The 576,716-nt window shown below is 41.6% G+C and overlaps 15 protein-coding genes, 1 long non-coding RNA gene, 1 other non-coding gene and 5 pseudogenes across 25 annotated transcripts; 12 read left to right on the top strand and 10 right to left on the bottom strand.

Moving 5' to 3' along the window:
- Window positions 1-46,087: 46,087 nt before the first annotated feature.
- On the top strand, window positions 46,088-121,914 carry odf2a (outer dense fiber of sperm tails 2a). Of its 3 annotated transcripts, XM_034191688.1 has the most exons (20): window positions 46,088-46,171; window positions 60,186-60,248; window positions 62,529-62,708; window positions 62,965-63,004; window positions 63,038-63,131; window positions 77,099-77,211; window positions 80,260-80,264; window positions 81,858-81,983; window positions 86,184-86,261; window positions 86,391-86,462; window positions 86,629-86,745; window positions 89,636-89,818; window positions 90,005-90,114; window positions 93,010-93,145; window positions 98,973-99,083; window positions 99,220-99,483; window positions 99,802-99,902; window positions 120,563-120,725; window positions 121,042-121,167; window positions 121,286-121,911. In XM_034191688.1, exons 1-20 carry the CDS (start codon window positions 46,118-46,120, stop codon window positions 121,454-121,456), a joined length of 2,307 nt encoding a protein of 768 aa, XP_034047579.1. In that variant the 5' UTR covers window positions 46,088-46,117; the 3' UTR covers window positions 121,457-121,911. The 3 variants fall into 3 exon arrangements, with proteins under 3 accessions (XP_034047579.1, XP_034047580.1, XP_034047581.1); XM_034191689.1 differs by lacking the exon at window positions 80,260-80,264 and having other exon boundaries at window positions 77,099-77,216; window positions 121,286-121,914; XM_034191690.1 differs by lacking the exon at window positions 60,186-60,248 and having other exon boundaries at window positions 46,091-46,171; window positions 121,286-121,912.
- Window positions 121,915-133,268: 11,354 nt separating this feature from the next.
- On the top strand, window positions 133,269-251,712 carry sptan1 (spectrin alpha, non-erythrocytic 1). 6 transcript variants are annotated; one of them, XM_034191683.1, is made up of 56 exons: window positions 133,269-133,363; window positions 144,429-144,668; window positions 146,547-146,672; window positions 149,054-149,194; window positions 149,614-149,894; window positions 152,504-152,648; window positions 152,749-152,903; window positions 156,609-156,744; window positions 156,909-157,010; window positions 157,283-157,420; window positions 159,664-159,774; window positions 160,038-160,115; window positions 160,263-160,418; window positions 160,960-161,164; window positions 161,400-161,581; window positions 161,722-161,965; window positions 164,764-164,886; window positions 168,505-168,722; window positions 169,423-169,515; window positions 169,646-169,780; window positions 170,686-170,834; window positions 171,102-171,158; window positions 185,723-185,921; window positions 187,472-187,576; window positions 187,684-187,716; window positions 187,863-187,898; window positions 190,034-190,081; window positions 190,711-190,802; window positions 192,337-192,481; window positions 192,621-192,802; window positions 193,923-194,022; window positions 194,592-194,789; window positions 194,871-195,017; window positions 195,106-195,209; window positions 204,545-204,707; window positions 210,484-210,498; window positions 224,553-224,684; window positions 225,956-226,093; window positions 226,274-226,378; window positions 226,586-226,794; window positions 227,067-227,187; window positions 228,068-228,189; window positions 228,283-228,415; window positions 228,511-228,609; window positions 228,760-228,919; window positions 231,254-231,330; window positions 233,345-233,554; window positions 233,798-234,094; window positions 238,971-239,083; window positions 239,306-239,323; window positions 241,787-241,841; window positions 249,485-249,681; window positions 250,607-250,660; window positions 250,741-250,887; window positions 251,085-251,232; window positions 251,314-251,712. In XM_034191683.1, exons 2-56 carry the CDS (start codon window positions 144,432-144,434, stop codon window positions 251,437-251,439), a joined length of 7,440 nt encoding a protein of 2,479 aa, XP_034047574.1. In that variant the 5' UTR covers window positions 133,269-133,363; window positions 144,429-144,431; the 3' UTR covers window positions 251,440-251,712. The 6 variants fall into 6 exon arrangements, with proteins under 6 accessions (XP_034047574.1, XP_034047573.1, XP_034047575.1 ...); XM_034191682.1 differs by lacking the exon at window positions 133,269-133,363 and adding an exon at window positions 138,861-139,026; XM_034191684.1 differs by lacking the exons at window positions 133,269-133,363; window positions 171,102-171,158.
- Window positions 251,482-276,796, bottom strand: wdr34 (WD repeat domain 34). Its single transcript, XM_034191691.1, has 9 exons — window positions 276,594-276,796; window positions 274,628-274,876; window positions 274,436-274,545; window positions 270,824-270,981; window positions 269,867-269,976; window positions 264,918-265,085; window positions 264,455-264,687; window positions 254,130-254,287; window positions 251,482-251,983 (listed from the first exon to the last, which is right to left on the bottom strand). Exons 1-9 carry the CDS (start codon window positions 276,669-276,671, stop codon window positions 251,745-251,747), a joined length of 1,503 nt encoding a protein of 500 aa, XP_034047582.1. The 5' UTR covers window positions 276,672-276,796; the 3' UTR covers window positions 251,482-251,744.
- Window positions 276,797-286,332: 9,536 nt separating this feature from the next.
- Window positions 286,333-314,096, bottom strand: LOC117529002 (protein SET-like). The gene is made up of 8 exons (XM_034191694.1): window positions 313,859-314,096; window positions 299,049-299,106; window positions 298,821-298,963; window positions 293,976-294,079; window positions 293,782-293,895; window positions 292,862-293,032; window positions 287,329-287,457; window positions 286,333-286,763 (listed from the first exon to the last, which is right to left on the bottom strand). Exons 1-8 carry the CDS (start codon window positions 313,926-313,928, stop codon window positions 286,743-286,745), a joined length of 810 nt encoding a protein of 269 aa, XP_034047585.1. The 5' UTR covers window positions 313,929-314,096; the 3' UTR covers window positions 286,333-286,742.
- Window positions 312,767-313,847, bottom strand: LOC117529026. The gene is made up of 3 exons (XR_004565918.1): window positions 313,375-313,847; window positions 312,986-313,266; window positions 312,767-312,891 (listed from the first exon to the last, which is right to left on the bottom strand). It is a non-coding gene; the product is annotated as an uncharacterized LOC117529026 (long non-coding RNA).
- An 8,405-nt stretch (window positions 314,097-322,501) lies between the features above and the next one.
- On the top strand, window positions 322,502-421,482 carry pkn3 (protein kinase N3). The gene is made up of 22 exons (XM_034191687.1): window positions 322,502-322,638; window positions 352,804-353,080; window positions 353,304-353,473; window positions 354,520-354,643; window positions 361,186-361,337; window positions 366,664-366,874; window positions 366,979-367,149; window positions 375,946-376,055; window positions 381,596-381,739; window positions 383,417-383,492; window positions 389,785-389,938; window positions 395,217-395,304; window positions 403,127-403,182; window positions 403,368-403,437; window positions 403,571-403,662; window positions 405,815-405,991; window positions 406,071-406,133; window positions 406,211-406,287; window positions 409,576-409,718; window positions 410,527-410,634; window positions 419,218-419,298; window positions 419,900-421,482. Exons 1-22 carry the CDS (start codon window positions 322,618-322,620, stop codon window positions 420,098-420,100), a joined length of 2,766 nt encoding a protein of 921 aa, XP_034047578.1. The 5' UTR covers window positions 322,502-322,617; the 3' UTR covers window positions 420,101-421,482.
- On the bottom strand, window positions 416,303-446,491 carry zdhhc12b (zinc finger DHHC-type palmitoyltransferase 12b). 2 transcript variants are annotated; one of them, XM_034191693.1, is made up of 5 exons: window positions 446,096-446,491; window positions 442,768-442,907; window positions 440,658-440,750; window positions 433,692-433,858; window positions 416,303-416,856 (listed from the first exon to the last, which is right to left on the bottom strand). In XM_034191693.1, exons 1-5 carry the CDS (start codon window positions 446,253-446,255, stop codon window positions 416,541-416,543), a joined length of 876 nt encoding a protein of 291 aa, XP_034047584.1. In that variant the 5' UTR covers window positions 446,256-446,491; the 3' UTR covers window positions 416,303-416,540. The 2 variants fall into 2 exon arrangements, with proteins under 2 accessions (XP_034047584.1, XP_034047583.1); XM_034191692.1 differs by lacking the exon at window positions 416,303-416,856 and adding an exon at window positions 424,339-424,892.
- Window positions 446,492-450,243: 3,752 nt separating this feature from the next.
- LOC117529023 (histone H4) lies at window positions 450,244-450,737 on the top strand. The gene has a single exon (XM_034191714.1). It carries the CDS (start codon window positions 450,326-450,328, stop codon window positions 450,635-450,637), a length of 312 nt encoding a protein of 103 aa, XP_034047605.1. The 5' UTR covers window positions 450,244-450,325; the 3' UTR covers window positions 450,638-450,737.
- A 405-nt stretch (window positions 450,738-451,142) lies between these two features.
- LOC117529020 (histone H2B-like) lies at window positions 451,143-451,577 on the top strand. Its single transcript, XM_034191712.1, has one exon. The coding sequence runs from the start codon at window positions 451,143-451,145 to the stop codon at window positions 451,515-451,517; it is 375 nt and encodes a 124-aa protein (XP_034047603.1). The 3' UTR covers window positions 451,518-451,577.
- Window positions 451,578-454,854: 3,277 nt separating this feature from the next.
- Window positions 454,855-455,613, top strand: LOC117529007 (histone H1-like). The gene has a single exon (XM_034191700.1). The coding sequence runs from the start codon at window positions 454,967-454,969 to the stop codon at window positions 455,558-455,560; it is 594 nt and encodes a 197-aa protein (XP_034047591.1). The 5' UTR covers window positions 454,855-454,966; the 3' UTR covers window positions 455,561-455,613.
- A 261-nt stretch (window positions 455,614-455,874) lies between these two features.
- Window positions 455,875-456,553, top strand: LOC117529011 (histone H3). The gene has a single exon (XM_034191704.1). The coding sequence runs from the start codon at window positions 456,070-456,072 to the stop codon at window positions 456,478-456,480; it is 411 nt and encodes a 136-aa protein (XP_034047595.1). The 5' UTR covers window positions 455,875-456,069; the 3' UTR covers window positions 456,481-456,553.
- Window positions 456,554-457,154: 601 nt separating this feature from the next.
- LOC117529013 (histone H2A) lies at window positions 457,155-457,647 on the top strand. Its single transcript, XM_034191706.1, has one exon. The coding sequence runs from the start codon at window positions 457,189-457,191 to the stop codon at window positions 457,573-457,575; it is 387 nt and encodes a 128-aa protein (XP_034047597.1). The 5' UTR covers window positions 457,155-457,188; the 3' UTR covers window positions 457,576-457,647.
- A 5,705-nt stretch (window positions 457,648-463,352) lies between these two features.
- Window positions 463,353-463,735, bottom strand: LOC117529022 (annotated as a pseudogene).
- A 13,914-nt stretch (window positions 463,736-477,649) lies between these two features.
- Window positions 477,650-481,062, top strand: LOC117529132 (annotated as a pseudogene).
- Window positions 481,063-508,263: 27,201 nt separating this feature from the next.
- Window positions 508,264-508,721, bottom strand: LOC117529025 (histone H2B-like). Its single transcript, XM_034191716.1, has one exon. It carries the CDS (start codon window positions 508,698-508,700, stop codon window positions 508,326-508,328), a length of 375 nt encoding a protein of 124 aa, XP_034047607.1. The 5' UTR covers window positions 508,701-508,721; the 3' UTR covers window positions 508,264-508,325.
- Window positions 508,722-515,769: 7,048 nt separating this feature from the next.
- On the top strand, window positions 515,770-515,841 carry trnae-uuc. The gene has a single exon. It is a non-coding gene; the product is annotated as a tRNA-Glu (tRNA).
- Window positions 515,842-517,348: 1,507 nt separating this feature from the next.
- On the bottom strand, window positions 517,349-563,938 carry LOC117529131 (annotated as a pseudogene).
- LOC117529003 (histone H1-like) lies at window positions 518,309-518,983 on the bottom strand. Its single transcript, XM_034191696.1, has one exon. The coding sequence runs from the start codon at window positions 518,900-518,902 to the stop codon at window positions 518,309-518,311; it is 594 nt and encodes a 197-aa protein (XP_034047587.1). The 5' UTR covers window positions 518,903-518,983.
- LOC117529016 (histone H2B-like) lies at window positions 524,767-525,195 on the bottom strand. The gene has a single exon (XM_034191709.1). It carries the CDS (start codon window positions 525,193-525,195, stop codon window positions 524,821-524,823), a length of 375 nt encoding a protein of 124 aa, XP_034047600.1. The 3' UTR covers window positions 524,767-524,820.
- On the top strand, window positions 558,694-559,391 carry LOC117529008 (annotated as a pseudogene).
- On the top strand, window positions 560,805-561,137 carry LOC117529021 (annotated as a pseudogene).
- Window positions 563,939-564,563: 625 nt separating the features above from the next.
- Window positions 564,564-565,016, bottom strand: LOC117529009 (histone H1-like). The gene has a single exon (XM_034191701.1). It carries the CDS (start codon window positions 565,014-565,016, stop codon window positions 564,564-564,566), a length of 453 nt encoding a protein of 150 aa, XP_034047592.1.
- Between the last annotated feature and the right edge of the window lie 11,700 nt (window positions 565,017-576,716).

Here is a 576,716-nt window from a genome sequence, read left to right as displayed (position 1 = left end):
AGCACAGGGATATTATTATACTGTTTCTTTCCTGTCATTTTCCTTATCATTGCCCACACATCTTTCAGCTGAGTGTCACTACCAATAGTTGAACAAAACTGTCTCCATGCATTCCTTTTGGAAGATTTAATAACTCTCCTTGCTAGTGCCACTGTTGGGAAAGTGTAGGAACACGGACCCACAACAGGGGGCGCAAATGAACGGACAATGGAGTAAGTCAAATAACAACGCTTTACTGTTGTGAATGTGCACAACGAATACAACCAATCACAGAAATGGACAACAGTCAATTTACAAAAGTGTCGTGTGGGCAGGCTCGAAGATAGGAGACGCCTCTCCAAGGTAAGACCGGTACCACACGGCTTCCTCCGCCACAGGACCCCGGGTATACTGGAGCCGCCAAGTCCCGAACTCCCAGGTGGCCACTGCCTCCGCGTGTCGGACCTGGTACTGCTGGCGAGGAACAAAAACACAATTAAAGGTGGGCGCGTTTGCACCCAGTAATCCACACGGCAGGAAAGCTACCTCCACCTCTCGTTGGAAAAAAGGTCTGTTATCACTCACAAAAGTCACAAAAGGTTACTGTCAAGCAGTCAGCTGAGAATATTACCTTCCAGGTAGAACGATATCTCGGCAATGAGGTGGAGATGCCGTCCTGCTGATATACCCCACTGATGATTGCCGTCAGCTGTCTCAGGTGATGGGTGACAGCTGTCACCGAGGCTGCTCCCGTGAGGCGGCGGCGCCCTCTGGTGCCTGGAGCCCGCACTCCAGGCAGGGCGCCCTCTGGTGGTGGTGGGCCAGCAGTACCTCCTCTTCAGCGGCCCACACAACAGCCACTTTTCTTTGATAGTCAATTATGTTGTCTTGATTGCAACACTTTCTTAAATTCCATCATGCACAATTCCTATCTTTGATGGCTGCGGTATATTCGTCGGTCCACCATGGAACTTCTTTCCGTTTTCCACCTCCTGACTTCCTAGGAATGCACCGAGAGGCAGCATAAAAGATCATACTGGTGACTATTACGTTGCATTCTGCTGCTTTAGTGGCTAGCTGCTTCCTTGGCACCTTGCCACTGGTTGATTTACAAGTGGTCTGCTTGGTTCTTGCCATGCTTTACTGATAGCCTTCTTTGCGCTAAAGAGAAATCTGCGGGATTCTATGGCCCACAAAGTCAGGTTACAGACGCCGGCTGACATTAAATGTATTCCTGAGGCCAGCGCTCCCGACATTGCATCCTATTTTAGGGTGCTTATGCTGCAGAAGGGAAGACAGACTAAGGAACATGACATGAGATATAGTTACATCGTTATTCATGTCGGCACCAATGATGTCAGGATGAAGCACTCAGAGGTCACAAAAATGGACATAGAGAGGACTTGTGACGTTGCCAGAAAGATGCATTGGCATCGATTAATAGCCTCTGGTCCCGGGGTAATGATGAGGTGTTTAGCAGGCTGACATTGTTAAATAGGTGGCTGGTGCAATTTTGTAGACATCAAGGCTGTAGCTTTATTGATAACTGGCCTTCGTTCTGGGGCCACCATGGCTTGCTGATGCAGGACGGCCTCCACCCTACTGGGGAAGGCGCCGCCATCTTGTCAGCTGCAGGTGCCCCTGCTTGATGTCAGAGTTCACAGAAGCACTGAGGTGAAAGAAAGGGGAGGGGCGCACAGTGGATAGTTCACCTCTTTGTAATGGAAGGGACAAGGCGGGGGGGGGGGGGTGTTCATGGGCTAAAGTCAGTTACACCTCTACTTTTTTCCAAATAACGCACATCTCATTCATGATATTCTAAATACAGGCTTATAATTCCTGTATGTTCTTCTGAATTGTGTGAAATGTCCTGCCGCACATGGAGAGGATTCGGCTGCATCCCCAGCTGGGCGCAGCCAAATCCTCTCTGTGTGTGGCAGAAACCTGGTGCCAGGCGCTCTCCTCCCGTGCGGTCTGCGGGTCATCCAGCAGCAGCAACGAGGCAGGCAGCCTTTGAAAGCAGACAGACAGGGTGTAAGAACAGGTCTGAATGTCACCAGAGAGGACAAACTGCCCACTTGTGGAAAAAGGTTTGCAGAAAGGAGAGACTGCCTTTGTAAAAAGGGTTTAGAACTTGTGCTGTGTTCACATTTCTAGCTGAAGTAAATGAATCTGACCCTTTTCTGAGTGCCTGCAAGAGTGTGTTTTTACCAAAATTTTCAGCAGTTGGCAACTCTTTTTAATGACATGTACACTGACAAAAATAATAATAATAATAATAATAATAATAACATTTAAAAGTAGGCTTATCATAATTAACTGGTTTATTTGAGGGAGAAAAGAATCACATTTGATTTCATTGGCATGGGAATGCTAGTAACATTTCAGTTTAGATTTTCTGATGAACAGTAAAAATTAAGGAGAAAAGGGTAAAGACTACATCATCAAATTTCTATCAAGCCTAAAACTTTTGCAGATTAGTTAATGCAAAGTATTTACACATTTAGCCTAATCTTTACAAACATCAAGCTAAATATTTAGATTGATGTTTGTAAATATTACGAATATGCCCCTTTAATAAACGAGCTAATTGTTCCTCCTTGAAAGAGAAATTAATAAAGCATCTAATGACAGATATTTAACAATTAAGAGTGTGTTTATTCAAATTTGTAATTCATGGATGTTTTGTATCGGTACTTCTGCCGCCATTTTGGATCACCTCTGAAAACAAACTGTACGCGCACTCACAACCATTCAAATCAAATCAAATCAATTTTATTTATATAGCGCCAAATCACAACAAACAGTTGCCCCAAGGTGCTTTATATTGTAAGGCAAAGCCATACAATAATTACAGAAAACCCCAACGGTCAAAACGACCCCCTGTGAGCAAGCACTTGGCAACAGTGGGAAGGAAAAACTCCCTTTTAACAGGAAGAAACCTCCAGCAGAACCAGGCTCAGGGAGGGGCAGTCTTCTGCTGGGACTGGTTGGGGCTGAGGGAGAGAACCAGGAAAAAGACATGCTGTGGAGGGGAGCAGAGATCAATCACTAATGATTAAATGCAGAGTGGTGCATACAGAGCAAAAAGAGAAAGAAACACTCAGTGCATCATGGGAACCCCCCAGCAGTCTAAGGATATAGCAGCATAACTAAGGGATGGTTCAGGGTCACCTGATCCAGCCCTAACTATAAGCTTGAGCAAAAAGGAAAGTTTTAAGCCTAATCTTAAAAGTAGAGAGGGTGTCTGTCTCCCTGATCTGAATTGGGAGCTGGTTCCACAGGAGAGGAGCCTGAAAGCTGAAGGCTCTGCCTCCCATTCTACTCTTACAAACCCTAGGAACTACAAGTAAGCCTGCAGTCTGAGAGCGAAGCGCTCTATTGGGGTGATATGGTACTATGAGGTCCCTAAGATAAGATGGGACCTGATTATTCAAAACCTTATAAGTAAGAAGAAGAATTTTTAAATTCTATTCTAGAATTAACAGGAAGCCAATGAAGAGAGGCCAATATGGGTGAGATATGCTCTCTCCTTCTAGTCCCTGTCAGTACTCTAGCTGCAGCATTTTGAATTAACTGAAGGCTTTTCAGGGAACTTTTAGGACAACCTGATAATAATGAATTACAATAGTCCAGCCTAGAGGAAATAAATGCATTAATTAGTTTTTCAGCATCACTCTGAGACAAGACCTTTCTAATTTTAGAGATATTGCGCAAATGCAAAAAAGCAGTCCTACATATTTGTTTAATATGCACATTGAATGACATATCCTGATCAAAAATGACTCCAAGATTTCTCACAGTATTACTAGAGGTCAGGGTAATGCCATCCAGAGTAAGGATCTGGTTAGACACCATGTTTCTAAGATTTGTGGGGCCAAGTACAATAACTTCAGTTTTATCTGAGTTTAAAAGCAGGAAATTAGAGGTCATCCATGTCTTTATGTCTGTAAGACAATCCTGCAGTTTAGCTAATTGGTGTGTGTCCTCTGGCTTCATGGATAGATAAAGCTGGGTATCATCTGCGTAACAATGAAAATTTAAGCAATGCCGTCTAATAATACTGCCTAAGGGAAACATGTATAAAGTGAATAAAATTGGTCCTAGCACAGAACCTTGTGGAACTCCATAATTAACCTTAGTCTGTGAAGAAGATTCCCCATTTACATGAACAAATTGTAATCTATTAGATAAATATGATTCAAACCACCGCAGCGCAGTGCCTTTAATACCTATGGCATGCTCTAATCTCTGTAATAAAATAACCTTCACTAATGCTGTTTCTGTACTATGATGAATTCTAAAACCTGACTGAAACTCTTCAAATAGACCATTCCTCTGCAGATGATCAGTTAGCTGTTTTACAACTACCCTTTCAAGAATTTGTGAGAGAAAAGGAAGGTTGGAGATTGGCCTATAATTAGCTAAGATAGCTGGGTCAAGTGATGGCTTTTTAAGTAATGGTTTAATTACTGCCACCTTAAAAGCCTGTGGTACATAGCCAACTAATAAAGATAGATTGATCATATTTAAGATCGAAGCATTAATTAATGGTAGGGCTTCCTTGAGCAGCCTGGAAGGAATAGGGTCTAATAGACATGTTGATGGTTTGGAGGAAGTAACTAATGAAAATAACTCAGACAGAACAATCGGAGAGAAAGAGTCTAACCAAATACCGGCATCACTGAAAGCAGCCAAAGATAACGATACGTCTTTGGGATGATTATGAGTAATTTTTTCTCTAATAGTTAAAATTTTATTAGCAAAGAAAGTCATGAAGTCATTACTAGTTAAAGTTAAAGGAATACTTGGCTCAATAGAGCTCTGACTCTTTGTCAGCCTGGCTACAGTGCTGAAAAGAAACCTGGGGTTGTTCTTATTTTCTTCAATTAGTGATGAGTAGTAAGATGTCCTAGCTTTACAGAGGGCTTTTTTTATAGAGCAACAGACTCTTTTTCCAGGCTAAGTGAAGATCTTCTAAATTAGTGAGACACCATTTCCTCTCCAACTTACGGGCTATCTGCTTTAAGCTGCGAGTTTGTGAGTTATACCATGGAGTCAGACACTTCTTTTTTAAAGCTCTCTTTTTCAGAGGAGCTACAGCATCCAAAGTTGTCTTCAATGAGGATGTAAAACTACTGACGAGATACTCTATCTCACTTACAGAGGTTAGGTAGCTACTCTGCCCTGTGTTGGTATATAGTATATACATAAAGAAGGAATCATATCCTTAAACCTAGTTACAGCGCTTTCTGAAAAACTTCTAGTGTAATGAAACTTATTCCCCACTGCTGGGTAGTCCATCAGAGTAAATGTAAATGTTATTAAGAAATGATCAGACAGAAGGGAGTTTTCAGGGAATACTGTTAAGTCTTCTATTTCCATACCATAAGTCAGAACAAGATCTAAGATATAATTAAAGTGGTGGGTGGACTCATTTACATTTTGAGCAAAGCCAATTGAGTCTAATAATAGATTAAATGCAGTGTTGAGGCTGTCATTCTCAGCATCTGTGTGGATGTTAAAATCGCCCACTATAATTATCTTATCTGACCTAAGCACTAAGTCAGACAAAAGGTCTGAAAATTCACAGAGAAACTCACAGTAACGACCAGGTGGACGATAGATAATAACAAATAAAACTGGTTTTTGGGACTTCCAATTTGGATGGACTGTTGTGAAAGTGTAGGAACACGGACCCACAACAGGGGGCGCAAATGAACGGACAATGGAGAAGGTAAATAACAAGGTTTTACTGTTGTGAAACGTGCACAACCAATACAACAATCGACAATTTGGGGTTAAGCCGAATTCCACTGGTGTCGTGTGGGCAGGCTCGAAGGTAGGAGACGTCCGTCCAAGTCGAACCGGAACCACCCAGATTTCCTCTGCCACCGAACCCTGGAAGTACTGGAACCGCCAAGTCCCGAATTCCCAGGTGGCCACTGCCTCCGCTTGTCGGATCCGGTACTGCTGGCAAGAGAACAACAAACACACAGGTGTGGATGCGGCTGCACCCAGTAACACGGAGAGGGGAGAAGCCGCCTCCACGTCACAATACTGCAGGAAGGTGAGTACTTATCCGAAGCAACGGCTTTTTGTAGACAGCTGTCCTGCAATGCTCAACAAGAAAGACAATATAATAATGTAAGAAATACAGCAGAGAACGTTACCTCTATCTTAAGGCGATATCTCGGCACTGAGGTGGAGACGCCGTCCTGGTGATATACCTCTGTGCTGAGTGGAGTCAGCTGTGTCTAGTGATGGGTGACAGCTGTCACCCTGGCTGCTCTCGTGAGGCGGCAGCGCCCTCTGGTGCCTGGAGCCCGCACTCCAGGCAGGGCGCCCTCTAGTGGTGGTGGGCCAGCAGTACCTCCTTTTCAGCGGCCCACACAACATGGACAAGACTAAGAGTCAAGCTTTCAAATGAATTAAAGCTCTGTCTGGGTTTTTGATTAATTAATAAGCTGGAGTGGAAGATTGCTGCTAATCCTCTGCCTCGGCCCGTGCTACGAGCATTCTGGCAGTTAGTGTGACTCGGGGGTGTTGACTCATTTAAACTAACATATTCATCCTGCTGTAACCAGGTTTCTGTAAGGCAGAATAAATCAATATGTTGATCAATTATTATATCATTTACTAACAGGGACTTGGAAGAGAGAGAGACCTAATGTTTAATAGACCACATTTAACTGTTTTAGTCTGTGGTGCAGTTGAAGGTGCTATATTATTTTTTCTTTTTGAATTTTTATGCTTAAATAGATTTTTGCTGGTTATTGGTGGTGTAACCGGCGTCAGACCTAGAGGTATCTGGGCCGGCAACATGTAATACACAGGCTAAGGAGCACTGTGGATCTGTGGTGCCCTGGCTCTACGCACACAATGGATCACTGTGGATCAATGAGGAGAGACAGCAAATTAATGTCCTTGTCAAGCCAACGCCATTTATTTCTGATTCTTAACAAAAATATTTCCTTTTATCCAAACTCTCAACATAACTCACATAACAGAAAAACAGGATCTCATTTTCAATGCGGGTCAATAAATTGTATTATATGCATGAGAAAGATGCATCAGTGTTCATAAAAAAAAGTGAATCCTGTGCAAACAAAATATAAACTGCAAAAGCTGCGTAAATAAAAGATGGAGAATTAGAAAAATAAATTAAATTGAATCACTGAAACAGGTTAGTGATAACCAAAATAACAAATGTGTAATAAAAAGAAACTTTTTGGACATAGCTGCATCACAACTCTTGTGCTAACGCTTCTAATTCAGCTTAAACATTCACAGTATTTTCCACTGGCAATATGTGCAACATCGTGACAGCAGCTTAACAATACAAACAAGTGCCAATGCTACTCTCCAAGAGAAAATCCACGGTGAACTCACCTCTGCACACTGGAAACAATAACTTATTTTTACTAACCTGTACATACATCTACCTGTCTCAAATCATCAATATGAGATCAAAGGATTTCATTTATAACCTTGTTCGACTGCATGAGACATGCAAACTAGCATGTCGGCTAATAATAGCTCTCGGCAAATACACTTCATTAATTACACAACTAAACGCTATATATCTGTTATAGTCATCCTAACAGGAAAGTGGTTTCTCAGTCATTCACGTTTGTGTGAATATAAACTAATGAGTTTAGAGGGTGTTTTTACAGTACCTGTGGATCAATGAGGAGAGACAGCAAATTAATGTCCTTGTCAAGCCAGCGCCATTTATTTCTGATTCGTGCCAGGTAAGGCCTGAGAAGAAATAGCTCTGTCTGATGAAAAAGCAACACATCGAACATGAAGAAACTCCAAGAGGGTTTACTTAATATTGTTTGTCGTGTTTCAGGTTATGGACAGACTGATTTCTGGCTTGGATTACGGTTGATTGACTTGGTTGTTGGTAGGTATAGAGTGGGAAAGTGTTGGAGTATCGGCCAACGGCCTGTATAGGCCCGGTAGTGGTACTCTGCGCTATTCTTCTCTGTTGGTTGTGTGGTCTGCAATACCTGTTTCAATAGTAGTCGCTTGATTGTTTGTGTGAGTTGTTTGTATGGCTTCTTCCTCGGGAGGTGGAGGGAGGGAGAGTCAAGTGTTTGAGAGGGAGAAGTCAATTAAACTGTCTGGAAAGCATGATAGGGCTGATGTATTGCTTGACAAAGAAGGTGCTAGGTCTACTAACATGGCAAAGCCCAGTGAGGAATATAAAGTGATTTATAAGCTTAAAGATCAAACCGGCGGTGGGTTTAGAGCTGTTAACCCACTAAAGGTTGTTGAGTCACTTAGGAGTGTTGGTGAGGGCCTTGATGCCCGTGTTTTACCGAGCGGAGTGCTTTTAGTGTTCTGTAAAAACAGGGACCAAGTGAATAGAGCGAAGAAAGTCATGAAAATTGCAGGTAAGAAAGTAGAAGCTTTAGCTGTAGAAAATACTGAACTTGTAAGAGGTGTTATTTATGACGTGTGTGCTGAAATGTCTGAGAGTGAAATCAAAGAAAACATTAAGGGAGGTATTGTGCGGGATGTAAAGCGGTTTAAAGCCCGTGACGGTGGAAACCCCAATGCCCCAGTTTTGATTACATTTGGTGGGAAAAATTTGCCAGAAAGAGTGTTTGTGGGCTGTTTGTCTTTCCAAGTGAAGAGTTACCAAAGACCCCCTTTGCGATGCTTTAAATGTCAGCGTTATGGCCATATGGCTGGCTCCTGTAATGGGGGCAGGCGATGTGCAAAATGTGGAGGTGACCACGACATTGTCTCCTGTTCAGTGTCGGCTCCTAGGTGTTGCAATTGTGGAGGCAGTCATGTGGCATCTTCAAGAGAGTGTACTCAGTTTGTAAAAGCCAAACAAGTGCAAGAAATAAAGCAACAGCAACAACTATCTTACGCTGAGGCCCTTAAAAAAGTGGAAAAGATTCTCCTGTCCCATGCAATATGAAAAATTCCCTGAAGGTGCCGATAGAGGGCAGTAGTTCACCATCTAACAGTTCTAGTCAAGAGATGATTGTTGTTAACACAGAGGCTTTTCTCGCTTTTATTGTTGATGTTCTTTATGGTACCCGTGGCAAGCAATCAAGGTCTGACATAATAAAGTTTGTATCGGAAGCTGCAGCAAGATTCTTGGGGATTAAGGATTATGCTCCCCAGGATCTACATGCCTTTATGAGGACAAGGCAGGAGCCTTTGAGTCAACCACTCTTAGGGGAGGAGGATGAGGAGGACGAGGAAGAAGGGTTTGACATAGGGGAATGTGATTTTGAAGGCAATATAGATGATGTTTAGTTTTATTTTTATGGTCTGTATCCTGCAGTGGAATGCTAGAAGTCTGATTGCAAACGGTCAAGAGTTTAAAAAGTTCATTAAAGATCTTAGTGCTAAACCAGACCTCTTGTGTGTGCAGGAAACATGGCTGAAACCGTGTCTTGACTTCTCTATTCCGGGATATGAGTGTCTACGCAAGGACAGGGTTGATCGGCAAGGAGGTGGATGTGCTACATTTATTAAAACGGGGTTACAATACAAATGGTGTGAATGTGAAGTGTCGCTTGAATGTGTGATTGTTGAGGTGTGGACTTCTGAGGGTAAAATTCATGTAGTTAATTGTTATAACCCATGTAAACCCCTTGTACTTGTCGAGCTTGAGGAGGTGTTAAGTAAAATAGGTGCTCCTGCCGTTTGGGTTGGTGATTTCAATGCTCGTGACCCTCTGTGGGGAAGTCAGGACAGGGATTTTAACTGTACAGTAATAGAGGAATTTTTGGATCATGGAAACCTGGTAGTGTTGAATGACAACAGCCCTACACGTATTGATATAAATACAGGTAAGGCTTCTTGCTTAGATTTAACCTTTGCTACTCCAGCTTTAGCTAGGATAGCAGAGTGGAAGGTGTTAGAAGAAGATACACTTGGTAGTGATCACTTTCTGGTTTTAAGTACATTTGATAAGTCTTTAGTAGTGAACCCGTTTGACAGAGTGGCTCGGTTTGATTTTTCTCGAGCTGACTGGGGAAAGTTTAGAGAAGATACAGTTAAAGGGTTGGATTTTGTTAATAGTAACGGGTCAATAGAGGAAATGTGTGAGTCTTTAACAACAATGATTGTGAGGGTTGCATCTGAGGCTATTCCTTGTAGAAGAAGTCCTCGTAATCGAGTTATTGTGCCTTGGTGGAACAAAGCTTGTGACGAGGTGGTTAAAAATAGGAAGCAGGCATTTAAGAATTTAAGGAAGAATCCTACTCTGGAAAATGTTGTTGAGTTTAAGAGGTGTAGGGCTGTGGCTCGGAAGACAATAAAAGTGGAAAAAAAGAAATGCTGGCGGGCATTTTGTAATACAATAAACTCTAATACCCCAGTGAAGCAGGTTTGGGCTAGAATCCATAAGATGTCAGGTAAGGTAAACAATTCTTCAATTCCAGTTTTAAAAGATGGATGTAGAGAAGCTATTTGTACTAAGGATAAGGCTGGCATGTGTGTTAAAGCATTTCAAGAAGTTCATAATTCAGAATTATTAAGTGAAGAAAGCTTGAGATTGAGAGAAGAGTTTTTGTGTGTAGAAGGTTGGAAATTGAAAGGTAGTGTAGATACAAATGACTGTGCTTTTAATTTGTATTTTTCCCTTGAAGAACTAAAAGCGGCAGTACAAGCTGGTGCAGACACGTCACCAGGACAGGATAGGATTAGTTATAAACTGTTGCAACATCTTGACGATGAAGTCTTAATGGAGATTCTAGTCCTCTTTAATTATATCTGGGATGCTGGAACTTTGCCAAAAGCTTGGAAACAAGCTATTGTGCTCCCAGTTTTGAAGCCAGGAAAGGACCCTTCCTCTCCATTGTCATACAGACCCATGGCACTTACTGTGGTGTTGTGTACGGTGATGGAGAGATTGGTCACAAACAGACTTGTTTATTATTTAGCAGTTGGGGGTTTCTTTGTTGATTATCAAAATGGCTTTAGAATTGGAAGAAATACTATGGACTCAGTTGCAGTGTTAGACCAAGATATAAGACGAGCTATAATCAATAAGGAAGCAGTAGTTGCAGTGTTTCTTGATATTGAGAAAGCTTATGATAGTATGTGGAGAGAGGGATTGTTGATTAAATTACATAATGCAGGCATTTGTGGTAGGATGTTCATATGGATCAAAGATTTCTTAAGTGACAGAACTATACAAGTAAGAGTTGAAGGGGAATTTTCTGAAATAGTAAGTATTTTTAATGGTACTCCGCAAGGATCAGTTATTAGTCCAGTTTTACTCAATGTTATGATTAATGACATTTTTTCTGATATCAATGTAGGATTTGGGAGGTCTTTGTTTGCTGATGATGACGCCATCTAGAGGAGGGGTAGAAACATTGCGTTTTTAATGAACAAAACACAAATTGCCTTAAACCAAATGGTGCGGTGGGCAAATAAATGGGGCTTTAAGATTTATATATCAAAAAGTAGTTATATGATTTTTGGACTTAAAAAGAAAATCCCAGACATAACCCTTATCATGTATGGCTGTCATTTAGAGAGGGTGAAAGTTTTTAAATTTTTAGGTATGTGGATGGATGAAAAACTAACGTGGTGTACACATATAGAAAAAACTTTTGTGAAATATGAAAAGATTAATAATGTACTTCGTAGTCTGTCTGGTAGTGACTGGGGGGCAGAAAGGTCAACGTTGCACATGATTTATAGAGCAATGATAAGGTCATCACTGGATTATGGTTGTTTTGTTTTTGGTGCTGCGGTTAAATCCAGACTTCTCGAGCTTGATAGGATCCAAGCAAAAGCCCTAAGAATCTGTAGCGGTGCCTTCAGAACTACTCCTATCCCAGCACTGTTGGGATATGGGAAATGGGAGAGACCCCTTTGAGTATTAGGAGAGAGAAGTTGGGTCTTCAGTACTGGGCCAGGCTGTCAGGACTTGCGCATAACTCATCCGCGAAGTGTTTATTGGAAGAGAGTTATGAATTTACTAAAAAGAAGGATAAATCTAATTTCCTTTTTGATGTCCAGCAGGTCGCTAAAAGGGCTGTCAAGGGAATTAAGGTGATAGGGCCAGTGTGGTCTCCTATTCCTTTTTGGGTTTTGCCTGTACCAGATGTTGAGTTGGACCTTCTGGGGCTGAATAAGACTGTAGCCAGCAATTTAGTAAATCGATTTATATCTCAGAATACAGTTAGTATGTGCCACATTTTTACAGATGGGTCTAGGGTTCCAAGCTCTGGTAGGGCAGGCTTTGGGGTTTATGTTATGAATAATCAGATAAGGCAGAGTACCCATGTTACTAATTGCTCTTCTGTATGTTCGACGGAACTGTCAGCCATATGGTGGGCGTTAGAGTGGGTACAAAGTAAACCATTGTTGATATAGTCGTCTTTACCGCTGTTTATTTGCAAAGGCTTGCTGATTTGTTCATGTCAAATGGTGTATGAGTATGTGGAGAGCCTTGATAGGTGTGCAAAAGTTGCTGCAGTTAAAAAGCTCGTAGTTGGGGGGGGCTGCGGGGGAGCGTCAAGCATGTAAGACGTGTCTGCAGGAGCTCCGCAGGAATGTGACTGCTTAAACCTTTTTAGCACGATTTATTGAGATTTTTTTTTTAACGTTTACAGTTTATTGTAGTACATGACGTTTTGGTAACTTTATTAAACCATGGCAAACCCGGGTAAATCCGACATCTCGAAGGTAGGCCGCAGCAAGCCACGCCTGTCGCCTGAGCCCGAGGCTGCTCCAGCACTCGATACTAACAAGCGTCTGTTAAAGCGCATGGAGGAGATGCTGGAGGGTGTGCGCTCAGATCTTGTGAGTAAATTTGATGAAATTGTGTCCGGGGCAGTGAAAAGGGAGATTACGACTGCTCTTGCTCCGCTGGAAGCTAAAGTTACCACACACAAACAAACTATTGCGGACCTGGGGCGCTCAGCTAATGATCACGATGACAAGCTAACTACCCTGGGAGCTACTGTTGCTTTCATTACAGATTTAGTGGAGTCCTTATCAAAGAAATGCGAGGATTTAGAAGGAACGGTCGAGGCTAAAATAATGTACAGGTGGTTGGTGTGGCCTGAAGAAATCTGAGGGAAACCGCCCGACGGATTTTGTGGCTACTTTGCTCCAGGATTTACTCGGTTTGGTCCTACAAACCCGTGCTGGACAGGGCCCCACCGGACCCTCCGTGCTAAACCTGCGGACGGGCCCTTCCCCCCCCCGTCCCTTCATTGCCAGAGTGAACATTTTCAACAACATAACGAAATCCTGCGTAAGGCTGGTGAATCATCTCCTCTGTTTTATAATGGGAAGAGGATTTCTGTTTTTCCGGATTTCACTGCTGCAGTGGCCAAAAAACGGACTGCCTTTGCCAAAGTTAAAAAGGAGCTTCACTCGTGCCCAGGTGTTAAATTTGGCCTTTTCTACCCGGCTATATTGCGGATTACTCTTCCAAGTGGACAAATCCAGAGGTTTGAATATCCATCACTCGCCATGGATTTTGTTAAGTAAAATCTCAAAAATGTGGTGATTCCTGACTCTGTTTGAATGTTTGCTCTATGGCAGACATGTCCAGGACAAATTTTTGCATTTATGCATGGGGATTGCTATGACTTTATTGACACTTTTATTTACTTATTTCCTTTTTTCTGACTATAGGGGGATCACACTCCTCAGCCTCCCCAGTAAGGTCTATTCCAGAGTACTGGAGAGGAGAATTTGACCGATGGTCGAACCTCGGATTCAGGAGGAGCAGTGTGGTTTTCGTTCTGGTCGCAGCTCTACACACTCCATCGGGTGCTCGAGGGTTCATGGGAGTTCGCCCAACCAGTACACATGTGTTTTGTGGATCTGGAGAAGGCGTTCGACTGTGTCCCTCGGGGCACCCTGTGGGGGGTGCTCCAGGAGTACAGGGTCCGGGGTCCTTTGCTAAGGGCTATCCAGTCCCTGTACGACCACAGCAGGAGCTTGGTTCGCAGTAAGTCAAACCTGTTTCCAGTGCACGTTGGCCTCCGCCAGGGCTGCCCTTTGTCACCGGTTCTGTTCATGATTTTTGTGGACAGAATTTCTAGGCGCAGCCAGGGTGTAGAGGGGGTCTGGTTTGGGAACCACAGAATCTCATCTCTGCTGTTTGCGGACGATGTGGTTCTGTTGGCTTCGTCAAATCAGGACCTTCAGCATGCACTGGGGCAGTTTGCAGCAGAGTGTGAAGCGTCTGGGATGAAAATCAGCACCACCAAATCCAAGGCCATGGTTCTCGACCGGAAAAAGGTGCTTTGCCCTCTTCAGGTCGGTGGAGTGTCCTTGCCTCAAGTGGAGGAGTTTAAGTATCTCGGGGTCTTGTTCACGAGTGAGGGACGGATGGAGCGTGAGATCGATAGACGGATCGGTGCAGCATCTGCAGTGATGCGGTTGCTTTATCGGACCGTCGTGGTGAAGAGAGAGCTGAGTAGGGGGGCAGAGCTCTCGATTTATCGATCGATCTACGTTCTGATCCTCACCTATGGTCATGGGATTTGGCTCATGACCGAAAGAACGAGATCGCGAGTACAAGCAGCCGAGATGAGTTTCCTCTGCAGGGTGGCTGGGCGCTCCCTTAGAGATAGGGTGAGGAGCTCGGTCACTCGGGAGGAGCTCGGAGTCCAGCCGCTGCTCCTCCACGTCAAAAGGAGTCAGTTGAGGTGGCTCGGGCATCTTTTCCGGATGCCCCCTGGACGCCTCGCTGGAGAGGTGTTCTGGGCACGTCCCATTGGGAGGAGGCCCCAGGGAAGACCCAGGACACGCTGGAGGGACTACATCTCTTGGCTGGCTTGGGAACGCCTTGGGGTTCCCCCGGAGGAGCTGGGGGAGGTGTGTGTGGATCGGGAGGTCTGGGCGGCTTTGCTTGAGCTGCTGCCCCCGCGACCCGACTCCGGATAAGCGGAAGAAAAAGGATGGATGGATGGACTTTTTTCTGATGGGTAACACTTGTTTTAGTATTTTGTTATGGTTTATTTTTTTGCCCCAAGGATTATTAGTGTAACTTTATTGCACTACTGCTGCATATTCGGTTGTTGAGTTTGGTTTCCTTGCACTTTATGTATGGTATCTGCACTTTGGTTTGCTTATTTTTACCATTTTGCTTTTTGTGATTATTATTACTAGCCTTATGTATTTGTCTTGGTGTTTGTTATTTTATAAGTTATGAGTAGTTGTTTTTCTATCTTTGTTGAAATACAATATTGTGCACCTAGATTTATTATTATGATTATTTATTATAATTGTTACATTCCATATGGAGGGTTTTCTTTTTTCTCTAGGATCTCTCCAAGGACCTTTGTAGGTCTGGCTATAGGCATTTTGTGGGGGGAGTGGGCTTCGCCCATCCCATTTGGGGGATGTTTCTGCGAGACGTTCGGTTTGTTTGTTTGCTATGTTTTTTGTTGTTGTTGTTGTTGTTGTTTTGTGTGTGTTGTGGCGAGATGTTCGGTTTGTTTGTTCGCTATGTTTTTTTTTTTTGTTTTTTTTTTTGTGTACCTCCAACTCTTCCTTGGCTTTTTTTCTGTTTACCCCTTTGTTTTGTCTACCAAGTGCCCAGATTCTTTCTGCTACTTATATCAATCAATTTTCAATCAATTTTTTTTTTATATGGCGCCAAATCACAACAAACAGTTGCCCCAAGGCGCTTTATATTGTAAGGCAAGGCCATACAATAATTATGTAAAACCCCAACGGTAAAAACGACCCCCTGTGAGTAAGCACTTGGCTACAGTGGGAAGGAAAAACTCCCTTTTAACAGGAAGAAACCTCCAGCAGAACCAGGCTCAGGGAGGGGCAGTCTTCTGCTGGGACTGGTTGGGGCTGAGGGAGAGAACCAGGAAAAAGACATGCTGTGGAGGGGAGCAGAGATCGATCACTAATGATTAAATGCAGAGTGGTGCATACAGAGCAAAAAGAGAAAGAAACAGTGCATCATGGAACCCCCCAGCAGTCTATGTCTATAGCAGCATAACTAAGGGATGGTTCAGGGTCACCTGATCCAGCCCTAACTATAAGCTTTAGCAAAAAGGAAAGTTTTAAGCCTAATCTTAAAAGTAGAGAGGGTGTCTGTCTCCCTGATCTGAATTGGGAGCTGGTTCCACAGGAGAGGAGCCTGAAAGCTGAAGGCTCTGCCTCCCATTCTACTCTTACAAACCCTAGGAACTACAAGTAAGCCTGCAGTCTGAGAGCGAAGCGCTCTATTGGGGTGATATGGTACTAATACTATGGTACTTATATGTCTAATACTTTGCTATGCCTCTATTATTAGGACAGGACCTCCAGTTTGCCAGTTTTAACTGCAAGGGGCTGAATAATCCTGTCAAATGCAGTAAGGTATTACATCATCTTAACCAGTTGGGAGCAAGACTCATCTTTCTACAGGAGACTCATCTTAGGAACAAAGAGCATCAGAAATTGAAGACGAGCTGGGTAGGCCAGATCTATCATTCATCTTTTTCTGGTAAGACCAGGGGTGCAGCTATTCTTTTACACAAATCAGTCCCTTTTGTTTGTGATCAGATTATTTCTGATCGCAGTGGTAGATATGTTATTGTCACGGGTTCAATTAGGGATTTACGTGATGATGAGGCTTTCTATAGATGCTTTTTCTCTGTTCTTCCGGATATGTCAACAGATCATTTAATATTAGGCGAAGATTTTAATTGTTGGCTCGACTCGGCACTCAACCGTTCTTCATCCAGGCCGGCCATACTCTCTCGATCGGCCAAAACAATTCATTCTTTTATGCAGGAGTTTGCAGTATTTGATGCGTGGCGTTTTCTTAATCCTTTGAAAAGGGAGTACTCCTTCTTCTCACCTGTGCATCGTACATTCACTCGCATTTGTTGGGAAGGTGTCGTGACACGGACCCACAACAGGGGGCGTTAATGAACGGACAATGGATAAGCCAAAAAGTAACAATTTAATGTTGTGAATCGCACAACGAATTACAGACAATAACAATATTGTGGATTGTCAATTATACACAAGGTGACGTGTGGGCAGGCTTGAAGATAGAAGACGTCTGGCAAGAGAAGAGCTGGATCCCACACAGCTTCCACCACCAACGGATCTGAAGAACACCGGAGCCGCCAAGCCCTGCGCCCCAGGTGGCCACTGTCTTCAGCAGTCAGACCCGGTACTGCTGGCAGAAACAGAAACAGTTAGTGGTGGGTGTGTGAATACACACCCAGCAATCTTCCGGTGTTTGAATCCTCCAGGAGGGAAAACCTCCACCTCCAATCACACACTGGTGCAGCTCCTGTCTAACACTTATCTGGTTGGGGTGTGACGCGAAGCCGTCGCTGATCACACCAAACGCCAATCCCACAGATAAGGCAAACACCACAGGAAAACGGCTGCAAAAGAAGTTCAGACTATTACACAATGTTTTGTTCAGCAGAGAAAATTACCTGAATGGTAGCTGATTTCTTGGCAGGGAGGTGGAGTTGCAGTCCAGCTTTTATGGAGGATGAAGGTGATGAGTGACAGCTGGTGTTGATGATGTGTGACAGCTGTCACTCCAGTGGTTCCGACGCCCTCTCGTGCTTGAAGCCCGCACTCCAAGCAGGGCGCCATCTGGTGGTGGTGGGCCAGCAGTACCTTCTCTTCAGCGGCCCACACAACAGGACCCCCCCTCAATGGGTGCCTCCTGGCGCCCGACCAGGCTTGTCCGGGTGCCGGGCGTAGAAGTCGGCCAGGAGGGCTGGGTCCAGGATGAAGCTCCTCTTCACCCAGGAGTGTTCTTCGGGTCCATACCCCTCCCAGTCCACCAGATACTGGAACCCCCGACCCTTACGACGGACGTCCAGGAGCCGACGCGCCCGTCGATGATCCGGGCAGGAGGCGGTGCAGGTCCAGGGGTGCAGAGTGGTGAGGTGTGATGGGGTTTGAGACGTGACACGTGGAAAACTGGGTGGATCCGCAGTGAAGCTGGCAGCTTTAGCTTCACTGCGGCCGGACTGAGGACCTTGAGGATGGGAAATGGTCCGATAAACCGGTCTTTGAGTTTTTGTGACTCCACTTGCAGCGGGATGTCCTTGGTCGATAACCACACCTCCTGCCCGGGCTGGTATGCAGGGGCCGGGGAACGCCGGCGGTCTGCATGGGCCTTGGCCCTCGTCCGGGACTTCAACAGGGCATAACGGGCGGTCCCCACACCCGGCGGCACCTCCTGAGGTGGTACTGGACCGAGGGCACACCAACCTCTCCCTCCACAAGTGGGAACAATGGGGGTTGGTACCCCAAACACACCTCAAACGGGGAGAGGCCGGTGGCAGATGACACTTGGCTGTTGTGGGCGTACTCGATCCAGGCCAGATGGGCGCTCCAGGCCGTCGGGTGCGCGGAGGTTACGCAGCGGAGGGCCTGCTCCAGCTCCTGGTTAGCCCGCTCTGCCTGTCCATTTGTCTGAGGGTGATACCCGGACGAGAGACTCACGGTGGCCCCCAGTTCCCTGCAGAAGCTCCTCCAAACCTGGGAGGAGAACTGAGGACCACGATCCGAGACAATGTCCGCTGGTATCCCATGCAGACGCACGACGTGGTGGACCAGGAGGTCTGCTGTCTCCTCGGCCGTAGGGAGCTTCGGGAGGGCCACGAAGTGGGCCGCCTTGGAGAACCGGTCCACTATCGTGAGGATGGTGGTGTTGCCCTGGGACAGCGGGAGGCCCGTGACAAAGTCCAGGCCGATGTGGGACCAGGGGCGGTGAGGCACCGGTAGGGGCTGGAGGAGTCCTGAAGTCCTCTTATGGTCGGCCTTGCCCCTGGCACAGGTGGTACAGGCCTGGACATAATCCCGGACGTCGGCCTCCATAGACGCCCACCAGAAGCGCTGCTGGACCACTGCCATGGTTCTGCGCACCCCAGGATGACAGGAGAGCTTGGAACCATGACAGAAGTCCAAAACCGCAACTCTGGCCTCTGGTGGGACGTACAATTTGTTCCTCGGGCCGGTCCCTGGGTCCGGGTTCCGTGTCAGGGCCTCCCGGACGGTCTTCTCCACATCCCAGGTGAGGGTGGCCACGACAGTGGACTCGGGGATGATGGTCTCTGTTGGGTCCGACAACTCGGCCTTGGCTTCCTCTTCGTGCACCCGGGACAGGGCATCCGATCGTTGGTTCTTGGTCCCGGGGCGGTATGTAATGTGGAAGTCAAAGCGCCCGAAGAACAGTGACCAGCGGGCTTGCCTGGGGTTCAGCCGCTTGGCGGTCCGGATGTACTCCAGGTTCCGATGGTCCGTGAAAACCGTGAAGGGCACCGTCGCTCCCTCCAACAGGTGTCTCCACTCTTCAAGAGCCTCCTTCACCGCCAGGAGTTCCTGATTGCCGACGTCATAATTCCTCTCAGCCGGGGTCAACCTGCGGGAAAAATAGGCACAAGGGTGGAGAACCTTATCGGACTCCCCGCTCTGGGACAGCACGGCTCCTATCCCTGAGTCAGAGGCATCCACTTCCACTGTGAACTGGCGATTAGGATCAGGCTGCACCAGAACTGGTGCAGACGAGAACCGGCGTTTCAACTCCCTAAACGCGGCTTCGCACCGATCTGACCAGGTGAAGGGGACCTTAGTGGAGGTCAGGGCTGTCAGGGGGCTAACAACTGACTGTAGCCCTTAATGAACCTCCTGTAGAAATTTGCAAAGCCGAGGAACTGTTGAAGCTTCCTACGGCTTGTTGGTTGGGGCCAATCTCTCACCGCCGCAACCTTGGCCGGATCAGGGGCGACGGAGTTGGAGGAGATGATGAACCCCAGGAAGGACAAAGAGGTGCGGTGGAACTCGCACTTCTCGCCCTTCACAAACAGCCGGTTCTCCAATAACCGCTGCAGGACCTGACGTACATGCTGGACATGAGTCTCAAGGTCTGGAGAAAAGATGAGTATGTCGTCTAGATCAGTGATTTTCAACCTTTTTTGAGCCGCGGCACCCTTTTTATATTTACAAAATCCTGCAGCACACCACTGTCATGTGTCACGTGTCACGCACCACTAATTCGACTGTCTCTACACGGTGCGTTAGCAACAGCTGCGGTACAGATATAACGTAACATTGTATACTATAGTCATGGAGCTGTATATAAGAACTAGAGAGCGCAATCCCAATGCTGCACACTAAACGAAAACGTCCCTTCATGGACAGCGACATGACGTCTCCTAACCGGTCAAAATATTGATGAAGTACCCGGATGTTAATGCATTTTCAATGGAGATTCGTGACTGAACACACTCAGAAAAATGCTCGCAAAATACGTGTTAAAATGCCATTTTGTCCTGGATATCGAGCCAGTAAAATTAAATTACATTAAATTATGTCAGGAAAGTATTAAACTTACTGTGACACACACACATTCACAAATATTAGTGTTGAAAGTTACACGGATCTGCGCTGATAAGCTGCGCTGCTCGGTTGAGCTGCTGCTGCTGTTCAACGCAACGCGGCTCCTAAAACCATTACAACACATTTATATATATTATATTTTTACATAATTATCCTTTATTGACCGAGTTTCATTCATGAAGTCAGCGGTGTGTGTGTGCACATCTCTGTGTGTGTGGCAGCACAGCGCGGGTCATTAATCTCATTATTTTAAGGTGCAAAAAAAAAAAAAAAAAAAACTCCCCAGTCTTGTCGAACAATTTTTAGTCACTAACGACAAGAATTTTAACTATACATTGGTCTAGCAGTGGAAAATATCAACTAGACATAAGTGAAATTAATGATCCGTGTCATCGGGCGACACAGGTACGGCAGGAGACATACAGCTGTTTATCATCCAAATATCACAGACAAAGTGACAACAATAACTAAAACCACTTACTTATGGAAGGAAATATTGTCTCCCTTGTTCCTCCGTTTGTGACTTTGCCAACATGCGCAGCTTTCCGGCATATTCCACGTGTTTCTTGACGAGACTAAGTGAACTTCTATGCACGCAAATCACTAACTTGCCCGGAATTAAAATGGCGATCACGCCTCCTTGTCGGCACACGGCTGAGCGCTACTGCGCGCTTTGCTGCCATCTACTGGAATAAAAGAGCATTACACCATCTGCCACACTATTACAGCACATACACCTGATAATGGTGATATGTGATAATTGCCCACGGCACCCCTGACGATCGATCACGGCACCCTAGTTTGCCGCGGCACCCCGGTTGAGAATCACTGGTCTAGATATACGAAGACAAACCGATGCAGGAAGTCCCACAAGACGTCATTAACCAACGCTTAGACCGTCGCGGGGGCGTTTGTGAGGCTGAACGGCATGACCAGGTACTCAAAGTGACCTAAGGGGGTGTTAAATGCCGTCTTCCACTCATCTCCCTTCCGGATCCGAACCAGGTGGTACGCATTCCTAAGATCGAGTTTGGTGAATATTTCGGCTCCATGCAGGGGCGTGAACACCGAATCCAACAGGGGTAATGGGTATCGATTGCGAACCGTAATCTCGTTCAGCCCTCTGTAATCGATGCATGGACGGAGTCCGCCGTCCTTACCCACAAAAAAGAAACCTGCGCCCATCGGGGAGGTGGAGTTCCGGATCAACCCGGCAGCTAAGGAGTCCTGGATGTAGGTCTCCACTGATTCGCGTTCCGGACGTGAGAGGTTGTACAGCCTGCTGGACGGATACTCAGCGCCCGGGATCAAATCGATGGCGCAATCGTACGGTCGGTGCGGGGGAAGGGCGAGTGCCAGATCTTTGCTGAAGATATCAGCAAGATCGTGGTACTCCTCCGGTACCACCATCAGATTGGGGGGGACTTTGACCTCCTCCTTAGTTGTCACACCGGGTGGAACCGAGGATCCTAAACATTCCCGGTGGCAGGTTTCGCTCCACTGCGTCACAACCCCAGACGGCCAATCAATCCGGGGATTGTGTTTCAACACCCATGGAAAACCCAAAATCACTCGGGAGGTAGAAGGTGTTACATAAAACAATCTCCTCCCTGTAATTCCCAGACACAACCAATGTCACGGGCTGTGTCTGGTGTGTGATTAATGGAAGAAGGGTGCCATCTAGTGCCCGTACCTTCAAAGGTGAAGGTAGAGCCACCAGAGGGAGCCCTACTTCCTTTGCCCATCTGCTGTCCAGCAGATTCCCTTCCGACCCCGTGTCTATGAGTGCTGGGGTGTGAAGGGTTAACTCCTCACTAAGGATCGTGACTGGGATTCGTGCGGATCTACGGGGCTTCCCTGCATGTGTGTTATGGCCCACCCTTAGCCCAGTTTCTAAGGACGGGCATTGTAGTTTGACCATTTGGGGCAGTTCCTCTGTATATGACCACTAGAGCCACAGAAAAAACACTCCCCGCGGGCCAGCCTCCTTTGTCTGTCATTTGGTTTCACTTTGGCCCTGCTCATGTCCATAGCTTCGTCAGCAGGGGGAGCTGTTGCCACACGGGGCCCTCTGGCTGTGGAGCGTGGGGACGACCGCACCCTTTCGGACCCGGAAGGAAGAGGGACGGCTCGTGCCCGGTCACACCCCCCGCCCTGCTCCCGATGGTGTTCCTCTAAGCGGTTGTCTAAACGTATAACCAGGTTGACAAACCCGTCAAAATCCCGCGGTTCCTCCTTAGCCAGCAGATGCTCCTTCAGGACCGGAGACAGTCCGTTTATGAAGGCGGCGCGGAGTGCAACGGTATTCCAGCCGGACCTCGCAGCCGTGATGCGGAAGTCGACTGCATACTCGGCTGCACTCTGGCGCCCCTGTCTCATTGACAGTAGCATGCTCGAAGCGGTCTCGCCTCTGTTGGGATGATCAAAAACCTGTTTGAACTCCCTTACAAACCCAACGTATGACGTTAGGAGCCGTGAGTTCTGCTCCCAGAGCGCCGTAGCCCAGGCCCGTGCCTCTCCTCGAAGCAGATTAATGACATAAGCCACCCGGCTAGCGTCTGACGCGTACATGACGGGTGCAAAGACGAGCGAACACTGCATTAGGAAGTATGCGCACGTCTCGACACAACCTCCATACGGCTCCGGAGGGCTTATGTATGGTTCAGGGGACGGTGGGGGGGGTCGTTGAACGACCAGTGGAACGTCTGTGTCTGACATGGGACCAGCAGGAGGAGGTGCTGCAGCAGCGCTTTGATCGCGCGCCTCCACCCTGGCGTTGAGAGCCTCCATCCTCCGATTGAGAATAACGTTCTGCTCGGTTACCAAATCCAACCGAGCAGTGAAAGCGGTTAGAAGTTGCTGCAGCTCACCTAACACGCCTCCTGCTGGCGCCTGTGCACCTCGCTCTTCCATTGGCTGTTCAAGCTCTGGTTGACGCCCCTCGGGATCCATGACATTGGCCGAGAAATCCTGTTGGGAAGGTGTCGTGACACGGACCCACAACAGGGGGCGTTAATGAACGGACAATGGATAAGCCAAAAAGTAACAATTTAATGTTGTGAATCGCACAACGAATTACAGACAATAACAATATTGTGGATTGTCAATTATACACAAGGTGACGTGTGGGCAGGCTCGAAGATAGAAGACGTCTGGCGAGAGAAGAGCAGGATCCCACACAGCTTCCACCACCAACGGATCTGAAGAACACCGGAGCCACCAAGCCCTGCGCCCCAGGTGGCCACTGTCTTCAGCAGTCAGACCCGGTACTGCTGGCAGAAACAGAAACAGTTAGTGGTGGGTGTGTGAATACACACCCAGCAATCCTCCGGTGTTTGAATCCTCCAAGAGGGAAAACCTCCACCTCCAATCACACACTCGTGCAGCTCCTGTCTAACCACTTATCTGGTTGGGGTGTGAAGCGAAGCCGTCGCTGATCACACCAAATGCCAATCCCACAGATAAGGCAAACACCACAGGAAAACGGCTGCAAAAGAAGTTCAGACTATTACACAATGTTTTGTTCAGCAGAGAAAGATTTACCTGGAACGGTAGCTGATTTCTCGGCGAGGAGGTGGAGTTGCAGTCCGGCTTATATGGGGATGAGTTGAACGAGTGACAGCTAGTGCTGATAAGTGACAGGCTGTCGTCCAGAAATGAGTCAGGGAGTCCTCTTACAAATTTAATATTTTTATTCTTCAGTTCAGAATACAGAGGTTGTTCAGACGTATACAGCCATACAATGTTGTCAGGCACATATCTCATAGCGTGGCTACAATTTTCCAGCAATGTTTTCACAAACACAGTCTTTCCCGAACCACTCGGTCCAACGATGAGACAGGAGAATGGGAGCTGAAGTCTGGGGTCAATCTCCACCGTATTTCCAGAGTGAGACATGTTTCAAAATCCGAACGGTTCGGTTTCCCCGTCCTTTAAAAGACGCCGCTTGTCATACACCACCCTGAAGGATTTTTGAAATGACACGTTTGTCAAACTGAAACTGATTTTATGACGTTTAATTCCCTGCTGCGGCATTATGATAGATGCAGCGAGGGCGGGATCTTTTATATAACCCTCGACCAGATCTTTGACGCTGTCAAAGTTTATTTTCTGACAGCTTTCGTGGGTTTGAGTGATCCCCTTCACACGCATGACCGTTTTACCTCGTGCGGTTTTATATGCGTAACTTTTAGGCCCCGCCGCTGCAAACTCTGTGATGACGTCGCCGTTCAACTCGTCGGTGAGCTGCCCCAGATAATTACCGGTAGGCAGCGGGGTTTCACCCCGCCTACAAACGTAAATCAGGCTATCGGTATCATAATACAGAATCCTGTCAGGATTTGCCACAGCCTCCATAAAACCGTACAAGGTCAAACGCGCGTACGCCGTTGTAAACGCCGCGATGAAAATATTGACGGTTTTACCCGGTCGGCTGACATGCCGCGGGCCGTACCTCCATTGAACCATAGCCGCCTGACTGCTGAGGAATGTTAGATATGTGACCTCGTACTCTTCAGAAAACAGATACCTGAACAGATCGTCAGCGTTTTTAATGAGCGCGGTCTGCGTCAGATTTGCCCTCTGGGCGAATTTCCCCCAGAAGGAGTTGAGGCAGATCTTAGCCATCTGTCATTTTGCCGGATTGTGACTGATTTTTTCTGGGTCTAAACGAATCTTCTGATTCAGCCAGTAGTCCGTGATATATTTTTCTCTGCTCTCGGGGTCTTTATCAAATTCGGGAGGGAAACCAGAGGCTTCCTGCTTGTGTTTTAAGAAGGTGTTTATGTACCCCTCAAAGATTTTATCACTTTTTTCCTCAAAATGCCAGACTTCAAAAATCTTAGCTACAGCATAGCCTGTATCCAGAGCTTTGTGGAATTCCGGGGTCGTCCAAGTCCCAGACAGAGCTCTCTGCTGCTGACTGTGCGTGCACGCTGCAGCTTGATTATTTTCATCAGCGCAGGTGCGACACAGAGTAAACACCAGTTTACCGTGAGGAGTGCTGTGTTGGAGGACGGGGAATTTTAGCCCCCGGGGCGGGTACACGATGGCTTTGATGAGCCCGAAATAAGTCCTGGGGTCTCGGAAATTTCTCTCGATAATTTCCGGATGCCCCGTGGGATATGTGAAATTTACGTTAACGTAAGGATACAGCGAGGTCACGTCGACGTAATAGACCATCTCATCTTGCTTAGCCGTGTACCTCAGACGGGCCGCACAAGTCCGACCGCCGTATAAAGCGTCGCGAGGTTCGAGGGGGGCCGGTAACCCCCTGCGGGCGAGGAAACACCGAACGCTCTCATCCCTCAGCCTCATTTCAAGCCACTGATGCTCCCAAATTACGCTGAGGGTGACGCCCGGCATAGCCCGCAGAAAGGCTATTTTTTTCTGACACGCGGCGTGGAGCTCTCCAAATGAGGTGTTTGTGAGAGGGTTTATTTCGTGCTGTGTAAAACACCTTGCACACCCGCGGTAAAAACACCCGAGAAACTCCCACACTTTTATCCGGCCGTCAATCCGGGCATACCCATCAACATAATAACCTCCTATTTTTTTCTCGCCCCTGTTTAGAGCATGATCGATGATAATGTTTGCGTCTCAGCAACCCATTCTAACCATTGCACGGCCACGTCCGAATATTTTTTATGCTTCGTTCTATAATTGTCGGCGGAGGGGATTGCCAGCGTTTTTGGAGCAAGAAAGTTAGTTTGGAAGACTTTCATACACGCCGAGGCGATTGTAACGCAGGTAAAAGGATCCACGAGTGTTTCACAGATGAATTCAGACATAAATTTGGAGCAGGCTGCAGCCAGGATTTTTGTATCGTTATCACAATACATAACGGCCTCGGCTTTAAAATCGAAAATTGCATTTTTTTTCCGCACGTACCACGCGTTAAATTCCTCTCTTTCTCCCTCTGACATATTTGCGACCCCGTAAGCCGCTGAGTCCGGGTACGGGCCGACATAGTTCAGATTTTTTTCTGAACTGAACAGGTGCGGAAAGTAACCTTTGCGGACGATTTCGTCTTTCAGTCGGATTCCCAGGGCTTTAGGCATCTGAGATAAGCGCATTGTAAGGAAAGATAACGAATCTATATATTTCTGTTTAAAGGCGGCGTCTGTCATGAGTAATAGTTTACTCCCGGTCATAATCACAGCGGGGGTTACGCCCTGCTGGACTAAATACTTTAGAAGCAAATAGCCGTCAAAACCTTTTGAGTTGTGAGCGATGAACACTTATTCTTTGAATTTTCTCGTTCTAAAATGTTTAAAGAAGCGGGCTACGCAGTCTGTCCCCCATGCGCTCCAAAAATCACCCTTCTTTGTTACAGCGCTGACGTAAAACGGTACGTGTTCCCCGTTATTATCGACATACGTTTCAAAATCATAAAAAACATATTTCTCTGAATGCGTCTCTTCAGCTTTGAGCGGGGTCATATAGCAGAGGTGACCCTCGCTCGGCTCCTGGAGAGCCTCGCCGCATATATGACACCTCTTCTGCTTACACACGTGCGGAGCGCTGTTTTTAGAAAATGCTATGTAATACTCGCGTTTACATCGAGAGCATTTTTTTCTGTTATCACACACATTAACGAACTTACCGGCGGAAGGACGATACTTCGGCTGTTTATGCAGGCTGTAACAGGCGGGTGAGCGACACTTCTTGTTACATTCGCTGCAGAATACCGGGTTATTTTTCTCATAACACTGCGCGGATTCACAAATTTTACAATATGACGGACAATTATGGGAGGCGTGGTTATTGTACCCCTCAAAGCAAAACTTGCATACATATTTCACTCCCAAAAATCTCTTTAAATCGATGATTCCGTAAAAATGATTATTAAACAGAAAAACGAAAAGAGTTTTCTGCTGCGCCGGTATTCCTGTCTGGAATTTTGTCAGCTTTCTCTCCCCTTCGGCTCTGAAAAACACCACAATTTTACAACCCAGAACGTTTTCAAATTTTCCCACCTGCTCTAAAGATACCGGCGTAGCTTCCGTTAATCCGACGCTATTTTGTAACGCCAGTCCGCGCTGCTCCGCCTCGTGCGTAGTCAGATGAGGATTCAATAACTGAACGAGGTTTATCGCGAAACATAAACTGTTGTCAGGATTATACACGATATTAAGGCATTTGGATTTTTTCCTCAGAACCTCGTGATGGAGGAGGTCATCTATTCTGCGCTTCCCTGCGCCGTTCTGGTTGCGGATGACTTGAACCACTAATTCCAGAGACTCGTCAGATAAAACGTTGGAATTCGATTGTATCAATCGTTCTAACAGATTTTGGAAGCCCGTCACATCACCAGCGTCGTTATATGAGCTGATCAAAGCGGCCTCGTTGTAGACTGAGTCCCCACGAATCTCCATTTGGATAAAGTCCCCGGCCCTGGCGTGTGTTAAAGCCTTTTCGACCGAGTTATGAAGTGCCCCTACGACGTTACGGTAAAATTCCGCGTAGTCGGGAATTTCGTCGGCGCGCTGGAAATTTAGAGGCAGCCTGATTTCGATATTGTTAAAAGCAGGTCTCCTGATGACGTTAGCAGCCCCACCGCCCGTCATGGGAGAGTGTCGGTTGGACCCCGGTCGTGCATCATCCCCGTCTTCCATCAAAACAGAGATTGCAGCGTTTATCGGGGTTAAACGAGCTCTGTTTAAAATCTCTTCTCCGCGCGCATTGCGCGGGGAGGGACTTCTTAAAGGTGAAAAAGCGCGAGCGTCGTTAGGCGTTTGATTTAATTCATCCACCACGGATTGGACGTGAGGATTAACTTCACACGCGAGGAGGTTTACAGCATTATTTAACGGAGTCAGGCGTACCTGGTTCAACGCCGCGGGACCGGCCTCGTCTGGAGGCGGGGTGTGCGGGGGGTCAGGGGGCTCTTCAGTATCAGACTGGACCGTCGAATTTATAGCGTTAATCGCAGAAATGATGTAGGGGTTAATTTCTTCCGATTCTCGTTCAGCCGCCAAATTGTTAAGAGCCTCATTTAACGGTGTTAAATGAACACGGCTTAAAAGTCTCTCTCCGGACTCGATGTTATTTCGAGGCAGTGAATTTAACGCCTCGGGTAATGGGCCATCTGCTCCAGGAGCGCTCCCCGCTGAGTCGATTATTGAAGCGTTTAAATCCAATACACGTCCGAAGTTATTTTCCCGATGTGAATTCTCTCCTTCCATCTTTTAAAATCTGTAGCAGGAAGAATCTACCTCAAGAAATTCAATTAATATACCTCTTCAAATGAATTCTCCCGTTCCATCGGAATAAGAGAAAAAATAAAAAAAATAAAAACAGACTACACATTTTCAAGAAAGTTGCGTGATGAGGTTAATCCCAGCTCAGAATATCTTCGAGCCTTGCGTGTCGGTGGAAAATAGACGGTCTCCCTCCACTGCCTGCTGAAAAAAGAGAAAATCGTTAGTTATTAAATATTTAAAATAAATAAATACATAAACTCCGACTCCTTACCGTGTACATCCGCGGATCGTTTTACGGGTCTCTCCCGCTGACCCGCTTCTCCATGGGCTGTGACAGAAAAAATCGGGTTATTCCAGAGTTTTAACCGTGATTTAATCTCGATCGTTGTACTTACATCTGCGTGGTGAAGTCGGGGCTTCCGGCCTTCGAACTTCTTCAGGGGGCTCTGACTTGATTTCTAGAATTAACATAAATAAATGAATACAAAGCATCACCCTCGCAAGCGGATATTCTGTACTATTTCAGATATATTACCGAGGACGGGTCCGAACGCGCTCTGGACCGTCTGCGTGGTTTTGTCTAAAAAAAAACCAAACAAACAAAAAAAAAAACGACAGTTTAAGACGGCGTGCATCATTTAAAAACACTCATTTCTATCAAAACAGATTACTTAAATCACTTACCCTGAAAGCTGATGCGGTTTTCGCACTCTGCTCGAAGACAAGAAAACTTAATTAAACAACATGGTTTTTTCAGGATTTTTTCCGCAAATTTATTCTATTTTATACCCATAGCTGGGGGTCCAGGCATCTTCACTCTTCACTGGTCGTAGTGGAAATGCTCGCTGACTCGTTCCCAGGGACGTAAGTGATAAGGAGCATTGTTGATTGTTCGGGCTCGGGGCAGCATCTCCGCTCAGCGGGTGTCCCGCGCCCCATGATCGATCGGCTAATATCTTAAAAGAAAACATCATCTGGCGTGAGTGATATGGAGCATTGTTTATTGTTCTTCGGGTTCATCACCTCGGGGCAGCATCTCCGCTCAGTGGGTGTCCCGCCACACACACACACACACACACACACACACACACGCACACACACACGCACACACACAGTTAGCGTCTGCAACAGGTTTTACAGCCGTGGGGTCATGTTTCCGCGAGTGACTCTATGCGTGGGTATTTGACCGTCTTGCTGCAAAGACTTACAGCCGAGAGACGGCTATTTGTTTCCCTTCTTTAATTTACGAATTAAAAAACAGAAAAGGAAACGTAATAATTTAAGAATTAAAAATATTAAAGGGGCATTAAATAATAGACACTGATTTATGTTTAATTATTTCAGAATTAGTTAATTCTTTAATACATTAAAAAGATCTAGGTATTTTTAATCATTCTTTAATTCATGAAATAAAATGACATTAAAATATTAGACCCTGGGTGGGAGGTATGGCTTGGAGGCGGTGCTTGGGCGGGGTTAGGGGAGGAGCTTGGGGGTGGAGCTAGGGGAGGAGCCAGGGGCAGAACTAGGGGAGGAGCTGGGGGCGGGGCTTAGGGGCGGGACATACTGACGTCATCGACTCTGATTGGATGTGACGTCATAAGGGGGCGGGGCTCAGAGGCGGGACTAGGGGTGGGGCTTAGGGGCGGGGCATAGTGATGTCATCGATTATGATTGGCTGTGACGTCATAGAGGGGGCGGGGCTTAGTGACGTAGTCGATTCTGATTGGCAGCTGTCACTTTTTTGACGAAAGGTGGGTCAGTTTTCTCTCTGAGGTTGTACAACCTACTGGACGGGTACTCAGCGCCCGGGACCAAATCGATGGCACAATCGTGCGGTCGGTGCGGGGGAAGAGTGAGCGCCAGATCTTTGCTGAAAACGTCAGCAAGACCGTGGTACTCCTTTGGCACCGCCAATAGATTGGGGAGGACTTTAACCTCCTCATTAGCCGTTGTGCCGGGAGGAACCGAGGATCCTAAACACTCCCGGTGGCAGGTTTCGCTCCACTGCGTCACAACCCCGGACGGCCAATCTATCCGGGGATTGTGCTTCACCATCCATGGAAATCCCAAAATCACTCGGGAGGTAGAAGGTGTTACATGGAACACTATCTCCTCCCTGTGATTTCCAGACACAACCAAAGTCACTGGCTGTGTCTGATGTGTGATTAATGGAAGCAGGGTGCCATCTTGTGCTCGCACCTGCAATGGTGCCGGCAGAGCCACCAGGGGGAGCCCTACTTCCTTTGCCCATCTGCTATCCAGCAGATTCCCTTCCGACCCCGTGTCTACCAGTGCTGGGGCGTGAAGGGTTAGATCCCCACAAAGGATCGTCACTGGGATTCGTGCAGATTTGCGGGATTTCCCCGCGTGCGTGTTATGACCCACCCTTAGCCCAGTTTCTAAGGATGGGCGTTGTAGTTTGACCGTTTTGGGGCTGTCCTTCTGCATATGCTCACAAGAGCCGCAGACAAAACACTCCCCGCGGGTCAGCCTCCTTTGTCTGACGTTTGTTTTTACTTTGGCCCTGCTCGTGTCCATAGCCTCCTCAGCAGGGGGAGCTGTAGCCACACGGAGCTCTCACATAACAATTACTTTGTTAGAACTTAATGCGGCTGTGCGGTCTCTTCAGGGAGGAAAATGCCCAGGCCCTGATGGGTACCCCTCTGAATTTTATAAAACTTGCACCGCTATTATTAGAAATGTATAATGAGGCTTTTGTTCTTGGAGTCTTGCCCCAGACTCTTAATCAGGCCAGCATCTCCCTTCTTTTGAAAAAAGGTAAAGAGCCTCTTTGTTGTTCATCGTATTGTCCTATAAGCCTTTTAAATGTTGATTTTAAACTGTTATCGAAAGTTTTAGCTCTGCGTCTTGAGTGTGTTCTGCCCACGTAGTTCATTCAGACCAGACTGTGTTTGTTCAAAATAGACATACTTTTTCTAATATTAGGAGGCTTTTTCATGTTATTTATAATGACTCATCTCATAATACTCCTGAAGCCTTAATCTCTCTCGATGCTGAAAAGGCTTTTGATCGAGTTGAGTGGTCTTACCTCTTTTATATGGTCAGAAAGTTTGGTTTTGGTGAAGCTTTTTTGTCTTGGATTAAGTTGCTTTATTCTAACCCACAGGTCTCAGTTAGGACTAATAATACTCGGTGGGGGAACTTTCTCCTTCATCGCTCTACAAGACAGGGATGCCCATTGAATCCCCTTTTATTCGCCTTGGCTATTGAGCCACTCACCATCATGCTCCGTTCGACTCCGTTCGACCAACTATTGTGGGCATACAACGACATAGTTTGGAGGCTAAGGTCTCACTTTACGCCAATGACTTACTTCTATACGTTTCAGATCTGCATAATTCTATTCCTGCTGCTTTGCATCTGCTTTCAGACTTTGGCCGGTTGTCGGGGTATAAGCTGAACCTGGGTAAAAGCGAATTGTTTCCTATCAATTCAGCTGCTAGTGTTGTATGGCTGGGGGGCCTGGCTGCCTTTTTGTTTCTGTCTTTTGTTTTTCCTTCCAGGTGGCTTGCATTTGGGACTGAGTGGCTGTGTAGCTGAGTTTATCAGGACCTCACCCTGATCACCTGCGGCTCGTCAGGACTCACAGCTGTGGTGCATCTACATGGATTGGAACATGGTGGCATTTAAGACTGGAGTACACAGTGTGTATTTGCCAGAGACTCGACCTTGTGACCAGACGGGTGAGATCGTCGTCTCAAGGGCCATCTCATCATTAGTGGATGCAGAGAACGTCCAGGTTTGATGCAAGGTCTGTGAAAGAGGAGGGGGTGAGGTCTCACGCTCGTCAGCACACTTCCTGAGGTACGTTAGATTTTGTGACTAACATTTATACAGTCAGTAAATGTGGTGTCCCTCACACCTTGTTATATTGAGCTGTTATGTTAGTCCTTTTTAATCAGCTTCCACTGCAGTGAGTTTGTGAACAGGATGTTCCATGCCTGCAGGGTGGGAAGCTGATTAGTAATTAAGCCAGGAAGTGTTTGCTGTTTGTACACCTTTGAGCGTTCTCTCTGTGTGTAGAGTGTGGACTCACAAGATGATTTCTTCATTGACAGACTCGGTTTGTCGCGGCCACCTGGGGGGTGTCGGCGGGGTCCTTGGGTCCGAACTGGTTCTGGCTCCAGACCGTTAGCGCTGCTGGGAGCGCACCGTTTACCACCTCGCCAGACCGCGCACTTATTTGTTTGTATATTTATCACATCACTGTTATGTTTATTAAACTCTGTTATCCTTTGTACTGTGCTCTGCTTATTTTAGACTGGGTCCTTCAAACGCTGGTCGGTTCTCCGGGTTGCGTCCGACACATAACAGCTAGGGCTTTTCCCCTGCATGGCTTTCCTTTTAAGGTAGCCAATGACAGTTTCACATATCTTGGAGTTCAAGTTATGCATAGACATGAGGTCTTATTTAATGCTAACTTTTCTCCTTTACTGTTGAAAGTTAAAGAAGATTTTGAGCGCTGGTCCTTACTTAAGTTGTGTCTGGTACCTCGAATTAATTGTGTTAAAATTAATGTTCTCCCCCGCTTTTTGTATCTTTTTCAATGTGTCCCGATTTATTTAACCAGTTCCTTTTTTAGTTGGGTAGATTCTCTTGTTTCAGATTTTCTCTAGGAGGGGAAGGTCCCTAGATTGTCTAGGCAATATTTACAGAGACCTAAGCTGCTTGGGGGGATGGCCTTGCCGAACTTCAGGTATTACTATTGGGCTTCCAATATTAGGGTCTTAACAGCCTGGCTTCCTCTCCTGATTGGCTTGTTATGGAGACGAATTCGGCAAAACCTGTGTCTCTCGCAGCTCTACTGTATTTGCCAATTAAATTTTCGACTGTTGCTTATACAAAGAATAGAGTAGTAGAGAAGCTTGAATCTTCGACTGGACTGGGTTGCTTGACGCGAGGACGTTTCGCTTCAAATCGCAGAAGCTTCCTCAGCTAAAATTCTTGCTCTGGTGGTCTGACTTCTGTCTTGACTCTTGTAGAGAACAATAATCAAGAAGTCACAAAAGCTGGAGTTTTAAACCTAACCAGACCCCTCCTACCGAGAGGCAGACTGCTATAGTGCTAGTGACTAAACAATAGCTCTAATTAGCACCTATTGTGCTCTAGTTAGCACCCTCCTAATGACAGGGCAGCTGTCCCTCCTAATGATGGGATGGACCTTGTCCTGATGGCTCCCTCGAGGACTCTGCTGATGACATGAATGACTCATTACCACGATGGTCCCTGGACAAAGTGCAGAAGTCCCAGAGAACAAAGAGACCGGATAGACAGGAGACGGAGACAAGAAGAAGAGGAGTGTCTCTCCCTTATTTAGCAGGAGTAGGGGAAAAACTACATAGGATCTTCAGACAGCACAAAATCCCAGTTTACTTTAAACCGGTTAACACCTTGAGACAGAAATTAGTTCACCCTAAGGACAGGATCCCTAGTTACAAACAGAACAATGTAGTGTATTCTATCAGATGTCAGGAAAACTGCATGAACACTACATAAGTGAGACTAAGCAACCTTTACACAAAAGGTTATACCAGGTTATACCAGCACCGCAGAGAGGGCGCCAGTGGACCCCAGTCTGCAGTTCATCTCCACTTTCAAGACACTAACCACACGTTTGAGGACAAGGAAGTTAAAATATTAGCCAGAGAGAAGAAATGGTTTGAGAGAGGGGTCAAGGAGGCATTCTTTGTGAAACGTTTGAAACCCAGCCTTAAACGGGGAGGGGGTCTGAGACACGCTTTATCTCCTGTTTACAATGGGGTACTCAGGTCAAAGCAGTTTCAGTCTTTTGTTCATGGTAATGAGTCATTCACGTCATCAGCAGAGTTGTCAAGGGAGCCATCAGGAGAGGGTCCGTCCCATCATTAGGAGGGACAGCTGCCCTGTCATTAGGAGGGTGCTAACTAGAGCACAATAGGTGCTAATTAGAACTATTGTTTATTGTTTAGTCACTAGCCTATAGCAGTCTGCCTCTCAGTAGGAGGGGTCTGGTTAGGTTTAAAACTCCAGCTTTTGTGACTTCTTGATTATTCTTCTCTACAAGAGTCAAGACAGAAGTCAGACCACCAGAGCAAGAATTTTAGCTGAGGAAGCTTCTGCGATTTGAAGCGAAACGTCCTTGCGTCAAGCAACCCAGTCCAGTTGAAGATTCAAGCTTCTCTACTATGGAAAGCACCTGGACAACTGAGAGCCTACACAGAAAGAATAGAGTAAAACCTCTCTTAAGATTTGGGACCCAATTTCAATTTACTCTTCCATCACATCATTGTTTTAGATTTTTACAGGTTCACAGCTTTGTTCGTCCCACTTTTCCTAGGCTACCTGAGGACTCTGACTTTGACTCCTTGCTTTTGCCCATTCCTTGGCTGAAAGGATCTATTTCAATTTTTTATAATCGCATAGCTTCGATCCGCTTGAAGTCTTTGAGTTCAATCAAGTCCCTCTGGGAGGAGGATATAGGAGAGGCTATTTCTGATGAGCTCTGGTCACGTATCTTAATACGGGTACATAAGTCTTCTATATGTGCTAGGCACTGTCTTATTCAATGCAAGCTTGTGCACCGTGTTTACTATACCAAGGCTCGTCTGTCTAAATTCTATAACACTGTCTACCCAGTCTGTGATAGGTGCCAACAGTCTCCTGCCAACCTTATACATATGTTTTGGCTGTGCCCTCAGCTCAGGAGTTTTTGGACAGAGGTATTTGTTGTTAATTCAGATGTGGTTGGCAGAAAAATTGATTCGAATCCTCAGAGTGCTGTGTTTGGGGTTTTTTCAGGGCCGTCTCCTTTGTCCTCCTCCCAAGAAAATTCTCTGTCCTTTATGACCATTATTGCAAGGAGGATAATCCTTCTTAAATGGAAATCACCACAACCTCCTTCTTTTATACATTGGTTGAGGGATATTGTTTATTTTCTTAAACTTGAGAAAATTAGGATGTCACTACGGGGTTCCTCTGACAAATTTGGAGAAATTTGGCAGCCATTGCTACGATTGGTTGGTCAAGTTGATTTTCATTCTGTCCCAGGCTAGTCCTTTGTGTATGTGTGTCTGTCTGCTCATCCTGTGTTTTTTTTTTCTTCTTCTTCTCTTTTTTCTCAGATTTTCTTTTTCTTATGGTTCCATATTTAGTTTTCTGGGTACAAACTGTACTTTCTTCTGGGTATTGCAGTTTGTATTTTAATTTTACTTTTTTTCTTCTTCTTCTTCTTATTTTCTCTTATTGCCTGGGAGTGATTGGAGGTTGTTTGTTTGTGTGTTTGTTTATTACCTAAGGGAATTGTATGGTTTGTTTTATATGTATCACATTGTATGGCTAATAATATGGCAAATAAATAAAGTTTGTAAAAAAAAAAAAGAAAAAAAAAAAGCTCGTAGCTGGATCTCAGGATCGAGCTGATGGCCCGCCATGAGGCAAGCTGCCGTGTGTCCCAGCCCCTGCCTTTCGGCGCCCCCGCGATGCTCTTAGCTGAGTGTCCCGCGGGGTCCGAAGCATTTACTTAGAAAAAATTAGAGTGTTCAAAGCAGACCAGTCGCCTGTATAACCCAGCTAGGAATAATGGAACAGGACTCCAGTTCTATTTTGTTGGTTTTCTCTCCCTGAACTGGGGTCATGAATAAATTATTGAATAAACCTGAAGGGTCAGAGATACAATCATCTGGTTAAAGTAGTGATTCAGCCAAGTTGAGAGAGAAAAGTGGCTAAATTATCAAGTTTTCCATGGTCAAGAGAGGTAGTCTGGTTAGTCTGGTAGTTATTGGTGCATAACAAAGTCTTCTGTCTGTGAGTTTTGTGGTGTCCTCTTCCTTTATGGCAGCTGGAAATGCACAGGGTTGACCTTGAACTGTTTGGACTTAGGGCAGAGAATAATAATGGTGTCGTAGTCAATGCATTTTATGAGCACGTAATAGAGAGATATCAAGACCATGTTTTACTTTTTTTTACTTGTGGCTCAAAGGATCCTGAAACAGGTGCTCCTGGAGCAGCTTTACAGTGGAATTATTGGCTATTCTAATAGCAGTACAATAGACATCACAGATTTATCATCGTAAAGTGTGACTCTGTATCAGCTATCAGTCGTACTGGGACAGGATCATCCAGGAGTCAGCATGACATTCTTTTCGCAGTTAGGGATGTGGATAGGAAAGGGGTGGAAGTAATGTTGACAGCACAATGGGTATCCCAACAAATGAGAGGGTGGACAGGTTGGCCATAAAAGCAGTGGCAAAGGAAAACATAGACGTCAGCGTCAATCTTTCCAAAGCAGAGGGTAAGTGTATCACATGAAGATAAATTAACCTACAATGGCAAAAAGGTTGGGAGCAGGAAACTAAGGGTAGGCATTTATTTTAAATGGCTAATATAGTGACAGATTCAGGAACTAGTGGACAAGAAAGGAGGAAGTCACTATTACTAGAGTGAGAACTGGGTATATACTGGGTATACAATTCAAGATACTGGGTATCTTAAATCGCACTCTCTTCCTCCTAGGGAAACACCAGGATGGCCTATGTTTGGAATATCTCTAGCCAGAGACAGTGGAACATGTCCTCATGTATTATGAGAAATATTGCGGGGAAAGGCAAGAGCTTCTGTCAAAATTTAGAAGGATAGGTCTGGATAGAGTTTCTGTAAGCAGTATTTTGGACATAGGGTCAAGTGGGAGGGGGAAGTCGTATTTTTTTTTAATACCTGAAAGACACTGTACTCATCAAGAGGATTTAGTACAACTGTAATGGACTGATGCAGCAGGTGGCAGCAATGCTCCAATAAGAGTGACGGCTGCCGGTAAATGCCGAAGAAGAAGTGATTTGTTTATTTATTTATTTATTTCCCGGGTGATTGAAACGTCTTCCACAAAGTTTTTTTTTTTTTTTTTTAATACAGACAGAGCATTCAGTGTCACAGGTAACATTAATATTTTTTGCATTTTTGACTGTTTAAACGAGGAGTTGATTATTGCGCGTGTTTGAGAAAAGTTGCTGTTAGTTAGCTAAGTAGCTGCGGGTGGCTAAACTAGATTAGCGCTGAAAACAGATGATTGTTTCCATATTGTAGTTGTTTTATTTTTAAAGTCATCGCTCAGGTGGTCAAAGAGATCACAATAACTGGATAGGCAGCATTGGTGTTGCGCTATAAACACGTGTGAGTAATTTTGTAATTATTTGAATTAATGTATTTATTAACCTGCTAAATTATATGGCAAAATAATTACTTTACGTAAATCCACAATAGCTACAGTCTAGTGCCCACCCCATGCTTAATAAAATACATTAAACATACAATCAAGTTCATACATATATATATTGTCCCAGTTAACTACACCAAGACCTGGAGTAACTGCATTTCGTTCTGCCTGTAAGGGTCGAGTGACAATAAAAGTGAGTCTGAGTCTGATACAGCAGGTTATATTTTGCCCGATCCGGCAAACACGCGCCTAGCGATATTTGACCGGATCTCTTCCCTGATTGGCTAGTTCAAATAATGTCATTGTATAGTTTATTTCAACATGGCGACGCCCTCGACAAAGTTGAACTGGACAGTATTTAGCCATACGCGGCACTGGCAAAACGGAAGGATGCGCTGTTTTGCCGGCCGTCTAAATTTATTCACGACAGAAAGGAACACCGTGGTCGGGCGGGAACTTAAAGGCGATCAGAGTTTAAGATCTCCTTATTTCACATTCACGATAGTAGCTCAATATTGGTGATTTTCATTATTGAAAATTGGCATATTTTACCATTCACTATTTTCACGGGTGGACTGATCAAAGGTTTTGCAGACGTGACACTGAGAGAAAAAAACAGGATAAACACGTGCTAACGTGGACTTCTGTATTTTCATTTTTATTCTGTCTTGAATTTGCAGGTTCTGTTTATCATCCCCGCCCTACACAGAAAACTACCAAGACTGCAAAAATTGTGTCCACCGTGCCCAAAATTATTTCTACCGCGTGGCGAAAAGCACCAGTGGACATAATTTGGGGTGCAGCGGTGGAAATAATTTTGGGTATGGTGGAAATGAAATAATTTTGGGCACGATGGAAATAATTTTCGCCACACGGTGGAAATAATTTTGGGTACGGCTATGCCACGTTTTTGAGGTGCTTTTAACGTCCAAGAATCCCTCGAGCTATTTCCACCGCGTGGCAAAAAGCGGCGATGGAAATAATTTCAGGCAGGGTGGAAATAATTTTCGCCACACGGTGGAAATAATTTCGGGCACGGCTATGCCACGTTTTTGAGCTGCTTTTAGTGTCTGAGAATCCCTCCGGCAGTAGGTGATTTTCTATTCCGATTCAAACGACTTCATGGCACCCAAAACGGCATTTAAAAGTGACAAATTAGCACCAACAGTCAATGCCGAGGGCGCCGCAACACACCACCATGTTGAAATACCCTCTGGGATGATGTCATTTGAACTAGCTAATCAGCGAGGAGATCCTTTCAAATATCGCTAGGTGCGTGTTTGCCGGATCTGGCAAAATATACACTTCGTATACACACACACACACACACACACACACATATATATATATATATATATATATATATATATATATATATATATATATATATATATATATATGTGTGTGTGTCTCTAAGCATAATCCATCCTCATCTGCGTACATTTTTTTAAATATTCCTTCTGTATATTTTTTAAAGTGCTGTGAACTGAAATGCACATACTCTTCATATTTGTATAAACAGTTTTTTTTTTTAAGTTTTTCACAGTCTTCTTAAATTATGATTCCCTCTTTCTCTCAGATATTTTTGAGCATTGCCCAGAAGGACTTATTTTTCTGTTGTACATAATCTGTGCTGTTTTAAATGTAATCACATCTCACAATTTCAGTGCATGTGACGTCAGAAAGAGTGTGTTCATGTGCTGCCTGTCCCTCAGATGACGCACCATCCAAATTGCCCCACTTTTTTGCCGTATGTGTAATAGGGCTGTTCATGTTATAAAGTGAAAAAAATAAAAGTTGTGAGAGACTTCGGGCCACATGTTGTTTTTGTTCCACCTGGGGTTTTATAGGTGCAGACAAAATTTGAACTCAGTCAGATAAGATTTAGAGGTCCCCCAGAGTGACACATTTTCCTCTCCCTCCGCTGGCAAGGCAACGGCACCCTAACGGGAGAAGACTCTGATGCCATTATTTTTCTTTTACAGGTACGTGTGATGGCTTCTAATCCAGTGGTGGGCACAGATAACCAAAAAATTAACTTCAATAACAGATAAACAAATAACTAAAAAGTTATCTTTGATAAAGTTAAAACAATGAACCACCCAAAACTGTACCGGAAGTTACAGATAACTGATAAATTCCAGTATTGTCTCCGGTACACTTGCAACAACTAAGAAGCCGATTTTGAGTTTAACACCACGATTGCTTCTGAAAGCATCAAAGGCGACCACAGACCCAAACAATGAGTCAGCATTTCTGTCTTTGAGTATCCTGCCCCCTGCTGGAAGCTGAAGTTTACTACATGGCTTCCAGCACAAACGCAGCTGAGTGGAACCACAAAGCTCAACTCTACCCAATCACAGCGCTGCCATCAGGCGGAGGTCTTGGAAAATAAAGCAATGCTGACTTATGGTTTGGTGTATAAATAAAATAAATGCTGCTAAAATAACTCCATTAATGTCAGTTCTGTCATTTGTGCAAAGTTAAGATATAACATATATCTTTTAATGTTGAATAATGCACTAATTCTGAAGTTTTGTAACAAACAGACAGATGGCATTCTGGGTAAAATGTGCCTCGGCCAACACGTTAATATGAGGTGTGTTGTGTGTTGGTGTTTACAGATAAATGTGCTTTTGTAAAATATGCCAAAAAAAGGCATTTTCAAAAAAAAAAGCCAAGTTGTAATTAGATAACCGTCTGATATAACCGGTGTCAAAATAAATAGAACACTGCCATGATCTACTGGTGCCAGTATGAGTTTTGGCCCTTTTTCAGTTGATTTTTCATTGAGGTGAGAATTTTTTGGATCGCACCGAGTTTCAGGTTAATCGCACGTCCTGCATTGTTTAGTATACATCGTTTAGTATACATGGAGTAACGAGCTGCGTTTAACATCTCACGACCACCTCTCGCACTGTGCTTGTGCAAACACTGCAGACCTGTCTTGTAATGTTTTTTTTTTTTTTTTTTTTTAAACTTTGATGTCTCCCATCTAGAGTTTTTGTAAATTAAGTTTGAAAAAAAAAGAAGCTTCTGTTTATGTTTTGCTTCTGGAAACACGAGTCCAACGTGTGGTTTTTGAACATACGTGTGTGAGAACATAAATCGTGCGCTCTGAACCTTTACACCGTGCGGTTCTGTGGTACAGTTTGAGCTTGAACCGAGTACAGTGATTGAAAATATCAGCCCAGCTTCAGTTTGAATACTGCCATGAAGACTACTGGCCAGTAGATGGCAGTAGAGACATGCCAAAACAAAATTCCAGATAATTTGTCTGCTACTCTACTACATTTAAGATGCATGGAATTTAATAAATGCAAACACAGTAACATCTGTAAACCCCGAGAATATATTCACGAGAGTATTAGGCACTAGAGTTTAATGCTATTATCCGTGGAGCCTGATCAGTGTCTCAAATGCATTTTTCATGTCGTGAACGTACTGAGATTATCCTATACCCATAATGCACCTGGACACAGCATGTCCACACTAAAACCTTAAAATTAGCACATTACTGTAAAACTAAAACATATATCTGATATTTTCAGTTTATAAAACCTCAGGCATGACTTTAATTTAAATAACTTGTCCGAAATTAGTTTGGTTAAAATTTGAACCACAAGTTAAAAATGTATGCCTCTGGATGACTTGGGTGATATTGCTGTCGTATCAGTATGTTAAAAGGAGTAAGTTAAAAGAAATTAGTTTTTTTTTTGTGTGTGTGTGTGTGTGTGTGACCAGTTCTCCTTTGCCTGCAGAGGATAGAGCAGTTTCTTCGAGAAGCAGCTCTCCTGTTTTTGCAGAGGGTAGAACTACACATCTGCTACAAAACATTTAACAAGTGGGTGCTCAACTGATTTTAAATTTTATAAGAGTTTGTAGCTGTTCAGCTTTGTTTACTACGTTAACGGCCTAAAAATTATCAGACAAAAATTTATCGGAAGCTAATTAGTCTAATGGTTTTCAAAGTTATCTGAAAAGATAATCCAATAATGAAAACATTATCTCCGATAATTATCGGTGATCGGATTATCGGAACTGTGCCCACCACTGTTCTAATTGCAAAAAAGTGGTGTTTGATTGGTCACTGAGAGGAGAATGTTACAGGAATTACTGGATTACTACATTGCTTGTTTGGGGGAAATTGTTGCTTTGTGGGGGAGCCCTAAACAATGTCCAGTTACAATAAAATTTGGCACAGATCTTTTATTTTATTAGTGGAACAAGAACATGTGGCCCAAAAGATTTTGTAACATTTGAAATTTTGAACAGGTCTAATGTATAATGGTTGTAAATTGGTTTTATTGGCGTCACCCCAGACCTCCAGACAGTAGTTTAGATCCAGTAAAATAAGTGAACAGTAACTAATATTCTCTTATTTATATACCAGTACTTGTCTGGCTCTCTCTAAAAGTGCCACACTCCTCGCCATCTTTGACTTCACGTAACAAATGGGATTTCCTGCTGATTTTGTAGTCAAGTGTCACACCCAGAAATTTCTTTTCATACAGTCTCTCAATGACAATTTCTATTTTGATTTGCACCCCTGCATCTATACCACAATTCCCAAGATTAATTTTGTTTTATTTAAATAAAATTTAAATAAAATTTATTTTTAACAAAACCCTTTTTTATTTCATTTGGTGGAATGAAGGTCTGGAATAAGGAACTTACAACTAGAAATATAAATTCAATGTTTGTCACAGCAGTGGAGGAGAGCAAAATTTTAGCTATTGTTAATAAATGAAAAACAAAAGGTTCCCTGACTGTGATGACATAGATATGACAACAGTTAAGAGAGTTATTGGTGCAGTTGTTAAACCATTGATTCACATCTGTAACGTCATTCCAAACTGGTAAATTTCCAATCAAAATGAAAATTGCATAAGTCATACCACTATGTAAAACTGGGCACAAACACCAATTCACAAACTACAGGCCTGTTTCTTTACTCTCACAGTTTTCAAAATAAAAAAAAAAAAGCTCTTTGTTGACCGATTGGCTAAATTCATTGATATACATAAACTACTTTCAGAATGTCGGTATGGATTAAGTATGGATTAATTCCAGTGAAGTTGGGACATTGTGTAAAATGTAAATAAAAACAGAATCCAATGATTTGCAAATCCTCTTCAACCTATATTCAATTGAATACACCACAAAGGCTAAATATTTAATGGTCAAACTGATAAACCTTATTGTTTTTGTGCAAATATTTGGTCATTTTGAAATGGATGCCTGCAACACATTTCAAAAAAGCTGGGGCAGTGGTATGTTTACCACCGTGTTACATCAGCTTTCCTTCTAACTTATTGAGTGTTGTTAAACGGAAAGGTGATGTAACACGGTGGTAAACATACCACTGTTCAAAATGAGCAAATATTTGCACAAAAACAATAAAGTTTATCAGTTTGAACATGAAATATCTTGTCTTTGTGGTGTATTCAATTGAATATAGGTTGAAGAGGATTTGCAAATCGTATTCTGTTTTTATTTACATTTTACACAGTGTCCCAACTTCATTGGAATTGGGGTTGTATAGTCACCTATCTGCACAATTTGCTGCCCCTGATGATACTGTATCTTTCCATTTTTTCCAAATAATATATGATGGTTAATGGTGTCTAATGCTCTTTTTTATCTTTTAATATTCCTACTGAGTGCATTTACTTCCTGTGCCATTTGTAATTTGTACAAGTTCAATCAGTGCTACTGAAATCAGATAAAAGATTTAGAGTTTATTAGATTGGGGGAAACTAAAACATGGCACAGCAGGCTGTTCTAACTTTAGTGATCGTGCACAAAGAAACTGATGAAAGCCATCAAATCGCATATGACAATTCTGAGCAAGCTACAAGCTTCAATAATGTGAGACAATGTGCTGTAAAAGTGTTTGGTGTTTGTGATGCAGTGACATAGAAGTAATAGTAAGTCCCTTCAGCTGCTCCCTTGTTTGCACTCGGGGTCACCACAGCAAATCCAAGGTGGATCTGCATGTTGAATTGGCACAGGTTTTACGCCGGATGCCCTTCCTGACGCAACTCCACATTACATGGAGAAATGTGGCAGGGGTGGGATTTGAACCCGGAACCTTCTGCACTGAAACCAAGCGCATTAACCACTTGGCCACCACCCCTGCATGTAGTGACATAGAAAAGGCCTTCTTTATTGAAAGGAAAAGGGAGAAAGAAAAATAATTTCATGATTAGTTTATTTATTTAGTTTTAATATACGCAGAACTGTTCACATCACTTCATTTTTAAGCTTTTATAATTTTGTGTATCACTTTCTGACACATCAGTACCATTCAGCACCTCTAAAACAGGTTTAAAACACAACAAAAAACAATAAAAGAAAATGACTGAAAATTAAAATGCAATAAAATTAAAAATGTTTAAGTACATCCCAGTCTGATTACAGAGATTGGAATCTGGCCCAATCAAACCCTTTTTTGGCCTTCATTTATTGGCATCTGATAAATGCATGAGATTCATAGATCAGTGTGCCTTCTGCATTGTGCCACCATGACAACAAAGCTCACAGAGACAGCTGATGTGAAATAATGTTAAATTCAGGCAGAACTGAAAATGGTGATAATTTTCTTCTAAGTTATAATTGTGTATTGAGTTATTTTCTTTGCTAAATTGCTTTATTTATTTCATCTTGAAACAACACTGCCTTGCTGTTACATGTTATGATACAGTGCATCTGGAAAGTATTCACAGTGCTTCACTTTTCCAAATTTTATGTTACAGCCTTATTCCAAAATAGATGACATAAATTTTTTTCCTCAAAATGATACCCACAATATCCCATAATGACAATGTGAATAAAGTTTTTTTTTTTTTAACATTTGCAAATTTATTAAAAATAATAATAAAAAGAAATCACATGTACATAAGTATTCCCAGCCTTCGTCAAGGTCAGAATTGAGCTCAGGTGGATCCTGTTTCCACTTATCATCCTTGAGATATTTCTACAGCTTAATTGGAGTCCACCTGGGGTAAATTCAGTTGATTGGACATGATTTGGAAAGACACACCTGTCTACATACAAGGCCCCACAGTTGACAGTGCATGTCAGAGCACAAACCAAGTATGAAGTCAAAGGAATTGTCTGTACACCTGTGAGACAGGACTGTCTTGAGGCACAAATCTGGAAAAGGGTACATTTCTGCTACTTTGGAGGTCCCATTGAGTACAGTGGCCTCCATCATCTGTAAATGGAAGATATTCAGATCCACCAGGACTCTTCCTAGAGCTGCCTGCCCGTCTAAACTGAGTGATTGGGGAGAAGGACCTTAGTCCGGGAGGTGACCAAGATGGTCACTCTGTCAGAGCTTCAGAATTCCTCTGTGGAAAGAGGAGAGCCTTCCAGAAGGACAATCATCTCTGCAGTAATCCACCAATCAGGCCTGGATGGTAGAGTGGCAAGACAGAACCCACTCCTTAGTAAAAAGCACATGGCAGCCCACCTGGAGTTACCTGAAGGACTCTCAGACCATGACAAACAAAATTCTCTGGTGTGATCAGACAAAGATTGAACTCTTTGGTGTGAATGTCATGCGTCATATTTGGAGGAAACCAGGCACCATCTCTATAGAGAAGCATGGTGGTGGTAGCATCATGATGTGGAGATGTTTTTCAGCGGCAGGAACTGGGAGACTAGTCAGGATTGAGGGAAAGATGAATGCAGCAATGTACAGAGACATCCTCGATGAAAATCTGCTCCAGAGCTCTCTTGACCTCAGAATGGGGTGACAGTTCATCTTTCAGCAGGACAATGACCCCAAGCACACATCCAAGATATCAAAGAAGTGGCTTCAGGACAACTCTGTGAATGTCCTTGAGTGGCCCAGCCAGAGCCTAGACCTGAATCCGATTGAACATCTCTGGAAAGATCAGAAAATAGTTGTGCACCAACACTCCCCATCCAACATGATGGAGTTTGAGAGGTGCTGCAAAGAGGAATAGACAAAATTGACCAAAGATAGGTGCATCAAGCTTGTGGCATCATATTCAAGAAGACTTGAGGCTGTAATTGCTGCCAAAGGTGCATCAACAAAGTATTGAACAAAGGGTGTGAATACTTATGTAAGTGCGATTTAGTTTTTAATAAATTTACAAAATTTAAGAAAAAAAAACTACTTTTTTCATGTTGTCATTATGGGGTGTTATAAATAGAATTTTGAGGGGAAAAAATGAATTTCATCCATTTTAGAATAAGGCTGTAACATAACAAAATGTGGGAAAAAGTGAAGCACTGTGAATACTTTCCGGATACACTGTATATGCCTGATTTAAACTTTTTTATGCTGATTCAACATGCTAAATTATTTCTGACACATGTCAATAACTGACCATTATTTACCTGTCCACAGGGGAGTGCAATGAGAAACCGCTCAAGTTTACCACCGGTTCATGTGCACTTGAAGAGCCAGATGGTAGGACACACCAGAACTCCTTTGGCAATTAAAAGAAACTGAAGCTGGGTTTTTTTTGTTGTTGTTGTTTGTTTGTTTGTTTTTTGCATCTCTCCATCCTCTACAAGCATATTTTAGAATTATTACATCCCACTAATGATGTGTAAAAGTACATATAAGGACAGAAGAAATAATCAGGGCATATAAAATGTTCAAGGTGAGGCATCAGCTGATGTGATACAGGGCTGCATGATTTTATAACAATGATGGCAGATTCTGTCAGAGTTGAAAAGGCAGACAGATGGAGGTCACACACAGAAATAGTAAAAAACATGGCATAAATACAACTGGAATCTCACAAGGAAATACAAAGACATAGCTAGAAGGCTGAATCAAAAACAAGACTATGGCAAGAGCCAAATAAAACATATGGGTTTAAATAAACAGGTGTTAACCCCAAAATGTGAATCAGCTGCAAATCATGAATTATCTGCAAAACGTGAATACTGAAAAAATATCTCCTGAAACGTGAACATAGGTCTCACAATACTTAAGTCACAAAATGTGAATTTCTTCACGATTTTGGTGTATGTGCTTGGCTGAGGAGCCAATGGTGCAACGCTAGCATCTGTGGGATTGTGACTGCACGCCTCTCACTTTCATTGCACCACGGGGCTTCACGCCACACCTCAACTCGCACGAGTTAACTTGACACTTGTACGAATTTAATTCCCATACTGGAAGATAATCTGGTGTGCCAATGACAAAACCCATTGTAAACTGTGCGCGGTTACGTGCCAGTGTGCAAAGAAAATTTTGAAATGTTCTAAACTTCTGGAGCGCATCAATTTCTTGAACTAGTTGTGAACGTTGCACAACCTGCGTGTCATTGCGCACAGCACATCTGCACTTGAAATTGAGATTGTAACGATGATACATCTATAATAAGCATAACTTTAGAGATACATTATCTAACTCAGAAGAAGGAATGAAAGTGCAACTGTTTTACCAATCCATTACAGTATACTTGTATATATTCTAAATAATTGCTGGGGATGTGGACACAGAGTGCTTTCAGTCCTTGTGCAGCTTGTGAAGCTCTGTGCATGTTCTCATTGTGCATGTTCTCATTGGTGGGCACAGCTAACCAGAAAGTTAGCTTCAATAACTGCTAATCTGCTAACTGAAAAATTAACTTTTATAATGCTAAACCAATAAACTGCTAAAAAAAATTAGCGGAAATTACAGCTAACCACTAACTGCTAGACTCTGGTACACTGGCAGCTACTCACAAGCCAGTTTTGAGTTTATGCACCGCCAACACTTCTGAATAAAAGCAAAGGTGATCACAAACCCAGCACAAACAACGAGTCAGAGCTTCTGTCTTTGTGCGGCCTGCCCACTGCTTTAAGGAAGAGTCATGTTGTGGTTAGAGGTCTGGATAGGACCGAACCATTACAGGTGATGGACTCAAACGCTGGGAGCAAAGAAGAGAATGGGTTGTTAACAAAAAGAGATTTATTTACAATAAATAAATAACTGAAAGTGCTGCGCTGGGAATGCCTGCAGAGCCGAGACAGGGCCCGCTTGTAGCGATGGAAATCCGGGAGCTGTAGTGCACACTGAGCCAGACTTGAGAGTTTGAGAATAAGCTGGAATCCTGGATATTGGGACTGGAACTGGAGCCAGGTGGGATGCACAGAGCCGAGGACGAGGAACGTTCTAGGAAGACGAGGAGAACAGAAGGTGAGTGAATGCACTCGTAGGCTGGAAGCCTTTAACAACAGAGTTCACGGTAGGCTTAAGGCAGGAACGTTCACAGTTCAGGAAATAATGTTCACTGTTTAAGAAATAAGGTTCACTGTTCAGGAATTGTCCTCAGAAGTCAGAGATCAGATGCTGTGCATCTTATGACGTAGTTCCAATTAAGCTTCGCTTGGCTTCAGAAACGACTTGAGGGTTCTCAGTAGTTCTGCATATCAGTTCATATAGTTCTTGAAAACAGTTCTTGGTCATGAAAATTCAGTAAGGTATGTCTTCTAGAATATATTCCATTTCTAAGGTAGAACGCTACTAGTGTATACTAAGGTATATCTAAAAAAGGAAGAGTAGAATAGAGTAAAGTAGAGCCACTTAGGTGCCTGGTCTTGAGACCCAGGGATGGTAGGCACAGTCACAAACAGGGGCAGGGTGAGAGCAGAATCTCACAAACTCAGAGTCATGCAGAAGCCTAGCTGAACGAGGCAGAGCAGCAGCGAGTTCCAAAATGACATAGTGCTGGAAGTAGCATGGAGGCCAGGAGTAGTGCAGCGTGTAAGCTGTGCAGAAAGGTGTCTGGAAACACCAAAAGGTCAATGAGCTCTATTACTGAAATACAGGAGGCCAGGTTACCTTGAGAAGAGCTGCCGGAAGCTCAGATGTAAGAACGCCTGGAACGACGAGGTCATGAAGCGATATTCTGCAGTCATTCAGGAAAGAAGATTCTGGCGAGGTCAAGGTCATGGAAGAATCTGGCAGTGACTGAGCTCAAAGCCAGGGTTTACGTAACCCGCTCCTGATCAGGAACTTATGAGCATCAGGTGCAAGTACAACCCCTGGCAAAAATTATGGAATCACCGGCCTCGGAGGATGTTCATTCAGTTGTTTAATTTGTAGAAAAAAAGCAGATCACAGACATGACACAAAACTAAAGTCATTTCAAATGGCAACTTTCTGGCTTTAAGAAACACTATAAGAAATCAAGAAAAAAGATTGTGTCAGTCAGTAACGGTTACTTTTTTAGACCAAGCAGAGGGAAAAAATATGGAATCACTCAATTCTGAGGAAACAATTATGGAATCACCCTGTAAATTTTCATCCCCAAAACTAACACCTGCATCATATCAGATCTGCTCGTTAGTCTGCATCTAAAAAGGAGTGAACACACCTTGGAGAGCTGTTGCACCAAGTGGACTGACATGAATCATGGCTCCAACACGAGAGATGTCAGTTGAAACAAAGGAGAGGATTATCAAACTCTTAAGAGAGTAAATCATCACGCAATGTTGCAAAAGATGTTGGTTGTTCACAGTCAGCTGTGTCTAAACTCTGGACCAAATACAAACAACATGGGAAGGTTGTTAAAGGCAAACATACTGGTAGACCAAGGAAGACATCAAAGCGTCAAGACAGAAAACTTAAAGCAATATGTCTCAAAAATCGAAAATGCACAACAAAACAAATGAGGAACGAATGGGAGAAAACTGGAGTCAACGTCTGTGACCGAACTGTAAGAAACTGCCTAAAGGAAATGGGATTTACATACAGAAAAGCTAAACGAAAGGCATCATTAACACCTAAACAGAAAAAAACAATCAATCAATTTTTTTATATAGCGCCAAATCACAACAAACAGTTGCCCCAAGGCGCTTTATATTGTAAGGCAAGGCCATACAATAATTATGTAAAACCCCAACGGTCAAAACGACCCCCTGTGAGCAAGCACTTGGCTACAGTGGGAAGGAAAAACTCCCTTTTAACAGGAAGAAACCTCAAGCAGAACCAGGCTCAGGGAGGGGCAGTCTTCTGCTGGGACTGGTTGGGGCTGAGGGAGAGAACCAGGAAAAAGACATGCTGTGGAGGGGAGCAGAGATCGATCACTAATGATTAAATGCAGAGTGGTGCATACAGAGCAAAAAGAGAAAGAAACAGTGCATCATGGGAACCCCCCAGCAGTCTACGTCTATAGCAGCATAACTAAGGGATGGTTCAGGGTCACCTGATCCAGCCCTAACTATAAGCTTTAGCAAAAAGGAAAGTTTTAAGCCTAATCTTAAAAGTAGAGAGGGTGTCTGTCTCCCTGATCTGAATTGGGAGCTGGTTCCACAGGAGAGGAGCCTGAAAGCTGAAGGCTCTGCCTCCCATTCTACTCTTACAAACCCTAGGAACTACAAGTAAGCCTGCAGTCTGAGAGCGAAGCGCTCTATTGGGGTGATATGGTACTACGAGGTCCCTAAGATAAGATGGGACCTGATTATTCAAAACCTTATAAGTAAGAAGAAGAATTTTAAATTCTATTCTAGAATTAACAGGAAGCCAATGAAGAGAGGCCAATATGGGTGAGATATGCTCTCTCCTTCTACTCCCCGTCAGTACTCTAGCTGCAGCATTTTGAATTAACTGAAGGCTTTTTAGGGAACTTTTAGGACAACCTGATAATAATGAATTACAATAGTCCAGCCTAGAGGAAATAAATGCATTAATTAGTTTTTCAGCATCACTCTGAGACAAGACCTTTCTGATTTTAGATATATTGCGTAAATGCAAAAAAGCAGTCCTACATATTTGTTTAATATGCGCTTTGAATGACATATCCTGATCAAAAATGACTCCAAGATTTCTCACAGTATTACTAGAGGTCAGGGTAATGCCATCCAGAGTAAGGATCTGGTTAGACACCATGTTTCTAAGATTTGTGGGGCCAAGTACAATAACTTCAGTTTTATCTGAGTTTAAAAGCAGGAAATTAGAGGTCATCCATGTCTTTATGTCTGTAAGACAATCCTGCAGTGTAGCTAATTGGTGTGTGTCCTCTGGCTTCATGGATAGATAAAGCTGGGTATCATCTGCGTAACAATGAAAATTTAAGCAATACCGTCTAATAATACTGCCTAAGGGAAGCATATATAAAGTGAATAAAATTGGTCCTAGCACAGAACCTTGTGGAACTCCATAATTAACTTTAGTCTGTGAAGAAGATTCCCCATTTACATGAACAAATTGTAATCTATTAGACAAATATGATTCAAACCACCACAGCGCAGTGCCTTTAATACCTATGGCATGCTCTAATCTCTGTAATAAAATTTTATGGTCAACAGTATCAAAAGCAGCACTGAGGTCTAACAGAACAAGCACAGAGATGAGTCCACTGTCCGAGGCCATAAGAAGATCATTTGTAACCTTCACTAATGCTGTTTCTGTACTATGATGAATTCTAAAACCTGACTGAAACTCTTCAAATAGACCATTCCTCTGCAGATGATCAGTTAGCTGTTTTACAACTACCCTTTCAAGAATTTTTGAGAGAAAAGGAAGGTTGGAGATTGGCCTATAATTAGCTAAGATAGCTGGGTCAAGTGATGGCTTTTTAAGTAATGGTTTAATTACTGCCACCTTAAAAGCCTGTGGTACATAGCCAACTAACAAAGATAGATTGATCATATTTAAGATCGAAGCATTAAATAATGGTAGGGCTTCCTTGAGCAGCCTGGTAGGAATGGGGTCTAATAAACATGTTGATGGTTTGGATGAAGTAACTAATGAAAATAACTCAGACAGAACAATCGGAGAGAAAGAGTCTAACCAAATACCGGCATCACTGAAAGCAGCCAAAGATAACGATACGTCTTTGGGATGGTTATGAGTAATTTTTTCTCTAATAGTTAAAATTTTGTTAGCAAAGAAAGTCATGAAGTCATTACTAGTTAAAGTTAATGGAATACTCAGCTCAATAGAGCTCTGATTCTTTGTCAGCCTGGCTACAGTGCTGAAAAGAAACCTGGGGTTGTTCTTATTTTCTTCAATTAGTGATGAGTAGAAAGATGTCCTAGCTTTACGGAGGGCTTTTTTATAGAGCAACAGACTCTTTTTCCAGGCTAAGTGAAGATCTTCTAAATTAGTGAGACGCCATTTCCTCTCCAACTTACGGGTTATCTGCTTTAAGCTACGAGTTTGTGAGTTATACCACGGAGTCAGGCACTTCTGATTTAAAGCTCTCTTTTTCAGAGGAGCTACAGCATCCAAAGTTGTCTTCAATGAGGATGTAAAACTATTGACGAGATACTCTATCTCACTTACAGAGTTTAGGTAGCTACTCTGCACTGTGTTGGTATATGGCATTAGAGAATATAAAGATAAAGAAGGAATCATATCCTTAAACCTAGTTACAGCGCTTTCTGAAAGACTTCTAGTGTAATGAAACTTATTCCCCACTGCTGGGTAGTCCATCAGAGTAAATGTAAATGTTATTAAGAAATGATCAGACAGAAGGGAGTTTTCTTGGAATACTGTTAAGTCTTCTATTTCCATACCATAGGTCAGAACAAGATCTAAAATATGATTAAAGTGGTGGGTGGACTCATTTACTTTTTGAGCAAAGCCAATAGAGTCTAATAATAGATTAAATGCAGTGTTGAGGCTGTCATTCTCAGCATCTGTGTGGATGTTAAAATCGCCCACTATAATTATCTTATCTGAGCTAAGCACTAAGTCAGACAAAAGGTCTGAAAATTCACAGAGAAACTCACAGTAACGACCAGGTGGACGATAGATAATAACAAATAAAACTGGTTTTTGGGACTTCCAATTTGGATGGACAAGACTAAGAGTCAAGCTTTCAAATGAATTAAAGCTCTGTCTGGGTTTTTGATTAATTAATAAGCTGGAATGGAAGATTGCTGCTAATCCTCCGCCTCGGCCCGTGCTACGAGCATTCTGACAGTTAGTGTGACTCGGGGTGTTGACTCATTTAAACTAACATATTCATCCTGCTGTAACCAGGTTTCTGTAAGGCAGAATAAATCAATATGTTGATCAATTATTATATCATTTACCAACAGGGACTTAGAAGAGAGAGACCTAATGTTTAATAGACCACATTTAACTGTTTTAGTCTGTGGTGCAGTTGAAGGTGCTATATTATTTTTTCTTTTTGAATTTTTATGCTTAAATAGATTTTTGCTGGTTATTGGTAGTCTGGGAGCAGGCACCGTCTCTACGGGGATGGGGTAATGAGGGGATGGCAGGGGGAGAGAAGCTGCAGAGAGGTGTGTAAGACTACAACTCTGCTTCCTGGTCCCAACCCTGGATAGTCACGGTTTGGAGGATTTAAGAAAATTGGCCAGATTTCTAGAAATGAGAGCTGCTCCATCCAAAGTGGGATGGATGCCGTCTCTCCTAACAAGACCAGGTTTTCCCCAGAAGCTTTGCCAATTATCTATGAAGCCCACTTCATTTTTTGGACACCACTCAGACAGCCAGCAATTCAAGGAGAACATGCGGCTAAACATGTCACTCCCGGTCTGATTGTGGAGGGGCCCAGAGAAAACTACAGAGTCCGACATTGTTTTTGCAAAGTTACACACCGATTCAATGTTAATTTTAGTGACCTCCGATTGGCGTAACCGGGTGTCATTACTGCCGACGTGAATTACAATCTTACCAAATTTACGCTTAGCCTTAGCCAGCAGTTTCAAATTTCCTTCAATGTCGCCTGCTCTGCCCCCCGGAAGACAATTGACTATGGTTGCTGGTGTCGCTAACTTCACATTTCGCAAAACAGAGTCGCCAATAACCAGAGTTTGATCCTCGGCGGGTGTGTCGTCAAGTGGGGAAAAACGGTTAGAAATGTGAACGGGTTGGCAGTGTACACGGGGCTTCTGTTTAGGACTACGCTTCCTCCTCACAGTCACCCAGTCGGCCTGCTTTCCCGGCTGCTCGGGATCTGCCAGAGGGGAACTAACGGCGGCTAAGCTACCTTGGTCCGCACCGACTACAGGGGCCTGGCTAGCTGTAGAATTTTCCACGGTGCGGAGCCGAGTCTCCAATTCGCCCAGCCTGGCCTCCAAAGCTACGAATAAGCTACACTTATTACAAGTACCGTTACTGCTAAAGGAGGCCGAGGAATAACTAAACATTTCACACCCAGAGCAGAAAAGTGCAGGAGAGACAGGAGAAGCCGCCATGCTAAATCGGCTAAGAGCTAGTAGCTACGCTAGGCTAGCGGATTCCTAAAAACACGCAAAGTGAATAATGTGTAAATAATTTAGGGGTGATTCAGCAGAAGGAGTGCTTTAGTTAAGGCATGTAAAGATTACACTGGGAAACAAATCGTAATCTAGATAACTAGATCAATCTAACTGCGCAGATTAAACAGCTAACAGATACAGCAAAACACCGCTCTGCTCCGGAACAGGAAGTGATACAATACCGCAGTGAGAGCCAACCACCAGTAGAGGCACCATTGTAACAAGGTTACAATGGGTTAAGGAAAAGCAATTGTGGACTGTGGATGACTGGATGAAAGTCATATTCAGTGATGAATCTCGAATCTGCATTGGACAAGGTGATGATGCTGAAACTTTTGTTTGGTGCCTTTCCAATGAGATTTATAAAGATGACTGCCTGAAGAGAACATGTAAATTTCCACAGTCATTGATGATATGGGGCTGCATGTCAGGTAAAGGCACTGGGGAGATGGCTGTCATTACATCATCAATAAATGCACAAGTTTATGTTGATATTTTGGACAGTTGAAAGGATGTTTGGGGATGATGAAATCATTTTTCCAGATGATAATGCATCTTGCCATAGAGCAAAAACTGCAAAAACATTCCTTGCAAAAAGACACATAGGGTCAATGTCATGGCATAGGGTCAATGTCAATGAGCAGATCTGATTTGATGCAGGTGTTAATTTGGGGGATGAAAATTTACAGGGTGATTCCATAATTTTTTCCTCAGAATTGAGTGATTCCATATTTTTTTCCTCTGCTTGGTCTAAAAAAGTAACCGTTACTGACTGCCACAATCTTTTTTTCTTGATTTCTTATAGTGTTTCTTAAAGCCAGAAAGTTGCCATTTGAAATGACTTTAGTTTTGTGTCATGTCTGTGATCTGCTTTTTTTCTACAAAATTAAACAACTGAATGAACATCCTCTGAGGCCGGTGATTCCATAATTTTTGCCAAGGGTTGTAGATGATGAGCAACAGGTGTTCCTCTGCTCTGCAGTGTGCCACTTTGAGGGAAAACAGACAAACAGCACACAAGAGGAGACAGAAAGGGAAGGGGAGAGAGGCAGACAAAAGGCTGGCCACAAAAAGTCATTTATTTTCAACATGGAACAGCACAGGCGTGTGCAGGAGACATCATAAGCAAAGCAGTTTTCACTTATGGTTTTGATTTATAAACTAAGCTAATTCTGGACAGTTAATCAAAATTAAGGTCAACTCTAATTTTTACAAAGTGAAAAATCATACATATGTTTTAGTTTTAAAGTAATGCGCTAATTCTGATGGTTTGAGCATTAACAGAAACGGATGCCAAAAGGCATTATGGGAAAATGAGCCTCCTTTGATCACTGGTTGGTTGGTTTGTTTATTTATTTGTAAAATAAAACAACACACAAGTTACTGTGATGTGTGTGTTGGTTTTTACAAATGTTTATTTGTAAATATGTCATTTTTTAAATGCATTTGTAAAACTGTAAATTCGGTTTGTGTTTGATTCTGAAAAAGCGACCATCCAGTAGATGGTAGTGTTCTATGCATTTTGACCATCTACCTGGTGGTCACATGGCCGCTTTTTTCAGAATCACACACTTAACAAACAGAATTTTCAGCCAGCCAATCACGGTAGGTTCATTTTACCATAATGCCTTTTGGCATCTGTTTGTTAATACTCAAACTGTCAGAATTAGCGCATTACTTTAGAACTAAAACAAGTGTATAATTTTTCACGTTGTAAAAATGACAGTTGACCTTAATTTTGATTAACTGTCTGGAATAAGTTTGGTTTATAAATCAAAACCATAAGCGAAAACAGCTTTGCTTCTGATGTCTCATGCACACCCCTGATGTACTGTATGTTGAATGTAAATGACTTTTTTTTTTTTTCTTTGTATTAGACTCGCAACCCGCCCCCTTCTGCTGGGGTAGAGTTGAGCTCAGCTCCGCACAGCTGCAAAACACGTAACAGACAGGAATTAAGATGTATAATTTTAAGGTTTACAAGCATTTTTAAAGGCTTGGCTTTACTAACTATGCCAACAAAAAACTGTTAGCAGACTGAAAATTAGCAGTACTAAATTTAGCGGAAGCTGATTAGTCAGCTGATGGTTTTCGAAGTTAGTTGAAAAGCTAATCTGCTAACAAAAAAGTTAGCTTCACTAATTAGCGGTTAGCGGATTAGCGGAACTGTGCCCACCACTGCTAATTGGTAAGTTTCTAATAAAAGTCTTGAATTTATTTCCAATACCTTCTTTAACACCTCAACCATATTTGCACCTGTGTGGCTCTCATTCATTGATTCTAAAACTGAGAGGGACAGTTGCCCCCATCCCACTTGCTAAAAGCACCTGTGCAAGTGTAGGTTCAGACTGACTAGTGTTTGGATTGTTACCGCTCCAGCAAAAAGAAAAAGAAAAGGCCAGACAGGTCTGCAGTGTCTTCTAGCCTTTATGTTCACTGCATTGCGGTGCTCGTGCACACTTGCTGTGCTGCACTGATGCACTTTGTACTTGCGTCAAAATAATTTTTGATGTGATAATGGTGAAACTTTAAACAGCTCTGACTCTAAACTGCAGAATACATGGCACGTGGCACCTGTTCTGATCTTGTGGCCGCATGTACTCGGCACATATTAAAATGAAAAAAGTGGTGGAGACAATTGGTCAGCCATGATACTCAGCAAATAATCTATTTGGATTCTTTCTTGGCCCTTTATGAAATAGCAAAATGAGTCTACTTTCAACTGTGCCTTGAACATGCTAGGGTGATTCTTTAACTACGGGCACTATTGGCCTTGTAAATGTAATTTCCACCACACCATTGCCTTACAGTATAAAGCACCTTGGGGCAACTGTTTGTTGTTATTTGACGCTATATACATGTGCTCTGATGTCACTGTTTATCTCCATAGAAACTACCCAAACAATCTTTCATACAAACTGTTTAAAGGGATATTACAGTGTTGTGGTGGAAATTACGGCAATAGTGTGGGACAACTACATTTTGTTTAAAAAATTCACAACATTTGTATGACATTGAATACCCCAATTATGTTTTGATTATTTTACTGATATTTTATTCAGAGATATTTTAAAACATTAGAAAAAACGTTTCTTTACCATTCATTTTTATCATTGAAGATCAAAAGTGTGGGTGTGGGACAAGCACAAAACGGCAATATTTGCATATAATGATGCTGAAAAAAGGTGAAAAAGTCATCATAGACTACTAGAACAAAGTTCTTAACACACTTTCATTGTAAAGATAACTATAAAAGTGTGAAATTTCCCCTTTTTTCTGTTTTTCATACAATATGATCAAAGGACATAATAAGTGCCCGTAGTCTAAGAATCACCCGCTAACAGATGGTGAAGATAAAAGCTGAGATTTTCTTTTGCGGCACAAACAAGCGCTCTGTCACATAACTGTTTAGTTTTTAAAGTTAAAAACTGTGTTCAGATGGAACCAGAATTTATTGCTAGATCCTTCTTGTCCTGGGTTGTGTCGCATATAGTCCAAAAACAGGTGGTTTTTCTGTTTCTTTGTATATATAATGTGGAACCTCCCATGAGCGCAATTTGGTGGGGGATGGGGGGGGGGGACATGTCCTCCCCCCACCTTTTCAACCAGGGGGGACAGAATATGGTATGTCTCCCTCACCTTCTGACATATATGTGTGTACTTGAAACATGCTATGCCAGTCTTATGTGCAAAACCATGTCAGAATAGTATCTTTGTTTCTACAAGTTTGTATTTTTAGCAGCATTGACTTGTTTACAACACCTGTTTCTTGTTTGTCACATTCGGAATTTTCTGGGACTGCATTTGCCCAGATTTAAAACCAAAAATAGTTGCCTCTAGGCCTAGGGACTAGTGTCTACACATACGTATTAGTGGACCATATGCTAATTTACTAAATTTTGAAAGTTAGAAAAGGAAATCAGAAAAGCTATCTGGGACCTCAGAAAGCCCATCTGCAATTATTGCTTAATCTCCAAAATCAGTCTATGCAAGCGAAATTATGTTCAGTATGAGTGTTGTCATTAGTGCCACTTCAAAAATTAAATTCATGATAAGTAATTTATCCTAAACTTATGATCTGTTGTTTTTTCAAAATTATGTAAAAACAAATCTTGAGAAAAAAAATACAGTATGCAATAATTAATAATTGTTAAGAGCCTATTCTTTCATATTTATGAATACATTTTACCACATTGCAGTTGTTTTTTTTTTTTTTTTATGAAAACTCAACCTATCATTCTTTTTGAGTTCTACACATGTGGTGATACCTTATTTACACCAGGATGTTAATACAATCAATGCTGGCTATTCTCAGAATAAAGTACTTATATCCACAGTTTCAAATTGCATAAGTGAAATGGTGTCCACTTTATGGTCTTCTCAAAACATTAAAATTACTGTTCTGGATGCTCAGAATGCATCTGAGCTTATCTAGAAACTGTTTTTTAGCAGTCCATCAGCCATGTTCCTCCCCTGCAATTAACATTTCTAAAATTGGTTATTGATATTTGTGAAACAATTTGGAATCGTCTACATCGCAATACAATAATCAGTGTTTTTGTTTTGTTTTGTTTTTCTTTATCCCTCCCCTGTTAAGTTTAGTAATGTAAAATTTCAAAATCATGCACATTATTTTGGGACCATAGTTGAAAAACCTTTTAATTAAAAGTGATATTTTCACATATTTTGAAACAAACTTAGTGATAGGAAGTGCTGTTTGCTATAACTTAATTATGCACTGTTGACTTACATACTGTGACTATAATAGGGTTTTACCAAATAAAATCCAACACACAAAATCCCAGCAAAATGTATGTAATATTTGAACCTCTGAAATTTCAATAAATCTATTTTCATTCTTTTGTATGCAATCTAAAGGAAATGTGTAGCGTTGGTGGAAAATGACTTGCATTTTTTCATTTTTTTTGCTTTGGTATATCTATACTTATGTCTTCAATTGTTTATATAACTTTATTCAGTAAATTATGTCATTTAAAAAATATACTTTACATTTATTCAGGTTATGTTTGTCTTGTATTCAATTTTGTGTGATCATTTGATACATTTAATTTAAACTATTATTAACAGTCAGGATGGAGGTCAAAGTATTATCACATCTATGGCTGTTATGTTAATCTCCTAATGCTCACTTTGGATTCCACAAAATTGCACTTATTGTCTCCACAATTCTTCTTTATGGGGTTTCATTGAAATGGGCATTGACCTGTAATCTACGTGGGATAAATGTAGAAACTAATGAAGCTGTAAAATCATGTTCATAATTCAACATTTGATTTGTACATAGTTTACAGTCAGTTCATTTAAAATTTGGTTAGACCAAAAGAGGTACGGTCTGGATCAAATCAAACTCTGATCCAGTGCATTTGCAGTGTGAAAACACTTTGGATAAGTTTATATGTTACAAAATGGCATAAATTGTGCTGTTTTGTTTTTGAAGTTTTGATCAGCCAAACGAGCCATGATGGAGAAAAAAACAAGTGCACACAACAAGAGTTCATACTGAATGGGCACTGTAAAAGTGACATCTAAAAACAGTCACACAAATGCAGTGTGTATTAAAAGTCTTTAAGACAAATTATGTGGACAGGCTGAGCAGAGCAGCAGCTGACACTCTGCCACGTAAATACATGTAGACAAGATTCCTGCACATATGACACGTGCGTGGTTGACACGGCAATGTGCATTGTGTTTCAAGCATGAGTCCTCATCTGAATGCTGTTTCTGAGGTGATTTTTACAGGTTCATTTGGGCGTGTGTGTGTGTGTGTGTGTGTGTGTGTGTGTGTGTGTGTGTGTGTGTGTGACGTTCACCCGACTCCTCAGTGGTGACATCACAGCTCTCGCTTCCCACATAAAACATTTTGAATCCAATCTGAGCATTCAGATTAATTTTGTATCACATTTCAAACTTCCTACGAATGAGGCTTCAAACAGATTTGGAAAAAAATACTGATGTTATACAACTTTCGACTGTTCACACCTGCAGCATGAAATCGGATTCAAATGGGATATGCACATGCATCTGATTTTTACCGACAGTCTGAACAGGCTGTAGGCATCCTGGTAGCGATTAGACGCAGTAAAATTGGTGATAAAGGGGATTAACATACAGATGTATGTTAATGTATGTAAAACCCACCAGTATCCACTGGTGGGTTTTACAGATGCTTTTGTATGTTTCCAAGTTTGATACTATATCTAACAGAAGAACTCTGTCTGGACATGAAGGTCAAAACACCAAAGAGACCACCAGGAAAGGCCTTCTTACATGGTGCTGCATTCAAGTGGGAGGTAACACATCTTACCATGAATTACACAGATTTCACAAGAATTAGCCCAGCAGGTAAATGAAAATTTTCAGCAGAAACATTCACATGGTGAGACGAGCACTGAACTTGGCCTGAATACTTGTCTCAACCTACTATTTTGAAAATAGCCTTTTAGCCACTCAAAAATTTAATTTGGCCACCATTTCTGCTACAAAATTATTATTTTTTTCAATAAAAGGTGACAGAATTGTGTAATTTCAATGAACCTGCAATCAGATTTTATTTTATTTAATTTTTTGACCATTAAGTAGCTGAATCTGTAGCTCTAAAACATCTTTGAAGCTCAATTTCCTTGTTTATAACACACTTCCCTAATTATTTACACATTCTAATGCCTTCCGTGTATATAGTAGTGCTGCATGGGGTGTAGCAGAAGAGGTAGTATTTTTGTTTCAGTCATCAGCCACATCCTCTCGATGGACTCCTGACATTATTCCTCAATTCTTACCCAGCTCTCACATATAGTTTGACTCAAAGTAGTTTCACAGCAATGGCCACTCCCCAAAACACTGCATTGGCTCACTGGCTGAGCTCCTTAGGTGAGGGTCGCATACAGTTTGTCAACTCTGATATATTGAAGGCACAAAAGGAGTCTTTTATACAGCAAATTGAGATGAATTCACTAAGACCACATAAAAGGATCAGAATGAATGTCAAAGGGCAACCAGGGCATATCAGTGACATCACTATATGGGGTTCAGTATCATCTAAGTGCCTTAAATGCTGTAGTTTGTAGTATCTTAAATGCCATCTAATAAGACCTATATGCATTAATTTGTAGATTTGTTATATGTGGTATTAGTGATCAGGCTGCCCTGCAGACTATACTGAATGTCCGTGCGCCCTCCACTTGAGCATTACACGGCAATAAATAGAAGCTACTGCACCCATTGGTGCAGTACGCAAGGCGTGGAACCTGAGCGTTGTCCTGTGCCAGTGCTGCTTAGCTGGTTCTTGAGGATTTATGCTCTTCACCATTTGAGCCACTGGGTGCCAGTGACCTCAGCTGGTTGTCAATTAAGACTGCATTCCTCCTTGCTCTTTCATCCGCAAAGCATATTGGAGAGCTTCATGCCTTTGTCAATTGCTGACAACTGCGTGCACTGGAATTCTAATGGGTCAGGGGTTACTCTATGGCCAAACCCCTCCTTTTTACCAAAGACGGTTTTACCATTCCATGCTAACCAGCCGGTTCACTTAGCTATCTTTACCCCACAATCTACTGCAGAAGCAGTAGCCTAGCCTGTTGTGCCCTGTTCATGCACTTAGATGTTATATTGAATTGACCGCTGCGTTTTGCAAAACTGATGCTACGTTTGTCTTCTATGGGGGCCCCAGGAAGGGCTGCACCTTGTCCAAGCAAAGACTGTCACAGTGGGTTGTTGACATTATATTGCAAGCTTACAGGAATGCCGACCGTCAACCACCTCCAGTGAAATGTCATTCAACTCAAGGCATATCACTTCCTGAGCTGCCCTGAGAGATGTGCCACTGACTGACATCTGTACTGCAGCAACATGAGCTTCCTCCTGTACTTTTGCCCGCTTCTACAGAGTTAATGTAGCTGCTCCTCACCCTGTGGTGACGGCCGTATTATCGGCCTCCTCCAACTGCAGCTGAGGTTGGTAAGTGCACATTTGAGGTTTGGTAAGTGCACACTACTCCTGACCTTGTTGGTATAAGGTCATCCAGGTGCTAAAACACTGCCCTCTGGGGGTCAGGAGGAATAAAATAGAACGAGAGTTACATATGTAACTACGGTTCTACGGAATTCCAGATGACTGCCAGAGTTGGTTGTTACTCAGAGTCTAGGCGATAGATTCCAAAAGAACTGAATGCTGGGTAACGTGTGCTCATATACTGTCGCTGACGTCACCCAGGTCACACCTACTGGAGTGACGTTGTTGGTATAAGACTCGACCTCTGTGCATGCACGCATGGAATACTCCAGGTGCTAAAGCACCGCCCTCTGGCAGTCATCTGGAATTCATTGAACCATAGTTACATACATAACTCTTGGTTTTTGTGAGTGACCAATGGGCTTATTCAAAGAAGTAACCCCAGAGGAGTGTCCATACCAGATTTGCTGCTTGTCTCACAAAGTGAACGATTTTTCAGTCATCTGCTGTATTAAATCCCATGCTCAAAAAGATTGACAGTTTTATTCAGTTTTGTCTTAACACTGTGAAAAAACTGGTAGAGTGAAGGCTGTAGCATCACTAAATTTGTATTTTACACCTAGGGCCCAACACATAGTCTTGACATTGTACCCTTGCTCCCTGATCCTGAGGATTTGAGGCCGTCAAAGCCACTGGAAGACATCACATCGGAGGAAGTGGTGGAAGGTCTACATGAGCAAATTAGCCAGCAAAACAAGAAGATTGACATCTTACAGACTGAAGTGAGAAGTCTGAAGAATGAAGTGAGTTTTTTTTTTTTTTCTTTGTCTATGTCATACATTACATTTCATTACACTTTACATTGGTTAGATGACATAAGAAATTTACAGGGAACAGTCTCCTACTTTCTTTCTGGCAAACATACGACAAGATAACAAGAATTTCTCTGTTGAAAGTCGAGGCCATTTTGAAAATGGTACATGTTTTGTATGTTATTGTTACACAAATTTTATTAAAATTTATGAACCCATCATGTGTTGCATTAATTTGTTTGTCTAGGTGGAACAACAGAAGAAGGAGCACCTGACGGAGCATCACTCAAATCAGCTGAGTGCCTCCCAGCAGGTGACTGCAGATCAGGAGGAGGAGCCTGAGGAGAATGTGCGAGACGCCACACAATTACACCGATCCATGAAGAAAATGCTGGGGAAGGCTGACTGCAACAGGCAAATAGAAAAAGAAATACCTTTTTCTTTGTTATTGGTTTTTGTTTATTTTACTTTTTGATGGAAGAATAAGGATTTTTCCAGAGCCCTTAAAGGGTTCTAATCAAAAATTAGTAATTTTCTCAGTTTATAGCGTACTGTGTACTACTTCATGCATGTTATCTGGTGTACACTAGAAACTTGGAGGCACATTAAATGTTTTGCTCATCTTTTGAGGTGGTCTGTAGGATTTTTCTCTCTGCTTTTTCTTTTGAAATGATGGATTGTGATGTTATAGTTCTGTTAGCTGCTCCTGTTACAGGAACGCCACAGCATGTTATCAGTCTCCATCTCACACTGTAATCTGTATCTCCCTCTCTCACACCAACCACCTGCATTATCCTCCATCAACACATCTGTAAACCTGCTCTTTGACCTTCCTTTTCTCTTGCTTGGTGGCTCCATCCTCAATTTCAATTCAATTTCTTTCAATTTATTTTCATTTATATAGCGTCAAATCACAACAGAGTTGCCTCAAGGCATTTCACACAGGTAAGGTCTAACCTTACCAACCCCCAGTACAACAGTGGCAAGTAAAAAGTCCTCTGAGGAAGAAACCTCAAGCACACCAGGCTCAAAGGGGTGACCCTCTGCTTGGGCCATGCTGCAAACAAATTACAGAACAATTCACGGACAAATATACAAGAAATGCTATTGGCGCACAGGAGGGTCACCAAGACAACTACAACTCCCATCTCTGGATGGAGCTGCACCTTAAACAGAGAGAAAAAACAGAATCAGGCATCAGAAAGACAAAAATACTGTATAAATTGCCAGCATTATTCAACAAGAAAAACAGAAGAAATACTAAGGTGATTGCTGGCCACTAGCCCTAAGCTTCACTAAATGATCCAGAATTTAGGTAAAGTTGAGGCCGCGACACGCTCCGTTTACTAATAAAATGAATTTAAAGAGTAAAAAGCGTAAGTAGTCCTGCACCCTGAGAACGTAAAGCCCGGGCCGGTACGTAAGGTTTAATTAGGTCAGCTAGGTAGGGAGGTGCCAGTCCATGAATAATTTTATAGATTTGTAGCAGAACCTTAAAATCTGATCTCACTGGGACAGGAAGCCAGTGAAGAGACGCCAAAATGGGTGTAATGTGGTCAAACTTTCTGCTTCATGTCAAAAAGTCTGGCTGCAGCATTTTGAACCAATTGGAGAGCCCTAATCAAGCCCTAATCAACCATCAGCTCCCTCATCAAGAAGGCCCAGCAGAGGATGTGGCAGCTGAAGAAGGCTAAGCTGCCTGTCCAGCTGATGGTGCAGTTCTACACGGCCATCATCGAGTCCATCCTCTGCTCCTCCATCACGGTGTGGTACGCCGGGGCCACAGCCAGGGACAGACACAGACTGCAGCGCATTGTGGCCTCTGCCGAGAAGGTGATCGGCTGTAGCCTTCCATCTCTCCACGACCTACACATCTCCAGGACTCTGGCCCGAGCAGGTCGGATCACAGCTGACCCTTCTCACCCTGCACACGGTCTGTTTAAACCACTCCCCTCGGGCAGGAGGCTACGGTCCATCCGGACCAGAACCTCCCGCCATAAGAACAGTTTCTTCCCCTCTGCCGTTAGACTCATGAACTCCTCATAACTCAGTCACCTTAAGCTTAACTCTGTCACTTTATCACTTTATCACGGGTCACTTTAGACAGTGTACTTTGGTTTTTAATTGCACTCCTCCCACTGCACTGTTTTTTCTGTTTCTCTGTTTTTCTGTTGCACACAGCCTTTCATATTTCATATTTCTTTTTTTTTTTTATCTTAGATTTTATCTTATTTTGACACATATGTTATATTTTATCTTAGCATTTTATCTCTTCTTAATGTTGCACCATTGTACCGAAGCAAATTTGTAGTCTGTGAATCCTGTTCACTGGCAATGGCAATAAACTTCTTCTGATTCTGATTCTAATGCTAGACTGCGGTAAACCAGAAAATAGAACATTGCAGTGGTCCAATCTAGAAGAGATAAACGCATGGATCAGGTTCTCAGCATTTCGCAGGTGGAAGAAAGCAGTCCTAGTAATATTTCTAATGTGGAGGCCAAAGGAAGACGAAGGATCAAAAATTACCCCAAGGTTCCTCACTTTGTCAGTGTGATGTATGACACACGAGCCTAGGCTGAGCGTTAACTGGTCAAATTGATGCCGATGTCTCACTGGACCAAGAACCATAATTTCAGTCTTATCAGAGTTTAAAAGTAGGAAGTTTCTAGACAGCCAACTTCTCACTGCTACAAGGCAATCTTCTAAGGATTTGAAACATTTAGGAACAGATCCAGAAGTTAAAGAAAGATTAATCATTTCCAGCACAGTCGGCCAAAGAGTGGGCCACAGGTCCTTAAACAGTTTTGTTGGTATAGGATCAAATAAACAGGTTGTACTTTTTGTTGACGCTACAAGTTTCGTCAGCATGCCTAGAGAGATACTATCAAATTCTGTAAATCTAGGTAATAGATCAGCATCCTTCTCCATATAAACCCTGTGTTCCTCCTCTGTACATGTCTAAACCATCTCTGTCACTTAACTTTGGTTTGTCTCCAAAACGTCTTACGTGTGCCATCTCTGATATGTTCATTCCTTATCCTCTCCCCTCTCTCTAATCCATACTTCATATCTAGTCACACTATAATCTTGAAACCTTTCCCTTGCAGATACCCTTCTATCACAGTTCTCTCCTGCCACTCCTTTCCATCCACTGCACTTTTTCACCTCTTTACCACACTCTCCATTACTTTGAACAGTTGACCCCAACTATTTAAATTGATCTACCTTTAGCACCTCTACTCCACTATTCCATTGGACTCCCTCTCATTCACACATGTACTCCATCTTGCTCCTACTGGCCTTCATTCCTCTTTTCTGCAGAGCATATCTCCATGACTGCAGGGTTGTCTCAACCTGTTCTCTACTCTCACTACAGATCACAATGTCATCTGCAAGCATCATAGTTCATGGAGACTCCTGTCTGATCTTGTCCTGTTGATCACCAGTGCAGACAAAAAGGGCTCAGAGCCAATCCTTCATGTAATCCCACCTACACCTGGAATGCACGTCATACCTACTGCACATTTCACTGATATCATACTCTCCTTCTATATATCCATACTACCTTATCCATTACCACAGTTCTACTCTTTGCACTCTGTCATAGGTTTTCTCTAAATCCACAAACTCACAATGTAACATTTGGACATTCTTTATGCTTCTCCATCTGCACTCTAATAGCAAAAACTGCGTCTGTTGTGAATTTCCCATGACTGAATTTTACATGACTGTAGTTTGCTGAAGTTTTTCAAGGCAAGCTGACTTTTGTTTAACTGTTTGCAACTCTGGGATAAGGGAACACCCTGATATTCTCCTCCAGGGTGGCGTCCTGCATTGTTATCTGAAAATGGAAAGAGTGGACAGTGGCCCAGGTTTTTGCTGGAGGTTGTCAGAATCATTTCATTACTCATTAGGCTAATGTCCCTATGGTGGGGGGAGTGAAGTGTTTCTGATTTTTCTGGGAAGGCTTGGAAGGACTACATTGTAAAGCAGCTGGCAAGTCCATCAGAAAGTTTTGTGCACACTCAAAATTTTGAGTGGCCATCAGATGAAGAGCTTTCCCGGTGGTTGCATGTTTGTTTACCGTATTGCCCTGTATTTGTTTGTAGTGTCTTCTTTTTGTCTTCTGTTCACATCCGGAAGCACTGTGCACCCACATTCGGTGGTTGTCCACACAGGCAAGTCCATCAGAAAGTTTTGTGCACACTCAAAATTTTGAGAAGAAATTTTGGGAAGAGCTTTCCCGGTGGTTGCATGTTTGTTTACCGTATTGCCCTGTATTTGTTTGTAGTGTCTTCTTTTCACATGCGGAAGCACTGTGCACCCACATTCAGTGGTTGTCCACACATTCCTTCAGAGTCCCAAATCTACCAGAAACAATGGATTAGGCGATTTTTTGCTACCAGAAAAATTATTTAAATCTGTTCTAAACCATTTACTCAATCTGTCACAATGTGACTATACCTTAGGTTGTGAAAGGTGATGTAAATGGACTGCATTTATATAGCGCTTTTCCATCTGCATCAGACGCTCAAAGTGCTTTACACACCAATGCTGTGATGCTCGATGTGAGACTGCTGCCATTCAAAGTGCCCACTACACACCGGGAGCAACTAGGGGATTCAGGACCTTGCCCAAGGGGCCTTAGTGATTTTCTGGTCAGGCTGGGATTTGAACCAAGGATTCTCTGGTCTCAAGCCCAACGTTTTAACCACTAGACCATCACCTCCCCATGATGTCTCAACTCTTTGCCCCTCTTGAGGGAAGGCCTTTCAGTTCTGTTATGATTGGCTTCCTTTATCGCTCTCTCAAACCATTTCTGCTCCCGGTCCAAAATATGAACTTGGCCATTGTCAGAAGATTGTCTTCAGGGTGAAGAAATATAGCTGAGTTCTGACCAAAAGAATTGCACCTCCTATGTTAGACCATCTGTTTTTGTAATGTCTATTTGGGTTCTCTAATGTAGAGGTCATAGCACTCCTTACACCACTGGATGGCATATACCACATAGCTTTTCTTTTGCAGTGGAATTGAATCTTTATGGTGGACTCGTCTGTCTCAGTGTGTCAGTGGGCTTGAAGAAAATGTGAATGTTGTGTTTTCTAAAAATCCTTTTTAGCTTTTCTGAAAGACTGGTTATGTGCTTTTGCCCTTTGGCTTGTGTTCTACTCTGTGGTGTCATGTCTTGATCACTCTGACTTTCTGTTGTAACGGACGATGTGAATCAATGTGAACTTGATGTTGGTGTCCACCTTGATACGATCAGGAAAGGTTTACACCTCATGCATCTTTTATTTCACCCAGATTTCTTCACACTGACCTGATTTTAAAGCACAGTCCAGATATTTTTGATAAGGTTTTTCAATTTATTTTCCTTTATATAGCACCAAATCACAACAGAGTTGCCTCAAAGCGCTTCACACAGGTCTAACCTTACCAACCCCCAGAGCAACAGTGGTAAGGAAAAACTCCCTCTGAGGAAGAAACCTCAAGCAGACCAGACTCAAAGGGGTGACCCTCTGCTTGGTCCATGCTACAAACATAAATTACAGAACAATTCACGGACGAATATACAAGAAATGCTATTGGCGCACAGGACAGGAGGATCGCCAACATGAATAGAACTCCCATCTCTGGATGGAGCTGCACCTTAAACAGAGAGAAAAAACAGAATCAGGCATCAGAAAGACAAAAAAAATACTGTATAATTTGCCAGCATTAAACAACAAGAAAAACAGAAATACTAAGGTGATTGCTGGCCACTAGCCCTAAGCTTCACTAAAAGATCCAGAATTTAGGTAAAGTTGAGGCCGCAGCCCGCTCCAATTACTAATAAATGAATTAAGAGTAAAAAGTGTAAAACAAAACTGTACCAGTATGCTAGCCATATGAAGGGGAAAATAAGTGCGTCTTAAGTCTGGACTTGAAAATCTCCACTGAATCTGACTGTTTTATTGACGCAGGGAGATCATTCCACAGAACAGGGGCACGATAAGAGAAAGCTCTGTGACCCGCAGACTAAAGCCCGGGCCGGTACATAAGGTTTAATTAGGTCAGCTAGGTAGGGAGGTGCCAGTCAATCAATCAATCAATTTATTTTTATATAGCGCCAAATCACAACAAACAGTTGCCCCAAGGCGCTTTATATTGTAAGGCAAGGCCATACAATAATTATGTAAAACCCCAACGGTCAAAACGACCCCCTGTGAGCAAGCACTTGGCTACAGTGGGAAGGAAAAACTCCCTTTTAACAGGAAGAAACCTCCAGCAGAACCAGGCTCAGGGAGGGGCAGTCTTCTGCTGGGACTGGTTGGGGCTGAGGGAGAGAACCAGGAAAAAGACATGCTGTGGAGGGGAGCAGAGATCGATCACTAATGATTAAATGCAGAGTGGTGCATACAGAGCAAAAAGAGAAAGAAACAGTGCATCATGGGAACCCCCCAGCAGTCTACGTCTATAGCAGCATAACTAAGGGATGGTTCAGGGTCACCCGATCCAGCCCTAACTATAAGCTTTAGCAAAAAGGAAAGTTTTAAGCCTAATCTTAAAAGTAGAGAGGGTGTCTGTCTCCCTGATCTTAATTGGGAGCTGGTTCCACAGGAGAGGAGCCTGAAAGCTGAAGGCTCTGCCTCCCATTCTACTCTTACAAACCCTAGGAACTACAAGTAAGCCTGCAGTCTAAGAGCGAAGCGCTCTATTGGGGTGATATGGTACTACGAGGTCCCTAAGATAAGATGGGACCTGATTATTCAAAACCTTATAAGTAAGAAGAAGAATTTTAAATTCTATTCTAGAATTAACAGGAAGCCAATGAAGAGAGGCCAATATGGGTGAGATATGCTCTCTCCTTCTAGTCCCCGTCAGTACTCTAGCTGCAGCATTTTGAATTAACTGAAGGCTTTTTAGGGAACTTTTAGGACAACCTGATAATAATGAATTACAATAGTCCAGCCTAGAGGAAATAAATGCATGTATTAGTTTTTCAGCATCACTCTGAGACAAGACCTTTCTGATTTTAGAGATATTGCGTAAATGCAAAAAAGCAGTCCTACATATTTGTTTAATATGCGCATTGAATGACATATCCTGATCAAAAATGACTCCAAGATTTCTCACAGTATTACTAGAGGCCAGGGCAATGCCATCCAGAGTAAGGATCTGGTTAGACACCATGTTTCTAAGATTTGTGGGGCCAAGTACAATAACTTCAGTTTTATCTGAGTTTAAAAGCAGGAAATTAGAGGTCATCCATGTCTTTATGTCTGTAAGACAATCCTGCAGTTTAGCTAATTGGTGTGTGTCCTCTGGCTTCATGGATAGATAAAGCTGGGTATCATCTGCGTAACAATGAAAATTTAAGCAATACCGTCTAATAATACTACCTAAGGGAAGCATGTATAAAGTGAATAAAATTGGTCCTAGCACAGAACCTTGTGGAACTCCATAATTAACCCTAGTCTGTGAAGAAGATTCCCCATGTACATGAACAAATTGTAATCTATTAGACAAATATGATTCAAACCAGCGCAGTGCCTTTAATACCTATGGCATGCTCTAATCTCTGTAATAAAATTTTATGGTCAACAGTATCAAAAGCAGCACTGAGGTCTAACAGAACAAGCACAGAGATGAGTCCACTGTCCGAGGCCATAAGAAGATCATTTGTAACCTTCACTAATGCTGTTTCTGTACTATGATGAATTCTAAAACCTGACTGAAACTCTTCAAATAGACCATTCCTCTGCAGATGATCAGTTAGCTGTTTTACAACTACCCTTTCAAGAATTTTTGAGAGAAAAGGAAGGTTGGAGATTGGCCTATAATTAGCTAAGATAGCTGGGTCAAGTGATGGCTTTTTAAGTAATGGTTTAATTACTGCCACCTTAAAAGCCTGTGGTACATAGCCAACTAACAAAGATAGATTGATCATATTTAAGATCGAAGCATTAAATAATGGTAGGGCTTCCTTGAGCAGCCTGGTAGGAATGGGGTCTAATAAACATGTTGATGGTTTGGATGAAGTAACTAATGAAAATAACTCAGACAGAACAATCGGAGAGAAAGAGTCTAACCAAATACCGGCATCACTGAAAGCAGCCAAAGATAACGATACGTCTTTGGGATGGTTATGAGTAATTTTTTCTCTAATAGTTAAAATTTTGTTAGCAAAGAAAGTCATGAAGTCATTACTAGTTAAAGTTAATGGAATACTCAGCTCAATAGCGCTCTGACTCTTTGTCAGCCTGGCTACAGTGCTGAAAAGAAACCTGGGGTTGTTCTTATTTTCTTCAATTAGTGATGAGTAGAAAGATGTCCTAGCTTTACGGAGGGCTTTTTTATAGAGCAACAGACTCTTTTTCCAGGCTAAGTGAAGATCTTCTAAATTAGTGAGACGCCATTTCCTCTCCAACTTACGGGTTATCTGCTTTAAGCTACGAGTTTGTGAGTTATACCACGGAGTCAGGCACTTCTGATTTAAAGCTCTCTTTTTCAGAGGAGCTACAGCATCCAAAGTTGTCTTCAATGAGGATGTAAAACTATTGACGAGATGCTCTATCTCACTTACAGAGTTTAGGTAGCTACTCTGCACTGTGTTGGTATATGGCATTAGAGAACATAAAGAAGGAATCATATCCTTAAACCTAGTTACAGCGCTTTCTGAAAGACTTCTAGTGTAATGAAACTTATTCCCCACTGCTGGGTAGTCCATCAGAGTAAATGTAAATGTTATTAAGAAATGATCAGACAGCAGGGACTTTTCAGGGAATACTGTTAAGTCTTCTATTTCCATACCATAAGTCAGAACAAGATCTAAGATATGATTAAAGTGGTGGGTGGACTCATTTACTTTTTGAGCAAAGCCAATAGAGTCTAATAATAGATTAAATGCAGTGTTGAGGCTGTCATTCTCAGCATCTGTGTGGATGTTAAAATCGCCCACTATAATTATCTTATCTGAGCTAAGCACTAAGTCAGACAAAAGGTCTGAAAATTCACAGAGAAACTGTTGTGTGGGCCGCCAGAAGAGGAGGTACTGCTGGCCCACCACCAGAGGGCGCCCTGCCTGAAGTGCGGGCTTCAGGCACGAGAGGGCGCTGCCGCCATGGACACAGCCGGGGGTGACAGCTGTCGCTCATTACCTCTTGACAGCTGTCACCCATCTACTCAACATCATCTCACTCCATAAAGACCAGACGTCATCTCCACCTCGTTGCCGAGATATCATACTTCATTGGAGGTAATATCCTCAGCCGTTTTGTAATTGTAATATTTGTATATTGTGAGTGTTTGCAGGAGTACCAGTTCCTCCGTCGGTGGAAGCTGTGAGAGCGCTGAAGGCACTCTTTTCCCCTGAGGAATCCACAGTACTCTGCAAGTTATTGAGTGAGAGGTGGAGGTGGCATTCCCACCGTTGTTGTTACTGGGTGTACACACACCCACACTTGACTGTCTTTGTTCTTCGCCAGCAGTACCAGATCCGACAGTCGGGGACGGTGATCACCTGGGAATTCGGGACTTGGCGGCTCCAGTATTCACCAGGTTCTGGGGCGGCGGAAATCGTGTGGTTCCGGCTCTTCTTAGGACAGACGTCTTCTATCCTCGAGCCTGCCCACATGTCACCTTTGTGTATTGACTGTTATGATATTCTGAGATTGTCTGTATGTTCGTTGTGCACATTCACAACATTAAATTATATTTTGGCTCATCTATTGACCGTTCATTTGCGCCCCCTGTTGTGGGTCCGTGTCACTACACTTTCCCAACAGAAACTCACAGTAACGACCAGGTGGACGATAGATAATAACAAATAAAACTGGTTTTTGGGACTTCCAATTTGGATGGACAAGACTAAGAGTCAAGCTTTCAAATGAATTAAAGCTCTGTCTGGGTTTTTGATTAATTAATAAGCTGGAATGGAAGATTGCTGCTAATCCTCCGCCTCGGCCCGTGCTACGAGCATTCTGACAGTTAGTGTGACTCGGGGGTGTTGACTCATTTAAACTAACATATTCATCCTGCTGTAACCAGGTTTCTGTAAGGCAGAATAAATCAATATGTTGATCAATTATTATATCATTTACCAACGGGGACTTAGAAGAGAGAGACCTAATGTTTAATAGACCACATTTAACTGTTTTAGTCTGTGGTGCAGTTGAAGGTGCTATATTATTTTTTCTTTTTGAATTTTTATGCTTAAATAGATTTTGCTGGTTATTGGTAGTCTGGGAGCAGGCACTGTCTCTACGGGGATGGGGTAATGAGGGGATGGCAGGGGGAGAGAAGCTGCAGAGAGGTGTGTAAGACTACAACTCTGCTTCCTGGTCCCAACCCTGGATAGTCACGGTTTGGAGGATTTAAGAAAATTGGCCAGATTTCTAGAAATGAGAGCTGCTCCATCCAAAGTGGGATGGATGCTGTCTCTCCTAACAAGACCAGGTTTTCCCCAGAAGCTTTACCAATTATCTATGAAGCCCACTTCATTTTTTCCATGAATAATTTTATAGGTTAGTAGCAGAACCTTAAAATCTGATATGACTGGGACAGGAAGCCAGTGAAGGGATGCTAAAATGGTTGTAATGTGGTCGAACTTTCTGCTTCGTGACAAATGTCTGGCTGTAGCATTTTGAACCAATTGGAGAGCCCTAATGCTAGACTGCGGTAAACCAGAAAATAGAACAGCAGTAGTCCAATCTAGAAGAGAGAAATGCATGGATCAGGGTCTCACCATCAGCCATAGACAGGATGGGACAACTCTTCGCTATATTTCGCAGGTGGAAGAAAGCAGTCCTAGTAATATTTCTAATGTGGAGGCCAAAGGACAACGAAGGATCAAAAATTACCCCAAGGTTCATCACTTTGTCAGTGTGATGTATGACACACGAGCCAAGGCTGAGCGTTAACTGGTCAAAATGATGCCGACATCTCACTGGACCAAGAACCATCATTTCAGTCTTATCAGAGTTTAAAAGTAGGAAGTTTCTAGACATCCAGCTTCTCACTGCTGCAAGGCAATCTTCTAAGGATTTTATGTGAACGAGATTACCAGCAGTTATGGGCATATATAACTAACTGAGTATCATCTGCATAGCAGTGAAAGGTAATCCCAAAACGCCGCAATATGTGCCCAAGGGGTGCCATATAAAGGGAGAAAAGCAGGGAGCCTAAGACAGACCCCTGTGGGACCCCAAATTTCATGTCACTAAGGTTAAAGGTAGTGTTACTGTACAAAACACAGTGAGAACAACTGGTCAAGTATGACGTCAGCCATGCAAGGGCACTCCCAGTAATCCCAAAATGATTTTCCAGCCTATCAAGGAGAATATGATGATCCACTGTATCAAATGCACCACTGAGATCGAACAGCAACAGAACCGTAGTGGTGTCCGAATCCATTGTAAGCAGAAGATCATTCACCACTTTAGTGAGAGCCGTCTCTGTGGAATGATATTTTCTAAAAGCAGACTGCAGTGGCTCAGAGATTATTCTCAGTAAGATGGTCTACGAGCTGCCGTGACACCACTTTTTTCAGAATTTTAGAGAACAATTATAGATTTGATATCGGCCAATAGTTTGTCAATACACTAGGGTCAAGATTAGGTTTCTTAAGTAATGGTTTAATCACTGCAGATTTGAAACATTTAGGAACAGATCCATAAGTTAAAGAAAGATTAATAATTTCCAGCACAGTCAGCCCAAGAGTGGGCCACAGGTCCTTAAACAGTTTTGATGGTATAGGATCAAATAAACAGGTTGTGCTTTTTGTTGACATTACGAGTTTTGTCAGCATGGCTAGTGAGATACTATCAAATTCTGTAAATGTAGGTAATACCTCAGTAGTGGTGCCCACCTCAGTAGCAGGGTGTAGTGGCTGGGTTAAGGCATGCTGGGATATGTTTAACCTGATGTCTTCTATTTTCTTCCCAAAGTAATCCAGGAAATCTTGTGCTGTAAAAGGAAAGCGAACTACAGGTGGTTGTCCATGCATAAGTGTTGCCACCGTATCGAACAAGAACTTTGAGTTATGCTTGTTTTTGTTGATCAAATCAGAGTAGTAAGTCTGCTTTGTAGCCAATAATGCATGCTTATAGTCTAAGATAGCATCACGCCACGCAAGGTGAAATACTTCTAATTTTGAACGACGCCATTTACGTTCTAGACCTCTTGCTTTATGCTTGAGGTCACACAATCATTGAACCAAGGTGAATGTGATTTGGGGGAGTGCAGTTTTAACACAGGTGGTGCAGTCATGTCGAGTGTAGTTTTGAGCACTGAGTTTAAACTATCCACAAGTCTGTCTACTGACTGGGTATTTGTCAGATGTGAAGCTAAGACATCAGGCAGTCTAGCTTCGAGTTTAGTCTTAGTTGAGGAGTTGATGCATGTCGTTATTCCACTAAACATGGCAGCGAAACTGTAAACTTAAGTGAGTGATCAGACGCCACTGATGTAAGAGGCATGATGTCAATATTTGTGACAGCAATACCACGTGTGAGAACCAGATCCAGGGTATTTCCACTAATGTGCGTCGAATCCCGAATGCATTGCCGAAATCCTAATGCATCCACAATTTCCATAAATGATTTGCAGAGGGGATCAGAAGGCTTATTTATATGAATGTTAAAGTCACCAATGATCAGAATGTTATCTGCACTAGTTGAACGCACCAAATTCATGTAAGAATTCAGAATATGTGCCAGGAGGCCTATATACAGTGACAAAGTAATACGACTGATTTTTATTCTTCTGACCTTGGCAATGTGTATTATCCTGAGCAGAGCGGAGAATCAGATGCGCAAACAAGTGATATTTGTAAGCCCCAACAGCTAATTAGCTAAACCTAGATTTATAAATAAGAGCAACACCCCCACCTTGCTTCGCATCACGAGGGACGTGACTAAATGTATATGCTGGTGGGCAGGCCTCATTTAAGGGGAGGACAGCTGTAGGTTTAAGCCAGGTTTCACATAGCCCAATCATATCTAAGTGATGATCAATAATTAGATTATTGATCAACAGTGATTTTGAGGACAGTGATCTTATGTTAATGAGACCCAGTCTAAGGACCTCAGTGGGGTTGACAGTTGAACTGTTTGGGTTTAGGGGTGGTTCCAGAGTAGCATATATAAGATGCCTAGAAGTAGGTTTAGGTTTAAGACATTCCACGCGCGTTGTAGGTAGCAGACACAAAATCTTTGCTATTGCTGGAACAACCACTGGGCCATCCTCAATTTCAACATCATCTAATATAGTAATGGGTATTAAGTTTGGAAAGCATATCCCTCTGATTTTTATGGACATGACTACAGAAGCAGGCCACAGTCTCAACTTGTTGAAATTCCCTCCCTGGCAAATAAACTGCATTATCACCATAGTGGATTTTCTGCACTAAATTCCCTGCTAAGCTAATGGATTCCACAGCCACATTTGTCATAAGCCTTGCAGGGTCTCTAATCACCTGCTCCGTGGCCTGCTGTAGATTTCTAATGTTAAGGTTAAGGTTGAGGTTAGGTCTTCAGTAAATACATTTCAGAAGCTTCATCTTGGCCTACTTTATCTATTCCACTACCGCAGGGGTCTTCAACTCCAGTCCTCAAGGGCCGGTGTCCTGCAACTTTTAGATGTGTCACTGCTCCAAAACACCTGAGTCAATTAATGAGGTCATTAGCAGCACTCTGCTGAGTGTATACTGAGCAGGTAATTCATCCATTTGATTCAGGTGTGTTGGACAGGGACACATCTAAAAGGTGCAAGACACGGACCCTCGAGGACTGGAGTTGAAGACCCCTGCACTATTACTACTACATTACTGTCATAATACATTGGAACCAGTGGTTGGATATTGTTCCCTGGAAAGAATCTGGAGCCTTCCTGTCTGGATCTTCCATGTAGATGTTGGCAGTAATCTGTAAAACTGGGGAGCCCATGGCACAAGAAGTTCAGGTGCTTGACTAAACTTTAGGAAACTTCGCATATTCACCTGGATGACTGGAATCTATACAGAATTCACATGACAGTCTTCCTCCTTCAGCTTCCACCATATGATCCTTTGTTGAACTCTCAATTTCTTCCTCTTGTTCACCTCTAAAGTCATCCTACAAACCACCACATGCCCTTGTACATTCCTCTCCTTGATGCCATATCTTCTCATTACTTCATCACTGTGTTGCCTTTACCAACATACCAACATGCCCACTGAAGTGAACTCCAATCAGTGTTAAATACAACAAGCAAACAAAAAAGTTTTAATGAACATAAACCTAATTTGGTCATTGCATTTCTGTAGACTGTAGGGGGCAAGCTTTCTGCTTTATTGCACTTGTTTATTGGTTGTTTGTTTGGAAAGTGCTCAGTTTTTCTTGTTGCTGTCTTGCTCTTACAGGCTTGAAAATGAAAAAGATGCTCTGCTTACCAAACTGGAGGAGGCTGAGATGGATGGGAAAGTAGTTGTCAACCAAGTCTCAGCCCTGCGTGAATCCATTTCAAAAGTAGGGAGCAGTGTGAGTATCAGCAGAATACGGTGCATCTGGAAAGTATTCACAGCGCTTCACTTTTTCCACATTTTATGTTACAGCCTTATTCCAAATGGAGTAAATTCATTCTTTTCCTCAAAATTCTACACACAACACCCCATAATTACAATGTGAAAACATTTTAGATTTTTGCAAATTTATTAAAAATAAAAAGCCTTTGCCATGATCATCCCCGCAGTCCTCCTGGGGTAAATTCAGTTGATTGGACATGAGTTGGAAAGGGACACACCTGTCTCCATGTAAGGCCCTACATTTGACACCACATGTCAGAGCACACACCAAGCATGAAGTCAAAGGAATTTTCTCCTTTGTCTCTGAGACAGGTTTGTCTTGATGCACAAATCTGGGGAAGGTTACAAAAACATTTCTGCTGCTTTGAAGGTCCCAGTGAGCACAGTGGCCTTCATCATCTGTAAATGGAAGAAGTTGCAGTCCATCAGGACCCTTCCTAGAGCTGTCTGCCTGTCTAAACTGAGCAATCGGGGGAGGAGGGCCTTCTTCAGGGAGGTGACCAAGAACTGGATGGTCACTCTGTCAGAGCTCCAGCATTCCTTTGTGGAGAGAGGAGAACCTTCCAAAAGGACAACCATCTCTGCAGCAATCCACCAATCAGGCCTGTCTGGTAGACTGGCCACACGGAAGCCACTCCTTAGAAAAAGACACATAGCAGCCCACCTTGAGTTTGCCCAAAGGCACCTGAAGGACTCTCAGACCATAAGAAACAAAATTCTCTGGTCTGAGACAAAAATTTAACTCTTTGGTGTGAATGCCAGGCGTCATTTTGAAATGGATGCCTGCAACACGTTTCAAAAAAGCTGGGACAGTGGTATGTTTACCACTGTGTTACATCACCTTTCCTTCTAACAACACTCAATAAGCGTTTGGGAACTGAGGACACTAATTGTGTGTCATGATTGGGTTTAAAAGGAGCATCCCCAAAAGGCTCAGCCATTCACAAGTAAAGATGGTGCAAGGATCACCACTTTGTGAATAACTGTGAAAAAATAGTGCAACAGTTTAAGAACAATGTTTCTCAATGTTCAGTTGCAAAGAATTTAAGGATTCCATCATCTACAGTCCATAAGAAGATTCAGAGAATCTGGAAAACTTTCTACATGTAAGAGGCAAGGCCGAAAACCAGCATTGAATGCCCGTGACCTTCGATCCCTCAGGTGGCACTGCATTAAAAACTGACATCATTATGTAAAGGATCATACCGCGTGGGCTCAGGAACACTTCAGAAAAGCATTGTCAGTTACAGTTCGTCGCTACATTGACAAGTGCAAGTTAAAACTCTACCATGCAAAGTGAAAGCCATACATCAACAACATCCAGAAACGCTGCCACCTTCTCTGGGCCCAAGCTCATTTGAAATGGACAGACGCAAAGTAGAAAAGTGTTATGGTCTGATGAGTCCACGTTTCAGATTGTTTTTGGAAATCATGGACGTTGTGTCTTCCAGACAAAAGAGGAAACAGAAAGACCATCCAGATTGTTACCAGCACAAAGTTCAAAAGCCAGCATCTGTGATGGTATGGGGGTGTGTTAGTGCCCATGGCATGGACAACTTACACATCTGTGATGGCACCATCAGTGCTGAAAGGCACATCCAGGTTTTGGAGCAACACATACTGCCATCCAAGCAACGTCTTTTTCAGGGGCATCCCTGCTTATTTCAGCAAGACAATGCCAAGCCACATTCTGCACGTGTTACAACAGCGTGGCTTCATAGTAAAAGAGTGCGGGTACTAGACTGGCCTGCCTGCAGTCCAGACCTGTCACCCATTGAAAATGTGTGGCGCATTATGAAGCGCAAAATATGACAACGGAGACCCCGGACTGTTGAACAACTGAAGTCGTACATCAAGCAAGAATGGGAAAGAATTCCACCTACAAAGCTTGAACAATTAGTGTCCTTAGTTCCCAAATGCTTATTGAGTGTTGTTAGACGGAAAGGTGATGTAACACAGTGGTAAACATACTACTGTCCCAGCTTTTTTGAAATGTTTTTGCAGGCATTCAATATCTTGTCTTTGTGGTGTATTCAGTTGAATATACAGTAGTGTTCAGAATAATAGTAGTGGTATGTGACTAAAAAGATTAATCCAGGTTTTGAGTATATTTCTTATTGTTACATGGGAAACAAGTTACCAGTAGATTCTCACAAATCCAACAAGACCAAGCATTCATGATATGCACAGTCTTAAGGCTATGAAATTAGGCTATTAGTAAAAAAAAAAAGTAGAAACGGGGGTGTTCACAATAATAGTAGTGTGGCATTCAGTCAGTGAGTTCGTCAATTTTGTGGAACAAACAGGTGTGAAGCCAGCACCTGTTGAACATGCTTTTCTCTTTGAAAGCCTGAGGAAAATGGGATGTTCAAGACATTGTTCAGAAGAACAGCGTAGTTTGATTAAAAAGTTGATTGGAGAGGGGAAAATTTATACGCAGGTGCAAAAAATTATAGGCTGTTCATCTACAATGATCTCCAATGCTTTAAAATGGACAAAAAAAACCAGACGCGTGGAAGAAAATGGAAAACCATCAAAATGGATAGAAGAATAACCAGAATGGCAAAGGCTCACCCATTGATCTGCTCCAGGCTGATCAAAGACAGTCTGGAGTTACCTGTAAGTGGTGTGACAGTTAGAAGACGCCTGTGTGAAAGCTAATTTATTTGCAAGAATCCCCTGCAAAGTCCCTCTGTTAAATAAAAGACGTGCAGAAGAGGTTACAATTTGCCAAAGAACACATCAACTGGCCTAAAGAGAAATGGAGGAATATTTTGTGGACTGATGAGAGTAAAATTGTTCTTTTTGGCTCCAAGGGCCGCAGACCGTTTGTGAGACGACCCCCAAACTCTGAATTCAAGCCACAGCTCACAGTGAAGACAGTGAAGCATGGTGGTGCAAACATCATATGGGCATGTTTCTCCTACTATGGTGTTGGGCCTATATATCGCATACCAGGTATCATGGATCAGTTTGGATATGTCAAAATACTTGAAGAGGTCATGTTGCCTTATGCTGAAGAGGACATGCCCTTTAAATGGGTGTTTCAACAAGACAATGACCCCCAAGCACACTAGTAAACGAGCAAAATCTTGGTTCCAAACCAACAAAATGAATGTTTTGGAGTGGCCTGCCCAATCCCCGGACCTAAATCCAATTGAGAACTTGTGGGGTGACATCAAAAAAGCTGTTTCTGAAGCAAAACCAAGAAATGTGAATGAATTATGGAATGTTGTTAAAGTATCTTGGAGTGGAATAACAGCTGAATGGTGCCACAAGTTGGTTGACTCCATGCCTCGCAGATGTGAAGAAATCATGAAAAACTGTGGTTATACAACTAAATACTAGTTTTAGTGATTCACAGGATTGCAAAAAAAAGCAGTTTGAACATAATAGTTTTGAGTTTGTAGCGTCAACAGCAGATGGTACTATTATTGTGAACACCCCCTTTCTACTTTTTTTTACTAATAGCCCAATTTCATAGCCTTAAGAGTGTGCATATCATGAATGCTTGGTCTTGTTGGATTTGTGAATCTACTGGTACTTTGTTTCCCATATAACGATAAGAAATATACTCAAAACCTGGATTAATCTTTTTAGTCACATAGCACTACTATTATTCTGAACACTACTGTAGGTTGAAGAGGACTTGCAAATCATTGCATTCTGTTTTTATTTACATTTTACACAGTGTCCCAACTTCAGTGGAATTGGGGTTGTACATATTTAACTTTTCTTTGTAGGCAGGCAAGCTTCCTGTTTTGCATTATATATGAGATACATTACATGCAACAACAGGCAGCATGTCTGCTTGTCATCAGTATAACAAGCTAGATGTAATTTGATCGGTAGGTGCTCGGAATTCTCCTTGGGGCAAAATTTTAATTGGGGGGCGACGGGATCTCATCCTCCCATGAGTCAATGGGGATATTTAACATTCACTGTTCACACCAGTAGTACACCAACCATGAGCAGGTCATCAGTATTTCATCTGTTAATATCTGCATCTTTTTGTTTTTAGGCAACTCAACAACACTGAAAGCCGTGTTTGGGTTATATAACATAGTTTGCCTGCAGTTAATGAAATATGAGCCTAATTTCAGTTTGTCAGAAGTATAAATAAAATCAATGGCAACTTGAAATTGTGTACTTTTTCTTTGCATGATAATTTTTCCTGTCAGCCTGAAGGGGGTATTGTCATCATCTTGGCAAGTGGGGGCGGGGGAGCGCAGGCTGTCATTAACAATTGGTTTATTGGCACAATTGCTCTGGAATGGAGAGACCTAGAGTCACCAAACTGAGAGGAAGGGTATATGAGGTCAGTATTATAGGCCAAAAGGTCTTGCTAGCACCACAGGAATTCTGCCACGCTGGGATTTTACTACCGTGGAGTCTGAGGGTTAGCACGGGTTAATCCTTACTAGTCCCTACTATTTATCCTGTTTGATCATCTGCTGTTGATCTCCAGAGTAAGAATTTCTTTAGTTGTTTAGTTTTTGTTGCAGGAATTGCCAAGATTAATATTATTTTGATGTAATGTCAGAAGTTCCCTTGTTATTAAAACTAACATTTTGTTTGTGTTCTCTTTTTGATGTAGAGGCTGTCTCGCTTTCAGTCTTCAGTCTTGGCCCGTCACAAGGAGCACTTGTTGCAGAAACTGGAGACATTTGAGTCAACAAACCGCACACTACGCCAGTGTCTGCGAGAGCGGCGTGACTACCAGGTAGCTGTGGAACATTCAGTACAACACAAAATTTAATTTAAATTTTTTAACAAAGTTCAAATAAAATTGTGCAGTAAGTGTTTCTGAAACATTGTAATTGTGTTCGGGTTACACAAGATGACACTACATTCACATAAGTGCCACATTCACAGCACGAACATGTTTCACATAGGAAACAGAATCATACACTCAACAAAAATATAAACGCAACACTTTTGGTTTTGCTCCCATTTTGTATGAGATGAACTCAAAGATCTAAAACTTTTTCCACATACACAATATCACCATTTCCCTCAAATATTGTTCACAAACCAGTCTAAATCTGTGATAGTGAGCACTTCTTCTTTGCTGAGATAATCCATCCCACCTCACAGGTGTGCCATACCAAGATGCTGATTAGACACCATGATTAGTGCACAGGTGTGCCTTAGACTGTCCACAATAAAAGGCCACTCTGAAAGGTGCAGTTTTGTTTTACTGGGAGGGGGGGGATACCAGTCAGTATCTGGTGTGACCACCATTTGCCTCATGCAGTGCAACACATCTCCTTCGCATAGAGTTGATCAGGTTGTCAATTGTGGCCTGTGGAATGTTGGTCCACTCCTCTTCAATGGCTGTGCGAAGTTGCTGGATATTGGCAGGAACTGGTACACGCTGTCGTATACGCCGGTCCAGAGCATCCCAAACATGCTCAATGGGTGACATGTCCGGTGAGTATGCCGGCCATGCAAGAACTGGGACATTTTCAGCTTCCAAGAATTGTGTACAGATCCTTGCAACATGGGGCCGTGCATTATCCTGCTGCAACATGAGGTGATGTTCTTAGATGTATGGCACAACAATGGGCCTCAGGATCTCGTCACGGTATCTCTGTGCATTCAAAATGCCATCAATAAAATGCACCTGTGTTCTTCGTCCATAACAGACGCCTGCCCATACCATAACCCCACTGCCACCATGGGCCACTCGATCCACAACATTGACATCAGAAAACCGCTCACCCACACGACGCCACACACGCTGTCTGCCATCTGCCCTGGACAGTGTAAACCGGGATTCATCCGTGAAGAGAACACCTCTCCAAAGTGCCAAACGCCAGCGAATGTGAGCATTTGCCCACTCAAGTCGGTTACGACGACAAACTGGAGTCAGGTCGAGACCCCGATGAGGACGACGAGCATGCAGATGAGCTTCCCTGAGACGGTTTCTGACAGTTTGTGCAGAAATTCTTTGGTTATGCAAACCGATTGTTTCAGCAGCTGTCCGAGTCCGAGCGGTCCTGGGCTGGTGTGGTTACACGTGGTCTGCGGTTGTGAGGCTGGTTGGATGTACTGCCAAATTCTCTGAAACACCTTTGGAGACGGCTTATGGTAGAGAAATGAACATTCAATACACAAGCAACAGCTCTGGTTGACATTCCTGCTGTCAGCATGCCAATTGCACGCTCCCTCAAATCTTGTGACATCTGTGGCATTGTGCTGTGTGATAAAACTGCACCTTTGAGTGGCCTTTTATTGTGGGCAGTCTAAGGCACACCTGTGCACTAATCATGGTGTCTAATCAGCATCTTGGTATGGCACACCTGTGAGGTGGGATGGATTATCTCAGCAAAGGAGAAGTGCTCACTATCACAGATTTAGACTGGTTTGAGAACAATATTTGAGGGAAATGGTGATATTGTGTATGTGGAAAAAGTTTTAGATCTTTGAGTTCATCTCATACAAAATGGGAGCAAAACCAAAAGTGTTGCGTTTATATTTTTGTTGAGTATACATTCATAAACCCAATAAATAAAAATGAATAAAAACGTGTGTAAAACAGTTTATCTTGATCTTTAATGGGGTCCAGGAGACCCAACCCTGACCTGAACAAACCACAAACTGCAGGAACAAGATTTAATGCACAACACTTTCCATTCTTATGTTGGATAAACAACTCGTGAATGGTTAATCAGCCATCAGTCTACTCCTCCATCTTTTTAATATCTTTTAACAGCACACGTCATAAACAGTCACAACACAAAACAGCTACTTTTTACAAGTCTATCTACCTCTCTCTCTCTCTCTCTCTCTCTCTCTCTCTCTCTCTCTCTCTCTCTCTCTCTCTAAAGAATGAAACTAGAGACTTATGATCAGCTCACAAAGTGATTTTCCCTATTCTGCCATACTAGTATCACAGTTCACATTCTGATCACATCTCTGGTATTTCTGTTTGGCTCTATAGGTTATTGTATATCTCAGGGTGAATTCTGTTCTGTGGTGTTTTTATTCTTAACATCTGTTCCTTGTGCTTTTCCTTGGATTTACTTCCTGTAGTGTTTACAGACACTCAGGTTTCTGGTTTCATGTCCATGCTCATTTCCTTGTTCACTGAGTCATGCACTATAATTGTTCATAGCTCCTCAGTCCAGAGCCAGATTGTCTAGTTCCTATCCTTGCTTTCTCATGTTATTTCCTTGTGTTTGATTTCTTGTAGCTGACCTATACTGCCATCCTGTATTTCCTTAGCCAAGCCTGCGGATTGTTGAATTGTTAACCTTGAATATTTGCTAACTGAACTGTGACCCTCAGCCTGTTCTGGTTAACGCGATTGCAGACACAGACAGGATTGCCTCATGGACTGCCTTCCTGTTGTCAGAATATCTAATCCTGTCTACCATTAACCAAGCTACTTGTTCCTACACAGACTATCTTTGTGAACAGATTATTCTTACAGTATATTTTGACTCAATCTCTTGTGTTGGCTGCAAATAGACTATTTGCATTTTATGACAGTGTGGTTCTCTGCACAAGGGTCCCTTTTAGTGCTCCCAGCTTTATAAGAAATTCCTTGCATGTATTATACTTATATACTATTATATTTCTTTCACAGTCAGTCAGCCGAACTTCCATTCACATTCACACAGTGAATAGTTTTGCTTTATAGCACCTGGCAATTATGTGTTATTTCTACATTTCTGCAAGAAAGCTACACAGGTTTATCTAATTTTGGAACAGTGGGACCATGAAAATGTGATCTCCCTCTTGACTTGTAGTTGGATAAATGAAAGAATGAAGAAACACAAATGTGATTATGGCGGTGAGATGTTTAATGTCAGTCATGTTGAACCCGTGAAACTTGAGAGCATCGAAGCTTACAAACCGATGTAAAGCCAGAAGCAGTGTCGAGACAGCAGGACAATACTTTGCAGGTTATCGGTTGGTTGTATGTTTGTTTCTTTTTGTTTTCTTGTTTGTTTATTTACAAGTGTTTATGAGATACACTATTGCAATTGTTAGTTGTTGGAGTGATCTCAAAAAGAATTGGACAGGAAACGAATTTCAAAGTTTAGATGTTGTATTGACGAAAGTTCAAGCCCTGATACAGAGAGTCATCAGCAGCGCTGAGGTCTTGGACCAGATCACATGCAAACATTTGGACAAAGAGCCCAGATCTCCTTCCTACACAAATTTTTATTTCTGTGCCTAAGCCAGCCTTCATGTGGGCGGTCCTTAGTCTGTCTTGAATCATTGTCTATGTGCTTGGCTGCAAAGTGAGGTGGGTGTCTTCTCATGTTGGATTCAAGGTTGTTATGTAAAAAAGTGTTTGCATATGTCTGCAATATAGTGTAGTGTTGCGCAGTAACAGAGTGTTCCATCATGCTGATTCTTTTCCAAGTAGACGTGAATACTTTGTTTTATCAATTAGACCACTATAAAAATATCAGAAGGTTTTATCAGTTAGACAGCTTATAAAAGGATCAGATAGTTGAGCCAAATACAAGGACATTTTGTGCCATTTTGAAAAGCAGTTAGGTTGAGATCAGATAGTTACGACATTTTGGATGTGTGTCGGCCATTTTGTGATATACACAAAAAATATATATATATATATATTGAGCGCCTTGGGGCAACTGTTTGTTGTGATTTGGCGCTATATAAGAAAAAAGTTGATTGATTGATTGATTGATATACATCATAGAACACTCTGACACAATGGTATATGACTGCTTGAAATATTTACATAAACACCAAACTTACCAATTTACAGGTATGTTATAGTTGTTTATGTTCCTTATCTATTTACTAAAACATCCTGTCCAGGGTGTACCCCGCCTCACACTCTGACTGCTGGAATAGGCCCTAGAATTGTTAAGATATCAGCCATCAAAGGAAAGAAAGAAAAGTAACTTTTATTGTTATTATTGTAAACTGTTTTTAGGAGATGGCGTCAGATCAACTGTTGGAACAGAAGGACACTTTACTTAAGAGTTTGGCAAATATAGAGGCAGCAAACGCTGTGAGTTAAAGCCCTTGAGAAGTGTCTTTAGTATTTTATTCAAATATTTTCAGGTTTTCTCTGATTGAAGAAGCAGCTACCTGCTCAATTAAGAATTAAATTAATGTACATTTGTCATGTTTTTCACAGCATCTTGCAGTGAAACTTCAAGAGAAAGAGGGAGAAGTTAATCAACTCATTAAACTTTTAGATAATGAAAAGGTAACACCAGAATTATTTTTTTCATACGTTTGTGTTGGTGTGATAAAGGTACCTGTGGACCAAATAGGATTTACAACAATATATTTAATGATACTTTTAATTGTTGAATTTTGTCATTTTAATGCATCAACAAAATTTATTTTTGCTATGAATGTAAATTCTGCAGGAAAATGCAAGTAACACAGCAGATTTGACTCAAAGTTTGGAGTCAACAAGAGGACATTTACAAGGACAGCTTCGCCAAAAAGAGGCTAAGAACAACCGTCTTACTGTGCAGATCAAGGTTTGTTCTATGCAACAATTAACATCCTACTGATGCTTTTAGTACTTCTATTGTATTCTATCTAGCTAGCTAGCTAGATATGCAGTGAAAGTGTTGAACTTGTAGAGACATTCGGTTATCTCAGTAGTGACATTGTCTCTGTGGTGACGTTCTTGACCTTTGAGATGGAGAGACGCCTGGGTAGAACGTATGGAATCATGAGGTTACTGGACAGAGGTGTTTTGTGTTGGTGATATCTTTGCTGGAGAACAGAGGTCCATGTCTTTAGGTTCCTGGTGCTACATTGTATACTGGCATAGTTCCACCTTAGAATTGGAATATAATATATAAGATATACCTTACTGAATTTTCATGTCTTACTGTGTGGTTGTGAGACTTGGACACTAAAGCTGGGCTTACACTCTGCAAGTTTTGGCCCTTTTTCAGCTGATTTTTCACTCGTGCAAGAATTTTTTGGATCGCGCCGAGTTTCAGCTTAATCGCGCGTCCTGCATCGTGTAGTATACATGGAGTAACGAGCTGCGTTTAACCTCTCACAACCACCTCCCGATCGGCAGTCGTATGGTCAGATGAAAATCAAACCTGTTTGATATTCTGGTCGGCCATCGTGAGGGTTCCGTGTCATTGAAGCAGTGCTACAAGCGTCTCTCGCACTTCGCATGTGCAAACACTGGAGAGTGGAGAGAGCATAAACAGTGATCATCTCTTTGGGAGAGCAGCTTCTGTTTCTTTTTTCCCCATTATTCTTCAGCTCATTTAAAGTCTTGTATTTATTTTTTACTTTGATGTCTCCCATCGAGAGTTTTTGTAAAAATAAGAAATGTAAATAAAGTTTGGAAAAGAAAAAAAAGCTTTTGTTTACATTTTGCTTCTGGAAACACGAGTCCGACGTGTGGTTTTTGAACGTACAATGTGAGTAGTCAGATCACATCAGAGCATCGGGCCGTATTTCCTCTAGGCTGGACAATTGTAATTCATTATTATCAGGTTGTCCTAAAAGTTCCCTAAAAAGCCTTCAGTTAATTCAAAATGTTGCAGCTAGAGTACTAACGGGGACTAGAAGGAGAGAGCATATCTCACCCATATTGGCCTCTCTTCATTGGCTTCCTGTTAATTCTAGAATAGAATTTAAAATTCTTCTTCTTACTTATAAGGTTTTGAATAATCAGGTCCCATCTTATCTTAGGGACCTCGTAGTACCATATCACCCCAATAGAGCGCTTCGCTCTCAGACTGCAGGCTTACTTGTAGTTCCTAGGGTTTGTAAGAGTAGAATGGGAGGCAGAGCCTTCAGCTTTCAGACTCCTCTCCTGTGGAACCAGCTCCCAATTCAGATCAGGGAGACAGACACCCTCTCTACTTTCCTTTTTGCTAAAGCTTATAGTTAGGGCTGGATCAGGTGACCCTGAACCATCCCTTAGTTATGCTGCTATAGACGTAGACTGCTGGGGGGTTCCCATGATGCACTGTTTCTGTCTCTTTTTGCTCTGTATGCACCACTCTGCATTTAATCATTAGTGATTGATCTCTGCTCCCCTCCACAGCATGTCTTTTTACTGGTTCTCTCCCTCAGCCCCAACCAGTCCCAGCAGAAGACTGCCCCTCCCTGAGCCTGGTTCTGCTGGAGGTTTCGTCCTGTTAAAAGGTAGTTTTTCCTTCCCACTGTAGCCAAGTGCTTGCTCACAGGGGGTCGTTTTGACCGTTGGGGTTTTACATAATTATTGTATGGCCTTGCCTTACAATATAAAGCGCCTTGGGGCAACTGTTTGTTGTGATTTGGTGCTATATAAAAAAAAAATTATTGATTGATTGATAGTGTGAGAACATTAATTGTGCACTCTGAACTCTTACATCTTGCGGTTTTGTCGCACAGTTTGAGCTGGAGCTGAGTACAATGATTGAAAATATCGTACAGTGTCTGCGAAGGCAGTGACTGGATGTCTTTGGTAGTAGGGGCTCTTCAGTCCTTGGGCGACACTGCAATTAATTTGTATCAAACGAGTGGGTACTTAGGGAAACTAAGATGGGGGGTGTCACTTGCATTGTAAGGGAGCACCATTTTTAGTTTTAGTTTTACCTTCACCAACAAAGTTGGGCAGAGGTTATATTTTCGCCCGTTTGTTTGTTTGTGAACAGCCGGGAACCCACAAGTTTTCATATTTTTATTTTTCAATTTATTTTACTTTATATAGCACCAAATCACAACAGAGTTGCCTCAAGGCGCTTCACACAGGTAAGGTCTAACCTTACCAACTCCCAGAGCAACAGTGGTAAGGAAAAACTCCCTCTGAGGAAGAAACCTCAAGCAGATTCTGTCTGGGCCCAAGCATGAGGGTCTGGTGACCCTCTGCTTGGGCCATGCTACAAACATAAATTACAGAAACAATTCACAGAACAATCCACGGACGAATATACAAGAATTGCTGGATGGTGCTGCACCTTAAACAGAGAAAAAAAACAGAATCAGACATCAGAAAGACAAAAAATACTGTATAATTTGCCAGCATTAATCAACAAGAAAAACAGAACAAATACTAAGGTGATCGCCGGCTGCTAGCCCTGAGCTTCACTAAAAGCCCCAAAATTTAGGTAAAGTTGAGGTAGGTAGGTAGGTAAAATTTCATAACGATATATTTCACATATCGTTATGAAATTTTTACAAAGGATTCATATCTTGGTAGGCATGAACTGATTTAATTTTCAAGTTCAAATATTCTCACTTGCTGTAATATATGTTGTCTCAGGCGTGCTCACCATGCAAAGGGCATGGACAAATAGTCACATCACTTTGTTTTGTGTGACATATCTGTTATCATATCAGTCCAATACATGGGAACACGCCGTGTTTTTTTTGTTTTTTTTTTAAATATTGTTATTGATATTTGGTCAGAACCTGGATCGAGCAGTTAACCAGCAGAAAGGAGAAATGGAACATCTGACGGATCAGTTGATGAAGATAAAGCAGCAAAACACAGAAGAAGAAGCTCTGAAGCGAGCTGCACAAGCCTACAAACAACGGGCTCAGCTCAGTGAGGACACTGAAGGACGGCTGAGGCTTCAACTGCTGGACGTGGTAGGATTGTGTTCCAGAACCAGCAGGCCACATTACACAAACACAACAATTATGGTCTTTATACAACTGGGTAATAATATATTGTTGCTTTATGTAAAGTTTACACTTGTTCAGCACTCAGCTGCTGTCTTATTGCTGTCAACGTTTGTTATAATTTTGAGTTAATCTGTAATCATCTTTTAAAAGGAAAAGAAGTTTGCAGATGCATTGGCAGAAGCTGAGACCTGGCAATGTCAACATGTTGAAAAAATGACAGAAAATTATAACCTGGAGGCCGAACTTTCTGTCCTAAAAAGGTAAGTGGAGCTGCTTTATAATGCCAGAGCTGTATAGAAGTGCTAGAGACCGGAGTCGTACTTAGACGTGTCCTGGCAAGGAGGCGTGGCTGCCATTTTGGATCAGGCAACTCAGTGGGTAACACGCACAGATGCTCAAAGAATCTCGTCAAGAAACAGCTGAAAAATGCTGGAAAGCTGCGCATGTTGGCAAACCCACAAATGGAGGAAGAAGGGAGACATTTCCTGCCATAATTAAGCAGTTTAGGTTATTCTTGTTACTTTTTCTGTGACTTTAGGGCAATAAACTGGTGTAAAGCTTCATGCGTGTGTACCAAATCTGAGGATTTCGAAACTGTACAATCAGGACACTAGACCCTGTAGCTTCGTGCAAAGTTACCATCTTTACTTGACCCCCCCCCAGAAGCCAATACAACATCCGTAGAAGTGCATTGTGGGAACAGTAGTCTCCCACTACACCTCCTCCTTTTAGCTAAAGACATCTCTATAAAGACAACTCAAAATGGCTCACAAAAAACATAACTGTGGAGCATTCTTCAATGTGAACATTTTAAGTACTTTTGTTGTACAGTTACTTTTAACATAGAACACAAATGCATTTCTGGTAAACATTCTCTTTTACAGCCTATCAGACATTTCTATAAGCATGAATGCATACCATTAGCAGATTTACATATCCAACCTTTCTGGAGGTCTCACGAATCGTCCAGATCTAGTAACAGTCCCTGTTGGTCTAAGGTGGCTCCTATTTCTCCTTAAGGGGCTTTCACAGTGGCGTATTCGTACAGCTGCTCATTGCGGCGTTGTGAGTAGTTGAAATACGCCCCAAATTCGCGCGTGCTCGTTTTTTTCCGTTGTGCATTCCGTTAGTAGAGCTGCGTATTGCGGCGTGTGTGGCTATTTTAATACGCCTGGAGTGCGCGCATATCTCGAGTGTTCATTCCGTTCGTATAGCGGCGTGTGTAGCGTGTGTTTCTTTTGCCGCTATAAAAAGCCACTTCGCCCTTTTTTTCTTTTTTTTTTTCAGTTCTCCCCGGACGGCTGAGCAGAACACATCGCTGCGCTGGAAAATCAGTGTAATTTTATGCCGCTAGAAAAAGCCACTTCCCTTTTTTTTTTCCCAGTTTTCTCCTGTCAGCTGTGATTTTATCTGTGTGATTTTATCATGAGGTTTTTAAGCCCTCGCCTAAAAGCTGCAATCCTCCAACATCTGGATGTCCTGGAAAGATTGATTAATTATGTGGCTGAGCTTGAGCGCTTGAGAGAACAACGAGAAAGCAGGAGGCAAGCTATCGCAAGAAGGAGAAGACGACGTATGTGGGTGAGACCTTGGATCCAGCGCAAACACCTGGCGCGCAAAGCGAAACACAGTTTTTTTGGCACGCCAAAACCGCAAACACACTTCTTTTGGCGGTGCAACAATTTCAACATTTTAAAAATACAATACTCAAAAAAGAATGGCATATACTTACCAATCCACCGGCACTGGTACAGACGTTTTTAAAGTTCCGATACTGATGAATCTAGCCAAAGCGTTTCAGGAAGCGCGCATTCTCCACTGTCATCCCGACCGTGCCGCTTCCCGAAACTCCTTTTGCCGTCTTCATCAATCGGCCGACTTTGTCTCGCTGGGTTTTGACCCAGGTCTGCAGACGCAGAGCTGGGTCATCGCCGATACCTTCCACGCCCAAGTCCCTGGCCTTTTGGGTGTATAACTGAAGTTTGGCATCCCGGTCGTCTGAAGACTTGTCGTACAACATGGGGAGGAGCTGAACCCACTCCATGATCTCGACACGTTCCCGCTCCGAAGAAAATTTAAGTGGCTGGAGTTTCGCCTGCCGTTTTCTCTTTGCCAGGGGAGCAGCGGGTGATGCTCGCTCGGAGACTGGTGGCGATGACGACTCCCCGTCGCTGGAGGCCGGAGCAGGAGATGTGGGCTTGTTCGGCATTTTTTCTGATATAAAAAAATGCAGCCCAAGGGAGAAATTAAAAAGTGGCCCAGAAGAATAAAACGCGGGCAGGAATAAAAAATAAAACAAAACTGTGTGACACCAAAAAACTGCCCAAAAAAATCAAAAAAGACCAGAAATGAAATAACGACAGTCAGCTTCGCAAAAGAACACTCCTCAACAAATGAGTCCAATAAAGTGAAGCAATGATCTTCCAGTATTTATAGCAGAACAATGGAGCCCGGCAGGAGGTGTGAAGTGGCATCCAGTATTGTCTTGAAGCGTGGGCGGGCTCACGAGCGCACAGTAGCACGGCGCTGCGTGGACTCCCGTGGAGGCTCCATGCTGTGCTGTACGCCGAAGGAAATTAAATAGGTTTATTTTCTTCCATCCTACGCGCGTAGCCCTCAACATATGACTGCGTATTGAGAAAAAACTCCTCGTGAAGTGGGTGGAGAGCTGCTCATTACAGCGTAGATGATACGCTGTAATGAGCAGCTGTACGAATGCGCCACTGTGAAAGCCCCTTTAGAAAACCCCTGTCTGTCTCTACCACATAAGATCTGGGAGCACTGGTAGATCTAACTACTGCTCCAGTGGTTCCATTAGTAGTTATCCAACACTTTCTGTCCTGTCGCTAGTTCTGGGAGCGGTCTGGCACGGTGTCTCCGGTTATATTGCCTTGCCTGCTCACACCTCTCCTCCTCATCCTTTTTTCGAAAAGTCTTCAAGTCGGGCCACTTGGGCACCAGCTTGGCTGCAGATAGTGCAGATTTATTTTTTCACCCTTCTTCAGCCAGTTTCTACTTCTTTCGCCCAACTTTGTGTTATGTGTGAAGGGGCCATGAAGTTTTTGCTGCTTCTCTGGTGGATTTGTTTTGTTTGTGTCACTTTTTTTTAATAATAAAATGAAAAACATTTCCTAACATCATGTTTCATTATTCAGCCAAACCTCAGAGCTCACAGAACAACTGCAACATGTTCAGAATAAAGTCCGAACAAAGAGAGAAGCCTTGCTGGATGAGCTGCATGGATTGACTACAGAGAGGGCTGCTGCCACACTGGAGAACCAGTCCCTCAAGGTAAATTGCCCAACAAGCTTAAAACCACTTCACAGTTAAAATCATCCTTTCACAGGCACTTTCTCTCCTCAGTGCAAATTCAAATATTTTTCAATCAGATGTTGTGTTCTTCCCCCTCAGCCAACAGTCAGCGTCCCCCAATCTGCTTGCATGGGATATTGTACGTTATATTAGTGTTATATTTTCATCACGATTATTACAGGACAGACATAGAGAGGACAGACCGCGTGCTCTGGGCCACTGCTAGCAGACTGCCCCTCACATTCCCCACTGCCATAGTCCAAGGATTCCCCTGTGAGACATTGGTGTGTGAGTGCAGGTGTTGTGATGTACATGGAGTTTATAGTAAGGGTATTGCAGTTAAAACTGTGATGCAGGTAGCTATCCAAGTATCCTAGTGGAGAGCGGCAGGAGACCAGGCAACCCTGAAAAGTCGGTTTTTCAAACTAAGCTGTATTTTTAGATGTTTTGAGGCCACCCGGGACAAAAATTAATTAATTCAGTCCATTACTTGTTACACTAGAAGTGTCCAAACATGAGTATCATTAATTGTTAAGTTTGTAGGTGCCACAACAACTGGAAAAAGAGGAAACTATCACTTTCAGAACGATGTTTTGAACATGGAAAGCAGAGATCTGAGTGCTGTGGACCAGCATTTCACTTGTTCCCTCCTCCATTGAAATACGAGGATCTCCGGTGCCGACTGAAGGCACTGAATTTGAAAAATCCACCCAGACGTCCCTGTCTGTTCTTTTCATTTTATGGAGAAAAAAATCCACACCACTGGATCTTTACCTAGAGAAATTATTGGACTATAACGCTCCGTTGAAGAAGGCACAGCGGATGCTAGTGAGACAAACGGGTAAGCTGTGTTTGTAGCATTAGCTGCTATCTTATTTACTCATTTTCTGGCGTTTGATACAACCAAACACTGCATGAAATAACACCATACGTACACAACCCCTGGCAATAATTATGGAATCACCGGCCTCGGAGGATCTTCATTCAGTTGTTTAATTTTGTAGAAAAAAAGCAGATCACAGACATGACACAAAACTAAAGTCATTTCAAATGGCAACTTTCTGGCTTTACGAAACACTATAAGAAATCAAGAAAAAAAAATTGTGGCAGTCAGTAACGGTTACTTTTTTAGACCAAGCAGAGGGAAAAAAATATGGACTCACTCAATTCTGAGGAATAAATTATGGAATCACCCTGTAAATTTTCATCCCCAAAACTAACACCTGCATCAAATCAGATCTGCACGTTAGTCTGCATCTAAAAAGGATTGAACACACCTTGGAGAGCTGTTGCACCAAGTGGACTGACATGAATCATGGCTCCAACACGAGAGATGTCAATTGAAACAAAGGAGAGGATTATCAAACTCTTAAGAGGGTAAATGCAATGTTGCAAAAGATGTTGGTTGCTCACAGTCAGCTGTGTCTAAACTCTGGACCAAATACAAACAACATGGGAAGGTTGTTAAAGGCAAACATACTGGTTAGACCAAGGAAGACATCAAAGCGTCAAGACAGAAAACTTAAAGCAATATGTCTCAAAAATTGAAAATGCACAACAAAACAAATGAGAAAGGAATGGGAGGAAACTGGAGTCAACGTCTGTGACCGAACTGTAAGAAACCGCCTAAAGGAAATGGGATTTACATACAGAAAAGCTAAACGAAAGCCATCATTAACACCTAAACAGAAAAAAAACAAGGTTACAGTGGGCTAAGGAAAAGCAATCGTGGACTGTGGATGACTGGATGAAAGTCATATTCAGTGATGAATCTCGAATCTGCCTTTGGGCAAGGTGATGATGCTGAAACTATTGTTTGGTGCCGTTCCAATGAGATTTATAAAGATGACTGCCTGAAGAGAACATGTAAATTTCCACAGTCATTGATGATATGGGGCTGCATGTCAGGTAAAGGCACTGGGGAGATGGCTGTCATTACATCATCAATAAATGCACAAATTTACATTGATATTTTGGACACTTTTCTTATCCCATCAATTGAAAGGATGTTTGGGGATGATGAAATCATTTTTCAAGATGATAATGCATCTTGCCATAGAGCAAAAACTGTGAAAACATTCCTTGCAAAAAGACACATAGGGTCAATGTCATGGCCTGCAAATAGTCCGGATCTTAATCCAATTGAAAATCTTTGGTGGAAGTTGAAGAAAATGGTCCATGACAAGGCTCCAACCTGCAAAGCTGATCTGGCAACAGCAATCAGAGAAAGTTGGAGCCAGATTGAAGAAGAGTACTGTTTGTCACTCATTAAGTCCATGCTTCAGAGACTGCAAGCTGTTATAAAAGCCAGAGGTGGTGCAACAAAATACTAGTGATGTGTTGGAGCGTTTTGTTTTTCATGATTCCATAATTTTTTCCTCAGAATTGAGTGATTCCATATTTTTTTTCCCTCTGCTTGGTCTAAAAAAGTAACCGTTACTGACTGCCACAAATTTTTTTCCTGATTTCTTATAGTGTTTCTTAAAGCCAGAAAGTTGCCATTTGAAATGACTTTAGTTTTGTGTCATGTCTGTGATCTGCTTTTTTTTCTACAAAATTAAATGAATGAACATCCTCCGAGGCCAGGGATTCCATAATTTTTGCCAGGGGTTGTATTAACGTTACATAATCTTGGCATTACGGTGATACTACTTGTCGGGTAGTACAGTATTTTAACTTGATTGTGCTTTTATACGAGCTTCAGCGGCACTCTGCGGCACGGAGCTTGTAGTTTCTCATAGCAAAACTGTCCACACTGAGTGACAACACAAAGTAGTTAAAAAGAATCGAGGGCCACTTTTTCATGTCAACTATGGCCTGTGGGTGAGCCAGAGTCGATCCCTTTGAGCTTTTCAAAAAGGTTTTTGTTTCTATCCATGTAATATCTTCCGTTGTTCTGTATTGAAAACACCTCTCACCGGAAGTCCTAATCCAAAACGGAAATGCCTCTGCTGTAAAAGTGGGCGTGGCTGAATAAGGCGAATAGTTCTGTTTGAACGCACACAAAGTTCAGTTTAAACAGAGGACATAATGGATAAGTGATCACAGTGAGCCTCCATGCTTTTCAGTCAAGTCCAGTCAATTAACATTTTTTGTTGTTTTTTTTTGGGGGGGGGGGTTAAGTTTATTTTCCTGTCTGATATGGCGATCATTGGACAACATTTTCCTGAATGTCAAACATGTTTTTTTTTTTTTTTCGGGGTGGGATTCTGATGGCACCAGAAAAAGATATGTGACCATGCTTTATAGAACGGCAAAAGTCTAAGACGTTAGAGTCAGCGTGTTTTTGGGGTGTGTGCAGTGGTGGGCACAGTTCTGCTAATCCGCTAACTATCGAAGCTAATGTTTTCATTATCGGATTAGCTTTTCAGATAATTTTGAAATCCATCAGCGGACTAATTACCGTCCGATAAATTTTGGTCCGATAATTTATAGACCGCTAACATATTTTTGCAGGCGTGGTGAACAAAGCTTAACAGTTACAAATATTTATGAAGTCTGAAATCAAAGATTTGAGTACCTACCTGTTTTGTAGTAGATGTGCGGTTCTATCCTGTGTAAACAGAAGAGAGGTAGTTCCAGGAGAAACCGCTCTGTCCTCTACAGGCAAAGGAGAATTGGTCACAGAAAAGAAAGAAAGCAAAAGAAAAAAAATAATTTCTTTTGACCTCATAATGGCTCGCTGGCAGTATCACTCAAGTCATCCAGAGGCATACAGTTATAACTTATGGTTCAAATTTTAACCAAACTAATTTCAGACAAGTTATTTAAATTAACATCACGTCTGAAGTTTTATAAAGTGAAAATATCAGATATATGTTTTAGTTTTAAAGTAATGCACTAATTTTAAATATTTTAGTGTGGACATTGTCACCACACAGTGTATTATGGGTAATCTCAGTACATTCACAGCAGGAGAAATGCATTTGAAACACTCTGCTCAGGCTCCACATTGACATCAGTATTAAATCCTTTGTATATTGTGCCTTAAACTCTTGTGAATATGTTCTCTGGGTTTATAGACGTTATTGTGTTTATGTAGAAATGCCAGAAGGAGCTCAGGTTGCTTCTCCATTATTTTCACTTGGAATCATTCTGAGCTGCAATTGCTTCCTGTTTGCTCTTTAATGTCCTGTTTATGTCAGACACTGTCTGTTTTGTTTTGGCAAGTTCTCACGGTCTCTACTGCCATCTACTGAGCAGTAGTGTTCATGGCAGTATTTGCCCTAATTATTGAGATATCTCATAATCCTTTGCATGCTAGAGAGTTGTTGCAGGCTCTTGCTGTAGCTGATGAAAAGAAATAAAAATGTACATTTTGGTTGTTTAATGTTCATTTACAATTGTCGCGTTTTTTTCTCTGTGCTGTTTAAACCGCAGCAACTCTCTGGCCCACAAAGGATTATGGGTTAGGGTCTGAGCGTCTGGGCGCCAGTAGATGGCACTGTTCTATTTATTTTGACCCCAGTTATATCAGATGGTTGTCTAATCACAACTTGACTTTTGGCTTTTGCAAATGGCTTTTTTTTTTAACAAATAAAAAATGTCATATTTTACAAAAGCACATTTATATGTAAACACCAACACACACCTCACATTAACATGTGGGTTTTAGAATGAATGAGTCCAATCAGTCCAACCAATCAGTGTTAGCGGAGACTCATTTTACCCTTAATCCCTTTGGCATCTGTCTGTGTTTGTTACAAAACTTCAGAAAAAGTGCATTATTTAAAATTAAAAGATATGTGTTATATTTTAACTTTGTACAAATGACAGAATTGAAATGAGTTATTCTATCCAGATTAATTTGTTTTATAAATCAAAACCATAAGTCAAAACTGCTGTATTTTCAAAGACCTCTGCCTCATGGCGGCACTGGTGTGTGTGTGTGTGTGTGTGTGTGTGTGTGTGTGTGTGTGTGAACTGCTTCACTACTGCAAAATATGTAATAAACAGGAGCTTCCAGCAGTGGGCAGGGTGTACAAAGACAGAAGTGTTGACTCATTGTTTGGGTCTGTGGTCGCCTTTGATGCTACCAGAAGTGATCGTGGTGTAAAACTCAAAATCAGCTTATTAGTAGTTGCAAGTGTGCCGGAGACAGTACTGAAAGTTATCAGTTAGCTGTAGATTCCAATCATTTATTGGGGTGGTTTATCGGTTTAGCTTCATAAAAGATAACTTTTCAGTTAGCTGATTAGCTGTTATCGAAGCTAATTTCTTGGTTACTGTGCCCACCACTCTGTGTGTGTGTGTGTGTGTGTGTGTGTGTGTGTGTGTGTGTGTGTGTGTGTGTGTGTGTGTGTGTGTGTGTGTGTGTGTGTGTGTGTGTGTGTGTGTGTGTGTGTGTGTGATTTAGACATCAACCAGAGACTGAAGATGACAGCTGAAAGTTTTTGGTTCAAGGTTTCTCCAGAGAATTTGCTTGTATGATTTTGTGTTCAGTAAGCATTTGCCTGAAGTGACCCAACTGAGGCAAACAGCCTGTATCATGAGGGAGCATCAGCTGCATTACACTGGTCCAGTATATAGGTTGCTCATTGCTGAGGTTACCAGCAATTTGACCAGATAAAGACATTGCTCGTGTAGCACATAGGTGCAGAACATTGATTTCTTCTGGAGATAGGGATGAACTGCCACCTGCTGCCTGGGCGGTTATTCATCAGTGGTGTTGTCATCCTTTGTGTTTTAGGTGTAACCTTTCTCTTCTGTATGTCATCCTAATGTGTAGACTTAAACATTAAAATATTTTAACTGTTCTCTTACTGAAATAACACAGGCCACATCATTCAAAGCTGTGTCTTCTTAGGTTAAAGTATCAGCACTGGAGAAAAAGCTGAGTTCTTCAGTATCAGAGCTCCAACAGGTCAGAGCCTACGTCAAGCTGTATGAAACCCTAGTGGAAGGTTATAAGATCCAGGTATGTGAAGCAGTCTGACAGCGGAATGTACACACAATGCAGTACTGACATTAAAGATGCAGCAGTTTTGGATCGTGATAGTAAACATGAACACCATTTAATGTGAAGCCAATTACTCCTTTGTGTTACTGTACAGCTTGTAAAGACCCGAGCTGAGGCTGATGAGGAATATGCTCAGCTGAGTCGTGCTGAACGGGACGCACAGACTATGCAGGGGAAGCTACAGCAGGAGATAGACGCAGTGCGTGGCGAGCTGTTAGGGCGGCTAGTGGAGCTGGAGCCTCTTCCCGAAGCTGTACAACGCTCAGAACTGCAGCTGCAGGAGACTCAAGACAGGGAACGCAGCCAGGAGAGACATAACATGGAGCTGAGTACGACGCTAACTGATCTCAATATCAAGGTTAGAAGAGTCTTAGTGTTTATCAGTTTGGTGTTTTTCACATTCATTAGCTGTCTGTCAATGAAGGATCTCATTTACACATGTAGGAGTCACACATGTCTTGTGTGACTCCCAAAAATTCAACATCACATTCTAATGCAGGAGTCAGCTTCACTCGCACACTTCCACACATCAGTTTGACCCTCAGTCAAATCCTGTCATCATACGTCTATCATAACCTACATCATGAGCGCTGGTGCACACTGAAACACATTTTCAAATATGACCTTCTGAATGGGAAGTCATATGTGTGACCATTTTTGTGTTATGTTGAATTAGTTGGAGAGTCAGAGCAGCCAGATGGAGCTTCTTGTTCAGAAGAACAAGTTGTTACTAGAAGACAACAGACAACTTCAGAACCAAGTGGAGAATCTGGAAAGGTCAGTAAATAGTCTTTGCTAAGTCTTAACCTTATGAGGGAAAAGCTATATTGCAATATAAAAAAAAATATTTTGTGTGTGTGTATATAAAACCAGAGGGAGTTTTTCTTGCTCTGTGGGTTGGTAAGGTTAGACCTTACTTGTGTGAAGCGCCTTGAGGCAGCTTTGTTGTGATTTTGCACTATATGTGAAATTAATTAAATATATATTTATGTATGTATCTATGTAGATATAAATATAACGCAATGCTAAAATACCCTTGGCCGTATGAACATTATGTTCTTTATAATTTGCAGTTTAATTCATTATTAAGATCCCATTGTCTTACGTACAATTTGTACATGTTCAATAAATCCCCTCTATCAATCAATCAAAAGCAGTATTTACATTTTAATGTCATCTGCAGGAGGCTTTGCGTGTGCGCGTACATGAGATTTTGACAAGAGTGGAAGTTGTGAAAATCAAGGAATATTTGTAGATCACCCTTGTCATTTTGTCTGTGAACATAGATAGAGCTCTACAAGGAAGGTAACATTAGGACTTTACAGCAGGCCACGGAGCAGGTGATTAGAGACCCTGCAAGGCTTATGATGAATGTGGGTGTGGAATCCGTTAGCTTAGCGGGGAAATTAGTGCAGCAAATCCACTATGGTGATAGTGCAGTTTATGTGGCAGGGAGGGAAAATCATCCATTTGAGACTGTGGCCTGTCTCCACAGATACCATAAAAATCATAGAGAGAGATGCTTTGCAAACTTAATACCCATTACTACATTGGATGACGTTGAAATTGAGGATGGCCCGTTGGCTGTTCCAGCAATATAAATGATTTTGCTATCTACAAACCACGTGGAATGTCTCAAACCTAAACCTACTTCCGGGCATCTTATACATGCTACTCTGGAACCACCCCATCCAAACAATCTGACTATCAACCCCAGTGAAGTCCTTAGCCTGGGTCTCATGAACATAAGATCACTATCCTCAAAGTCACTGTTGATTAATGATCTTATTATGGATCACCACTTAGATATGATTGAGTTATGTGAAACCTGTCTTAAACCTAGAGCTGTCCTCCCCTTAAATGAGGCCTGCCCACCGGCGTACACATTTAGTCACATCCCTTGTGATGCAAAGCAAGCTGGGGGTATTGCTCTTATTTATTAATCTAGGTTTCATTTATTAGCTGTTACGGGTCATAAATATAATTCATTTGAACATCTGATTCTCCGCTCTGCCCATGATGCTACATATTGCCATGGTCACAAGAATAAGATTCCATCTCCGCTTACTCCACATCCATTACATAAGATCTTACGCAGCACCAAAAGCGCGAGAAGCCTAGTTTCCAAAATATATTGGTATATTTCTGAACATGCATATAGAGCCTTTGCATTAAAGGCTTCATGTAGGGCTGATATCCCGAATCTTAGCACAGATTATAATTGGGGGGAAATCTGGTCTATCATATTGTTGTCCTCTAGAAACCCAGATCACCAGCAGATCCACTTTAATTTTGTCCACAGAACTTATATGACACCAAGAAAGCTTTGCTCCATGAAGCTTTTTTCTGACCCCCCACAGTAAACTGTGTTCTCTGAATGCTATTGGAACCTTGGAATCAGGAAGCAGAGTTGTAGTCTTACACACCTCTCTGCAGCTTCTCTCCCCCTGCCATCCCCCCAATACCCCATCCCTGTAAAGACGGTGCCTGCTCCCAGACCACCAATAACCAGTAAAAATCTATTTAAGCATAAAAATTCAAAAAGAAAAAAATAATATAGCACCTTCAACTGCACCACAGACTAAAACAGTTAAATTTGGTTTATTAAACATTAGGTCTCTCTCTCTTCTAAGTCCCTGTTAGTAAATGATATAATAATTGATCAACATATTGATTTATTCTGCCTTACAGAAACCTGGTTACAGCAGGATGAATATGTTAGTTTAAATGACTCAACACCCCCGAGTCACACTAACTGTCAGAATGCTTGTAGCACAGGCCGAGGGGGAGGATTAGCAGCAATCTTCCACTCCATCTTATTAATTAATCAAAGACCCAGACAGAGCTTTAATTCATTTGAAAGCTTGACTCTTAGTCTTGTCCATCCAAATTGGAAGTCTCAAAACCAGTTTTATTTGTTATTATCTATCGTCCACCTGGTCGTTACTGTGAGTTTCTTTGTGATTTTTCAGACCTTTTGTCTGACTTAGTGCTTAGCTCAGATAAGATAATTATAGTGGGCGATTTTAACATCCACATAGATGCTGAGAATGACAGCCTCAACACTGCATTTAATCTACTATTAGACTCAATTGGCTTCGCTCAAAATGTAAATGAGTCCACCCACCACTTTAACCATACTTTAGATCTTGTTCTGACTTATGGTATGGAAATTGAAGACTTAACAGTATTCCCTGAAAACCCCCTTCTGTCTGATCATTTCTTAATAACATTTACATTTACTTTAATGGACTACCCAGCAGTGGGGAATAAGTTTCATTACAGTAGAAGTATTTCAGAAACCGCTGTAACTAGGTTTAAGGATATGATTCCTTCTTTATGTTCTTCAATGCCATATACCAACACAGTGCAGAGTAGCTACCTAAACTCTGTGAGTGAGATAGATTATCTCGTCAGTAGTTTTACATCCTCATTGAGCACAACTTTGGATGCTGTAGCTCCTCTGAAAAAGAGAGCCTTAAATCAGAAGTGCCTGACTCCGTGGTATAACTCACAAACCCGCAGCTTAAAGCAGATAACCCGTAAGTTGGAGAGGAAATGGCGTCTCACTAATTTAGAAGATCTTCACTTAGCCTGGAAAAAGAGTCTGTTGCTCTATTAAAAAGCCCTCCGTAAAGCTAGGACATCTCACTACTCATCACTAATTGAAGAAAATAAGAACAACCCCAGGTTTCTTTTCAGTACTGTAGCCAGGCTGACAGAGTTAGAGCTCTATTGAGCCGAGTATTCCTTTAACTTTAACTAGTAATGACTTCATGACTTTCTTTGCTAATAAAATTTTAACTATTAGAGAAAAAATTACTCATAACCATCCCAAAGACATATCGTTATCTTTGGCTGCTTTCAGTAATGCTGGTATTTGGTTAGACTCTTTCTCTCCGATTGTTCTGTCTGAGTTATTTTCATTAGTTACTTCCTCCAAACCATCAACATGTCTATTAGACCCCATTCCTACCAGGCTGCTCAAGGAAGCCCTACCATTAATTAATGCTTCGATCTTAAATATGATCAATCTATCTTTATTAGTTGGCTATGTACCACAGGCTTTTAAGGTGGCAGTAATTAAACCATTACTTAAAAAGCCATCACTTGACCCAGCTATCTTAGCTAATTATAGGCCAATCTCCAACCTTCCTTTTCTCTCAAAAATTCTTGAAAGGGTAGTTGTAAAACAGCTAACTGATCATCTGCAGAGGAATGGTCTATTTGAAGATTTTCAGTCAGGTTTTAGAATTCATCATAGTACAGAAACAGCATTAGTGAAGGTTACAAATGATCTTCTTATGGCCTCAGACAGTGGACTCATCTCTGTGCTTGTCCGGTTAGACCTCAGTGCTGCTTTTGATATTGTTGACCATAAACTTTTATTACAGAGATTAGAGCATGCCATAGGTATTAAAGGCACTGTGCTGCGGTGGTTTGAATCATATTTATCTAATAGATTCTTCACAGACTAAGGTTAATTATGGAGTTCCACAAGGTTCTGTGCTAGGACCAGTTTTATTCACTTTATACATGCTTCCCTTAGGCAGTATTATTAGAAAGCATTGCTTAAATTTTCATTGTTACGCAGATGATACCCAGCTTTATCTATCCATGAAGCCAGAGGACACACAACAATTAGTTAAACTGCAGGAATGTCTTAGAGACATAAAGACATGGATAACCTCTAACTTCCTGCTTTTAAATTCAGATAAAACTGAAGTTATTGTACTTGGCCCCACAAATCTTAGAAACATGGTGTCTAACCAGATCCTTACTCTGGATGGCATTACCCTGACCTCTAGTAGTACTGTGAGAAATCTTGGAGTCATTTTTGATCAGGATATGTCATTCAATGCGCATATTAAGCAAATATGTAGGACTGCTTTTTTGCATTTGCGCAATATCTCTAAAATTAGAAAGGTCTTGTCTCAGAGTGATGCTGAAAAACTAATTCAGTGTCAATGTCAATTTTATTTATATAGCGCATTTACAACAGCAGCTGCCCAAAGTGCTTCACAATAAAAACAATATCAAAAAAACCATACCACCAAAACAGAGCATTAAAATTCCAAAACATACGAAAACACGTAAAACCAGACACACACAGCTTAAATTGTATTAAAAGCCAAAGCATAAAAATGAGTCTTAAGAACAGATTTAAAATACTCTAGAGATGGAGCAGCTCTGATATGCAAAGGCAAACTGTTCCAGAGTTTAGGCACAGCCACTGAAAAAGCCCAATCACCTTGAGTTTTTAATCGAGATCTGGGCACATTTAATAAAAGCTGGCTTTCTGACCTCACTGATCTGACTGGACCATAAGGAGTCAAAAGCTCAGAGAGGTATTTGGGAGCCAAACCATTTAAACACTTGAACACAAGCAGCAGGATCTTAAAATCAATCCTGAATGTGACTGGGAGCCAATGGAGCGAGGCCAACACAGGGGTGATGTGCTCTCGTTTCCCCATCCCCGTGAGCAGTCGTGCAGCAGTGTTCTGAACCTGCTGCAGACGCTTTAGAGACGACTGGTCCAGTCCACAGTAGAGTGAGTTACAATAATCTAAACGAGATGTTATAAACAAATGAATAACTCGCTCAAAATCACACGCTGGGAGGTAAGCCTTCACTTTTCTCAAAATTCTAAGTTGGTAGAAACTGCCCTTTACCACAGAATTAATTTGCTTGTCCATTTTGAAGGATCTGTCAAAAATGACCCCCAAATTTCTGACAGAATCATGCACACAAGAAGACAAAGGACCAAGCACATCACATGAACCAGATGACCATGCAGGGCCAAAACTAACTATTTCAGTTTTATTCTCATTGAGAATTAGAAAGTTTTGAGCCAACCAAGTTTTCACTTCCTGCAGACAATTTACCAAAATAGTCAGAGAATTTGATGGGAGCTTAAGTGGCAGATAAATTTGCAGGTCTTCAGCATAAAAATGAAAGGCCAAGTTGTATTTTCTGAATATGGTGCCAAGTGGCAGCATATACAGTGAAAAAAGAGCAGGACCCAAAACAGAGCCTTGTGGAACACCACAATTTAAGGGTGCTGAGCTGGACTGGTGTGGCCCAAGGTGCACAGAGAAACTACGGTCTCTAAGATAAGATCTAAACCACTCCAGTGCTGTGCCTTTAAAACCTGCATAATACTCCAGACGGGACAGTAAAATACAGTGATCAACCGTGTCAAAGGCTGCAGTCAAATCCAGCAAAAGTAAAATCCCAGAGCAACCAGAGTCAACAATTAAAAGGAGATTATTAAAAACCTTCAACGGTGCTGTTTCAGTACTACGAAGTGATTTGAAGCCAGACTGGAATTTTTCAAAAATGCCATTAGAATCCAAATGAGACTGAAACTGATCATAGACAATTTTCTCAAGGATTTTAGCTAAAAATGGCAACTTTGAAACAGGCCTATAATTGGCAAGAATATTAGGATCCAAGGTGGGCTTTTTGAGGAGAGGCTGAACTACAGCATGTTTTAAAACTCCTGGAACACAACCAGATAAAAGAGAAACATTCATAACATTTAAAATTCATGCATTTATTTCCTCTAGGCTGGACTATTGTAATTCATTATTATCAGGTTGTCCTAAAAGTTCCCTGTAAAGCCTTCAGTTAATTCAAAATGCTACAGCTAGAGTACTGACAGGGACTAGAAGGAGAGAGCATATTTCACCCATATTGGCCTCTTGTCATTGGCTTCCTGTTAATTCTAGAATAGAATTTAAAATTCTTCTTCTTACTTATAAGGTTTTGAATAATCAGGTCCCATCTTATCTTAGGGACCTCATAGTACCATATCACCTCAGTAGAGCTCTTCGCTCTCAGACTGCAGGCTTACTTGTAGTTCCTAGGGTTTTTAAGAATAGAATGGGAGGCAGAGCCTTCAGCTTTCAGGCTCCTCTCCTGTGGAACCAGCTCCCAATTCAGATCAGGGAGACAGACACCCTCTCTACTTTTAAGATTAGGCTTAAAACTTTCCTTTTTGCTAAAGCTTATAGTTAGGGCTGGATCAGGTGACCCTGAACCATCCCTTAGTTATGCTGCTATAGACTTAGACTGCTGGGAGGTTCCCATGATGCACTGAGTGTTTCTTTCTCTTTTTGCTCTGTATGCACCACTCTGCATTTAATCATTAGTGATTGATCTCTGCTCTCTTCCACAGCATGTCTTTTTCCTGATTCTCTCCCCTCAGCCCCAACCAGTCCCAGCAGAAGACTGCCCCTCCCTGAGCCTGGTTCTGCTGGAGGCTTCTTCCTGTTAAAAGGAAGTTTTTCCTTCCCACTGTTGCCAAGTGCTTGCTCACAGGGGGTCGTTTTAACCATTGGGGTTTTTTTTGTAATTATTGTATGGCTTTTGCCTTATAATATAAAGTGGCTTGGGGCAACTGTTGTCATTTGGCACTATATAAATAAAATTGATTTGATTTGAACCTTCTATCACATGATTTGGGACTTCCCTCCGGTGTCCGTGTTCTGGGTGATGGTTGCCTCCAATCTTTCTAAATTGTTTGGGCTTAATGTTCCATTATCGCCTGACATATTTATTTTCAATGATTTATCTTCCCTTGGGTTGTCACTGTCTGATCCCCGTGCTCTGCTGGCTGATTTCACAGCAGCCAAGAAACTGGTTGCCACAAGGTGGAAACCACCACATGCTCTTTTCACGTCAGGCTTGGCTTCTTATGTATTTGGACATTGTATACATGGAACTGTCTACAGCCCCAGTGCATGGAGCACAAGAGATTACTATTGAAATGTGGAATGCACTCTCTGTGAAACTGAAGAATTTAATAGATTGAAGGTCACTGAAGCTGCTTTGTGTTGTGCATCAAGGTCCCTGAGGTAGGTGGGTGGGAGGAAGGGAGGGAGGGAGGAGTTATTTTATCATTTATTTATTCTTGATTTCAGATTTAGTTTGAGTTGTCGATTATTTTAATTGAATTTATTGGGTTATGCTTATTTCATCTTGATGATTACTCTTACTTTTTGTTAACATATCTAATTTCATTTTTGCCATGTTTTCACTTTTCTTTCTCCTTTTTGGAAAATTTTTTTTGAATAATAAAAATTTGATCACAAAAAAAAAAAAAGAAAAAAAATCAGCCGTATTACTTTGTCACTGTATATAGGCCCTCTGGCCCATACTCTGAATTCTTAGATGATTTTGGTGAGTTTATCTCTAACTTGTCATCTACTGCAGATAACATTCTGGTTATTGGTGACTTCAGTATTCATATAAATAAGCCATCTGATCTCCTTTGCAAATCATTTATGGAAATTATGGATACATTAGGATTTCAGCAATGCATTCAGGATTCAATGCACATTAGTGGAAATACCCTGGATTTGGTTCTCACACATGGTATTGCTGTCACAAATATTGACATCATGCTCTTGCTTCAGTGGTCTCTGATCACTCACTTATTGGGTTTACAGTTTCACTGCCATGTTTAGTAGAACAACAAACTTATTTATCACTGCGGCGACCCATCTACTCCTCAACTACGACTGAACTCGAAGCTAGACTGCTTGATATCTTATCTTCAAGTTTGGAAAATGCCCAATCAGTAGACAGTCTTGTGGACAGCTTAAACTCGGTGCTCAAAACTACACTTGACATGATTGCTCCACCTATATTAAAACCACACCATCCAAAAACACAGCAACCTTGCTTCAGTGATTACTTGCATGACCTCAAGCACAAGGCTAGAGGTCTGGAATAAAAATGCCGTAGTTCAAAAGTAGAAGTATTCCACCTTGTGTGGTGCGATGCAATCTTAGACTATAAGCATGCACTACTGGTTACAAAGTGGGCCTATTACTCTGATTTGATCAACAAAAACAAGCATAACTCAAAGTTCTTGTTTGACACGGTGGCAACACTTATTCATGGACCGCCACCTATAAGTCGCTCTCCTTTTACAGCACAAGATTTCTTGGATTATTTCGAGAAGAATTCGCTCTACCATACAGTTGTGACAAAAAGGGAGCTGAGCCAAAAGGCGAAGCTTTCGATCTACTGGTCAGTCTTCATTCTTACTCTCACCTATGGTCATGAGTGTTGGGTCATGACCGAAAGAACTAGATCGCAGGTACAAGCGGCCGAAATGGGCTTCCTCAGGAGGGTGGCTGGTGTCTCCCTTAAAGATAGGGTGAGAAGTTCGGTCATCCGTGGGGAACTCGGAGTGGAGTCACTGCTCCTTCGCATTGAAAGGAGCCAGCTGAGGTTGGGGCATCTGGTAAGGATGCCTCCTGGGCGCCTCCCTAGGGAGGTGTTCCAAGCATGTCCATCTGGGGGGAGACCCCGGGGAAAACCCAGGACTAGATGGAGAGATTATATCTCCACACTGGCCTGGGAACACCTCGGGATCTACCAGTCAGAGGTGGTCAGTGTGGCCTGGGAAAGGGAAGTCTGGAGGCCCCTGCTGGAGCTGTTGCCCCCTCGGCCCGAACCTGGAAAAGTGGTTGAAGATGAGTGAGTGATGAGTGAATAGATGACATTAGTTTAAACATATCCCAGCATGCCTTAACCCAGCCACTACACCTTGCTATTGAGGTGGGTGCCATCATTGATGTATTACCAAGATTTACAGTATTTGACAGTATCTCACTAGGCATGCTGATGAAACCCGCAACGTTTACAAAAAGCACAACCTGCTTATTTGATCTGATATCAACAAAACTGTTTAAGCCTCTGGATCTGTTCCTAAATGTTTCAAATCTCCTGTGATTAAACCATTACTTAAGAAATCTAATCTTAACCTGAGTGTATTGAAAAACTATAGGCCGATATCAAATCTCTCATTTTGCTCTAAAATTCTGGAAAAGGTGGTTTCATAGCAGCTCATGGACCACCTTACTGAGAATAATCTTTTTGAGACCCTGCAGTCTGCTTTTAGAAAATATCATTCCACAGAGACGGCTCTCACTAAAGTGGTGAATGAGCTTCTACTTGAAATGGCTTGGGACACCACTACTGTTCTGGTGCTGTTAGATGTTTGTGCCGCGCTTGATACTGTGGATCATCATATTCTACTTGATAGGCTGGAGAATCATTTTAGGATTACTGGGACTGTCCTTGCATGGTTGACATCATACCTGACCAGTCGTTCTCACTGTTTTGTACAGTAACACTACCTATAAGGCAACAGTCAGGAAAAATCTTGGAAAATTGGAAAAATCCTGTCCTTTAACATTGAACAAATTTTCAAAAATTCGTAACTGTCAAAAAAAGATTGAATGTCTTTCATATTTGAGAGTGTTATGTAGGATAGTGTCCTTTATCGACTGACAAAGTTTGATCCAGATCTGATCTGGATTACAGATTTTGTAGCCAACATTATATATTAATCAAATGTGCCCAAATCCCTCTCATGTTTGAAAGTGAGGTGCAGACTGGCACTCACTATCGCTTGACAAAGTTTGATCTGAATATGATCTGGATTGTGGATTTTGTGGACATTAGAATTTAATACTGAATAGCTCATTTGTTGCACCTTTTGCATTATACGTATCTCACTAAAAACTGCCTCATTCACTGTCATTTTTCTCTTACAGATTTACCTGCGCCACCAAAATTGGATGGTGGTTCTAATTTTATGTCTGTTTGTCTATCTTCCAGTTATCAGTTAGAAACCAAGTGCCAGAAAGCAATGACAAATTGTGCAAAGCAGAGATAACCAATGTTCTGTGAAAATTATCTGAAAAAGAATAGAGAAACCGAATAAGTTGGGGGAAAAAAACCTGACAATACCACAAAAAAAAAAGATTCAAGTGCATGAACTAAATACATCCTCCTGACATTTGATCACTTCTGATTTAGCTTATGAAAAACCACTTCTCACAGAACTTTGACCTTGAAAATTTTTTCAAGGGTAAAAATTTGTGGAATTGGAAACTAGTGTTGGCGGAGGTTTGTGTTCTATGAGCGCGGTGCTCTAGTTTTTTTTGTTTTCTGGCAGAAAAGCACTGCGTGAAAACCAGGTGTGATTGTTAATGCTGAAACCTTCAGAATTAGCACATTATTTTAAAAGATATGTGCAATATTTTCACTTTGTAAAAATGACAGAGTAGAGTAGAGTAACTTTATTGATCTCCAGGGGGAAATTAAGGTGTCAAGTAGCTTACACAAATACACATAATGCCCACATGGACATTTCAAGACACACATATACACAACAAGCATTAACACAGGTCAAGGTCAAGGGGAGGAAAAAAAAAAGCAATTGTGCAAAAACATATCCTGTGAGTTGAGGTAGAGGTGGTGCAACCATCCCTGGTAATGGAAAATAGTGGGGTAAAAACTGTTCTAGTGTCTTGTAGTGAAAACTTAGCATCCTTGAATAACTGGAGGACATGGGGTCTTAGGCAGTCCAGTCCCCAATGATGGATGTCCTTCTTAGTGTCCTTCTGTGTGTTGTTAAACAGTTGAATGGCCCATGGGACAAAGGACCTTCATAGCCTGTCTGTCATGCAGGAGAGAGCACGGAGTCTGTGGCTAAACAGACTCAGCTGGTTAGTGAAGATGGTGTGAAGGGGGTGTTTCTGATTGTCCATTATAGAGTACAGTCTCTTCAGGGTTCTCTTCTCAGCTGTTGAAGAGAGAGTCTCAAGCTCCATGCCCACCACCGAACCTGCCTTCCTCACCAGTCTGTCCAGACGTCCAGCGTCTCTCTTCCTAATGCTACCACCCCAGCACGCCACAGCATAGAAGAGCACGCTGGCCATGACAGACTGGTAGAACATCAGTAGAAGTCGGTTGCAGACATTGAAGGACCTCAGCCTTCTGAGGAAGTAGAGCCTGCTTTGGCCCTTCTTGTAGAGTGCATTTGAGTTTGTAGACCAGTCCAGTTTATTGTCGAGGTGCACCCCTAAGTACTTGTAGGTGCAGACTGTCTCCACATTCTCACCCTCAATAGAGACAGGCACCAAAGGCGGGGCGGATCTCCTGAAGTCAACCACCATTTCCTTGGTTTTGGTGGTGTTCAGGTGCAGCTGATTGGTTCGACACCATCCCACAAAGTCCTCCACCAGTCCCCTGTACTCCTCTTCCTGACCGTCCTTGATACACCCCACAATAGCAATGTCGTCCGAGAACTTCTGCATGTGGCATGTCACAGAATTGTAGCTGAAGTCAGTCGTGTACAGAGTGAACAGCACCGGGGAGAGCACCGTTCCTTGTGGCGCTCCTGTGCTGCTGACCACCATCTCAGATGTAAGGTCTCCCAGTCTTACAAACTGGGGCTGCTCGGTGAGGTAATCTGTGATCCAGGTTACCAGGCCGTGAGGTAATCTGTGATCCAGGTTACCAGGCCAGGCTCCACTCCCATCCGCACCAGTTTCTCTCTCAGCAGCAGTGGTTGGATAGTGTTGAAAGCACTGGAGAAATCAAAAAACATGATTCTCACAGCACAGCCACCCTTGTCCAAGTGAGAGTGTACTCTGTGAAGAAGATACAGGATAGCATCCTCCACTCCCACGTTCTCTTGCTAGGCAAACTGCAGAGGATCCAGTGCGTGGCGTACCTGGGGTTTGAGAAGGTAACGCAGCAGCACACGTTCGAATATTTTCATTGGGTGTGAGGTGAGGGCAACCGGTCTGTAATCATTGGGTTCTTTGGGGTGTGCTTTCTTCGGAACTGGTATCAGGCATGAAGTTTTCCACAGTGTAGGGACCTTGCCTTCCTGCAGACTCCTATTATACAGGTGATGAAGCGGCTCAGCTAATGCCTCTGCACATGTCTTTAGTAGTCTTGCACAGATGCCATCAGGGCCAGCCGCCTTGGATTTTAGTCTTTTCAGTGCCCCTCTCACTTGGTCTGTGGTAATTGTAGGTGGTGGGTTTGGGGGGTGGGTGGTGGGTATGTTGTTTCCAGTAGCAGAGGTGAGGGGGTGGGGTGGGGGATAGATGCAGTGGGAGTTGGTGAGCCAGCTGTGTCCATCAGTGGAGGTGCGGTGGCGGTGCGGTGGATGATGGGAGTGGAGGCCATAGGCAGAGCTGGGGAATGGGGGATGTAATGTCCATGTCCATGAAACAGGGTAGAGTGATACTGAGAGTGGGGGGTAGTGAGTGAGTGATGGGAGCTGGCTCAACAGTCAATGTCAGGGTCGTTGTCAGAGTCGTTGTCAAGTGGGGGTAGGGGGGTGGGGGGGCTTTAGAGGTGATAAGAGAATTGGCTGCCCCCGTCCCAGAGTTGCCAAACCGGTTATAGTAGTGATTTAAGTCGCTGGACAGGTCACCCTCAGCCATGCCTCTCTTCTTCCCACACCCGGTGATGTTTTTAATCCCCTGCCATGCCTCCTTAGTGTTGTCTTTCATTTTCATTTCCACCTTCCTCCCATATGCCCCTTGGCCTCCTTCAGGCTGCTTTTGAGTTCACGCTGTACACTCCTCAGCTCTGTCAAGTTGCCCTCCTTAAAAAGTTTCTTTTTCTTGTTGAGGAGTTGCTTGACATCTCTGGTTACCCAGGGTTTGTTATTGGGGTAACAGCAAACAGTCTTAGTTGGTGCAACAATGTCCATGCAGAAGTTAATGTAATCTGTAGTACATGCTGTGGCCTCCTCCAGGTCGTCACTGCCCTGTAGTAAACTTCAGTCAGTGGTCTTGAAGCACTCTCTTAGTGCCTCCTCTGCTTCTGGTGTCCATTCCCTGAAGGTGCATGTGGTAGCTGGGAGCCTTTGTACTTTTGGGACGTACACTGGCTGAAGGTGGATCAGATTGTGGTCGGAAAAACCCAGTGGGGGAAGGGGGGTGGCACTGTATGCATCTCTCACGTTTGCATACAGGAGGTCGATTGTCCTGTTTTTCCTTGTTGCACAGTCGACAAACTGATGAAAGTTTGTGAGGGTGGAGTCGAGGGTAACATGGTTGAAATCTCCAGTTATGGCGAAGAAAGCTTCCGTGTCTTGTGTTTGTAGCCTCGCAACAGTCGCGTGAATGACGTCGCAGGCATTGTAGGGTACAGCTCGCGGTGGGATGTATACACAGTTAATGATGGCATGTGAAAATTCTCTTGGGGTGTAGTAAGGATGCAAGCTTACTGCTAGTAGCTCCACATCATTACTGCACACCGTTTCCTTCACCGTAACATGTCCAGGATGGCACCACTTGTTATTGATGTACATGATCAGTCCACCTCCTTTATTTTTCCCTGAGAGTAAATTGTCTCTGTCCAGTCTAGCTACACTGAAGCCAGGTAAGTCAACATTAGCAGTAGGAGTGAGGCTAGTTAGCCATGTTTCCGTCAGACAGATCAGACTTGACTCTCTAAACAGCGTTTGATTTCTTACCAGTCAGCTCGTCAGTTTTGTTGGTCAGCGAATTCACGTTTCCCATCACGATTGCTGGGACAGAGGGCTTAAATCTGCACTTCTTCTCACATCGCCTAGCTTTGACTGCGACTCCAGCTCTGCATCCACGAAAGCAAAACAGTTCCTTAGGGATGCCCCCGTGAGCTGCTCCGCTGGCAAACTTCCGTAATGCGAACAGCTGATTCCTTGTGTAAACAAGTTTGCTGTTGCCAGAATGTTGCACAAAGTTATCCGTATCCATGGGATAGAAATAAAAAATACTTCTTGAAACAAGCAGAAGTTAGAAAAAAATAAACTAGAAAAACGGCACAGAGACGAACATAAAAGACAAGAAACACGGAGCTACTGAAACATGCTGCCACTGTTGTCGATGCTGGAGTGAAAGATGCTGTTAATGAGTTGCTGTTAATGTCGAAGACCTGTCCGGAATTAGTTTTGTTTATAAATGAAATCATGAGTGAAAAGTGCTTGGCTTTTCATATCTCCTGCCACACGTCTGTGCCCTTGCATGTGGAAAGTAAATGACACTTTTTGTAGTAGTAGTAGTAGCAGCAGTAGCAGCAGCAGGCTCACCCCCTTCTGCTGGGGGAGGACTGAGCTCCTCACAGCGGTCTGACTGTGGAAAAACACATGATAGGAGCTAATGTCTGATTTTAGGGTTTACAAATGTTTTCACCGTTGTTTAGCCACTATGCCAGAAAAAAAATGTTAGCGGACTGAAAGTTAGTAGAACTAAATTTAGCGGAAGCTAATTGGTCTGCTGATGGTTTTTAAAGTTATCTAAAAACTTAATCTGCTAACAAAAAAGTTAGCTTGCTAATTAGCGGTTAGTGGACTGTGCCCACCACTGGACTATCTTTATGTATGTATGTGTGTGTGTGTGTAAATATATATATATATAAAGGGTGTAATGGTACATGTATTTGTACTTTTTCTGCTGTTTGGCGACTGAAAGTCTCTGTCACCAAGCAGCAGTAGGTGTCCCCCTCCTCCAATGCAGCAGCCTATAAAGCGCTGAGCGGAGGATATCTACAATTCTCCTCACTCGGACTTGCTCAGCCTACCGACCTCGTTTGCTGCACTGTGATTAAATAGTCCCCAGACTTTGAGAAGCCCCGGCCTTGAGAAGCTATTTTATTTTAATAAGTGATGGCCAATTTTAATTGCAAAATAAACAAACAAACCAAGAATCAAGTTTATTTGTGGTTCTAAATATTTTAAAGGTGGTTTTACACACTTTTTTTTTGCCTCACCCACGTTTTTGTTTTCAAAACTTTATTTAAAAAGCTATATTAACAAACATTAAATGAACAGTTAATAGAAAGAGATATAAAATAAATTGTACAAAAGTAAAGGGATTCTTTAACATTAATTCTCTTTAAAAAAATTCCCTTATAGTGTATGACAATTTTGGACATGTTAATTTTTCTGGCAAAAAATTTGAAGGTTAAATAAAATTGAACAGGGCTTCATGCTGGAACAGCTGTGCTGCTCTTTACTTGTGGAAAGGTTTTGTTAAAAGCTCTTTACTAGGAATGTATTTTTTATAATATTTCATACATTTGTCATTTATTTGAGAACATTTTATTTAACTTATTACCAGGCAGCACTTTGCAATTATTTTATTTTCCTGTTTGTATAATGTTACAATAAATTGTTGGTTTAAACAAGCAAATTTAGGTTCTGCATTTTGTTCCCATACTCAGAACCGAGGTACGTACCGAACTGTGATTTTTTTTTTTTTTTTTTTTTTTTTTTTTTGTGTGTATCGTTACACCCCTAACACACACGCATATATATATATATATATATATATATATATATATATATATATATATATATATATATATATATATATATATATATATATATATATAATATTCGGATGGTCCTCTACAGTATGCCACAAATAAAAATGTAGCGTTCTTAAGGTACTTCCTTACAAAATCATTTTGATGAGAAAATGTTTTGTGCAAAATTTTACTTCAATACAACTATTCTAACACTGCTGCACGCGGGGTAGAAATTGCAGTAATTGAGTATATTAGTGCAACCCAGCAATAGAAATGTACCTGTTCACAAATTAAATACAAATTGAAACAACAGTCCTTTCTCCTGGGCAGCACAGTGGCTTAGTGGTTAGCGTTGTTGCCTCACAGCGAGAAGGTCTTGGGTGTGGCCTGTGGCCTTTCTGTGTGGAGTTTGTATGTTCTCCCCATGTTTGCGTGGGTTTCCTCCAGGTACTCCGGTTTCTTCCCACATCCAAAGATATGCAGGTTAGGTTGTTTGGAATCTTTAAATTGCCCATAGGTGTGCGAGTGAGTGTGAATGTGTTTGTTTGTCTGTTTGTGGTTCTGTGACAGACTGGCATCCTGTCCTGGGTGTACCCCGCCTCGCACACTATGTCTGCTGGGATAGGCTCCAGCCCCCCGTGACCCTTGATTGGACTAAGCGGTTGAAGGTATGTGTGTGTGTGTGTGTGTGTGTGTGTGTGTGTCCGTCCTTTCTCCTTTAACTGACCATACAGAAGAGATTTAAAAAAAAAAGTACTACATGTCACTGTCCACCTATTTGGTGAAAACAAACAGTCGTGGGGAGTGGCATTTGGTTCCGATTTTCTTCGCCTCCATGAACTGATGTCGATGACACTCAACTTCAATCAATCAATCAATCAACTTTTTTCTTGTATAGCGCCAAATCACAACAAACAGTTGCCCCAAGGCGCTCCACATTGCAAGGCAAGGCCATACAATAATTATGAAACACAGTCTATGTCTAAAGCAACATAACCAAGGGATGGTCCAGGGTCACCCGATCCAGCCCTAACTATAAGCCTTAGCGAAAAGGAAAGTTTTAAGCCTAATCTTAAAAGTAGAGAGGGTATCTGTCTCCCTGATCTGAATTGGGAGCTGGTTCCACAGGAGAGGAGCCTGAAAGCTGAAGGCTCTGCCTCCCATTCTACTCTTACAAACCCTAGGAACTACAAGTAAGCCCGCAGTCTGAGAGCGAAGCGCTCTAATGGGGTAATATGGTACTACGAGGTCCCTAAGATAAGATGGGACCTGATTATTCAAAACCTTATAAGTAAGAAGAAGAATTTTAAATTCTATTCTAGCATTAACAGGAAGCCAATGAAGGGAGGCCAACACGGGTGAGATATGCTCTCTCCTGCTAGTCCCCGTCAGTACTCTAGCTGCAGCATTCTGAACCAACTGAAGGCTTTTTAGGGAACTTTTAGGACAACCTGATAATAATGAATTACAATAGTCCAGCCTAGAGGAAACAAATGCATGAATTAGTTTTTCAGCATCACTCTGAGACAAGACCTTTCTGATTTTAGAGATATTGCGTAAATGCAAAAAGGCAGTCCTACATATTTGTTTAATATGCGCTTTGAATGACATATCCTGATCAAAAATAACTCCAAGATTTCTCACAGTATTACTAGAGATCAGGGAAATGCCATCCAGAGTAACGATCTGGTTAGACACCATGCTTCTAAGATTTGTGGGGCCAAGTACAATAACTTCAGTTTTACCTGAGTTTAAAAGCAGGAAATTAGAGGTCATCCATGTCTTTATGTCTGTAAGACAATCCTGCAGTTTAGCTAATTGGTGCGTATCCTCTGGCTTCATGGATAGATAAAGCTGGGTATCATCTGCGTAACAATGAAAATTTAAGCAATACCGTCTAATAATACTGCCCAAGGGAAGCATGTATAAAGTGAATAAAATTGGTCCTAGCACAGAACCTTGTGGAACTCCATAATTAACTTTAGTCTGTGAAGAAGATTCCCCATTTACATGAACAAACTGTAATCTATTAGACAAATATGATTCAAACCACCGCAGCGCAATGCCTTTAATACCTATGACATGCTCTAATCTCTGTAATAAAATTTTATGGTCAACAGTATCAAAAGCAGCACTGAGGTCCAACAGAACAAGCACAGAGATAAGTCCACTGTCCGAGGCCATAAGAAGATCATTTGTAACCTTCACTAATGCTGTTTCTGTACTATGATGAATTCTAAAACCTGACTGAAACTCTTCAAATAGACCATTCCTCTGCAGGTGATCAGTTAGCTGTTTTACAACTACCCTCTCAAGAATCTTTGAGAGAAAAGGAAGGTTGGAGATTGGCCTATAATTAGCTAAGATAGCTGGGTCAAGTGATGGCTTTTTAAGTAATGGTTTAATTACTGCCACCTTAAAGGCCTGTGGTACATAACCAACTAACAAAGATAGATTGATCATATTTAAGATTGAAGCATTAAATAATGGTAGGACTTCCTTGAGCAGCCTGGCAGGAATGGGGTCTAATAAGCATGTTGATGGTTTGGATGAAGTAACTAATGAAAATAACTCAGACAGAACAATCGGAGAGAAAGAGTCTAACCAAATACCGGCATCACTGAAAGCAGCCAAAGATAACGATACATCTTTGGGATGGTTATGAGTAATTTTTTCTCTAATAGTCAAAATTTTGTTAGCAAAGAAAGTCATGAAGTCATTACTAGTTAAAGTTAATGGAATACTCAGCTCAATAGAGCTCTGACTCTTTGTCAGCCTGGCTACAGTGCTGAAAAGAAACCTGGGGTTGTTCTTATTTTCTTCAATTAGTGATGAGTAGAAAGATGTCCTAGCTTCACGAAGGGCTTTCTTATAGAGCAACAAACTCTTTTTCCAGGCTAAGTGAAGATCTTCTAAATTAGTGAGACGCCATTTCCTCTCCAACTTACGGGTTATCTGCTTTAAGCTATGAGTTTGTGAGTTATACCACGGAGTCAGACACTTCTGATTTAAAGCTCTCTTTTTCAGAGGAGCTACAGCATCCAAAGTTGTCTTCAATGAGGATGTAAAACTATTGACAAGATACTCTAACTCCCTTACAGAGTTTAGGTAGCTACTCTGCTCTGTGTTGGTATATGACATTAGAGAACATAAAGAAGGAATCATATCCTTAAACCTAGTTACAGCGCTTTCTGAAAGACTTCTAGTGTAATGAAACTTATTCCCCACTGCAGGGTAGTCCATCAGGGTAAATGTAAATGTTATTAAAAAATGATCAGACAAAAGGGAGTTTTCAGGGAATACTGTTAAGTCTTCTATTTCCATACCATAAGTCAGAACAAGATCTAAAATATGATTAAAGTGGTGGGTGGACTCATTTACTTTTTGAGCAAAGCCGATAGAGTCTAATAATAGATTAAATGCAGTGTTGAGGCTGTCATTCTCAGCATCTGTGTGGATGTTAAAATCGCCCACTATAATTATCTTATCTGAGCTAAGCACTAAGTCAGACAAAAGGTCTGAAAATTCACAGAGAAACTCACAGTAACGACCAGGTGGACGATAGATAATAACAAATAAAACTGGTTTTTGGGACTTCCAATTTGGATGGACAAGACTAAGAGACAAGCTTTCAAATGAATTAAAGCTCTGTCTAGGTTTTTGATTAATTAATAAGCTGGAATGGAAGATTGCTGCTAATCCTCCACCCCGGCCCGTGCTACGAGCATTCTGACAGTTAGTGTGACTCGGGGGTGTTGACTCATTTAAACTAACATATTCATCCTGCTGTAACCAAGTTTCTGTTAGGCAGAATAAATCAATACGTTGATCAATTATTATATCATTTACCAACAGGGACTTAGAAGAAAGAGACCTAATGTTTAATAGACCACATTTAACTGTTTTAGTCTGTGGTGCAATTGAAGGTGCTATATTATTTTTTCTTTTTTAATTTTTATGCTTAAATAGATTTTTGCTAGTTATTGGTGGTCTGGGAGCAGGCACCGTCTCTACGGGGATGGGGTAATAGGGGGATGGCAGGGGGAGAGAAGCTGCAGAGAGGTGTATAAGACCACAGCTCTGCCTCCTGGTCCCAACGCTAGACAGTCACAGTTTGGAGGATCCCAAAAAATTGGCCAGATTTCTAGAAATGAGAGCTGCTCCCTCTAAAGTGGGATGGATGCCGTCTCTCCTAACAAGACCAGGTTTTCCCCAGAAGCTTTGCCAATTATCAATGAAGCCCACCTCATTTTTTGGACACCACTCAGACAGCCAGCAATTCAAGGAGAACATGCGGCTAAACATGTCACTCCCGGTCTGATTGGGGAGGGGCCCAGAGAAAACAACAGAGTCCGACATTGTTTTTGCAAAGTTACACACCGATTCAATGTTAATTTTAGTGACCTCCGATTGGCGTAACCGAGTGTCATTACTGCCGACGTGAATTACAATCTTACCAAATTTACGCTTAGCCTTGCAGCAGGTATTGGTTCTGCTGTTCATCCTTTGTTTGGACCTGATTTTAATCCTGCATAAGTGCAACTCCTCGCTCGGCGAAATCATTGACAGCAGCAATGTTATCCAGGACCTTCTGTGAAGACTGAAATGATTGGTCATCCTCCCACTCTCAGGGATCCTTGATGAGGAAGTCCATGTTGGCATTAAATGCCTCAAAAATGCAACCTGAGACAGATGTAACATAATCTGTCACTAATGCCAATAATGTATCCAGTCTAAAATGTCACTCGTCACAAAAAACAGGGGCTGGGTGGCAGTGGTTAATACTTTTTCAAATCTCATGAGTTTTCACACAACTTATTTTTCAACTAAAGGAACCAAAAAATGAAGAAGCACCTTGAAAAAGTTGAAGTTTGTTTTTTTGGGACCACTCTAATATGTGTGTGTACACACACACACTCATTTTGTGTGAATATATATATATATAGTCACACACTTAGTGCTGTCAGGGGTAAAAAATTCTCATTAATTCTAAGCTTTAGCAGTTAATCTAAATTAATTGCATGTATATATTTTTTTAATTGCCCCTCTAATCACAAGGCACTTACAGTGTAAAAATGAGTTTTTTGACAATGCATTGCATTAAAATTTGGTTTTAAAAAAAACTGCATGAGTAAAGCATTTCTACACAGGATAAACCTGTACGCGGTCTGTGAGGCTGTTTAATTAAAGACTGTTAGTGCAAACCTCTGCTAACGTTTACACACTAACCCCCAACATTCGACATGTGTGAAATCATTCCAGATGTTAAAGGTCTAACACATTATTGGTGTTACTTTCTTTACTTGTCTCCTCACCAGAAAGCTTAAGGAGGCTGGCAGTCAGAAAAGCGACCTGACAGCACTTATCACCAAACAGGAAGAAAATATCCACAGCACTCGTCTACGTCTGAATGAAAAAATAATGGAAAGCACCCTGCTGAGCCAAAAGCTGGAAGAGGCTCTGGATGATGTTCGCCAACAGGTGTGATACTGAGAACAACTTGAGTTGCAGCTGCACCACAATATGGATTAGCAGAGTGATTCTGACTTTGAACAATGTTATGAGTTATAGCATAATGTATAATTTTGTCATCAGGACGGTAATTCATCAAGCCTCAAGTTTTTAGGCAGCATATGGCTGATCAGGTGAGGTGGATAGAGCTGGGAAATCCCTCCAACACCACTAATTAATGATCAGTTCTTCCTGTTTTATGTGTGGAACCGGATCCCTGGTATACACAGAAGACTCAGTTACTGTAGCCCATTCTTTACGTTTGATGCACCATGCGTTATTTCAGATACTGGAGACCAGAAACGATGCTGCAGCACATGAACTCTCTGCCCAATCGAAGATACTGGAACTGGAGACTCAACTCAGCAGGACTACCTCAGAAATCAGCCACGTACAATGGCACAAAGAGGAGGTAAAAGTTTTATTTGAACACTATATTAAATGAAACTGTTTTTAAAAGTCTGAGCATCTGTGTAATATATATATATATATATATATATATATATATAAAATGTGTGTGTGATGTTCAGGTGGAGCAACAGTATCAGATCCAACTGCAGGCAGTCAAAGATCGGCTGGAACAGTCTGAGCGCGTCAACCAGAGTCTACAAAACTACATTGTGCACCTGAAAAACTCCTACGTGGACGTGTGTAGAGACACAGCTGTTGGCCGCAAACCACGTCCCTCCTCACCAAAGTGACACATCACCCATCATGTTTTAAGTTTAAAATTCAGAAGTGCTTGTCTTTAGGAGTGTTTAGTAAGGTGATGTCATGAATAGCACAAAGAAACAGGAAACACTGACGACTGTAGATGCAGCTCCCAAGGAACTGTAGAGCAGAAGATGACACACTTCATCATCAGATCAGACTGATTTAAATCAATCCAAGTCTGTAAGTGAGAAGCCATACCACCCATGTGAAACAAAGTCAAGCCACTCATCTGTATGAGAACACAAGACCTAGTGTGCAGAATCATAGCAGCAGATTCTCTGAAATGACAAATCAAAAGTTTAAATATTTGGTTGAGAGAGACAGCAGTTTAAGTACTGGATTAATGGATTTCTTTTAGGTGAGAAGTTCATGCAGGTGTTCATCATGCAGTACTCTCAAGGAGGCAGCTAATTGGTTCCAAGCTCATTCTCCACCATAATGAATCCAGTCACAGCCAGAAAAAAAAAAAATCTGCGTGTGTGGGGGGTGGGGGGATGAGGAGGTCTGGGGAGGTCTGGAGTCAATGGTGTTTCTCCAGAGAGCTTTGATCTCATCATTGAGTCTGTTTGGGATTATGTGACGAGACTCAAAGAGCTGAGATGACTGACTTTAACTCCATATTGTACCGCTTGAAAAAGCTTTTCCAATGTGATCCCTTCACTATGTTGTTATATCAGCTGTTGATGAATGACTGTTATTAATGCAGTGCCGTCTGAGGGATCGGAGATTACCGGTGTAGCAGACTGAACGGTCCCCCTAAAAATTGGTCCACCCTGCCTTCACTGCGCATGCATCATTTCAGAGCAAAGTGGGAGAAAAAAGTTTGGCCTGCAGATAATGACGTTGAACTGAAACAGTGTCACAATAAAATTTCCAGTTCATAATTCTGCTGGAAGAACTGATGCATGCATTTGTTTCTTCTAGTTGCATTGCTACTGCAATGTTCTGTTTTCTGGTTTAGGGGTCTCAGTTGGTTCAAAATGCTGCTACCAGACTCTTGACAGGAAGCAGAAATTTTGACCACATTGCTCCCGTTTTGGCATTTCTTCACTGGATTCCTGTCTCTGTGAGAACAGATTTTAAAGTTCTGCTATTAACCTATAAAATTTTTCACAGACTAGCACCTCCATATTTAACGGATCTAGTCAAGCCCTAAATACCGGCCCAGGCTCTGCGTTCTCAGGGTGCAGGACTATTTTATGTCCCTAGGGTGATTAAAAAGTCTGCCGGTCACAGAGCCTTCTCTTATCTTACCCCTGTTCTGTGGAAGGATCTCCCTGCATCAATAAAGCGGATTCTGTAGAAAATTTCAAGTCCAGAGTTGAGATGCATTTATTCTCCCTTTCATATGGCTAGCATACTGGCATAGTATGGTACTATGCTTCCTACGCTTTAAAATTAATTTTATTTGTAAATGGAGCGGGTCTCGGCCTCAACTTTATCTAATGTCTGGGTCTGTTAGTGAAGCACAGGGCTAGTGGCCAGCTGTCACCTTAGTATTTCTTCTGCTTTCCTGTTGCTTAATGCTGATGAATTATACCTTAAGTGGAGTTTTTCTGGCTGACTGATTGTTTTCTTTTTCTTTGTCTGAGATGTGGCTGGATTGGATGAATTCTGTGATAGATGCAGGATGGAGTCTGCTGTAGGAACAGATACGAGAGGCTCGATGCCCCCCTCCCCCGATGGTGGATTGCATGTCTACATGGACTCTCGTCAATTGTTGTTGTGTTGTGTTCTGCATTGTAAACTTTTTTGGTAGAATGGCCTGAGCAGTGGGTCACCCCTTTGAGTCTGGTCTGCTTGAAGTTTCTTCTTCAATATCATCAGAGGGAGTTTTTCCTTACCACCGTCACCTGTGTGCTTGCTCTAGGGGTTGATAAGCTTCGACCTTAGTTGTGTGAAGCACCTTGAGGCAGCTTTGTTGTGATTTGGCGCTATATAAACTAAATAAATTGAAAATAGCTTAAATTGAAGCTGATCTGATTCTTTGTCACACCAAAAGTAAAATTTGTACAAATGCATGTAAAAGACATTCATGTTTGAGGCAGTGTGGTGAACATATAGGTGATTAGTTCCACATTTTGGAGGTCAGTACTTATGATATAGTCACAGACTATGACAGAAATGAGGCACCCTATCTCAACACCTGACAATAACCAGTATCAGTTGGTGTGAGGCAGTAGAAAGTGATTGTGTCGTAAACCTCTCTATATGCAAAATGAGACACCTGATTCATGTGAAGAGAAAACTGATTCCCTGAGACTTGTCAACCATCAACAAGCTTCTGGTGCAAAATTGTGGTTTGAAAGCCTCACCTTTACTTCTCCAAACATACGTCTTGTAATGGTCAAGTAGCTCTAGTAGATCTTTGTCTCATCTGAGCATAAAATTTTTCTCCAGAAGGCATTTGGCTTGTCCATGTGGGCAACTGAAAATTTCAGTCTAGCTTGAAGGTGTCAATTTTGGAGCAGGGGCTTAATCTTGGCCATCATCCTCTCAGTCCATGGCGATGTCACATTTGCTTCACTGAGGGTAGTGATGCTGGTGTTCCAACACTTTCTGGTTCTGGTGGTTTCTGGGTTGTTGCTGAACATCCTAACCAGTTTCCTCTCATCTGAGGGTGACAGTTTGGTTCTTCTTCCAGAACTTGGCAAAGTGATGACACATCTGATTAACTTATATTTCCATGCAATTGATTCAAATGATGATCTTGGAATCTGCAGTTGTTTAGAAATGGCTCCAAGAGATCTCCACTTGTGTAACTCTACAATTCTCCCTCATCCATCTTAATTGAGTTTTTTGGACTTTCCCATTGGTCAGTCCAATGAGTGCTGTCAAACATCCCTTTTATGCTGGAAAAGAGAATCTACCAGTTTCAGTCAATCACAAATGTTAATGAGGAGTTAATAGATCTTGGCCTTGTCATGTTAAGACATTGTAGAACATTCAGCACCACTTTTGAGTGAATGTATGTATATATTTGAACATGTATGTTAAATTTTAACCCTATGTGGATTAGTCAAGATCCCAAATAAATTCAAACTTGTGCAGTGCACCAAATTCTTGTTTAGTCATTAATGATGTATTGTACAATCATTCCACCTTGGCAAAAGAACATTTCAAGATGAGTGCATGGAAACTTCCAACCACAGCTGTGCATTTCAATGAGGCTGGTCTGTCTGGGAGCAGCACAGTGTCTCAGTGGTTTGCGCTGTTACCTCACAGCAAGAAGGTCATGTGATTGCTTCACATCTGATCCTTCCTGTGTGGAGCTTGCATGTTCTGCCCATGTTTGCATGGGTTCCCTTTGGGAACTGGCTTCCTCCCACTTCCAAAAGATTCAACTTAGGTGGATTGGAAACTTTAAATTGACCATTAATGTAAATGAGTTTGTCTGTTTACAAGTGGCCCTGCGATAGACTGGCATCCTGCCCAGGATGTATCCCACGTCTCACTCTATGACTGCTGGAATAAGCCCCAGCCTCCCCGTGACCCTTAATTAGAGTAAATGGGTATCAAAAATGAATGAGTGGTCTGTCTGGGTACTCGAACACTCATGATGCCAAAGATAACGAACAAGGTGCAGTTTGCTTTAATTTGTGTGTTTAGCTTATTTGTTAATGATGTGCTAACTTTAACTCCTTTGAACAACATCTAATTCTCTTCTGTCTTGTTTGTCTGAATAAGACTTCTGTTCATTCATTCATAACCTCTGTGAATGAAGTTGGGCGAAGGTATATTTTCACCCTGTTTGTGAACAGCCTGTAACCCTCAATCTTTCATGTATCCTTATAATTTTTACAGAGGATTCACATCCTGATAGGCAAGACCTGATTCAATTTGTAAGGTCAAAGTCAGTAAAAATTGTGGAAAATTGGAAAAAATCCCAGTCCTTTAACATTGAATGAATTTTTAAAAATTCATAACTGTCACAAAAGAACAAATTTCTTTCATATTTGGGAGTGTTATGTCAGATGGTATCCTTTATGGACTGAAAGTTTGATCAGTATCACCCCCTGTGATTTTGCAAGTTCTCCCACTTAGAAATCATCTAGGGGTCTGAAATTTTCAGCTTAGGTGCATGTCCACTGTGAGAGACAATCTAAAAAAAAAAATCCGGAAATCACTGATTTTTTTTTTTTTATAATTTATTTGTATGTTACTGCTGCAAATAAGTATTTGAACACCTGTGAAAATCAATGTTAATATTTGGTACAGTAGCCTTTGTTTGCAATTACAGAGGTCAAATGTTTCCTGTAGTTTTTCACTAGGTTTGCACACTGCAGCAGGGATTTTGGTTCACTCCTCCATACAGATCTTCTCCAAATCTTTCAGGTTTGGAGTTTCAGCTGCCTCCAAAGATTTTCTATTGAGTTCAGGTCTGGAGACTGGCCAGGCCACTCCAGGACCTTGAAATGCTTCTTACGGAGCCCCTCCTTAGTTGCCCTGGCTGTGTTTGGGGTCATTGTCATGCTGGAAGACCCAGCCATGACCCATCTTCAATGCTCTTACTGAGGGAAGGAGGTTGTTTGCCAAAATCTCACAATACATGACCCCATCCATTCTCCCTTCAATACGGTGCAGTCGTCCTGTCCCCTTTGCAGAAGAGCACCCCCAGAGTATGATGTTTCCACCCCCATGCTTCACAGTTGGGATGGTTTTCTTGGGGTTGTTCTCATCCTCTAAACATGGTAAGTGGAGTTGATTCCAAAAAGCTCTATTCTGGTCTCATCTGACCACATGACCTTCTCCCATGCCTCCTGTGGATCATCCAGATGGTCACTGGTGAACTTCAAACAGACCTGGACATGTGCTGGCTTGAGCAGGGGGACCTTGCTGCCCTGCAGGATTTTAAACCATGACAGCATCATGTGTTACTAATGTAATCTTTGTGACTGTGGTCCCAGCTCTCTTCAGGTCATTGACCAGGTCCTCATGTGTAGTTCTGAGCTTTCTCAGAATCATCCTTACCCCACAAAGTGAGATCTTGCATGGAATCCCAGACCGAGGGAGATTGACAGTTATCTTGTGTTTCTTCCACTTTCTAATAAATAATCATACAGTAGTGTTCAGAATAATAGTGCTATGTGACTAAAAAGATTAATCCAGATTTTGACCATATTTCTTATTGTTACATGGGAAACAAGGTAACTCAGCCACATGGGGTGTGCAGCCAGTACATTCTGAGTGCCGTTCCCAAGCCCGGATAAATGAGGAGGGTTGCGTCAGGAAGGGCATCCGGCGTAAAACAAGCCAACCCAACTATGCAGACTCAGAATCGAATTCCCATACCAGATCGGTCGCGGCCCGGGTTAACGTCTGCCACCGGTGCTATTGCCCAACAGGGTGCCGGTGGAAATTGGGCTACTGCTGGGCGAAGACGACGAAGAAGAGGAGGAAAACGTTGCCACGAACAGCGGGAGAAGAAGAAAACTAGAAGAGTGGAAAAGAGTGGGGACTTTGAATGTTGGTAGTATGACTGGTAAAGGGAGAGAGCTGGCTGATATGATGGAGAGGAGAAAGGTAGACATACTGTGTGTGCAAGAGACCAAGTGGAAGGGAAGTAAGAGCAGGAGCATCGGCGGTGGGCACAAGTTGTACCATGGTGAGGACAGGAAGAGAAATGCTGTTGGGGTCATTTTAAAGGAAGAGTATGTTAAAAGTGTGTTGGTTAAGCGAGTGTATGACAGGGTGATGAGTGTGAAGTTTGGAAATTGAAGGGGTGATGATGAATATCATCAGTGCATATGCCCCACAGGTAGGTTGTGAGATGAAGGAGAAAGATTTCTGGAGTGTGTTAGATGAGGTGGTGGAGAGTGTGCCCAAGCATGAAAGAGTGGTGATAGGAGCAGACTTCAATGGGCATGTTGGTGAAGGGAACAGAGGTGATGAGGAAGTAATGGGTAGATATGGTATCAAGGATAGGAATGGGGAAGGACAGATGATAGTTGATTTTGCAAAAAGGATGGAAATGGCTGTGGTGAATACCTACTTTAAGAAAAGGGAGGAGCACAGGGTAACATAAGAGTGGAGGAAGGTGCACACAGGTGGACTACATTCTTTATAGGAGATGCAAGCTAAAAGAAATCACAGACTGTAAGGTGGTAGCAGGGGAGAGTGTCACTAGACAGCATAGGATGGTTGTTTGTAGGATGACTTTAGAGGTAAAGAAGAAGAGTGAGAGCTCAACAAAGGATCAGATGGTGGAAGCTGAAGGAGGAAGACTGTTGTGTGAAATTTAGCGAGCAGATGAGTGAAGCACTAGTTGGAGGGGAAGCAGTTTTGGACAACTGGAAAAGTACTGCAGATGTGGTGAGGGAGACAGCTAGGGCAGTACTGGGTATGACATCTGGACAGTGGAAGGAAGAGGTCCAGGAAAGCATAAGGAGAAAGAGGTTGGCGAAAACATTTTTGGGATAGTCGGAGAGATGAAGAAGGTAGGAGTACAAGGAGATGCGGCGTAAGGCGAGAAGAGAAGTGGCAAAAGCAAAGGAAAAGGCATATTGCGAGCTGTACAAGAAGTTGTATAGTAAGGAAGGAGAAAAGGACTTGTACTGATTGGCCAGACAAAGGGACAGAGCTGGAAAGGATGTGCAGCAGGTTAGGGTGGTAAAAGATGCACATGGTAATGTGCTGACAAGTGAGGAGTGTGTGCTGAGAAGGTGGAGGGAATATTTTGAAGATTTGATGAATAAAGAAAATGAGCGAGAGAAAAGGCTGGATGTTGTGGTGAGAGTAAATCAGGAAGTAAAAGAGATTAGCAAGGAAGAAGTGAAGGCTGCTATGAAGAGGATGAAGAGTGGAAAGGCAGTTGGTCCAGATGACATTCCAATGGAGGCATGGAAATGTCTAGGAGAGATGGCAGTAGAGTTTCTAACCAGATTGTTTAATAAAATCTTGGAAAGTGAGAGCATGCCTGAGGAGTGGAGACGAAGTGTGCTGGTTCCTATTTTCAAGAACAAGGGTGATGTGCAGAGCTGCAGTAATTACAGAGGCATAAAGCTGATCAGCCACAGCATGAAGTTATGGGAAAGAGTAGTAGAAGCTAGGCTTAGAAAACAGGTGAAGATCTGTGAGCAGCAATATGGTTTCATGCCGAGAAAGAGCACTACAGATGCAATGTTTGCTCTGAGAATACTGTTGGAAAAGTACAGAGAAGGACAGAAAGAGTTACATTGTGTGTTTGTGGACTTAGAAAAAGCTTATGATAGGGTGCCAAGAGAAGAGTTGTGGCATTGTATGAGGAAGTCTGGAGTGGCAGAGAAGTATGTTAGGGTAGTGCAGGACATGTACAAGAATAGTGTGACAGCGGTGAGATGCGCAGTCGGAATGACAGACTCATTCAAGGTGGAGGTAGGATTACACCAAGGATCAGCTCTGAGTCCTTTCTTGTTTGCAGTGGTGATGGACAGGTTGACAGATGAGATCAGACAGGAGTCCCCATGGACTATGATGTTCGCAGATGACATTGTGATCTGTAGTGAGATTAGAGAGCAAGTTGAGTCTAGTCTGGAGAGGTGGAGTTATGCTTTGGAGAGAAGGGGAATGAAAGTCAGTAGAAGCAAGACTGAGTACATGTGTGTGAATGAGAGGGAGCCCAGTGGAATAGTGCAGTTACAAGGAGTAGAAGTGGTGAAAGTAGATGAGTTTAAATATTTGGGGTCAACTGTACAAAGTAATGGAGAGTGTGGTAGAGAGGTGAAGAAGAGAGTGCAGGCAGGGTGGAGTGGGTGGAGAAAGGTGGCAGGAGTGATTTGTGACCGAAGAATATCAGCAAGAGTGAAGGGGAAAGTTTACAAAACAGTAGTGAGACCAGCTATGTTGTATGGTTTAGAGACAGTGGCACTAACAAAAAGACAGGAGGCAGAGCTGGAGGTGGCAGAGCTGAAGATGTTGAGATTCTCTTTGGGAGTGACAAGAATGGACAAGATTAGGGATGAACATAGAGGGACAGCTCAGGTGGGACGATTTGGAGACAAAGTCAGAGGCGAGATTGAGATGGTTTGGACATGTGCAGAGGAGGGACCCAGGGTATATAGGGAGAAGGATGCTGAGGATGGAGCCACCAGGCAGGAGGAGAAGAGGGAGACCAAAGAGGAGGTTCATGGATGTGCTGAGAGAGGACATGCAGGTGGTTGGTGTGACAGAGGAAGATACAGAGGACAGGGTGAGATGGAAACGATTGATCTGCTGTGGCGACCCCTAACAGGAACAGCTGAAAGACAAAGAAGAAGAAGAAATGGGAAATAAGGTACCAGTAGATTCAGTAGATTCTCAAATCCAACAAGACCAAGCATTCATGATATGCACACTTAAGGCCATGAAATTGGGCTATTAGTAAAAAAAAAAAAGTAGAAAAGGGGGTGTTCACAATAATAGTAGCATCTGCTGTTGATGCTTCAAACTCAAAACTTATGTTCAAACTGCTTTTTTTTTTAGCAATCCTGTAAATCACTAAACTAGTATTTAGTTGTATAACCTCAGTTTTTCATGATTTCTTCACATCTGCAAGGCATTAATTTTGTTGGTTTGGAACCAAGATTTTGCTGGTTTACTAGTGTGCTTGGGGTCATTGTCTTGTTGAAACACCCATTTCAAGGGCATGTCCTCTTCAGCATAAGGCAACATGACCTCATCAAGTATTTTGACATATACAAACTGATCCATGATACCTGGTATGTGATATATAGGCCCAACACCATAGTAGGAGAAACATGCCCATATCATGATGCTTGCACCACCGTGCGTCACTGTGAACTGTGGCTTGAATTCAGAGTTTGGGGCTCGTCTCACAAACTGTCTGTGGCCCTTGGACCCAAAAAGTACAATTTTACTCTCAGTCCACAAAATATTCCTCCATTTCTCTTTAAGCCAGTTGTGTTCTTTGGCAAATTGTAACCTCTTCTGCACGTCTTTTATTTAACAGAGGGACTTTGTGGGGGATTCTTGCAAATAATTTAGCTTCACACAGGCGTCTTCTAACTGTCACAGCACATACAGGTAACTCCAGACTGTCTTTGATCATCCTGGAGCTGATCAATGGGTGAGCCTTTGCCATTCTGGTTATTCTTCTATCCATTTTGATGGTTGTTTGCTGTTTTCTTCCACGCGTCTCTGGTTTTTGTCCATTTGAAAGTATTGGAGATCATTGTAGATGAACAGCCTATAATTTTTTGCACCTGCATATAAGTTTTCCCCTCTCCAATCAACTTTTTAATCAAACTATGCTGGTCTTCTGAACAGTCTTGAACATCCCATTTTCCTCAGGCTTTCAAAGAGAAAAGCATGTTCAACAGGTGCTGGCTTCATCCTTAAATAGGGGACACCTGATTCACACCTGTTTGTTCCACAAAATTGGCGAACTCACTGACTGAATGCCACACTACTATTATTATGAACACCCCCTTTTCTACTATTTTTTTTTTTTTACTAATAGCCCAATTTCATAGCCTTAAGAGTGTGCATATCATGAATGCTTGGTCTTGTTGGATTTGTAAGAATCTACTGGTACCTTGTTTCCCATGTAACAATAAGAAATACACTCAAAACCCGGATTAATCTTTTTAGTCCCATAGCACTACTATTATTCTGAACACTACTGTAACAGTTGTTGTCTTCTACCAAGTTGCTTGCCTGTTGTCCTGTAGTCCATCCCAGCCTTGTGCAGGTCTACAGTTTTGTCCCTGGTGTCCTTAGACAGCTCTTTGGTCTTGGCTATGGTGGACAAGTTGGAGTGTGATTGATTGAGTGTGTGAACAGGTGCCTTTTATACAGGTAGCGAGTTCAAACAGGTGCAGTTAATACAGGCAAAGAGTGCAGAATAAGAGGGTTTCTTAAAGAAAAAAAGTAACAGGTCTGTGAGAGCCAGAATTCTTGCTGGTTGGTAGGTGTTCAAATACTTGGACATGCACCTAAGATGAAAATTTCAGACCCCTCCATGATTTCTAAGTGAGAGAACTTGCAAAATCAAAAACTTATTTTCCTCACTGTAGTTGTGTAGAGGTATAGTTGTCTTTTTTTTCCCTAAAGTAAAATGGGCCAAATGAAATACAAATAATAAATAAAATAGTGAGATTTGTCAGGCACTGAGTAAAAAATTGTAAAATGCCTTTCAGAGGGATGCAACACTCTTGAAATAACAGCTATTGAGGTGGGATCAGCGAACAATCAAATCTTTTTCTGCAAATAGTCAACAATGTTACATAAGTAAGTCTCTTCAGCTGCTCCCTTGTTTGCACTCGGGGTCGCAACAGCAAATCCAAGATGGAACTGCATGTTGAATTGGCACAGGTTTTACGCAGGATACCCTTCCTGACACAACTCCACATTACATGGAGAAAATGTGGCAGGGATGGGATTTGAACCCGGAACCTTCTGAACTGAAACCAAGCGCATTAACCACTTGGCCCCCAAGTAAATTATCTGCAAAAGACTTGAGAAAAATTAAAAGTGACATGACTTCAATGCCATGATATTCCACAACTGCAACGAACCTAAGCACAAGATTGTTGGTACTTGGAGACACAACCTATTGTGTTCCATCCCTTGTCTCTGTCGTCCTGTTTGTTGAATGTTATTGGTCACTTTATACTTTTGTCATGTTTCAGTGCTCCTTTACTTTACACTTCAGTTTTTATGTGGTAGTATTTTAGGTTTGTCATTTGAGACTCACCCAGGTTTCACACGTTAAGATCACGGGTACGCAGCACTCCTTTGAGTCAGATGACAGCAAAGTGGAGGAGAGGAACTGGTATGGGCTGCTATTATTAAGAATGAACTAAAGTGAACCTTTTCTGGTTGAAGGTGAATGTAAAATCAACTTACAAACCCTCACACATGACCGAATAATGACATGGCCTCCTTCTTCACCTGACAAACCCTATGGAGAACATGGGGCTATACTAATGTTTCTGAAATGTCAAAAGTGTTTATTTGATCATTTTGAGTTATTTGTTATGCTTACTGTAATAAATATAAACAATTAAAATTGAAAAATGTCAGTTATTCATTTACTTGCATAATAATTCTCTACATTAGTTGCCTAATAATTGTGCAAACATGGAGAACACCAAAACTCACTTTATAGTTGTTAAACATTCCGGTTTGAGGTTTACTAATATTTTGGATTGACTGCGACCACTGTATATGTTCAGTAATAAAATTACGCACTCATTCAATTTTCTGTACACACTTATTCCATTCAAGGATCCATCCTAGTGTGGTCACTGGGTGAGAGGTGGAGTTCAGCCTGGGCAGGACACCAGTTCATCACTGGGCCACACATTCTTGCATGGCCACATAACTTGCATGTTTTTGGAAGCAGGAGGAAGCCCACTCAAACACAGGGGGAACATGCAAACTCCACACAGAAAGGACCAGGTGGGAAGTGACCCAAGGACCTTCTCACTGTGAGGCAACAGTAAGAAGGTCCACTAAAACACCATAATAAAATTAATTCTCAGAATACAACTGGTCTAATTGTATGTGAATACATCAGATTTCTACATACGTACTGCCAGTGTGAAAACATGCAAATAGGCCCAACAACTACAAAACTTGTGCCACCTTCTATATCTATGGGGTATATATGTATACTGTCATAGTGCATCTAACCCATTTTTGATTGTAAGTTATGAATCAAGCTATTCTTGTTTCCCCATGTCATCCAACCATTAAAAAAAGCATTAAATTGTTCAAGTATAATAAAGCAGTAACCTACTTGAACTGACAAGAATTTCTTTCGGATGTACTCGGCTGTTTCCGGACAACTGCAGAATGACGTCACATTTTGTTTTAAAAAAAAAAAGCCATTTTGCAGCTTGTTCTTTCATCCCTCGACGCCGATCGGCTCGGACAACCGCTCTTTTCTCAAGCTTTAGTCACAATAGCCCGAGGTAATAAAAAGACGTTTGTTTGTACAGGTTCGCGATTTTTAAACCAGGTTATTACATGTACAGTGGTTGTATTATATAATGTCTCCTCTGTGTCTGCTAACCTCTGCTAGCTTGGTGGCTAACTGGGTATAAATGTTACTTTTATTGATTAATAAACAATCTAAACAAATAATGTTAGACAGTTCTGCTTTAGATGGTGCATTCTGACCTTGTTGAGACTCACATTGACAAGATTACATTTTTTTTTAAATCGTCCTTTAATTGTGTACGTTAAGATGATGAGCTGCTGATTGCCGTTCACTTTGCATAAAGGTGCACGAATAAATTGTAATTTAACATTCGTCCAAACGGGGTTTTGGCTGATATTTCGAATTTCGTACACGATGTGTTTCATGTTGAATTATAAATGACAGTCTTGTCGGCCATGAACGGGAGCCGCCCAGTGACCGAGGCCCAGCTGTCAGCGCTCAGTGCATGTTTGAAATTCCTGCTCAACATGTCCAACGATGGACGATAGTCTCAATTATTAGCCATATATTTGTAAAGCAGTGGACCCAGACAGTATGATCATATCTACAATGTAGTGATTGCTGTGTAGAGGAATTCGTGATTTCAGTAGATGGACACAAACCAACACTCCCCAAAAACCCCCATTTGTGATGTTATTCATCTGTGGGACCTGGAGCTGCATGATTTGATTTAAAAGAATTTATAGGATGTATTCTGTTATCAAAAAAAAAAATCACTGAAAACTATATTTTACTTTGCAGTTCACAGACTACGTTTACATGCAGCCAATAACCCTTTCGTATCCGGAATATTAGCAATAAGCATGGTTGTGCACGGCCATGTAAACACCTGCAAAAACCCGAATATGCTCATAGTCCGGTTTTTAACTCACTCGATGCCATTGTCTCTTAAACGCATCTTTTCCGATAGTAATGCTCAGCGCCAAAGATGTTTTTTTTCTGATGATAAAGGAAAGTGAAGTTTCTTTTGGTATGTTTGTTGTTGATATGGACATAGAACTCAATTTTCTATGGGTCTTGAAAAACACTCAAATGCTGAAAAACCCTGGCACTGGGATGTTCTGAACTTTGAAAATGGCTGGCACTCAATGAGTTAAAAACCCGAATATGACCCCTGGGTTACTCCTTTTCTAACCCGAATATCAGGCATATAAATGCGCATCGGAATATCCCCATAGAAAGGGACATTATTTTGTGTTCTGCGCATGTCCTATCTGCAAGGAATCTTGGTCTTTTGAGTACAGCAACGACTTGTATGCAGTGCGCGCAACCCACCGGACACCACAGAAGCAAAGTAAACAAGCATGGGGAAATCCAGATGCGGCAGCACAGCACCACACTTTTGGAGCGAGGAGGAAACAGAGTACTTCATTAGTATCGTGAAAGGCATGAATATAATGTCTTTTATTGATGGTAGAAAGTACAGAGATAGCGACATTTACAAGAAGGTGGCTGAAAAGTTACCAGAAGCAGGATTTGCACGAACGCCAGACCAAATCAAGCACCGGTGGATGACGTGCGTCGCTGTTTAGATGGGGATATTCCAATTGATACCAATGACCATGTATACAGGAGAAACTCCTGTCTGCTTAAGCATGTAAATGGGTTATTCCTAATGATTCAGAAACCAGAATATTGACCTTGTCCTGAATATTAACGGCATGTAAACGTAGCCACTGTTTAAAACTGCAGTGGCTACATGTACATAAGACAGAACACCCCTGTTTGGGTGATATTTGTTGTGACAACCTCTGTGCTATTTCTTTTCTTGGAGTTTTTATGGATATGGTAGATTCATTAACCCTGATCCATGGGACTTTTGAGTTTTTCACCACATGTATACAAATGTTTGACTTCTGATACCATACCTGGAGAAGCTCTATGTGTAACAAAAGATGCCTGAACAGAAAACGCCCCTCTCAGAATCCAAGCCACCTAACCTGGGTTCTGGTGTTTAATAAATCATTTTTCTGTGGTTCTCCTGATGGTTTACTTTGTTTGGGACATTAACAGTTATGAGCTGTTTGTTTTCTCAGTAATCACACATTAAGTGGACCTAACGGGTGAAGCTACCAATACCTCCTAAAAGTGCTAACGCCGTTAGCATACAACATTAAATGTGACAAGAGTTTCATTCAGCACGAATACATTTCACTGCCCATTAAGCCAGATTATTACAGTTGTTTGTAATAAAATACTCCAAACAAACAGATGACGTATCCACTAAAAGCCACATCGAGAGTGTGAGCTAAAGACAAGACGCGGAGATGCTCAGCTGAGCCGCTGTCACTCAAAGCAACCACACCTTCTAAATTTACAGAAATTCATGGCTTAAAATATTTTAAACTAAGAAGTTAGAAAAAAATTCAATCCCCGTACAGTTGTCATGGAGGAGGAAACCGCTTCTTGTACCAGGCTATAAACATGTTTTTTTTTTTTCTGTTCTAAACTTGGACATTTTAACACAGAGTCCTGTGGGAATGTGCTCTGTTTTGGAGCCAGCGTCAAGCGGTCAGTTAAGGAACTGCATTTCCGCGTAGGCCTCATTTCATGTGGTATCAGGTTGGCACTTGGTAGTAACATAGTTTTCAATGCTAACACCACCATGTTGGCTGGTTAAATAATCATTGAATCTACTTGTGGAGTGCTTATCGTGATTGAAATGCACATGCACAAATCTGCACGTCTCTTAATACTTATGCTGCATTTACACATAGCAAAAACAAGTCACGAATGTCACAAAATATACATTCTGGTCTGCTGACCACGAATGTGATGATTCTGGATTAGGGTTGCGTATCGAGAACTGGTTCTTTTCAGGTATCATTAAGAAATGATTTGATCCACTGATATCAATAGCCTTTTTACTTAACGATTCCATTATCGGTCCTTCATAGTGGCCGTTGTTTTTGAGGGTGTTTGTCGGGAAAAAGATAATTTCTCTATGTTGATTACAGACCCTGCAGCGGATCTGTAATCAACCGCGTCTGCAGCGCGACTCCACTTTAAAGCATGAACCAATGAAGCAGTGCTTCGATCTGCTGGCTCGTTGGTTCTTTGATTCGTTGCTCTTCAGAAGTGGCAAGTCCACTTCTTAACCCCTCTCAAAGCCATTAAAATATGTTAATCGTGAGTCACTTTTGTATGGATTAAAGTCACTAACTGGGACTCTTGTCTTGTGGTAATCAAGAAATGAGAATCGTTCTCCTTTCTGTAATTGTAATTTACAAGTAAATTCTTTAAAAATCCTACAATGTTATTTCCTGGATTTTTTTTTTTTCTTCTCATTTTGGCTCTCATAGTTGAAGTGTACCTATGTTGAAAATTACAGCCCTCTCTCATCTTTCTAAGTAGGAGAATTTGCACATTCAGGGGCTGACTAAATACTTTTTGGCCCCACTGTATGTGCCCTCTTAAGTGTAATTATTACTTCAGACCAAAATGTGTGCATAAAAGTGAAAGTAACCATTTGTGGGGTTAGCCAGTGCCTTTTTTCACTAATTGTCATGTTTGACCTTGACCTTGTGGTCTAAGGTCAAATGCTGTCCGGTCAAGGGAGTCAGGATGCATGATTTTCTGTAGGTGTTCAATTGGCAGCACAGTGGCTTAGTGGTTAGCACTGTTGCCTCACAACAAGAAGGTCATAGGATCGATTCTCACCTGTGGCCTTTCTGTGTAGAGTTTGCATGTTCTCCCTGTGTTTGCGTGGGTTTCCTCCCACATTTAAAGGCATGCAAGTTAGGTGAATTGGAAACTTTCTAATTGTCTAGGTCTCCCTTACAAAAGAGATCTTGATCTCAATGGGACTAACCTAGTTAAATAAGGGTTAAATAAAATACAAATGTAAGCTGTAGAAACAATATTTGGAGAGATAAAGTGACAATCTGGGGTCAGGCGGTGGGTGTCTTTGTCAGCCATTATCTTGGACGACATTGAACAACTGGGCCAAGGTCATATGCCTGGACTTCACATTTGTGTCTGTGTACAATATAGTATGGGTGTGTACTATGTATGCAAGGGGAAATCTAAAGCCCTCAAAACGTGATGGACGGATGAACACACGGCTAGAGTCCATTTCAGTGGTTCCCCCTTATTTCATGGCAGGGGACAAAAGGAATATCTGTAGCTACGTTGGCATATCAGATTTTAGAATATTCAGATATCAAAATCGGTATCTGTGTTTTAAAAATCCTCTGTCAGTCAGGCTCTAATTAGCTTCACATGTGACAGTGTAATGGGCCATTATACTGAAATGTACTGTCTGACACTATTTATCTTGTTCATGTTCTCTCTGCTAAATTGTCTGCCTCCACCTAATGGTGTGACCATGATATATATAGAAAATGGGCCTCCCTGTCTCCAGGGCTGTCAGTTTTGGAGTCGAGCCCCCCGATACAGCCTGTTAACTCACTGTCATTGTTTCACTGTCCTCCATACAGTTTTGGGAATGATAGTTATGTTGCTCTTAAGCATAATAAGCATTAACCGATAACCTACTGCTGAGTATTATTATCACTTACTGAGGCGTTGCTGGGCCGGTAGTATAGATTTACATTTACGCTACCTGTCCATACCTGCCCGTAGTATGGGCGGGCTGTGCATAAAGTGATGACGTCATAGCGCGCAACCCAAGAACTGTCTGCAGACAATAACATGAAAAGGCGAGAAGTGTGTGTTGGTCCCAATGTAGATATTCCAGATGATTTTCTCACGGATAGTCTGACAATGAACAGCAGCCAAAGCAGCCAGGTTGATGACGCCCTGGCGAATTTGGAGAGCAGCGCGGTACCAGCCAACACGACAAAAGTTAAAGTGAGCCAACTTTTTATGTACGCGTTTGCTGGGTGTTGTGCGTTTTGAAATGACATTAAATATTGTTAATGTGATTCCACGTGTTGTGTATCTCAGTAAGTGATAATAATGCAAATAGCATGCAGTTGTCATGCAGTATGCAATTTCTGAGTCCCTCCGTCCATGCCCAGTCGCCCAAAATAACAGATATTTGCCCTTGTCTAACTCGGGTGAATATCGGTTATTTTGGGTGACTGGGCATGGACGTCGAGCCTCTGAAAATGCATACCACCTTCCAACAGCATGTTATTGTTTTAATATTAAGTTATCTTGATGAATTTGCTTATTCTAAACTACTTGATACTAATTATTTTGCATTGATTGTGTGATGATTGTTGCATCTGTAACCAGCCTTCACTCAGTAGACCACCATGTCAACATTTACTAAACCAAAATTTAAGGTAATATTCATGTTCATCTTTTGTGCATCTTTTGTGTGATTTGCATTGTGCAGTGCAGAAGAATTAAGAATAGTGGAGGTCAGCATTGTTGTTGTTGTTGTTGTTTTCTTTGAGTGCAGGGAGGGGTGGGTGGTACCAAGCAGACCGACGCATAGGGTTGGGCTACATCTTGGCTTGTTGTTTTGTCCAGCTTAGTCACTGTAGGTGCATTGCGTCTGTCTCTACTGCAGAGAATGAGACCCACTGGTTCATCTGTCTGTTTTGGAGTTTGCAGATGTACAGCTCCCCGCAGACATCTGACTTTGCCACAGATGTAGTCTTCTAATCTGTCAGGATACATACGAGGAAAACCGAGGACTGGAAAAGCTTGGTTGTGTGCATGGTTTGTGTTTTTCTCTGTTCTCCTCTCATGGTCTTAATATAGATCTGTCAGAAAATGTGAATCTTTATTTTGGATATCTAGATTACTATTTAAATTGGCTGTTAGTGAATTTTGCTGGGCTTTGTTCCTGTTACTAGCGATGTGATTATTATGCAGTAATAGCTGCATTTCCTGCATGCCTTTTGTTGCTGTGTCATTCCGTGCATGAGCATTGTGATTTTCTTTTTAATGCATTTGAACTGAAATTAAATGCCTTTGTTGTCACTGTACATACATGAATATATACAGTGAAATTTGCCCTGTGCATTTAACCCATCCTAATTAGAGTTAGACACAAACTTCCCACAGGGAGCAGTTGGTAGGCACAGTACAGCCCTCAGGGATCCACTCCAGATGTAAAGATGCTGCTTTGTTCAGGAGTGGAGAAAGGAGCAGTTCTTAAATGAGCATGGGTTTCGCTCCCATTCTTTCCCTGAATGTGTCAGTTATCAGTCCCTCAGAGATCATTTGTGCTGGTCAGAAGGACCGCTACATATTGGCTTCACTTGAATGGTTTTGGCCATTACAAACTAAAACACAACAAATCTTAATAGATTGTGTTCGCTGGCCATGATGGTTTTAGTTCTGCTTTGCAGAGCTCACAATGAGGCCTTTGACTGTAGATCAAGCTCATGTAAATCAGTTTTACCTGTTACTGTCTATTTAATGGTACTTACACAAACATTGCACATTTTGACATTTCAGGGCTAAATATCTACACAAAAAATACCAGTTATTACAAATTTAAAAATATTTAATGAAGATGCACCAGAGTTTATAGTAAACGCTTGTGCTTTGAGGAGGCTTTTACAATGTTTATTGATATGCTATATGGCAGATGATTTTAACTTTTTGTGATATAAATAGCATGAAAATTAAGATGATTTGTAGTGAAGATGTGAAGAACCTTAGACATAATTGCACAGAACCTTGAAAATACTGAAAAAGTTTGAATTTTTGTTCAGAGTATTGAGTAATTCAGCAACATTTCTGTTTTTACTTTGCATTCTCAACTTGTGCATGTTTGGAGAACCCTATTATGTTTGGAGTGTGTATCTGTTTTTTTGAGAAGGACGGCACATACTGGTAAAAAGTTAATTTACTTTACAAAAAAATCATAGTGTAAAGTGTCCTTTTAACAGCAGCGTACAACATTCCTGTTGAGACTAAACAAGGACTGTTAAGTGTATTACCCTTACATGACAATTTTCATGATATAAAACAGATAGCTAAAAATATGGTGGTATGTACTTTCTTTGATAATGCCCAGCTCAAAATCCAGTAAAACTTGCTGCAAACTTCAAGCAGTAGTGAGTCTTAATCCTTTAAAATAAATCCCCTGCTTTTGACGTCACTTAGGGAGTGGTTGCACCCAGCAAAATGTCTGACACTGACATGGCACTGCTTTGGCCTCTCTCGTGTGATGATGGGTCATAGTCAGGTGTGTGCTGGCATCAGCCAGCTGGGGGCATTTGGTTTCGTTTTCTTCCATAACCCCACTGTTGGTGTGGCAGATGGAGTCCAGCCATCATTGAATTGCCTTCCACAGAAATTGTCACTGCGCTTTGCCATCTGAGTGTGTGTGCGTGTTCACTCAAAAGAGCAGCAACTGAAGAGAGAACTCTTATCAGCCATTACAAGATGGGAGGAGCTGCTATCTGCATTTACAGTGTTCTAAAGGTCAAGAGATGGTTTAAAGCAAACCCTCTGTGACACTACCATGGGCTGCTTTTTCAGCTTTTTAAGTAAATCTGATTCCACCATGAGTGTATCCCAGCTCCTGTTGAGCTGAACACACCTGTCTGAGCTAATTGGTTGTTTTGTGGAGCAGGAGTTCTCATGGTCCCTCTAGACCAGTGCTAAAAAAATACTTCTGTATATTAGTGTGTGTGTGTGTGTGTGTGTGTGTGTGTGTGTGTGTGTGTGTGTGTGTGTGTGTGTGTGTGTGTGTGTGTGTTAGGGCTCAGTTATCTTTTTTTTGGGGGGGGGGCGCTAAGAAACCAAAAAAAAAAAAAAAAAAATTTAAGATACAGATATACCTGCTGACATATTATACCTCCTATTTCATTGTCAAACATTCAAACATTGATGACAAGGAAATGCCATTGAGGCGTGAAACATGAACTTTTTACTTTGCCTGTGTCTTGTAGCTAATTGACCGGGGATGGTGGTGGTCCCAGCCGTGCCTGACAGTAGTGTAAACAGTGCTGTCTGAGCGCTGTCTTCTGGACAGTCTACGTAATGACACATTTTCCAACAGCCAAAGTGGTTTTCTGCATTGCTTTATTGGTCAAATGAAAGTTTTTGTATCTGCAAAAGCAATGCCGATATCGATATGTTCGTAAAAGGCTCAGCTCATATCGGCTCATATTATTGGCCAACCAGTATATTGGTTGGGCTCTATTATGCATGTACAAACACATATTGTTGGAATCTTGACCCTGGGACATGGCAGTTGAGTGGACCAAGCTGAGGCAGTGGCAGACTCTCTCTTTGGGGCTTTGCCCTGTATCTTATGCTGACAGGGCGACATTACTCCCACTTGCAATGAGATTGGGTCCACTCTTTTGTTGGATCATTGCTCAGCAGTCCCCATGGTGGCTTTTTGCTTTGCAGTGGTGCAGAGTACTAGTTCTGTTCTCTTGCATGTACTCTCCTGTGGGTGGTGCTTCTTGTGGCTGCAGGGTCCTTCATCTCAGTTTGGGTGTGACATTGATGCAAGTCTTCAGTGTCATTAATGTTTGACACACATTTGTAACAATACTATCATCTAAAATAGATGAAAGTTAAGAACGCACAATCTCGCTTTGTGTCGAGCCTTCTAACAACTGCATCAATCTGCTAAAATACATGTCTCTTTTTGAGATCTTCTACTGACATAACTAGCCAAACAAAGCAGGTCCTGGAATGTGTTAGTTGAAACTCCCTTAAAAAAAAAAAATCATTCCTTTTCTCCCCTCCTGTGTAATTTAGTATGAAATTGCATGAAAAACTGGCGGCCCAGCATGCATTACCCCTCCCCCATGCCTAAACGTGGCCCAGTTGAGTGTCAGCTCAAATCATCTGAGGGATTTAACACAGTCCAGCCTCATTCTATTCTCCAATAACAGTAAAATGGGACAGAAAAAAGACTGAGTTCCTCTCAACTCATTGTCTGTTTTTTTTCTAAACTCGCTAATGGGGTGCTGAGCCCACTTATTAAAATGACAAATTTACCTTACACATTATACATTATATCTGCTATATGGCATGAAAAGAACACCTTTGTGAACAATGTTATCATACATTCCTCGTCCCTGATCAAAAGTTGGATGAGAAAAACAAAACATAATTCCTTGTTTTAAAGAACAGGGAACTACATTATTTTTAGGTCAGTGAAGCTATGTGTCAATAGTTTACCTTATCAATCACATAGCCTGTGAATTTTAACGAGAGAATTAAAAATAAATATTTTTTCATAAATGGTGCGGCCTATGATGTAGGCCTTAAATGGAGTAACGGATGTCTGTTGACAAATGAAATGAATCTGACTGGACAAAATATGAAATATCTTGGGTTCATACTGTCTGCAATTAAATAATACAGTGCAAGAGTCATTTCCATACCACCCCTACTTTTTCTGATTAGGAGTTGTATGACCTCTAAAAGTTGAAGCAACAGTGCAATTTGTTTGAAGATTCAAATGGCCTACACTTGTGGTTGGGAAGAAGTAGTTTTTCTTCAGAGAAAAGCTCATGAGTGGACAAGTTTCAGTCGTTATGATCTATTTTGTCTTGTGTGGGTTTGTAAAAGACAATGCAACCTATAAAGATCACAAAGGGCTTGGAATATGAAAGATGAGCTCAGCAAGTTCAGCATTTTGTCAATTGCTCTCTTAATTTTCTTCTTATAGAAATATACATTAATAAGATAATTAAACTCACTGGTCTATCAAATTGACACTATCAAACTATGATTTAGACTTTGACTGTCAGAAATACCATGCCAAAATTACTTTGTACTGAGGTTTGACAGACTTTTTTTGTTCTCCCTGACCTCACCCACACTTTTTGCAGACATTAACTGCTAGATCTGGGGGTCGGTTGGCCTGGCTTTGGCTAAATGGATAAACATCTCTTAATGCTGCTGGTTGTGGGCTATCAGATAAATAATACATTTGCATATGCTTTTATGTTAAGTGCTTTTAAATTCCTGTTTGGAGGCTGCAAAATATTTAAAGTGGAAGTTAGCTTTCTGGTGAAACCACAGTCCGCAACTTAATTCATGTCACTGTCTAATTATTTGTTTTGACTTTATATTTGATTTAATTGCTGACTACCAGTTTAGATTATGTTTAGCAATAGTTTCATCCTGTACGAGGGGCGATTTTGAAGTTTTGAGCCTAACCCAGAAAAGTAGGGCGTGGTTCTTCATATTTTGCATTCTGAGAACCAAACATTTCTCGAGAACATGTGAAGTTTTGACTCACTAGTTGCAATGTTGAGAAATGTTGGTTTCTCAGAATGCAAAAGATGGAGAAGCACTCCCTATTGTTTTCTGGGTCGGGCTCAGCGCTTTTTTGTTTTTGTATCGCTTCTTCCCTATTGAATTTTATGTGGATACCAGTACCATAGATGTTTTTGTCTCATGTGCTACAGTAGGTTGGCTTTTCCACAGTTTCAGGCTACAGTGGTCAGCATGTCACATTCACAGTGGATAGAGAAGCTGACTGCTGCAATCTCTTTGTTTTGTGAAGCCTAGATACCGCGCTCATGCGAGTGGAATTTCCGTCCCCACCCCCATTTGAAGTTTCAGTTTTTCAGCCCGTAGCCGCTTGGCTGCTCAGCTGGATACAGGATGGGAGTCTTTTTGTTTAGACATAAAGGCTCGACATTCTATCCGAGCCAAGTTTGTTTGTGAAGGATCTAGCACTCAAGATGCACATAAATTCTTGGATTTAATGCCTCTGGTATTTTGACCTGCTCGGTTAGTACAGATGCCCAGATAAGTTGTCCTTTTGCACATCAATTTGAGACACACTGACAAATGTTACTTTTCGGTAAAATAAATATGAAAATCATGATTAACAATATAAAAGCATTTTCTCACATCTTTATGTTGGGCCCTGTCACAAAAATAAAAAGCTTGTTAAATTGTCTGAGGCTTTTCCAAAAGCGAAGGATAAATTAGTTCATTAGTTTTGTCACTGATATTTGAGTGGTTTTGCAGATAAATTAAATGTTCCCCATTTTTGTTTGTGAGTGAGAGGGTGGAAGTTATGCAAAAAGTTGGCATTGACACCTGAAATTTTCTTGATGTTATGTTATTTTTTCCAGAAATATTGTGTTCTTACCAATGAGTTTTGTCTACAATGTTTTTTTCAGAAGATGGATACAGCTGGGGTTAAAGTGCTGGAGACAGCTGATGACATCCAGGAGCGTCGGCAGCAGGTGCTGGACCGCTACCGACGCTTTAAGGAGCTGTCGATGGTCCGCCGGCAGAAGCTGGAAGACTCATACCGGTTTCAGTTCTTCCGCCGTGATGCTGATGAATTGGAGAAGTGGATCCAAGAGAAGCTGCAGATCGCCTCTGACGAGAATTACAAAGACCCCTCTAACCTGCAGGTACATCTGTTTTTCAAACCTATTGGAATGCTGATTTAATGTTCAGTTTATTTATATTAGCACCACATCACAGTGTAAGTTGCCCCAAGACACTCTGACCTCACCAACCCCCCACCCCCATTGAGCAAGCGTGTCAGCAACAGTATTAAGGAACCTCAAACAGACCAGACTTCATCCACTGCTTTGGCCATACTAACAATGACTGAAATCAAGTGAACAAAATGCAACAAAGAATTCTCAAACATACAAACAAAAATAAATGATTTAGTAAGGCTTCAAGATACAGAACACCAGGCACCGTGACCTATATTTCATCACGATTACAACCGAAGCTGTCCAGCGACCTCTGTCCAAATACCACGTACCCATACAAGGAGCCACCGGGTGGAAAGCATTACTGAAAAGGTCATCAACAGCAGCTCAAAAAAGAAAGAAGGCACAGAAACCAATCAGTTGGAACAACCAACTCACAGAACCACCTTTGGAACACATAATAATCCCGCAGCCTGAGAACACAAAGCACAGGTCAGTACATAAGACTTGATTAGATCAGCCAGATAAGGAGGTGCTAATCCATGAAGCATTTTGTGCATGAATAACCAAAACTTAAAGTTACATCATTTAAAGGATCTACTCACGTGGATGAAGCATGCTGGGATGTGTTTGACTTAATATCCTGTATTTTCTCTCAAAATAACACAAGAATTCTTAAGCAGTAAATGGTGGGCAGCTTACAGGTTATTGCCCTTGAATAAGTGGTACCACAGTGTCGAACACGAGATTTGAATGGTGCTTGTTTTTACGAATGAAGTCATAGTAAGAAGCCCTCTTTGTAGCTAATAACACTTGCTTATAGTCTAGAATAGCATTGTGCCATGCAAGATGAAAAATGTGTAGTTTTGCACTATGTCATTTGCTCTCTAGACTCTTACACTTATTCTGAAGCTCACTTAGATAATCATTAAACTAAGGCGTGGGAGTAGATGGAGCAACAAAAGTAAATTCTTGAGTGCTAAATATAAGCTGTCTGCTAGGCTATCCACTTATTTATCATGTTCACAATGTGACTGTAGAATAGTACGCCATCACCCCGATGGAGGGACAGAGAAATGCTATCCATCCATTTAAGCGGTAACTGTCCGAAACTTATATTTGATGAGTGACCTTGGCCAAATATTGAAGGTCACAGAGCCAAAATTAGGGTCTGTGTTATGTAGACTGTATCTCAATAAATTTCCAAGGATTTCAGACAGGTTCATCAAATGCGCAGTAAATGCACTTGCCTTTAAGGTCTACGCCAGCTTCAGTGATGACTGACTGACCGAATATTGAAGGTCATAGGGCCAAAATTATCTGGAACTCTGTACTCCTGATAACTTTTCAAAGAACTAATACACGTTTACTCGATTGGGAGCAAGGATACCTCTCGTGAAGGTCTAGGTCAAGTTCGATGATGAATGGTGTTCACTTAGGTTTAAAGGTCAAAGAGCCAAACGCATCTGTGTAGAATGAACACTGACCTCTAAATTTCCAGGGATTTCATTTGCAACAAGGTCAGGTTCCTACTCCAGCACTGTAGTCTTCATGCCTTTTTCACTCATACTTCCACATTTTTCCCACACTTTCTCTGAATGTAGTCTTCCCTATATAATCTTGGAAACTAGTCTCCACAGTGATTATTTCAATGCAGTTTGAAGTTGCCTTTTCATGATGACATAGCTGAATGAAAATATTGCCCACTCACAAAAAGGTATGGGACTACATACATTTCTGTGATGGGGCACAAGACCTTCAGGTCAATATTGCATTTTGAAGCTTTGTGATATTGAGTTTGAGCTCTCCAACACCCCCTGTCCCCCCCACTCCCATCTTCTGCAGGGTAAGCTGCAGAAGCATCAGGCCTTTGAAGCTGAAGTTCAGGCGAATGCAGGGGCCATTATCAAACTGGACGAGACTGGAAACCTTATGATCACAGAGGGACACTTTGCATCTGAGACCATTCGAGTAAGACACAGAATCACAAAGAAAGTTTGTCCACTTTATTACAACTCTGCTTTAACTTCACTGGCTGATGTGACCTTAATCACTTAGGAGACTTTTGGGGAAAGGGAGTGGCACTGAAATTTGATCAGGGCCTTCATTCACAAAATAATACACAGATATAAACGCAACACTTTTGGTTTTGCTCCCATTTTGTATGAGATGAACTCAAAGATCTAAAACTTTTTCCACATACACAATATCACCATTTCCCTCAAATATTGTTCACAAACCAGTCTAAATCTGTGATAGTGAGCACTTCTCCTTTGCTGAGATAATCCATCCCACCTCACAGGTGTGCCATATCAAGATGCTGATTAGACACCATGATTAGTGCACAGGTGTGCCTTAGACTGTCCACAATAAAAGGCCACTCTGAAAGGTGCAGTTTTATCACACAGCACAATGCCACAGATGTCGCAAGATTTGAGGGAGCGTACAATTGGCATGCTGACAGCAGGAAAGTCAACCAGAGCTCTTGCTCGTGTATTGAATGTTCATTTCTCTACCATAAGCCATCTCCAAAGGCGTTTCAGAGAATTTGGCAGTACATCCAACCAGCCTCACAACCGCAGACCACGTGTAACCACACCAGCCCAGGACCTCCACATCCAGCATGTTCACCTCCAAGATCGTCTGAGACCAGCCACTCGGACAGCTGCTGAAACAATCGGTTTGCATAACCAAAGAATTTCTGCACAAACTATCAGAAACCGTCTCAGGGAAGCTCATCTGCATGCTCGTCGTCCTCATCGGGGTCTCGACCTGACTCCAGTTCGTCGTTGTAACCGACTTGAGTGGGCAAATGCTCACATTCCCTGGCGTTTGGCACGTTGGAGAGGTGTTCTCTTCACGTATGATGCGAAGGAGATGTGTTGCACTGCATGAGGCAAATGGTGGTCACACCAGATACTGACTGGTATCCCCCCCCTCCCAGTAAAACAAAACTGCACCTTTCAGAGTGGCCTTTTATTGTGGGCAGTCTAAGGCACACCTGTGCACTAATCATGGTGTCTAATCAGCATCTTGATATGGCACACCTGTGAGGTGGGATGGATTATCTCAGCAAAGGAGAAGTGCTCACTATCACAGATTTAGACTGGTTTGTGAACAATATTTGAGGGAAATGGTGATATTGTGTATGTGGAAAAAGTTTTAGATCTTTGAGTTCATCTCATACAAAATGGGAGCAAAACCAAAAGTGTTGCGTTTATATTTTTGTTGAGTATAGTTTGATTTGGTATTCAGTACTGTCTCCATTTGGTGGCTGATTATTTAATTAGTAGTTCAGCCTTTCTTTCTGCTCATTATCAAGTAAATACAAATCAGTGAATTCCACGCTTTTGCTGAGAAATGTGCATTTGTTTTACACGTTTCTGTTTGTCTGCAACATTAATAACTGATGGACCCAAATCCCCCTCCCACCATTGATCATATATTGATATACAAGGTTCGGTAGGGTTACTTTGAAAGAATACATGTGGATTACATGTATGTATGTACATACATTTGGATTACTTGTAATCTGATTACTTTTGGATTACATTTCAAAGTAATCCTACCCAGCCTTGTTGATATATGTGGTAAGCAGTCAGATTCCAGGCAATATGAATGTGGATGGCCAGAAGAGTCGAATTGTATCTTTTCTGAGTAATTTCTTTTTCTTTTTCTTTTTTTTTTTTTTACTTAGATTAGTTTTAGAGCACTTGGATGTTTGGTTCTAGATCTGTTTTTTTTTTTTTTTTTTTTTTTACTTAGAGTAGTTTTAGAGCACTTGGATGTTTGGTTCTAGATCTGTTTTTTTTTTTTTTTTTTTTTTTTTTTTTTTTTTTAGGTCTCTTCTGGTGACATCACATCCGTTATAATACAGGCCACTGACAAAAATGAATATAAACCACCCTGATCATTAAATGAAAAAATAAATACATAAAATATGATTGAGGTTACTTCAGCTGGTAACGTCAGCAGAATTTTAGGATTGTGTTTCTTCTTCTTTCTGGTTTTATTTGAGTATTCAGTACAGTGTTCACTGTTAACTCCCACCTGTTCAGTCCTACACGCCTTACCGGACACAGCAGAGACCCATAGTTACAAGTGTCAATATGGCTGAATATATACAAGTAGGTGTTGAAATGCTTTGAGTGAATTTTGACCCCTGAGTGCTGTGAATGCTCTTCAGATACAAAAATGTTCTCTTAGTTTCCATTCTTTTTCTCTTGTGTAAAGATTTAACTATTTTCAAAAAGATGAATTCTAAATGTTACGTTTTCTCTGTAAACCCACAGTGGAATGGCACTTGTTGTTGTTGCACATTTATTCCTGATTGTATTTATGCTGTGATTTAGACTCGACTGGAGGAGCTGCATCGCCTTTGGGAGCTTCTGCTGCAGAAGACCAAAGAGAAGGGAATGCGGCTCCTGCAGGCCCAGAAACTGGTCCAGTACCTGCGTGAGTGTGAAGATGCCTTGGACTGGATTAGTGATAAGGTCAGCCTCACAGTGACAAACATCTAAAAATAGTGTTTGAGAGAACCACTTGTGTGTCTCTGTTTCCTCTTGTATTTGTTTTGTTTAAAGAAATGCTTTGAAGGAAATTACATTTTGTTTTCCACTGTCTTTTATCCTCCCTTTGACAGGCAAAAGGAGAAGTTTCTTGCGCTCCTTTAATAAGAATTTAGTTTTCTTAATTTTAAGAAAAATGAGCCAATGAGAGCTAAAAGCTTCTATCGCGTTAGCGATGATGGAGAAACTGAAATAAACGTTTTAAAATTTTCTTTAAATTACATGCAAAGATTTTCAGATGCCCCCCACAACTAGTCCTAAAAAATTCTAAATACCACATTAATGACAAGATGAGAGCTATGTGTTCTCTGTCACCATCATTGATCTTTTGCGTTCCTCTGCAGGAGGCCATAGCCACCTCTGAAGAGGTAGGTCAGGACCTAGAACATGTGCAGCTCCTCCAGAAGAAGTTTGAGGACTTCCAGACTGATCTGGCAGCCCACGAGGAGCGAGTCAACGAGGTGAACCAGCTGGCAGCTAAGCTCATCCAGGAGTCCCATCCTGAGGCTGAGCTGATAGTTCGCAAGCAGGACGAGGTCAACACGGCCTGGCAGCGCCTGAAGGCTTTGGCTCAACAGCGGCAGGGCAGGCTGTTTGGAGCTGCTGAGGTGCAGCGCTTCAACAGGTGAACAAAATCACAGCATGTGTGTTAGGAGTCGACTGACAGGGATTTTTCAGGGCTGATAACGATTAACAACAAGCTTTGGAGGCCAGTACTGATATTTGAGGCAGATATTTGCCTGCACTGAAAGGTGTCAAAATTTAGTATAGTACACTCTTAACAAAACTTTCTTTAAAAAAGCTTTGCAGCATATGTTTAATTCACAGAACCTTTCAACATGACCTTCGCACAAAAAGTGCAAGGAGCTATAAATAACATTATTATGAAGTTGAACAAATAAATCCAGCCAACACAGCTCCAGTCTGCACACTGCTGTGTTCTTCTATGCCAGTCTGTGAGGCAGCAGCCTTCAGCACTGACAGGCTGAACATGTGACATCTAACAAATCAGGTAGTGGTATGGGTTAATAGCCAATCAGTGCCTGAAGTCAGGGGCCATTGGCTTGATATGCTGGACCCTGCACACATACATCAGTGAGCAGAATAAATTAAAATAATTCTGGATTTGTAATGTTTTATAATCTACTGCAAAAGACGCAACTTGTGGTAGTTTAACTTAAATATGATGCATTTTTTGTTATGGTAGGTCACACAGTAGCTTTAATCCAGTGAGGCACGGAGCTGTGTCTCACAACTTAACACAGCGACACTGACTGTAGATGTATACTGACACACAGCAGCTTTAATTCAGTGAGGAAGGCAGAGTTTTTCAGTCATTTTGACAGTTTATTTTTCTTTCAGCACTTCTGGGTGGGATTGCATTACTTTGTTTTGTTTTGTTTTTTGCAATATAACCCCTTTAATAATTATCTTATTTGAACACGACCTGAACCTGGATTGATTTAATTGCCAAACCTGCTCTTTTAAGGATGAAACCTGGATGAAAAACCTTCTGAATCAGTTTTTCACACTTTTCCGTTTCACTGAGGTTGTGCACTGAAGATCATCCCCTACATTTCAACAAGCGTTTAGCGTTAAAGTCCACTGTTTACAAAGGATTGCGTGATCCTTTGTAAATTGTAAACAGTTTGTACAGTTTGTAAACAGTTCCAGTAAAAACTATTAACTTTTCATGTGAAAATGAGGGAAGTCTCCTTCCTTTCTCCTCTCCCCTCACACTGTCTTTGCTGTTTTCTTCTTTGAGCAAACTTGGAGCTTTTTGGTATTTCTGAATGTAACAGCAGCTACAGACACAGGAGGAGCTCTGGATTATTTAATGAAGGATTCTGATGGTGTGTGTTTTTTTTTCTTCTTCTTCTTTCACTCAGGCAGACAGAGACACTGTTTTCAGTTGTGCTCTGCTCATGTCTGAGCTACCGTTACACAGTGCTTTGGCCTGACAGAAGGCTAAAGTCGCTGATTGTCGATCTCTTTTTGCCTGAGGCCATCAAATATGGCCATTGGGTATTGCGAAGGCTTTGCATCCATCCGTCTGTCTCAACATAAGTCCAGTCATATTACTGCCACAATCTTCAGATTCACAGGGAACATTCTTGGGCCACAGACTTTGGACAAGTTCAAAGATGGCTAACCTTGACATATTTTAAGAGGTTAAAATGTCACATTTTGTTTCAGTCTGTTCCGTTTTGTTTTTGAGTGGCGGGGTGGCAGCCAATCAGAGTAGAGCTGCATTGTGACATCAGTGGCTGGTCTGTCTAAAACAACTTTGATTTATGTGTTTATATACATGTGTCTCGTATATTATGTAAAAGATAGTGAGAAATAAACACTTCTAAAACCGAAAATGGCGTGTTTTTTTTTTTTATTATTTTTTTTTTACCTAAGAACACCTCTGAACTTATTTACAAGACATTTTGCAGACGCTAGCATGGTGACATCACAGGCTGGTAGCTAGCTGCGAAACTCTATTTCATTTGTGTGTAAATATATCCTCTTTGTCATATATTAAGTAAAAACTAATGAGAAATCAACACTTCTAAAACTGACAGCGCTGTTTTTGTAACTTGATAGCACCTCTGGAGTCATTTACAAGACATTTTACGGCATTAGCATGCACGCTATCTTCTGCTAACTCAAAGCTAACTTCCTGTGGAGTTACATTTGTCTCATTAATACCAGCAATGGAGGGTGATCTACAAATATTCCTTGATTTGCACTTCCACTCTTGTCAAAAGCTTGTGTAGACACACACGCAAAGCTTCCTGAAGATGCCGTTAAAACGTAAATATTGTTTTTGGTTGATTGATTGAGGGGCTTTATTGAACATGTACAAATTGTACGTAAGACAATAGGATCTTAATAATGAATTAAATAACAGCAAATTATAAGGAACACATTACTCATACAGCCAAAAATATGGGCATAAAGGTGGAACTATGGGACCAGTGAGTCGCTACATGCAGCGCCGCAAAAATAAACTGTCATATCGGCATATCAGCCGGTATAAATGGCCAATACCAATATCCGTAAAATTGCTGAATATTCACGCCGATAACTGGCCCGACCGATAATCGGTCGACCCATTGTGTGTGTGTGTGTGTGTGTGTGTGTGTGTGTGTGTGTGTGTTAAAATGTGAACACATTATTAATTAGATTGATGTTTTTGCACATCAGACATTATTTTTGAGTAACTGTAAATGATTTTGTTGACAGGGACGTGGATGAGACCATCAGCTGGATCAAAGAGAAGGAGCAGCTGATGGCCTCTGATGACTTTGGCCGTGACCTTGCCAGTGTGCAGGCTCTGCTGCGCAAACATGAGGGGCTCGAGAGAGATCTGGCAGCTTTGGAGGACAAGGTGCAGCAGTGTGACACTTTACAGTGTGCCCAAACCTTTAAAATAGTGTCGTGAAGGTAAATTTTATTTTAATCTCAACTTGCTTATCATCTTCAACCAGGTCAATGCACTTGGTGGCGATACAGAGCGTTTACAGGAGACACATCCTCAAAATGCCTCCCAGATCCACCTGAAGAAGGATGAACTTATCACCAACTGGGAACAGATTCGCACTCTGGCAGCTGAGCGTCATGCACACTTGAATGACTCCTACCGGTAAACCAAATCGTCTGTGTACTGTCTTGTAGGCATCATTGTTTACTTATGTGGAACTAACCATCACCAAATTCTGAGGGTTTGGCAGCCAGAGGAGAAGATTGCAGTATAAATCCTCAAACTTAAATTGATATTACATCTTAAACATAGGCAATGTTTTATATAATTTATACTGACATATATGCAGTACTTCATGAAAAATGCATTCCTGAGTAAAATGAGCATACAGTCTTTCTGACTGCTGAATTTTCTCATGACATTTTTATGTAAACACCCTTGAGCATGTTTTTACATTGGTTACAAACTCTGCAACACAACAGCAAGATATAACAAAATATGCTGTTTTCCAACTGGGTGACTACCACACATCCTCAGTCACTGCCATTTAATTAGTTTTGGACAGCAGGGCTCTAAAATTTATTTTGCATTTGTAATTTGAAGCACAGATGGTCATAGTTTACATCACAGTATATTTGTTTTTCTTAAATTTTCATTATAAGTGCAGCTGGATGGCAACTATTGCTGTATTGTTAACCAGGTTACTACCACTTATTTTATACAATGCAGGGGTATTTTAAGAACACTTATTGTACAAAACTGCAATAAATAGAAACAGAATGGCCTCAAGTGGTGATTGATGGGGGTCCAGACACCTTTTGCAGAATTTTCACATTGATCAATGTGGAGTGGCAGACTCGTATAAAGACATTCAAATCTAATGAGTGGAATCAGTTCTTGGTGTTCTGCCATGTACTCCCATGAGTTTTTGTTCCAGTCAATAATCCATCTCACCTCTCATGCATCTTCCTCTGTCCCTCTATCTACATGTTCAACCTGACAACTTCCATAAACCTCCTCTCTTGCCTGACTGTTCTCTCTCTGGTTGGTGGCTCCATTCAGTAGTTATTTCCAAAAGTACACTGTGGTGGTCATAGCACCCCCTTCAGGTCACTTGATATGTCAATTTTCCACAAGTCTGTAATGATAAAGTCCACATTGTTTGATTTCAGTACAGTATTTTTTTCATGAGCTACAGCAGATTTAGTTAAATAAGCTCCACCCACTCAACTTTGTCCACCAGTTGTACGGGGAGGGGGGGGCGGTGTATCACAAATCTATTTGTTAAGTGTTATTTCAATTGGTTCAAACATTATATGTGGCACATTTTGTGAAGATTGAGGATAAATTGTCAGAGGACTAGTAAAATGCCAGGAAAAAAATTCAAGGTTGGAATGGGCGTGGCCTGTGTGGCTAGATGTAGAAACTTCCAAGGAATCCAGATAACAAAGGGTTCACAAGTTGTTGCCAAAGGTCTATGGTTGTGGTGATAGCACCCACATCAGGTGGGGTTTTGTGTACATTCATATTGATCATATCCGCAGTTTGATTTTTAAAAGAGTAATTTGTTTGTGAGCTACAGCATCCATCCATTTTCTATACCTGCTTACTCCAGTTAAGAGTCACGGGTGGCTGGAGCCCATCCCAGCAGTCACAGGACGTGAGGCAGGGTGCACCCTGGACAGGACACCAGTCTGTGAGCTACAGCACATTTAGTGAAATAAGCCACACCCACTCAAATTTGGCAGGGAATTCTAGCAAAACAACAAAAAATATAAAAAGTCAATTTGATGATTTTGTGTGGCTTATTTCAAACATTGTACGAGGGTAGGCTGAAAAGTTCTAAGGCTCACTATAATGCAGTTAATGCATTACTCCTTCATGGGGAGCCTTAGAACTTTTCAGCCTACCCACGTATATGCCACACTTTGTGAAGCTTGAACAAAAAGTGTAGGAGTAGCAAAAACAGTGTCAAACAATTCAAATGGAAAATTTGACAGAAAGAAATGGTCTGTACCATAAATAATGAACACTGAATTCTGAATTTATCTTTCAGTTCAGGAGTTATTAACCCATGGAGCTGTATATAAGAACTAGAGAGCGCAGTAGCGCTGAGCCGTGTGCCGACAAGGTGGCGTGATCGCCATTTTAATTCCGGGCAAGTTAGTGATTTGCGTGCACAGAGGTTTACTTAGTCTTGTCAAGAAACAGGTGGAATATGCCGGAAAGCTGCGCATGTTGGCAAAGCCACAAACGGAGGAACAAGGGAGACAATATTTCCTTCCACAAGTAAGTGGTTTTGGTTCTTCTTGTCACTTTGTCTGTGATATTTGGATGATAAACAGCTGTATGTTTCCTGCCGTACCTGTGTTGCCCGATGACACGGAGCATTAACTCTTCACTTATGTCTAGTTGATATTTTCCACTGCTAGACCAATGTCTAGTTAAAATACTTGTCGTTAGTGATTAAAATTGTTCGACAAGACTAGGGATTTTTTATTTTTTATTTTGCACCTTTAAAATATTGAGATTATAATAACCCGCCATGTGCCGCTCACAGTCACACCCACACATAGAGATGTGTACCCACACCACTGACTTCATGACTGAAATTCGGTCAGTAAAGGATAATTGTGTAAAAAAAAATATATATATATATATATATGTATATATAATATATGAAAATGTATTGTAATGGTTTTAGGAGCCGTGCTGCACTGAACACAGCAGCAGCTCAGCCTAGCAGCGTAGTGTAACAGCGCAGATCCGTGTAACTTTCAACACTAATATTTGGGAATGTGTGTGTGTGTCAGAGTAAGTTTAATACTTTCCTGACATAATGTAATTTAATTTTACTGGCTCGATATCCAGGTCAAAATGGCATTTTAACATGTATTTTGCGAGCATTTTTTTGAATGTGTTCAGTTGCGAATCTCCATTGAAAATGCTTTAACAGCTGGGTACTTCATCAAGTCGTACTTCATGTCGCTGTCCATGAAGGGACGTTTTCGTTTAGTGTGCAGCATTGGCACTGATCTCATATACAGCTCCATGTATTAACCAAAACGTACTGCCACCATGTGGCGTATAAGTGTAATGTTTTGTATGAGTAGTGGTTGCAATGTGGAAACCATGTGACAACTTTCATTGTTGTTACTTCAGCAAAAAATTGTTTTAGTGAAGAATAACAATTCAAATTGTCTGCCAAGCTACAACAGGACATAGGCGGGGCCAACATGAATAGATATACTGTTGGTGCATCTACAAAACAAGTCGCTACACAACTGTTTCCCCCCAAATTAAATGATTTCCAAACCAAAATATACACAGTGCACCCCACCCACCCACACACACACACACACTTGTCTGTGGTGTAAGTGCTTCCATTGTCAGGTGTGTTTTTAATTGAGTGCTGAGCTACACACATATGTTCAGAGAGCCACAGAAAAAAGAAGAAATTAATTTGTATGGTGACAATATTCACACAAAATTCTCTCTCACTCACACTCACACAAAACTAGCTTCTGAGGTGGAGCTCTCACAGATTGGTGGTGAGTCTGAGAAAGCTGTGTGTGCTGCTCTTCTGCTTCCCAGTTGAAGTCTGGTGAAGATTGTTTGTGTCAGTTAACATGGTATAGTCAAAGTTCTTCTGTTAGGGCAAATTCATACCAGTGCTCTTTGATTGTATATGCGGTCCACCTCTGGCTAGAGATGTGTGGTTTCTGCACCACATGTTGTGCTTTTAAAAGAAATTATAGTTGAGATCTTGATAAGAAAACCTGCTTCAGTCCTAGTCTGAATGAAAATACAAACAGCAAACAAGATTATGATGTCACAAATTCTGTCCACTTTTGACAATCCTTTTAGGCTGCAGCGCTTTACTGCTGACTTCAGGGATCTGACAAGCTGGGTAACTGAAATGAAGGCCCTAATCAATGCTGACGAACTTGCAAATGATGTGGCCGGTGCTGAGGCTCTGCTTGATCGCCACCAAGAGCATAAGGTAAATTATCCGCACTCACCCGAGTTTCTGATTCCATGAGAATATTTTGTCATTTGAGGTTCATGTTCACATTCCTTCTCTAAAAGTAGAATTAATAAGAAAAAAAATACTACCTCGACCTTGCATTTGTTTGTGGGAATAATAAATCTGTGTGTGTTGACCAGGGAGAGATTGATGCCCATGAGGACAGCTTCAGAGCCACTGATGAAGCTGGACAGGCTTTACTCAATACAGGCCACTACGCCTCTGAGGAAGTTAAGGAAAAGGTGAGGCTGTGATTGTATCCCAATAAATGGAACTTTTATTCCATTTAGTGTGATATTTTGGCACAGAACATATACCTTTGCTTTATCTATTTTCTGGCTAAGGAGGGTACATGTGTACAACAAAAATGTAAAACTTAATGTTTAGCATATTTTGAAATTACAGTTTAAGATGAGTATCTCAATATGATGGTCAAATGCTAATTTTGACCAGAAAAGGTGGTACCGTGAGTTGAGATTGATTGTAGGCTTTTAATGTGGTGTGTTTTGTGTAGCTGGGTATCCTCGCTGAGGAGAAGGAATCTCTGTTGGAGCTGTGGGAAGTTCGCAGGCAGCAGTATGAGCAGTGCATGGACCTGCAGCTCTTCTACAGGGATACAGAGCAAGTTGACAACTGGATGAGCAAGCAAGAGGTAACCTGGTGTATGATTTTTCCTATTAATTAGAATGTAATTTTTTTTCTTTGTTAATATTATAGCCAGTCGTTTGTTGTACAACCCCTGGCAAAAATTATGGAATCACCGGCCTCGGAAGATGTTCATTCAGTTGTTTAATTTTGTAGAAAAAAAGCTCATCACAGACATGACACAAAACTAAAGTCATTTCAAATGGCAACTTTCTGGCTTTAAGAAACACTATAAGAAATCAGGAAAAAAAAATTGTGGCAGTCAGTAACGGTTACTTTTTTAGATCACGCAGAGGGAAAAAAATATGGAATCACTCAATTCTGAGGAAAAAAATATGGAATCATGAAAAACAAAGGAACGCTCCAACACATCACTAGTATTTTGTTGCACCACCTCTGGCTTTTATAACAGCTTGCAGTCTCTGAGGCATGGACTTAATGAGTGACAAACAGTACTCTTCATCAATCTGGCTCCAACTTTCTCTGATTGCTGTTGCCAGATCAGCTTTGCAGGTTGGAGCCTTGTCATGGACCATTTTCTTCAACTTCCACCAAAGATTTTCAATTGGATTAAGATCCGGACTATTTGCAGGCCATGACATTGACCCTATGTGTCTTTTTGCAAGGAATGTTTTCACAGTTTTTGCTCTATGGCAAGATGCATTATCATCTTGAAAAATGATTTCATCATCCCCAAACATCCTTTCAATTGATGGGATAAGTAAAGTGTCCAAAATACCATGTAAACTTGTGCATTTATTGATGATGTAATGACAGCCATCTCCCCAGTGCCTTTACCTGACATGCAGCCCCATATCATCAATGACTGTGGAAATTTACATGTTCTCTTCAGGCAGTCATCTTTATAAATCTCATTGGAACGGCACCAAACAAAGGTTCCAGCATCATCACCTTGCCCAGTGCAGATTCGAGATTCATCACTGAATATGACTTTCATCCAGTCATCCACAGTCCACGATTGCTTTTCCTTAGCCCATTGTAACCTTGTTTTTTTTCTGTTTAGGTTTTAATGATGGCTTCTGTTTAGCTTTTCTGTATGTAAATCCCATTTTCTTTAGGCAGTTTCTTACAGTTCGGTCACAGACGTTGACTCCAGTTTTCTCCCATTCATTCTTCATTTGTTTTGTTGTGCATTTTTGATTTTTGAGACATATTGCTTTAGGTTTTCTGTCTTGACGCTTTGATGTCTTCCTTGGTCTACCAGTATGTTTGCCTTTAACAACCTTCCCATGTTGTTTGTATTTGGTCCAGAGTTTAGACACAGCTGACTGTGAACAACCAACATCTTTTGCAACATTGCATGATGATTTACCCTCTTTTAAGAGTTTGATAATCCTCTCCTTTGTTTCAATTGACATCTCTCTTGTTGGAGCCATGATTCATGTCAGTCCACCTCTCCAAGGTGTGATCACTCCTTTTTAGATGCAGACTAACGAGCAGATTTGATTTGATGCAGGTGTTAGTTTTGGGGATGAAAATTTACAGGGTGATTCCATAATTTATTCCTCAGAATTGAGTGGGTCCATATTTTTTTTCCCTCTGCTTGGTCTAAAAAAGTAACTGTTACTGACTGCCACAGTTTTTTTTTCTTGATTTCTTATAGTGTTTCTTAAAGCCAGAAAGTTGCCATTTGAAATCAATCAATCAATCAATTTTTTTATATAGCATCAAATCACAACAAACAGTTGCCCCAAGGCGCTTTATATTGTAAGGTAAGGCCATACAATAATTATGTAAAACCCCAACGGTCAAAACGACCCCCTGTGAGCAAGCACTTGGCTACAGTGGGAAGGAAAAACTCCCTTTTAACAGGAAGAAACCTCAAGCAGAACCAGGCTCAGGGAGGGGCAGTCTTCTGCTGGGACTGGTTGGGGCTGAGGGAGAGAACCAGGAAAAAGACATGCTGTGGAGGGGAGCAGAGATCGATCACTAATGATTAAATGACTTTAGTTTTGTGTCATGTCTGTGATCTGCTTTTTTCCTACAAAATTAAACATCTGAATGAACATCCTCTGAGGCCGGTGATTCCATAATTTTTGCCAGGGGTTGTAGATGCACAGTATTTTTATATAATTGACTAAATCTGCCTAAACATTTTGGACAGTGCTGCATTTTTTGGTCACAGTGTTGCGATGACATGCCTAGATACAGTGATTACGACCTTTCACATGTTAGCAGGACATTAGACCATTCCTGTGTTTTTGTTAACATTGTGTATATGGTGCGCAGGCTTTTCTTTTGAATGAAGACCTTGGAGACTCCCTGGACAGTGTAGAAGCACTGCTGAAGAAACATGAGGACTTCGAGAAGTCACTTAGTGCTCAAGAAGAGAAGATCACTGTAAGTTTTTCTACTGGGCAATTCTACGGTAACGGAATTACAATCTGAGCTAATCTGTCATGGTTAGATGCCATATGTCCAGATTTTGCTGCTGTTGTAATTCCATTACTATAGAATTGCCCTACTGGTAAGCTTGTATTCCACCATCAACTGTGCAAGGGAGAAGCTTATTCATACTGCATGGGGGATTTACATTTCACTATCAGTCAGAGCCAACCATCTAAAACAATAAAAAAAAATCTTAATCTCTCTGTTTTCTCTAGGCCTTGGATGAGTTTGCAACCAAACTAATTCAGAACAACCACTATGCCAAAGAAGACGTGGCTACGCGCAGAGATGCTGTAAGTACCACTGTTGGCCTTCAGAAATGTCCTAAAATTTACGAGCCACCTCAAATACTAATGTGTAAAACCATATGGCTAAGGCAGTAGCGTGATTTTAGAATTAGTGTTAACTCACAAAAAGTATGGTGTCTTGTTCTTCTGTAGCTTCTCAGCCGCCGCAATGCCCTACATGAGCGCGCTCAGTCTCGCCGTGCTGCGTTGGAGGACTCTTTCCACCTGCAGCAATTCTTCAGGGACTCTGATGAGCTCAAAAGTTGGATAAACGAGAAGATGAAGACTGCCACAGATGAGGCCTACAAGGTAAATCCTGATCATGCGACTGATCTGAGCAGACCTTCTGTTCTCAGCAGAGTAAAGAAGATCTGCTCGGGTCAGTCGCACCGGGCCAGAGCTTCTTTTGTCTCCTACCCTCTGGCAAAAGATTCAGAAACCACAGGTGCTGGATAAATCACCTCAAAGACAGTTTTTACCTGTGAGCAGTCAGTCTCTTGAATGCACAAGTGTGACCTGCCCCACAGGTTCCAAATCCAAAAAAACAATCCAACCAAGTGCAACATTTATACCTACCACTGTCATGTCTTTCGCTGACATGTTTGCGTACATATTTACATATTTTTACATATTTCTTATTTTATTTTATTTATTCTATTGTAAAAGTGTCTTATTTTGTAGTAGAAGGGAGATGCTTTTTCTAATTCCCAGTTGTACAATGACAAAGAGCTATTCTGTTCTAAATTACCAAAGCTCTGGACTGAGATCGGTCCTCCATATGGAATATTTCTATTTCCCAATGCTCTTTGCCATTATTTCATTCTCTGTACCTCTGTTCTCTTTGCACCAGGATCCCTCCAACCTGCAGGGCAAAGTGCAGAAACACCAGGCCTTTGAAGCTGAACTGTCAGCCAACCAGAGCCGCATCGATGCCCTGCAGAAATCTGGCCAGGAACTGGTAGATGGAAAACATTACGCCTCTGATGAGGTTGCTTGCCGCATGGAGGAGGTCAGCTCCCAGTGGAAGAAACTGCTGGAGGCCACTGAGCTTAAAGGTACTGCATAGAATGGAGCTTGAGTTGGTTTTTAATAGTTTAAGATCCTGTAGCTCCTGGTGATAATTCGAAATGAAGGCCAGTGCTATGTGAAACGAAAAGATTTCCGAGGTGCAAGATGGTAATTTATTAAAGTGACAGTAATGTCTGTTTGGGATAAAGGTTAGGTTGGAATGTGGAGATTGAGATTGTTTTATTTATTTTTTTTAATGAAAATGTAATTGCTCTGTCTTAGGCATCAAGCTCCGTGAGGCCAATCAACAGCAGCAGTTCAACAGGAATGTTGAGGACATTGAGCTGTGGCTCTATGAGGTTGAAGGCCACCTGGCTTCAGATGACTATGGAAAAGATCTGACCAGCGTCCAGAACCTGCAGAAGAAACATGCACTGCTGGAGGCTGATGTGGCTGCTCATCAGGTAGCAGAACCGTGACACTCATCCCAAGGATGTGCACATTTTCCATCCATTTCTTCTCTCACTGTTAAAACATGTTGTGTTCAGTGAGATTTTTTGCTACCTAGAAACTAGTTGTATTAATTCTTCTGTGGCTGTTTCAGGATCGTATTGATGGCATAACAATCCAGGCTCGCCAGTTTCAGGAAGCTGGACATTTTGATGCGGACAACATTCGCAAGAAGCAGGAGGCTTTAGTAGTTCGTTATGAGTCTTTGCGTGACCCAATGGCTGCACGCAAGCAGAAACTGTCTGATTCTCTGCGGCTTCAGCAGCTTTTCAGAGATGTAGAAGATGAGGAGACTTGGATCCGTGAGAAAGAGCCCATCGCTGCTTCTACTAACAGAGGTAGAACCTCACTTAGAATTGAGGCTGTACATTTACACTGTGGCTAAAATCTTTGTTGCTCAGTTTTCCCAAAACATGTTATCAAACTATATGTGTGTGAAGTTAGAATATTGACACTATTTCCGTATACTTTTTTAAAATAATAGTTACAAGATACATTTATTTTAGTTTTATTAACCAGGTCACATTTTCAGTGGATGAGATGTTTATATACACCAAGAGATGACTGCCTGTTTAACCACCATAGAAGATTCCAGAAATGGATGGAATTGCTTCTAAAAACCTTCTGAATGACTATGTGGTATACTTAGGATTTAATTGTGGGACCTTTGACTCTGTAATATCCAAGGGTCTACATTCAGTATGCAACTATTATCTTCTTGCCTATAAGAACACAGGGGAAAAAAAAGTAATCCAAAGGATGTCCACAAAAATATTGGTTCTCCACAAATCATTTTCCTCTTTAGCCGTCATCTCAAAGAATTTTGTTACCATGAGAAACTGTACCATTTACATACAAAGTTATAAGAAGCTTGGGACCAGACAGAGTTTTATATCATTGAGGAAGGATGTTCAAATGGACATTCAGGAATTAACAAATGTTTGTTCTAAAGGTCCAACAGAACCTCACTGAATAGAAACTGGAATAAATCTCTTGTATTATTTTAAATTAATATATAGAGAAATTAAGTTGGCATACAGCCTTAATACATGTGCTCTTTGATAATATGAAATACAACCCCTGGCAAAAATTATGGAATCACCGGCCTCGGAGGATGTTCATTCAGTTGTTTAATTTTGTAGAAAAAAAGCAGATCACAGACATGACACAAAACTAAAGTCATTTCAAATGGCAACTTTCTGGCTTTAAGAAACACTATAAGAAATCAGGAAAAAAAATTGTGGCAGTCAGTAAGGGTTACTTTTTTAGACCAAGCAGAGGGAAAAAATATGGAATCACTCAATTCTGAGGAAAAAATTATGGAATCACCCTGTAAATTTTCATCCCCAAAACTAACACCTGCATCAAATCAGATCTGCTCCTTAGTCTGCATCTAAAAAGGAGTGATCACACCTTGGAGAGCTGTTGCACCAAGTGGACTGACATGAATCATGGCTCCAACACGAGAGATGTCAATTGAAACAAAGGAGAGGATTATCAAACTCTTAAAAGAGGGTAAATCATCACGCAATGTTGCAAAAGATGTTGGTTGTTCACAGTCAGCTGTGTCTAAACTCTGGACCAAATACAAACGGCATGGGAAGGTTGTTAAACGCAAACATACTGGTAGACCAAGGAAGACATCAAAGCGTCAAGACAGAAAACCTAAAGCAATATGTCTCAAAAATCGAAAATGCACAACAAAACAAATGAGGAACGAATGGGAGGAAACTGGAGTCAACGTCTGTGACCGAACTGTAAGAAACCGCCTAAAGGAAATGGGATTTACATACAGAAAAGCTAAACGAAAGCCATCATTAACACCTAAACAGAAAAAACAAGGTTACAATGGGCTAAGGAAAAGCAATCGTGGACTGTGGATGACTGGATGAAAGTCATATTCAGTGATGAATCTCGAATCTGCATTGGGCAAGGTGATGATGCTGGAACTTTTGTTTGGTGCCGTTCCAATGAGATTTATAAAGATGACTGCCTGAAGAGAACATGTAAATTTCCACAGTCATTGATGATATGGGGCTGCATGTCAGGTAAAGGCACTGGGGAGATGGCTGTCATTACATCATCAATAAATGCACAAGTTTACGTTGATATTTTGGACACTTATCCCATCAATTGAAAGGATGTTTGGGGATGATGAAATCATTTTTCAAGATGATAATGCATCTTGCCATAGAGCAAAAACTGTGAAAACATTCCTTGCAAAAAGACACATAGGGTCAATGTCATGGCCTGCAAATAGTCCGGATCTTAATCCAATTGAAAATCTTTGGTGGAAGTTGAAGAAAATGGTCCATGACAAGGCTCCAACCTGCAAAGCTAATCTGGCAACAGCAATCAGAGAAAGTTGGAGCCAGATTGATGAAGAGTACTGTTTGTCACTCATTAAGTCCATGCCTCAGAGACTGCAAGCTGTTATAAAAGCCAGAGGTGGCGCAACAAAATACTAGTGATGTGTTGGAGCGTTCTTTTGTTTTTCATGATTCCATAATTTTTTCCTCGGAATTGAGTGATTCCATATTTTTTTCCCTCTGCTTGATCTAAAAAAGTAACCGTTACTGACTGCCACAATTATTTTTCCTGATTTCTTATAGTGTTTCTTAAAGCCAGAAAGTTGCCATTTGAAATGACTTTAGTTTTGTGTCATGTTTGTGATCTGCTTTTTTTTCTACAAAATTAAACAACTGAATGAACATCCTCCGAGGCCAGTGATTCCATAATTTTTGCCAGGGGTTGTTTATAGATTAAGAAGAAATTAAGTTTTAAAGTTTTGAACCCATGTTTGTAAACGTCTACCTGTAATCGGCTCAAGATGTTATAAAATGCAAGTGCATACAAGTATTGGTCTCGGCAAACAAATTGCAGGTTTTTGTTGGAACTTTTGTTGCACTTATTGATTTCTGTGGGTGTGTGGGAGAAGTTTATTAGTGAAAAGATGCGTTGGGAATGTTAGTAAACTTCTGCCCTCTTTGACCATTATGACACAAGTGTGAGATCACTACTCTCGGTTAAATGGTCTCCCTGAAGTACTAACAGTGGAGGCATACTATACTTCAGTTGATATGGGCAAAATGTTTGTGATTAAGTGCTACAAATGTTAAATTTCTGTTTTTGTCAGGCAAAGATCTGATTGGTGTCCAGAACCTGCTTAAGAAGCACCAGGCACTGCAGGCTGAGATCACAGGTCACGAGCCTCGCATTAAAGCTGTCACTCAGAAAGGAGAGTCAATGGTAGAAGAAGGTATTATTTTTAGTTTGTTATATGTTATGATTAGAGCATTGAAGGGACATTTAGGAATGTTAAAGGTGGTTTCAATGACACCAAGTGGTACAGATTCATAAATTAAGGTTTTCATATTGCAGCCTATCAAATAGCCTGTGGGAGGATCACCTACGTTTAAATCAGCCATACATATGCACACTGCTCCTGACATTTTCCTGTGTACTGGAGCCAATGAAGATTGTACAGATAGCAAAACGGTTTCAACTAACAACAACAAACTAGCAAATTCAGCTATAACACACACACATACACACATTCCAGCAAACTGAGGAACAATTAATAGTTTTATCTGCAGAAGTCTTTCAGGAAAAATGGCAAACAGGGTTGCCAGGTCTTTGTAACAAAGTCATCCAAATAGCCACACAAAAACTAACCCAGTACCAGAATTAATTTGTTAAGTGCTCATGGGCAGCGGTATGATTTGCAATGCTTCAAAAGTAACCTACTTCTGTGAAAATTGCAGAGCTGGCAACACAGCTCTCTATACCACAATAATGCAGCTACAAATTTTATTTTACTGAATTTTTTTTATTATTTGGAGACATTTTTTGGCCTTGATGGTCTCTTGCTTGCCTATCATAGTAACTTATGCAATAAGTGACAAGATTTTTTTCTGCAGGTGTAGTAACTTGTGTAATAAGTGACAAGCTTGTTCTGTAGGCAGCAGATGAGAAGTGTTTTACTCTCTTGACAAAGATTCATGTCGTAATGTTTTGTTGAAATTCCCAATTGTTCTTGAATGAACTGAACACTGTACTAGTCAAGTAGTAATAATAATATTAGTTGTACAATAAGGGTTCTCGTCAGTGACGTGATAGCTGAGGTTCATGCTCCAGCACAGTTGGCAATCATGCTGAATGCATACTGCTCCTCTCTTTCAAAGTGTATGCTCTTGGAATGTGGAGATTAATTGATACGGATCGGTATCTAGATACAAATATGCGCCATGCGAGTGTATTGATTCATTCAGTGTGCATCGGTTCAATTGATGGGTGAAATCGTGATCGCATCGCTCACTGCATGCTTGCATCAATTTTTTTATTATTATTATTCTCCCCCGAGGCACATTGAATGCACCATCCCTGCTTTGCGTTTTGTTTTGAACATGGACGGAAGCCTGAAAGCACATTTCTACCACATCAAAATGAAAGTCCGCGAGTAGTTAGAAATTTTTGACGCACCTAAAACGTTTAAATCACGCGTTTGGAGATACTTTGGCTGTTTTAAAAAAAGGTGGAAAACTTCACAAGACGCAGGTCGTTTGTAAAGAATGCCGTGCTGCTTCAACCTGATATTCCTCAGATTGTAAACCTCCAGCAGAACTCTGGTAAGAAAAGTATCTCAGATTACTTTTGCCAAGGCAGTACTCTGTCAATGAGTGACACACTTTAAGTCTCTCATTGAGAGTGATGTTGTCTTACTGTTTACTGTTTAAGTTCTGACAGTATGATGAAGCAGGTTCCAAATATGAAGGAACCAATTCCTGTCCCATAATGTTGAATCTGGTAAATTTGCTGCTTATCAGGAGTAAAACAAATCCTCTGCCTGTAGTAGAATCAGAAGCAGAAGAAGAAGAATACTATAGTACCATACTAAATTATACCATACTGGTATACGAGGTCTGTTAGAAAAGTATCGGACGTTTTTATTTTTTTCAAAAAACTGATGGATTTGAGTCACGTGTGCTTGCGTGAGCCAACCTTGAACCTTCGTGCGCATGCGTGAACTGTTTCACGCCTGTTGATTGCATCATTTTCTGGTAAGCAGCCTTTGTGTGAGGTGTGTGTCGTGGGCTCGGCGTTTTTTCATTCCAAGGAAAAAGACGGAATGACTGGAGCAGCGCCGCATCAAATTTTGCCAGAAACTGGGCGACAGCCAGGTAAAACCATTCGGATTATTCAGACGGCTTTCGGTGACGATGCTATGAGCATCATACAGATTAAGGAGCGGTACAACCGGTTTGAAGATGTCTGCACAACGGTGGAGAGCGAGCCGCGCTCCGGTCGGCCATCAACATGCTGAGATGACCAGATCATTTCCAAAGTGAACGCTGTGGTGATGCGGGACCGTCGTGTGACTATCCGAAAATTGCGGAAGAGGTGGACATCAGCACTTTTTCGGTACATTCCACTGTGACAGAAGATTTTGCCATGAAAAGAGTGGCGGCGAAATTCTTTCCTGAAGCTTCTGACGGCGGAGCAGAAGCGCCTCCGTGTTGAAGTCTCACAGGACATGCTGTGACATGCCCACCTCTTCCACAATTTCTCGGATAGTCACACGACTGAAAAGTCACCGAAAGCCGTCTGAATCATCCGAATGGTTTCCACCTGGCTGTCGCCCAGTTTCTGGCTAAATTTGATGCGGCGCTGCTCCAGTCATTCCGTCTTTTTCCTTGGAATGGAAAAACGCCGAGCGCACGACACACGTCCCACACAAAGGCTGCTTACCAGAAGATGATGCAATCGACAGGCGTGGAAACGTTCACGCATGCGCACGAAGGTTCAAGGTTTGCTCATGCAACCACACGTGATTCAAATCCATCAGGTTTTTGAAAAAATAAAAAAGGTCCGATACTTTTCTAACAGACCTCGTAAATTCTTTGAGTCATGTTGAATCACATTGTATTGCACCAAATCGCATCGTATCACATTGTGAGGAATTGAATGACCATCAAATACATATCAAATTGGGAACACGGGTGAATCGTATTGTCAGTATCGTCATGTATCACTATTTGTATCATATTACTCGTAGTGTATCGAGGTGCGTATCAAATCGTTGTCAGTGATGAGATTCCCATGCCTAGTGTGGTTGCATGGACACAGTAGCCAGTAAAGTTATTTATGAATGGCAGTCAGAGCAATTTACTTGCCTCCAACTTTTGTTGAATTAGCTCAAATTATCCTCTCTATTATTTCTGTTAGGTCCAATGACTGCAAAATAGGCTAGGTGAGTTTGCCATGTTAACAACAGATTGGCGATAGCAGGCAAGATAAAATGACCAAACTTGAGCAGATGAAAACACATTCACAGTAGCGTTTCTGCAAGTTTTCCATTTATGTTACTTACCTGTCCAATAAGATTAAAAACAAACAAACAAACAAAAAAAAAAACTCAAAATCAGTGTCTCCAAAAATAAATAAATAAATACGTAAATAACCAAAGGTCCCCATTTATCAAAGGTTGATATTTTTCGCCCAATGGGGATCTGATTTCCCATTTGTCTGGATGTGCTTCTGCAAAAAAAAAAAAAAAATCCCCCTTTAGTTTTAATGTGAGTGTGTTATTTTTGGAGTTGCTAGTCTGTTGGTGTTAGCCAAATCCATTTTGTGATCTATACAAACTTAGATGGCTCTGTTACATAGAAATCCAATCATGAGCATGCTTACATACAGCCTATGTAAGGAAAGGTGCTCCTCTGACCCAGTGTCCGTTTGAAGAATGTATCAGATGGGCTGCAATGTGAAACCTTGCCACTAGATGTCATTAAAGATAACTTCAACATTATTAAGTGTCCTTTCAAGAGAGCACAATATTGGCCAAATGTTTAATAAATATTTACATGTGGTTTCCCAGGACACTTTGCTGCTGATGATGTGAAAGCCAAACTGGCTGAGCTACATCAGCGTTGGGACTCCTTAAAGGGCAAGGCCTCCCAGCGGAGACAGGACTTGGAGGACTCCCTCCAGGCACAGCAGTACTTTGCCGATGCTAATGAGGCAGAGTCTTGGATGAGGGAGAAGGAGCCCATTGTGGGGAGCACAGACTATGGCAAGGATGAGGACTCTGCTGAGGTACAAAATGAGGGATATAACAAAGATGCTCACTGTGGGTGGGTCTGCCACCAGTGCATAACTGGCTAATCAGTACACAGGATCAGAGCACCTTTTGATCTGTTGCTGATGCTTGTTGTCTCATCAGATTTCATCATAAAGGCTTTGGAGCATTTATGATAGTTGCTCAGCTCTAAGTGCTGTGCAGAAGAATTTTACGGGGATTAAAGTTCTCCATCACTACGATAGATTTCCATCAATTGGACTGCCAGAAGGCTGCGTTCGGGCTGAGGCAAAACCATCAGTGGACTGAAGATATAAAATTTACCACATTCAAAGTCTGTTCTGAGTGTCTCAGTGAGCAAGGTTGGGTAGGATTACTTTGAAATGTAATCCAAAAGTAATCAGATTACAACTAATCCAAATGTATGTACATGCATACATGTAATCCACATGTATTCTTTCAAAGTAATCCTACCCAGCCTTGTCAGTGAGTGTCCTCTCTGCGGTTAAAACACAGCTGCAGAACTTGCGACATGTTAACAACAAACACTAACACCCAAAAATTCGAGTATTTTACATCATGCCATCCTCAGAAAGAGCTTTTAGGCGCATTTTGGGGAAAATGTCTACTTTATACTGTCTTTACTTTCATGTAGTTCTGTCATGTCTGCACTGTATCTGCTTTGTGACACATGCACGCGGTGAATTGTTTCTACAGGCTTTGTTGAAGAAGCACGAGGCTCTGATGTCTGACCTGAGTGCATATGGCAGCAGTATCCAGGCCCTGAAGGAACAGGCCCAGGCCTGCAGGGTAAACCCAAAATTACTGCATGACAAGCCTCCGTATGCTAGACTGTTTAGGAATCCCAGGAGGTTAGATAGTATAACTTCTATGGTTAAACATGGTTCATTGAGTGACGCATACTGTTTGAAATAAACAGCAACAAGTTGCACCAACTGATGATGAGACTGGCAAGGAGCTGGTCCTTGCCTTGTACGACTACCAGGAGAAGAGCCCCCGTGAAGTTACCATGAAGAAGGGTGACGTCCTCACCCTGCTCAACAGCACAAACAAGGTACAGTGTTTAAAAAAAAAAAAAGACTCAGTATCACACTGATTGCATCATGAGATTTGTTTCTGGCATTTACACAACTCACTGAATACACCCTGAGCCACTTAGATGCAGTCTAAGAAAGTTCAAGGTTTGAGAAACTTCATTGTAACACTGTTCCAGAAACTTTGGGCCATCTATTTGTGAAGGCGAATGCTGAAATCAACTGCAGTCTTGAGAGCTGTGACAGATTCAGATACCTGGTTGTGTTGAATGAAATGTGAGATGATTGAAACTTTCACCTATAAGTTAACAGGAAGCAACACCTGTGACCACAACACAAACCAGTGTCACAGCAACTTTGTGTCACTTAATTTTTTCAAAGTGCTAACTTCATAATGGTGATTAGTGATGAGTTAAACAGCTATTCTGGATTGTCCTAATCACCCACCGAATAAAGAGTTTGAGCTTTTGCCCTCAGGTCGTCGTTTAAGGGCTGTTATGAGGAGGACTAAAAGATTTCAGGTCTCGTTTATCCCCAGTGCAATTTTATTACTTAATGGCAATTAGCCCTTAGGTGCTTTTGTTTTTCTTGCACTACTATTGCTTATTTGCACATCCACACATTGCACTTTTTGTAATACTTTGTAGTTTTATTTTTTGTTTGTTTGTTTTTGTTTTTTGAAAGTTTTGGCATGAACTCTGGACTGAACATTTGATAGTGATTTTGTGTATGGTGTTTTTTTTATTGTATTGTTTTTACTATGTCTGATTTTAGACTTTTAATTGGGTCTTATTCTCACTGTTAATATTATCAGTGTGTACCTTGTCTTTTGTGTGCTCCTGCTGCAACACTAATTTCCATTCACAGGACAATAAAGAAATTCTGATTCTGATTAATAACATCAATGTTTTCTTGTGTGCTTCAGGACTGGTGGAAGGTGGAGGTGAACGACCGCCAGGGATTTGTTCCTGCTGCTTACGTGAAGAAACTGGATCCCACTCAGTCCTCCTCCAGGGAAAACCTGCTGGATGAGCACGGAAGCATTGCCATGCGCCAAGAGCAGATCGAGAATCAGTAAGAAAGCCACAGTTGAGCTTCTGTAAATTTGAATCCGTGTAGTTTACCAACTTCCCTATTCTGATACATTTATTAGCTGCTGCACTTGATTCTCATTTCTTTTCTTTCCTATAACTTTCTATTTTGCTGCCATCAAGCCATAATTTCTGGTTTTCTCTTAACATTAATGACCTTGCCCCTCTCCTCTTTCTGTCTCCTCTGCTGTCTTCTTGCTGTATTTAATCACTTTTATCTTGCGCGGCGTTTGCCTTGCGAAATCTGCAGGCTTGTCACCAAGGAGGCCTGCAGCGTTTCTGTGCGCATGAAGCAGGTGGAAGAGCTGTGAGTAGGAACCAGCATCCTTCTGCGTGTTCTTGTGATTGTGATAACATCATCAGCAGCCCCTCCTCTCCCCAAAAAACCCGCTTATGTAGTTTGACTTTGTCTGCATCACCCTCTTCTTCTATCCCACAGTGGATTAGAAGTTCATGTGACCACATCTTTGACCCTTTCATCCCAGGCCATTTAATTGTGTAGTTTTTTTTTTTACTGTCTGCAAAAGTATGTGTATATTTCTAGTCTGAAAATACATCCATGAACCACATACTTTTTTGTTTTTGCAAACATTGAATTTTGAGTCATGTTTATATGTAATCGTATGGTTACAGTAGTTAGTCGGCAGTAAATTTCAGTTTGGATGTCCTGATCTTGATCCAGATATCAGACCTGTTACTTACATTTAGCTTTTTGCATTGCAGTCTGTCAACAGTTGTTTTCTTTGTATATTCCAGCTGCCGCGATCTGCTCGTTTGCTCTGACAGTGCTGTGTTCATGTCAGCGGTACAAAAACGTCAAAGCAATCCTTATAGCAGAATTCCTGTCGTCTGCAGCAACACGCTATAGGTGACGCCATGAGGTGCTGTGATTTTTAAATGCTAACAACATGGACAATAAGTACATTGAAAGATACAACAGAGTTTTCGCGGTTTGCAGTATGTTTGATGTCGACATTGAGCGAAGCTCTTCACTATCTGTGTATATATCATCAAACAATAATTTAAAATTGAGTAATTGCAGAAACTCAACGTAATGATAGGCTACTTCACAATTGTCATTACGATCCTTTTTTTTTTTTTTTTTACAACAATATCATAATAATGTAAAGAAGGAAGGTTTGTGGCTTTGTCTACCATTGAGCGAGCTCGCAAGATTTTTTGTGCCATTTCCGGTTTGTGACTTCGTCTACCATTGAGCGAGCTCACAGCCGCTGTCACTTCGCTCATATAATTGAAACAAAAAGTGCTTCTCTGATGGCAGCTTTAAAGGCTAGCATTTTCTGAAGTTATAGATTAATTCCACTGTGTAATATCAGACAAATTATTCATGCTTACGTGATTAAAACAGACTGACTCTCTGCACTTAAATAATTCATCTCTCACTGTACGTCTTTCCTCCTCGATAAAGATAAATGCACTGCATTTATATAGAGCTTTTCCGTCTGCATCAGACACTCAACGTGCTTTACAAATAATGACTCACATTCACCCCAATGTGAGGACGCTGCCATACAAGGTACTCACTATACAACGGGAGCAACTAGGGGATTAAGAACCTTGCCTAAGGGCCCTTACTGATTTTCCGGTCAGGCTGGGATTTGAACCGAGGATCCTCTGGTCTTAAGCCCAACGCTTAACCACTAGACCATTACCTCCCCCTAAACAACAATATCAAAAGTTGAAAAATACTTAGAAAAATCTGCTGCAATATATAAAAACATCTATCTTCTCCAGAATATTAGGAAAGGCATACATACAAAAAATATATTCATAGACATTTACACAGAGTCTGTTCAGAGAGTTCAGAAACACCAGCACCCAAAACAATCAAGGAAAGTGTAAAAACTTGTGCCAAATCAACATGAGGATCCACCTCAGATCTGTTGCAGTGACCCCAAGTGAAAACAATGGAGAAGCCGAGGGGACTTTCTGTTGTCTATATTGGTCATGTTAATGTGTGAGTTGAAAACATAAAAGTGCCATAACATGTTGCGTTACTAGCATGAACAGTTACAGTGTCTGCATGATCTGCTTTCACAGAGAGTTAGTAAAAGTAGTAGCGGTGCACATTCTGTCAGTTGAACTTGTACAACTCAGCCTTGGATTTCTTCCTCTCTTCTTTTAAGCAGCCCATCCAAACATGCGATTGCCAGTACAACCCCTGGCAATAATTATGGAATCACTGGCCTCGGAGGATGTTCATTCAGTTGTTTAATTTTGTAGAAAAAAAAGCAGATCACAGACATGACACAAAACTAAAGTCATTTCAAATGGCAACTTTCTGGCTTTAAGAAACACTATAAGAAATCAGGAAAAATAATTGTGGCAGTCAGTAACGGTTACTTTTTTAGACCAAGCAGAGGGAAAAAAATATGGACTCACTCAATTCTGAGGGATAAATTATGGAATCACCCTGTAAATTTTCATCCCCAAAACTAACACCTGCATCAAATCAGATCTGCTCGTTAGTCTGCATCTAAAAAGGAGTGATCACACCTTGGAGAGCTGTTGCACCAAGTGGACTGACATGAATCATGGCTCCAACACGAGAGATGTCAATTGAAACAAAGGAGAGGATTATCAAACTCTTAAAAGAGGGTAAATCATCACGCAATGTTGCGAAAGATGTTGGTTGTTCAGTCAGCTGTGTCTAAACTCTGGACCAAATACAAACAACATGGGAAGGTTGTTAAAGGCAAACATACTGGTAGACCAAGGAAGACATCAAAGCGTCAAGACAGAAAACCTAAAGCAATATGTCTCAAAAATCGAAAATGCACAACAAAACAAATGAGGAACGAATGGGAGGAAACTGGAGTCAACGTCTGTGACCGAACTGTAAGAAACCGCCTAAAGGAAATGGGATTTACATACAGAAAAGCTAAACGAAAGCCATCATTAACACCTAAACAGAAAAAACAAGGTTACAATGGGTTAAGGAAAAGCAATCGTGGACTGTGGATGACTGGATGAAAGTCATATTCAGTGATGAATCTCGAATCTGCATTGGGCAAGGTGATGATGCTGGAACTTTTGTTTGGTGCCGTTCCAATGAGATTTATAAAGATGACTGCCTGAAGAGAACATGTAAATTTCCACAGTCATTGATGATATGGGGCTGCATGTCAGGTAAAGGCACTGGGGAGATGGCTGTTATTACATCATCAATAAATGCACAAGTTTACGTTGATATTTTGGACACTTTTCTTATCCCATCAATTGAAAGGATGTTTGGGGATGATGAAATCATTTTTCAAGATGATAATGCATCTTGCCATGGAACAAAAACTGTGAAAACATTCCTTAAGACACATAGGGTCAATGTCATGGCCTGCAAATAGTCCGGATCTTAATCCAATTGAAAATCTTTGGAAGTTGAAGAAAATGGTCCATGACAACCTGCAAAGCTGATCTGGCAACAGCAATCAGAGAAAGTTGGTGCCAGATTGATGAAGAGTACTGTTTGTCACTCATTAAGTCCATGCCTCAGAGACTGCAAGCTGTTATAAAAGCCAGAGGTGGTGCAACAAAATACTAGTGATGTGTTGGAGCGTTCTTTTGTTTTTCATGATTCCATAATTTTTTCCTCAGAATTGAGTGAGTCCATATTTTTTTCCCTCTGCTTGGTCTAAAAAAGTAACCGTTACTGACTGCCACAATTTTTTTTCCTGATTTCTTATAGTGTTTCTTAAAGCCAGTTGCCATTTGAAATGACTTTAGTTTTGTGTCATGTCTGTGATCTGCTTTTGTTCTACAAAATTAAACAACTGAATGAACATCCTCCGAGGCCGGTGATTCCATAATTTTTTGCCAGGGGTTGTAATTTGGGCCTTATTTGAATCTGACAAATTATCGATTGCAATCATGTCTGCCTGCTGCGCATTGCATCTTGAAGCAGTGCAATTTCCAGAGGGAGTATTGGAAACTGAAAGGGATGAACCACAGACAGGGAATCTAACAAACAGCTGGACTTGTGTGCATTACCTTGGGCACAGACGTGACTAGCATCCACCACACTATGGAACTGTCCCGCATACTGGATGGCAACCAGCCAGGGAGACAACCTTTTCAGGTACTGGGGTCCTCAACAGTGAGGCACCTGTGTGCTGAATCATGCACGGAACACACCACGCGACCAAAATGTCATAGCAGACATTCCATCACAATGCAAGTGATACTCCTCGTCTGAGTCTTACTAAGTATTTGTTCATGTGACACAAACTCATTCCAGCAGAACCCAAAGATCCTCTGAAGAGACGTACCAGAGACATCTAGTCATCTAGTCAATGGTTAGCATACAATTTTCACAACACAAGGTACTGGTGTTGCGACACATTTGTTATGGCTTCCTTGAGGATTCAGCTGAAGTCTCACAGACTGCCATTAGCTCACTTTCTTTTTTTTTTTCTTTTTTTTTTTGTAATTTATTTTTTATTAGCATTCCGTGTCAGATATTTACATAACATACTGTAACCATTGTGTGTTCATCATCCTCATATTATCAACATCAGTGTACATTCATTTTAAAAGCACACATACCCCGACACAAAATGCTGCAAAGCAATATTAGAGAAAACAACAACAACAACAAAAAAAACCCAAACAGAACTGAAACAATTAGGGAGTAAATTGCTGTTATAACTTTACTAATTATCTGAGAAAACAAAATCAGGCCTATGAGATGTTACATAGTGGATCCATTTTCTCCAGTTTGAGGTAAACTGTTCCAATTTGTAGTTAATACACGCTGTTATCTTTTCCATATTGTAAATGTCCATTGTAATATTCATCCATTCAGTTAAAGTCGCCCTTTCCTGTAATAACCATTTCCTGGTTAATGCCTTTTTAGCTGCAACCAACAAAATATTTAATAAATATTTGTCTTTTTTTTTTTACAATTTCTGAGGTAAATTTCCAAAATATATAATCTTCATCTCGAGAGGCATTACATCTTTAAAAATATCTTGTAGAGCCATGTGTATCCTTGATTACCGGGCAGTCCCAAAAGATGTGGTTTGCCTGTTGATTACCACAGTTTCTCCAACATATAGGGGGAGTTCCATCATAGTGAGATTTCTGAACGGGTGTAATAAAGTATCTTATCAGATTTTTCCAGCTAAATTCCCTCCAAATCTGTGAACTAGTACATTTCCAATTATATCTCCACATTGTTGTCCATTCCTCCTCAGATATACTTATTCTTCCTTCTTGCTCCCATTTTTCTTTAATGTATGTGGTTGACTGTGTTTTAAGATTGGATAAGCCTTTGTATGCACATGATATAATTCTACTATTAATATCAGAGTTATATGCTTTCCTAAACATTTTTATAAAACTCACTTTTGCTTCTGAGACATTTTTCATTTTCATATTAATATTAATATAGTGTCGTATCTGCAGATAACGGTAGAAATCCTGTTTTTCTAAAAGGTATCTTTTTTTAATTGTATCAAAACTAAGCATTGTTCCCCCTTTCAGTAATTTACATAAAGCTGTCAAACCCTTAAATAGCCAGTCCTTAAACCTGGTATCCAATCTGTTTGGCATGAAGTCTGAGTCATATGCACACCATTTAAGAACCATTATATCCCCTTCTAACTTATGTTCTTTTATGATAGCTTTCCACATTTTAAGAGTACATTTCACCCATGGATTGTCAGTACTTTTTATGTAATTTTGTAGATTATTGTCAGCTATAATTGCCTGTATGGGAATGGAACATATTTTCTCTTCTATACTTTTCCATTGAGAATTATATATAGGATTGCACCAGCATATAATTGTTCTTATGTGTTGCAAGAAAATAATCTCTGAAAGAAGGTAGAGCCCATCCTCCCCTCTCCTTGGTAAGCTGTAAAGTTTTGAGACGTATCCTAGGTCTCTTGCCTCGCCATATATATCTTGATAACATTTTATCCCATTCATTAAAATGGCACTGATTAATTTCTATTGGTAGGGTGTGAAATAAGTATAAAAATTGGGGTAAAATATTCATTTTGATAGATTCTATTCTTAAGGAAAGATTGAGAAAAGGAGTTAGGCGCCACCTAGTTATATCTTCCTTAATTTTTTTGTATAAAGGAACATAATTGCATTCAAATAATTTTGATAAATCTTGTGGGATGTTTATTATGCCTAAATATCTGATGGATTTTGTTTGCCATATCAATGGGTATTCATTCTTGATTACATCTGGTGGGTTATAATTATATGCAAGTAATTGAGTCTTACCTATATTAACTTTATATCCTGATAATTTGCCATATTGCTCAAATGATTTCATCAATTCAGGTAAAGCATATGTTGGTTGTCCTAAATACACTAAAATATCATCCGCATAGCAGGCTAATTTATACTCTGTATCTTTTATAAAGATTCCCTTAATTTTATTGTCTAATGTGCTGAGCCAACGGTTCTAAATATAATGCAAAAAGAAGAGGTGACCATGCACAGCCCTGTCTGGAGCCTCTTTCCAGAGTAAAGCTCTTTGATAAAGATCCATTTATTTTGATTCTGGCAGTAGGATTGTTATATAATGCCTGTATAGTTTTAACAATTGTATCATGGAAACCAAACCTATATATAACCGAGTCAAATGCTTTTTCCGCATCGACACTTATCACTATTGCCTTAGTCTTATTTTTTTGTATATGATCTATGATGTGTAATGTCTTTCGTATATTATCTTGTGTTTGGCGTTGTTGTATAAAACCTGTCTGGTCATTATGTATTAATATAGGTAGGAACTTCTCTATTCGTCTGGCCATAATCGAGGTGAATAATTGGTAGTCTGTGTTAAGAACAGATATTGGTCGATAGGATCCACACTCCATTTTATCTTTGCCTTCTTTTGGTATAGCCGATATGATCGCCTCCTTCCAACTCGACGGTGTTTGTGCCTTTTTCAAAACCCAATTCAATGTGGGAAGTATAGTAGGTGTTAATTCATCTCTAAATTTCTTATACCACTCAGCTGTATAGCCATCTGATCCTGGTGATTTAATTAATTTGAGTCTAGTAATTGCATTTATTAATTCCCCTTCTGTTATATCAGCAATCATTATTTCATTTTGTTCCTCATTTAATGTGGGCAGCTCTAAAGAATTTAGATAAGCATCAATTTGATCTAAATTATCTCCTGGTACCTTAGAATATAAAGTTTTATAAAATACTTCAAATGATTTCTGAATATCACTTAATTTATTTTTTATTTTGCTTGTTCTTGGATCCCTAATTCTATAAATTGTATTTTCTGCCATTTTTTTTCCCTCAGTTTCCAGGCTAGTATCTTCATAGATTTAGATACACTTTCATAATGTCTTTGTTTTAAAAACATTAGTTTCTTTTTAATTTTTTGTGTAGCTAAATTATTAATTTCATTCCTAATTTTTTAATATCCTCTACTAAATTTTGCTCCAGATTTAATTTGTTTTCTCTCCAGTTCCATTAATTTATTTTGCAATTCTTCATTTTTTTTATTCATTATTTTCTTCTTATATGATGAGAATGCAATAATTTTCCCTCTTAATACAGCCTTTAGGGCGTCCCACAGGATGGGTGGTGAGACCTCACCATTATCATTGTGTTCTAAATATAGGCTGATTTCCTTTTTGATTTGTTCCTTAAATTGAGAATCGTTTAATAAACTTGAATTTAGTTTCCATATAGTATTCTTTACCTGCAGGCTAAAATCAGCATTTAAGTAAATAGGTGCATGGTCACTTAGATCTATTGTCCCAATTCCACAATCTTTTATCTTATCTTTATCTTTTCCAAATGTTAAAAAATAATCTATTCTTGTATATGAGGCGTGTGGAGCAGAATAGTGTGTATAGTCTCTTCTAATGGGGAAAACGTTTCTCCGTATATCTATTAGTCCAATGTTCTCGAATAATGCCTTTATTTTTTTATGATGGGACTTTCCTACAAGATGTTTTTTGTTGGAACTATCTAACTGGGGTTTTAAGTGTATATTTAAATCTCCCCCACAGATCAAAATTCCTTCAGTTTCCGTTACCATAATATCAGTAATTTTTTGAAAGAAGCTAACATTACTTCCAGGTGGTGCGTATATATTTAATCAAGTGACCAAGTTACCCTCTATCTTTCCTTTTACCAAAATAAATCTTCCTTCTTTGTCTCTCATTTCAAAAATCTTTTCAAAATTTAGCCTGTTAGAAATAAGGATAGCGACTCCTCTTCTATGTCCTGTTTTATAAGATGAAAAAAATAAATTAATGAAACCCATGCGTGTAAGTTTTCTATGTTCATTGTCATTTAGATGAGTTTCCTGTAGATATACTACATGGGCTTGTTCCTTCTTCATTTTTGACAGAATTTTACTATGTTTGATTGGATTCAACAGCCCGTTGACATTATATGAGATGAATTTCACTGTGCCAACAGTCATATAAATCAATCTGCCTATGTAACATTGATATTATCAAAACAAAAACTAACAAGTCTACTCCCTGAACATTCCCGAACAAAAAAGCACACATGAAAAGAAGATAAAACAAGTGTGGCTCCAAGGTTGGGGTCTCTTGGAAATGACCCTGAACCATGTTAAAGAGAACCTTTAGCTGTGGGGGAAATCCTCTGCTACCTGTAGGGTGAGGGCCCCCAAAGCAGTCTCTGTCCATCATCTGGAAATGGAACATTATATTCCTCCCTTGTGTATATATTCTCATTTGGATGAGGGAGAAGGATAGATGTACCAATAATACAGTTCACACTGATCCAGTTTAATACAGTCTAAATCTGATTCTGTCCAGCTCTCCCGCTTATTCAAAACTTATAATTTTCCACCCATTTAAATCAGAGTTTATGATTTTCTCCTATGAGGGTGGGACTTATCTCCTGAAGGCACGCAGTTTCTCTCTGATATTTTTCTCTCGCTCCTCCCCCATCTCCCTCCCCCAACACCTTCTTCTTTTTGCCCCATGCCCTCTTTACGAAAGTTCTGTATCTCTTCCAAAACTTTTGCTGAGCTAGCCGCATGTGACTCGGCGTTAGCTTCTTCATCGCGTACCTGTGCAGGGGAGCTGCTCGCTGTATTTTGTCCATTGTCAGACTCTGCAGCTGAGTTTTTCTTTTGTCCATCCTTTTTCCCCATCTTCGCCTCGTCAACACTTTCTGGTATTTGTCGAAAATGTCCTATTTGGCTATGATATGAGGCGAGAGTAATAATTCGTTGTGGAAAGGTTACTTAGGCTGCCATTCGGTGTGGTGACGTCACCGGAACCCATTAGCTCAGTTTCAAAGATTAGATATGGTGAGACTTCAAGATTAGATTGCTTCTTGGGAGTTTGCAATCAGTCTGGCTGAAAGACTTGCAAACATGGACACAACTGGAGATCTGAATAAAATGTGGGAGTTCTTCTGCAGCCAGGCCCTGAAAATTGTTGGGGAATGTATTCAAGTCACTAATCTCCATAGGGCGAGGTGTTTAATATCTGAGAGTGGTCACAGTAATAATACACAGCTCGATGGGAAGTCCAGGGACTGAGAAAACAGGTTGTGATGGCTCTGATGGTCGACATGGATGCTTTTGTTGGAATGTGTGATGAGGTGACTTACCCTCTCTTGTCTGCTTTTGTTGGAATGTGTGATGAGGTGACTTACCCTCTCTTGTCTAGTGACCCATATGCATAAGAGTTATGGAAAGGCTAGAGAGCACGCTCACTATACTGCATGGGCAATGCAGACGTGCCAACCTGTAACCCAGTCCACCATTTTGTAAGTGGGCAAAATACAGAGTTATATTACAACTCGATTGCAAAACTTTTGTAAAATTCCCGGTTTTACAAAGTTAACAGGCACACTTAACAGCTTACCATAAGAATCCCCAACATACTCAGACAACTCCAGATTGACCAGAACCTTTCATAAAGTACATGCACATGTATATGTACTGGTATTTGCAACAGCATACCTTCATTACTGTTCAGGATCAAAAGGCACATCAACATCATTCCTGTTCTATTATTTATTAAAGGCATGTTGAGATCTTTACAAAAGGGACATATTTCCTACTAAATAATTTACAAAAGGCATATCATCTTTCCTGTAGAGGTATTTACAAGAAATGCATCTTCCCTGCTCAGTTACTTACAAAAAGCACATATTCCAATAATGGGTATTTGTAAAAGGTATATCTTTCATGTTAGGATTTTACAACACACACATACACACACACTTTCTTCCAGTTCTGCGATAAATGTTTGGTTTTCCTTTCATTTGCACTTAAATGCATGCTGAGGGGAAAAAATCCTTTTGCATTTTACAGGACCTAGACCAGTAAGCTTTATTGCAATAGAGTACTGCGAACAGACAAGTGATGGAATTCTTGTATTGTCAGAAGAGTGAAAAGCCATTGAAAATAAAACCCACTGAAATCCACTAATCCTAATTTTATTTTTGATTTCGCTGTTAATTGTTTGATGGATTTCTATGTAGTCAGCTAAGATATGTATCCTTTAAAAAACTTGAGCCAAGTTCCTTACATACTATTTTGTCCACTTCCAAAATGGTGACCACGCAGCCTTGTCAGCATGAGTTTACGTGATAGATGCATCTTCTAGCCTTTCTATAATATACAGTGCATCCAGAAAGTATTCACAGCGCTTCAATTTTCCACATTTTATGTTGGCGCCTTATTCCAAAATCAAGTAAAGATATTTTTTCCCCAAAGTTGTACTTTCAACATCCCATAATGACAACATGAAAAAAAAGCTTCTTTTTTTTTTTTTTGCAAACTTGTTGAAAACTAGAACTCCATGCTCATAGAATGCAAACCTCTGCCAACACTAGCTAGGAAAAAAAAATTCAAGGCCAAAGTCCTGTTAGAAGTGGCTTTTCATAAGTGAAAATATAATACAAAATAGAGATCAAAAGTGCTTTTCAATGTTAATATCAAATATCTACTAAATCCACAATACGGATCAGATGCAGATCAAACTTTGTGTATTCATTGAGTGTGCCAGTTTGCACCTCATTGTCAAAAATGAGAGTGATTGAAGCACTTTTGAATGAGCTATAATGCAAAATGTACATCAAACATATATGAATCTTCAGTAAAAATTTCATAACAATATATGAAAAATTGTGTGCTCCTACAACTTCGTTGGTGGAGGTAATAAAAAAAACTAAGAAATCACATGTCCATACATATTCGCAGCCGTTGCTCTGTACTTGGTGCACTTTTGGCAGCAATTACAACCTCAGGTCTTCTTGAATATGATACCACAATCGTGGCAGCCCTACAGTAAAAGTTTGGGCACCCCTGATGATTTCCATGATTTTCCTTTATAAATCATTGGTTGTTTGGATCAGAAATTTCAGTTAAATATATCATATAGCAGACAAACAGTGATATTTGATAAGTGAAATGAAGTTTATAGGATTTACAGAAGGTGTGCAATAATTCTTTAAACCAAATTAGGCAGGTGCACAAATTTGGACACCCTAACAAAAAAACATACATCAGTATTTAGTAGATCCTCCTTTTGCAGAAATAACGGCCTCTAAATGCTTCCTATAGCTTCCAGTGAGTCTGGATTCTGGTTGACGGTATTTTGGACCATTCTTCTTTATAAAACATCTCAGGTTTGTTGGTTTCCGAGCATGAACAGCCCGCTTAAAATCACACCACAGATTTTCAATAATATTCAGGTCTGCGGACTGAGATGGCCATTCCAGAACATTGTACTTGTTCCTCTGCATGAATGCCTTAGTAGATTTTGAGCAGTGTTTAGGGTCGTTGTCTTGTTGAAAGATCCAGCCCCGGCCGAACTTCAACTTTATCACTGAGTCTTGAACATTGTTCTCAAGAATTTGCTGATATTGACTGGAATGCATGTGACTCTCAACTTTAACAAGATTCCCAGTACCTGCACTGGCCACACAGCCCCACAGCATGACGGAACCACTTCCAAATTTTACTGTAGGTAGCAAGTTTTTTCTTCAAGCAACTCTGTTTGTGGCGTGTACGCAGAAAAGGTTTCCTCTCCATTACTCTCTCTCATCCAGCATCTCCTTGTGCAAAGTGCGCTGTATAGTTGAACGATGCACAGAGACACTATCTGCTCCAAGATCATGTTGTAGGTCTTTGGAGCAGGTGGGTTGACTATGACTGTTCTCATCATCCTTCGCTTCAGCTTATCTGAGATTTGTCTTGGCCTGCCATTTTGGGCCTTAACTAGTACTGTGCCCGTGGTCTTCCATTTCCTCACTGTTTTCCTCACAGTGAAAACTGACAGAGCTGAAATCTCTGAGATAGTTTTTTTGTATCCTTACCCTAAACCATGATGTTGAACAATCTTTGTTTTCAGGTCATTTGAGAGTTATTTAGAGGCTCCCATGTTGCCATTCATGAGAAGAGATGCAAAAAGGAGAAACATTTGTAAATGGCCACTTTAAATACCCTTTCTCGTGATTGGATTCACCTGTGTAAGGAGGTCAAGGGTCAACGAGCTTACCAAACCAAATTTGTGTTCCAATAATTAGTGATAAATGTATTCAAATCAATAAAATGACAAGGGTGCCAAAATGTATGCACCTGCCTAATTTTATTTAAATAATTATTGTACACTTTCTGTAAATACTAGAAACTTCATTTCACTTCTCAAATATCAGTGTGTTCATCTGCTATATGATATATTTAACTGAAATTTCTGATCCAGACAGCCAATAATTTATAAAGGAGAATCATTAAAATTATCAGGACTGCCCAAAGGTTTGCATACTATTGTATCTTTGTGCAGTTTGTGCAGTTGTCCATCAGGTTGGATGGGGAGTGTCGATGCACAGCCATTTTCAGATCTCTCCAGAGCCTGGCATTCCGCCGAAGAGTTCAATCTTTGTTGCATCAGACCAGAACATTTTGAGAGAGGGGGCTGGTCCAAACCCACGTACAGGGGGTTACAATAATCCAACCTGCTTGTGACAAATGTTTGGATAACCTTCTCCAGGTCAAAGAAAAGAACTTGATCTTGGCTCGAAAAAAAAAAAAAAAAACAAAGTTGAAAAAAAACCAACTTGTTTTAACAACAGCACTGATCTGCTTATTAAATTTAAAATGGCTGTCAAAAATCACCTCATGGTTCCTTACACAGGATTCCTCCACAGAGGAATGCTGGAGCTCTGACAGAGTAGCCATCGGGTTCTTGATCACCTCCCTGACTAAGGCTCTTCTCCCTTGATCATCAGTTTAGACATGCGGCCAGTTGTGGGAAGAGTCCTAGTTGATCCAAATTTGGATGATGAGGCCACTGTGCTCACTGGGACCTTCAAAGTAGCAGAAATGTTTCTGTATCTTTCCCCAGATTTGTGCCTCAAGACAATCCTGTCTCAGAGGTCTACAGACAATTCCTTTGACTTAAGGCTTTGTTTGTGCTCTGACATACACTGTCAACTATGGGACCTTACATGTAGTCAAGTGTGTCTTTCCAAATCATGTCCAGTCAACTGACTTTACCCTAGGTAGAGTCCAATGACGCTGGAGAAACATCTCAAGGATGATCAGTGGAAGTAGGATGCACCTGAGCTTAATTTTGAGTTTTGTGGCAAAGGCTGTACATGTACACATTATTGTTTAGTTTGTTTGTTTGTTTGTTTTTAATAATAAATTTGCAAAAATCTTAAAGAAGCTTTTTTTTGCATTGTCATTATGGGGTATTATATGTAGGATTTTGAGGAAAGAAATTATTTTAATCCATAACAAAATGTGAAAGAAGTGCAGCGCTGTGAATACTTTCTGGATGCATTTGCCATGTCGCATGCCACTACTTACAGCCATTTTTTTGTAAAAGTGAAAATAAGTAGACTTTTATGTAGTTTCTGGGCAACATTATTATTCTCATTATTATTAGTAGTATTTTTTTTGTGTGTACAACTTGATAGATGGACTTCAGAGGTGTGCAGTGTGCAAGTCTTGTTTTTTTCTGATGCATATATTTCAAATTCATTTGTCATGGAAAGTGTTTCACTGGTAATGTGACAGTTGACTCATTCGGTGCTTCAAATCCACAAAGGCTTGACAAAGATTCATTTCCACCTACATTGCAGTCAAGTTGGGGAAACCTGGAACACAGACTCCAAACAGCTATTTAGATTTGATGGTCTAAATTAATGTTTGATGAGGTGTCATAATAAATGTTACATTTTTTTGTCAAACATAACTGTGATGTGCTGAGAATGTGTTATGGCACAATCGTACTGCACATTTACCCATCACCAGATGCTGTGGTATTACAGGCGCACCCTTCACAATATACACACTCACAGACAATAAGGGAATTGCACAATGGAATATACAATGTGCAGATCCATGTGCTTCCTATTGATACACACAAAGACTGCAGAAACAAATGCAGGGAATGTTGAAACGCATTCGATCAGAGTTCACATGCGTTATGCTTTAATATGGATGTCAAACAAGACAGATGTACCTGTTGATCAAAGGTTGCATCTCCAGTGCATGATATTAGCAGTTGCTGATTTTTACTTTCAACAAGCAGTGTATGTAAATCTTCAGTGATTTACATCATACATTAAGAAGCACCCTATGTAATGAGGATTAAGCTAATTTGATGTAGTTTGTTTGAAATTGGTGGTTCTTGGTCCCAGTGGGTTTTGGTCTCAGTTGTTTTTCTGCAGTTTGTTGAAATACTCAGATTTGGATTCTGTGATTAATTGAATTATTTGTATTATCATTTCAAGATGTTTTGCTCCAATATTATCTGTGCACAGGCTCTGATCAATACAGCATGTCGACTTTTTTTCTCTCCGCTCACCCATTTCCACCAGCATTTTACACACTTATACTATGTTCTCATCCTCTGTTTAAAGGTATGGTACTCTGATAGATCTGGGTGAGAAACGCAAGGACATGCTCGAGAAGAGCTGCAAGAAATTCATGCTGTTCCGGGAGGCCAATGAGCTTCAGCAGTGGATCAATGAGAAGGAAAGCACCCTTACTAATGAAGAAGTTGGCTCTGACCTGGAGCAAGTCGAAGTCCTGCAGAAGAAGTTTGATGACTTCCAGAAGGTGAGTTTGTACATTTAATTTATTATTATTATTATTATTATTATTGGTTTTATTTTAACTGTACCAACTACCCCAAACCATAAAAAACACCCATATATTTCATGTATTGTGTGGTCAACTTAATTTCACTTGTTGATATACTCGTACGTTCCTGCATGTAAAGTCTGCAACACATTTAAAAAAAAAAAAAGTTTGGTTGTTCCAGCTCTTACCACTCTGTTGCGATTCCTCATCAGAGCATTTAAGACATTTTGGCATTCATCCTTCTGTCTCAAATGACTCCTGCCACCTTACTCCACCCCCTCCACCCTGCCTGCACTTTCTTCTTCACCTCTCTACAACACTTTCCATTACCTTGGACTATTGACTATTTAAACCCATCTACCTTCGCCACTTTGACCACCTGCAACCTCACAATTCCACCATGCTCCTCATCATGCACACATGTACTCAGTCTTTCTCCGACTGACTTTCATTTCCCTTCTCTCCAGATTGTGTCTGTTCACTATTCTCACTACATATTACAATATCTTCTGCAAACAACATGAACCTGTCATCATCATTGCAGATAAAGGGCTCAAAGCTGATCTTTGAAGTAACCTTGAATAAATCTCTCATTCTTACTGCGCATCTCACCTTTGTCACACTGTCCTTGTACATATCCTGCACCACCCTGATGTGCTTCTCTGCCACGCCAGACTTCCTCATACAATACTGCAACTATTCTTTTGGCACCATATTGGCTTGGCTTTTTTAAAAATCAACAAACACACAGTGCAACCCCTGGGCTTCTCTATACTTCTCCATCAGCACTGTCAGTGGAAACATTGCATCTGTTGCGTTTTCTTGTCATGACACCATATTGCAGCTCGCAATTCTTCACCTCTTTTCTCAGCCTACATTACACTACTCTTTCCCATAACTTTATTCTCTGGCTGATCACCTTTATGGCTCCGTAGTTTCTGGAGCTCTGCACATCACTCTCCTTCTTAAAAATCAGAACCAGTACACTTCTCCACATCTCAGGCATCATCTCATTTTCCAAATTTTTATTAACAGTCTGGTTTACAGACCTGACTGCCATCTTCTCTAAACATGTCCATGCCTCTACTGGAATGTCAACTGGACCAATTGCCTTCCTACTCTTCATCCTCATCATATATGGCCTCACTTTGTCCTTAATGATCCATTGGACTTTCTGATTTAGTCTCTCCACATCATCCAGCCTTCTCTCCCTCTCAGTTTTTTCATTTGTCAACCCCTCGCAATACTTCACCACAGCAGGAACACTGACAATGTAAATACACAACTACTTGAGCATTATTTAAATGTGACACATAAAAATAGATTTTGTATAATATGACTCTTTTAAGTTTGTCCCCTCTGACTGTTTACTTTTGTCAATCCGGGTTTGTTGAAACCTTTTTCCACTCTGTTGGATTTCTAATTCCTTCCCCTTGTTTCCAGTGAATAACATTCTTTACTGCTGCTTGCACAGATGAGTATTTTGTCTTACTCATCCTGTACAATGGTCTTCTTCTGCATTCTAGGACCTGAAGGCCAACGAGTCTCGACTCAGAGACATCAACAAAGTGGCATCTGAACTCGAGTCCGAAGGCCTCATGGCTGAGGAAGCCCCAATGGTCCAGAGTCAAGTAGGTTCTACCTCCTGACTCATCTGTTGGGTCACGTGCATTTATTATCCCTTTTTTTCTGTAAAGCCATGATTAATGGAGTCCCCTTTTCCCCCCCCCGTTGACAGCAACAAGAGCTTCTTGGAGCAGCACCTGGCAAGGTCACAGATAAGATTCTAGATTACACACATTTTGCTTCCTATTTAAGGAACACTTAACACACCACGGTTCTTTAGTCTCTGCATCATGAAGTCATGTTTTGTTTTGTTTTTTTTGTTGTTGTTGTTGTTGTTGTTTTTCTGAACAGGATGAAACTGATTTAAAGACTGCTTCTCCATGGAAGGTAAGCCTTGAGTGACACAAGACTTTTTTAACTTGTCAGACAGATTAAAATGAACAAGGGTTGGCTGAAAAGTTCTGCCTCTGTGGAGTTGTGTCAGGAAGGGCATACAGTGTAAAACTTGTCAAATCAACATGCAGATCCATCTCTGATCTGCTGTACCAGACACCCTGGTATGTCCACACAAAGGAGACTGGGCCTTGTGTGTCTTGCTGGCATCAGTTAGTAACCCCCATTCATGTACTGCAAACTTGCACTCAGACCACTTTCAGAATCAGAGGTCTAAGTGTTTTTTGAATGGTACTTTAGCTTCATCAGCACTAATTTTGAAGTGAATGGGTTATTGAGCATTTCATGAAAAACCGTGTGCAGTGCGGAGGGGAAGGTTTTGTTTGTCATCCTACTATTTATTTTAACTCTTCAGTCAGATTCTGACCCCTGACAGCTTCTCTTGAAGGCATTGAATGTTCTGATGCAGACCACAACGGGACTTTTTAACACCATACTGCAGTAAGATTACAAATAATAATAAGGTGATAAACATGCTGTCAAATCACTATAAAGATGACATTTGCTCCACAGAAGATTGTTTGTTTGAGATCATATCAGAGTGTTCCAACTTAACCTCCCAATTAATGGATGTAGTAGTCCCTTGAACTTCTCCCTTGTTTCACAACAAATTGCCACAGGAGCTCTGAGATGCATGTTGATTTGGCACAGGTTTGATGCCGGGTGCCCTTCCTGACCCAACTCCTTATTACATGGAGTTGTTGGCATTAACAAAATATTTCTGGCCTGGCGGGCATCCTCGTTAGCCTCAAGAAGTAAAGAATTACTTTTTTACTGGTTTCACTTTGATATCTTGCTTGTTATTGAAATAATCACATTGGAGGTAGAACTTTCCAGCCAAATGTTGCAAATATGTACCCATCAGCCAACAAATATTTAACAGCCACTCAGTCTGGAACGGAGGATTCAGTTGTGCATGCGTGTTTGACACCTGACACCTTTGTGTCACTTTGAAATTAACTGCAATCATGCCAGTTAAATAATGCATCTTACTGGCATGGACCTTAATGTTACATGTTTTCATGTGAGATTAGACATTGAGACAACTTACAAGGATAAAATCTACACCCCCCCCCCCAAACTCCTTTTGGATTGTCTCAAAATAATTGTTTCAAGGATCTTGTTTGATTCCTCTTAAAGGGGAACTCTGGGATTTTCAACCTAAACTCTGTTTTTATGATTTTGGATTTATCTTTGCACTCTGGAGGAAAATCATTTTAATTGGCCTGGTATTTACTTAGAAAGCAAACACTGTCATGCAGCACAATGTAAGGTTGTGGGTCAAGTCTGAAAACTCTTACATTACACTGCTTCTTACCAGCACTTAACAGGTTCACCATGCTGTTAGAAGTGTTTGGTAGTATGGAGAGGGTGTTTACCTCTGTAAATGTAAAGAAACTTAAATGACTGATTAGTTCGGTGACGTGACTCTCCACCAAGTCTTTACAAGTCGATAAGGGTCTTGTTCTCCTGCTTACAGCAGATCGACAAGCGACTTGTAAAGACTTGGTGGAGAGTCACGTCACCGAACTAATCAGTTCGGTGACGTGACTCAGCAGAGCTGTGTTACCAAAACAAAAGAAGGCTAACGTAAGACACTGCCTGTATAATCTGTCATTTTAAAAAGTTAGGCCTTTACTGAGATAAACATGTGGAGATCCTCTCCATGCAGCCAAACACTTTCACTTTTTCACCTGTTCAGTGGCAACAAGAAGCAGTGTACTGTTGTTTTAAGCTTGCTCTGTAGCTTTACATTGTGTAGCTGTTTAGCTCATGACCACCGTTGGTGTTCTAAATCAATACTAGACCAATTAAAGTCATTGTGATGAACACAAAAATGTATAAAATAGAGTTTAGGTTGAACATTTCTAGAGTTCTCCTTTAACTGAGTCTGGTTCTGCTCTAACTGTGTTTGGTTGTGTTTATAATGTCAGTCTTTGGAGAAGTCAAAGACAAATGTGAGTTTCTGTATCACTCTTGACTGGTGTGATGTTTTTCTTTTTGTCTTCCTTTTCCTACACCTTTCTGCCGTGGGTTTTTTTCCCCCCCCCCTCAAACCTTGACTGTAGAATATACGCTTGGCTGTTCAAACAACGGCTAACTTTAATACAATCAAGGTAAGATTATTGCGTCCACTCCAGCTTCATGTTGAGCCACCCCTCCCTGTATTCTTTTTCTGCATCATGATCTGGCCACTAACCGCTTTGTCACATTTTATTTTGAATGTCTAATAATCCGTCTCTTCACCTGACTGCAGTGTACATTTTAATAGAGTTCCATTAACACTCATTGAATGGCTTTTTTACATCTTGTCTTTTGTTTGGTTTTAGTTATTTGTATGCTGTAAATATTTGCTGTCATTTTGTCACCATGCTGTCTGATGTTGTTACTGCGCATCCAGGCTTGTGCAACACGCCTCATCCTCTACTTTTCTGCATTTTAAAAAAGCTGCAGATTGTCATTTGCTGTTGGTGTCTGCCAGCTGTCATGCGCAAACTTTGCCAATAAGCACACATCTAGCACATGCTGTCTTGAATTTTGCATCCCTCGTCTAACATGATGTGGTTGTAGTGCACCAGCCGTAAGTTCTCTTTAAAAGAAGGATTTCTCACTCTGACCCACTTTGATGCTCTGTTTAGCTCACGTATTACAAAGGAAGTTTTAACACCAAAAACAGAAGACAGATGGCACAAAGACTGAGCTCTGGCAAAGACAAAATGTAATCTTAATGGTTTTATGGTTTTAGGAGCTGAATAATCGATGGAGGTCCCTGCAGCAGCTGGCTGAAGAAAGGAGCAACATGTTGGGCAGTGCGCATGAGGTGCAGCGGTTTCACAGGTATGAAACAAAACACTGTAAAGCTGGCCGCATACATGTAGAGTTCTGTACCAAGCATTACCTTATTTACAGCTAGGAGGAAGCTTGAAATAGCTCGTCTCGAGTTGGTAAAGGTTAGTTAAACTCGTACCGGATTTGAACATGTTCAAAATTTTGGGGAGCTTGCCGCAACTGTGCGTCCACTTTTCACATCTTAGTCCAAACACAGTTGTACTATATATATATATATATATATATATATATATAATCAATCCCTGCTTCCCTAAAAATACTACTGTTAACGATCATGATAATAATTATAATAGCAGCAACAACAACAACAATAATAGTAATAATAACTAATAATGCCTAAATACAATTTTAGGAAAGAGACAAAAAGAACCTGCTAAAACAAAACACAACTGAAAAGATAAAACCAACTAACAATGAACATAAATAAAGAAATAAATAACAAATAACCGTCACACATAGTCAGAATGAGGCCCAATGGCGTCAGAATAACGATTCGGCCCACAGTCAAAGTGTCCAGTTGCAGTTCTAAAATGTTCTGACAGCCATCCACACAGTTGGTCAATATCGGCCGGCGGCCCCAAGTGTGATGCCGGTACTGAACCAACGTATGGACCAGACTCACGCCATACATTGGTTCAGTCCCTGCAGGTACTGTACAAATGGACGAGCACACTCCAGTCCCATGTTTGCCATCCAGACGTTTTGACATTGGGCAGTCTTCAGCGCCTTTTATGACCGTCTGACAACAGTCTGTGTCATCTACCTGTTGTCTACATGCACTTTGGATGCCATCGTGCAGGTGTGGAAAAGGTCATCTGGATGCATTCTGACACTGCTGACCACGCCTCTTTTCCTCCCGACTGCATCTGATTATGGCAATATTTGCTGTGTCGGGCTGGTTCCTGCACATTTTTGCTATGTGTGACGGGGGCTTAAGACACCTTAAAAACACAGTTATATGGCATTTTCTGTGAGCCATCTCTCCACTGCAGAAAATATTAATTTTAATCCTTAACTTCAACTTAAGCCACTGCCATCATTTTTAGCCAAACAAGCTTGGTTTTTTTTATGGCATATTTGGGATTTTCTGCACAAAAATGAACATCTCTGACTTTTCACAGTCTAATTGCTGCACGATCTGCAGCAGTCTTACACCTTTTCACAGCATTCTGACACACATTGCCATGACAACACAATTGCAGTTCTAATGGACATAATTTGAGTATTGATTTCTGTGTGAATTTCAGGATCTTGATCTAAAACTTTTCCTTTTAATTGTTTCATGATTCTTTGTTGAGAACACTTCAAATGTAAATCTCATGTTAACCAGGACTAATAGAAATGGTAAAAGTAAGTTTTTAATAGTTGTGTAATAGAATATTTTACGTTCTCTAAACGGAACTGCAGAGGAGCAACCTCTGCCTCTTTTCTTATCCACAGCAACACTTACAGCTTTTTCATTGCACATAGGTTCATAGTTTTCCTTAAGTATATGTAACCAAAGATGTTTCATTGTCATCAGAGATGCTGATGAAACTAAAGAGTGGATTGAAGAGAAGAACCAGGCCCTTAACACAGACAACTATGGACATGACTTGGCCAGCGTTCAGGCTCTGCAGCGCAAACATGAAGGCTTTGAGAGAGACTTGGCAGCTTTGGGCGATAAGGTCAGTTTGTTGTTTGTTCCTCAGATTCTGAGCTTGTATTCTTTGACATTCGATGTCAGAAGACATCATGTGACCTCCCTTAATCCATCACTTCATCTGTGATTTCTGATCATTGCTTCGTTGTGTTCTTCTTTTCCAGGTTAACTCCCTTGGAGAGACAGCGGAGCGTTTGATCCAGTCCCACCCAGAAGCTGTGGATGACATCCAGGAAAAATGCACTGAGCTGAATACAGCCTGGAGCAGCCTGGTCAGCCGTGCTGATCAGAGGAAAGATAAACTTGGTAACTCCCACGATCTGCAGCGTTTCCTCTCAGACTTCAGGTGAGAAGAAACATGCAGGATGATATCATTGAGTCTGAATTACACTATTATGTTGAGAGTTAATATTATTTTTGTCTGCAGTATCAGTTGCAATGTAAAAAAATAAAGAAATTTTATACATATAACTTAAATAGCTCTGTTTGGAAAGAATGACTCATTCTGCCTTGATTATGATGATTTTGGACTGTTAAAATAAATGTTTCAAAGAAATCAACAGCAAATTACCTGTTTTTGGTCAACATCATCCTTCTGTATGCAATTAATTTCCATACAGTCAAAGCTGATTTTGTTTTTACAGACATTTATTTATTTATTTATTTTCCCTGTTTGTCTTATTTTCAGCTCAGTGCTGTTGCTTCACCACGGAAACAATCTTCTTTCATAGTCAAATACAGTGCAAAGAAAACACACTCTATTTTCTCATCCAAGTCACTTTCTTTTCTAGCTTGGGAGATCTTGCAACTTATATTCCGAAGGGACTTATAACTCAAAAAAAAGGAGCGTAACAGTACAGTACACAGTTCAATACAGTGGAAACAAAACACAGCATTGAAGATATGTTGCCTGTGTTTTTTAGGCGTGTGTGTGACTGACTGAATACTCATTTTCAAAATTGTTATATAATCTTTGTTGCTTGAATTCTTGTAAAATGTGTTTAAAAAATAAATGTCTTATAGCCTGGAAAATATGGTAGGCCTTTCAGTCCTGACATTTCACAATAAAAGCCTTAATGATAAAGACTGCTGACGAGCATTAACTGACATCAACTCATTTTGTTAAGAGACAGCATAGTTAACAGTGACAGTGTTGAGGGTTTTGTTTTTTGTAGAATTGTTGAGTCATGTTTTGAGGAACCGCTTTCCCTGTAATTTAATACTGATTGGAACAAGATGTTTGTGACAAATTGCTTAACTATATATGCAGCATCTGCATGTAGCCTATGAACAGACAAACCTCACTTATTGCAAGAATCCTTGTATTGATGTTAATTATAGTAGCCAGATTTCTCTTGGAATGCTCAAACGATATATTGTACAGCTCAAGAATGAAGTGTTGCTGCTATGTCTTATGTTTTGTGGAGCACACTGTGGTTTTATCTGGATTTCGTATATGTACCCAGAGATCTGATGTCCTGGATTAATGGCATCCGAGGCCTGGTATCCTCCGAGGAGCTGGCCAAAGATGTGACAGGAGCTGAGGCCCTTCTTGAAAGACATCAGGTATTATACTTATAGACCTGCCAACTGCTATGCAATTTGCATACCCACTACACATTGACCAGTCCCACTGCACATTAAACAGTCCCACTATGGTGTTGTGCACAACAGCTCAACATCTTTACAGAAGGTTTCAAATTGGCAATCTAACGGTGGAAAGCAGACCCGCCACTCGGCTGTACTGCTTTCGGTTTCACAGATGTTCTTCCTGACTTTGAAGGTTTCTGGTCAGGAAAAAATAAAGATTTAACTCAGTTAATATTTGGAGGTTTATCCTCCTCTGTCTTAATGCAGGTGTGCCTCCTCCTCCCACTGCCTTCCCCACAGATGACTGTTAAGCACATTTGATCTGAAAGTCATATGTCCTTTAATATTCTGTACTGGAGTTGTCGTGTTGGGAACCAGACATGTCTTCCTCGCTCAACTGTTTGACAATTTTTTTCGAGCCAGTTATTGAGCCATACATGTGTGAATGAAGCACAGCCTGCAAAAGTTGCACAGTGCTTTTGTGTGCATGATTCCTAATTTATTTTGCACTGTTGCACATCTAATTCTGTTTTTCTCCTCTCCAGGAACACCGTACAGAGATTGATGCTCGTGCTGGAACCTTCCAGGCCTTTGAGCAGTTTGGTCAGCAGCTGCTGGCAGGAGGTCACTATGCTAGTCCTGAGATTCAGCAGAAATTGGAGGCTTTAGACCGTGAGCGTGCAGACCTTGAGAAGGCATGGGTGCAGCGTCGCATGATGTTGGACCAGTGCCTCGAGCTCCAGGTATTTCATGTTGAGATAACAATAAACGGCCTGTCACAATCTGTTGTGTTGTTACTGACTGTTATCTCTGACCATCCACAGCTCTTCAACAGGGACTGTGAGCAGGCTGAGAACTGGATGGCAGCTCGGGAAGCCTTCCTTGCCAGTGATGATAAGGGTGACTCCTTGGACAGTGTGGAGGCCCTCATTAAGAAACATGAAGACTTTGATAAGGCCATTAATGTGCAGGTCAGAAAGATGCTTCACTATGTATTGAAAGCTAGTAAAGTGGGGTGGGGTTTTTGCTTCATATCTTAATGTTTACACTGTTATCCAGGAGGAGAAGATTGCTGCTCTGCAGTCTTTTGCTGACCAGCTGATTGGAGCTGACCATTACGCCAAGCCTGAGATCTTACACCGTCGTGGTGAAGTCCTTGACAGGTAAACAACTGAGGCTTTTAAATCCCTCTACTGTGGACATAATGTTGTTGCTTGCATTTATTAGTATGCGGACACATACACAATCCTCTCAACATGATATTTCAATAAAATTATGTTGTAGACACAACATCATTACAATATAGGTAGTCATTGGGCAGTAGATAAACTGTTTAGGTATGGAGAAAGTCATGTCTACAAATTTGCGTATTAATGATATAGAAGTGATTTCATATAACTTGATAGTAATACATGATGGAACCATTATACACTCAACAAAAATATAAACGCAACACTTTTGGTTTTGCTCCCATTTTGTATGAGATGAACTCAAAGATCTAAAACTTTTTCCACATACACAATATCACCATTTCCCTCAAATATTGTTCACAAACCAGTCTAAATCTGTGATAGTGAGCACTTCTCCTTTGCTGAGATAATCCATCCCACCTCACAGGTGTGCCATATCAAGATGCTGATTAGACACCATGATTAGTGCACAGGTGTGCCTTAGACTGTCCACAATAAAAGGCCACTCTGAAAGGTGCAGTTTTATCACACAGCACAATGCCACAGATGTCGCAAGATTTGAGGGAGCGTGCAATTGGCATGCTGACAGCAGGAATGTCAACCAGAGCTGTTGCTCGTGTATTGAATGTTCATTTCTCTACCATAAGCCATCTCCAAAGGCGTTTCAGAGAATTTGGCAGTACATCCAACCAGCCTCACAACCGCAGTCCACGTGTAACCACACCAGCCCAGGACCTCCACATCCAGCATGTTCACCTCCAAGATCGTCTGAGACCAGCCACTCGGACAGCTGCTGAAACAATCGGTTTGCCTAACCAAAGAATTTCTGCACAAACTGTCAGAAACCGTCTCAGGGAAGCTCATCTGCATGCTCGTCGTCCTCATCGGGGTCTCGACCTGACTCCAGTTCGTTGTCGTAACCGACTTGAGTGGGCAAATGCTCACATTCGCTGGCGTTTGGCACGTTGGAGAGGTGTTCTCTTCACGGATGAATCCCGGTTCACACTGTTCAGGGCAGATGGCAGACAGCGTGTGTGGCGTCGTGTGGGTGAGCGGTTTTCTGATGTCAATGTTGTGGATCGAGTGGCCCATGGTGGCGGTAGGGTTATGGTATGGGCAGGCGTCTGTTATGGACGAAGAACACAGGTGCATTTTATTGATGGCATTTTGAATGCACAGAGATACCGTGACGACATTCTGAGGCCCATTGTTGTGCCATCCAAGAACATCACCTCATGTTGCAGCAGGATAATGCACGGCCCCATGTTGCAAGGATCTGTATACAATTCTTGGAAGCTGAAAATGTCCCAGTTCTTGCATGGCCGGCATACTCACCGGACATGTCACACATTGAGCATGTTTGGGATGCTGTGGACCGGCGTATACGACAGCGTGTACCAGTTCCCGCCAATATCCAGCAACTTCGCACAGCCATTGAAGAGGAGTGGACCAACATTCCACAGGCCACAATTGACAACCTGATCAACTCTATGCGAAGGAGATCTGTTGCATTGCATGAGGCAAATGGTAGTCACACCAGATACTGACTGGTATCCCTCCCCCCAAATAAAACAAAACTGCACCTTTCAGAGTGGCCTTTTATTGTGGGCAGTCTAAGGCACACCTGTGCACTAATCATGGTGTCTAATCAGCATCTTGATATGGCACACCTGTGAGGTGGGATGGATTATCTCAGCAAAGGAGAAGTGCTCACTATCACAGATTTAGACTGGTTTGTGAACAATATTTGAGGGAAATGGTGATATTGTGTATGTGGAAAAAGTTTTAGATCTTTGAGTTCATCTCATACAAAATGGGAGCAAAACCAAAAGTGTTGCATTTATATTTTTTGTTGAGTGTATTTACCAATAATTAGTAGTGACTGTTTATGTGGTGCTTTTCTATCTGAAACAAATGTCCAGAGCTTTACAGTGATGCACACGCTCACCAGTGCGAGAGTACTGCCATGCGGAGCATAATCCTCCTTTTCCACTGTTAGACCCCCTGGGTGGTACATCATATGGTCCCAGAAAACCAAGGGGTCATTTTATGATGAACTGTTTTTGATTTGAGGTATTTAGTAACATTTGTACGTGTTGAAGTACATATGTTGTTGTGAAAGTGTAGTGACACGGACCCACAACAGGGGGCGTTAATGAACGGACAATGGATAAGACAAAAAGTAACAATTTAATGTTGTGAATTGCACAACGGAATACAGACAATAACAGTTGAGGAGTACAGTCAATCATACACAAGGTGACGTGTGGGCAGGCTTGAGGATAGAAGACGTCTGTCCAGAGAAGAGCCGGATCCCACACGGCTTCCACCGCCAGCGGATCTGAAGAACACCGGAGCCACCAAGTCCCGAGTCCCAGGTGGCCACCGTCTCCAGCTGTCAGACCTGGTACTGCTGGCAGAAACAGAAACAGTTAATGGTGGGTGTGTGAAGACACACCCAGTAATCCTTCCTTGCTCAGTTCCTCCGGGAGGGAGAACCTCCACCTCCAGAAACAGTTTCACCCGTGCAGTTCCTGTCAACCTCTTCCCTGGAAGGAGTGAGAGGCGAAAAACGTCGCACTCCCACTATCCGCCAATCCCCCAGAACAATGTTAAGATACAACAAATCACCGCAGAGAAGGTTACCTTGAGTGGTAGCTGATTTCCCGGCGGGGAGGTGGAGTGGCAGTCCGGCCTTTATTGTGATGGTGATGTGTGATGAGTGACAGCTGGTACTGATGACGAGTGACAGCTGTCACTCCCGGTTGCTATGACGCCCTCTCCTGCTTGAAGCCCGCACTTCAAGCAGGGCGCCATCTGGTGGTGGTGGGCCAGCAGTACCTCCTCTTCAGCGGCCCACACAACATATGTAATGCACATTCCACCTATAAATAGAATCGAGGATAACATAAAAAGGCATAAAACCTGTTTCTAAGTACAATTTAAATGTAACACAAGATTAAATACAATATAAACAGTAAAAAGAAATCAGAAAGCTGTGTGGTACCATAAGGTAGTTCTTCTCTGTTACACTTCACTTTTTTCCACATTTTATATTACAGCCTTATTCCAAAATGGATGAAATTCTTTCTTTTTTCCTCGAAATTCCGCTCATCATAGTACCCCATAATGACTTCATGGAAAAGGTTTTTATGGGATTTTTGCCAATTTATTGACAATAAAATAACTAAGAAATCACATGTACATACGTATTCACAGCCTTTGCCATGAAGCTCAAATTGAGGTCAGGTGCATCCTGTTTCCACTGATCATCCTTGACATGTTTCTACACCTTAATTGGAGTCCACCTGGTGTCAGTTCAGTTGATTGGACATGATGTCCCACAATTGACAGTGCATGTCAGAGCACAAACCAAGCATGAAGTCAAAGGAATTAACTGTAGACCTCAGAGACAGGATTGTCTCGAGGCACAAATCTGCGGAAGGGTACAGAAATAGTTCTGCTGCTTTGAAGGTCCCAGTGAGCACAGTGGCCTCCATCATCCATAAATGGAAGAAGATCCACAAGGACTCTTCCTAGAGGTGGCTGCCCGTCTAAACTGAGCGATCGAGGAGAAGAGCCTTAGTCAGGGAGGTGACCAAGAACACGATGGTCACTCTGTCAAAGCTCCAGCATTCCTCTGTGGAGAGAGGAGAACCTTCCAGAAGGACAACCATCTCTGCAGCAACCCAACAAACAGGCCTGTATGGTAGAGTGTCCAGACGGAAGCCACTCCTTAGTGAAGGCACATGGCAGCCCACCTGGATTTTGCCAAAGGGTACCTGAAGGACTGTCAGACCACGAGAAACAAAATTCTCTGATCTGACAAGACAAAGATTGAACTCTTTGGTTTGAATGTCAGGCGTCATGTTTGGAGGAAAACAGGCACCAATCCTACAGTGAAGCATGGTGGTGGCAGCATCATGCTGTGGGGATGTTTTTCAGTGGCAGGAACTGGGAGACTAGTATTGAGGGAAAGATGAATGCAGCAATGCACAGAAACATCCTGGATGAAAACCTGCTCCAGAGTGCTTTTGACCTCAGACTGGGACGACAGTTCATATTTCAGCAGGAGAATGACCCCGAGCACACAGCCAAGTTATCAAAGGAGTGGCTTCAGGACAACTCTGTGGATGTTCTTGAGTGGCCCAGCCAGAGTACAGACCTGAATCCGATTGAACATCTCTGGAGAGATCTGAAAATGGCTGTGCACCGACACTTCACATCCAACCTGATGCTGCTTAAGAGGAGCTGCAAAGAGGAATGGACAAAACTGCCCAACGATAGATGCACCATCATTATGGCATCATATTCAGTAAGACTTGAGGCTGTAATTGCTGCCAAACGTGCATCAACAAAGTATTGAGCAAAGGGTGTGAATACTTACGTACACGTAATTTCTGTTTTTTTGTTTTTAATAAATTTGCAAAAATTAAAAAAAAACTTTCAAGTTGTCATTATGGGGTGTTGTGAGTAGAATTTTGGAGGGGGGGATTATTTACTCCATTTTGGAATAAGGCTGTAAAATAGAATGTGGAAAAAGAGGAGTGCTGTGAATTTCCGGATGCATCGTAGTATTTTTAAAGGATGGACTTAAGGTACCTAAATGTTTTACATGTTGGCCACATGGTTATGGTAGCATACATGGAAATACTGTTTCCAACATATAAAGTCAATCAATCAATCAATTTTATTTATATAGCGCCAAATCACAAACAGTTGCCCCAAGGCGCTTTATATTGTAAGGCAAGGCCATACAATAATTACGGAAAAACCCCAACGGTCAAAACGACCCCCTGTGAGCAAGCACTTGGCTACAGTGGGAAGGAAAAACTCCCTTTTAACAGGAAGAAACCTCCAGCAGAACCAGGCTCAGGGAGGGGCAGTCTTCTGCTGGGACTGGAAGGGGCTGAGGGAGAGAACCAGGAAAAAGACATGCTGTGGAGGGGAGCAGAGATCAGTCACTAATGATTAAATGCAGAGTGGTGCATACAGAGCAAAAAGAGAAAGAAACACTCAGTGCATCATGGGAACCCCCCAGCAGTCTAAGTCTATAGCAGCATAACTAAGGGATGGTTCAGGGTCACCTGATCCAGCCCTAACTATAAGCTTTAGCAAAAAGGAAAGTTTTAAGCCTAATCTTAAAAGTAGAGAGGGTGTCTGTCTCCCTGATCTGAATTGGGAGCTGGTTCCACAGGAGAGGAGCCTGAAAGCTGAAGGCTCTGCCTCCCATTCTACTCTTACAAACCCTAGGAACTACAAGTAAGCCTGCAGTCTGAGAGCGAAGCGCTCTATTGGGGTGATATGGTACTAAGAGGTCCCTAAGATAAGATGGGACCTGATTATTCAAAACCTTATAAGTAAGAAGAAGAATTTTAAATTCTATTCTAGAATTAACAGGAAGCCAATGTAGAGAGGCCAACACGGGTGAGATATGCTCTCTCCTTCTATTCCCTGCCAGCACTCTAGCTGCAGCATTTTGAATTAACTGAAGGCTTTTCAGGGAACTTTTAGGACAACCTGATAATAATGAATTACAGTAGTCCAGCCTAGAGGAAATAAATGCATGAATTAGTTTTTCAGCATCACTCTGAGACAAGACCTTTCTAATTTTAGAGATATTGCGCAAATGCAAAAAAGCAGTCCATATTTGTTTAATATGCACATTGAATGACATATCCTGATCAAAAATGACTCCAAGATTTCTCTCAGTATTACTAGAGGTCAGGGTAATGCCATCCAGAGTAAGGATCTGGTTAGACACCATGTTTCTAAGATTTGTGGGGCCAAGTACAATAACTTCAGTTTTATCTGAGTTTCAAAGCAGGAAATTAGAGGTCATCCATGTCTTTATGTCGGTAAGACAATCCTGCAGTTGAGCTAATTGGTGTGTGTCCTCTGGCTTCATGGATAGATAAAGCTGGGTATCATCTGCGTAACAGTGAAAATTTAAGCAATGCCGTCTAATAATACTGCCTAAGGGAAACATGTATAAAGTGAATAAAATTGGTCCTAGCACAGAACCTTGTGGAACTCCATAATTAACCTTAGTCTGTGAAGAAGATTCCCCATTTACATGAACAAATTGTAATCTATTAGATAAATATGATTCAAACCACTGCAGCGCAGTGCCTTTAATACCTATGGCATGCTCTAATCTCTGTAATAAAATTTTATGGTCAACAGTATCAAAAGCAGCACTGAGGTCTAACAGAACAAGCACAGAGATGAGTCCACTGTCTGAGGCCATAAGAAGATCATTTGTAACCTTCACTAATGCTGTTTCTGTACTATGATGAATTCTAAAACCTGACAGAAATTCTTCAGATAGACCATTCCTCTGCAGATGATCAGTTAGCTGTTTTACAACTACCCTTTCAAGAATTTTTGAGAGAAAAGGAAGGTTGGAGATTGGCCTATAATTAGCTAAGATAGCTGGGTCAAGTGATGGCTTTTTAAGTAATGGTTTAATTACTGCCACCTTAAAAGCCTGTGGTACATAGCCAACTAATAAAGATAGATTGATCATATTTAAGATCGAAGCATTAAATAATGGTAGGGCTTCCTTGAGCAGCCTGGTAGGAATGGGGTCTAATAGACATGTTGATCGTTTGGAGGAAGTAACTAATGAAAATAACTCAGACAGAACAATCGGAGAGAAAGAGTCTAACCAAATACCGGCATCACTGAAAGCAGCCAAAGATAACGATACGTCTTTGTGGATGGTTATGAGTAATTTTTTCTGTAATAGTTAAAGTTTTATTAGCAAAGAAAGTCATGAAGTTATTACTAGTTAAAGTTAAAGGAATACTCGGCTCAATAGAGCTCTGACTCTTTGTCAGCCTGGCTATAGTGCTGAAAAGAAACCTGGGGTTGTTCTTATTTTCTTCAATTAGTGATGAGTAGTGAGATGTCCTAGCTTTACGGAGGGCTTTTTTTATAGAGCAACAGACTCTTTTTCCAGGCTAAGTGAAGATCTTCTAAATTAGTGAGACGCCATTTCCTCTCAAACGTACGGGTTATCTGCTTTAAGCTGCGAGTTTGTGAGTTATACCACGGAGTCAGGCACTTCTGATTTAAGGCTCTCTTTTTCAGAGGAGCTACAGCATCCAAAGTTGTCTTCAATGAGGATGTAAAACTATTGACGAGATACTCTATCTCACTTACAGAGTTTAGGTAGCTACTCTGCACTGTGTTGGTATATGGCATTAGAGAACATAAAGAATGAATCATATCCTTAAACCTAGTTACAGCGCTTTCTGAAAGACTTCTAGTGTAATGAAACTTATTCCCCACTGCTGGGTAGTCCATCAGAGTAAATGTAAGTGTTATTAAGAAATGATCAGACAGAAGGGAGTTTTCAGGGAATACTGTTAAGTCTTCTATTTCCATACCATAAGTCAGAACAAGATCGAAGATATGATTAAAGTGGTGGGTGGACTCATTTACATTTTGAGCAAAGCCAATTGAGTCTAATAATAGATTAAATGCAGTGTTATAATTATCTTATCTGAGCTAAGCACTAAGTCAGACAGAAGGTCTGAAAATTCACAGAGAAACTCACAGTAACGACCAGGTGGACGATAGATAATAACAAATAAAACTGGTTTTTGGGACTTCCAGTTTGGATGGACAAGACTAAGAGTCAAGCTTTCAAATGAATTAAAGCTCTGTCTGGGTTTTTGATTAATTAATAAGCTGGAATGGAAGATTGCTGCTAATCCTCCGCCTCGGCCCGTGCTACGAGCATTCTGGCAGTTAGTGTGACTCGGGGGTGTTGACTCATTTAAACTAACATATTTATCCTGCTGTAACCAGGTTTCTGTAAGGCAGAATAAATCAATATGTTGATCAATTATTATATCATTTACTAACAGGGACTTAGAAGAGAGAGACCTAATGTTTAATAGACCACATTTAACTGTTTTAGTCTGTGGTGCAGTTGAAGGTGCTATATTATTTTTTCTTTTTGAATTTTCATGCTTAAATAGATTTTTGCTAGCTATTGGTGGTCTGGGAGCAGGCACCGTCTCTACAGGGATGGGGTAATGAGGGGATGGCAGGGGGAGAGAAGCTGCAGAGAGGTGTGTAAGACTACAACTCTGCTTCCTGGTCCCAACCCTGGATAGTCACGGTTTGGAGGATTTAAGAAAATTGGCCAGATTTCTAGAAATGAGAGCTGCTCCATCCAAAGTGGGATGGATGCCGTCTCTCCTAACAAGACCAGGTTTTCCCCAGAAGCTTTGCCAATTATCTATGAAGCCCACCTCATTTTTTGGACACCACTCAGACTGCCAGCAATTCAAGGAGAACATGCGGCTAAACATGTCACTCCCGGTCCGATTGGGGAGGGGCCCAGAGAAAACTACAGAGTCCGTAATTGTTTTTGCAAAGTTACACACCGATTCAATGTTAATTTTAGTGACCTCCGATTGGCGTAACCGGGTGTCATTACTGCCGACGTGAATTACAATCTTACCAAATTTACGCTTAGCCTTAGCCAGCAGTTTCAAATTTCCTTTAATGTCGCCTGCTCTGGCCCCCGGAAGACAATTGACTATGGTTGCTGGTGTCGCTAACTTCACATTTCTCAAAACAGAGTCGCCAATAACCAGAGTTTGATCCTCGGCGGGTGTGTCGTCGAGTGGGGAAAAACGCTTAGAAATGTGAACGGGTTGGCGGTGTACACGGGGCTCTGCCAGAGGGAAACTAAGCTACCTTGGTCCGCACCGACTACAGGGGCCTGGCTAGCTGTAGAATTTTCCACGGTGCGGAGCCGAGTCTCCAAATCGCCCAGCCTGGCCTCCAAAGCTACGAATAAGCTACACTTATTACAAGTACCATTACTGCTAAAGGGGGCCGAGGAATAACTAAACATTTCACACCCAGAGCAGAAAAGTGCGGGAGAGACAGGAGAAGCCGCCATGCTAAATCGGCTAAGAGCTAGTAGCTGCGCTAAGCTAGCGGATTCCTAAAAACACACAAAGTGAATAATGTGTAAATAATTTAGAGGTGATTCAGCAGAGGGAGTGCTTTAGTTAAGGCACATGAAGATTACACTGTGAAACAAATCGTTATCTAGTTAACTAGATCAATCTAACTGCGCAGATTAAACAGCTAACAGATGCAGCAAAACACCGCTGTGCTCCAGAACAGGAAGTGATACAATACCACGGTGAGAGCCAACCACCGGTAGAGGCAAGCAAGAGCCACTAAAGTGTTGTCAGGTCTCTTGTTAAAAATTACTGATGGGTTTTGCATGCATCCATCTATTAAAAACTTTGATAAAATGTTTTGATGATTGTAAGGTGGCGTCGGCTGAAGGCACAGATGATTGAAAAGCGTTCCAAGCTGGGTGAATCACAAACTTTGCAGCAGTTCAGCAGGGATGTGGATGAGATAGAAGCTTGGATCAGTGAGAAGCTGCAGACTGCAACTGATGAATCATACAAGGACCCCACCAACATCCAGGTATCCCTTTCACTTTGAGTTGTGCTAACACGCAGTGGAATAACAAATGCAGTTGATCAGAGTTCAAGAAAAGCCTTCATTTTCATAACTGGTCAAAAGTGAATCATCAGTCATGTTTTGGTAATAAAAAAAAGTGACATATGCTTCATGGTGTTACAATTACGGTGGTCACAATAACGAAAATGAACAGAAATATTCTTGATTCTATTCTATACTATCTATATCTCATATATTCTATTCTAGATTCTTCATTCAATACCACAGGGAAAAAAAATAGTTCAGAGGTCAAATGTTTAGATAACAACAATATCTGTTTTAAAGCTTTCACTGAACATTGACAAATAATATTTACAATATATGTATGTATGTATGTATGTGTGTGTACATATATATATATATAATATGGAGAAGTCAAAACAAATGTTTTTATATCATTACCAATGATCATGTTGTGCTGTCCCCAACTCTACTGTCTGTGCTACCAAGAAGTTATTCATGACAGACCTGGGTGAATACCAAAATTCAAACACTGTACAGTGTTCCACATCGACACAGAGCTGCCAGACTTGCATAGATTTGATGTGCTACTGCAGACATGAAATACAGTAAAACTTGCATATAATGGATTCAGGTGGACCAGTGAATTATGTCTGTTATCTAAATCTGTTATATGTATAATCCACTATGTGTATAAAATGGACAAATTCTGTTATATGTATGTAACAGATTAATTAGTCAGGAGGCGCCGCACAATCTGATCTGATCTACGGGGAATCCCCAACTCCAATTAGGCTCATGTATATCTTGGGTTAAATGCCTGACCTTGAAAATAAAGACCTGCCTTAAATAAGCGCAGGGCATTATGTGTATTAAAAGGATATATTTTGTCGAGTCACTCTTTTTTCTAAGTCAGCTGCGGAGTGGTACCTTAAAATCCTAAAGCTTGATTTATGCTTCTGCCACTCCTTAACTCTGTGGCTGTGCAATGACATTGACATGCACATGACCCTTTTTCAAGTTCTCCGTCACGTTGGTGGGCGTCTTATTGCAATTTTCCACAAGAACAGTGTCCTTTTCTGGATCAATTTATCCCTCAATGAGCTCCACTTCTTTATACAATCATCAACCGCCAAACCAGTGTTGTGGTATGTGCAATTTCCCTCCATGAATTGAGGATCATTTGAGCGTCTTTGTAGTTTTTTGACTTTGTGTAGTGAAGTTGGTCATATTTGTGGACTGTTCTTCCTTTTTCTTTTCTGTATTTGATCCATGATCGAAATGTAATCGGTGGACGCACTGCAAAAACTTTTAAAATATGACCTCTGTCATTGAGTATGTGCACGTCAGGCTGCGGGGAGGGTTCAGAGCCACACAGAGGCTCTGATCTAAAGTGGTTGTCTTTGGTTCATCACATCCAGGGATATGTGTGAAACTTGACACCATGCCGGCCTTGAATTACACCCTGCCTTGTTTAGGTGCTGGGTCTGAGCATGGTTTGGGCTTTTAATCAAGGAAATACGGTACCCACTTTACTCAAATTGGTGAGTGTCCATGCTGAACTTCATTTTGTACCTCTGTTGAGATTGGGCATGTCCAGACTGCTCTGTCCGGTACATGCGAGGGGTTTTTAATGGGAATGCATTGCAATGGGATGGGGCATTTTGAGCGAAAATCCGTTCTACAAAATTCAGTATATGCGGCGTTTATTACATGGAAAACCATACAGAAGCATTGGGACTTTTGCTTTTGTCCAGTGAGTGCTAATATCCAGTTTATACAATGATGGTGTCACCAACCAAATGGTCCGCCTTGCCTTCACTGCGCATCTGTCATTTCGGAGCGTTAGCCGCGGTTCACCGATTATCACGTAGTTTCTGCTTAAAACTGCACTCCAGTCATCATCTATCTCAATGACAGACATCAGAAGCTTTTGTATAACAATCATTTCCACATAAATTCAGCATTATTTCATCATAAAAGATGGGGCACCAATCAGAGCGCCGCAGCCAGATGAACTGCTGATGTTGCGTTCACTGCACCTCCGTCATTTCATAGCGTCAATAGCAACTCATCCACCTTGTTTCTGCTTACAGTGAGGAAAATAAGTATTTGAACAACCTGCGATTTTTCAAGTTCTCCCACTTAGAAATCATGGAGGTGTCTGAAATTTTCATCTTGGGTGCATGTCCACTGTGAGAGACATAATCTAAAAAAATCCGGAAATCACAATGTATGATTTTTAATAATTTATTTGTATGTTACTGCTGCAAATAAGTATTTGAACACCTGTGAAAATCAATGTTAATATTTGGTACAGTAGCCTTTGTTTGCAGTTACAGAGGTCAAACGTTTCCTGTAGTTTTTCACCAGGTTTGCACACACTGCAGCAGGGATTTTGGTCCACTCCTCCATACAGATCTTCTCTAGATCTTTCAGGTTTGGAGTTTCAGCTCCCTCCAAAGATTTTCTATTGAGTTCAGATCTGGAGACTGGCCAGGCCACTCCAGGACCTTGAAATGTTTCTTATGGAGCCCCTCCTTAGTTGCCCTGGCTGTGTGTTTGGGGTCATTGTCATGCTGGAAGACCCAGCCATGACCCATCTTCAATGCTCTTACTGAGGGAAGGAGGTTATTTGCCAAAATCTCGCAATACATGACCCCATCCATTCTCCCTTCAATACGGTGCAGTCGTCCTGTCCCCTTTACAGAAGAGCACCCCCAGAGTATGATGTTTCCACCCCCATGCTTCACAGTTGGGATGGTTTTCTTGGGGTTGTTCTCATCCTCTAAACATGGTAAGTGGAATTGATTGCAAAAGCTCTATTCTGGTCTCATCTGACCACATGACCTTCTCCCATGCCTCCTCTGGATCATCCAGATGGTCACTGGTGAACTTCAAACGGACCTGGACATGTGCTGGCTTGAGCAGGGGGACCTTGCTGCCCTGCAGGATTTTAAACCATGACAGCATCATGTGTTACTAATGTAATCTTTGTGACTGTGGTCCCAGCTCTCTTCAGGTCATTGACCAGGTCCTCCTGTGTAGTTCTGAGCTTTCTCAGAATCATCCTTACCCCACAAAGTGAGATCTTGCATGGAATCCCAGACTGAGGGAGATTGACAGTTATCTTGTGTTTCTTCCACTTTCTAATAAATAATCATAACAGTTGTTGTCTTCTACCAAGCTGCTTGCCTGTTCTCCTGTAGTCCATCCCAGCCTTGTGCAGGTCTACAGTTTTGTCCCTGGTGTCCTTAGACAGCTCTTTGGTCTTGGCTATGGTGGACAGGTTGGAGTGTGATTGATTGAGTGTGTGAACAGGTGTCTTTTATACAGGTAACAAGTTCAAACAGGTGCAATTAATACAGGTAAAGAGTGCAGAATAAGAGGGCTTCTTAAAGAAAAATTAACAGGTCTGTGAGAGCCAGAATTCTTGCTGGTTGGTAGGTGTTCAAATACTTATTTGCAGCAGTAACATACAAATAAATTATTTAAAAATCATACATTGTGATTTCCGGATTTTTTATTTATTTTTGATTATGTCTCACAGTGGACATGCACCTAAGATGAAAATTTCAGACCCCTCCATGATTTCTAAGTGGGAGAACTTGCAAAATCGCAGGGTGTTCAAATTCTTAGAGACTCAATCTCAGATGAGCTGCTGTGATCCCAAATGATGCATGCGCAATGAAGGCAGGGTGGAACAATTTTTTAGGGGGGACCGTTCGGTCTGCCACAATGGTTTAAGCAAGTTTTACTGTATTTAAAATGTAAACATATTTTGATTACTGGCATAAAACAGTCAGGATGGTACTACTACTGCTATTACTACAAGATATGATTACATTACCTGTGTATAACATGAACATGAATTGAAATGAACTACCCTTGAATTCTTTAACAGATCAAGACTCCTGTATTTTAAGTACTTCAATAAATTTCAGGTGTCATTTGGCCTGAAATGTGTGATAGCATAGTTTCTAAAAGCAAGTCCCTTTGGCTGCTGCCTTGTTTTCACTCAGTGTTGAATTGGCACCAGTTTCATGCCGGATGTCCTTCCTGACATAACTCCACATTACATGGAGAAATGTGGCAGGGGTGGGGATTGAACTGGGAACCTTCCGCACTGAAACCCCTGTGCACTGCATTAAATGCAAAGTACGAGGTCTATTAGACAATAAACCGACCCTTTTATTTTCTTTTTTAAACTATATGGATTTGAATGACGTGCGATTCCACCAATCATGCTTGAACCCTCGTGCGCATGCGTGAGTTTTTTCACGCGTGTCGGTGACGTCATTTCCCTGTGGGCAGGCCTTGAGTGAGATGTGGTCCCGCCCTCTTGGCTGAATTCCTTTGTTTCACACGCTGCTCGAGACGGCGCGCGTTGCTTTATCAAAATTTTTTCTGGACCTGTGAGGGATATCCGAGTGGACACTATTCGAGAAATTAAGCTGGTTTTCGGTGAAAAGTTTAACGGCTGATGAGAGATTATGGGGTGTTTCTGTTGGTGTAAGGACTTCCCACAGAGCGGGACGTCCTGCAGCGCTTCCAGGAACCGTCGTCGGCCTGTTTCGACCTGAAAACATCCTAATTAATTTTAATTCACCCAGGACGTTGTGAGAGAACAGAGAAGATTCAGAAGAGGCCGGCATGAGGACTTTATGCAGACATTCCACTGTTTAAGGATATTTTTTAATGAAAGAAGTGCGCGCAAATTTGCCGAGTCGTCACGGAAACGACTCGGCGAATCTGTGTTCGCCGCAACAGGAAAAACACCTCCGTGTTGAAAACCATTTGTAAAATTCAGGCGGCTTTTGATGGCTTTCAACAAGTGAGTAACTGAGAAATTGTTTAACAGCTTGGGCATGTTCTAACTTGCCCGTTAAGGTTTCCAACGGAGGTGTTTTTCCTGTCACGACCCCCCGCGGTCGGGTCCGGCCCGACATGCGACTCTGCCCGCACGTTCTTTCATTACAAAATGTCCGTTAACAATGGAATGTCCAAATAAACTCCTCATGCCGACTTCTTCTGAAAGTTCTCTGTTCTCTGCCGACTTACTGGGTCAACAGAGCCTGAAATGTGGAAGTTTTCAACTTGAAACGGCGAGACGCTGCCGTCTTGAAGCGCGGATCGCCGTCAGGCGCCGTGGGCCGTCCTTAAAGCGACACTACCAGACCAAAATCTCTCATCAGCCGTTAAAATTTTTACCGAAAACAAGCTGAATTTATCGAAAGGTCCACTCAGTTGTGCCTTACAGTTTTGAAAAAATTTTGATCAAACAAAGCAGCAGTCTCTGAGCCATTCCTAAACAATGAAAAAATCGACGAGTGGGTCGGCCACTCCTCACTCAAAGACTGCCCACAGGCGAATGACATAACCGACAGGCGTGAAAAAACTCTCGCATGCCCACGAGGGTTCAAGCATGTCTGATGTAATCACACGTGATTCAAATCCATATGGTTTTTGAAAAAAATAATAAGGTCGGATACTTTTCTAATAGACCTCGTACTTTGGTGTCAAACCGTCTTCTTATTAACAGATAATTTTTTCTCCTGTGGTGGCACTTCTTGCTATTGTGTAATTGTTTTTCCATGTTTGATACTTATCTGCAGTTACAGAAAAATGTCTTCCTCAGTACTACCGATTACTGCTGAAAAATGAGTATGTTACGAAAAATGAATAAAGTTACAACAGTCCACTTTAAATGACAGATCCATTAATTTTTGTTGTTATATGATGCTGAATTTCTCTGTTTCTCTCACTGTTTTTGTTGTAGCTGTCAAAGCTGCTGGTAAGTTTTAATAGTGTGTTAGCTCACTAACAACCGAGCAGGTTCTCGTTCATGTCGCCACTACTTTGCTGTATATGTGTAGGCACCGTGTAGATCAGCTTCTTATTATCTTGGGTTTAATTGAGTTTATGTAAAATTTTGGCTTCATGCTGTGTGTTCGTTTTCATTTATTCTCTTAGTTGTCATTGTTGTTTGTGGCTTTCATTTGTGTTTTATTTGTAAATTCTGAGGAGGGTCATTTTTAAATGTGCTTCGTTGTTGCCATTTGAGGACTCACTGATTCTGTCGTCAAAACTAATGTTTTTCCACCAAAGAACCCGGTCAAGAATCTGGAAGCACCAAGCGCAGCCCTTGAGGTTGCAACAGCTTGAGTCTAGCATTTATTCACACAGGACTATGCTTTTTCAATAATATCAGTGAAAGGAACTGACTGACTGAACTGTTGATAAAGGAGAGTTAGGCCTAATAATAAGCAAGACTCTGTTTTTACATGTTTTGAGGGGTCATCTTTTTTTTTTTTTTGAATGATGCAAAAGGAACTGTTGCGTAAACCGCTTCTTTTTACCACTGAACAGACGAAAGCATCATTAGAAGTGCCTGGATGCAGGGACAACTACAATGCAGAGCTAAATGTGCACATTTACTTCACTAAATGTCAAGAAACTTTTCGAAATGACTGATTAAGGCATAAGCCTTACCTTAGCCTAGCCTTCCTCTTCTGCTGTGACTGTCCCACATACTGCAACAAGTCAAGTGCCAAGTAGGTGCTCATCTCGAAGACCCAGCCCCTCCTTCTCATTTAGCTCAGTGGACAAGAATAGCCTTCAGATGTCATGGGTGTAGATCTTGTCAACCTTATTTATCATTGCGGTGATGCATCAACTCCCCAACTACAACTGAACTCGAAGCTAGACTGCCTGGTATCTTAGCTTCACGTTTGGAAAATGCCCAGTCAGTAGACAGTCTTGTGTACAGTTTAAACTCAACGCTCAAAACTACACTCGACATGATTGCGCCACTTATATGAAAACCATGCCCCCCCCCCCAAAAAAAACAAAACACAGTCACCTTGATTCAGTGATTACTTGCATGATCTCCAGTGTAGGGCTAGAGGTCTAGAACGAAAATGGCGTAGTTCAAAATTAGAAGTATTCCACCTCACGTGGCGTGATGCTGTCTTGGACTACAAGCATGCACTAATGGCTACAAAGTGGACCTATTACTCTGATTTGACCAACATAAACAAGCATAACTCAAACGTTCTTGTTCGATACAGTGGCAAGATTTCTTGGATTATTTCAAGAAGAAAATAGACGACATTAGGTTAAACATATCCCAGCATGCCTTAAGACAGCTACTACACCCTGCTATTGAGGTGGATGCCATCACTGAGGTATTATCTAGATTTACAGAATTTGATAGTGTCTCACTAGGCGTGCTGATGAAATTCGTAACATCTACAAAAAGCACAACCTGCTTATTTGATCCTATACCAACAAAACTGTTTAAGGACCTGTGGCCCACTCTTCAGCCAGCTGTGCTGGAAATTATTAATCTCTCATTAGCTCATTGTTCTCTACTTTCCTTTTTTTGCTCTTGCTTGCCTCTACTGGTGGTTGGCTCTCACTGCGGTATTGTATCACTTCCTGTTCCGGAGCACAGCGGTGTTTTGCTGTATCTGTTAGCTGTTTAATCTGTGCAGTTAGATTGATCTAGTTAATTGGATAACGATTTGTTTCACAGTGTAATCTTCACGTGCCTTAACTAAAGCACTCCCTCTGCTGAATCACCTCTAAATTATTTACACATTATTCACTTTGTGTGTTTTTAGGAATCTGCTAGCTTAGCGCAGCTACTAGCTCTTAGCCGGTTTAGCATGGCGGCTTCTCCTGTCTCTCCTGCACTTTTCTGCTCTGGGTGTGAAATGTTTAGTTATTCCTCGGCCTCCTTTAGCAATAATGGTACTTGTAATAAGTGTAGCTTTGGAGGCCAGGCTGGGCGAATTGGAGACTCGGCTCCGCACCGTGGAAAATTCTACAGCTAGCCAGGCCCCTGTAGTTGGTGTGGACCAAGGTAGCTTAGCCGCCATTAGTTTCCCTCTGGCAGATCCCGAGCAGCCGGGAAAGCAGGCCGACTGGGTGACTGTGAGGAGGAAGCGTAGTCCTAAACAGAAGCCCCGTGTACACCACCAACCCGTTCACATTTCTAACCGTTTTTCCCCACTCGACGACACACCCGCCGAGGATCAAACTCTGTTTATTGGCGACTCTGTTTTGAGAAATGTGAAGTTAGCGACACCAGCAACCATAGTCAATTGTCTTCCGGGGGCCAGAGCAGGTGACATCGGAGGAAATTTGAAACTGCTGGCTAAGGCTAAGCGTAAATTTGGTAAGATTGTAATTCACGTCGGCAGTAATGACACTCGGTTACGGCAATCGGAGGTCACTAAAATTAACATTGAATCGGTGTGTAACTTTGCAAAAACAATGTCGGACTCTGTAGTTTTCTCTGGGCCCCTCCCCAATCGGACCAGGAGTGACATGTTTAGCCGCATGTTCTCCTTGAATTTCTGGCTGTCTGAGTGGTGTCCAAAAAATGAGGTGGGCTTCATAGATAATTGGCAAAGCTTCTGGGGAAAACCTGGTCTTGTTAGGAGAGACGGCATCCATCCCACTTTGGATGGAGCAGCTCTCATTTCTAGAATTCTGGCCAATTTTCTTAAATCCTCCAAGCCGTGACTATCCAGGGTTGGGACCAGGAAGCAGAGTTGTAGTCTTACACACCTCTCTGCAGCTTCTCTCCCCCTGCCATCCCCTCATTACCCCATCCCCGTAGAGATGCTGCCTGCTCCCAGACCACCAATAACATGTAAAAATCTATTTAAGCATAAAAATTCAAAAAGAAAAAATAATATAGCACCTTCAACTGCACCACAGACTAAAACAGTTAAATGTGGTCTATTAAACATTAGGTCTCTCTCTTCTAAGTCCCTGTTAGTAAATGATATAATAATTGATCAACATATTGATTTATTCTGCCTTACAGAAACCTGGTTACAGCAGGATGAATACAACCCCTGGCAAAAATTATGGAATCACCGGCCTCGGAGGATGTTCATTCAGTTGTTTAATTTTGTAGAAAAAAAGCAGATCACAGACATGACACAAAACTAAAGTCATTTCAAATGGCAACTTTCTGGCTTTAAGAAACACTATAAAAAAATCAAGAAAAAAGATTGTGGCAGTCAGTAACGGTTACTTTTTTAGACCAAGCAGAGGAAAAAAATATGGAATCACTCAATTCTGAGGAAAAAATTATGGAATCACCCTGTAAATTTTCATCCCCCAAATTAACACCTGCATCAAATCAGATCTGCTCATTGACATTGACCCTATGCCATGACATTGACCCTATGTGTCTTTTTGCAAGGAATGTTTTTGCAGTTTTTGCTCTATGGCAAGATGCATTATCATCTTGAAAAATGATATCATCCTCAAACATCCTTTCAATTGTCCAAAATATCAACATAAACTTGTGCATTTATTGATGATGTAATGACAGCCATCTCCCCAGTGCCTTTACCTGACATGCAGCCCCATATCATCAATGACTGTGGAAATTTACATGTTCTCTTCAGGCAGTCATCTTTATAAATCTCATTGGAAAGGCACCAAACAAAAGTTCCAGCATCATCACCTTGCCCAGTGCAGATTTGAGATTCATCACTGAATATGACTTTCATCCAGTCATCCACAGTCCACAATTGCTTTTCCTTAGCCCATTGTAACCTTGTTTTTTTTCTGTTTAGGTGTTAATGATGGCTTTCATTTAGCTTTTCTGTATGTAAATCCCATTTCCTTTAGGCGGTTTCTTACAGTTCGGTCACAGACATTGACTCCAGTTTCCTCCCATTCGTTCCTCATTTGTTTTGTTGTACATTTTTCGATTTTTGAGACATATTGCTTTAAGTTTTCTGTCTTGACGCTTTGATGTCTTCCTTGGTCTACCAGTATGTTTGCCTTTAACAACCTTCCCATGTTGTTTGTATTTGGTCCAGAGTTTAGACACAGCTGACTGTGAACAACCAACATCTTTTGCAACATTGCGTGATGATTTACTCTCTTTTAAGAGTTTGATAATCCTCTCCTTTGTTTCAATTGACATCTCTTGTGTTGGAGCCATGATTCATGTCAGTCCACTTGGTGCAACAGCTCTCCAAGGTGTGATCACTCCTTTTTAGATGCAGACTAACGAGCAGATCTGATATGATGCAGGTGTTAGTTTTGGGGATGAAAATTTACAGGGTGATTCCATAATTTTTTCCTCAGAATTGAGTGATTCCATATTTTTTTTCCTCTGCTTGGTCTAAAAAAGTAACTGTTACTGACTGCCACAAACTTTTTTCTTGATTTCTTATAGTGTTTCTTAAAGCCAGAAAGTTGCCATTTGAAATGACTTTAGTTTTGTGTCATGTCTGTGATCTGCTTTTTTTCTACAAAATTAAACAACTGAATGAACATCCTCCGAGGCCGGTGATTCCATAATTTTTGCCAGGGGTTGTATGTTAGTTTAAATGAGTCAACACCCTCGAGTCACACTAACTGCCAGAATGCTCGTAGCACGGGCCGAGGCGGAGGATTAGCAGCAATCTTCCATTCCAGCTTATTAATTAATCAAAAACCCAGACAGAGCTTTAATTCATTTGAAAGCTTGACTCTTAGTCTTGTCCATCCAAATTGGAAGTCCCAAAAACCAGTTTTATTTGTTATTATCTATCGTCCACCTGGTCGTTACTGTGAGTTTCTCTGTGAATTTTCAGACCTTTTGTCTGACTTAGTGCTTGGTTCAGATAAGATAATTATAGTGGGCGATTTTAACATCCACTCAGATGCTCAGAATGACAGCCTCAACACTGCATTTAATCTATTATTAGACTCAACAGCTAACTGATCACTACCTTACTGAGAGTAATCTTTTTGAGCCACTGCAGTCTGCTTTTAGAAAATATCATTCCACAGAGATGGCTCTCACTAAAGTGGTGAATGATCTTCTGCTTACAATGGATTCAGACACCACGACCGTTCTGGTGCTGTTAGATCTTAGTGCTGCATTTGATACCATGGATCATCATATTCTACTCATAGGCTGAAGAATTATTTTGGGATTAATGGGCGTGCCCTTGCATGGTTGACATCATACCTGACCAGTCATTCCCACTGTGTTTTGTACAATAACACGACCTCTAACCTTAGTGACCTCAAATTTGGGGTTCCACAGGGGTCCATCTTAGGCCCCCTGATTCTGTTTTGTCTGTTTGAGGTGCGGCTCTATGCAGAGATAAGAGTGGGTGTTTTCTTCTGCAAGCCTCTTGTCCTGTGCACCAGCATTGACTCCCAAAATTTCCTGTCTATTCGTATTGATAATCGTGTTGGTAGCATGGCCCAAGCAGAGGGTCACTCCTTTGAGTCTGGTCTGCATGAGGTTTCTTCTTCAAACCATCAGAGGGAGTTTTTCCTTACCACTGTCACCTGTGTGCTTGCTCTAGGGGTTAGTAAGGTTAGACTGTACTTGTGTGAAGCACAGTAGAGAAGCTTGAATCTTCGACTGGACTGGGTTGCTTGACGTGAGGACGTTTCGCTTCAAATCACAGAAGCTTCCTCAGCTAAAATTCTTGCTCTGGTAGTCTGACTTCTGTCTTGACTCTTGTAGAGAAGAATAAACCAGAAGCCAACAAAAGCTGGAGTTTTTTAACCTAACCAGACCCCTCCTACCGAAAGGCCGACTGCTATAGGCTAGTGACTAAACAGTAGCTCTAATTAGCACCTATTGTGCTCTAGTTAGCACTCTCCTAATGACGGGATGGAAGCCTCCCCTAATGGCTCCCTTGACGACTCTCCTGATGACGTGAATGACTCATTATCATGAACAAAAGACTGAAACTGCTTTGACCTGAGTACCCCATTGTAAACAGGGGACAAAGCGTGTCTGAGACCCCCTCCCTGGTTAAGGCTGGGTTTCAACTGTTTTACAAAGAATGCTTCCTTGACCCCTCTCTCAAACCATTTCTTCTCTCTGGCTAAGATTTTAACTTCCTTGTCCTCAAACGTGTGGTTAGTGTCTTTCAGGTGGAGATGAACTGCAGACTGAGGTCCACTGGCGACCTCTCTGCGGTGCTGGTATAGCCTCTTGTGTAAAGGTTGCTTAGTCTCACCTATGTAGTGTTCATTACAGTTTTCCTGACATCTGATATAATACACTAGCACCTTGTGTTGGGAAAGTGTAGTGACACGGACCCACAACAGGGGGCGCAAATGAACGGACAATGGAGGAAGTCAAATAACAACACTTTACTGTTGTGAATAAGCACAACAAACACAGCAGATTACAATAATAGTCAGTGAAGTCAATTCACAAAAATGTGTCGCGTGGGCAGGCTCGAAGATAAGAGACGTCTGTCCAAAGCAGAACCTGAACCACACGATTTCCTCCGCCACCGAACCCCGGGAATACTGGAGCCGCCAAGTCCCGAACTCCCAGGTGGCCACTGCCTCCGCTTGTCGGATCTGGTACTGCTGGCGAGGAACAAAAACAGTTAGATGTGGGTGCGTCTGCACCCAGCAACACGTATGGTGGAAAACCACCTCCACCTCTCGTCGGAAAAAAGGAAACAAAATATCTGCTATCCAACACACAAAGTAACAGGTATTCCTGTCAGGAAGACAACAAAGTCGGCTGAGTATGTTACCTCCTTGGTAGAGCGATATCTCGGCAAAGAGGTGGAGATGTCGTCCTGCTGATATACCACTGCTGATCAGATGATTGGTGACAGCTGTTGTAGGCGATAAGTGACAGCTGTCAGCCCGGCTGCTCCTGTGAGGCGGCAGCGCCCTCTGGTGCCTGGAGCCCACACTCCAGACAGGGCGCCCTCTGGTGGTGGTGGGCCAGCAGTACCTCCTCTTCAGCGGCCCACACAACAGGACCCCCCCCTCAACGGGCGCCTCCTGGCGCCCGACCAGGCTTGTCCGGGTGGCGGCGGTAGAAATCGGCCAGGAGGGCCGGGTCCAGGATGAAGCTCCTCTTCACCCAGGAGCGTTCTTCGGGGCCGTACCCCTCCCAGTCCACCAAATACTGGAAGCCCCGGCCCATCCTACGGACATCCAAGAGCCGGCGCACAGTCCAAGCCGGCTCGCCATCGATGATCCGGGCAGGAGGCGGCGCCGGACCCGGAGCACAGAGGGGTGAGGTGTGATGCGGCTTTATCCGGGACACATGGAAAACAGGATGGATCCGCAGTGAGGCCGGAAGCTGAAGCCTCACTGCGGCTGGACTGATGACCTTAGGGATTTTGAAGGGGCCGATGTAACGGTCCTGTAGTTTGGGGGAGTCCACTCTTAGGGGAATGTCCTTTGTGGACAACCACACCTCCTGCCCTGGCCGATACGCAAGGGCCGGGGTCCGCCGACGGTCTGCATGGGCTTTTGCCCTCGTCCGGGCCTTTAGCAAAGCAGAACGGGCGGCGCGCCACACCCGACGGCACTTCCGCAGGTGGGCCTGGACCGAGGGCACACCGACCTCTCCCTCAACCACCGGAAACAACGAGGGCTGATACCCCAGACACACCTCAAAAGGGGAGAGGCCGGTGGCTGAAGACACCTGGCTGTTATGGGCGTACTCGATCCAGGCCAAATGGGTACTCCAGGCCGCCGGGTGCGCGGCCGTCACGCAGCGCAGGGCCTGTTCCACCTCCTGATTCACCCGTTCTGCTTGCCCGTTGGTCTGAGGATGATACCTGGACGAGAGACTCACTGTGGCCCCCAGTTCCCGGCAGAAGCTCCTCCAGACTTGCGAGGAGAACTGGGGACCGCGATCGGAGACGATGTCTGTTGGAATCCCATGCAGCCGGACGACGTGGTGGACCAGGAGGTCTGCTGTCTCCTGGGCAGTCGGGAGCTTCGGGAGGGCCACGAAGTGGGCCGCCTTGGAGAATCGGTCCACTATCGTGAGGATGGTGGTGTTGCCCTGGGACGGCGGGAGGCCCGTGACAAAATCCAGGCCGATGTGGGACCAGGGGCGATGAGGCACAGGCAGCGGCTGGAGCAGTCCCGATGCCCTGCGGTGGTCATCCTTGCCCCTGGCGCAGGTGGTGCAGGCCTGGATATAATCCCGGACGTCGGCCTCCAGGGACGCCCACCAGAAGCGCTGCCGGACAACTGCCACGGTCCTACGCACCCCTGGATGACAGGAGAACTTAGAGCCGTGACAGAAGTCCAGGACTGCAGCCCTGGCCTCTGGTGGGACGTAAAGTTTGTTCTTCGGCCCAGTTCCGGGATCCGGGCTCCGTGCCAGGGCCTCCCGGACGGTTTTCTCTACGTCCCAGGTGAGGATGGCCACGATAGCGGACTCCGGGATGATAGGTTCCGGTGGATCCGACAACTCCGTTTTGACTTCGTCTTCATGCACCCGGGACAAGGCATCCGATCTCTGGTTTTTGGTCCCGGGGCGGTAGGTGATCCGGAAGTCAAAACGGCCGAAGAACAGTGACCAGCGGGCTTGCCTGGGGTTCAGCCGCTTGGCGGTCCTGATATACTCCAGGTTCCGGTGGTCAGTGAAAACCGTGAATGGCACGGACGTTCCCTCCAACAGATGTCTCCACTCTTCAAGAGCCTCTTTCACCGCAAGGAGTTCTCGATTGCCGACGTCATAGTTCCGTTCAGCCGGGGTCAACCTGCGTGAAAAGTAGGCACACGGGTGAAGTACCTTATCGGTCTCTCCGCTCTGGGACAGCACGGCTCCTATCCCTGAGTCAGAGGCGTCCACCTCAACCATGAACTGGCGGCTAGGGTCGGGCTGCACCAAAACTGGCGCAGTAGAGAACCGTCGTTTCAACTCCTTGAACGCGGCTTCGCACCGATCCGACCAGGTGAAGGGGACTTTTGGAGAGGTCAGGGTTGTCAGGGGGCTAACTACCTGACTGCGCCTTGGGGCAACTGTTTGTTGTGATTTGGCGCTATATAAAAAAATTGATTGATTGTTTGACTGTAGCCCTTAATGAACCTCCTATAGAAATTAGCGAAGCCGAGGAACTGTTGCAGCTTCCTACGGCTTGTTGGTTGGGGCCAATCTCTCACCGCCGCAACCTTGGCCGGATCAGGGGCGACGGAGTTAGAGGAGATGATAAACCCCAGGAAGGACAAAGACGTGCGGTGAAACTCGCACTTCTCGCCCTTCACAAACAGTCGGTTCTCTAACAACCGCTGCAGGACCTGACGTACATGCTGGACATGGGTCTCAGAATCCGGAGAAAAGATGAGAATATCGTCCAGATATACGAAGACGAATCGGTGCAGGAAGTCCTGCAAGACGTCGTTAACCAAGGCTTGGAACGTCGTGGGGGCGTTGGTGAGGCCGAACGGCATGACCTCCTCTTCAGCGGCCCACACAACACCTTGAGCACCTTGAAGCACCTTGAGGCAACTTTGTTGTGATTTGGCGCTATATAAATGAAATAAATTAAATTAAAATTAATTAAATCTTGTGGCCATAGGTGATAGTACATTATATTTTTGGACATGCAAGATTCTTGGAAATACAAGTAGCTTATAGTCTGGAAAATATGGTGCCTTTCTTTCTGTGAGATATCACAGTATTACAGCTGATTTTATTGATATGAGCATATCATAAAGTGACTGAAGTTCACTTTATTACTTTTGTTGTGGAAAATTCTTCCGTGCACAGAAGACAACGTAAAGGCAGTCTGTGTGAAATAATTTTCCTTTATAGGCCTAATTTACTTTATAATCACTGTTCTTTAGACATAGTGGAAACAGACTGTTCAAATAAGATTTTGATCTTTGAGAAGAAGCAAAGTTAAATTTGAGCTTAGTGGCATGAAAAAAAGATGGAATATATCCAGGGTTTGCCTTTTAGAATAAATAGTTGTGTGCCTTAAGGGCACCAAAATCTGAAAAGTTTGGTGCCCCTCAGAAAAGTTCGGTACCAAACCTACTGCTACGCAGCATAGCGGCAAAGCAACTAGGGGGGTCTGGGGGCATGCCCCCCACAAAATTTTGATATAAAAGGATGCAAATTGTGCATTCTGGTGATATCTGGGGCAGATTTGGGGTGAAATTATGGAAGAACAAAAAACGAAAGAGATCCGCACAGCCAGTTAGCTCCCAAACAAGCCTTTAATAACACACCAAAGGTGACGTTTCGGGCCTCACCCTTCATCAGACAGGATGAAATTATGGAAGGGAATTTTTGTGTTTTTGGAGTAATATCTTCTGAAATTTTGAAATTTTCTAACCTTGTCAGAAGCTGAGATGACCCCGTGCCAATATGCACAGGCAGATTGGCTTGGGGTCATCTCAGCTGCCGATGTTTTATTAAACATCCAGCCCATTAACAATCATGGCTGCCATGAGTGTTGATTACACTTGTTGTGATTACAGAAAATCTATTAGCAGTCATCATGGTCATCTGCCATTCTCTGCAGCACTTCAAGGTGTTCTTCCTCAGAATCAGAATTAAGCTCAGAATCTAAGGCAGCTCTTCCCTCAAAAACTCTGTCATAATTGTGTTTATAAACCAGTCACCATTTGCTTTTATTATACATCTGTGTAGTTGATAAATAAAATAATCTTCAGGGATGATTTGCTCGCGCGCGCACGTAGAGAAATAAATAAAAAATAAAAAAAACTCTGCTGGCTGCTGTTCGCTCTTCCCTCAAAAACTCTGTCATAATTGTGTTTATAAACCAGTCACCATTTGCTTTTATTATACATCTGTGTAGTTAAAAAATAAAATAATCTTCACGGATGATTTGCTCGCGCGCGCATGTAGAGAAATAAAAAAAAAACTCTCCGCTGGCTGCTGTTCGCTCTTCCCTCAAAAACGCTCCATTTGATCTGTGTATAATAAAACGCGGCATTACAAACAGAGGAGAAGAACATTTTTTGATGATGTTTTGTGTATGTGTCGGTCTCAGAAAGTCAAATTCTGCGCAAATTTTGTCCAAATTTGATAGATTTCTGTACAGTTATGAAATAAAAAAGGTGGATTCCAGTCGGGAATGTAAAGAGTTGTGTGCCCGCCCCCAAAGTAGGGTGCCACGGGTTCCCGGGTAACCGCTAAAATCAAACCCTGAATATATCACAGTAGAACAGACTGTGCACAGAGATATAAATTGCACAATTCTGAAGCACCTTTCTGAGTGACTCTTCCTCGTAGGTTTTCTGAGTCATTTGTGTTGCTGATGTTGTCCACTGTATCGCATTCTGTGTTTGTCCCGTCTGTCCAGCAAATTGATGTTCTGTGTTTAATATATGTTGTTGTTTTCATTGTCGGGCTGGGGGATAAAACTATAACAATAACAATAACTGATGATGATGAAAGTTATGTCACTAAAGATGACAAACAAATGGGAGAACAGCCAGTCATTCTCTAATTTTTTGTGCGTGTGCCATGAGCGTAACCAGCAAGAGGCACAAAAGTGCCCGTGAAAGGGTTATAGGCACACTTACACTTATGGCAGGATGACAAAATGAAGACAATGCGGGTCTCTTGCGTGAACTGAGACTAGCAATGGTTTACTACTGAACTCACAGTGAAGCAACTCGTAAGTGTAACGGGCACTTTCCATCCTGATCTTCCACAAGAAAAGCTCAAAATAACACATTGGGTGTATGGAAGTGGTTTGCAGCACTTAAAATTGAGGAAGTGATTAAGACAGAATGCCATTTGGTGCCACCCATGATTGAAAATGCAGCAAATTTGGAAAAACTGCCATCTTCTTGTTTTATTTACTTTATTGAATTAAGTTACAAGGCAACATTCTGAGGTTGAACTATGAACCCTCAGGCATTATTAAGGTATCTATCATGACTTAAAAAATGATATTGATTGATATGGGTGAGAGGAGGATGGCGGGACATTGTGATATTTTTGCAGTATTGCCCAGCCCTTTTTTTAATGTTAATTCACATTTGCCATAATAAGGTAATTTCTTTCTATCCACGTGAAAAAACAGAAACTCCAAAAACTAAAGGCCCCGTCACACCTTGACGATTTAGCCAGCATATACCAATAAGTAAGTCCCTTCGGCTGCTCCCTTGTTTGCACTCAGTGTCGCCACAGCAAATCCAAGGTGGATCTGCATGTTGAATTGGCACAGGTTTTATGCCAGATGCCCTTCCTGACACAACTCCACATTACATGGAGAAATGTGGCAGGGGTGTGATTTGAACCCGGAACCTTCTGCACTGAAACCAAGCGCATTAACCACTTGACCAACACCCCTGCAGCCAGCATATACCAATCATATTAAAAAATGCTGGCGTAAGTCCAATAAGTTAAGACTAAGTTTTTTTTGTTTTTTTTTTAAGTTAAGCGCATGCTAAAGCACGTGGAAACATGCTGAAGCTTGCTGATGGACGTCCTAATAAGCTGAGCTCCTCAAAACATTTTGGGCATGCTGAAAATTTTCAACGCATGCCAGCATGTGATTCATAGGTCCCACACATGCGGGACATAAGTTGTAGGTAAGTTATGTGATTGTTGGCATATGTTTCTTGTAATTTACTCTCTTACGCTCTGTGTTTTTTTTTTTTTTTTTCTGCTCCAGGTGCATTTCTCATGCCGGTGTCATGCAAAGTGATCACACAGAAGTGCTGTGATGATTTAAACTTTTGAAGCGCCGTCATTGTCATGTGATTGTCAGACGACCTAATCGATCGATCACCTGATTAATGCACTGTAACTCTTTAAAGTGTCATCGCTGTGGTGTGATCGTCAGACGACCTGATCGATTAGGTGTGGTCACACCTGATTAATGCACTGTTTAAACATTTAAAGCGCTGATCACCACACCGACAGGTCAGCACTTCATTCAGATCACACCTGATTACCGTCGACTGGCGCTTTAAAAGTTTCATTCATCACAGCGTTGCGTTTCATTATTCAGGTCTGTGATGATCTGATCAGGTCTGATCAGCGGAGCTGAAGGCAGCCGCTCGGCGCTTTAAAAGTTTAAAGAGTCACAGCACTCCATTCATTCACGGCAGCGTTTACCACAGCCAGTCCACTCATCAGCATTCTGTACACAATGAAAATGGTCCACCAAGATCAAAATGAAAATTAAAAAATAAAATAATGTTAAATTACTGTTTCTGCTCGGCACCACACCGTGCAGTACCAACCTGAACCACTGGGTGTAAACGGGGCTGTCGGCATATGCTCGTTAATCGGCAAGGTGTGACAGCTGCATTAATTTATTAGATGTATGCCAGCGTGTGCCAGTGTTTTTAATATGGTCAGCATACGCACGCTAAATCGTCAAGGTGTGACAGGGCCTTTAGGATTTAAGAGTTCATGGACAAGCAATATTTGAAAAGATTAATAATGTTATTTTTGGAGGTGCTGTTTTTCATTTAAACAATTATTTAAAACAAAATAGTGTCCATAATGGTTATCAGCTAAAGAGGAGACAAAAACTGACTTAATTTCTGCTTTTGTGCTGAATAATTTCACTCTGTCATGGTTCGGCTCAGTCGTGGACTTGCAGCTGATCCAGTTTCCAGCAGAGACGCACGAGAGTGCAGCCTGCCAGATGTGAGAGAGAGATTTTGTTTAGTCAGGGTGCACACGTTCATTTTTAGATTTCTCACTTTCTCTCTGTCACCCACCCAATAAAAATAAACAGATGTTACATTTGTACAAACTGATATTCATCGTTTACAGTTGATTTCTGCCAATGTTTGACAAATAAAAGCTCCTACATTGTCAGATATAAAGCTACTGCAAAAAAAAAAAAAAGATCAGTCTCGGGAAAAACGTTAAAGAAAAGAAGTGAGAGAGAGACTCCAAAGACGTCCATGAGACTCTGCTGCTGGACACAGAATGCAATTTAAATGACTGAATCCACTTTGTATCCACGACAGAGTTATTAGTCTTCAGTTTCACAGCTGGTGGACTTTTTCCCATTAACAGACCCACAGAATCTTACTATGTGGTTTTCATACTCTCTGTGTCCATGTGCTTCCTTTTTGTTCTGTCAGAGTAAGCATCAGAAACATCAGGCCTTTGAAGCTGAGCTGCACGCCAATGCGGACCGAATTCGAGGTGTCATTGACACTGGTAACGCCCTGATCCAGAGGGGAGCTTGTGCCGGCAGTGAGGACGCTGTCAAGGTACAGTTACCGTGTTTACACAGAGCAGTGGTTTATTAATTTTCACTGATTGCATTGGTCTACAGCCAAAATGCTTCTGAAATAAAGATGGTCAAACTTTACTAATTTTGGGCCATGGAGAATGAAAATGTTGTTTGAAATTGTTGATTGGCTTAATTTTAAGAAATGCTACTACTGTGTTACTGAGGATTAATATAAATTTTTTAAGTGACTTTTTTTAATGACTAATTTTTTTAAAGTGTTACAAAAAGAGAACAGGTGAAATATTATACAAGCAGTCAGAGAAACATAATAAAGACCCATGTTTATGATTGTTCATGTTACTGTTAACACAAAATAATTATGTAGACACAAAATGTAAAACCTTGTATATCTTGGAAACAGTAGCCATTTAGCCGTTGTTATTGTCATATTTGAATTCAACATGCCAAAATCCATAATAAATAGCACATTTGATTTCTGAAGCAGACAACTTCTGAGTATTTGTATACCAGTGTTATTGAGTGACAGTGACAACAGCTATACAAAGGCCGCAAAGAGCGGTTTTGCAATGAAGATAGTATTCCTGCAAATGTGAGATTATTATTCAATATTAAACTATTCAGTACAATAAGATTTTAAGCTGGTGTTGATTCTTTTTAAAACTTTTTACCTTCAAAATTTGATTCTGTTATGCTTGATACTTTTAAATGGAATTAGCAACTAAATTTATTATTATTATCATCCCCTCCTCCCTTTTTCCAACAGTCCTCCATTGATAGTATGGGAGGATTTCTTTCTCTTTTTTTTTAATGGGTTTACATAAATCAGACCTGGTTCAGTTTCCAGATGTTTGTGATGAGGAGCAGCACAGCTGTCTTTACGTCTCCATGGCTCAAATTACTATGGACCTGTCCACAGTCACTGCTGTCACGCCACATGGCCAGTGCTGGGATGACTCATAATGTCTTATTTTGTGATATCATGACCGTTGTCTGGAGTGGATGCAGCAGTTTGTACTAACATGCTTGTAGAGAGCAGAGGTTTGCATCTTCTGTTAGGGTTAAGCACTAGCAAAGACGATTACTGAGAACTGGAATCAATTTGCAGCTTTTAAGATTGATTTCGTTTGATTTCACATTGCGCAGAGGTTAGGTCTTAATTTTGTGTTGCTGAATCTTGCCATGGTGGATCCGATCTTGTCCAGTAACTCAGGGATTATGTTGTAAATGATCTGAGGGTGTGTTGTAGCACCTTAAATATTCAGCGAGATCTGCTTCTTCCCCCCTCAGGCACGCCTCAACGCTCTGGATGAACAGTGGCAGTTTCTCGTCAACAAATCTGAAGAAAAGAGCCAGAAACTCAAAGAGGCTAACAAACAGCAGAACTTTAACACTGGGATTAAGGACTTTGACTTCTGGCTTTCTGAAGTGAGAATGTTGGAAGCACATTCGGCATATTTGATACTTGTCAATTATGTGTACAGAGTTGACCAGTTATTTAATGTAGGTTTTCCCTCACATACATGCAAGGAATTAGTATGGCAGAACATGGTGGGGGGGGATTGGTTTGTGTGCTTGTTCAGAGCTCTTGTTGATTCTGTTTCTCAGGTTGAAGCACTTCTAGCCTCTGAAGATTATGGCAAAGATCTGGCCTCAGTCAATAACCTGCTGAAGAAACATCAGCTGCTGGAAGCTGACATTTCTGCTCATGAGGTAGGAAACGCATTTTGGCAAAAAAAAAAACATAGGTTGACTGTTGGCCAGAGCCCCTCCGACTTGAATTCATAACTTCTGCAGTCAGCCAGAAAGTTAGTTTTTAAAAAGTAACTCTGAACATTCTGTTGAGCTTTTGGTTTTATCCCGTCACAGCGATGTGGTGCTATGACGTAATTGTGTCATTGCTGTTACGTCTGTCTGCAGGACCGCTTGAAGGATCTGAACGGTCAGGCTGACAGTCTGATGGCCAGCAATGCCTTTGATACCTCACAAGTAAAGGACAAACGTGATGCTGTCAATGGCCGCTTCACCAAAATCAAGAGCATGGCAACCGGCCGTCGCGCTAAACTCAACGAGTCTCACCGCCTACATCAGTTCTTCAGGGACTTGGATGATGAAGAATCCTGGATCAAGTAAGTGCATAAACTGAAGCTACAGCAGTGATACAGGTGGACAACATTTATTTATTCTTTGCCAAATATAGACAACATAAGTGTTTTTTTCTTCTGACCGCTGTATATTGTCTGGGAAAATGTGGTCAGAATGTTGCCCTTTCACACGTCACATACAACAGGAGACACACACTCCCCCACAGGAGATACTCTTGGTTTTGGTGAGAGGTGGAGCCTGGGCAGAGCAGCAGATGCCAAGAAAGACCAAAACCAGAATTTTTTTTCTTTCACAGAGAAAAGAAGTTGCTTGTAAGTTCGGAGGACTATGGACGTGATTTGACAGGAGTACAAAATCTGAGGAAGAAACACAAGAGGCTAGAGGCCGAGCTGGGAGCCCATGAACCGGCCATTCAGGTCAGGACGGGTTCTGTTCATTAACTGTGTAGAGTTTGGCGGCAAGTCGGTTACAGGTTTTAGTCTCTTTAAAGTATCAACATTTCTTCAAAGCAGGTGTTTTTGAACTATTTTTCTGCTTGATTCTCAGAATTGAGAATTATAAATGTTTTGATCCGTCCATGCTATCTATAGCTGATGTAAACACAAAGTGTACGTACACCATCATTGTGTATGGAAACTTGTGACCCACTGAAAACCTGAATTGTGAAAAAAATTTTTACCATTATGTTTAAATACCTTTATGTACATAAAGCAAACTAATTAAAACACACACAGTTTAATAAAATGATATATGTGCAGTTGGGAAACTTTTTATACTTCTGTCCATATCTGTAACTAAGTGGTGCCAGTGTTACAGTGTCACAAAGCTAGCTCTTTCATGAGACTCACACTATACTTACTGTTCATTCATTCATTTCTACACCTGCTTACTCCAATTAAGGGTCAAGGGGGGACTGGAGCCTATCCCAGTAGTCATTGGACAAGCGGCGGGGTACACTCTGGACAGGACACCAGTCTACATACTTACTACATATCCTATATATTACTTGTGATGAAAGCTGATTTCACCTTGTTTAATTCAGCCTAAATCAGTGATTAAAATCCTTTCAAAGTTAGCATTTGCATTCCAAAACTACATTATTGTCTGTTGCTGTTTGTTTCTGCTTACAGAAGAAAAAAAATGTTGAAATTGTTTTAGCTTAGTCTGTTAAAATATCCCTGAAAATGTGTTTTACATAATCGTGACACAGTTTGAAATAACCTGGAGAAACCATCATCCTGACAAAGCCATTTTATTGTTGAGATTAGCTATATTTCTTTTGTGCATGTGTTCCAGTCTGTGCTGGATACTGGGAAGAAGCTGTCTGATGACAACACCATCGGGCAGGAGGAGATCCAGCAGAGGCTCGCCCAGTTTGTTGACCACTGGAAGGAGCTCAAAGATTTATCTGGAGCAAGGTAAGCACAAAACAATCCTCTGAAATGGCTTCACCCTGCTTCCACACAAACCTCAACTGCTGTTAAGTGTGTGTGTGTTTGTTTGTGTTCCAGGGGAAAGAGGCTGGAGGAGTCGCTGGAGTACCAGCAGTTTGTGGCTAATGTGGAAGAGGAAGAAGCTTGGATTAATGAGAAATTGAATTTAGTGGGCAGTGAAGATTATGGAGATACACTGGCTGCTGTGCAGGTAGCTTTCTGTCATACCCACAACAACAACAAAAAAAGAGATTACGGAACATAAACTGTCATTACGAGTGTTAAATGTGAGAGCATCTTTCTTAGGGTTTGCTGAAAAAACACGAAGCGTTTGAGACAGACTTCACCGTGCACAGGGACAGAGTCAACGATGTGTGTGCTAATGGCGAGGAGCTCATTAAGAAGGTGTGCCAAATCATTTCTTTTTTCCTCACAGTAAACCAACATGACACTCCCACATGAACGTTTATTCAGTACACATTGAACTTATTGGTTTGCACAGTGTGAATAGTGATACAGTGGATTATGAATTTCCTTTGTGGGTACTTACAACAGAACAACCATCATGTGGACAATATCAGTGCCAAGATGTCGGCTCTGAAGGACAAAGTGTCTGAGTTGGAACGGGCAGCAGCACAGAGGAAGGCCAAGCTGGATGAAAACTCTGCTTTCCTGCAGTTCAACTGGAAGGCTGATGTGGTGGAGTCCTGGATTGGTACGATGTCCTGATTGTGTTTTTTGCCCCCATTTCAGTGAGAAGCTGCTGATTAAGTCCAAACTTTGGAACGGTTTTAAATATTCAGATTTAAAATTAGTTTTTATTTTCAGAGCCATTAAAATCACAATGTAATAATTCAAATGTTTAATAGGGGAGGGGAGGTGATGGTTAAGCGTTGGGCTTCAGACCAGAGAATCCTCAGTTCAAATCCCAGCCTGACCGGAAAATCACTGAGGGCCCTTGAGCAAGGTCCTTAATCCCCTAGTTGCTCCCAGTGTGTAGTGGGCACCTTACATGGCAGCAGCCTCACATCGGGGTGAATGTGAGGCATTTGATGTGTAAAGCGCTTTGAACATCTGATGCAGATGGAAAAGCACTATAAAAATGCAGTCCATGTACCATTTAATAGTTGAGCAAAGTCACCATTAGAATGCTGTAAAATCACAGCTGTGTAAATGGATTTCATTGAGATCCGTCTGCTGGCGGCTGTAGTCATGGTGAACAGCTTGATCAAAATTCCACACTGTATAAGAAGCTGAGAAAGTGGCCTGTGTTGGAGGCATTTCTTAGAGGGAACTATGATTAGGTGACTTGACATCTGTGGCCTAGTGACCTTCAGCCTGCTCTTGGAGGAATTGAAGCACTTCATTCCTCTAGACCTAGACTTTGTCTCACATACAGTATGTTATGGTGGATGACAGCTCGGTCTGCTTTATTGTTCTGTTGTGCCGGCTACTTTGAGCACTTACAGAAGGCTGATCGTGCTGGTGGGATATTAGATGTTTCCAGTGTCAGAATTGTTGTGATTGATTCCCCAGTCAACCGTGAACCACCAAATGTTGATAAAATAGCTGGGTTTGTGGAGGTCTCCAGGAATATGAGGTATTGGACCTGATATCCTCCAGGCAGATGGAGATTCTGTTCTCCTGGCACTGTAAGTAATCTATTTCAATCTGGGATAGCAGCAGCTGCAGGGATATTACACTGCTGTCTGTTGGGAAAGGTGCTCAGAAGGTTGTTCTTAACAGGATTCTGTTTCAGCTACTTTTGACACAGAGATGGGAACAGGCTGGCTTTACATCCAGAAAGTCAACTGCATGCTAGCTCTTCGAGTACTCATAAAGTGCAAATGCGAATATGTTAATTTTCTCAAAGCATTTGATTAGGTTTACTAAGCTGCTCTCTGGTACATTAAGAGATATTGCAGAATCCCCAAGTATGTACCCTAGGTCCTACACTGTTCAGGGCTTTCATAGATTAGGTGTTAGGCAGGGTTGTGGGAACCAATGGTAAATTCATTGGTTAGGAAAGGTTTAGCGACTTAGACTTCAGACAGCAACATCACCTTTACAGAATTGATGCTTACCTTGATTGTAGTGCTTGAGAAGCTGCGAATTCAAAGTGTCTGCTTGTGAAAGTCCTGGATCCAGGCTTTCACTGACTTCCCGAACACGGCCATCAGAAATTTTATTGTATGCAATGAAAATGTTGACTTTGTAGAATCATAACTATCTCTGCAGCAACATTCATGTTGCTATGTCTTTGGCCGTTAAGATGAAGATATATCCAGAAGACTTTTTGGAGTCTATCACTGTGACAAAAGTGTTTGGTGATACAAATACCTTTGCAAGATTAAGATGGTCAAAATCTTAAGGTCCTGGTTTTGAGAGTTGCACGTTTGCACGTTTTTCCCCACATACATGACCTAAGGTGAAAACTACGTCTGGGGTACTTTGTTTTTTTTGGGGGGGGGATAATCCTTGGGTACCTGTTAAGTGTCAAACAAGCAGCACACAGGTGTGTTTAGGATCTAGTGTAGCAGATAACAGAATATTTACAGAGGAATCATTAAAATGTTGATACAAGCACCAGCGTTGGCACAAATACCCCTTAAACATTACTCTTTGGAAAATTCTGAGTATCCGCTTGAAATTTCAGTAGGCAGCCAGGTCAGTTGAAGAATTACACAGGGGTCAAAATTTTAAAATGTTCCAGTCATATTGAAAGCTATAGAGCTGTAGAGAACTAATTTGACCAGTTAATGGTGGTATCGGTGCCGATACTGGTTGTTTGGCAGTTCAGGCAGCAGTTAAATGCAGCAGGTGTCCTTAGTTAAAAATACTTTCTCCTGCCAGCAAAATTTTCAGCACTGTAGTCAGATCAGCTTCGCTACAACTTGACTACAGCAGTGCTTCACCACCTCGCCCCCAGAGACGGTAAAAACTCAACATCCACTTCCAACGATGGAGCCTAATTAAAAGTGAGGTTTTTTGTTTTGTATTAGTGGAGAAAGATTGTTTATCCAATGTGTGCATGTGTCTTTGTGTAAAGGTGAGAAAGAGAACAGTCTGAAGACTGATGACTACGGCAGAGATCTGTCCTCCGTGCAGACACTCCTCACCAAGCAGGTACAGCGCCCTCTGTAGGAATCAAGAAGCATTTAAAAAAACTGTTGTGTGGTTCCTTCCTGTACTTTGTTGCAGGGCTGTGAAAACGCCGTGAATCCAAGGAATTCCGCGGATTTCATCATAGGGAGGTGTGGGGCGGGGGGTTAGTGTTAGTGTTCTACTCTGTAATCGTGATTGTCACTGAGTTTTTAAAATGCCTACCGTAAAGCGCTCTTTTTCTCTTTTTTTTTTTTTTTTTTTACGACATCATGGAAGCTTTATAAGTCCGCGGAAACTGATCTGTGTGTTACAGATACAAATCAGTTTTCTTGGCTCTGCGAACTTCACAGAGAATAAATGACACTCAAAGCCCCGGTCACAACCCACCGTGTGTTTTTTTTTTGTTTTGTTTTTTTTGCTGTACGTTTTCTGCGGATGCCACGGCCACTACGTTTTTGTGAAAACGTACGGAGGCAGTAGCAAGAGGAGGGAGGGAGTACATTCAACGCACGTCTCTAGGAGTGTAACGATAAAGAGAGTTGACAATAAAGCAGTGTGTGTGTGGGGGGGAGTCACTTTTCTTTTTTATGAGCGGGACCGGAGCGGCAGGTGTTTTTCGCCGTCGGCGATGCATGAGCATGTCCAGCCCGCAGCGGTCAGTTGTACAAGTGTTTACTTGCCTCGAAAAGTTACAGCTAGTTAACAGACTGAAGCTGTGGAGTGTCTGTGTTGCTGACATTTGGAAATAAAGTCCAAGTGAGAAGCTGCGTTGTGCATGCAAGTCTGTCGGCCTCCATGTGGTGAGTACCGTAATCCTTACTGAGGCAGTACTCACAGCGTGCGTCATCTGTACTGCTGGTGAATCCGCAGCCTGACCGCAGTGAAAGTTCTGCATGCACTAAAACCTCTATGGCGTGTCTGCGTGCTCCTAAATTCGTACTGAGGCAGTACTTATGGCGTACGGATCTCCAAATTTAGCCCACGTTTTTGCAAGTAGACTGCACGCACGTGCAAGTACGGCGGGTTGTGACCACGGGACTAAAGCAAGACTGGTTGGTTGCTGCGGTGACACTCTGTGGCTGCTGCGAGACGCTTAAGCTCAACGTAGCATGTGGACATCGCAAACGTTTGAGCTCTCAAGTTTTTTAAAGGAGAATTTTGCAGCATGTCTGTGTCACGGAGCAACGTCAGACAGAGGGAAGATGGCGAGAAAGACTGTTTGAAAAAGTCTGTGGAATTGTCGCTGGCTTCATGAACACACCTGCAAGTTAAAAGAAATGGGAAAAATGAACTGTGCCATCAGGAAACACGGCAAGAATTTTGCTGTCTCTGGAAAATAAACATTGTGCTGTTCAAACTAGATTTTAGACACGATTATATGACTTTTTTTTTTTTTCTTCATTAATCTAGAGTTTTATTGGAAAAAAGACATTGTGGCTTTGAATGGATTCATATGAATTTACACAAGAATGTAAATGAGTTTTTATTAATGTAGAATTTTTTCATGGGAAAAAGACTGGGTGTGAGTGGATTTACAGGAATTTACACAAGAATATGTCTTTTACTATAAGGTATGTTATTTATATTTTACCATAATTTTCAAAATATTCCACAAGCTTTAGCTGTGGTTTTTGAAATGCTGTAACAGCCTTTTCAGTCTTCATGAATTTCATGTAGTTTAATTGTTCTGAGTTAATGCATAATTTGATTTACGATTAAAAGGAAAATCATTCCAGGTCCTACTTCCACGTCATATTCTGTTATTTCAACATGATCATTTACAGTTCAAATGAAAGGTTGAATCTAGGAACATTTAAATATGCACTTCTTTTGAGATTTTCCTTCCAGGAGATGCTGAAAATTTAGCATTAGATAAAAAAAATGAATTTGGTTTCTGGGGCCCTGCGGGCCCTAGACCCCGGCTTCTGGGAGCTTGCACCCCCCAGACTCCCTGCAAATTTTCCTTGAATTTCACAATATTCATTTCACAGCCCTGTTGTTGTCACGCTCACTGGTGTCGTGTGTTTGTCTGCAGGAGACATTTGACGCTGGTCTGCAGGCCTTCCAGCAGGAAGGTATCACCAACATCACAGCTCTCAAAGATCAGCTGCTGGCGGCCAAGCACGTCCAGTCCAAGGCCATCGAAGCTCGCCACGCTGCGCTGATTAAACGATGGAACCAGCTGCTCTCCAACTCTGCGGCTCGCAAGAAGAAGCTTCTGGATGCTCAAGAGCACTTTAGAAAGGTAAAGAGCAGCTTACTTCACCATTTGGATCCAATCATTGAATACAGTGACTTGGTGCATTTTTCTTCCAACGACATCTTAAAATCTCAATCCTCCACCTAGGCTGTTTTTCCACACCTCCAAACTGGGGAAAAACATAAATCTGAAATATGGATGAACTGAGTATTAACATTCCCAAGATGAGTTTATAGTTTGGGAAGAGAAATCAGAGTATTGATATAGTTACTGTCTGCTCCCATCCAGGTTGAGGACTTGTTCCTGACATTTGCCAAGAAAGCATCAGCCTTTAATAGCTGGTTTGAGAACGCAGAAGAAGACTTGACAGACCCAGTGAGGTGCAACTCTCTGGAGGAGATCCGAGCTCTGCGCGAAGCCCACGAGGCGTTCCGCTCGTCACTGAGCTCAGCTCAGTCCGACTTCAACCAGCTGGCTGAGCTGGACCAGCAGATCAAGAGCTACCAGATGGCATCAAATCCATACACCTGGTTCACCATGGAGGCTCTGGAGGAGACCTGGAGGAACTTGCAGAAGATCATAAAGGTTCTTGCTCACTCTGACCTTGTTTCTCCACTCTCCCTCAGTTTACCCTAGTGGTGGGCACAGCTAACCAAAAAGTTAGCTTCGATAACTGCTAATCAGCTAACTAAAAAGTTATGTTTTATACCACTAAACTGATAAACCACCAAAAAACTTGTCGGAAGCTACAGCTAACCGATAACTTTCAGTATTGTTAGTACACTCTCAGCTACTAACAAGCCAATTTTGAGTTTAAACACCGCCAGCGCTTCTGAAACAATCAAAGGCAATCACAAATCCAAACACAGCCAATGAATCAGTGCTTCTGTCTTTGTGCGCCCTACCCACTGCCGTAGGGAAGCGTCATTTACCTTGACAGCATACAGTGGTTCAGCCGTGAGACAGACGTCTTGAAAAGGAAAGCAGGTTTGACTTATGGTTTTGACTTATAAATCAAATAAATCCGGATAGAATAACAACATTAATGTCAACTCTTAAATTGTGCAAAGTGAAACTATAACACATCTGTTAATTTTAAAATAATGCAGTAATTCTGAAGATTTGAACATGCACAGATGCCCAAAGGGATTATGGGTAAATTGTGATATAACCGGGCACATCATCATCATCATCATAGTTGAATTATGCACAGAGACAGTATCTGCTCCAAGATTATGTTGTAGGTCTTTGGAGCAGGTCTGTGGAATGACTATGACTGGTCTCACCATCCTTCGCTTCAGCTTATGAGATTTTTCTTTGCCTGCCACTTCGGGTCTTAACTAGCACTGTGCCTGTGGTCTTCCATTTCATCACTATATTCCTCACAGTGGAAACTGACAGCTGAAATCTCTGAGATAGCTTTTTGTATCCTTCACCTAAACCAGGGGTGGCCAAGTTCGGTCCTCGAGAGCCACATTCCTGACACTCTTAGTTGTCTCCCTGCTCCAACACACCTGAATCCAATGAAAGACTCATTAAAAGTCTGCTAACGAGTCTTTCATTGGATTCAGGTGTGTTGGAGCAGGGAGACAACTACGAGTGTCAGGAATGTGGCTCTCGAGGACCGAACTTGGCCACCCCTGCCCTAAACCATGATGTTGAACAATCTTTGTTTTCAGGTCATTTGAGTGTTGCTTAGAGGCTCCCATGTTGCCACTCATTAGAAGAGATGCAAAGAGGAGAAACATTTGCAAATGACCACCTTAAATACCCTTTCTTGTGATTGGATTCACCTGTGTAAGGAGGTCAAGGGTCAGTGAGCTTACCAAACCAAATTTGTGTTCCAATAATTAGTGCTAAATGTATTCAAATCAATAAAATGACAAGGGTGCCCAAATTTATGCACCTGCCTAATTTTATTTAAATAATTATTGTACACTTTCTGTAAATCCTACAAACTTAATTTCACTTCTCAAATATCAGTGTGTTTGTCTGCTAAATTATATATTTAACTGAAATTTCTGGTCCAGACAACAATGATTTATAAAGGAACATCATGAAAATTATCAGGAGTGCCCAAACTTTTGCATACAACTGTAAATAAATAACAAATACCCTAAACACACCTCAGGCTAACCCTGACAGAGCCGTACAAAAGTGGTTAGCGTGAAGGAAGAAGTGAAGAAAAAAAAACATGCAAAAAGCGAACAATAAGTGAAGCTTCCTTGTCTGAGTAACTTACTTAATAAGACTTTTACTCTCTCTGGTTGGTGCCCATCAAGCTTAAGTATAAAAACATGGCCTACTTCCAAAATGGAGCTTAGAAAATAGCTATTTTAAAACAGCTGCATAGGTATAAATGAAATATTAATTTGTGCAAATATCTTTGGCTCATTAACACAGTTCAAGTCTGATATAAAAAACTGTCCGCCTGTGTATCTTGTAATGTTGTCTTACCACAGTTTAATGTGGTGTAAAATAAAAGTGGTCTATCCAAATGGGGGGATATGGGATATGATGCATTAACTGTTAAGCCCCGTTTACACACAGACGGTAAGAGCTCCCGGAAGAGTTTTTGGCCGTCTTAAGGATCTCACGCCATTGTTAACACTGGCACTAGGGGGCGTGGCTTAGTTCCGGCTTTACCGGGAATCGTCGAAAAAATTATTCAACATGTTGAATAATTCCGGGAGCACTCCCGGAGACTTCCCGTGACGACAGCGACAACACGAACAAGGGCGTTTGATACTTTTTAATCGCCGTTTCATCCTGCCGCTTCCTGTAGTGCCGCAGTTCTCGTCGCGCCGCGATGACCAATCAGGGACTGAATATGTAGTGACGTGGAGATGTCTGGAGTTTGAAGATGTGAACATGTCCTGTATCTGGTAGCAGCCTGTGAGCAGAACTTATGTCTCTTTTGTCCTTTATTTTTCAATCATGACAGAGTTTTTGGAGCGAGCAGCAGCACCACAGCAGCGTGGAGCGGAGTTTCTTTTTATTTTTATTTTACGTGTGTGCGCGCGTGAATCGTCATGGAGATTATTTTGCTTATTAGCTACACAGCTGTATAATAAAGCAAATGGTGACTGGCTTCTAAACACAATTATGACAGAGTTTTTTGGGGGAAAGAGCGAGGAGGAGCCCCACTGCGCGCGCTCCGCCCCTTTCCACCGCGAAAACAGCCGGAACTACCGCGAACTTCGGTCTACGTACTACTCGTCGACAAAACCGTCTGTGTAACCAAGCCTTTAAGCTGCTACCACTCGCTCCCGATGGTGTTGCCCTGAGACGCTCAGCATATTCCTCGGCCTTCTGTGGGTCAGTAAGGGATCTCTGGAGGCCGTTGTGGGTCACCAAGAATCTCGCTGGATAAAGCAGACCATATCTGGTGCTGGGTTGGTTGAGCAATAGCTGCCTGGTTCTGCTGAATAGCGCCCTTTGGTTTACCTGAAGGAGAGTAGTTGGGGAAGATCCTTATTTTTTTTCCCATTATAGTGGACGTTTTTCACTGCAGTAACTTTACGGAGAATCTTCTCCAGAACGTGAGGATAGCGGCGCCGTATTCCGAACAGGCACGGGGGCTCAGAGGGACTCGACCGCTGACAGTCGATGAGCAGCATTTCATCCAGGCCGAGGACATCTTTTAACAACGTGGCAATAAAGTCCCTTGGTTTTGTCAATTCCAGGCCCTCACAGATGCCAGTAATCCTGATGTTGTTTCTCCGCACTCTTCCTTCTAAATCTTCATTCCGTTGTTTAATTGTGTCAACATCGGTTTTGAGGCTAGTCACTTGTTGCTCAAGTTGGCTAATGTTATCGGAGTGAGAAGCGGTGGCCTCCTCCAAATCAGTGACTTTATCCTGTAAAAATCTGGGATTTAACTTCAAACTTAGCAATGGATGCTTGAACGATATTGTTAGCTGCAGTGATTTCTCCTCTCAGGTCATTATAAACCCACTCAATGCGTCCGTCCAGACTTTCACAGATAACATCTTTTATTTTGGTCATTTCACCTCTGAGCACTATAATGGCTGCTGGTACGGCTCAGTTGGAAGGATCCTCGTCGTCGCCGCTGGATTCTTCGATGGCTTCCGTTTCAAGCGAGACTGCTGCTTGGTCGGGGCCTAGTTGAGCTGTTTTCTGTTTCTTATGGCCTGGTCACATGGCATACAATGGTTCCTGAATGAAAAAAAATCACAATTCGTTGAGAAAAGGTGGACGAACGAGCTTTATGACCAAATAGCCTGCGAATCAAGAGCAGAAACAGAAGCGTGTGATCCGAACCACTGTGGAGATCTGTGCGCACTTCGATGGGTCCACCTGCTCTGGTTTTTAATCCAGAACAAAAGAGGGATCATCTCCTTCATCATCAGAACCCTCGCTGTCTGATGACACACTGCGCACTCCGTCTTGCTCCAATTTGGAAAAAAAACTGGCTTACCGTGGTGGCAGCTGTATCACTGTATTATGTTACTAAGCATATATATTGATTTATAACAGAAAACTGTCAAAAAGAATAAATATAGGTGTAAAGATGATTGAATATATCAGAGCAGTAAATTGATCAGTCCGTGCGAATGCCAGGCATTGACTTCCCATGTGCGGTTATTTCCACAAGCTGATCACTGAGCCACAACATGAATTCTGCCTTCCAGGACAGCTCTTTATATAATCATTTGAATTATCTACCTGTTGCCACATGTACATAAGGGCTGGATTGTCATTCCTACACTCATATTGTTATGTGTAATAAAAAATAATAAGTGCTGTCGCTGACGCTGCGTTCAAGTACTGTCGGAAATCACACAACTTTTTTGTTGTTTCAAATTCAGCAGTTGCCTGTGGCTAAATAATTAATTGTATCCACACAAAAGATTAATTCTGGCCTATATAAGGTGCCTGAGCCCAGTGAAGCTGAACCCCCACCCAGATTAAAAAAATCCAAGCAAACAGGCTGAGTTTGCCCTGTAATTTCTGACGTTACATGAACGCAGCGGCAGCAGCAGTGCTCAGACACTTGGTCAGCTTGGTCAGCTGGAAAAGCCAAACAAGGTTTGTATGTACTCCTACTTATTCGGGCAGGCGCCCTGATCAGGTGATGGATCGTGCGACATAGGTACCCTCTTTGTTGTGGTCACGTGACCCCGCCTGCTCATTCTGATAAAGTATGACTCAACACAAATATATTAATTGCTATCACAATATATATATTTTGTTGCCATGACAATAAAATTACAAAAGTCGCCCGCAAAGCAGTATTCTTGCAGGAAATAGGATTCAGACAAACTGTCAAAGCAGCACTGTCACGTGATCATACGATGAGCAGAGTTTGGGTTTGAATGAACGGTTTTGAATATCAGAATGTTAACTGAGCATAACCCTGCTTACAGACACAGGTGAGAGCATGGCATCCCCGTGTCAGCTGACCTGACAGCGGTGTGTCTGTGTCATGTGACTGTAGGAAAGGGAGCTGGAGCTGCAGAAGGAGCAAAGGAGGCAGGAGGAAAATGACAAGTTACGTCAGGAGTTTGCACAGCACGCCAACGCGTTCCACCAGTGGCTGCAGGAGACCAGGTACAGGAGGGGGGGACACCCACCCCCACTCCCCAACCCAGTGACATGCACATTCCCGTGTCCACACTGGGACTTATCGCCTGTGTGTTTTGGTGGTGTATTTACAGCGAGCACGGTCAACTCGCCACATGATTCTAACGTGTCTCTCTCTCTCTCGTTTTTCTCCCTGTCTGCTGTCTTTGCTGCTTCCTCGCTGGTGTTTGGGATTTCGCTGCTAATCAGGACGTATCTTCTGGATGGGTTAATATATTTCTTTTACTCTTGTTTCTCTGATCAAATGTGTGTGTATGTTGAAAATTTACTTGTATAAACAGTGTGTCTGTCAAAGGCAGGTTGATTTTTATAAGTTTTAAGATGCAGTCATACATGATTTATTTGTGTTTCTCGTCTGAAATGTGATCTCTGCTTGTTTCCTCCTGCCTGTCCTCTCTCTGAGTAGCGTCGCCTATCGGCGGGTTATCTGTGTCTATCAATACCAGGTTGCTGATGATCTTTCTGGAAGGTCAATCTCTTGAGCTTTGCTGTGGTTTCCCTGCTTTTCTGACTCCTCCCACTGGCCTCAGGCCTTTATCACATCATGCACTTCACTCAGGCTGTGTTGTACTCAGTAGCTGAACTAACCCTCACAGAGTTCTGAAGCTCGACCCACCAGGCTGCAATCGGCACCGCTAGTTTGACTTTTTTGATTCACTGTGTTGACGTCACGAAGGAAAACTGTAGCTGAACGTTTTCCATTATCACAAATATGACAGTTCAAAGAACCTTGCTGACCATTTTTGTTGTATCTTGCATATTACGTAGTAACCTTTTTATTTATTTATTTAAAAAAAAACCTTTTCTGAGGTCACTGGCTTCACTTCTTTCTGGATTGAAGTTACCGCTAAGCTCAACACTCAGTGGTTTTGCAATGTAGTGGGGCGGCATAGCAAAATAATTGTGGATTCTGTTATAAAAGCATCAAATTTGGCACACATATTCTAAATTAACTCGTGTTTATTTTCAGATATGGAGACATCCTGGAGCTGACCTCTAATGAACTACAGGGGTTAATAAATAATTACACGGGGGTCAAAATTTTAAAATGCTCCAATCATGTTGAAAACTATATGACATTATTTGTCTAATCATAACAGTTCTGCAAAGGTATAGTTTGGACAATCTATGATTGAATGTTCTGGAGTTATGGGGTAAAAACAGCAAGAATGGTGACAAAGATTTGTTTGTACAGGGGTCAAAAGTTAAAGTTGCCCCAATTTTGGTAAAAAGTTATGCAAGTTATTGGTTGAGTGAATAGGATTAATAAATGGAATAGTTTTGACTGTGTTGAATGCTTGGTCTCCAAAGTAAAGGTCAGACAAGGTCGACGTCCATTGGAATCTATGATATGTGACATATGTTGCCCTGTAACATAACTAAGCATGGCAGATGGTGCAAACTATTCCTTTTTAAAATGCTATTAACTCAACCAATAATTTGCATGTTTTTTTTTTTTGTTTGTTTTTTTACCAAAATTGGAGCAACTTTGTTTTGACCCCTGTACAAACTGAAACTGACCTTTGTCACCATTTTTGCTGTTTTTACCCCATAGACCAAACTATACCTTTTTGGAATTATGATCAGACAAATAATGTGGTATAGTTTTCAACATGATTCGAACATTTTAAAATTTTGACCTTTGTCGCATTCTTTGATGCCTGTAGTTCATTAGAGGTCAGCTCCACAATGTCTCCATATCTGAAAATAAAAATTAGTTAATTTAGAATATGTGTGCCAAATTCCATGCATTTATCACAAAATGAACATTTTTATGGAAATTTTAGCTACGCTGCACCACGAGTGGCAAAGTATTGCAACAGATAATGTAACTGATCCAGCTTTTGTCTGATTTGCTGCCATGTGAAGTGCTGCAAAACCTTTTGACAACAGTTTAAATTATACTCTGAAAAAACAAAGTTCAGACATTGATTCAGTAAAAGTACTTCATACATTTTGATGAATAGCTTTTCTTCTGTTTAAACTCCCAACATGACCACCACACTGTGGGAATCTGGAGGTTTAAGGTTTTCCAGCAGCACTCTCGGGTACCAGAGCAGCTGTGAACAGCTCATCCACCGCGCGTAGATAAAATACTGAATAGAAACCTGATCAGTTTACTGTGGTGGCTTCAAGTATCAGAAGTTGAATTTTAACAGCAAAACACAATAAAATAAATTGGGTTTAAAAAAGTGTTTTTTTTTTTGTTTGTTTTTTTTTCTTCAGTCCTGGTCCTCAGCACCCAAAGTACTTTACATTTTCTGTTTCTCCTTGTACTGACTTCACATAATGAGATAATCGGGTGTGGTCCAGTGTGTTCAGTCAGCTAATGATTGGCTGAACACACCAGAATAATTTGATCTGGTGTGAGTAGTTCAGGGACAAATGGAAAAATGTAGGACTTATGGGACCAAGATTGGGAAATAATGGGTAACCGAGCATGGCTTGCATTCATAGCAGACCAGTAGGGTTATTGTTTTGTTTTTTCTCGACATTGATGCAGTTCCTCTCTGGAGGGACAACTGCTCAAGCATCTCTACCTTCAAATGTGAACATAATTTAGTTTTTGTTACAATTCTGCAAACATGAAGTGTTTGTTCAAACTCCAAGATCTGACTTCTGGTGTAGTTAAAAGGAGCATAAACTTCTTTCTGATCCGTTTGTGTTCAGGTCTTGTATGGTTGAAGAGTCTGGTACTTTGGAGTCCCAGTTGGAGGCCACCAAGGTAAAAACAAAACAACAACAAAAATCCTTTCCATCTATCCTAGGATATTGTTTGGGTCATATTTCCTATTCTGTACATTTACAACTGTTCACATGTTGGTTCACTTCAAGGTCGACCTTAAATCATTGAGCATTTTGAATAAGTGTTTTCAAGGATATGATTCCTTCGTTATGTTCTCTAATGTCATATACCAACACAGAGCAGAGTAGCTACCTAAACTCTGTAAGGGAGTTAGAGTATCTCGTCAATAGTTTTACATCCTCTTTGAAGACAACTTTGGATGCTGTAGCTCCTCTGAAAAAGAGAGCTTTAAATCAGAAGTGTCTGACTCCGTGGTATAACTCACAAACTCGTAGCTTAAAGCAGATAACCCGTAAGTTGGAGAGGAAATGGCGTCTCACTAAGTTAGAAGATCTTCACTTAGCCTGGAAAAAGAGTTTGTTGCTCTATAAAAAGCCCTCCGTAAAGCTAGGACATCTTTCTACTCATCACTAATTGAAGAAAATAAGAATAACCTCAGGTTTCTTTTCAGCACTGTAGCCAGGCTGACAGAGTCAGAGCTCTATTGAGCTGAGTATTCCATTAACTTTAACTAGTAATGACTTCATGACTTTCTTTGCTAACAAAATTTTGACTATTAGAGAAAAAATTACTCATAACCATCCCAAAGATGTATCGTTATCTTTGGCTGCTTTCAGTGATGCTGGTATTTGGTTAGACTCTTTCTCTCCGGTTGTTCTGTCTGAGTTATTTTCATTGGTTGCTTCGTCCAAACCATCGGCATGTTTATTGGACCCCATTCCTGCCAGGCTGCTCAAGGAAGTCCTACCATTATTTAATGCTTCAATCTTAAATATGATCAATCTATCTTTGTTAGTTGGTTATGTACCACAGGCCTTTAAGGTGGCAGTAATTAAACCATTACTTAAAAAGCCATCACTTGACCCAGCTATCTTAGCTAATTATAGGCCAATTTCCAACCTTCCTTTTCTCTCAAAGATTCTTGAGAGGGTAGTTGTAAAACAGCTAACTGATCACCTGCAGAGGAATGGTCTATTTGAAGAGTTTCAGTCAGGTTTTAGAATTCATCATAGTACAGAAACAGCATTAGTGAAGGTTACAAATGATCTTCTTATGGCTTCGGACAGTGGACTTATCTCTGTGCTTGTTCTGTTGGACCTCAGTGCTGCTTTTGATACTGTTGACCATAAAATTTTATTACAGAGATTAGAGCATGCCATAGGTATTAAAGGCACTGCGCTGCGGTGGTTTGAATCATATTTGTCTAATAGATTACAGTTTGTTCATGTAAATGGGGAATCTTCTTCACAGACTAAAGTTAATTATGGAGTTCCACAAGGTTCTGTGCTAGGACCAATTTTATTCACTTTATACATGCTTCCCTTAGGCAGTATTATTAGACGGTATTGCTTAAATTTTCATTGTTACGCAGATGATACCCAGATTTATCTATCCATGAAGCCAGAGGATACACACCAATTAGCTAAACTGCAGGATTGTCTTACAGACATAAAGACATGGATGACCTCTAATTTCCTGCTTTTAAACTCAGATAAAACTGAAGTTATTGTACTTGGCCCCACAAATCTTAGAAGCATGGTGTCTAACCAGATCGTTACTCTGGATGGCATTTCCCTGATCTCTAGTAATACTGTGAGAAATCTTGGAGTCATTTTTGATCAGGATATGTCATTCAAAGCGCATATTAAACAAATATGTAGGACTGCCTTTTTGCATTTACGCAATATCTCTAAAATCAGAAAGGTCTTGTCTCAGAGTGATGCTGAAAAACTAATTCATGCATTTATTTCCTCTAGGCTGGACTATTGTAATTCATTATTATCAGGTTGTCCTAAAAGTTCCCTAAAAAGCCTTCAGTTGGTTCAGAATGCTGCAGCTAGAGTACTGACGGGGACTAGCAGGAGAGAGCATATCTCACCCGTGTTGGCCTCTCTTCATTGGCTTCCTGTTAATTCTAGAATAGAATTTAAAATTCTTCTTCTTACTTATAAGGTTTTGAATAATCAGGTCCCATCTTATCTTAGGGACCTCGTAGTACCATATTACCCCATTAGAGCGCTTCGCTCTCAGACTGCGGGTTTACTTGTAGTTCCTAGGGTTTTTAAGAGTAGAATGGGAGGCAGAGCCTTCAGCTTTCAGGCTCCTCTCCTGTGGAACCAGCTCCCAATTCAGATCAGGGAGACAGATACCCTCTCTACTTTTAAGATTAGGCTTAAAACTTTCCTTTTCGCTAAGGCTTATAGTTAGGGCTGGATCGGGTGACCCTGGACCATCCCTTGGTTATGCTGCTTTAGACGTAGATTGTGGGGGGGCTCCCATGATGCACTGTTTCTTTCTCTTTTTGCTCCGTATGCATCACTCTGCATTTAATCATTAGTGATCGATCTCTGCCCCCCTTCACGGCATGTCTTTTTCCTGGTTTTTTCCCTCAGCCCCAACCAGTCTCAGCAGAAGACTGCCCCTCCCTGAGCCTGGTTCTGCTGGAGGTTTCTTCCTGTTAAAAGGGAGTTTTTCCTTCCCACTGTTGCCAAGTGCTTGCTCATAGGGGGTCGTTTTGACCGTTGGGGTTTTTCATAATTATTGTATGGCCTTGCCTTACAATATGGAGCGCCTTGGGGCAACTGTTTGTTGTGATTTGGCGCTATATAAGAAAAAAGTTGATTGATTGACATCTGATGATTTACCACAACCTCACAACCACTTAGGTTTGTCTTTTCCAACTTGATACATTGTTCTTCTAAATGTTGGGCCATTGGAGGACAGTGCTCTACTATGCCGTACTTTTGAATGTAATTCAGTAGCCCAGCAGTATCATTGCAAGAGGTGCTATGTAAAGTGAGAATACAGAAGACCTAATAGAGAACCCTGTGGTACCCCATATTCTACTGGAGCAAGCAGTGGTGGGCACACTTCCGATAATCCGATAACAGATAATTATCGAAGATAATGTTTTCAGTATCGGATTATCAATCAATCAATCAATCAATTTTTTTTATATAGCGCCAAATCACAGCAAACAGTTGCCCCAAGGCGCTTTATATTGTAAGGCAAGGCCATACAATAATTATGTAAAACCCCAACGGTCAAAACGACCCCCTGTGAGCAAGCACTTGGCTACAGTGGGAAGGAAAAACTCCCTTTTAACAGGAAGAAACCTCCAGCAGAACCAGGCTCAGGGAGGGGCAGTCTTCTGCTGGGACTGGTTGGGGCTGAGGGAGAGAACCAGGAAAAAGACATGCTGTGGAGGGGAGCAGAGATCGATCACTAATGATTAAATGCAGAGTGGTGCATACAGAGCAAAAAGAGAAAGAAACAGTGCATCATGGGAACCCCCCAGCAGTCTACGTCTATAGCAGCATAACTAAGGGATGGTTCAGGGTCACCTGATCCAGCCCTAACTATAAGCTTTAGCAAAAAGGAAAGTTTTAAGCCTAATCTTAAAAGTCGAGAGGGTGTCTGTCTCCCTGATCTGAATTGGGAGCTGGTTCCACAGGAGAGGAGCCTGAAAGCTGAAGGCTCTGCCTCCCATTCTACTCTTACAAACCCTAGGAACTACAAGTAAGCCTGCAGTCTGAGAGCGAAGCGCTCTATTGGGGTGATATGGTACTACGAGGTCCCTAAGATAAGATGGGACCTGATTATTCAAAACCTTATAAGTAAGAAGAAGAATTTTAAATTCTATTCTAGAATTAACAGGAAGCCAATGAAGAGAGGCCAATATAGGTGAGATATGCTCTCTCCTTCTAGTCCCCGTCAGTACTCTAGCTGCAGCATTTTGAATTAACTGAAGGCTTTTTAGGGAACTTTTAGGACAACCTGATAATAATGAATTACAATAGTCCAGCCTAGAGGAAATAAATGCATGAATTAGTTTTTCAGCATCACTCTGAGACAAGACCTTTCTGATTTTAGAGATATTGCGTAAATGCAAAAAAGCAGTCCTACATATTTGTTTAATATGCGCTTTGAATGACATATCCTGATCAAAAATGACTCCAAGATTTCTCACAGTATTACTAGAGGTCAGGGTAATGCCATCCAGAGTAAGGATCTGGTTAGACACCATGTTTCTAAGATTTGTGGGGCCAAGTACAATAACTTCAGTTTTATCTGAGTTTAAAAGCAGGAAATTAGAGGTCATCCATGTCTTTATGTCTGTAAGACAATCCTGCAGTTTAGCTAATTGGTGTGTGTCCTCTGGCTTCATGGATAGATAAAGCTGGGTATCATCTGCGTAACAATGAAAATTTAAGCAATACCGTCTAATAATACTGCCTAAGGGAAGCATATATAAAGTGAATAAAATTGGTCCTAGCACAGAACCTTGTGGAACTCCATAATTAACTTTAGTCTGTGAAGAAGATTCCCCATTTACATGAACAAATTGTAATCTATTAGACAAGTATGATTCAAACCACCGCAGCGCAGTGCCTTTAATACCTATGGCATGCTCTAATCTCTGTAATAAAATTTTATGGTCAACAGTATCAAAAGCAGCACTGAGGTCTAACAGAACAAGCACAGAGATGAGTCCACTGTCCAAGGCCATAAGAAGATCATTTGTAACCTTCACTAATGCTGTTTCTGTACTATGATGAATTCTAAAACCTGACTGAAACTCTTCAAATAGACCATTCCTCTGCAGATGATCAGTTAGCTGTTTTACAACTACCCTTTCAAGAATTTTTGAGAGAAAAGGAAGGTTGGAGATTGGCCTATAATTAGCTAAGATAGCTGGGTCAAGTGATGGCTTTTTAAGTAATGGTTTAATTACTGCCACCTTAAAAGCCTGTGGTACATAGCCAACTAACAAAGATAGATTGATCATATTTAAGATCGAAGCATTAAATAATGGTAGGGCTTCCTTGAGCAGCCTGGTAGGAATGGGGTCTAATAAACATGTTGATGGTTTGGATGAAGTAACTAATGAAAATAACTCAGACAGAACAATCGGAGAGAAAGAGTCTAACCAAATACCGGCATCACTGAAAGCAGCCAAAGATAACGATACGTCTTTGGGATGGTTATGAGTAATTTTTTCTCTAATAGTTAAAATTATCTTTTTAGGTAACTTTAAAAACCATTATCGGACCAATTATCTTCCGATTAATTTTGTCCGATAACTTTTAAACCGATAACAAAATAAACAAAGCTGAACAGCGACAAGCATTTTTAAAATTAGTTCAGCACCCACCTGTTAAAAGTTTTGTAACAGACGCATAGTTATAACCTTTGCAATCAGAAGAGAACAGCTTGTAAAAGCATCTCAATCCTCTGTAAACAAAGGAAAAACAACCCCAAAAGGAAAAAGAAAAAAAATCCATCCATCCATTTTCTTCCGCTTTATCCAGAGTCGGGTCGCGGGGGCAGCAGCTCAAGCAAAGCCGCCCAGACCTCCCGATCCACACACACCTCCCCCAGCTCCTCCGGGGGAACCCCAAGGCGTTCCCAAGCCAGCCGAGAGATGTAATCCTTCCAGCATGTCCTGGGTCTTCCCCGGGGCCTCCTCCTAATGGGACGTGCCCAGAACACCTCTCCAGCGAGGTGTCCAGGGGGCATCCGGAAAAGATGCCCGAGCCACCTCAACTGAGTCCTTTCGACGTGGAGGAGCAGCGGCTCGACTCCAAGCTCCTCTCGAGTGACCGAGCTCCTCACCCTATGTCTAAGGGAGTGCCCAGCCACCCTGCGGAGGAAACTCATCTCGGCCGCTTGTACCCGCGAATTTGGAGGTGCTGATTTTCATCCCGGACGCCTCACACTCGGCTGCAAACCGCCCAAGTGCACGCTGAAGGTCCTGATTTGACGAAGCCAACAAAACCACATCGTCCGCAAACAGCAGAGACGAGATTCTGTTGTTCCCAAACCAGTCCCCCTCTACACCCTGGCTGCGCCTAGAGATTCTGTCCATAAAAATAATGAACAGAACTGGTGACAAAGGGCAGCCCTGGCGGAGGCCAACGTGCACTGGAAACAGGTTTGACTTACTACCGGCAATGCGAACCAAGCTCCTGCTGCGGTCGTACAGGGACCGGATAGCCCTTAGCAAAGGACCCCGGACCCCGTACTCCCGGAGCACTCCCCACAGGGTGCCCCGAGGGACACGGTTGAATGCCTTCTCCAGATCCACAAAACACATGTGGACTGGTTGGGCGAACTCCCATGAACCCTCAAGCACCCGATGGAGCATGTAGAGCTGGTCCAGTGTGCTGTGACCAGGACGAAAACCACACTGCTCCTCGTGAATCCGAGGTTCGACCATCGGTCGAATTCTCCTCTCCAGTACTCTGGAATAGACCTTACCGGGGAGGCTGAGGAGTGTGATCCCACTATAGTTGGAACACACCCTTTGGTCCCCCTTCTTAAACAGAGGGACCACCACCCCGGTCTGCCAATCCAGAGGCACTGTCCCCAAACGCCACACGATGTTGCAGAGGCGTGTCAGCCACTGTCACCAAGTGCTTGCTCACAGGGGGTCGTTTTGACCGTTGGGGTTTTTCCGTAATTATTGTATGGCCTTGCCTTACAATATAAAGCGCCTTGGGGCAGCTGTTTGTTGTGTAAAATTGATTTGATTTATAAATCAACACCATAACTCAATATGACTTTATTTTTCAAGACCTCTGCTGGCTTTACGGCTGCTCTCAGGATGCCGCTGTGTTGGGAGGGCTGTAATAAACAAGAGCTTCTAGCAGGGGCCCAATGTTGAAAGAAAAAAGTGTGGTCTCATTGTTTGGGTCTCGGGGTGCCTCTGTGCTCAGAGCGCTGTAGTGAACAAGAGCTTCCAGCAGGGGCAGACTGTTGAAAGAAAAAAGTGTGCTCTTATTGTTTGGGTCTGTTGTTATTTTTAATATTATTAGAAGCTATTAAATTTGTTTTACTAGTAGTTGTAAATGTGCCAGAGATAATATTGGAATTTATCTGTTATCGGTTATCTGTAACTTCGGATACATTTTTGGGTGTTTTATTGTTTTATCTTTATCGAAGATAACTTTTCAGTTATCTGATTATCTGTTATCGAAGTTAATTTTTTGGTTATCTGTGCCCACCACTGGGAGCAAGTAATGTTTTTAGACAAGGCACATTTAGATTGGCCAGATCAGTACGTTATCCATGAGAGAACCGAGCAGTCATACCAAAGTGATTTTAAAATGTATATATGATAATTAACCACATCAAATGCCACACTGAGATCCAGCGGCAGCACTGTGGCGGTATCCAGCAGAAAAGCATTCACCACTTTAAGTTCTAAATGCCAACTGCGGTGGTTCAAAGAGATAGTTATGTCAGTGAGATAAGCTTCTGTGAAAGAAGAAGAAGAAAGGTAAATTCAACAGTAAGTAGCCAGTGAACCTGAATCTCCAGGTTGGGTTTCTTAAGAAGAATCATTGCAGATTTAAAACGTGCATCAACAGTATCTGGACAGTCAGCCTTGGGAAGGTTCACGTGTGACAGTTGCTCAGTTTCACAGTTTCCACTAAGTAGTTCCTGAGAGTATCTATCCTAGAGGAGGAATTAAAAATGCTTGAATAGCTAAAACAGTCCCTTTGTCCTAAATGATAACTCAGTTCCTGAAATGGTTCCCATGTTGCTTTTGTGTGTAGCGTAAACACCAGGAGATCCGGGCCATGCGCAGCCAGCTGAAGAAGATTGAAGATTTGGGTGCAGCGATGGAGGAAGCACTGATCCTGGACAACAAATACACTGAGCACAGTACAGTGGGCCTGGCCCAGCAATGGGACCAACTGGACCAACTGGGAATGAGGATGCAACACAATCTGGAGCAACAGATCCAGGCCAGGTACACAGAGGCTCTGAAGAATTTCACGGGGGGCTTTTTGTTGTTGTGATAATTAAGGCAATCCATTCAATATGTACGTTATGCAAAGCAATCGTATCAATTTGTTATTAACTGATGACGTCATACAGCAATTCTTCCACTAGATGGATGGAATGGTCTTCAGCGCTTATAAGCACTGGAAGTAACAGATTCAGACAGAAAAAAAAATCCCTCCTTTTCCCGTTTGGCCGTGTGTCACCCAAATCATCCTTATGAACAAAACCACCCCATAGCACAGAGACCTACTCCAGAACTGTTTGGCATGAGATTATGGTGGTTAAAGTCCTTGTTAACATGTGTTTTTAAATTGTGAGGTAGTTTATAATCAGCATACCAAAAAAAAGGACTTTGTAAAAAAAAATAAATTGCGTATTAATCAGTTATCGCTATATGAAGTGGTGATTGGCCGTGTTGTTAGTGGCGAGGAAACAAACGGTGAGAAGCAAATGATGCGTTCATCCAGCTGACGTGTTCCAACACTGGACACGCAGGAAAATTAGGCAACATTTTCCATGTTTGTTCATCTTCATCTGTGTGTTGCTGTAAGAGCAGATGGTGAATGAGCCCAACTGTTGACCTTCAGTGACATCATGAGTCACAGCAGGGAAGTTGTCTAGAAGCTGACATTATCATACTTAGCAGTCACACCTCACACTGGAAGGTCCTGGGTTCAGTTCCACCAGTGCCCCCTGCAATTGTTCAGGGGTGGGGGCTTTCCTCTCAAATGCTTCATCTGCCGTTGACTAAAGCAGTTGGTGCCAGACTGCAGCTGCTCACTGCCCGTAGTGGTTGGTTGGTCTAACTGTAATTTGGATGGGTTCAGTATTCATTTGTTTGTCATGTACAATAACAAAAAAAAAAATGCTGCTTTAATGTTCTTAATCAGGAACACCACTGGTGTGACAGAAGAAGCTCTGAAGGAGTTCAGCATGATGTTCAAGTAAGTGATCACGACCTCATGCACTGTGTAAAGTGTCACATAGATAAATCCTCATCTTGTCCATTTCTGTCCATCTACAGGCACTTCGACAAAGAAAAGTCTGGTCGTCTGAACCACCAGGAGTTCAAGTCATGCCTCCGTTCACTGGGCTATGATCTGCCGATGGTAGAAGAGGGTGAACCTGATCCAGAGTTTGAGGCCATACTTGACACTGTGGATCCTAACAGGTGTGTCTCAGAGCCAGTCACCGTTCAGAAAAACAATCAACACGATGCCTTTAGAATTTTTTATTTTAGTATCATTTAATGCATGACAGATATCAAACCAAAACTGAAGAACAGGTTAAAGATGAGGTTCTTGAACCAGACAGGATCTGGTTGGTCCATGGTCTTAATGTCAGTTCTTTGACTCTCTGTCCCTGCAGGGATGGAAACGTGTCCCTACAGGAGTACATGGCCTTTATGATCAGCCGCGAGACCGAGAACGTCAAGTCCAGTGAGGAGATCGAGAGTGCCTTCAGAGCGCTCAGCACTGAGAATAAACCCTACGTGACGAAGGAGGAGCTCTACCAGGTCAGTGTGTGTGCAGTGTACTCTGGGTGTTCTGTGCTGGTGGTTAACATCAAGTACAAACTGTCATCTTCTGCCTTTCAGAACCTGACCAAGGAGCAGGCGGACTACTGCCTGTCGCACATGAAGCCCTACCTCGACAGCAAGGGCCGCGAGCTGCCATCAGCTTTCGACTTTGTTGAATTTACACGCTCGCTCTTCGTTAACTAATCCCTCGCCCACCAGTGACCAATCGGGATGCGTTTGTTCCCCCCCACACACACACTTAAACACATCACTCAAACTGCATGATTGTGGCACTAAACCTCAATATAACACCTTCGTCTTCTAGTTAACTCTGTGTGCTTCTGCTGATGGCGCTGTGGATCTGTCTGCACCTGAATGTGACTGTTTTAGCCATTAGCTTGTACTTTCAGAGCCAATAGTAACAATGTGAACAGCTACAGTGTGCTTTAATAAACGATACTGGTTAGAAACTGGAAACACAGCGTCTGTGTTCATTTCCGCACAGGTTCTCATTCTGAGCCCTGATTGGCTAGCTGCTGGAGCTGGCTGCTCTCTTTGGGCCGCTGCTCCACCAAATCTGTGCTCAGCTGCCACACACTGACTGTCCCGTCTGTGGAACCCGCTGCCAGCAACTCAGGGTTCCGCTGGTTAAACGCCAGACATGTTGCTGCTCGGCCAGAACCCCCCGGTTCTATAGTGGCTGCTGGACGCAGAGAACTGTGGTCCAGGTCGAATATCTGCACCTCACCTAGGAGACAGGATGACAGTGTTACAGATTTTCTTAGTGATGACGAGTTTGAATCTTAGGCCCAAAACCAAAGTCCACTCTCACAGACTTAAGACGCATTCCTGCTCAGTCCCTGAGAGTTCAGGTACGACTAACTGTCAAATCATCACATTTTCAGCCCTTTATGCATATTTTCTTGACATATGTCTGTCTGGGGAAATTACCCACAGTTCATAGCTATGCTGTTAAAGACATGGTTACCCAGGGAAGCCTGGGCATTTAAAAAAAAATGAACAACTATCTGACATACTGGGTGTGCATATATATATATAAATTTCATCCACTTTGGAATAAGGCTGTAACATGACAAAATGTGGAAAAAGTGAAATGTAATAGAGAAGAACTGCCTATGACAGGTTTACCTTACCATACAGCTTTCTTATTTCTTTTTGCTGTTTATATTGTATTTAATCTTGTGTTACAATTGTACTTAGAAACACGTTTTTATGCTCATGGTCATGTGATGTCCCATTCCTGTTTTTACCATTTTGAACCCTTGCAGTCTCTTTCACAGTCACTTTCCAGGTGATGCCATTTAGTCTGTGAGGGATTACGGCTTTGGGCCTCAGTGTTTCAATATAACCTTTGACCCCAGGGCTACAGTGGGATTGACTGATAGTGTCTCAGCGCGACTAAGATCTGAGTGAATATCAGTGAATTTACACATACCTGGGAATGTCGCCTGTAAGACGCAACAAGTGAACAAAGAAATTAGTCCATCTCCCTACTGATTTAAAAAGAATGCTATAATTAGGTATGTCTCCAAATTAAAAGGGCATACAGTAGTGTTCAGAATAATAGTAGTGTGGCATTCAGTCAGTGAGTTCGTCAATTTTGTGGAACAAACAGGTGTGAATCAGGTGTCCCCTATTTAAGGATGAAGCCAGCACCTGTTGAACATGCTTTTCTCTTTGAAAGCCTGAGGAAAATGGGACGTTCAAGACATTGTTCAGAAGAACAGCGTAGTTTGATTAAAAAGTTGATTGGAGAGGGGAAAACGTACACGCAGGTGCAAAAGATTATAGGCTGTTCATCTACAATGATCTCCAATGATTTAAAATGGACAAAATAAAAAAAAAAAAAAAAAAAACGGAAAACAACCATCAAAATGGATAGAAGAAAAACCAGAATGTCAAAGGCTAACCCATTGATCAGCTCCAGGATGATCAAAGACAGTCTGGAGTTACCTGTAAGTGCTGTGACAGTTAGAAGATGCCTGTGCGAAGCTAATTTATTTGTAAGAATCCCCGCAAAGTCCCTCTGTTAAATAAAAGACGTGCAGAAAAGGTTACAATTTGCCAAAGAACACATCAACTGGCCTAAAGAGAAATGGAGGAATATTTTGTGGACTGATGAGTAAAATTTTTTTTTTTTTGGGGTCCAAGGGCCGTAGACAGTTTGAGACGACCCCCAAACTCTGAATTCAAGCCACAGTTCACAGTGAAGCATGGTGGTGCAAGCATCATGATATGGGCATGTTTCTCCTACTATGGTGTTGGGCCTATATATCGCATACCAGGTATCATGGATCAGTTTGGATATGTCAAAATACTTGAAGAGGTCATGCCCTTGAAATGGGTGTTTCAACAAGACAATGACCCCAAGCACACTAGTAAACGAGCAAAATCTTGGTTCCAAACCAACTAAATTAATGCCTCGCAGATGTGAAGAAATCATGAAAACTGTGGTTATACAACTAAATACTAGTTTAGTGATTCACAGGATTGCTAAAAAAGCAGTTTGAACATAATAGTTTTGAGTTTGTAGCATCAACAGCAGATGCTACTATTATTGTGAACACCCCCTTTTCTACTTTTTTTTTTTTTTTTTTTTTTTACTGTACAAGGACAAACAAACATCTGAACGTTGTGCCAGATTATTTATGTAATATACTGGAAGATGTCTGCCACTGTCTGGACATTTTTTTTTTTTTTTGCTAGAATAATCTCATCACATGCCTGATGGAATTTAGGAGCAGATGGAAGGTTGTAGCTATGTGTATGTTAAAGTTTCTAAAGCCTCAATCTTGTGGCCACCGCAGCCTGAACAAAACATCATTTGACAACATTAAAGTGTACAAGCGACCACAGGGCCTTTGGTGCAGTACCTTGGCCAGTAGCTGTTGCAAAAACCAGAGGTCTGGCTGGAGACCACTGCACCTGAAACACGTTAGAGTCTGAAACCCTGATGGAGAGGAGCGGTTCTCTCTGCAGCAGTGAGTGGACATGCACAAGGCCGTCAGTTCCTGCGCTGACAAACAAGTTCCTGCAAACCCAACAGAAGAGGCCGAGTGTGTTACCAACATTTACTTACATACATCCACATACAGTAGTGTTCAGAATAATAGTAATGCTATGTGACTACAAAGATTAATCCAGGTTTTGAGTATATTTCTTATTGTTACATGGGAAACAAGGTACCAGTAGATTCAGTAGATTCTCACAAATCCAACAAGACCAAGCATTCTTGATATGCACACTCTTAAGGCTATGAAATTGGGCTATTCTTCTAGCCATTTTGATGGTTTTCCGTTTTCTTCCATGTGTCTGTTTTTTTTGTCCATTTTAAAGCATTGGAGATCATTGTAGATGAACAGCCTATAATTTTTTGCACCTGCGTATAAGTTTTCCCCTCTCCAATCAACTTTTTAATCAAACTATGCTGTTCTTCTGAACAATGTCTTGAACGTCCCATTTTCCTCAGGCTTTCAAAGAGAAAAGCATGTTCAACAGGTGCTGGCTTCATCCTTAAATAGGGGACACCTGATTCACACCTGTTTGTTCCACAAAATTGACGAACTCACTGACTGAATGCCACACTACTATTATTCTGAACACCCCCTTTTCTACTTTTTTTTTTTTTTTTTTACTGACAGCCCAATTTCATAGCCTTAAGAGTGTGCATATCATGAATGCTTGGTCTTGTTGGATTTGTGAGAATCTACTGGTACCTTGTTTCCCATGTAACAATAAGAAATATACTCAAAACCTGGATTAATCTTTAGTCACATAGCACTACTATTATTCTGAACACTACTGTATGTGTACTGAGGGAGATGAGCTTCTTTTTACATGTCAGCCACAGGCAGCCGTGGCCAAAATCTCACTCACACATACACACGATTCCAGGAAGTATAAGTTAAATGATCTGTAAGCGTATTGGATGAATACACTTCTGTCAGCACATGATCATTGTTAATGATTCCTTTTAGGTGTAACACCAATGGCTCCAGTAGCAGTTACCCTATTACGATGAATTGCCTTTTTAGGGATCAATAAAGTTGTTTGAATCTATTTGTGCATCCCAGGGACACAGTACATTATATACATTTCATCCATCCTTGGTGATCATGACAGCGTAGTTGCAAACTCTGGGACTGGTTATCGTATCCAAACTTTTGCAGTTTTTCCCAAGTCCTCTTATAGGAGCTAGGTAAAAATAAATAATTCACCATGTATGTAACACTTGACAGTGAACTCTCACTCCGTGATCTCTTCTTTCTTTGCCAATGCCTCCGAGATGGCCAAACATCTGGGTCATGTAAATAAAGCTGACGTCTAACTATTGCTGACAGTCTCTAGTGATTTAACACAGAATCAAATCAGTACTGCACGTCTTCGCTTTGCTAAATAAAACAAATTTTCTGGTCCAAACATTTTATACTACATTTTAATGTACAATGTAGTAGCAAAACTCTGGGAACACAAATATTTCTCCATACCCTAATGCACTTTTCCCATAATTATCCAGAACTGGAAATTACTTAAATTCCATACTGCATAGGAACCCTGTTGTAAGGAAATATGACCACATGCTTTCACTAAATGGCACACTCCTCAAATCCAGCTCCCACAGCATTCATGTCTTTAAACTGGGAAATCTTGGAAATGTGACGTGCTGTGGAAATCTGTGTATTAGAGCTCAGAAGGAGGAGGACATATCTGTGCCAAATCAACATGCAGATCCACATCAGATCTGCTATGGAGACCCACAGTGAAAAAACACAAGGCAACAGCAAAAGAGACAATGTTATTGTGGAATAAATCAAATCAAAGAACACACACCCCCGAAGAGATGCTGGACATCACTGCGTCATGGAGACGAAGGCTGGTCCAGCACGTGGAGGAGCACTGTGTGCAGATCTCGACGACAGGAACTAAAGGATCATATATGTGTGTGTGGGATTATATATCCAGCAGGGACATCATTCTGCAAGTCTGTGAGTGCACTGAAGGCTTTATTATTATTTATTAGGGGACCAAGCCCCGATGGCTAGAACCACATTCATGTTTTGGCTAATAACTTTGGAACCGTGAGACGTACAATAAAACTTTTTTGTTGTTGTTGGATTCCTTGGGTCCTTCTATCAAGATAGGAAACACCCATTTACGCCTAGCTAGTTTTTCTGCCATTTTGAATTTTTTGCTAAACTTTTTTTTTTTTTGCTAGTCCTATACAACCCCTCGCAATAATTATGGAATCACCAGTCTCGGAGGATGTTCATTCAGTTGTTTAATTTTGTAGAAAAAAAAAGCAGATCACAGACATGACACAAAACTAAAGTAATTTCAAATGGCAACTTTCTCACTTTAAGAAACACTATAAAAAAAATCAGGAAAAATAACTGTGGCAGTCAGTAATGGTTACTTTTTTAGACCAAGCAGAGGGAAAAAAAAAAATAGGGACTCACTCAATTCTGAGGAATAAATTATGGAATCACCCTGTAAATTTTCATCCCCAAAACTAACACCTGCATCAAATCAGATCTGCTCGTTAGTCTGCATCTAAAAAGGAGTGATCACACCTTGGAGAGCTGTTGCACCAAGTGGACTGACATGAATCATGGCTCCAACACGAGAGATGTCAATTGAAACAAAGGAGAGGATTATCAAACTCTTAAAAGAGGGTAAATCATCACGCAATGTCGCAAAAGATGTTGGTTGTTCACAGTCAGCTGTGTCTAAACTCTGGACCAAATACAAAACATGGGAAGGTTGTTAAAGGCAAACATACTGGTAGGCCAAGGAAGACATCAAAGCGTCAAGACAGAAAACTTAAAGCAATATGTCTCAAAAATCGAAAATGCACAACAAAACAAACGAGGAACGAATGGGAGGAAACTGGAGTCAACGTCTGTGACCGAACTGTAAGAAACCGCCTAAAGGAAATGGGATTTACACACAGAAAAGCTAAACGAAAGCCATCATTAACACCTAAACTGCTCTGGGTGTGAAATGTTTAGTTATTCCTCGGCCTCTTTTAGCAGTAACGGTACTTGTAGTAAGTGCAGCTTATTCGTAGCTTTGGAGGCCAGGCTGGGCGAATTGGAGGCTCGGCTCCGCACCGTGGAAAATTCTACAGCTAGCCAGGCCCCTGTAGTCGGTGCGGACCAAGGTAGCTTAGCCGCCGTTAGTTCCCCCCTGGCAGACCCCGTGCAGTCGGGAAGGCAGGCTGACTGGGTGACTGTGAGGAGGAAGCGTAGCCCTAAACAGAAGCCCCGTGTACACCGTCAACCCGTTCACATCTCTAACCGTTTTTCCCCACTCGACGATACACTCGCCGAGGATCAAACTCTGGTTATTGGCGACTCTGTTTTGAGAAATGTGAAGTTAGCGACACCAGCAACCATTGTCAATTGTCTTCCGGGGGCCAGAGCAGGCGACATCGAAGGACATTTGAAATTGCTGGCTAAGGCTAAGCGTAAATTTGGTAAGATTGTAATTCACGTCGGCAGTAATGACACTCGGTTACGCCAATCGGAGGTCACTAAAATTAACATTGAATCGGTGTGTAACTTTGCAAAAACAATGTCGGACTCTGTTGTTTTCTCTGGGCCCCTCCCCAATCAGACCGGGAGTGACATGTTTAGCCACATGTTCTCCTTGAATTGCTGGCTGTCTGAGTGGTGTCCAAAAAATGAGGTGGGCTTCATTGATAATTGGCAAAGCTTCTGGGGAAAACCTGGTCTTGTTAGGAGAGACGGCATCCATCCCACTTTGGATGGAGCAGCTCTCATTTCTAGAAATCTGGCCAAGTTTTTGGGATCCTCCAAACTGTGACTGTCTAGCGTTGGGACCAGGAGGCAGAGCTGTGGTCTTATACACCTCTCTGCAGCTTCTCTCCCCCTGCCATCCCCTTATTACCCCATCCCCGTAGAGACGGTGCCTGCTCCCAGACCACCAATAACTAGCAAAAATCTATTTAAGCATAAAAATTCAAAAAGAAAAAATAATATAGCACCTTCAATTGCACCACAGACTAAAACAGTTAAATGTGGTCTATTAAACATTAGGTCTCTTTCTTCTAAGTCCCTGTTGGTAAATGATATAATAATTGATCAACGTATTGATTTATTCTGCCTAACAGAAACTTGGTTACAGCAGGATGAATATGTTAGTTTAAATGAGTCAACACCCCGGAGTCACACTAACTGTCAGAATGCTCGTAGCACGGGCCGGGGCGGAGGATTAGCAGCAATCTTCCATTCCAGCTTATTAATTAATCAAAAACCTAGACAGAGCTTTAATTCATTTGAAAGCTTGTCTCTTAGTCTTGTCCATCCAAATTGGAAGTCCCAAAAACCAGTTTTATTTGTTATTATCTATCGTCCACCTGGTCGTTACTGTGAGTTTCTCTGTGAATTTTCAGACCTTTTGTCTGACTTAGTGCTTAGCTCAGATAAGATAATTATAGTGGGCGATTTTAACATCCACACAGATGCTGAGAATGACAGCCTCAACACTGCATTTAATCTATTATTAGACTCTAGCGGCTTTGCTCAAAAAGTAAATGAGTCCACCCACCACTTTAATCATATTTTAGATCTTGTTCTGACTTATGGTATGGAAATAGAAGACTTAACAGTATTCCCTGAAAACTCCCTTTTGTCTGATCATTTTTTAATAACATTTACATTTACCCTGATGGACTACCCTGCAGTGGGGAATAAGTTTCATTACACTAGAAGTCTTTCAGAAAGCGCTGTAACTAGGTTTAAGGATATGATTCCTTCTTTATGTTCTCTAATGTCATATACCAACACAGAGCAGAGTAGCTACCTAAACTCTGTAAGGGAGTTAGAGTATCTTGTCAATAGTTTTACATCCTTATTGAAGACAACTTTGGATGCTGTAGCTCCTCTGAAAAAGAGAGCTTTAAATGAGAAGTGTCTGACTCCGTGGTATAACTCACAAACTCGTAGCTTAAAGCAGATAACCCGTAAGTTGGAGAGGAAATGGCGTCTCACTAATTTAGAAGATCTTCACTTAGCCTGGAAAAAGAGTTTGTTGCTCTATAAGAAAGCCCTTCGTGAAGCTAGGACATCTTTCTACTCATCACTAATTGAAGAAAATAAGAACAACCCCAGGTTTCTTTTCAGCACTGTAGCCAGGCTGACAAAGAGTCAGAGCTCTATTGAGCTGAGTATTCCATTAACTTTAACTAGTAATGACTTCATGACTTTCTTTGCTAACAAAATTTTGACTATTAGAGAAAAAATTACTCATAACCATCCCAAAGATGTATCGTTATCTTTGGCTGCTTTCAGTGATGCCGGTATTTGGTTAGACTCTTTCTCTCCGATTGTTCTGTCTGAGTTATTTTCATTAGTTACTTCATCCAAACCATCAACATGCTTATTAGACCCCATTCCTGCCAGGCTGCTCAAGGAAGTCCTACCATTATTTAATGCTTCAATCTTAAATATGATCAATCTATCTTTGTTAGTTGGTTATGTACCACAGGCCTTTAAGGTGGCAGTAATTAAACCATTACTTAAAAAGCCATCACTTGACCCAGCTATCTTAGCTAATTATAGGCCAATCTCCAACCTTCCTTTTCTCTCAAAGATTCTTGAGAGGGTAGTTGTAAAACAGCTAACTGATCACCTGCAGAGGAATGGTCTATTTGAAGAGTTTCAGTCAGGTTTTAGAATTCATCATAGTACAGAAACAGCATTAGTGAAGGTTACAAATGATCTTCTTATGGCTTCGGACAGTGGACTTATCTCTGTGCTTGTTCTGTTGGACCTCAGTGCTGCTTTTGATACTGTTGACCATAAAATTTTATTACAGAGATTAGAGCATGTCATAGGTATTAAAGGCATTGCGCTGCGGTGGTTTGAATCATATTTGTCTAATAGATTACAGTTTGTTCATGTAAATGGGGAATCTTCTTCACAGACTAAAGTTAATTATGGAGTTCCACAAGGTTCTGTGCTAGGACCAATTTTATTCACTTTATACATGCTTCCCTTGGGCAGTATTATTAGACGGTATTGCTTAAATTTTCATTGTTACGCAGATGATACCCAGCTTTATCTATCCATGAAGCCAGAGGATACACACCAATTAGCTAAACTGCAGGATTGTCTTACAGACATAAAGACATGGATGACCTCTAATTTCCTGCTTTTAAACTCAGATAAAACTGAAGTTATTGTACTTGGCCCCACAAATCTTAGAAGCATGGTGTCTAACCAGATCGTTACTCTGGATGGCATTTCCCTGATCTCTGGTAATACTGTGAGAAATCTTGGAGTTATTTTTGATCAGGATATGTCATTCAAAGCGCATATTAAACAAATATGTAGGACTGCCTTTTTGCATTTACGCAATATCTCTAAAATCAGAAAGGTCTTGTCTCAGAGTGATGCTGAAAAACTAATTCATGCATTTATTTCCTCTAGGCTGGACTATTGTAATTCATTATTATCAGGCTGTCCTAAAAGTTCCCTAAAAAGCCTTCAGTTGGTTCAGAATGCTGCAGCTAGAGTACTGACGGGGACTAGCAGGAGAGAGCATATCTCACCCGTGTTGGCCTCCCTTCATTGGCTTCCTGTTAATTCTAGAATAGAATTTAAAATTCTTCTTCTTACTTATAAGGTTTTGAATAATCAGGTCCCATCTTATCTTAGGGACCTCGTAGTACCATATTACCCCATTAGAGCGCTTCGCTCTCAGACTGCGGGCTTACTTGTAGTTCCTAGGGTTTGTAAGAGTAGAATGGGAGGCAGAGCCTTCAGCTTTCAGGCTCCTCTCCTGTGGAACCAGCTCCCAATTCAGATCAGGGAGACAGATACCCTCTCTACTTTTAAGATTAGGCTTAAAACTTTAAAAAACTTTTAAAAATTACAAACCAAACAATGGCGCTATAATAACCACATTTACCTTTTGGCTCATTACTCCTCAACCGTAATACATAGAATAAAGCTTTTTTGACATATACATTCTTTTGAGTACCCTACAGTTAACAACACTGGCCACGCCCACTTTTGATTGGAACTTCACCCCCCATTTTGAATAGTGTGTAAAAGTGTTTTTTTTTCTCTCTACTAGTGGTACAGCTTAGCAAAAATTTTCATAAAACTTGTTCATTTTGTGATAAAAGCATGGAATTTGGCACACATATTCTAAATTAACTAATGTTTATTTTCAGATATGGAACCATCCTGGAGCTGACCTCTAATGAGCTACAGGGGTCAAAGAATTCCACAGGTGTCAAAATTTTAAAATGCTCCAATCATGTTGAAAACTATACCACATTATTTGCCTGATCATAAAGATTCCAAAAAGGTATAGTTTGGACAATCTATGACTGAATGTTCTGGAGTTATGGGGTAAAAACTGCAAAAATGGTGACAAAGGTCAGTTTCAGTTTGTACAGGGGTCAAAACTTAAAGTTGCTCCAATTTTGGTAAAAAAAATTATGCAAATTACTGATTGAGTTAATAGCATTTTAAAAAGGACTATTTTGCTCCATCTGTCATGTTGAGTTATGTTATGGGGTAACATATGTCATAGACAGTGGTGGGCACAGATAACCAAAAAATTAACTTCGATAACAGATAAGATAACTAAAAAGTTATCTTTGATAAAGATAAACAGATAAACCACCCAAAAATGTATTGGAAGATACAGATAATCGATAAATTCCGGTGTTGTCTCTGGTACATTTGCAATTACTAAGAAGCTGAAATTAATTTTTAACACGATCACTTGAAAGCATTGAAAGCGACAAAAGACCCAAAGAATGAGCCAGAATGTTCGACTATGCTGCCCCCTGTAGAACACAGCACAGAGAATCATGAGAGCACCCACAAAATCAACTCTCTACTAATCATAATCATCATTTTTCTTTCAACATACTGCCCCTGCTGGAAGCACTTGTTTATTACAGCGATCCCACCACAGAGGCAGACATAAGGCCAGCTCTCTATCAATTACAACGCTCCGGTCAGGCGGAGGTCTTGAAAAATAAAGTCATACTAACTTATGGTTTTGTGAAAATACTGCTAGAATAACTCCATTAATGTCAATTCTGTCATTTGTACAAAGTTAAAATATAACATATATCTTTTAATGCTGAATAAGGCACTAATTCTGAGGTTTTGTAACAAACACAGACCGCAAAGCATTCTGGGTAAAAGTGCCTCTGCTAAACACTGATTGGTTCAGTCATTCATTATGTAAACCAACACGTTAATGTGACGTGTGTTGTGTGTTTGTTTAAAGATAAATGTGCTTTTGTAAAATATTCCATTTTATTTGTAAAAACAGGCATTTTTACGGAGCCCTGGAAGTGTCATCGCAAAATGTTTTGCATGTGGAGAGAATGTGCACATGTTTTATTAATGCCATGCACACGTTTGATGATGTGTGCATGTTTTAAAACTTTTATGATGTTGTAAAACGTGCACTCAATATTAGTAAGTAAGTACATTTATTTATATAGTGCCTTTCACAGACATAAGTCACAAAGCACTTCACAGGTTAAAATGCAATAATAAATAATGAAAACAGATAAAACATAGGACAAGGTTAACAATTGGTCAGTTCTGAAAAGCCTTATCTTGACACATAAATGTTGGCTTTACACTGTGCGTGTTCTGGCCATTTTTCAGATGATTTTTCATTCGTGCGAGAATTTTTTGGACCGAGTTTCAGGTTAATCGCGCGTCCTGCATTGTGTAGTGGAGTAACAAGCTTTAACATCTCACGACCACCTCCTGCTGCTAAAAGCTACAAGCATCCAACCACAGAGATGTCTTGTAATGTTTTGTTGTTGTTTTGTTTTTAAACTTAATTTGTAGAAAAAAAAAAAAAAAAGCCAAAAAGTTGATTTGACCACCATCTGATATAACCGGGTTAAAATAAATAGAACACTGCCATCTACTGGTACCCAGACGCTTAGTACTTCTTGGGGCGAATACTGCCATGATCACTATTGGCCAGTAGATGGCAGTAGCGGCCTTGAAAACTTGCCAAACAAAATTCCAGATAATCCGTGTCTGCTACATTTAACTTTTAAGATGCGTGGAATTTAACAAACACAAATACACTAACGTCTATAAACCCAGAGAATATATTCACGAGAGTTTTAGGCACTAGAGTTTAATGCTGTTATCCGTGGAGCCTGAACAGAGTGTCTGAAATGCATTTGTCCTGTTGTGAACGTCTGAGATTACCCTATGCTACCCATAATGCATTGCTGCCTGGCACAGCATGTGCTCACAAAACCTTAAAAATTAGCACATTACTTTAAAACGAAAACATATATCTGATATTTTCACTTTATAAAGCTTCAGACATGACAGTAATTTTAAATAACTTGTCCAAAATGAGTAGGTTAAAATTTGAATCATAAGTTAAAAATGTATGCCTCTGGATGACTTGGTGATATTGCGATTGTATCAGTATGGTGTTAAGGGAAATGATTTTTTTCTTGGTCTCCAATTCTCCTTTGCTTACAGAGGATAGAACATACCTATTACGAAACTTTCAACAGGTAGGTCTCAACTGCTTTAATAGTTTTAAAAAGGTTTTTCGCTGTTCATCTTAGTTTACTACGTTATCGGTCTAAAAGTTATCGGATGGCAATTCATCGGAAGATAATTAGTCCGATGATGGTTTTTAAATTTATCTAAAAAGACAATCCGATAATGAAAACATTATCTTCGATAATTATCTGTTATCGGATTATCGGAAGTGTGCCCACCACTGGTCATAGACCCCAATGGATGTCGACCTTTTTTGACTTTTACTTTGGAGAACAAGCATTCAACAGTTAAAAGTATTCTATTTATTAATCCTTTAATACCTTTTTGAAATAGTTATGATCAGACAAATAATGTGGTATAGTTTTCAACATGATTGGAGCATTTTTTAAACTTTGAGCCCTGTGTAATTCTTTATTGACCCCTGTAGCTCATTAGAGGTCAGCTCCAGGATGGCTCCATATCTGAAAGTGAACAGTTAATTTAGAATGTGTGTGCCAAATTCCATGCTTTTATTCACAAAATGAACAATTGTTTTGCTATGTCACCCCACTATACTCATTTTTGTTCAATCGTCATAACATTTAGCACATACCATCTGTGGACCAGAAGTCTCCACTGCTACTTAATAACAGAGTGAGCCTTCAGCGAGCTGGTACCTGTGGAAAGGGGAGCAGTGCACAGAGTGGACTGGTCCGCTGTGAGACTTGAAGGAGAAGACAGCCGGCGCTCTCAGTGTCATACTGTGGTCTTCAGGGGGCACTGCAGCCGGCGTCTGTGAGGAGAAGGAGCATCTGAGCAGCAGGCCACCCTCACAGCCTACCAGGAAGGTGTCAGAGTCCCAGGGGGACAGAGTCAGGGAGGTGACGCCCACAGGACTCCTGCCTCGAGCCTATGAGCCAAACAAAAAGGTTATTTTCATTTAGATCCAAAACCATAAATAAGCTTTCACATACATCAAACTAGAAGACCACTCAGCAGACAACAATCAACTTTGATTTAAACCACAGAGCAGCAGAAGTCTGGATCCTCACAGGGCACTCGACAGGCTGAAGTGGGTTAAAGCTGCAGCTCCTGTTTGAGGTGCAGAGGTGTCAGATTTTTGGATTTTCATTGCCTCACCTTGTAGCTGCTGCTGCGGTGGGGGACCTGCTGTCGTACTAAGGCGTAACCAGCAATCAGGATCAACCTGGCCTGGTCTGGATCCACCGTCCACAGCAGCACCCGGCCTCCTGAACAGGCACTCAGAACCCCAAATTCTCCTTTCCTCTGCAGGGGAACCCAGACCACCTGTACACACCAAACAGCATTTGGACTAAAAGTCAGAGAATACCAACTTCTGCCTGTTAGGGTTTTCTGGATTCTGTAGTTAATTGATTTTTGTTTCCACTCAATCATCAGGAACCGCACTTTGGAATGAGCCTGATATTTTCTGTCACTTTCATAAAATCAAATCAATTTTATTTATATAGCGCCAAATCACAACAAACAGTTGCCCCAAGGCGCTTTATATTGTAAGGCAAAGCCATACAATAATTACAGAAAAACCCCAACGGTCAAAACGACCCCCTGTGAGCAAGCACTTGGCGACAGTGGGAAGGAAAAACTCCCTTTTAACAGGAGGAAACCTCCAGCAGAACCAGGCTCAGGGAGGGGCTTTCTTCTGCTGGGACTGGTTGGGGCTGAGGGAGAGAACCAGGAAAAAGACATGCTGTGGAGGGGAGCAGAGATCAATCACTAATGATTAAATGCAGAGTGGAGAAAGAAATGCAAAGCGAAAGAAACACTCAGTGCATCATGGGAACCCCCCAGCAGTCTAAGTCTATAGCAGCATAACTAAGGGATGGTTCAGGGTCACCTGATCCAGCCCTAACTATAAGCTTTAGCAAAAAGAAACGTTTTAAGCCTAATCTTAAAAGTAGAGAGGGTGTCTGTCTCCCTGATCCGAATTGGGAGCTGGTTCCAGAGGAGATGAGCCTGAAAGCTGAAGGCTCTGCCTCCCATTCTACTCTTACAAACCCTAGGAACTACAAGTAAGCCTGCAGTCTGAGAGCGAAGTGATCTATTGGGGTGATATGGTACTATGAGGTCCCTAAGATAAGATGGGACCTGATTATTCAAAACCTTATAAGTAAGAAGAAGAATTTTAAATTCTATTCTAGAATTAACAGGAAGCCAATGAAGAGAGGCCAATATGGATGAGATATGCTCTCTCCTTCTAGTCCCCATCAGTACTCTAGCTGCAGCATTCTGAATTAACTGAATGCTTTTCAGGGAACTTTTAGGACAACCTGATAATAATGAATTACAATAGTCCAGCCTAGAGGAAATAAATGCATGAATTAGTTTTTCAGCATCACTCTGAGACAAGACCTTTCTAATTTTAGAGATATTGCGCAAATGCAAAAAAGCAGTCCTACATATTTGTTTAATATGCGCATTGAATGACATATCCTGATCAGAAATGACTCCAAGATTTCTCACAGTATTACTAGAGGTCAGGGTAATGCCATCCACAGTAAGGATCTGGTTAGACACCATGTTTCTAAGATTTGTGGGGCCAAGTACAATAACTTCGGTTTTATCTGAGTTTAAAAGCAGGAAATTAGAGGTCATCCATGTCTTTATGTCTGTAAGACAATCCTGCAGTTTAGCTAATTGGTGTGTGTACTCTGGCTTCATGGATAGATAAAGCTGAGTATCATCTGCGTAACAATGAAAATTTAAGCAATGCTGTCTAATAATGCTGCCTAAGGGAAGCATGTATAAAGTGAATAAAATTGGTCCTAGCACAGAACCTTGTGGAACGCCATAATTAACCTTAGTCTGTGAAGAAGATTCCCCATTTACATGAACAAATTGTAATCTATTAGATAAATATGATTCAAACCACCGCAGCGCAGTGCCTTTAATACATATGGCATGCTCTAATCTCTGTAATAAAATGTTATGGTCAACAGTATCAAAAGCAGCATTGAGGTCTAACAGAACAAGCACATAGATGAGTCCACTGTCTGAGGCCATAAGAAGATCATTTGTAACCTTCACTAATGCTGTTTCTGTACTATGATGAATTCTAAACCCTGACTGAAACTCTTGAAATAGACCATTCATCTGCAGATGATCAGTTAGCTGTTTTACAACTACCCTTTCAAGAATTTTTGAGAGAAAAGGAAGGTTGGAGATTGGCCTATAATTAGCTAAGATAGCTGGGTCAAGTGATGGCTTTTTAAGTAATGGTTTAATTACTGCCACCTTAAACGCCTGTGGTACATAGCCAACTAATAAAGACAGATTGATCATATTTAAGATCGAAGCATTAATTAATGGTAGGGCTTCCTTGAGCAGCCTGGTAGGAATGGGGTCTAACAGACATGTTGATGGTTTGGAGGAAGTAACTAATGAAAATAACTCAGACAGAACAATCGGAGAGAAAGAGTCTAACCAAATACCGGCATCACTGAAAGCAGCCAAAGAGAACGATATGTCTTTGGGATGGTTATGAGTATTTTTTTCTCTAATAGTTAAAATTTTATTAGCAAAGAAAGTCATGAAGTCATTACTAGTTAAAGTTAAAGAAATACTCAGCTCAACAGAGCTCTGACTCTTTGTCAGCCTGGCTACAGTGCTGAAAAGAAATCTGGGGTTGTTCTTATTTTCTTCAATAAGTGATGAGTAGTAAGATGTCCTAGCTTTACGGAGGGCTTTGTTATACAGCATCAGACTCTTTTTCCAGGCTAAGTGAAGATCTTCTAAATTAGTGAGACGCCATTTCCTCTCAAACGTACGGGTTATCTGCTTTAAGCTGCGAGTTTGTGAGTTATACCACGGAGTCAGGCACTTCTGATTTAAGGCTCTCTTTTTCAGAGGAGCTACAGCATCCAAAGTTATCCTCAATAAGGATATAAAACTATTGATGAGATAATCTATCTCACTCACAGAGTTTAGGTAGCTACTCTGCACTGTGTTGGTATATGGCATTAGAGAACATAAAGAAGGAATCATATCCTTAAACCTAGTTACAGCGCTTTCTGAAAGACTTCTACTGTAATGAAACTTATTCCCCACTGCTGGGTAGTCCATCAGAGTAAATGTAAATGTTATTAAGAAATGATCAGACAGAAGGGGGTTTTCAGGGAATACTGTTAAATCTTCAATTTCCATACCATAAGTCAGAACAAGATCTAAGGTATGATTAAAGTGGTGGGTGGACTCATTTACATTTTGAGCAAAGCCAATCGAGTCTAACAATAGATTAAATGCAGTGTTGAGGCTGTCATTCTCAGCATCTGCGTGGATGTTAAAATCGCCCACTATAATTATCTTATCTGAGCTAAGCACTAAGTCAGACAAAAGGTCCGAAAATTCACAGAGAAACTCACAGTAACGACCAGGTGGACGATAGATAACAACAAATAAAACTGTTTTTTGGGACTTCCAATTTGGATGGACAAGACTAAGAGACAAGCTTTCAAATGAATTAAAGCTCTGTCTGGGTTTTTGATTAATTAATAAGCTGGAGTGGAAGATTGCTGCTAATCCTCCGCCTCGGCCCGTGCTACGAGCGTTCTGGCAGTTAGTGTGACTCGGGGGTGTTGACTCATTTAAACTAACATATTCATCCTGCTGTAACCAGGTTTCTGTAAAGCAGAATAAATCAATATGTTGATCAATTATTAAATCATTTACTAACAGGGACTTAGAAGAGAGAGAGCTAATGTTTAATAGACCACATTTAACTGTTTTAGTCTGTGGTGCAGTTGTAGATGCTATATTATTTTTTCTTTTTGAATTTTTATGCTTAAATATATAATATAGAGAGAGGTGTGTAAGACTACAACTCTGCTTCCTGGTCCCAACCCTGGATAGTCAAGGTTTGGTGGATTTAAGAAAATTGGCCAGATTTCTAGAAATGAGAGCTGCTCCATCCAAAGTGGGATGGATGCCGTCTCTCCTAACAAGACCAGGTTTTCCCCAGAAGCTTTGCCAATTATCTATGAAGCCCACCTCATTTTTTGGACACCACTCAGACAGCCAGCAATTCAGGGAGAACATGCGGCTAAACATGTCACTCCCGGTCCGATTGGGGAGGGGCCCAGAGAAAACTACAGAGTCCGACATTGTTTTTGCAAAGTTACACATCGATTCAATGTTAATTTTAGTGACCTCCGATTGGCGTAACCGGGTGTCATTACTGCCGACGTGAATTACAATCTTACCAAATTTATGCTTAGCCTTAGCCAGCAGTTTCAAATTTCCTTCAATGTCGCATGCTCTGGCCCCCAGAAGACAATTGACTATGGTTGCTGGTGTCGCTAACTTCACATTTCTCAAAACAGAGTCGCCAATAACCAGAGTTTGTTCCTCGGCGGGTGTGTCGCCGAGTGGGGAAAAACGGTTAGAAATGTGAACGGGTTGGCGGTGTACACGGGGCTTCTGTTTAGGACTACGCTTTCTCTTCACAGTCACCCAGTCGGCCTGCTTTCCCGGCTGCTCGGGATCTGCCGGAGGGGAACTAACGGCGGCTAAGCTACCTTGGTCCGCACCGACTACAGGGGCCTGGCTAGCTGTAGGATTTTCCAAGGTGCGGAGCCGAGTCTCCAATTCGCCCAGCCTGGTCTCCAAAGCTACGAATGAGCTACACTTATTACAAGTACCATTACTGCTAAAGGAGGCCGAGGAATAACTAAACATTTCACACCCAGAGCAGAGAAGTGCGGGAGAGACAGGAGAAGCCACCATGCTAAACCGGCTAAGAGCTAGTAGCTGCGCTAAGCTAGCGGATTCCTAAAAACACACAAAGTGAATAATGTGTAAATAATTTACAGGTGATTCAGCAGAGGGAGTGCTTTAGTTAAGGCACGTGAAGATTACATTGTGAAACAAATCGTTATCTAGTTAACTAGATCAATCTAACTGCGCAGATTAAACAGCTAACAGATACAGCGAAACACCGCTGTGCTCCGGAACAGGAAGTGATACAATACCGCAGTGAGAGCCAACCACCAGTAGAGTGGTAAAATATGAAGCTAAAGAATAATCTAGACTCTGATTAAACGGTGCGGACTGGCCTGATAGATGGGCTCTCTTTGGCTGTCTGCAGACATCCCGCTCTGGGCCGTGATGGGGTCCTGAGTTCTCCTGGTGTCCCAGACCACCACCGCTCCACTATACAGGCCACCTGCAGACACACAGCCAGTGTGAGGAACAAAAAGCTCAGGTCACATTTATCGTTTACTTACCATTAAACTCGCGGTTCAGCTCAGATCGGAAAGAAAGAAACCAAAAGGTGAGGAATTACACCGAAAACAAAGTATCCGATGTTTAAAGAATATTCTAAAATACAGTTTAGTTGTTATATTAAACTTCAATATGATACGTAATAGTGAATAAAAAAGCCAAACTTCAAATTCGTTTTAAAAACTGAGGATTTTTACACTGTCTGGTGAAGGGAGAATAATAACTTTATTTCAAGAACACTTTCAGGATAAATACCACTCGGTAAAAGTCACCTTTTTTCCCCTGGAGCTCAGTGAGTTCTTCAGCCCTCAGCAAACACTCACGGATGCTCCTGATATTTCTTAGTAATTATTGGCATGCTTGGGCAACTCTCGCTTCATAGCCTACTGCAAATGGAGCGCGAGCAGCACATTGCAGCACACTTATCTGTTTTCAAGTGAATACACAACTTTTCCCCTCTACTCACATCTGCATGGTGATTTACAGTTATTACTTTACAAACAAATCACCAAACTTTGCAATTAATGCATATTATAATTTATGCATACCAAACTGAGGAGCGAGCTGTATTATTATTATCATTATCACTCTGCCACAGCTTCTGAATACGTATTATTAAACTTTTCCCCATGGTTGAGTGTTACAAAAAGCAAACAACCACCACAATATATTGCAATATAAAATTGCATTTCTTATGGCTTGTGCAATATATCAAATGTGCACACAAGTACCTAAGTATCATGATAAGTACTGTATCAGGAGATAAGCATATCCTGCTGGCAGTGTACCTGCCATGATGGCGGGATCCTGAGGGTGACAGCACAGGGCTGTGACCGCTGTGGGAACATCTATGACCAGGTCGGCTTGTTTGGAGCACAGGCCCCGTCGGTCCAGGTTCCATGCACACACACTCGAGCTCGCAGTGCCCCAGTCTCCAGTGTCAGTTCTGCCAAGACCAACAGCTTTCTTCACCGGTTTGAAAAATCACAATAAAGCCATGTAGGCTACAAGGAGTGCCTGATTATTACGCACTTTTATTTGACACATCACACAACTACATGATTTTAACACATGTGACAGATCTAAAGGTCTTAAAAAGTCAACATTCCAGAAAAATAATCTGTAGTGTCCTTTTATTCCTAATTAACTTCAATTCTACAATTTACCACCTAGTAGCAGTGTCTGGTCAATCCTTGCCTCTGACTGGACAGAATTTTCAATATGGCAGCCTCTGTCGAGCTTATTCTTCATGTTTTAACTGATAAGAGCAAAATAACACATTTTCAAAGCAAGTTTCATAATAATATGTGACTGTGCTCATGCGTGGGTAGGTTTGGGCAGGGGTGGTGGCCAAGTAGTTAGTGTGCATGGTTTCAGTGCGGAAGGTTTATTCTCCCTTTTGTATGACTAGTACACTGGCATAGTATGGTACTATGCTTCCTCCCCTTTTAAATTCAATTTATTAATAAACAGAGAGGGTCTCTGCCTCAACTTCATCTAAAGTCTGAGTCTGTTAGTGAAGCTTAGGGATAGTGGCCGGCAATCAACTTATTATTTCTTCTGCTTTCCTGTTGCTTAATGCTGATGAATTATACCTTAAGTGTAGTTTTTCTGGCCAACTGATTTTGTTTTCTTTTTCTCTGACTGAGATGCAGCTGGATCCACGTGTTGGATTTGATGATTTCTGTGGCAGACGCAAGACCAACTCTGCTGTAGCAGCAGATCCAATGAGTGGCTCGATGAGCCCCCAAGAGTGAACTGGACGCCTGCATGGATTTTCATCAATTGTTGTTGTGTTGTGTTCTGCATTGTAAACCTTTTTGGTAGAATGGCCTATGCAGTACAGTGAGGAAGTATTTGAACACCCTGCGATTTTGCAAGTTCTCCCACTTAGAAATTATGGAGGGGTCTGAAATTTTTCATCTTAAGTGCATGTCCACTGTGGGAGACATAATCTAAAAAAAAAAAAAAAAAAAAATCCGGAAATCACAATGTATGATTTTTTAAATAATTTATTTGTATGTTACTGCTGCAAATAAGTATTTGAACACCTGTGGAAATCAATGTTATTATTTGGTACAGTAGCCTTTGTTTGCAATTACAGAGGTCAAACGTTTCCTGTAGTTTTTCTCCAGGTTTGCACACACTGCAGCAGGGATTTTGGGCCACTCCTCCATACAGATCTTCTCCAAATCTTTCAGGTTTGGAATTTCAGCTCCCTCCAAAGATTTTCTATTGAGTTCAGGTCTGGGGACTGGCCACGCCACTCCAGGACCTTGAAATGCTTCTTATGGAGACCCTCCTTAGTTGCCCTGGCTGTGTGTTTGGGGTCATTGTCATGCTGGAAGACCCAGCCATGACCCATCTTCAATGCTCTTACTGAGGGAAGGTTGTTTGCCAAATTCTCGCAATACATGACCCCATCCATCCTCCCTTCAATACGGTGCAGTCGTCCTGTCCCCTTTGCAGAAGAGCACCCCCAGAGTATGATGTTTGCACCCCCATGCTTCACAGTTGAGATGGTTTTCTTGGGGTTGTTCTCATCCTCTAAACATGGTAAGTGGAGTTGATTCCAAAAAGCTCTATTCTGGTCTCATCTGAACACATGACCTTCTCCCATGCCTCCTCTGGATCATCCAGATGGTCACTGGTGAACTTCAAACGGGCCTGGACATGTGCTGGCTTGAGCAGGGGGACCTTGCTGCCCTGCAGGATTTTAAACCATGACATCATCATGTGTTACTAATGTAATCTTTGTGGTCCCAGCTCTCTTCAGGTCATTGACCAGGTCCTCCTGTGTAGTTCTGAGCTTTCTCACAATCATCCTTACCCCACAAAGTGAGATCTTGCATGGAATCCCAGACCGAGGGATATTGACAGTCATCTTGTGTTTCTTCCACTTTTGAATAAATAATCATAAAAGTTGTTGTCTTCTACCAAGCTGCTTGCCTGTTGTCCTGTAGTCCATCCCAGCCTTGTGCAGGTCTACAGTTTTGTCCCTGGTGTCCTTAGACAGCTCTTTGGTCTTGGCTATGGTGGACAGGTTGGAGTGTGATTTATTGATTGTGTGAACAGGTGTCTTTTATACAGGTAACAAGTTCAAACAGGTGCAATTAATACAGGTAAAGAATCTAGAATAACAGGGCTTCTTAAAGAAAAATTAACAGGTCTGTGAGAGCCAGAATTCTTGCTGGTTGATGGGTGTTCAAATACTTATTTGCAGCAGTAAAATACAAATAAAGTATTTAAAAAAAAAAATAAATTATACATTTTGTGATTTACGGATTTTTTTTTTTTTTTAAGATTATGTCTCTCACAGTGGACATGCACCTAAGATGAAAATTTCAGACCCCTCTATGATTTCTAAGAGGGAGAACTTGCAAAATCGCAAGGTGTTCAAATACTTATTTTCCTCACTGTAGGTCACCCCTTTGAGTCTGGTCTGCTTGAGGTTTCTTCCTCAATATCGTCAGAGGGAGTTTTTCCTTAACACTGTCACCTGTGTGCTTGCTCTAGGGGTTGGTAAGGTTAGACCTTACTTGTGTGAAGCACCTTGAGGCAACTTTGTTGTGATTTGGCGCTAAACTAAATAAATTGAACTGAAATAAACTAAATGTGGACTGAGAGTTTGAAGAATGTGGACAGTCAGGAACCTGTAACTGATATTATGTATGTGAAAGTAAACCAAAGACATTCTGTAGGATTATCTGCATCTGCCTCAGGCAATGTGACGGCTGTGTCGATGTTACAGTTCTTTCTAGATGATGTGATACTATATTCAAGAGATCGGTTCAAATGTGCAGCCGGAAATCGAACCAGAGAACACATAGTTAAATGTCATGCAAAGAATTCCCTTCGTGCGGCAGTAAGGAAGAACAGGAGCTGCCACTGCTGTCCAAAATTGTGGATGTTGCGCTAATAGCGAAAGAAGTACTACCACAGATCAAACTATGTATCACATACACAACTCTAAAATTACAGCAGGTAGCTGAGGGGATAAGGGGCTGTCCTGCCAATATGGAAACCCGGGTTTGAACCCAGCCCATGCTACCTGCCTGTGTCCTTGGACAAGGCCAACATTTCTTAATGTTGCACCTAGAGAGTCAAAATTTCACATTTGAGAAATGTTGGTTTCTCAAAATGTAAAAGATGGAGAACCATGCTCTACTTTTTCTGGATCAGGCTCAAAACCTCTCAATCGCTCCTCATAGTGAGATAATGTGCAGAATAATGATGCGGAAACTTGCATTTGCATTGAAAAAGACTCCAAATTACCGCCCAACTCCAAAAAATACAATCACTGCGCAGTTGCCAGATCTGTCAAATAAAATCGATTTTCTAGGATTTTTTTTTTCTCCTCTTTTGCCCCACAGCTGTGGGACAACTAGCCGCTAACATACCGACCGTAAGCACAGGCAATAACTGCACCTGTGCAGCTCCAGGACATGGCAGTGACATGAAGACCTCTCTCCTGAGCACTGGGATGGTGAAGGTGGTGAAGGTGTGAAACCTGCAAACAAACAAAAACCCAAAACAAACACCTCAGAACCCACAAACTTCTGCTGTGGTTTGACTTGCTGGTCATCACTTACCAGCTGACTGCGGTCTTCCCAGTTCACCTCAAAGCCATCGAAGGCGTGGCTCTGAGCATTTCTCACCAGCTCTTTGATGACCACATCCTCAACACGTAGCAAGAAGTCCGTGAGGCCGGGCGGCTCTGGCTGCTGGATTAGCTCCTCTGAGGTCTGGTTCCGTGTCTCTGTCTGGGTGCTGATGCTGGTCGTAATGAGAGTCTGGACCACCGCCTCAGAACTGTGCACGGGTGCAGTCTGACAACCTCTCTGAAATACCATAGTGACAATGCTGTTTCTGTTTATTCACAATTTATATTTTATTTGTGTGTGATTAGTAATTCTCTGTTTAGTTTTGCCCACATACATGTGTGGTTTAGAAGGTTTCAGGTGAGAACACACTTTTTGATTACAATGCCCCTGTAATGAGGTGTATGTCAAATTAATACATTTAGTATGTCCCATTCTCAGGTGCTCCCAGTCTCAGTACAGATACAGACACACTGAACATCTAATCCGCTTAAAAATGTCTTTATTCTTATTCATCGCTGAATGTTTCATTTTAACCACATACCAGTCTGACACCAGTTTGTCACAAAAATACAGTAATTATCACAAGATTCCTACGTGAAAGCCAAAAAGTCAGGTCCAAATGTTTATGGCCAGTGACAATTTTTGTAATTTTGCCTCCGTACACCACAACGTAGGTAAAAGGAAATAATCGAGGAGTACCTGTAATGTAGATTGTTGACTTTAATACAACAGGGTTAACAAAAACAATCTATATAAATGTAATTCCTAAATGAGAGATGCTCCTTTTCCAGAGCCCATAAATAACTGGACAAACTAATTATGGGGATTACCAGTATGTTAAATACGGGAAGGGTGGTGGCCAAGTGGTTAGTGCACTTGGTTTCAGTGCAAAAGGTTCCCGGTTTCCCAGACCGAACGGTTCCCCCTAAAAATCGGTCCGCCCTGCCTCCACTGCACATGCATCATTTCGGAGCGCAGCCAGTTGTCTAAGACAGAATCTCTTCACCCAAATCGATCAAATGGCTTAATGAGATTATTAACGATCAGATGACAAGGTAACACCTCTTAAATAATTCTAAACTCAGTTTTAAGCAGAAACGAGGCCGTTTTGAAATGACGAACGCACAGTGAACGCATCAGCTAGCTAGCTCGTGTAGCCACGGCACTGATCACTTCCTCTGTCTTTTATGATGAAATAATGCTGAATTTGTGGGAATGATTGTTGTACAAAAGCTTCAGATATCTGTCGCTGAGATAAATGATGACTGGAGTTCAGTTTTAAGCAGAAACAACGTGATGATCCATGAACTACGGCTAATGACGCATGCGCAGTGAAGGCAAGGCGGACCGATTTTTGGGGGGACAGTTGGTTGGCGACCCCTGCCACATTTCTCCATTTAATGTGGGCTGCGTCAGGAAGGGCATCCGGTGTAAAACCTGTGCCAACTCAAGATGCAGATCCACCTTGGAGTTTCTGTGGCAACTCTGAGCACAAACAAGGGAGCAGCCGAAGGGACTTACTACTGGCATGTTAAATACAAATCATCGCTTTTACAGCCGTCAGGGGACGGATACATGAACATTTCCGAGTCACTAAATGTGTCTTGGACTTCACTGACATCAATCCTGAAGAAAGACAAACAGTAGCCATGTTGCTCTGTGCACACTGATCCTGTCAGACCATATATAAAATAAAAACACTATTTTTCATAAAACAAATACAATGCCCCCCTAGAAAAAAAACATTACAAATTTTATTTTATTCACACAGTGATCAATACTTTGATAAGTAATGTTTAGAAGTAACAAGCGACATTTCCGAGCAGCACTTGAACGCCACGGCTGAGCTAGCGTTAGCATTGGGCTCTCTCCTTCAGTGTTAAAGTAACGGCGAACTTTATAATGATTGACATTAAATTTAACAGCAAATATTTGCAGTGTTGCGCAAACATACCGACTCCTGCGCAGACTGCTGACATTTTCTCCACAGTGACGGGATGCTCACCGATTCCACGGCTGCGTCAGTCAACATGCTAATAAATGTGGCGCAAACTACACAAGAAATGCAGAATTACATTAGATGTGATGCGTGACTATCGCTAACTACCAGCAATTATTACATGCTGGGTATTTTCCTCACATGGTTGATCTCCAAAACACAAACAGTGACGACGACCACTGATCTCTAAATAATACTGGATCGCTCATTGGCCAATATTTTTGAAGCAAACCGGCCGCCATATTACCACTCACATGTCCCGCTCATGAACGCCCTTTTCTATTGATCTTCAATGAGGCGCACGCAACTTGTAATTTGTAATTTTGTTAAAAAATATCTTCATGTGCAAATACCTGCGCAAATCGCCAGGTCAAAGGCTGTGGACGAACATTCCACCTGTGAGTATGAAACAAGTGGCTTATTAACAACATTTATTATGTGTAACGTGATTTTACCAACTTCTGATTGGCCCATTTGCCACTTTCTGAGCTGTACCACATGCCGAGTTGACCGCTGGTGGAGCCGAGTACACCTCGCGTGCAGCGTAGTGCTAGCCAATCGAGCGACGCCTTCTATCGATAACGACCAATCAGATAACGCGATTCAACGCCTACTTTGGCCCGCTTCGAGTTGCTTCGTGCGTCGTCTTGACGATGCCGTGTACACAATGCAGTAAAAACTAAGGCACGTGAAGATTACACTGTGAAACAAATCGTTATCTAGTTAACTAGATCAATCTAACTGCGCAGATTAAACAGCTAACAGATACAGAAAAACACTGCTGTGCTCCGGAACAGGAAGTGATACAATACCGCAGTGAGAGCCAACCACCAGTAGAGGCAAGCAACAGTTAGTTTCACTCTGGCTAGTAACGGTTTGAGTAGAACTTTTGTGTGTGTGTGTGTGTGTGTGTGTGTGTGTGTGTGTGTGTGTGTGTGTGTGTGTGTGTGTGTGTGTGTGTGTGTGTGTGTGTAGGGGGGGGGGGGGGGGGGGGGGCGCCTCCCTGACCAGTTATGCTTAGGGCCTCCAAAACCTTAGCAGCGGCCCTGTGTGTGTGTGTGTGTGTGTGTGTGTGTGTGTGTGTGTGTGTGTGTGTGTGTGTGTGTGTGTGTGTAGGGGGGGGGGGGGGGCCTCCCTGACCAGTTATGCTTAGGGCCTCCAAAACCTTAGCAGCGGCCCTGTGTGTGTGTGTGTGTGTGTGTGTGTGTGTGTGTGTGTGTGTGTGTGTGTGTGTGTGTATATATATATATATATATATATATATATATATATGCTTGTTGATTACACAACATTTGTATAAACTTTGATGAAACAATGATAATTTTTAGAATTTAGTATTTATCCCAGTGAGTTATGAGTAAGTGAGAATAGAAGGGAAGAAAGTGTCAAAGTAATAAAATAAAGAAAAATCAAATAGCTAATCGTGGCAGGCATAGATTAGGAGGGATCAATCTTACATTATCCAAAGAACAAATATAAGTACATGAGAGAAGCAGCTCAGTTACTACTTGAAATTGTTGAGGTTCTAATAAGCAGTCTGTGTGCGGACTGCATAAATTGGGAGTGGCAAGATGGCCGCCAGTTTACTTCAGCTGATTGTACGGAGTGTGTATGGGCCAATGAACTATCCCTTAATATATACAGATCAATGGTGATGGCCCGCGCGCATTCGTGAAGTCACCGGAAGTACATTGGCCGCCATGTTGTCTCACCTAAATAGCAAAAAATATGAAAGTGGGAACCAAAGGTAGGAAACCAGAGTGAAGTTGGTTACCAGTTACTTATTCAGACACTTATGACATGGTATGAATGACATCCAATGGATCCACAGAGATGCATAATATAGGGAATCCAGACCATTTGGCATCAGTGACACCCTCCTCACCTTCCGGTGTATCTTCAGTGAGGGCTTCTTGCAACTGGCTGATGAACTGTTGCGTTTTCTCTGAGCTGCCAACACAGCAGGTGTTGATTCGTGGGCGACCCTTCCTCTTGGAGTGTTGCAGCTTCCTTGGAGCTATGCGCACCTTGCTGGCCACAAGGGAGTGGTCCGTATTGCAGTCTGCAATGTGGTAGCTGTGGGTGAGAAGAATGCTGGCAAGGTCTGGACGCCTGGTGATGACTCGATCCAACTGGTGCCAGCGGCGCGACCGCAGGTGTCTACAAGACACCTGATGGATATCCTTGCATTTGAAGAAGGTGTTGGTCACGCATAAGCCATGATAGCAGCATAGCTCCATCAGTCATTGGCCGTTGTCATTGATCATGTTCCTTCTGTAGACACCTAGACAGGTGGGCCAGGCCTTGTGATCAGCATCCATTCTGGCATTGAATTCTCCAAGTAGGTAGAGGCCTTCTGTGCTGGAAATCCCAGATATCACTTTGTCTAGGGACTCATAGAACTGGTATTTTTCCTCTGGGTTTGAGTGTATGCACTGACTATGGTGGCTGGGCCTGAAGATGTTGAAAGCTGGAGGGCAAGGATTCTCTCACTGCCAGATGATGGTGGCTCAGTGCACACGACCAGGGTATTCTTCACAGCAAAACAGACACCGTGCTGACGGGATTCGTCCTTGAATCCCATCAGCACGGTGTCGGTTGTATTCCAGTACAACACTGAGCACACTTTACCAGCTTTGAAATGACACATTTGTAGACACGTGTCTTTTTCAGGTTGACTCAACTCAGAATAAACCTTTTTCATTAGTTATTTCATGCACCACAGTGATTTAGCATGCATATTACTGGTATAACATTGAAGAAGAAAAAACAAAAAGAGGAATTATAAAGTACTTATTTTGGAATGCAATTATACTGGTGGTAACAAACATTACAGACCAACAGGAAATACAAATGGGATAATTTTATTTCAGACAGAAATTCGCAATTTCAGCCCAATTTGCAGTTGTAGCCCAATTTTTTTCAGTCAAAACCAATATTAATTGTCTACCTGTACCAAAAGAATGTAATTTTGACCAAAAAAAAAAAAAAAAATTCCCATCTCAATAAGTGTCTGGACTGGACAGATATTCGCAATTTCAGCTACAAAATTATTATATTTTATTTTAGTGTTGAAAGTTTAAACAGATCGGATATGTTCCAGCTTCCAAATTCTGCAGACAAGAAGGCACAATATCACAATCCAGACGTGCACACAGGGTGTAATTCCACATGGTCTACAGTCCATTAAGTCAATTTTTGCATAGTACTGAGTAAATTCAGCTGTGAATAAAATTCCATTCAAGGTGGTTTCTAAATCCTCAGATTTCATACACAAGCATGACGCTTTACGCCAGTTTATTGCCCAAAAGTCATGGAAAAGTAACAAAAATAACCAAAACTGCTTAATTATGGAAGGAAATGTCTCCCTTCTTCCTCCGTTTATGACTTTGCCAACGTACAGCGCTCCCCACCGAGTTTCCCTGATCTAAAATGACGACCACACATCCTTGACGGGACACGACTCAGTGCAACTGCAGACTGTAGTACTCATATAGGTCTCTGTGGGTTGGCTACACCCTGGACAGGATGCATGTCTATCACAGGGCAAAGACATTCACTGATACATATGGTCAACTAAAAGTTTCAGTTAAACTAACCTGCACTCTGTGCCTTTGGAGGGAACCAACGCTAACACTGGGAGAAAATGCAAACTCCACTCAGAATGGACCAGGTTGGAAGCAAACATAGGACCTTTGCGTCGAGACAACCAGTGCCAACCACGAAGACACCGTGCTGCTAATATAGATTCAAATAATTCAACTTCATTATGTTTGTATAGCGCCAAATCCAGCCAGGTCTCACTTTTTTTTTTCCATGCCCCCATCACGTTTAGGACCCGTGTTTCGTGGCCCTTTTTTTTTTTTTTTAATCTTCCCTTCCTCCTAACTCTAACCATAATCATAGCGCAAGTGTGTACCCTCCCCCAACGTTAACCATGACTCCTCCAGACCCCCCCATTTCACCCCACATTTTGTGGCCCCCATCACGAAATGGATTCATGCCCCCGTTACGAAAAGTGCCCCATTGTCGTAACTTCATCACGAACCCATAGATTAATGTACTATTCGTTCCCCAGTCCCACGACCTGCCGTGAGACTGTCACTCCAAGATGCGTCACAAGAGACAACACCAGCAGAACCAGCTCAGCTGAGCGGGCACTCACTCCGACCACCACAACAAATAAGTTAAAATTTAAAACGACAATAAATAACGCGGCTTGTCCAAAGACACTAGATAGTGAGAACTGAAGCGACGTCTTCTTATTGGTTCTTAAAAAGATGTGAAATTACAGCTACAGTTTGACAGACGCCACATGGGAGACTTGAGTTTAGATCTGATCCGTTTTCTCTGTGGCTGTAATTCCTAAATGGTAAATATGATCTATTTGTTAAACCATCCATCCATCCATCCATCCATTTTCTTCCGCTTTATCCGGAGTCGGGTCGCGGGGGCAGCAGCTCAAGCAAAGCCGCCCAGACCTCCCGATCCACACACACCTCCCCCAGCTCCTCCGGGGGAACCCCAAGGCGTTCCCAAGCCAGCCGAGAGATGTAGTCCCTCCAGCGTGCCCTGGGTCTTCCCCGGGGCCTCCTCCCAATGGGACGTGCCCGGAACACCTCTCCAGCGAGGCGTCCAGGGGGCATCCGGAAAAGATGCCCGAGCCACCTCAACTGACTCCTTTCGACGTGGAGGAGCAGCGGCTCGATTCCGAGCTCCTCACCCCATCTCTAAGGGAGCGCCCAGCCACCCTGCGGAGGAAACTCATCTCGGCCACTTGTACTCGTGATCTCGTTCATATATATATATATATATATATATATATCGGAACTTAGCCCTATTTGTCCACTGCGTGACTGTCCAAATAAATAGGCCTGACTGATGGAGCTGTTCTTGAAAAGAATGACCCACAAAGCCTTTGAATTTAATTTCATAATTATGTGTCATGGTTCCTGAATGTGTACTCTGTCCCCACAATAATATCAATCCTTATAAGGCCACATTTTCTTCTGGATTACATGATTTTTATGTGACATATGGATGAAGTTTGCAGATGAATTGCAAAATAAGCTTCCTGCAGTACTTTGGTCTTTGGCCAAGCGTAAAATGATAACCTTCCCACGAATGTGGGAAAAGTTCAGACCCTACACCAGATGTGGTTTGTAACTGCCAGACATTGTGTAAGGTTTAGCAACTTTTTTTTTTTTAAAGAAATGTGGACACCATCCATGTTTGCAAGAGAGTTTCACCGTAAAGCTGTTTTCCGTGCTGTACATTTATTCAAACTTACTCCCACATTTGCACAGCCACTATTTGTCAAAACAAATACAGAAGAGGATCACACTATTTATATAAGACTTGAATGAATTTGTTCGTCCCAGTCCAGATAGAACCAGATACTAGCCTGATCCTTAATTTCATTATGAAGTTAAAGATGGGAAATAATCAGGGGTCAAAGTAAAAGTAAGAGCTTCGCACGCTCACATCGTATTAAAGATATTGATATTAATATTAAAGACTGCTCTTAAACCCACCTGCAGTGCTGCTTTTACACAGCGCTTCTCAAATAAAATGAAACCCAGCCAGGGTGAAAGTAAGATTATTCAATAATTTCTGAACCACGTTGAAAGAAATCTGGACTACACAGAGCATATCAGAGAGAAATTAATCTCATATCTCATATTCTTCTTATATTAGTAGAATATAGAATGTTAAGGTCTCTGTCATGTGACCCACTAAACAGAGAAAAAGCATTTCCATTCTATGAATTTACTCTGACAGAAAATCTCAGGATGGAAAACCTGATGTGAATTAAAACCTGAGGCTAATTAAAAATGGATAAATTGAGACTTGTAATTGAATCACTAAACGAATGGTGAGATATTTATCACGACAAAGCATTCAGGCAGTAAACCTGAAGTCACTACTTTACAGAATACAGGTAGACACACACAAAAAAACATTTTTAACCTTTATTAAGCAATTTTAGTAAATTCCCACACATCATTAACATTACATATAATACACACTTACACGGGCGCTAAACGTGATGGGGGCACGAAAAAATAAAACATGAGACTGAGCTGTTATACTACAGAACTCAGTTTGACGTTTTTGAAAATTAAACAAAAACAAAAAAAAATCTCAAATTTTTTCACAATGACTTTTTTAAACTCAGAGCTGTAGTGTGATCAGCAGGACACCACGGATGTGTGCAGTGAATTTGGTGACACCACACCTTATCCCAACAATAAAAAATTCTGCAAATTTTTTTGAAAATATTTTTTTCCAAACTGAGTGCTGTTGTGTAATTAACTGGGGACAACTGTTATGTGCAGCAAATTGTGTGTCACTACATGCCATTTTCTCTAAATTTTTTTAAAATTACTTTTTTCCAAAGTGAATGGTGTAGTAGAATCAGCAGGACCCCACTGTTGTGTGCAGTAAATCTGGTGTATCACACCTAACATTGATGCCATTGAAAATTTAATCAATGAAAAAAATTCTCCAAATTTTTTTAAAATTACTTTTTTCCAAACTGAGTTTTGTAGTATAACAAGCAGGGAGACCACTGATGTGTTCAGTGAATTTGGTGATACACCTTTTTATAATGAATTTATTGAATTTTTTTTTCCTTTTTTTTGCACTTTGTAGAGTCCATACGCTTCCATTTCTCTGCCATCTGCTCATTCAGATCAGTTATTTTTCCAGCTCATACAGATGAAAATAAGGTTGTAGCTTGTTGTCTACCTTCCTGAGGTTAGAAACTAGTGTTTTTCTGCGTGTCTCTTAAGATTTATTGAGCCGTGAACTTCAAATCTGTGAATATCTAACTTTACCGGAGTGCAGAGAGGGTTGTCCTTCTGGATGATTCTTCTCTCTCCACAGAGGAATGCTGGAGTTCTGACAGAGTGACCATCAGGTTCTCAGTCACCTCTCTAAGGCCCTTCTCCGATTGCTCAATTTAGATGGGCGGCCAGCTCTAGGGGAAGAGTCCTGCTGGATTCTGAAATTCTTCCATTTTCAGATGATGGAAGCCACTGTGCTCAATGGGACCTTCAGAGCAGTGAAATGTTTCTGTACCCTTCCCCAGATTTCAGAGACAGTCTTGTCTGAGGTCTACAATTCCTTTGACTTCATGCTTGGTTTGTACTCTCACATGCACTTGTCAACTGTGGGACCTTATATGTAGACAGGCATGTGTCTTTCCAAGTCACATCCAATCAACTGAATTTACCCCAGGTGGACTCCAGTTAAGCTGTAACATCTCAAGGATGATCAGTGGAAGTAGGCTGCACCTGAGCTCAATACTTACAATTGTTTTTTTTTTTAATATTTGCAAATCTAAAAAGCTTTTCACATTGTCATTATGGGCTACTGTGTGCAGAATTTTGAGGCTAAAAATGAATTTCATTCATTTTGGAGTAAGCCTATAACACAAAACATGTAAGAGGTGAAGCGCTCTGATTACTTTCCAGATGTACTGTATAAAGACCATAACTGAGTTCATCACCACAGCATTTTGTGTTCTACTGCTGTGGGCTTTTTTTGTTGCACAACTTGTTTTCAAACCAAAGTTGAGAGCCAACACAGAATCAAGTATCCACTCAAATTTATGGAATCTGCTTTCTAAAAAAAAAAAATGGCCCTGATGTCAACCTAATAAAAACGCCTCAGCTGTACTCAGGAATTCAGCAAATTTAAGCTACCAATTTTACCAATCATGCTGTGTAGTGGAGTGTACATTAAGTGATGTTTAATCAATTATACTATGTATTGCTGATAAACCATAACCATGATTATATGGTTATGGCACCAATCAGCAGGTGGGGATATATTAAGGCAGCAAGTTAACATTTTGTCTTAAGTCTACATGTTGGAAGCAGGAAAAAGTGGAGACGAAGACTCGACTATGGTGGCCAGACTAGGCCAGAGCACCTCCTAAACTGCAGCCGCTGTGGGATTTTACTGGTCTTTAGTGTTCAGGACCTACTAAAAGTGATCCAAGTTAAAGTGGTGGCAAAAGGTGAATGCACAATATTAAACAAGTGGTCACAATGTCGTGGCTCACCTGTTGACTGGTTTGGCTGACTTCAGAAAACCCAAAATAAAAAATTATGCCACATTGACTACCCCCCATTTAGGATGTTGTACAATCATTTTGCTCCAAAGAAAAGCTAAATAAATGAAGGCACCAATCACTGAAGGACCAATATTTCATAAATAAATAAAAAAACACCTGCCCATGACGTAGGAAAATGTATTACATCTTTAAAAAAGGCCAAAGCGTAACAGCTTTTTTTTTTTTTGGTATACAAATGAAAGGTAGGAACTGATAAACTAAATTACTCAAAAACAAATATAGCCCAGCAATCATTAAATCTCCCCACAGACTTTATTTTAAAAGCTGCAGTCAACAGGATAGGCCATTTGAAAATGGGACACAACAGTAAAAGTACTTTTTAAAGTACTTATTACCTTGATGTTTTGTCTTTGTTTTACATTTGAAGATTAAAATTCAACAGCATATGTCTTAAGTATAATATGAATACTTAATATGGCGTTAATACACTTAAAAGTAACAAGCTGTAATTCCATGAGTACACATGCAAATGTTTTTGTATGAAATCTGTTTTTAAAAACCGTTTCAGGGGCGAGTATGATTTATAGACACTGTTAGATTAACTGGACTTTTCAGCATCTATGAGCTCTTCTCTATCTCCTTAAGTTCCAAACAAATCTTAAGTAGCCCCCCACTGCAAGCACACTTTGGAACTACCTTAAATTACATTTCATACAACATTCACAAATTAGGCTGCAAAATATACATATACATTTTTTAAATATGCAAATTTGCATGTTGTTCTACCCACCTATAGCAGATAATACTTTGCATAAAATGAAGTGAGCAGAGCGACCCCCCCCCCCCCCCAAAAAAAGAAATCACATCATAATTGATGCTAGAATCCTCAAATGCTGTCAAACTACTCCAAACATAATGTATACATTTATTTATTGTAACAAAGCAACTGATACACTTTTTAATGTGAACAGCTTTCCAGTGGAACAGGAGAAAAACGGACTCCAGACAAGATTCTAAGTGACCTCTTTTTTCACTTCATCTCCCATCTACAAATGTCAAGATGCTAAGCCAAGTTCACAATTAAACTTACATTATTTTATTTTCATATATATATATATATATATATATATATATATATATATATATATATGAAAATAAAAGAAAAAAAGGGGGGGGAACAACACTTTTGGTTACCTGAAAAAAGTTGTTTAAAATAATTCCAGTTTGTGTCACCCCTGCACCCACCCATCCACCACGCCTCCCCTTTAAAGTGTACAATTAATAACTGTCATAACCAAGATACATATTCCAAAAACATTTATAACAGCTGAAGAAAGAAACAAGCTGGTGCTTTCAATTAGTTCTATTAGTACAATAAATCACAAAGAAAAATGCAACTTCTAGTATGCCGTCCTGATAAGAGAGATTATATATATATATATATATATATATATATATATATATATATATATATATATATATATATATATATATATATATATATATATATATATATATATATATATATATATATATATATATATGAAGTAGCTAAAGATGTAATGATTAAATTATCACTGCACCATGTCTTATTTTTATTTATTTATTTACTTTTTAAATTGAACTCACAACTTCAACAGAAACTGTAATTTCATATCTTACATAGAAATCGCTATGGTACGTATTTTAAATCTACGTAGGATGACATGCAGAATGCTACAAATTTTTATTTCTATTTTATTGTTTAGCATGTCGTTGGGAGATGATGGGTGAGACCCTCCACACAGCCGCCCCACTCAGACCTGCTGTGGATGGACCGGTCTTTACAGAGGGATTATAGACAGGCCAAGACTGCAGAGAAAGAGGACAGACTGACGACACGCAGGAAATCATTTTACTGTTTTCTTTACAAACACTCCCCCCCAAAAACAAAAAACAAATAACAAAAATTTTGCTCCCATCGGCTGGAGGATGATTAGAAAGGGGCTAGGATGAGAGGTAACTGGTACTGGTGGCAGAGTTTAATCATCCTCACCATTGTCCTGAAAAATTAAGAAACAATTACATGTTATAACCAGAGAGGACAATTGTTAATTCAGTATAGACATGAATTAGTGCTGGTCAGTCCACCGGTTTTAAATTCCAGCATATTCTGTCATATTCACACATAGTCACATTTACAATGCTACACATTTCTCAAAGCCAAATACATATTGCTGGACCTCAGAAATGTATTGCAATATCAATACATTTATGTGCTTAATAATGCATTTTTAAACTTCATATATGCATACATTGTACTGTGGTGTTGTGCCTAACCAAGCTACTAAGTAATTTGGATAGACTTCACAACCTAAATGTCTGTCTGATAAGATTAGTAACCCCAAGATATGTGTATGGAAATAAAAGCTATTATAAGGACTTTGAGCATTACTCACTATTTAAAAACACTATTATTTTGAACACAACTGCAATAACAACAATAATACTGCCAGCACCTTTAAAAAAAAATTAGTGAGAATTTTTTGGTGATCCTGCCCAGAGCAAATCCGATTTAAAAATGGCTGGTACTCAAGTCTTCATTCAGCATTTTTGCAGCATCCTCACCTCTCCATCATCTCCTTCACCTTCGTCTTCTTCATCTTCCTCTTCCTCTCCCTCGTCAATATCTTCCAACCCTTCCTCCTCCTCATCATCATCATCACCGTCACCTTCCTCGTCCTCCATGTCAGGGACCTTGGGAACATTCAGAGATTATGTTACTTCTGTGAATGAAACATGACTTACAGCTGTGTGGAATGGAACAATGCAGATTAAGTGTCTTGTCCAAGGAGACAGGTAGAGTAACCAGGAATCTAACACACATCTACATATTCACCACTCCAAAATGAGGAGCAATACAGGGCAAAGTAAAGGACCACATCAGGCTAGAAAATAAATATACAAAATAAAAATGAGAACAGGAATTTAAATCATCATCAGAAAGGAGTTGTGGCGGTAGAGAAGCTGGCATGAACATAGATTACGTTTTGTCTAGTTTGCCACAAGATGGTAAAACATGATAATCTTTCAATGGTACAAGTCAGTGTTACACTGGTGTGAGGCTACAAGAACGTCATGCACAATGTTGGATTGTGCATGAAGCAATCGCTGCAAAATGATGTACAAAATAGGTTTCAGATTCATCCAAAGATACACACACACACACACACTATACTAGTAAAACTTCAGGTTAAACAGGCACTTACATGTTTGACAAAGCCATAGTTTGTTGGATAAAAAAAAAAAAAAAAAAAAAGTGGGCAGGGTTCTGGTCTAGTAGTTAAACATTGGGCTTGAGACCAAAGGTTCCTTGGTTCAAATCCCAACCTGAATGGAAAATCACTAAGGACCCTTGGGCAAGGTCCTTAATCAATTCAATCAATCAATTTTTTTTTTTATATAGCGCCAAATCACAACAAACAGCTGCCCCAAGGCGCTTTATATTGTAAGGCAAGGCCATACAATAATTATGTAAAACCCCAACGGTCAAAACGACCCCCTGTGAGCAAGCACTTGGCTACAGTGGGAAGGAAAAACTCCCTTTTAACAGGAAGAAACCTCCAGCAGAACCAGGCTCAGGGAGGGGCAGTCTTCTGCTGGGACTGGTTGGGGCTGAGGGAGAGAACCAGGAAAAAGACATGCTGTGGAGGGGAGCAGAGATCGATCACTAATGATTAAATGCAGAGTGGTGCATACAGAGCAAAAAGAGAAAGAAACAGTGCATCATGGGAACCCCCCAGCAGTCTACGTCTATAGCAGCATAACTAAGGGATGGTTCAGGGTCACCTGATCCAGCCCTAACTATAAGCTTTAGCAAAAAGGAAAGTTTTAAGCCTAATCTTAAAAGTAGAGAGGGTGTCCGTCTCTCTGATCTGAATTGGGAGCTGGTTCCACAGGAGAGGAGCCTGAAAGCTGAAGGCTCTGCCTCCCATTCTACTCTTACAAACCCTAGGAACTACAAGTAAGCCTGCAGTCTGAGAGCGAAGCGCTCTATTGGGGTGATATGGTACTACGAGGTCCCTAAGATAAGATGGGACCTGATTATTCAAAGCCTTATAAGTAAGAAGAATTTTAAATTATATTCTAGAATTAACAGGAAGCCAATGAAGAGAGGCCAATATGGGTGAGATATGCTCTCTCCTTCTAGTCCCCGTCAGTACTCTAGCTGCAGCATTTTGAATTAACTGAAGGCTTTTTAGGGAACTTTTAGGACAACCTGATAATAATGAATTACAATAGTCCAGCCTAGAGGAAATAAATGCATGAATTAGTTTTTCAGCATCACTCTGAGACAAGACCTTTCTAATTTTAGAGATATTGCGTAAATGCAAAAAAGCAGTCCTACATATTTGTTTAATATGCGCTTTGAATGACATATCCTGATCAAAAATGACTCCAAGATTTCTCACAGTATTACTAGAGGTCAGGGTAATGCCATCCAGAGTAAGGATCTGGTTAGATCCTTAATCCCCTAGTTGCTCCCGGTGTGTAGTAAACACCTTGTATGGCAGCACCCTGACATTGGGGTGAATGCGAGGCATTATTGTAAAGTGCTTTGAGCATCTGATGGAGATGGAAAAGCGCAATATAAATGCAGTCCATTTACTGTAAGGTTTATTTATTGCATACAGATTGTTATTCTTATTGCTGACAAATGATTATGTCCATTCAGGGTTTTTTTTAAAGCATTCAACTGCTTTTCATAAGGAAACAGCATGCAGCAGATTTTGCTTGATAGTGTAGATTTTATGCTGTCCATCAAAACGTCATGCCAGCTCCGCCCAAATGATTTGATTTGCACACCAAGCTTTTCAAAAACATTCTTCCTCTCCTGAAAGGTGTGTGCACATCAGTCTCCCCCCAAATCACATTTTGATTTGATACAGTATTGTTGATAAAAATAATAAAATAGTGACCCATGAAATAAATGCAGAGGATAAAGCAAGAAAGTTGAAAGACTGTTGTCCTCAAAACAAAACCAACAACTATGGCAACTATGAACCACCTGAGAGACCACTTGAACAGTCTTAAATAACGAGCGATTCTTAGTCTCAAGAAATTTTATAAAGGGCGTTGAAATCAAACCCCTCATCCTCATCGGGACACCTGGGTAATAGATCAAGTAGGGGATTGCCTGTAGGGGAGAAATGCACTGGGGACCATGTGTGCCCTGTGGCTGCTATGGTAGCCAAGAGGAACCTGAACACGAGACCACTAACAGGGCTCTGGTGAAAGAAGAAGCCCTCAACAGCGGAGGAGGTGCTGGCTTGTAACCCAACGGCTGTAAAGATGGATGATGGGTATAGCAGTTCCTCAGACCCCGATTGTCTGGGACTGTGCATTTGTCAGTGTGTAATGACATTCCCATGTTAAATGAACCCGTTGGCAGGCACATCTAGATTGACTCTGGATGTAGATTTTCTCCGTGATCAGAATCCCGCGGAGGAATCGATCAATAGAGTATCTTCCTCACCATGAGGCACTGCCATATCTTGTTTGAAAGTAGAAGTAAATTTCATCAAATTCTCAGCACTGAAGACTAAAACAGCACTTTGACAAGTTTGATAAATACAGGCCCTGGACCATTACTCAATGGTTAAAAGTCTTCTTTTCAGATAAAGGTCTCAGAGTCTGGGGAATGAATGGAGGAGCACAGAATCCAAGTTGCTTGAAAGTCTGGTATAAAGTTCCCACAGTCTGTAAAAATCTGGGCTTCAATGACATCTGCTGATGTTTGTATAGCTTTTTTTTTTTTTTTTTATAAATCAAGTCCAAAACTGCCAGGAGATTTTAGACCATGTCATGCTTCCATCTGCTGCCTATGTATCAAGATGATGTCTAGTGGTTTAGTAGGGGTCTTGAGACCAGAGGATCACCAAGCGCGAGTGGATTAATGTGAGGCATCACTGTAAAGTGCCTTAAGCGTCTAATTCAAATTGAAAAGCACTAAAAAAAATGCAATTTATTTCCAAAATTATGGATATTTAAACTCCGACTTACACAGGGATGAAGGCCCTTGTGTGACCGGGGGGGGGGAAATCGGTGAGGACGCCATAGAAGGGTGAAGGAAGGCACAGTGCACGCCTCAGTCATACAAAGAATGCTCTGTGGAAGCACACAGGATGCCATGGTCACCCGGAATTTTTGAGCATTTCAAAATAAACGCAGAAAGGATGCAGAAGTTGGAGGATGCTCAAAGGAGGTGCAGACGACACCGCGGTCAGCCAACGGACACTGAATGAATGCAAATGATCAGGGCTGTTTGCTGTGATTTCTGTGAATAAAGTTAATTATAAAGCACTGTTATATCATCCCACGCAACCCTTAATAGGACTAAGTGGTTGAAGATGAGTGTGCGTTGTATCGTCAATATAAGCTACCACAGGCGAATGCAACGGCAAACAAAATCCAGCCGACCAGCTGTTACAAAAAAAGCAAAGAGTGGATAAGCTTTTGACAAACAGGTTTTCTTTTAAATTTTTGCTTTTGTAAAGAGAGATGTGATCAGATGTGAGTGACCTCTGTGGTAATGAGTACCATGTCGCCGAGCGAACACTCCCCACTAAAAATCGGCCCGCTCTGTCTTCACAGCACATGCGTCATTTCTGTGTGTCAGCCGTGGTTCACTGACTATCACCTCTTTTCTGCTTAAAACTGCACTCCAGTCATCATCTATCTCAGCAACAGATATCTGAAGCTTTTGTACAACAATCATTTTCACATAAATTCAGCATTATTTCATAATAAAAGACAGCGGACACATCAGAGCGCCACAGCCAGATGAGCTGCTGCTGCTATGTTGACTGCACCGCCGTCATTTCAAAGCGTCAGTAGCGACTCACCGATTATCGCCTCGTTTCTGCTTAAAAAGGCCCTGTTTCTGCTTAAAACTGACTTTAGAATGATGTAAGAGGTTTTACTTTGTCATCTGATGGTTAATAATCACATTATTCCCTTTGATTGTTTTGGGTGAAGAGACTCAGTCTCACACGAGCTGCTGTGGTCCCAAATGATGCATGCGCAGTGAAGGCAGATGGACCAATTTTTAGGGGAGGACCTTTTGGTCTGCGACATGCAGGGGTGGTGGCCAAGTGGTTAATGCGCTTGGTTTCAGTTCAGAAGGTCCCAGGTTCAAATCCCACCCCTGCCACATTTCTCCATGTAATGTGGAGTTGCGTCAGGAAGGGCATCCGGTGTAAAACTTGTGCCAATTCAACATGCAGATCCACCTTGGATTTGCTGTGGCGACCCCAAGTGCAAACAAGGGAGCAGCCGAAGGGACTTACTTTTTTTTTGGTCTGCGACACTGGCATGCAGTGATATAATGCAACACAGATCCATTGAGCGTTTTTTTCTCGACTCTTTCAGCCCCTTGGACAGCGACGCAGCCTGAGGTTCATGTCTAAATAGCTTTCAGAGTCCATCAAATCAGACAGAGGATGCTACGTCTTCGATAGTTAGGTAAAGAGTGATAGAAAAGCGCTTCCTTTCGATATTTAGCCAGACGCATATGGTAGCAAAGCAGATGCTAGTGTCACCTTAAAAAAAAATAAAATAAAATGTTCAGGGGTCTACTAGGAGGCAGAAGCATCACTGAACAGATGCTCAAAGAATACCATTGGTTGCCAAAGTATGGCACAGAGGAGGAAACACAAAGGAAGCTCAGTGGACACACAAGACTCCATGGACTCCAAAAAATTGGCTCTTTACAAAACAAACAAGGCACAAGGAATGTTGGAGGAATTGCAAAGCGTTTTTGTGCCCTGGCAAATTTTCTGAATGGACAAGGGACTCCCAAAGGATGCGGTTCTATGTAATGGACACATTTGCAACAATTTGTCTATTTTTGTTACTTTGTCTGCATTGTTTTATTGCTGGCATCATAAAAAAAGAAAAAAAAAAAAAAGTTCTTCTGGCCTGGCAGTGGTTCTTGTTGCCCTGGTAACAATGACAAGGTGAAAAACTGATTTCTCACAGTGTTAACTGTATCACACAATCCATGTGGTGGGTGGTGTAGTAGTCATCACCAGTGTGATGACTACTACACCACCCAACGCTAATGAAAATGGCTCAATAGATAATGCAGACATGGTTTTACCAAGTAGTACTGCAGCGGGTTGGGCCAGATGTCATCCTTTATCACCTCTCCGAGCTCATCAGCTCCTGCATCTGAGTGATCAGTGAACCAGGTGAAGAAGCTCTCGGGCTCCTCGTGCTGCCTCTTCTTGCCAGCTTTGTTTGGCGTTTGACCTGTGCGCTTTGTCAGGTCCTGGGCAAACAAAAATACAGTCAATATCATTTCTTTAATCGGGGAATCCTCCATGTCAAGAGACTCAAAATTTCAATAAAGGAGCCACTGAAAAATTAAAAAGAACTAAATTTCAACTGTAGGATCTTTTCCAAGTTGTGCAGTGGATCTTAAACTGTTACGTAACTAAGAATAAAAATAAAATCGATGTGACTAAAATGGAGAAAAAACAGGCACGTGTCAAATTATATTACTGAACCTTTACTATAATTTCATGCCAACAACCTGTTAATTTACATATTAAGTATTTTTTTGAATAAACCTGCCTACCTTTGAGTTTGATATCCTCGTACAATCAGATAAATACCCCCCCCCCCCCCCAATTTTCTAGCAAACTGTAGCAATGTATCTTCCATTTAGGATAACCCATCTCCATTTGTTGCATGTTACAATTTCTCCTCAGTCTCCTCCATACAGATTTACCACCACACAATACAATAAAGTAAATGAAGCCCAAGACAGATTTAGTAATGTGAAAATGTTCATGTATCCATCCAGGCTTATGTAAAGAAAATTAGCTGTAATCCTTAATTTGTCCAAATATTTATGGGCTCTGAATATGGAGAGACTCTGCATAAAACATGGGATATTTGTTAAACCTCTTGCACTAAAGCTGACAGACAACACAAAAAGCAGAGATGAACTGTTGTACAATCAAGGTATGAATTTATCATTCACAAACAAATCGACCAAATAAGATGAAAACCAACCTTTCCAGCTTTCCATTTGATTTCAGTGGATTTGGAGGCTGGATCCCCACTCTCATTCAAATGAAACTCTTTGGACAGTGCTTTGTTCTCAAAGTATGGATTCTCATCAAAATACTGAGGAAGACAAGCATGTCAGACCACTTCTCTCCAGCTGACAGGACAGCATGAAACTGATGTACAACATAAAAACTCACAAAATCTATTCTGTATCCAGACTTGATATCCTCAAACTCGGTGACCTCTACCCTCGACAAGTAATGAAGCGCTTCCTCATCTTCTTCGCCCAGAAGAGCTGAAACTAAAAGCCGCATCCATCACGATGCAAAGGCAACATCATTAATGCATTGGGTTGTTTTTTTTTTTTTTTTTTTCCTACTGATGAAACAATTATTAACTATGTTGACATGTTTCTTTTAGAATTTCACAAACAAAACCACACATGGATTACAAAAACTTTAAAGCTGCAAAGAAAACAAAATTTTGAAAGGTCCCCCTCCCCTCCTATTTATCCATCTATATCTTCTTTTCTTCAGGGCTGTGACATGAAAGTTGTGAAATGCAAGGAACATTTTCAGCATCTCCTGGAAGAAAAAAAAATCTCAAAAGAAGTACATATGATTCTAGATTCAACAACTGTCAATGATCATGTTGAAATAACAGACTATGACATGGAAGTAGGACCTGGAATGATTTTCATTTTAACTGTAAACCAAATTCTGCATTAACTCAGAACAATTAAACTACATGAAATTCATGAAAACTGAAAAGACTGTTAAAGCATTTCAAAAACCACAGCTAAAACTTGGAGAATATTTTGAAAATCATGGAAAAACATACCTTATAGTAAAAAACTAACTTATATTCTTCTGTAAATTCCTGTAAATCCATTCAAAGTGACAGTCTCTTTTTTTCCAAAGAAAGAAAGTCTAGATTAATTAAAAAAAAAAAAAGTCACATAATCTTGTCTGAAATCCTGTTTAAACAGCACAATGTTTATTTTCCTGAGTTTCCTGAGGGGAGAAGATGCAGTTTGCTTTTCCAGTTTCTTTTAGCTTTTTCAAGCCAGGGACAATTCCACGGATTCTTGTCCTTATTAAACTTTTTCAAACCATCTTTCTGGCCATCTTCCCTCTGTCCGATGTCACTCCATGGCATGCCGCAAAATTCTTGTTTCAAAACTTGATAGCTCTAAAAGTATGCGATGTCCACATGCTACTTTAGTTTCAGCATCTTTCAGCATCCCGCTTTACGACAACTGCCGTAACAGCCACGCTTTGAGTGAAGCATTTTTCTCCGCAGATTTCCACAGATCTGAGGACAATGATTTGTATCTGTCATACAGATGGGTGTCCGGGGACTTATAAACTTGCACAATGTGGTAAAAAAAAAAAAAGAACACTTCGCGATACGCACTGTAAAAACTCAGTGACGATCATGATTACAGACTACAACACTAACACCCCCTCCCTCCTCCCTATGATGAAATCTGCGGAATTTCTCGGGTCCGCTGTGTTTTCACAGCCTTGTTTCTTCTTTCAGCTGCTCCCATTAGGGGTCGCCACAGCAGATCAATCGTTCCCATCTCACCCTGCACTCTGTAACTTCCTCTGTCACACAAACCACCAGCATGTCCTCCCTCACATCCATAAACCTCCTCTTGGGCCTCCCTCTTCTCCTCCTGCCTGGTGACTCCATCCTCAGCGTCCTTCTCCCTATATAACCAGAGTCACTGCTCTGCACACGTCCAAACCATCTCAAGCTCACCTCTCTGACTTCGTCTCCAATCCGTCCCACCTGAGCTGTCCATGGGTGCAAGCAAAAAAAAAAAAAAATCTCCACCCACTCCACTCTGCCTGCACTCTCTTCTTCACCTCTCTACCACAGTCTCCATTACTTTGAACAGTTGACCCCAATTATTTAAACTCATCTACTTTGTCCACTTCTACTCCTTGTAACTGCACTATTCCACTGGGCTCCCTCTCATTTAAATACACATACTCACTCTTGCTTCTACTGACTTTCATTCCCCTTCTCAGCAGACCATATCTCCACCTCCCCAGGCTAGACTCAACCTGCTCTCTACTCTTGCTACAGATCACAGTATCATCTGCAAACATCACACTCCATCATGGAGACTCCCGTCTGATCTCATCCATCATATTGCAAGCAAGAAAGGACTCAGAGCTGATCCTTGGTGTAATCCCACTTCGACCTTGAATGAGTCTGTCATTCCTACTGCACATTTCACCGCTGTCACACTATCCTTGTACATGTCCTGCACTACCTTTACATACTTCTCTGCCACCCCAGACTTCCTCATACAATACCACAACTCTTTTCTTGGCACCCTGTCATAAGCTTTCTCTAAATCCACAAGCACACAATGTAACATCTTCCGGCCTTCTCAATCAATGTTCTCAGAGCAAACATTGCAACTTAGTGCTCTTTCTCCGCATGAAACCATGTTGCTGCTCACATGTCTTCACCCGTTTTTTACAGCCTAGCTTCTACTGCTCTTTCCCATAACTTCATGCTGTGGCTGATCAGCTTTATTCCTCTGTAGTTTCTGCAGCTCTGCACATCACCCTTGTTCTTAAAAAAAATAGGAACCAGCACACTTTGTCTCCACTCCTCAGGCATCCTCTCACTTGCCAAGAGTTTATTAAACAATCTGGTTAGAAACTCTACTGCCGTCTCTCCTAGACATTTCCATACCTACACTGGAATGTCATCTGGACCAACTGTCTTTCCACTCTTCACAGCTGCCCTCACTTCATCCTTACTAATCTTTTGTACTTCCTGATTTTCTCTCTCTCTCTCACTCTCCCTCTCCATCAGCTCCTCAAAATATTCCCTACACCTTTGCAACTAGAGCTGTGACGATTGGTCAACTAGTCACGATTACGTTCTCCCTATTCTCAGCACACTCTCCCCACTCGTCAGCACATTACCCTCTGCATCTTTTACCACCATGACCTGCTGCACATCCTTTCCAGCTCTGTCCCTTTGTCTGGCCAATCAGTACAAATCCTTTTCTCCTTCCTTACTATTCAACTTCTAGTACAGCTTGTTATATGGCATTTTCTTAGCTTTTGCCTCTTCTCTTTTCACCTTATACCATATCTCCTTGTGTTCCTGTCTACATTCTTTGTCTCTCTGACTATCTCAATTCTTTTTTACCAACCACTTTCTCCTTATACTTTTTCTGGACATCTTCATTCCATCACCAAGTGTCTTCCTCTTCCTTCCACTGTCCAGATGTCACACCCAGTACCTTCCTAGCTGTCTCCCTCACATCTGCAGTACTTTTCCAGTTGACCAAAATTGCTTCCCCTTCATCCAGTGCCTCTCTCACCTTTCTCACTGAATTTCACAAGTCTTCCTCCTTCAGCTTCCACCATCTGATCCTTTGTTGAGCTCTCATGCTCTTCTTCACCTCTAAAGTCTTCCTACAAGCCACCATCCTATGCTGTCTAGCTACACTCTCTCCTGCCAGCACCTTACAGTCCCCAATTTCTTTTAGCTAGCTCCTACAAAGAATGTTGTTCACCTGTATGCACCTTCCTCCACGCTTATGATACCCTAATGCAGGTATTCACCGCAGCCATTTCCACCCTTTTTGCAAAATCAACTACCATCTGTCCGTCCACATTCCTGTCCTTGATACCATATCTACCCATTATTTCCTCATCACCTCTGTTCCCTTCCGCTCCTATCACAATTCCTGCTTTGGTTCACTCCACCACCTCATCTCACTTCAGAAATCTCCTTTCTCTGTCTCGCAACCTACCTGTGCAGCATATGCACTAATTACATTCATCATTCCTTCATTTCCAACTTCCCACGCATCACCCTGTCAGACACTCGCTTAACCTCAAACACACACTTAACATACTCTTCCTTTAAAATGTCCCCAACCAGATTTCTCTTCCCATCCACACCATGATACAATAACTTGAACCCACCACCTATACCCGTGCTCTTACTTCCCTTCCACACATAATATGTCTACCTTTCTCCTCTCCATAATCAGCCAGCTCTTTCCCTTCACCAGTCATACTGCCAACATTCAAAGTCCTGACTATCACTTACACCCTTCTAGTTTTCCTCTTCTCCCGCTGTCAGTAGACATGTTCTCCTCCTCTTCACTCAGCAGTAGCCCAATTCCCACTGGGAAACGGCATTGGTGGTGGTCAACGTTAACCTGGGCTTCGACCAATCCAGTATGGAAATTTGATTTGTACTCTGCATGGATATGTTGGCTTGTTTTACGGCGGATGACCTTCCAGATGCAACCCTACTCATTTGACCATGCTTACGACCGACGCTCAGAGTGTACTGGCTGCACACCTCTTTCCAAATTTTGTAATACAGAAAACAACCAAACTAAAACTTACCAAAACCTTTTTCACCCCCCAAAATAAGACGTCCTCTGTTCTTTATGAATTACATTGATCTTGACGTGCAGCTGGCAGCCAGACTGAGTCCCAGGGACCATCAACAGTAATTACGTTGGAATAAGTTATTACATCATTTCAGGGATTTTTTTTTCTTGTAATAAATTTGAATAAAAACCAATAACTTTTTATTTATTGCTTGTAGAGCAACCAAACATCACACATCAACGAACTCCCTGTTGTTGTACTACAGCATTTAGATGGGAAAAATAAACTTTTATATAATTTTTGGGATTTTTTTATTCCAATAAATTTGAATAAAATCTGTAAGATTTTATTTATTGCTTGGAGTGCAACCAAACTTACATCACACATCAATTACATCATACACACTCTAGTGAGAATGCATCATTTAGAGTCTATTTTTTCACAATTTTCATGGGGGCGACCCCCCTGTGGGGGCTTCAACCATTTGCGGCTAGACCATTTTCGGTTTGAGTTTCGATCACATTCCCGTGGCTCAGTTTTTTTTAAGACACTTTACGCAGCTTTAAAGTTTTTGTTCTCCTCCAATTTACGGTTGACAAAATCAGGCATCAAGCATACATGACAAGGACAAATACAAAGAATGAAGTACTTTACCTTGTGGGTGGTTGACAAATGTTGTAACCCAGAAGTTGGGGATTTTGGCTATGAGTTCTGATCGTTTCTGAAAGAATGGCTGGCGTAATTTGTTGTACTTCTGCTCTACCTTTAAAATTTCTTCACTTGCCTGTTCGTTCAGTCTGGCAGATACACACACACAAAATAATGTAAAACCATTCAACATGACAGCACATCCTACTGTTGATGAACAACACAACTACTCACCTGTCAATTTCATTCTGTACTTCATCAATGTGTTCAATTGCTTCCTGTTGCTCTTTCTCTGCAAAAGGAAACAGTTAAATTAGTGGAATAAAAGTGGCATCATATGGCACAATATACAAGCTGACCAAGCCTCTAATGGGTTTTATGAATTATGGAAGCAGAGTCCATTCAACAGCTTTATAGTGTTTACAGGCTAATGCTCACTTCATGTTCATGTTAGTGTGCCTTAATTGAAGGGGGGGTCACGTTACTCGTGGTGCCATCTTGGTTCCAAAATGGCGCTTGCTGTTAATCTGTCTGCATGTAAATCCAGCTATTTTATTTATTTATTCGCTGAAAATGCTGGGTTGTTGTGCATTTGGATGCACAAAGACACAGCAAGGGTTTCAAGATGTACAGATTCCCTTCAGATCTGAACAGCAGAAAAATTTGGGAAAATCAAGTCAGCCGTGTGGGATGGAAGCGACTTCATCATCAAATCTTTGCGAGGTAAATTTATTGTTCAGTCCCATGTACCGTAGGGCTGCAGCTATTGATTACTTTAGTAATCGAGTATTCTATTGATTATTCTGGCAATTAATTGAGTCATTGGATAAAAAGCACTTCTACGTTTTTAAACAACATCAACAGTCCTGCGCTCTTCCAAAGCAATGACACAATGTCACTGCGCCAAAGTGTCAGCATTCTGCTGAAATGGCGATGGGATGTGGCTTTCTGTTTTGTTTTCTCCAACTTGTAAAATGTAACCATTTTTAATTTTTTTTTTTTTTTTTTTTTTTTAAATAAAAGTTGGTGGACTGGGTCCCTGCATGATTTTTTTTTTTTTATCCTTTTCTCTGCAATTCAGCAGATGCATTTCAGATGGAGGTTGAACATGAAGCCTCGCAGTCAGTTTTTTTTTTATTATTATTTTATTAAAGTTACCGTGTTTGTGAAGTGCTGTGTGTTGCCCAAAAAAGCAAAAATTAAAAAGTCAAACAGTGTGAGTCTGAGGGAAACACAGAAGAAACAGTGACCGGGGACAGAGCTGTGACAGCTCCTCACACTGGGCAGAGAGACAGCGGTTGGGCTTCGGGTCAATAGTCCCTCCCCATGTAGAGCAGACCGTGTGTTTTTTAAAAATAGACAAACACACTGCTTCGCTTTAAATGCACAGTAAGTCTATTTCAGATGATCAGCGTGGACCATCTTTCGCTTAAAAGGCTTTATTTTACTCTATGTGTCATGTTGGAAAGCGGTAGCTATCGTTGCTAATTTGATTAGCTGTTATGCTCCAGTCTTCGTGTTTTTTTTTCTGTGGACGTTGCAGCGCCACACACAGGCCTGGCATATGTACTACAATATTAAACAAAGCTTCGAGGCACAGAATTTACCTCAAACATTTTTTGTAATCGAATTATTCGAGTTACTCGACTAATTGTTTCAGCCCTAATGTACAGTAACTCACCTAAACTGTCATCGTATAAACCAGATATTCACAGTCACCTGTCAAAAAAGTCCCAAAGTTTTTGTATTGTTTTCCATGTAATAAACAGCGTATATAATGGATTTTCACTCACATGAGAGTTACAGAGCTGCAGAAGCATAAATCAGGCTTTAAATTAACTAAATAAAATCATAAATTGTAAATTTATGTAAATCTGATAGCTTAACTATTTTTATATTTATTTTGATAGCACCTGTACCTGAATATGTTGCTGTAAGTGGTTAAATTATTTTTTAAAAAGTTGAAAACATTAAAAGTTCATTCAGTAGTTCAGCGCAGTTGGAACCAAAATGGCGCCATGTTATGAGTTAACGCCATTCTCTCAATTAAGGCACTCTAGTTCACCTAGGATGATATACTGGCACAGAGAATACCACAATATTATTGTTGTACGATATAATGAAAATATTGCATAAAAATTCACATACATCCTTTCTAAGATGGATCTAAGATACATCCTTTCTCCCTCAGCCCCAACCAGTCCCAGCAGAAGACTGCCCCTCCCTGAGCCTGGTTCTGCTGGAGGTTTCTTCCTGTTAAAAGGGAGTTTTTCCTTCCCACTGTAGCCAAGTGCTTGCTCACAGGGGGTCGTTTTGACCGTTGGGGTTTTACATAATTATTGTATGGCCTTGCCTTACAATATGAGGCGCCTTGGGGCAACTGTTTGTTGTGATTTGGCGCTATATAAAAAAAATTGATTGATTGATTGATTGATTAAGAGCAATGAAGGGCAGTAAATGTCAATGGCCCCTCAGTGCCTTAACCAATAGGCCATTTTCTCCATATGATGGGTTCTTCTCAGACAAAGCGCTTGTGAAATGCGGGGGAAAAATTATGCAAGATTTGTATTTTTTTTTTTTTTATCTATCCTCTCTACTTTTAAGATTAGGCTTAAAACTTTCCTTTTTGCTAAAGCTTATAGTTAGGGCTGGATCAGGTGACCCTGAACCATCCCTTAGTTATGCTGCTATAGACATAGACTGCTGGGGGGTTCCCATGATGCACTGTTTCTTTCTCTTTTTGCTCTGTATGCACCACTCTGCATTTAATCATTAGTGATCGATCTCTGCTCCCCTCCACAGCATGTCTTTTTCCTGGTTCTCTCCCTCAGCCCCAACCAGTCCCAGCAGAAGACTGCCCCTCCCTGAGCCTGGTTCTGCTGGAGGTTTCTTCCTGTTAAAAGGGAGTTTTTCCTTCCCACTGTAGCCAAGTGCTTGCTCACAGGAAGTCGTTTTGACCGTTGGGGTTTTACATAATTATTGTATGGCCTTGCCTTACAATATAAAGCGCCTTGGGGCAACTGTTTGTTGTGATTTGGCGCTATATAAAAAAAAAAATTGAATTGAAATTGAATTGAATCTATTCTAAGAGCCAGTATTTGAGTTAAATTGAAGTTAAATATTACGCAAATGCACAATGGCATTGCACCACCATGATGAGTCTTAGCATGATCAGGCAAATTTTCAAATTTAGGGTGTTCCCTCCCTGTTTTCCTGGGTAAAAAAAAGAAAAACAAAATTCACATCATTATGAGTTTCAGGGCTTTTTGCCAGACCTTAGGCACCAGCGGTTGGTGAAATCATCAGTCAGTGCACGTGAACGCAGCCTGTAAAAAAACTGGACCTTGGAGTGCAGCAGCTTTTCTTCAAAAGCTGCATTGATAAATCCGCTGTGCATCATGTTAATGAATAGATGAAAAATCTGATCAAAACTAGGGATGGGGCCGATCCAGTATTGGTATTGGGTTCAGACACCAATGTAATTCATGGATCAGAAATTTACGATACAACCGGTGGAGTTTTCCGATACTAGTTTTCCGATTTTTTGTAATGTTATTTATCTTTTACTTAGAGATTAATGCAACTTTGCACACATTTTTATTGTACTAGACAGTTCTTTGTTACTGTTCTCGAAAATTGCACAAACATACTACGGGGTATTGTGAAAAGAATCTTATTTTACTGTTACAAATATGATAGTTTCCTCACGTTATATCAGGGTCCATGTTTTCTTGTTAAAAATGTCCTACCAGCCCTAAAACCAACCTCTGCTTGCACTAAAGTTGAAAGTTTTTTGTTCTTGAAAGTTGCAGAATAGAAAAATAAAGGAGTGCTGTAAATAATAAATAAATAACAAAATAAATAAAATAAATGATAAATAATATCGGCCGATTTATCAATTATCTGCATTTTTTTTTCATCCAAATATCATTATCGGCATCGGCCTCAAAAACTCCGTATCGGTCAGGCCCTATGAGCAACACCGCAAAGCAAGGCAGCAACGTGCAATGTTTGCAAAGCTGCTGTACTGAGAGGTGGAAGCTCCGTCGTGACATACAATACAGCGAACTTAATCGAAAAAGCACCGCATTAAAGAATACAAAGATTTATTTATTTTTTGCCAGGGAGCATAAAGACAAAAGGAGCTGGGAAGAAGGGTACAACGATTTACACAGACCAACTCCAAATATGAGTAAATTAAGTACTTTTATTTATTTTTTGGTGGTTTCTTGTGGCATTTTGGAAATGCGCTCTTTAAAACTGATCATATACTCGGGGCAGGTGTGCCATCTGGGGTTTAATAGATGAAACTTCAGCCACTGACCCAACAATGGCCCCGTTTACATGTACATCATTAATCACATTTATTTCATTCTTTTACATTTGCGTGTTTCAGCATTCTAAAGAGTTAATTTCTTGGAGAAGGAGAGAGACAGAGGGAGAGAGTGCTGTCTTTTCTTTATAATGTCTATGCTTTGTCCTGGCGTGTCCTGGGTCTTCCCCGGGGCCTCCTCCCAATGGAACGTGCCCGGAACACCTCTCCAGCAAGGCGTCCAGGGAGCATCCGGACAAGATGCCCGAGCCACCTCAGCTTGCTCCTTTCGACGTGGAGGAGCAGCGGCTTGACTCCGAGCTCCTCCCGAGTGACCGAGCTCCTCACCCTATCTCTAAGGGAGCGCGAGCCACCCTGCGGAGGAAACTCATCTCGGCCGCTTGTACTCACGATCTTGTTCTTTCGGTCATGAGCCAAATCTCATGACCGTAGGTGAGGGTCGGAACGTAGATCGATCGGTAAATCGAGAGCCTTGCCCCTCTGCTCACCTCTCTCTTCACCACGACAGTCCGATATAGCGACCACATCACTGCAGATGCTGCACCGATCCGTCGATCAATCTCGCGCTCCATCCGTCCCTCACTCGTGAACAAGACCCCGTGATACTTAAACTCCTCCACTTGAGGCAAAGACACCCCACCGACCTGAAGAAGGCAAGGCACCTTTTTCCGGTCAAGAACCATGGCCTTGGATTTGGAGGTGCTGATCTTCATCCTGGACGCTTCACACTCGGCTGCAAACCACCCCAGTGCACGCTGAAGGTCCTGGTTTGACAAAGCCAACAGGACTACATCATCCACAAACAGCAGAGATGAGATTCTGTGGTTCCCAAACCGGACCCCCTCAACACCCTGGCTGCACCTAGAAATTCTGTCCATAACGGTAATGAACAGAACTGGCGACAAAGGGCAGCCCTGGCGGAGGCCAACATGGACTGGAAACAGGTTTGACTTACTGCCGGCAATGCAAACCAAGCTCCTGCTGCGGCTGTACAGGGACCGGATAGCCCTTAGCAATGGACCCCGGACCCCGTACTCCTGGAGCACCCCCCACAGGGTGCCTCGAGGAACACGGTCAAAGGCCTTCTCCAGATCCACAAAGCACATGTGGAATGGTTGGGCGAACTCCCATGAACAGTGTGCCGCGACCAGGACGAAAACCACACTGCTCCTCCTGAATCAGAGGTTTGACTATCGTTCGAATTCTCCTCTCCAGTACCCTGGAATAGACCTTACCGGGGAGGCTGAGGAGTGTGATCCCCCTGTAGTTGGAACACATCCTCCGGTCCCCCTTCTTAAACAAAGGGACCACCACCCCAGTCTGCCAATCCAGGGGCACTGTCCCCGACCGCCACGCTATGTTGCAGAGATGTGTCAACCAGGACAGTCCCATAATATCCAGAGACTTAAGGTACTCAGGACAGATTTCGTCCACCCCATGAGCCTTGCCACCAAGGAGCTTTCTGACCACCTCAGTGACTTCGGCCTGGGTGATGGACGAGTTTGTCTCTGAGTCCCCAGTCTCTGCTTCCTCTTTGGAAGACGTGACGATGGGATTGAGAAGATCCTCGAAGTATTCCTTCCACCGGCCGACAACATCCCCAGTCAAGGTCAACAACTCCCCACCCGCACTACAGACAGTGTTGGCGGAGAGCTGCCTCTGCTTCCTGAGGCGTCGGACGGTTTGCCAGAATTTCTTCGAGGCTGACCGATAGTCCTCCTCTGTGACCTCCGTGACCCTGTCGTTCACTGGGGTGAACTCCAACACATGGCGACTGAGCTGGGGAGCAATAAGCAATGCTACCCCAGCTCGCCGCCTCTCCCTGTGAGCAATGCCAGAAAAGTGGAGCGTCCAGCCCCTCTCCAGGAGTTGGGTACCAGAGCCAAAGCTGTGCGTGGAGGTGAGCCTGACTATCTCTAGTCGGTACCTCTCAACCTCCCGCACAAGCTCAGGCTCCTTCCCCCCAGTGAGGTGACGTTCCACGTCCCAACAGCCAGAGGCTGTGAGCGTGGACAACGCCGCCGGACCACCCGCACTCGACTGCCACCCAGTAGTCTCTGCACCCGACCCCCATGGCCCCCTCTGCAGGTGGTGAGCTCACAGGAGGGCTTGCCCACATTGCTCTTTGAAGCTGAGCCTGGCCGGGCCCCGTGGGCTAAGGCCCGTCCGCCAGGCGCTCGCGTGCGAGCCCAAACCCCAGGCCTGGCTCCAGGGTGGGGCATCGGCTCCGCCATACCAGGCGATGTCTCGGTCCTTAATTTCGTGTCGGTCATGGGAGCTTCTGAACTGCCCTTAGTCTGGCCCGTCACCTAGGACCTGTTTGCTATGGGAGACCCTACCAGGGGCACGACACCCCCAACAACATAGCTCCTAGGATCATCCGGGTACGCAAACTCCCCCACCACAATAAGGTGGCAGTTCGAGGGGGGGTGTCATTAAACGTATATATATATATATATATATATATATATATATATATATATATATATATATATATATATATATATATATATATATATATATATATATATATATATAAACAGGAGCTTGCGTCACCTTTTTTTTTTGTCATGGAACTTAAAAAAAAAAAGAAGCAACATTGTCTGCCACCTGCTGGATGACTCAGGAATGTGCACAAATATCTAAAATTTTACCTTTGAAGGCTATCGTCTGTAGTGTTGTATGTGCATAAGCATCTACTTTTTTAGCATCTACTGTTTTAATTTCAAAGATTTCTAATATATTTTTGGCATTCCCAGTTATAAATTACATTTTTCAATATTGTTATTTATTCTTTTTTGTAAGTATGGAGGCTCCAGCCTCCACATGATCCTTGATTTGAGTAAGCAGGTATAGAAAGTGGATAGATTTTTAAGTATACTGTAAAAATATTCAACATGTTACATCATTTTCCTGTTTGTTGTTTTTCCCTAGTGAAGTGTTGCCATTTTGACTGGAGGCCACTTTGTGTTAAAGTGACAGCACTGTGATCCACATACTCTGTCCCTCCTCCTGGCAATTTACTTTCTTGGGGATGGGGACAAGCAATTTGAACCACCTCTCTGTCTCACAGCACAGTGGCGACATAACAAACAAGACTAGTACATCTGTGGTGAGTTTTTCAAACATATTTATGCTTTTCTTTTTTCAAAGTCTGTGCATGTCCTCTGGCTGTGTTAGCACAGTTAAAATAACAGCTCCAAATAGAGAATAGCAGTACATCCGTGGTGAATATAAAAAAAAATAAATAAATAAAAGTCCCTTTAGCTTCTCCCTTGTTTTCACTCAGGGTGGCCAGAGGACACTTTTTTCTCTTCTTTCTTTTATTCAGATGGAGGACAAGTTCTAGCACTGGTGTGTGCAATCGGTTGATTGCAGGCTGACTTCCAGTCAATCGCATGGGAGGGAAACATTTTATTTTTTTTTTTAAATCTCACGTGGTTCCTTCTATTTGCACATATACGAGGTCTATTAGAAAAATATCCGACCTTATTATTTTTTTCAAAAACCATATGGATTTGAATCACGTGTGATTACATCAGACATGCTTGAACCCTCGTGGCCATGCGAGAGTTTTTTCATGCCTGTCGGTTACGTCATTCGCCTGTGGGCAGTCTGAGTGAGGAGTCGCCCACCCTCTCGTCGTTTTTTTCATTGTTTAGGAATGGCTCAGAGACTGCTGCTTTGTTCGATCAAAATTTTTTCAAAACTGTAAGGCACAACTGAGTGGACACCATTCGATAAATTCAGCTGGTTTTCGGTAAAAATTTTAACGGCTGATGAGAGATTTTGGTCTGGTAGTGTCGCCGTAAGGACGGCCCACGGCACCTGACGGCGATCTGCGCTTCGAGGCGGCAGCGTCTCACCATTTCAAGTTGAAAACTTCCACATTTCAGGCTCTGTTGACCCAGTAAGTCGTCAGAGAACAGAAAACTTTCAGAAGAAGTCGGCATGAGGAGTTTATTCAGACATTCCATTGTTAACGGACATTTTGGAATGAAAGAACGTGCGGGCAGAGTTGCATGTCGGGCCGGACCCGACCGCGGGGGGTCGCGACAGGAAAAACACCTCCATTAAAAACCTTAACGGGCAAGTTGGAACATGCCCAAGCTGTTAAACAATTTCTCAGTTACTCACTTGTTGAAAGCCATCAAAAGCCGCCTGAATTTTACAAATGGTTTTCAACACGGAGGTGTTTTTCCTGTCACGGCGCACACAGATTTGCCGAGTCGTCACGGAAACGACTCGGCGAATTTGCGCGCACGTCTTTCATTACAAAATGTCCTTAAACACTGGAATGTCCGCATAAAGTCCTCATGCCGGCCTCTTCTGAATCTTCTGTTCTCTCACGACGTCCTGGGTGAATTAAGCCTTAAATTAGGATGTTTTCAGGTCGAAACAGGCCGACGACGGCGCCTGGAAGCACTGCACGACATCCTGCTCCGTGGGAAGTCCTTACAGCGACAGAAACACCCCATAATCTCTCATCAGCCGTTAAACTTTTCACCGAAAACCAGCTTAATTTCTCGAATAGTGTCCACTCGGATATTCCTCACAGGTCCAGAAAAAATTTTGATAAAGCAACGCGCGCCGTCTCGAGCAGCGTGTGAAACAAAGGAATTCAGCCGAGAGGGCGGGACCACATCTCACTCAAGGCCTGCCCACAGGGAAATGACGTCACCGACGCGTGAAAAAACTCACACATGCGCACGAGGGTTCAAGCATGATTGGTGTAATCGAACGTCATTCAAATCCATATAGTTAAAAAAAATAATAAAAGGGTCGGTTTATTATCTAATAGACATCGTACAGGGTTAAGCGGTTGTGAGGAGTTACAGTGGAGAGCAAGCAAGCGTACAATCACCTCTTCGCTCCCGAAAAGTGCAGGGTTTGAAAAGCCAGCTAGCAGCACAATAAGGTGTTTTTACCAGGCCAAATACCACAAGTAAGGCTGCAAACATAGATTCTTATCGTGTCAGCCGTGTTCTTCCAAAAGGAAAGAAATATTTCAAGGATGGTGAGATTGTGAAAGAAGTGTGCATGGAAGCTGCAGAGGTGCTCTTCGCAGATTAAAAAAAAAAAAAAAAAAAAGTTGAAAGGAGACTATCTCTGCTATTCAGGATGTGCAGCTATGAAGAAATGGTTTGTTAATTTGTTAAGAGCCAGTTCCCTCTCTTCAAACTCATTTCCATTACCACTAATGGGGCTCCAGTGATGGTTGGATGTACTGCTGGGTTCACCGACTTGTGCAAACAGTGTGATTCTTTCCCAAACCTGGATAGCTGTGCTGTTGAGAATAAGATCCTCGCATTGAAAAACAACACTGAGGCGAAAACATGATGTCAAAATCGAGCATTCTGAGCCTTCTTGAAGAACCAGAACAACAACACAGTATGGGAGCTGCATGAAATAGGACGTTTACACATTTTTATCATCATTTTGCTACGTTTTTAGTATTTTGGGGAAAAATATGTCGGTTATTACGAATGGGCTTGCTATTTCCTGGCATCAAGGTTATGCATTTATGGAAGAATCAATTGCCAAGTGGAAGGCTGTATGCCAAGAATAACTTTTTTTTGTAAAAAATACAGTATCTGGATTATGGCAAGGGGGTGGGGTGCGGCGCAGCACCCCAATTTCCCGGTTTAGAAAAACCCTTGCATTTCCTTGGAGAGGAAATGGCGTCTCACTAATTTAGAAGATCTTCACTTAGCCTGGAAAAAGAGTCTGTTGCTCTATTAAAAAAAAGCCCTCCGTAAAGCTAGGACATCTTACTACTCATCACTAATTGAAGAAAATAAGAACAACCCCAGGTTTCTTTTCAGCACTGTAGCCAGGCTGACAGAGTCAGAGCTCTATTGAGCCGAGTATTCCTTTAACTTTAACTAGTAATGACTTCATGACTTTCTTTGCTAATAAAATTTTAACTATTAGAGAAAAAATTACTCATAACCATCCCAAAGACATATCGTTATCTTTGGCTGCTTTCAGTAATGCTGGTACTTGGTTAGACTCTTTCTCTCCGATTGTTCTGTCGGAGTTATTTTCATTAGTCACTTCCTCCAAACCATCAACATGTCTATTAGACCCCATTCCTACCAGGCTGCTCAAGGAAGCGCTACCATTAATTAATGCATCAATGTTAAATATGATCAATCTATCTTTAAGGCTTTTAAGGTGGCAGTAATTAAACCATTACTTAAAAAGCCATCACTTGACCCAGCTATCTTAGCTAATTATAGGCCAATCTCCAACCTTCCTTTTCTCTCAAAAATTCTTGAAAGGGTAGTTGTAAAACAGCTAACTGATCATCTGTAGAGGAATGGTCTATTTGAAGAGTTTCAGTTAGGTTTCAGAAATCATCATGGTACAGAAACAGCATTAGTGAAGGTTACAAATGATCTTCTTATGGCCTCAGACAGTGGACTCATCTCTGTGCTTGTCCTGTTAGACCTCAGTGCTGCTTTTGATACTGTTGACCATAAAACTTTATTACAGAGATTGGAGCACGCCATAGGTATTAAAGGCACTGCGCTGCGGTGGTTTGAATCGTATTTATCTAATAGATTACAATTTGTTCATGTAAATGGGGAGTCTTCTTCACAGACTAAGGTTAATTATGGAGTTCCACAAGGTTCTGTGCTAGGACCAATTTTATTCACTTTATACATGCTTCCCTTAGACAGTATTATTAGAAAGCATTGCTTAAATTTTCATTGTTACGCAGATGATACCCAGCATTATCTATCCATGAAGCCAGAGGACACACACCAATTAGTTAAACTGCAGGAATGTCTTACAGACAAAGACATGGATGACCTCTAATTTCCTGCTTTTAAATTCAGATAAAACTGAAGTTACTGTACTTGGCCCCACAAATCTTAGAAACATGGTGTCTAACCAGATCCTTACTCTGGATGGCATTACCCTGACCTCTAGTAATACTGTGAGAAATCTTGGAGTCATTTTTGATCAGGATATGTCCTTCAATGCGCATATTAAGCAAATATGTAGGACTGCTTTTTTTGCATTTGCGCAATATCTCTAAAATTAGAAAGGTCTTGTCTCAGAGTGATGCTGAAAAACTAATTCATGCATTTATTTCCTCTAGGCTGGACTATTGTAATTCATTATTATCAGGTTGTCCTAAAAGTTCCCTGAAAGGCCTTCAGTTAATTCAAAATGCTGCAGCTAGAGTACTGACGGGGACTAGAAGGAGAGAGCATATTTCACCCATATTGGCCTCTCTTCATTGGCTTCCTGTTAATTCTAGAATAGAATTTAAAAATTCTTCTTCTTACTTATAAGGTTTTGAATAATCAGGTCCCATCTTATCTTAGGGACCTCTTAGTACCATATCACCCCAATAGAGCGCTTCGCTCTCAGACTGCAGGCTTGTAGTTCCTAGGGTTTTTAAGAGTAGAATGGGAGGCAGAGCCTTCAGCTTTCAGGCTCCTCTCCTGTGGAACCAGCTCCCAATTCGGATCAGGGAGACAGACACCCTCTCTACTTTTAAGATTAGGCTTAAAACTTTCCTTTTTGCTAAAGCTTATAGTCAGGGCTGGATCAGGTGACCCTGAACCATCCCTTAATTATGCTGCTATAGACTTAGACTGCTGGGGGGGTTCCCATGATGCACTGAGTGTGTTTCCTTCTCTTTTTGCTCTGTATGCACCACTCTGCATTTAATCATTAGTGATTGATCTCTGCTGTCTTCCACAGCATGTCTTTTTCCTGATTCTCTCCCCTCAGCCCCAACCAGTCCCAGCAGAAGACTGCCCCTCCCTGAGCCTGGTTCTGCTGGAGGTTTCTTCCTGTTTAATGGGAGTTTTTCCTTCCCACTGTCGCCAAGTGCTTGCTCACAGGGGGTCGTTTAGACCATTGGGGTTTTTCCGTAATTATTGTATGGCTTTGCCTTACAATATAAAGCGCCTTGGGGCAACTGTTTGTTGTGATTTGGCGCTATATAAATAAAACTGATTTGATTTGTGGATCTGTGGATTTCGCGAAAAGAATGTCTAAAAATTACGTCACAGAGGAAAAGGATGATTGCATTTAATTGGTGATCCACAAATGCTGAAACTAAATTCACATATACAATTTCCAGTTTTACAAATGTAATTTTTTTTTTTTTTTTTTTACAAATTAAGTTTTATATTTGCAAATACATTATTTGCAAAGACCAATTTACAAGTTACAAATATGAAATTTGCATTTGTGGATATCTGAACACATCTGCAAATCAATGATTATTTGTAGATCACCCTGCGTGCATTTACAAATATTGAGACGATTTTAACCCCATAGAATGAGGGCTGTATTTTACATTCTCAACATATTCTCTGTAGGCTGTAACCTGAGCAACATGAAACATGGAAAAAAAAGCTTGCTGGTAGAACAAAGTCAGTGTAATAAAACAAAAGTTGGCAGTTTATTCTAGTGTCTTTATTTGAATGCATGTTTTTGTTTTCATCATTAAGTTTTAATGCAAAAATAGTCCTATACCTTAGACCTATATTCTTATTTTGGGCATGAACCAAATATGTACTTGATCGGTATCGGCCTTGATCGGTATCGACAGATCAAAATTTCAGTGATCGGCGCACCTCTAATTTTGAGCTGTTTTCTTGATGAAAACGTCTTTATTCATAGTGAGCATTTCTTTTGTCTGCTCATTCCTCCCCCCACCCCCCCTCATTGACAATGAGGTTGTTGACCACAGTGCCCTGAAGGCTCCGATGGTTCTCAGTTTCAAAAATGGTAGGTCCCACCAGAAATGGAACAAAAACAAGACAAAATAGTCCTCTGATCTGCTGGCTTTGGGTCCCACTTGTGCTTTGCCATGATTTCTGCAAATAGTCAGCTGAAGGTGTTTGTGAAGTTTCGTCCTAGGAGCGGTACTCTTAAACCTTTGAGTGATGTCAGATAGTCCACTAAAAACTGCACTTTATTTTTTTTGAGTGACAGTAACCCAGATGAGAGATGTCTCCTTTACAAAATTCCACCAATAACAGCTCTTTATGTTTTGAGTAACAGTTAACCAGACCAATTTAAGCAAAATTACTTGAGAAAACAGAAAGTGAACATCCTAAAGTTGAAACTAGGCATGATGGCGCTGAGACTGTGACAACCCGGTGCTGCATTACGATTCCACTCCTTAGGGATGGCTCTGAGAAACTTATATTTTGTAATCCAACAAATGAATGTACCAATAGTCAACCCATATCATCTTTTCGGCATTAGCCCCTTTTTACCCCTGTCTATTTCCCCACATGATGCGCTGTGTAACGTAGATTAATAGTTGTGTGTATGCACAGCCAAATGGCCAAATGTTCAGCTTTAATTGGGCAGCGTAGTCTCGTTTGAGGATGGACGCTAAAGGGGTAAAATATGACACACATGATGTAATTTCTCTACTTCTGGGGACAGAAACACAGTACTTTCTCTGACATTTTGGGCAAATTACACATTAACAAGTGAAAATACAAAGAAAAAGTGACAATGCAGTGGATAGTTGATGTGTGTTACAGTTTGTTCATGACAAGGAGCTCAAAGGTGTCGAGGCAGCTGTGCAGGTGAGAGGACGTAGTTACTCTGGTTAGCCGCGTAGACTAACACTTACCAACATTACAGGGTTCAAACGAGACTGCGCTGACGTATGCCCGCCAGTCTACGGTTAACACCAGAGGATACCGTGCGGATCAAGTCATCAGTGCCAGTGCAAAGAGAGCCCTATTCTGAAAGCTGAGATTGGTATGCAACACATGAGCATTTGATATGCAACATATGAGCATTATACAATAAATAATGGAAAAAATAAAACAAAAATTTTAAGTACCTTAAAAGAGGAATTACTGAAAATATAGCAAAACTGAGGTGGTTAAAGTGATGTGGCTGTGATAGAGATCCTGTCCCTCCTGCAGGTTGTGATCCACAGACCCTGTCCCGCCTTCAGGCTGTTAAAGTGATGGGCCTTTTAAGCCACAGTCCCTGTCTCTCACGCTGACTTAAAATGAAGGGGCTGGGATCCACAGACCCTGTCCCTCCTGCAGACTGGTGTTTCCTGTTGCCACTAAAGGCGGCCTGGTTTGAACAGGAGGCTCGACTGGCTGCGAAACGCTGTTAGCACACACAAAAAAACAGATGGCTCTGAATACAACCTATACAACCACAGAAACAGCATAGGTGCCAACCAATAGCCAAATAAAAGCGATCCAGCTTGTTTACTTTGATCACGCAAAGCTAAGCTGGTTGGAGCATCAAGCTAACGCGATCGTCGCTCGGCCTTTCATGCCTGGTAGCAAACGGAGATCGTCTCAGCTAACAATATAGCAAACAAAGGCTCACCTAAAAGTGAATTCAACGACACTTTTCACCCTTAGAAATTTAACTGGTTAGAGAATCACCACATCAGCTCAAATTCATCCTATACGGACATCAAAAACACCGGCGCCGTTCACGTAGACTAATAGCTAATGTAACAGCTAATTAGCAGTCACGCTGGCTAATAAGTTAGCACGCGCTAGCAAGCGATATTTCTGAACAGTTCTACCAACATTATGCCACCGTATCTACACACAGAAGCACCTAAATTACAACAGTTATGCATACAAATGCATCATTTTGACGCTGCACTCCCCCACGCTGAAAACAACCAGAGCACGACTAAACAAATGAAAATGGCGTTACCGCCATTCCTCATCATCCTTACCGGAGGTTTCGTCCGCTCCGTCGTGATTCGAATTGTCCTTCCGACTAACTTTCGTCGCTGAGGTCGACATGTTTATCGTGGCTCTTCTAACCAGATTTCTGTTGCGAGTCGTTTGGAGCTCTTCAGTAAAAGTTATTTTCCACACTGATGTTCCACACAATAAAGGTCTTAAAGCGCACAAGGATGAACGGCACCGCACGCTTGTTGTTTCTCTTCTTCTTCGTCTTCTTTGGGGGTTAGTTGGAGAAGGACCTTAGCAGCTGGCACACGAAGGAACATTACCGCCACCACAAGGATTGGAATGCAAAACAATAAAGCGAAAATAAATAATTAAATAACATAAATAGGAATTCAGAAGCATGTACAAACAGTGAAAACATTGTCACAATAAGAGTCCAAGGAGAGGACACAGGAATCAACATGTAAAAAAATCGTCCAATTATACTGAAAACTTACTATCGATGACTGAATGTCATGGAGTTATGGGATTAAAAACAGCAAAAAATGGTGACAATTTGTGCAGGGGTCTAAAGTTAAAGTTTCTTCAATTTTTGTAACAAAGTACTGCCAGTGTGCCCAGTGCCCACTATGTGAACAGGTGATGGAAAAAATAATTTTCAATAACAAAAGATAAAATTACAGTAAGATCCATATGTACGAGGTCTATTAGAAAAGTATCCGACCTTATTATTTTTTTCCAAAAACCATATGGATTTGAATCACGTGTGATTACATCAGACATGCTTGAACCCTCGTGGGCATGCGAGAGTTTTTTCACGCCTGTTGGTTATGTCATTCGCCTGTGGGCAGTCTTTGAGTGAGGAGTCTCCCACCCTCTCTTCGATTTTTCATTGTTAGCTCAGAGACTGTTGCTTTGTTTGATAAAAATTTTTTCAAAAGCTGAAAGCCATCAAAAGCCGCCTGAATTTTACAAATGGTTTTCAACACGGAGGTGTTTTTCCTGTTGCGGCGCACACAGATTCGCCGAGTCGTCACGGAAACGACTCAGCGAATTTGCGTGCACGTCTTTCATTACAAAATGTCCTTAAACATTGGAATGTCCGCATAAAGCCCTCATTACAGCGACAGAAACACCCCATAATCTCTCATCAGCCGTTAAACTTTTCACCGAAAACCAGCTAAATTTCTCGAATAGTGTCCACTCGGATATTCCTCACAGCTCCATTAAAAATTTTGATAAAGCAACGCGCGCCGTCTCGAGCAGCGTGTGAAACAAAGGAATTCAGCCGAGAGGCGGGACCACATCTCACTCAAGGCCTGCCCACAGGGAAATGACGTCACCGACACGCGTGAAAAAACTCACGCATGCGCACAAGGGTTCAAGCATGATTGGTGTAATCGCACGTCATTCAAATCCATATAGTTAAAAAAAAATAAATAAAAGTGTCGGTTTCTTATCTAATACATCTTGTATTTGAACACTGAGACAATTATTGTAATTTTGCCTCTGTCAGTGGCGGCGCCAGGAAATTTTTGTTGGGGGGGGCTGGGGTAAAAGTTGGCAGGGCTCCACAAAATGTTGTTGAAATGAACAATATATAGTAAATTGCTTTATAAATACCAAGGTATATGCCTTTGTCACCTGTGCTCCTCTAAAATGTGGTATCAATGCACACACACATCACTTAGAATGACTGCATGTTCAGTAAACTTGCACATAGGTATAAATAAAGATAAGTGAAGTTTTAAGAGTGGCCGTAATAAATATTTAGGAAACCTAAATTTTTGGAGTATGGAGTTAAATTTGTATCATTAATACTTGCAAATGCACAGAGGGTGATTTATAAATATTCTTTGATTTGTACACGCGCTTTGTGATCCACAAACACAAATTTCTGATTTGTAACTTGTGTGTGGGTTTTTACAAATAAATGTTTATTTGCAAAACTGAAAATTCTGTTTGTGAAGGGTGATTCAGCATTGGTGGATCACTGAACACACACATTCATCACTTTGCTCAGTTATGCAATATTGAGACATTCTCTGCACAAAACTGTAGTTGAGATCCACAAATATGTCAGTCGCTATTCACATTATTGGCAGAATTATTGGGGGGACTGAGGGAGGGCTTGGCTCATTATTGGGTGGGCTTAAGCCCCCCAAGCCCCCCCTTGGTGCTGCCACTGGCCTCTGTGCACTATCGTGGAGTTAAACTGAAACAATCAAGGACTATGTATGGTGAAAACTTTCAGCTTTAATTCAACAGGTTCAACAAATATATCACATTAAGTGTTGCTTGGCATCCAGCGTAAAACTTGTGATAATCAACATGCGGATCCACCTCAGATTTACTGTGGCAACCCAGAGTGAAAACAAGGGAGCAGCTGAAAGGACTTACTAACCATTTAGGAATTACAGCCATTTTAGTACATAATGCCTCATTTTTCAACTGAAAACTGAATATAGGTATTATTTTTCAATGCAAATTGTCACCCTTACACTGTTTTCTTTAGACAAGTCAGGTGATGAATGCATGAACATTTCCAAGTTAATGAATATGTCTCTTCAACATTGTGTCTAGGACAGTGGGTCTAGGACAGTGCCTAAGGAGGGGCAAACTGGGGTGGTGGTCCCCATATTTAAAAAAAGGGGACCAGAGAGTGTGTGCCAATTACAGGGGCATCACACCACACAGCTTCCCTGGTAAAATCTACTCCAGGGTGCTGGAAAGGAGGGTTTGGCCGATAGTCGAACCTCTGATTGAAGAGGAACAGTGCGGGTTCTGTCTGTCCGGCATATCAACTGAAAAATGCTGAACCATGATAACATCTTATCTTTTGCATTAACATAAGAACTAGACTTAAATTCATCCAGTTGCCTAGAAACAAACACTTGTAACGCTAAAAACCGAAAACCCTGTTTGAAATACGAGTTGACAAAATATATTTTCTTGATATTGATACTATCTTTTCTGTTTCCAAATGGAAAATGTATTTCCATGTATATTCAACTTAAATGTGACTTAAAAGTGACTTCTTCAATGTGACTAAGCTTATATTTATGCTTGCTTCATTTTAGGTCAGATATCTCTATGAGAATGTATTGAAATTCTATTCTTGGCATAAAATGGGGATTATTACTTTTTGGGAGTCCTGGAGTCAAGTTTATTTTCAGATTTTTCTATGACCTCACCTTTCACCTTTCCTTTTGGGTAAAAATTCCTACATTATGGGCAAATATGTAACCTGGGCTGAAGTTTTTCAGTTTTTTCCAATATATGTATATTTTTAACCATTTACATCATAGACCCTGATCAACTTTATTCTCATCTGTTTCAGTGTGACCACCTTTCACAACCTTTATTTTTAGGAAAAAATTAAAAATCAAGGGAAAATATGCAGCCTGGGCCCAACCTTTTCAGTTTTTCTCAATAGCTTTTCCAGTTTCTATCCAACCGCTGGGGAAATAGCTTTAGTTTAATCTGTAGCCATATGGCCACCTTTTACAGTCTTTATTCTGCAGAGTTGTAGTCTTACACACCTCTCTGCAGCTTCTCTCCCCCTGCCATCCCCTCATTACCCCATCCCCGTAGAGACGGTGCCTGCTCCCAGACTACCAATAACCAGCAAAAATCTATTTAAGCATAAAATTCAAAAAGAAAAAATAATATAGCACCTTCAACTGCACCACAGACTAAAACAGTTAAATGTGGTCTATTAAACATTAGGTCTCTCTCTTCTAAGTCCCTGTTGGTAAATTATATAATAATTGATCAACATATTGATTTATTCTGCCTTACAGAAACCTGGTTACAGCAGGATGAATATGTTAGTTTAAATGAGTCAACACCCCCGAGTCACACTAACTGTCAGAATGCTCGTAGTACGGGCCGGGGCGGAGGATTAGCAGCAATCTTCCATTCCAGCTTATTAATTAATCAAAAACCCAGACAGAGCTTTAATTCATTTGAAAGCTTGACTCTTAGTCTTGTCCATCCAAATTGGAAGTCCCAAAAACCAGTTTTATTTGTTATTATCTATCGTCCACCTGGTCGTTACTGTGAGTTTCTCTGTGAATTTTCAGACCTTTTGTCTGACTTAGTGCTTAGCTCAGATAAGATAATTATAGTGGGCGATTTTAACATCCACACAGATGCTGAGAATGACAGCCTCAACACTGCATTTAATCTATTATTAGACTCTATTGGCTTTGCTCAAAAAGTAAATGAGTCCACCCACCACTTTAATCATATCTTAGATCTTGTTCTGACTTATGGTATGGAAATAGAAGACTTAACAGTATTCCCTGAAAACTCCCTTCTGTCTGATCATTTCTTAATAACATTTACATTTACTCTGATGGACTACCCAGCAGTGGGGAATAAGTTTAATTACACTAGAAGTCTTTCAGAAAGCGCTGTAACTAGGTTTAAGGATATGATTCCTTCTTTATGTTCTCTAATGCCATATACCAACACAGTGCAGAGTAGCTACCTAAACTCTGTAAGGGAGATAGAGTATCTCGTCAATAGTTTTACATCCTCATTGAAGACAACTTTGGATGCTGTAGCTCCTCTGAAAAAGAGAGCTTTAAATCAGAAGTGTCTGACTCCGTGGTATAACTCACAAACTCGTAGCTTAAAGCAGATAACCCGTAAGTTGGAGAGGAAATGGCGTCTCACTAATTTAGAAGATCTTCACTTAGCCTGGAAAAAGAGTCTGTTGCTCTATAAAAAAGCCCTCCGTAAAGCTAGGACATCTTTCTACTCATCACTAATTGAAGAAAATAAGAACAACCCCAGGTTTCTTTTCAGCACTGTAGCCAGGCTGACAAAGAGTCAGAGCTCTATTGAGCTGAGTATTCCATTAACTTTAACTAGTAATGACTTCATGACTTTCTTTGCTAACAAAATTTTAACTATTAGAGAAAAAATTACTCATAACCATCCCAAAGACGTATCGTTATCTTTGGCTGCTTTCAGTGATGCCGGTATTTGGTTAGACTCTTTCTCTCCGATTGTTCTGTCTGAGTTATTTTCATTAGTTACTTCATCCAAACCATCAACATGTTTATTAGACCCCATTCCTACCAGGCTGCTCAAGGAAGCCCTACCATTATTTAATGCTTCGATCTTAAATATGATCAATCTATCTTTGTTAGTTGGCTATGTACCACAGGCTTTTAAGGTGGCAGTAATTAAACCATTACTTAAAAAGCCATCACTTGACCCAGCTATCTTAGCTAATTATAGGCCAATCTCCAACCTTCCTTTTCTCTCAAAAATTCTTGAAAGGGTAGTTGTAAAACAGCTAACTGATCATCTGCAGAGGAATGGTCTATTTGAAGAGTTTCAGTCAGGTTTTAGAATTCATCATAGTACAGAAACAGCATTAGTGAAGGTTACAAATGATCTTCTTATGGCCTCGGACAGTGGACTCATCTATGTGCTTGTTCTGTTAGACCTCAGTGCTGCTTTTGATACTGTTGACCATAAAATTTTATTACAGAGATTAGAGCATGCCATAGGTATTAAAGGCACTGCGCTGCGGTGGTTTGAATCATATTTGTCTAATAGATTACAATTTGTTCATGTAAATGGGGAATCTTCTTCACAGACTAAAGTTAATTAATTATGCACCACTCTGCATTTAATCATTAGTGATCGATCTCTGCTCCCCTCCACAGCATGTCTTTTTCCTGGTTCTCTCCCTCAGCCCCAACCAGTCCCAGCAGAAGACTGCCCCTCCCTGAGCCTGGTTCTGCTGGAGGTTTCTTCCTGTTAAAAGGGAGTTTTTCCTTCCCACTGTAGCCAAGTGCTTGCTCACAGGGGGTCGTTTTGACCGTTGGGGTTTTACATAATTATTGTATGGCCTTGCCTTACAATATAAAGCGCCTTGGGGCAACTGTTTGTTGTGATTTGGCGCTATATTAAAAAAATTGATTGATTGATTGATTGATTCTAGGGGGTGGGGGGTGGGGTGGGGGAGTATATTATAAGTAAATGTAAATATATTTGTACCCAAATTTTTTCAGTTTTTTTTCTGAATAGTGTTTCCAATTTTCATCCTACCACTGGGGAAATAGCTTTACTTTAATCTGCAGCCATGTGGCCATCTTCCATAAACGTTCTTTTTGGGGGGAGGGAAAAATCCCAATATTATGGGCAACTAAGCAGCCAAGGGACAAGATTATCAGTTTTTCCTCAATAGCTTTCCCCACTTTCATCCTAACACTGAGGAAATAGCTTCATCTTAATCTGCAATTATGTGGTCACCTTTCACAACCTTTCTTTTTGGGGAAAAAAAAAAAAAAAAAATCCCAACTTTATGAGTAAATAAGGAGCCTGGGGCCAAAATTTTCAGTTTTTCCTCAATAACCTTTCCAATTTTCATCCTAACACTTGGGAAATAGTTTGATTTTAATCTTCAGCCATGTTTTGACCATCCAAAACATTTATATTTGAGAAAGAAATTATGCAACAAATATGCAGCCCGGGCCTAACTTTTTCAATTTTTTAAATAGTTCCAATTCTAGAGGGTTGTGTGAAAGTCAAATTCTTTCATGTGGTTCGGATATTTAGGCAATGAGTACATACACATTTTTTAAAAAATTTGGTCAAACCATATGTGCAGTTATATTCTTGCAGATGTGTTATGGAAGAGGTGAACTCCATTGCATGAAAAACAGAAAATGTCTTTGGAAGTGGTGAGGAAGTGACTCTCAGTGTTAGAACAAGTGATGTTCTGCACTAAGAATGACACACCAACAATTAATCACAGTTTTTGTAAGTTGTGAAATTGTTGTTTTTATTAGTTTGGGAAAGCACTGCCAATGTTGTTTTATCACACTGGATGAAGACACAGAAAATAAATGAAAAGGACACCCTGACACATGTAACACAAGGCAGTTCACAAGTCATTAAAAAAATAATCAACAAATAAATGCATTTCTATTACAGTACCATTCATTACAGGACACTTTTTAAAATGCTAAATTATATTAAGTGCACACACTTTCCATAATTTGAATCAGTCTAGTTATCAAGGGCTTAGATCCAGGTTTTTGCATTCATGTGCTTCGTTTTGTTAAGATATACACTTTAATACCAAGCACTATGATAAAAATGGGCAAGCTATTTTAAAAAATGAAATAATTAATATTATTTGGCCGTGATGTTGTTTTTTTTTTTTTCCAAAAAGAAAGGTTGTGAAAGGTGAGGATATTTCCCCAGATTAAATAAGGCAATTTATATGAATATGAAAATTAGAAAAGCTATTGGGGAAAAACAGAAAATTTTGGCCCCAAGCTGCTTATTTACCCATAATGTTTAGATTTTTCCCAAAAAGAAAGGCTGTGAAAGGTGGCCACATAATTGCAGATTAAGATAAAGCTATTTCCCCAGTGGTAACATGAAGAAACGCTATTGAGGAAAAACAGAAAATTTTGGCCCCAGACTGCTTATTTACCCATAATTTTGTGACTTTTTCCCCCCAAAAATAATGGTTGTGAAAGGTGAGTATATTTCCCTTAATTAAAATAAGGTAATTTCCCCAGTGGTAGCATGAACACTGGAAAAGCTATTGAGGAAAATCCGAACATTTTGGGTCCTAGGCTGCTTATTTACCTATAATGGGGATTAGGGAATTTTTTTTCCCCTAAAGAAGGGTTGTGAAAGGTGGCCACATAATTGCAGATTAAAAATAAAGTTATTCCCCTAATGGTCACATGAAAATAGGAAAAGCTATTGAGGAAAAACGGAAAATTTTGACCCCTGCAGGCTGCTTATTTACGCATTATAGGCTGTTTCAATGACTCTATGATGATCATGAAAGGATACTGGCACAGATTAAAATTAAGATATTTTCTGGGCTCTGATTAAAATTGAAAAAGCTATTGAAAAAAAAAACTGGAAAAGTTGGGCCCAGGTTGCATATTTGCCTGTATTGTAAAATACCTTTACAGAAAGAAAGGGCCTGAAATGTGACTGCATGGGCACAGAACCTCAGCTTGGCCTGTCAGACCTCTGTCATGAAAACTGGAACAGCATTTGCAAAAATAAAAAATAAAATTACCTCCAAAAGGAATACAGTATTTCCAATATTGCCAATAAGGTTTCCTTAAAATTAAAAATTATGAAATGTCATTCCATACTTTGGAACACAAATAAAATGCATAACAGGGCTCTAACTTAGATATTACATTGCCATTCGGTGTTTCGCAATTGGAGGTAATGGTTTGTACTTTGCCAGGGATCTGGGTTTGATTCTTGCCCTCCCACCTGGCACTTTCAACAGGAGTTGGAAGGAATGCTGGGAGGATTGAGACACACGTGTCTGGAGGAGCCGCAGCTCATTGGAACAGTAACATTTTTTAAAAGCATCACTATTATCAGTGGGCTACTTTTTTGCTGCATATTATGTGCAATATCTGTATTAAATCCGATCTCTAGAAGACCGAAAGGTGAACTTGTAATAAAAGCTGCATTGTAGGAGCTTTAAATGGCTAAACCTCAGTGAGTCATATTAATGACTGATTTATGAATTACAGTGAGCACCTAAACGCATCACCAGCGGACCTCGGCAGGTGCGCTGAGTAGTTGAATCTGATTGGCTGCTGTCATCCTCTCCAGGCCCCGCCCGTTGACGTCGGTCGAACGTGAATTCAAAGTATTTGTCAGCTCCGACGGCAGTCATTGGATTTCTCTCGTTGTTGTCGTGTCTTTGGTGAAGATTTTCCGGGACTCTGGTTCTTTTTGTGGTACGCAGAAGCGACGTTGCGCCCGGCTGGTGTTTCCGGTCATGTCCGGTTTAACGCTACAGGTAAAGTAAAACCACTGACTTTATTTATCGCAGAGTTTATGTGCGGACGCGTCGCATCTTCGGTAGTGACGTCATTTGTACTTTTCAGAGAGCCGCGGTGGATTTTCTTGTTCGTCTTGTTTTCCTCTTTTAATAGTTAATTTGTGGCTGTGAGCTGCCATCCTTCACCACAGCTACTCAACATCTGAAAGTATTGATAAAATAAGTTCTTGGTGGTCGCTTAAAAACGGACGTGTTCAGTGTCCATCATCCATCAGAAACAAACGATGAAGAACCTGTCAAAACATGAAGCACATTAATTCAATTCAATTTATTTCCTTTATATAGCGCCAAATCACAACAGAGTTGCCTCAAGGCGCTTCACACAAGTAAGGTCTAACCTTACCAACCCCCAGAGCAACAGTGGTAAGGAAGAACTCCCTCTGAGGAAGAAACCTCAAGCAGACCAGACTCAAAGGGGTGACCCTCTGTTTGGGCCATGCTACAAACATAAATTACAGAAATAATTCACAGACGAATATACAAGAATTGCTGTTGGTGCACAGGACAGGAGGATCGCCAACACAAACACAACTCCCATCTCTGGATGGAGCTGCACCTTAAACAGTGAAAAAACAGAATCAGGCATCAGAAAGACAAAAAATACTGTATAATTTGCCAGCATTAATCAACAAGAAAAACAGAGAAATACTAAGGTGATTGCCGGCTGCTAGCCCTAAGCTTCACTAAAAGACCCAGAATTTAGGTGAAGTTGAGGCCATGGCCCACTTCAATTACTAATAACATGAATTAAAAGAGTAAAAAACGTAAAACAAAACTGCACCAGTATGCTAGCCACATGAAAGGGAAAATAAGTGCGTCTTAAGTCTGGACTTGAAAGTCTCCACAGAATCTGATTGTTTTATTGACACAGGGAGATCATTCCACAGAACAGGGGCACGATAAGAGAAAGCTCTGCGACACTCAGACTTCTTATTCACCCTAGGGACACAAAGTAGTCCTGCACCCTGAGAACGTAAAGCCCGGGCCGGTACGTAAGGTTTAATTAGGTCAGCTAGGTAGGGAGGTGCCAGTCCATGAATAATTTTATAGGTTAGTAGCAGAACCTTAAAATCTGATCTCACTGGGACAGGAAGGCAGTGAAGAGACGCCAAAATGGGTGTAATGTGGTCGAACTTCCTGCTTCGTGTCAAAAGTCTGGCTGCAGCATTCTGAACCAATTGGAGAGCCCTAATGCTAGACTGCGGTAAAACAGAAAATAGAACATTGCAGTAGTCCAATCTAGAAGAGATGAACGCATGGATCAGGGTCTCAGCATCAGCCATAGACAGGATGGGACGAATCTTCGCTATATTTTGCAGGTGGAAGAAAGCAGTCCTAGTAATATTTCTAATATGGAGACCAAAGGACAGCGAAGGATCAAAAATTACCCCAAGGTTCCTCACTTTGTCAGTATGATGTATGACACACAAGCCTAGGCTGAGTGTTAACTGGTCAAATTGATGCCGATGTCTCACTGGACCAAGAACCATCATTTCTGTCTTATCAGAGTTTAAAAGTAGGAAGTTTCTAGACATCCAACTTCTCACTGATGCAAGGCAATCTTCTAAGGATTTTATGTGAACGAGATTACCAGCCGTTATCGGCATATATAACGGAGTATCATCTGCATAGCAGTGAAAGGTAATCCCAAAATGCCGCAATATGTGCCCAAGGGATGCTATATAAAGGGAGAAAAGCAGGGGGCCTAAGACAGACGCCTGAGGAACCCCAAATTTCATGTCACTAAGGTTAGAGGTAGTGTTACTGTACAAAACACAGTGAGAACGACTGGTCAAGTATGACGACATTATTATTTTATTTTCACCCATCACTTAGCCTCTCGAGAAAGCAAGATCATTTTGGGAAAAAAATGGTAAAATTTTATTTCTGTACACATTATCTTGATTCAAAACTAAACTACAACGATTAATCAGTTATTGCTAATTAATCGACTTTAATTATTAACTCTTTTGATAACTGATTAATCGTTTTGAGTCAATTAATAAAAATTAAAATGCTTTGAATTAAACGTAAATATGTTCAGGTTTATTTTATTAGCCGCTGTATTGTTGAAGATCTTTGCTTTTTGTACAAAACATTTGAAGGTACTAGGTGGATAACACTGATATTTTATTGGCCTAAGGCTAATAAAGAAAATAATTGACGATAATCATTCATTGCATCCCTGCTCAAAACAGGGTGATGTGTGCATTTTTTTTTTTTTTTTTTTTACATTTTCTGTAAAAGTTGACATGTTACTGAAATTAGCTGTGTGAACTTTTTTTTAAAATTTGATTTTATAGAAACACTGAGTGGGATTATTTCTGTATTTTCTTTTTTTTTTCCACATTGTGCACAATGACATAGTTATCGTTGTTGTTTACCACAGCATTAGAATCTTTGAATCAACCACAAAAAAAATAAACATTAGCTCAAGCTACAGACTGCTGACATAAATAAGAGTTCTCACTGTTTTCTGTGCCTCCCCATTTGGGCAGTTTACGGCCCAGTTTATTATTAGGCAGGTTCAAAAGTCCCCAGTTGCATTTAAAATTGGAATCTGGTTTCTGTAAGAAGCACAGACATCACTGTTAGGTCAGGATCATGTCTGGGGACATGCTGTCGTGTCGCCGCATCCACCATGCCATAAAACTGGTTGGGTCCTGGATGACACACAGGCAGTATAGGGATGGTCAATATAGGCTTAAAATGATATCACAGTAGTTTGTGGGGTTATTATTATTTTGTTAACAATATAAATGAGTATATGAGAGCAGTGCCATTCATCACAATGTTTTTATTGTTGTCATGTCAGAATCCAGTCCTGAGGAGCCTTGCAAACACAAACATTGATCTTAAAGTAAAACTTAACCATCATCAAATAATATGTATATGTCACGGACATGAATCGGCGAAGCTCGTCAGCATCTCACCATGTCATTTAGGTCCTTCAGACTTTATTTTGAGTAAATGCTTCAGGGGAGCATTAGCATGGCAAAAACCTTTCAGCTTCCCCCCCAGACCCCCTACCTTTTTAAGCATTTTTCTTTCTTTGCCTCTCACATGCCTGGAAAAGCTCCTCGCCATCTAACCATGTCCTTTTAGGTGCTTCAGATTTTTTTCAGAAAAATTGTTCTTGGGAGCATGAGCATGACTAAAACCTTTCAACTTCTGGGGGGCGGAGCTCCCCCCCAGACCCTCCGCCTTTTTAAGCATTTTCCTTATTTTGCCTTTCAGCTTCTGGAGGGGCTCTGCCCCCCATACTCCCCACCTCTTTAAACATTTTTGCTTTTTTGCTTTTCAGCTGACCCCTCAATTACAGCCCTCTTAACCCCCTGCCACTTTAAGCATTTTTTTAAGGAGATATAAATTAATATTCAAAGTTTTTAGCTAGTTGACAGTAGGGCTGTAAAATATGGCCAAATTATCATATTTCAATATTGTCATATAAATTGTCATGTAAATGTCACTTATGTACATGCTGTCCATATTCTTGAGCCACTTAGGTGGGTAGGGAGAGTTCCCACAGGATAAAGCTTTTCAACCTACCATCCCTGGTTCTCAAGACCAGGCACCTAAGTGGCTCTACTCTCTCTTTCTCTCTCTTTTTTTTAAAGATATTTAGGTGTACCTTAGTAAACAATAGTAGCGTTCCACATTAGATTTGGAATGTATAATAGAAGATATACCTTACTGAATGTTTCATATCAATATGATGAATACTTTATTGAGCAAGTTAAAAACATTTATACATTGCGCACATTCATCTTTGAAAATCCGTACATTACTCAAAGGGAGTAGAATGAAGTAAAACTTATATTTTCTACCCCCTTTCACATGTTTTATTTTCGACTACGCAGACAAGAATAAATAAAAAAAATTTTGAGATCATATATACCTATATAAACACACACCTTGCATTATACATAACATGTATTTACATAAATACACTACCTCTATACACAAATACCCTTGCATACACCAATACACACACTAGATTCAATGAGATTTGACAGTATAACACTTTTAACCCACATACATGCACCCAGCCCATGCATGCATGCATGCACGCACATTTACCTATATTCGATTAAACTTGATGATATAATAATTTTTTTTTTTCCCACACACATGTATCATGGGCAACTCGTGTGCATTCATATTTCCCATACATTCGTCATGACCAAATAATATAACAGTTTAGATCCACAAACATGCACACCTGTATGTATACTAAGAATTATGTTATTCAGTTTCATATTTTTTTTAATATTTTGAGTTTTAAATTTCTTTTGAATTGATGTACTGTAGTACATACTTTGATGTCCTCAGTTAGGTTATTCCATAAATCCACCCCATGTCTCGTAAGGCACATTTGTTTCATTGTTGTACGAGCACACTGTTTTTTTAAATTATATTTCCTTCTTAGATTGTAATCTCCCTCTCTTTCACTAAACAATTTTTGGAGGTTATCTGATAGTAGGTTTTGTTTCACTTTAAAAATAATTTGTAAGGTTTTAAGTTCTGCAAGATCTCTAAATTTTAGTATTTTGGATTGTAAAAACAGTGTACTCGTATGATCTCTGAAGCCTACATTATGGATGATTCTTATTGCCGTTTTCTGTAACTTAAAAAGTGTGTCTACATTACTTTTATATGTATTACCCCATACCTCAATGCCATAGCTAATATATGGTAATATTTATGTGCAATAAATAATATACAAGGACTCCTGATCTAAGAAATGTTTGGCTTTCCCCATTATGGAAATACTTCTGGCCATTTTGGATTGTATGCTAGCAATGTGGGGTTTCCAGCACATCCTGTGATCGATTATTATTCCTAAAAATCTATGTTGGTTAACCCTTTCAATAGGAACCATGTCAATTTTAAGATTCACTTTTGTTTTCATTTCTCGGTTTCCAAAGAGCATTAATTTTGTCTTTGAAATATTAAGTGACAATTTATTACTATCAAACCAATTTTTTAATTTAATAATTTCTATTTGCATTTCGATCACTAGTTGTTCCAGGTTTTCCCCAGAACATACTATCGTTGTGTCATCAGCAAAGAGGATAAATTTCAGTTTTGAGAGATGAATTGCAAGTCATTAATATAAATTAAAAAAAAGTTTAGGTCCTAAAACGGACCCTTGTGGAACTCCACAATGTATCTGTTTAAACAAAGATTTATATTCTCCTATTTGTACATATTGTTGCCTGTTGTTTAAATAAATTGGAGCCAATTTAGTGCAATACCCCTTATGCCAATTTTTTCCAATTTACGTAATATGTTGTGGTTAATGGTATCAAACGCCTTTTTTAAGTCAATGAAGATCACCATTGTATGTCTCTTTTTATCAATAATATTTGTTATTTCTTCCACTAAATCGATTAAAGCTAAAGTTGTTGATCTATTTTTTCTGAAACCATACTGGTTATCATTTAATATCTTGAACTTTTCAATGTATTGATCTAACTGTACTGTATATAGTTCTTCTAAAATTTTTGAGAATTGAGATAACACAGATATAGGTCTATAATTTGAGAATAGATACTTATCTCCACTTTTATATATAGGTGTAATTTTGGCAATCTTCATTTGACTTGGAAACTCTCCATTAATAAAAGATAAGTTATAGATATGACTTAGAGGTTTTGCAATTTCGTTAATGATTTGTTTAATTATTGTAGTGTCCAACTTATTGCAATCTACTGATTTTTTTTTTTTTTTTTTGCCTTCAATTCATTAACAGTGTTTATTATTGCCATTTCGTCTGTTGCTGATAGAAAGAATGAATTTGAGTTTACTTGTTCAGTACCTATTTCTGAGGCTGAATATGGCATTTTTATTTCAGCTGCCAGTTCTGGCCCTATATTGACAAAATAATGATTAAATGCATTTACTAGCTCTTCGTTGTTATAGATCTTTTTATCACTGTCAATGAAATAGACAGTGATAAAGGTACTACGGTTCTCCTTTTTCCTGATGACACTATTTATTACATTCCAGAGACCTTTAATATTTCCCTTGTTTTGTTCTAGTTGTGTTTTATAATACATCTTTTTACAATTTCTTAATACACGTCAACTTATTTTTATATATTTTATATTTATTTTCTGTTTCGATTGTTCTTTCTTTAATAAATACCCTGTATAGCCAGTTTTTCTTTTTACAGGCATTAATTAAACTGCTTGTCATCCATGGGTTGGTTTTAGCTTGTTTGATTTGGATTGATTTCACAGGGCAACATTGATCATAGAGAGTCAAAAATTTATTCAAAAAAGTGTTATACGCCGAGTTAACCTCAGTTTCATCTAATATTACTTTCCAGTCTTGTTTTAATAGACTTTGTTTGAATATCATTATTGATTCATTTGTTTTTACTCTTATGAAATTAGTAATCTTAATATTTTTCTTGGCTTTCCTATAGTTATAATTTATTTTCATAGTTAAAAATACTGGTAAGTGGTCACTTATATCGTTTATTAATATGCCACTGGAAATGTCATTGTTTAATATGTTAGTGAAAATATTATCAATTAGTGATGAACTCTGTGCAGTGATTCTGGTTGGTTTAGTTATTTTTGGATGGAATGACAAGCTATACATAGTATCTATAAAATTTTCCGTAGGCTTATGTGTACTCATTTTTAATCTATGTTAAAATCCCCACATATAAAAACATCTTTATGTTCCATTTTCGTATACAAGTTATGCATTAGTTCCGTAAACATTTCAATACTTGATCCAGGAGATCTGTAAACACACGTAATCAATATATTTTTTCTGTTTTCCATTATCAATTCAATTGTTATACACTCCATAATATCATCAATAGCCAATGTCATAAATAATAAAAAAAAAGAATAAAAATTTGTAAAATTATCTTCCTCAAACTCAAACTGAAAGCAAATCTCTAAAAATTGATAAAACCTGTAAATAATAATCAGTTTTATTGCCAGTTTTCTTTAGGCAAGTCAGAGGATGGAAACATGAACATTTCCAAGTCACTGGACTTTATTTACATCAATTATGAAGAAATACAAAAGTTTCTTTCACTAATACATCAAATCTTGGGTTTCATCTCAAATGTACTTTCTGTCAAATTGTAGCTGAACTTTCAGGTCTTCTTTTTACAAAAATCCTCCTCTACACCACTTCATCAGGAAGCTGGAGTTTAGATTTTCAATTAATTTATAGCAAGTTGTAGAGATTTGCTTTCAGTTTGAGTTAAGGAAGTTAACTTTAGAAAAAAATGTATTTGACATGGAATAAACAAATTAAAATGTGTGAAATACCAAGTGTTCCAATACTTTTGAGGGCAATTGAGAAACACTGTGGGGCAGCATCTTACATCTCATATATAGTGCAGCAGATAAGAGAATATTCAGAGTGGAATTCCCGAACCCGGTGGGGACACCGGAAGTAAAGGATGCCATCAAGCTGAAGGAGTCCTACTTGTCTTTGTTGGCAGGTGGGACTCTGGAGGCAGCTGACAGGTACCGGCAGGCCAAGCGTGCTGCACCCTGTGCAGTTGCAGAGTCAAAAACTCAGGTCTGGGAGGAGTTCGGGGAGGCCATGGAGGAGGACTATTGGCCGGCCTCGAAGAAATTCTGGCAAACCGTCCGACGCCTCCGGAGGCGGAAGCAGCTCTCCACCAACACTGTCTATAGTGCTGGTGGGGAGCTGTTGACCCTGACTGGGGATGTTGTCGGGCAGTGGAAGAAATACTTTGAGGATCTCCTCAATCCCATTGTCACATCTTCTGAAGAGGAAGTAGAGACTGGGGACTCAGAGGCGAACTCATCCATCACCCAGGCCGAAGTCACCGAGGTGGTCAGAAAGCTCCTTGGTGGCAAGGCTCCTGGGGTGGATGAAATCTGTCCGGAGTACTTTAAGTCTCTGGATGTTGTGGGACTGTCATGGTTGACACGTCTCTGCAACATCGTGTGGCGGTCAGGGACAGTGCCTCTGGATTGGCAGACCGGGGTGGTGGTCCCTCTGTTTAAGAAGGGGGATCACACTCCTCAGCCTCCTCGGTAAGGTCTACTCCAGATTACTGGAGAGGAGAATTCGAACGATAGTCGAACTTCGGATTCAGGAGGAGCAGTGTGATTTTTCATCCTGGTCGCGGCACACTGGACCAGCTCTGCACCCTCCATCGGGTGCTCGAGGGTTCATGGGAGTTCGCCCAACCAGTCCACATGTGTTTTGGGGATCTGGAGAAGGCATTCGACCGTGTCCCTCGAGGCGCCCTGTCGGGGGTGCTCCGGGAGTACGGGGTCCGGGGTCCTTTAAGGGCTATCCAGTCCCTGTACGACCACAGTCGGAGCTTGCTTCGCATTACCAGTAGTAAGTCAAGCCTGTTTCCAGTGCACGTCGGCCTCCGCCAGGGCTGCCCTTTGTCACCTTCAGTGTGCACTGGAGCGGTTTGCAGCCAAGTGTGAAGCGTCCGGGATGTAAATCAGCACCTCTAAATCCGAGGCCATGCTTCTCGACCAGAAAAAGGTGCCTTGCCCTCTTCAGGTCGGTGGAGTGTCCTTGCCTCAAGTGGAGGAGTTTAAGTATGTCGGGGTCTTGTTCACGAGAGAGGGACAGATGGAGCATGAGATCGACAGATGCATCGGTGCAGCATCTGCAGTGATGCGGTCGCTGTATCGGACCTTCGTGGTGAAGAGAGAGCTGAGCGGGGGGGCAAAGCTCTCGATTTACCGATCAATCTACGTTCCGACCCTCACCTATGTTCATGAGATTTGGCTCATGACCAAAAGAACAAGATCGCGAGTACAAGCGGCCGAGATGAGTTTCCTCTGCAGGTTGGCTGGGTGCTCCCTTAAAGATAGGGTGAGGAGCTTGGTCACTCGGGAGGAGCTCTATGTCAAGCCGCTGCTCCTCCACATCGAAAGGAGCCAGCTGAGGTGGCTCCGGTATCTTTTTCGGATGCCCCCTGGATGCCTCGCTGGAGAGGTGTCCCGGACACGTCCCATTGGGAGGAGGCCCCGGAGAAGACTCAGGACACGCTGGAGGGACTACGTCAGCTGGCCTCGGAACACCTCAGGGTTCTCCCGGAGGTCTGGGTGGCTTTGCTTGAGCTGCTGCCCCTGCAACCTGACCTCGGATGAAACAGAAGAAAAATGGATGGGAAAAAAAAACTGATTGGCCACTTGAATTTTCAGTAGGTAGCCAGGTAGGGATCATTTGAAGAATTACACAGGGGTCAAATGAAAAAGATGCTCCAATCATATAGAAAACTACACTGCATTATTTGAGATTCCAAAGATTCCAAAAAAGGTGTAGTTTGGACAATCTGTGACTGAATGTTATGGAGTTATGAGGTAAAAGCAGCAAGAATGGGGACAAAGGTCAGTTTCAGTTTGTACGGGGTTAAAAGTTAAAGTTGCTCCATTAATTTTGCTCCAGCTGTATTTGTGCTGAATTTGATGCTAATATCACCATTTGAAGGATAGTTTATCTGCTGCACAAAAAGCCAACAGAGCATGAACTAGCTGTTGTCTGTTAGCTTAAACATGTGTATATAAGGCAACACAAATTAAAGGAGAAATGCTGCTTTTTACAACCTGGACCTCATTTCTGACATAGTCATTTAGTCACCAATATAAGTTTGGTGTGATTAGAAGTCCATAGTTCAAACGACGTGTTCAGTTCAAATCTGAGGCAAACATTTTTCTTTTTCTACAAAGATGGATTAGAACTTTTTGTGGTACAGAGCACAAACTACTGGACAGGAGGAACCTAGCAGTCAATGTGACTCACTGATTTGAAAATGCAGGTCTTTCAACCAGACGTGACATGTCAATCATATGTGTCCAATCAGATTTCAGGGGAGTCCAGTGAAACCCCGGCCTCCACTTGAGCTCCACTCATGCCAGGAAGTGTTTGACAATGGATATTTCCTGTTTCACTGTGACTGAGAATTCGGCACTTCCTGTTTGAGTGTGAGCTTGCCACCGAGTTCCCGCAAGATTCTATGGGATCTCGTCTGTCAATCCAGGAAGTGTTTGACGTTTGAACATTTCCTGTTTTACTGTGGATTTGAATTTTGGCACTTCCTGTTTAGGACACCCTGTACCATGAGTGAGCTTCACGCCGCTGCGCGACGCTTCGCTCATTTCAAATACATTTCAGTTGAATATGATTTTATTCTCAAAATAAAATCCCCCCTCCCCCAAATTAAATAAACATCAGTACTTGCAACGCATTTACTTTGTGTAGCGTATGAATCCAACTGGTTAACTCGCATAAGAAATTTCTTGTGATCTTTTGTTCTTGTGCTCTCCTTATGCTCTGTTCTGTGTTGAAGTTGGTGGAACAAATTTGATTAGTAGAACCCAAACCAGTTCCATAATATAGTACTGTATATTTTTTTTCACCTGTTGAGATATATGTGTGTGTGTGTGCCTCTTGATGAGGAAAAACCCATATGTCGCACTGTGGTATAAGTCGTGTTTTTTTGTTTGTTTGTTTTAATCACGTCATTAACTCGGGATTGTGTAGTTGTGTACTTTTTATTTGCATTTATTCTTTTATTATTGAGGTTATTTGTTTGGTCCTTTTGATTCCTGTGAAAGATGTATATAAATAGTTACTGTAATCATTATTCTGAATAACAAATTCATGATATTTCTGGATGGAAGAAGCACCTGAGTCGCAGGATCTCCCAAACTAGTAAAGAGACCGTGACTTGTACTCCGGAACATATGGTAATACTTCTCTCTGTCTCTCTCTCTCTCTCCCTCTCTCTCTGTATATATGTGTGAGCATATGTACCATATTTACTCCATTAAATGCCCCAGGGGCCTGCAGTTTTCAAAAAGGGGGGCGGTATTGATGATCGTTTGCATGAACTTGCTTGCATGCATGCTGTACACAGTACAGCCTTACAGTAAGTACAGACATGCGTACTGCATACAAAAGAAGCAGCGCAGACTTGAGACAAATGTTTTTCTGCATGCAGTAGCTGTTACATAATTATATAATATGGCTCTGTGCAAACGTTGTTACTCGGCAGCGATCAAGCTAAAAGTCATGAAAGAAGCGGAGGAGAAGGGGTAGCAACGTGCTACTCGGATTTTCCTAGTCAATAGGAAACACAGCCGGGAGTGGTGTAGGAACAAGATAAGTTCACAACCCTGGCCAAAACAGCAAAACGGCTGCCTGGTGGGGAGAGGAGGAAAGTGCATTATCAGGACATTGAAGAGGAGCTGATAAAATGATTCTACAAAAGGAGAACGGCAGGCATCTGTGTGACAGGGAAGAGTCTGAAATATGAGGCACCGCGGCTGCATAAGCAACATGGAAACCAGAACTTCAGAGTCTCGAATGGCTGGTGTTTGGAGTCAGATGTGATTGATACTGAAGATGACGCCGAGACTTCGGCAGAGGAGGACTGACAGTCCTGAACACTAGTCAAAAATTGTGAACTTCATGGATTGCTTATGTTTTGTCGTGGCATTGGTAGGACTGTTTCATTTTCATTTTACTCTGTCTCAGGAATTCACACTTTCATTACATTCAATGTGCAGAAAAAAATCGAGGGGTGGGAGGTTAAGGAGGTGGGCCTTTGATGGAGTAAATACAGTATATGGGTAAAAAGATGGCATGTGGCGAGACCAAAACTGAAACCTGAACACTGACGAACTCAGCTAACAGGTTAACCTTGATCCAGGTGAAGAGATTTGTTGAGAAGTTTGATGATGAGCCATGCAGGGATGCTGTTGCAGTGCTCAACTGTGGATGTGACAAATATATGTATCAATGTTTTAGCAGCAGAGAGAGACTGTTTGGTGGAGAAAACAGTATTTTTGAGGGAGAAGAAATTTGTTCTGGTCATGTGGATGACATGTTGTTCAAAGGTGAGGTTGCTGCGTGTTATATATTGTGTATCAAAGATGATGCAAATTCATCTCTTACCAAGCTGACAACTGACCCATCCCTAGCTCTCAAAAGCAGCCATTTATCTGCTGCAAATTGGTGAATTACAGACATCTGCATGGTCTTTTTCCACCTCTTGGAGTCCTCAACACCGAGGTACCGGCGTTCTGGACCATCCCAGACAAATGTACGACATAGCCATGTGGTAGTTGATGTTCCCTTACAATGCACATGATTAGCACCCAGCCAATATATTGTATTTAAGCCCTGGTCATACGGCGTATGACGATTCCTGAACAAAGGAAAAAAAGCCACAAAGTCACAAATCGTTGAGAAAAGGTGGACGAATGAGCTTTCACTTTCCCATCACCGAATAGCCTCGCTGAAACAAAACAGAGATGTTAAAAATAACATCTCTGTTTTGTTTCTTCAAGTTGCTTCTGTTCCTCTTTCTTGCTGCTGAGGAGGCATCAGTGAGCTGTGCGTTTGCGCATACGTGGGCATCCGCGCATAGACTGAAAGCACACTAGAGCTGCAGCCTGCATCCCTCCATCTGAAACGTTTGGGGGAAAAAAAATTGTTTGCTTACTGCCGCAGGCAGCCAGCCTCTTCCTCATTTCCACAGTACTTCCAGGTGAGTGAGGAACTGTCCGTGTCAAAGGCCACAACCGGATGCAGGCGAGCCATGAATGTTTGAAACATCTGTACATAGTTGATAAAACATTCTTAATGCTATTGTTACTGTATGAAAATGTTCACCTGGTTGAGGCTTTAGTTATTGATTGTTGTTGCGTTCATTCAATACGTCGGACTTGTGAGGTTGAATGAAGTAATGAAGTCGAACAAAATGCTAATGTTACAAAAATTAAGCAAACTATAAGAAACCGTCAAGAATGACAGCAAAACTAAATACGGACAAATTGAGGTTTTTGTTGCCCTTCGTTCAAATTTTTCGACAGTTTAAAAATCCTGACGAATCACTAGCTACAGGAATGAAGCTGCTCGAAGGTTAAACGATGCCAATGAAAGTCCACAAAGGGCAAGTTGGGACAAGCCCAGCTCTCCACAATTTCTCTTATACTCACTCGACTGGTAAGCACTGAAAGCCGAGATAGGCATGTCCCAACTTGTCCTTTAACCAGTGTTGCCACAGTTACTTTGAAAAAGTAATCCAATTACTGATTACTCCTTGAAAAAGTAACTTAGTTACTTTACTGATTACTCAATTGTAAAAGTAACTAAGTTAGATTACTAGTTACTTTTTTAGTTACTTTTCCCGGCTGCCGACAACAACCCTCTGCCACCTCAACATGACAATGATACCTGTTTTGCCAAAACTTACTTTATAGTTACCCTTTCTTGACTTCAATGAAAATAAATACTTGTTTTATAAAAAGTAAAATAAAGACCTCTTTCTTGACCTCATATTTAACTGTTGACAGCACTGTAACAGTAAAACTTGCAGTTTCGAACCTACATTGTTTATAAATGTAACTATTAAATTCATTCTAGCATTTTTCTAACATTTAAATTCTCTCTAAATATTTTACTTGTCGAAATTAATATTATTTTAAGTAGTATTAGTAGTTGTAGTAAAAAAAAAGGCTTCAAAACTGGACCTTTAATCTAGGGGTGTTGTGAGGGGGGCACATCCCTCCCCCACGCCCCCATTCCATCTGGATTCGCCCCTACTTTGGCGTTTGAGCACAAAGAATGGATAACATTTATTTATGCAGAAAACGTGACCAGATTTACAGGTAAGAAAGTTTTATTGCGTTTTCACATCATGTGGTCCTCAGAAAGAGAGTTTAGGTGCATTTGAGTGGAAAATAGTGTTAGTTGTTGATGCGTCGCGGAGGATCAGCTGTTTTAACATGCAGATACGGAGCGGCTCAGCTCAGCTCTAAATAAAGGAGGAAAAAAAGTATAAAAATGTCTTTGTAAAGCTCAGTGCAGGTGTGCTGATCACCGTGCTTTAAGAGTCGACGACGAGTCGAGCAGCTGCAAAAAACCGTGGATGAAAAGCTCACAGCTCACTTAAAGTGGGCAGTTCAGTCGAACCCCGACCTCCTGCCCACAGACCAAGTTTAATGCTGCTATCGACCCACAATGAAAAATAATAGTAACGCACAGTGACATGGAGAAGTAACTTTAATCTGATTACTGATTTGGAAAGATTAACGCGTTAGATTACTCGTTACTAAAAAAAGTGGTCAGATCACTGCCTTTAACACTCCGAAACGGAAGTGTTCCTTTGTCTCGCTTCATCAGCGAATCGGTCATGACGCGCGAAGCCGCTGCGCGGGTTTCCATGACAAAATCTCTTGTTAAAAGTGAAATCTGCCGGAAAATGGCTGATGTCCAGCTCTTGTGATAACCAGAGAAATTGCACACGACGGTCCCGGCTCCACACAGCGATCCGTTTAGAAATGATGTGGTGGTTTCTGCCTCTCGATGGCGGCGCGCCGTGCGCCATTGTGGGCCGTCCTTAAAGCTGTAGTAACACTCATTCTCTGTGAAGCCCGTAAAATTTTCACCGAAAGCCAGATAAATTTTTCGAATGGTTTCCAGCTGCCTGTCTCTAACAGTTTCTGTAAAAATTCTGATGGAAAAAAAGCCCAAATCATTCCGCCATTTCCTCGCAATGAACCGACGAGAAGGGTGGAGCAGTGCTCACTCAAAGCCTGCCCACAGGTGAATGACGCAACCGACATGCGTGGAAAAACTCACGCATGCGCACAAAGGTTCAGGCTTGGCTGACGTAAAAACATATGAATCAAATCCATATATTTTTGCATAAAATAAAAAGGTTGGATACTTTTCTCACAGACCTCGTAAAATGACCATTTTGACCATAGTTCTGAAAATTTACTTATTTGTAATCGGAGTGAAAAAGTCAATCTTTCCATCTGGGATATTTCGATCACAATTTCTATCCATTTTCCAAGATTAGGTGGTTCAGGGAGGAGCCAGTGCCTGGTCGCAGCCTTTTTGCCGGCAGTTATTAAAGCCATCCTTTTCCCCATTTCATTTTTACATATTGTGTTGAATATGACTTTTTTTAGCTCCTAAACCCTTTATATAATCTAGATATTAGACCTTTTTTTGATTTTGCACTGTATGAATTTAGTATTTCTTGAGCACCAATTCCTATAACTTTCCAGAGGGAAAGTTATTTCTTCATTAATATAGTGGCGCACTTGCAAATATCTATAGAAATCTTGTTTTCTCAGATTATGACCTTTCATGAGCGTTTGAAAATCCTTTATTATTCCTTTATCTGTTAAAGAATAGTATGTTGTTATGCCTTTAAGTATCCAGCTGTGAAATCCGGTGTCTGATCGTATGCACACCATCTCATGATCTTCAAATTATTTTGTAATTTATATTCATCTTTAATTTTTGCCCAATATTTTATTGATGACTCCAGCCATGGATTTTCAGTTTCATTAATGATTTTTCTTAAATCTTTGTTCCCTAATATTGCCTGTAATGGGGGTCCGACAGAACATGAGACTCAGTGTCCTTCCATCTAGCTTGATACTCAGGGTTACACAAATTTAATAAGGGTTTGATTTGCACTAAATAATAGTAGTCTTTCAAATTATGTACTGCCATTCCTCCGTTCTCTTTAGAAAGTTTTAATGTCTTGAATCTCACTCATGGTTTTTTTCCTCAACCATATGAACCTAGAGATTTTTTCCCAATCCAAGAACTGCGTTTTAGTAACCTCAACAGGGAGAGTTTGAAAAAGAAATCTTGGCAATATGTTTATTTTTACTGACTCAATTCTTTGAGTTAAACTCATGAATGGAACAGCAGACCATCTCTGAATAGCTTTTCATTTTTGCAACAAATTCGTCATTTTGTTTGGCTATAGTCATAATTCCAGTGGGAATTACAATTCCTAAGTATTTTAAAGTGTTTAAGTCCCAATTTAGGTTTACTTCTTTGTGTAAATTTGTTGGAGGGTCATAATTTAATGTGATTGTGTTTTATTCACATTCAGTTTATATCCAGCATAGTTGCCAAATGTTTTTAGGCAATTAAACAATATAGGCAATGATTTAGTTGGTTCCTGTGGATATATAAGGACATTGTTGGTATATAGTGCCACCTTGTGTATGTCTCCAGAGATGTCTGTTCCGTTTATTTAATTTGTTTGTCTTATCATCTGCACAAGAGGCTCTATGTAAAGGGAGAACAAAAGAGGTGAGAGCCCACAACCTTGCCTAGTCCCACGTTCCAGTTCAGTTGAATTTGTTAAATGTCCATTTATCTTTATCTGAGCAGTTGGTTTTGTATATAGTGCTTCTAATTGTTTTTATAAAATTACTATGAAAGCCAAATCTCTCTAGTACTTTATATAAAAAGCACCACCTCACAGAGTCAAAGGCCTTCTCTGCATCAAGGCTGACAAAAGCTGCTTGAAGCTTTCTCTTTTTAATGTGGTTCATTATGTGCAGAGTGCGTCTTATATTATCATGTGTTGGTCTCTGTGAGATGAGGCCTGTTTGATCAGTATTAATAAGAGTCGGTAAGATTGCCTGTAATCTTTTTGCCAGGATTCATGTAAATAATTTATAATCAATATTGAGAACAGAAATGGGTTTGAATGAACTACAATTAAGTGGATCCTTTCCTTCTTTTGAAATTACTGAAATAGTTGCTTCTTGCCACGAAGGTGGCATCTTTCTGTCTTTTAGAGCCAAATTTAATATCTTTAGTTGAAACGATAATATCTGTTTTAAATTTTTATACGATTCAGCAGGAAAACTGTCTGGACCAGGTGATTTGTTTTCTTTCAGACTTGATATCGCACAGGACAGCTCTCTTTCAGTTATTTCAGCCATAAGTATTTTATTTTGATTTTTGACAGAGTAGGTACATTGAGCTGTTTCAAAAAATTGTTTATCTGTTGAACATTTTGTAAATTTGGTTGGGGGTATAACTGCTTATAATAATCCTGAAAAACACCTTGAATTTCAGATTGTTTATACACCCACATTTTCGTAATTGGATTTTTTATTTTGTGTATTGTGTTGTTGTCTGCTTGTTGTTTTTGTATTTTACTTGCAAGTAACGGCAAATCTGGAACCTGACTCATAATATTTTTGTTTAGTGTAGATCATCTTTTTTCATATTTCCTGTTGGTACATTGCATTTATTAGTTTTATATTAAGCTCTGGATTCAGATCTTATGTGTTTTGTCTTGAGCGCTTTTAATTCTTTAACTCCTTCAATTTGGCTTGTCTTTTTCTCTTTTTATATGAACAAAAAGATATAATTTTACCTCTCATGAATGCTTTCAGTGAGTCCCAAACAATTTCTGGCGTTACTTCTCCATTTAGGTTTTCATTTAAAAAAAATTGTGATGTCCATTTTAGTTAATTCTGTGAATTTCAAGTCATTTCACATATTTGTGTTCAATTTTCATAGTGTATTCTTGGGTTCATTATTAATTTCTAAGGTTTAAACATGGGGGCATGATCTGACAGATCAATATTTCCTATGTCAGCTTATTGTATCCGGTGGCAATCCCTTTTAAAAATCAATCAATCCTCGAGTATACCGTGTGTGAATGAGAGTAATGGATATAATCACGGCTTGACTTTAGACTTAGACGACTTTATTCATCCCACCAGGGGCAATTAGTTTTAGCAGCTTGCGTACTGGCACACAAAACACAATAACCACCCAATACAGAAAAACACATAGAAAATAAGTTAGCCAAAAAAAATAAATAAATACATAAAACAGAATAAAATAAAATACCATGGGATACAGTGTCATCACAACCATCTAATATATATATGTATATATATGTATGTATATATATATATATATGTATATATATGTATATATATATGTATATATATGTATATATATATGTATATATATATATGTATATATATATATGTATATATATATGTATATATATATATACAACAAAAATATAAATGCAACACTTTTGGTTTTGCTCCCATTTTGTATGAGATGATCTCAAAGATCTAAAACTTTTTCCACATACACAATATCACCATTTCCCTCAAATATTGTTCACAAACCAGTCTAAAGCTGTGATAGTGAGCACTTCTCCTTTGCTGAGATAATCCATTCCACCTCACAGGTGTGCCATATCAAGATGCTGATTAGACACCATGATTAGTGCACAGGTGTGCCTTAGACTGCCCACAATAAAAGGCCACTCTAAAAGGTGCAGTTTTATCACACAGCACAATGCCACAGTTGTCGCAAGATTTGAGGGTGCGTGCAATTGGCATGCTGACAGCAGGAATGTCAACCAGAGCTGTTGCTCGTGTATTGAATGTTCATTTCTCTACCATAAGCCGTCTCCAAAGGCGTTTCAGAGAATTTGGCAGTACATCCAACCAGCCTCACAACCGCAGACCACATGTAACTACACCAGCCCAGGACCTCCACATCCAGCATGTTCACCACCAAGATCGTCTGAGACCAGCCACTCGGACAGCTGCTGAAACAATCGGTTTGCATAACCAAAGAATTTCTGCACAAACTGTCAGAAACCGTCTCAGGGAAGCTCTTCTGCATGCTCGTCGTCCTCATCAGGGTCTCGACCTGACTCCAGTTCGTCGTCGTAACCGACTTGAGTGGGCAAATGCTCACATTCGCTGGCGTTTGGCACGTTGGAGAGGTGTTCTCTTCACGGATGAATCACGGTTCACACTGTTCAGGGCAGATGGCAGACAGCGTGTGTGGCGTCGTGTGGGTGAGCGGTTTTCTGATGTCAATGTTGTGGATCGAGTGGCCCATGGTGGCGGTGGGGTTATGGTATGGGTAGGCGTCTGTTATGGACGAAGAACACAGGTGCATTTTATTGATGGCATTTTGAATGCACAGAGATACCGTGACGAGATCCTGAGGCCCATTGTTGTGCCATACATCCAAGAACATCACCTCCTGTTGCAGCAGGATAATGCACGGCCCCATGTTGCAAGGATCTGTACACAATTCTTGGAAGCTGAAAATGTCCCAGTTCTTGCATGGCCGGCATACTCACAGGACATGTCACCCATTGAGCATGTTTGGAATGCTCTGGACCGGCGTATACGACAGCATGTACCAGTTCCTGCCAATATCCAGCAACTTCGCACAGCCATTGAAGAGGAGAGGACCAACATTCCACAGGCCACAATTGACAACCTGATCAACTCTATGCAAAGGAGATGTGTTGCACTGCATGAGGCAAATGGTGGTCACACCAGATACTGACTGGTATCCCCCCCAATAAAACAAAACTGCACCTTTCAGAGTGGCCTTTTATTGTGGGCAGTCTAAGGCACACCTGTGCACTAATCATGGTGTCTAATCAGCATCTTGATATGGCACACCTGTGAGGTGGGATGGATTATCTCAGCAAAGGAGAAGTGCTCACTATCACAGATTTAGACTGGTTTGTGAACAATATTTGAGGGAAATGGTGATATTGTGTATGTGGAAAAAGTTTTAGATCTTTGAGTTCATCTCATGTAAAATGGGAGCAAAACCAAAAGTGTTGCATTTATATTTTTGTTGTGTGTGTATGTATGTATATGTATATATGTTTTATGCAGATTCTGTTGATTCCTCTTCCTCGGAGGAGCCGCTCTGACTACACTGCATTTCCTCGTAATTTAGCTCTGTGTCCTTTAACTTTTTTCCGTCCTTTACCTCCCTTGGTCTCCATCTTGATGAAAATGTTGAAGATTTAAAATTCACAGGCTTTTCAGGGAGGTTTTTTGGCAATACCGCCGGAGAGCACCAAAGTTATGCGACCATCTTCGGCATGACCTGGAAGCCGTCCTTGTTTGTTATTATTATTATTATTATTAAAAATGAGCCCACATTATTTTTGCTGCTCAAATTTCATTTGAGATTTTGTCTTGTTAAGGTAAACAGCACAGTGACATCACAGGAGCTCGTGTTATTGTGGGAGAACTGTAACAATAAATGATTGTCTAGTTATTTGGTTAAATGGAAAGATTTGTGCTGGTTCTTGTGAATTTTTCAAGCTTCTTAATATTATATCCATAAGTGATTGTGATGTGTAAATCAAAAAACACGGGAGACCATTAGTGAATGGCTGTGTGCAAAACAATTTGCGGAGTCGTTGACACCACCTAGTGTTACCACTCACTGCATTTATTTTGTCATCAAGCTGCTGTGACCACACACGTGCACCTTTGTCAGTTTCCCCAAAGTTCCCTCCTTTGTTTGCCGTTATTCTGATGAGGAACCATGCAACATGTGGTTTTTGAACGGATGATTTGTTACTATACGATATGTTTGAGGGTATTTCTGCAAGCACATGAGCAAAAAGGCATGCGTGTGAGGGTTTAGAATATGTGGAGTTTATCGACAGCTGATACTTACTGATGGTACAACCAGTGTGCGCATGCTTTATAAATACAGTAGGGGTGGGTGGGGGTGGGGGGTTGTGTGTGTGTGTGTGTGTGTACTTACACACTTACTAAATTTTGTTTACAGGACAGAATTTAGAATCTTTTCTACTCACTGTTGAGGTGATGAGTAACAAAGAAAATCTTCGTCTTTGTCCTTCGTGCCCACTCTCGCTCTGAACAGATGGCACAATAGAGCTTGTACCCAAACAGGAAGCGTACGAAAGTGTTAAAAAAAAAAAAAAAAAAACCTGCTTTTGTATGGACAGTTTAATTTCCAGTTATTTTGGTTGCAAAGTGAGTACAGTAAGTGCTTCAATTCTGATATTGAATGTGAATTCAGTATCACTCACTGTTTAAACTCCTCCCCTCTGGTTGACGTTACAGAGCTCTGTACGCCAAAATGAGACACAGGAACAGTTTCTTTCCATAGGCAATCACACTGATGAACAACTTAACCTGCCAAAAAACTCACTAATTCATCTACCTCATATACAGTTTAACTTCAATCTTTTGTCTGTCTCACATACGTTTCTTTTTCTTCTTCTCTTATTGCACATTTTATTACTGTGAATTATTCAGTGTTTAGTGTATATTTGTGCATGCCATACAGAGTGCTGCTCAAACCCAACTCACATTCCTTGTATTCTGTGGATACTTGGAAAATAAAGCTATTCTGATTCGAAATATTTTCAGATCATTAAGGCTACACTTTGCCCTCAGTCATTATTTACTTTCAGCACCAACATGCTGTGATCGGTCTAAAATAACAAACTTTGTCACTGTCAAAATATTTACAGACCTAACCAATTAAAAAGATTCAGAACGCTAGATGGCTTAAAAAAACCAAAAAACCAAAAAACAGTTAAGCATACTATGTCTTCTGATTGATCCTCTGGGATGTTGCACCATGTATTGTGATAGAATGTTGACTTGTTTTGCTAAAAGTTGTTCAGGTTTTCATTGATCCAGTAGATAATTTCCATGAATATGAATAAATAAATAAATATCCACCACACGGCACACTGCCGGAACTTATTTGCTTTGACGTTCTAAAAGCATATGCATGTAGTAAAGGGAATAAGGAGTTGGAGTTATTTATTAGACTGAGGGTAACGTGGTTTGTCACAGTGCAGCGGTTAGTACACAGAAGGTCCTCTGTTTAAGGCTACTTATGCTCCGTTCTCTGTGTTTATCTGGAGTTGCATTGGGAATCAACATGTCAACATGTGGTCCTCATCACACCCACTGTGGCATCCCCAAAAAACAGGGGCAACCAAAACAGTTTATTAATTTGAGTGAATAACTTCATGGCTTTATGTTCTGGGTTTGGTTTAATATATTTAAGGTTTGAGCATAAAGTTCAATCAATCAATTTTTTTTTATATAGCGCCAAATCACAACAAATAGTTGCCCCAAGGCGCTTTATATTGTAAGGCAAGGCCATACAATAATTATGTAAAACCCCAACGGTCAAAACGACCCCCTGTGAGCAAGCACTTGGCTACAGTGGGAAGGAAAAACTCCCTTTTAACAGGAAGAAACCTCCAGCAGAACCAGGCTCAGGGAGGGGCAGTCTTCTGCTGGGACTGGTTGGGGCTGAGGGAGAGAACCAGGAAAAAGACATGCTGTGGAGGGGAGCAGAGATCGATCACTAATGATTAAATGCAGAGTGGTGCATACAGAGCAAAAAGAGAAAGAAACAGTGCATCATGGGAACCCCCCAGCAGTCTACGTCTATAGCAGCATAACTAAGGGATGGTTCAGGGTCACCTGATCCAGCCCTAACTATAAGCTTTAGCAAAAAGGAAAGTTTTAAGCCTAATCTTAAAAGTAGAGAGGGTGTCTGTCTCCCTGATCTGAATTGGGAGCTGGTTCCACAGGAGAGGAGCCTGAAAGCTGAAGGCTCTGCCTCCCATTCTACTCTTACAAACCCTAGGAACTACAAGTAAGCCTGCAGTCTGAGACCGAAGCGCTCTATTGGGGTGATATGGTACTACGAGGTCCCTAAGATAAGATGGGACCTGATTATTCAAAACCTTATAAGTAAGAAGAAGAATTTTAAATTCTATTCTAGAATTAACAGGAAGCCAATGAAGAGAGGCCAATATGGGTGAGATATGCTCTCTCCTTCTAGTCCCCGTCAGTACTCTAGCTGCAGCATTTTGAATTAACTGAAGGCTTTTTAGGGAACTTTTAGGACAACCTGATAATAATGAATTACAATAGTCCAGCCTAGAGGAAATAAATGCATGAATTAGTTTTTCAGCATCACTCTGAGACAAGACCTTTATGATTTTAGAGATATTGCGTAAATGCAGAAAAAGCAGTCCTACATATTTGTTTAATATGCGCTTTGAATGACATATCCTGATCAAAAATGACTCCAAGATTTCTCACAGTATTACTAGAGGTCAGGGTAATGCCATCCAGAGTAAGGATCTGGTTAGACACCATGTTTCTAAGATTTGTGGGTCCAAGTACAATAACTTCAGTTTTATCTGAGTTTAAAAGCAGGAAATTAGAGGTCATCCATGTCTTTATGTCTGTAAGACAATCCTGCAGTTTAGCTAATTGGTGTGTGTCCTCTGGCTTCATGGATAGATAAAGCTGGGTATCATCTGCGTAACAATGAAAATTTAAGCAATACCGTCTAATAATACTGCCTAAGGGAAGCATGTATAAAGTGAATAAAATTGGTCCTAGCACAGAACCTTGTGGAACTCCATAATTAACTTTAGTCTGTGAAGAAGATTCCCCATTTACATGAACAAATTGTAATCTATTAGACAAATATGATTCAAACCACCGCAGCGCAGTGCCTTTAATACCTATGGCATGCTCTAATCTCTGTAATAAAATTTTATGGTCAACAGTATCAAAAGCAGCACTGAGGTCTAACAGAACAAGCACAGAGATGAGTCCACTGTCCGAGGCCATAAGAAGATCATTTGTAACCTTCACTAATGCTGTTTCTGTACTATGATGAATTCTAAAACCTGACTGAAACTCTTCAAATAGACCATTCCTCTGCAGATGATCAGTTGGCTGTTTTACAACTACCCTTTCAAGAATTTTTGAGAGAAAAGGAAGGTTGGAGATTGGCCTATAATTAGCTAAGATAGCTGGGTCAAGTGATGGCTTTTTAAGTAATGGTTTAATTACTGCCACCTTAAAAGCCTGTGGTACATAGCCAACTAACAAAGATAGATTGATCATATTTAAGATCGAAGCATTAAATAATGGTAGGGCTTCCTTGAGCAGCCTGGTAGGAATGGGGTCTAATAAACATGTTGATGGTTTGGATGAAGTAACTAATGAAAATAACTCAGACAGAACAATCGGAGAGAAAGAGTCTAGCCAAATACCGGCATCACTGAAAGCAGCCAAAGATAACGATACGTCTTTGGGATGGTTATGAGTAATTTTTTCTCTAATAGTTAAAATTTTGTTAGCAAAGAAAGTCATGAAGTCATTACTAGTTAAAGTTAATGGAATACTCAGCTCAATAGAGCTCTGACTCTTTGTCAGCCTGGCTACAGTGCTGAAAAGAAACCTGGGGTTGTTCTTATTTTCTTCAATTAGTGATGAGTAGAAAGATGTCCTAGCTTTATGGAGGGCTTTTTTATAGAGCAACAGACTCTTTTTCCAGGCTAAGTGAAGATCTTCTAAATTAGTGAGACGCCATTTCCTCTCCAACTTACGGGTTATCTGCTTTAAGCTACGAGTTTGTGAGTTATACCACGGAGTCAGGCACTTCTGATTTAAAGCTCTCTTTTTTAGAGGAGCTACAGCATCCAAAGTTGTCTTCAATGAGGATGTAAAACTATTGATGAGATACTCTATCTCACTTACAGAGTTTAGGTAGCTACTCTGCACTGTGTTGGTATATGGCATTAGAGAACATAAAGAAGGAATCATATCCTTAAACCTAGTTACAGCGCTTTCTGAAAGACTTCTAGTGTAATGAAACTTATTCCCCACTGCTGGGTAGTCCATCAGAGTAAATGTAAATGTTATTAAGAAATGATCAGACAGAAGGGAGTTTTCAGGGAATACTGTTAAGTCTTCTATTTCCATACCATAAGTCAGAACAAGATCTAAGATATGATTAAAGTGGTGGGTGGACTCATTTACTTTTTGAGCAAAGCCAATAGAGTCTAATAATAGATTAAATGCAGTGTTGAGGCTGTCATTCTCAGCATCTGTGTGGATGTTAAAATCGCCCACTATAATTATCTTATCTGAGCTAAGCACTACGTCAGACAAAAGGTCTGAAAATTCACAGAGAAACTCACAGTAACGACCAGGTGGACGATAGATAATAACAAATAAAACTGGTTTTTGGGACTTCCAATTTGGGTGGACAAGACTAAGAGTTAAACTAGGCTTTTAAAGCAAACTATTATCTTTCATCAGATTTAATAATTTAATGTTTTTCTCTGTGTGTAATTTTCTCACATATCTAAATCAGTTACTGGTTATGCTGCTTTCTAATTGCATGTTGGAATGTAAATGGTGAAACATATCACTTTTTTCTTTTATCAGCAAATGTAAACAAGAAAAAAAGGCATGAGTGTTATCAATATCGTAAACAGTGTTTGTGCACAAAGGCTATTATGACATTATTTACACCAACACTGACTCAGTGGAAACTTTATTAGACAGACGGGTATAACTAGTTTTAGCCATCTGCTGAATGTGCATAAAACCAAGCATCAGCAGCAAGTACTTTTGTGAGTCTTGTACAGGAGTCAAGCATCCTTTCAAGGTACTTTTTGCAGCAAAAATTTTTGAATTTGAAGTTGTCTGATTACAGCACGATAAAATGTGTTTAAATAATCTTTGGGTTATAAAAATGTGGTAAACCTAATGAGCTTCTACACTTAAATAGTAGTGGAGTGCTTGCATTTAAGAACATACAACTACATGCACATCTTTCAGATCCACATAAAATTCTTTATAGACATAATTCCTGTGTGTGTATATATGTATGTGCGTGTGTGTATATATGTATATGCGTGTGTGTGTGTGTGTATTTTTTTTTTTTTTAGGTCTATGCCCCTGAGGTGGTGATGTATCCATTGTATGCCTGCATGGTTTCCCATCAGGACCCAGGCCAATTCTGTAGTGTGGTGGATGTGACTTCAGCGCACACTCCCAAATCTGAGTTGTTTCATACTCAACAGGTTTGCTTATAATAAACCGAGAGGAGGACTAAGTTGTGATGCAGTACGTTTTTGCACTGTCAGGCCTAATAGTGTTTGTTATGGGTGGACACATTCATATAGACACACAGGACTGATCTCAATAGCCTGTTTTTACCGTCTGGTGAGATAAATACAGAAATATTGTAATCCAGAAAAATCCTCAAGAGTAACAAGTTTTTGATTAATAAGGCCTTTTTCTGATTTTTTTTTTTTTTGTTATGCTTAATGATGGAAAAACCTCGTTGGTGCAGAACTGACTCTTTATATTGAATCATCATACTGGAAGGAAACTAGTGAGGGAAGCCACCAAAATACCCAAACAACTCTGAAGGAGTTGTATGCTTCAGTGTTTGGAGAAACATGGGCCAGCTTTTGTCTGTTGTCACCAGTTACACAACCTCATGATGAAGTGATATAGGCAAGAGGAGGATTTTGTGGAGGGAAAAATTGTGTGAATTTATTTATTTATTGCTTAATATAACAAGTTGTTTATGTAAAAAGAATACATTTCCACTCCACTTTCATACTTTGGTGACAGAGATGCACTCTGTAGTTAATTGCCAAAAGTGAATCTGATTGATAGTTGTCCATTTGGACCCACACTAATGTGAAGACAGACAAATGATTGTTTTGCACATATAAACTAGCTGTGTTTGCATATTGTTGTGCTTAAGAAGAATTAAGGCTGCATTTCTATAACGTTTTCCTGTCCGGAGGAGTCTCGACGCATTTTACAATACTGCCTTACATTTACTTCCTCAGCTGAAGCCATTTTTACAGCTGGTTAGAATAAACAATGCAGACTGTTTTGTCCAAGGACACAGACAGGTAGCATAAGTGGGATTTGAACCCAGGTCTACATATTGGCAGGTCAGCTCTGTATACATTCGCAGCTCAGTGTTGTTCTTGTTTATCATAATGTTTTATCATAATCTTGTTTTATCATAATGTGTCAGTTGTGATTGTGTTAATCACTCGTGATGGGCAAACGATGTGTCCTCGGTGACCTCTCCTGTTGTCCTGGGCAGATTCCATCTCCAGCTCCTCTACATGACAAAACACTACAGAAAACATTTAGACGGACAATCAAGGCAGCTGGACTGTTGTTAATCCTGTCTCAAACACCACGTTGGTGCAGAACTGACACTTTATATTATCAGAGGGTAATTATATGGAAACAGGAAGTGAAAGAGATTATTAAGGCAGTGCAGCAGGCCTCAGTCTGAAGACCAGAATATAAAAGTGTTGGAATGTAATGCAGCTTTGGAAATTTGAATTACTTGATTTTAGACTGAAACTGTTCTCTGTTGTGCTTGTATATTTTCTCTGTTCCTGCTACACCCAAACCCATTTACAAAGCTAGGTGTGTTCAGATGATCAACGTAGAAAATATGCAGAGCTGCAGTTAAGAACTAAACTGCTATAGGACTAATTGCAAAACCCTTAAAAAATAGTCTGTAGTGCTCTGACCAACATCATTGCAGTAATTGATCCATGATCTAATTAATATGCGGATGAATTGATAGTTGCTATGGTAACCCCTCTCCCCCATTGTTGTGTGCTGAGTTTTTTTTTTTTTTTTTTTTTTTTTTTCTTTCTTTCTTCAAAGCATAAAAGTGATGCTGATTATGACTGCTTATTTCTCCCTCCAGCAGAAGGTCACAACTGTGAAAACTTTGGTTTTGTGTTTGTAAACTCTTTGGTGACTCGCATATTTAAATTGTTGAAATGACACTATGCTTCACTTTGGGAAAATAAAGTCAGCCGTGTGGGATGGAAGCCATAGTATAAACCAGATATTCGCAGTAACCAAACAAAAAAGTCCCAATATTTTTGTATTGTTCTCCATGTAATAAACACCATATCAGATTTTTCACTCACATCAGATAAAATGTCCCGTCTGATCAGTGTATTTCCATTAAAAACCCTGAGCAGTCTGGACACACAGTAACAGAATTAAAGTTCAGCTCTGACACTCACCAATTCCAGTAAAGTGGGACCGGAGTCATTTTCCTGGTTAAAAGACCGACCGTTTATTTTTTTTTTCAAACTGTGCTCAGACTCGGACCCGCTGCCTGGACGTGCACCTGTTAAATCAGATACAGCGAAAGGCTGTGATTTGACACTTTTCTGCTTTCACTGCTTCATCTGCCATCATATTATAATAGTTCTTGCAGTGCGCACGCTGATTAAAAATGGATCAGAAAAGTCTGCGCATTTACAGCATGGAGTCGGTAAAAGAGGAAAATGTACACCTTACCTTTGAATTGGAGGTGATGATTGTAGAAAGAAAAGCTTGTAGATGGTCAAATTAGTCCATAATAAAGCATAATCCAGAGACGGAAAACTTTAAAAATGTCACGCGTGTCATTACGTGTCATTGCATGGCACAGAGTTACATCTGTGCAGCTGCATAAATTAGGCTTTAAATTAATTAAATAAATCATCATAAATTGTAAATTTGATAGCTTAATTATTTTTATATTTTGCTAGTACTTTGCTGTATATGGTTAAGTGATTAAAAAAAATAAATAAAAGGTTCATTCAGGAGTTCAGCACAGTTGGAACCAAAATGGCGCCATGTTCTGAGTTGGCGCTGCTCTTTCAATTAAGGCACTCTAGGCTTAACTGACCTGTCACACCTTGACCTTTAGCCAGCGTATGCAAATGTATGAAAAATGCGGCGAATATGTTGGCGTATGTCTGATAAGTTTCTAAGGGCAGGCTTAGAAAACAGGTCAACATCTGTGAGTAGCAATATGGTTTCATGCTGAGAGAGCACTACAGATGCAGTGTTTGTTCTGAGAATACTAATGAAGAAGGCCAGAAGCAGTTACATTGAGCATTTGTGGATTTAGAGAAGGCTTATGACAGGATGCAGGAGTCTCCATGGACTATGATGTTTGCAGATGACATTGTGATCTGTAGTGAGAGTAGAAAGCAGGTTGAGTCTAGCCTGGGGAGGTGGAGATATGCTTTGGAGAGAAGGGGAATGAAAGTCAGTAGGAGCGAGACTGAGTACGTGTGTGTGTGTGTGTGTGTGTGTGTGTGTGTGTGTGTGTGTGTGTGTGTGTGTGTGTGAATGAGATGGAGCCCAGGGGAATAGTGCAGTTACAAGGAGAAGTGGTGAAAGTAGAGGAGGTTAAATACTTGGGGTCAGCTGTTCAAAGTAATGGAGAATGTGGTAAAGAGGTGAAGAAGAGAGTGCAGGCAGGGTGGAGTAAGGTTGCTGTAGTGATTTTATTTTTATTTATTTATTTTTTGACTGAAGAATATCTGCAAGAGTGAAGGTGAAAGCTTACAAGACAGTAGTGAGACCAGCTATGTTTTGCAGCTTAGAGATGGTGGCACAAACAAAAAAAGACAAGAGGTAGAGCTGGAGGTGGCAGAGCTGAAGATTTTGTGATTCTCTTTGGGAGTGATGAGAACAGACAGAATTAGGAATGAACATATCAGAGGGACAGTACAGGTAGGATGGTTTGGAGACAGTCAGAAGTGTGATTAAGATGGTTTGGACATGTGCAGAGCAGGGACCCAGGGTATATACGGAGAAGGATGCTGAGGATAGAACCACGAGATAGGAGGAGAAGAGGGAGGCCAAAAAGGAGGTTTATGGATGTCCTCAGGGAGGACATGCAGGTGGTTGGCGTGACAGAAGACACAGAGGACAGGGTGAGATGGAAATGATTGATCTGCTGTGGCGACCCCTAATGAGAGCAGCCAAAAGAAGATCATTGGGCTATAATTTGAGCAACTTTTGTCTATTCGCTCCCCTGGTCCTCTCAAGTTCTTTGGTCAATTTCCACCAAACATGGTATGTGGATGAAGGTTGACTTTGGAATTGACCTTTTTAAAGGGTTCATTTTGGCAGAGGTCAAAAGAAATTTGCACTAAACTTGTCACACTCATGTAGTTTTGTTCTGAAATTGCCCAGGCAAGGTCAAGTTTCCCAAAGGTCAAGATCATGTCTGACTTTGTTAGCATGCTCCTCACAGGCCTCTTAAAGGGTATGATTTTGACAAGTCATTGGGTCAAGCTCAAGGAATATGATTTTTAGCTCACCTGGTCCAGTGAGCTTATGCCGTGGGTTGTCTGTCCATCAGTGCCGTGTGTAAACATCTCCGAAACTGCTGGACCAATGTAGCTGAAACTTGGTGTGCATTTTTACATTTAAAACAGGAAGCCCTGGCTCTGATAGCAGCTTTAAAACTTTGGCTTTCTGACATTGTAGATTCATTCCTCTCTGTAATATCAAACAAAATATTGATATGTTTAAAACCGGGTGATTTTCTTTACTTAAATGATCTCACATGAAAAATGAAATATCTTTTCATAATATCAAATATATTCAAATATCGTTTCATACTATCTACAGTGAACAGAAGTCAAAATAAGTGTGTGTGTGTGTCTTCCATATTGTCCTAACATTTTTTTTCTGATTTGGAGCTGGGCTTTCTTAATGAAATTGGCTGGAAAAATATCTTAAGTATAATTCCTGTAACTCTTTGTGTGTGCATGTTTGCTTGTTGTTAGTAGTTTTCTCTCTTCCTCCTTTTTTTCCCCTCACGTATTAACTCTGAAGTGATGTCTCTCTGTAGAATGGCTGTCTGCAGGATCTGGATCAGGGGGATATTCTTGACCCTCAGTTTCAGCAGCGTTTGGAAGACGCCCGGACGCTGAAAAGGCAGGAGATCCAGCGAGAGCTGAAGATCAAGGAGGCAGCTGAGCGGATGCGACGGGCAGTCACCAATCGCAAGAGTGCTGCAGATGTGGAGGGCCAACTCAAGGCCTCTAGTCGCAAACTGGAGCAGTTACACTGGGAGCTACAGGAGATCAATGCACGGTCTGTGGCCACAGAGAAGGACAGCACCACAGGTAGCTTTTATTTATTTTTCTCTACTTCAAAGCCTGTTGTTGGCTAACTGACAGATGTGGCAACTCCGTGTCTCCATGTGACATAACTAACAAAGTAATGGACAGATTGGAAAATAAAATTTTGAGACATGGTCCTGCCACATGATGTCTCGAGTGTCCCCAAAGTTCCAGTATGTTCTAATTTGGTGATTGCATTGAGGGTGTTTTTTGTCCTTTCCTGCAGGATGTGTGGATAGTGTAGATAACAAGTCACCAGAGTCATGTCGCTGGGAAGATGCCACATCACCAATCACCAGCCGTATAAGCACCTTGGAGAAACAACTCACCATGGAGACCAAAGTCAAGCAGGGTGCTGAGAACATCATCCACACGTACACCAACAGCTCAATCAAGGTAAAATTTGTCCTTGTAATCTGTGCCCATAATAGGTGCCACTTTTATTTATTGAGGCTCTGATGAGGAAATTGCCTAATTAAAGGATCAGTGTGGTTAGAATCAATATGTTCTTTAGTAGACATGCATTTGTCTGCAAAAGTGACTTTAGGCAGATTCTTATTTAATATGTGGCACCATCTGTTATGTAAGACAGAACAGTGCAGAGAAAAAAAATGGACAGGGACTGCAAGAGAGCATTCTGGGACACAGAGTATTGAATGTCCTCAAAGCACTTTTGCTTTTCACGTTTAATTATTTAAAATTTTACTTAACACTGCTTAAGTGGCATTTAATTTTTAAACAAACTTATTTAAACTATTTTGAGCCAGATTTACTAAAGGTTTGTGTGTGTAAAATGTATTAAACATGTGCAAACTCTATCACCCACAGAAATATGTTGCAGCTGATCTACTAATCGTGTGCAGTGAGGATTGCATCTTTCAAATGAGCAAAATAATACGGCCATTGAATGTGCAGGGCAGTAAATGTTTGCAATAAAACCTTAAACAAATTGAAAGTTCTGCCCATTACACATCAAATGTTATATTCAGAATAAAATATCACTTTTTTGGGTAGTTATATTTCTGCCAGACCAAGCATCTATATATAACCATGTGATGATGAGAAATTAACACAATGTTTATGTATTTCAAAAAAGATATTGTGATACTGAATGACATTTTACTTGGGTACATTCATATGAATCACAATAAAAATGAATTACTGGCTTTATTCTTGAATATAAGCAATATAATGGCAATAAACATAAAAACTTTTACAAACCTGTACATAAAGTTTTATTTACTTTAATACTTTGAAATCTTATACATCTTTGACTGAAAAAATTGAGGCAATGAAATTCCCTTATTAACATTAATATTTGCTGTGTGAGGGAGAGAAAGAACGAGAGAATGTCCTCAATGCAAACAGCAACAGTGATTTTTATATGTAGCACCATGCAAGCAGTGTCTGTGTGACAGGGTCAGTTTTATTTGTCATCTTAGGACAGGAAGATTCTGTCAACAGCCCAGCAGATGTTGCAGGACAGTCGCACCAAAATTGAGCTGCTGCGCATGCAGATTATTAAAGTCAGTCAGGGCAGGGAGAGGGAACGGGACAGCACATACGGTAAGTTCTCTTGTACACCTTGTGCTTCTATAATCTACATATTTTTCATTTTGAAGACATTAAGTTGATCAAAATAAGGCTTTCCTTTATAAAACATAACTTAGTGAAAACAGATTTCTTTAACATGAGATGAATCGAATATTCATTCATCTTCTATGCCCGTTTATTCTATCTAAAGTGGGAGGTGATGGTCTAGTGGTTAACTGTTGGGCTTTTGACCAGGGGATCCTCTGTTCAAAACTCAGCCAGACCTGAAAATCACTAAGGGCCCTTGGGCAAGGTCAAGTTGCTTTGAGCTTCTGATGCAGATGGAAAAGTGATATATAAATGCAGTCCATTTACCATAAGCTCACAGGGGACCATCCCAGCAACCACTGGGGAGAGAGCTGCAGGACAGGCTGCAGTCTATCACAAGGTCAACTCATATAGACACACAAACACAGTCACACCTGTGGTCAGTTTAAAGTTTCCAATTCACCTAACCTGCATGTCTTTAGAAGTGGGAGGAAGCCTGTGCAGCTGGAGGGAACCCACTGTAACACGAGAACATCCAAACTCCACATGGAAAGAACCTGGTCGGAAGCGAACCTGGGAACTTCTCATTGGGCCTCATGTATCAACGTTGCGTACGGTGATATTTGAGCGTATATGGGGTGTACGCCAAAACGGCTGCACTACTTGGCATTTATCAATGTGGTCGTTGGCGTACGCTGCGCTGAAAATATACACCAGGTCGAGAGGTGGCGTAAATTATACACCAAAATGAACCAGCGCTGGAATCCACATAAAAATGAAGATGATCAACATGATAAACAGTGCCATTATACAAATCAATGCATATGTTACATAAATAACACTTTCCTGATTATACTACATAATAATCAATATAAATCCCACTTTTGCAGGATTGTTATGGAGCACGATCCGTGGCTACAGCGCTGACTGCAAAGACAGCGCTGCTCGCCTTTTTCTCCAGACTTCGAGCCTGGAGCCAGAGCAGCGCTGAGCTTAACTTTATGTGGTGTGATCGTTTTAGACAATGAAATTGATAATAACAACTGTAGTTTCGTCATTCCCTTAATTCGCCCGTGCTGCAACCAGGTTTTGACATCTCCATTCGGTTGTCACAATAAAATAAATACAGAAATACATTTAAAAAATAAAGAAATCTGACAGATTAGGCGTGTCTTACTAATTGAGTGAGCAAATATCCACATGTCAAGAATTATTGACATGTGAAAAGAGAATACAGTGGTCCCTCGCCATAACGCCGTTCACCTGTCGTGGCCTCTGAGTCTCGCAGAGTATTTAGTCCAATTTTGCATGCCTTTTTTTTTTTTTTTTTTTTTTTTACAGTGTTCTGTGTTCTGCGTATCTGTTTATAAGAATATTGTCGCCCAGAAGAAAAGAGCGCCAACAACTACTCATAACTGTCACACGGAAACAAACACCTGCTGCAGCGAGATGTGAGTGGGAAAAGGCGCAGCGTCAGGACGCAGAGGAGCGATCTGACATACTGGTCAGTCACTATTAATTTCTTATGTGTCCGACCTCATTCGTTGATCGTTAAAATTAGTTCGTTAGTTCTAAATGCCATCATAATTATTTATAGGAAAACTTTCTATTTTTATTTCTCAAACAAATGTTTGTGCCTGAAACAGTTTGGTATTATTTTCCTACTAAGGTTTGAACTTTGAGAGTGTTTACACACGAGAGAAAAGTGAGGAAATGTTCATGCCTGATTGAGAAAGTGTATAAACTGTGTAGTGAGGGGTTTTACAGCTCTGAAACATCTATAATAATTGTAAAAAATAACGCTGACTACGTCGCGGTTTCGCGTATTTCGGGCTATTTTTAGAACGTAACTCCAGCGATTAATGAGGGACCACTGTAACACTTTGATTATATACTACAAAACAGTTAATACGACGGCCACTTTTGACGCTCTATTGGCACGCGTCATGATTGGTGAAGTTCTTTTTCATTGCCGGCTTCCATGTCGTAAAATGAGGGTGTGTCTGAAGCGGAGTCTGAATATTTCTGGGCGTGTTTATTATAATTACGATCGTTTCCACCCACCGCATTTATCAAGATCACGTCAGGCGTACGCCAGAAATGGGCAGGTGCGCACTGCTTGATACATGTCACGGCGACTTTGGTGTATTTCAAGTTTACGCCATAAATTTACGCCACAAGTGCGCAACATTGATACTTGAGGCCCATTGTGAGGAAACTGTGCTAACCCTGATGGCATTGTGCTAAATCAAATTCCAAAGTTGAAATAATGTGATAAGTACAGTGCTGTTTAGAATTATTGACACCCCTAAATATTAAGTACAGAAATTAAAATCTATTCACTAATAAAGGCAAATTAAACAGTTTTGTATTTTGTGTATATATATATATATATATATATATGTATATGTATATGTATATGTATATATGTATATGTATATATGTATATGTATATATGTATATGTATATATGTATATGTATATATGTATATGTATATATGTATATGTATATATGTATATGTATATATGTGTGTGTGTGTATATAATCTATAATTGTTACAGTCCATATGATCACCCTTTGCATTCAAGATTGGGACAACTCTTTTCTTCCAGTCTGTAGGGATGATGCCCAACTCCCAGACTGAAACAAAAATTACTTGCAGTGCCAAGAGAACAGCATCTCCACCCACCCAGAGGAGCTCCACTCCAATGCCACAAATCTCTGGCACTTTCACCAACCTCAGCTGTTTTTGACAGCCTTTGCGATCTTACCATATTTGTAAGTCACAATTGACTGGAGAATCAGTTATAAGAACACTGTCGCCTGAAATATGCAACATCTCAGCAGGAGGATCAGCCTTATACAACTGCTCAAAGTTGCCAGCCCAGCATGACAGTACAGCAGAGGTATCTGCCAAGACTGAACCATCCTCTGCCATAACTGTAATGGGATGAGGTGTAGGTCTGGAGGAACAGAGTGCTTTAATTCCTCTGTAAGCAGGCTGAGGGTCACTAGACCACAGATTGTCACCTGATCAGATTCCTCTAACAAATGCCTCCTTGTCCATTTTCAGGGCCGTCACAGCCCACTTTATCAGCTCCCTGTACATCCAAAGATTTGTATGATATTTGGTGCTGTCAGATATGAAGCACCTTCTCCTATGCTCCACTACAATCCTCAGCAACTTTCAGGGTCTGGCTGTGGAATAACGTCCACAGCCTGTTCAGATCACCAGTTGTGCCCATATCTGCAAGTCCTTCAGCCAAATTACATGCAGTTTTCTGAGAGTTTGATCTTCTGCTGAGGTTTAATCTTTGGGACTGAGGACTTCAGTTAAATCTTCAGGGAAGGTGCAACAAGTCTGCAATCAGAATTCACAAACTGGGCACTTCAGTAGACCCTACAGTTCTGCAAAATTGTCGAGCATTTTCCCACAAGGACATGGTCAGTTTCGTTGGCAACACTGCCGGTGTTAGAATACCATATGCAGTAGTGTACATCTTGACATTGAAACCAGGATCCAGCAACTCTGAGCAGTCCATGTTTATTTTTACAAAGCATTTAATTTTAGTTGATCGGACTGCTTCCTGGGACATCCTGAAAATTAATGGGATCCTCAAAAAGCTAATGCACATCATAGCCAGAGTTTTTTTTACCCAGTGAAAACTGCAGTGTGTTCTGGCTCCTACACTGTTCAGTGCTTGCATGGACTAGGTGGTGGGTAGAGTTGTGGAAACCAGTAATTTGGGTGTTTTTTGTTGGCAAGGAAAGATTTACTGGCCTTGACTTTATGCATTATGGTGTGATCTTTGCGGAATCGATGGATACTCTGATTGCAGGACTTGAGAAACTGAGTGAGGAACCTGAGGGTTTGGGTTTGAGATTGTCCTGGATCAAGATTAAGATTCAGACTTAACAATTTTAAGGACTCTATCAGAAGTGTGTCTGTATGTGGTGAAGTGGTGTACTTGAGACGTTCATTTATCTCAATGGTAGCATTCGTATCTCTGGGTCTTCAGCCCTTGAGATCAAGAGTTGTCTGGAAGAGCTTACAGAGTCATGAGGTCACTAGACAGGTGTTTGGTGATGCCAATATCTTTGCAGGAAAACGGTCTCTGTCTTAGGGTCCTAGTGCTGTGACTTGCCGTATGGTTGTGAGACCTTGACATTAACCAGTGACCTCAGAATGGATGTCTTTGGTACTAGCTATCTTCAGAGGGTCCTTGGGTACCGCTAAAATGACTTTGCATCAAACAAGCAGTTACGAAGACTAAGATGAGTGCCAGCTTTGACATTTTGGCCATGTGACCCATTTCTCTGTGCATGATCTAGCACGCAGAGGACCCCAGCAGCTGCAGAAGGTCAGGGGAATGCCCATAGTTCTGTGAAGCTGACCCCCCCCATCCACATAAAAAATCCAAGGAAACATACTGAGTGGTTAGTGCTTCGTTTGTGCAGATTTGTGCCGTTAAAATCTTCGTTTGTGCTGCTTTAGTTTCTGAGATATTAAAAAATTTTTAGGTCATTCAGAGGTCACCATCCCCCCAGCTTGCTCCAAAATTAACCAGACTGGTCTATTTTTTTTTTTTTTGTTGCTTCATTTGTGCTGGTTTGTGCCGTTAAAATTTTCGTTTGTGCTGCTTTAGTTTCGGATTTATTAAGAGTTTTATTTTTGAGTGATGATGATGATTCAGTGAGCAGGGAAGTGATCCTGAAAGTCTGTTGACACGGACTTAGACTCAGGTTGCATTTCCCCTGGACAAAAAGAGTGTCTGCTTTTCAGCTTGAAGTACCTTTTGAGGAATGGGTTAAATTCATTCCTGAGAACATTGAATACAAAGACAAGTTTTCTCCATCTCAGAAAAGGGAATACATAGTTTTGAAGTCTGGCACTTGGACTCGTGTCATAAATTACCTGATTTGGAAGAAGATAAAAAATACATGCACATTTGTGTTCCAAAGAGCCAAAGTCTATCCAACTGTCACCAATAATTACATAGAGATTAGAGGGTGCTGTAAGGAGTCTCATGGGCATTTTGAAATATGTGACAGAGAGCCACCAATTAATAGCCCAATGATGCTCCCGTGTCACATACTAAATTCAGATATCTCCCTGCACACTGGCCGGTCCAAGCAGTTCATTTATGGAAACCTGCGTGAACAGATTGCGAAAGAGCTGTGTGAAAGCAGGATGGAACCAGTTGTATGGAGGTCAGCAAAAGCAGCAGTGGATGTTGGCGATCTTGAGCCAAGTCACCTACCTAATTTGGCCACCCTGCACAAAGCCAAACAACAGAAAAATGATCTGGAATTAGGTGACAAAGATCCTATTATATCTTTGCAATTATTAAAATATAGTGCACCTCACAGTGGTAGCATTAGAGATATTGGACTGGATAAGTTTTTGTGTCACTACTGTAGTCAAACTCAGCTGCATGTATGCAAGACATCTCACGCAACAGTGTGTTTTGCTTGGATTTGTTACGTGGATGAGGGGTCAGCTTCACAGAGCTGATGATGGCCATGTTTCACCTGGCTGTGGTAGATAATTATTTTTGAGATGTGAGAATGGACCAGTCATCTGCCTGGATGATTGCAATCCTGGAGCCAAGGCAATTCCGTGGTATTGTGGATGTGGCGAAGTGCAGCACCAACACATGCTCTCAGATATGACTTGTGTAATCTCTGACACAAAAAGCTTTGTTATAAATAAAAAAGATGCGTACAGTACATGCGACAGTTACTGGCATGCTTTAAATTTACAGTAAACAATCACTTATAAAGTGATTAAATGAAGTCAGTGACTTGGAAATGTTCATGTATTCCTCCCCTGACTTGTCTAAAGAGAGCTGGCTGTAAGTTATGATTTTGTTTAAAGGGTGCCCAAAGATATGCATTCCATTATTTCTTTAATAACGGAATGTGTTCCGTTATTTCCAATGTTTATTTAGTTTGTATGAAGTTGTCAAGATTTGTATTGAATGATTCTATGTCAGAAATTTTAATTGAGAGAAGCCTGGGTATTTTTAAATTGATTTTTATGAATCGTATGTTTCTGAAAGTTGGCAGCATTTTGCCCGTATTATAATGGATCATCAGTGAGGTAAATGCTGCCTCTGACGTTCTGTGATTAGACTCCAGCTGTCCATGACTGGTTTATTACAAAACGTATGTAATGTCAATACTTGTCTCATCTTTTTCATGTGAAAATGCATCTGCCTCTAACCTTTGAAATTTATTTATTAAAGTATTATGTACTGTAAACATTACTAGTACATCTGATCTAATGGTTTTGAAGGAAAAAATTCAAGCGAAACAACTTGAACCACAAATCAGCTCATCACAACTATCTTAAAATTTGGCTAGTGAATGAATGAAGGAATTCCTAATGAAATAAGGTACAGGAGTTGTTTGTGTGTGAAGAGGGTAAATATGCTGCTATAAATATGTAACTACTCATCGGGGTCTTGAAATTATTCCGTATACTGATACTGCTTGACATTTTCTTATCCCGTGTGTGTTCTTAGCTCACCCCGTGGAAATGATCAGTCCTGTGGAGCTGCGGGTGGCAGAACTTATGCACCACATAAACATTGAATCAGCTGTAGCAGAGGGAGCTAAAAATGTGGTGAAGCAGCTGAATGGGCGCAAGATTCAGGACCGTCGCACGTTGGCAGAGGTGGGTGGTGTCTACATAATTCCCAGTTACACCAGTGACAAAAGAAAAAGGCACAAAGATGACATAAAATGAAGTGTCGTCCATCAGTAAACACCACCCCGTCTGTATATACGAGGTCTATTAGAAAAGTATCCGACCTTATTATTTTTTTCAAAAACCATATGGATTTGAATCACGTGTGATTGCGTCAGACAAGCTTGAACCCTCGTGCGCATGCGTGAGTTTTTCCATGCCTGTGGGTTGCGTCATTCACCTGTGAGCAGGCTTTGAGTGAGGAGTGGTCCAGCCCCCGTTTCATTGCCAGGAAATGGCAGAATGATTTGGGCTTTTTTTCCATCAGAATTTTTTCAGAAACTGTTAGAGACTGGCAGCTGGAAACCATTTGAAAAATTTATCTGGCTTTCGGTGAAAATGTTACGGGCTTGGTAGAGAATGAGTGTTACTGTCACTTTAAGGACGGCCCCCAGTGGCTTTGGGGCGCGCCGCGCTCTGAAGCTGCCGTCGACAGGCTAAACGACCATTTCATTTCTAAACGGATGGCTTTCTGGATCCGTGACCATCGTGTGCCATTTCTCTCGTTATCACAAGAGCTGGACATCAACCATTTTCCGGCAGATTTCACTTTTAACAAGAGATTTTGTCATTGAAAGCCGAGCGGAGGCTTCGCGTGTCACGATGGATTCGCTACTGGAGCGAGACAAAACCACCTCCGTTTTGGTCTCACAGGACGGCTTTGAGATGGCATTCAGACAGCTGTCTGTGGTTTTTCCATCGAGTGATTATCCGAGAAATTGTGGATGTGCCTGGACATGCCAGAACATGTCCCGTGAGGCTTCATCACGGCGTTGCTTTGCGCCATGCGGCACCGCCGCGACGCGCGGAATTCCTCTGCACGTCTGTCTCAATGTGCCGAAAAAGTGCTGATGTCCACATCTTTTCACAGTTCCTGAGGCGACGTCCCGGATAAAACACAGCGTCCAGTTTGGAAATGAACGGCACATTCCACTGTTACAGGAGTTTTTGTCATGGAAAGAGGAGCAGAGGCTTCACGCGTCGCGGCGGTGCCGCATGGTGCAAAGCAGCGCCATGATGAAGCCTCACGGGACATGTTCTGGCATGTCCAGGCACATCCACAATTTCTCGGATAATCACTCGATGGAAAAACCACTGACAGCTGTTTGAACGCCATCTCAAAGCCGTCCTGTGAGACCAAAACGGAGGTGGTTTTGTCTCGCTCCAGTAGCGAATCCATTGTGACGCGCGAAGCCTCCGCTCGGCTTTCCATGACAAAATCTCTTGTCAAAATTGAAATCTGCCGGAAAATGGATGATGTCCAGCTCTTGTGATAACCAGAGAAATGGCACACGATGGTCACGGATCCAGACAGCCATCCGTTTAGAAATGAAATGGTCGTTCAGCCTGTCGATGGCGGCTTCGGAGCGCGGCGCGCCCCACAGCCGCTGGGGGCCATCCTTAAAGCGACAGTAACACTCCTTATTCTCTACCAAGCCTGTAACATTTTCACAGAAAGCCAGATAAATTTTTCTAATGGTTTCCAGCTGCCAGTCTCTAACAGTTTCTGAAAAAATTCTGATGGAAAAAAAAAGCCCAAATCATTCTGCCATTTCCTGGCAATGAAACGACGACGAGGGGGCTGGACCACTCCTCACTCAAAGCCTGCTCACAGGCGCAACCGACAGGCGTGGAAAAACTCACGCATGCGCACGAGGGTTCAAGCTTGTCTGACGCAATCACACGTGATTCAAATCCATATGGTTTTTGAAAAAAATAATAAGGTCAGATACTTTTCTAATAGACCTCATGTGTATCAGGCTTGTTCGTCAAAGCAGGCTGGACACAATTGCAGGACACAAACACACATCGCTGTAGGATGAAATCGTTTAGTGTGGACGTTTGCTGGAGTCGGTACACGGTAAGGCAGTCAAGAATGAGCAACAGTACAAAAACTTCAGGCTGGAGGCGTGGTTGAGAAAAACAAGCAGGTAGTCAAAAAACACAGTGAGGCAAACAAGGCAAAAATAAACAGACCTGGAAGGAAGGCACAAGGCACATCAATCTGGGGAGGGACTAGAGTAAACTGTGAACCTTAAATACACCCAGCTGATGAGCTGCAAATTAGGGACAGGTGTGTGTAGAAACTTTCAGAACTGGGGTGTGGCTAGACAAAAGGAAAGCCCACCACCAAGCACCAAGAGTAAGACAAGAGAGATGGGGACAGAGAAAACCCGAGCAGAAAAAGACCAGCAAGAGAACAAACAAACAATAAAAATAAAACGGAGCAAATACAACGCAAATTCCCAAATCCTGACAATGTGACTCTATTAGGAGTCACAACAGGCCGCTTACCAAGATGAGGTGGAACAGCTGATGGTGTAGCTTAGAGAAAATAACCTGCTCCTGAACACATCCAAAACCAAGGAGCTAATCATAGACTTCAGGAAAAATAAAACCGACATTCAGCCCGTAATCATTGGTGGGGGGGGGTACCTGTGTGGAAAGGGTCAGAGACTTCCCTTTGCTGGGAGATCACATAGACGAGAAACTGACCTGGGCCAGGAACACCACACACGATAAAGAAGGCACAGCAAAGACTCCACTTGCTGAGAATCCTCAGGAAAAATATACCAGATACTGACTGTGTCTTTTTACCGTTCAACATGGAGAGCATCCTCTACGTGGTTTGCCAGCTGCACAGAGACAAACAGGAAATAGCTCCAGAGGGTTACCAAAATGACAGACATCACTGGGTGCCCTCTACCTACACTGGGGGACCTTCATGGCTCTTACTGTCTTAGGAACCAACACCATCCTAAAGAACTCATCCCACCCTGGACACTCTGTTTGAGCTGCTACCATCAGGCAGATGGTACAGGGCCACTGAAATATCCATAGTTTTGTACATACTTTTCTCTCTCTCTTTCTTTTATATGCTGTCTCTTTTTTGCTACTACATTCTTAATGTTTTTTCTTTTTAAATTTGCACTCTGAACATACCTCTTTCATTCAGTTAAATTTTATCTTTTCTTCTCCAAACATTTCAAGTCTGCATCTGGTTTACTCAGGTTTATATTTGCACTGCACTTTACCTTTCATTGTACTGTTACAATGACTGTTACAGCTTTATTCCAAACTGGAGTAAATTTATTTTCCCCTCAAAATTTTACTCAACACCCCATAATGACATGATTTTTTTTTTTTAATTTTTGTAAAGTTATTTAAAAACTAAGAACTCACATGTACTTAAGTATTCACACCCTTTGATCAAGACTTTGTTGATGCTCCTTTTGCAGCAGTTACAGCCTCAGGTGTTCTTGAATATGATGTCACACTTATCTTTGGGCAGTTTTGCCCATTCCTCTTTGCAGCACCTGTCAAGCGCCATCAGGTTGGATGGGGAGTGTCGGTGCACAGCAATTTTCAGATCTCTCCAGACATGCTGAATTGGATTCTGGTCTGTGTTCTGGCTGAACCACTCAAGGACATTCACAGAGTTGCCCTGAAGCCACTCCTTTGATGTCTTGGCTGTGGGCTTAGGGTCATTGTCCTGCCAAAAGATGAACTGTCACCAAGTCTGAGGTTAAGAGCGCTCTGGAGCAGGTTTTCATCCAGGATGTCTCTGTACATTGCTGCATTCATCTTTCCCTCAATCCTGACTAGTCTCCCAGTTCCTGCCACTGAAAAACATCTCCACAGCATGATGCTGCCACCACCATGCTTCACTGTAGGGATGGTGCCTGGTTTACTTCAAGCATGATGCCTGGCATTCACAAAAAAACGAAGAGTTCAATCTTTGTCTCATCAGACCAGAGAATTTTGTTTCTTATGGTCTGAGAGTCTTTCAGGTGCCTTTTGGCAAACTCCAGGTGAGCTGCCATGTGCCTTTTACTAAGGAGCAGTTTCCGTCTGGACACTCTACCATACAGGCCATACCATACATTTTAGTTTGGATTGCTGCAGAGGTGGTTGTCCGTCTGGAAGGCTCTCCTCTCTTCACAGAGGAACGTTGGAGCTTGGACAGAGTGACCATCGGGTTCTTGATCACATCCATGACTAAGTCCCTTCTCCCCGATCACTCAGTTTTTCCATTTATAGATGATGGAGGCCACTGTGCTCATTGGGGGCCTCAACTTTATCTAAATTCTTGGTCTCTTAGTGAAGCTTGGGGCTAGTCGCCGGCGATCACCTTAGTATTTCTTCTGTTTTTGTTGTTGCTTAATGCTGATAAATTATACTGTATTTGTCTTTCCGATGCTTGATTCAGTTTCTTTCTCTGTTTGAGGTGCGGCTCCATCCAGAGACGGGTGTGGTGTCTGTTTCTGAAACCCTCCTGTCCAGTGCATGGGCAAAATTTCCTGTATATTTGTTTTGTAAATTGTTTAGTAAATTGTGTTGGTAGCATGGCCCAAGCAGAGGGTCGCCCCTTTGAGTCTGGTCTGCTTGAGTTTTCTTCCTCAAGTCATCAGAGGGAGTTTTTCCTTATCACTGTCGCCTGTGTGCTCGCTCTGGGGGTTGGTAAGGTTAGATCTTACTTGTGTGAAACACCTTGAGGCAATTTTGTTGTGATTTGGTGCTATATCAATGAAAATAAATTGAAATTGGGACCTTCAAAGCAGCAAAAATGTTTCTGTACCCTTCCCCAGATTTGTGCCTCCTGACAATCCTGTCTCAGAGGTCTTTGCCTTCATGCTTGGTTTGTGCTCTGACATGCACTGTCAACTGTGGGACCTTATATGAAGACAGGTATGTGTCTTTCCACATCATGTCCAATCAACTGAATTTTACCCCAGGTGGACTCCAGTTAAGCTGTAGAAACATCTCAAGGATGATCAGTGGAAACAGGAGGCACCTCAGTTCAGTTATGAGCTTCATGGCAATGGCTGTGAATACTTTATGTACATGTGATCTTAGTTGTTTTTTTTTTTTTTTTTTTTTAAATAAATTTGCAAAAATCTCAATCTTTTTCACATTGTCATTATGGGGTATTGTGAGTAGAATTTTGAAGGGAAAAATGAATTTAATCCATTTTGGATATATATATATATATATATATATATATATATATACACTCAGACAACCATCTCTCTGAGTACATCTCTTGTGCATTTGTCTGGACATGAGTGTGATTCATGTGCAGCATGATATCACAACTTGACAGGCAGATTGTGATTGGTGAAACTGTGCGTAGTGCAGCTTTTGACTGAGTCACCAGTTAAACATGATGGAGTGGGACAGAGACAGATTTTTAGCCACAGTTTGCCAGAAGACACAAGCCTAGATTTGATTGGTTTTCTTGCATCTCCCTCAGGCTCAGGCACGGATGCAGGAGTGCTGTCAGAAGGTGGATTTGTTCCGTCTTTCTCTGGAGCAGCGTCTGAGTGAGCTGCCTCAAGATCATCCCCAACATGCTGCCATCAAGCAGGAACTTGTATCAAGATCATCAACTTCCTACGGAACACCACAGAAACAATCCAGCATAGCTTCCTCTGCCTCATTCTTCAAACCTGCCTGTCTAACAGGTTGCTGCCAATGTTCAAATTTTAATTAACTACCCATAAATACATTTTACTGGTGGGGGGGGCATTACTTTGTGTCATTAAATTGTCTTTGTGCCTTCCCTCAGGTCGGTTGGATGTTTGTTTGATGGGTTGTCAAGACCTGCTGGAGTCTGTTCCAGGTCGGAGTTATGTGGCCGGCGTCTCAGCTACACCAGATGGGAAGTCCCTGAAGGTTCGAGCTGCACTGATGGGACGCAGCGTTAATGGCAAAACGGCAAAGACAGAAGACCTGTCCAGTAAGTCAACTGTCCTCCTCTAAACATTTATTTATTCATGTTGTCATTTTTCCTGCTCCATAGACAGTGCACCTATTTCCTTCTGTTACTATGTTTTGGTTTTCAGGTGGTTCTTGAGGAAAGATTTGAGTAAATTTTGAAAGTTGACGTTCCGCTTCAGTTGAAGACTTTATTAATACCGTGGGAGGGAAAGAGTGGATGTTGCACTTCACTTTTCACTGAAGGCACGTTAACCAAGCCCCAGATACTATACATTCCTCTAGATCACATGGAGGGGGTTACCTAGCAACATTTTCCAGTCATAACGCACCCCATCGTTTCACAGTTGGCAGTCTTATCTAAGCCAAGGTTGGCCTTGACCTTCTAAGATGATAAAGTTTACATTCTTGCACAAGCTTTTAGCAATAACATTGTCATTCAAATCCAAGCATAAAACACAATATATTCAAAGAACTTATAATCATACCAAAAAATAAGACACACACTTTACACACCCATTTTTCTCAAATGGGGGAGAGTGGCCTTCTCTTAAATTATTCCCTAATGAGAGCTGTCTTTTGTCGTCTCACATGAAAAACCCTCAGAATTAAACTGTCTTATCGGAATTTAAGAATTAACACAAATATGCAAAAATTCCCATTGTAATAATAATGAAAATTAATAAAACACAAGAACTTGTCCAACACATGCGCTCACTGGCCACTTAACTACACCTCTTCAGTTGCTCATTTACAAGCTCGTAAAGCTTGTGGCTAATCAGCCAATCGTGCCAGAAATTTGATGTATTTCAGCTTTTAGATGTGATCAAGAGGATTTGCTTAACTTCAAACATCAGAACTAAGCAATTTGGCTAAAGTGATTTTTGAACATGGTATGGTTGTTGGTGGCAGACGGTCTTCTTTGAGTATTTCAAAAACTGATGATCTGCTGGAAGGAGTGCAAAGCGTTCAGTGGTGAAAAATATGAAGAGTCTTTGTCATTTTACATATATACATGCGAAATTTGTCCTCTGCATTTAACCCATCCTAATTACAGTTAGATATAATCCAACCACTAGGACCAGTGGGAAGCTGCAGTCCGCCAGCACACGGGGATCAACTCCAGATGTAGAGACGCTCCCTTGGTCAGGGGCAGAGAAAGGAGCAGACCCTAAATAAGCAAGTTTTGTTTGTGGGAGGAAACCGGAGCACCTGGAGGAAACTCACGCAGACACGAGGAGAACATGCACATACTCCACACAAAAAGAGCGGGAAGCGATCCCATGACCTTATTGCTGTGAGGCACCTGTGCTAACCACTAATCCACCGTACCGCTGTTGCTGCCATTGAGAAGTTACAGCACTGCCGCATTCCAAATGTTTGCTGACCTCTTCTCCTCTGATGTGCCGAATGCTCCCAGTGTGTGACGAAGGGAGCTCACTGACCTGCAGTGCAATTCTCAACTCAAAGCCAAGTTCAGAAAGGCAAATGGAAAAGCAGAAATGAGAGAATTACCCCCATCTTTCCCAGAGCTTCCCAGGATATTCAAGAGGACCATGTCTTTTTGGATGCGCATATCTCTGTGAAAAAAAAATTCTCCAGCATATTCTTTAATGAATCAAAGAATAGGTCCAGACTTAGTGATGACAGAGTTAAAGCCATACTGAGGGTTTCAACTGTCACCTCCCTCAGAGCAAATGTGGCTCAGCTGTCTGAGAAAAAGCTCTTTCAGGTGTCTGGCAGGAAGTATTAGACAACAAAACCCAAATATGAGTGTAAAATAGTTCATGTTGAGAAGGAGAGTTGTTTGAATAGTTGAATGTTTTTTTCTTTTTTATGCAATGCCTGAAGTAGCCCCCTTGTAATCACAAATTACCGGCCCTGCTGTAATTTAAGTTTGAAACCCTGGTGTGATGAGGCAGTATGGATTAAAATGTTTGAGGAATATTTATAGCACTCTGATTCTGAGCCATGAAAAATGATGGCAGATCTGAACGCAAAAGGTCATCCAACCTGGCACTATTCTAAACTAGAGCACCGCGCTCGTAGACTGCAAACCTCCGCCAACACAAATTTCGAATTCCACTAAATTTTACCTTGGAAAAATTGTTCAAGGTCAAAGTCTTGTTAGAAGTGGGTTTTTATAAGATAAACTTGATGTGATCAAATGTCGGGAGGGTGCATTTTGTTCATGCACTTGAATCAAAGTGGGGTTTTTTGTGTGTGTGGTGTTAGTTTTTTTTTTTTTTTTTTTTTTTTTTTTTCCCCCCCCCCCACTTATTCAGTTTCTGAATTCTTTTTCAAATAATTTTCACAGAACATTGGTTATCTCTACTATGCATAATTTGTTTGTAGGTTTCTGACCGATACCTGGAAGACAGACAAACTGGCATAAAATTGGAACTGCTATCCAGTTTTGGTGGTGTAGGTAAATCCATAATAGAAAAATGAGTGATTGAGATGCAGTGTAAAATGTAGACCAAATGGGGTTTTCAATATTCAAATGTCCAAAAAATCCACAATCCGGATTAGATCCAGATCAAACTTTGTCAGGTGATAGTGAGTGCATTCTGCACCTCACTTTCAAATATGAGTGATTGGGGCACTTTTGATTAAGATATAATGTTAAATTAGGTTTTCAATGTTAAATTTCAGTGGCCACAAAATCTGTCATCTTGATCAAACTCTGTCAGCCAATAAAGGTACCATTCTACAAAACGCTTTCAAATATGAAAAATCTTTTAACAGTTATGAATTTTTGAAAATTTGTTCAGGGGATTTTTCTTGACTTTTTCCTATGAGCTTGAAAATTGACTCATTTGTTGTCTGTCAGCATATGAATCTTCAAGTAAAATTTCCTAATGATATATGAAAAACTGTGGGCTCCAGGCTGTTCACAAACAAATGGGGGGGGAAACATAACCTCAGCCAGTGAAGTTGGTGGAGGTTATGTAGCTAGTGGGTGAATAATTTATATTGCTCATATGGCTTGCATCTAGACTTAGGCAATATTCAAAGTCCACTGGTATAAATTTGCCCTACAGTACGGATTTTGATAATTAGTTCAGACTTTGTCATCATCGGCTTTTATCAGCGCAGTTCACTGTCTGGAAGAGGTGAAGGCTGGGTGCTGTGCTTTTAGACTCTTCTGCAGTCCATGAGACTTGTATCATGGGAGCAATTTTCAGTGCCTTCTTCACATGCAGACTCCTCCTTACGTGAACAGTGAGGACTCAGAGTGGTGATTGAGAGAGTAACAGTGACAAACTTGAGCTAAAATAAAGCAATGAATTTGAGAAATGATACATTTTGTGATTGTTTCCTGGTGTCTACATTCTAAAACACAGATGCACTGCAGGACAAGCATCTTCCTCCTATCTTTCTGTGTCTGCACAGATGTGTTTAATCAGTGCTCCACAAATTTGGTCCTGCGTGTCATATTTAGCCTGTACTAATTTTGTTTTGGCTTGCCATGGCACTTCACAAGCTCTATGGAAATTAATAATGCACTGTTAAGAGGGGGTGCATGATAGATGGTATAAATTATATAAATTTGGCCTACGGTAGAGATTTGGCCTCCACTGACCAATCGCAGTAATGCTGGCACAGAGACCATGGAGCAGGAGGAGCTGGTTTAAAAAAAAAAAAAAAAAAAAAGTGCGCACTTCAACCTCTATACCAGTTTTTAAGTTCTGTTAATAGGCCTAGTATAATGTAAATTATGATTAATAATTTCTGCAATGTTTCTTTTCATGAAATTTATGGTCCTATATGGTGCGTGTGCGTGCAGAAAGCTACAGCAGTCTCACTTCCTCATTCAGCTCCATCTCTGGGCAGGAGAAACGGAGAAAAAAAAACATGCCTTCCCTTTTATCATTGGTGGAAACACAAGACCTAAGTTAGTCAGGGTTACCAACCCATGTGGGGTGGTCTTTGAGGACTTTTTGGACAAAATGCCACCAAAGGCAGACAAAAGTACTAACACTGCCTCCAGCTGGACAGAAGCAGGAATGAGAAAGTGTAAGGTTATTCCAATGTCCAAAATTACATGTCCAACACATGAGAGGTCTTGTTTTGGAAAGGAATTGTTTTTCTGAGTGGCACAAATATAATTTGTGTGGCATGTTATTGGTTGTACAAAAAATGCCTGAAGCATTTCCTATGCTTTTTGTAAATAGTTCTATATAACGTAGAATGCAATACAGTTACTGTGAAGGGATTTACTTTATACCACAATATCAATTTTAGGTCGTATCGCCCAGCCCTACTGTTAAACAGATTAAAGAGTAGGCTTTAGTTTAGTTTGGACACACTGGTACTGTGTATTTATTTTAAAAATATATGAATGAATAAATTCTAAATAAAAAAAAAAGTTTTTTTTTTTTTTTCTCAGCCTACTCTTTAAATATTAAACACTTATTTTTGGCCCATGCTCCTCCATTGACATTGTGACTTTTCTAAAGGCAAAAAAAAAAAAAAAAAAAAAAATTCAAATTGGGCTCTTCTGTGTTTAATAAAAACAAAACTGAAAAGGATGGATCCATAATAAGACTTCCTCCCCCACAAAAGCACCTGAGTTGCTGGTTTCCACAGCCCAACCCAAAATGTAGTTTTTACAAACACTGAACAGTGTTGGACAGAACACACCTTGATGAACATCAGTTTTCACAGGGAAAAATTCAGTCTCCACTCTGTACACAACTCATAGTATCTGTGTATAGACTGGCTGTAATGTCACGTAGCTTCTTGGGGATCCCACGAATTCTTAGGATGTCCCAGAAAGCAGTCCCATCAACTGTCATACACCTTGCAAATATCAACAGGTTGTGAAGAAACACTGCTAATATTCAGACTACAATGCTGTCGATGGTTGGCTTCTTGGACATGAAGCTGGACTGTTTTTTGTTGAGTAGCTGAAACTGAATTGTATTAAAAATAATCCTTGCAAGCATCTTCCCTGGCACAGAGAACAGAGTGATGCACCTGTAGTTGTTAAAATCATACGATCACCTTTTCACTTCCATTTTTGAGTTTTGCCATATATAGAGAGAGAGAGAGAGAGTGTGTTTGTGTGAGAGAGAGTGAGATATGCTTCAAAATTGAACCATAGTAATTTTAGGCTGTACTGCCCATTCTTACTTGCCTTGTGAAAAAAAAATGAGGTGGGCTTCATAGATAATTGGCAAAGCTTCTGGGGAAAACCTGGTCTTGTTAGGAGAGACGGCATCCATCCCACTTTGGATGGAGCAGCTCTCATTTCTAGAAATCTGGCCAATTTTCTTAAATCCTCCAAACCGTGACTATCCAGGGTTGGGACCAGGAAGCAGAGTTGTAGTCTTACACACCTCTCTGCAGCTTCTCTCCCCCTGCCATCCCCTCATTACCCCATCCCCGTAGAGACGGTGCCTGCTCCCAGACCACCAATAACCAGCAAAAATCTATTTAAGCATAAAAATTCAAAAAGAAAAAATAATATAGCACCTTCAACTGCACCACAGACTAAAACAGTTAAATGTGGTCTATTAAACATTAGGTCTCTCTCTTCTAAGTCCCTGTTAGTAAATGATATAATAATTGATCACCATATTGATTTATTCTGCCTTACAGAAACCTGGTTACAGCAGGATGAATATGTTAGTTTAAATGAGTCAACACCCCCGAGTCACACTAACTGCCAGAACGCTCGTAGCACGGGCCAAGGCGGAGGATTAGCAGCAATCTTCCATTCCAGCTTATTAATTAATCAAAAACCCAGACAGAGCTTTAATTCATTTGAAAGTTTGACTCTTAGTCTTGTCCATCCAAATTGGAAGTCCCAAAAACCAGTTTTATTTGTTGTTATCTATCGTCCTCCTGGTCGTTACTGTGAGTTTCTCTGTGAATTTTCAGACCTTTTGTCTGACTTAGTGCTTAGCTCAGATAAGATAATTATAGTGGGCAATTTTAACATCCACACAGATGCTGAGAATGGCAGCCTCAACACTGCATTTAATCTATTATTAGACTCAATTGGCTTTGCTCAAAATGAAAATGAGTCCACCCACCACTTTCATCATATCTTAGATCTTGTTCTGACTTATGGTATGGAAATTGAAGACTTAACAGTATTCCCTGAAAACTCCCTTCTGTCTGATCATTTCTTAATAACATTTACATTTACTCTGATGGACTACCCAGCAGTGGGGAATAAGTTTCATTACACTAGAAGTCTTTCAGAAAGCGCTGTAACTAGGTTTAAGGATATGATTCCTTCTTTATGTTCTGTAATGCCATATACCAACACAGTGCAGAGTAGCTACCTAAACTCTGTATGTGAGATAGAGTATCTCGTCAATAGTTTTACATCCTCATTGAAGACAACTTTGGATGCTGTAGCTCCTCTGAAAAAGAGAGCTTTAAATCAGAAGTGCCTGACTTCGTGGTATAACTCACAAACTCGCAGCTTAAAGCAGATAACCCGTAAGTTAGAGAGGAAATGGCGTCTCACTAATTTAGAAGATCTTCACTTAGCCTGGAAAAAGTCTGTTGCTCTATAAAAAAGCCCTCTGTAAAGCCAGGACATCTTACTACTCATCACTAATTGAAGAAAATAAGAACAACCCCAGGTTTCTTTTCAGCACTGTAGCCAGGCTGACAACGAGTCAGAGCTCTATTGAGCCGAGTATTCCTTTAACTTTAACTAGTAATGACTTCATGACTTTCTTTGCTAATAAAATTTTAACTATTAGAGAAAAAATTACTCATAACCATCCCAAAGATGTATCGTTATCTTTGGCTGCTTTCAGTGATGCCGGTATTTGGTTAGACTCTTTCTCTCAGATTGTTCTGAGTTATTTTCATTAGTTACTTCATCCAAACCATCAACATGTCTATTAGACCCCATTCCTACCATGCTGCTCAAGGAAGCCCTACCATTATTTAATGCTTCAATCTTAAATATGATCAATCTATCTTTATTAGTTGGCTATGTACCACAGGCTTTTAAGGTGGCAGTAATTAAACCATTACTTAAAAAGCCATCACTTGACCCAGCTATCTTAGCTAATTATAGGCCAATCTCCAACCTTCCTTTTCTCTCAAAAATTCTTGAAAGGGTAGTTGTAAAACAGCTATCTGATCATCTGCAGAGGAATGGTCTATTTGAAGAGTTTCAGTCAGGTTTTAGAATTCATCATAGTACAGAAACAGCATTAGTGAAGGTTACAAATGATCTTCTTATGGCCTCAGACAGTGGACTCATCTCTGTGCTTGTTCTGTTAGACCTCAGTGCTGCTTTTGATACTGTTGACCATAAAATTTTATTACAGATATTAGAGCATGCCTTAGGTATTAAAGGCACTGTGCTGCGGTGGTTTGAATCATATTTATCTAATAGATTACAATTTCTTCATGTAAATGGGGAATCTTCTTCACAGACTAAGGTTAATTATGGAGTTCCACAAGGTTCTGTGCTAGGACCAATTTTATTCACTTTATACATGCTTCCCTTAGGCAGTATTATTAGACGGCATTGCTTAAATTTTCATTGTTACGCAGATGATACCCAGCTTTATCTATCCATGAAGCCAGAGGACACACACCAATTAGCTAAACTGCAGGATTGTTTTACAGACATAAAGACATGGATGACCTCTAATTTCCTGCTTTTAAACTCAGATAAAACTGAAGTTATTGTACTTGGCCCCACAAATCTTAGAAACATGGTGTCTAACCAGATCCTTACTCTGGATGCCATTACCCTGACCTCTAGTAATACTGTGAGAAATCTTGGAGTCATTTTTGATCAGGATATGTCATTCAAAGCGCATATTAAACAAATATGTAGGACTGCTTTTTTGCATTTACGCAATATCTCTAAAATTAGAAAGGTCTTGTCTCAGAATGATGCTGAAAAACTAATTCATGCATTTATTTCCTCTAGGCTGGACTATTGTAATTCATTATTATCAGGTTGTCCTAAAAGTTCCCTGAAAAGCCTTCAGTTAATTCAAAATGCTGCAGCTAGAGTACTAACGGGGACTAGAAGGAGAGAGCATATCTCACCCATATTGGCCTCTCTTCATTGGCTTCCTGTTAATTCTAGAATAGAATTTAAAATTCTTCTTCTTACTTATAAGGTTCTGAATAATCAGGTCCCATCTTATCTTAGGGACCTCATAGTACCATATCACCCCAATAGAGCGCTTCGCTCTCAGACTGCAGGCTTACTTGTAGTTCCTAGGGTTTGTAAGAGTAGAATGGGAGGCAGAGCTTTCAGGCTCCTCTCCTGTGGAACCAGCTCCCAATTCGGATCAGGGAGACAGATACCCTCTCTACTTTTAAGATTAGGCTTAAAACTTTCCTTTTTGCTAAAGCTTATAGTTAGGGCTGGATCAGGTGACCCTGAACCATCCCTTAGTTATGCTGCTATAGACGTAGACTGCTGGGGGGTTCCCATGATGCACTGTTTCTTTCTCTTTTTGCTCTGTATGCACCACTCTGCATTTAATCATTAGTGATCGATCTCTGCTCCCCTCCACAGCATGTCTTTTTCCTGGTTCTCTCCCTCAGCCCCAACCAGTCCCAGCAGAAGACTGCCCCTCCCTGAGCCTGGTTCTGCTGGAGGTTTCTTCCTGTTAAAAGGGAGTTTTTCCTTCCCACTCTCGCCAAGTGCTTGCTCACAGGGGGTCGTTTTGACCGTTGGGGTTTTTCCTTAATTATTGTATGGCCTTGCCTTACAATATAAAGCGCCTTGGGGCAACTGTTTGTTGTGATTTGGCGCTATATAAATAAAATTGATTGATTGATTGATTGTTAATTACTTTGTTTTTTGTTTCAGATGAGATCAGCGCTGTGCTGAAGGTGGACAACAGGATAGTGGGACAAACGCACTGGAGACCACTGGGCAAAGAGTCGTGGGGCCAAAACTTCAGCATCGAGCTGGAACGGGTCAGTGACTTCTACTGCAGCAGCTTAAACTAAAACTGATTACATATTTCAAATGCTCACTCTGCTGACATGACTTTAGGACGATACAGAAACAACACTGCTAATGCATTCCTCTGACTGATAAATATTTTAAGAACAGTTTCCTCATTTCAATGAAGTTCTTGTCTGTGAGTGCACTGGCCTGCAACGAGGACTCTATTTCACCCACTCACTCATCTTCAACCGCTTTCTCCAATTGAGCTTCACTGGAGGGCTGGAGCCTATCCCAGCAGTCATATGGTATGAGGCGGGGTACACTGTATTTCAGTTAAGAAATTTATTTTGCAGTAACAGACAATGACACAGATAAAGAGGACTGTGAAATGTATCCATGACTTTGATTCAGAGAAAATAAAACAGTCAGTGCAGTAGAAATATCTGTAATAAAACATTTGTGGCCTGGTTTACTAAAACTGTGCAGGTGCTGGTTGTGGCCAAGAGGTTAAGTGTGCTTGTTTCTGGTGAGGGAGATTTTCTTTCAACACCACTCTTACCGTTCTGTATTTAATATTGTTGTCACACTATGACTAATTGAATAAACTGAATGAAATATTTTGTCCGGTGGCAAATAACTCTTTGGCCAATCAGAAGTCCAGTCTGAAGCATCTGATAAAAATGGGATATGGAAGCACGAGTATTATAGAAGTAACACGTCGAGGACAAAACTGTAAACAAACGTGCAGCCACTGCGAAAACTGCCTGATGTCCGCTCAGTTTAGAACATGCACAAAACTTCCAGACTTACTTGCCGTACATCACCTGACAAAGGACACATTAATGAATGAATGAGAAAAGAATTCGTACAGAACAAAAGCGATTATCAAAATTTCATATACATTACTCTTGCTGTATGTTTCCTCAGTTCGGCATTGTGTGACAGGTACTTAATGTGGCGTTGCACCAGGAAGGCCATCTGTCATAATACTTGTGCCAAATCAGCATGCGGCTTCACCTCTGTCTTGTGGCAATCCAGAGTGAAACAGGGGAGAAGATGAAGGAACTTACTTTTACAACCCCTGGCAATAATTATGGAATCACCGGCCTTGGAGGATGTTCATTCAGTTGTTTAATTTTGTAGAAAAAAGCAGATCACAGACATGACACAAAACTAAAGTCATTTCAAATGGCAACTTTCTGGCTTTAAGAAACACTATAAGAAATCGGGAAAAAAATTGTGGCAGTCAGTAACGGTTATTTTTTTAGACCAAGCAGAGGGAAAAAAATATGGACTCACTCAATTCTGAGGAATAAATTATGGAATCACCCTGTAAATTTTCATTCCCAAAACTAACACCTGCATCAAATCAGATCTGCTCGTTAGTCTGCATCTAAAAAGGAGTGATCACACCTTGGAGAGCTGTTGCACCAAGTGGACTGACATGAATCATGGATCCAACATGAGAGATGTCAATTGAAACAAAGGAGAGGATTATCAAACTCTTAAAAGAGGGTAAATCATCACGCAATGTTGCAAAAGATGTTGGTTGTTCACAGTCAGCTGTGTCTAAACTCTGGACCAAATACAAACAACATGGGAAGGTTGTTAAAGGCAAACATACTGGTAGACCAAGGAAGACATGAAAGTGTCAAGACAAAAAACTTAAAGCAATATGTTTCAAAAATCGAAAATGCACAACAAAACAAATGAGGAACGAATGGGAGGAAATTGGAGTCAACGTCTGTGACCGAACTGTAAGAAACCGCCTAAAGGAAATGGGATTTACATACAGAAAAGCTAAACGAAAGCCATCATTAACACCTAAACAGAAAAAAACAAGGTTACAATGGGCTAAGGAAAAGCAATAGTGGACTGTGGATGACTGGATGAAAGTCATATTCAGTGATGAATCTGCATTGGGCAAGGTGATGATGCTGGAACTTTTGTTTGGTGCCGTTCCAATGAGATTTATAAAGATGACTGCCTGAAGAGAACATGTAAGTTTCTGCAGTCATTGATGATATGGGGCTGCATGTCAGGTAAAGGCACTGGGGAGATGGCTGTCATTACATCATCAATAAATGCACAAGTTTATGTTGATATTTTGGACACTTTTCGTATCCCATCAATTGAAAGGATGTTTGGGGATGATATCATTTTTCAAGATGATAATGCATCTTGCCATAGAGCAAAAACTGTGAAAACATTCCTTGCAAAAAACACACATAGGGTCAATGTCATGGCTTGCAAATAGTCCGGATCTTAATCCAATTGAAAATCTTTGGAAGTTGAAGAAAATGGTCCATGACAAGGCTCCAACCTGCAAAGCTGATCTGGCAACAGCAATCAGAGAAAGTTGGAGCCAGATTGATGAGTACTGTTTGTCACTCATTAAGTCCATGCCTCAGACTGCAAGCTGTTATAAAAGCCAGAGGTGGTGCAACAAAATACTAGTGATGTGTTGGAGCGTTCTTTTGTTTTTCATGATTCCATAATTTTTTCCTCAGAATTGAGTGATTCCATATTTTTTTCCCTCTGCTTGGTTTAAAAAAGTAACCGTTACTGACTGCCACAATTTTTTTTCCTGATTTCTTATAGTGTTTCTTAAAGCCAGAAAGTTGCCATTTGAAATGACTTTAGTTTTGTGTCATGTCTGTGATCTGCTTTTTTCCCCACAAAATTAAACAACTGAATGAACATCCTCCAAGGCCGGTGATTCCATAATTTTTGCCAGGGGATGTATTTACTACTGTGGATGTGTGTAAAAAAAAAATAAATAAATAAATAAATAATGTGCGCAAACACGGTAGCGCTCAGGTAAATGTACATGCAGATTTACTGACTGTGCAGAGGATAGCTTCTTTCCAGTGCACAAAACGGAGTTTAATGTCCATTTAGCATGTTTACCTTCATGCAATTTCTTTCATGCGTATGCAATTTACGGTGCGTGATATTGTGGGTCATGAACTTCAGATGAGGTTTGCTCATGCAGTGAGATTTATCAAAATCAAAGGGAAATTTATCTGTTTCTGATTGTCAGTACACTTGACAGGCTGCTGTTTCAGCAGCTAAGATGCTGCTGGCTCCTCAGACAGAACAAAAAAAAAAAATCATAATTCATTCATTGTAAATGTCGGCCATATTTAAAAAGTTTAGTTTATGTTGTGCTTGTTTTTGTTAAGAACAAATGTCTCTAATGCGTAACAGGTGGCTCATAGTTTTGCACTTTTCTGTGCTGAACACACATTTTAATGCGACTCCTGATAATTACTGTCATTGCTGTACTTTAAAGTTACTTGCATGTAAAGAAAAGGAAAGTCCAGTTTTGGCGCCGAGGGCTGTTGGTGCTTATCTCCCGATTCTAGTGTCAAGCAGATGAGTCTGCAACTCCTCCCAGCCAGGAAGCCAGTCTGATCCAAGTTACTTCCCCAGCCGAGGCTGGTACAGTGCATCCAGAAATTATTCACAGCGCTTATCTTCTTCCACATTTTATGTTAAAATTATTCCAAATTGGATGAAATTCATTTTTTTCCTCAAAATTCTACACACGATAGCCCTTAATGACAATGTGAAAAGATTTAGAGTTTTACAAATGTATTAAAAATAAAAAAAACCTCAAATCTCATGTACATAAGCATTCACAGCCTTTGCTATGAAGCTCAAAATTGAGCTCAGGTGCATCCTGTTTCTGCAGCTTAATTGGACTCCATCTGGGATAAATTCAGTTGATTGGACAAGATTTGGAAAGGAACATACCTGTCTACATATAAGCACAAACCAAGCATGAAGTCAAAGAAATTGTCTGTAGACCTCATAGGTTTGTCTTGAGGCACAAATCTGGGGAAGGGTACAGAAACATTTCTGTTGCCTTAAAGGTCCCAATGAGCAAGTGACCACCATCATCTGTAAATGGAAGAAGTTTGGATCTACCTGGACTCTTCTTACAGCTGGCCACCTGTCTAAACAGAGCTATCTGGGGCGAAGGGCCTTGGTCAGAGAGGTGACCAACAACCCAATGGTCACTCTGTCAGAGTTCCAGCATTCCTCTGTGGACAGGAGAACCTTCCAGAAGGACAACAATCTCTGCAGCAATCCACCAATCAGGCCTATATGGTAGAGTAGCCAGACGGAAGCCACTCCTTAGTAAAAGGCAAATGGCAGCCTGCTTAGAGTTTGCCAAAAGGTACCTGAAGGACTCTCAGACCATGAGAAACAAAATTCTCTGGTCTGATGAGACAAAGATTGAACTCTTTGGTGTGAATGAACTGGGAGACTATTCAGGAATAACCTGCTGGCACCCATGGGTCAGGCTGCAGAGTTCCCACAAAGTGACAAATAAAAAAGATATTACAGGCACTCTGAATGGCAAACAGCAGACTAAGATGTGATTGCTTTCATCTTCTCTTCCCTTGTCCCTCTCAGATATAGATTGGCCAGAGTGCGCGCTCTTTGCTACTTGATGTTGTTTGCATTATGTAGCAAAACCTACAGCTACAGTGTAAATCTTTGTCTTTCCATTTCTGTCCTTTGTTAAAATGTACATTAAATAAGAAAACTGCAGTGATCCACAGTTTGTCCTGATCTTGTCATTGTGTTGTCCTTGTCTTTTGTCTGTTAATTGTCATTTCTGGGTGATTTGTGGTTATTTTCTCTTTGCGTTTTACTTTAGCCATTTTAGAGTTCTGCTTTAGGTTCTCTGCACTAGTCTTGTGTTTATTTACAGTTTGTTTTAGGTTATACTGACTCCCGGTTGATTGTAGTTTGATGTTTCACTCTGTCTGTTGGTCTGGTTCTGTGTGGTTTTTGGGTGTGGTCCTGTCACCTGGTATATCAATTTCCATCCACAGTATTTGCTCCTGTTATTCAGTCTCTGTGACACTTTCATCTGATGACACCACTGATGTTTTGGACACCAAGTTATCACTAGAAATTAAACCACCCATTTCAACATTCCCTGTGTGGTTGACTGTCAGCATTTTGGGTTACATTTAACACAAATCATAATCACAAACATTTGACTTAAATGTTATGGATTCCGTCACAACATAGACTGTCTGGTCGGATTTGTGTTAATCACCGTATGTTTTGCGGGTCGGGTGCTGCAGATTGAATCCTGATCCCACAAACGCACACAGATCCAGACTGACAGAGTGCAGCATCCACCAGATTCCTTGAATACTGTCGATGGAACAAGAATTTAATGTCTGAAGTGGAGTTAGTGCGTAGCGACGCACACTGCACATATCTTTGAGTTGCTGAATGATTTGCATACCGCTGTATGTGTCGCGTTACCACCCGCTTTTATATGCAGTTATTCTTAGTAAATCATTCCCAAAATGTTCTCCAACCCAAGCTGCAAAATTTTTGAAAATAGATCAGGCTTCACTCACTTTCCAGTCCTGTGGAAAGTGCAGTTGTGTATTTTCATACATGGAGAAAATGTCTTTTCATGATGCCTTTTTGAAAACCACCTAAGTATAACATTTGTAAGTAAATAATTCCAGTTTCACTCATTTTCATAATTTTATCCAATCTAATAAGTAAAATGTATTTTTACGTTTAGTCCAGAGAGCTGGAAATTGCGGTGTATTGGAGAGACTGGCGGGACCTAAGTGGGGTGAAATTTGTGCGGCTGGAGGACTTCCTGGATAACCGTCATCATGGCGTCTGTCTCCAACTCGAACCGCAGGGAATCCTCTTCATCAAGGTTCTCACCTTAATAATTGCTCCCTTTCATATCTACACTTAAATAATCAAAACATTAAGAGTTGCTTTGTTACTGATGTACTGTATCATTTGTGTAGAATTTCCACTTAAAACAATTTTAGGGTTTGGCTAGAATTAAAATCTACGAGGTCTGTCCATAAAGTATCGTACCTTTTTATGTATTTTTTTAAACTATATGGATTTGATTCATATGTTTTCACGTCAGACAAGCTTGAACCCTTGTGCGCATGCATGAGTTTTTCCACGCCTGTCGGTGATGTCATTCGCCTGTGAGCACACCTTGTGGAAGGAGTGGTCCTGCCCCGTCGTTGGATTTTCATTGTCTGGAAATGGCGGAATGATTTGGGGTTTTTTTTCCATCAGAATTTTTTCAGAACCTGTTAGAGACTGGCACCTGGAAACCATTCGAAAAATTTATCTGGCTTTCGGTGAAAATTTTACGGGCTTCACAGAGAATGACTATTACTACAGCTTTAAGGATGGCCCACAATGGCGCTTGGCGCACCGCGCTCCGAGTTGCGACGACGCGGCACAAGCCACCGGACCATTTCTAAACGGATGGCTCTGTGGATACGAGACCATCGTGTGCTCTTTCTCTGGTTATCACAAGAGCTGGACATCAGCCATTTTCCGGCAGATTTCACTTTTAACAAGAGATTTTGTCATGGAAAGCCGAGCAGAGGCTTCGCGCGTCACGACCGATTCGCTTTGGAAGCGAGACAAAGGAACACCTCCCTTTTGGCGTGTCAGAGGACAAGTTTGGACATGTCCAGCTCTCCACAATTTCACTGATACTTACTGGACTGGTAAGCATTGAAAGCCGAGATAGACATGTCCAAACTTGTCCTCTGACACGCCGAAACGCAGGTGTTCCTTTGTCTCGCTTCCAAAGCGAATCGGTCGTGACACGCGAAGCCTCCGCTCGGCTTTCCATCACAAAATCTCTTGTTAAAAGTGAAATCTGCCGGAAAATGGCTGATGTCCAGCTCTTGTGATAACCAGAGAAAGAGCACATGACGGTCTCGTATCCACAGAGCCATCAGCTCAGAAATGGTCCGGTGGCTTGTGCCTCATCGGCGTGCTGAGCATCCTTAAAGGGGTCCTTAAAGCTGTAGTAACAGACCTTATTCTCTGTGAAGCCCGTAAAATGTTCACCGAAAGCCAGATAAATTTTTCGAATGGTTTCCAGGTGCCAGTCTCTAACAGCTTCTGAAAAAATTCTGATGGGAAAAAACCCCAAATCATTCCGCCATTAGGGATTTGCCTCAAATCATCTAAAACCACTCAAAATTGGTTAAAATAGGACTTGCCAAGAACATTTTCAAGGTATAAAACCCTATAGCACAAGGCGTGCTCACAGGCGAATGACGTCACTGACAGGCGTGAAAAAACTCATGCATGCGCACAAGGGTTCAAGCTTGTCTGATGTGAAAACATATGAATCAAATCCATATAGTAAAAAAAAAAAAAAAAATGAAAAGGTACGATACTTTATGGACAGACCTCGTACTTATTACATGAATGATTTGGTTTGTTGTTTGTTTTTGAACCGATGGGAAGGTATTCCTGATCTCTTTTTCCCTTTTGATGCATAGTCACCAGTGTTGTGGTCCATCAGGCCTTTATAATGATCATAATGTCTTCTTTACATTTCCAGGTGACATTTCTTAACCCTGTCATTGAGCGACGTCCTAAACTACAAAGGCAGAAAAGGATTTTTCCCAAACAAAAAGGTAGCAGCATTTGCAGTGGTTTTGTGTCATCTTTTTCATCAGGTGTGAAAACTCACTAAACTGTTCCAAACTAAAATCTGCCCATTATATCATTTGGATTCAGTCCTCGATTTCTCATTTTAGTTCTGCACAGGAGCTGCCTGACTGCTGGAGTCTTATGAACTCTGTTAACTGTTTTAACTTTAACTTTCTGCTGAATGTCTTCATGCACCTTACCAGGATTTTTGTTCTTTTTTGAATACTATTTGTCTTAGTTCTTCTAATTTCTGCATCACAATACTACATCATAGACTTATCTGTCAACACTCATTGCTTCTTGGTCATGTTAATCTCTTGTCTACCTCAACTCACAGGATATGTTTTTGCACAATTGCTTTTGTTTTTTTCCCTCCCCTTGACTTTGACCTGTTTTAATGCTTGTTGTGTATATGTGTGTCTTGAAATGTCCATGTGGGCATTATGTGTATTGTGTAAGCTACTTGACACCTTAATTTCCCCCTGGGGAACAATAAAGTTACTCTACTCTGCTTGCAGTTAGGGTGGGGCAGTATACGAGGGCTGTCAATAAAGTAATGGTCCTTTTTATTTTTTTCAAAAACTATATGGATTTCATTCATATGTTTTTACGTCAGACATGCTTGAACCCTCGTGCGCATGCGTGAGTTTTTCCACGCCTGTCGGTGACGTCATTCGCCTGTGAGCACTCCTTGTGGGAGGAGTCGTCCAGCCCCTCGTCAGAATTCCTTTGTCTGAGAAGTTGCTGAGAGACTGGCGCGTTGTTTGATCAAACTTTTTCTAAACCTGTGAGACACATCGAAGTGGACACGGTTTGAAAAATTAAGCTGGTTTTCAGTGAAAATTTTAACGGCTGATGAGAGATTTTGAGGTGAGACTGTCGCTTTAAGGACTTTTCACGGTGCGAGATGTCGTGCAGCGCTCTCAGCCGCCGTCATCAGCCTGTTCAAGCTGAAAACCTCCACATTTCAGGCTCTATTGATCCAGGACGTCGTGAGAGAACAGAGAAGTTTCAGAAGAAGTCGTTTTCAGCATTTTATCCGGATATTCCACTGTTGAAGGAGATTTTTTTTAATGAAAGACGTGCGGACGGGTCCGCGCGTCGGGACGCAGCCGCCGCGACGCTCCGCCACAGGAAAAACACCTCTGTTGAAAGCCTTAAGGACAAGTTGGAACATGTCCTGCCTGTTAAACAATTTCTCATATACTCACTCCACTGAAAGCCATCAAAAGCCGCCTGGATTTTACAAATGGTTATCAACACGGTGGTGTTTTTTCTGTGCCGCCGCACCGCGTCGGCTGCGTCCCGACGCGTGGATCCGTCCGCACGTCTTTCATTAAAAAAAATCTCCTTCAACAGTGGAATATCCGGATAAAATGCTGAAAACGACTTCTTCTGAAACTTCTCTGTTCTCTCACGACGTCCTGGATCAATAGAGGCTGAAATGTGGAGGTTTTCAGCTTGAAACAGGCTGATGACGGCGGCTGAGAGCGTTGCACGACGTCTCGCACCGTGAAAAGTCCTTAAAGCGACAGAATCACCTCAAAATCTCTCATCAGCCGTTAAAATTTTCACTGAAAACCAGCTTAATTTTTCGAACCGTGTCCACTTCGATGTGTCTCAGGTTTAGAAAAAATTTTGATCAAACAACGCGCCAGTCTCTCAGCAACTTCTCAGACAAAGGAATTCCGACGAGGGGCTGGATGACTCCTCCCACAAGGAGTGCTCACAGGCGAATGACGTCACCGACAGGCGTGGAAAAACTCACGCATGCGCACGAGGGTTCAAGCATGTCTGACGTAAAAACATATGAATGAAATCCATATAGTTTTTGAAAAAAATAAAAAGGACCGTTACTTTGACAGCCCTCGTATTGATATTATGAGATATTATCATGCCAATATATTTTGCGAGATATGTAGTTGGACCATTATCACAACACAGATATAGCTGTGTTCAAAATAAGTGTTTAAAAAAAAAAGTAAAGCTCAAAATCCTTATAAGAACACAAGATCACAGCTTAGTGAGAAAGGCTAAAGGTCAGCAGTCAAGATCACAGCTCAGTCAGCATCCGTCCTTGTCCATATCCCACACTACCCTTGCATACTTCTCTGCCACTCCAGACTTCTTCAACAAATGCCACATGTGTTTTCTTGGCACCCTGTCATTGGCTTTCTCCATCAGCACTCAGAGCAAACATTGCATGTGTCGTGCAGCGCTCTTTCCTAATCCTAGCTTCCATGACTCTTTCCCATGTTTTACTGGTGTAGCTGATTAGCTTTATGCCTCTGTTACTGCAGCTCTGCACATCATCATTGTTCTTAAAAATCAGAACAATTACACTTTTTATCCACTTCTCAAGCATCCTCTATTTTATTAAACAGACTAGCTTTAAAGAGGCCAATGCCATTTCTCCTAAACATTTCCATACCTTAGCTATGTCATATGGACCAAATGCCTTTCTGCTCTTCATCCTTACTACTCCACTGGACTTCCTGATTTGCTCTCTCCATGTCATTCAGCCTTCTTGCGCTCATATCTTATCCACAGCTCCTCAAAATACTCCCTCCACCTTCTCAACACATTCTCCTCACTTGTCAGCACATTACCATCTTGTGATCTGTGATTCGACTTGTGATCTGCGTGTTTGGTTTTGCAAAATCTACGCTTGATGCCCTTTCTAACACAACCCACTTCATTTAGCCAAAGCAGTTGGTCACCCCACTAAGTCTGGTCTGCTTGAGGGTTTTTTTTTTTTTTTTTTTTTTTTTTTTTTTTTGAGCTTTTTCTTTTTCTCAGATCTAATCATACCTGTCCACCATGTTGTTGTGGAAATCCTCTCTGCTTCTATATTTTGTGTTTGTGTGGGTTATCCTGGCAACAGATCTGTGCAAGCAAAACCACAACCTCTGTGGTGAAGGTGGTACTGTCAGCCTGAAGTTGTATTCTTGAGGATTTATAAGTAAGTCCCTTCAACTTCTCCCTTGTTTAACTCTGGGTTGATACAGCAGATTTGAAGTGGATCTACATGTTGATTTGGCTCTAGTTTTATGCTGGATGTAACACCACATTTCATGAAGAATGAGCAGGGGTGGCCTTGAACTGGGAACCTTCCACACTGGAAACAAGCACACTATCCGCTAGGCCACCACCCCTGTTCATTCTTGAGGAATTATTGGTTGTAATTCTACCCTCAAACCTTATGCTACAAAATTGGCTTTGATGTTCTCTCCCCTCTGAAATTTTTAAGACAAAATGTATTGTACATAATGAAAGTTTTGAATAATGAATTAATGAATTTATTTATTCAGCACAGATAAACAATAACAAAAACTCATAAAAAGAATGTGACAAACCCATGTGGGCGAAAGGGTGAAGGCAGAAGCGAAGCTTATAAATACCCTCCACCTATGTCATAAAAAAATAACGAATGCATACATATTTAAATATATATACTCATAACAATGGTAGCAAAGAAATGTGCATGAACAATATAACTTAATCACTGTACTAAAATTTCAAAACACAACCAAACAATAGTGCACAAAATCGGTAAACCTAATTCTTCAAACTATAACGAGTAATTATATTTTTGTAAAGCCTATTAAAGCCAACTAAGGTACCATATAATTTAATATTATCAGGTCAGTTACTCCAAGTGTTAACACCTTTACCGAAACACAATTAGTGTTTACAATAGTCGGATCTTTAATTTCTCAAATAATAATGTTCCTCTTAAATTATAACTGGAGTCCCTCATTTTAAACAGATCCTGGACATGTTGAGGCAAAAGGTTATTTTTAGCTTTATATATAATTTGTATTGTGACGTAATCAACAAAGTCCCAGAATTTAAAAATTTGTAAACGGGAAAATAATGGATTTGACTCACGATATGGTTTATTACTGATAATTTTTATAGCTTTCTTTTGCAACAAAAATATTGGAGTAGTATTAGTTCTATATGCGTTTCCCCAAACCTCAACACAATATGTCATATATGGAACAAGTAATGAATGATATAAAATGGTTAATGAATGTTGGGAGAGGAAGTCTTGTGCTTTATGCAGAATTGCAATGGCTTTTGACATTTTAGATTGAACATGATGTGTTTTCCAGCTTAGTTTATCATCAATAAAAACACCAAGAAATTTTGTATCAGTTACAATTTCAATTTCATGTAATAATAAATTTCTGCTTACGTTCCTGGACTTATTCCCAAATATGATACATTTGGTTTTACCAAAATGGAGTGATACTTTGTAAATCATTGCTTAACTCACCAAGACCTACAACTACCATCAGACGGTTGAAAACCCTGTGCCTCATTTTATTGTCTAAACGGAACATAAGGTTCATACCAGAATTTTATTTATTTTTAGTGGAGCCTAACAGTGGAGATTACAATGAAATCTGTACTCCTAATTATTTTCCACTGGGTACTGTATGGTAAAATCCAGACTGACTTTAAATTGCTGTCGCTGTTAGCTGATGAAAGCATGTAGCCAGTGTTTGCTTTGCTTTTTGTGGGGAATGGTGACGTTGTAATTCTCCAGCTAACCTTTTGAACAATTATAATTACCTAAATTATATTAGATGATGTTGCTCCCAAACTGCTATCCATCCCAGTTTTTTTAAATCTATTTTTCTCCGCATCTTTTTCTGTTTGTGTGGGGACAGCGTGCCCAATCATCACCAAAAAGGTGAAGCAGTTTGTGAATCAGACTTCTTGAACAATAAAACAGCAATAATACAAAAGTTTAATTCCTGTATGTTGAATATATGCTTTGACTTTGTGATGCATGTTACAAATAGTTACAGGTAGCAGACTGTGTGTAACTGTTTTGTATATGCAGTATCTTCTTAGGGGGGAAAGTTATTTTCTTTGTTCGCGTATGTTAAATATGGTAAAACTCACCTAAACCATCATCTTATAAACCAGATATTCACGCTCACTGGACAAAATCAAAAGTCCCAATGCATTTGTATGTTTTTTTCAGGTAACACCATATATAACAGATTTTTTTCTCACATTGGACAAATCGTCCCATGCGATCGCAATGCATTTCCATTAAACACTCCTTGCATGTACTGGATAGAGCAATCTGGACGTGCTCAGTAACAGAGGTATGAAATTAAGTTCAGCACTGACATTCGCCAATTTGAGGAAATTGGGTCCGTATTTCCATGATTTAAAAGACCAGGCTTTTTTTTTTTTTTTTTTCCCCCAAACTGTGGTCAAACACAGCACCTAAACGAGGCAGGGCATAATTCAAGGCCGGTGATTATTAACAAAATGCTGCTTGCTGCCTTCACTGTAATACAGTATTAAGTTTCACATATATCCCTGGGTGTGACGAACCAAAGAGCTTTAGCTCAGAGCCCTCAGCGTAGGTGTGAACCTTCTCCAGAGCCTGATGTACACCTGTTTTAACGATGGAGACCGTAAGGGCTGTGATTGGTTACTTTGCCGATTTCACTCCTTCCTCTCCCGTCATATTTTAAAAGTTGTTGCACTGTGCAACGTTGATTACATTTCAATCATAGATCGAATATGTTGGGCAGAAAAGTCTGCAAACCTCACAACAGTCTGTAAAAGACACTCAAATGACCCGCAATTCATGCAGAAAATTGTACGTACCATACCGTTGACTTGGAAGTTGATGATTGTATCGAAGTGGAGCTCATTGAGGGACAGACTAATCCAGAAAAAGCTGCTGTTCTTGTGGCAAATTGCATAAAGATGCAATGGAGAACTTTAAAAGGGTCAGGCACATGTCAGCGTCATTGCGTGGTCACAGAGTTACAGAGCTGGAGAAGCATGAATCAGGCTTTAGGATTTTAAGGTACCACTCCACAGCAGACTTAGAAGAAAAGAGTGACTTGACAAAATGTAATCCTTTTAATGCACATAATGCCTGGTGCTTCTTTAAGGCAGGTGTTTATTTTTTAAGACAAAGTTCTGACCCGGCCATTAAATGATGCAGGTCCAGAACCAAGGTCAGGCATTTGATCAAGGAAATACGTAAGCCTAATTGGTGCTGGGGATTCCCCATAAATTTTTTAGCACCTCCTGGCTGTAACTAATGCAATACACATGAACAGATTATGTCCATTTTATACATTTAGTGGATTTTGTCCGTTTTATACATACAACGGATTTTGACTATAACGGACAAAATTCACTGGTCCACCTGAATCTTTTATATGCGTTTTACTGTATATTCAGTATGTAGTTTGTCTGTTATCTCAGATAGCTGCTTGTACTTGTCTTCAGGTAAGAACTTCCTGCGGGCCGCCCAGATGAACATGAACTTTGCCACATGGGGCCGTTTGATGATGAGCATCCTGCCACCCTGCACTTCTTTGGAGCCCTTGAGCCCTCCATTAGCAGGCTCTACTGGACCCGCATCTATGAGTTCTACACCACGGTGAGGCTAATTGGTGCTTCTAGAGCCAGTGACACAGAAACCTCTTAGTTACATCAATAGAAAGTGGTTACAAAAGCCTGCTATGCTTTGGTTTCCATGTTGACTTGGGGCTGTTTGTCTCCACCCTAGTCTCAAAATAGTCAGAATGTGAACTTGACATGTTTTGTCTCAGCCAAATGCATTATTTTATTTTTATATATGTATGTGTGTGTATATATATATATATATATATATATATATATATATGTATGTGTGTGTGTGTATATATATATGTATGTGTGTGTGTGTGTATATATATATGTATGTGTGTGTGTATATATATATGTGTGTGTGTGTGTGTGTGTGTATATACATACACACACACACACACACACATATATATATATATATATATATATATATATATATATATATATATATATATATATATATATATATATATATATATATATATATATACACAACAGGTTTTGCCTGTTGTCTTTAATTATGATTTAGCCACATTGTACTTAATGGTAATGTTATAGCTGTAACCCAATCTACCATGTCATAGTTATTCATATCAAGTGCTGAAGAGACACTTAATACCCCACAGACTAGGGGCACCTATTGGGTATTGATTGATTTGCCCCCTTGAGAGGCCATGACCCCGACTAGACCATACCATTCAGTGTCAGTACAAGTACTTACTTGTAGCTGTCAGGTGTCCCTATAATTACCATGGCGTAGCTGCTCCGTCTGCCATAGATTCAACATTACAATAAAGTTCTGTCTGATCTAATCTAATTACATTCTGTCACTTACTTTAGTTCAACTAACTGCAATGTGGTTAAAAGCTATTGTAAACATATGAGTTAGATTAAGCTTTGATCTGGATTCTTTTGCTCCTGTAATCATGATTGCCAATTAGTTTAGTGATTAGAATCAAAGGTCAATATTTACTTCCTTATCCAGAAAATTATTAATCGCATTGGTGATCCTGATAAAAGATCAGGATAAAAGTTCAGTGATCAAGCTCTAAGGTTAACACCAGGATCAAAGATGAGCGATCAAAAACAATGATCCAGTATCTTATAATATTAAAGAAGTGATCAAAGGAAGAATCCCATCTCATAAAATGTCAACCAAGGACTGTTATTGTATGCACTCTAACCAGTTTATCTACAGTAAATCTCGCCTAAGGCGTCATCGTACAAACTGGACACTCTCGCTCACCGGGCAGAAGCAGAAGTCTGTTTTTGTATGGTTTTCCATTTAATAAACACCGTATATGCTGGATTTTGTATAAAAGATTTTTGCTCACAGACAAAACGTCCCGTCCCATTGCAATGCATTTCCATTAAAAAAAAACAAACAAAACAAACAAAAACCCTGCATGAACCGGACAGAGCAGTCTGGACATGCCAAGTCACAACAAAGGTAAGAAATGAAGTTCAGCACTTGACACTTGCCAATTCAAGGAAAATGGGTACCGTATTTCCTTGACTAAAAGCCTAGGCATTTCTTTTTTTCAAACTGTGCTCAGACCCGACCCTGAAACGAGGCAGGGCATAACTCAAGGCTGGTGATTATTAACAAAATGCTACTTGCTGCCTGCACAGTAATATGGTGTTAAGTTTCACACATATCCTTGGATGTGGTGAACCAAAGACAACCACTTTAGATCAGAACATCTGTGTGGTTGTAAACCTTCGCCACGACGGAGACTGCAAGGGCTGTGATTGGTCACTTTTTCTGTTTCAATTCTTCCTTTCCCGTCATACTTTTAAAGTTTTTGCAGTGCGCACACTGATGACATTTCAATGATGGATCAAAAGAGGAACATTTTGCAGAAAGTCCACAAATATGACCAAATTTACAACATGGGGTCTAAAAACTACAAAGACGCTCAAATGACCCACAATTCATGGAGAGAAATTGCACGTACAATTGTGGACTGTGGATGACTGGATGAAAGTCATATTCAGTGATGAATCTCGAATCTGCATTGGGCAAGGTGATGATGCTGGAACTTTTGTTTGGTGCCTTTCCAATGAGATTTATAAAGATGACTGCCTGAAGAGAACATGTAAATTTCCACAGTCGATGATATGGGGCTGCATGTCAGGTAAAGGCACTGGGGAGATGGCTGTCATTACATCATCAATAAATGCACAAGTTTATGTTGATATTTTGGACAATTGAAAGGATGTTTGGGGATGATATCATTTTTCAAGATAATGCATCTTGCCATAGAGCAAAAACCGCAAAAACATCCCTTGCAAAAAGACACATAGGGTCAATGTCATGGCATAGGGTCAATGTCAATGAGCAGATCTGATTTGATGCAGGTGTTAATTTGGGGGAGGAAAATTTACAGGGTGATTCCATAATTTTTTCCTCAGAATTGAGTGATTCCATATTTTTTTCCTCTGCTTGGTCTAAAAAAGTAACCGTTACTGACTGCCAAAATCTTTTTTTCTTGATTTCTTATAGTGTTTCTTAAAGCCAGAAAGTTGTCTTTTGAAATGACTTTAGTTTTGTGTCATGTCTGTGATCTGCTTTTTTTCTACAAAATTAAACAACTGAATGAACGTTCTCTGAGGCCGGTGAGTCCATAATTTTTGCCAGGGGTTGTAGAGCTGGTCCAGTGTGCTGCGACCAGGATGAAAACCACACTGCTCCTCTTGAATCCGAGGTTCGACCATCGGTTGAATTCTCCTCTCCAGTACTCTGGAATAGACCTTATCGGGGAGGCTGAGGAGTGTGATCCCCCTATAGTTGGAACACACCCTCCGTTCCCCCTTCTTAAACAGAAGGACCACCACCCCGGTCTGCCAATCCAGAGGCACTGTCCCTGATCGCCACGCGATGTTGCAGAGGCATGTCAGCCAAGACAGTCCCACAACATCCAGAGACTTAAGGTACTCAGGACGGATTTCATCCACCCCAGGAGCCTTGCCACCGAGGAGCTTTCCAAACACCTCGGTGACTTCTGCCTGGGTAATGGATGAGTCCGCCTCTGGGTCCCCAGTCTCTGCTTCCTCTTCGGAAGATGTGACGATGGGATTGAGGAGATCCTCAAAGTACTCCTTCCACCGCCCAACAACATCCCCAGTCAGGGTCAACAGCTCCCCACCCGCACCGTAAAGAGTGCCGGTGGAGAGCTGCTTCCACCTCCTGAGGCGTCGGACGGTTTGGCAGAATCTCTTCAAGGCCGACCGATAGTTCTCCTCCATAGCCTCCCCAAACTCCTCCCAGACCCGAGTTTTTGCCTCTGTGACCGCATGGGCTGCGGCACGCTTGGCCTGCCTGTACCTGTCAGCTGCCTCAGGGTCCCACCTACCAACAAAGATAAGTAGGACTCCTTCTTCAGCTTGACGGCATCCCTTACTTCCGGTGTCCACCACCGGGTTCGGGGATTGCCGCCGCGACGGGCACCAGAGACCTTGCGACCACAGCTACGTGCGGCCACATCAACAATGGAGGTGGAGAACATGGTCCACTCGGACTCCATGTCTCCAACCTCCCCCGGGATCTGGGAGAAGCTCTCCTGGAGGTGGGAGTTGAAGACCTCCCTGACAGAGGGTTCCGCCAGTCGTTCCCAGCAGACCCTCACGATACGTTTGGGCCTACCAGGTCTGACCGGCTTCCTCCCCTCCCAGCGTATCCAACTCACCACCAGGTGGTGATCGGTCGACAGCTCTGCCCCTCTCTTTACGCGAGTGTCCGAGACACATGGCTGAAGGTCAGATAATACGACTACAAAGTCGATCATCGACCTCCGGCTCAGGGTGTCCTGGTGCCACGTGCACTTATGAACACCTTTGTGCTCGAACATGGTGTTCATGATGGACAAACTGTGACTAGCACAGAAGTCCAACAACTGAACACCACTCGGGTTCAGATCGGGGAGGCCGTGCTTCCCGATCACCCCCCTCCAGGTCTCACTGTCGCCGCCCACGTGGGCGTTGAAATCCCCCAGGAGAACAATGGAGTCCCCAGTCGGAGCGCTATCTAGTACCCCTCCCAGGGACTCCAGGAAGGTCGGGTAACATCTTCATACAACACAATTCAACCACTTTCCTCTAAGAGATATCTGGAGAATACCATTTCTTTGTATAAATATTTGAACTGGTTGATATCTGGACATCTCTTGAGTTTCTCAGGTAGATTATTCCATTTTTTAGGACCACAAATGGAGACACAGAAGCATTTCCTAGTTGTCCTAGCGCCAGCAATTTTAAAATGATACAAACCCCTTATATTATACATTCCTTTTCTTTGTGTAAAGTATTCTTGAATTCTAACTGGTAATTGCTTATTTTCTGCTGTATGCATCAACTGAACAGTCTTGAATGAAATCATATAAAGTTTTAATATCTTCGATTTAATAAACAATGGATTGTATGATCCCGATACCCTCCACTGTGAATTATTCTTAATGCTCTTTTTTTTGAAGGATGAATAATGGTTGCACTGTAGTTTTATAGTTATTTCCTCAGATATCAGCACAGTATGTCAAGTAAGGTGTAATCAATGCACAATACAAAGTGTGTAGTGATTTGCCATCAAGAATGTGCTTTGCCATCAAGAATGTGCTTTGCCTTATTTAATACTGCAATACTTATGGATGTTTTCTTTTGAATATGTTGAATATGAGCTTTCCAGTTAATTCTATCATCATTAATCACAGCTAACAACTTATTCTCTTTGACACATGCTATGTTTACCCCAAGTATATTTAACTGTATATGTACATCCTTTTTATAAAAGGATAACATCAACAAATTGTCAGCTTAAGTCAGGCTTTAGACTCTGCCGCTCTGTAGTGGACTAAAAGTGACTCGACCAAATGGAATCCTTTTTAATGCACTTATTTAAGGCAGATGTTTATTTTTTTTAGACAAAGTTTTGACCCAGCCATGAAATTAGGCAAATCCCTATTCAAGGTCTGGCGTTTAATCAAGGAAATACATAAGCCTAATTGGTGCTGGGGATTCCCGTAGATCGTTCGACGCCTCCTGACTGTAACTAATCTATTATATACGACAACGGATTTTGTCCGTTTTATACATATAGACGATTTTGATTATAACGGACAAAAATCGCTGGTCCACCTGAATCAGTTATATGCGAATTTACTGTATTTGTTTTATTTCCATGCAGAATGTGTGTACGCGCATACACACACTTGTAGTTTAGTAGAAGTTGGAGAAAAGACCTAAATCCAGTTGTGAAGTGCATAGTCACAGTCAACCTGATTATTGCTGTTTTTTTTTTTCTTCTTTCCATTTAGAGAATCTGTGGTCATGAGTCTGGATTTTTCTGAAGAACGACCAAGATCTCCACATCTGGCAGAAAAGATGATCAGAAATACTCCAGTGGTAAGCAAGACTGTCACTGTTTGAAGCTACTTTCACACAATGGTACCTGAAAAGGATGGTATGCTGTGAGAATGAGTAATCCTTTCATGCTGTTGCAGATGTGCTTGCCAGCCCCTTGGCTTAAAGGTGCTGTAACTGAGATTTTACATATTAATATGTAGTGATTTGCTACAGCAGTACTTGACACTCATTGCATAGCTGTTTAATTTGTTTTCAAGATTTGGGGTAGCTTCTGGCCAAGAGCATGGTTGGACTTAAATCCACATGGCTTTTCACACATAAAGAATTGTTACACCTGTCAAAAGGCTCCAACTGCCCTTCCTTCTGGTGGTTGAGGAGTAGTGACAGAGAAGTGAAGCTTTATTTATATTTGGAAATGTGGCACTACAGCGACATCTAGGGGTACAAAAATCACTCATATCACCATTAAAACCTTCAAACTCAATTTTCTCCAATTACATGCATTACATGTTACCAGGGTTCTAGCTACGGTGGCCATCACCAGGAGGTACCACCCAGCACTGCAAATTTCCTCCCGGCTCTCTGGTTCAAATTCCCTGTCCCACCCAGCACATTTTCCAAAAAATGAACTGAAATGTTGCTGAAAAAGGTACCAATTTGATTGCGTTTCAAGCTTAGTGTTGTAGTTATGTTTTATTTTGCAGTGTCAACCAAAATTAAAGAAATAAATGTATTTGCAAAGCAAAAACAAAGAGTTCACTGCGCTTCTGCACAGCACAAACAAATCTGGTGCAACCAGACAGGACCAATTTGTAAAAAAGAAGAAATAACTGGTGCAGCACAGAAATAAGTGCAAAAAGTCTTTAATAAGGTGCTGAAAGGAAAAAAATGTTCAAAGGGACTGACGTTTCAATGTGAGAGTCACATCTTCCTCAGAGTCCTGCACAGAGATGGTACAGCTAAGATGTGACTCTCACATCGAAACGTCAGTCCCTTTGAACATTTTTTTCCTTTCAGCACCTTATTAAAGACTTTTTGCACTTATTTCTGTGCTGCACCAGTTATTTCTTCTTTTTTAAATAAATGTATTTCTCATTTTCTTCATATCTCAGCTGCAAACAGCAGAGATCAGCAGTCAGCTGTTTTCAGCGCTGAAAGCAGATGAGAGTGGAGAGAGACACTGCATCTCTCTCCACTCTGACTTAAAAAAAAAAAAAAAAAATTAAAATAATCCAGTGTCAGCGTCCATAGATGCTGATACATGCAAAAGTTTACGGTTTACTTTACAGTTTAAAGGCTCCCATTTCCAAAAAGCTCGGAGGAAAACTGCATTGACGGTGAGAGCGAGGAGGGGGAGGGAGGGGCAGGAGAGAGAGCACACAAGAGAGAGAGGGGAGGGGGCAGGGGAGAGGAGCCTCATTCAGCTCTTGTTCAAACAAGACAATTAGTGGTTTTATTGTTTGTTTTTTAATGCAATCCCACTCAAACATATTGGGAAAAAAACTGTTGTGACAGAAAAACTCTGCCTGCTTCACTGGAGGAAAGAAGAAGAGAGCAAATGCTATATACCCATCAAATATTAATGTGTTTTTAACCTTTTCAGTTATTTATTTTATTAACTTAGACTTTGCCCCCCTACGAGATTCTGTGGTTTGGGAACCACAGAATCTCGTCTCTGCTGTTTACAGACGATGTGGTTCTGTTGGCTTCATCAAATCAGGACCTTCAGCGTGCACTGGGGCGGTTTACAGCCGAGTGTGAAGTGTCCGGGATGAGAATCGGCACCTCCAAATCCGAGGCCATGGTTCTCGACCGGAAAAAGGTGCTTTGCCCTCTTCAGGTCGGTGGAGTGTCCTTGCCTCAAGTGAAGGAGTTTAAGTATCTCGGGGTCTTGTTCACGAGTGAGGGATGGATGGAGCGTGGGCTCGATAGACGGATCGGTGCAGCATCTGCATTGATGCGGTCGCTGTATCGGACCATCGTGGTGAAGAGAGAGCTGAGTAGGGGGGCAAAGCTCTCAATTTACCGATCGATCTGCATTCCGATCCTCACCTATGGTCATGAGATTTGGCTCATGACCGAAAGAACGAGATCGCGAGTACAAGCGGCCGAGATGAGTTTCCTCCAGGGTGGCTGGGCGCTCCCTTAGAGATAGGGTGAGGAGCTCGGTCACTCAGGAGGAGCTTGGAGTCGAGCCGCTGCTCCTCCACGTCGAAAGGAGTCAGTTGAGGTGGCTCGGGCATCTTTTCCGGATGCCCCCTGGACGCCTCGCTGAAGAGGTGTTCCGGACACATCCCATTGGGAGGAGGCCCCGGGGAAGACCCAGGACACGCTGGAGGGACTACATCTCTCGGCTGGCTTGGGAACGCCTTGGGGTTCCCCCGGAGGAGCTGAGGGAGGTGTGTGTGTGGATCGGGAGGTCTGGGCGGCTTTGCTTGAGCTGCTGCCCCCGCGACCCGACTCCGGATAAAGCAGAAGAAAATGGATGGATGGATGGATGGATGGATGGAACTTAGACTTTGACAGAAACATTTTAAAAAGAACTTTATTACAAATATTACAACATAAATGTCATTTTTTGTCTTTTTATTCTTGCTTTCAAATCATTTAAAACCACTCAAAATTGGTTAAAACAGGACTTGCCAAGAACATTTTCAAGGTATAAAACCCTATAGGTTCAGGGGTCTTTGCCCCCTTGACCCCCGCCGGGGGCCCCTGCACCGCCGGCTGTGAGCCGTGATCACATAATTTACCCGGCACTAAAATGGTTCTAGCTAGAACCCTGCATGTTACCAAAAAATGTTTTAAATCTTATTAGAATGGCTGTTTTATTAACGGTACTGTTAATGGCATTTTAAACATTAATATAACAGCCAACAACTATTTTCTAGGAAAGCTGTAGTGGTGTAACAGTGTCCTGTGCAAAGATGAAGCAACATTCCTTCAGGGTGTGTGTTTACAGTCTGAGCTTTTCTGATTTCTTGTTTTCTTTGCTGTTTTGGCTGTGTGTGCACATTTAGTACATGTATTACACATTCACATTGAGTGTATCTGAATCATGCCCTCTTGTTATAATTATTTATATAGGGGGGGAAGGATGACCCTGATTTCAAACCTGGGTAGATGGAGCTCCTTAGGCTGTCAGTCTAGGGGGATGGAAAACCCTGATTTCAAACCTGTGTAGCTGTGGGACGCGGACACTAGGGCAAGGTGTGACACACAGATCACTCTAGTCAACCCATTGCATCCTGGTCCTCCCTGAGATGTCTTGGCCATGCCTTGCTACTGGATACAGAAGACCGGGAAGAGAGTGTGAGGTTGGCATTGTTAAACTAACACAGCCCTTCCTCAGTGTTTCAAAGTATCGCACACGTCAAGTCTCTCGACAACTCCCATGTTACATCCTGTGGCGATGGGGGGATTGGTGAACCAGGACACAGATGGCTCAGGGCATGGGGTCATTCAGCACTGAAGGAAGCAGCAGTACAGTCCGGTGTCGCAGACAGATCAGTCTGCTCCTAAAAATTGGTCTGCCCTGCCCCCACTGGGCATGCGTCATTGCGGCTCGTCTAAGAGAGTCTCTTCACCCAAAGCAATGAAATGGATTAATGGGATTATTAACCATCAGATGACAAGGTAAAACCTCTTAAATCATTCTGAACTCAGCTTTAAGCAGAAACGAGGCTGTTTTAAGAAGAAACGAGGCAAAACTCGGTGACGCTTTGAAATGACCGACATGCAGTGAACGCACCAGCTAGCAGCTTGTGTAGCCGTGGAGCTCTGATCACTTTCTTTGTCTTTTATGTTGAAGTAATGCTGAATTTATGTGGAAATGATTGTTGTACAAAAGCTTCAGATATCTATCGCTCAGATAGATGATGACTGGAGTGCAGTTTTAAACAGAAATGAGGTGATGATCCGTGAACCACGGCCTGTGACGCATTCGCAAAAGTTTGCTCCCAGTAGGACTTGCTGATTATCTAGTGGATGGCACTGGATGGTAAAAACTGTCACCCTCATTAGTGCGTATGTACCAATTATGACAAACTCAGACGAAATGAAAGACAAGTTCTATGAAGACCTTGATATTAGTGGCATGTTGGCTTAGTGGCTAGCACTGGTGTCTCACAGCAAGAAGGTCATGGGATCACTTCCTGCCCTTTGTGGGTAGAGTTTGAATGTTCTCCCCATGTGTGGATTTCCTCGGGGCACTCCGGTTTCTTCCCACAATCAAAAACATTATCAAAAAAATGCGACGCAAACTTGACTACTTCCACATGAGATGCCTCTGTAGCATCATGCACATCAGATGGCAGGACAAGATCCCTGACAGTGAGGTGCTCCAGCGAGCCAACATCCCCAGTCTCTTCACCTTTTTGCAAAAGGCACATGTGAAATGGGTTGGATACGGCAGCCACATGCCTGACCACTACGTCCCAAAGCAACTGTTGCACGCTGAGCTCAGTAATGCAGACAGTTGGAGGACAGAAAGAGGCTCAAGGACTGCCTCATAGCATCGCTAAAGAACTTCAACACCTGGGAACTCCTTGCTCAAAGTCGACAAATGTAGCACAGTCAAATCCTCACTGGTGCCCACTTTGCAGAAAGCAGGAGAATGGTTGCTCCCGAGAGAAAGCAGGTAAACCGCAAAACCCAAACTACCCAGAGCACCTTACCCACCCACATATGTCAAACATGCGGAAGAGGATGTTGGGCCCATATTGGACTCCTTAGCCACCAACCGAGCCACCAACTCTGGCAGTAAAAGTCGGAGATTTGGTCATTGTTGAGATGAACAATATTTACGTATATAGGACTTTCCAAGGAGTGGAAGCACTAAACTAAATCAAATCAATTTTATTTATATAGCACCAAATCACAACAAACAGTTGCCCAAGGCGCTTTATATTGTAAGGCAAGGCCATACAATAATTACGGAAAAACCCCAACGGTCAAAACGACCCCCTGTGAGCAAGCACTTGGCGAGAGTGGGAAGGAAAAACTCCCTTTTAACAGGAAGAAACCTCCAGCAGAACCAGGCTCAGGGAGGGGCAGTCTTCTGCTGGGACTGGTTGGGGCTGAGGGAGAGAACCAGGAAAAAGACATGCTGTGGAGGGGAGCAGAGATCGATCACTAATGATTAAATGCAGAGTGGTGCATACAGAGCAAAAAGAGAAAGAAACAGTGCATCATGGGAACCCCCCAGCAGTCTACGTCTATAGCAGCATAACTAAGGGATGGTTCAGGGTCACCTGATCCAGCCCTAACTATAAGCTTTAGCAAAAAGGAAAGTTTTAAGCCTAATCTTAAAAGTAGAGAGGGTGTCTGTCTCCCTGATCTGAATTGGGAGCTGGTTCCACAGGAGAGGAGCCTGAAAGCTGAAGGCTCTGCCTCCCATTCTACTCTTACAAACCCTAGGAACTACAAGTAAGCCTGCAGTCTGAGAGCGAAGCACTCTATTGGGGTGATATGGTACTATGAGGTCCCTAAGATAAGATGGGACCTGATTATTCAAAACCTTATAAGTAAGAAGAAGAATTTTAAATTCTATTCTAGAATTAACAGGAAGCCAATGAAGAGAGGCCAATATGGATGAGATATGCTCTCTCCTTCTAGTCCCTGTCAGTACTCTAGCTGCAGCATTTTGAATTAACTGAAGGCTTTTCAGGGAACTTTTAGGACAACCTGATAATAATGAATTACAATAGTCCAGCCTAGAGGAAATAAATGCATGAATTAGTTTTTCAGCATCACTCTGAGACAAGACCTTTCTAATTTTAGAGATATTGCACAAATGCAAAAAAACAGCCCTACATATTTGTTTAATATGCGCATTGAATGACATATCCTGATCAAAAATGACTCCAAGATTTCTCCCAGTATTACTAGAGGTCAGGGTAATGCCATCCAGAGTAAGGATCTGGTTAGACACCATGTTTCTAAGATTTGTGGGGTCAAGTACAATAACTTCAGTTTTATCTGAGTTTAAAAGCAGGAAATTAGAGGTCATCCATGTCTTTATGTCTGTAAGACAATCCTGCAGTTTAGCTAATTGGTGTGTGTCCTCTGGCTTCATGGATAGATGAAGCTGGGTATCATCTGTGTAACAATGAAAATTTAAGCAATGCTGTCTAATAATACTGCCTAAGGGAAACATGTATAAAGTGAATAAAATTGGTCCTAGCACAGAACCTTGTGGAACTCCATAATTAACCTTAGTCTGTGAAGAAGATTCCCCATTTACATGAACAAATTGTAATCTATTAGATAAATATGATTCAAACCACCGCAGCGCAGTGCCTTTAATACCTATGGCATGCTCTAATCTCTGTAATAAAATTTTATGGTCAACAGTATCAAAAGCAGCACTGAGGTCTAACAGAACAAGCACAGAGATGAATCCACTGTCTGAGGCCATAAGATCATTTGTAACCTTCACTAATGCTGTTTCTGTACTATGATGAATTCTAAAACCTGACTGAAACTCTTTAAATAGACGGATAAATAACAGTAATAAAAAAAATTGCACTACAATAATGCACAAAATCCTGACTTAAGGAGCTGGTAACAGAGAAGGTTGGATTTATACTCAGGAAAATACAGTGTGCATATTTAATTCCTAGATATTAATTTGGGCATTCTTCCTGCATGATGAAAGTATGTATGCTTCTAAGCCATTTATAATTTTGTGTAAAACATTGTACAGTTGCTCGTGGTACCATGAATTTCTTTTTTTCAGATTGTGCCAAAAGAGGCACCCAAGTTATGCAGATGGAAAATTGTGCCGCGAGTTTGTCAGGGTACCTCCCCTCCCCAACTTCTTTTTTTAACCCCTTGCCTGTATATATCACTTACGTATGACTCAGACAGCACATCTCATTAAGAATATATACAATTTTTGATGTGGCAGCAGCAATTTGCAGTCTCCTTTGTTTTACATAAATTGAAGTACCATTAAACAAACTCTGACAATGAAGGTGATTGTGAAAAACGCAAAACCAAAAATATACTCGAGGTGGCAACAATAATGCTAACAAGGACAGGAGAGAGACGGGACAGAAAACAAAAGGTTAACGCTTTATTTTCTTAGATGAAGACATCCTGTAAAAGAGTGACACAGATATTCTCATTTTGCTGTTCATATTTATACATCTCATAAAGAATACGGTGAAATATTTTATGAAATCTTTGTATTAATGTCCGTCACAGATGGAACGATCTGCTGTAAAAGGCAATGACTGACGTGAATGCAAAGATATCAAAGATTTGAGCATATTTCCTTGAGAGATGAATAGAGCTACAGAAGGAGAATACCTGCATATGATCAGTCAGTTGTTGTAAGTGAATCTGAGAGGTTTGAATGCTAAGATTTTATCAAACATTTGATAAAATATTATTTGAGTTTTATTATTGTTTTTCCATTTTATTTTGAACTGATCTTGTTCACATCGTTTTGCACCCTAAGTGTGCCAGAATGCATCTCGGAGCATGTAGATTTAAAAATAAATAACTAAAAAATACACTGCTGAGGTTCACTGCCCACAAATAATTCTTGGACCTCACTCTTAATCACTGTTTTTACCATTATGGGTCACCACGGCAGAGCCACTATGGGGTCACATGATGATATGATGGTTTAAAAACAAAATAAATTCATGCTAGATGCCCTTCCTGATTCAACTCCAGGTTTATAAGGACATTAGGGTGTGCGTGACTTTGAATCAGGAACCTCCATGACGGAGGCAAGTGCAAAACTAGCAGTGTACAAGTAAAATGTAATTTTATGATTTTATATTTGTGTGGTGTTTGAATGACTCATTCCTTCTGTGTGTTCATGTTCTTGCGGGTCGTCTGAAACCAGTTTGCAGCGGACAACAGGAACTTAAAGTCCAAGGACCAAGACACGAGTCATTTAAAGTAAGTGTTTGACATCTGGCACAGAAAGGTGTCAGAAAATTGGTTTCTTCTGTGTCAGTGTCGTCATCATATTCTAGAATTTTTTTTTTTCTTCAAACTTGTAGTGGAGAAATCAACTTAAAAACCAGGATATAATACAAACTAATTTTACAGTTCCATCATATTTGTATGCGTCTGTGTTTCAGGAGACGCGAAGGACTGCAAATGGAGGACTTTACCTGGATTTCAGTTCTGGGACGAGGTCACTTTGGAAAGGTACGTGTGAACTGTAACATGTTCTTCTGCACACTGCATCTTACAGAAAGTCTTTGACAAGAAAATGTTGGTAATCAGCAGTTGTTGTGTTTTTTTTTTTTTTTTTTTTTTAAATATGTATAACTGTTTCAAGGTTCTACTAGCAGAGTACAAGAAGTCGGGCAAACTGTACGCCATCAAAGCTCTGAAGAAAGGCGACATTGTGGCACGTGATGAAGTTGACAGGTAAGTTTGTCACCTCACAGTTGCTCTCTTCCATAAATGATATTTTATGCTCATCTGTGAAATTCAAAAAGAGTGGACGTGTTTGTTCAGAATCTCTTTGCTCTGATGTTCTGTAAATCATGCACAAGTTGCATGACTGCTGACTGTTTTTTTTTTTTAACTTTTTAATTTTTGTGTTTTCAAATGGATTTTTTTTTTTATTTCAGGCTGCTGTTGCACTGTTGTAATTGCTGTTGAGAAAATCCTTGTTGGTCAGTTTAATGGAAACATTGAACACGAAAAGACGAGCTCTCGTGCCTCCACTAGGACTGATGGCTGTTATTGTCTGACAGAAGAAGGCAGTTGGACCGCTCACGTCTTCGCCATCAGATCTTTGTCATGTTTAGGGCTTCAAAATAGTTTTTCAATTGGTTTGTTCTGAGCAGAATCCGTATTTTAAAGGACATGTCCCATGTTATTTAATGTGCCGTTCAACAACACAACATCAAAGTAGTCGTGATTGTAAGTCTTTCCACACACATACTGTCATGATCAGTGATCACTGATGTACTGTATTGCTAATTAAACCCCGAGTCAGCAGGTGCATTTCCTGGAAGCGCTTTACTCGCCGACATTTCTCGGCGAGTGACGTCTGTCCAAGCAAACGCAGAAACGGCACAATAGCGAACAGAGTGAAAGTAACGAGTAAAAACCACTGATTTTTACGAAAGTGATGGAGCAGCATTCATTCAGATCAGCAGACCTATGATCAAACTCTTGGAAAATGTTGGGAAAAAATTATTTTTAGGAGCTATGGACTTTCTGCCAGCTCGCGGATGTGCACGAGCATTGTGCACACTGCCTGGATCAGTGCATTGTATAGAGAGGAGATGACACACTTCACCCCCAACTTTTGAGATGGTCTGTCAGATTTCAGATCCAGATGTTTGCTGTCTGTACAGGACGCTGTTTTAACCCACTATAACCGCCGCAATGAATGCACACGTGAATTTCTGACGATAACCCGGCTGTTTGGATGTATATCTGAAACTCCACCATGATGCTGTTTTTACAGGCTGCTTGAAAATGCAGCTGTATTTCTTACATTGGAAAAAGTTGGGAATCTGTTATTTTCAGGAGCTGTGGACAAAAGCTCACAGATGTGCTTGAGCGTTGCACCAAAATCCGAGTTATGAATTCTGTGCATCTCCTTTTAATGGTTCTGCTTTTGGGTTCCATCTTAAAATTATGGTCCCTGCATCAGTTACAACAAAAGATACTGGTTACTAATGTTCTGTGTAAGTCCTAAACTGGCCCTGAGGCCCATAGGTGGTGATGCTTATCCCAAGATTTCGCAGCATGAAGAGGATAAGAATCTACAGCTCCCATCCCAATGTAACACGTAGCTTTTGTGCGTTAAAGACGCAAATGTTATTACGCTCTAGTCTTTTGCTAATTCAGCATTTAACAGATGTTGTGTGCCACGTTTTCTGCAGTTTTGAGTGGTGGAAATCAACAGTACAACAAAGTTTTGCTATTTTTGCAGCATTCTGACACAAGTACCAAGTACGTTAGTGCAGCACAATCAGTGTGCAAAGAGATGCACATAAATGTTTTACCTTTTGCTGGAGTGGTGAGTCCACAGTGGAGTTGGTCACCGTACTGGAGCCCACACTTACAAAGGCGGGGGAAGCGGTTACCATTGGGTCACCATTATTTCAAATAAATATTTCTGTTACAGAACATTAACAAATATAACATTTCTGCTTTTGTTTTTGCTCCTTGAACCTATCCAAAACCTTGGTGAAAGGCAAGGCAAAAAAAGAGGCAGAGAGAAAAAGAAAAGCAAATCTGAATGACCACTACCAAAACTGAACAAACACTTTTCTTACCCAAAGGAATTCAAAAACTACTTTTGCTCCTTGCAGTGATGATGTGTACAGTCTGTGGCGGCTGTATTCTTAATAATTTGCATGCAGTATCACCAGTGACAAGACTGGGTTAATAATTAACTCAGCTTGTTTGAATAAGACATGAATGTAAAATCTTTTAATGAATCTTTTAGTATTGTCCTGCATATGTGGTACAGCACATTTCATAAGAGTGAATGTTTCAGACATTTCAGATTTATTTTTTTAAATGATTGTTAATTTGTCCCAAACATTCTGTTCAGCCTCATTTGTGAAAAAAGGATCTTTGAAATAATCAACGCTTGTGGCCATCCTTTCCTGGTCAACCTGTACGGCTGCTTCCAGACTCTAGACCATGTGTGCTTTGTGATGGCCTACTCTCCCGGAGGAGACCTCATGACTCACATTCACACCAGCATCTTCACTGAGAAACAGACCAGGTGACGACGTGGCACAGATACATGGCATAACAACACACATTCCACTGGAATCATCTTCATGTTCCCTCTCCTTCTTCAGGTTTTACTCATCCTGTGTGCTGCTCGGCTTGGAGTTCCTCCACCTAAAGAAAGTAGTTTACAGGTGGGGTCCTTTCAGAATGCAGGCGTCACTGCTAGCGGGAGGCCTGCTGGATTTAATGCTTTGTTTCTGTCATGCAGGGATTTGAAGTTGGATAATCTTCTGATGGATGCAGATGGGTTTATCAGGATCGCAGACTTTGGCTTGTGCAAGGAAGGTAAACGAACAGAATGATGCTAAATATGGAAACACTTTTTTAATATAGTTTTTTCTCCGGCACAGATCTTGTGGGTTAGATATACTCTATTGATCTCACAATGGAGAAATTATGTTTACACTCCAGTTACCTCAGACAGCAATTAGTCCACAATTATTACTTGTTTACCGTAATAACGGCACACATCAGAATTAAAGGCAACACATACACATTTGACATTGTTTAGGTGCACTAAGTTTGAAGAAGTCCATTATCCAAACTGAGGCAAGTGAGTGAAGGCCACGCAGCAACCCTGAGTTGCGCTGCCATCAGCTTGGGGGGGGCGTGGGCTTGTAGCTAAAGCTGCACCACCCCCGCCGAAGGGAAAAGGAATGACGATAAGCAGGCGCCGGAAAGGGTGGGGGGGGAATGGAGCATGCTTCAGTCCTGTGAAAAGCAGTTTGCCTTTGTGAGATGAGATAAGAAACAGCCAATGTTCCCCAGGCCGAAACAAATCCCTCTAGAGGAGACAGTCGGGCAAGTTGACCTTCAGGCTTGATAAGCCTGTAATGTTATTGTTACAGCAGTGAAATCACTTTTTAACAGTTCCACTTGCACAACAAAATCCCAATTATGAATTAAGAATATTCCCAATTATGAATTATGAATACTATTCACTGGCCTCTGAAATCTTCAGCTTCAACTGCAAGGCACACATCTCCTCCAAGATGTGATCTAATTTGCGTCTGAGTTCAAGAGTCATTGCAGTCTGAGAATGCACTGCCTTGCCAACCTCGTTAACCAAGACGGACAAGCGTTCTTGATGCCGCTGTCTTGACAATTTTCCGGTAGATCAGGGCAGCACATAAGCCAAAAAGTACCAGCCCTGCTACCATGAGGCCAAAAATGAATAAATCCTCGACGTCCTCAACGGAGAAAGGTGCCAAGCATGCAATACGCCAGGACCCCCAGGAGTCGAGGACATAGCCTGCTGGATACGTTCCATCTGGGCAGGTAGGATCCCCCGTTCCTGACCTTGTAGAAAAAGTGGTGTCAATAGTGTTCAGAGACCAGCTGATCAATTCCATGGTTAATCCAATAATAGTCCAATAGATCCAGAATCCAATATAATTTGAGGAATTCACAGTCTGGTGATGTAGGGACTTGAAGGTTAAAGGCAGAGAACAGAGATAAGGGAGAGTGGAGGAGATGCGACCTCCCTCGTCGGAGTCCCAAGCTGTTTGTGACTGTTTGGTTTATGGTGTGCAGCAGCAGAAGTTTTTAGTTTACTTGTGGTAGCATTTAATTTTGTGTTGAAATGTTCATCTTGTGACAGACTGGAATTGTAGCTTTGTACCCGTAATTCTTAATTTACAGATTATTTATCAATAATCCATTCATCTTTCTGTGGATAAAATGGAAGTACTTGCATCATGTCTTCGTTCCCATGATGATATCTTCACACTGTTTTGTGAGATATATGGGGAAAAATAAACAAATGTGCACTTAATCTGCATGGTCTCATGGGTACTGGCCGTGGCTGGGAAGGTAACCCGTGTTGAACTGGAGTCCTGTCCAGGGAAGTCATAGTCTTATCTACTTTATGGTGTAGAATCTGGAGATAAGCAACAAATGGCCCTCGGGGCCGATATAGGTCTTACTACTTTTATGTGAAGAACTTTTGACACTTGTGATAAGTTGGAATGACTTTATTAATTTATACAGCACTAATTTGAGTTACTTCAAAACCCTATACACCAGTAAGGTTTAAAACTTATCCACCTGAGCAAACACATTCAAGATGGTTGTAGAGGGGAAAACGTCTTCAGGTAGTATTTGATGACAGGAAGAAACCTTAAGCAAACCAGACTCTGTGTGGTGACCATCTGTTTTGGCCAGTCTAACAAGACAAATGTTGCAACTAACCAACCGTATATGAATCATTATTTTCAATGGTGGAATCACTGAGTACAAAGCATCGTGGACTGGATCAGAAGCCCACAGAAACGGGCTGTCAGTGTCTCTTGTGATACCAGAGCAGTCATCAAAATGGGAGAGTTCCCAAAGCCTGCTCTGACACATGCATCCATTATTCATCAAGCAAATCCCTCAGATCTAAGGTTCCTACATTGACTGGACACCTTCTGATGTTTGGTCTCAGGTTCTGTGCAGTCAGCAAATGACTACATTCAAGTAACAGCCATTTAGAAAGTCACTCTACAGCAGCCCAAATCATTCCATCATTTCCTGACAATGAAAATCCGCTGAGGGGACTGGACCACTCCTCACTCAAAGCCTGCTCATAGGCAAATGACGCAACGGACAGGCGTGGAAAAACTCACGCATGCGCACGAGGGTTCAAGCTTGTCTGACGCAATCACACGTGATTCAAATCCATATGGATTTTGAAAAAAATAAGGTCGGATACTTTTCTAATAGACCTCGTATGTCCAAGAATGACCCTAGCCAGACTACAGTCCATGCCAGTCCAGTTACAGGCTCCAGCTTCCAGAGAATAGAAATTTTAAATCTACTTAACATCTATTTGAAGTGCTGCTCAAATCAGAGTTTGAGACAGTGTAGTGGTGTCCCCCAATGGTTTAGTAATTGATTAGAGCTGAGAGAAAAGCCAACAATTTACTTCTGTCAAATACTTTTAATTGAGTTACAGAGAACACAAGTCTCTTTAGTCCACAGAAAAAGTCCTTATTTCAGCAGGCAGACTGTTCCACAGAAAACATGCACAATAACAAAAAGAACATCTGACCTGCTGACTTTTTTTTTTTTTTTAACCTTTGGAACACACTGATCCTGCAGTCTTCAGAATGCAGAGTACAGGGTGGTACATAAGGTTTAATGAGATCTGCCAGAAATGGGCACGTAGGTAAATGTAGAATTTTATATATTAACCTTAAAATCTGATCTCGTGATCAGGAAGCCAACGACGGGAGATCAAAACTGTGGTAATAGTCAAATCTGTATTATTCTGGTTACAACTCTAGCAGCTGCATTCTGAACCAGTGACCATCATCTCGGTCTTAATTTAAAAATAGGACATTACAGGACCTCCATTTTGTCACAGATGCCAGTCCATTTTGTAAAATCCTTATTTGAGATTATTTGCATTAATTAGCGTGTAACAGGGAACAACTTTCAGTCCAAGAGGTGATCCAAAGTTACTTTTCCAGTGATGAGTTGGTAACGTAACTTATTATTTTGGCATATCGTAATATTTGTTTGAACTGTAGCTGAAGGGTTGTTGCATCTGTAGTGACGTGTTGCCACTTAGGCTGTGCTTTGTGTCTGTAGGTATGGGACACGGGGACCGCACGTCTACATTCTGTGGCACTCCAGAGTTTCTTGCTCCAGAGGTGCTGACGGAGAACAACTACACCCGCAGTGTGGACTGGTGGGGGCTGGGTGTCCTCATCTACGAGATGCTGGTGGGCGAGGTCAGTTAAAAACCACCAAACCAGGAAAAGTCTCTGAACTGAAGCAGGTGATGAAATCTGAACAAATGTAGCTGCTTTTGAACAAAACACTGGATATTAGACCTGTTCAAAATATCAAATGTTACAAAATCTTTTGGGCCACATGTTCTTGTTCCAGTAATAAGATAAAAGATCTGTACCAAATTTCATTGTAAATGGACATTGTTTATGGGTCCTCCACAAAGCAAGAATTTTCCCCAAACAAGCAATGCAGTAATCCAGCAATTCCAATAATGTTCTCCTCTGGGTGACCAATCAACCATCACTTTTTGCGATTAGAAGCCATCAGACGTACCTGTAAAAAAAAATAATAAATAATGGCATCAGAGTCTTCTCCCGTTAGGGTGACGTTGTCTTGCCAGAAGAGGGAGAGGAAACTGTCTCAGTCTGGGGAACCTCTAAATCTTATCTGATTGAGTTCAAATTTTGGTCTGCACCTACAAAACCCCAAGTGGAAGAAAAACATGGAAGTCTCTCACAGCTTTTATTTTTTCTCTGTATAACATGAACAGCCCAGCTGGATTTGTAAAGTCTGCAGGAGCTCTACCAGTTAGTTTAAACAAGTTTTTATGTAAAGAGGTGAATTTATTTAATTTAATTTGATGGGAAACAATTAAAACCAACATCCAAGAGGGTGAGTAACTTTTCAGAAGCATTATCTATTTACAAGTGAAGTGTACAATTAAACGAACAAAAAAATCAATACATCAGGACGTGTGTAACTTGGACGGCTACTGCAGTATCTGTGCTGGTCGACTTTGTCTTTCAGTCGCCATTTCCTGGTGATGATGAAGAAGAAGTGTTTGACAGCATCGTCAGTGATGAAGTACGATTCCCACGCCGCCTTTCTCCTGAACCAGTGTCCCTCATCCAAAAGGTTTGGTCTCCTGTCTTGTTGCTGTCTGGTTGACATTAAAACCTTCCACTGGAGGTTTTCACTTATTGGGGTTACGGATTTTCTAAAGAGATCCAGAACAGCCGATATGAAATCTGTGTCTATGACCACTGAAACTTGATGCTTAAGAGTAACTGCATTGGTGGTGGAGAGGGGGAAAGCTTTTTCATCCTCATCTCTGTTAGGGAAGAAGAAAAGCACTTGCATCCTGTCTGAAGGATGTTGACTGGTGAAGTGGTAAGAGTTCATACATTGCACAGCAGCTTCTTTAAGTTTTCTCAGGCAGGTGGGCACCCAAAACACCCCTTCTCTCAACAAAGGTAACCATCTTCCACTATTTTTGAGGGATCTTAAACTTCCACAATGCAGTGGCAGTGTTGTTTGAGGTCCACAGACCTGGAAGTGGCCAGATCTTAGTGAGTAGATACACACACACACACACACATATACACACACACTTTTAATCTGGTTGTTCAAATGGTTGGTGTACCAAGTTGCTGAGGTGCACCTTTGCTACACCACTAGTACTAGACTACTAGTGGTGCAGCAAAGGAGATCTATCATGTTCTTGTGAAAAGATGCTGGAAACAGTGTCTATAGGAGTGGCAGTTTGTTGGCTTGTGACCACAGATTAGTTAAAGCTTCCTTAAGGATTGATTTAAATTTCTACAGCCTGTGCGTTTTACCAGATTTAATCTGGCTAGACCTCAAGGTTAGACTGATTCACAGGAGTTTTGTGCACAATCTGGATGGAGGACTGGTAAACATGGACACAATAAATTATCTGACTGGTATCTGGGAATTCTTTTGTAACAAGATGCTGAAAGCTGGCTGGAATGGCATCCTGAGAGTTTGTGGGGTTCCCAACAAGTTGCATTCAAGATCTTGGAACGCAAAAACTACCAGAAGACAGAATATCAGAGCTGTGAAGATTGACATGAGGTTTGTGATGAGGGCAAACATCCAGATATGTTCCCCCTGAAATAGTAACAACCTCAAGAATGCCTGATGTTTCCATCTACTTGCCACCCAAGAAGCAAGGTGTAATCATTATATCGACCTTACGAACTGAAGAGAATATAGCACAAAGCCAACCACGGAAGAAAAGCCCAAATATGAAGATCTGCAGCTCGATGAAACCTAAAATATTTCCCAGGGCCGATGAGATCCAGAGGATGCACCAATATAACGCTTTGGAACAGTTCTGTAGCCTAACGAATGGAGAAGCCAAGAAAGCACTGGATTCAGTGGTGAGGGTAGCTCACAGCGCAGTTGTAGCCTATACTTGTGCACTTCTCTCGTCAAGAATTTCCAAGTTGTTTGGATTTACTGTCCACACGACATCGTATCTTATTTGAGACATTAAGTTACTGGTCTGAAAAGGAACAAACTCCACTGTACTATTGTGGTAAGTGTGATTCCATCATCGTGGAAGTTAAAAGGAACCCCGACTATAAATACATGTTTATTCTATATGACTTGTTGTGATATTAGTAACATAACTATGGGACAAAATTTGCAAAAATGTCAAGTTTTATGATATTTAAGAAACTTTATTTCTATGTAGGTCGCTATTGTTTGTAACGCAATGCATTCTGGGTAGTGACCTCAAACGGGGGCAGAGCTTCCCGTGTTTACATTACAACTAGCGGCGATTAGCAACGATGAGCTTCTCTGTTCACCCTTTTCAGTTTGAACCAGAGTGTGATCTGCAGTGTGAGGAAGTGAACTTTGAAAATACTGTCAGAAATGAAGATCAGCGCTCTGATCAAGTAAGAGTTGGCCATTGTAGGTGGTGTCTGTGTGGGGGCTGCTTGCCGATGCTGACAGAGAAAGAGAGCGTCTGCTGCTCTTTCGCGTGTTTTAGTCCTATTTTCACTAGTTACTCGTGGACAATTTTTCTTCTTGTGGGGAAATATGACGGGCACTGCATCTGGTTTAAGATGTCGTTTGTATCCAGAAACACCAACAAACTCCCTCATTAGCTGAGGTCGATGAAAAGCCTCAAATGCATCCACATTGAAGTGACGTGAGCACAGCCACGGGTCTTTCGGCAACTGCACTCTTCCACAAGCATCCTCCCACTTTTTCCTTAACTTTCTTTCTTTTGGAAAGCAATGAAGGCTTACCTCGCTTTCTTTGTTGCCTTTAGACTAAAAATTGCATCCAAAAGCCGCGCAATGTGGCATTTTATCTCAGTAGAAGAACTAGCTTTAACACTGTTTTCGCTTGCATGAAAGATTTCAGAAACCTTTCCACGTCATCACCCCCAGAATGCATTGCGCAGGCAAAAACATGGCGGCCACATTGTATTTAAATACATGATAAATAAATGCTATTTTATATCATTCAAGACTTGTTTATGCACTTCTAACTATATATTATAATAGCAGACGTCAGTGTTTCAATTTTTTGACAAATTTGATGTTATAGTCGAGGTTCCTTTTAATACACGTGGAGACAGAGTTCCTAGGAACAAAATGCTAAACCCCCTGCCACCGCTTCGAATTAGTGGTAGCTGCAGCATGCTGCAGCTTTACAGTAAAAATTAGCCTAGGCACATTACGTCCATAAATATCTGGACAGTGGCAGGTTTTGTCATTTTGCTTCTACTAATTTTCAACAGTGGAGATGGAATTGAAACAATTGAGATGTTCTTGTATTGTAGATTTTAATCTTTAATGCAAGAGGTTTGACGAAATATTTCAATAACTACTTAGGAATTACACCCATTATTTGCTGAGCCCCTCCATTCTCAGAGGTTCATAAGTAATTGGACAAACAATCTGGATTATTTTTGAATACTAAACCATATTTACAGCCCCCTTTATCTTTAGACAAGTCAGAGAGGGACACATGAACATTTACAAGTCGCTATGTTTGTCTGGAACTTCATTTACATCAATCATTAAGAAATACAGTAGTGTTCAGAATAATAGTAGTGCTATGTGACTAAAAGGATTATTCCAGGTTTTGAGTATATTTCTTATTGTCACATGGGAAACAAGGTACCAGTAGATTCGGTAGAGTCTCACAAATCCAACAAGACCAAGCATTCTTGATATGCACACTCTTAAGTGTTAAAGATTTTGACTCTGTTTGTCTTGTTAAAGGTTTTAAGAATGTTTGGAGGAGAAAATACCCAACATTAAGGCTATGAAATTGAGCTATAAGTAAAAAAAAAAAAAAAGTAGAAAAGGGATTCACAAAAAAGTGATTCACAGAAAAGTGTTCACAATAATAGTAGCATCTGCTGTTGATGCTACAAACTCAAAACTATTATGTTCAAACTGCTTTTTTTTTTTTAGCAATCCTGTGAATCACTAAACTAGTATTTAGTTGTATAACCACAGTTTTTCATGATTTCTACACATCTGCGAGGCATTAATATTGTTGGTTTGGAACCAAGATTTTGCTTGTTTACTAGTGTGCTTGGCGTCATTGTCTTGTTTGAAACACCCATTTCAAGGGCTTACCTTACCTACCTATCAGATGATCAAAGAACAAAGGTACCAGTGGTGGGCACAGATAACCAAAAAATTAACTTCAATAACATAATCAGATAACTGAAAAGTTATCTTCGATAAAGATAAAACAATAAACCACCCAAAAATGTATCGGAAGTTACAGATAACCGATAACAGATAAATTCCAATATCTCTGGCACATTTACAACTACTAGTAAAACAAATTTAATAGCTTCTAATAAAATTAAAAATAACAGACCCAAACAATAAGACCACACTTTTTTCTTTCAACAGTCTGCCCCTGCTGGAAGCTCTTGTTTACTACAGTGCTCCAAGCACAGAGGCACCCCAAGACTCAAACGAGACCACACTTTCTTCTTTCAACATTCGGCTCCTGCTGGAAGCTCTCATTTATTACAGCCCTCCCAACACAGAAGCACCCTGAGAGTAGCCGTAAAGCCAGCTCTTTATCAATAGCAAAGCTCCGGTCATGTGGAGGTCTTGAAAAATAGTCATATTGAGTTATGGTGTTGATTTATAAATAACATTAATACCGATAGAATAACTCCATTAATGTCAATTCTGTCATTTGTACAAAGTTTAAATATAAGATATATCTTTTAATGTTGAATAATGCACTAATTCTGACGTTTTGTAACAAAGAGACAGATCGCAAAGGATTTTGGGTAAACGTGTCTCTGCTAAACACTGATTGGTTCAGTCATTCATTATGTAAACCAACACGTTAATGTGACGTCTGTCATGTGTTGGTGTTTAAATGTGCTTTTGTAAAATATTCCATTTTTTTATTTGTAAAAACAGGCATTTTATGGAGCCCTGGAAGTGTCATCGCAAAATTTTTTGCATGTGGAGAGAATGTATAGAGAATGTGCGCGTGTTTGCGCACATTCTCTCTTTACAACATTCATTTGATGTTGTAAAACGTGCTTTACAGTGTGCGAGATGATTTTTCATGCAGGAATTTTTTGGACCAAGTTTCAGGTTAATCGTGCCTTCTGCATCGTGTAGTGTTCATGGAGTATCAAGCTGCGGACAACATAATTATTGTATGGCCTTGCCTTACAATATAAAGCGCCTTGGGGCAACTGTTTGTTGTGATTTGGCGCTATATAAAAAAATTGATTGATTGATTGATCTGACGACCACCTCCTGATCGCCGATCGTATGGTCGAATGAGAATCAAACCTGTTTGATATATTATTGTGGTCGGCCGTCGTGAGGTTATCCTGCTGCTGAAAGCTACAAGCAGCATCCAACCGTTCGCACTGTGCCTGTGCAAACACTGCAGAGCTGTCTTGTAATAGTTATTATTATTGTTATTTTGCAGTTGTTTTGTTTTTAAACTTCATTTGTAAAAAAAAAAAAAAGCCATTTACAAAGCAAAAAAGTTGATTTGACAATCATCTGACATAACCGGGGTCAAAATAAATAGAACACTGCCATCTACTGGTTCCCAGATACTGCCATGAACACTACTGGCCAGTAGATGCTAGATGGCAGTAGAGGCTTTCAAAACAAATTCTAGATAATCCCTGTCTGCTCACATTTAAAATGCATGGAATTTAACAAACGCAATTAAAAAAAATCAACGTCTATAAACGCAGAGAATATATTCAAGAGTTTTAGGCACTAGAGTTTAATGCTGTTGTCTGTGGAGCCTGAACAGAGTGTCTGAAATGCATTTGTCCTGTCGTGACGTACTGAGATTACATCATCCTACCCACAATGCGCTGCGGGGCACTACTCACAAAACCTTAAAAATTAGCACATTACTTTAAAACTAAAACATATACCTGATATTTTTACTTTATGAAACTTCAGACATGACAGTAATTTTAAATAACTTGTCCAAAATTAGTTTGGTTAAAATTTGAACCATAAGTTAAAAATGTATGCCTCTGTATGACTTAGGTCATATTGCGAGCATATCAGTATTGGTGTTAAAGGAAATGTTTTTTTTTCTTTTTGGGGCTGTTTTTCCTTTGTTTGTAGAGGATTGAAATGCTTTTTATACAAGCAGTTCTCTTCTGTTTGCAAAGGTTATAACTATGCATCTGTTACAAAACTTTTAACAGGTGGGTGCTGAACTAATTTTAAAAATGCTTGTTGCTGTTCAGCTTTGTTTATCAGTTTAAAAGTTATCGGATAAAAATGAATCGGAAGATAATTGCTCCGATAATGGCTTTTAAAGTTATCTAAAAAGATAATCCGATACTGAAAACATTATCTTCGATAATTATCTGTTATCGGATTATCGGAAGTGTGCCCACCACTGAAAGGTACACACAGTCGGTAGATTATCTCCAGATGTGACCTGATGGTTGAATGTTAACTGGTTGCAATACCAAACCGCTAAATTCAGAGGAAGCACTGTGAAACTTGGTCCCGCGTGTGCGCTGCCTAAACGTGGTCGCAGCCCTCCCTGAAGTACACCTGCTCCCACACCACTGTGCCCCACACGCAGAAGAACCCCCACAGGTTGTGGAAGGTGCCGCGGTCAAACGGGTTTTCGTCAGCACCACAGTGTTTGAGGTAGGAGATGCGGTGTCGTGACATGAACTCCCAGGTGGTGGTGTTGAGTGAGACCAGATAGAGGTGTGAACCCAGCAGGAGCAGCACAATCAGTGACAGCAGCGCCACCAATGCCACCACGGCCAGCAGAGCACCATTGGTACGCAACCACAGCTGCCAGGTGGGGGCGTAACTGAAGCCCATCCTGAGGAAACGGGAAGAGGTTGTTTTCAGAGGTGTCAACACAGATCCGCTGTCACCAAAACGCCTCAGAAAACACAAATGCAACTCACTACATTTATGAGGCATGATGACAATTTGTCAGAGAAACGGGACTTGTGAGGACGAGATTTTGCTTTTCATGAACCGATTTGTTTTTAGTTTTCCTGTAAGTTGCGCAAGAGACTCGTGCATAATTTCATGCCACAGCCAAGTGAGTCGGACCCGGTCTGATAAAATGTTTAGTGTACTTTCATGATGCAAGGCTTTGAGATCACAGACATTAATACATAGGGCACCTCAGTCTCATTTGAACCCTGCGTGACATCACAGGATTTGACCACTTAGGGGCTCTGGCAGCCTTTACGCATGTGACAGTAGCTGGAAGTGATGATGATATATATATATATATATATATATATACAATAAGTAGTGTTCAGAATAATAGTAGTGCTATGTGACTAAAAAGATTAATCCAGGTTTTGAGTATATTTCTTATTGTCACATGGGAAACAAGGTACCAGTAGATTCAGTAGATTCTCACAAATCCAACAAGACCAAGCATTCATGATATGCACTCTCTTAAGGCTATGAAATCGGGCTATTAGTAAAAAAAAGTAGAAAAGGGGGTGTTCAAACTAATAGTAGCATCTGCTGTTGACGCTACAAACGCAAAAATGTTCAAACTGCTTTTTTAGCAATCCTGTAAATCACTAAACTAGTATTTAGTTGTATAACCAGTTTTTCATGATTTCTTCACATTTGCGAGGCATTAATTTTGTTGGTTTGGAACCAAGATTTTGCTTGTTTATTAGTGTGCTTGGAGTCATTGTCTTGTTGAAACACCCATTTCAAGGGCATGTCCTCTTCAGCATAAGGTAACATGACCTCTTCAAGTATTTTGACATATCCAAACTGATCCATGATACCTGGTATGCGATATATAGGCCCAACACCATAGTAGGAGAAACATGCCCATATCATGATGCTTGCACCACCATGCTTCACTGTCTTCACTGTGAACTGTGGCTTGAATTCAGAGTTTGGGGGTCGTCTCACAAACTGTCTGCGGCCCTTGGACCCAAAAAGAACAATTTTACTGTCATCAGTCCACAAAATATTCCTCCATTTCTCTTTAGGCCAGTTGATGTTCTTTGGCAAATTGTAACCTCTTCTGCACGTCTTTTATTTAACAGAGGGACTTTGCGGGGGATTCTTGCAAATAAATTAGCTTTGCACAGGCGTCTTCTGTCACAGCACTTACAGGTAATCCAGACTGTCTTTGATCATCCTGGAGCTGATCAATGGCTGAGCCTTTGCCATTCCGGTTATTCTTCTATCCATTTTGATGGTTGTTTTCCATTTTCTTCCACGCGTCTTTTTTTTTTGTTTTTTTTGTCCATTTTAGTCCATTTGAAGATGAACAGCCTATAATTTTTTGCACCTGCGTATAAGTTTTCCCCTCTACAACTTTTTAATCAGACTATGCTGTTCTTCTGAACAATGTCTTGAACGTCCCATTTTCCTCAGGCTTTCAAAGAGAAAAGCATGTTCAACAGGTGCTGGGTTCATCCTTAAATAGGGGACACCTGATTCACAACTGTTTGTTCCACAAAATTGATGAACTCACTGACTGAATGCCAGTATACTATTATTGTAGCAGAGATCAATCATTAGTGATTGATCTCTGCTCCCCTCCACAGCATGTCTTTTTCCTGGTTCTCTCCCTCAGCCCCAACCAGTCCCAGCAGAAGACTGCCCCTCCCTGAGCCTGGTTCTGCTGGAGGTTTCTTCTTGTTAAAAGGGAGTTTATCCTTCCCACTGTCGCCAAGTGCTTGCTCACAGGGGGTCGTTTTGACCATTGGGGTTTTTACGTAATTATTGTATGGCCTTGCCTTACAATATAAAGCGCCTTGGGGCAACTGTTTGTTGTGATTTGGCGCTATATAAATAAAATTGATTGATTGATTGTGAACACCCCCTTTTCGTTTCTTTTTTTTTTTTTTTTTTTTTTTTTTTACTAATAGCCCAATTTCATAGCCTTAAGAGTGTGCATATCATGAATGCTTGGTCTTGTCGGATTTGTGAGAATCTACTGAATCTACTGGTACCTTGTTTCCCATGTAACAATAAGAAATATACTCAAAACCTGGATTAATCTTTTTAGTCACATAGCACTACTATTATTCTGAACACTACTGTAACCTCCACCTTCCTCTGTGGTTCTGCCACAAACAGAATATTTACCTCCATCTTCTGACGGTGATTTAAAAATATACTAGTCTGGTATTTCAGCATTTTTCTGAGTTTCTTCACTTTATAATTATTTTTCTGTTGTGCATTTTAGCTGCTGCAGAAAAATCCTGAGGAGAGGCTCGGGGCAGGAGAGGAAGATGCTTCTGAGATTAAGAGACACAAATTCTTCCAGGTGGGTATCCAGCCACTGGCTGCAGGGCACACAAGATGAAAATCTTCTAGTTTAAGAACCATCCAGTAATCCAAATTTTATAAAGCCAAAATTCACCCAGCTGTCTCTTAAAACTCAAACTCGCAGCTCTGCTGTCTGTAGAAACATCTCTAAGATTTTTGTTCCCCCCTGCCTTCCCATTATGTGGGTCAGACTTGAGGTAAATGTGTTCAAGTGGAGAAGGAATCTTCTCACTTTGTTAGAATGTTCTTCCTAAAAAAAAAAATAATAAAAAAATAGGGTTGTCAAACCTTGCAGTCCTTTGGACAAAGAGTGATTTTGACAGTTATAGGGAAAGTGACAATAAGTTATTTGTATGCATTTTCCTTCTGGGGTTGCCCAGAGGGATTCAGTCAAAGTCCAATTTACCATGACCAGGAGTGTCTAGAAAATCTTAGAAATTCTATGAACGATTTTTGAGAAAATAATTGGATGGTGCACAACACACAGATCTTGATGGCATTAGTTCTACAGACCTTCAGCCAAAGTACTAATAAAACAACCCGTGGTCGAGTTTCCTCAGCACATCAGTTGAAATAACGTTTTTGGTTGTTTTCGGTAGGGAGTGGACTGGGAGGCCTTCATGAACAAGAAAGTGAAACCACCCTTCCTGCCAGTCATCAAGGATCTGCGGGACGTCAGTAACTTTGATGAGGAGTTTACGAGCCTGAGGCCGGTCCTCACCCTTCCACGGACACCGCACGCCCTCACCGCTGAGCAGCAGCAGATCTTCTCTGACTTCGACTTCTCCTGCATAAGCTGACAGCTGCTTTTGTCACGTTCTTCTGATGCAACACAGTGAAAAGCTAGTTTTGTCTTTTTCAAGGATCATGTGATCTGTGTGGGTGTGGTTACGACAGAAGACTACAAAGTGTCTCAGCCGCCAGTCTGTCACACATTTGGACAATAACTGTCTCATCCCTCGATCAAACATTTACTCTTTGTTCCTGTTGGTAAGCTTTCGGCACAACAGGTTGAAGGTTTCAACGTATGAAGTGTCTCCAGTGGAATAACGACGTCTTGATTTCTTCACAAATACACATTATGCCAGCAGTGACCCGGCCGGGGTCACAAATGACAGTGAATGTATGAAAATCTGAAACCTGTGTGCAGCACATCTGGCCTTCAGAATAAAAGCATGGGATCACTGCCACCTGAAATCAAACACAGACTGATCATCCATCCTTTAATATTCAGATCAGACGTGACCATGTTCCAGTTGCTCTCCAGCCTTTGAATAATTCAGCTTTTCCTGTTTGATTCAGCGGGAGCGGTTCTCTCAAGGTCATTACTACCTTTTGTGTTGGTTTGTTTTGTTTGTCTCTTACCCCCCCTCCCACACACACACACACACACACACACACACACACACACACACACACACACACAGACTGACTGAAGGGAATAAAAACTCCCATCTACTTGGTATTGACTAAAGTTATGAGTGTTACTGGAAGTAAAAAAAAATGTATTTATGCATGTAGTAAGTTTATCTCCACATCAGTTAATTTCTTGTTGTGAAATGAATGTGTGGTGGAAAATAAACTGCTAGTAAATGAGACTTTAAGAGTTTTCAGCAGGCTGTAATGATCTAATCAGTTAATGATTCAAATATTAAATGTACTTTTCTCAGCATCTTTAAAGTTGCCGTTTTTACACTTGTTATGGAAGTATGAAAGCTTTACTAAAACAGAAGTTATCAGATGGCTGATAACTTTACTTTTATTTTGACTTCATGAAATCAGTCATACCAGTTGAATTTACTGCCCGAGTGAGTGATGAAATATCTCCAACACTGGTCGTGGCGATATTGTGGAAAATGCATTTTTGTACTATATTTTACTTGACCTTTCACCAGATTGTTCTGAAAGCTGATCAGCTGGAGACACTAACATAACTAAATGGTCCCAAGTTGGTGCAAATCCATCGTAGTGTGCCCCCACCTCTCTGTACTGGCTGTGTGCAGGCTGACACATCCTCACTTCTGTTCTGAAGGTCAGATGTATGTCTTGTAAATGTTATTTCTCTTTTTCTTTTCTTTTTTTTTGCCCTTCTGTCACATGACTATGATGATGTAGCACAGACTGTGTTAGAAGCACAGATGTGCCTCTGCTGAATTTGTACATTAAATGAAAGTATGTTTTATTTCTGCTGGACTCAGAAAACTGTGCAGAAGACAAATTACAAATATTTACAGGGTAAAGTCTTTATTACTCATCATACATAATTTTACAGAGTACCATAGTAAAAAGGAAAAAAAAACAAAACTGACCGTATTGCATGTAGGCTAGGATACATAATATTACCGTACATCTTTTTTTTTTTCACTGAATTAAATTCAAGCACTTTATCCAACATCACTGATTTACAATAAATTCAGTTACACATTTATTGCTCCATGACAGGTCAACTATTGCACAAGGGAAAGTGGAAATGGAAACAGTGCAGAATGTATTTCACTCAAAGGTTCACTCACTCTAGTTACTTTTTAATAATGTTTATACTGTACCAAGCTCCAATGACATTCCCTTCTCAGAAGGGTTTAATGAAATGTTGGGAATATTTTTTTAAATGTATCAGCAGACATATTGCTAATTTTTTACTCCCCAACATCGGTCTTGCCCCCACTCTGCCTTAATCCATGTCGGTCAACCTCTAAAACTAATTCAACCAGGATTTAAACAATCACTGAATAATTTATTCACTGAAACCACTGGAATTAAAGATGGGGAGTTGGAACAGGAAATCTATTCACACCTTTTGGAATGGGACACATGGAGTAATCAAAAGAAGTTAAACCAATGGATCCAATGACAGAAGCTAAAAAAAAAAAAAAACTATCAGATGATCAAAGAACAAAGGTACCAGTGGTGGGCACAGATAACCAAAAAATTAACTTCAATAACATAATCAGATAACTGAAAAGTTATCTTCGATAAAGATAAAACAATAAACCACCCAAAAATGTATCGGAAGTTACAGATAACCGATAACAGATAAATTCCAATATCTCTGGCACATTTACAACTACTAGTAAAACAAATTTAATAGCTTCTAATAAAATTAAAAATAACAGACCCAAACAATAAGACCACACTTTTTTCTTTCAACAGTCTGCCCCTGCTGGAAGCTCTTGTTTACTACAGTGCTCCAAGCACAGAGGCACCCCAAGACTCAAACGGGACCACACTTTCTTCTTTCAACATTCGGCTCCTGCTGGAAGCTCTCATTTATTACAGCCCTCCCAACACAGAAGCACCCTGAGAGTAGCCGTAAAGCCAGCTCTTTATCAATAGCAAAGCTCCGGTCATGTGGAGGTCTTGAAAAATAGTCATATTGAGTTATGGTGTTGATTTATAAATAACATTAATACCGATAGAATAACTCCATTAATGTCAATTCTGTCATTTGTACAAAGTTTAAATATAAGATATATCTTTTAATGTTGAATAATGCACTAATTCTGACGTTTTGTAACAAAGAGACAGATCGCAAAGGATTTTGGGTAAACGTGTCTCTGCTAAACACTGATTGGTTCAGTCATTCATTATGTAAACCAACACGTTAATGTGACGTCTGTCATGTGTTGGTGTTTAAATGTGCTTTTGTAAAATATTCCATTTTTTTATTTGTAAAAACAGGCATTTTACGGAGCCCTGGAAGTGTCATCGCAAAATTTTTTGCATGTGGAGAGAATGTATAGAGAATGTGCGCGTGTTTGCGCACATTCTCTCTTTACAACATTCATTTGATGTTGTAAAACGTGCTTTACAGTGTGCGAGATGATTTTTCATGCAGGAATTTTTTGGACCAAGTTTCAGGTTAATCGTGCCTTCTGCATCGTGTAGTGTTCATGGAGTATCAAGCTGCGGACAACATAATTATTGTATGGCCTTGCCTTACAATATAAAGCGCCTTGGGGCAACTGTTTGTTGTGATTTGGCGCTATATAAAAAAATTGATTGATTGATTGATCTGACGACCACCTCCTGATCGCCGATCGTATGGTCGAATGAGAATCAAACCTGTTTGATATATTATTGTGGTCGGCCGTCGTGAGGTTATCCTGCTGCTGAAAGCTACAAGCAGCATCCAACCGTTCGCACTGTGCCTGTGCAAACACTGCAGAGCTGTCTTGTAATAGTTATTATTATTGTTATTTTGCAGTTGTTTTGTTTTTAAACTTCATTTGTAAAAAAAAAAAAAGCCATTTACAAAGCAAAAAAGTTGATTTGACAATCATCTGACATAACCGGGGTCAAAATAAATAGAACACTGCCATCTACTGGTTCCCAGATACTGCCATGAACACTACTGGCCAGTAGATGCTAGATGGCAGTAGAGGCTTTCAAAACAAATTCTAGATAATCCCTGTCTGCTCACATTTAAAATGCATGGAATTTAACAAACGCAATTAAAAAAAATCAACGTCTATAAACGCAGAGAATATATTCAAGAGTTTTAGGCACTAGAGTTTAATGCTGTTGTCTGTGGAGCCTGAACAGAGTGTCTGAAATGCATTTGTCCTGTCGTGACGTACTGAGATTACATCATCCTACCCACAATGCGCTGCGGGGCACTACTCACAAAACCTTAAAAATTAGCACATTACTTTAAAACTAAAACATATACCTGATATTTTTACTTTATGAAACTTCAGACATGACAGTAATTTTAAATAACTTGTCCAAAATTAGTTTGGTTAAAATTTGAACCATAAGTTAAAAATGTATGCCTCTGTATGACTTAGGTCATATTGCGAGCATATCAGTATTGGTGTTAAAGGAAATGTTTTTTTTTCTTTTTGGGGCTGTTTTTCCTTTGTTTGTAGAGGATTGAAATGCTTTTTATACAAGCAGTTCTCTTCTGTTTGCAAAGGTTATAACTATGCATCTGTTACAAAACTTTTAACAGGTGGGTGCTGAACTAATTTTAAAAATGCTTGTTGCTGTTCAGCTTTGTTTATCAGTTTAAAAGTTATCGGATAAAAATGAATCGGAAGATAATTGCTCCGATAATGGCTTTTAAAGTTATCTAAAAAGATAATCCGATACTGAAAACATTATCTTCGATAATTATCTGTTATCGGATTATCGGAAGTGTGCCCACCACTGAAAGGTACACACAGTCGGTAGATTATCTCCAGATGTGACCTGATGGTTGAATGTTAACTGGTTGCAATACCAAACCGCTAAATTCAGAGGAAGCACTGTGAAACTTGGTCCCGCGTGTGCGCTGCCTAAACGTGGTCGCAGCCCTCCCTGAAGTACACCTGCTCCCACACCACTGTGCCCCACACGCAGAAGAACCCCCACAGGTTGTGGAAGGTGCCGTGGTCAAACGGGTTTTCGTCAGCACCACAGTGTTTGAGGTAGGAGATGCGGTGTCGTGACATGAACTCCCAGGTGGTGGTGTTGAGTGAGACCAGATAGAGGTGTGAACCCAGCAGGAGCAGCACAATCAGTGACAGCAGCGCCACCAATGCCACCACGGCCAGCAGAGCACCATTGGTACGCAACCACAGCTGCCAGGTGGGGGCGTAACTGAAGCCCATCCTGAGGAAACGGGAAGAGGTTGTTTTCAGAGGTGTCAACACAGATCCGCTGTCACCAAAACGCCTCAGAAAACACAAATGCAACTCACTACATTTATGAGGCATGATGACAATTTGTCAGAGAAACGGGACTTGTGAGGACGAGATTTTGCTTTTCATGAACCGATTTGTTTTTAGTTTTCCTGTAAGTTGCGCAAGAGACTCGTGCATAATTTCATGCCACAGCCAAGTGAGTCGGACCCGGTCTGATAAAATGTTTAGTGTACTTTCATGATGCAAGGCTTTGAGATCACAGACATTAATACATAGGGCACCTCAGTCTCATTTGAACCCTGCGTGACATCACAGGATTTGACCACTTAGGGGCTCTGGCAGCCTTTACGCATGTGACAGTAGCTGGAAGTGATGATGATATATATATATATATATATATATATATATATATATATATATACAATAAGTAGTGTTCAGAATAATAGTAGTGCTATGTGACTAAAAAGATTAATCCAGGTTTTGAGTATATTTCTTATTGTCACATGGGAAACAAGGTACCAGTAGATTCAGTAGATTCTCACAAATCCAACAAGACCAAGCATTCATGATATGCACTCTCTTAAGGCTATGAAATTGGGCTATTAGTAAAAAAAAGTAGAAAAGGGGGTGTTCAAACTAATAGTAGCATCTGCTGTTGACGCTACAAACGCAAAAATGTTCAAACTGCTTTTTTAGCAATCCTGTAAATCACTAAACTAGTATTTAGTTGTATAACCAGTTTTTCATGATTTCTTCACATTTGCGAGGCATTAATTTTGTTGGTTTGGAACCAAGATTTTGCTTGTTTATTAGTGTGCTTGGAGTCATTGTCTTGTTGAAACACCCATTTCAAGGGCATGTCCTCTTCAGCATAAGGTAACATGACCTCTTCAAGTATTTTGACATATCCAAACTGATCCATGATACCTGGTATGCGATATATAGGCCCAACACCATAGTAGGAGAAACATGCCCATATCATGATGCTTGCACCACCATGCTTCACTGTCTTCACTGTGAACTGTGGCTTGAATTCAGAGTTTGGGGGTCGTCTCACAAACTGTCTGCAGCCCTTGGACCCAAAAAGAACAATTTTACTGTCATCAGTCCACAAAATATTCCTCCATTTCTCTTTAGGCCAGCTGATGTGTTCTTTGGCAAATTGTAACTCCAGACTGTCTTTGATCATCCTGGAGCTTATCAATGGGTGAGCCTTTGCCATTCTGGTTATTCTTCTATCCATTTTGATGGTTGTTTTCCGTTTTCTTCCACGTGTCTGTTTTTTTTTTTTTTTGTCCATTTTAAAGCATTGGAGATCATTGTAGATGAACAGCCTATAATTTTTTGCACCTGCATATAAGTTTTCCCCTCTCCATTCAACTTCTTAATCAAACTACGCTGTTCTTCTGAACAATGTCTTGAACGTCCCATTTTCCTCAAGCTTTCAAAGAGAAAAGCATGTTCAACAGGTGCTGGCTTCATCCTTACATAGGGGACACCTGATTCACACCTGTTTGTTCCACAAAATTGACGAACTCACTGACTGAATGCCACACTGCTATTATTGTGAACACCCCCTTTTGTACTTTTTTGTTTACTAATAGCCCAATTTCATAGCCTTAAGAGTGTGCATATCATGAATGCTTGGTCTTGTTGGATTTGTGAGAATCTACTGAATCTACTGGTACCTTGTTTCCCATGTAACAATAAGAAATCTACTCAAAACCTGGATTAATCTTTTTAGTCACATAGCACTACTATTATTCTGAACACTACTGTGTGTGTGTATATATATATATATATATATATATATATATATAATCGTCATCACTTGCAACTACTGTCACATGCGTAAAGACTGCCAGAGCCCCTAAGTGGTCAAATCCTGCAATATCACGCAGGGTTCAAATGAGACTGAGGTGCCCTATGTATTAATGTCTGTGATCTCAAGGCCTTGCATCATGAAAGTACACTAAACATTTTATCAGACCGGGTCCGACTCACTTAGCTGTGGCATGAAATTATGCACGAGTCTGTGGGAGCAGGCCATTGCAACTATAATAGAATTTGTATAATACTTGGACTCTGATGCCGTGGCCTCGACTGCTGTGGCCTGAGAGACCCAGGGCTCGGAATTTGCCTAGGCCTCAGGAGAGGTGGACTCAGCTATAATTCTGCAAACCAGATTACAGAAAATGCCCATATATTACTGCTATGTGATCATTTTTAAACATCAGTGGGGGGGGCTTTCAGGTGGTGGTTTAACTTTAATCTGTTCCTAACTCAGTAATGAAACCGCAGTGTTACACAGTCTATTTGTCCCACCTTCACTGGGTCACAGAAGAGCCTAATTCAGCATCAGGAAGCGTTTAGCTGAGAAGCTAACGCACGCGTCAACACGTCTGCGTCCTTGTCACACTTCATTTTTGTACTAAAAAAATGCGAAAGACCATGATTTAGCAGAGTTGAATTGAAGCCTGTCATGTTCCTGCCCATCATGGGTTCATGTCCTAGGTTTTGGGTTCTCCAGGTTCTGAATCTTCAGTGTTTTATTTAGATTATGTCTGGTTGCAATGGTCATGCTTCAGTTATGATTGGTCTTGTTTCATTTAGTCTCTGTGTATCCTTTCTTTGCCATGTATTCAGTTTTGCTTTATTGTTTATTATTTGCTTTCACTCTTGGTTCCTTAGGTTGCTTTAGTCTTAGTTTAATTCCGTTTATCACATTTATCGTATTATACTTTGGTCGTAGGTTTTGGTTATCATTGATCTTAAAGTGTTTATCTGATTATGTTCCATTTGTTATTTATTGCATTTTCTGTAGTCACCGGGTCTGTTTATTCTCTGTTATACCAGTAGTTTGTTTTGTCTTCATCATTTATTGTACTCACTTTTATGTCTCAGTCAATATCAGTTCCGTCCTAGTTTGGTTTAATATTAGGTTTCTTGGTTTTTTTCCCCCCCTTCTTAGACTAGTCACATTATTTCTTAATTTTGCCCCTTTTGTTTTGTTCACACATTGTTTGTCTGGAACATGTCACATTATTCACAGTTAATTTTTCTGTCACTTATGTAACTTGCTTTGCACCGTTGGTTTTTCAGCCACTGAGTTTCTTGCCCCAGTTCACTTTGATTTTGCCTCACTGCACTCTCTTGCACTTACCTTTGTCTTCCCCGGTCACGCCCCCTTCCAGCACATTCTGCACACCTGCTCCTCATTTCTCACCCTGATTATTCCACTGGTACTTAAGCCCTCACAGTCTCACAGTCCCTCCCCAGATTGTTGATTTCGTGTCACTTTCCAGCCTCCGTCCCATGCCCACTTTTGCTTGTCGGCGTCTACTGGTGGTTGGCTCTCACTGCGGTATTGTATCACTTCCTGTTCCGGAGCACAGCAGTGTTTTGCTGTATCTGTTAGCTGTTTAATCTGCGCAGTTAGATTGATCTAGTTATCTAGATAACGATTTGTTTCCCAGTGTAATTTTCACGTGCCTTAACTAAAGCACTCCTTCTGCTGAATCACCTCTAAATTATTTACACATTATTCACTTTGCGTGTTTTTAGGAATCCGCTAGCTTAGCGCAGCTACTAGCTCTTAGCCGGTTTAGCATGGCGGCTTCTCCTGTCTCTCCCCACTTTTCTGCTCTGGGTGTGAAATGTTTAGTTATTCCTCGGCCTCCTTTAGCAGTAACGGTACTTGTAATAAGTGTAGCTTATTCATAGCTTTGGAGGCCAGGCTGGGCGAATTGGAGACTCGGCTCCGCACCGTGGAAAATTCTACAGCTAGCCAGGCCCCTGTAGTCGGTGCGGACCAAGGTAGCTTAGCCGCCGTTAGTTCCCCTCTGGCAGATCCCGAGCAGCCGGGAAAGCAGGCCGACTGGGTGACTGTGAGGAGGAAGCGTAGTTCTAAACAGAAGCCCCGTGTACACCGCCAACCCGTTCACATTTCTAACCGTTTTTCCCCACTCGACGACACACCCGCCGAGGATCAAACTCTGGTTATTGGCGACTCTGTTTTGAGAAATGTGAAGTTAGCGACACCAGCAACCATAGTCAATTGTCTTCCGGGGGCCAGAGCAGGCGACATTGAAGGAAATTTGAAACTGCTGGCTAAGGCTAAGCGTAAATTTGGTAAGATTGTAATTCACGTCGGCAGTAATGACACCCGGTTACGCCAATCGGAGGTCACTAAAATTAACATTGAATCGGTGTGTAACTTTGCAAAAACAATGTCGGACTCTGTAGTTTTCTCTGGGCCCCTCCCCAATCGGACCGCGAGTGACATGTTTAGCCGCATGTTCTCCTTGAATTGCTGTCTGTCTGAGTGGTGTCCAAAAAATGAGGTGGGCTTCATAGATAATTGGCAAAGCTTCTGGGGAAAACCTGGTCTTGTTAGGAGAGACGGCATCCATCCCACTTTGGATGGAGCAGCTCTCATTTCTAGAAATCTGGCCAATTTTCTTAAATCCTCCAAACCGTGACTATCCAGGGTTGGGACCAGGAAGCAGAGTTGTAGTCTTACACACCTCTCTGCAGCTTCTCTCCCCCTGCCATCCCCTCATTACCCCATCCCCGTAGAGATGGTGTCTGCTCCCAAACCACCAATAACCAGCAAAAATCTATTTAAGCATAAAAATTCAAAAAGAAAAAATAATATAGCACCTTCAACTGCACCACAGACTAAAACAGTTAAATGTGGTCTATTAAACATTAGGTCTCTCTCTTCTAAGTCCCTGTTGGTAAATGATATAATAACTGATCAACATATTGATTTATTCTGCCTTACAGAAACCTGGTTACAGTAGGATGAATATGTTAGTTTAAATGAGTCAACACCCCCGAGTCACACTAACTGTCAGAATGCTCGTAGCACGGGCCGAGGCGGAGGATTAGCAGCAATCTTCCATTCCAGTTTATTAATTAATCAAAAACCCAGACAGAGCTTTAATTCATTTGAAAGCTTGACTCTTAGTCTTGTCCATCCAAATTGGAAGTCCCAAAAACCAGTTTTATTTGTTATTATCTATCGTCCACCTGGTCGTTACTGTGAGTTTCTCTGTGAATTTTCAGACCTTTTGTCTGACTTAGTGCTTAGCTCAGATAAGATAATTATAGTGGGCGATTTTAACATCCACACAGATGCTGAGAATGACAGCCTCAACACTGCATTTAATCTATTATTAGACTCTATTGGCTTTGCTCAAAATGTAAATGAGTCCACCCACCACTTTAATCATATGTTAGATCTTGTTCTGACTTATGGTATGGAAATTGAAGACTTAACAGTATTCCCTGAAAACTCCCTTCTGTCTGATCATTTCTTAATAACATTTACATTTACTCTGATGGACTACCCAGCAGTGGGGAATAAGTTTCATTACACTAGAAGTCTTTCAGAAAGCGCTGTAACTAGGTTTAAGGATATGATTCCTTCTTTATGTTCTCTAATGCCATATACCAACACAGTGCAGAGTAGCTACCTAAACTCTGTACGTGAGATAGAGTATCTCATCAATAGTTTTACATCCTCATTGAAGACAACTTTGGATGCTGTAGCTCCTCTGAAAAAGAGCTTTAAATCAGAAGTGCCTGACTCCGTGGTATAACTCGCAAATGATGCCGGTATTTGGTTAGACTCTTTCTCTCCGATTGTTCTGTCTGAGTTATTTTCAGTTAGTTTCATTAGTTACTTCATCCAAACCATCAATCAATCAATCAATTTTTTTATATAGCGCCAAATCACAACAAACAGTTGCCCCAAGGCGCTTTATATTGTAAGGCAAGGCCATACAATAATTATGTAAAACCCCAACGGTCAAAACGACCCCCTGTGAGCAAGCACTTGGCTACAGTGGGAAGGAAAAATTCCCTTTTAACAGGAAGAAACCTCCAGCAGAACCAGGCTCAGGGAGGGGCAGTCTTCTGCTGGGACTGGTTGGGGCTGAGGGAGAGAACCAGGAAAAAGACATGCTGTGGAGGGGAGCAGAGATCGATCACTAATGATTAAATGCTGAGTGGTGCATACAGAGCAAAAAGAGAAAGAAACAGTGCATCATGGGAACCCCCCCGCAGTCTACGTCTATAGCAGCATAACTAAGGGATGGTTCAGGGTCACCTGATCCAGCCCTAACTATAAGCTTTAGCAAAAAGGAAAGTTTTAAGCCTAATCTTAAAAGTAGAGAGGGTGTCTGTCTCCCTGATCTGAATTGGGAGCTGGTTCCACAGGAGAGGAGCCTGAAAGCTGAATGCTCTGCCTCCCATTCTACTCTTACAACAACATGTTTATTAGACCCCATTCCTACCAGGCTGCTCAAGGAAGCCCTACCATTATTTAATGCTTCGATCTTAAATATGATCAATCTATCTTTGTTAGTTGGCTATGTACCACAGGCTTTTAAGGTGGCAGTAATTAAACCATTACTTAAAAAGCCATCACTTGACCCAGCTATCTTAGCTAATTATAGGCCAATCTCCAACCTTCCTTTTCTCTCAAAAATTCTTGAAAGGGTAGTTGTAAAACAGCTAACTGATCATCTGCAGAGGAATGGTCTATTTGAAGAGTTTCAGTCAGGTTTTAGAATTCATCATAGTACAGAAACAGCATTAGTGAAGGTTACAAATGATCTTCTTATGGCCTCGGACAGTGGACTCATCTCTGTGCTTGTTCTGTTAGACCTCAGTGCTGCTTTTGATACTGTTGACCATAAAATTTTATTACAGAGATTAGAGCATGCCATAGGTATTAAAGGCACTGCGCTGCGGTGGTTTGAATCATATTTGTCTAATAGATTACAATTTGTTCATGTAAATGGGGAATCTTCTTCACAGACTAAAGTTAATTATGGAGTTCCACAAGGTTCTGTGCTAGGACCAATTTTATTCACTTTATACATGCTTCCCTTAGGCAGTATTATTAGACGGTATTGCTTAAATTTTCATTGTTACGCAGATGATACCCAGCTTTATCTATCCATGAAGCCAGAGGACACACACCAATTAGCTAAACTGCAGGATTGTCTTACAGACATAAAGACATGGATGACCTCTAATTTCCTGCTTTTAAACTCAGATAAAACTGAAGTTATTGTACTTGGCCCCACAAATCTTAGAAACATGGTGTCTAACCAGATCCTTACTCTGGATGGCATTACCCTGACCTCTAGTAATACTGTGAGAAATCTTGGAGTCATTTTTGATCAGGATAGGTCATTCAAAGCGCATATTAAACAAATATGTAGGACTGCTTTTTTGCATTTACGCAATATCTCTAAAATTAGAAAGGTCTTGTCTCAGAGTGATGCTGAAAAACTAATTCATGCATTTATTTCCTCTAGGCTGGACTATTGTAATTCATTATTATCAGGTTGTCCTAAAAGTTCCCTAAAAAGCCTTCAGTTAATTCAAAATGCTGCAGCTAGAGTACTGACGGGGACTAGAAGGAGAGAGCATATCTCACCCATATTGGCCTCTCTTCATTGGCTTCCTGTTAATTCTAGAATAGAATTTAAAATTCTTCTTCTTACTTATAAGGTTTTGAATAATCAGGTCCCATCTTATCTTAGGGACCTCGTAGTACCATATCACCCCAATAGAGCGCTTCGCTCTCAGACTGCAGGCTTACTTGTAGTTCCTAGGGTTTGTAAGAGTAGAATGGGATGCAGAGCCTTCAGCTTTCAGGCTCCTCTCCTGTGGAACCAGCTCCCAATTCAGATCAGGGAGACAGACACCCTCTCTACTTTTAAGATTAGGCTTAAAACTTTCCTTTTTGCTAAAGCTTATAGTTAGGGCTGGATCAGGTGACCCTGAACCATCCCTTAGTTATGCTGCTATAGACGTAGACTGCTGGGGGGTTCCCATGATGCACTGTTTCTTTCTCTTTTTGCTCTGTATGCACCACTCTGCATTTAATCATTAGTGATCGATCTCTGCTCCCCTCCACAGCATGTCTTTTTCCTGGTTCTCTCCCTCAGCCCCAACCAGTCCCAGCAGAAGACTGCCCCTCCCTGAGCCTGGTTCTGCTGGAGGTTTCTTCCTGTTAAAAGGGAGTTTTTCCTTCCCACTGTAGCCAAGTGCTTGCTCACAGGGGGTCGTTTTGACCGTTGGGGTTTTACATAATTATTGTATGGCCTTGCCTTACAATATAAAGTGCCTTGGGGCAACTGTTTGTTGTGATTTGGCGCTATATAAAAAAAATTGATTGATTGACTGATTTGGCGCTATATAAAAACAAAAATTGATTGAATTGATTTTGACCTTGCGTTGCCTTGCCTGATAGCCCAAACACTGTGTCAAACCTGTGCCTGTTTTTTGACTACACCTCAGTCTCTCGTCTGTCTGCTACCTCTGCCGCACTGCTGGACCACACGTGTACCGACCACCTGCTTGTCGTACCCATTAAACTTCTTTTGAATTCTATCAGTCGTGTGAGTTTGCAGTTGTGTCCATACAGTTTGTGCCACACCTGATAAAGCCCAAATATTGATATGTCTTGAATTTACAAATTTTCCTGATTCTGTGATGTAAAAGACAGGTGTCATGTGAATTATTCCTTAAAATTCTGAGTTCACACTTTACATCCTTATTTTATTTTACATCCTTATCCTTATTTTAAAAATAATTTTTAAAATGTCAGAAATCTTAGGGAAAATAAACAATACATTGTACAGTCTTTGCAGATGTCACATTCAAGAATCTTTAAATGTGCCTCCAGAAAGTTTGGACGTGTCTGTGTCCACATGAGCACACTGTTGAGTAATTTCACACTCACCAGGCTATGTGCAGCGCCCACAGCAGCACCAGCAGCTGCACGGCCAAGTACAGCACGAACCACCGGTGGTTCCTCTCACCGACACAGTTCTCGATCCAGGGGCAGTGATGGTCGTAACGGCGGACACAGTGCTGACACGTCTGGCAGTGCTTTGATCTCATTGGCTGCTGCTCGGAAACAAGGCAGCATTTAGAAAATGTTTTCAAACAGTCCAGAGGTCTGCAAGAGAGATGTTTTTGCTCGGTCTCACACCAAATAAAACTTGTCTGGAGCCGCAAAACATATGACCTTTAAAATGAATGAATAAAGATATTAAGATGGTTTATATATAGTTAAACTAAAGTTTCCTGTTTTTTTTACAACCTCAAACACATTCCCCAAAAAACACTGGAAAGGCAGAAAATTAATCTAAATATCACTTACAAACCGACAAGGGTGGTAACGCTGACCCCCTTTTTGGTTTTACACAATGAAATACTAAATCTTAAGTTTTCATTGTTATTCACCTTCTAATTTTTGCTATCTGATGTTTTAATCTGTTCAGAGAAATTGAGTTGAACTTGAAAGTAATTATACTTCTTGTTAGATTTGTTCAAATAAAACCCATTCTTTAAGGATAATACAATTTGATAGGAACTCTAAAAAGACTAAAGTCAATATTCGATTTACATCACCTAATAGTAATAATAATACAATACTTGAGCAGCATTATGTTTTTTGAACTGATTAACTGAATTGATTTCTTGATTGCTTTTAACTACGGTGTATCTGGAAAATATTCACAGCGCTTCACGTTTTCCACATTTTGTTATGTTACAGCGTTTCTGTGTAGGCTCTCAGTTGTCCAGGTGGTTTCCATAGTAGAGAAGCTTGAATCCTCGACTGGACTGGGTTGCTTGATGCGAGGATGTTTCGCTTCAAATCGCAGAAGCTTCCTCAGCTAAAATTCTTGCTCTGGTGGTCTGACTTCTGTCTTGACTCTTGTAGAGAAGAATAATCAAGAAGTCACAAAAGCTGGAGTTTTAAACCTATCCAGACCCCTCCTACAGAGAGGCAGACTGCTATAGGCTAGTGACTAAACAATAGCTCTAATTAGCACCTATTACGATTGGAGAGAACAGGCAGCACCAGACAGGGGTTTACAGAAAACCAACTCACACTGACCAATATCTGCTCTTTGGCACAAACCACCCCCTTGAACACAAGCTCGGGGTGATCAGGACGCTTCAACACAGAGCCCTACAGGTGCCCACAACTGCAGAGGGAAGGGCTAAAGAACAACTTGTCCGGAAAGCCCTCACAGTATGTGGATACCCACAATGGTCCCTGGACAAAATGCAGAAGTCCCAGAGAACAAAGAGACCAGGTAGACAGGAGACGGAGACAAGAAGAAGAGTGTCTCTCCCTTATTTAGCAGGAGTAAGGGAAAAACTACAGAGGATCTTCAGACAGCACAAAATCCCAGTTTACTTTAAACCGGTTAACACCTTGAGACAGAAATTAGTTCACCCTAAGGACAGGATCCCTAGTTACAAACAGAGCAATGTAGTGTATTCTATCAGATGTCAGGAAAACGGTAACGAACACTACATAGGTGAGACTAAGCAACCTTTACACAAAAGGCTATACCAGCACCGCAGAGAGGGCGCCAGTGGACCTCAGTCTGCAGTTCATCTCCACCTTAAAGACACTAACCACACGTTTGAGGACAAGGAAGTTAAAATATTAGCCAGAGAGAAGAAATGGTTTGAGAGAGGGGTCAAGGAGGCATTCTTTGTGAAACGTTTGAAACCCAGCCTTAACCGGGGAGGGGGTCTGAGACACGCTTTATCCCCTGTTTACAATGGGGTACTCAGGTCAAAGCAGTTTCAGTCTTTTGTTCATGGTAATGAGTTATTCACGTCATCAGCAGAGTCGTCAAGGGAGCCATCAGGAGAGGGACAGCTGCCCTGTCATTAGGAGGGTGCTAACTAGAGCACAATAGGTGTTAATTAGAGCTATTGTTTAGTCACTCGCCTATAGCAGTCTGCCTCTCGGTAGGAGGGGTCTGGTTACCAGAGCAAGAATTTTAGCTGAGGAAGCTTCTGCGATTTGAAGCGAAACATCCTCGCGTCAAGCAACCCAGTCCAGTCGAAGATTCAAGCTTCTCTGTTATGTTACAGCCTTATTCCAAAATGGAACAAATTCATTTTTTAACTCAAAATTCTACTCACAACACTCCATAATGACAACATGAAAAAGTTATTTTTTGAAAATTTTGCAAATCTATTAAAAATAAAAAAAAAAACCCTAAGAAATCACATGTTCATTAGTATTCACACCTTTTGTGCAATACTTTATTGATGCACCTTTGGCAGCAATTACAGCCTCAAGTCTTTTTGAGTATGATGCCACAAGCTTGGTGCACCTACCTTTGGGCAGTTTGGCCCATTCCTCTTTGCAGCATCTCTCAAGCTCCATCGGGTTGGATGGGAAGTGTCAGTGCACAGCCATTTCAGATCTCTCCAGAGATGTTCAATAGATTTCAGGTCTGGGCTCTGGCTGGGCCACTCAAGGACATTCACAGAGTTGTCCTGAAGCCACTCCTTTGATATTTTGGCTGTGTGCTTAAAGTCATTGTCCTGCTGAAAGATGAATCGTTGCCCCAGTCTGAGGTCAAGAGCGCTCTGGAGCAGGTTTTCATCCAGGATGTCTCTGTATTTTGCTGCATTCATCTTTCCCTCAATCCTGACTAGTCTCACACTTACTGCTGCTGAAAAACATCTCCACAGCATGATGCTGCCACCACCATGCTTCACTGTAGGGATGGTGCCTGGTTTTCTCCAAACATGACACCTGGCATTCACACCAAAGAGTTTAATCTTTGTCTCATCAGACAAGAGAATTTTGTTTCTCATGGAGAGTCCTTCAGGTGCCTTTTGGCAAAATCCAGGTGGGCTGGCATGTACCTTTTACTAAGGAGTAGCTTCAGTCTGGCCACTCTACCATACAGGCCTGATTGGTAGATTGCTGCAGAGATGGTTATAACATAACAAAATGTGGAAAAAGTGAAGCGCTGTGAATACTTCCTGGATACAATGACAAAGTTTCCATCCTACAACCCCTGGCAAAAATTAAGGAATCACCGGCCTCGGAGGATGTTCATTCAGTTGTTTAATTTTGTAGAAAAAAAAGCAGATCACAGACATGACACAAAACTAAAGTCATTTCAAATGGCAACTTTCTGGCTTTAAGAAACACTATAAGAAATCAAGAAAAAAAATTGTGGCAGTCAGTAACGGTTACTTTTTTAGACCAAGCAGAGGAAAAAAATATGGACTCACTCAATTCTGAGGAATAAATTATGGAATCACCCTGTAAGATTTCATCCCCAAAACTAACACCTGCATCAAATCAGATCTGCTCGTTAGTCTGCATCTAAAAAGGAGTGATCACACCTTGGAGAGCTGTTGCACCAAGTGGACTGACATGAATCATGGCTCCAACATGAGAGATGTCAATTGAAACAAAGGAGAGGATTATCAAACTCTTAAAAGAGGGTAAATCATCATGCAATGTTGCAAAAGATGTTGGTTGTTCTCTGGACCAAATACAAACAACATGGCAAGGTTGTTAAAGGCAAACATACTGGTAGACCAAGGAAGACATCAAAGCGTCAAGACAGAAAACTTAAAGCAATATGTCTCAAAAATCGAAAATGCACAACAAAACAAATGAGGAACGAATGGGAGGAAACTGGAGTCAACATCTGTGACCGAACTGTAAGAAACCGCCTAAAGGAAATGGGATTTACATACAGAAAAGCTAAATGAAAGCCATCATTAACACCTAAACAGAAAAAACAAAGTTACAATGGGCTAAGGAAAAGCAATCGTGGACTGTGGATGACTGGATGAAAGTCATATTCAGTGATGAATCTCGAATCTGCATTGGGCAAGGTGATGATGCTGGAACTTTTGTTTGGTGCCGTTCCAATGAGATTTATAAAGATGACTGCCTGAAGAGAACATGTAAATTTCCACAGTCATTGATGATATGGGGCTGCATGTCAGGTAAAGGCACTGGGGAGATGGCTGTCATTATATCATCAATAAATGCACAAGTTTACGTTGATATTTTGGACACTTTTCTTATCCCATCAATTGAAAGGATGTTTGGGGATGATGAAATAATTTTTCAAGATGATAATGCATCTTGCCATAGAGCAAAAACTGTGAAAACATTCCTTGCAAAAAGACACATAGGGTCAATGTCATGGCCTGCAAATAGTCCGGATCTTAATCCAATTGAAAATCTTTGGTGGAAGTTGAAGAAAATGGTCCATGACAAGGCTCCAACCTGCAAAGCTGATCTGGCAACAGCAATCAGAGAAAGTTGGAGCCAGATTGGTGAAGAGTACTGTTTGTCACTCATTAAGTCCATGCCTCAGAGACTGCAAGCTGTTATAAAAGCCAGAGGTGGTGCAACAAAATACTAGTGATGTGTTGGAGCGTTCTTTTGTTTTTCATGATTCCATAATTTTTTCCTCAGAATTGAGTGAGTCCATATTTTTTTTCCCTCTGCTTGGTCTAAAAAAGTAACCGTTACTGACTGCCACAATTATTTTTCCTGATTTCTTATTGTGTTTCTTAAAGCCAGAAAGTTGCCATTTGAAATGACTTTAGTTTTGTGTCATGTCTGTGATCTGCTTTTTTTCTACAAAATTAAACAACTGAATGAACATCCTCCGAGGCCGGTGCTTCCATAATTTTTGCCAGGGGTTGTATTTGCAGGCCATGACATTGACCCTATGTGTCTTTTTGCAAGGAATGTTTTCACAGTTTTTGCTCTATGGCAAGATGCATTATCATCTTGAAAAATGATTTCATCATCCCCAAACATCCTTTCAATTGATGGGATAAGAAAAGTCTCCAAAATATCAACGTAAACTTGTGCATTTATTGATGATGTAATGACAGCCATCTCCCCAGTGCCTTTACCTGACATGCAGCCCCATATCATCAATGACTGTGGAAATTTACATGTTCTCTTCAGGCAGTCATCTTTATAAATCTCACTGGAACGGCACCAAACAAAAGTTCCAGCATCATCACCTTGCCCAATGCAGATTCGAGATTCATCACTGAATATGACTTTCATCCAGTCATCGACAGTCCACGATTGCTTTTCCTTAGCCCATTGTAACCTTGTTTTTTTCTGTTTAGGTGTTAATGATGGCTTTCATTTAGCTTTTCTGTATGTAAATCCCATTTCCTTTAGGCGGTTTCTTACAGTTCGGTCACAGACGTTGACTCCAGTTTCCTCCCATTCGTTCCTCATTTGTTTTGTTGTGCATTTTTGATTTTTGAGACATATTGCTTTAAGTTTTCTATATTGACGCTTTGATGTCTTCCTTGGTCTACCAGGATGTTTGCCTTTAACAACCTTCCCATGTTGTTTGTATTTGGTCCAGAGTTTAGACACAGCTGACTGTGAACAACCAACATCTTTTGCAACATTGCGTGATGATTTACCCCCTTTATGAGTTTGATAATCCTCTCCTTGGTTTCAATTGACATCTCTCGTGTTGGATCCATGATTCGTGTCAGTCCACTTGGTGCAACAGCTCTCCAAGGTGTGATCACTCCTTTTTAGATGCAGACTAACGAGCAGATCTGATTTGATGCAGGTGTTAGTTTTGGGGATGAAAATTTACAGGGTGATTCCATAATTTATTCCTCAGAATTGAGTGAGTCCATATGTTTTTCCCTCTGCTTGGTCTAAAAAAGTAACCGTTACTGACTGCCACAATTATTTTTCCTGATTTCTTATAGTGTTTCTTAAAGCCAGAAAGTTGCCATTTGAAATGACTTTAGTTTTGTGTCATGTCTGTGATCCACTTTTTTTCTACAAAATTAAACAACTGAATGAACATCCTCTGAGGCCGGTGATTCCATAATTATTGCCAGGGGTTGTATTATGCTTCCTGAGTATTAAGGGTCATATTGCTATCATACCTCCTGTTGCATGTACTGTATGTATCTATCTATGCATCTTGGAGCTAACATTGATCGGGTTGTGTATAGCGGCCTGGCAAAGTTTTTGAACAGATTAACTGATTTGCCTTCTTGACTGTAAATATTTAATTGTCTCAGAACAGGGGTCAGGGCCCTTGCCAAGGCCCAAATAAGAATTCAATCATTAATTTTACAGCTACTTTTCTGATGCTGAGACAATAATTTGGTCACTTGAACATCTCCAAGTCACTGAATATGTCTTGGACTTCATTTCAACAATCATTAAGAAACACAAACTGTACAGTACTGCATGTTAAATCTGTGTCAAGCAGGCAGTTCACAGAAATGGAGTGACTGTCTAGTGAGGGAAACCACCAAGACACCCATGACAGTTCTGAAAGAATTACAGGCTTCTGTGGATGTGAGTGGAGAAACTGGGAATGGTGCAGCATTTTTTAAAAGAGCATTTTCCATATTGTCCAACTTTTTTCTAAGTTGGGGTTGTATGAATATGTTGTATTTATGAACTCAGAGAATTACTTTAAAGAAAAGTGCTAACATTTTATTTTTATATCACACCATACCATGAAGATGGTATGTATTGGGGAAGTCATTTGGTATACTAGGTTCGGTTGTAATGTGAGGATCGGCGCGTCGCCAGTTATTCAACACCACTTTACAGACCACACACGAACTTCAGGCATCACACTTCAACAAGAGGGGCAATAGAGAAACGGTGAACAATACATTAACATCTGATGAATCCTGGAGTGTAAACAGCAGGTAAATAAACGTGAGGATTTAAACACAGATTATTTACCTCAACATGAACAAAGCAAAACAAAACACAGTCACTGAAACACCAGAGTGCTTCAAGTTCCTAATTGTCCAAACAGTTATGGTACTTCAGTGAATGAGATTAAATATTTGTGTTTTGAGGTTACGGTGAAGTGTGATGGTGTCAGTATACCTGCAGCAGGCAGTGACCACAGCGACGCTGCCGGAGAGATTTGGCAGTGGGTGGGATCATATCTTGCTGCTCCTCCATCACTCCCAATGGGAACTGCAAAAAAAAAAACACAGGAGACAAAGAGGTCAGGGAAGTCAGTGGAAGTTTTCACTTCCATTATAAAAACCAGAAAGTGTATAGCGAACAAATTCTTCCACTGATGTAATACTATCCAACCTTAATGATCCTTAATTATTATCTAAAGTTCCAGTCTCACCACCCCCTGCCGCCGCCGATGCAAATATGCAGCTCAACACTCTGTCCATATGCCTTGCTGGCACTATGTCATTCCACATTGTAGCATGTAGCTATAGTAAATAGCTACATACTACATTGTGGAAAAGAGAGAGAATGAGGATTGCTACACAGACACACATAACTGATCTGGTCGCTTTATATATAATGGGGCAGTCAATCAGATCAGAATTGAATCAGATGGACAATAAATTTGATTTGAACTGACAGTCTGAACAAAGTCTGTATCACCAAGGCCTCTGGGCCCAACTCACCAAACTTGGCACATGGGTAGTCTCAGGGGACTGATCTCTATAGTAGTAATGGCCTGATTTGCATATTAATTAAGCCACAGGATCAGTCAGCGCAAAACTGCACTATTGTTCGTAGAGACTATGTGACTTGAGCAAAGGACACAAAATTTTGACCCAATCTACAACTGACTACAAGACACCGCAAGGTACCAGATGACCTTACTCTTTAGGTCATCCAGTGCAGAATTTTACCCACAACTGTGTAGGTAATTTGAGGGTTCAAAGCTTCCTGTTACCTCCACCAAACAGGAAATTCCTGACAGAATTCAGATTGTTTTGTCTTCACATTTAATATCTGAAATTTCAGTATCATTCTAATTCAGAGTTTTGTTTTTCCGACTGGAAAATAAAACTCTTGACTCTTGCTTTTATATATAAACTGTTGTGTGGGCCGCCAGAAGAGGAGGTACTGCTGGCCCACCACCAGAGGGCGCCCTGCCTGAAGTGCGGGCTTCAGGCACAAGAGGGCGCTGCCGCCACGGACACAGCCGGGGGTGACAGCTGTCACTCATTATCTCCTGACAGCTGTCACTCATTCATGCTTTATCATCTCACTCCATAAAACCCGGACGTCATCTCCACCTCATCGCCGAGATATTGTCAAACCGTTCAGGTAGTATTCTCAGCCTTGAAAGGGAACTGTGTATCAGTCTGAACGCTTTTTTGCAGCCGCTTTCCTGTGGTGTTCCGTGTCTGTGTGACCGGCGTTCGGTGTGTCCAGCAACGGCTCCGCTGCACACCTCTACCAGATAAGTGGGTAGACAGGAGCTGCACGAGTGTGTGTTAGAGGTGGAGGTGGCATTCCCACCATTGTTGCTACTGGGTGTGCACACACCCATATCTTACTGTCTCTGCTCCCTGCCAGCAGTACCAGATCCGACCTTCGAAGACGGTGGCCACCTGGGGACTCGGGACTTGACGGCTCCAGTATTCTCCGGGTTCTGTGGCAGAGGAAATCGTGTGGTTCCGGTTCATCTCAGGACAGACCTCTTCTATCCTCGAGCCTGCCCACACATCACCCTTGTGATTGACTGTCTGTTAAATTTCACATTCCTCTGTGTTGTGCTCATTCACAACAGTAAAGTGTTCATATTTGACTCTTTCATTGTCCGTTCAATGTTGTGGGTCCGTGTCACTACACTTTCACAACATAAACTGATGGCTGGGTGCATGAATCTGTTCTTCACGAGTCGACTGGTGACAAGAGAAACTTTGAACGCCTTTGATGTTATGACTAAAATACATTTAGAAAAGAAACTACAGTTACATCAGTTCTACAACTAAACACAAATACAAAACTGATGCACCAACTGTAACACAACATATCTGCAGTGACGATGGAGCAGTAAGCCATCCGGTCAGCTGGAATCAATACAAAAACATGGTTTTAAATGCAAAACCATGAAGTAAACTCAGGAAAAATATGAATAAAATCTTAAAAAGTAAATACAAATAAGTATAATGTATGACTACTTTCCCCTTTATAAATCAGGGGAACAGATCATATGTTCAGATGACGTCACCTGTACATTGCTGTCATCAGAGAGGATGAAGCCTGGGTCCATGAGAGAAACTGTGAAATAGAGCAACACTGACACCAGTACCAGGAGGACAAAGAGGACTGGCTGGACAAGCTGGCCGTTCTCCTCCTGCTTTCTCAGCTCTATTCCGAAAACACAGAAAGAACACAGAATAATCCAAACGGAAACCACACAGCTACAAAATCTGACAGACAAAAGTGTTTCAGACACATCAGAAAGGAAGAAGGACTCCAGCAGAGATCGCCTGGTCAATCACTGATACTTAAAGATATACCCCAAAGTGTAGGAATATACAGAAATGTCCATATTTCATTGAAACACCCCGTTTTTATACAAAAACAGCATGACAAATGTGGACTTTTGGACATCAGTGGTGTGACAGATGTAGACTATACATAGTGTATAATAGTGTGATGAGTTTAGGATAATAACAGTGATTTGAGGATAACAACAGTCATTTAAGGATAATAGTGTGACGAGTTTAGAATAATAACAGTGATTTAAGGACAACAGTGATTTAAGGATAACAGTGATTTGAGGATAACAATTTAAGGATAATAGTGTGACAAGTTTAGAATAGTAACAGTGATTTAAGGTTAACAGCAATTTGAGGATAATAACAGTGATTTTCGGATAATAGTGTGACAAGTTTAGAATAGTAACAGTGATTTAAGGTTAACAGCAATTTGAGGATAATAACAGTGATTTTCGGATAATAGTGTGACAAGTTTAGAATAGTAACAGTGATTTAAGGATAACAGTGATTTGAGGATAACAACAATTTAAGGATAATAGTGTGACAAGTTTAGAATAGTAACAGTGATTTAAGGATAACAGTGATTTGAGGATAACAACAATTTAAGGATAATAGTGTGAAGAGTTTAGAATAGTAACAGTGATTTAAGGATAACAGTGATTTGAGGATAACAACAATTTAAGGATAATAGTGTGAAGAGTTTAGAATAATAACAGTGATTTGAGGATAACAGTGATTTGAGGATAACAACAATTTAAGGATAATAGTGTGAAGAGTTTAGAATAATAACAGTGATTTGAGGATAACAGTGATTTGAGGATAACAATTTAAGGATAATAGTGTGAAGAGTTTAGAATAATAACAGTGATTTGAGGATAACAGTGATTTGAGGATAACAACAATTTAAAGATAATAATGTGACGAGTTTAGAATAGTAACAGTGATTTAAGGTTAACAGCAATTTGAGGATAATAACAGTGATTTTCGGATAATAGTGTGACAAGTTTAGAAAAGTAACAGTGATTTAAGGTTAACAGTAATTTGAGGATAATAACAGTGATTTTCAGATAACAGTGATTTGAGGATAACAACAATTTAAGGATAATAGTGTGAAGAGTTTAGAATAATAACAGTGATTTGAGGATAACAGTGATTTGAGGATAACAATTTAAGGATAATAGTGTGAAGAGTTTAGAATAATAACAGTGATTTGAGGATAACAGTGATTTGAGGATAACAACAATTTAAAGATAATAATGTGACGAGTTTAGAATAGTAACAGTGATTTAAGGTTAACAGCAATTTGAGGATAATAACAGTGATTTTCGGATAATAGTGTGACAAGTTTAGAAAAGTAACAGTGATTTAAGGTTAACAGTAATTTGAGGATAATAACAGTGATTTTAGGCTAACACTGTGATGGGTTTAGAATAATAATGGTGATTTAAGGATAATAACAGTGATCTGAGGATATTAACAGTGATTTTACGGTAACAGTGTGATGAGTTGAGGATAAATAACAGTGATTTGAGGATAACAACAGTGATTTAAGGATAACTGTGATTTTAGGATAATTGTGTGATGAGTTTAGGATAATAACAGTGATTTGAGGGTAATAAAGTGATTTAAAGTGAATAACAGTGATTTATGGATAATAACAGATGTAGACTTTATAGTATGCAATAGTGTGATGAGTTTAGGATAATCACAGTGATTTTAGGATAACAACAGCAGGTTTTAGGATAACAGTGACATATTTTAGGATAATAACAGTGATTTAAGGATAATAACAGTGATTTCTGGGTAACAGCGTGATGAGTTTAGAATAATAATAAGGATAATAACAGTGAGGATAACAACAGTGGTTTAAGGATAACAATGTTTTAGGATAATAGTGTGATGAGTTTAGGATACAGTGATTTAAAGATAATAGTGATTTGAGGGTAATAACAGTGATTTAAGGTGAATAACAGTGATTTACGGATAATAACAGTGATTTAAAGATAATAACAGTGATGTGAGGGTAATAACAGTGATTTAAGGTGAATAACAGTGATTTACGGATAATAACAGTGATTTAAAGATAATAGTGATTTGAGGGTAATAACAGTGATTTAAGGTGAATAACAGTGATTTACGGATAATAACAGTGATTTAAAGATAATAGTGATTTGAGGGTAATAACAGTGATTTAAGGTGAATAACAGTGATTTACGGATAATAACAGTGATTTAAAGATAATAACAGTGATTTGAGGGTAATAACAGTGATTTAAGGTGAATAACAGTGATTTACGGATAATAACAGTGATTTAAAGATAATAACAGTGATTTGAGGGTAATAACAGTGATTTAAGGTGAATAACAGTGATTTACGGATAATAGACGTAGAAGTGTGACGAGTTTAGGATAATAACAGTGATTTTAGGATAACAACAGCAGGTTTTAGGATAACAGTGACATATTTTATGATAATAACAGTGATTTAAAGATAATAACAGTGATGTGAGGGTAATAACAGTGATTTAAGGTGAATAACAGTGATTTACGGATAATAACAGTGATTTAAAGATAATAGTGATTTGAGGGTAATAACAGTGATTTAAGGTGAATAACAGTGATTTACGGATAATAACAGTGATTTAAAGATAATAGTGATTTGAGGGTAATAACAGTGATTTAAGGTGAATAACAGTGATTTACGGATAATAACAGTGATTTAAAGATAATAACAGTGATTTGAGGGTAATAACAGTGATTTAAGGTGAATAACAGTGATTTACGGATAATAACAGTGATTTAAAGATAATAACAGTGATTTGAGGGTAATAACAGTGATTTAAGGTGAATAACAGTGATTTACGGATAATAGACGTAGAAGTGTGACGAGTTTAGGATAATAACAGTGATTTTAGGATAACAACAGCAGGTTTTAGGATAACAGTGACATATTTTATGATAATAACAGTGATTTTAGAATAATAAGCGTAATATTATTACTACATTAATGATAACGGTAATAATAATGACAGTAATATTAATAATACATACTCACGTGTATCATGCAGGAAGAGTATTAAGGTTATGACCCATGTCAGAATAACATGAGCTGTTCTTACAAGAAAGCCCGATCCAAAAACATTTTTGAACATGGTCCTAACACGTTCGAACATCCATGGTGATGCAGAGGCATTAATAACGAAATAAAACTGCATTAATTACCTTAACTTAGCTTAACCTGCAGCGTGTTTCAGTTTGCAGGTTTGTTAACCAACGCATCGATTTAAATAAACGTAAGAAAGCAACAGTCATGATTTTAAGATCACAGTATTCACAGTCAGAACGATTCTGTTTAAAATCGTCTGTTTGGGGCAAAGCAAATTGCAAATATTCGCTTTAATTAATTTGTTGTTGTTGTTGTTTTCCTCCGTCATCTTGAGCTGTGATTGGTCAGCCACCGTCTTCTTCTGCGTTTCTACTGTAAGACGCGCCAATCGTGTGTGTCTGTGGAGCCGGAGGCGTGTTCTTCGTGTACGGTTGCACTTTCAGGCCGCATGCTGCTTCTTCTACTAACGTAGATTCAGAGCATTTCTTTAGAGACTGCGCCACCTACCTGTGATTCAAGAGCGTGACTTGCTATTTTCAAATTTTATTTCACTCCAAATATACAGTTTAACTAAATAAGATAGGACGTCTGATGAATTTTCAGGAGCACATAGTATTGCACAAAAAGTAGTACTTCAGGTTCTACATATAATTGTAAAGGTTAAATATACTCCATTTTTTTAAGTTAAGCTTTTAAAGGTTTATTCCACCCCAAAATATTACTTATTAATAAAAAACAACAACTTTGTTTCATGCATTAGGATAAAATGTGTAGGAATATAATGTTATGATCAGGTAAATTAATGATGTAATCATATGGTGTGGTCACTGTGTTTTCTCGATCTACAACAGGACGGTTTGAAAGTTTTGAACAAGGTGATAAACAAAGACAACAAGACACACATGTACACACACACACACACACACACACACACACACACACACACACACACACACACACACACACACACACACACACACACACACACACACACACACACACACAGATCCAAAATGCTGGAAGAGCATCAAGTTATGTAGACATCACTGAATAGCTCCTCAAACTCATTTCAGAGCCACATTGAAGGCATGATTTCCAGTACGTAGACACATCTGGAAATATAAAGATCCAACACAGTACTGTCAGAACACGTAAAATGACTATTGAAAGTAAAGAAAAACAGCCATCATTGATTGTAATCATGTATCCAGGAATTGACATCTTTCACTTACCTTTGGCAATATGGGAACTAGTGAGGATTATAAGCAGTGGTTCACTCGGGCAGCTTGTTTGGGCCGTGCTGGAACATCATCTCTTCTGGAATGAGGTGCTTTGGAGACTGTTTTCAAATGGGAGCCTAAATTTCTCTGGCAGGACAGCTTTTAACTTCTTGTTTTTAAAAATGTACTGAACCATGACTCACATGAAACATCTTGACTGTAACCCCAAACCTTGCTTTGAACATGCAAAGGAACAGTGGTGCCCATAAAAGACTTGTGGACTGCATACACTCCATTCTCAGTATCTATACATTCACTCTGGAGATATGAAGTTGCTGTTATGTCCTTTTGTTTGCCTGTGTGTTTCCTTTTTATGTGCCTTCTTAAATTTCTTTTGTTCATGAGAACATTGCATGTTGGACATTTTGTTGCACAACAGGTTTCAACTGAACCCTTTTCAGCAATCCAGTTGGGGCAGTGGCTGTTTCAGTAATGGTGGTGTTATCAGGAGCTGGGATGGTGGAGTTAAATGGAGCTGGGATGGTGGAATTAACTGGAGCTGGGATGGTGGAGTTAGCAGGAGCTGGGATGGTGGAGTTAGCAGGAGCTGGGATGGTGGAGTTAGCAGGAGCTGGGATGGTGGAGTTAGCAGGAGCTGGGATGGTGGAGTTAGCAGGAGCTGGGATGGTGGAGTTAGCAGGAGCTGGGATGGTGGAGTTAGCTGGAGCTATTAATATTTGTGATAATCTGTGAACTGTATCTAATGACGCATGCACAGTGAAGGCAGGGCAACCGATTTTTAGGGGGGACCGTTTGGTCCGCAACACCAGTTTAGTTAAAATATGACATGTGTCTGTTTCGTCATTTCATTTGTACAGATGTTACGTGATTGTCATTGACAATGTGATGATATTTGCCCTTTGTTGACGTAATATCTTAGCTAACATTGATACACAGACTCACTGTTATCAAATCGGACTCCACCAAGCTGTGTGTAATGATGCTTTATTTATTTATTTGTTTATTTCAAAAGTTGTGATAATGATGCCAGTTGTTCCTTTTGGAAAACTCACCCAAACGAGAAAAAGAATTAGCAGTCACAGTAATTGAATGTATTTATCCTGTGTAGTAGTGAGTTACAACTGGCTTCAAATGAGAATTTTTTTTTTTTTTTGAAGAGTTCAAAGTTAAGCAGACCTGAATTTCATGAAACGGGGTGATCTGTCCGACATGTGACATGAACATGTCTGCTATTTTTTACAATTATGCTCCAACCACCTGATGGTAACTGCATAAACTCACATTTCATAATTATTATCTGGAGTTTATGGGGTTAAATGGTCTCATTAATATTTGTAAATGCACGCAGGGTGATCTACAAATAATCATTGATTTGCAAATCGTTCAGATATCCACAAATGCAAATTTCATATTTGTAACTTGTAAATTGGTCTTTGCAAATAATGTTGTATTTGCAAATATAAAACTTAATTTGTAAAAAAAAAAAAAAAAAAAAAATTACATTTGTAAAACTGGAAATTGTATTTGTGAATTGAGTTTCAGCATTTGGGGATCACCAGTTACACGCATTCATCAATTTCCTCTGTGATGTAGATTTGAGACATTCTTTTCGCGAAATCCACACAGATCCACAAACAAATGACTACTGATTCGCAAATACACACTCACGCACACTGGATATCCACTAGATGGTAGTGGGGTTCCATTCATTACACAGCCGTCTATTTAGATCTCTCAGCCATTTGACTCATTTTGACTTCTGATATGAGCTGGACGGACAAGAAGAGCAGTCGCTATCATCTAATGTAAGTACAAACAACTTTTGTTGTCCTAACTTAAGATAAGACTCAACTCGCTTGATTATGTTCCTTCTTGACGAATTGCGATAAAGATCAAGATGAAGTTAGATAAAGATAAAGTTGATTCATCAAGAAGGAACACAATCAAGCGAGTCGACCTGTTACATCTTAGTGTATTTGTGTCCAAACATAAATAGCACTGGGTTGTCTGTTGGATAAACCTTAGGTTTGTTGGACCTCAATTCATGTTTGTTCTTGTTCAGCACCGTGGACAGCGACAATCACACAAAGCCTGGTGCATAGAGATATATTGACTGATGCCAAAATAGTTCATCTTCTACTTTCACAGACCTGCCAATATGAACCTCTTGCAGAACACCGAAAGTAAGTTTTTCAGGCTTCTTTCTATTTCAGAGTAGAGGGGGGGTACACACTCTGGACAGCAGATGTGACATGAAAGCACATGCTGCACTAGATAATAAGTTTCACACTGTATGTCCTCCCTGATCCAACTGCACCTTTCACACAGATTGAGCACTGCAATCATCTGGTTTCAAAGAAAGTACACCAGCCACTTGGCCACTTCATGAGCTTGAAAAACTACAGTACAACTGAACTACATGTTCTTCTTGATTGTGATTTTTTTTTTATTGTTTTGGTATAGTGATTAAAAGGTCCATTACGTGTGAAGTGCCTTGGGACAGGTTTGGTGTCATTTGGTGTAATATAAACACTTTATTTAAAGTATTTTTTTGTTTCTTTGAACCACTCATTCATCTGCTCTTCAGCATTGCTTCACTATGTAAGAAGAGGTATCATTGTTTTTATCTCTTCTCCCCCTATTTTTTTTATTTTGTGTTTTTAAAGACAGTTAAGTAGAAATCAGACAATGACTGATTCATAACTCATAAAGAGGGAGAAGGCAAAGAAGCAATGACAGAAACACAGCAAATAATGCTTCGTCATTCATATGTTTGTCCAGCAAGTGGCACATAAGCTCCAAAGAACAACCACCAACCAGTGGCGGCAAGAAGAAAATAGCCACGCCCCTGTCTTCACTTACGTCCTCAGGTGGGTTTTAAAGGACATGGACATCTGAACGGCGCCGGTAGTTGTATGATACTTGAACGCTGGTGACGATGAGTGGAAGGGGAAAGGGCGGCAAAGGACTCGGAAAGGGAGGCGCTAAGCGGCACCGTAAAGTTCTTCGTGATAACATCCAGGGAATCACCAAACCCGCCATCCGCCGTCTGGCTCGTCGCGGCGGCGTCAAGCGGATTTCCGGTCTTATCTACGAGGAGACTCGCGGTGTGTTGAAGGTGTTTCTGGAGAACGTGATCCGTGATGCCGTCACCTACACTGAACACGCCAAGAGGAAGACTGTGACCGCCATGGATGTGGTGTACGCTCTGAAGAGACAGGGAAGGACCCTGTACGGCTTCGGTGGTTAAACCGCTTCAGTGTCTCTAATGACAACACAAAGGCTCTTTTAAGAGCCGCCCACTGTCCTATGAAAGAGCTCATCTCCTTTGATTGTATGGTAACACAATTATCACAGCAGATTTGAGTGCAAATGATAATTTAATGTTTTCAATTAGCTTCTATATCTTATTGCTCCAGTCATTCTGGTTTAATTATCGATAACTAAAAGCCTGCATACCACAAAAGTATGATAGAGCTCGATTGTTGCCTTGCAGGCTTTCATGCCATAAAATGTTTCGTTTCCAAACGTCCGTAGCGTTTACTGTGTGCGTCAATGTTAATCGACCCTCATTCTTCTGTAACAACTGCGGTTTGGACAAAAGCTTCTCATGAAAACCAGCGCCACAGCAATGTTTCCGCCCCTAACACCGTCCACCAATCATACACGGGGAGTCCCACAGTTGAATTTGCATGCAGTGTCTGTAAATGAGCCGTTGTTTCTGTCGAAACCTCATTCGTTTGTCACTCGGGACCATGCCGGAACCATCGAAGTCAGCGTCCAAAAAAGGCGCCAAGAAAGCGGTGACTAAGACCGCCGGTAAAGGAGGCAAGAAGAGAAAGAGGAGCAGGAAGGAGAGTTACGCCATCTACGTGTACAAAGTGCTTAAACAGGTCCATCCCGACACGGGCATTTCTTCCAAGGCCATGAGCATCATGAACTCGTTCGTCAATGACATCTTTGAGCGCATTGCTGCCGAGGCGTCCCGTCTGGCTCACTACAACAAGCGCTCCACCATCACATCCAGGGAGATTCAGACCGCCGTGCGCCTCCTGTTGCCCGGTGAACTGGCCAAGCACGCCGTGTCCGAGGGCACCAAGGCTGTGACCAAGTACACCAGCTCCAAGTGAACTGATGTGCGCCTTCACCATCAAACAAACGGCTCTTTTAAGAGCCACACACGTCTGCAAGAGTGCAAAGTTTGTATAAGTTGTGTACAAACAGTTTTGTCTTTAGTATGTTTGTCATTTTATACGTCATGCTGGATAGCAATACAAATTCAGACGTGTTCAAATTTCTACCAACTGTGTAGTGTGATGTCCACAGAATTGGCACATACTGATAAATGAATTGCAAAAGGAAGTTGGTGCATAAAGTGAAAATAGGGCAACAACATAACTGCAAGTGGCTTTAATAAAAATAGCAACATACGGAGAGTGTAATAAACAGTGAAGCAGTATTGCAATGTATGGCATGAAGAAATGTGGTTATGCAGTGGGTTTCAGACCGGTAACTGGACGATTCATAGATTTACTGAATGAAGTCGAGTCACACTTCTGAGAGATCACACCCGTTATAACATATCTATTGTTATGTTTTACATAGAAATATAATGTATTCATTAGCCAGTATTTTGTTCATATAAAAATTTTTAATAGCCTAATCATATATTGTCTCTTAAAATTACCAAAATAGTTGACTTTACTGCCACTATCTGCTTCTCTATCATATATTGGTGTTTGTATATATGTATAATGTGTGTGTTTGCAAAATACCTACAGTCTAGGCTCTATCAGAATATCCTATTACTGTTAATGGCAATATGAATATTAAAATATGACAAACCATTTGTCCTGTATCATAGCTACATGTAAGACTTTTGCAGAAAAAAAGTGAATATCAGTTTAGTATTATGATGGATTAAATGCACTGCACCTGTCAAACACTGAGTGGAGCGGGTCGGATGACCCAGATGACCGATCTAAGATGGCGGCCTCACAACTCGTCAGCACCAATAGCCAGCAGCCATACTACTGATAGATCACACCTGTGTTAAAAGAATTGTCACTTTTTAAAAAGACAGCTGCACCAGACATAAAAATCATTATGGAGCTGGAGCTAACGCTATGGAATATCCCTGCATCACCTGCCATAAACCAGTCCACAATCATCACCCGTGACAGTGCTGTGTTTTAATAAATAATGACTGTTTTTTTTTCTTCATATGTCTATGAGTACTATTTTTTGTCTGTGAATGGTCCTTAATATATAAAACAAATGTGCACATGCGTGCACACCAAGACAACAAAATTCAGTTTAAACATATGTCATATTTCTCTCCTCCCTCTTGCTTGTGTGCTAATTGCCACTGAAATAGACTGTCACATAATTATTGCAGCCAATCAAGCTATAAACATAAGTAAGGATGTGGAATGATGTAATTTGGACACCTGAAAGCAGTAATCATAGAAATTTATTGAGGGCACACCTCAAATGTAGCCAACGACAGACTGTCCAAAGCTAGTGTTGATTGAGTAGACACTTTCAATGACATGGCAGATGAGAAATACCTGCTTTTGCATATATTTCGCTTTTATTTTGTGTGTGGGTGGGGGGCGGGGTGGGTTACTGACTAATTAGTAATGATGAGTAATACATGTGTGCTGCTTTATGTTTTGGTCTGAGAAATATCAGAATGAGCTTTACTGATGACATGAGTCTTATCAAAACATTTATTTTACTTTGGGTGGCTTTGAATCTATGGTTCTGTATTAGTGCAGCAAATAACTGAAACAATACTTCACATGGTGATATAAGCACCAAATCCAGCGGAAATTCTCCTTAGACATTGCTCTTTTAAAACACTGACAGCCACTTGAATTTTCAATAGGCGGCCAAGTACGGGTCAATTGAAGAATTACACAGGGGTTAAAATATAAAAATGTTCCAATGATATTGAAAACTATACCACATTATTTGTCTGATGATAAAGATTCCAAAACAGTATAGTTTGGACTATCTATGACTGAATGTTTTGGAGTTATGGGGTAAAAAAAACCATAAGAATGGTGACAAAGGTCAATTTCAGTTTGTACAGGGGTCAAAAGTTAAAGTTGCTCCAATTTTAGTAAAAAATGGTGCAATTTGTTGATTGAGCTACATGGATTAATAAATGGAATAGTTTTGACTGTGCTGAATGCTTGCTCTCAAAGTAAAGGTCAAATAATGTTGATGTCCATTGAATTCTATGACATGTGACATATGTTACCCTGTAACATGATAACTAAGCATGATACATGGTGCAAACTATTCCTTTTTGAAATCCTATTAACTCAAACAATAATTTGCATCACCTCTGAACAAAATTGGAGTAATTCTATCTGTTGACCCCTGTACAAATTGAAACTGAACTTTGTCACCATTCTTGTTGTGTTTAACCCAAAACTCTATAGAATTCAGTCATAGATAGTCCAAACTTTTCTTTACCTTTTTGGACAAATAATGTGGTATAATTTTCAGTATGACTGGAGCATTTTTATATTTTGACTCCTATGTAATTCTTCAATTGACCCCTACATGGCCGCATATTAAAAATTCAAGTGGCCCGTCGGTTTTTTCGAGAGTAATATCTAAGGTGTACTTCTGTCAAATTTGATGCTTCTATCACAGTTGGAAGGATTCCTCTGCAAATATTCTATTACCTGCTGCGCTACATTGGAAAAGCCAAACTTCACTGATTTTGTTGGTTTTCTTCCATGTAATTTACATAAGGCACATTGGTCATTTTCATGTCTAAGCATTCTTATTCCTCTATTATGTCTGTATCATGTAAACACACAAGCACTGTAGACACTCAACATATCACTGAGGTCACTTTATTTTAAAAACATGGACACATTTACCCTGATAAAACTGCCAACTGTAGGAGATACGAACGTTATGACTGACAACACGTGCTGATCGTTTTGGCTGTCAACGATATGTTTATCACAATTAAAATATGCATTTTGGCACAATAACAACTGACTAAAATATGACATGTGAGCATCGTTAAAGTAAATCAGCCTCTGACAAGAGTGTGTTTGCAGAAAGCAAAAACGCGTCAATTTCTGTCAGATTTATGTGTAAAATATCAGTACACTGACTCTTACACAGCTAACAAGGATGTCGTGTTCGGGTCTAAGTGGTTTCAGTGGGTTTTTGCTGCTTTTTGAAGCATTTAAGAGAGAAAAAGCACAGAGCAGTGCCTCCCGCGGCAGTCGTTCGGGGAGAGTTGAAGCTTTTTTTGACTAAATGCGGAAAGCTTCCGAGACCAACACAACGTGCACATGTACAGACACCGCTCCGCTGTCACTTCCGTTTGTTTATTGTACATACATGTTGGTCCAGATGGGAATTTCACCTGTTTATTGTCAGAGAGAAAACACAAGTAACCCGACAAATCAGACTGCAGCGAGAAGCGGCGGGATGGATTGAGTCTCCACGGTTCTCATGGAGGCTTCAAGTACAGCCTCCTGCTCCGGAATCTCCAACAGTCCGTCAAACTCTCCTTGTGCTTTGCAACGTTCAGAGACGACAAATGGCAGAAGAAGCTCCAGCTGCCGCCGCTCCGGCTAAGGTTCCCAAGAAGAAGCCTGCCAAAGCCAAGAAGGTGGGCCCCAGCGTTAGCGACCTCATCGTTCAAACTGTGACGGCGTCCAAGGAGCGGAAAGGTGTGTCTTTAGCTGCCCTCAAAAACGCTCTGGCTGCCGGCGGCTACGACGTCAAGAAGAACAATGCTCGTGTCAAGGTGGCCGTCAAGAGTCTGGTGACTAAAGGCAAGCTTGTCCAGACCAAAGGCTCCGGGGCGTCCGGCTCATTCAAGTTGGGCAAAGACACCAAGACTAAACCGGCTGCCAAGAAAAGTGCTCCCAAAGCTAAGAAGGCCACCGCCAAGAAACCAGCAGCGGCCAAGAAACCCAAGAAAGTTGCAGCAACAAAAAAGCCTGCCGCCGCCAAGAAGTCCCCGAAGAAGGTGAAGAAGCCTGTAGCGGCAAAGAAAGCAGCCAAGAGTCCGAAGAAGACACCCAAGAGTCCGAAGAAGGCCACGAAAAAGCCCGCTGCAGCCAAGAAAGCTCCAGCAAAGAAGGCCGTCAAACCCAAAACTAAGAAGGCAGCGCCCAAGAAAAAGTGAGCTGTCAATCATGTCCTACAAAAGGCTCTTTTAAGAGCCACCCACATTACTGAAAGAGTGTTTCCTGTGTAATTTGAGCCACATCATAAACCCGGAGGGGTGGGTTAGGGTTAGGGTTAGGGTGGGGAAAAAAATGTAAGCGCCACGTTTTAAAGGCTCGCTGTTTGACTAGTCACAGCCACAAACACTGGCGTTATTACTCAAATATATCCATAGAAGGCTTCCACATATCAACAATTACAATAAATACAGATATGTGAAAAATAAGTCAAAGTGCATTTATGGATGGTCTGTCTATGTATATTTTATGATTTTACATTGATGACTCGATTTGTATTTGCTTTTAGCACGTTGAAAGCTTCGAATTGCTCTTGTCCAATCAGCGACAGCGCTCCCTTTTCTTGCACCAATCACCTCTGGCGCCGCTACGGCGGTGCCTTTATAAGGCCGGTGTGCGCTCTGAAGAAAACACATTTTCGCTTTCGTGCAAAGAAGGCTGTCGGTAAAACATGGCAAGAACCAAGCAGACGGCTCGTAAATCAACCGGTGGCAAGGCGCCAAGGAAGCAGCTCGCCACTAAAGCAGCCCGTAAGAGCGCTCCTGCCACCGGCGGCGTGAAAAAGCCTCACCGCTACAGACCCGGTACCGTGGCCCTCAGAGAGATTCGTCGCTACCAGAAATCCACCGAGCTGCTGATCCGCAAGCTGCCCTTCCAGCGCCTGGTGAGGGAAATCGCTCAGGATTTCAAGACTGATCTGCGTTTCCAGAGTAGCGCTGTGATGGCTCTGCAGGAGGCCAGTGAGGCTTATCTGGTCGGCCTGTTTGAGGACACCAATCTGTGCGCCATCCACGCCAAGAGGGTCACCATCATGCCCAAAGACATTCAGCTGGCTCGCCGGATCCGAGGAGAGAGGGCTTAAAGTGTGCTGAGAACCATAACCACACAAAACGGCTCTTTTAAGAGCCACTGCAATGACATGAGAGTGTTCCCGTGTGTGTGTATATATATATATAAATGAGTTATTTTCAATATAAAGAACGTGTAGACTTGACACAGTGAGCGCAAGCTCTTTAGATGAACGTTGTTTTGGCGGTGTCTTTTGAGACATTAACATTGTGTATATATATATTCACATTGAAAAGTGTTATTTTAATATAAAGAACATAAGTTTGACAGAATGAATTGCTTCTGCTCACCCCCTTTTTGGTCACGTCACTGTGGAATTGTTTTGTATATCAGTTTTTGTTATTGACGAGTTGTGTGCCAAATAAATAAGTTCAAAAGTTCAACATAATTTGTTTAATTTTGGAAGTGAGGCTCAACATTGGGTTGATGCGCGGCTTCAGAGGAGGGAAGCAGACGCCCGCATCATGAGTACTTGGTAGTTAGCCACGCCCACCGTGTGATTCTCAGCAGATGATTGGTAGACCACCCTTTCGACAAGTCCTGCATATGGTCCTTCACTCTCTCAGTGGCCCCGCCTGCTGCAGTTCAGCAAGCAGCCTGTTTTGTGATTGGTCGGGCACAAAGTGTCCTCCGCCGCTCGGAAAGTATATAAAAAAGGCTCTGTGCCGCTCCGCAAGTACTTTTTCTCTGCGCTTTAACAGCAAAGGATTAGAGCGAAATCATGAGCGGAAGAGGCAAAACAGGCGGTAAAGCCAGAGCCAAGGCGAAGACTCGCTCCTCTCGTGCTGGATTGCAGTTTCCAGTCGGTCGTGTCCACCGTCTGCTGAGGAAGGGCAACTATGCGGAGCGTGTGGGTGCTGGAGCCCCCGTTTATCTGGCGGCTGTGCTCGAGTATCTGACCGCTGAGATCCTCGAGCTGGCCGGCAACGCTGCTCGGGACAATAAGAAGACTCGTATCATTCCCCGTCACCTGCAGCTGGCTGTCCGCAACGACGAGGAGCTCAACAAACTGCTGGGCGGAGTGACCATCGCTCAGGGCGGCGTGCTGCCAAACATTCAGGCTGTTCTGTTGCCCAAAAAAACCGAGAAGCCCGCAAAGTCCAAGTAAACTTGTTCATTCAGCTGGTACAGGCTGGACCCCAAAAAGGCTCTTTTCAGAGCCACATCACTTGTCCTTAAAGAGCAACATTCTACACTCCCCATGTGTAATTTTCTTTTCTTTTTTTTGCTTGTGTTTTTCTTTTTTCCAAAACAAAACATGGGGAAATCTGATAGAGAGGAAGATATCCACTCAAATCATATATGCTCAACCTAGATTTATTATTAAGTCCAATTCTGACAAATTAAGAGCGTAACTTCAAATTCAAATAATGATCATGTCATTATCTTGAGCAGCATCATTTCAAAAATTGTCATTATTGTTGTAAAAATAATAAAAATAAGTCTCGATGAGCTGTGATCTGCAGGTTGGTTTCAAACCAGGTGTCTCCACTACTTGATGCACCTTTGTCATGCATGAGGTCATAAGTTATAACTATAAGAAAGCAATGTTTTTATGACCATGCTTGATGTTACTAAAGCTTTTGATAAAGTACAGCAAACTATTTTGAAAATTATTAGACAGAAATATTTTTTTGTCATTCCATGAGAACGGTTTGAATTGCACTTCCCTTTTTTTTTTTCTTTTTTTTTTTTTTTTACCAAATTGTATTATTTGTATCGCAGCATTAAGGACATATCACAAAAATATTTTCCCATGTCAGGCATTAGTTTATTATTTTTCAGTCATCATTACAAAATGTGATCTCCGTTCTTCTTTAACCCTGTTATGTACACTATGGAAGCTATCTGAATATGGTCATTAAATGTATTTTTAATGAAATTAATATTTTTTTCTTTCTTGTTTTTTTGTAATGCCTTTAGATACCTCATATGCGCATACACACAATTGATGGCAAGACAAAGTTGTACAACTACTGTATTCCATAATGCGGAGAAAAACGTGAAGCGCCTTCAGACAGCTTTGGTGTCATTTGGAATCATATATACAGTTAATCCATGTCACTTTTTTGTTTCTTTGAACCACTCAGTCATCTCCGCTTCAGCATTGCTTCCCCATGTAAGAAGACGTTTCATTGTTTTTATCTCTTCTCTCTCCCCCTTACTTTTATTTAATTATTGTATTTTGTGTTTTTGAAGACAGTTAAGTAGAAATGTTATTACACATTACAGTGACAAAGAGCAGATACTTTGACACAAAGGGCTTTGGTCGGAAAGGCGTGGCACGTGTGGGTTGAGATGAACTTTCATTCAAGATAACAGTTGCAAAGTACTGCTAACACATCTTCGGTTCATGGAAACACCATCGAAGGTGTATAATGGAGTTTTGCATATCTATAAATGAGTGGTTACACTGGTCTACAAATATTGAGAAGTTGTCTGCATCAGAAATAAAATGTGCTATTTGTCATGTTGAATTCAAATATGACAATAACAACGGCTAAATGGCTACTGTTTCCAAGATATACAAGGTTTTACATTTTGCGTTTACTTAATTATATTAACAGTAGTTTTTATAAAAAATCATAACACTTTAAAATCAGCAAAAGGATTATATATTAGCAGCACAGTAGTAGCTTTTCTTAATATTTTCATTCTCTGTGACCCAAAATGAGTAAAGTTTGACCATAGTGTTATTGGAGCCAGAACCTCATTTGTTTCGTGAAATGCAAATTGCATATTTGTACAGAGTCAGTGTTAATCTGTCTGTTTATTTTGCTTTTACAAAATAAATTCAATCAACAATATTTAATTGCCGCACGGGTATGGGGTCATTATTGTAGCAAAAGTATTTGCAAATGTAATGCAATCTGCATTTAACAAAACGAATGAAGTTAGGCTCTGATAACCTTTCATTTATAAACCACTTGTCCGTTCTACACTCCCCGTGTGTGATTTTTTTTTTTTTTTTGCTTATGTGTTTTTCTTTTTTTCCCAAAACAAAACATGGTAAATCTGATAGAGAGGAAGATATGCAGATCAAAATATACATCTGCAAATACTTTTGCTACAATAATGCCCCATATCCCTGCAACAGGAGAAGAAACCATGTGTGCAAGTCTGTACTGTGAGGCATCAACTTTGGGACAAACAAATCTGGCCCCCAAACAAATAAGCAGCCAGATCCAAGTACCTATGAGAGAGGAGAGACAGATCAGAGTGCCAGTAAGAGGAGAAAGGTGTGAACAGCACCAAACATTTGCTCAGCAGGTAACTCGGTTGTCATTTGACTTAGATCTACGTGAAAACGACACGAAGTGAGAATGACAAATGCTTAGATCCTAGGGAAGAACCGGTTTCACCCGCTCACGAACCAGAACCATCAAGCAAGTTTAGGTCAATCAGAGCCAGGAAACCAAGACAGATGTTCACATATCCAGCATTAGGGGAGCCGTCATTTCAACTCAGATTTGTTGTGGTCTCTCTTGGTGTATGCACGCATGTGCGCATTTGTGTATATATATATGCCAAAGGTCCAAATGACAGCTAAAGCCAATGTTACACAGCCTTCTACACAATTCACCTAAACTGTGGAATAGCTTTTTCCCCAGAGCTTTGGCTGTGTTTTGAACAGAGGATCCTCTATTCTGAAGGGTTTACAGACCATTCATAGATAAAAAAAAAAAAAAAAAAGACCATGGGGCTGCCATCTTAGACCGATCATCATTTTCTGCAGATGTCTTACATGTAGCTATGATACAGGACAAATGGTTTGTCATATTTTAATATTCATATTGGAATTGACAGTAATAGGATATTCTGATATAACCTAGACTGGAGACAGGTATTTTGCAAACACTGTAAACACACATTATACATATATACATACACCAGTATATGATAGAGAAGAAGATAGTGGCAGTAAAATCAACAATTTTAGTAATTGGAAGAGACAATATATGATTAGGCTATGAATCGTAACCCCTACTTTTTGTCATGCCACACATTGCAATATTGGTTCACTGTTTATTATACTTTTTGCCAAATAGCTATTTTTCTGAAAGCCACTTGCAGTTATACTGTTGCACCATTTTCACTTTATGCACCAACTTCCCTTCGCAATTCATTTATCAGTATGTGCTGATGCTGTGGACATCACACTACGGAGTTGCTATAAATTGTTTGTAACATTTCATGTGAATCAGAATCAAATCAATTTTATTTATATAGCGCCAAATCACAACAAACAGTTGCCCCAAGGCGCTTTACAATGTAAGGCAAGGCCATACAATAATTACGGAAAAAACCCAACAGTCAAAATGACCCCCTGTGAGCAAGCACTTGGCAACAGTGGGAAGGAAAAACTCCCTTTTAACAGGAAGAAACCTCCAACAGAACCAGGCTCAGGGAGGGGCAGTCTTCTGCTGGGACTGGTTGGGCCTGAGGGAGAGAACCAGGAAAACGACTTGCTGTGGAGGGGAGCAGAGATCGATCACTAATGATTAAATGCAGAGTGGTGCATACAGAGCAAAAAGAGAAAAACACTCAGTGCATCATGGGAACCCCCCCAGCAGTCTAAGTCTATAGCAGCATAACTAAGGGATGGTTCAGGGTCACCTGTTCCAGCCCTAACTATAAGCTTTAGCAAAAAGGAAAGTTTTAAGCCTAATCTTAAAAATAGAGAGGGTGTCTGTCTCCCTGATCTGAATTGGGAGCTGGTTCCACAGGAGAGGAGCCTGAAAGCTGAAGGCTCTGCCTCCCATTCTACTCTTACAAACCCTAGGAACTACAAGTAAGCCTGCAGTCATTTCCTCTCCAACTTACGGGTTATCTGCTTTAAGCTGCGAGTTTGTGAGTTATACCACGGAGTCAGGCACTTCTGATTTAAAGCTCTCTTTTTCAGAGGAGCTACAGCATCCAAAGTTGTCTTCAATGAGGATGTAAAACTATTGACGAGATACTCTATCTCACTTACAGAGTTTAGGTAGCTACTCTGCACTGTGTTGGTATATGGCATTAGAGAACATAAAGAAGGAATCATATCCTTAAACCTAGTTACTGACAGGTCTGAAGGGCGGAATAGGCTGGACGCAAATGCAGGACTCTGACAACAAGCTCTGTAAGACACAGCAGTTTACTGAAACAGTAAACGAGGTTCGGTACACGGAAAGACAGTCCAACAAGAGTGATACAAACAGAAACATAAGGTAGTAGGCGTGGTCGAGGATACAGGCAGGTAGTTGTAACACACGTGAAGCAGGCAGGACAAGAATACAATACAGAGCAGAGAGTAGGCACAAGGCGCAACAATCTGGTGAAGAAATGAGGCAAACAAAGGAGCTTATGTACACCCAGGTGATGAGGTACAGATTGAGAGCAGGTGTGTGTGGAACGCCCCAGAAAGAAGGAGTGGCCAGGGAGAAGGACACACCCACAACCAGAAAACACAAACAGACAGAGAAAGCGACAGATAGATCCAGACAGGAAAAACCCCCCAGCAAGAGACAAAACAATATAAGCAAACTAAAACCAGCAAACAGGACCCAAAGCCTAACAGTTACAGCACTTTCTGAAAGACTTCTAGTGTAATGAAACTTATTCCCCACTGCTGGGTAGTCCATCAGAGTAAATGTAAATGTTATTAAGAAATGATCAGACAGAAGGGAGTTTTCAGGGAATACTGTTAAGTCTTCAATTTCCATACCATAAGTCAGAACAAGATAGATCTAAGATATGATTAAAGTGGTGGGTGGACTCATTTACATTTTGAGCAAAGCCAATAGAGTCTAATAATAGATTAAATGCAGTGTTGAGGCTGTCATTCTCAGCATCTGTGTGGATGTTAAAATCGCCCACTATAATTATCTTATCTGAGCTAAGCACTAAGTCAGACAAAAGGTCTGAAAATTCAGAGAAACTCACAGTAACGACCAGGTGGACGATAGATAACAACAAATAAAACTGTTTTTTGGGACTTCCAATTTGGATGGACAAGACTAAGAGTCAAGCTTTCAAATGAATTAAAGCTCTGTCTGGGTTTTTGATTAATTAATAAGCTGGAATGGAAGATTGCTGCTAATCCTCCGCCTCGGCCCGTGCTACGAGCGTTCTGGCAGTTAGTGTGACTCGGGGGTGTTGACTCATTTAAACTAACATTCATCCTGCTGTAACCAGGTTTCTGTAAGGCAGAATAAATCAATATGTTGATCAATTATTATATAATTTACTAACAGGGACTTAGAAGAGAGAGACCTAATGTTTAATAGACCACATTTAACTGTTTTAGTCTGTGGTGCAGTTGAAGGTGCTATATTATTTTTTCTTTTTGAATTTTTATGCTTAAATAGATTTTTGCTGGTTATTGGTGGTCTGGGAGCAGGCACCGTCTCTACGGGGATGGGGTAATGAGGGGATGGCAGGGGGAGAGAAGCTGCAGAGAGGTGTGTAAGACTACAACTCTGCTTCCTGGTCCCAACCCTGGATAGTCACGGTTTGGAGGATTTAAGAATATTGGCCAGATTTCTAGAAATGAGAGCTGTGCCATCCAAAGTGGGATGGATGCCGTCTCTCCTAACAAAACCAGGAAATCAGAATTCTTTATTTGTCATTGTTCCTCAGGGGCTCAACGAAATTCAAAAAACAGCTCTAAAAAGAAAAAGCAGTGCAAAAAAAAACACAAAGTGCATATAAAAGTTATAAAAAGACATCAAAATATTAAGTTATAAAAAGATTTACAGTGGGGTTGAGGCGTTCAGGGCAACAACAGCGCTTGGAAAGAGTGTTGGAGTGTTTGTATTACAATCCAGCATCACGAATAAATGAGAAAAATACTAAGAACAGAACTACTGTTTGTACACAACATATAGAATGTTTGCACTTTTGCAGACGTGTGTGGCTCTTAAAAGAGCCGTTGGTTTGATGGTGAAGGCGCACATCAGTTCACTTGGAGCTGGTGTACTTGGTCACAGCCTTGGTGCCCTCGGACACGGCGTGCTTGGCCAGTTCACCGGGCAACAGGAGGCGCACGGCGGTCTGAATCTCCCTGGATGTGATGGTGGAGCGCTTGTTGTAGTGAGCCAGACGGGACGCCTCGGCAGCAATGCGCTCAAAGATGTCGTTGACGAACGAGTTCATGATGCTCATGGCCTTGGAAGAAATGCCCGTGTCTCCTTCCTGCTCCTCTCTCTCTTCTTGCCTCCTTTTCCGGCAGTCTTGGTTACCACTTTCTTGGAGCCTTTCTTGGGCGCTGACTTCACTGGTTCAGGCATGTTCGGGATTTCTCCTCTATAGTTCCACGAAATTAATAAGTTCCCAACTCTGAGAACTGCTTCTTTAAAGACACGGCATGCAAATTTAACTGTGGGACTCCCCGTGTATGATTGGTGGACGGCGTTAGGGGCGAAAACATTGCTGTGGCGCTGGTTTTCATGAGAAGCTTTTGTCCAAACCACAGTCGCTGCAGAAGGATGAGGGTCAGTTAACATTGACGCACACGGACACAGAAAACGCTACTTTCCACAGGTTGCAGTTACGGCACGTTACTGTGAGGACGTTTGGAAACGAAACATTTTACGGCATGATCTAACACTTTACAATTAAAGCCTGCAAGGCAACAAATGAGCTCTGTCATACTCTCGTGGTATATGTGGGCTCTCGTTTGTCGATAATAGAGTCGAAAGGGGTGGAGGAACACGAAGGAAAATACGAGTAGCTCGTTTAATGTTTAAAAACTTAAAAAAAACAACTAAAACATTAAATGAACAAATTGCATTCAGTTGTGCTGTGATGATTTAGTAACCATACAATCAAAGGAGATTAACTCTTTCATAGGACAGTGGGCGGCTCTTAAAAGAGCCTTTGTGTTGTCATTAGAGACACTGAAGCGGCTTAATCACGAGAGCCATACAGGGTCCTTCCCTGCAATAAAATGACATTTAATAAAAAAAATATTCATGCTTCATTAGTGCATGAATACACCAGTTCCTCATCTCAACAGGCACACATGCCACGCCTTTCTGACCAAAGAATAAAAGACAAAAAAAAAAAAATAGAAAAATTGAAATTATTAAGAACAATACTATGCAAATGCAGAAACACTAAGAAAAGGACACCAGTGAATACTAAACAGCACTAAATTCACTCTCTTTTTGTGATCTATGTCATGTTATTTACACTGTGATACCAGTGTGTCCAAATGAGAACCTGTGCTTGTATAGGAGGCCATAACACTGGCTACTGGATACATTAATTGCACAGGTCCCTGTAATTTGACAGATCCCTTAGTAACACGAGATGACAAACATCAACAGTTGTGACAAATAGGACAGTCTAACTTTTGTCGATATTGCTCTTGACAACGTAATGTGATTTATGACAAAGTCATGAACTCTGATATGACAAGCAAGTTTATGATGGACAGTTATGAAATATAATAACAAATAAAAATAAAATATGGGAAATTTATAGCAGATACTTTTTCAAAATGAGTAAATATATGTTGGATTTGTAGAACTTTATGTCAAATCAATTTTATTTATATAGCGCCAAATCACAACAAACAGTTGCCCCAAGGCGCTTTATATTGTAAGGCAAAGCCATACAATAATTACGGAAAAACCCCAACAGTCAAAACGACCCCCTGTGAGCAAGCACTTGGCGACAGTGGGAAGGAAAAACTACCTTTTAATAGGAAGAAACCTCCAGCACAACCAGGCTCAGGGAGGGGCAGTCTTCTGCTGGGACTGGTTGGGGCTGAGGGAGAGAACCAGGAAAAAGACATGCTGTGGAGGGGAGCAGAGATCGATCACTAATGATTAAATGCAAAGTGGTGCATACAGAGCAAAAAGAGAAAGAAACACTCAGTGCATCATGGGAACTGTTGTGAAAGTGTCATGACACGGACCCACAACAGGGGGCGGTAATGAACGGACAATGGATAAGCCAAAAAGTAACAATTTAATGTTGTGAATCGCACAACGAAGTACAGACAATAACAATATGGTGGAATGTCAATTATACACAAGGTGACGTGTGGGCAGGCTCGAAGATAGAAGACGTCTGGCGAGAGAAGAGCCGGATCCCACACAGCTTCCACCACCAACGGATCTGAAGAACACCGGAGCCGCCAAGCCCTGCGCCCCAGGTGGGCACTGTCTTCAGCAGTCAGACCCGGTACTGCTGGCAGAAAACAGAAACAGTACTGATGAGTGCGAGTTCGCACACTCAGTAATCCCACAGTCTGTGTTTGGTTAGGAGGGAGCACCCCCACCTCCAATCACACACTCGTGCAGCTCCTGTCTAACCACTTATCTGGTTGGGGTGTGAAGCGAAGCCGTCGCTGATCACACCAAACGCCAATCCCACAGATAAGGCAAACACCACAGGAAAACGGCTGCAAAAGAGTTCAGACTATTATTCAGTGTTAAGTCAGCAGAGAAGTTACCTGAATGGTAGCTGATTTCTCGGCAGGGAGGTGGAGTTGCAGGCCGGCCTTTATGGTGGTGGTGATGTGAATGAATGACAGCTGGTGCTGATAACAAGTGACAGCTGTCACTCCCGGTTGCTATGACGCCCTCTCATGCTTGAAGCCCGCACTTCAAGCAGGGCGCCATCTTACCCCATTAGAGCGCTTCGCTCTCAGACTGCGGGCTTACTTGTAGTTCCTAGGGTTTGTAAGAGTAGAATGGGAGGCAGAGCCTTCAGCTTTCAGGCTCCTCTCCTGTGGAACCAGCTTCCAATTCAGATCAGGGAGACAGACACCCTCTCTACTTTTAAGATTAGGCTTAAAACTTTCCTTTTCGCTAAGGCTTATAGTTAGGGCTGGATCGGGTGACCCTGGACCATCCCTTGGTTATGTTGCTTTAGACGTAGACTGTGGGGGGTTCCCATGATGCACTGTTTCTTTCTCTTTTTGCTCCGTATGCATCACTCTGCATTTAATCATTAGTGATCGATCTCTTTTTCCTGGTTCTTTCCCTCAGCCCCAACCAGTCTCAGCAGAAGACTGCCCCTCCCTGAGCCTGGTTCTGCTGGAGGTTTCTTCCTGTTAAAAGGGAGTTTTTCCTTCCCACTGTGGCCAAGTGCTTGCTCATAGGGGGTCGTTTTGACCGTTGGGGTTTTTCATAATTATTGTATGGCCTTGCCTTGCAATGTGGAGCGCCTTGGGGCAACTGTTTGTTGTGATTTGGTGCTATATAAGAAAAAAAGTTGATTGAGTTGATTGATCTGGTGGTGGTGGGCCAGCAGTACCTCCTTTTCAGCGGCCCACACAACAGGAACCCCCCAGCAGTCTAAGTCTATAGCAGCATAACTAAAGGATGGTTCAGGGTCACCTGATCCAGCCCTAACTATAAGCTTTAGCAAAAAGGAAAGTTTTAAGCCTAATCTTAAAAGTAGAGAGGGTGTCTGTCTCCCTGATCTGAATTGGGAGCTGGTTCCACAGGAGAGGAGCCTGAAAGCTGAAGGCTCTGCCTCCCATTCTACTCTTACAAACCCTAGGAACTACAAGTAAGCCTGCAGTCTGAGAGCGAAGCGCTCTATTGGGGTGATATGGTACTATGAGGTCCCTAAGATAAGATGGGACCTGATTATTCAAAACCTTATGAGTAAGAAGAAGAAATTTAAATTATATTCTAGAATTAACAGGAAGCCAGTGAAGAGAGGCCAATATGGGTGAGATATGCTCTCTCCTTCTAGTCCCCTCTGTCAATGCAGTTCCATCACTAACCTTAACCAGGTTGCGCTACATATAAATCGGCACTTCCACTGTGTAAAATGCACTTCTGGCTACTTTGTTGGTGGCATTTGAGCTGTTGCCATTTAAGGATTTGAAGTACTTTGCTTCAAGGTATCTGCTCTTTGTCACTTAAATGTGTAATAACATTTCCACAGGCGCTTTATATTGTAAGGCAAAAGCCAAACAATAATTACAGAAAAACCCCAACGGTCAAAACAACCCCCTGTGAGCAAGCACTTGGCGACAATGGGAAGGAAAAACTCCCTTTTAACAGGAAGAAACCTCCAGCAGAACCAGAACCAGAATTTTAGGAAACATAGACATCCTGTAGATGCGAGGTGTTACTATAGAAACATGGAAAACTTGAGTCATGAGGAAGACCTGAACCTGCAACTGACAGATTTCAGCCTGACCTCACCAGCGAGGGCATGTGTGTTTTGTAAGTTGAATAGTGAAAACTAATCTGTGACGTACAGTCCCCCAAAATGATTCAAATCATGTCGAACAACTATTGTATTTCATAATGCGAAGAATAACGTGTGAAGTGCCTTTGGCCAGCTTTGGTGTCATTTGGCAGTTTATTTGAAGTCACTTTTTTGTTTCTTTGAACCACTCAGTTATCTGCTCTTCAGCATTGCTCACCATGTAAGAAGACGTTTCATTGTTTTTATCTCTTCTCCCCCCTTATTATTATTATTATTGTTTGGTATTTTGTGTTTTTAAAGACAGTTAAGCAGAAACCAGACAATGACTGATTCCATAACTCATAAAGAGGGAGAAGGCAAAGAAGCAATGACTGAAACACAGCAAATAATGTTTCGTCATTCATATGTTTGTCCAGCAAGTGGAGCATCAGCTCCAAAGAACAACTACCAACCAGTAGCGGCCAAAAAAGAAAATAGCCACGCCCCTGTCTTCACTTACGTCCTCAGATGGGTTTTAAAGGACATGGACATCTGAACGGCACCATCAGTTGTGTGATACTTTAACGTTGTTTACGATGAGTGGAAGGGGAAAGGGCGGTAAAGGACTCGGAAAGGGAGGCGCTAAGCGGCACCGTAAAGTTCTTCGTGATAACATCCAGGGAATCACCATAGATTACAATTTGTTAACTTTATATTTCTTTTATTTTTTACTGCTGCACGTATGTTCCTCTGTATTCCTGCAGTGCTTCCGGTTGTTTTATGTATAAACAAATGCCCACATACAAGACTGACAGAGCTCTGTTGCTGCGTTGCAGATTTTAATTATCAAGTGTGAGATCATACCGTAAAATGTTTCGTTTCGATAGATATATGTCATGTTTTAGCCCTGGACCTGCCCAGAATCTGGTTTTGTCCCCCAGTCTCCGTCTGTTTCCCTCTCTTTGTCCTTCTGTTCGACCCTGAGTGTTTTTCTGTTTCTTACACTTTAGTCTTGGTTTTATGATTTGTTACACTTCACCCACGTTAAGATTGGTTCTAGTTTAGTCTCTGTTCGTTATTTAGTCATTCTGTGTTATCACATTCAGTTTTCAGGATTATGTCACACATCAGCCACTTATTGAGTTCTGTTCTAGTTTAATTTGTCTTATTTTCTGGTTATTCAGTCACTCTGTTTTGAGCACATTAGTCCCTTAGGTTTTTCTGTACACTCCTGCCACATGTTGAGTTCTTCTCTAGTTTTGATCCAGCCTTTAATTTTCTGTTGTTCTGTTTCTGCCTTTTCATTTGTTGATTCTGTTTATCACTTTTGGATTTTAGGAATTGTTTAACATTTGTTCTGTCACTGTCACATTCCTCTCCTTGCTGCTTTTGTCTGACACGCCCACCTGTCACTCCACTATTAACTCACTCAGCCACCACGCCTTCTTTCCTGCACCTGCATCTCATCACGCCCTGATTATCATCTGCTTTTACACCCCTTGTCTTCCACCACTCACTGTTAGTTCGTTGTGCATTTTGCCTCATTCCAAGCCTCTTGTTCTACCATAGTCTGTTTCCTTGTCGTGTATGACCTTCACCTGTCTTGACCTTGCCTTTTGCCTGAGCCAGTTAACCTGCTTCTCCGTGTCTGAACCCAGCCTGTTTTTGACTCTGTTTTTGCCACCTCTTATGTACCTGTTTGCTCGTGCTGGAACTCTGCTTGTTTACTGACCACGCCTCCGCCTGACGACCGTCTGTACCGCCGCCTGTCTGATTGTCTTCCTGTGCACTGACCAAGCCTGTTTCTATTAAATCTTTACTAATCCTCCATCTGAGTAATGAGTCTGCATTGGTGTCCACCTGCCTGCCGCGCCACGTCACCACAGATCCTGACAATATATATAAAAACAAATGCACACATGCGCAAACCAAGAGAGACCACAACAAAACTCAGTTTAAACATTATGTCATATGTCTCTCAGCCCTCTTGCTTGTGTGCTAATATTGACTGTCACATAATTATTGCAACCAGTCATGCTATAAACGTGATTAAGGATTTGGAATTATGTAATTTGGACACCTGAAAGCAGTAATCAGAGATTTATTGAGGACACATCTCAAATGTAGCCAACTCCACAGATTTTCCAAAGCTCGTGTTGATTGAATAGACACTTTCAATGACATGGCAGATGAGAAATACCTGCTTCTGCAGATAAGGGACATTCCATAATTAAAGGACATTTTGGCATATACACTTCTTAAAAATAAATCTTCAGTTTTAGCATCTTATGTTGTATATTTAAGAAATATGGGTCATAAACTACTAAATTATATGATTTGCCAAGCTCAGCCATCAACGGTACTTTTTCCACCTCATATGTTTTATTTGCTATGTGTATGTATCCGTGCAACCCTGTTACAAATACAATATGGCCTGGAAAAGTATTATATATATATATATATAATACTTTTATATATATAATTATAAATACTCATATTAAGCCTATCTATTACAAATAATCACAACAATCTAACCAAAATTAATTTATTTTCAGATGTTATTTAATCTCAACATGTATTGTGGCACACTATGCAATAATGATGCTGTTCTAACTGAAGAAACGTGTAAATTCTGGTTATTTTAAATATGTAAAATATGTAAATATTTTAATAAAAGAAATTCATATGTAAATACAAAAAAGTACACAAGTAAATTCATTTTACCATCAAACACCCGGATGTGTTACGTTGTGTGCGCATGGCGGTGTTTGAGGAATCATTTCTCTGTTGAATTTGTATTTATATTCTTTTAAACATAACATTTGGCAGCGGTGCTGTAATTAAATACAGCTACTGAGGATTGTTTTTCACCGGCGCGGCTCCACCGAGGCCCGCGGTGTCAGCGCAGTTCCACCGGCGCGGCTTTACCGAGGCCCGAGGCGCCAGTGCGGAGTTATCTGACCATGGGTCCGAAGAAGGCACTGACGGCGGAGGAGGGGGACGATATCAAAAAGTCACTGGACTTTTTGTCTGAGGAAATCTCTGTTGTTAAAATGCAGCAGAAATCCATTATGGAGCTGGTGGAAGAAGTGAAGGCTCTCCGGCGTCTGGTGTACCTGGAGAACCGTGTTGCGGAGTTGGAACAGTACACAAGGATGAACGACGTTATTACAGGAATTCATATTAAACCTCGATCCTACGCACGGGCGGTGTCAGAAGACAGCGGAGGGGAGGCCAGTGAGCAGGAGGCCAGCTCAGTGGAACAACAGGTGGCTGACTTCCTGCAATCTAAAGGTATTCAAATGGACTGTAATAACATTGAAGCGTGCCACCCCCTGCCCAGGAGAGAGGATGGAGACAAGCGAGCAGTTATGAGGTTTGTCAACAGAAAACATAAAATGGCATTGTTAAAACAGGGACGGAAACTTAAAGGAACAAACGTATTCATCAATGAACATCTGACCAAAAGAAACGCAGACATCGCCAGGAAAGCTCGTTTCTTAAAAAAGCAGGGAAAAATTCAACAGATGTGGACATCCAACTGCAAAACATTTATCAAATGAATGGAACACCAGAACAAGCGAAGGTTATGGTAATCAGGAACATCGAGGATCTGGACAAATACGACCAATAAGGTATGAGGACACAAACACATCACCATGACACAGACCAGAGGAACCTATTCATCTACTACATCATCTACATCTGGAGACAAGAAGGATATAACTCAAAGGATTGCTGATCATGGAAAAGTAGAACTGAGAACATTTAAATACACAGACCACAATGTACTGGACTTGGAGCACGATATAGACCCGGACAATAATTTCTTCTCAAATATCAATGACAGTTGTTGCTATTATACAGATGAACAGTTTAATCGGATCATTAAAACGGATATGTTGTGTGTTGGGGGGGGGCGTAGCTGGATGTTTTGGTGTTCTTTTCTTTTCTTTGCTCTCCAGGTGGCATGAGGGCTGATTTGTCTGTGAAGAAGGTGCTGGCTGAAGAGTCTTCACCCTCATCAACATCATGGAAAGCACCTGTGATTGGTGCTCACGTGCAACCTGGACGACTTGCAGCTGAAGCAGATAATTGGATGGCGTTCTGCATTTAAGTCATGTGTGATTCAAGCAGAACTGCCGGGAACTCGACCTTGTGACGTTCGTTTGTGAGACGCTGAGGACCGCGCCTGGGTTTTGACACATCGAGCCCGTGAAGCAGGGAGGGGTGAGGACACATGCTGTCAGCACACACGAAAGGTAATTAAGTGTTTGAGTAATTGTTGATAGTAACTTGGTGTTTTGTTACACAGTATACTGGAATTGTGAAGAGAATTGCGCAGTTTGCTTCTCACTGCTGTGGCGTGAAGGATAAGTGATCCTCCACTTGTTGTGAGAAGCTGCTCATTTGCATAAAGTAAAAAAGGACACTGACCTGAGTGTGTTGCTGACAGCGTGTGTTTATTGGAAGATATAGTTGTATCTGTTGACTTACCTCACCGTCTCTTTGCTTCACAGAGAATCAGTTTGTCGTGTCCACCTGGGGGGTGTTTGGCGGTGGTAGGAAGTCCAGGAGCGCCGGCTTTAATCCTTGCGGGCGCTGGAGAGCGAGCCGCGGATCACTCCACCAGAGGGACGTTGTTTTTATGTTTTTACACTTTTAAGCACAGGTGTATAATAAATAGTTTCTGTTTGGAACCGCTTTCTGGTTATTTTTAGCGCTGGGTCCTGTCTGACGCAGGTCCGCTCCTCAACCCGCGTCGACACATAACAGGATAACAAATTATCAATAATCCATTTCAACAGCAGAAGTCTATATGCAAACTTTAACATTAAAGAATATTTAAGTCAATTTAAAAAAATATTTAACATAATTGCTATATCAGAAACATGGATCAATGAAGATAAAGGAATGGATTTTGAACTGGATGGTGTTGTGTCGACGCAGATTGAGGAGCGAACCTGCGTCAGACAGGACCCAGCACTAAAAATAACCAAGAAGCGGTTCCATCAACAAAAAACAATTTATTTTTCACCTGTGCCTAAATAAATCATACAAAAAAAACCCCAACCCAATGTCCTTCAGGAGGAGTGACTGCTGGCACGCTCTCCAGTGTTCACGGGGAGAGAAGTCCGATGCTCCTGGACTCACTACCAACAAACAGACACCCCCCAGGTGGACACGACAAACTGATTCTCTGTTGAAGCACAGAAGATGTGAGGCACGTTAGCTATTATAGCAATTTCTTTCACAGAACACATGCTATCAGCAACACATCAAGGTTTATACTTTTTATCTTTATGCACATGAGCAGCTTCTCACAATAAGTGGAGGATCACTTATCCTGCACGCCACAGCAGTGAGAAGCAAGCCACACCATTCTCATCACAATTTCACGTATACTATGTAGCAAAACCTCAAGTTATTATCTACAATTAATCCAACAGTTAATTACCTTTACTGTGTGCTGACAGCATGTGTCCTCACCCTTCCTTGCTTCACAGGCTTATTGTGTCAAACCCAGGTGCGGTCCTCAGCGTCTCACAAACGAACATCACAAGGTCGAGTTCCCGGCAGTTCTGCTTGGCTCACACCTGCCTTAAAAGCAGAACGCCATCCAATTATCTGCCACAGCTGAAAGTCCCCAGGGCCGCACGTGAGCACCAGTCCCAGGTGCCTCACATGATATTGACGAGGGTGAGGATTCTTCAGCCAGCACCTTCTTTTCCACAGACAAATCAGCTTCCATGCCACCTGAGGAGCAAAGAAAAGAAAACAACACCAAAACCTCCAGCCACACCCCCCAACACACAACAGATGGATATGAATTTAATTGTGTAAACAGAAAGAATAAGAGTGGAGGAGTGGCAGTGTATGTGGATAAGAACATGGATTATAAAATAGTAGACAATATGACAACTGTGATTGATAACTTATTAGAATGTATAACTATTGAAATATGTGAAGAAAAAAGCAAAAATGTATTAGTCAGCTGTATATATAGAGCACCAGGATCTAGTATTGAAACATTCACTGACTGTATGGGAAAAACGTTCTCAAAAACTAATCAAAAAACTGTGTTCATTTGTGGTGACTTAAATATTGATCTGCTCAATCTAAATAAGCACAAAATAACAGATGAATTTATCAGTATAATGTACAGTATGAGTTTATATCCAAAAATCACCAGGCCAAGCAGAATTACATCCCATAGTGCCACCTTAATTGATAATATATTCAGCAATGATATTGAGAATAACACTGTGAGTGGATTATTAATCAATGATATTAGTGATCATCTACCAGTTTTCATCGTTTATAATAGAAACCATCGGCGGAATCAGCCAGAGGAGAAAATAAAATACAGGCGAGTGCGGACAGAGGAAAACATGAACACACTAAAGAAGGATTTACAGGAGCAAAACTGGGAAAAGGTATACAGTGAAAGTGATGTTGATAGTGCATATGAAACTTTTTTACAAATATTTACATCATTATATGATAAAAATTGTCCAATTAAACAAGACTACAGAAAACAAAAAATCCAAGATCGACCATGGATGACGAAAGGGTTACGAAATGCATGTAATAAGAAAAATACACTGTATAGAGAATTCATAAAACTAAAGACTAAATAGGCAGAAAATAGATATAAGATATACAAAAATAGATTAACTAATATTATACGGGTATGTAGGAAGGAATATTATAGTAACATATTAATTAATAACAAAAACAATATTAAAGGAATATGGGATATATTAAATAGCATTATCAAAAATGGTAATAAAAAACAGAGTTACCCTCAGTATTTCATTGATAATAATGTCAAGAAGGAAAATAAGGATGAGGTAGTCAACGGTTTTAATAATTTTTTTGTAAATATTGGACCAAGCTTGGCAGAAAAAATTCCCAATTCCCAACCTGAGGATTGGGATAATAATAATCTCATAGAAAGAAATCCCTGTTCAATGTTCCTCACAGCAGTGGATGGAAAAGAAATTATAGACATTGTGAATAATTGTAAATATAAAACTACCGATTTAAATGAAATTGATATGGTGGTGGTAAAACAGGTCATTGAATGGATTGTAGAACCATTAACATACATCTGTAACTTATCATTTCAAACTGGTAAATTTCCCAATTAAATGAAAATAGCTAAGGTTGTGCCGCTGTATAAGACTGGGGATAGACACCACTTCACAAATTATAGACCTGTTTCTTTGCTTCCACAATTTTCCAAATTATTAGAAAAGTTATTCAATAATAGATTAGACAAATTCATAAATAAACATAAATTACTTACTGATAGTCAATATGGATTCAGAGCACATTGTTGTGTGGGCCGCCAGAAGAGGAGGTACTGCTGGCCCACCACCAGAGGGCGCCCTGCCTGAAGTGCGGGCTTCAGGCACGAGGGGGCGCTGCCGCCTTACAGGAACAGCCGAGGTGACAGCTGTCACTCATCAACTATGACAGCTGTCACCGATCATCTGCACTTCACCCCGGATAAAAGCAGGATGACACCTCCACCACGTCGCCGAGATATCGTACTTCTTTGAGAGGTAACTTTCTCTGCCTGCGTACTATATTGATTGATTGATTTCAAGAGCTACTTTGTTGCAGCTGTCTACCCAGAGGACCGGCGTGGGTCTCGACTGTTTCATTCTACTTCCCACCAGATAAGTGGTACTCAGACGCTGCACGAGTGTGTGTTAGAGGTGGAGGTGGAATTCCCACCGTTATTGTTACGGGGTGCACACACACCCACACTTGACTGTCTTTGCTCTCCGCCAGCAGTACCAGATCCGACACGCTGAGACGGTGGCCACCTGGGGACTTCGGGACCTGGCGGCTCCAGTATCCTTCGGGTTCGGTGGCGGTGTAAATCGTGTGGTTCCGGTTCATCTCCAGACGGACATCTCCTATCGTCGAGCCTGCCCACACGACACCTTTATTCATTGACTTGTATTTATTCTATAATCTGCTGTGTGTGGTTGTGACATTCACAACAGTAAAGTGTTCACATTTAACTTCCTCTATTGTGGGTCCGTGTCACTACACTTTCCCAACACACATAGTTCAACATCACTTGCATTAATAGAATCAGTTGAGGAGATTACAAACGCCATAGACCACAAATTACATTCAGTTGGAATATTTATAGACCTTAAAAAGGCTTTTGATACAATCAATCATGACATATTAATCAGTAAACTTGAACAGTATGGGATTAGGGGGTTGGTGTTGCACTGGGTGAGAAGCTACTTAAGTAACAGAAAACAGTTTGTGAAGTTGGGGGAATATACATCATCATGCTTGGACAATGCTTGTGGCGTCCCACAGGGGTCAGCATTGGGTCCAAAACTGTTTCTAATTTATATAAATGATATTGTCAATGTTTCCAAAATATTAAAATTAGTATTATTTGCAGATGACACAAGCATTTTTTGTTCAGGGGGGGATTTGCAGGAGTTACTGAGGAGGATCAGTATAGAAATGGGAAAATTGAAAATATGGTTTGACAGAAACAAATTATCATTAAACTTAAGTAAAACAAAATACATGTTATTTGGCTATTGTAATACAGACATACAGGTTCAGTTACAAGTTGAGGGGGTAGATATTGAAAGGGTACATGAAAATAAGTTTCTGGGGGTGATAATAGATGATAAGATAAACTGGAAGACTCATATAAAACATATACAAAGTAAACTGTCAAGAAGCATTTCAGTTCTAAACAAAGCGAAACATATTCTGGACCACAACTCACTCCGCATTCTTTACTGCTCACTGGTTTTACCATATTTACAGTACTGTGCAGGTATGGGGTAATACTTATAAAGGTACAACACAATCACTATCAGTAATGCAGAAAAGAGCTATAAGAATTATTCATAATACTGGCTATAGAGATCATACAAATCCACTATTTTTACAATCCAAATTCTTAAAATTCACAGACTTGGTTCATTTTCAAACAGTACAAATCGTGTATAAAGCAATAAACAATTTACTTCCAGCAAATATTAAAAATATGTTTTTTAACAGATCAGGGGATTGCAGTCTGAGGGGGAAATTTAATTTAAAGCATCAGTGGGCACGAACAACATTAAAAGGTTTCTGTATTTCTGTCTGTGGGGTGAGGATGTGGAACAGATTGGGAGTGGGGCTCAAGCAATGTCCAAGCATGAACCAGTTCAAACAGCGTTACAAAAATATGTTTTTTTCTAGGTATAGGGAGGAGGAAGGGTAATGAGGGTTAGGGTGTTTTTGTTTTTTGCTTCGGCTTGTAAATATATAGTATTTTGTATGTAAGTAGGTATGTGTAGGTGTATATTTATGTTTGTGTATATATGTGTGTATATGTGTGTGTATATATGTATATATATGTTGATATATATATTGATATCGGTTTAGGTGTGTAGGAATCTATGTGTATATGTGGCAAAGGGTATTACTGGTTGTGGGGAAGAAGGGGTAGGGATAAATAAGCTGATGCTTCACCCTACCCCTTTTCGGACATGTTGGGTACACAGTAGGAACTTTTTTGTTGTTGTCTTTACTGATCTATCTTGTAATTGTTGTTGTATCAAATGTTCGAAATAAACAGTTTTCATTCATTCATTCATTCAAAACCATAAACACCCTGTTAACTATGATAAGAACCATGTTATTTAATTTTAGTAACAGGGTTGCATATAACAGGGTTGCAAATCAATGCTAATAGCATCTACCTAATGAACAAAAGCTAGCTGCTTAATTTAGCTATTTTACCAAGGTCAAGGACCAATGTAGTTTTGCAAATACAGAAAATTAAAATTGAAATTATTCAACATTATTCTTAAACTATGAGTAACAGGGTTGAGTGGTTTAGCTTTATGCACTCAGTTAACCCAGAAAAGTTTTAAAATATATCAAAGATGCAAGAGGGCACTCACCTTTGGTCTAGCCATGGATTTTGAAAATGTTTGGATGATGTAATTTCTTGTTTGTAATATGACATAATATTTTAACCCTTCATCAGCCAGGCAAAAATGGTATGGGTAACAGGGTTGCGTGCACATTCAGGGACACAACTTCAAAACACAATAAATAGTATTCAAAATATGTTTTATTCATTTTTTTGTTTTGTTTTTTACAGGTACAATAGATTCATGTAATTAAAATACAACAGAAGACAATTAATTCAAGACTTATTTTTTATATTAAAAATTATGTAAAAGCTTGCCACCAGGAGGCAGGGACAAGAGAAAAAACTCATTTTTAGGGGTATTTTTACAGATATTCAGTATATTTAATTATGTAAAGACACAATTTCTTTTCAGCAAATTATTATATTTTGCTTTATGACAGTTTAATTGGCAGGTTATGTGATATATTTTGTTATTTTGGACTAAAGTATTTAAAGTATCAGGTGGGGGACAGCAAATGTCCTCTAATCCTGGAATATCTCATATTTCCCTTTTATTTTGTGTGTGTGTGTGTGTGTGTGTGTGTGTGTGTGTGTGTGTGTGTGTGTGTGTGTGTGTGTGTGTGTGCGTGCGTGCGTGCGTGCATGCGCGCGCGGGGGGGGGGTATTGACTGATCAGTAATTATTAGTAATACATGTGTGCTGTTTTATGTCAAACACTTTTTGTAGCTGTGAGAAATATCAGAACGAGCTTTACTAATGACCTGAGTTTTATCAAAACATGTCTTTTAATTTGGGTGGCTTTCAATCTATTGGTTCTGTATTGGAAAAGCCGAACTACACTGACTTTGTTGGTTCTATTTCATGTAATTTACAACAGGCACATTGGTCATTTTCATTTCTAAACATTCATATTCCTCTATTGTAAACACTGGCTCTCCACAAGGATGTATGAGGTCTGTCCAAAAAGTATCGTACCTTTTTATTTTTTTCAAAAACTATATGGATTTGAATCACGTGTGATTACATCAGCCAAGCTTGAACCTTCGTGCGCATGCATAAGTTTTTCCACGCCTGTCGGTTGCGTCATTCGCCTGTGGGCAGGCTTTGAGTGAGCACTGGTCCACCCCTCCCGTCGGATTTCTTTTGTCTGAGAACTTGCTGAGAGACTGCCATTTGCTATATGAAATTTTTTTCAGAAACTGTTAGAGACAGGCAGTTGGAAACCATTCTATAGATTCAGTTGGATATCGGTGAAGATTCTGTCGGCGTCACGCGGATTATGGACTGTTAAAACCTTTTTAAAGACGGCCCATAGCGGCAGAGGGCGCGTGGCGCGCCGAGCGGCCATTCGACAGCCTGGATCGACCAGATCATTTCTAAACTGAATGCTGTGTTGATCCGGGACATCATGTGACTACCACAGAAATGGCAACAGAGCTGGACATAGCACTTTTGCAGCACATTCCACTGTTACAGGGGATTTTGTAATGAAAGACGTGCGGAGGATTTCGCGCATCGGCACGAAGCAGCTCAGGATGCGCAGCAAAAAAACACCTCCGTCTTGGAAGTCTCACAGGACATGTTGGGGGATGTCCAGCTGTTACAGAATTTCTCGGATACTCACTCGACTGAAAGCCATCGAAAGCCGTCTGAATCTTCTGAATGGTTTCCAACACGGAGGTGTTTTTTTTTTTTTGCTGCGCGTCCTGAGCTGCTTCGTGCCAACGCTCGAAATCCTCCGCACGTCTTTCATGGAAAGAGAAGCGGCTGTACCGCGACGGATGGTGGAGCCGCTTCTCTTTCCATGACAAAAACTCCTGTAACAGTGAAATGTGCCATTCATTTTTAAACTGGATGCTGTCTTGATCCGGTATGTCATCTGACTAGCACAGGAATTGTGAAAAGACATGGACATCAGCAGTTTTTTGGCACATTAAGACAGACGTGTGGAGGAGTTCCGCGTGTCGCGGTGCAGCCGCTCGGCGCAAAGCAACGCCGTGATGAAGCCTCACGGGACATGTTCTGGCATGTCCAGCTCATGCACAATCACAATCAGATATTCACACGACTGGAAAGCAACCGGAATCCGTCTGAAATCCACCTGAAAGCCGTCCTGTGAGACCAACACCGAGGTAGTTTTGTCCCGCGTAATGAACGGCTCCGTGGCACGTTCCTCCGCTTTTCTTTCCATGAAAAAAACTCCTGTAATGGTGGAATGTACCGAAAAAGTGCTGATGTCCACATCTTCTGCCTTTTTGTGAAAGTCAGACGAGGTCCCGGATCAACAAAGCTTTCACGTTGGAAATGATCTGGTTGTTCCAGCGGGGTGTCAGCCTGTCGATGGGGGCTGGGAGCGTGCCACGCTCTCAGCAGTTGTGGGCCGTCCTTAAAGCGGCAGTAACACCGTAATCTGTTTAATCCCCATAAAATCGTCCCTGAAAGGCATATTAATTTTTCGAACAGTGTCCACCTGGAGGTCTCTCAGTTTCTGGAAAAAAATTGATGCAGCAAAGCTCCAAATCGTTCAGACATTTATTCGCAATAAAAATCCACTGAGAGGGTGGACCACACCTCACTCAAAGCCTGCTCACAGGCGAATGACGCAACCAACAGGCATGAAAAAACTCACGCATGTGCACGAGGGATCAAGCTTGTCTGACACAATCACACGTGATTCAAATCCATATGGTTTTTTAAAAAAATAATAAGGTCCGATACTTTTCTAATAGACCTCGTATTCTGTCGTCGTATTTTTGCTTAAGCACCAAAACCAAATCATCGTTTTATTTTGGATTTTTTTTAAAGGTAGAATTCAACTGGGCATGTTTATTTCCATTTTAAAAACATTTATTGCCCATAATACACCCAGAACTGCTTCATCGCGAATTACGCCGGTGACTGCAGCGAAAAGCGGCGGGATGGATTGAGTCTCCACGGTTCTCATGCAGGCTTCAAGTACAGCCTCCTGCTCCGGAATCTCCAACAGTCCGTCAAACTCTCCTTGTGCTTTGCAACATTCAGAGACAACAAATAGCTGCCACCGCTCCGGCTAAGGCTCCCAAGAAGAAGGCTGCCAAAGCCAAGAAGGTGGGCCCCAGCGTTAGTGACCTCATCGTTCAAACTGACAGCGTCCAAGGAGCGGAAAGGTGTGTCTTTAGCTGCCCTCAAAAGCGCTCTTGCTGCCAGTGGCTACGGCGTCAAGAAGAACAATGCTTGTGTCAAGGTGGCCGTCAAGAGTCTGGTGACTAAAGGCAAGCTTGTCCAGACCAAGGGCTCCGGGGCGTCCGGCTCATTCCAGTTAGGCAAAGACACCAAGAAACCCAAGAAAGTAGCAGCAACAAAAAAGCCTGCCGCCGCTACAAAGTCCCCGAAGAAGGTAAAGAAGCCTGCAGCAGCAAAGAAAGCAGCCAAGAGTCCCAAGCAGACACCCAAGAGTCTGAAGAAGGCCACAAAAAAGCCCGCTGCAGCCAAGAAAGCTCCAGCAAAGAAGGCCATCAAACCCAAACTAAGAAGGCAGCACCCAAGAGAAAGTGAGCTGTCAATCATGTCCTACAAAAGGCTCTTTTAAGAGCCGCCCACATTACTGAAAGAGTGTTTCCTGTGTTACTTGAGCAACATCATAAACCCGTAGTAGCAAAATGTAGAAAAATACTATGTCCAACTGCACAAAATCAACTCTCCAGTGCCCTTGCCCCATCCACCCCAACCCTCACTTCACCCCCTCCCACCCCTCAATTTCACTGTATTTAATGATATGACGAACTACTGTCTGGAAATTGAATCACTGTCCAGATACTGAATAACTGTCCACACTTAAGCAGTAATAACTTTAACATGGGCGAGTGCATTCTGACACTACCTGCCCAGATATGTCAAGTGCCCTTGCCCCATCCACCCCAACCCTCATTTCACCCCCTCCCACCCCTCCATATGACCGCTTTCAATGATATGACTAACTACTGTCTTTAAAATCCATCTGAGGACATAAGTGAAGACAGGGGTGGGGCTATTTTCTTCTCGCCGCCACTGGTTGTTCTTTGAAGCTGATGCGCCACTTGCTGGAAAATCATATGAATGATGAAACATTATTTGCTGTGTTTCTGTCATTGCTTCTTTGCCTTCTCCCTCTTTATGAGTTATGGAATCAGTCATTATTTGGTTTCTGCTTAACTGTCTTTAAAAACACAAAATACCAAACAATAATAATAATAATAATAATAATAAGGGGGGAGAAGAGATAAAAACAATGAAACGTCTTCTTACATGGTGAGCAATGCTGAAGAGCAGATAACTGAGTGGTTCAAAGAAACAAAAAAGTGACTTCAAATAAACTGCCAAATGACACCAAAGCTGGCCAAAGGCACTTCACACGTTATTCTTCGCATTATGAAATACAATAGTTGTTCGACATGATTTGAATCATTTTGGGGGACTGTACGTCACAGATTAGTTTTCACTATTCAACTTACAAAACACACATGCCCTCGCTGGTGAGGTCAGGCTGAAATCTGTCAGTTGCAGGTTCAGGTCTTCCTCATGACTCAAGTTTTCCATGTTTCTATAGTAACACCTTGCATCTACAGGATGTCTATGTTTCCTAAAATAGAACTTTTAATCACTGTTCCCAGACAATAAATAATAATAATAATAAAAAAAATCACAATCAAGAAGAACATGTAGTTCAGTTGTACTGGTGTTTTTCAAGCTCATGAAGTGGCCAAGTGGCTGGTGTACTTTCTTTGAAACCAGATGATTGCAGTGCTCAATCTGTGTGAAAGGTGCAGTTGCATCAGGGAGGACATACAGTGTGAAACTTGTGTTATTGTCTAATGCAGCATGTGCTTTCATGTCACATTTGCTGTTCAGAGTGTGCACTCCCCCCCCCCCCCCCCCCCCCCCCCCCCACTCCCCCCTGAAAGAGAAAGAAGCCTGAAAAACTTACTTTCGGTGTTCTGCAAGAGGTTCATATTGGCAGGTCTGTGGAAGCAGAAGATGGACTATTTTGTCATCAGTCAATATATCTCTATGCACCAGTCTTTGTGTGATTGTTGCTGTCCACGGTGCTGAACAGGTGTAAACATAAAATAAGCTCCAAGAAGCCTCAGATTTGTCTAACAGACAACCCAGTGATATTTATGTTTGGACACAAATATACTCAACAAAAATATAAATGCAACACTTTTGGTTTTGCTCCCATTTTATATGAGATGAACTCAAAGATCTAAAACTTTTTCCACATACACAATATCACCATTTCCCTCAAATATTGTTCACAAACCAGTCTAAATCTGTGATAGTGAGCACTTCTCCTTTGCTGAGATAATCCATCCCACCTCACAGGTGTGCCATACCAAGATGCTGATTAGACACCATGATTAGTGCACAGGTGTGCCTTAGACTGCCCACAATAAAAGGCCACTCTGAAAGGTGCAGTTTTATCACACAGCACAATGCCACAGATGTTGCAAGATTTGAGGGAGCGTGCAATTGACATGCTGACAGCAGGAATGTCAACCAGAGCTGTTGCTCGTGTATTGAATGTTCATGTCTCTACCATAAGCCGTCTCCAAAGGCGTTTCAGAGAATTTGGCAGTACATCCAACCAGCCTCACAACCGCAGACCACGTGTAACCACACCAGCCCAGGACCTCCACGTCCAGCATGTTCACCTCCAAGATCGTCTGAGACCAGCCACTCGGACAGCTGCTGAAACAGTCGGTTTGCATAACCAAAGAATTTCTGCACAAACTGTCAGAAACCATCTCAGGGAAGCTCATCTGCATGCTCGTCGTCCTCATCGGGGGCTCGACCTGACTCCAGTTCGTCGTCGTAACCGACTTGAGTGGGCAAATGCTCACATTCGCTGGCATTTGGCACGTTGGAGAGGTGTTCTCTTCACGGATGATGCAAAGGAGATGTGTTGCACTGCATGAGGCAAATGGTGGTCACACCAGATACTGACTGGTATCCCCCCCCATTTAACAAAACTGCACCTTTCAGAGTGGCCTTTTATTGTGGACAGTCTAAGGCACACCTGTGCACTAATCATGGTGTCTAATCAGCATCTTGGTATGGCACACCTGTGAGGTGGGATGGATTATCTCAGCAAAGGAGAAGTGCTCACTATCACAGATTTAGACTGGTTTGTGAACAATATTTGAGGGAAATGGTGATATTGTGTATGTGGAAAAAGTTTTAGATCTTTGAGTTCATCTCATACAAAATGGGAGCAAAACCAAAAGTGTTGGGTTTATATTTTTGTTGAGTGTACAATAAGATGTAACAGGTTTCAAAGCGCCAGCCCACTTCAACCACCACCCACCCACCCACACACACACAACAAAAAAACCTTCCAGACATTACTAAACAAAGTCAAAGTCAGCTTTATTGTCAATTCTTCACATATACTGGACATACAAGTAATCGAAATTTCGTTTCTCACCTTCCCTCGGTGATGAAAAGACAAGACATTTCGACAATAAGGACAGAAAAGTGCACAAGTATTTACAGTGTAGTGTCTGAGGTAATAGTAAAAGTGGAGAGTGCAGTAGTGAAAACCATTCAGTATTTGTAGCAGCAGCAGATGAAAGCAAACAAATGAAAGTTTCCAACTCCAGATAACAATTCTGAAATGAGGACTATGCAGTTACCATCAGGTTGCTGGAACAGAATTGTAAGAAAAGCAGACATGTTCATGTCACATGTCGGACAGATCACCCCATTTCAGCAAATTCGATCTGCTTAACTTTGAACTCTTCAAAAAAAGAAAAAACAAATTCTCATTTGAAACCAGGTGTAATGCAATACTACACAGCATAAAAACATTCAATTACTGTGACTGCTAATTCATTTTCTCGCTTGGTGAGTTTTCCAAAAGGAACGACTTGCGTTATCATCACAACTTTTGAAATAAACAAATAAATAAATAAAGCATTATTACACACAGCTTGGTGGAGTCATATTTGATAACAGTGAGTCAGTGGATCATTGTTAGCTAAGATATTACCATCAACAAAGGCAAAATATCAAAACATTGTCAATGACAATCATGTAACATCTGTACAAATGAAATGAGGAAACAGACACATGTCATACTTTAACTATATCAGTGTCACAGACCGAAAAGTCCCCCCTAAAAATCGGTCTACCCTGCCTTCACTGTTCATGCATCATTAGACAAGGTTCAAGGATTATCACGTCGTTTCTACTTCAAACTGCACTCCAGTCATCATGTATCTCAGCGACAGACATCTGAAGCTTTTGTACAACAATCATTTCCACATAAATTCAGCATTATTTTATCATAAAAGACGAAGGACGTCATCAGAGCGCCGCAGCTACATGAGCTGCTAGCTGATGCATTCACTGCGCGTTGGTCATTTCAAAGCGTCACAGAGTATCACCTCGTTTCTGCTTAAAACTGACTTCAGAATGATTGAAGACATTTTACCTTGTCATCTGATGGTTAATAATCCCATTAATCCATTTGATTGCTTTGGGTGAAGAGACTCTGTCTTAGACAAGCGGCTGAGCTCCGAAATGATGGATGTGCAGTGAATGCAGGGGAGACCAATTTTTAGGAGCGAACCATTAGGTATGCAACACCGGGCTTGTTTTAGAAACAGCAATATGTAAAACTTTGCAGCTCCCTGATGGTCTGGAGGTTCAGGTTCAGCATTCTCACCACTGCAGCCAAGGTTTGATTCCTGGTCAGGGAAGCGTTCTGTGCAGTTTCTCCGTTCAATGTGATTTTTACATGGAGTACTTCCAAGTCTGCACAACTATTGGACCTATCGTCCTGCAATATTTGATTTGATGTTTCTTTTGTGCAAATGTTTAAATGTAAGCCTTATATGATTAGCTTAACTAACTAACTCAGCTAACTTGATAATAAATTAATGCTTGGTAGAATCAACCGTTTGTTAGAACTGGATATGATCGCAACACAAGACATGATTACAACAAGCTCGTTATTGGTGACAACATTTTGCCAGGTAAAGGTGGATGGAATGCACAGTAAGGGTACCAGAATCAGAATCAGAAAAGTTTTATTGCCATATGAGTGAACAATTTCACAACATTAGGAAATTGCTGTGGTACTTGGTGCTAACATAAAAAAAAATAGAGCAGTAAAACAAGTAATATATAATAAAACTTTACACTATAACAATGTTACAAAATGTACAGAATGTATGAGCTAAGATAAATAAATGGTGACGATAAATGGTGACAAATGGTGGTGATAGCAACAATGTAGAGTTCTAAAGGTTCTTGTTGAGGAGGCTAACAGCAAAGGGGAAAAAACTGTTCTTATGGCGGGAGGTTCTGGTCTGAAGGGACCGTAGCCTCCTGCCTGAGGGGAGGAGGTCAAAAAGGCTTTATCTAGGGTGAGAAGGGTTGGCTCTGATCCGACCTGAACACCCCAGTGTCCTGGAGGTGTACAGGTCCTGAAGAGATGGAAGGTTGCAGCCAATCACTTTCTCGGCAGACAGTAAAATGCGCTGTAGTCTCTGTATGTCCCTGGTGGTGGCTCCAGCGTTCCATACAGTGATGGAGGTGGTGAGGATGGACTCAATCAATCAATTCAATCAATTTTATTTATATAGCGCCAAATCACAACAAACAGTTGCCCCAAGGCGCTTTATATTGTAAGGCAAGGCCATACAATAATTACGTAAAAACCCCAACGGTCAAAATGACCCCCTGTGAGCAAGCACTTGGCGACAGTGGGAAGGAAAAACTCCCTTTTAACAGGAAGAAACCTCCAGCAGAACCAGGCTCAGGGAGGGGCAGTCTTCTGCTGGGACTGGTTGGGGCTGAGGGAGAGAACCAGGAAAAAGACATGCTGTGGAGGGGAGCAGAGATCAATCACTAATGATTAAATGCAGAGTGGTGCATACAGAGCAAAAAGAGAAAGAAACACTCAGTGCATCATGGGAACCCCCCAGCAGTCTAAGTCTATAGCAGCATAACTAAGGGATGGTTCAGGGTCACCTGATCCAGCCCTAACTATAAGCTTTAGCAAAAAGGAAAGTTTTAAGCCTAATCTTAAAAGTAGAGAGGGTGTCTGTCTCCCTGATCTGAATTGGGAGCTGGTTCCAGAGGAGAGGAGCGTGAAAGCTGAAGGCTCTGCCTCCCATTCTACTCTTACAAACCCTAGGAACTACAAGTAAGCCTGCAGTCTGAGAGCGAAGCGCTCTAATGGGGTGATATGGTACTATGAGGTCCCTAAGATAAGATGGGACCTGATTATTCAAAACCTTATAAGTAAGAAGAAGAATTTTAAATTCTATTCTAGAATTAACAGGAAGCCAATGAAGAGAGGCCAATATGGGTGAGATATGCTCTCTCCTTCTAGTCCCCGTTAGTACTCTAGCTGCAGCATTTTGAATTAACTGACAAGACAAGACCTTTCTAATTTTAGAGATATTGTGCAAATGCAAAAAAGCAGTCCTACATATTTGCTTAATATGCGCATTGAATGACATATCCTGATCAAAAATGACTCCAAGATTTCTCACAGTATTACTAGAGGTCAGGGTAATGCCATCCAGAGTAAGGATCTGGTTAGACACCATGTTTCAAAGATTTGTGGGGCCAAGTACAATAACTTCAGTTTTATCTGAGTTTAAAAGCAGGAAATTAGAGGTCATCCATGTCTTTATGTCTGTAAGACAATCCTGCAGTTTAGCTAATTGGTGTGTGTCCTCTGGCTTCATGGATAGATAAAGCTGGGTATCATCTGCGTAACAATGAAAATTTAAGCAATGCCGTCTAATAATACTGCCTAAGGGAAGCATGTATAAAGTGAATAAAATTGGTCCTAGCACAGAACCTTGTGGAACTCCATAATTAACCTTAGTCTGTGAAGAAGATTCACCATTTACATGAACAAATTGTAATCTATAAGATAAATATGATTCAAACCACCGCAGCGCAGTGCCTTTAATACCTATGGCATGCTCTAATCTCTGTAATAAAATTTTATGGTCAACAGTATCAAAAGCAGCACTGAGGTCTAACAGATCAAGCACAGAGATGAGTCCACTGTCTCAGGCCATAAGAAGATCATTTGTAACCTTCACTAGTGCTGTTTCTGTACTATGATGAATTCTAAAACCTGACTGAAACTCTTCAAATAGACCATTCCTCTGCAGATGATCAGTTAGCTGTTTTACAACTACCCTTTCAAGAATTTTTGAGAGAAAAGGAAGGTTGGAGATTGGCCTATAATTAGCTAAGATAGCTGGGTAAAGTGATGGCTTTTTAAGTAATGGTTTAATTACTGCCACCTTAAAAGCCTGTGGTACATAACCAACTAATAAAGATAGATTGATCATATTTAAGATCAAAGCATTAATTAATGGTAGGTCTTCCTTGAGCAGCCTGGTAGCAATGGGGTCTAATAGACATGTTGATGATTTGGAGGAAGTAACTAATGAAAATAACTCAGACAGAACAGTCGGAGAGAAAGAGTCTAACCAAATACCGGCATCACTGAAAGCAGCCAAAGAGAATGATATGTCTTTGGGATGGTTATGAGTAATTTTTTCTCTAATAGTTAAAATTTTATTAGCAAAGAAAGTCATGAAGTCATTACTAGTTAAAGTTAAAGGAATACTCGGCTCAATAGAGCTCTGACTCTTTGTCAGCCTGGCTACAGTGCTGAAAAGAAACCTGGGGTTGTTCTTATTTTCTTCAATTAGTGATGAGTAGTAAGATGTCCTAGCTTTACGGAGGGCTTTTTTATAGAGCAACAGACTCTTTTTCCAGGCTAAGTGAAGATCTTCTAAATTAGTGAGACGCCATTTCCTCTCCAACTTACGGGTTATCTGATTTAAGCTGCGAGTTTGTGAGTTATACCACAGAGTCAGGCACTTCTGATTTAAAGCTCTCTTTTTCAGAGGAGCTACAGCATCCAAAGTTGTTTTCAATGAGGATACTCTATCTCACTTACAGAGTTTAGGTAGCTACTCTGCACTGTATTGGTATATGGCATTAGAGAACATAAAGAAGGAATCATATCCTTAAACCTAGTTACAGTGCTTTCTGAAAGACTTCTAGTGTAATGAAACTTATTCCCCACTGCTGGGTAGTCCATCAGAGTAAATGTAAATGTTATTAAGAAATGATCAGACAGAAGGGAGTTTTCAGGGAATACTGTTAAGTCTTCAATTTCCATACCATAAGTCAGAACAAGATCTAAGATATGATTAAAGTGGTGGGTGGACTAATTTACATTTTGAGCAAAGCCATTTGAGTCAAATAATAGATTAAATGCAGTGTTGAGGCTGTCATTCTCAGCATCTGTGTGGATGTTAAAATCGCCCACTATAATTATCTTATCTGAGCTAAGCACTAAGTCAGACAAAAGGTCTGAAAATTCACAGAGAAACTCACAGTAACGACCAGGTGGACGATAGATAATAACAAATAAAACTGGTTTTTGGGACTTCCAATTTGGATGGACAAGACTAAGAGTCAAGCTTTCAAATGATTTAAAGCTCTGTCTGGGTTTTTGATTAATTAATAAGCTGGAATGGAAGATTGCTGCTAATCCTCTGCCTTGGCCCATGCTACGAGCATTCTGGCAGTTAGTGTGACTCGGGGGTGTTGACTCATTTAAACTAACATATTCATCCTGCTGTAACCAGGTTTCTGTAAGGCAGAATAAATCAATATGTTGATCAATTATTATATCATTTACTAACAGGGACTTGGAAGAGAGAGACCTAATGTTTAATAGACCACGTTTAACTGTTTTAGTCTGTGGTGCAGTTGAAGGTGCTATATTATTTTTTCTTTTTGAATTTTTATGCTTAAATAGATTTTTACTGGTTATTGGTGGTCTGGGAGCAGGCACCGTCTCTACGGGGATGGGGTAATGAGGGGATGGCAGGGGGAGAGAAGCTGCAGAGAGGTGTGTAAGACTACAACTCTGCTTCCTGGTCCCAACCCTGGATAGTCACGGTTTGGAGGATTTAAGAAAATTGGCCAGATTTCTAGAAATGAGAGCTGCTCCATCCAAAGTGGGATGGATGCCGTCTCTCCTAACAAGACCAGGTTTTCCCCAGAAGCTTTGCCAATTATCTATGAAGCCCACCTCATTTTTTGTACACCACTCAGACAGCCAGCAATTCAAAACATGTCACTCCCGGTCCGATTGGGGAGGGGCCCAGAGAAAACTACAGAGTCCGACATTGTTTTTGCAAAGTTACACACCAATTCAATGTTAATTTTAGTGACCTCCGATTGGCGTAACCGGGTGTCATTACTGCCGACGTGAATTACAATCTTACCAAATTTACGCTTAGCCTTAGCCAGCAGTTTCAAATTTCCTTCAGTGTTGCCTGCTCTGGCCCCCGGAAGACAATTGACTATGGTTGCTGGTGTCGCTAACTTCACATTTCTCAAAACAGAGTTGCCAATAACCAGAGTTTGATCCTCGGCGGGTGTGTCGTCGAGTGGGGAAAAACGGTTAGAAATGTGAATGGGTTGGCGGTGTACACGGGGCTTCTGTTTAGAACTACACTTCCTCCTCACAGTCACCCAGTCGGCCTGCTTTCCCGGCTGCTCGGGATCTGCCAGAGGGAAACTAACGGCGGCTAAGCTACCTTTGTCCGCACCGACTACAGGGGCCTGGCTAGCTGTAGAATTTTCCACGGTGCGGAGCCGAGTCTCCAATTCGCCCAGCCTGGCCTCCAAAGCTACGAATAAGCTACACTTATTACAAGTACCATTACTGCTAAAGGAGGCCGAGGAATAACTAAACATTTCACACCCAGAGCAGAAAAGTGCAGGAGAGACAAGAGAAGTCGCCATGCTAAACCGGCTAAGAGCTAGTAGCTGCGCTAAGCTAGCGGATTCCTAAAAACACACAAAGTGAATAATGTGTAAATAATTTAGAGGTGATTCAGCAGTATTCAGTATTTCTTCAACTGCCGCAGGAAGTACATCCTCTGCTGGGCCGTCTTGACAACAGAAGTAATGTTGGACTCCCACCTGAGGTCCTGGGTTAGAGTGATTCCACCAATAACCAGTAAAAATCTATTAAAGCATAAAAATTCAAAAAGAAAAAATAATATAGCACCTTCAACTGCACCACAGACTAAAACAGTTAAATGTGGTCTATTAAACATTAGATCTCTCTCTTCTAAGTCCCTGTTAGTAAATGATATAATAATTGATCAACATATTGATTTATTCTGCCTTACAGAAACCTGGTTACAGCAGGATAACTATGTTAGTTTAAATGAGTCAACACCCCCGAGTCACACTAACTGCCAGAACGCTCTTAGCACGGGCCGAGGTGGAAGATTAGCAGCAATCTTCCACTCCAGCTTATCAATTAATCAAAAACCCAGACAGAGCTTTAATTCATTTGAAAGCTTGACTCTTAGTCTTGTACATCCAAATTGAAAGTCCCAAAAACCAGTTTTATTTGTTGTTATCTATCGTCCACCTGGTCGTTACTGAGAGTTTCTCTGTGAATTTTCGGACCTTTTGTCTGACTTAGTGCTTAGCTCAGATAAGATAATTATAGTGGGCGATTTTAACATCCACACAGATTCTGAGAATGACAGCCTCAACACTGCATTTAATCTATTGTTAGACTCGATTGGCTTTGCTTAAAATGTAAATGAGTCCACCCACCACTTTAATCATACCTTAGATCTTGTTCTGACTTATGGTATGGAAATTGAAGACTTAACAGTATTCCCTGAAAACCCCCTTCTGTCTGATCATTTCTTAATAACATTTACATTTACTCTGATGGACTATCCAGCAGTGGGGAATAAGTTTCATTACAGTAGAAGTCTTTCAGAAAGCGCTGTAACTAGGATTAAGGATATGATTCCTTCTTTATGTTCTCCAATGCCATATACCAACACAGGGCAGAGTAGCTACCTAAACTCTGTGAGTGAGATAGATTATCTCGTCAATAGTTTTATATCCTCATTGAGGACAACTTTGGATGCTGTAGCTCCTCTGAAAAAGAGAGCCTTAAATCAGAAGTGCCTGACTCCGTGGTATAACTCACAAACTCGCAGCTTAAAGCAGATAACCCGTAATTTGGAGAGGAAATGGCGTCTCACTAATTTAGAAGATCTTCACTTAGCCAGGAAAAAGAGTCTGTTGCTCTATAAAAAAGCCCTCCGTAAAGCTAGGACATCTTACTACTCATCACTAATTGAAGAAAATAAGAACAACCCCAGGTTTCTTTTCAGCACTGTAGCCAGGCTGACAAAGAGTCAGAGCTCTATTGAGCCGAGTATTCCTTTAACTTTAACTAGTAATGACTTCATGACTTTCTTTGCTAATAAAATTTTAACTATTAGAGAAAAAATTACTCATAACCATCCCAAAGACATATCGTTCTCTTTGGCTGCTTTCAGTGATGCCGGTATTTGGTTAGACTCTTTCTCTCCGATTGTTCTGTCTGAGTTATTTTCATTAGTTACTTCCTCCAAACCATCAACATGTCTATTAGACCCCATCGCTACCAGGCTGCTCAAGGAAGACCTACCATTAATTAATGCTTTGATCTTAAATATGATCAATCTATCTTTATTAGTTGGCTATGTACCACAGGCTTTTAAGGTGGCAGTAATTAAACCATTACTTAAAAGCCATCACTTTACCCAGCTATCTGAGCTAATTATAGGCCAATCTCCAACCTTCCTTTTCTCTCAAAATTCTTGAAAGGGTAGTTGTAAAACAGCTAACTGATCATCTGCAGAGGAATGGTCTATTTGAAGAGTTTCAGTCAGGGTTTAGAATTCATCATAGTACAGAAACAGCATTAGTGAAGGTTACAAATGATCTTCTTATGGCCTCAGACAGTGGACTCATCTCTGTGCTTGTTCTGTTAGACCTCAGTGCTGCTTTTGATACTGTTGACCATAAAATTTTATTACAGAGATTAGAGCATGCCATAGGTATTAAAGGCACTGCGCTGCAGTGGTTTGAATCATATTTATGTAATAGATTACAATTTGTTCATGTAAATGGGGAATCTTCTTCACAGACTAAGGTTAATTATGGAGTTCCACAAGGTTCTGTGCTAGGACTAATTTTATTCACTTTATACATGCTTCCCTTAGGCAGTATTATTAGACAGCATTGCTTAAATTTTCATTGTTACGCAGATGATACCCAGCTTTATCTATCCATGAAGCCAGAGGACACACCAATTAGCTAAACTGCAGGATTGTCTTACAGACATAAAGACATGGATGACCTCTAATTTCCTGCTTTTCAAACTTGGCGCTATATAAATAAAATTGATTTGATTTGATAGGACAGTGGGCGGCTCTTAAAAGAGCCTTTGTGTTGTCATTAGAGACATTGAAGCGGTTTAACCACCAAAGCCGTACAGGATCCTTCCGTGCCTCTTCAGAGCGTACACCACATCCATGGCGGTCACCGTCTTCCTCTTGGCGTGTTCAGTGTATGTGACAGCATCACGGATCACTTTCTCCAGGAACACCTTTAACACACCACGAGTCTCCTCGTAGATAAGACCGGAAATCTGCTTGACGCCGCCGCGGCGAGCCAGACAGCAGGTTTGGTAATTCCCTGGATGTTATAACGAAGAACTTTACGGTGCCGCTTTGCCCCTCTCACTCATTGTCACCAGCGTTCAATTAACACACAACTGACGGTGATGTTCAGATGTCCATGTCCTTTAAAACCGATCTGAGGACGTAAGTGAAGACAGGGGCGTGGCTATTTTCTTCTTTGGCCACGACTGGTTGGTGATGGTTCTTTGGAGCTTATGTGCCACTTGCTGGACAAACATATGAATGACGAAGCATTATTTGCTGTGTTTCTGTCATTGCTTCTTTGCCTTCTCCCTCTTTATGAGTTATGGAATCAGTCATTGTCTGATTTCTACTTAACTCTCTTTAAAAACACAAAATTCCAAATTAAAAAGAGATAAAAACAATGATACCTCTTCTTACATAGTGAAGCAATCCTGGAGAGCAGATAACTGAGTGGCTCAAAGAAACAAAAAAAAGACTTTAAATAAAGTGTTTATATTACACCAAATGACACCAAACCTGCCCCAAGACACTTCATGCGTTATTCTCCTCATTATGGAAAACAATAGTTGTTCGTCCTGATTTTTATCATTTTGGAGGACTGTAAGGAACATATTAGTTTTCACTTTTCAACTGACAAAACACACATGTCCTCGCTGGTGAGGTCAGGCATCTGTCAGTTGCAGGTTCAGGTCTTCCTCATGACTCAAGTTTTTCATGGATCTGTAGTAACACCTCGCATCTCCAGGCTGTCTATGTTTCCTAAAATGGACCTTTTAATCACTATACCAAAACAATAATAATAATAAAAAAATCACAATCAGGAAGAACATGTAGTTCAGTTGTACTGGAGTTTTTCAAGCTCATGAGGTGGCCAAGTGGCTGGTGTACTTTCTTTGAAACCACAAGGTTGCAGTGCTCAATCTGTGTGAAAGGTGCAGTTGGATCAGGGAGGACATACAGTCTGAAACTTGTGTTATTGTCTAATGCAGCATCTGCTGTCCAGAGTGTGCACACCCCCACTCCCCCCTGAAAGAGAAAGAAGCCTGAAAAACTTACTTTCGGTGTTCTGCAAGAGGTTCATATTGGCAGGTCTGTGAAAGCAGAAGATGAACTATTTTGGCATCAGTCAATATATCTCTATGCACCAGGCTTTGTGTGATTGTCGCTGTCCACGGTGCTGAACAAGAACAAACATGAATTGAGGTCCAACAAACCTAAGGTTTATCCAACAGACAACCCAGTGCTATTTATGTTTGGACACAAATACACTAAGATGTAACAGGTCGACTCGCTTGATTGTGTTCCTTCTTGATGAATCAACTTTATCTTTATCTAACTTCATCTTGATCTTTATCGCAATTCGTCAAGAAGGAACATAATCAAGCGAGTTGAGTCTTATCTTAAGTTAGGACAACAAAAGTTGTTTGTACTTACATTAGATGATGGGGACTGCTCTTCTTGTCCGTCCATGTCCGTCCAGCTCATAACAGGTTTTAAAGCACCAGCCCACTTCCACCACCTCCCCAACACACACACACACACACACACACACACACACACACACACACACACACACACACACACACACACACACACACACACACACACACACACACACACACACACACAAACAAAACAAACCTTCCAGACATGACTAAACAAATGAAAGCCCCCAACTCCTGATAATAATTATGAAATGTGAGTTTATGCAGTTACCATCAGGTGGTTGGAGCATAATTGTAAAAAATAGCAGACAACATGTTCATGTCACATGTCGGACACATCACCCCGTTTCATGAAATTCAGTTCTGCTTAACTTTGAACTCTTCAAAAAAACTAATTCTCATTTGAAGCCAGTTATAACGCAATACTACACAGGATAAATACATTCAATTACTGTGACTGTTAATTCTTTTTCTTGCTTGGGTGAGTTTTCCAAAAGGAACAACTGCCATTATCATCACAACTTTTGAAATAAACAAATAAATAAATAAAGCATCATTGCACACAGCTTGGTGGAGTCCGATTTGATAACAGTGAGTCTGTTATGTGGGCCGCTGAAGAGGAGGTACTGCTGGCCCACCACCAGAGGGCGCCCTGCCTGAAGTGCAATATAATAATAATAATCATTTATTAATTTATATAGCGCCAAATCACGAGTAATCGCCTCAAGGTGCTTCACAAGCATTTAAAAGCAGAATAAAATGAAATAAGATTAAAATACAATAAAAAATTTAACCATAAAAAATTAAAAGAAGTAAAATAAATAAAATGTATAAAAAAAGACACACAATAAAATACTAATGATAAAACAGGGAGAAGAGATGTGTCTTCAACCTGGCTTTAAAAGTCTCCACAGAGTCCGACTGTCGTATTTGTGCAGGCAGATCATTCCACAGAGCTGGAGCGCGGTGATAAAAAGCTCTGTAACCTGCTGACCTTTTTTTCACCCTCGGGACACACAATAGTCCTGCACCCTGTGAACACAGAGCCCTTGCCGGCACATAAGACTCAACCAGGCCGGCCAGATAGGGGGGCACCAGTCCGTGAACAATTTATAGGCCAATAGTAATACCTTAAAGTAGACCTGCATTGAAATAAATGCAGTCAGATCTTTGGACCAAAAAGTGACATATTTACACAAAAGATCCTTCTGAATGTACGAGTAGTAAAGTAAATCTGCAAGCCCAGATCTGTCATTCAACGGAGAAATCTTCATTTGAAAATGACAACTTTACAGCTAACATTTAGCCCTCCGCAAATTGTCCCTCTCATCATGGACGCTGCCGAGACGTCAGGGACAAGACCCTCTCCCAGCATGCATTGCGCGCGCCAACTGTAATTTGTGGATTTATGTCAGTTTGCATCTGCACCTTTTTCTTGTCTTATACGGAAGGATCTACTTTTTAAAACTTCATATTGTCTTGCGGTACACTTGGTGAGTACACATTTCTTTTATTTGTGCTTGAAAATTATTTTTGTGAACTTTTTCATACGCCCGTTTGACTGAGTGGTGTCGCATTGAAAATCTACTGTCTTTCACCTCCGGTGTACCGTCGCGGGCTACGGAGGCGAGACCCGCAAAGAATTCAAGTCATTAAAAATATATAAACCTCTCTCAGCGGCCACGGAGCTCTGCGGCTCCGATTACCGAGACGTGCGGTGCTGCGGATTTTGCAGCAAGAAGTCTGTCCTTGCGAGCAACAGGTGTCACCGCGCGCACTGCATTAAAAGGGCGAGCGTAGTCTCTGGACTTGTGCCAGGTTGGCTGCAACTCCATTCAGTAGACAGAGAGGTGGTGCTGGCTGCACAGCAGACACGGGGGGTGTGAGTGCCGCAGCGGCTTTTAACAAGCGCATGCACTTGGTAAGCGTATCGGGGGCAGTGAGAGCGAGGCGTCTGGGAATAATGTCGCTCACTGTCGATGCCGCCGCTGATCTGATCCCCGGATCTGAGCAAGCAGAGCTGTATCTGACATTCATTGCAGCTTACTTTTGGATGTTGAAACCAGGATGTGTATAACAGTAACATTACTAAGAGATAAAATCAATTTCAATGCGGGATCGGACTGAAGGCGGGAGCGCGTCGTCTTGTCCCTGACGTCATGGAAATGATCCGGATGTACAAACTGTTTTCACAGAGGGCTAAATGTTAGCTGCAAATTTGTCATTTTTAAACGAATATTTCTCCGCTGAATTACAAATTTGGGCTTACAGATTTACTTTACTGCATTCACAAGGGTCTTATAAATACATATCAGCTATTTCTTTATTTCAGTGCAGGTCTCCTTTAAAATCCGATCTCAAGGAGACCGGAAGCCAGTGAAGGGATTCCAGAACCGGCGTAATATGATCAAACCTTCTGCTTTGCGTCAGAAGTCTGGCAGCAGCATTTTGAACCAGCTGAAGACCCCTGATGGTGGACTGTGGTAAACCAGAAAACAAAGCATTACAATAGTCCAATCTAGAAGAGACAAACACATGAATCAGAATCTCAGCATCAGCCATAGACAGGATGGGACGAATCTTTGCTATATTTCTTAAATGAAAGAAAGCAGTCCTCGTAATGGGCCTCATGTATCAACGTTGCGTACGGTGATATTTGAGCGTATATGGGGTGTACGCCAAAACGGCTGCGCTACTTGGCATTTATCAATGTGGTCGTTGGCGTACGCTGCGCTGAAAATATACACCAGGTCGAGAGGTGGCGTAAATTATACACTAAAATGAACCAGCGCTGGAATCCACATAAAAATGAAGATGATCAACATGATAAACAGTGCCATTATACAAATCAATGCATATGTTACATAAATAACACTTTCCTGATTATACTACATAATAATCAATACAAATCTCGCCTTTGCAGGATTGTTATGGAGCACGATCCGTGGCTACAGCGCTGACTGCAAAGACAGCGCTGCTCGCCTTTTTCTCCAGACTTCGAGCCTGGAGCCAGAGCAGCGCTGATCTTAACTTTATGTGGTGTGATCGTTTTAGACAATGAAATTGATAATAACAACTGTAGTTTCATCATTCCCTTAATTCACCCGTGCTGCAACCAGGTTTTGTCGTCTCCATTCAGTTGTCACAATAAAATAAATACAGAAATACATTTAAAAAATAAAGACATCTGACAGATTAGGCGTGTCTTATTAATTGAGCGAGCAAATATCCACATGTCAAGAATTATTGACATGTGAAAAGAGAATACAGTGGTCCCTCGCTATAACGCCGTTCACCTGTCGTGGCCTCGGAGTCTCTGAGTATTTAGTCCAATTTTGCATGCCTTTTTTTTTTACAGTGTTCTGTGTTCTTGTCAGGGACTGAGGTGGCGAGGCACAGCGGGCGGATGGACACAAATGCATGACTCAGATGTGGGTTAAGGAAAAGGCTTTATCCAAAAAACAGGCTCAGGTCGATACACAGGGTCACAAGCAGGCAGGCGGCAGTACAGACAGTGTTGAGGCGGCGGCGTGGTCAGTGACAAGCGGAGTTCCAGCACGAGCAAACAGGTGTATCAGAGGAGGCAAAAACATAATCAAAAAACAAGCAGGGTTCAGGCACAGAGAAGCAGGTTAACAGGCTCAGGCAGAAACGTGGTCAAGGACAAGCAGAGGTCGAGAACGTTAAAAACACAGACTATGACAGGATACAGGTGGCTTGGAACGAGGCAGAATGCACAACGAACTAACAGTGAGCTGTTGAAGACAAGGGGTTTAAAAGCAGAGGATAATCAGGGCGTGATGAGATGCAGGTGCAGGAAAGAAGGCGTGGCTGAGTGAGACGAGTGGAGTGACAGGTGGGCGTGTCAGACAAAAGCAGGAAAAAGAGGAATATGACAGTGACAGAACAAATGTTAAACAATTAGGAAATAATGATACCTAGAATACAAATGTGGTAACGGAATAAACAAAGGCAGAAACAGAACAGAAAATTAAAGGCTGGATCTAAACTAGATGAGAACTCAACATGTAGCAGGAGGGTACAGAAAACCATGATTTACAAATGTGCTCAAGACAGTGACTGAATAACCAGAAAGTAAAGGATGAAGACTAAACTATAACAGAACTCAATAAGTGGATGAAATGTAACAGATAATCCTCAAAACTTAATGTGATAACACAGTATGACTAAATAAAAAGCAGAGACTAAACTAGAACAGAACTTAACGTGGCTGAAGTGTAACAGATCATAAAACCAAGACCAAAGTGGAAGAAACAGAAAATAAACATTCAGGGTTAGACAGAAGGACAAAGAGAGGGAAACAGACACAGACTGGGGGACAAAACCAGATTCGGGGCAGGTCCAGGGCTAAAACCTGACAGTTCTGCGTATCTGTTTATAAGAATCTTGTCACCCAGAAGAGAAAAGAGCGCCAACAACTACTCATAACTGTGTTTGTCACTTGGAAACAGACACCTGCAGCCAGGTGTGAGTGGAAAAAGGTGTCGCGTCAGGATGCAGAGGCGCGATCTGTGAAATACTGGTCAGTCACTATTAATAATTTATGTGTCCGACCTCGTTCGTTGATCGTTAAAATTAATTTGTTAGTTCTAAATGCCGTCATAATTATTTATAGGAAAACTTTCTATTTTTATTTCTCAAACAAATGTTTGGGTCTGAAACAGTTTAGTATTATTTTCCTACTAAGGTTTGAACTTTGAGAGTGTTTACACACGAGAGAAAAGTGAGAAAAGGTTCATGCCTGATTGAGAAAGTGTATAAACTGTGTAGTGAGGGGTTTTACAGCTTTGAAACGTCTATAATAATTGTAAAAAATAATGCTGACTACGTTGCGGTTTCGCGTATTTCGGGCTATTTTTTAGAACATAACTCCAGCGATTAATGCGGGACCACTGTAACACTTTATTGTGACGGCCGCTTTTGACGCTCTATTGGCACGCGTCGTGATTGGTGGAGTTCTTTTTCTTTGCCATCTTCCTGGCTTCCATGTTGTAAAATGAGGGTGTGTCTGAAGCGGAGTCTGAATATTTATGGGCGTGTTTATTATAATTACGATCGTTCCACCCGCCACATTTATCAAGATCACGTCAGGCGTACGCCAGAAATGGGCAGGTGCGCACTGCTTGATACATGTCACAGCGACTTTGGTGTATTTCAAGTTTACGCCATAAATTTACACCACAAGTGCGCAACATTGATACATGAGGCCCACTGTCCCTAATGTGGAGGTCAAAGGACAACATAGGATCAAAAATTACCCCAAGGTTCCTCACTTTGTCAGTATGATGTATAACACATGAACCTAGGCTAAGCGCCAGCTGATAAAATTGATGCCAATGTCTTGCTGGACCAAGAACCATCATTTCAGTCTTATCAGAGTTCAAAAGTAGAAAGTTGCTAGACATCCAACTTCTCACTGCTGCGAGACAGTCCTGTAAAGATTTTATGTGGACAGGATTTCCAGCAGCTATCGGCATATACAACTGAGTATCATCAGCATAGCAATGAAAAGCAACCCCAAAACACCGCAAAATGTTCCCAAGGGGTGCCATATACAGGGAAAAAGCAGGGGACTCAGAATGGATCCCCGTGGAACCCCGAACTTCATGCCCTTAAAGTCAGAGGTAGTGTCGTTGCACAAAACACAGTGGGAACGACCAGACAAATAAGACATCAGCCACACAAGAGCAGTTCCAGTAATCCCGAAACAGTTTTCTAGCCTATCAAGTAGAATATGATGATCACCTGTGTCAAACGCAGCACTGAGATCCAAAAACACCAATACTGTAGTAGTATCCGAGTCCATTGCTCGCAGAAGATCATTAACTACTTTAATAAGTGCTGTTTCTGTGGAGTGATGTCTTCTAAAAGCAGACTGCAGTGGCTCAAAAAGGTCATTCTCAGTAAGATAGTCCACAAGCTGCCGTGAAAGCACCTGTTCCAGAATTTTAGAGCAGAATGATAGATTTGATATTGGCCTATAATTTTTCAATACACCAGGATCAAGATTAGATTTCTTGAGTAGTGGTTTAACCACGGCAGATTTAAAACAATTTGGAACAGATCCAGAGTTTAAAGAAAGGTTAACAATTTCCAGCACAGTCGGCCCAAGAATGGACCAAAGATCCTTAAACAATTTTGTTGGTATAGGATCAAATAAACAGGTTGTGCTTCTAGTAGACATCACGAGTTTCGTCAGCACACCTTGTGAGATACTGTTAAATTCCGTGAATCTAGGTAGCACCTCAGTAGTAGTCCCCAGCTCAGTAGCTGGATACAATGACTGGACCAAAGTATGCTGAGATGTGCTCAACCTAATATCTTCTATTTTCTTTTCGAAATAGTCCAGAAAGTCCTGTGCTGAAAAAGGAGAATGGCCAACAGGTGGCTGTCCATGAATAAGAAATGCCACCGTATCAAACAAAAACTTTGAGTTATGCTTGTTTTTGTTTATCAATTCAGAGTAATAGGTCTGCTTCGTAGCCAATAAAGCATGCTTATAATCTAAAATAGCTTCACACCACGCAAGGTGGAACACCTCTAGTTTGGAACTACGCCATTTCCGTTCCAACTCTCTAGCCTTCTGCCTAAGGTCACGCAAATAACTGTTAAACCAAGGTGTCTGTGCCTTGGGAAGGCATGGCCTTAATAGCGGAGGCGCAATCTTATCAAGTGTGGTTTTTAGCACTAAATTCAGGCTATCCGCAAGACTGTCTACCGACTGAAATTCATCAAGCTTGAAGTTAAGATTTCTGGTAGTCTCGCTTCGAGTTCAGTCAAAGTTGAAGGTTTAATTTGTCGCCGCAATGATAGGCAAGGTTGTTGCTCCACTAAATGCGGCAGCGTAATTGTAAACCTAATAAGCGAGTGGTCAGAGACCGCTGATGCAAGAAGCAGGATGTCGATATTTGTGACAGCAAGGCCACGTGCAAGAACCAAATCCAGAGTATTACCACTGATATGTGTTGAACCATGAATGAACTGCTGAAATCCTAGTGCATCCATGATTTCCGTAAATGATTTACCAAGGGGATCAGAGGGCTTATTTATATGAATGTTAAAGTCATCAATAATCAAAATGTTGTCTACACTAGTTGAAAGACTAGAGATGAATGCGCCAAATTCATCTAAAAAATCAGAATTATGGGCCAGAAGGCCTATAGACAGTGACAATATAACATAGCTGATTTCCAGTTGTATGACCTTGACAGTACTTAGCATCATGGGCATAACGGAGAATCAGATGCTCAAATGAATTATATTTATGTCCCCCAACACATTTGAACATTTGGACATTTGAAGCTTTTGTACAACAATCATTTCCACATAGAATCAGCATTATTTTATCATAAAAAATGAAGGAAGTGATCAGAGCGCTGCGGCGACACGAGCTGCTAGCTGATGCGTTCACTAGTCCACATCGGTCATTTCAAAGCATCACGGAGTATCGCCTTGTGTCTGTATAAAACAGCCTTCTTTCTTCTTAAAATTGACTTCAGAATGATTGATGAAGTTTTACCTTGTCATCTGATATACTTAATAATCCCATTAATCCATTTGATCGCTTTGGATGAAGAGACTCTATTTTAGCAAGCAGCTCCAAATTGACGTATGTGCAGTGGAAGCAGGATGGACCAGTTTTTAGGAGAGGACCGTTAGGTCTGTGACAGTGGGCTTGTTTTAGAAACAGCAATATGTAACACTTTGCAGCTACCTCATGGCCGAGTGGTTTGGATTCAGCATTCTCACCACCGTGGCCTAGGTTCATTTCCGGGTCAGCAAAGTGCTGTGCACAGTTTCTCTGTTCAATGAGATTTTTACTGCTTGGCACCACTGCTCCAGGAATGATGCCAATTAAATGATATGTAATAAAAACAATATCAGGACTGCGCAGTCTTTGATTTGTCATTATGCACAAGGCTTCATTCGTGCACTAATACCCCAGTTCCTCATCTGAACACGCACATGTGCCATGCCTTTCCGACCAAAAAATAAATGCAAAAAAAAAAAGAAAAGAAAAATTTAAAGCATTACTATACAAATACAGTGACACTTCAAGACAAGGACATCACTGAATGCTAAACAGCACTAATTCCACGCATTTTAAATGTGAACAGACAGGGATGATCTAGAATTTGTTTTGAAAGCCTCTACTGCCATCTAGCATCTACTGGCCAGTAGTGTTCATGGCGGTGTCTGGGAACCAGTAGATTGTGATGCTTTATTTCTGTTTTTTTTTCTGTTTTTTTCTTTTAAATGAATGAAATAAATATTAAAGAAAGAAAGAAAGAAAGATGATTGTCAAATCAAATTTTTGCTTTGCAAATGGCTTTTTTTTTTTTTTTTTACAAATGAAGTTTAAAAACAAAACAACTGCATAATAATAATAATAATAATAATAATAACATTATTACAAGACAGCTCTGCAGTATTTGCACAGGCACAGTGCGAACGGTTGGATGCTGCTTGTAGCTTTCAGCAGCAGGAAACCCTCACGACGGCAGACCACAATAATATATCAAGGTTTGATTCTCATTCGACCATACGATCGGCGATCAGGAGGTGGTCGTCAGATGTTGACTGCAGCTTGATACTCCATGAACACTACACGATGCAGGAAGCACGATTAACCTGAAACTTGGTCCAAAAAATTCCTGCATGAAGAATCATCTCACACAGTGTAAAGTATGTTTTACAACATCAAATGAATGTTGTAAAGAGAGAATGTGTAGAGAATGTGCGCTGTTATCGGTTATCTGTAACTTCCGATATATTCCGGTAGGAATATCTGATAAGATTATCTTTAGCATCATCACAATTGTCAGGGCATCCTTAAGATTGTCGGAAGGGGAAGATCGGGTCAGATATCGGCGTAATTATCCTGCCGTGTGAACCTGGCTTTAGTAACACAAGATGACAAACATCAACAGCTGTGACAAATAGGACAGTCTAACTTTTGCTGATATTGCTCTTGACAAAAAAATGTGATTTATGACAAAATCATGAACTCTGATATGATAAGTATATTTATGAGGGACAGTTATGAATAATAATAATCAATAAAGATAAGAATAAAATCTGGAAAATTTGAGGGGTGGTAGCCAAGTGGTTAGTGCACTTGGTTTTGGTGCGGAAGGTTTCCTGTTCAAATCCCACCCCTGTCACATTTCTCCATGTAATGTGGAGTTGCGTCAGGAAGGGCATCCGTTGTAAAAAGTGCCAATTCAACATGCAGATCCACCTCCGATTTGCTGTGGCGACCCCGAGTGCAAACAAGGGAGCAGCCGAAGGGACTTACTACTTTTACAAAATGAGGAAGTATAAGTTAGATTTGTAGGACTTTATGCCAATGCAGTTCCATCACTAACCCTAACCAGGTTGCGCCACGCATGAATCGGCACTTCCACTGTGTAAAATGCGCTTCTGGCTACTTTGTCTGTGGTGTTTGAGCTGCTGCCATTCATGGATTTGAAGCACTTTGTGTCAGTGTATCTGCTCTTTGTCACTGTAATGTGTAATAACATTTCTACTTAACTGTCTTTAAAAACGCAAAATACACACACACACACACACACACACACACACACACACACACACACACACACACACACACACACACACACACACACACATCTTCAACGCTGAGTCCAGTCAAGGGTTGTGGGGGTCTGGAGCCCATCTCAGTGGTCATAGAGCGCAAGGCGGTTTACACGCTGGACAGAACGCCAATCTGTCACAGGGCAAAACACAAAACACAAAATACCAAAAATAAAGGGGGGATAAAAACAATGAAACCTCTTCTTACATGGTGAAGGAATGCTGAAGAGCAGATGACTGAGTGGTTCAAAGAAACAAAAAAGAGACATTAAATTAACTGTTTATATTACACCAAATGACACCAAAGCTGCCCGAAAGCACTTCACATGTGATTCTCTGGATTGTTGTACATCTTTGTCTTGCCATGTGTATGCACACACGCAGTATCTAAAGATATTGCAACAAAAAACATAAAAGAACAGAAAAAAATAATAATTTCTTTAAAAATACATTAATGACCATATTCAGATAGCTTCCATAGTGTACATAACAGGGTTAAAGAAGAACAGAGACCACATTTTGAAATGACGACTGAATAATAATCAAACTAATGCCTGAGATGGGAAAATATTTTTGTGAGGTCAAATATGTCCTTAATACTGCGGGATATAGATACAAATAATAGAACTTGGTAATAAATGAAAATATTGAAGTCCAATTCTAACCATTCTCATGGAATGACTCAAAATATTTCTGGCTAATAATTTTCAAAATACTTTGCTGTATTCCATAAATGCACTTTGACTTATTTTACACATATCTGTAATCATTTTAAGTGTTGATAATATGTGGAAGCCGTCTTTAGATATATTTCAAAGAGTAACAACATCAGTGTTTATGGTTTTGTTGTGGACAGTGACTTGTCAAAAAACAAGCTTAAAGATGGCGCTGAGCTGGAGAGTAGATTTTGTGTAATCGGACAGTTTTTGTACATTAATTTTGCTACTCCGGGTTTATGATGTGGCTCAAATTACACAGTTAACACTCTTTCAGTAATGTGGGTGGCTCTTAAAAGAGCCTTTTGTAGGACATGATTGACAGCTCACTTTTTCTTGGGCGCTGCCTTCTTAGTTTTGGGTTTGACGGCCTTCTTTGCTGGAGCTTTCTTGGCTGCAGCGGGTTTTTTTGTGGCCTTCTTGGGACTCTTGGCTGCTTTCTTCTCCAAACGACTGCCGCGGGAGGCACTGCTCTGTGCTTTTTCTCTCTTAAATGCTTCAAAAAGCAGCAAAAGCCCACTGAAACCACTTAGACCCGAACACTACATCCTTGTTAGCTGTGTAAGAGTCAGTGTACTGATATTTTACACATAAATCTGACAGAAATTGACGCGTTTTTGCTTTCTGCAAACACACTCTTGTCAGAGGCTGATTTACTTTAACGATGCTCACATGTCATATTTTAGTCAGTTGTTATTGTGCCAAAATGCATATTTTAATTGTGATAAACATATCGTTGACAGCCAAAACGATCAGCACGTGTTGTCAGTCATAACGTTCGTATCTCCTACAGTTGGCAGTTTTATCAGGGTAAATGTGTCCATGTTTTTAAAATAAAGTGACCTCAGTGATATGTTGAGTGTCTACAGTGCTTGTGTGTTTACATGATACAGACATAATAGAGGAATAAGAATGCTTAGACATGAAAATGACCAATGTGCCTTATGTAAATGACATGGAAGAAAACCAGCAAAATCAGTGAAGTTTGGCTTTTCCAATGTAGCGCAGCAGGTAATAGAATATTTGCAGAGGAATCCTTCCAACTGTGATAGAAGCATCAAATTTGACAGAAGTACACCTTAGATATTACTCTCGAAAAAACCGACGGGCCACTTGAATTTTTAATATGCGGCCATGTAGGGGTCAATTGAAGAATTACATAGGAGTCAAAATATAAAAATGCTCCAGTCATACTGAAAATTATACCACATTATTTGTCCAAAAAGGTAAAGAAAAGTTTGGACTATCTATGACTGAATTCTATAGAGTTTTGGGTTAAACACAACAAGAATGGTGACAAAGTTCAGTTTCAATTTGTACAGGGGTCAACAGTTAGAATTACTCCAATTTTGTTCAGAGGTGATGCAAATTATTGTTTGAGTTAATAGGATTTCAAAAAGGAATAGTTTGCACCATGTATCATGCTTAGTTATCATGTTACAGGGTAACATATGTCACATGTCATAGAATTCAATGGACATCAACATTATTTGACCTTAACTTTGAGAGCAAGCATTCAGCACAGTCAAAACTATTCCATTTATTAATCCATGTAGCTCAATCAACAAATTGCACCATTTTTTACTAAAATTGGAGCAACTTTAACTTTTGACCCCTGTACAAACTGAAATTGACCTTTGTCACCATTCTTATGTTTTTTTTTACCCCATAACTCCAAAACATTCAGTCATAGATAGTCCAAACTATACTGTTTTGGAATCTTTATCATCAGACAAATAATGTGGTATAGTTTTCAATATCATTGGAGCATTTTTATATTTTAACCCCTGTGTAATTCTTCAATTGACCCGTACTTGGCCGCCTATTGAAAATTCAAGTGGCTGTCAGTGTTTAATGTGTTAAATGTTTTGATAAGACTCATGTCATCAGTAAAGCTCATTCTGATATTTCTCAGACCAAAACATAAAGCAGCACACATGTATTACTCATCATTACTAATTAGTCAGTAACCCACCCCGCCCCCCACCCACACACAAAATAACAGCGAAATATATGCAAAAGCAGGTATTTCTCATCTGCCATGTCATTGAAAGTGTCTACTCAATCAACACTAGCTTTGGACAGTCTGTCGCTGGCTACATTTGAGGTGTGCCCTCAATAAATTTCTATGATTACTGCTTTCAGGTGTCCAAATTACATCATTCCACATCCTTACTTATGTTTATAGCTTGATTGGCTGCAATAATTATGTGACAGTCTATTTCAGTGGCAATTAGCACACAAGCAAGAGGGAGGAGAGAAATATGACATATGTTTAAACTGAATTTTGTTGTCTTGGTGTGCACGCATGTGCACATTTGTTTTATATATTAAGGACCATTCACAGACAAAAAATAGTACTCATAGACATATGAAGAAAAAAAAACAGTCATTATTTATTAAAACACAGCACTGTCACGGGTGATGATTGTGGACTGGTTTATGGCAGGTGATGCAGGGATATTCCATAGCGTTAGCTCCAGCTCCATAATGATTTTTATGTCTGGTGCAGCTGTCTTTTTAAAAAGTGCCAATTCTTTTAACACAGGTGTGATCTATCAGTAGTATGGCTGCTGGCTATTGGTGCTGACGAGTCGTGAGGCCGCCATCTTAGATCGGTCATCTGGGTCATCCGACCCGCTCCACTCAGTGTTTGACAGGTGCAGTGCATTTAATCCATCATAATACTAAACTGATATTCACGTTTTTTTCTGCAAAAGTCTTACATGTAGCTATGATACAGGACAAATGGTTTGTCATATTTTAATATTCATATTGCCATTAACAGTAATAGGATATTCTGATAGAGCCTAGACTGTAGGTATTTTGCAAACACACACATTATACATATATACAAACACCAATATATGATAGAGAAGCAGATAGTGGCAGTAAAGTCAACTATTTTGGTAATTTTAAGAGACAATATATGATTAGGCTATTAAAAATTTTTATATGAACAAAATACTGGCTAATGAATACATTATATTTCTATGTAAAACATAACAATAGATATAAGTTATAACACGGGTGTGATCTCTCAGAAGTATGACTCGACTTCATTCAGTAAATCTATGAATCGTCCAGTTACCGGTCTGAAACCCACTGCATAACCACATTTCTTCATGCCATACATTGCAATACTGCTTCACTGTTTATTACACTCTCCGTATGTTGCTATTTTTATTAAAGCCACTTGCAGTTATGTTGTTGCCCTATTTTCACTTTATGCACCAACTTCCTTTTGCAATTCATTTATCAGTATGTGCCAATTCTGTGGACATCACACTACACAGTTGGTAGAAATTTGAACACGTCTGAATTTGTATTGCTATCCAGCATGACGTATAAAATGACAAACATACTAAAGACAAAACTGTTTGTACACAACTTATACAAACTTTGCACTCTTGCAGACGTGTGTGGCTCTTAAAAGAGCCGTTGGTTTGATGGTGAAGGCGCACATCAGTTCACTTGGAGCTGGTGTACTTGGTCACAGCCTTGGTGCCCTCGGACACGGCGTGCTTGGCCAGTTCACCGGGCAACAGGAGGCGCACGGCGGTCTGAATCTCCCTGGATGTGATGGTGGAGCGCTTGTTGTAGTGAGCCAGACGGGACGCCTCGGCAGCAATGCGCTCAAAGATGTCGTTGACGAACGAGTTCATGATGCTCATGGCCTTGGAAGAAATGCCCGTGTCGGGATGGACCTGTTTAAGCACTTTGTACACGTAGATGGCGTAACTCTCCTTCCTGCTCCTCTTTCTCTTCTTGCCTCCTTTACCGGCGGTCTTAGTCACCGCTTTCTTGGCGCCTTTTTTGGGCGCTGACTTCGATGGTTCCGGCATGGTCCCGAGTGACAAACGAATGAGGTTTCGACAGAAACAACGGCTCATTTAAAGACACTGCATGCAAATTCAACTGTGGGACTCCCCGTGTATGATTGGTGGACGGCGTTAGGGGCGGAAACATTGCTGTGGCGCTGGTTTTCATGAGAAGCTTTTGTCCAAACCACAGTCGCTGCAGAAGGATGAGGGTCAGTTAACATTGACGCACACGGACACAGAAAACGCTACTTTCCACAGGTTGCAGTTACGGCACGTTACTGTGAGGACGTTTGTAAACGAAACATTTTACGGCATGATCTAACACTTTACAATTAAAGCCTGCAAGGCAACAAATGAGCTCTGTCATACTCTTGTGGTATATGTGGGCTCTCGTTTGTCGATAATAGAGTCGAAAGGGGTGGAGGAGCTCGTTTAATGTTTAAAAACTTAAATAACTAAAACATTAAATGAACAAATTGCATTCAATTGTGCTGTGATGATTTAGTAACCATACAATCAAAGGAGATGAGCTCTTTCATAGGACAGTGGGCGGCTCTTAAAAGAGCCTTTGTGTTGTCATTAGAGACACTGAAGCGGCTTAATCACGAGAGCCATACAGGGTCCTTCCCTGCAATAAAATGACATTTAATAAAAAAGTTTTTGGATTTGTCATTATGCACAAGACTTCATTCGTACACCAGTTCCTCATCTCAACACACACACGTGCCACGCCTTTCCAACCAAAGAATAAAAGACAAAAAAATAGAAAAATGTAAATTATTAAGAACAATACTATACAAATGCAGAAACACTAAGAAAAGGACATCAGTGAATACTAAACAGCACTAAATTCACTCCCTTTTTCTGATCGATGTTGTGTTGTTTACATTGTGATACCAGTGTATCCAAATGAGAACCTGTGCTCAAGCAACCCAGTCCAGTCGAAGATTCAAGCTTCTCTACTATGGAAACCACCTGGACAACAGAGAGCCTACACAGAAACATTGCAACCTACTGGATACATTTATTGCACAGGTCCCTGGAATTTGATAGATCCCTTAGTAACACGAGATGACAAATATCAACAGAACAATGAGGGTCGATTAACATTGACGCACACAGTAAACGCTACGGACGTTTGGAAACGAAACATTTTATGGCATGAAAGCCTGCAAGGCAACAATCGAGCTCTATCATACTTTTGTGGTATGCAGAATTTAGTTATCAATAAATAAACCAGAATGACTGGAGCAATAAGATATAGGAGAAGTTCATTGAAAACATTAAATTATCATTTGCACTCAAATCTGCTGTGATAATTGTGTTACCATACAATCAAAGGAGATGAACTCTTTCATAGGACAGTGGGCGGCTCTTAAAAGAGCCTTTGTGTTGTCATTAAAGACACTGAAGCGGTTTAACCACCGAAGCCGTACAGGGTCCTTCCCTGTCTCTTTTAACTAATTATTGTATGGCCTTGCCTTACAATATAAAGCGCCTTGGGGCAACTGTTTGTTGTGATTTGGCGCTATATAAATAAAATTGATTGAATTGATTGATTGATTCCACGGCGTGTAGATGTTATGGCGTCAGTGACCCCATGGCCTTGGCGGAGGTTTGCATTCTCTGAGTGCTTCTAGTCTTGATTATAAATTGGAATTCTTTTGAACTGTGAATGCACACAAAGTAGCTTGTACAACACTTTTATACAATGTGGGCGTGAACAATGGGTGTGGTTTAGTCTCACATTTCCAATGTTACTGGCTCTTACCAACAGGGGGAGCTCTCCCTGTGTCTGAAATTTGGACATATGATGGAAGTAAAACTTTGCTTATATTTCTCAGAACTTCCAAACAAATAACAGAGACAAATACTTGATAGCTAACATAAAATAAAGAATTAGCACAGATATTATCTAACAACTCCCTTTTTCTGATCTATGTTGTGTTTACACTGTGATACCAGTGTGTCCAAATGTGAACCTGTGCTTGTATAGGAGGCCATGATAGTGGCTACTGGATACATTAATTGCACAGGTCCTTGTAATTTGATAGATCCCTTAGTATCACAAGATGACAAACATCAACAGCTGTGACAAATAGGACAGTCTAACTTTCGTCGATATTGCTCTTGACAATGTAATGTGATTTATGACAAAATCATGAACTCTGATATGACAAGCAAGTTTATGAGGGACAGTTATGAATAATAATAAAAATTAAAGATAAGAATACGATATGGGAAATTTGTAGCAGATACTTTTACAAAATGAGGGTGAGGTGCTTGAGGGTGATTACAAAATGAGTGAGCCAACTGGAAACTGCAATCCAGCACGAGAAGAGCGAGTCTTCGCCTTGGCTCTGGCTTTGGGCCTGTTTTGCCTCTTCCGCTCATGATTTCACTCTAATCGTCCGCTGTTAAAGCACAAAGAAAAAGTACTGGCTGAGTGGCACAGAGTCTGTTTTATATGCCCTCCAAGCGGCGGAGGACTCTTTGTGCCCGACCAATCACAAAACAGGCTGCTTTGTAGTGATGTTAAACAAATATGTAGGACTGCCTTTTTGCATTTACGCAATATTTCTAAAATCAGAAAGGTCTTGTCTCAGAGTGATGCTGAAAAACTAATTCATGCATTTATTTCCTCTAGGCTGGACTATTGTAATTCATTATTATCAGGTTGTCCTAAAAGTTCCCTAAAAAGCCTTCAGTTGGTTCAGAATGCTGCAGCTAGAGTACTGACGGGGACTAGCAGGAGAGAGCATATCTCACCCGTGTTGGCCTCTCTTCATTGGCTTCCTGTTAATTCTAGAATAAATTTAAAATTCTTCTTCTTACTTATAAGGTTTTGAATAATCAGGTCCCATCTTATCTTAGGGACCTCGTAGTACCATATTACCCCATTAGAGCGCTTCGCTCTCAGACTGCGGGCTTACTTGTGGTTCCTAGGGTTTGTAAGAGTAGAATGGGAGGCAGAGCCTTCAGCTTTCAGGCTCCTCTCCTGTGGAACCAGCTCCCAATTCAGATCAGGGAGACAGATACCCTCTCTACTTTTAAGATTAGGCTTAAAACTTTCCTTTTCGCTAAGGCTTATAGTTAGGGCTGGATCGGGTGACCCTGGACCATCCCTTGGTTATGTTGCTTTAGACGTAGACTGTGGGGGGGTTCCCATGATGCACTGTTTCTTTCTCTTTTTGCTCCGTATGCATCACTCTGCATTTAATCATTAGTGACTGATCTCTGCTCCCCTCCACAGCATGTCTTTTTCCTGGTTCTTTCCCTCAGCCCCAACCAGTCTCAGCAGAAGACTGCCCCTCCCTGAGCCTGGTTCTGCTGGAGGTTTCTTCCTGTTAAAAGAGAGTTTTTCCTTCCCACTGTGGCCAAGTGCTTGCTCATAGGGGGTCGTTTTGACCGTTGGGGTTTTTCATGGTTATTGTATGGCCTTGCCTTGCAATATAAAGCACCTTGGGGCAACTGTTTGTTGTGATTTGGCGCTATATAAGAAAAAAGTTGATTGATTGATTGATTGATGTTAATTAAGCTCGAGTCAGTCTGCTCGACACAGCATCGAGCTTTTTGAACCAGAAGTGTCAGTGAGCAGTGTTTCAAGCACGCCCCCATCACGTGACCACTGTGAGCGAGGCCTCGTTACGTCACACCACGTGTCGAGCTTCACGGAAAATTTGAATAATCTGAGCGTTTCAATACGACCCGCCAAGTATTTAAATGAGATCTGAATCGCAGCTCAAACTGTGGGTTTTTGAGAGGAGGAGATTACTAGCGACACTGTTATTGCCAATTACCACGTGATTTAGTATAGTTAGCTACATACACATAGGATCTAACATAGACAGACACACACTATACACAGCAGGCATCCATTCATATACAACAGTTATTCACACAGTACATCTACATAGGTTATAGGTTAGACTATATATTATAGGTAGATCAGAGACTGAGTTGAGTGACTGTAATTTTGTTGAAGTGAAAGGTGTGAGAAAGGTGAGTGTGTGTGAGAGTGAGTAGTGGTGAGGAAGGGACATGGAGGAGCCAGTTCCAAAAAGAGCATGATCAGTTGCTTGGGAGCACTTTGATCTAATAAGCCCCAAAAAGGTCAAGTGCTTGATTTGTGCTCAAGAGTTGAGGTACAGTAACAATACGTCTTCAATGCTGCGACACCTGAGGTCCAAACATCCCGAGACATCAATGGCTGCTGCTTCTGTTGCTGCTCCTGCTGCTCCTGAAGCAGGAATCAGGCCATGCAACCTGTATTTTATTCTTTATCTAAGATTAAAACACACTCATAAACAAAAATAGCTCAGCATGTCATACTGTATTTCCATTAAAGGCAGACAAGCGGATTTGGACGAGGCACTGGTGGACTATCTTGTGGAAGATGCACAACTGTTCAAAATAGTGGACAGCAAAGCCTTCAGGGCTTTACTCCAAAGGTTTGACCCAACATATGCCTCCCTTCAGAGGAGAAGACCCGCTCAAATACTGGGCGACATGAGTCGCAGTCTATCCAATTTACAGAGAATGGAATAAAACATTTGTCGATGCCAGCAACATCAGTGCCTTGCGAGCGGGTCTTCTACAAAACTGGAGAGGTGGTGAGGCAGAAGAGGAGCCGATTAAAGTCCAGCACTGTTGAAATTATTCTTTTTTTGAATAAAAATTGTTGAACGTTGCACAATCACAGTCTCCTATCCCCTCTATTCTAATTTACAAATTACAGCAACATAAGCACCAGTTGCAGAAGCACGTCTTTCTCACTTTTCCCATCACATTTTATCCAAATATAGTTTGAGACACAACAATACATATGACATTTTTTTATTTTTCGAGAACAAACCACATCAGTCATGAATTAATGCAAACATTTGTCAGGGCACTCGCTCAAGGTAATTCTCAAAGCAATCCAGCAGATGTCACCCTTCAAACTGTATCAAACGCGTCAAAGCAGTGTGTCGATTTTCAGCCAGTTGTGTTGCAGTGGCTCATTGGTTCATGAACCTTCGAAATTGCCATCACTTCTGCTTTGCTGAACTGCAACAGACGGGGCCACTGAGAGCGTGAAGGACCATATGCAGGACTTGTCCGAAGGGTGGTCTACCAATCATCTGCTGATAATCACACGGTGGGCGTGGCTAACTATCAAGGACTCATCATGATTGGTCGTCTGCTTCCGTCCTCTGAAGCCGCGCATCAGTTCAACACGGACAAACAACCCAATGTTGACCCTCACTTCCAAAAGTAAACAAATGATCACAATGTTAATTTATGTCTCAGACACCGTCGCAACAACGCCCATCAAGCGAGCTTCCGCTCATTGTGTCAAGTCAATGTTAAATGTTTTTGAACCGCACCACACCAAAAATAACAAACATGTTCATGTCACATTTCAGACAGATCGTACCGTTACATCAAATTCAGATCTGCTTAACTTTGAACTCTAAGGAAAAAAAAAAAATGTCATTTGAATTCAGTTGTAACTCACTACTACACAGGATAAATGTTGTGAAAGTGTATTGACACGGACCCACAACAGGGGGCGCAAATGAACGGCCAATAGATGAGCCAAAAAGTAACAATTTAATGTTGTGAAATGTGCACAACGAAATACAGACAATCTCAGAATATAATTACAGTCAATCCACAAAGGTGACGTGTGGGCAGGCTCGAGGATAGAAGACGTCTGTCCTGAGAAGAGCCGGAACCACACGATTTCCGCCGCCACAGAACCTGGTGAATACTGGAGCCGCCAAGTCCCGAATTCCCAGGTGATCACCGTCCCCGACTGTCGGATCTGGTACTGCTGGTGAGAACAAAGACAGTCAAGTGTGGGTGTGTGTACACCCAGTAACAACAACGGTGGGAATGCCACCTCCACCTCTCACTCAATATGTTGCAGAGTACCGCAGTGATTCCTCAGGGGAAAAGAGTGCCGTCCTGCACTCACTCAGCCTCCACAGAAAGAGGGACCGGTACTCCTGCAAACACTCACAATATACAGATATAGATAAACACAAATGGCTGAGGATATTACCTCCGATGAAGTACAATATCTCGGCGATGAGGTGGAGATGACGTCTGGGTTTTATGGAGTGCGATGATGAAGAATGAGTGACAGCTGTCACTCCCGGCTGTGTCCGTGGCGGCAGCGCCCTCTCGTGCCTGAAGCCCGCACTTCAGGCAGGGCGCCCTTTGGTGGTGGGCCAGCAGTACCTCCTCTTCTGGCGGCCCACACAACAATAAATGCATTCAAGTACTGTGACTGCTATTTTATTTTCTCGCTTGGGTGAGTTTTCCTAAAGGAATGACTTGCGTTATCATCACAACTTTTGAAATAAACAAACAAATAAATAAAGCATCATTACACACAGCTTGGTGGAGTCAAATTTGATAACAGTGAGTCAGTGTATCATTGTTAGCTAAGATATTACCGTCAACAAAGGGCAAATATCATCATATTGCCAATGACAATCATATAACATCTGTGCAAATGAAATGAGGAAGCAGATGCATGGCATACTTTAACTAGAACAAGCTTGTTTTAGAAACAGCAATATGTAACACTCTTTAGCTCCCTGATGGTCTAGTGGTTAGGATGTGGAGTTCTCACCGCTGCAGTCTGGGTTCGATGCCCACTCAGGGAAGTGCTGTGTGCAGTTTCTCCTCTCAACCTGATTTTTACATATAGTACGTCCGAAGTCTCCACAACTATTGGACCACCGTCCTGCCATGTTTGATTTGATGTTTCTTTTGTGCAAATGTTAAAATGTAAGCCTTATATGATTAGCAACAGCTAATGCTTTGTTTCCTCAGGTGTCTAAGCGAGAAGTTTGACCAGAACATCTGACGCGGTCACTGCACATGCATGTTGATAATGCTGACGAGCCTCATTTGATAACAAGGACTGAGTGTAGCATAGTTAGCTAAGATGTTACCATCAACAAAGGGCAAATATCGCCATATTATTGATGATGATCATGTAACACCGGCACAAATACAGTGAGAAAACCAGTGCATGGTGTACTTGACTGTACAAGGCCTGTTTTAGAGAAGGCAACATGAGAAACTGATCATTTCCCTGATGGTCTAGTGGTTTGGACTCAGTGCTTTCACCGCTGTGTGCTGGGTTTGATTCCCGGTCAGGGAAACACTGTGTGTTGTTTTTCTTTCCCTCTGTGTGACAAAGGTTCTCTCCGTGTGTGTGTGACTTTGATCCCACCAGTCTTCATCATGTTCACGTCCTTTCACCTTGGGTGACAGGGTGCACCTGCCCTCATGGCTGTACTTTGTGTCGAACGGGAAGGGTTAAATGGGAAACAGACATTGCACATGCAGTGACAAATGACAGCACTAACTAACTTGATCGTAAATGAATGCTTGGTGGAACTGACACTTTGTTGTGATTGGATATGAGACCAGAAATACGGGAGACACCTTACACCACGCAAAGCTCCACGATACACCCTCCATGGTGTTTCCAGGAATAGGAGGCATGTGTTAGCAGTACATTACAACTGTTATCTTGAATGTAAATTGGGATTCTTTTTAAGTGTTTCTGAGGGGCAGCAGTTGTACGACACCTGCCATGGAATGCCCAGTAAGGGAGCTTGCTTGGCACCATTGCTCAACAAAAGATGGCAATAAAATGATATGTAATAAAAAATTCTGGACTGCACAGTCTTTGATTTGTCATTATGCACAAGGCTTCGTTTGTGCAATAATACACCAGTTCTTTATCTCAACGCACACACGTGCCACGCCTTTCTGACCAAAAAATAAAAGGCAAAAAAAACAACAACACAACAAATATAAATAATACAAACAACAAAAAAGAAAAGAGAAGAAGGGGTTTTTACGTAATTATTGTATGGCCTTGCCTTACAATATAAAGCACCTTGGGGCAACTGGTTGTTGTGATTTGTTGCTATATAAATAAAATTGATTGATTGATTGACCAAAGCTGCCTGAAGGCGCTTCACACATTTTTCTCCGCAAAGTGGAATACAACAGTTATACATTTTTGTCTTGCCATCAATCGTATGTATGCGGTATCTAAAGGCATTACAAAAAAAAAGAAAGATAAAAAAGATTAATTTCTTTAAAAATACATTTAATGACCATATTCAGCTTCCATAGTGTACATAAGAGAGTTGAAGAAGAACAGAGACCACGTTTTGAAATGACAACTGAATAATAATAATAATCAAACTAATGCTGCAGGATATAGATACGAATAATACAATTTGGTAAAAAATGAAGCGCCTTGGGGCAACTGTTTGTTGTGATTTGGCGCTATATAAATAAAATTGATTTGATTTTGATTTTTGATACTCACACGGTGGGCATGGCTAACAACCAAGGACTCATCATGTGGTTGTCTGCTTCCCTCCTCTGAAGCCGCACATCAGTTCAACTCGAACAAACAACCCAATGTTGAGCCTCACTTCCAAAAGTAAACAAATAATCACATAGTTAAGTTATATCTGAACAGCCAGCGTCGCAGCAACGCTCACCGAGCGATCTTTTTGTGCTTGGTTTACATCTTTGTATTAAAATAACTCATATATACATACACACACGGGAACACTCTTGTGTCTCATTGTGGTGGCTCTTAAAAGAGCCGTTTTGTGCGGTTATGGTTCTCTCAGCACACTTTAAGCCCTCTCTCCTCTGATCCGGCGAGCCAGCTGAATGTCTTTGGGCATGATGGTGACCCTCTTGGTGTGGATGGTGCACAGATTGGTGTCCTCAAACAGGCCGACCAGATAAGCCTCACTGGCCTCCTGCAGAGCCATCACAGCGCTACTCTGGAAACGCAGATCAGCCTTGAAATCCTGAGCGATTTCCCTCACCAGGCGCTGGAAGGGCAGCTTGCGAATCAGCAGCTCGGTGGATTTCTGGTAGCTATGAATCTCTCTGAGGGCCACGGTACCGGGCCTGTAGCGGTGAGGCTCTTTTACGCCGCCGGTGGCAGGAGCGCTCTTACGGGCTGCTTTAGTGGCGAGCTGCTTCCTTGGCGCCTTGCCACCGGTTGATTTACGAGCCGTCTGTTTCGTTCTTGCCATTTTTTACAGATCCTCTTCTTGGTGCAAGAGAAAATGTTTTCTTCAGAGCGCACACCGGCCTTATAAAGGCACCGCCGTAGCGGCACCAGAGGTGAATGGTCCAAGAAAAGGGAGCGCTGTCGCTGATTGGACAAGAGCAATTGGAATCTTTCAACGTATCAGTCACAAATACAAATCGAGTCATCAATGTAAAAACATAAAATATGCATAGAAAGCCATCCATAAATGCACTTTGACTTATTTTACGCATACCTTTATTTATTGTAATTGTTGATAATATGTAGAAGCCTTCTATGGCTATTTTTCAATGAGTAATAACGCCAGTGTTTGTGGTTTTGTGGCCCACTGTGACTAGTCAAACAGCAAGCCTTTACAAAGGTGGTGCTTACATTTTTACATACAAGCATAGATTTTGTGTAATCGGACAAAATTTTTCTATATTAATTTTGCTAGTACGGGTTTATGATGTGGCTCAAATTACACAGGAAACACTCTTTCAGTAATGTGGGTGGCTCTTAAAAGAGCCTTTTGTAGGACATGACTGACAGCTCACTTTTTCTTGGGCGCTGCCTTCTTAGTTTTGGGTTTGACGGCCTTCTTTGCTGGAGCTTTCTTGGCTGCAGCGGGCTTTTTCGTGGCCTTCTTCGGACTCTTGGATGTCTTCTTTGGACTCTTGGCTGCTTTCTTTGCCACTACAGGCTTCTTCACCTTCTTCTGGGACTTCTTAGCGGCGGTGGGCTTCTTTGTTGCTGCAACTTTCTTGGGTTTCTTGGCTGCTGCTGGTTTCTTGGCGGCGGCCTTCTTAGCTTTGGGAGCACTTTTCTTGGCAGCCGGTTTCGACTTGGTGTCTTTGCACAATTTGAATGAGCCTGACGCCCCGGAGCCCTTGGTCTGGACAAGCTTGCCTTTCGTCACTAGACTCTTGACGGCCACCTTGACACGAGTATTGTTTTTCTTGACGTCGTAGCCGCCGGCAGCCAGAGCGTTTTTGAGGGCAGCTAAAGACACACCTTTCCGCTCCTTGGACGCCGTCACAGTTTGAATGATGAGGTCGCTAACGCTGGGGCCCACCTTCTCGGCTTTGGCAGCCTTCTTCTTGGGAGCCTTAGCCGGAGCAGCGGCAGCTGGAGCTTCTTCTGCCATTTGTCTTCTCTGAACGTTGCAAAGCACAAGGAGAGTTTGACGGACTGTTGGAGATTCCGGAACAGGAGGCTGTACTTGAAGCCTGCATGAGAATCGTGGAGACTCAATCCATACCACCGCTTCTCGCTGCAGTCTGATTTGTCAGATTATTTGTGTTTTCTCTCTGACAATAAATGGGTGAAATTCCCAACTGGACCAACATGTATGTACAATAACCAAACGGAAGTGACAGCGGAGCAGTGTCTGTGCATGTGCACGTTGTGTTGGGCTCGGAAGCTTTTCCGAGATATCCCCCATTTCAGCCCGATTTGCAGTTGTAGCCCATGTTTTTCTGTCAAAACCTATATTAATCATCTCCTTGGAAGAAAAAAAAGCCATTTTGACCAAATGAACAATTTTTGTTTTTCAGCCGAATAAGTGTCTGGACTGGACAGATATGCAGACAGATACTCGCAATTTCAGGCCGATTTCCTGTATGATGCATTGCTGTGGATCTACTGGATGTCGTTCACACCACTGAAAAAAAAATTACAGAATAAGTGTGTGAATAAGTTACGAGTAACTGGAAACCAACTTAACTCTGTCTTGACTGTCAATAACCAATCAGCACATGTTTGTCAGAACATTTGAATCTCCTACAGTTGGCAGTATTATTAGGCAAAATGTGCCTGTGGTTTTAAAATAAAGTAATCTCAGTGATATGTTGAGTGTCTACACTGTAGACAATACAGTGTTTGTGTGTTTACATGATACAGACATAGTAGAGGAATATGAATGTTGAGAAATAAAACTGACCAATGAGCCTTATGTAAATGACGTGGAATAGCACCAACAAAGACTTTGGATGCTGTAGCTCCTCTGAAAAAGAGAGCCTTAAATCAGAAGTGCCTGACTCCGTGGTATAACTTACAAACTCGCAGCTTAAAGCAGATAACCCGTAAGTTGGAGAGGAAATGGCGTCTCACTAATTTAGAAGATCTTCACTTAGCCTGGAAAAAGAGTCTGTTGCTCTATAAAAAAGCCCTTCGTAAAGCTAGGACATCTTACTACTCATCACTAATTGAAGAAAATAAGAACAACCCCAGGTTTCTTTTCAGGACTGTAGTCAGGCTGACAAAGAGTCAGGGCTCTACTGAGCCGAGTATTCCTTTAACTTTAACTAGTAATGACTTCATGACTTTCTTTGCTAAATTTTAAGTATTAGACAAAAAATTACTCATAACCATCCCAAAGACATATCGTTCTCTTTGGCTGCTTTCAGTGATGCCGGTATTTGGTTAGACTCTTTCTCTCCGATTGTTCTGTCTGAGTTATTTTCATTAGTTACTTCCTCCAAACCATCAACATGTCTATTAGACCCCATTCCTACCAGGCTGCTCAAGGAAGCCCTACCATTATTTAATGCTTCGATCTTAAATATGATCAATCTATCTTTATTAGTTGGCTATGTACCACAGGCTTTTAAAGTGGCAGTAATTAAACCATTACTTAAAAAGCCATCACTTGACCCAGCTATCTTAGCTAATTACAGACCAATCTCCAACCTTCCTTTTCTCTCAAAAATTCTTGAAAGGGTAGTTGTAAAACAGCTAACTGATCATCTGCAGAGGAATGGTCTATTTGAAGAGTTTCAGTCAGGTTTTAGAATTCATCATAGTACAGAAACAGCATTAGTGAAGGTTACAAATGATCTTCTTATGGCCTCAGACAGTGGACTCATCTCTGTGCTTGTTCTGTTAGACCTCAGTGCTGCTTTTGATACTGTTGACCATAAAATTTTATTACAGAGATTAGAGCATGCCATAGGTATTAAAGGCACTGCGCTGCGGTGGTTTGAATCATATTTATCTAATAGATTACAATTTGTTCATGTAAATGGGGAATCTTCTTCACAGACTAAAGTTAATTATGGAGTTCCACAAGGTTCTGTGCTAGGACCAATTTTATTCACTTTATACATGCTTCCCTTAGGCAGTATTATTAGACAGCATTGCTTAAATTTCATTGTTATGCAGATGAAAGTTATGCAGATTAAGTTATTGTACTTGGCCCCACAAATCTTAGAAACATGGTGTCTAACCAGATGCTTACTCTGGATGGCATTACCCTGACCTCTAGTAATACTGTGAGAAATCTTGGAGTCATTTTTGATCAGGATATGTCCTTCAATGCGCATATTAAACAAATATGTAGGACTGCTTTTTGCATTTGCGCAATATCTCCAAAATTAGAAAGGTCTTGTCTCAGAGTGATGCTGAAAAACTAATTCATGCATTTATTTCCTCTAGGCTGGACTATTGTAATTCATTATTATCAGGTTGTCCTAAAAGTTCCCTGAAAAGCCTTCAGTTAATTCAAAATGCTGCAGCTAGAGTACTGACAGGGACTAGAAGGAGAGAGCATATCTCACCCATATTGGCCTCTCTTCATTGGCTTCCTGTTAATTCTAGAATAGAATTTAAAATTCTTCTTCTTACTTATAAGGTTTTGAATAATCAGGTCCCATCTTATCTTAGGGACCTCGTAGTACCATATCACCCCAATAGAGCGCTTCGCTCTCAGACTGCAGGCTTACTTGTAGTTCCTAGGGTTTGTAAGAGTAGAATGGGAGGCAGAGCCTTCAGCTTTCAGGCTCCTCTCCTGTGGAACCAGCTCCCAATTCAGATCAGGGAGACAGACACCCTCTCTACTTTTAAGATTAGGCTTAAAACTTTCCTTTTTGCTAAAGCTTATAGTTAGGGCTGGATCAGGTGACCCTGAACCATCCCTTAGTTATGCTGCTATAGACGTAGACTGCTGGGGGGTTCCCATGATGCACTGTTTCTTTCTCTTTTTGCTCTGTATGCACCACTCTGCATTTAATCATTAGTGATCGATCTCTGCTCCCCTCCACAGCATGTCTTTTTCCTGGTTCTCTCCCTCAGCCCCAACCAGTCCCAGCAGAAGACTGCCCCTCCCTGAGCCTGGTTCTGCTGGAGGTTTCTTCCTGTTAAAAGGGAGTTTTTCCTTCCCACTGTCGCCAAGTGCTTGCTCACAGGGGGTCGTTTTGACCGTTGGGGTTTTTCTGTAATTATTGTATGGCTTTGCCTTACAATATAAAGCGCCTTGGGGCAACTGTTTGTTGTGATTTGGCGCTATATAAATAAAATTGATTGATTGATTGATTGATTTTTACTGCTTTCACGTGTCCAGATTACATCATTCCAAATCCTTACTCATGTTTATTACCTTGACTGGCTGCAATAATTATGTGACAGTCTGAGAGACATATGACATATGTTGTTGTGGTCAAACAATTACACCAGAAGGTGTGCGTGTGCACATTTGTTTAAATAAATAAATAAATATTTGCCAAAGTCCAAATGACAGCTGGGCAATGTTACACAGCCTTCTACACCATTCATAGCTTTTTTCCCCCAGAGTTTTGACTGGGTTGCTGGAGGTTTCTTCCTGTTAAAAGGGAGTTTTTCCTTCCCACTGTAGCCAAGTGCTTGCTCACAGGGGGTCGTTTTGACCGTTGGGGTTTTACATAATTATTGTATGGCCTTGCCTTACAATATAAAGCGCCTTGGGGCAACTGTTTGTTGTGATTTGGCGCTATATAAAAAAAATTGATTGATTGATTGATTGGGTTTTGAACAGAGGATCCTCTGTTCTGAATGGTTTATGGACCATTCACAGAAAAAAAAGACTATTCATAGACAAGGACCATTAATAGACATATGAAGAACCAGTCATTATTTATTCAAACACAGCATTGTCACAGGTGATGATTGTGGACTGGTTGAGGGCAGGTCATGCAGGGATATTCCATGGTGTGAGCTCCAGCTCCATAATGATTTTTATGTCTGGTGCAGGTCTCTTTTTAAAAGTGACAATTCCTTTAACATGTGTGTGCTGCTATTGGTGCTGACGAACCATGGCCGCCATTAGATTGGTCATCTGGGTCATCTGACCTGCTCCACTCAGTGTTGTTCGACAGGCGCAGCGCATTTAATCCATCGTAACTCCCTTAATACGAAACTGATTTTTACACATTTTTTTCTGCATACATCTGACATATAGCTATGATACAGGACAAATGGTATGTCATATTTTAATATTCATATTGGTAATAGTAATAGGATATTCTGATATAGCCTAGACTGTAGACAGGTATTTTGCAAACACTTTGAACACACACGATACATACACTCAACAAAAATATAAACGCAACACTTTTGGTTTTGCTCCCATTTTATATGAGATGAACTCAAAGATCTAAAACTTTTTCCACATACACAATATCACCATTTCTCTCAAATATTGTTCACAAACCAGTCTAAATCTGTGATAGTGAGCACTTCTCCTTTGCTGAGATAATCCATCCCACCTCACAGGTGTGCCATATCAAGATGCTGATTAAACACCATGATTAGTGCACAGGTGTGCCTTAGACTGCCCACAATAAAAGGCCGCTCTGAAAGGTGCAGTTTTATCACACAGCACAATGCCACAGATGTCGCAAGATTTGAGGGAGCGTGCAGTTGGCATGCTGACAGCAGGAATGTCAACCAGAGCTGTTGCTTGTGTATTGAATGTTCATTTCTCTACCATAAGCCGTCTCCAAAGTCGTTTCAGAGAATTTGGCAGTACATCCAACCAGCCTCACAACCGCAGACCACGTGTAACCACACCAGCCCAGGACCTCCACATCCAGCATGTTCACCTCCACGATCATCTGAGACCAGCCACTCGGACAGCTGCTGAAACAATCGGTTTGCATAACCAAAGCATTTCTGCACAAACTGTCAGAAACCGTCTCAGGGAAGCTCATCTGCATGCTCGTCGTCCTCATCGGGGTCTCGACCTGTTCGTCGTCGTAACCGACTTGAGTGGGCAAATGCTCACATTCGCTGGCGTTTGGCATGTTGGAGAGGTGTTCTCTACACGGATGATGCGAAGGAGATGTGTTGCACTGCATGAGGCAAATGGTGGTCACACCAGATACTGACTGGTATCCCCCCCCAATAAAACAAAACTGCACCTTTCAGAGTGGCCTTTTATTGTGGGCAGTCTAAGGCACACCTGTGCACTAATCATGGTGTCTAATCAGCATCTTGGTATGGCACACCTGTGAGGTGGGATGGATTATCTCAGCAAAGGAGAAGTGCTCACTATCACAGATTTCATCTGGTTTGTGAAAAATATTTGAGGGAAATGGTGATATTGTGTATGTGGAAAAAGTTTTAGATCTTTGAGTTCATCTCATACAAAATGGGAGCAAAACCAAAAGTGTTGCGTTTATATTTTTGTTGAGTGTATATAGAAACACCAATATATGATAAAGAAGCAGATAGTGGCAGTAAAGTCAACTATTTTAGTCATTTGAAGAGACAAAATATGATTAGACTATTAATAAATATTTATATATAAACAAAATGAATACATATTTGTATGTAAAACATTATAGATGTAAGTTATAACACAGGTGTGATCTCTCATATGTATGACTTGACGTCATTCAGTAAATCTGAGTGGTCTGTTTTTTTGTCTATGAATCGTCTGGTTACTGGTCTGAAGCCCAACAAGTTACCACTACATTTCCTCATCCCAAACTTTGCAATACTGGCTCACTGTTTATTATTCTTTTTGGCAAATATTGATATTTTTCTGTTGCACTATTTTATCTTTACACACCAACTTCACAATTCTTTTATCAGTATGTGCCGATGCTGTGGACATCACATTACACGGTTGCCAAAAATTGTAACATATGTAATGTGTTTGTATTGATATCCAACATTACGTATGAGAGAAAAATACTAAAGACGAACTAAAACTACTGTTTGTCTACAACATATAGAATGTTTGCACTTTTGCAGACGTGTGTGGCTCTTAAAAGAGCCGTTGGTTTGATGGTGAAGGCGCACATCAGTTCACTTGGAGCTGGTGTACTTGGTCACAGCCTTGGTGCCCTCGGACACGGCGTGCTTGGCCAGTTCACCGGGCAACAGGAGGCGCACGGCGGTCTGAATCTCCCTGGATGTGATGGTGGAGCGCTTGTTGTAGTGAGCCAGACGGGACGCCTCGGCAGCAATGCGCTCAAAGATGTCGTTGACGAACGAGTTCATGATGCTCATGGCCTTGGAAGAAACGCCCGTGTCGGGATGGACCTGTTTAAGCACTTTGTACACGTAGATGGCGTAACTCTCCTTCCTACTCCTCTTTCTCTTCTTACCTCCTTTACCGGCCGTTTTGGTTACCGCTGTGTTGGAACCTTTTTTGGGTGCTGACTTCACTGATTTGGGCATGGTCCTCCACTCTGTATTTACACGAGAGGAATTGAGAGTTCGACTCCGAGAACGGCTCATTTAAAGATATGGCATGCAAATTTAACTGTGGGACTCCCCGTGTGTGATTGGTGGACGGCGTTAGGGGCGGAAACATTGCTGTGGCGCTCGTTCTCATGAGCTTTTGTCCAGACCGCAGTCGCCACAGAAGGATGAGGGTCAGATGCACACAGCAAACGTTTTTTTTTCCCCACACGTTGCAATCATCGCACATTACTGTCAGGACGTTTGTTAATCGATAATAGAGCAACATAAGACATAACAACAAAGGACATAAGAGTTACTCATTTAATGTTTAAAAAAATATTAAAACCAAATTGTACTCAATCCTGCTGTGATAACTGTGTTACCATACAATCAAAGGAGATGAACTCTTTCATAGGACAGTGGGCGGCTCTTAAAAGAGCCTTTGTGTTGTCATTAAAGACACTGAAGCGGTTTAACCACCGAAGCCGTACAGGGTCCTTCCCTGTCTCTTCAGAGCGTACACCACATCCATGGCGGTCACAGTCTTCCTCTTGGCGTGTTCAGTGTAGGTGACGGCATCACGGATCACGTTCTCCAGAAACACCTTCAACACACCGCGAGTCTCCTCGTAGATAAGACCAGAAATCCGCTTGACGCCGCCGCGACGAGCCAGACGGCGGATGGCGGGTTTGGTGATTCCCTGGATGTTATCACGAAGAACTTTACGGTGCCGCTTAGCGCCTCCCTTTCCGAGTCCTTTGCCGCCCTTTCCCCTTCCACTCATCGTATCTAATGGTAAAAATAACCCTCAACTGATGATGTCGTTCAGATGTCCATGTCCTTTAAAACACATCTGCGGACGTAAGTGAAGACAGGGGCGGGGCTATTTTCTTCTCGCCGCCACTGGTTGGTGGTTGTTCTTTGGAGCTGATGCGCCACTTGCTGGACAAACATATCAATCAATCAATCAATTTTTTATATAGCGCCAAATCACATCAAACAGTTGCCCCACCTCATTTTTTGGACACCACTCAGACAGCCAGCAATTCAAGGAGAACATGCTGCTAAACATGTCACTCCCGGTCCGATTGGGGAGGGGCCCAGAGAAAACTACAGAGTCCGACATTGTTTTCACATATACCACATATATGTGGACCCATTTCACATATTTCATCCTGTGAAATGGGTCCACAAGAAATACCATCCATCCATCCATTTTCTTCCGCTTTATCTGGAGTCGGGTCGCGGGGGCAGCAGCTCAAGCAAAGCCGCCCAGACCTCCCAATCCACACACACCTCCCCCAGCTCCTCCGGGGGAACCCCAAGGCGTTCCCAAGCCAGCCGAGAGATGTAATCCTTACAGCGTGTCCTGGATTTTCCCCGAGGCCTCCTCCCAATGGGACGTGCCCGGAACACCTCTCCAGCGAGGCTTAAATACAGACCTGAATGTGTTGCTGATAGTGTGTGCCTTTTGAAGGATATTGCTTGTAACTGCTGACTTACCTCACCTCTTCTATCCTTCGCAGAGAGTCGGTTTGTCGTGTCCACCTGGGGGGTGTTTGGCGGTAAAAGTGAGTCCAGAAGCGCCGGGCCTCAATCCTTTTGGGCGCTGGAGAGCGTGCCAGCCTTCACTCCACCAGACTGACGCTGTTTTAGTTTGTACACGTTGTTATGCACCAAAGGGTGGAAGAAATAAATTGTTTTGTTATTGGAACCGCTTTCTGGTTATTTTAGCGCTGAGTTCCGTCAGACGCAGGTCCGCTCCTCAACCCGCGTCGACACATAACAAGTACTGTTACATCATTAGGGGAGGTGTTGGTCTAGTGGTTAAGCTGTTGGGCTTGAGATCAGAGGATCCTTGGATCAAATCCCAGCCTGACTGGAAAATCACTATGGGCCCTTGGGCAAAGTCCTTAATCCCCTATTTGCTCCTGGTGTGTAGTGAGCGCCTTGTATGGCAGCACCCTGACATCGCGTGAATGTGAGGCATTATTGTAAAGTGCTTTGAGCGTCTGATGCAGATGGAAAAGTGCTATATAAATACAGTCCATTTATCATTTACATCATCAGCATACACAAACATTAATATTTTTCTTATTATACATTAATAATTAATATATTCTTGTTCATGTACCTTAACTAAGTCACCGAATTTTTTTTTTTTACATTTTTGAGAATCTCAAACACTGAACCCTGTCCGTGTCTACCAGCATCAACCCAGACAGAGCACCAAAAACGCTTTTTATCCCTGATTTTACTGAGTGCAGGACACCAGTGTGGTTTAGGTTTAAAAACATTTTAGGAACAGACCCAGCCTCCTTAGAGGTACATATGTCACTATTTTCACTTTTTCAAACAAAGTGAAAATAGTGCAACAGCATAACTGCAAGTTGCTTTCAAATCCCAGCCTGACCGGAAAATCACTAAGGGCTCTTGGGCAAGGTCCTTAATCCCCTAGTTGCTCCTGGTTTGTAGTGGGCACCTTTCATAGCAGCAGCCTAACATCGAGGTGAATGTGAGGCATTTGATGTGTAAAGCGCTTTGAGCATCTGACACAAATGGATAAGAGCTATATAAATGCAGTCCATTTAGCCATTTCCATCCCTTTTGCAAAATCAACTACCATCTGTCCATCCACATTCCTGTCCTTGATACCGTATCTACCCATTACTTCCTCATCACCTCTATTCCCTTCACCAACATGCCCACTGAAGTCTGCTCCTATCACCACTCTTTCATGCTTGGTCTCACTCTCCACCACCTCATCTAACTCACTCCAGAAGTCTTCTTTCTCCTTCATCTCACAACCTACCTGTGGGGCATATGCACTGATGATATTCATCGTCACCCCTTCAATTTCCATCTTCACACTCATCACCCTGTTAGACACTCGCTTAACCTCCAACACTGTTATGTGGGCCGCTGAAGAGGAGGTACTGCTGGCCCACCACCACCAGTCGGCGCCCTGCTTGGAGTGCGGGCTTCAAGCATGAGAGGGCGCCAGAGCTATTGGAAGTGACAGCTGTCACCTGTCAACCTCACCAGCTGTCTCTCATTAACCTCCTTACAAGAAGCGGATCACAACTCCACCTCCTCGCCGAGAAATCATCTACCACAAAGGTAATTTCTCTGCTGACTTATCGATTGTCTAAACTTTGTTCTGTGTGCAGCCGCATTCCTGTGGTGATCCAGAAGAGGGACCAACAGGAGCTGCACGAGAGAAACGTATCTGGAGGTGGAGGTTTTCCCTCCCAGAGACTTTGAGTGTAAAGGTTGCTGGGTGTGAGGACTCACACTCACCTCCTTCTGTTTCTTCTTTGCCAGCAGTACCAGGGCCAACAACGGAGGACAGAGACCACCTGGGGATTCAGGACTTGGCGGCTCCGGTGTTCTTCAGGCCGTTGGTGGTGGAAGCGGTGTGGGCCCCGGCTCCTCGTTCATCAGAGGTCTCCTATCTTCGAGCCTGCCCACCATCCTCTTGTATACAATTGGCACCTGTTATTTCTGTTTGTATTCCGTTGTGTACTTTTGCAACATTAAATTGTTACTCCTTTTCTTATCCATTGTCCGTTCACTTGCGCCCCCTGTTGTGGGTCCGTGTTACGACACCTTCCCAACAAACACACTCTTAACATACTCTTCCTTTAAAATGACCCAACTGTTATGTGGGCCGCTGAAGAGGAGGTACTGCTGGCCCACCACCACCAGTTGGCGCCCTGCTTGGAGTGCGGGCTTCAAGCATGAGAGGGCGCCAGAGCTATTGGAAGTGACAGCTGTCACCTGTCAACCTCACCAGCTGTCTCTCATTAACCTCCTTACAAGAAGCGGATCACAACTCCACCTCCTCGCCGAGAAATCATCTACCACAAAGGTAATCTTCTCTGCTGTGATTATCGATTGACTAAACTTTGTTCTGTGTGCAGCCGCATTCCTGTGGTGATCCAGAAGAGGGACCAACAGGAGCTGCACGAGAGAAACGTATCTGGAGGTGGAGGTTTTCCCTCCCAGAGACTTTGAGTGTAAAGGTTGCTGAGTGTGAGGACTCACACTCACCTCCTTCTGTGTCTTCTTTGCCAGCAGTACCAGGGCCAACAACGGAGGACAGAGACCACCTGGGGATTCAGGACTTGGCGGCTCCGGTGTTCTTCAGGCCGTTGGTGGTGGAAGCGGTGTGGGCCCCGGCTCCTCGTTCATCAGAGGTCTCCTATCTTCGAGCCTGCCCACTGTCCTCTTGTATACAATTGGCACCTGTAATTTCTGTTTGTATTCCGTTGTGTACTTTCGCAACATTAAATTGTTACTCCTTTTCTTATCCATTGTCCGTTCACTTGCGCCCCCTGTTGTGGGTCCGTGTTACGACACCTTCCCAACACCAACACCATTACTCTTCCTGTCCTCACCATGGTACAACAACTCAAACCTGCCTATGCTTCTGCTCTTACTTCCCTTCCACCTGGTCTCTTGCACACACAATATGCCTACATTTCTCCTCTCCATCATGTCACTTTGAATCTTGAGCCTATAAGATTCAAGCTTCTCTACTATGGAAACCACCTGGACAACTGAAAGCCTTCACAGAAACATTGTGTCAGTGTACAACTGTAACAGAGCCCAGGAGTCACTGTGCATATACAACCCCTGGCAAAAATTATGGAATCACCGGCCTCGGAGGATGTTCATTCAGTTGTTTCATTTTGTAGAAAAAAAAGCAGATCACAGACATGACACAAAACTAAAGTCATTTCAAATGGCAACTTTCTGGCTTTAAGAAACACTATAAGAAATCAAGAAAAAAATATTATGGCAGTCAGTAACGGTTACTTTTTTTTACCAAGCAGAGGAAAAAAATATGGAATCACTCAATTCTGAGGAAAAAATTATGGAATCACCCTGTAAATTTTCATCCTCAAAACTAACACCTGCATCAAATCAGATCTGCTCGTTGACATTGACCCTACGTGTCTTCTTGCAAGGAATGTTTTCGCAGTTTTTGCTCTATGGCAAGATGCATTATCATCTTGAAAAATGATTTCATCATCCCCAAACATCCTTTCAATTGTCCAAAATATCAACGTAAACTTGTGCATTTATTGATGATGTAATGACAGCCATCTCCCCAGTGCCTTTACCTGACATGCAACCCCATATCATCAATGACTGTGGAAATTTACATGTTCTCTTCAGGCAGTCATCTTTATAAATCTCATTGGAACGGCACCAAACAAAAGTTCCAGCATCATCACCTTGCCCAGTGCAGATTCGAGATTCATCACTGAATATGACTTTCATCCCGTCATCCACAGTCCACAATTGTACGTACAATTTCTCTCCATGAATTGTGGGTCATTTGAGCGTCTTTGTAGTTTTCTGTCTTGATGCTTTGATGTCTTCCTTGGTCTACCAGTATGTTTGCCTTTAACAACCTTCTCATGTTGTTTGTATTTGGTCCAGAGTTTAGACACAGCTGACTGTGAACAACCAACATCTTTTGCAGCATTGCGTGATGATTTACTCTCTTTTAAGAGTTTGATAATCTCTCCTTTGTTTCAATTGACATATCTTGTGTTGGAGCCATGATTCATGTCAGTCCACTTGGTGCAACAGCTCTCCAAGGTGTGATCACTCCTTTTTAGATGCAGACTAACAAGCAGATCTGATATGATGCAGGTGTTAGTTTTGGGGATGAAAATTTACAAGGTGATTCCATAATTTTTTCCTCAGAATTGAGTGATTCCATATTTTTTTCCTCTGCTTGGTCTAAAAAAGTAACCGTTACTGACTGCCACAATCTTTTTTCTTGATTTCTTATAGTGTTTCTTAAAGCCAGAAAGTTGCCATTTGAAATGACTTTAGTTTTGTGTCATGTCTGTGATCTGCTTATTTTCTACAAAATTAAACAACTGAATGAACATCCTCCGAGGCCGGTGATTCCATAATTTTTGCCAGGGGTTGTATATGCACAGTGACTCCTGGGCTCTGTTACAGTTGCACACTGACACAATGTTTCTGTGAAGGCTTTCAGTTGTAATTTTTGCCAGGGGTTGTAGTAGTCAACAGGCCTCTGTGGCCACTCAGGCCAGAGCCAGGGATTTTGGCTGACTAGTCAGAGCATCCGCCTTCCAAGCCGGAGATCATGAGCTCATGTCCCGAGGGGAGTGAGTGGGAAGAGTCAAAACAAAACCATGTAGAGCAAGCCGCTACGCAACATTCCCACGTTAAACAAACTGATGCACAGGTGTCTCTGGATCAATCCTGGATGTAAATAACCCATCCGGGAATTGATCAAGACAATCTTCCTCACCACCAAGGGATTGCCATGACAGATGTTCCACTTGGAAAATGTTGTTCAATTCTTTAGCTGGACTGTTTTTAATTTGGGGGTGACCACAGTGCATCCTGGATCAATCAATCAATCAATCAATTTTTTTATATAGCGCCAAATCACAACAAACAGTTGCCCCAAGGCGCTTTATATTGTAAGGCAAGGCCATACAATAATTATGTAAAACCCCAACGGTCAAAACGACCCCCTGTGAGCAAGCACTTGGCTACAGTGGGAAGGAAAAACTCCCTTTTAACAGGAAGAAACCTCCAGCAGAACCAGGCTCAGGGAGGGGCAGTCTTCTGCTGGGACTGGTTGGGGCTGAGGGAGAGAACCAGGAAAAAGACATGCTGTGGAGGGGAGCAGAGATCGATCACTAATGATTAAATGCAGAGTGGTGCATACAGAGCAAAAAGAGAAAGAAACAGTGCATCATGGGAACCCCCCAGCAGTCTACGTCTATAGCAGCATAACTAAGGGATGGTTCAGGGTCACCTGATCCAGCCCTAACTATAAGCTTTAGCAAAAAGGAAAGTTTTAAGCCTAATCTTAAAAGTAGAGAGGGTGTCTGTCTCCCTGATCTGAATTGGGAGCTGGTTCCACAGGAGAGGAGCCTGAAAGCTGAAGGCTCTGCCTCCCATTCTACTCTTACAAACCCTAGGAACTACAAGTAAGCCTGCAGTCTGAGAGCGAAGCGCTCTATTGGGGTGATATGGTACTACGAGGTCCCTAAGATAAGATGGGACCTGATTATTCAAAACCTTATAAGTAAGAAGAAGAATTTTAAATTCTATTCTAGAATTAACAGGAAGCCAATGAAGAGAGGCCAATATGGGTGAGATATGCTCTCTCCTTCTAGTCCCCGTCAGTACTCTAGCTGCAGCATTTTGAATTAACTGAAGGCTTTTTAGGGAACTTTTAGGACAACCTGATAATAATGAATTACAATAGTCCAGCCTAGAGGAAATAAATGCATGAATTAGTTTTTCAGCATCACTCTGAGACAAGACCTTTCTGATTTTAGAGATATTGCGTAAATGCAAAAAGGCAGTCCTACATATTTGTTTAATATGCGCTTTGAATGACATATCCTGATCAAAAATGACTCCAAGATTTCTCACAGTATTACTAGAGGTCAGGGTAATGCCATCCAGAGTAAGGATCTGGTTAGACACCATGTTTCTAAGATTTGTGGGGCCAAGTACAATAACTTCAGTTTTATCTGAGTTTAAAAGCAGGAAATTAGAGGTCATCCATGTCTTTATGTCTGTAAGACAATCCTGCAGTTTAGCTAATTGGTGTGTGTCCTCTGGCTTCATGGATAGATAAAGCTGGGTATCATCTGCGTAACAATGAAAATTTAAGCAATACCGTCTAATAATACTGCCTAAGGGAAGCATGTATAAAGTGAATAAAATTGGTCCTAGCACAGAACCTTGTGGAACTCCATAATTAACTTTAGTCTGTGAAGAAGATTCCCCATTTACATGAACAAATTGTAATCTATTAGACAAATATGATTCAAACCACCGCAGCGCAGTGCCTTTAATACCTATGGCATGCTCTAATCTCTGTAATAAAATTTTATGGTCAACAGTATCAAAAGCAGCACTGAGGTCTAACAGAACAAGCACAGAGATGAGTCCACTGTCCGAGGCCATAAGAAGATCATTTGTAACCTTCACTAATGCTGTTTCTGTACTATGATGAATTCTAAAACCTGACTGAAACTCTTCAAATAGACCATTCCTCTGCAGATGATCAGTTAGCTGTTTTACAACTACCCTTTCAAGAATTTTTGAGAGAAAAGGAAGGTTGGAGATTGGCCTATAATTAGCTAAGATAGCTGGGTCAAGTGATGGCTTTTTAAGTAATGGTTTAATTACTGCCACCTTAAAAGCCTGTGGTACATAGCCAACTAACAAAGATAGATTGATCATATTTAAGATCGAAGCATTAAATAATGGTAGGGCTTCCTTGAGCAGCCTGGTAGGAATGGGGTCTAATAAACATGTTGATGGTTTGGATGAAGTAACTAATGGATGGATCCACATGTTGATTTGGCACAGATGGAGTTTGCACTCCAAATGTACATGGAGACTGGAGCACAGGTAGCATTGATTCCAGGACTTGGAAGGTATTCCCTTCTTGAAATATTTGACAAAAATCATTCTGCTACTAGCCTATAAAATTGTTCAGACTATCACCTCCCTACAGAGCTGACCTAATTAAACCCTACACACTGGCCCAGGCTTTGCATTCTCAAGGTGTAGGACTACTTTGTGTCCCTAGAGTGAATAAAAAATCTGTGTGTCACAGAGCTTTCTCTTATCGTGCCCCTGTTCTGTGGAATGATCTCCCTGCATCAATAAAACAGATTGTTTGGAGACTTTCAAGTCCAGACTTAAGACGCACTTATTTTCCCTTTTGTATGGCTAGCATACTGGCATAGTATGTTTCTATGCTTTTCACTCTTTTTATTAATTTTATTAGGAAACAGAGCGTGCCGCGACCTCAAGTTTATCTAAATTCTGGGTCTTTTAGTGAAGCTTAGGGCTAGTGGCCAGCGATTACCTTAGTATTTCCTGTTTTTCTTGTTGTTTAATGCTGACAAATTATACTGTATTTCTTGTCTTTCTGATGCCTGATCCTGTTCTTTCTCTCTGTTTAAGGTGCAGCTCCATCCAGAGATGGGTGTGGTATTTGTGCTTGGAGACCCTCCTGTCCTGTGCACCAATAGCATTTTCTGTATATTCGTTTGTGAATTGTTTTGTAATTTGTGTCTGTATCATGACACGAGCAGAGGGCCACCCCTTTGAGTCTAGTCTGCTTGAGGTTTCTTCCTCAGAGGGAGTTTTTCCTTACCACTGTTGCTCTAGGGGTTGGCAAGGTTAGACCTTACTTGTGTGAAGCGCCTTGAGGCAACCTTGTTGTGATTTGGTGCTATATAAATGAAAATAAATTGAAAATAAATTGAATTGAAATGTCAGTCAGCTCTCTCCCTTTACCAGTCACACTACCAACATTCAATGTCCCTATACTCTCATTTCCACCCTTCTAGTTTTCCTCTTCTCCTGCTGTCTGTGGACACGTTCTCCTCCTCTTTTTCTTCTTCGCCCAGCAGTAGCCCAGTTTCCGCAGGCACCCTGTTGGGCAACAGCACAGGTGGCAGATGTTGTTAATCCGGGCCATGACCAATCCAGAATGGAAATTTGATTCTTCGTCTGCATTGTTGAGTTGGCTTGTTTTACGCCGGATGCTCTTCCTGACACAACCCTCCTCATTTATCCGGCTTGGGATCAGCACTCAGAGTGTACTGGCTGCACACCCCATGTGGCTTCATTCATTCATATTTGGGAACACAGCTAATGATAAACATTATCCAATTGTATGTGTGAGTGTCAGTGAATAAACCAAACTATCTGCAATGCAATGGTTAGTATATTCAGGCCGTATGATGTGCACAGTGCATGCAGTCAACAACAGTAAACAAAGTGGGGTGACTTCACTCGCTGCCCTGCAGTTACACACTGCCGTCTGTGCTCACATACTCCGAAAACTTCACATACTTAAACGTAACAGTATTTCAGGTAACAGTAACATTTTATTTCACATTTAAAGGGGGTGCAATTTGTAAAAAACTGGTATTTCTTGTGGACCCATTTCAAAGGACCAAATATACCAAATTTTTACACAAAAACCATTTATATGCTTTTAATATTCCTCATTTTTCAACAAACATAAAAGCCAGACATTTAATGATGCTGTCAAATTATTATTTAAAAATGACCTAATAGATTGAAACAGAGTTTGACAGGGTGGAAAAAAGTTTTAAAAGGGGATACATTTATTGTTCAAGCACTCAGTGGTTAGTTACCCAGCAGAAGACTTTAATAAAAGTACTGCAAAAGATTTCTGTGTTTATAACATTGACTGCCACGATGTGGCGCCTGTGTGCTTATTTTCTCATGCTCTGTATTAATTGAATGTCTTTATTTATTCTTATTATACCTTTCATCAGAGATTATACAAATTGAACAGAATAAAAAAAAAGTAGGACAATCTTCAGGAAAAACTCAAACCATCAGGTAGATGGTTGAGACTTGGACAGTTGGATGCTGAAATGGGAAAATTACTCAAAAACACAAGCCGGCAGTGGAATGAATAAAACAGGCCAAAGTGAAGCTAATGGAACGACCTGACCTCAACCCTATAAAAATATCTGAACTCTGCTTTAAAATCAGGTCTGTATGAAGAAACCAACTCAATTAATCAAACTGTCAAACCTTCCACCAGGATGCTGCTGGAGGCTGTGGGTGTCTGAAGATGAAACTCGCCAATTAACATTCATGTATAATTTGATTTAATAAATCAAAATAAATAAAACTTCTACACCAAATTCTGTGGATTATTTTGTACAATTATTATACTTCACAAAAAGCTTTAAAAAAAAATCAGTGTCTCATTGCAGTGGCTCTTAAAAGAGCCGTTTTGTGTGGTTATGGTTCTCTCAGCACACTTTAAGCCCTCTCTCCTCTGATCCGACGAGCCAGCTGAATGTCTTTGGGCATGATGGTGACCCTCTTGGTGTGGATGGTGCACAGATTGGTGTCCTCAAACAGGCCGACCAGATAAGCCTCACTGGCCTCCTGCAGAGCCATCACAGCGCTACTCTGGAAACGCAGATCAGTCTTGAAATCCTGAGCGATTTCCCTCACCAGGCGCTGGAAGGGCAGCTTGCGGATCAGCAGCTCGGTGGATTTCTGGTAGCGACGAATCTCTCTGAGGGCCACGGTACCGGGTCTGTAGCGGTGAGGTTTTTTACGCCGCCGGTAGCAGGAGCGCTCTTACGGGCTGCTTTAGTGGCGAGCTGCTTCCTTGGCGCCTTGGCACCTTGCCACCGGTTGATTTACGAGCCATCTGCTTGGTTCTTGCCATGTTTTGCCAACAGTCTTCTTTACACTAAAGAGAAAATACTTTTGGTCGTCTAAGCGCACAGCGGCCTTATAAAGGCAATGACATAGCCGCACCCGAGGTGACTGGTCCAAAAAAGGGAGCGCTGTCGCTGAATGGACAAGAGCAATTTGAAGCTTTCAGTGTGCTTTTAAGCAATCACAAATACAAATCGAGTCATCAATGTAAAAACACAAATATGCATAGAAAAACCATCCATAAATGCACTTTGACTTATTTTACACATACCTGTATTTATTATAAGTGTTGATAATATGTGGAAGCCTTCTCTGGATATATTTCAAAGGGTAATAACGCCTGTGTTTGTGGCTGACTGTGACTCATCAATCAGCAATCCTTTAATAAAAAGGTGGCGCTTACAACTTTTTTTCCTGGCTTCCCAAAAAAGGGAAAAAAGCCTTCTCCTTGGGAGCCTTAGCCGGAGCGGCGGCAGCTGGAGCTTCTTCTGCCATTTGTCTTCTCTGAACGTTGCAAAGAACAAGGTGAGTTTGACGGACTGTTGGAGATTCCTTCTTCTTCTTTTTCTTCTTGGTTATCGGCAGGCTAGGCACGGTCAATGCATTGCTGCCCCCCTCAGGTCATAAGACACAGAACACCTATTAAATGTCATTGAGATAGACACAGCACCCCTATATTTTCCAATACAAGCCAGAGTTTTTTAAAAAACAAACCACCAAATTCGCTCTCTCCTTTGAGGAGGCTCCATGCCCCAGTAATGTCCTCAAAGAAAAGGTACTACGACCCAGATCTGCCAAACCTCGAAACATGACCCTTCTGACCTATGGCAGATAACCCGTAAGTTGGAGAGGAAATGGCGTCTCACTAATTTCGAAGATCTTCACTTAGCCAGGAAAAAGAGTCTGTTGCTCTATAAAAAAGCCCTCCGTAAAGCTAGGACATCTTTCTACTCATCACTAATTGAAGAAAATAAGAACAACCCCAGGTTTCTTTTCAGCACTGTAGCCAGGCTGACAAAGAGTCAGAGCTCTATTGAGCTGAGTATTCCATTAACTTTAACTAGTAATGACTTCATGACTTTCTTTGCTAACAAAATTTTAACTATTAGAGAAAAAATTACTCATAACCATCCCAAAGATGTATCGTTATCTTTGGCTGCTTTCAGTGATGCCGGTATTTGGTTAGACTCTTTCTCTCCGATTGTTCTGTCTGAGTTATTTTCATTAGTTACTTCATCCAAACCATCAACATGTTTATTAGACCCCATTCCTACCAGGCTGCTCAAGGAAGCCCTACCATTATTTAATGCTTCACACTAAAGTTAATTATGGAGTTCCACAAGGTTCTGTGCTAGGACCAATTTTATTCACTTTATACATGCTTCCCTTAGGCAGTATTATTAGACGGTATTGTTTAAATTTTCATTGTTACGCAGATGATACCCAGCTTTATCTATCCATGAAGCCAGAGGACACACACCAATTAGCTAAACTGCAGGATTGTCTTACAGACATAAAGACATGGATGACCTCTAATTTCCTGCTTTTAAACTCAGATAAAACTGAAGTTATTGTACTTGGCCCCACAAATCTTAGAAACATGGTGTCTAATCAGATCCTTACTCTGGATGGCATTACCCTGACCTCTAGTAATACTGTGAGAAATCTTGGAGTCATTTTTGATCAGGATATGTCATTCAAAGCGCATATTAATCAAATATGTAGGACTGCTTTTTTGCATTTACGCAATATCTCTAAAATTAGAAAGGTCTTGTCTCAGAGTGATGCTGAAAAACTAATTCATGCATTTATTTCCTCTAGGCTGGACTATTGTAATTTATTATTATCAGGTTGTCCTAAAAGTTCCCTAAAAAGCCTTCAGTTAATTCAAAATGCTGCAGCTAGAGTACTAACGGGGACTAGAAGGAGAGAGCATATCTCACCCATATTGGCCTCTCTTCATTGGCTTCCTGTTAACTCTAGAATAGAATTTAAAATTCTTCTTCTTACTTATAAGGTTTTGAATAATCAGGTCCCATCTTATCTTAGGGACCTCGTAGTACCATATCACCCCAATAGAGCGCTTCGCTCTCAGACTGCAGGCTTACTTGTAGTTCCTAGGGTTTGTAAGAGTAGAATGGGAGGCAGAGCCTTCAGCTTTCAGGCTCCTCTCCTGTGGAACCAGCTCCCAATTCAGATCAGGGAGACAGACACCCTCTCTACTTTTAAGATTAGGCTTAAAACTTTCCTTTTTGCTAAAGCTTATAGTTAGGGCTGGATCAGGTGACCCTGAACCATCCCTTAGTTATGCTGCTATAGACGTAGACTGCTGGGGGGTTCCCACGATGCACTGTTTCTTTCTCTTTTGCTCTGTATGCACCACTCTGCATTTAATCATTAGTGATCGATCTCTGCTCCCCTCCACAGCATGTCTTTTTCCTGGTTCTCTCCCTCAGCCCCAACCAGTCCCAGCAGAGGACTGCCCCTCCCTGGGCCTGGTTCTGCTGGAGGTTTCTTCCTGTTAAAAGGGAGTTTTTCCTTCCCGCTGTAGCCAAGTGCTTGCTCACAGGGGGTCGTTTTGACCGTTGGGGTTTTACATAATTATTGTATGGCCTTGCCTTACAATATAAGGCGCCTTGGGGCAACTGTTTGTTGTGATTTGGCGCTATATAAAAAAAAAATTGATTGATTGAATTGATATGCTGGATCCACCTCAGCAACCCCCAAGACCCTTTATGCGGCCTCGACAACAGTTCTAACCACATCAGAATTATTCCTTGCCACTTTTACCCCACTAAGGACTTCCACAATGAAGGCTAAAAAACTGACAGAGTTCACCAGCACTGACCCTTGAGGCGCAGATGGCATAGTTGCAGGCCCACACTGCTCCAACCACACCTGTCCTCCAGTGCCACTGCACTTTGCAATGCGCCTAACAGCGTCCGCGTATGATAATCCCACATTTACTTCCCTATAATCCTGTACTTTCAATGCTGTTTTAAAGTGCTCACACTCCCTGTTGCCAGCAACATGGCCTCCCCCACAGCTCCCACACTTCGGCCCCACCACTGTGCATTCCGAGAACCCATGGTCTCCCCCACATTTACCACATCTCCGAGCCCCCCGACAGACTATAGCAACATGACCATACTGCTGACACTTAAAGCATCTAAGCGGTGGCCTTCTATATGGCTGCAATCTAAAAGCAAGACATCCCAGGAACACTCTGTCTGGCAGCGCATCTTCCTGAAAGGTCAGAACAACAGTAATTGTATCTCTCCTCATCACGTCTTTGAAAACCTTTATTCAAGAAGCTGCAATCACTTTGGCCCCCTCTGCACCTTTAACTAGATCATCCATTGTCATCTCCAAAGACACTCTGTACACGGCTCCTTTCAAAGCATCACCTTTAGCACCAGGGACAAAACTCTCAATCTGCTTACCACAGACCGACTCCAAAGAAAGAGCCTTCGCCGCCTGTACCGCAGATCTACAAACGATCAATAACTTCCCATCAGCCAAGATACGTGCACTTTCCACCTCTCCTAATTCAACCTTCAACGTTTTAGCAAGCCCAATAGGATTAAACGAACTGAAAGTAAGCCGCTCATTCTTCAGTCTGAAAATAACTTCCTTATGTGAGTCCATTCTCAGGACTTTAGGAGCGCCCCCTTTGCCCTCCAGTCCTGGCTCCTGAGATGAACTGCTACTCTTACTTTTCCATTTCCTCCCTGACTTGACCCGAGAGCTCCCTCCTCCCTCGTCATCAGTCTCCATGAAAACACACACGCCACCACAATCCCAGTCAAGCCGCTAGCTAACACCACCGGGGGCCAACAACCAGACAGGCGTAGCTGCTGCTATGTGCCCCGACTGCCTACCACAAACCAGCTAACTCCTCCCTAGTCTTCAGGGGAGTACCCGTGAGGGGTTCTTATGCACCACAGCCCGTAAAACCCGGCAAGGCAACCGTAAAACGGCGACCCACCTGTGGCTTTGGAGTGCTCCCAAGCTAATGCTTCACCCACTTTCCTCCCCACACTACAACCCCCAGCGAGTTCCAAAAGGTAAAATGCTCTTATGCCTACCAGGGACACTGCGGCCAGCCAGCCTACCTCCCCCGACCAGTTTGTCTTCTCCAAAGCTCTCCCGTCGGACACCACGCTCCTGCTGTCTTCCGGATCCTGACTGCCAACCAAGTCCCGGATAGTACTACACCGACATCTACTGCCTGTTGGAGATTCTGAAGCAGGAGGCTGTACGTGAAGCCTGCATGAGAACCGTGGAGACTCAATCCATCCCGCCGCTTCTCGCTGCAGTCTGATTTGTTGGGTTGCTTGTGTTTTCTCTCTGACAATAAACGGATGAAATTCCCACCTGTACGAACATGCATGCACAATAATCAAACGGAAGTGACAGTGGAGCGGTGTCTGTGCATGTGCACATTGTGTTGGGCTCAGAAGCTTTCCGCATTTAGTCAAAGAAAGCTTCGACTCTCCCCGAACGAGTGCCGCGGGAGGCACTGCTCTGCGCCTTTTGTTGTGTGGGCCGCTGAAGAGGAGGTACTGCTGGCCCACCACCACCAGAGGGCGCCCTGCCTGGAGTGCGGGCTCCAGGCACCAGAGGGCGCTGCCACCTTATGGGAGCAGCCTGGGTGACAGCTGTCACCCATCACTGGACACAGCTGTTCCACTCAGCACGGAGGTATATCAGTAGGACGGCGTCTCCACCTCAGTGCCGAGATATCGCCTTAAGATAAAGGTAACGTTCTCTGCTGTACTTCGTACATTATTATATTGTCTTTCTTGTTGAGCATTGCAGGACAGCTGTTTACAAGAAGCCGTAGCTTCAGATAAGTACTCACCTTCCTGCAGCATTGTGACGTGAGGTGGAGGCGACTTCTCCCCTCCTCTGTGTTGCTGGGTGCAGCCGCACCCACACCTGTGTGTCTACTGTTTTCTTGCCAGCAGTACCGGATCCGACGAGCAGAGGCAGTGGCCACCTGGGAATTCGGGACTTGGCGGTTCCAGTACTTCCAGGGTTCGGTGGCAGAGGAAACCCGGGTGGTTCCGGTTCGACTTGGACGGACGTCTCCTACCTTCGAGCCTGCCCACACGACACCAGTGGAATTCGGCTTACCTCCACATTGTCAATTGTTGTATTAGTTGTGCACGTTTCACAACAGTAAAACCTTGTTAGTCACCTTCTCCATTGTCCGTTCATTTGCGCCCCCTGTTGTGGGTCCGTGTTCCTACACTTTCACAACAGGATATCTCGGCCAGCGTCATGGATCCCGAGGGGCGTCAACCGGCTGTTGAACGGCCAATGGAAGAACAGGGCGCGTCGGCGTCTTCGGGAGGGGTAATCGGTGAGTTGCAGCGGATCCTCACCGCTTTCACCACTCGGATCGATTTAATAACCGAGCAGCACGTTCTCCTAAACCGCAGGGTGGAGGCTCTCGCCGCACAAGTGGCTCTCCCTCCCGAGGACCCTGCGCGTGATAGTGACGTTCCACTGGTCGTTCAACGGTCCCTTCCTCCGTCCCCAGAAGCTTACATAAGCCCTCCAGGACCGTACGGAGGCTGTGTGGAGACGTGCGCGGATTTTCTGATGCAGTGTTCGCTCGTCTTCGCACAGCGTCCCGTGATGTACGCGACTGACGCTAGCAAAGTAGCTTATGTAATAAACCTGCTTCGCGGGGAGGCACGCGCTTGGGCTACAGCGCTCTGGGAACAGAACTCACGGCTCCTTCATACATACGATGGGTTTGTGCGGGAGCTCAGAACAGTGTTCGACCACCCCAATAGAGGAGAGACCGCTTCAACCGCGCTACTGTCAATGAGACAGGGGCGTCGGAGCGCAGCTGCCTATGCAGTCACCTTCCGCATCGCGGCGGCGAGATCCGGCTGGAATAGCACTGCCCTCCGCGCCGCCTTTGTAAACGGACTGTCACTGGTCCTAAAAGAGCATCTGGTGGTGAAGGACGAACCGCGGGACTTAGATGGGCTCATCGATCTGGTCATACGACTCGACAACCGGTTAGAAGAACGCCGTCGGGAACGAGGCGAAGGGCGTGGCCAGGCACGCATCGTCCCTCTCCCTTCCGGTTCTGACCGAGCTCCGCCCTCCCCACGCACCTCTGTTCCTGCGCTCCGTGCGCCTACGGCTCCCCCTGCTGACGAAGCTATGGACACGAGCAGGGCAACATTTAGGGCACCTGGAGCACAAAGGAGGCGGGCCTATGGAGCTTGCAAACGACTGCCCCGAGCGGTTAAACTCCAACGCCCGCCCCTAGAGACTGGGCCAGGGGTGGGCCAAAACATTCACGTGGGACACACCCACATTGCCACACGACTCCCAGTCACAATCCTGTATGAGGATTCAACCCTGAAGGCCCCAGCACTGGTGGACACGGGCTCTGAAGGGAATCTGCTAGACAGCAGATGGGCCAGGGAGATAGGGCTCCCTCTGGTGGCTCTTACCTTGCCTGTACAGGTTCGGGCACTAGATGGCTCCCTACTCCCACCGATCACACATAAGACACCTCCAGTAACTCTGGTGGTGTCAGGTAACCACCGGGAGGTGATCGAGTTCTTTGTGACTCAGGCCACCTCCCGTGTGGTTCTGGGTTTTCCCTGGATGCTAAAGCACAATCCCCGGATCGATTGGCCGTCCGGGGTAGTGGTACAGTGGAGCGAGACCTGCCATCGGGAGTGTCTAGGTTCCTCGGTTCCTCCCGGCTCCCACGCTAAGGAGGAGGTCCGAGTCCCGCCCAATCTGAAGGCGGTGCCGGCGGAGTACCATGACCTCGCTGACGTGTTCAGCAAGGATCTGGCTCTCACGCTTCCTCCCCACCGCCCGTATGATTGTGCCATTGATTTGGTTCCAGGCAGTGAGTTCCCGTCCAGTAGGCTGTACAACCTCTCACGGCCGGAACGCGAATCAATGGAGACCTACATCCGGGACTCATTAGCTGCCGGGTTGATCTGGAATTCCACCTCCCCGATGGGTGCTGGTTTCTTTTTTGTGGGTAAAAAAGATGGCGGGCTTCGTCCATGCATTGATTACAGGGGGTTGAACGAAATCACGGTTCGCAACCGATACCCGTTGCCCTTGTTGGATTCAGTGTTCACCCCTTGCATGGAGCCAAAATCTTCACCAAGCTTGATCTTAGGAATGCGTATCATTTGGTTCGGATCCGGAAGGGAGACGAATGGAAGACGGCATTTAACACCCCGTTAGGTCATTTCGAGTACCTGGTCATGCCGTTCGGTCTCACTAATGCTCCCGCGACTTTCCAAGCATTGGTAAACGATGTCTTGCGGGACTTCCTGCACCGGTTCGTCTTTGTGTATCTAGACGATATACTCATCTTTTCCCCGGATCCTGAGACTCATGTCCGGCATGTCCGTCAGGTCCTACAGCGGTTGTTGGAGAACCGCCTGTTTGTGAAGGGCGAGAAGTGTGAGTTCCACCGCACTTCTTTGTCCTTCTTGGGGTTTATCATCTCCTCTAACTCCGTCGCCCCTGATCCGGCCAAGGTTGCGGCGGTGAGAGATTGGCCCCAACCCACAAGCCGTAGGAAGCTGCAACAGTTCCTCGGCTTTGCTAATTTCTACAGGAGGTTCATTAAGGGCTACAGTCAGGTAGTTAGCCCCCTGACAGCCCTGACCTCACCAAAGATCCCCTTCACCTGGTCGGATCGGTGCGAAGCCGCGTTCAAGGAGTTGAAACGGCGCTTTTCGTCTGCACCAGTTCTGGTGCAGCCCGATCCTAGCCGCCAGTTAGTGGTTGAAGTGGATGCCTCGGACTCAGGGATAGGAGCGGTGCTCTCCCAGAGCGGGAAGACCGATAAGGTCCTTCACCCGTGTGCCTATTTTTCCCGCAGGTTGACCCCCGCTGAACGGAACTATGACGTCGGCAATCGGGAACTCCTTGCTGTGAAAGAGGCCCTCGAAGAGTGGAGACATCTGTTGGAGGGAACAGCCGTGCCATTCACGGTTTTCACTGACCATCGGAACCTGGAGTACATCAGGACCGCCAAGCGGCTGAACCCCAGGCAAGCCCGCTGGTCACTGTTCTTTGGCCGTTTTGACTTCCGGATTACCTACCGTCCTGGGACCAAGAATCAAAGATCGGATGCATTGTCCCGGGTACACGAAAACGAAGTCAAAACGGAACCGTCGGATCCCCCGGATCCCATCATCCCGGAGTCCGCTATCGTGGCCGCCCTCACCTGGGACGTGGAGAAGACCGTCCGGGAGGCCCTGACCCGTGACCCGGACCCCGGAACCAGACCAAAGAACAGACTCTACGTCCCACCGGAAGCCAGAGCTGCAGTACTGGACTTCTGTCACGGTTCTAAGCTCTCCTGTCACCCTGGGGTGCAAAGGACCGTGGCAGTCGTCCGGCAGCGCTTCTGGTGGGCGTCCTTGGAGGCCGACATCCGGGACTACGTCCAGGCCTGTACCACCTGCGCCAGGGGCAAGGTCAACCACCAAAAGACCTCAGGGTTGCTACAGATGCTGCCCGTCCCACATCTCCCCTGGTCCCACATCGGCCTGGACTTTGTCACGGGCCTCCCGCCGTCCCAGGGAAACACCGTCGTCTTCACGGTAGTGGACCGTTTCTCCAAGGCGGCCCACTTCGTGGCCCTCCCGAAGCTACCAACGGCCCAGGAGACCGCGGACCTCTTGGTCCACCACGTCGTCCGTCTGCATGGGATACCATCAGACATCGTCTCCGATCGCGGTCCCCAGTTCACCTCGCATGTCTGGAGGAGCTTCTGCCGGGAACTGGGGGCCACGGTCAGCCTCTCGTCCGGGTACCACCCCCAGACCAACGGGCAGGCAGAGCGGGCAAATCAGGAACTGGAGCAGACACTACGCTGTGTGACAGCCGCGCACCCGACGGCCTGGAGTACCCACCTGGCCTGGATCGAGTACGCCCACAACAGTCAAGTGTCGTCAGCCACCGGCCTCTCCCCTTTTGAGGTGTGCTTGGGGTATCAGCCCCCCCTGTTTCCGGTGGTTGAGGGAGAGGTCGGTGTGCCCTCGGTCCAGGCCCACCTACGGAAGTGCCGTCGGGTGTGGCGTGCCGCCCGCTCTGCTTTATTGAAGGCCCGGACGAGGGCGAAGAAACATGCAGACCGGCGGCGGGCCCCGGCCCCCAAGTATCGTCCTGGGCAGGAGGTATGGTTGTCCACCAAGGACATTCCTCTGCAGGTGGACTCCCCAAAACTCCAGGAACGATACATCGGACCTTACTAAATCCTCAAAGTCATCAACCCGGCCGCAGTGAGGCTCCAGCTTCCGGCCTCGCTGCGGATCCGTCCAGTATTTCATGTTTCCCGGATAAAACCCCATCACACCTCACCCCTCTGCACCCCGGGTCCGGCACCACCTCCTGCCCGGATCATCGACGGGGAACCGGCTTGGACTGTGCGCCGGCTCCTCGACGTCCGTCGGATGGGCCGGGGTTTTCAGTACCTGGTGGACTGGGAGGGGTACGGTCCCGAGGAGCGCTCCTGGGTGAAGAAGGGCTTCATCCTGGACCCGGCCCTCCTGGCCGACTTCTATCGTCGCCATCCGGACAAGCCCGGTCGTGCGCCAGGAGGCACCCGTTGAGGGGGGGGGGTCCTGTTGTGTGGGCCGCTGAAGAGGAGGTACTGCTGGCCCACCACCACCAGAGGGCGCCCTGCCTGGAGTGCGGGCTCCAGGCACCAGAGGGCGCTGCCACCTTATGGGAGCAGCCTGGGTGACAGCTGTCACCCATCACTGGACACAGCTGTTCCACTCAGCACGGAGGTATATCAGTAGGACGGCGTCTCCACCTCAGTGCCGAGATATCGCCTTAAGATAAAGGTAACGTTCTCTGCTGTACTTCGTACATTATTATATTGTCTTTCTTGTTGAGCATTGCAGGACAGCTGTTTACAAGAAGCCGTAGCTTCAGATAAGTACTCACCTTCCTGCAGCATTGTGACGTGAGGTGGAGGCGACTTCTCCCCTCCTCTGTGTTGCTGGGTGCAGCCGCACCCACACCTGTGTGTCTACTGTTTTCTTGCCAGCAGTACCGGATCCGACGAGCGGAGGCAGTGGCCACCTGGGAATTCGGGACTTGGCGGTTCCAGTACTTCCAGGGTTCGGTGGCAGAGGAAACCCGGGTGGTTCCGGTTCGACTTGGACGGACGTCTCCTACCTTCGAGCCTGCCCACATGACACCAGTGGAATTCGGCTTACCTCCACATTGTCAATTGTTGTATTAGTTGTGCACGTTTCACAACAGTAAAACCTTGTTAGTCACCTTCTCCATTGTCCGTTCATTTGCGCCCCCTGTTGTGGGTCCGTGTTCCTACACTTTCACAACACCTTTTCTGTCTTAAAAGCTTAAAAAAAGCAGCAAAAAACCCACTGAAACTATTTATACTGTTAAGGATACCACCCTTCCCCAGGTCCGAAAGAACCTGGAAGTGTTCCTTGCGTGTTCATGAATCGTGAGAGACACAAAAAACTCAGAATTCAATTTGCAATTATACCGTCCTTAAAGGTTTTATTGAAAAATACAGCAGAACAGATTAGCGGATTGTCATCATTCACCAAGCGCAGGGTGGGTTCAATGCAACACACTTTATTACGCAACAACGATACTAACAGGTTGTGTGTTCAACAAAGAACCTCGAATGCTGGAAACACACAGTCTTTATAGAGCTGGTTCAGTTCAGTTCAGTTGGGGTGTTATCGTCTTCTGACTGGTTAACCGGGGGAGACCAGGAGGTCATGAGAGGTCTTCGGGAAGTTGGCAGAGGAAAGGTCTTCGAGAAGTGGCATGGGGGGGGATGTCTGGGGCAAACGGATTGCTGAGTCAGATGTCTGGCTGGACATCTGATCCTAAAACCAGTTTAAACCTGTTCAACAGTCCATACATGGGTGTGTCTTCAATTTTAGTACGCCATTTACAGACAGTGAAAAAAACACAATTCTAATATCAGCACAGATGAAAGTTTCAGTTCCTATGTCAGGAGAGTCAAACATTTCCACAGGGAGTCAGCAGAAAAAGGTCACACAGAGTTCATTCAACAGCAATAACACATTTAAACAATTAATAATAATGAAACATTATTCCAATTACATGATAAATCATCTAAAGCATTTCCAAAGGATTATGTGTAGTTTAACAAAACATAAGATCTTTAAACATATTATAGCATAAGCATCATGCCAGCATCAGATAATGACTTTATTCAAAGTGGTCAATGCCGGGCTTACGTACAGGAAGTCAACAACACATGTCAGCAGTTACACATGGTCAGTACAATTCATCATAAGCACATATTACAATCCTTAATCAAACCATATAATATTGTATCATTTCAAAATCATCATAAATCAATTAAACCCCCATCAAAACATAAACAAACACTTTTTCATTTGTTTGGCATCATGATAAATCCCTTAAACACATAACAAAAATATCACACCAGAGCCTTTATTCAATCCATACAGTACTTTGTTCATTAGAACAGGATGGTGCACATACTTCTAAACATTTGTTATTTTCCAAAATAATGAACACAAAGCATTCTATTCAATGTGATAACTTTTAGCATTGTCAGCATGCAAAGCTAATTATGAGCAAAATAACATATATGAGGTCTGTGAGAAAAGTAACAGACCTTATTTTTTTCAAAAACTATATGGATTTGAATCACGTGTGATTACATGAGACATGTTTGAACCCTCGTGGGCATGCAAGAGTTTTTTTTATGCCTGTCAGTTACGTCATTCGCCTGTGGGCAGTCTTTGAGTGAGGAGTCACTCACCCTCTCATCGATTTTTTCATTGTTTAGGAATGGCTCAGAGACTGCTGCTTTGTTTGCTAAAAATTTTTTCAAAACCTGTAAGGCACAACTGAGTGGACACCATTTGATAAATTCAGCTGGTTTTTGGTGAAAATATTAATGGCTGATGAGAGATTTTGGAGTTTTACTGTCGCTTTAAGGATGGCCCACGGCGCCTGACGGTGATCTGCGCTCTGAGGCGGCGTCGTCTCGCTGTTTCAAGCTGAAAACTTCCTAATTTCAGGCTCTGTGGACCCAAGACATCGTGAGATAACAGAGAACTTTCAGAAGAATTCGGGATCAGGAGTTTATCCAGACATTCCACTGTTAAAGGAGATTTTATAATGAAAGAACGTGCGGGCAGATTCGCATGTCGGGCCGGACCTGACCGCAGGGGGTCGCCACAGGAAAAACACCTCTGTTGGAAACCTTAATGGACAAGTTGGAACATGCCCAAGCTGTTAAACAATTTCTCAGATACTCAGGCAGGTACGAAGGCATGGTAAAACACAACACCCACAAATTGTGAGAAAACACCCGCAAATTGCCAGAAACAAAATAATTAATCCCAATGTAGTAACAATAGACATAATTGCCCCTGTCCAATTCCCAAAAATTGATCTGAGCCAATCCCATTTTGACATGTCAACTCCTGCATTAGTTTTTAACTCATGACTGAGTGATTTGAGACCTTTAATTGCTCTAGTTACTGATCCGTCCGGGGCCGTGTTGTTAGGAATGAAAGTGCAACAGGTATCTCCAAACATAGCACAGACACCCCCTTTTTCTGCCAGCAACATATCTACCGCCATGCGGGTCTGCCAAGCTGATAGGGATGTTGCAGCCAGTTGCTCAGCTAGTCCCTTCAGGGCATCCATGGTGTAATTCACAAAATGCTGTTGATTGTAATAGATGTAATTAATCCAGGTCACATTCTTGTTAATGGCCACTGATGGGATCATTGATTCAAATCCTGCCGCTATTGGATCATGGGGCAAATATTGTGACGGGATGCCCTGGGGGATTCCAATGCTGTCTATAAATACTCCAGGGTGTTCATTAGGGACTACTGCTCATTTGGACCTGTGGTAGGACATGCTAGGTCCTTCTTCCCAGACTCGAGGGTCATGAATTATTACTGCCTTTTGTACTAACATTACATGAGCACAAGTGCCTGTCCAATGCCTAGGCAGCATGGTTAAGAGAGTATCTCCCCCACAGATCCAATACGAATCAGGGGTTGGTCTGGACATCTGAGTTATCCATTGCCTCAGACCATGCCTCGAAGTACAATTCCAATCGTAAGCATTCAGAACTGTAGCATAATTCACAGAATAAAATTGCACAACCTCTTTTTCCCCTGTCTCCTCAGTACACTCCGTTAGAGCATTTAGATCCAAAGTGACTGAGCAATTACCTTGGAATTGGCCCATCGCAATCTTAGCATGTCCCCTGTGTTTATAACAAGTGACTGGTATATATTTTCTTATTCTGATTAATTTTGGTGCCTTAGGCTTAATCTGAACTTTTTCAGAGCATAGTTGTAAAAAGGGATCTTGTGCATGACGACTGTAGGCCACTAGTAAGGGACAATGGAGTGCATGTTATGTGTCAGATGCGGTCAGACCACCGACCCAGCGTTTGACAGGACCCAGCATGAAATAAGCAGAGCACGGTTCAAAAGATAACAGAATTTAATAATCATAATGAGTGCAGTGATAAACAATCAAAAATGTCCTCGGTCTGGTGAGGTGAAAACACGGCGCGCTGTCAGCAGCGCAAACGGTCCGGAGCCACAGCAGTTCGGACCCAGGGACCCCGCCGACACCCCCCAGGTGGCCGCGACAAACCGAGTCTGTGAAGAAAGAAAACATGAGGTGAGTCCAACACTCTCCACCCAGAGAGACACAGCTCAAAAGGTGCACACAATCAGCAAACACTTCCTGGCTTAAATATATATCAGCTTCTCACCCTGCAGGCACAGAACAACTCAGTTCAAATCTCCAATGCAGCAGAAGCTGATTAGACAATTAGCATAACGTGACAGCTCACTAACACAAGGTGTGAGGGACACCAAATCCACTGTCATTACTTCATAAAAGTCACCAAAACCAAATTACCTCAGGAAGTGTGCTGAAGAGCGTGAGACCTCACCCAATCCTCCTTCACAGACTGTGGCGTCAAACCTGGAGCGGTCTCTGCGTCCGTAATGGTGAGATTGTTCTCCTGACGTCGATCTCACACGTCTGCTCACAAGGTCGAGCCTCTGGCAAATACACACTGTGCATTCAAGGTTTAAGTGCAGCAACCCCTGATCAAGACAGATACACCACAGCTGTGAGTCCTGATGACCTGCACGTGATAACAAGCCTCAGGTGTTCAGGGTGAGGTCCTAATACTCAGCCACACATCAGTCACTCAGTCCTGAACGCATACCACCCGGTGGAAGAAACAGAAAACAAAAACAAAGCCAGCCAAACACCCCAGCCCACAACAGTGCACACACAAAAAAACTGGTCTCCCAAGTCTGTGTCTTCTCGATTGAATTGAGTGAAAGACATCATGTGAAACCCTTATTCCACCATGCCCTGAGACTTGTTGATGTCATTAGAACCTGCTTTGCGAGACGAAGTGATGCACTCCGCTATCCTATCTTCACCCGGAATTCCTGCATATTCAAATGGTGATGTAGAAGGCATGCATAATACGCAGTTATCCAAATCCATGCCTTTAGCGGTATATTTGGTCAATTGGTACCATGCATTATTTTTTAACCATTGTTGTTGCAACATCTTATCTGCCCCTACCAAACAGGTGACTATAAGCAGTAGGCCCAAAGTTTTCATCCTATCAGTAGATGAATCTCACCACTATATTGACCGACACTAAGACAATCCTCCAAATCTCGCTCTAATTGTTCCCTATCAAGAGGTATTCTCACAGTTCTATCAACTTTCCCCAATGGATTGAGAAGCTTCCTGCAACTCCTCCTCGTCAAAATTTTACTCCTTTAAGTCACACCTGACTTGTTGTAGATGTCTTCCAGAAGTCTGAGCTGGTGCACACTGTGACAGGTGATACCAAGTACCTTCCTTAGGGCCCTGTCCCACTGGGGAGAGGATTGATTGCACATGAATTGAGTATACAAATCACGGGCGTTCGTTGTCGTCCGCAACAAAAATGGCCAAAAAATGACAAATGTCCCAGTATGAATTACGGATATATTAATAATATATAGCGAATATATGATGAACAATCACGGCTATATAATGCATGTAGTGAGGAAACTGATCCGACACATTGAGATTATCATGGCAGTATTGCGGGTGTATTATGAATGCATTGCACATGTGTTGCGCGTGCACAGCATCTGCATTTCGGTCATAAAAGAAGCGCACTCGGGCTGTCAGCATCACTATTCACACCAACAATACAGCCTCTGGAGCATTTGCTGGGCTTGGACAAGTTAATCGAGTGTTGTCATGCGAGGGTTAACTGTTCATGAGTTTGGGGAGCAGGAGGGGGAAGCCGCTCGGGGTGTGAGACTGTGGGTTTTTTTTCTTTGTTTTTTTTTAGAGTGAGTTGTGGCTAAAACACCAACACTTCCTTTTGTTGGTGTTAAATAAAAGTCCTGGATTGCAGCAGCTATTACGTCTTTGTGGATTTACACAGCCGGACTGGCACTGACTGGTAGGTATGTCGCTTTCTGCCACACTTTGGGTTTACGTGACGTGTTTGTTATGCATTCACAGACTGTCTGTAAATCAGCTGCAAAGCAGATGTAACAAAAACGCTTTATTCATGGCCAATTTGTATGCATTCACTACAACATATTTTAGTTTGTAATGTGGACACGATAGGCACGATATATATCTGTTTTAGACACTGTCCCGGTCCGCTGACAAGCCGCAAATCCCCATCAGTTGCGGATATCAGCAGTTAACGGCAGATATACAGTGCATAGAGTGAGTATGTATTGTGTATGAATTGAGTATACGAGGTCTATTAGAAAAGTATCGCACCTTTTAATTTTTTTCAAAAACTATATGGATTTGATTCATATGTTTTTACGTCAGCCAAGCTTGCACCTTCGTGCGCATGCGTGAGTTTTTCCACGCCTGTCGGTTGCGTCATTCGCCTGTGGGCAGGCTTTGAGTGAGCACTGATCCACCCCTCTCGTCGTTGTTTCATTGCGAGGAAATGGCGGAATGATTTGGGCTTTTTTTCCATCAGAATTTTTTCAGAAACTGTTAGAGACTGGCAGCTGGAAACCATTCGAAAAATTTATCTGGCTTTCGGTGAAAATTTTACGGGCTTCACAGAGAATAAGGAGTGTTACTACAGCTTTAAAGACGACCCACAATGGCGCACGGCGCGCCGCGCTCCGAGCCGCCATCGAGAGGCAGAAACCATCACGTCATTTCTAAATGGATGGTTGTGTGGAGCCAGGACCGCCATGTGCAATTTCTCTGGTTATCACAAGAGCTGGACATCAGCCATTTTCTGGCAGATTTCACTTTTAACAAGAGATTTTGTCATGGAAAGCCGCGCGGAGGCTTTGCGCGTCACGACCGATTCGCTGATGAAGCAAGACAAAGGAACACCTCCTTTTTGGAGTGTTAGAGGACAAGTTGGGACATGCCTATCTCGGCTTTCAGTGCTTATCAGTCGAGTGAGTATAAGAGAAATTGTGGAGAGCTGGGCTTGTCCTGTGCCTCTGCGGATGATCACAGCGTGTTCGGATGACGGCCGACTCATACAGGCATGTTACATGGATATTGCAGATGTTTGGCGAATATGGGCCAATTTTGTGCACAATCCATATGCAAATCCTCCTAAACGCTAGTGGGACAGGGCCCTAACACCATGGAATATCCCTGCATCACCTGCCATAAATCAGTCCACACTCATCACCTGTGACAGTGCTGTGTTTTAATAAATAATGACTGGTTATTCATATGTGTATGAATAGTCTTTTTATTTTTGTCTGTGAATGGTCCGTAAACCCTTCAGAACAGAGGATCCTCTGTTCAAAACCCAGCCAAAGCTCTGGGGAAAAAGCTATTCCACAGTTTAGTTGAATGGTGCAGAAGGCTGTGGGGCCCTCAGCCCCAACCAGTCCCAGCAGAAGACTGCCCCTCCCTGAGCCTGGTTCTGCTGGAGGTTTCTTCCTGTTAAAAGGGAGTTTTCCTTCCCACTGTCGCCAAGTGCTTGCTCACAGGGGGTCGTTTCGACCGTTGGGGTTTTTCTGTAATTATTGTATGGCTTTTGCCTTACAATATGAAGTGCCTTGGGGCAACTGTTTGTTGTGATTTGGCGCTATATAAATAAAATTGATTTGATTTGAACATTAGCCCTAGCTGTAATTTGGACCTTTGCAAATATATATGTATGAACAAATGTGCACACGCGTGCACACCAAGAGAGACCACAACAAAACTCAGTTTAAACATACGTCATATGTCTCTCAGCCCTCTTGCTTGTGTGCTAGTAGCCACTGAAATCGACTGTCACATAATTATTGCAGCCAATCAAGCTATAAACATGAGTAAGGATTGGGAATGATGTAATTTGGACACCCGAAAGCAGTAAATATAGAGATTTATTGAGGGCACACCTCAAATGTAGCCAACTGCACAGACTGTCCAAAGGTGGTGTCGATTGAGTAGACACTTTCAATGATATGGCAGATGAGAAATACCTCCTAAACATTAATATTCCTCTATTATGTCTGTATCATATAAACACACAAGCACTGCAGACATGCAATATATCAATCAATCAATCAATCAATTTTTTTATATAGCGCCAAATCACAACAAACAGTTGCCCCAAGGCGCTTTATATTGTAAGGCAAGGCCATACAATAATTATGTAAAACCCCAACGGTCAAAACGACCCCCTGTGAGCAAGCACTTGGCTACAGTGGGAAGGAAAAACTCCCTTTTAACAGGAAGAAACCTCCAGCAGAACCAGGCTCAGGGAGGGGCAGTCTTCTGCTGGGACTGGTTGGGGCTGAGGGAGAGAACCAGGAAAAAACATGCTGTGGAGGGGAGCAGAGATCGATCACTAATGATTAAATGCAGAGTGGTGCATACAGAGCAAAAAGAGAAAGAAACAGTGCATCATGGGAACCCCCCAGCAGTCTACGTCTATAGCAGCATAACTAAGGGATGGTTCAGGGTCACCTGATCCAGCCCTAACTATAAGCTTTAGCAAAAAGGAAAGCTTTAAGCCTAATCTTAAAAGTAGAGAGGGTGTCTGTCTCCCTGATCCAAATTGGGAGCTGGTTCCACAGGAGAGGAGCCTGAAAGCTGAAGGCTCTGCCTCCAATTCTACTCTTACAAACCCTAGGAACTACAAGTAAGCCTGCAGTCTGAGAGCGAAGCGCTCTATTGGGGTGATATGGTACTACGAGGTCCCTAAGATAAGATGGGACCTGATTATTCAAAACCTTATAAGTAAGAAGAAGAATTTTAAATTCTATTCTAGAATTAACAGGAAGCCAATGAAGAGAGGCCAATATGGGTGAGATATCCTCTCTCCTTCTAGTCCCCGTCAGTACTCTAGCTGCAGCATTTTGAATTAACTGAAGGCTTTTTAGGGAACTTTTAGGACAACCTGATAATAATTAATTACAATAGTCCAGCCTAGAGGAAATAAATGCATGAATTAGTTTTTCAGCATCACTCTGAGACAAGACCTTTCTGATTTTAGAGATATTGCGTAAATGCAAAAAAGCAGTCCTACATATTTGTTTAATATGCGCTTTGAATGACATATCCTGATCAAAAATGACTCCAAGATTTCTCACAGTATTACTAGAGGTCAGGGTAGATAGATTGATCATATTTAAGATCGAAGCATTAAATAATGGTAGGGCTTCCTTGAGCAGCCTGGTAGGAATGGGGTCTAATAAACATGTTGATGGTTTGGATGAAGTAACTAATGAAAATAACTCAGACAGAACAATCGGAGAGAAAGAGTCTAACCAAATACCGGCATCACTGAAAGCAGCCAAAGATAACGATACGTCTTTGGGATGGTTATGAGTAATTTTTTCTCTAATAGTTAAAATTTTGTTAGCAAAGAAAGTCATGAAGTCATTACTAGTTAAAGTTAATGGAATACTCAGCTCAATAGAGCTCTGACTCTTTGTCAGCCTGGCTACAGTGCTGAAAAGAAACCTGGGGTTGTTCTTATTTTCTTCAATTAGTGATGAGTAGAAAGATGTCCTAGCTTTACGGAGGGCTTTTTTATAGAGCAACAGACTCTTTTTCCAGGCTAAGTGAAGATCTTCTAAATTAGTGAGACGCCATTTCCTCTCCAACTTACGGGTTATCTGCTTTAAGCTACGAGTTTGTGAGTTATACCACGGAGTCAGACCCTTCTGATTTAAAGCTCTCTTTTTCAGAGGAGCTACAGCATCCAAAGTTGTCTTCAATGAGGATGTAAAACTATTGACGAGATACTCTATCTCCCTTACAGAGTTTAGGTAGCTACTCTGCACTGTGTTGGTATATGGCATTAGAGAACATAAAGAAGGAATCATATCCTTAAACCTAGTTACAGCGCTTTCTGAAAGACTTCTAGTGTAATGAAACTTATTCCCCACTGCTGGGTAGTCCATCAGAGTAAATGTAAATGTTATTAAGAAATGATCAGACAGAAGGGAGTTTTCAGGGAATACTGTTAAGTCTTCTATTTCCATACCATAAGTCAGAACAAGATCTAAGATATGATTAAAGTGGTGGGTGGACTCATTTACTTTTTGAGCAAAGCCAATAGAGTCTAATAATAGATTAAATGCAGTGTTGAGGCTGTCATTCTCAGCATCTGTGTGGATGTTAAAATCGCCCACTATAATTATCTTATCTGAGCTAAGCACTAAGTCAGACAAAAGGTCTGAAAATTCACAGAGAAACTCACAGTAACGACCAGGTGGACGATAGATAATAACAAATAAAACTGGTTTTTGGGACTTCCAATTTGGATGGACAAGACTAAGAGACAAGCTTTCAAATGAATTAAACCTCTGTCTGGGTTTTTGATTAATTAATAAGCTGGAATGGAAGATTGCTGCTAATCCTCCGCCCCGGCCCGTGCTACGAGCATTCTGACAGTTAGTGTGACTCGGGGGTGTTGACTCATTTAAACTAACATATTCATCCTGCTGTAACCAGGTTTCTGTTAGGCAGAATAAATCAATATGTTGATCAATTATTATATCATTTACCAACAGGGACTTAGAAGAGAGAGACCTAATGTTTAATAGACCACATTTAACTGTTTTAGTCTGTGGTGCAGTTGAAGGTGCTATATTATTTTTTCTTTTTGAATTTTTATGCTTAAATAGATTTTTGCTGGTTATTGGTAGTCTGGGAGCAGGCACCGTCTCTACGGGGATGGGGTAATGAGGGGATGGCAGGGGGAGAGAAGCTGCAGAGAGGTGTGTAAGACTACAACTCTGCTTCCTGGTCCCAACCATGGATAGTCACGGTTTGGAGGATTTAAGAAAATTGGCCAGATTTCTAGAAATGAGAGCTGCTCCATCCAAAGTGGGATGGATGCCGTCTCTCCTAACAAGACCAGGTTTTCCCCAGAAGCTTTGCCAATTATCTATGAAGCCCACCTCATTTTTTGGACACCACTCAGACAGCCAGCAATTCAAGGAGAACATGCGGCTAAACATGTCACTCCCGGTCCGATTGGGGAGGGGCCCAGAGAAAACTACAGAGTCCGACATTGTTTATATATCACTGAGATCACTTTATTATAAGGCCGACTCTATTCTCACGACGGCAACGTCCATAACTCTCATTTCACTATTCGGACGGCAAGACTCTGGTGGCAAAACTTGGAACTACTTGTATAAACAAACATACTGCATTCAAGATGTCATAACTCCTTTAATATTTGTCTGATTTTGATTATTTTTTTAATTTTGAAGCTGAAGATGTCTTCTTTACAGTACACTAATCGATTTCATCATACATACAATGAAAAGAGTGTGGCGAAGCGTCAAAGAGAAAATGTCTCACACTTCTTGATCTCGTGTACAGTCTGCATCACAAAATGATATTTAAAAGAGGACTTACTATATCCTTAAGGATTACACTGCTCTAAAAATTATTTAAATATCATACATCCTGTATGAAAGGACTATGAATAAGCCTACACTGTCTTTTGATACTCTGACATGAGAAACTTTACCATATACTGCTGTATTATGCAGTTATCTTCCTGTCAATATTAGAACTGCTAAGACTCAAAGATTTTACAACAAAAACGTATCAGTTTTATATGTCTATCTGAAGTTTTACTATGTCAATTTTAGAATAAAATGTTTAATCTTATATACTGCAACTACCATGCTTTTATACATTTATATTAATGTTGTATGTATATTGTGCATATCTTATTGTAAATTGCATGTTTAATTTTAATATGTAATCATCCATTTCTTATTATATATACCCCCCATCATAAAATGAGGGTCAGGTTTAAGATTAGTATTAATTAAACTGGTTGTTGTCAATCTACATTCTACTCTTAACTGTAAACCCTCAATAAAATAAAGATAATTATTATTATCATTATTTATTTATATATATATATATATATATATATATATATATATATATATATATACATATACAACCACCCGTAAGTGACTAATTTTAAAGATTCAACAGTTTAATTCTAGATTTCAGGGGGTGCTCTTTCATTTTATGTTTTAGTTTTTTTTGTGTGTCAGCACCTTCATAGTTCCGGACTTTGCCACCAGGGTCTTGTCGTGCGAATAGCCATTTCCTTATTTTAAAACCATGGCCACATTTTCCCCAATAAAACCGCCAACTGTAGGAGATTCAAACGTTTTGACTGACAAACACGTGCTGATCGTCTTGACTATCAATGATATGTTCATCGCAAATAAAATATGCACTAGCACAATAACAACTGACTGAAATACTAAATCAGCATCTGACCTCTACTGACAAGAGTGTGTTTGCAGAAAGAAAAAAACGCGTCAATTTCTGTCAGATTTAAGTGTAAAATATCAGTACTCTGACTCTTACTCAGCCAACAAGGATGTAGTGTTCGAGTGTAAGTGGTTTCAGTGGAATTTTGCTGTTTTTTGAAGCATTTAAGAGAGAAAAGACACAGAGCAGTGCCTCCCGCGGCAGTCATTCGGGGAGAATCAAAGCTTTTTTGACTAAATGAGGAAAGCTTCCGAGCCCAACACAACGTGCACATGTACAGACACCACTCCACTGTCACTGTCACTTCCGTTTGTTTATTGTACATACATGTTGGTCCAGGTGGGAATTTCATCCATTTATTGTCGGAGAGAAAACACAAATAACCCGACAAATCAGACTGCAGCGAGAAGCGGCGGGATGGATTGAGTCTCCACGGTTCTCATGGAGGCTTCAAGTACAGCCTCCTGCTCCGGAATCTCCAACAGTCCGTCAAACTCTCCTTGTGCTTTGCAACGTTCAGAGACGACAAATGGCAGAAGAAGCTCCAGCTGCCGCCGCTCCGGCTAAGGTTCCCAAGAAGAAGCCTGCCAAAGCCAAGAAGGTGGGCCCCAGCGTTAGCGACCTCATCGTTCAAACTGTGACGGCGTCCAAGGAGTGGAAAGATGTGTCTTTAGCTGCCCTCAAAAACGCTCTGGCTGCCGGCTGCTACGACGTCAAAAAGAACAATGCTCGTGTCAAGGTGGCCGTCAAGAGTCTGATGACTAAAGGCAAGCTTGTCCAGACCAAGGGCTCCGGGGCGTCCGGCTCATTCAAGTTGGGCAAAGACAACAAGTCTAAACCGGCTGCCAAGAAAAGTGCTCCCAAAGCTGAGAAGGCCGCCGCCAAGAAACCAGCAGTGGCCAAGAAACCCAAGAAAGTAGCAGCAACAAAAAAAATGCCGCTAGTCCCCGAAGAAGGTGAAGAAGCCTGCAGTGGCAAAGAAAGCAGCCAAGAGTCCAAAGAAGACACCCAAGAGTCAGAAGAAGGCCATGAAAAAGCCCGCTGCAGCCAAGAAAGTTCCAGCAAAGAAGGCCGTCAAACCCAAAACTAAGAAGGCAGCGCCCAAGAAAAAGTGAGCTGTCAATCATGTCCTACAAAAGGCTCTTTTAATAGCCATCCAAAATTACAGAAAGAGTGTTTCCTGTGTCACTTGAGGCACATCATAAACCTGTAGTAGCAAAAGTAATTTAGAAATATTCTGTGTGCGATGGTAAAAAGGCTGCGCTTTTTGGGAGGAAGTGGAAAAAATGTAAGCGCCAAATTTTTAAATGCACCACAAACACTGGCATTGTTATTCCTTGGGCTCTGTTGATGCAGGACGTTGTGTGACTAGCAGCGAAGTTTCAGAAGAGGTCGGGATCAGCACTTTATCGGCACATTCCACTGTTAAAGGAGATTTTGTAATGAAAGATGTGCGGACAGATTCGCGCGTCGGGACGCAGCTGCTCACAGCCACTGGACAAACAACACCTCCATGTTGGAAGTCTCACAGGACACGTTGGAACATACCCAGCTGTTAAACAATTTCTCGGATACTCACTCGACTGAAAAGCCATCAAAAGCCGTCTGAATCTTCTGAATTTTTTTTTTGTTGCGCACAATGAGCGGCTCCGTGCCGAAATCCTCCGCACGTCTTTCATTACAAAATCTCCTGTAACAGTGGAATGTGCCACAAAAGTGCTATGTCCAGCTCTCTTGCCATTTCTGTGGTAGTCACACGATGTCTCGGATCAACACAGTGTTCAGTTTAGAAGTGATTTGGTCGATCCAGCCTGTCGATGGCCGCTCGGTGCGCCGTGCACCCTCCGCTGCTGTGGGCCGTCTTTAAAAAGGTTTTAACACTCCTTAATCTGTGTGACACCGACAGAATCTTCACCGAAATCCATCTGAATCTTTCGAATGGTTTCCAACTGGCTGTCTCTAACAGTTTCTGAAAAAAAATTCATGGAGCAAAGCGGCAGCCTCTCAGCCATTTCACTGACAAAAAAAATCCGACAAGGGGGGTGGACCAGTGCTCACTCAAAGCCTGCCCACAGGTGACACAACCAACAGGCGTGAAAAAACTCATGCATGCGCACGAAAGTTCAAGCTTGTCTGATGCAAGTGCACATGATTCAAATCCATATAGTTTTTGAAAAAAATAAAAAGGTCAGATAGTTTTCTCACAGACCTCGTATATCCAAAGAAGGCTTCCACATATTATCAACACTTACAATAAATACAGATATGTGTAAAATAAGTCAAAGTGCATTTATGGATGGTTTTTCTATGCATATTTGTGTTTTTACATTATTGACTCAATTTGTATTCGTGATTGATACACAAGCGTACTGAAAGCTTCGAATTGTTTTTGTCCAGTCAGCGACAGCGCACCCTTTCTTGGACCAATCACCTCTGGCGCCGCAACACCGCTGCCTTTGTAAGGCCGGTGTGAGCTCTGACAGCAACACATATTTTCTCTTTAGCTTAAAGATGACTGTCGGTAAAACATGGCAAGAACCAAGCAGACGGCTCGTAAATCAACCGGTGGCAAGGCGTCAAGGAAGCAGCTCGCCACTAAAGCAGCCCGTAAGAGCACTCCTGCCACCGGCGGCGTGAAAAAGCCTCACCGCTACAGGCCCGGTACCGTGGCCCTCAGAGAGATTCGTCGCTAGCAGAAATCCACCGAGCTGCTGATCCGCAAGCTGCCCTTCCAGCGCCTGGTGAGGGAAATCGCTCAGGATTTCAAGACTGATCTGCGTTTCCAGAGTAGCGCTGTGATGGCTCTGCAGGAGGCCAGTGAGGCTTATCTGGTCGGCCTGTTTGAGGACACCAATCTGTGAAAATTATTAGACAGAAATATTTTTTTGTCATTCCATGAGAACGGTTTGAATTGCACTTCCCTTTTTTTTTTTTTTTTTTTTACCAAATTGTATTATTTGTATCGCAGCATTAAGGACATATCACAAAAATATTTTCCCATGTCAGGCATTAGTTTATTATTTTTCAGTCATCATTACAAAATGTGATCTCCGTTCTTCTTTAACCCTGTTATGTACACTATGGAAGCTATCTGAATATGGTCATTAAATGTATTTTTAATGAAATTAATATTTTTTTCTTTCTTGTTTTTTTGTAATGCCTTTAGATACCTCATATGCGCATACACACAATTGATGGCAAGACAAAGTTGTACAACTACTGTATTCCATAATGCGGAGAAAAACGTGAAGCGCCTTCAGACAGCTTTGGTGTCATTTGGAATCATATATACAGTTAATCCATGTCACTTTTTTGTTTCTTTGAACCACTCAGTCATCTCCGCTTCAGCATTCCCCATGTAAGAAGACGTTTCATTGTTTTTATCTCTTCTCTCTCCCCCTTACTTTTAATGTAAATTATTAAGAACAACACTATACAAATGCAGAAACACTAAGAAAAGGACATCAGTGAATACTAAACAGCACTAAATTCACTCCCTTTTTCTGATCGATGTTGTGTTGTTTACATTGTGATACCAGTGTGTCCAAATGAGAACCTGTGCTTGTATAGGAGGCTATAATAGTGGCTACTGGATACTTAGTAGAGAAGCTTGAATCTTCGACTGGACTGGGTTGCTTGATGTGAGGACATTTCGCTTCAAATCACAGAAGCTTCCTCAGCTAAAATTCTTGCTCTTGTAGTCTGACTTCTGTCAGACTACCTGTCACAATTTTAGCTGAGGAAGCTTCTGTGATTTGAAGCGAAACGTCCTCACATCAAGCAACCCAGTACAGTCGAAGATTCAAGCTTCTCTACTATGGAAACCACCTGGACAACAGAGAGCCTACACAGAAACATTGCGACCTACTGAATACATTTATTGCACAGGTCCCTGGAATTTGATAGATCCCTTAGTAACACGAGATGACAAATATCAACAGTTGTGACAAACAGGACAGTCTAACTTTTGTCGATATTGCTCTTGACAACGTAATGTGATTTATGACAAAATCATGAACTCTGATATGACAAGCATGTTTATGAGGGACAGTTATGAAATATAATAACAAATAAAGATAAGAATAAAATATGGGAAATTTATAGCAGATATTTTTTTCAAAATGAGGAAATATATGAATCAGCACTTCCACTGTGTAAAATGCGCTTCTGGCTACTTTGTTGGTGGCATTTGAGCTGTTGCCATTTAAGGATTTGAAGTACTTTGCTTCAAGGTATCTGCTCTTTGTCACTGTAATGTGTAATAACATTTGCACTTAACTGTCTTTAAAAACAAAATATACACATGCACTCATCTTCAACTGCTTAGTCTAATCAAGGTTCACGGGGCGCTGGAGCCTATCCCAGCAGTCATAGAACACAAGGCGGGGTACATACTGGACAGGACGGCAGTCTGTCGCAGTAAAAAACACAAAACACACCAAAACATACCAAAAACAAAATAATAATAATAAGGGAGTGGGGGAGAAGAGATAAAAACAATGAAACGTCTTCTTATGTGGTGAAGCAATGCTGAAAAGCAGATGAATCAGCGGATCAAAGAAACAAAAAACTGACATTAAATTAACTGATTATATTACGCCAAATGACACCGAAGGCATTTCACGTTATTCTCAACACTATTGTACGTATTTGTCTTGCCATCAATCGTGTATGTGCGCACGCGGTATCCAAAGGCATTACAAAAAAAAAAAAAAAAACAAAAGAAAGAAAAAAACATTTTCTTAAATACATTTAATGGTCATATTCAACGTATGACCTCATTCATGACAAAGGTGCATCAAGTAGTGGAGACACCTGGTTTAAAACCAACCTACAGGTCACAGCTCAAGGCTTCTTCGTCTTTGACTAGAATAATGATATCAAGTTTTCGCAATAATGCTGCTCAAGGTAATGGCATGATAATCATTTCAATTGGAAATCATGCTCTTAATTTGTCAAATGGATTTAACAAATCTGGGTGGACTATAATATACGAGTATATATATATATATATATATATATAATACGATTTTACTGCATACATTACTCTCTGAGATTTATGTTTTTCAGTTTAACTATTTTGAAAAAAAAAGGAAAAATACAAATTAAACACAAGTGTAGAACGTTGCTCTTTAATAATGCTGCCTAAGATAATGGAACGATAATTATTTGAATTGGAAATCATGCTCTTAATTTGTCAGAATTGTATTTAATAATTAATCTGGGTGGAGCATATATTGTATTATTTGATTGCATACCTTCCTCTCCATCAGATCTTTCAGATGATGAACCGTTTTGGAAAAAAAAAAAATGCATATCACACGGGTAGTGTAGAATGTTGCTCTTTAAGGACAAGTGATGTGGCTCTGAAAAGAGCCTTTTTGTGTGGTTATGGTTCTCTCAGCTCGCTTTAAGCCCTCTCTCCTCTGATCCGGCGACCCAGCTGAATGTTTGTGGGCATGATGGTGGGCAGCTCGGTGGATTTCTGGTAGCGACGAAGCTCTCTGAGGGCCACGGTACCGGGCCTGTAGCGGTGAGGTTTTTTCACGCCGCCGGTGGCAGGAGCGCTTTTACCGGCTGCTTTAGTGGCGAGCTGCTTCCTTGGCGCCTTGCCACCAGTTGATTTACGAGCCGTCTGCTTGGTTCTTGCCATTTTTACCGATAATTTTCTTTAAGCCAAAGAGAAAACGTGTTGCTGTCAGAGCGCACACCGGCCTTATAAAGGCAGCGGCGTCGCGGCGGCAGAGGTGATTGGTGCAAGAAAAGGGAGCGATGTTGCTGATTGGACAAGAGCAATATGAAGCTTTCAGTGAGCTTGTGTATCTAGCACAAATACAAATCGAGTCATCAATGTAAAAACAAATATTCATAGAAAAACCTTCCATAAATGCACTTTGACTTATTTTACACATATCTGTAATCATTTTAAGTGTTGATAATATGTGGAAGCCGTCTTTATTTATATTTCAAAGAGTAACAACGTCAGTGTTTGTGGTTTTGTGGACGACTGTGACTTGTCAAAAAACAAGCCTAAAGGTGGCGCTGCGCTGGAGAGTTGATTTTGTGTAATCGAACACAGTATTTTTCTATATTACTTTTGCTACTACGGGTTTATGATGTGGCTCAAGTGACACAGGAAACACTCTTTCAGTAATGTGGGCCTTTTGTAGGACATGACTGACAGCTCACTTTTTCTTGGGCGCTGCCTTCTTAGTTTTGGGTTTGACGGCCTTCTTTGCTGGAGCTTTCTTGGCTGCAGCGGGCTTTTTCGTGGCCTTCTTGGGACTCTAGGGTGATTTCTTTGCCGCTACAGGTTTCTTCACCTTCTTTGGGGACTTTTTAGAGGCAGGAGGCCTTTTTGTTGCTGCAACTTTCTTGGGTTTCTTGACGGCGGCCTTCTTAGCTTTGGGAGCGCTTTTCTTAGCAGCCGGTTTAGACTTGGTATCTATGCCCAGCTTGAATGAGCCGGATGCCCCGGAGCCCTTGGTCTGGACAAGCTTGCCTTTACTCACCAGACTCTTGACGGCCACCTTGACATGAGCATTGTTCTTCTTGACGTCGTAGCCGCCGGCAGCCAGAGCGTTTTTGAGGGCAGCTAAAGACACACCTTTCCGCTCCTTGGACGCCGTCACAGTTTGAACGATGAGGTCGCTAACGCTGGGGCCCACCTTCTTGGCTTTGGCAGGCTTCTTCTTGAGAGCCTTCGCCAGAGCGGCAGCAGCTGGAGCTTCTTCTGCCATTTGTCGTCTCTGAACGTTGCAAAGCACAAGGAGAGTTTGACGGACTGTTGGAGATTCCGGAGCAGGAGGCTGTACTTGAAGCCTCCATGACAACCGTGGAGACTCAATCCATCCCACCGCTTCTCGCTGAAGTCTGATTTGTCGGGTTACTTGTGTTTTCTCTCCGACAATAAATGGGTGAAATTCCCACCTGGACCAACATGTATGTACAATAAACAAACGGAAGTGACAGCGGAGCGGTGTCTGTGCATGTGCACGTTGTGTTGGGCTCGGAAGCTTTCCGCATTTAGTCAAAAAAGCTTTGATTCTCCCTGAACGACTGCCGCAGGAGGCACTGCTCTGTGCCTTTTCTCTCTTAAATCCTACAAAAAGCAGCAAAAACCTACTGAAACTACTTAATACCTGAACACTACGAGGTCTGTCAATAAAGTATAGGTCCTTTTTATTTTTTTCAAAAACTATATGGATTTCATTCATATGTTTTTACGTCAGACATGCTTGAACCCTCGTGCGCATGCATGAGTTTTTCCACGCCTGTCGGTGACGTCATTCGCCTGTGAGAACTCCTTGTGGGAGGAGTCGTCCAGCCCCTCGTCGGAATTCCTTTGAGAAGTTGCTGAGAGACTGGCGCGTTGTTTGATCAAAAATTTTTCTAAACCTGTGAGACACATCGAAGTGGACACGGTTCGAAAAATTAAGGTGGTTTTCAGTGAAAATTTTAACGGCTGATGAGAGATTTTGAGGTGACACTGTCGCTTTAAGGACTTCCCACCGTGCGAGACGTCGTGCAGCTCTCTAAGGCACCATCGTCAGCCTGTTTCAAACTGAAAACCTCCACATTTCAGGCTCTATTGATGCAGGATGTCGTGAGAGAACAGAGAAGTTTCAGAAGAAGTCGGTTTCAGCATTTTATCTGGATATTCCACTGTTAAAGGAGATTTTTTTAATGAAAGACGTGCGGACGGGTCCGCGCGTCGGGATGCAGCCGACGCGGTGCGGCGGCACAGGAAAAACACCTCCGTGTTGATAACCATTTGTAAAATCCAGGCGGCTTTTGATGGCTTTCAGTGGAGTGAGTATATGAGAAATTGTTTAACAGCTGGACATGTTCCAACTTGTCCTTAAGGCTTCCAATGGAGGTGTTTTTCCTGTGGCGGAGCATCGCGGCGGCTGCGAGCCGACGCTGCAATCCGTCCGCACGTCTTTCATTAAAAAAATCTCCTTTAACTGTGGAATATCCAGATAAAATGCTGAAACCGACTTCTTCTGAAACTTCTCTGTTCTCTCACGACGTCCTGGATCAATAGAGCCTGAAATGTGGAGGTTTTCAACTTGAAACAGGCTGATGATGGCGCCTGAGAGCGCTGCGCAACGTCTCGCTCCGTGGGAAGTCCTTAAAGCGACAGTATCACCTCAAAATCTCTCATCAGCCGTTAAAATTTTCACTGAAAACCAGCTTAATTTTGTCGAACCATGTCCACTTCGATATGTCTCACAGGTTTAGACAAAATTTTGATCAAACAAAGCGCCAGTCTCTCAGCAACTTCTCAGACAAAGGAATTCCGACGAGGGGCTGGACGACTCCTCCCACAAGGAGTGCTCACAGGCGAATGACGTCACCGACAGGCGTGGAAAAACTCACGCATGCGCACAAGGGTTCAAGCATGTCTGACGTAAAAACATATGAATGAAATACATATAGTTTTTGAAAAAAATAAAAAGGACCTATACTTTATTGACAGACCTCGTACATCCTTGTTGGCTGACTAAGAGTCAGAGCACTGATATTTTACCCTTAAATCTGACAGAAATTGACGCGTTTTTTGCTTTCTGCAAACACACTCTTGTCAGTAGAGGTCAGACGCTGATTTACTATTTCAGTCAGTTGTTATTGTGCTAGTGCATATTTTATTTGTGATGAACATATCATTGATAGTCAAGATGATCAGCACGTGTTTGTCAGTCATAACGTTTGAATCTCCTACAGCTGGCAGTTTTATTAGAGAAAATGTGGCCATGGTTTTAAAATAAGGAAATGGCTATTCGCGCGACAAGACCCTGGTGGCAAAGTCCGGAACTATGAAGGTGCTGACACAAAAAAAAAAAACCCTAAAACATAGAAAGAGCATTCCCTGAAATCTAGAATTAAACTGTTGAATCTTGCATAATGTTGAACTGCATAATACAGCAGTATATGGTAAAGCTTCTCATGTCAGAGTATCAAAAGACAGTGTAGGCCTATTCTTAGCCCTTTCTTACAGGATGTATGATATTTAAATAATTTTTAGAGCAGTGTAATCCTTAAGGATATAGTAAGTCCTCTTTTAAATATCATTTTGTGATGCAGACTGTACACGAGATCAAGAAGTGTGAGACATTTTCGCTTTGACACATGGCCACGCTCTTTTTGTTGTATGTACGTATGATAAAATCGATTCATGTACTGTAAAGAAGACATCTTCAACTTCAAAAAAAAAAAATCAAAATTGGACAAATATTTAAGTAGTTATATGACATCTTGAATGCAGTATGTTTATACAAGTAGTTCCAAGTTTTGCCACCAGAGTCTTGCCGTGTGAATAGTGAAATGACAGTTATGGACGCGGCCGCCATGCGAATAGAGTTGGCCTTAAAATAAAGTGATCTCAGGGATATGTTATGTGTCTACAGTGCTTGTGTGTTTATATGATACAGACATAATAGAGGAATATGAATGTTTAGAAATGAAAATGACCAATGTGCCTTATGTAAATGACATGGAGTACGAGATCTGTTAGAAAAGTATCCAACCATTTTATTTTTTTTCAAAAACCTGATGGATTTGAATCACGTGTGCTTGCATGAGCCAACCTTGAACCTTTGTGCGCATGCGTGATTTTTTTCATGCCTGTTTTGCTTGTAAGCAGCCTTTGTGTGAGGATGGGTGGAGTCTCTCGTCGTTTTTTTCTTTGCAAAGAAATGGCGGAACGACTGGAGAAGCGCGACTGCATCAAATTTTGCCAGAAACTGGGCGACAGCCAGGTGGAAGCCATTCGGATTATTCAGACGGCTTTCGGTGACGATGTTATGGGCATCACACAGATTAAGGAGCGGTACAACCGGTTTAAAGACGGCCGCACAACGGTGGAGAGCGAGCCACGCGCCGGGTGGTCATCAACATGCTGAAATGACCGGATCATTTCCAAAGTGAACGCTGCGATGATGTGGACCGTCGTGTGACTATCCGAGAAATTGTGGAAGGGGGGGCATCAGCACTTTTTCGGCACATTCCACTGTGACAGAAGATTTTGCCATGAAAAGAGTTGCAGCAAAATTCATCAGCACAAAGCTGATGGCGCAGCAAAAGCGCCACTGCATATCACAACATGTCCTGTGAGACGTCAACACGGAGGCGCTTTTGCTCCGCCATCAGCTTTGTGCCGATGAATTTCGTTGCAACTCTTTTCATGACAAAATCTTCTGTCACAGTGGAATGTGCCGAAAAGGTGCTGATGTTCACCTCTTCAGATAGTCACACGACGGTCCCACATCATCACAGCGTTCACTTTAGCAGTAATGGTACTTGTAATAAGTGTAGCTTATTCGTAGCTTTGGAGGCCAGGCTGGGCGAATTGGAGACTCGGCTGCGCACCGTGGAAAATTCTACAGCTAGCCAGGCCCCTGTAGTCGGTGCGGACCAAGGTAGCTTAGCCGCCGTTAGTTCCCTTCCAGCAGATCCCGAGCAGCCGGGAAAGCGGGCCGACTGGGTGACTGTGAGGACAAAGCATAGTTCTAAACAGAAGCCCCGTGTACACCGACAACCCGTTCACATTTCTAACCGTTTTTCCCCACTCAGCAACACACCCACCGAGGATCAAACTCTGGTTATTGGCGACTCTGTTTTGAGAAATGTGAAGTTAGCGACACCAGCAACCATAGTCAATTGTCTTCCCGGGGTCAGAGCAGGCGACATTGAAGGAAATTTGAAACTGCTGGCTAAGGCTAAGCGTAAATTTGGTAAGATTGTAATTCACGTCGGCAGTAATGACACCCGGTTACGCCAATCGGAGGTCACTAAAATTAACATTGAATCGGTGTGTAACTTTGCAAAAACAATGTCGGACTCTGTAGTTTTCTCTGGGCCCCTCCCCAATCGGACCGGGAGTGACATGTTTAGCCGCATGTTCTCCTTGAATTGCTGGCTGTCTGAGTGGTGTCCAAAAAATGAGGTGGGCTTCATAGATAATTGGCAAAGCTTCTGGGGAAAACTTGGTCTTGTTAGGAGAGACGGCATCCATCCCACTTTGGATGGAGCAGCTCTCATTTCTAGAAATCTGGCCAATTTTCTTAAATCCTCCAAACCGTGACTATCCAGGGTTGGGACCAGGAAGCAGAGTTGTAGTCTTACACACCTCTCTGCAGCTTCTCTCCCCCTGCCATCCCCTCATTACCCCATCCCCGTAGAGACGGTGCCTGCTCCCAGACCACCAATAACCAGTAAAAATCTATTTAAGCATAAAAATTCAAAAAGAAAAAATAATATAGCACCTTCAACTGCACCACAGACTAAAACAGTTAAATGTGGTCTATTAAACATTAGGTCTCTCTCTTCTAAGTCCCTGTTAGTAAATGATATAATAATTGATCAACATATTGATTTATTCTGCCTTACAGAAACCTGGTTACAGCAGGATGAATATGTTAGTTTAAATGAGTCAACACCCCCGAGTCACACTAACTGCCAGAATGCTCGTAGCATGGGCCAAGGCGGAGGATTAGCAGCAATCTTCCATTCCAGCTTATTAATTAATCAAAAACCCAGACAGAGCTTTAATTCATTTGAAAGCTTGACTCTTAGTCTTGTACATCCAAATTGGAAGTCCCAAAAACCAGTTTTATTTGTTATTATCTATCGTCCACCTGGTCGTTACTGTGAGTTTCTCTGTGAATTTTCAGACCTTTTGTCTGACTTAGTGCTTAGCTCAGATAAGATAATTATAGTGGGTGATTTTAACATCCACACAGATGCTGAGAATGACAGCCTCAACACTGCATTTAATCTATTATTAGACTCTATTGGCTTTGCTCAAAATGTAAATGAGTCCACCCACCACTTTAATCATATCTTAGATCTTGTTCTGACTTATGGTATGGAAATTGAAGACTTAACAGTATCCCCTGAAAACTCCCTTCTGTCTGATCATTTCTTAAAAACATTTACATTTACTCTCATGGACTACCCAGCAGTGGGGAATAAGTTTCATTACAGTAGAAGCACCTTGGGGCAACTGTTTGTTGTGATTTGGCGCTATATAAAAAAATTAATTGATTGATTGATTTCAGAAAGCGCTGTAACTAGGTTTAAGGATATGATTCCTTCTTTATGTTCTCTAATGCCATATACCAACACAGTGCAGAGTAGCTAACTAAACTCTTTAAGTGAGATAGAGTATCTCGTCAATTTACATCCTCATTGAAGACAACTTTGGATGCTGTAGCTCCTCTGAAAAAGAGAGCTTTAAATCAGAAGTGTCTGACTCCGTGGTATAACTCACAAACTCGCAGCTTAAAGCAGATAACCCGTAAGTTGGAGAGGAAATGGCGTCTCACTAATTTAGAAGATCTTCACTTAGCCTGGAAAAAGAGTCTGTTGCTTTATAAAAAAAAGCCCTCCTTAAAGCTAGGACATCTTACTACTCATCACTAATTGAAGAAGATAAGAACAACCCCAGGTTTCTTTTCAGCACTGTAGCCAGGCTGACAAAGAGTCAGAGCTCTATTGAGCCGAGTATTCCTTTAACTTTAACTAGTAATGACTTCATGACTTTCTTTGCTAATAAAATTTTAACTATTAGAGAAAAAATTACTCATAACCATCCCAAAGACGTATCGTTATCTTTGGCTGCTTTCAGTAATGCCGGTATTTGGTTAGACTCTTTCTCTCCGATTGTTCTGTCTGAGTTATTTTCATTAGTTACTTCCTCCAAACCATCAACATGTCTATTAGACCCCATTCCTACCAGGCTGCTCAAGGAAGCCCTACCATTAATTAATGCTTCAATCTTAAATATGATCAATCTATCTTTATTAGTTGGCTATGTACCACAGGCTTTTAAGGTGGCAGTAATTAAACCATTACTTAAAAAGCCATCACTTGACCCAGCTATCTTAGCTAATTATAGGCCAATCTCCAACCTTCCTTTTCTCTCAAAAATTCTTGAAAGGGTAGTTGTAAAACAGCTAACTGATCATCTGCAGAGGAATGGTCTATTTGAAGAGTTTCAGTCAGGTTTTAGAATTCATCATAGTACAGAAACAGCATTAGTGAAGGTTACAAATGATCTTCTTATGGCCTCAGACAGTGGACTCATCTCTGTGCTTGTTCTGTTAGACCTCAGTGCTGCTTTTGATACTGTTGACCATAAAATTTTATTACAGAGATTGGAGCATGCCATAGGTATTAAAGGCATTGCGCTGCAGTGGTTTGAATCATATTTATCTAATAGATTACAATTTGTTCATGTAAATAGGGAACCTTCTTCACAGACTAAGGTTAATTATGGAGTTCCACAAGGTTCTGTGCTAGGACCAATTTTATTCACTTTATACATGTTTCCCTTAGGCAGTATTATTAGACGGCATTGCTTAAATTTTCATTGTTACGCAGATGATACCCAGCTTTATCTATCCATGAAGCCAGAGGACACACACCAATTAGCTAAACTGCAGGATTGTCTTACAGACATAAAGACATGGATGACCTCTAATTTCCTGCTTTTAAACTCAGATAAAACTGAAGTTATTGTACTTGGCCCCACAAATCTTAGAAACATGGTGTCTAACCAGATCCTTACTCTGGATGGCATTACCCTGATCTCTAGTAATACTGTGAGAAATCTTGGAGTCATTTTTGATCAGGATATGTCATTCAATGCGCATATTAAACAAATATGTAGGACTGCTTTTTTGCATTTGCGCAATATCTCTAAAATTAGAAAGGTGTTGTCTCAGAGTGATGCTGAAAAACTAATTCATGCATTTATTTCCTCTAGGCTGGACTATTGTAATTCATTATTATCAGGCTGTCTTAAAAGTTCCCTGAAAAGCCTTCAGTTAATTCAAAATGCTGCAGCTAGAGTGCTAGCAGAGACTAGAAGGAGAGAGCATATCTCACCCATATTGGCCTCTCTTCATTGGCTTCCTGTTAATTCTAGAATAGAATTTAAAATTCTTCTTCTTACTTATAAGGTTTTGAATAATCAGGTCCCATCTTATCTTAGGGACCTCATAGTACCATATCACCCCAATAGAGCGCTTCGCTCTCAGACTGCAGGCTTACTTATAGTTCCTAGGGTTTGTAAGAGTAGAATGGGAGGCAGAGCCTTCAGCTTTCAGGCTCCTCTCCTGTGGAACCAGCTCCCAATTCAGATCAGGGAGACAGACACCCTCTCTACTTTTAAGATTAGGCTTAAAACGTTCCTTTTTGCTAAAGCTTATAGTTAGGGCTGGATTAGGTGACCCTGAACCATCCCTTAGTTATGTTGCTATAGACTTAGACTGCTGGGGGGTTCCCATGATGCACTGAGTGTTTCTTTCTCTTTTTGCTCTGTATGCACCACTCTGCATTTAATCATTAGTGATCGATCTCTGCTCCCCTCCACAGCATGTCTTTTTCCTGGTTCTCTCCCTCAGCCCCAACCAGTCCCAGCAGAAGACTGCCCCTCCCTGAGCCTGGTTCTGCTGGAGGTTTCTTCCTGTTAAAAGGGAGTTTTTCCTTCCCACTGTTGCCAAGTGCTTGCTCACAGGGGGTCGTTTTGACCGTTGGGGTTTTTCCGTAATTATTGTATGGCCTTGCCTTACAATATAAAGCGTCTTGGTGCAACTGTTTGTTGTGATTTGGTGCTATATAAATAAAACTGATTGAATTGTTTGATAGTGGAGTGTAGCTGTAGCGCATCCACTGTTGCTGCCTGCTTCGCCAAGGCTTTTGTGCTCTCCTCAGTCTCCTCATAAATGCGGCAGATAGAAATAGGTTTAGGAAGAGTTAAGTTGCTATCACGTAACAGGGCTTTTCTTATACTGTCATTGTTGATGCCACACACAATCCTATTGCAAATCAGTTCATCTGTTAGCTCTCCAAAGTGACAACTTTTTGCTTTGATTTTCAAATCACTGATGAAAGATTCGGTGGTCTCACCCTGTTTTTGATTTCGAGTGTGAAACTTGTGTCTCTCCATTGTTTTGTTGTGTTGTGGGTTGCAGATTTCACGGAATTTGCGTTTGAGACATTCGGGGTCTTCTCTGGATTCTGCACGGACCAGGACGGCTCCAATTTCACCTGGCTCCCTGACTTCTGCTGCATAAACAAATGAACGCTCCCGTTCAATGGCTTCTGCTCCTGCGAGGTTGAGGAGGATGTACGCTTTTGTTTTAGCAGGTTTATCCGCATGTGCAGCTTCAATGAAGATATCATATTCTCTTTCAAAAACACGCCAACTTTCGGCGAGGTCACCTTCAAAAACAAGCGGGTCTGGCCTACGAAAACCCTCCGCCATCGTGGGCTTGTCGTAACTTTCAGCTTTGTCTGAATATCCGACAGTCGGATAAAATCATGAAAAAACTCGTCAGCTGCAGGTCTAAAAAAAAAAACCTTCTGACACCATGTCGAAATGAGTGAGGAGGAACAGCGAGGGTTAATGTAACTTTTTTACTGGCGGCTTTCCGTGTCAGGTAACAGAGCATTAGCATCGTGTCAGCCCAGAGGCAGAGCATGCACACTGGCAATAACTACGGCATCTCATGTAGTACATGTGGTGCAGCACATAGACACATAGACAATGTGACACCAAACCTGTCCCAAGGCACTTCACATGTTATTCTCCTCATTATGGAATGCACTTTTTCACTTTCACTTTCACAATTCACTTTTAAATGGTAAATGGACTGCATTTACTTGTATATAGCGCTTTTCCATCTGCATCAGACGCTCAAAGCGCTTAACAAATAAGATAAGATAAGATAAACTTTATTGATCTCACAGAGGAGAAATTCAGATGTTACGCCAGCTCTTAAAAAAACACACAAGATGGGTGCAAGTAGAGGAAAATGTTCATCAAACAGCGTGTGCAAAGATAAGCAATAATAATAATACTTGTAACAGTACAAGACATAAGAAAATGAGGTAGAAATAGAATATGTATGTATATATATATATATATACACACACACACACACACACACATACATGTGTATGTATATATATATATATATATATATATATATATATATATATATATATATATATATATATATATATATACACACACACACACATACATGTGTATGTATATATATATATTTACCGTATTTTCCGGACTATAAGTCGCACTTTTTTACATGTTTTGGCCGGGGGTGCGACCTATACTCCGGTGCGACTTATAAATGAAAAATATACCGGTAGGATCTCAATTAATTTACTGTCACAAAACAATTTTACGTGACAGAGTCGATCTATGTTTTAAAATGGCCACCGGAAAAGGAAATGCAATGCATCATGGGCACTGTAGTATGACGGCCATCCTATAGTTCACGCTGGTCGCGATAACCAATCAGAGAACAGAACTTTGGATGCGTATTCCTCACCTCACCCACAGCGTGTGAAGCTGACGAACACGGTGCTTGCTGTTATTCCGGCTTGGCGAACAGAACAGCTTCAACCCTTGGATATTAGTGTGAGCAGAGTGTTTAAGTTGACGCTGAGAGCTGCGTGGGAGCATTGGGTGAGCGACGGCGGAGGATTAGCGTGTGCACTTGGAAGGAGCTGGCGTCGATGATTGTGAAAAGCGTTTGAAGCAGACGAACATGGTGTTTATTCCGGGACGGCTAACAAGACAGCTTCAACCCTTGGATATCAGTGTGAGCAGAGTTGACGCTGAGAGCTGCATGGGAGCACTGAGCGACGGCGGAGGATTAGCGTCTCCACTTGGAAGGAGCTGGATCGACACCGCTGGGTGGTCATGAGCTGCGCAGGTAGGCGCTGCATGGTTCGGCTCGCAATGTGGTCCGCAAAATACAAACATCCGTAGGTAAAATGCAGCTCACGAGAGGGCACTCGAGGCTTGTGTAACTGTTCCTGCGACTTCTGACTACCATAGAAAAATAAAAATTTTAACGTTACTGATAACATAACAAGACAACGGAGAAGGCCCGAAAAAATGCCACCAAAAAGAAAATCATACTCTGCAGATTACAAGTTGCGACTGGTGAAATATGCATCCGAAAACGGTAGCCGTCACAATATTATCATCTGAACTTTTCATGTTAACATACCTGTATGTCCATGGGACTTATAGTCCAGTGGACCTTATTTATGGTTTATTTTTCTTTATAATGGATAAAGTGGCTGGTGCGACTTATACTCCGGTGCGACTTATAGTCCGGAAAATACGGTATATATATATATATTTGCACATGATTTGTGGACATATTATTGCATGTGGTTATTTCACAGTGTTATTGTACAGCCTGACAGCAACAGGGAGGAACAACCTGCGGTATTGTTCCTTCTTGCACTGAGGGTGCCTCAGTCTGTCACTGAACGAGCTGTTCAGCTCCACTACAGTCCAGTGCAGAGGGTGAGAGGAGTTGTCCATGATGGATTTGAACTTGGTTAACACCATCCTCTCAGCCACCTCCTCCAGAGAGTCCAGAGGACAGCCCAGGACAGAGCTGGACTTTCTGACCAGCTTATTCAGTCTCTTTCTTTCCTGCTCTGTGCTGCCTGCGGCCCAACAGATGACAGCATAGAGGAGAGCAGAGGCTACAACAGAGTCATAGAAGGTCTTAAGCAGAGGCCTGCTCACTCCAAAGGATCTCAGTCTCCTCAGGAGGTGGAGGCGACTCTGGCCTTTTTTGTACAGGGTGTCGGTGTTATGAGTCCAGTCCAGTTTGCTTTTGAGGTGAACACCCAGGTATTTGAAACTGTCCACAGTCTCTATGTCCTCACCCTGGATGTTCACCAGTGGGTGAGGTGGTGGTTTCCTCCTGAAGTTGATCACCATCTCCTTTGTCTTACTGGTGTTGAGACACAAGTGGTTGCGCTCACACCAGTCCACGACGTCTGTGATGACCGACCAGTACTCCAGCTCGTTCCCCTCAGACACGCGACCCACAATGGCGGAGTCATCAGAGAACCTCTGGAGGTGGCAGCTGTCCATGTTGTAGGTGTAGACGAGGTGTAGAGGGTGAAGAGGAAAGGCGAAAGGATGGTGCCCTGGAGGGCCCCGGTGCTGCACCTTACCACCTCAGACTGACAGCCGCACAGCTGCACGTACTGTGGGCGGTCAGTGAGGTAGTCGATGGTCCAGGCGGCGAGATGTCCATCCACACCTGCGTCCCCCAGCTTCCCCCGCAGCAGCACCAGTCTGATGGTGTTGAAAGTACTGGAGAAATCAAAGGACATGACTCTCACAGCGCTCCTGCTTATGAAAACCAAATTGGGAACGGTCTACAGGGGTTCCATGGCACTCCCATTATGTATAGACACAGCCTTGGGAACATATTTTTGAAACTATTCAAATTTGTAACGGCGTTGTTTAAAAAAGGATACATGATCGCCAAACCTCACCTGAAAAACACGGCTTGAAGCATCGCTTCTGATGTTGTGAACTGCGTTGTTGAGAGGGTTGAACCGGATCAGGAACCAGAACAGCAGCAGGGGTC

This window comes from Thalassophryne amazonica, chromosome 17 (assembly GCF_902500255.1).
Source record: "Thalassophryne amazonica chromosome 17, fThaAma1.1, whole genome shotgun sequence".
NCBI classification, from domain to species: Eukaryota; Metazoa; Chordata; class Actinopteri; order Batrachoidiformes; family Batrachoididae; genus Thalassophryne; species Thalassophryne amazonica.
Note: the sequence above shows the minus strand (reverse complement) of the source record. Positions and strands in the feature narration are given on the sequence as shown.

Coding starts and splice junctions, on each gene's coding strand:
- LOC117529003 (XM_034191696.1), bottom strand. CDS start 518,902: ATGGCAGAAGAAGCTCCAGCTGCCGCTGCTCCGGCTAAGGCTCCCAAG.
- sptan1 (XM_034191682.1), top strand. Junction 157,011..157,282: donor CTGAGGAAGTTAAGGAAAAG/GTGAGGCTGTGA, acceptor TGTTTTGTGTAG/CTGGGTATCCTCGCTGAGGA. Junction 250,888..251,084: donor GACACTGTGGATCCTAACAG/GTGTGTCTCAGA, acceptor CTGTCCCTGCAG/GGATGGAAACGTGTCCCTAC.
- LOC117529002 (XM_034191694.1), bottom strand. CDS start 313,928: ATGTCGACCTCAGCGACGAAAGTTAGTCGGAAGGACAATTCGAATCAC. Junction 298,964..299,048: donor GTACAGAATGAAATTGACAG/GTGAGTAGTTGT, acceptor TGTATCTGCCAG/ACTGAACGAACAGGCAAGTG. Junction 294,080..298,820: donor ATTTGTCAACCACCCACAAG/GTAAAGTACTTC, acceptor TGCGGCTTTTAG/TTTCAGCTCTTCTGGGCGAA.
- LOC117529016 (XM_034191709.1), bottom strand. CDS start 525,195: ATGCCCAAATCAGTGAAGTCAGCACCCAAAAAAGGTTCCAACACAGCG.
- LOC117529025 (XM_034191716.1), bottom strand. CDS start 508,700: ATGCCGGAACCATCGAAGTCAGCGCCCAAAAAAGGCGCCAAGAAAGCG.
- pkn3 (XM_034191687.1), top strand. CDS start 322,618: ATGTCCGGTTTAACGCTACAG. Junction 409,719..410,526: donor ACGAGATGCTGGTGGGCGAG/GTCAGTTAAAAA, acceptor TTTGTCTTTCAG/TCGCCATTTCCTGGTGATGA. Junction 410,635..419,217: donor CAGTGTCCCTCATCCAAAAG/GTTTGGTCTCCT, acceptor TGTGCATTTTAG/CTGCTGCAGAAAAATCCTGA.
- wdr34 (XM_034191691.1), bottom strand. CDS start 276,671: ATGTTGACTGACGCAGCCGTGGAATCGGTGAGCATCCCGTCACTGTGG. Junction 270,982..274,435: donor ATTGCCTGTGCTTACGGTCG/GTATGTTAGCGG, acceptor TGGTCTTGGCAG/AACTGACACTGGAGACTGGG. Junction 251,984..254,129: donor TGCAACAGCTACTGGCCAAG/GTACTGCACCAA, acceptor CCTGTCTCCTAG/GTGAGGTGCAGATATTCGAC.
- LOC117529020 (XM_034191712.1), top strand. CDS start 451,143: ATGCCGGAACCATCGAAGTCAGCGTCCAAAAAAGGCGCCAAGAAAGCG.
- odf2a (XM_034191689.1), top strand. CDS start 46,118: ATGAGAAACCGCTCAAGTTTACCACCGGTTCATGTGCACTTGAAGAGC. Junction 89,819..90,004: donor GGCTTCAACTGCTGGACGTG/GTAGGATTGTGT, acceptor ATCTTTTAAAAG/GAAAAGAAGTTTGCAGATGC. Junction 99,484..99,801: donor TAACTGATCTCAATATCAAG/GTTAGAAGAGTC, acceptor ATGTTGAATTAG/TTGGAGAGTCAGAGCAGCCA.
- LOC117529007 (XM_034191700.1), top strand. CDS start 454,967: ATGGCAGAAGAAGCTCCAGCTGCCGCCGCTCCGGCTAAGGTTCCCAAG.
- LOC117529023 (XM_034191714.1), top strand. CDS start 450,326: ATGAGTGGAAGGGGAAAGGGCGGCAAAGGACTCGGAAAGGGAGGCGCT.
- zdhhc12b (XM_034191693.1), bottom strand. CDS start 446,255: ATGCAGTTTTATTTCGTTATTAATGCCTCTGCATCACCATGGATGTTC. Junction 442,908..446,095: donor ACTCTTCCTGCATGATACAC/GTGAGTATGTAT, acceptor TTTTCGGAATAG/AGCTGAGAAAGCAGGAGGAG. Junction 440,751..442,767: donor CTGATGACAGCAATGTACAG/GTGACGTCATCT, acceptor TTTTTTTTGCAG/TTCCCATTGGGAGTGATGGA.
- LOC117529013 (XM_034191706.1), top strand. CDS start 457,189: ATGAGCGGAAGAGGCAAAACAGGCGGTAAAGCCAGAGCCAAGGCGAAG.
- LOC117529011 (XM_034191704.1), top strand. CDS start 456,070: ATGGCAAGAACCAAGCAGACGGCTCGTAAATCAACCGGTGGCAAGGCG.
- LOC117529009 (XM_034191701.1), bottom strand. CDS start 565,016: ATGGCAGAAGAAGCTCCAGCTGCTGCCGCTCTGGCGAAGGCTCTCAAG.